This window comes from Halichoerus grypus, chromosome 4 (genome assembly GCF_964656455.1).
Source record: "Halichoerus grypus chromosome 4, mHalGry1.hap1.1, whole genome shotgun sequence".
NCBI lineage: Eukaryota > Metazoa > Chordata > Mammalia > Carnivora > Phocidae > Halichoerus > Halichoerus grypus.
Window position 1 is genome coordinate 117,546,881 of NC_135715.1, and position 576,716 is coordinate 118,123,596.

Sequence of the window (576,716 nt, forward strand, 5' to 3'; positions counted from 1 at the left end):
TATCTTATGTTATGGGGGCGGGGAGGAAGTAGAGATAAAAGAAGTTTCCAAAGCGATGTTTAGATGTTAAAGAAGACTTAGAGGATCTTGGAGGTCGGGCTAATGTCAAGCTAAGGTTGCTTTTGCCTCTAGCAAAGTACTAACATTGAGGCCGTTGAGTTCCTGGAGGAAGGTCACTCTGCCTGTCTCAAGGACTTGTCAATGAGCTGTAAGTTATAAGGAAGGTTTTTTTTTTTCTATTTCTTTTGCCTTTGTTCTCCACATCACTATTAGCTTTAACTCTTTTATAATATGGAAAGAAAATTGTCTGCCTAGCAAGGTCACTGTGAAGATTAAAAGCAGTGACATATTTAGAGTTCACAGCGATATCACCTTTGCTCCATCTCGTTCTTCACATGTTCAGTGTCAAAGTAAGGTTAGCAAAGAGATCAAGGCACATCTATTAGAAAAACAGACAAGAGGGAAGCTTGAGTGTTAATGAGTTATGCTGATAGAAGCTCTGTGAACTAGAGGTCTCTCAAAGTCAGCAATCCAAAGTGTCTACCTGGAGTCATCCAGCATTACATGGCCTGCAGCTAGGGAGCAAAAAGAGCTTTTAAACCTAATTGAATAAAGAAGTCTAAATTAATACTCCCAGGGAGCAATAGAAAATCATTGGCTTTCGTGTATGCACTGCTTGGGATAACAATCTGAATGTTTAAGTACAGTCAATATTTGTTGAATTAATAATATGTTAAAACATTAAAACCTATCTAGTAGTCCCTATAACAATATTTACCTGGCTTATAAAATCTTTTGGTATTTCCTTGCAGTTATAACTGGAGAAAACTCTTACAGCTTCTACCCAGGAGGAGGTCTAAGATGAATTAAAGAACACCTTGAGTGTTTTGAACCAGTTTGATATGATATTTCATCACAACCAAAATAAACTTAAGTTACATTATTTTAGGAAGAAGCAACATCCAAAGGAGATTTAAGCAGTTTAACCCATGAAGGAATGAGGATTATACTAATTGAAGTTGGTATTATGGGCACATTTAGTGAAAATTGCAAATATTTCCTTAGAGTAGGGAAGATTTCCCATGACTAGATTTCCTTCCAAAGTTAGATTTATTCATTCTTTAACCCAAGAAGCAATTAGTGATAATCTTCCAGGTACTAAGCACAGAACTGGAAGTACCTGGAGTATTTAAAAAAAAAAAAGTCTGTGATCATAGTATCTGTTCTTACAATACAATGGATCCCAAGCTCTGTATGCATAAGAACCACCTGGGTAGGGGCACCTGGGTGACTCAGTTGGTTGAGCCTCTGCTGTCTGCTGGGGTCAGGATCCCAGGGTCCAGCTCCGTGCTGTGGGGGGCGGGGGCTGCTTCTTCCTCTCCCTCTGCCTGCTGTTTCCCCTGCTTGTGCTCTCTGTCAAATAAATACTAAAATCTTAAAAAAAAAAAAAATTACCTGGGTAGCTTGTTAAAAATGCAGCAAAGGGGGCGCCTGGGTGGCTCAGTCGGTTAAGTGTCTGCCTTCCGCTCAGTTCATGATCCCGGGATCCTGGGATCGAGCCCCACATCGGGCTCCTTGCTCAGCGGGGAGTCTGCTTCTCCCTCTCCCTCTGCCTATCGCTCCCCCTGCTTGTGCTCTATTTCTGTCAAATAAATAAATAAAATCTTCTTTTTTAATATTTTATTTATTTGAGAGAGAGCGTGCAGAGAGAGAGAGTGCACGAGCCAGGGGGAGGGGCAGAGGGAGAGGGAGAAGCAGACTCCCCCCTGAGCAAGAAGCCCGATGCGGGGCTCGATTCCAGGACCCCGGGATCATGACCTGAGCCGAAGGCAGGCGCTTAACCCACTGAACCACCCAGGCACCCCATAAATAAAATCTTAAAAAAAAAATGCATGCTAGGAGTCCCTGGCTGGCTCAATCCGTAGAATGGTGACTCTCAATCTCAGGGTTGTGGGTTCAATCCCACGTTGGGTGTAGAGATTACTTAAAAATAAAATCTTAAAAAAAATGTATACTTTTTGGACTTATCTTAGAAATTCTGATTTGTGGTGATGGAACTAAAAATGTTTATTTTCATAAAACATTTAAGGGGCACCTGGGTGGCTCAATCAGTTAAGCATCTGCCTTTGGCTTAGGTCATAATTTTGGGGTCCCGGAATCGAGCCCCACATCAGGCTCTCTGATCAGCGAGGAGTCTGCTTCTCCCTCTCCCTCTGCCCCTCCCCCCACTAATGCTCACTCTCTCTCAAATAAATAAAATGTTTTATAACAATAAAAAAAAATAATAAAGCACTCCAGATGATTCAAGTGCAGATGGACTGAGAATCACACTGTGAAGCACATTATTCTACAGCTAGGACATATAAGCTAGTTGGGAAAATAAAAAATATATATTTCTGGAGGTCAAGGATACTAGATGACAGGTCAGAATGAAGGGCCTCAAGGCAGAGGCAGGAAATCCAAATATGCTGGTGTAGGGAACAGATACACCTAGCATTTTCTGGGAAGCTGTGATCATGAGTAGCTAAAACTAGACAAACAAACTGTCCCAATTAGAACATATAATAATCCTACAAATCAGGTCAAAGCAATAATTGAGACTAAACAGAAGGTCATAGGAACCAAAGTCAGTCAAGAATTACAGATTGAAAAAAAAAGACTAAAAATAGATTCTGATTTAGGTGATAATTTAGTCCTATCCCAAAGTTCTGTTCAGGCCTCCCATTGGGAAAGAAAGGAGTTCAGGGTGAGGCTTCCCAGCAGACGCAGAGGAGCGGTACAGAGAGGAAGTGAAAAATTGGAATGCAACCACGGAGCACACTCACTCTGGGAGAGCAAGAAGCAAAGCAGCCTGGGAAAGTGAAATAAGCTTCTCTGGCTTGAGTTCACACTCCTTCAGCGTGGTAATGGCCATGTCACCGGCTTAGCAACTGACCGGTAAGCAAGATAGGCTGATGGACAGAGGCAACAGACAGAAGTGAGAAATAGCCACTTCTCTTAAATACACTGGCTGATCACCCCTAGGTGCTGGGAATGCTGGGCTCTCAGTGAATAGTCTTCATTGAAGGCAGAGTTCAACATTATTCATCAGTGTCCTCATTGGCAAAATAGGAATAATACCAAACCCGTCTAGTGATGGTAAGTATTAAGGATGGAAACCACTCAGTTTCCTGCCTGGCCTACAGTTAGCACTCAGGACAAATTATTTATTTGTAATTATTATCATTATTAACCCTGCTTTGTGGTTTCCACTTTTCACCATGCCTGTTGTTTTTCTGACAGTTGGGTTAAAATTGCAGTCAGGTGTCAACTTCATTTTGGGGTATTTTTCTAATCAACAGTGCCGGAAATCTCGTCACTTCTTGTCCTTTGAATTGTGGGTCCCACTCCTGTAGTTTACTGTTTCTTAACCTCATGTCTAGGGGCGCCTATTGGTTGACATTTATTGAGCTCTTTCCATGTGTTGAGTCCAGTATTCAGTGATTTCTATCAATTATCATAATTATTCCTCCCAAAAACCACTTGAAGTAAATACTGTTAAGATTGCCTTTATTTTACAGATAAAGAAACCGCATCTCAGAGAGTTTTGAAAACTGTTCAGTTTACCAACTACTTTGTTCTTGTATAAGTAGGATTTCCAGGCAGATCTTTCTCTCCATCTCCTACCTCTACATGTTACATCGGCTTCTTTTCTGTCTGCCTATCAGTCACCACGGTCATCCACCACATTTCAGCTTTATAGCCTACAGCGTCAGCCATCTGAGGAAATGTAACCTGATACTTTTAATCCAAAATCCAAAAATCAGAAAGGAGGGAGAAGGGAGAAGGATTTTTGCCAAACCTGAATTAGAATCCCACCCTTCAACAGGTCAACAGTGCCCAAGAGACCTACAGAACTATAGCAGCTCCTTTGTTAATTATAGCATGGAGCGGAGGGAAGAGCAGTTCCTAGAAGAGGGTGATTTTCTAAGAAGGGGTGTTGGACAGACAAAAAAATACGTGTCCATCGTGTCTACCTGGGCTATGCATTCCCCACAAACTCACTGCATTTTTAAGGTTTTTAACTCCCATTTTTAATCATTGCCAGTGCAATAGAATATTATTTTGGGGACTTGCTTCTTTCTCATAGATTTCAGTTGGGTATTTTGAATGGTTTCTTTAATAATTTTAACAAACACCTTCCATTCCCTGGCGAATGGAAGTATCTGGCGAAACAAAGCAACCAGGCTATGTGAATTGGACCTGAGACAGGCCTGTCTGGCCCCCATTGCAAGCACTTTTTTTTTTTTTTTTTAAGATTTTATTTATTTATTTGACAGAGAGAGAGAGAGAGATTGAAAGCGAGCGAGCACACAAGCAGGGGGAGTGGCAGGCAGAGGCAGAGGGAGATGCAGACTCCCCGCTGAGCGGGGAACCCGATGCGGGACTCGATCCCAGGACCCCGGGATCATGACCTGAGCCAAAGGCAGCCGCTTAACTGACTGAGCCACCCAGGAGCCCGCAAGCACTTTTCTAGTACAGTCGATAAGGTTAGCAGAGTTCAGTTCTCTTGAGGGAGTGCGAGCTCTGCAGGTGTTTGTAACTAGTGATTACAGAGCAGGAAAAAGGGCTTGATACTTTGAGGGAGATCTTTTAGTTCTACTAATTAGCCACCCAGCCCTCTCCCCTTCCTTCCACCAGTGAACTTCCCTTTGATCTTAATTGCGTATGGAAAATGATTGCAATTAGAATGATATAATACAGTAAGCATCTGTTAGTAAAATTAATTTGATAAAATCAAACGCAAAATGGTGTAAGTAGCATTCAGTAGCTCTGGACAATTTTATTTATTCTGTGTATAATGTCATCTTTGGCATCTATTCAGCCTATTTTTGCATATAAATGTGAGTCTGAGGGCAAGAAGAAAACTGCATACCCAAAATTCCTCCTCAAAATTTGGACACCTGACAAATCTGCTCCTAGATAAGTCATGGACAATTTACACAATGATGCTTTGTCCTCCTCCAAAACCTAAAAAGCACAACAAATCCAAATATGAAGAACTAGTGACGTTTTTAAAACTTTAAAAATGTGTATAAATGTATTCTAAATGGAACAATCCCTCTGATTGAAATATTAGCTAATTCAATTTTTTGAGCAGTGTATATAATTATTCAATGGCTTTAAAATAACTTGGCATTGTTCCTTAAGTAGAGGCATTATTGCTTAATTGCAGATGAGTCATTTCTCGAGTCCCAAGCAATTAATCAGTGTTTCCTAAACTTGCCGAAAATAGGAACCATCTGGGGTTTTTGTTAAACATACAGATTCCCAGGCCCACCCCAGACCTACTGAATTAGAATTTCTAGGGAAGGCACATAGGAATCTGTAAGTTCAATAAGCATCCCACGTGGATCCTATTATCAGACAGGTTTGGAAAATACTGTTTGGATTCCTTTGAAAGTGGCATTAAAATTTTCATTTACTATTATACTGAATCACCAGAACAGAGCTTTATCATTAGGAGAAAAGAAAGCACTCACCAGTGCAAACCAACGCATGTGCTATTTTATATCAATATATCTTCCTGTTACCTGAAACAAGTACCGTGTATTTACATATTTTCCCTTTACCCATTCAGGTACTGCAGAAATTTTTATTGCTTCATTAATAATCCCAAGATTAAGTCCATGACCATCTTGAAGAAAAGAATATAAGGAGGAAAATACCTTATTGAGCCTCTCACCATACATCAGGCATGGTCTTGATAGTTGTTGTACGTTTATTTTCCCTAATCTCTACAATTAACTGGTGGTGTAAGTATTTACTTTCATTTTATAAATGCAGAAACTGAGGCTTGAAGGGGTTAATGAATTTTCCTGGGATCACTCAGTAAGCAAGAGAAGCAGGGATCAAATCCACGTAGCACTGGTTCTTACCAGGATACTAGCCCTTAGTATTTAAACTGGAAGTCCAGGAACTCAAAATTCATTAGGCAGAATAATCGTGGGTTTGTGAAAATTTCTTCTCTGAAGGTCAAAAAGGGCAATTTTTTCATAGAAGTGGGCTGAGCCAGAGAGGGAGGAAAGGACAGGTTTCAGAAAGTCTGTCTCTTCTAGGATGATAAGTCTCCTTTTTTCTTGTGATCAGAAAGAAATGTATGGTTCTCCCCTAAAAATTAACTCTCCCAAAGGACAAATGAGAAAAGTAAATAAAATCGTAAACCTAGATATTCAATATGTGTAATATATATTGGTGGAACTAGATTTTACTCCAACTCTTTCTCTGTCTTAATCTCCCTGTGGTGTTTATTCTGGTTGAAATGGTTGCAGCCGGAAACAAAAATGCCCCCTTTGGGCTTTCTTGTTTTAAAAAACGTTTTTTTTAGAGGGATTGTTTTCTTAGACTTGGAAGCTGTTGAAAGGTGCCAGATGGATAGCCATGGTGGCTGTTGAGTTCTGTGTTTATCTGCAGAGGAGGCAGGTGTGGATGGGGCTCCCTGGGCTTCCCACGCAGCCTGGCTTAGGAACCCTCACCTCCTGGATGACAGTTAAGTTGGGAAGTTAAGAGGACTCCCTGAAATAAAAGCAGACACTTCAAGTCAGCAGCACATTCCTTTGTTGTTGCCATTGTTATTGGTATCACAGGCTAAGACCTCCCCACCCAGTCATTTTTAAAGTAGGTTGTTAAGGAGGATTTTGGAGGAGGCAATCCAGTACAGGAATGCAGGAAGAAGGGAGAGAGTAGGTGAGAGAGAGGGGAGGATGGGGAGAAATCGTCTGAACTTGACTTTTCATACAATGCTATCCACATTTTGTGATGCCTGTCTTCCTTCCTTCCCTTTTTTTTTTTTTTTTAAGATTTTATTTATTTGCGAGAGAGAGAATGAGAGACAGAGAGCATGAGAGGGAGGAGGGTCAGAGGGAGAAGCAGACTCCCTGCCAAGCAGGGAGCCCGATGTGGGACTCGATCCCAGGACTCCAGGATCATGACCTGAGCCGAAGGCAGTCGCTTAACCAACTGAGCCACCCAGGCGCCCCTTCCTTCCCTTTTTTTAAAAGCTTTTATTTATTTATTAATTTGAGAGAGAGCGCACCCACAAGAGTTGGGGGAGGAGCAGAGGGAAGGGGAAAGAATCTGAAGCAGACTCCATGCTGAGTGCAGAGCTCGTGGGGGAGGGGAGCTTAATCTCAGAACCCTGACATCATGACCTGAGACAAAACCAAGAGTCAGGGGCTTACCCGACTGAGCCACCCAGGTGCTCCTCTCTCTTTCTTTTCTTTTCGTTTTTCTTTTCTTTTCTTTCTTTCTCTTTCTTTCCCTCTCTCTTTCCTTCCTTCCCTCCTTTTTCTTTTTTCCTTTCTTCTTTCTTTCTCTCTTTCTTTCGTGTTTTGATTTCTATAGAGATATAGTTGTTTAGTATATTAGCTATTTTGAAAGAAGTTTCAGTATGTTCTTTATATATATCATATATATATATATTTACAAATGTGTATTAAACTTCTATAAATGAAATTAAGTTTCTGTGTTATTATCATTCAAAAATGACCCAGATGGGGATGCCTGGCTAACTCAGTCAGAAGAGCATGTGACTCCTAATCTTGGAGTTGTGAGTTTGAACCCCATGTTGGGTGTAGAGATTATTTAAAAATAAAATTATTAAAAGAAAAATGACCCAGATAGATTTTTGCCAAATTTGAAGGTATGTTTATGTGACATGGTATATACATTGGGGCCTAAAGGAAGTGGAATCTCAGAGATATAGGCAAGATAAGAGCTGGGATTCAAAAGCCTACAAATAGTTAATAATTCTCTGGAACAATGTTGGACATGCTAGATCTATTAAAAAATTTTAAATTATAGAGGTGGCATCATTTAAGATATAGTTAAAATAAAATTCCTAATGCTTATTAAAGCAAACCAATGCAAAAGAAGCAGATGATAGGTTTCTACGAAAATGGTGAATAGAATATATATCTATGTTTTCTGTCTTCCAAAAATATCTTGAAATGATGGAATAGAGCAGTATTAAAAAAGGAACCAGCAGGTAATAAAGTCAATGATATGGTAATAGCGTTGTATGGTAACAGATGGCAGCTACACTTGTGGTGAGCATAACCTCATGTATAGACTTGCTGAATCGCTAAGTTGTACACCTGAAACTAATGTAACATTGTATTGTCAACTGTACTCAAATAAAAACATTTTAAGAAAGAGATTAAAAAAATAATAAACAGGAACAGGTAGACTGAAAAAGAACTGGACCTTCTTCCAGAAGTTCTCCACCTAGAACTTCTACCACAATTTCATTGGTGAAATTTAAATCTCAATGAATAAGGAAACCAGGGAGAAAATGATACAGTATCTATTTTTTTTTAAGATTTATTTATTTATTTAAGAGAGAGATAGAGAGGGTGGGTGTGCAAGCAGGGGGGGAGGGGCAGAGAGAGAGGGAGAGAGAGAATCTCAAGCAGACTCCCTGCTGAGCACAGAACCTGATACAGGACTCAATCCCAGGACCCTGAGATCATGGCCTGAGCAGAAATGAAGAGTAGGCTGCTTAACTGAATGTGCCACCCAGACGCCCCTACAATATCTATTTTTAAACAGTAAGTGACAATTACAGTGACAGATTTCTCATCACCAACGATGAGGGCTGGGAGATAATGAACTAATATCTTTAGAATGAGGAAGGAAAAGAACTTTCAGCCTGACGTTCTATAACCAAATAAACTATATTAAGACTGAGGGCAAATAAGACATTGCCAGATAATTTTGCCATTCACAAACTCTCATTGCAAGAAACACTAAAGAATGTTCTTTTGGAAAATGAAATATAAATCTAGAAGAAAAAAGGGGAATGCAAAAAGCAAATGAATTTGTAAGCATATTAGTAAACCTAAGGATTGGCCATGCAAGTAATATTACTACTACTAAAGGCTAATGTGAATAAATAAAGAGGAGTTAAAATGATAAACAATATTAACATGGAAGGTAGGAGGAGAGATTTGAGTTAAGGTGTTCTAAGTTCCTTAAAGGATGAGGAGAGAGAAGACAATTGACTTGACTGTTATTTTTTGTAACAGCTTTATCGAGCTATAACTAACCAACAATAAACTATACATAGTTATAGTTTATAATTTGATAGGTTTAACGTAAGTATATACCCATGAAACCAGCACCATGATCAAGCTAATGAACATATCCATCATCTCCAAAAGTGTGTGTGTGTATCTATATACACAGGAGAGACATTATACATTTTACACATACTAAAAAGGATAATCACACACGCACGCACACACACACACAGATTTTTTCACCATACAGTGCTATTAAAATGCCATCAACTATATTCTCTATACCTTTCATCCCCATGACTTATTCATTCCATAACTGGAAACCTGTACCTCCTACTCCCCTTCACCCATTTTGTCCATCCCCATATTTTAATTTTGTATATCAATCTTATATACTGAATCCTTGCTAAACTCACTTATTAGTTCCAGTAACTATTTTATAAATTCCATAAGAATTTCTACATAGAAGATCATGTCATTTGTGAACAAAGACAGTTTGCTTCATTTTTTCCTAACTGGATAGCTTTTTGTTTGTTTTCTCTCTTATTGCACTGGCTAGAACCTCCCATACAATGTTGAATTAAACATTGTTCCTGATTTTAGGAGAAAACACTTATTCTCTTACCATTAAGTATGATATTGGTAGTAGGTTTTTTGTAGATGCCTTTTATCAAGTTAAGGAAGTTCCTTTCTATTTCTAATCAGCTGAGGGTTTTTATCAGGAATGGATGTTGGATTTTATCAAATGCTTATTCTCCATCTCTTGAGATATCATGTGTTTTTCTGTTTTAGTCTGTTAGTATGTTGAATTACATTGATTGATTTTCAAATACTAAAACAGTCTAGCATTCCTGGGATAAACCCCACTTGGTCATGATGCATTACTCAAATTTTGTTCAGAATGTTTACAGCTACGTTCATGAGGAATGTTGGCTATAGTTTTCTTTCTTATAATGTCTTTGACCGGTTTTGGGATCAGGGGAATGTTGACCTTCAGAATGAGTTGGGAAATATTCACTCATTTTTAATTTTTTGGAATAGTTTAGGTAGAATTGGTATTCTCTCTGCCTTAAGTAATTGGGGAAGTTTCTTTTCTTTCTTTCGTTTTCTTTTTTCTTTTTTTTTTAAGATTTTATTTATTTGACAGAGAGAGCACAAGCAGGGGGAGCTGGAGGCAGTGGGAGAAACAAACTCCCTGCTGAGCAAGGAGCTCGATGTGGGACTTGATCCCAGGACCCTGGGATCATGACCTGAGCCGAAGGCAGACGCTAAACCCCCTGAGCCACCCAGGCACCCCAACTGGGAAAGTTTCTAGTGAAGCTATCTGGGCCTCTAGTTTTCTTTGTGGAAAGATTTTAAATACAAATTCATAGATATGACTGTGCTGGTTATTTATTTCATCTTGAATCAGTTTTGGTACTTTGTGTCTTTCAAGGAATGAATATGTCCATTTCATGTACATGATTGAATTTATTGACATAAAGTTGTTCAAAACATTCTCTGATTATCCTTTTTAGTATGTGTAAAATGTATAATGATGTCTCTTCTGTCATTTGTGATATTGGTTATTTGTGTCTTTCCTTTTTCCTGATGAATCTGACTAGAAGTTTGTCAATATAATTGACCTTCTCAAGAACTAGCTTTTAGTTTCATCAATTTTCCTGTTTTCATTTTACTGACTTTTGCTCTTGTCTTTATTGTTCCTTTCTTCCTCTTTGTTTGGTTTTCACCTGCTTCTTTTTTTCTAGTTTCTTTTTTTTTTTTTCAAAGTGATCTGAAGTTTTTTTTAAATTTATTTATTCATGAGAGACAGAGAGAGAGAGAGAGAGGCAGAGGGAGAAGCAGGCTCCCAAGGAGCAGGGAGCCCGATGCGGGACTCGATCCCAGGACTCTGGGATCATGACCTGAGCCGAAGGCAGACGCTTAACGATCTGAGCCACCCAGGCACCCTTTTTTCTAGTTTCTTAAGGTGGAAACTAAAGACACTAATTTGAGCCCTTATTCTTTTCTAATAGAGGCACTTGCTGGTCTAAATTTCTAAGTACTGTTTTAGTGGCATCCACAAAATTTTAATATATAGTGTTTTCTCTTTTATTCAGTTCAGAATATGTTATAATTTTCCCTTTTATCTTTTAATTGATCCATGGTTTTTCAGAAGTTTACCTTTTTTTCTAAATATTTGAGGATTTTTCAGATATTTTTGTGTTCTTGACTTCTAATTTAATTTCATTGTGGCAAGGAGATAAAATTTGTAATATTGGAATCTTTTAATATTTATTGACCATTTATTGAGAATTTCTATAGTCCAGAATTGGTCCATCTGGTAAATGTGCCTTGTGCATTTGAAAAGTTATGTATTGTGTTGTTGAGTGAGGTAGTTTATAAATATCAATTAGATCAAATTGTTGATAGTATTTTTAAAGTTTTCTATACCCTTACCGATTTTCTATTTAACAAATATTAAGAGAGGAGTGTTTAACTATAACTGTAATTGTGGATTTGTGTATTTCTCCTTGAAGTTCATGTATTTTGAAGCACTCTTATTGGGTGTCATGTTCTCTTGATGAGTTCAGTCATTTATTATTATAAAATGACCAGCCTTGAGTTTTTTCCTCACCACTTACTAATCAGTACTCAACTGAATACTGAATGGGAACCTCTTCAGGCATCTGAAGTTCTTACAGCTCTTTTTCCCCCAGTATTCTGTGCTGAGAACTCTGGCCTGTTTGGCTTCACTGGACTCTCACCTCTGCCTTCTTAAGTCAGGGACACCAGTAGGCCCAGTCGAGGTTCCTTCTCTGTGCACGGCGGTCTAGAAACTTTCTCCAGGCAGTAAGCTGGGGTGATAGTAGTGGTCAGTTAATTTATTCCTTATCTCTCAGGGATCATTGTTTTTCACTGCCTCCCAAGAGGATAGGGTTGGGCCCAATCTTCTTTGTAAAACTCCTGAAACAAATCTGTTATGGAGGAATAAGATAGTTACAGACCAAGATCATCTCTGAAGCCTCCCCAAACACTCTGTCCTTCTTTTGACATCACATAACTCTTGAGGGACATTCTTTAATATATTTTGTCCAGTATGTTATTACTTTCAAATTCAGTCTGGTCCCTATTACTCTATCTTGATCAGAAGCAGAAATCTCATTATGCTTCTACCTCTGAATGATAGTTTTAGAGAACTATTTTTTTTTTTTTTTTAATGCAGTGAAGGATACTGGTTTGGGAATCAAAATACCTAAGCTGTAACTTTATCACTTGTTGTATAAACTAGAGAAAAATCACTCTGTTGAGGTCTAAATTCCTTGTTGTTGTATTGACAGGATGAAATAAGATAAAGCAAGTAAAAGTATTTTGTAAAATATGAAGGCAAATATAAAGTATTATTCGAAGATATGAAATATGTGGGGGAGGGGTTAGAAGATGTTTCTGTCTACCCATTTCTTACCCATGTCTATCCCCTTTACCTTTTATCCGAATCTTGATTCTATCCAGGTGAGGAAATGTGTCCAGCCCCAGGTTTTATCTCACTCCCCCAGTTATTCCTGTAACGGGGGATGGCCGTGTCATTCAGTTCTAGAAAATGAAGAATAATGGACAATAGTCTGCTAATGGTACTTCTGGACAAACTTTTGATTTTCTGACAAGAGAAACAGACTTAACTGAAATTGGCTCTTCCCCATTATTTGCCCCAACACATACTTGATTCATGACACTCTAGTAGCTATTTTGTAAGCATGTGGAAAGACCAACCCATCACATAGATACTGGTCCTAGCCGTACGAAGTTGCTGAACCAACACTAGCATCCACCTTTCTCCAGATTTTTTGTTTAATGAGAAAATATATTATTGAAGCCATTATTACTTGCGTTTAGAAATTGAATAAACTATGTTTAAACTTTGTTTAAAATCAATAGCAGTAACTGGCTCACAGTAAGTGCTCAATAAATATTTAAAAAATAAATATGGTTAGACATATGAATCTTTCAGGACTCTTGTAGATGTAACTTGACATAAAGCAATCCCTCTAAAATCTCAGATACTACAAGTTCCCAGTTTGATTCAGGGCTATATATGGCTTTGCTCATCATAGGGTGCTCATCTCATTTCTTATAATTATACACACAAAGAGAATCTTCCCTGGGGTTGCACAAGTGCTTTTTTTTTTAAGATTTTATTTATTTATTTGAGAGAGAGAGACTGAGAGAGAGAGCACATGAGAGGGGGGAGGGTCGGGAGGGTCAGAGGGAGAAGCAGACTCCCTGCCGAGCAGGGAGCCCGATGGGGGACTCGATCCAGGGACTCCAGGATCATGACCTGAGCCGAAGGCAGTCGCTTAACCAACTGAGCCACCCAGGCGCCCCACACAAGTGCTTTTTTAAGAAGCTAAGTGAACTTAGCTATAGAGCACTTCCTTACCTTTCAAACTTAAGGAGATACCAATGAAACTCAGCTGACGGTGTTAGGAGTATTTGTTTTGAATGATGGAAGAGCTTTTGGAAAGCAATTGCACTGTTATGGGGGAATTCCTATCAAGCCATCCTTGGCATAACTTGCAAATGCCTAGTACACAGAATATAAAGGTCTATCATTTCAGTTTGCATGGAAGGTGAATGGATTGTTTTAACAGTTTATTTTTTTGCCAATTTTTTGCAGCATCAGCTATAATAAGTCATATGTGTGAGTAATTAGAAAATGAAATTCATATTTAAAAGTGATCACCTGATTTTGATTTTATGGGGAGGATATGAGTGTTACGATTAAAGTAATGTCTTCTTCCTCCCTCTCCACGCCATACCCCAAATATTTTCTTGAGATTTTTGATAGAAATTCTTACAGAAGTCCTGTAATATAATGGAGTGTTTTGCTTATTTTTGTACTAAATACCCCCATAAATAATAACCAAATATCAAAGATTGCAAACCTTGAAATGGCTGAGTTCTTTTGGTTCATGGATTTGCACACTATGTCCTTGGCTCTTCTCAAAGTGTGAGATTATGAGAGAGACTAGACGTGATAAAACTTAAGGGGAGAAAAAGGTCCTGGTTACTGGCAGAAATATGGCCAGAGGGAACCATAAATGTAATAAAAAGGATTTCTCGACGGCAGAAAAGAATTCTAGCTTTTCCATCCAGATGGGCAACCCCCTGGGTGGGCTGATTTTGTGTCAATCAGACCCAAAGTATATGTCTAGAGATTGGAAGAAAACAAATACATTTGTGGGTCAGAAATGTCTCACTTGGTTTGAATTAACTGCTTTTCTTTCTCACTCATTTTCACTAGTTGGGGTGTGTGTATGTATCTATATCTCTGTTTTTCTTTCTTTGATGGGTAACACACTGTTAACTTTGATACAGTGTAGTTTTGGAATACAGATTGCATTTATTCAGACTTTTAATTTGAATTTATTTATACTCCCCCCCCTTTAAAAAAAAAGACCAGAAGTGCTTTATTTAATAGATGATACCGACACGATGTATCTGTGTGTGTATTTGCTCCATAGGCTTTTGGTAAAACTCACTTGTCAATTCAACAAGTAGTCATTTAACATCTACTATGCTCAAGGCATCTTGGGGCTTATAGAGCTGAATGAAATGTGGCCCTTGATGTTTAGTCTTGTTGTGTTACCTTCTCCAGAAGCAGTTGCTTTTTAACAAGAGAGTAACAGCCCTGGTTGCATATCAGAATAACCTGGGGAGCTTGTTAAAAATACACCTGCCCATGCTCCAACTCTTGGCTCAGGGAAATTCTGATAATAGGCAGGGCCCAGGGTGTGTGGAGTTTTAACAACAAGCTCCCAAGTGAATCTGATACACAAACCAGGATTAAAGAAATGCTCTAAGCTAAGAAAGGGTGACTTGTGAGTTCAGTCACAAGTCAACCAGGTGGATGCCCTTGAAATCTACAACATGAGCACCTGGCTACAGTTGTTTATAAGGTTGTTTGTATTTCCACTGTTTTAAAATGGGTAGTAATAGTCTGGAAAGGATCCCAGAGATAAGGTTGGGCCCAATCTTCTTTGTAAAACACCTGAGACTGTTATGGAGGAATAAGATAGCTATAGCCGAAGATCATCTTCAAAGCCTTTCCAAACACCCTGTTCTTCTTTCTATGTCACATGAAATATGCTTATTTGTGTAAATTTTCTCCTTCACTAGATTGTGAAGTATTCCAGAGCAGGAGCAATCCTCTTTTCCTCCCACTAAGGAACCCAGTAACCCATACATAATAGCTATCGACAGGTGTTTGTTTTGAATTGAATCCTCCTTCAACTCCTGGGTCTGACCATATATGCATATATCCATAGCGCATATTTAAAAAAATCCATGAAAGTGTATATTTGTTTATAAAACATTTCAATCACACAAAAGAATACGTTACATAAGGAAGAAAGAACAATGAAACAAGCACCCATGGACCCATTTCCCAGTTCATGAAATAGGACGTTGCCAATGCCTTTCAGGTCACCTGTTAAACTAGAGCGTTTTGAACGGTAACCAGCTTCTGAAATTTAAATCAGAATGCTGGTATTCAATCATCGATTGATTGGATCATTCATTTGTCAAGTGTGCCTAATTAAGTGTCAGAACCGACGTAGACGAGGTAGTGATTTCTACTGTTGGAGTGAGGGAGTTCTAAAGGGTCATAAACCATAGCCAGAAGCGTACAGATTGCCTCCGAAGCAAGCGGTCTTGACCCAGCTCTGTCCTCCAGAGCGGGCGTGGATTCGGCGTGCGGACACTTTGGACAGAAACTACGCGTCCCGGCAGTCCACGGGGCAAGTGGGCGGAGCCGGGGCGGGGGCGGGGGCCGGGCGAGGGGGGCATTGTGTCGGGAGCGCGGAGCTGCATTTGTCTGCTCGAGGTGCTCGCCGAACGAGCGTTGTGTTCGCCGGCCGTGGGGCTGTAAGTGTCAGCGGCGGCCGCGGCCCGGCGAAAGACCGAGTTCGGAAAACCACGCGCCCGCTGGCCACGATCGCTGGCAGAGGGCGGCGTGCCAGTGGAGCAACATGCAGATAGGCGCCCAGCGCCCTGACGACCCCTCCCAAGGAAAAGAGGCCGGGACGGCGCTGGGGCGGCGGAGAGCATGAGGGAGGCCGGGGGGCGGCTCGGCGAGGAGCGCTGCTAGGGAGCGGTGCGCGCTGCACACTCGCCGAGGCGCAGCGGAGGGCCGGGAGCCGGGCAGGTCGCGCCAGCGGGCGGGAGCCGGCCGCCGGGAGCTGTTCTGATTTCCGACGCGAACGCGAGGGGCCCGGAGCAGCCCCCGGCCCCGGCGTGCAGCCAACATGGGCAACGCGGGGAGCATGGATTCGCAGCAGACCGATTTCAGGGCGCACAACGTGCCTTTGAAGCTGCCGATGCCCGAGCCAGGTGAACTGGAGGAGCGATTTGCCATCGTGCTGGTGAGTGCGCAGCGGGGGCCCCGGGGCTCCGGGCGGGGAGACGCAGCTGACCCCCGCCCCCTCCTCTTCTCCCCGCGCCGGGAGCGAGCCTCCTGTCCCAAGGGGGAGGCGCCCACCTTCCCCTTTGTGGCCTCGGCAGCCTCAGTCTTCTCCGTTGCCCTCTAGCCCCCGCGCTCAGCCCTCTTGGGGGTCCCGGGATGGGGCCGGGGGCTCGGGGCGGGCTGCCTGGCCAGCCCAGAGCCCATTGTCTGGCGGGAGAAGCACCTCGCAGCGCGTGTGCCCGGGAGGTGCGGCGTGGGCGTGAAGGGAAGGTGGCGCGGGCCCGGGAGAAGGGGGCGGCGAGCCGCTAAGGCTTTTTGTTTAGAAAAACAAAAACCAAAAACCCCGCAAATCCCGAGTCCCTGCGGACCATCCGGCGCGCGGGGTCCCGGGCAGATGGGTGCATGTGGCTGGCAGCGGGCGGGGAGCGAAGGCGAACTTGGAGGCGGACGTAGCGGCTTGGCGGAGGGGAGCTCGCCCGAAAGGGGGAGATAAGGAAAGCCGCGGCAGTGCGGCGCCCCGGTCCCTAAGCTGGGAGGGGGGCATCTGAAACCCAGGCGGGAGAGAAGCTTTGCCTCAGCTCGTTCCTTTCGGTCTTAAATCTTAAACCACAAGAATGTGCAGTTTTGCGGGGACGTGTTTCGAGCTGTTCTGACATCGGGGGCGACCCCTTCCCTCCTCCAGCACACACAGCCAAGTCCCCGGCTCCCTCCCGAAATCGTTTAGCTTTTTAGCTTCTCAAATCCAAGACACTCAAGACTCCCTTCTTTCTCCCTTTTCCTGCTGGGACTAAGTTTCTGAGCCCCTCCCAATTAGAGCTTGACAGTGCTGTGAGCTCAAGAGGGTGTGGCGGCCTCCCCCTCGACCCAGCCAGAGTCCGTCTGTACTGCAGCTGGTCCCCAGACTTCCGATTTTTAGTGACCCAGCCTCCTTCAAGGGATGTTGGGAGGGAAACTGGCAAATCCGATGCGTTCCTATTCCTTACACTTGTCCATCTACCTTGTCCTAGCTAGTTATCTCTGAACTCTACGCGGTTAGGCAGTAAGAGAAACTTGTGCTCCAGGCAGCCAGTTTTGTGTCTGCTGCGGATTTTTGTTGTGTAACCTCCCAACTTTGGGAACGGACCTGAGTCTGAAGACTGGGACATTTAAATTGCACTTCTCAGGCCTTGAAAAAGGGCTGGTTTGAGAGGGGGCGTAGTGTCCTGGATGGCAGGTTAGCTTTATGCTCTTCGGGAGAACAGAGGCTACAAGCTTTTTTCACCCCCTCCCCAAGGTCTGGTGTGGCTTTGGGGAGATAGAGGAGGCTGCCTGTCTTGCTTTGCAAGATCTCCCACAGCTGCTCCCACTGTTGTGCAAAATGGGACACACTGAAATGAAACGCATCAGCTTAATTCTTTCTCAAGGCAGCCTGGGTGCATACTTGACCTGTCTTCCCAGAGACAAACGTTGTTATTCAAAATCCTCTTCCTTCCAGACACATGGTTCTTACCTCCTAGCTCTGCCTTTTCTGTCTTTTCATCCTGTGGTGGTGTGTGTGTTTGTGTATGTGTGTACGTGTGTACTTGAAATGGAAGGGCCAGTGACACAGGAAAACCAGATAACAATAATGCAATTAAGTTCTGCTAGATTGGGATAGTGTGTTTTGCATGAGCTTTTAGTTACTCTGCTGATTAATAACACATGATCTGAATTAATCTTTAGAAAAATGTTTCATCATTACCATGGTGGATTTGTGTTACTATTAAGTCTAGCAGTCACAAATTTAGTATGTAGACATTTATGATTCTACATCACAAGCTCCTTGGGACAGTGGTTGGTTGTTGCGGTTACTTCTCTACTGTGTGTCACACACAATTACTGGATGTGGTACTTTTCTTGTTTATAATACTCTGAGCCTCTCAAAATAAACAAAACAAGAACAAAAAATATCAGGGTGAACTTTTTTGAATAGAAGCAAAGCTTTTGGGAAAGTCTCAGCTTGGGGTCCCTCTTGTTAGTGATGCACTTGGACATTGATGTGGTGTTTACTGTAACTCTCCCTAGTCAGCTCCAGCTGCTCTTTGGAAACCTACAAGGGGAGTTAAAAGGAGTCCTCTTTATGGGCTGATAGAAGCCCAGAGGGAAGGTGATTCCTCTTAAGGTCAGTTTTTTTTTTTTTTTTTCTTTTTCCTGGAGTTGTACACGTGATGCTCTCAACTTTGCTTTTCTTCATGAATTGCTTAAGAAATCAACTCAAACCATTTAAATCTAGAGATCAAGCTAGAAGGACAAATTTTAGGTGGCAAGTTTTTAAGTATATATGTAGAGAAATTCTTTACCCGGGGGCAAAGGAAATCATGTTGGCATTGTTGATGCTGGCTTTATTTTCAGATATGATAAAGATCATATATATCTGTTTTGGGAGGAAAACAAGATAGTAATACTGTACAGGAAAGTACAGGCACCTCATTGTAAGTATGGCTTACATCAATAATTAATAAGACATTTCAGGCATGGAAAACAATTCCATCCTCAAGCTCTAGAATATTTAAAGCATTGGGGAAGAGTAAATATTAAAATGACAGAAGTCCATCTATTTCTGGAAAATCTCCAGACCAGACCTTCTCAGTGACTGTCCACCTACCCCTTCATCAATCTAAATGAATTAAATGATATAAATCTAAAAAATTAATTGGTGTGAATGGAAAGGAGAGAGTAAAAGATTGCAGAATTAAGATCAATGGAAGGGTAAACTTTAAAAGTAGTGATTTTTTTAATAGGAAAAATTTTTTTTAAGTAGATTTAAATTATTGAAGTTCTGCGATGAAAGGCTAGTGCAAATTGGTTCCAAATCTTAGGAGCTTAATCTTCCTAAGGAGAGCCTCCCTCTTCTTAAACTTGTCTTCAGTATTGTTAAAATAGTTATAAAACATATGTATGGGAAAACACTACTGACTCCTTGTATACATTTAACTATTTGCGTCCTTGTACCTACCTTTCAGCTGTAAGGTGATAACGCCTTTGTGCACACGTGTGTGATGTTTTTGTTACACTGTTTGATGGAAGTATTTCATAAATTATAAATTCACTCATCTAGTTTTATTCCTTTAGGGTGTATACATGTCACATATTTTACAGGTAATATTGGCGTGTACATATTTTTCGGGGGGTCCTACACATCTATCATTATCTATGTGGCTCTTTGTTGTATTAAACATTGCCTAAACGTTGGGAATACACATAACGCGTGCACACACACACTCCTGTGTCCTTTATTTTCAAAGATGATGCTATGAAGTTTATTTTGGGGTGGGGTGAACCGCTGATGGTCTGTGCCCAATAATACCTCTTTCTACATTAGACCTTCCATACCATTCACTAATTTTTGGCTTGAAATCATTATCTACAACAAAAACGTTAAGTCCCCCAATGCCTTTGTCAAGGAGCTGTCCTAAGGATTCTTTCTGTAAATGTCAGAGGAAAGGATAATTTTAAATCCTCTGTCTTAGCTGGTATATCTGTGTGACACCAGATGTGCTGTCCTGCAAACTGATTTAGGACCTCTTAAAAAGTGATGGTTTCGGGCAGTATTATCGTATGTTTGGTACTGGGAACTACTTTGGTGTGTGATTAATTTGAGTCCATTCCTTTCCAGGTTTTTTTTTTTTTTTTTTTTTTCCCCTCCTTGCCCTGAGGTTGAATGTAGTTCTTCTGCTTTAGGAAGAAGTGGAAACATTTTGAGTACCTACTCTCAGTACACCCTATGCTTACATATTCATTTAATCCTCACATTAATTCTAGGAAATAGAATTACCTAAGTTGGCTAAAGTCATGCAGTTATTGAATAATTGATCTAGTATTTTTACCCACAGTTGTATCTCTAAGCCCCCCCCAACCCCCCCACCCCGGCCCCTCACCCTATATTCTATTATACTTCTGGGGCCCTTGACCTAGGAAGGAAAAAAAATACTTGGAGCTAGCAGTAAAACTGTTTAAAAAAAAAAAAAATCTCTAAATCTAATAAATGCCAGTTTCAAACTGTATAAAATTGGCAAAAATGTCTTAGAAATGACTGCTGTGAGGTGCGCTTGATGTTTCACATTCAAGGTCAGACATTTTGGCATCTTCACTATGCTGTTTCATTTTTCAGGCATGGCGTTAAATAGTGATTTGGTCCAAGTGTGCTCTTCAGTTTTTTCTATCAAGGTAGGCTTGAACTACCTTGGTTGGGAATTTAGGATTTCCAAATCATGGGAAAGAAACAAACAGTCTGTCAGTACAATGCATATACCCCCAAATGTAATTACTTGTGAAAGGACAAGGGAAGTCAAGTTTTAGCATTTATTTCCCTCTGCAAGGTGTTGTTCCCTTTTAACTACTTCCAAGGAGAACTCTTGCCATGAAGTCTGCTGAGCAGATGGGTGGGTGAGAGTGTAGTTAGGTCATCGTCAGATGCTTGCTGATTTTTCTCACATCCTTTCTCCTGTTAGGGAAAGGAGGTAGAGAAGGGGAAGGGGGTGGAGTGTTGTAACTTTGAGCCATTACAATCTTATCCTAGGTACTAAACCTCCGAGCTGCTTTATTTCACCAAACTTGGGAATATAGGCTTATTATTGGGGTGCATTTCACCCCCCAATGATGCCAATATATTTGGATATCTAGTATAGAAGTTGATCAAAGGCTGTTATCTAAATATAAGTATTTGGCTACCATGAGAGACTGGCAGAAACACAAATGGATGACCTTTGGGAAGAAAAGGTATGCATGCCCTTACATCCTTAGGTGATAAGAATTACTTTTGCTTGTGGCCTCTCACTTAGCAAATAGCATTGGCCTGGGAGGCAGGAGACCTAGTTTCTAAGAATCCTACCTGCTGCACCAGGTTGAGCGAGTTAAATTCTCTCCTGTGGTCCTTGATTTTCTTCCTCTGTAAGTTGGAATACAATTTGACACAACTGTTAAGATAGCAAAGAATTTTTTTTTTTTAGATCCTAGCACTTGAAACTGTAAAACTTCCAGAACATACCATACTGTGATCCATTAGCTGACTTTGCATTTTGAAGAGCTTTGTGCAGAAAAGTGTGTAGTTGTATTCTGTGTGGTCTAGAGAGTAGAATTTCCAGGGTAAATGACGGAAAGTCACATAAGTTTAAGGAAAAGTATTTTTAACCTTTAGAGTTGTCAAAGAAGTGAAGAGTGAGCTCTTCATTAGAATTGCTCACACAGAAGCTGTAGAAGGAATGCTGGTGATTGGAAGTTATTTGCAAACCCAAGACGTGGCTAGTACATTATTGGCCTGAATTGCCCTCCTTGAGGTGAGCCTGCCACCTGCAGGTTTTAGACCTAGAATCCTAGTACCTGAGAGTGGGGAAGGATTCCACTTGTAGTTTCCTCCTGCGCTCGAGAAGAAAATAAGTGTAGGTTCATGTTTTTCTGGAAATTTATTTGGCTTTATAAAAACTGTTGCTTGAGGGGCTTGGTCTTAAAGAAACGTGCTCTTCCCCACCCCCCCCCCCCCGCCCTTAGTGCTTGGGGCAAAAGGGCAAGGTGCAATGGGCTTCCTTATGTTTAAGCAAGTAATAGGTGGTATGAAAGTGGCTGACAGAAGAAGCACTGATTCCGGATGGTCGTCTCTACTTTGCAAGAGGGTGCTGGTAGCTGGAAGCCTCTTAGGAACAAAGCAGTGAATCCTTAGACAAGAACAGACTGAATTGCTTAGGAGGGAGGGTGAGTTACAAGCTGGCTCTTCTACTCTAAAATGGGGCATGTTTCTTCCCTTCCCCTATCCCAAGGACTGTGTCCCCAGGCTTTGGGGTCATGGTTTCTGTAGAGGGGCTTCATGCACCTTGTTAGCTCTCATCTGCTTGAATCCTGCGGGCAGCGACGACTCATCTCTCATCTTTCCTTTAAGATCGTGTCTGCTCACACTGCGGGTGATCTTCTTCCCAGATGCTCTGTCCTCTTTTCCAGAAGTCTCTCTTTCAGCATAACACTGAGGAGTATGCAGTTTCTATTGGATATAATTTGGAAGCAACGTCTAGGGACGAGGGTAGGCCCGAGAGCTGTGATTCAGCTGAAGTCCACAGATGTGGGCCAGAATGGCTGGGAATCCCTGCTTGAGGTAGAATGGTATTTGTTGTCAACAGTAGAAGTGTACTTTCTGCTCTCGGTCTTAAAAAAACAAACTGACAAAAAACACGAAACAAAGGTCCCCTGACCAGTGCAGAGCTTACAGGTAGTCACCTCATCACAAACTTTGTGTAGTTTCTAGGACACACTAGAGGTGTTCCTCTGGTCACATTTTTGGTGTTCTTGGGCAGCTTGTAACTGCCTTCTGGGACTTTGAATTCACACAGAACCTTAGTCCACTTTGTTCTTTGATGAAGAGTTGCTGTTTGTAAGCCCCTCTATCCATTGCCACAGAAGCTGACATTTTGAGGTTTTTAAACCCTGCTGTCTATCGCCAGAGGAATCTCTCGACTGATTTCTGTGTGGTAGATGGTACGCGTGCCTGGCTTATACTAAAAACTTGTTGGCTTTGGGAAAGGTGTCAGGTTGTTGACATTTTTGGCTCTGTGCCTGGTGTTGGGCCCTATGGTGTGACTGGTACCTGAAGGGCCTGCCTCGAATTGAGGATTTGCTCATGAACCTGACTTCTTTTCCTTGTTTTTCTTTCTTTCTCTTCTTTCTTTCCCCATGGAAGCTTGGCTGAACACTTCATTTAAGGCAGGATTGTAAAGGGATTGACAAGCTGAAATAGTAGTCCTCAAACCTGGCTGCTATCAGTCTCACCTGGGAGCCTCAAAATATAGATGCCTGGGTTGGTAAACATGGTTATACTAAGAAAAGAATTGTTTAAAAGGTACCAAAAATTGTGGGGAAATTAGTCAAAGTGGAGAAGGGGTAAACAAACTCTTAAAGATGTTTGATGCAACCAAATCACCGAGATGAGAAATACAGAAGGAATGGATCAAAGCCTGTTGAATGTTAGACTTCTTAACTAAGAAATGATCATCAAATAATCATGATGAAAATCTGCAGAAAAAGTTCTACGTATAGCTCAGGAGTGAACAGTGACCCTGAGGTGTACTTCTGGAGTAGAAAAATCAATAAATCACTTGTATTTTTGCTTAGGTCTATATTCTCAAGCCTAATTGTTTGTTGGTTCAATGCAGGCCTTTTGCTTTGATCTCTGGTTTTACAACTTACAAAGACTTGATGAGCTTGGCTTCCTGGAGTGAAATTCAAATACACTTGTGAAATGTAAACAACATTCATTTATTAAGAATCCTATAATCAGGGCAAATTGGCATGCTTATATAAGCAATTAGCTTTGAGAATAGAAAGATAAATAGGATGGTAGGTCAAGAATGAGCTGATTGTTCTCAATGCAAGAGTCTAGTTATTCCTTTAGCAGTTATAAGCACATAGACATTCCTTTTATTCATAATCTTTAGCATTTGTGGTTTGGGATTTGAGGACAGTGTATGTGGTTTTTTGAATTGAGAGGATAGGAGCAATTATTGTCTCATTTTCATCTAGAAATACAAATAAATCTTTCAAGGAAATGTAGGTAGTTGAGTTTATGACCAGATAAAACTTTATAGTAATTGGGAACAGGGCAAGAGAAGGTTTGGATTTAGATAGGAATAGTAAGGAATATTAATGGAGTTTTGTTTTTATTTTGGTGGGGAAGGTAAAGAAGACTGCTTCACAGTGGGAGAAATATTGAAAATAAGCTCATCTACCTTTAGGGAATTTTTTTTTTTTTAAATGTCGAAGGAAGCAGTAAGAAAACTAATAGAAGTTGATAGAACACCATTAGTTTTGTTTCATGGCAACATTGCTCAGTGAGGTCCGTACTGCCCCATGTCGTCTTTGGGAAAGCTGGGGAGCCCCCATGCAAAGGCGATGAATCGGGTGAATAGTTCTGTGGGTTAGTCTCACTTCTGGCCCCTTCAGTCCCCAGTATGGTCAGCCTTGGTGGTTCTTCCGAGGAAACTCTCTCTCAGTGACAGTGGGCTGTCTTGAGTAATTGGGATTCATTCTCCCCAAGGACTTCTGCCTGGTGAATGTGGGAGGCCAATTCAGTCCAAATGCCTTGGGACCAGGATGTTACACACTTGGAATTGGGAGTCCCCAGGCCTTAGCACAAAATCATTATTCCCTTGCCGACTAATCGGGCTATCCAGATGCGAACCAGGAGGGACCGGTTCAGGCTGTGTGGCCTTCTGGGTTTGGAACCATTCAGCTCGCCAGGGTGCAGCCTCTCCAAAGGCCCTTCACGTTAGGAGTTTTGAGTCTCATAATCATTGGCTTTTTGGAAAGCATTTGTTTGGTTTAGAAATCTCCAGATCGTCTATGAATTCACCAGGTCCTAATCCTTGTTTAATGGAGTCCTCCTTTAACACTAGACAGCAATATTTTTGTTATTTCACCAGTAATTATCAGAAATGCCAGAGTTTCCTCTAAGGTTTCTGTGGATAATGGAGAAATTGAAAAACTTCTCTTGGTTGTTCTTGAGGATGATATCTCCTAACCATCCTTAAGAAGATCTTTCTGTTGTAGAATAATATACAAACAGAAATGGGTCCATAACATTAAGCGTACAGCTTGACGGATTTTCACAACCTGAACACACCATTGGAATCCCTGGATCAGGAATCAGAATCTTTCCCTGTTTTTCCTTCATACATGGTTTGGCTTGGCTCCCTGCCACCCTGGCCGCAGTCACTCACCTGAACTTACTTTCCAAGTGGTCAGACTTAACGTGGAAGAAAGTAGACCACAGGATCGTGCCTTGTGGTCTGTCTTTAAGTGACTCTAACCATGAGGTTTGCACTGTTTCCTTTGAGAGAATCCCTCAGTCAAGTAGGAAACATTGACATTGTGGCATCTTCCTGTTGCTTTTAGATTCTTTCTCACTGATAACCCTAATGGGATTTCTTTTGTGTGTGTGTGTGTGTAGCATCTCTGTTTTTCATAATACTGAGAAGACATTTTGATTTGTATTCCTAGAGTAAAGCATGAATGGGGAGCGTTTGCAATTTGGGCTTCACTACTTGGAATTCTGCCCTTGCAAATACAAATTATGTTTATTCACTCACAAGCCTAAGTTCTGGCCTTTAGCTTTTGCCATCTATCTTGATAATTCTTTTGAAGTATTAAGAGGTATAAGGTTGTGGATTTCATCCTGTGGCTCAGTTTTCCCATCAAAGCGCTATCATGTTATTCCAGACATCAGTCCAACTCTTTGGCCGTGTTTGTGGTTAGCGTTTCCCCTTCATATTCTTGTAACTTCTGTCTTCCTCCCAGCCTTCTCATCGAAGCTGTCCACAGTCTGGCCAGACCCCTCTCCTCTTCTGGTTCCTTGCTTGATCGCTCTCCACAGAACTTTCCCTCCATTATACCTTGGCTCGCAGTGACTCTCCTGCATGGCAGGGACTCCCTTGGCTCCTCATTTACTGAGATCCTATCCAGCCTTCGAGACTGTTCTGAAATCCACCGCCGCCCCCCCCCCCCCCGCCCCGTGTCCTTGCAGGCCAGCATCAGCTGGGGGGAGGTGGGAAAAACAACTTTTCTCTTTTTGATCTTTTTATTGTAGGAATAGTATGAATTATTTCTCTTACTCATCAGGCCCTTGATTAAATACCACCCTGTATGAGGTGTGACTGTAAAATAAAGGGATGCTTTTATGTGTAGCTTCATAGCCACTCATTACACTCCTAGCCGTTGTTTCTGTTTTATTGGCCAGTTCACAGGGTGCGCTCCTGGAAGACCAGGATCACGTCTTACAGGCCCTGGCGCTTTTCCTTCTCCAGCACAGCGCTTGGCCCAGGGAAGAGTCTCGTCAGACAGTTACTGACTTGATTAGAGAAGGACACGAGACCATGGGGTGTGGGCTGACACAGGACAGGAACTGAGTAGCTGACCACACTGGGCTGACTGTTAATTGCACATAACTTGCCAGCTGTGTGGAAATGACACTTTGTAACAGATTTCTTACTCATTCTGATATTCCCCATATCACTTGTTGGTAGTAGGTGCCCACGAATACTAAGCGTTCAGAGAGAGTGAGTTGGCATCATGCTTCACTTGGCTCCTTCGGGAAAACTGGTGAATTAGGAGAAGAGGGCAGTAAAGTGGCCGAGAAAATCAGTGGTTTTTCACTGTCGCTAAGCCAGATCAGTGTGTCGTGATGTACTATCATCGAGTTCGTAGCTCCATAGTGTAGGGCTTTCTTCAAGTAAGATGTCCCTTACGATGTTTTATTTGGAGTCAGGCAAGTTTAAGTGAGCAGCATTCCTTACTTGAGCATTTTGGTGCTTTGCTCTTTGCAAAGCGCTTTCAAATGATCTTTTGCAATTCTAAGAGTTCTTAATAGAGGCAAATGGGGGCATGAGGGTGTGTGGCTTGAAGTTCTAGAGAAGGTGGTGAGGTTTGTTGTCTTTGGCACCAGAACCCCGGGGGGCATTCTGCTGTAAGATAAGACAGTCCTGTGCTTGCTAGTGCTCTGTCCTGCACCTCCTACCCCTTCTCTCTGACGTGCTCAGCAACCTTCAGAGGGAGATACTATCTTCCTTTCACTGATGAGGCAGTGGGGCTCAGAGTGATAAAGTGGCCTGGACCAAGGGATGGAGGCAGGATTGGAATCCAGGCCCGTCTGGTGAGAGAACCTGCTGCTTTTTACTCTGCTACACAATGTATATTTTCTGCATGAGCTGTAAGATGTCATTAAATGTATGCGCTTTTTTCTTCATTTTTCATATACTCTCTGGACTAAATTCATCAATTCAAACTATTGATGTAATTCGTCTAGGAGTCCAGCATCAATATAGCTGTAGATATACTAAGCTGTAAGGGTTCAGAGGAAAAGTGCCATTTCTATATTTTGAGTATTCAGGAAAAGTTTCCTTGGACAGGAGGTAGAGAGATACCAGCTTGGGTCACACCCACTGCTAGACTATACTTTTTATACATTATGCAGTTTTGCTCGCTTGTCACTGCTTAAGAAGTGATTATACTTTAATCAGAGCTCAAGAACATTTAGGGAGCCCTTACTATGTGCCATGCAGTGCTGTAGGATGCAGGGGTGCGTGAGGCTGTCTGGTCCTCTGCCTTCAAGGAGTTTATAATCTGAGAGAGGACCATAGGAGCGCGGGGTGGGCGAACCAAACATGAAAGGGGTCCGTAGGGTATACAGATATATAACTGTAGCTGTCCCAATGCTGCAAGGTGTGATGGGAATAAAACAGGAGTCTGTGAGGTGGTGCCTTGTCTGTAAGATCTGAGGGATGGGGAGCAGGCAGCAGGCAGCCAGCGTGTGAAGATCAGGTAAGGGCCCTCCAGCAGGAGGAGTAGCCAGGGTTTCATTGGTTTTCCCTTTCTGGCTCAGGATGGGGCTCCAGGGACCTTGGAGCAAACGGAGGGAGCAGCTTGTAGCTGTCTAGTCGGCTTTAGACCTCTGTAGGGAAACCTCCAGGTGAAAGCACAGGAATCTTCTTTCCTTTGTCCTAACGGAGCTGTTTTTGTCAGTGGCTTTGTACAGTTACAACCCTGCCACTTGTTAAATTCAGATGCCTTTTTTTTTTTTTTAAGATTTTATTTATTTATTTGACAGAGAGAGAGACAGCGAGAGAGGGAACACAAGCAGGGGGAGTGGGAGAGGGAGAAGCAGGCTTCCCGCGGAGCAGGGAGCCCGATGTGGGGCTCAGTCCCAGGACTCAATCCCAGGACTCTGGGATCATGACCTGAGCCAAAGGCAGACGCTTAACGACTGAGCCACCCAGGCGCCCCATAGATTCAGATGACTTCTAACAAATGATCATTGCAGGATTGTCACTGTTCTAGACCCGTGGGACATACAGTTTGAGAACGGAGTATTTGATTAGTGTGAACAGAGCCCTTGTAAGTAAAGACCTTCTGAAGGCTGGTACTTGGAGTGGCCCATTTTCTCTGCTTGAAGCCAGACCTGGGTCAGGCAAGGCACAAAGAAATGTGGTTTTTTGTTTTTGTTTTTTGCCTTTTTTTTTTCTGTTATTTGCTAGTAGTTTGTTCAGATTTTTTACTACTTTTTCTTGATCTTATCCATTCTTAAATTTTAAGGGCATGTAAGAGGTTTGATTCTGAAGTTAAAAATACGAGGAAAGTTGTGTAGAGCTAAAATTATCCCTAAAATCTCTAAGTTGCTGTGAAGGTGCAGCATGCACAGTGCTGGGTATGCTATCCTAGGAAGCAGTTGTTACGCTTGTTCAAGTTGGAGAATCTCTGAGCTTGCCTGAGGGAGAAGCTGCAAAAGAAAAGCGTACATGCAGATGTCTGGACATTCAGGCCATTCTGCCTTTAACTCTTGAACCTCTGGCCATGACTGGAGGATGTGGGGAGAATTCTAACATCTTGCTTGCCCGTGGATTTACCCCGTTCATATCACAGGGAACCTTTATTTTTATTTATTTATTTATTTATTTTTAAAGATTTTATTTATTTGACAGAGAGAGACACAGCGAGAGAGGGAACACAAGCAGGGAGAGTGGGAGAGGGAGAAGCAGGCTTCCCGCCGAGCAGGGAGCCCGATGCGGGGCTCGATCCCAGGATCCTGGGATCATGACCTGAGCTGAAGGCAGACGCTTAACGACTGAGCCACCCAGGTGCCCCCACAGGGAACCTTTAAATCCAATTAGTGATTGTGTTTCTTTCTCATGGGTGTGTGAATCTGTTAGAGTTTTAAGGCATCCCTCAAGGTAAAGGTGAGCTTGGTGCAGGTATAGCAAGGTAGGGCGCCTCTTGTGCATTTCTTTAATCGCTGCAGTAGGCATGCCCCGGAAGAAGGTGGGTGTCACCCCTGCTTCATATGAGAAACTCAGAGGAGTTAAGGGCCTTGCCTGAGGACATAATTTCTAGAAGGCATTGAAGCTGAAAATCAACGTTGTTGACCCTACAGCTGTTCTTAAAATACTGTTTTGAGTCCCAATTATAAACATATGATACAAATATGATAAAGAAATGTAATGGTTCAAAGTAAATTGAAAGCCCTGTGAGGGTAAGTTCAATATCTTTTTAGCCTGTATTAATTTTGTTGGTATCTACCCAGAACCAACAGTAACTATATATATCCTTCAAAAAAAAATAAAGATAAAATAAGAACCGGATGAATAAGCCACTGTCCACTGTTGAAATAGTAAAGGCCAAGTAAGCTTGCGATCAAATTGGCTTTTTTCTAGTAACAGTTGTCCTCTGAAGGCTTTCTGAAGGCTGTCTTTCAGACAACTGTCTCTGAACCTTTGTTTTTGTTTTTGTTTTTTTTTTTTTTTTTAAATGTTCCTAGTAAAATGGCTGTGTTGTTACAGCTTGATGGCTGTGTAGTGAGCCTTTTGATCAGCACTCAGTGATAACCCAGACTTGGGCTTCCTTGTGTTGGGGACAACCAGTATTATCTTGTGTGAATTAGTAGGCGTTATGCCAGGGCTTGCTTATTTATTTTTTTTAAGATTTTATTTATTTGACAGAGAGAGAGAGACAGCAAGAGAGGGAACACAAGCAGGGGGAGCGGGAGAGGGAGAAGCAGGCTTCCCGCGGAGCAGGGAGCCCGATGCGGGGCTGGATCCCAGGACCCTGGGATCATGACCTGAGCCGAAGGCAGTCATTTAACCGACTGAGCCATGCAGGCACCCCGGGGCTGGCTTATTTTTAATACACAAATTTCATATAATCCCGTTCATTCACTAAATAGTTTGTTTGCTCCAAGCCAGAAACTGTGAAGATGCTGGGACACAAAATGAAAAAACATCATTTCTACCTTTGAGGAGTTGACTGCGTAGTTGGGGGAGATAGATGTGGAAATGAAAATAATAGGACCTTTAAAAACATTTATATACATGTGTACTATATATATATATATGATGTGCTATATTAAGGGTAAAGTCTTAGAACATTTTAGGTAAGCTGATGAGTCTGGACAAGTTAATGAGTTTGGCTGAAGGTTATGATTCATGAAGTATAGACAAAATGAATTCTGCTCTGTGCCTGAATGCTTAAAGATTCAGGTGTGCCAGGGACAACGTTTCAGGTTGTAGAGGATTCTACAAGCCCCGAAGAGTAGTGGACTGTGAGGCTTACTCCTGTGGGTTGCACGCATTGGAAGCGCAGCCGGTTGCTGTACTCACTTTCCTAGTAAGCTTGCAGTCTTAATCTAAAAGCTTACCGCAGGAACAGACGGCAATGGATCATTCGGACCCAGAATGGGCATTTAACGAAACTGTTTCTGAATGCTTGTGTCTGAATACAGTCTTTGGAAGGAGACCTGAGTTTGAGTCAGGATTTTCCTGCTTGCTGAATGAGTGCTCTTTCTAAGTCTGTGTAGCCGTGCTTAAGTGCTACCTGTCCGGGTTGTTGCGGATATTAAATGATACTGCTTAGTACAGTCAAGTTGTGACATTCAGGCAAGCACTTCACATAAAGTGGTGGTTCTGATTATTTTGCACCTGTTCTATTTCACGTCATTAAAGCACTGACTTTAGGGGCTATGCTCTGGACTCTAATGGGGCTTTAGTTAAAGCATCATCGAGCTCAAATGGGAACAGCACCCAGAATTGAACTGATGGTGGCTTGTGCTTGCTGCTCTTACCCTAAGATTGTACTTACTGAACTTTTTTTTTTTTTTAAATGTTTCCAGTGTTCCCTGTCCATTGTATGCACCCTCTAATTGGATATTTTATCCTGATCCCTGGCCTCTGTATATTTTGTGCTATCTAGAAAAAAAAAAAAGTCACTTGTTAACCTTAAAAATAGAGCAGTCATTTTACCAGCAAAAATGGGTTTATTTGGGAATAGCAGAGAATTACAATTTGGGACATATAAGCTACAGCAAAACCATAGGCAAGTCCAGCAAGCAAAGGAGAGGAACATTATTTTATGGAGAAGGAGGAGGGAATTGGGTGGGGTTGTTTTGAATGTAAGTCCCATTGGAGAAAAGCAGGAGTTGAAGGTGATGATGGTTTCTCATTGGCTGAGTTGTCGAGATAGTCGATTTCTTGGAGGAGATGCAGTGTACATTTTTTCCGGTTGGGTCCTGTAGTTGACTCTTTCCTGTTGACAGTTCTTCTGTTGAGGTCTGTATTTGGCAATCTTCCTGTAATTGATGTGGAATGGTACATCCTGAGAGCTCCCCTTTCTGGCCTCTCGAATCCATCGTCATCAGGTTTCCCTTTATCCGTTCCTACACAGGGCATTGGACTCTTCCATTTAAGAGCCTAATGGAAGCGTTAGTGTTTTCATAATTGGAGCAGACAACCACCATGCAGTGGACAACTGTGACCAGTAAGCAGCTAGTTCACATGAGAAAATACATTCAAGGTCATGACCATCTGGGCCCTGAAGAAATTGCTGTTGAAGTTGTATTTGGCTCCAGCTCCATCCTGGGACGGATGGAGTCATTTGGACTTTATGCTGAATTCCAATAATGGCAAAAAAAAGGATTTGTGTAACTTGTGTATAGATGGCCTTCTGTTTGATCTGATTGAGATAGGAGCATTGTTTAATAAAAGCTTCGTCCTTGTTTCAAATTAAGAATACAGTGCCACCTCGTTTGATCTAGGAAGCAAAGTAATAAAGTCATTATAGTTTGCATTCCCCCAATTACCCCCTTTTTTTTTTTCTAGAAGGTTCCTCACTTTATTTGGGTTGCATATCCTACACAGTCAATCTTGCTGAATCAGAGCAGAGCTTATGAAACAGGCCAGTCTCAAATCAGATCAATACACTACACCATCTAGAAATGAGAGCCTAAAATTTTTGTTTTTTAAAGATTTTGAGAGCGAGAGAGAGCACGAGCGGGGTGAGGGGCAGAGGGAGAAGCAGACTCCCCGCTGAGCAGGGAGCCCGACTGGAGACTCGATCCCAGGATTCTGAGATCATGACCTGAGTTGAAGGCAGACGCTTAACCGACTGAGCCACCCAGGCGCCCCAAGAGCCTAAATTTTCTAAAGATACTTTGTACCCTTCTTTCTCACTTTCCAGTGAGGAAAATTGTTCCTTTTTCTCTCAGCTGATAAATGTCACTTTTGCCCTAAATTTTAAAGTGGCATTCTACTTTTAAAATTTAGATAAAAGAATATTTGATAAAACTGTCAGACTAGTATGAAATAAAATTCTGTTTTCAGACCCTGAAGGGTCTTTAAATCTCACTGGCTGAGGCTGTGTGCGTGTTTTTCTTGGTGCCCCATTTCCATATCAAATAGCTGTAATTTTTGGATTTTAGTAATGAAGGTATGAACTCAATCTGTCAGGCTTCTTGTGCCCTGTATTGTAGCCTTTAGCTTAGAATTGCACGAAAGGAAGTAATAAGCCAACTCTGAGAAGGTCCAGATGAAAAGGATTATAACATGGTACAAAAATATTAGCACGCCCGGCCCAGCCATGTGGCTCATTCCTTTCAGAGTATCCATTTTGACAGCTTTTTTGAATCACGCATCAATCACAGCGTTGGTATTTTTGGCGAGATGGTAGCGCTTTACCCTAATGCTCGTGATCATAACTGCCAAAAATGAACAAAGAAGAGAATTGCAAATGAAACACCACAGCATCACACACACTTAAGTTTTTTCTTGAGCAGAAACAGAATCAGTCCTTTGATGTCCTTTTCATTGCCCCAAGAAAGCCACTGCTTTATTCCGGGGAAAATAAGGCCCTGGCGGGTCATACCCAGCCTTTGGTTATAGGAACTATTTTTTACTTTAGTTTTCACTCAAGAGTTTCGCTCCCCCAACCTTTTCTTGTATCCTAGGAATAATTCTTCTAGGGCTCAAGGTTTTTCCTTCTGATGTCCCAGTGACTAAGCTTGCTTTGGGGTCCTTTCACCCCGCACTGCATGTATTCCTTCTGGGAAGAGAATCCTCTCGCTTCAAAGGAGCAGCAGATGCCCAGGGTGTATCTAGAAATAAAAATTTGACCCTTTGTCTCTGTCCTTTTCATCTCTCTCTCTTGCGGGCATCCTTTCCTTCTGTGCAAACAGACCCTTGTAATAGTTGTAGCCTATCATGCTGTTACATGATTGGCGTCACTGCTCCAAATGCGTGCTGTAATTTCATGGAGAAATCTCCTTTCAGGGGTGCCTGGGTGGCTCAGTCGTTAAGCGTCTGCCTTCGGCTCAGGTCATGATCCCAGGGTCCTGGGATCGAGCCCTGCATCAGGCTCCCTGCTCTGCAGGAGGCGTGCTTCTCCCTCTCCCGCTCCCCCTGCTTGTGTTCTCTCTCACTGTGTCTCTCTCTGTCAAATAAATAAAATCTTAAAAAAACTCCTTTCGTACAACGTAACTGCTGTAAAGTACATGTGTAGCTTGCAGCATATGTTCTTCAGTACTGAGAAGGAGCCTAATGGACATGCTCTTGAAGGAGTAATCCCAACATCACAGAATAGTTGGATAAAAGACCGACAGACCTTTTCCTTCTGATGTCTTGAGCAGAAAATAAAATGTTATAACAGGCCAGGCTCCTCTGTCCTCGTTTCCTTCTTTCCCTCTTAGGCGAACTGCGCCGACTTGGCATACGTCACTCCTGTGCACGTTTGGCAAAAGTGATTTACAGTTTGAGTTTATAGAAAAGGGATCCCAGTCCATGTGTACTTTGGAATCTTTATGCATTTGGTTAGAGAAGTATTCACATGGATGCACATAGCTTTAGGTGGTTTAACTTGTGAGTCCTATTCCTTGAAAGAATGTACTGTAAATTATTTATAGTTGGTCCTCATTATTTGTGGATCCTGGATTTGCAAATTTGCTTATTCAATAAAATTTATTTGTAACCCTCAAATCAGTACTTATGGTGCTTTTGTGGTGGTTCATGGATCTCAGAGTGATGAAAAATTTGTCACCCGATGCACCACCTCCCTGCTGAGGTCAAACAAGGCGGCACTCTGCTTGCTTGTTTTAGCTCTCACAAACAAGGATCCTTTTTGCATTCTTTTTAGTGCCATGTTTTTCGAATTTTTGCGCCTCTTGCGATTTTGCTATGTAAGATGGCCTCCGAGCTTAGTGCCAAAGTGCTCTCTAGTGTTCCTAAGCTCAAGAAGACGGAAATGTGCCTTAGGGAGAAAATACGTGCATTAGATAAGCTTCGTTTGGGCCCCAGTTAGCTGTTGGCTGCGAGTTCAATGCTAATGGATCAACAGTAGATATTAAGTAAGGTTTCTTCAAACAGAAACATACCTAACAGTTTTATGTAATGATGTGACCAGAGGTTTGCAGAAACCTACCTCTGTATTTCCCATACGAGCAGTGGTTCGGTATTTGCTAAGTGTTCGCTGGGACTTTCTAGACTGACCACTGTGAAGAACGAGAATCAAGTATCACCCTGTTGATAGACATTTAAGGTTATTTGCAGTTCTTTAATACAATCAATGTTACGATTACAGTCCTTATCTATGTCAACTGAGGCACAGGTGTAACTTCTTAAGGTTATATACTTAGAAGTACAATTGCTGGGTCCTGGGTATGCCCCTCTTCAACTTGAGTGATTATCATTGCAGTGATCCCTTAGGTGGTTATTTGCCCCCGGTGTAGCTGATGTTAGTGGGTTCATCCCTTAGGCTGCTCAAATCGTGCCTATGTGTTAGTGAATGAAATATTTTTTAGTACCTCTGTGGTGTTAGAGATTGAGTAATAAAAGTGAGCTATCATCCAGGAGTTTATCATATATTTTTCGTTATAAGATTGAGAAACTAAAAAAAACTGGTTGCCATCCATTTTAACCTTTATCTTTGAGTGAGAGGAGTATAGATTGAGATTGTTTGGAGAGTGCTTAATAATAGCTAATATTTATTGACTTACCTTTGTGCTAGACTGGACAGCTTTTAATGCATTTCATCTTAGTAACAAGCTAAGGGAGTAGATGCTGTCACTCAGTCTTTCTGAAGAGGAAACTGAGGTGCAAAGAAATTGGTCAGCTTTGTCCAAAGTTACACAAATGGTAAGTGACAGGATTTGAACTCAGGTTTCCTGGCACCTCAGCTTCCATTCTTAACTGTTGGGCTACACGTGCCTCAGTTCACCATTTAACTTCATGTAGCCATGACCTAAGAGGTGGTCCGTCTTTACAGATAAAAATACTGAAGGGAAGTTGGGGGATTACGTAGCAGGAAGTAAGTATGAAGTTGTATGTGTGTTTTAAATCAGGGGCGGAGGTGAGGTTGGACACGTGGCGCCATCTTGACTCCAGTACTCATTATCGAATCCATCTTTTATTTTGGCGAGAGGAATTCTTAATATTTAGCCATTTTCATCACCATTTACAAAGCCTTTGAGGAGTTTTGGAAGGAGGGGAAAATTGTGTATTCTGTCTGTTCTTGTTTATTTGCTCAGATGAGGGTTTTGCTACTTTTACAAGACCGAGTTGAGAAACTTTACAACTTTCTGAGGGCTTTCTACAGACAGAGCACTACATATATTTCCAGAACGATGCTGTAATAGCGGAATAATTAGTGTTGGGGAGGATTTGAACTAGGTAGCCCACCTCCATAGGGCTCATTCATCGGCTCTGCTCTGCACTCAGTCCCTTGGTGGAGATGGAGGCTGGGGTTGTCAGGGCGGAGGGCGGAGGGTGGAGCGGGCCTGGAGTAACTACCGCTTAGGAAGGTGACATCCTGCGGCGGCAAGTGGCAGGCTGCCTGTTGGAATGGAATGCCACTCCGCGTGTTAATTTCTCATCAGAAAGGAGAAACCGCGGGGCACCTGGGTGGCTCAGTCCGTTAAGCGTCCTGGGATCGAGCCCCACATCGGGCTCCTTGCTCCGCAGGAAGCCTGCTTCTCCCTCTCCCACTCCCCCTGCTTGTGTTCCCTCTCGCTGTCTCTCTCTCTCTCTCTGTCAAATAAATAAATAAAATCTTAAAAAAAAAAAAAAAGAGAAACCGCAACTGAAGCATAATGAAGGGGTTCTGTAAGCCACCAATAGCAGCGTTGTTCTTCAGGGATAGCGTACCTGTTCCTAGTAAGGTGCATGAAGTCTATGAGATGTTCATCGTGAGGTGTCTGAGCACAATTGCCGCCTTATTTGTTAGACTCAGTCACTTTTTTCTTATTAACATATGAGCTAGCCTTGATCTTCTGAAAGCAAATATCCACAGCCCACTCTGAGAGAATTCAGATTACTCCTTGAATCCGTGTCTTCCAAACTCTTTTAACTATCTATTTATTTATTTTTAAATGTTTTATTTGACAGAGACACAGCGAGAGAGGGAACACAAGCAGGGGGGTGGGAGAGGGAGAAGCAGGCTTTCTGCAGAGCAGGGAGCCCGATGCGGGGCTCGATTCCAGGACCCTGGGATCATGACCTGAGCCGAAGGCAGACGCTCAACGACTGAGCCACCCACATGCCCCACCGTGTCTTCCAAACTCTTGATTGCAGCCTATGCTAAAATACATTTTACACTCATGGCCCAATGTATGTAAAGTCTATAAATCCAAATAAAAGATACTTTTTCCTAAAACAGTACTTACCTTGGCTAAGTGAATTGCACTCCATTTTCTATACCATTTTATTCTTCTAAAATATGGTCCTCTTTTAGATGGAGAAGATGCACTTACATGATTTAAATTCCAGAAATTATTTGTAATACAGTATTGAAGCCACCTGGTCTCAGATATCATTTAAAGTCCTTAGCTCATAAAGCCCAAACTGAAGAAATGGTTTACTCTTTAGATTTGATCTTGAGACTACTTAAGTCTTTGATGAGTTGCCAATGTCTATTCCTTGTGGTTATGCCAAGATTGGAAACATTTGCTTTATAAAATTTTTGACTGCATGATAAACAGTGGAGAATCAAGACTCAAGAGGATATTGAGAAAGAGAGCTTAAATGGAGCAGGTATGTTAATATATTTAGATCTATAGTCTTATTTTTTTTTTTCTTCTAGAAAAACATTTATCTGGGAAATACTATACTTAAAGGAAATCTTTTTTAATTCTTTGATAACTCCTGATGTATGTCTTCTGATGTGTGATGTTTTTCATATGTGGTGGGAATCTGGATAATGGCACACTTTGGCAAATTTTTGTTTGAAATTTTGCTAGATATCTTCAACTTAATTTTTACTCAGTGAAATGCTTCTACTGAAATAAAAATGAGAAACCCAAATCACAGGGTAACCTGTTGGAGTGTCTGTTCTAAACGGTTTGTGGGTGACTACTGGAGCTTTTTGCTTTGTTTCAAGTATACTTTTTAAAATGTTCTGATAACTTTATAGGTAATTGTCTTGTTTATTGTGTTTGTATTTTGATCCATATCTCCTCTTGACTTCAGTAGTAAAATATTGTTACAGTGGAAGGTGGTTTGATATTTTGTTTCTATGTGCCTAAATTTTACATCTGTAGACTTCACAAAGTAGCACAATTCTCGAGAAGTCGTTCCTTTTCTGGGGTTTATGTTTCTGATTTACAGTTGAACCAGGAGGGCTGGAATGACTTAACCGTAGGGGCTTTAATCCCAGCTGTGCCATCCACAGTCATAGGATCTCCTGTATTTTAACTTTCTCATCTGCAAATGGAAGTAAATAGTGCTCTTACCATCTCAGAGCATTGATGAGGGATCAATCCTGCAAAGAGCTTTGTTAGAGGGAAATTTTTTTATATGTAATAATATGGGAAGATGCATTATGCTGAATTTCAACGTCTTGTTACTATAATGTTACCAAATATATATACCAATTCACAAGCAATGTGAATTCTAAACATATTTAAAAGAAATTTTTTTCTACTAATGTAGATAGTGGATTCTCGTAGAAGATTAGAAAATGCATTTTATTTATTTTAGAAAATGCATTTTAGATACCAAGTGTAAACGTTTCTAATTCCGGTGCCCAGAGATGAGCACTGTTAACTATTTTGGTATGTATTCTGCCAGCATGGTTTTGTTTTCTTGTGTGTTCATGTCATGAACATCTTTTCTTTAAAATTTCTGAGTGCTTGCAAACTGATACACTGATGGACATTTCACAGTTACTTTAGTTCCTTAAGCTTTGAGTCTCAGGATGGCCTGTCTCTGTCTGCCTCTTAGATTTTTCACCAAGATGAACATCTGTGTTGCTGAGTCTTGGCACACATTCTAAATCATTTCTGTAGGATCATGTTGAATGTGGTTTAAAGAGGCAGTTCACAGTGGTGAGAATAAAATGGGCATTAGGAGAACTAGGTTTGGCTTTTAACTTTACTTTTAATTGTTGCTGTAACCTTTAAAATCACTTTCTTTCCTGGGCTTCATTTTGCTTCTCCGTTACATGGGTAAAATGAGCTAACTCCTGAATGGGATTTAATTCTGAGCGCTATCATTTGGGGTATTTTACAGATAAGGAAACTTGGAGGGAAAGGGATTCGAGGGTCTCTTCTAATGAATTCTGTGTTTGGTAGTTGACTCTTTTCTGGTGGTGCTGAGGGTACTGAGCACCCTGTGCTTTAGAGTAGTCATAGCTATAATCCTTGATAATCATCCGTGATGATTAATGGTGTCTGAAGCTGAGCCTGTTCTGACTTCAGGAAACCCCTTTATTGACAAAACCCCGCTACGTAAGTTATTGACTCTAACATTGTTTCCTTTAAAAGTCAGTCTCAGGCCGACTGGATGTTTCTGTTGGTTAAGCATCTAACTCTTGATTTTGGCTCAGGTCATGATCTCAGGGTCATGAGGTCGAGCCCCGCCTTAGGCTCTGCGTTGGATGTGGAGTCTGCTTAAGATTGTCTCTCTCCCTCTCCTGCCCCCCCCCACCCCCACCGTGCTCACTCTTGCATGTGTGCACGCGCTCTCTCTCTGTCTCTCTCAAATCTTAAAAAAAGAGTCAGTCTTACCACCTGATGAACAGATAAACAAAATGGTATATCCATAAAATGGAATATTATTTGGCCATAAAAAGGAACGAAGTACTTTTAAGCACAACAACATGAATGAACTTAGAAAACATTAAGCCCAAGAAGTTAGTCACAAGAGACCACTTAATATATGATTCCATTTATATGAAATGCCTATAACAGGCAAATCTATAGTGACAGGAAGTTGATTAGTGGCTGCTGGGGCCTGGGGAAAGAGAAGTCCTGGGTGGAGATTGGGGTGGGTGATTGCTAAAAGGTACAGGGTTTCTTGTTGAGGTGATAAAAATGTTCTGAATTGACTGTGGTGATCATTACACAACTCCTGGAATACACCAAAAACTATTGATTTATATCCTTTAAATGGTTGAATTTTATTTCAGTAAAGCTGTAATCCCCCCCCCTCCCCCGCCAAATTCTAAAACCCTTTTGTTTTGTTTCTAGATGTTTGGTAAGTAAGTGAAAATTGATTATATTAGAGACCCCTGGGTGTCTCAGTCGGTTAAGTGTCCGACTCTTGATTTTGGCTCAGGTCATGATCTCAAGGTTGTGAGATCGAGCCCCGCGTCGGGCTCAATGCATGCAATCTGCTTGTCCCTTTCCCTTTGCTCCTCCTCCCGCTTGTGCATGCTTTCTCTCAAATAAAATCTTAAAAAATTGATTAAACTCCTTATGTGTTGTTTGATTTCCTGAGAATCTCTGAATCTCAATATAGGAAGATGACTGAGTTACAGGGCTCTTCTTTTCCATTTGGAATTTGTTTTAAAATTTTTTAAAGTTAGTTAACATACAGTGTAGTATTGGTTTCCTGAGTAGAATTTAGTGATTCATCACTTACGTGTAACATCCAGTGCTCATCCCAACGAGTGCCTTTCTTAATGCCCCATCACCCACTTAGCCCATCCCCTGTCCACCTCCCCTCCAGCCACCCACAGTTTGTTCTCTGCAGTTCATTCTCTTATGGTTTGCCTCCCTCTCTGTTTTTATCTTATTTTCCCTTCCCTTCTCCTATGTTCATCTGTTCTTTTTCTTAAATTCCTCCTACGAGTGAAATCATATATTTGTCTTTCTCTGACTTATTTTGCTTAGCATAATACACTCTAGTTCTATCCACATTGTTATAAATGGCAAGATTTCATTCTTTTTGATGGCTGAGTAATATTCCATTGTACAAATATACCACATCTTCTTTATCCATTCATCAGTTGATGGACATGTGGGCTCTTTCCATAATTTGGCTATTGTTGATAGTGCTGCTATAAACATTGGGGTCCATATGCCCCTTTGAATTAGCACTTTTCTATCCTTTGGATAAATAACTAGTAATGCAATTGTTGGGTCATAGGGTAGTTCTATTTTTAACCTTCTGAAGAACCTCCATACTGTTTTGCAGAGTGGCTGCACCAGTTTGCATTCCCAGCAACAGTGCAAAAGAGTTCTCCTTTCTCTGCATCCTCCCCAACATCTGTTGTTTCCTGAGTTAATTTTAGCCATTTTGACTGGTGTGAGGTGGTATCTCATTGTGGTTTTGATTTGTATTTCCCTGATGCTGAGTGATGTTCAACATATTTTCATGTGTCTGTTTTTCATTTGTATGTCGTCTTTGGAGAAACATCCGTTCATGTCTTCTGCCCATTTCTTAACTGGATTATTTATTTTTTGGGTGTTGACCTGTTTGGAATTTCTTCTGAGGACTTCTGTTAGGAAGATACCTCCAGATGTCAGCACTTTATCATCTGTTTCCCTTGTTTCTTAGGGGTTCTGAAGTGCTTTTGTGATACTCACTTTGGCTGCTTCTGAAAAGTTAGTATTTCCATAGCCTCAGTGGTGGGCTGACTTTTATATTTCATATCTGATATCTGATAGATAATACTGTACGTTATTTTGCCATAGCAGACCCAAATAGCTTGGGGTTAATATTTTGTTGTTCTTGATGTTGTTTACATTGGAATTCATAGCCTTGGGTTTTCTTGGTTATTTGCCTGAGTATATGGATGAGTTGCCCATGAGGAGCCTCAGACACTTGTCCTCTCTCGGGGCACTTCTTCCCCTTACATGTATTAATTATGGAAAAGTGAGTTTAGCCACAGAAAGCAGAAGTAGGGGTAAGCATTGGGTCCTTAGAAATTCAGGACATGTTTGTTCATTTTCAGTGAAATTTTCACATCCTTTAGGAATTTCTACCAGATCCATACACATTAAGGTTAAAATTCAGTCAACAAATATTATTTGTTTTTTCTTACAAGGGCTACAGATTGTAGGAGTGTGTGGAGTCATTTAAAGGTAGATTACATGAGGGGCAAATGAAAGAAAATGTTGGCAGTTTTGTCTTACGGCTTTCTTGTTCTGCCATTACATATTGTCATGATATCAGCCAGAGAGCCAGGCTTTTAAACCAAAACATGAGTGAGCTATAAAATGTATCTTGAGAAAAATCTAATGCAGCAATAGCAAGTTTGGCAGAATTTCTGAAGCAGCTCCATGACTAGTATTTCCAATAAATTAATCTATTTAGTTATGTTTGGGGTACTTTTCCTGGCAAAATGGTGAATTAGTCTCTCCTAGTTGCACAACTCGGATCTTGGAATTAGTCTGAGACTTTGATCTTACATAAATAAGTTTCTTCGACAATGTTTCTGTTTAGTATCTGAAATAAATCCAGCTTTATTCAAGAAAGTTTTTATCTGGGCTATTTTCTGTGTTATTGAGAGGTCAGAATGGCCTCCTGTAGAGAGTGAAATTTGTTAACAATGGGTTCCTGAGGGGCGCCGCACTGGCTCACTCGGTGGATGCTCAGGGTTGTGAGTTCGAGCCACATGTTGGGTGTAGAGATTGCTTAAAAAATAAAATCTTCTTGAAAATTGAGAGATTTTTTTTTTTCCCTTCCCTCATCTGGAACATCCCTCTTGTAAACCCTAAATAATAGCTTTATTTAAGCTGTGAGGACTTAGAGAATTGAGATATCAAATGAAGTACAAGTATTTTTGAAGACTTTTCAATCCACATATGATATCGCATACCTAGCACATAACATGTGACTTACTGATTCATTCAGTGAAGATTTATTGGGGGTTGGTAATGTGCTGGAGCATTGTATGCAGTTACAAAGATGAAAAGGCAATGTATTTACATATTCCTTTTTTTTTCTTTTTAAAGGTTTTATTTGACAGAGAGCACAAGCAGGGGGAGGGGCAGAGGGAGAGGGAGAAGCAGACTCCCTGCTGAGCAAGGAGCCCTATGCGTGGGGCTTGATCCCAGTACCCTGGGATCATGACCTGAGCCAAAGGCAGATGCTTAGCTGACTGAGTCACCCAGGCATCCCTGTATTTACATATTCCTGTACAGCATTTACTGTATGTATTAAATGGTAGTCCAGAGGCAGTATATATATGTTCTTTGGGGGCAGAGATTGACACGGAGTTAGAAGAGAAATGGAAAAAGCAGTGTCTTTTGAATCCGAGGGTGGGAGGGGAGTGGGATGGCTTGGGGTTAGGGAGAGGTGGGGAGTGGTTTTGGGGGAAGGCATTCTAGGGAAAGGCCCGCAGGTGATGGTGTGTTTGCAGGGACTGCATGTAGTTGATACGGCTAGAACATAGGGTGCCTGTGGAAGTGATGAGAAGTTGTGATAAGTTATGTTTTAGGAGTGTCATCTAGGAACAATCTTAGGACGGCTTAGAGTAGATGAAGTCCGTTAGAAAGCCCAGTCAGAAGTCTGCTGCCATAAGCAGGCAATGAAGGACTGTGGAGCTAGAAGAGATGAGTGTCTAAGAATGAAGAAGGGGAGACCCGAGAGTGGGTGCCTAGGAAGAAAAGGGCAGGACTTGGATTCCTACAGGTTCTTACTTAGATCGGGGATTCCTTTGAGATTCTGATGAAAGCTCTTGGTCTCTATATCAAAAGAGGTCCATAGATCTATGTGTAAAATTAACATGCAGTTCTAAAATCCCATTCATAGACTAGACTACCAGAGGTCTGTGGATCCCAGTTTCAGAACCCTTGATCCAGTAGAATGGTAGAGAAGAGAATAACTCCATGTTTACTCGAGCCTGGGAAACTGGCACATTGTTGGTACAGCCAACAGACGAGGCCAGGTGGGTAGACTGTCTAGAGGATGAGGATCGATTGAGATTTTTGAATGTATTGAAATTTCCCCATCAGGATAAGAACTGCATTTGTCTCTGTTAACATTTATTGAACACGTACTCTGTGCTAGTGACAGCCTATTCCAGGATTGGGAATAACAAAGTGTACTTGACTAGATGCAGGCTCTGTGCACACAGACGTTACTTCCGGAAGAGCTGCAGCTCCAAATGTGGTGTATCCTGGTCTAAACGCTCTAGCCATGGTTTTATTTCACTTGTTCTGTGTAGGAGGCTGCTCTCTCACTGTATGTTGTCAGTCTTGACTTCAGGTGGTTAGTGACATTTGTGTTCTTATTCTTTGATGAAAATGTAACTAATTGCTGGAGACTTCTCAGAATTAGGCTAAAAAAAAGTGGATTATCACACTAAGCAGTTCTTGTTTCTACACATTGAATGCCTTTGCACTGAGGCATATTTCCATATTTTAGTTGACAGAGTTCTTAAGTGATCATTTCTGCATCTGAGGCATCGCTGCTTGGAGAATCTCTCGGATCCCCCAAGAGCACTGATAATTTGTAAAACAGGTTGGAGGGGGATTGTGAAATTAAGTCTGTCTTCCAGGTGTGTGAGCTCATCTGTCTTGCTTCCTTTCTGCCAGGTTCAAGCCACACCTCAGGGCTCCAGGAACCTTTTCAAAGAGACTTTGTATTCTGGTATTTAACAGTTACTTTTCAGTGTTCTTTGTAATTTCCATCTTAAAGCTCATTGATGAGGAAGGTTTATATGATCTCCCTTTGGGCTAGCTTCTTGATCAATACCAATGCGTGTAGCCCAGGCAGTCCTGTGGGAACCCCGTTGAACTGAATTGATAGCCAGAATGAACAGTCTTACCGCTCTGGTCTAGCTCCTCCTACTCCAGGTTTAAGAGCATCACGGTCACCTGGGAACTCTTTAGAAATGCAAATTTTCACTTCCTGTTCCGAATTAACTGACTTGATCTGTATTTTAACAGGATCCTGCAAGTGAGTCATGTGTGTGTGAATGTAATGCTTGCGAGTTACTGGAGTAGTTCACCTGCTGTACAGGGACCTGGGGTCCCAGAGCCCTTTTGCTGAAGTTTAAGCCTTTTTCCATTTGTTTTCTACTCAGAGGTGATGGGAAACATCTGGTGGCCATCTTTCGTATATAAATTTTTGTGGAATTAAAGATGATGATTTGGGTGCCTCGTAGCCTTCTCTTCTTAAGCTTAATAACTGAAGGTTGTATAATATCTCCTCATAGGATTATCTTTTAGCCTTTTATCCTATAATGCTTCTGGTCTCTGTTTCCTAGATGATTTTTTACAAAATATTTCTGAAATGGGCAAAATACCCTTATCAGGGTCTGGTTGCTACTAAGTCAGCAAAATAATTCCTGATCCATGTATTTTATGTTCTTACTCTTAAGATCTATGGGCATTTGGCTGTATTTTCAGTTTCATTTTGAAGTTATTTTTTAAGCAGTAAAAACAGCAGCTAATTCTTCCTTGAGGGAACTTGAAACCCCAAAAGTACTGGCTTCTCCTCTTGTTTCTGAAGGATGGAACAAGTTGACTAGTGGTCTTGGAGTCTCTTTTGGTTGGTATTTTAGGCTTATTTTAAAAGAGAGAGAGAAAGAAGGATTTAATAAAGGGAGGCAAGAAGGGAGGGAAGGGAATAATCCAAAGCAGAAGAACTATGGGTGGCTCAGTCGTTAAGCGTCTGCCTTCAGCTCAGGTCATGATCCCAGGGTCCTGGGATCGAGCCCCACATTGGGCTCCATGCTCTGCAGGAAGCCTGCTTCTCCCTCTCTCACTCCCACTGCTTGTGTTCCCTCTCTCACTGTGTCTGTCTCTGTCAAATAAATAAATAAAATCTTTAAAAAAAAAAAAAAAAAGTAAGTCAGTCAAATAGGAAATAAGGAGTTTGATGTTCAGGGTGGTTTTTTATGTCTTCTGGTTTTGGGATTCAAAGGAGAATTCCTTGAAGAATTAACATTTTCTCCCGATTTTTAAATATCAGACCTTTATCCACCTCTTATTAATATAAAATTTCACTTTTGGTGAAGGGAAAAAAAAGCCATAAAATATGTCCACTCTGGTCAAATTTTTTTTTAAGGCATCAGGGATGATACCTAAATCTTTTCCTTTTGCATATTTTTAGTCTGGATGTCCTTGAATTTAGTGTAAGTTGTAGCTCTAAATGAGATGCTCCTTAGTTTTCTGCAATAGAGTATCCAATTGAGAAAGGGACAGTAGTCTAGGCAACATATTTTAAAGTGATTCTTTAAATTATGTTCCCCCTTTTTTTTTAATTTGAGAGCATGTGCATGGGAGTGTGAGCAGGGTGGGGAGGGGCAGAAGGAGTGGGAGAGAGTATCTTAAGCTCTATACCCAGCTTGGAGCCCGATGTGGGGGCTCTTTCTCAGGACCCTGAAATCATGACCTGAGCCGAAATCAAGAGTTGGATGCTTAACCGACTGAGCCACCCAGGTCCCCCCCCACCTTTTTTTTTAAAAGGATATTTGTGTGATTTTAAAACATAAGAGTTGGGGAAACTTGGCACATTCAGGATTTACTTTAGCATCTTGTCACAAAGGGAGGAGACAATGGTGATTAATTCGTTCATTGCTTTCTCTCAGATTTACCTAAGGTTGTAGGTTTGGCATTACCTTGTTGGGTTGTAATTTAATGAACATGACAGGTTTCTCTCTCTTACTGAAGTCCAAATTAGTACTTACACAAGCCGTGAGACTGGCAAATAAGACTTGGACAAGTGCTTGCTCTGCAGTTAAGTTACAGTGTGCTCACCTTAAGTGTGGCTTTCATTGTACAGTAATGTATATTTGCTTGCGGGCCTGCCTTTGATACTTCATTTTATTGAATTTGTTTGCATCCCTGGTAATCCTCAGAATTTGTAGGTCTGGGAGGGCTCTTCATTGAAGGAGGTAGAGGTTCGTTTGTGCAAACACTGCATGCTGATTGCCTAAGCCACTGAGACCTGCAATTTAGCCTTCCATGACTGGACATGTACCTAGTTACCATGAAAGCATTTCTCTTTCCCTAGGCAGGCATATGGCGTCTGAGTTAGTGTGAAAGAATGCAAGGATGTGGAACCTCAAGGTTGTTCTTACTGCTTCTGTGTTTCTTGGAAAACAGCCATTGCCCAATTTTTTTTTTAAGCTGGGGGAAGCAGCTTTTTTTCTAGAGATGCTATAAAAATCAAATACTTCATGATAAGGCATTTATAACAAATGATGAACTATTGTTTGGCTACTTATGTGCATCTCCTTGGGTCTTTTTGGTTTTGTGGTTTTGGTTGTTTCTTCTTTGCCTAGTTTTATGAGTGGGGGTAGAGGGATGAAGCCCGAGGGGAAGAAGGGTGGATGGAGAGTCAGTAGAAGTTCAGGGATTTGATTTAGTTTAACAAGGGAAAGTTCAGGTGACTAAATATTTGTGTATACATAGTTACTGGTTTACATCCCTTCAAGTAATAATAAATTCTGTTAGCATTGGGATGGACTATATTGACTGAGTTTGTCAAAGTGGAATGTCAGAAGTAATATCCAGCGTGTGTTGATATTGTGAAAAGGTTGGCTGGTAAATGAGAGGAATTCGTCCCTTAGGAATGATGCATTCTTTGCAGAGAGGAGTTGAACAAGAAGTGATGGGAGTCACTTGAACCATTGCAAAGGACAAAATTAAAAATAATTAAAAGCAGATGCTACACTTTTATTTCTGGAAATTTGAGTTCATCAGAAAAAAAGTTTATTAGTAATTTATTGCTGTGTGACAAATTACTTCACAATCTAGCAGCTCAAAAACAATAATAAACATCATCTTAGTTTCTGAGATTTCTATCTCCAGTTCTCAGGAATTTGAATGGTTCTGCCTCAGGATATCTTGTGAGGTTGCAGACCTCTGAGGGGGCTGCCAACATATGAAGGCTTGATTGGGTCTGGGGGCTTCACTTCAAAGTGTTTCATTTGACAGGGTCGGTGAGTTGCTGCTGGCTGTTGCCAGGAAGCCACAGTGCTTCTTAGTGAAGGTTTCCATGGACTGCTTGCTTGTCCCCACAGCGTGGCAGTTGGGTTGCCCCAAAGCAAGCAAGCAATCGGAGAGACCGTAAGATGGAAAATGCAATGTTTTTTATTCCATAGCCTTGGAGGTCCTATACCATCACTTTCGTGATGTCCAATTGGTAACACAAGTCAGCCCTGTTCATTATGAGTGGTGACTATACAAGGGCATCAATACCAAGAGATTAGGATTTTGTGGGGGGCTATCTTGGAGGCTTGGCTACCACAAAAGGACACTTGATTTTTTTAATCTTAGATGCTTTTCTCTTTCTAATGGCCAGATAACACAAATTTATTGCTTCCTTAATTTCACACATGAAGTGGAATATATGGAAGACGAGAGTTCTCAGTTGGGAGAACTCATACATGTTAGGGTAAGGATTTTCTAATGGCTAATGAAAGTATTTAATATAAATGCATATGCTAATTAGCCTGTATTACTAGCCATATGTATTAATGTTAAAATTGTTGAGCTCTAAGATTACCCTCTAGGAAGATGAACTATAATTAGAGGTCCACCAATGGAGAGTCTAATTTGTTATTTGAGGCAGATTTATTGTTTATAATCTCTTAATTATATGAAAGATTCTTTTGGAAATTTGGTCAGTTGCCTGCCCTAAGATAGCTTAAATAAACTGCACAGCATTGTGCATTCATAGTTATTGTTTTGATAGTTGGAGGTTTTGGTTTATTTTTAGATTTTGAGTTTGGCATAGGGTCCTATGGGAGAAAGTTCATTATTACATCTGACAAATGACCCATGTTTATTTTGGGGATGCCTTCTACATGTTAGTGCAGAGTTTACATTCTGTGCTCACTTGCCTTGATGAAGACCTTGACCTCCCCCATTGTGTTTTAACCTTGGCAAGATCTTTATGGCTGACCTTGCACTTCTCAGGACTACTTTGCAGTTTCCTCTGGGAGCCTGAACAGTGGCCATTTAATAATACCAGGCAAGAGCTGTTCTTCTCAATGGATTGTGATTAGTTATAGCCCATATTTCAGTCACCTGAGGTGGAGCTGCTGTCTCTATTTTCACTGAAAACTATTTAGTTCCTTTTTTTGTTGGCGGATACAATCTGAGGAAAAGGCAAATGCTCATTTGAGGATAGGAAAAATATTCTGACCTTAAGGAATGGTGGTAATTTAATGAACATGACAGGTTTCTCTATCTTACTGAAGTTTAAATTAGTACTTACACAAGCCGTGAGACTGATTGGCAAATAAGACTTGGACAAGTGCTTGCTCTGCAGTTAAGTTACAGTGTGCTCACCTTAAGTGTGGCTTTCATTGTACAGTAATGTGTATTTCCTTGAGGTCCTGCCTTTGATACTTCATTTTATTGAATTTGTTTGCATCCCTGGTAATCCTCAGAATTTGTAGGTCTGGGAGGGCTCTTCATTGAAGGAGGTAGAGGTTTGTGCAAACACTACATGCCCGTTGCCCGAGAATCAGAAGACGTGCACCATTCCTACCTTATTGTGGCTGTGTTGGGCATGTAAAGGAAGATGGTAGAGTCCGACAGCCCAGGACCCACATCAGGGGTCAGGTTCTGGTTCCAGCCTTCACACTAACTGGTTGTGTGACTTGGAACAAATCATTTCACTTCTCTCTGTACCAGTTTTCTGATCCATAAAATGAAAGGTTTAAACCAAGTTATCTTTATTGTCCATCTGCCCCTAAAATTCTGTTAAAAATTGGCTGTTCTCTTTATAGAGGACATTACATGTTATGAGACCAAACAAGTCTAATTCTTCAACTTGAGGTTTTGAGAATCAGTCTTTTAAAAAGAAGTTCTTTGGGCATTTAGTGGTGATGGGAAAAGTCTGGTCCCTCATGACAGGTATAATTAGTGGAAGATTTCTCCACAGTTTGGGAGAGTTTGACTTTGTGCCAGAACATAGAAGAGTAGAATTGAGTTTGGTGTTGGAAGCACTTCAGCTCAGTGGGATTTTAAAGGAAATCTCTAGATAGGATTATTTTTAACTCTTAGAAATCCGGGATATGGGAGTCCAACCTAATTTATGAAGCATGATTTATCTCTACTCTATAGTATTTTTTTTCTTTTTTTGGCATTGAAAAAATCAGGGCACAGTAGGCTAGGAGATGTTCTTGGCATACAAAATAGAATTTCCTAGATATTGTGATTGGTTATGTGGACAGTGGGAAAGAATATTTGAAACTGGAGTTGATCTGCAAGATTCTGGGCATATAGAGGCTTTGCTTCTAGTACTTTTTCCTTTCAGAGTGGTGTTCAGGGTAGAAACCATCTCAGTTACGTATGGTAAGGGTCATTAAATTAATAGTAATTAATAGTAATTGAATGAAGAGACTTAGTAATAGGTTTAGCATAAAGATGTAGGCTGTAAAGGGGAAATCCTTTACCCTAAATTCTGAAGAGTGGGGTAGGGGATTAACCACTTTGAGGTTGGGGTATTGTTTTTTCCAAGTGCTAAAAGGGAGAGAAATGGTTGTTCTTGACATACGGTCATCAGGGCTCTGTAATATAGTCAACCATGCATTTGTAACAAAATCATTTACTGGGTCTTTAGCACTTAGACTTTCTTCGTTAGGTAATACTTTGACAACTCCCGAAAACTGAGTGATGATCTTGTTTCAGTTGTAAGTGTGAGTTTCAAAGTTTAAAAGTTTCAAAGATAGGAGTTGTACCAATGGGTTGTTTCAGTTGAGGTATTTGAAAAAAAGGTGGATAACTGGGATGACAATGAGGTAGGTAACTGAAAAGTCTTCATTTAAATGGCTTTCCACTTACTAAATATCTTGAGTTAAGCCTGAATAACTAGAGACAGACCCAGCAGAGGGACTGTGAGAATGTGCTTTGCAATTGATTCTCTTTTTTTTTTTTTTTTTAAATATTTTATTTATTTGACACAGAGAGAGAGAGAGACAGCGAGAGAGGGAACACAAGCAGGGGAAGTGGGAGAGGGAGAAGCAGGCTTCCCGTGGAGCAGGGAGCCCGATGCGGGGCTCGATCCTAGGACCCTGGGATCATGACCTGAGCCAAAGGCAGATGCTTAACGACTGAGCCACCCAGGCACCCCATATACATATGTATTTTTTAAGATTTTATTTATTTTTTGAGAGAGAGAGAGAGACGGGGAGGGGGGAGAGCAAACATGAGTTGGGGGTAGGGGCAGAGGGAGAAGCAGACTCCCCACCGAGCCAAGAGCCCGATTCGGAACTTGATCCCAGGACCCTGGGATCATGACCTGAGCCGAAGGCAGACGCTTAACTGACTGAGCCACCCAGGAGCCCCTGCAATTGATTTTCTATGGGCACCACATCACTGCCATTTGGTCAAACCTATTTTCCTTCTATTCGAGTAGGGAGTTAGATAAGGCCGGTTGGCTGCCCCATCATCTTCTAATCGGCCTGTGATCCCATGTGCTGTTTCTTTTTCCTTTGCCCCCAGATCCACTCCACACTCTGTTCTGTGCACCCCTCCCCTCATGCAGCTCACCTTTATGGATGCTACCTGAGGCTCCCTTGCTCTGATGTCTGGTTTTGTTCAGCCAGTTGAAATCAGAGAGCAGGAGTGAGTAGGCAGCTTCCTCTGTTCCTGTTCCCTCCTAGCTGTCCTGCCTTTAGGCCTACACATGGTCACCTCTCTTCACTGTTGCTTTTGATCTGGAACTGTAGTTTACCATTGGTGGATATGAGATGTTACAGTTTTTCATATATATGTGTTTGTATATATATATTTCATATGTATTTTTCATACAAACAACTCATGGAGTCATTTTTATTGTTTCTGTAATGAGTTAAGTCATTGGAGGGCTGAGTTTTATTACTTTCTAGTGCCCAAGAATAGTACTACCTATGCTAGTTACAGAACCTTTCCCTAGAGGAAGAGCTTTGAGATTTTATCAGTTTGCAGTGAATGAGAAGTGGAATCCAGAGCACCGACCAGGTATTGGAGGCCAGACAATTCAAGTCCTGCCCGTCATTCACTGCTGAACAGCTTTACTACCAGTGGTAGCTCTTTGGACCCTGAAGGAATAGACACAGGCCCTGGAGCAGGACCCCATATAACCCTAAATCTCATGCCTGAAGATGGGGGTTATGAGGATTAAGTTTTGTAAGATTGTGTGCGCGCTTAGAATAGGACTTGGCACGTGGTAAGTACTTGGTGACTGATTATGATCTAGTCCATTCATATTTAGGAGAAAAAAATAGTAGCTGGGAATGTCAAGTTTAATTCAGACAAGAAGAATTTACTAGAAGGCCTTTCTAGTGTGGGTCATCTAAAGTTAAATGTATATACGTGGGACTTAGTTTCTTTATCTCTGAGGAAATCTTTAAACTTTTAGTTTTGCTTATCTGTAAGTTGGAGATGATCTTGGCTTTTCTTTGACCTTTGTGTTTCTTAAGATTGTTTTTTTGAGCGAGAGAGAGGGAGAGAGCACACATGCACGAGCAGGGGGGAGGTGGAGAGGGAGAGGGAGAAGCAGACTCCCTGCTGAGCGGGGAGCCTGATGTGGGACTCGATCCCAGGACCCTGGGATCATGACCTGAGCTGAAGGCAGGAGTTTAAGTGACTGAGCCACCCAAGGCGCCCCAACCTTTGTGTTTTTAAAGTTTCAGTGGAAGACAATTTGTGAAGTTTGAATCTGAATTTAGGGAAGACTTCTGGAAAACATCACCATTTGGCTTTCTCTGTTTTTAAAGATTTTATTTATTTGACACAGAGAGAGAGAGAATACAAGCAGGGGGAGCGGCAAGCAGAGACAGAGGGAGAAGCAGGCTCCCTGCTGAGCAGGGAGCCTGACGGGGGGCTCAATCCCATGACCCCGGGATCAATGACCTGAGCCAAAGGCAGACGCTTAACCGACTGAGCCACCCAGGCGCCCTGGCTTTCTCATTTTAATTAAAAGTTTAACTACACCTGGGTTGAGTTCTACCCCTCTGGGCTCCAGCCATTACTTTGTTACTCCAGCCATTACTTTGTTACTCCAGCCATTACTTTGTTACTATCTTACCAGCTTGTTTCTTTAAAAAATAACTTTATTGAGATACAATCCATATACCATAAAATTCACCTCTTCAAAAATCTGTAATTCAGGGCGCCTGGGTGGCTCAGTTGGTTAAGGGACTGCCTTCGGCTCAGGTCATGATCCTGGAGTCCCTGGATCGAGTCCCGCATCGGGCTCCCTGCTCGGCAGGGAGTCTGCTTCTCCCTCTGACCCTCCCCCCTCTCATGTGCTCTCTCTCATTCTCTCTCTCTCAAATAAATAAAATCTTTAAAAAAAAAAAATCTGTAATTCAGTGGTTTTTGAATGTATGCAGAGTTATGCAGCCATCACCAGTGTTTAATTTTGGAGCATTTTAATCACTCCATAAAGAAACCCCTTACCCATTAGCAGTCAGTCTCGACTTCCCCCTCCTCCTACCTGTGAGGAACCACTCTTCTACTTTCTGTCTTTATAGATGTTCTTATTATGAGTATTTCACATAAACGGAGTCAGATGGTATGTGGCCTTCTGTGACTTGGCTTTTTGCAGTTAGCACGAGGTTTTCAAGTTTCATCTGTGTTGTAACATGTATCAGTACTTCATCCCCTTTTAATGGCTGAATAATATTCCATTGTATAGATATACCCCATTTTTAAAGGGTTTATTTATTTTAGAGTGTGTGTGTGTGTGGGGAGGGCCAAAGGGGGGGGAAGAGAATCCTCAAGCAGACTCCCTGCTGAGCATAGAGCCCAGGGACCCCGAGATCATGACCTGAGCCAAAATCAAGAGCCACTTAACTGACGGAGCCACCCAGGTGCCCCAGATATACCCCATTTTCTTTATCCATTTGTCAGCTGATGGGTATTTGAGTTGCTTCTGAATGATGCTGCTGTGAACAATTGATTGACACGTTTTTGTGTGGACATATGTCTTCTTGGGAGTTATTCTTGCTTTGAAGCAAGCTGAGGCTTCTAGTGCCAGGATCCTTTGAACTCTGTATGTGTCTCTGGTATGGTGAGGGGAGAGGAGGATTCCTCTGAAGTCAGGGAGATGTGCCCTGGGGAGTTCTGCAAGGGGTCACATGGACTGCCAGGAATCAAGGAAGAGTTGTGAGCCAGGGATGTCCGCGGAATGGAGGCACAGCTGTGTGGGATGGCCTTTTGGGCGACTGACCTGCCAGCTGCCTCATCTGTAGGGGAAGAGTGATGTCATTACTGAAGGTGGTGACCTCCTGCAGACATTAGGGAAGATTAATGAGTACGTGTTGGCTGTTGTGAGCTCTTACTTTGTTCTCCTCTCAGAGGCAGTCCTGCTGTAGGGTTGAATGTAGTGAGATCTTCAAGGAAGCTGGAGAAATGGAACTTGCATTGCTCTCTTGGGAATGGGGGATTGTCTTTTGCTTGGTTAGGACAAATGTAAATTTCCAGCATTCTGGGTGGAGCGTACCAGATTTTGGTGACTTTGGGAGCTTGTGATCCACTACTTCATTGAAAGTCTGAGGCTCAGAGGCCTGGTAGAAACCTTGAGAAGGACAGAGTATGGTCCTGTGGAAATAGCGGGCTCTCTGGAGTTGCGGAGATGGGAGTTGGAATCCAGTTTTTGCCAATCTCTGTAGAGTTACTTAATGAGAATACTGATGGCTACTTGTCAGAGTTGTAGTGAGGATGAAATAGGACCTCAGTTGGGAAGAACCTGTGTCACAGTGGCTGACACATAATAGGTTATTTGAAAATACTAATTTCCTTTTTCATCTGGTTCATTGACGAACTTCTAGGCAAACTATCGTGGAGAGAGATTGGTGGAGAGGGCCAGCATAGCTTGTAACTCTTAGTATTTATTTGACCTTGGACGTGACTTCACTTCCCTTTGCTGGATCTTGAAGGTCTGTGTCAGTATTAAAATTCTTAGATAGGCACCTGGTCTTATTTTTAGACTTACAGGTGTGAATCTGTCCTCTTTTAAAGAGTTCTTGTTGAAATGTAATGCATTTCTTTTTCATCTTCTCTAGTTGTTTTCTCCAGTATGGTAGCCACCAGCAAGCACCACATAGGGCTCTTTAGATGTAAATTAATTAAACTCAAAACTAAAAGTTCAGTTTCTCAACTGCACTAGCCACATTTGAAGTACCCAAAGGCTATAGATGGTAAATAACTACCATATTGGCCAGTGTAGATCTAGAACATTCCTACCGGGAGTAGGAACTTCAATAGAGGCTCATTCTTAGATTTATTCATATGAATCTTTGTGAGGCTAGAACTCTTATTTCCTCACTTTGGATTGCCAAAATGGTTGGTACCTGAAGTAATGACCCGCAATAGTATCTTTGTTCAGATACTTGTTTCTCAAGTCTCCTTAAAGTTTCAAACTTAAAAGATACAAGATAAATTTAGCCTACAATCTCACCAGCTTTCCAGACCTTCACCAAATCATGGGGATTGATTTGTGTTTGGGTGCGAGTTTATACGCAAGTATCCTGTCAAGTAGGATCATTTAGAAAGAATGTGTTTGAAGTGAGTTTGCTCTGAGTAGTATTTAACACTTTAATATCCTTTTCTATTTATACAAATATCTAAACAAGATTTATACATCATTCTCAGAATTCTAGTGTTTTTCTTAGTTCTTGAGTGACTATACGTCCAGATCCTAAGCTGGGCTTATAAACCTGTCATGCTGATCACATTCGGGTGTAAGTACCTAGATGTTTGTAATATGTAGTTGATTTTATGTTTCACCTCGTCTTCTGTTTTTCTTTGTATTTTTTTCTCAGCATTGAGTTAGTAATGAGACCTAATGTTTATTCTATTCCACCACTCCATACCCCTTTCTTGCTTTCTTATTAATTAAACATTGTCTGTGGAAGTTGCTGAGAAAGCAGAATGATCACAGTGTGGTTTCTGCTTTGGAGGGGATCCCAGTTCCTAATGTGTGAGTGGGGATGGTAATACGTGGCCTGTGTGCCTTCCTGCTTTGTTAGTGGATTTACCGAAAGCCTAAGCGTGAGGTGCTGTGTAGACGGCTCATTGTTACACCAACATATGTTATTAGCATCCTTTTTAATGGGATAAATGGAAGTGTGGGCTCTTAATGAGATGCTTCATGGAATGAGTTTTCTGGAGAGATTTTTTTCAGGAGTGAGAATAGGTGTGCCTTGGAGCCAGTGAGGTGGGAGAACCTGTTCCAGGTGTTGAGAGGGAGCGTCTGGGGAAGGACGAATGGAACAACTATGAAACAGGCCTAGATAGAGGAAAGGAGGTAAAACCCAGCTTTCTGTCCTTCTCTCTGTAAACTGTGTGTTTACAAGTGCTCTCTTGTAAAAATAAATAATAAAAAAAATAAAAAATAAGTAAAATAGAAAGGCAAACTTGGCGATCTGCAGAGTGATGTTGAGCCCTGCTGATGAGGAAGGGAGATTTGTTTAGAGACTGAAAATGATATTGGTCTATGCAGTGGGTCCACGTGCTAGGGATGAGCCATTTTAAACTGGAAGCCACCCCAGGATGCTTTAGCGCAGGTGCCGGGATGTGGCAGCTGGGGACATGGTTACAGCGCTGTGTTGGTTTATCCAGGAACCCGCTGTGAGTGCTTCCGCGTTGTTAGTGAACTCTGACAGGACTGTCGGGTAGCCTGTGTGCAGTAACTGCATTTAAGACTCTGATGGTTTGTAGTGAGGCACACAATTTTCCAAATTGTATCACCTCATTTTATTGGTCTCAGTTAGGTATCTGGGCCATCTTGATGTGCATAGATCCGTGCTTGACTAAGTGAAGTGCTCTGTTGGAATAGGGTTAATATTCCCTTGTTTGTTGTGCTCCTCACCATTTAATTTTGCCTTTAAACTTGTATCTAGTATTTTTAGGGTCTTAACATCATTTTTCCTGGGTTTTCCTTTTAAAACCCAAATATTTTAACCACCTGCTAAGGATGTAGTTGTACTAGAAGGGATATTAAATAATAATCTCTTCCCAGGACCAGGTAGGTGCCATATTCCTAGCTTTGCTATGGTAAGGGGATTGCTAAAAAAAAAAAAAAAAAAAAAACCTTACTGGAAGGAGAAGTCTTAAATATTGGGGGGGGATGGAGATACTCTGCATTCTGACTTGACAATTTTGAGTTGCCTCTCTTGAGTAGATAACAGGGCATGATACAGAACTGGTGTAAAGGCATTTGTTGGAAGGACCCTCCCTTGCCCCCATCTAGTTGATTATGTCTCTTGGATGAAATCTGTGAAAAATGGTAGCTTTGTGAAAATGCCTACAGACGTATAAACTAGAAATAGATGCAGTCATATCCGAGGTAAGCCTAGATGTGGATAAAAGGGTGAATTAAGGAAATGTTTCTGCTACCACCTTTGGAACGTGGACCTAGTTAACCGACACTAGCCGTTCCCTGTTTGCTATTTTTATGGCACTCACTGCCTTTTTAGTGGCTGCCTTCTCCTGGGCTTTGAGCAGCCAAGAATAAGGTCAGTTGATCTTTGTATCCCTAGCATCTAGCACGGTGCCTGGCACCTAGGCGGCTTTCAATAAGTGTGCGTTGAATGAATGAACCATTTGTACGTGCAAAATCGGGTCTGCATGTTTGAGCTAGAGGAGCCATTTGTCCACCTCAGTGAGCACACGGCTGGGGGAGTTTGTGCGGTGACTTGGCAGCAGAAGTCGTCTGTACACCATGAAAACCCCTTCCCGTGACTTATCTCTTTCTGATCTTCATCAGGGCAGCAATACCTTATCCACACTCTCCTACTCGTAGGTAGTCGAACAGAGGCTAGAAGGATGTCCACCCCCCTCCACAGAGAGCCTGATGCCAACAGAAGCTGGGTAAAGAGTCACTGGAGGCTTCAGCTCTGTGACTGCATTATAAAGGCTCTTAAAAATGGGAGTATGGTGAGGGGAGGACCAGGAGGTCAGAGAGAAGTGACCGTCTTAATTTCTGGGAGGAGAGATGCTGATGTTAAATTTACTTTCCTTAGGAACTCTGGAAAGAGGTAAGCAGGTGGGCACTGAAAGTCTAGAGGAAACTTTAGGTGTAGACTCCTGAGAGGCATTACTGTTGTTTGTTTGGTAGTAGTTTGGGAGGCAATACTACGTTAGGCTCTGAATTTGGGCTTTGTAATTTCCTCTTACGAGTTTATTTTCTCTTCTGGAATTTTTTCTTGCAGTGATAAGCATTTGCTCTTCATGCAGCATGTTACAAGCTTACCTATATAAAACTCTGAATGTAGTAAGTACTTCATAAGAAGGAGCTGCTATTAATAATATAATTATAACTATTAATTTCCAGAATGGTTGTAGCAGATTTGGTTTTTCTTTCCTTGTGAAAATTACCATAAACATTAACCTTAGAAATCCAAGAAGGTCGTGGAAGAACTCATAGCTATTCCCAAACTTAGAGGAAATAAATTTACTTAATCATGGAGGGTCTTGATTACTTACGGTGAAGAAATAAGCAGAAGTCATCATGCAGTTTGATCACTAGCATCTGTTTAGAGAATTTTGACATCATAAACTAGGAATTTGTAAAACTGGTGTGTGTGTGTGTGTGTGTTTCCTGCATCAGGGTAGCAACCATATGTTATACAGATCTCAGCCTTTACATTTTTTTAAAAATTTGTTTTAGAGTGACAGAGCGTGCAAGCGCACCATGAGTGTGAGGGGCAGAGGGAGAGGGAGAGAGAAACTCAAGCAGACTCCCTGCTGAGCATGGAGCCCATTCAGCATGGGGCTCGATCTCATGACCCTGAGATCACGCCCTGAGCCGAAATCAAGAGTCAGACGCTTAACCGACTGAGCCACCCAGGCACCCCAGCCTTTACATTTCTAGAGTTGTATTGTCAGAATTGTGTATTATAAAATCTCACTTTTGGCAGGTGTGCATTTGGAATAGTCTTTTGACATAATAAAGAAATGGGACTGTTAATTACCACTTACTGAATGTTTACTTTGTACTCATATAATTTTCATAACAGCTCTGCAAAGTCGGAGTTGTCTCTCACAGAGGGGGATACCAAGATTCTGAGGAGTGAAGTGATTTGCTTAAAGTCTTTTGACAGATGAGTAAGAGTACCCAGTTTGACCAAGGATTCCAGAGCTCGTTTTCTCTTTATTCCTTAAGTGGTTAAACTCTCTCTCTCTCTCTCTCTAAATGTGTGTGTGTGTGTGTGTGTGTGTGTGTATGTATATATATATATATATAAAATAAACGATACCTCGTTGCCTTGTTCTCACTCTAGAGTCTAGGTTACTGGTTTCCGTGGAGTCCAGTAGCAGTCAGGGCTGTTGAAGTAGGCTCTGCAGTTGGGGTGTAAGCACCAGTATAGCTGGGCAGGTGAGGGCCAGGCCATAGGATGAGTTTGGGTAGAAGTAAGCCGGTGGGAGGTATGGTCCGATAGAAGGCTGACAGTACTGAGAGGGTGGCAGGGTTCTTTTGACCGGTGACTGGTTCCCCAGGGCAGAAGCAGAGCTTTCCTTTAGGTTTAATGAGTGGTAGAGCATCTTCAAGCATCACACTGAAAGATGGACTCTTTGCCCTTGGCTCAGTGAAGGCAGTCTTACTGGGTTCTCCCTCAGGTTCTCTTTCAAACCTGGGACATCTCCGTTCTTAGGAAGCTTGTATCTGGATTTTGGAAAGCAGGAACTTCTGGCAAAGAAAGAAAAAAATAGCTAGACCCTAGGTTTCTTGTTTCTTTAAGGACACTCCTTTAACTCCTAGTCCTGAAACAGTAATCTGCTAATCTAATAAGTCCATTTTAATATCGATAATAGAAGCATGTTAGAGGAAGAATTCTTTTTTTTAGCAGGAGACTCCAAAGGCCATGCTCTACTTCACGGGTGACCCTGGCAGTGAGAATTTTAATCTCGCGGCTCCAGGCAGACACCCCTCTGCACAGAGGGTGGGGTTGCTCCTATCTTCTGCTGCTGCCTGTTTGCTTGAAAGAGTTAAGGGTAACCTTCAACAATGGAGTATCTGTTTTTGGTGCTAATGGCACACGCGTGTGCAAGAAGCCACATCTGCATCGGGAATGAGGTGATTTGCTCGTGATGTTACTTGGCAGGTACATTTTCTTCCAGAGAGTTAAAATGAGATAGAATCCCATCCATGGAAGGCAGGAGGGAGGGAGGCTGGGGGGGGGGGGGTGGGAAATGAGTGCTTGTGGCTTTGAAGCTCAGGCCGAGGCTTTTTACTTCTCTGTGTTCTCACAAATATGCTTCCAATAAAAACAATTTGAAAGGCAAAATACAAAATTCTTCCATTTAGGAGCACCTTGCTGAGATCTAGGGTCGTTGTTTAAGCTGTGCCGTGATTAGAACCATACTCCATGAATGTGTAATATGTCATCAGGCCAGATGGTCATAGAATGTTCACTGTCCTGGTGACTTTGTATTAAGAAGACCCAAGGTGGGGAACCTTGGCTGGGCAAGGTAGGGTAAGGCAGAGTTGTCGGAGGGGCAAAGTTGCATTCAGCTGATTTGATGTCTGCAAAAGCTTACCATAGCCGCCTGTCAGGATTCCTTGCTTTTTAATGTTTTTTTTTTTCTTTTAATTTTTTTGAAGATTTTATTTATTTATTTGACAGAGAGAGACACAGAGAGGGAACACAAGCAGGGGGAGTGGGAGAGGGAGAAGCAGGCTCCCTGCCGAGCAGGGAGCCTGATGTGGGGCTCTATCCCAGGACCCTCGGATCATGACCTGAGCCGAAGGCAGACGCTTAATGACTGAGCCACCCAGGCGCCCCACTTTTTAATGTTAATTGGGGTTTTAGTCATGAGCTGTGCGGTTAGTGAAGTTCTTTGTAAAATGACTTAATGAGAACTATCAGGGTGGTTGCTCTGAAGGCCTAACTTATGTTCTTTCACTCTTGACTTTTTTTTTCTTTCCTTTTTTTTTTTCAAGACAATCTTTTTTTTTTTTTTTTTTTAAAGATTTTTATTTATTCATTTGCGAGAGAGACAGAGAGAGAACAAGCAGAGGGAGAGGGAGAAGCAGGCTCCCTGCTGAGCAAGGAGCCCGATGCGGGACTCGATCCCAGGACCCTGGGATCATGACCTGAGCCGAAGGCAGATGCTTAACCATCTGAGCCACCCAGGCGCCCATCTTTTTTTTCTTTTCTTTAGTTTTCTTTTCTTCTCTTTTTCTTCCTCTTTCTTTTTTTTTCATTCCCTCTTGACTTTCTTAAGACGCCCAGTTTGACCATGTGATTGCCTCAGCAGGTTGGCCGCCAGATTGTGGTACAAGTAGTGCCTCAGTTTCTCTTAGACCCTTCTGGACATGGTGTCTTCTCACCAAGTCTACTTGGTACATACTCAGTCCTACGGACAGTACTCTGTGCTTTAGCATCTCGAAGGTAGAAGTCGTAAGGTCCCCCAACTTCTCTTGGGAGGGAACGTGCTTGCTTGTTAATATAGCAGAGAAGAAATGAGAAGTAAGAGTACAAGGAGAGGTTCCATAGTTGGTGACAGTAGAAGGCAGGACAATTTTAGGGAAAAGGTGAGCTTATCTTTCCACCTGCATACCTTGATGAGAGATTTGTTGCTGGCACCATCATGGATGGTTATCTTGGAATTCATTCACCAGTGGTCTCAATGAAATGGGAGGAGTAACATAAGGAGTTCTACTCCTGCACTCTGATCCTGGGTGCGGGCTTTTATTCTTGATCTGTAAATGGGAGTGTGAGACGGATTTCAGGGAATATAAAGCTCTTCTGAGGACTTTGAAGGTTGTCTGCTTAGAACCTCCCTCTGCTCACTTTTGTGTTACTTCCTTATTAAGGAAGTTTGCTACTTGTGTCTTTATCCTCTCCCCGAGAGGGTTAGACTTTTAGTTGTTAAGTTATGTGATTTAAAAATACCTCTCAACTTGGTAGGGTCAGTGAAGGAGGTAAATGATTTGGCCATTTATTCATTAACTTATTCAGCACATTTTAGGCTTAATTTATCACTTTTTAATTATTATCTCCTTTGCTAATTACCTTATTTTGACTTTCATCCTATAGATTGACCTCGAATATGCCTGCCTACCTATTCTTCACTGTAGGACTTTGGTGACTCTCATTTTCTCCAGCATTTTATTGTCTGTCTGATTTAATAACACTGGTTTGAGGACTGGGGTCTTCTTACACAGAGGTGTTTTCCGTTGACCTGGATAAACTCAGAAGCGAGTTCTCATAAATCACTGACTTTTGACATCTCCCCATACTGCATTTCTCTGTTCAGTATTCACCATAGTCTAATGAAGTACATTAAGTAGTAACATGGAATGAAATGTTTCTGGTTGTGGAGGTAACCATTGCTTCAGGAGACGAGGGGATCTCCTGGACAAAGTTTGCTACTCTTCCCGATTTTTTCCTCCTCCTCCACCATATGTCCAAGAAGCTTGAAGGGCGATGGGTTAAAAGAAAAGGTCATGAGGGAGGACTGGTTCCCAGATATTTCAAGAAAAAGTCTGGCTGGTCTTGGGCTTACGCCCTTCCTGAGAAAGAGGAATGAGCTTTGTAGGTGACCACACTATGTAGATAGATGTCTTATAAGAAAAGTCTGGGTTACATACGAAAGCCCAGGCTGCTGTCTATAAAGTCTGTGCTGTTACCAAGCTCCCAGTAAAGTTTTTGTGGAACACACCCCATTGCGGCTGAAAATGATTTGTGTTATCTCTGTTGGATGGGTGGCTAGCCTAAGTTTCTACCCCAGACAGATACTTTTCTTAATGACAGGCACCAGCCCAGAGGCTGGCTTTTGTAGGCCTTTGATAAATGTTAAATTGAATTGCTTGGGAATTGTCAGTACTGAGATGTGATTAGCTTAATCCTAATACTTTGTGACTTCAGGTGCAAAATAGGAAGTTCTCTTCTTTATTCTAAGAACATACGAAGTAAAAAACGAAGTGATAAAATAAGCCTAATGGAGGAAGATTGTGACTTCTCAGGGGAAGCCTGGGTGTCCTATTTTTACTGCTTTCAGTAACTGAGGTTCAGTTCATTTTAACATGTGAGTTTGAACTCCATGCTTGGCTTTTTTTTTTTTTTTTTTTTAAAGATTTTATTTATTTGACAGAGACACAGTGAGAGAGGGAACACAAGCAGGGGGAGTGGGAGAGGGAGAGGCAGGCTTCCCGTGGAGCAGGGAGCCCGATGTGGGGCTTGATCCCAGGACTCTGGGATCATGACCTGAGCCGAAGGCAGATGCTTAACGACTGAGCCACCCAGGCGCCCCTCGGTACAGTTTTTAAATCTGCCCCCCAGTCATAGGCAAAACTAGAGATCTCACCATCTGTTTTTCTAAATTAGAACTAAAACGGTCTGTTACACATTTTCTTTGCTGATGCTCATTAAAACGCATTCTATTCTTGGTGGTTTATCATGACAATTACAGGTAATTTTTTTTTTTTTTTATATATCCATGTCTTGGTGAATTGATAGAGATGGAAGACCATGTCTAAATTAGATTCAGGACTCGTGCCTTTTGGGCAACTTCACTTTGAGCCCTCAAAGTATGACCTAGAGAATGCCAAATAAACACCCTGGAAACTGGTAATGACCTCCTGAGAGATTCTGATAGGTTGAGTGTTCACAGCAATCACAGGTAGAGAGACTTAATTTTTCAGAAAACAGTTCCTGAAACAAGTAAATAAAAAATAACCGTGAAGGCAGTGGAGGTACTTGGAATGTATAAAGGGAGAAGCTGGGAGGACAAGTCTCCTGTGTATGAGGTTGGGGGGCGTGACTAAGGTGGAGAAAGGGAAGGGTGGGGGGGGTGGGAGGTGTAAGGAGGCACGGTGGTAGGGGTGAAGCTGAGTGAGTGCTAGGGATGGCATGTGGACTCTCATGGTTGGCACCATGCGTTCCTCTTAGATTAACTAGAAACCAAGTTAATGTTCATTTTGAGTGAGACCTCTACTTTCCCATATTTCCCTATAGGAGCTTTCGATACAGTGACTTGCAGCAAGGACAGTTACCAGATCTCTGAGGTCACATTATTTATGAGATAATTTTGCTGTTTAATCCCCTAAAATTTGCCCTTTCCCACGTGACAAGCCTCTATATGTTCTTAATGAAATAAGTCTGGGTAGAGCCCTTACTGAAAATCTGACTTAGAAATAGTGAATTTAAAAGATACGGAAGAGTAGGAACTAGGAATGGATTCTTTTTAGCCCCCATAGAGTCTGGAAAACACGAGTTTATTCACATCTTTGACTTTATGAACTCCTGGATTTAATTTGCCAATTACCCACCTCCTGCTATTTAAAATAACTCATTCTTGGGGTGCCTAGGTGGCTCAGTTGGTTAAGCATCTGACTCTTGATTTCAGCTCAGGTCGTGATCTCAGGGTTGTGAGATTGAGCCCCTCATTGGGCTCTGCACTCAGTGGGGAGTCTGCTTGAGATTCTTTCTCTCCCCCCTGCCCCCCCCCCCCCCCGCCAACGTATTAGTTGTGCCCAAACATTGTGGAAAGTGTTTTCTTTTATAACTTTGCCTTGTTAGGAGAAAAAACAGTTTGACTTCAAATCCCTGTTTCCTCATCTCATCATCAGTTCTTTTTGAAGTGACTAAACCATTCAGGTTCTGGTTTATTGGGTGATCTAGGGTGAAATTGCTTAAGCTTTTGAGATTTACTACTTCCCACTAATCGTCAACAGTGGGAAATCACTTTTCATATTCCCCATTGGGTGATAGGAAGATAAGATGGTTATTCCTTTATCCCCCTCCCCAGATCTTTTCTCTGCCCTCTCCTTGGGTGAGCAGTGATGCTGACTGTGTCCTCCAGGATTCTGATTGGATTGGCCAGTGGGGGTACTTGAGAGCTGAGGATGGGAGGAGAGAGGTACCAGGCATCCTGACCCTTTGCCCTCCCTGCTTCTCTGTTGCCTTATCACCATGTCCCTCTAAGGAATCCCTCTGCCTCGTGGGTACTCTTCCAGGGCTCTGGGGGCATGCTTTTCTCCCTTGTGTCTTCACGTTGCTTTCTGCCTGAACAGCCTTTGTTGGTTCCCTCATCGTCCCCACATCTTTGTAAGTAAGTCCTTCAATCAAGTCTCTCTTGTTTGGAACTACGTAGTAGTCACTCACATATGAGACAACATTGATTAAAAGCTGTGTCACCATTTTATTATGAGGAAACAGTACATTAAATGTACCTGATTATAAGATATATCTTAATTTCACATATATTAAAATTTGAAAAAAGACTTAGAGTTGAGGGAAATTTATTAAGCTGTTAATGGTTTTTTTTTTTTTTTTTTTTAAGATGTTATTAGAGAAAGAGAGAAAGCGAAAGCTTGGACAAGCACTGGGAGGGAGAAGCAGACTCCCCACTGAGCAAGGAGCCCAACGCGGGGCTCGATCCCAGGACCCTGAGATCATGAGCTGAATCGAAGGCAGATGCTTAACTGACTGAGCCACTTAGGCGCCCCAGTGGTTTTTCACTGTATTAATGATACAGTAATAAATAACTTCATATCCGAATCTGCCCATATTCCAGGTTAGTTCCAGAGAAGCAAGTTATGGACATTTTTTTGGACCTCTTTTTGTCAGATGGCATTGTCCGGGGTGGGACCTTTTGAGAGTGCCACTAGCAATGTGTTAGGTCTTGTTTCATTGCGTCCACGACAGCATTGTGTTGACTTTTCCAAAAATCTTTCTTAATTTGACAGGTGAAAGAGATTCTTTTAATTTGGCAGGAAGTGAACATTTTCTTTTTTATTGTTTTTTCCTACTTAAGAAAATCCCCTTTGCCTACTTATTTATTGGGCCTCGTTGTTCTTATGCATAAGCCCTTTGTATAATAGGTCAGAGGTCAGCTAAATTTTTCTGCGCAGGGCCAGATAGTAATTACTTTAGCCCTTGTGAGCCAAGCAGTTTCTGTCCCAAGTACTCAGTCCTGCCATTGTAGGCCGAAAGCGGCCTCAGATAATAGGGAAATGAGTGTGGCTGTTTTCCAATATGGCCGCTGAAACGTGAATTGCATAAAGTTTTTACATGTCCCAAATAATCTTTCTCTTGATTTTTTTCGACCATTTAAAAATGTAAAAACCATTCTTAGCCCATAGGCTGTGCAAAAATGGGCAGCAGGCTGGATTTGGCTTGTGGGTCGTAGTGTGCAGACCCCTATAATAGGTAGGTCATTTAATTTTTGGCTATTTGTCCCACTTCACCTTTTTACTTTATTTACTTTGGCGGGGGAGGGGCAGAGGAAGAAGGGGAGAGGGAATCTTAAGCAGGCTCCACCCACAGGCCCGAACCAGGCCCCAGCTTGATCTTAAGACCCTGAGATCATGACCTGAGCCAAAATCAAGAGTTGAACGCTTAACCAACTGAGCCACCCAGGTGCCCCTAGAGCTGCATTTTAGATTTACAGAAGTTTAACCTTCCTACATAATCAAAAAATTTAAATTTCGATGATTTTTGTCATTATTTTGAAAGCATGTCCTTGCTCAAGGTTGAATCCAAAAACACACGACTTGACTTTAGCTTCAAGAAACTTATTTTTTAGAGAATTAACTATTTTTCATCTAGAATTTATTTTGGTGTATAGTTGGATTTGAAGGTCTAAATTTTTTTCCAAGTAGCAGACCACTAATGGATGGTTTTTGAATATTCCCCGTTAGTATTGGTTTCCCAGCTATGCTTTTGGGGGCTTTTGATCTCAGCCTTGCACCATGATAACGCTGCCACTTTTCATTTCTGTGCAAGAAGTATGGCACCAATCTAGGACATCAGTTCCACTTCTTTTTAGCTTGTCTGTTTCCATTTCAGCTTTGTAGGGTAGTCAGTTGGAACCTTTATAGGCAGAGTAGATACATGTGGAAGTAGTTCTATTAAAAAAAGGCTTATTTTATGTGCACATATATTTTTTTAATGAATGACAACCTGATCTCCTACACTAAGAAAGAAATATGCAGTTCAGTTAATAGTTTATATTACAGACTTTATCTGTTGTTTTTTGGCCTTTGGAAAATAATGTATTTTAAATCTATCATCCATCCATCCATCTTATCTATCCATCCAACCATCTGTCCATCTAGCTATTGATCACAGGCTACCCTGTAAAGTTTGGCAGGAATTATCTTCTGTTCAGTTACTGTAGATGTGCTGAAGTGACTCAAAATACAATTAGAGGATGAGCAAACACCTGTTGTGCTGAAGATTACAAAACTAAATATGCAGGAATGGTTTGCTTACTCCTGAGCCTGGCCTATTCCCAGTTCAGTTGGCTATGAAGAAGAGATACAGTGCTTTTCTTTTCTGATAGTGACAAGTTAGTCCCCCTGAACCAGAATGTTTTTAGAGCATCAATGATGGATTTGACTTTATTTTCTCAGAAAGCTGTACTTTTTACAAAATCTGTTAAAAATTTCTAATTGTTTGGTTCAAAGAGGAAAAACCCCGCTGCAGAAGCCCTTCGCCAGTGAGCCCGTATTTGCAGTTAGAATGTTCTTTCAGGCTCAGGAATGTCTGTATGTTCAAGCAGGGTTGCCATGGCGCTGTGGGACATGAGGTGGCAAACCCACACCAGAGTTAGAGATGAGTAGTGCTTGGGGTACAGATTACGGGAAGTACAACTCGCCAAGAAGTTCCAGGCGTGAGGCTGAACGAAATGTCTTAATCCAAAGAGGAAGAGCTCCATTCCAAGGTGCCTGCCTTGGGTTTCAGTGAGATTCATTGCTTGATTATGCCCCAGATGGGCTGTTAGCTTTGCTTAGGAAACTCGTTCCAATTTTGTGTGTCTGCACTGGTCCTCAAGTACCATCTGGACTGGTCTCTTAAAATTAAAAGTTAAATTAGATGTGATCTTTTGATTTGAAATTTGAAACCTGTGTTTGTGTTTAAGGTGGACTGCGGTGATTTACTTAGAATTTTTGTTCAACATCCCCCACTCTATGAATTTGGAGAAAAGTAGGAATGAGTAAAAAATCAACAGGTTCAGATGAATGAGAGGGCAGTGTGGAGATCTTCTTGAATTCCTGTTTATAAGCCAAATTTATTTTTATAAACCTTTAACAGAAGACAGCGTGTTCTTCTTTGGATAATTTGCCCAGGCTTTGTCCTCCTTTTTCAATTATGCTTCAGCCAGATACCCAACTGTGAGATGAATAGGAAAAATGAATTTGGGAAGTAAAAGAAAAAAAGCTATTTTTTTTTCTTAATGTGAAAGCAAAACAGTCATTGTGGCCTTTTTTTTTTTTTTTTTTTTTTAAATCTCATGAGCTGCTGTCTTTCGACAGAGTCAGAAAGTTGTTGTTTAAGCATATTTGTCACTACAGAGAGTAAATGGGATTCTGAAGTCTTTAATGTGGTTCTGTAAATGTAAGCCCTGATGGTTTAATCAGGGCACTGCTGCAGAAATGAACCGCGCCTGCATTTCTCCCTCTCTCTCATTTTGTTCAGCGTCTTAGATCTAGACTAAGCATTTGAACAGCCATTGCTAAGTATTTCCACATTGGAAAACTAGAATAACTTGGCTGGATAGAGTTCTGATTTTCATGGGAGGGAATTATTTTTCCTTTTTCTGCTTTAGAAGTCATATACTATATACTTGCTGTTTGGGCTGAACTGGCTTGAAAAGTCAAACAGGAATGAGTCTTGCTACTAAATTTAGAGAAAGGATTCATAATTTCTTGATCTTACACAGTGGGCAGTATGGTCATTGACTGTTTCATTGTTTCAATGCTTGCCAAATCTAGAGTGAAATCCAAAGCTGCTGCTTAGCCCTCTGTGGCCCTCAGTGTCCTGCTCATTTCTGAAGATAACATGTAACCAAGGGTTCTGGTGTAGTGGATCCTACTGTGGGCAAATTTCTGTATTTCAGAATTTTAGATACTGTCTTGTCCCCCCGCCCCAATTAAAAGGTATGTTTTTATTTAAGCTTGAACATTCCTGTGTCATTAACATTTTCTAAGTCCCTTTGCAAGTATAGTTAAAGCGAGATTTAAAATAGCTGGGGAGGGAAAAACAAAATAGTTGGGGAGGGGTGCCTGGCTGGTTCAGTCAGTAGAGCATGTGACTCTTGATCTCGGGGTTTTAAGTTCAAGCCCCATGTTGGGTGTATTTAAAAAAAAATAAAATCTTTACAAATAAATAAAGGAGCTGGGAAATTACTTTTTGTGTTCTTCTTTAAATTTATTCTCATGTGACATTTCTACTTGTCATTTAGAGCAACAGTTGTTCAAAGAGCATTACCTAGATTGCAGCATTTTAACAAACTATGGCCCCCTCTGCATACTCCCCCCATCATTATTTCTGAAGCTCTCTAAATGCCTGTCTCACTTAAGGAATCGTAAGACCATGGAGGTGAAACGCACTTGGCTTGTCGTTCAGTATTCCATGAATTTGCAGACTAAATATATTGTTCTTTCTGTGGCTCATCCAGAAGATGTCGTCATCTTTTAAAATTGCAGTTAGCACTGTTGTAAAATTGGCTTATGGAAGATGATATATTAAGGCTATGTATGTTTTGGATTTCACGTTGCTTTACTTAAGGATGTTCGAATTGACCTAATCCTGCTTCACCTGGGATATGCAGGAAGGAAAATTGAGAATATAATTTTTAAAATTAATAAATTACTAATGGAAGAACTTGGGAACTGGGTTTGAAGAATTTTTTTTTTTTTTTTAATCACAAGCACAGATGGTTCACCTGGATCATTTGCAAGGAAACCAGATGGGCAGAATGTACAGGGAGATTTAGGGAACTAGTCTGGATAATTGGGCCCCTTTCTCTTTCACGGAGTCACTTAGAGTAAATTGGGTTTTTGCCTGTTAGAATTACCTGCTGGAATTGTACATGAACTTTCCAGAATAAACATCAAAAGGGAGTTGTTTAATTTTCCAGTATGACATAAGAAAATAAACAAACTGAGACGCTGGGGAAAGTGGTAGAGCGCTTCCAGGCTGTGACCCTCGGCTTATTTCCTCGCCATGTCTCACAGCTTATAGTTTAGTTTCCCTCTCCCTGTTTCTCCCTTGCCTCCTTCTGTCACTCCTTCCGCTTATCAGCGGAAGGTCTTTGGAGAAAAATACAACATCTGTGAACTTCTGACTCCCTGTCCTTCTTCCCTGAGAGCTGGCATTGGTAGAAAGCCTCAGCCTATTTGTCTTCTAGCCATGAACTTGCCAGGGGGAGCCTGGGATTTATTCACTGTTGTATCCCAGACCTATGTGAATGGGGAGAACTCCACAGTATAGAGGCAGTGGGCTGAGCTGAAGGAAAGTGGCATTTATGGTCAGACTAGTTATCTGACTTTAGGCAAGATACTTTATTTCTCTGATCCTTATGTGTAAGATAAAAATAATACGTAATTCAAAGAGGCGAGAGAACTACAAGTTACACAGGAGGTGAAGTACTTTATATATTGTGTGGTGCACATGGAAGATCCTCAAGAGATGCTAATTTCTTTCCTGCTAGGCCTTAATAATGGTCATTTTGGATAGCTAGATTAACATGCAACTGGTAATTTTTGAACAATTAAAATGTAAGACTTTGAGCTCAGAGAGGGATAAAACGTGAATGATAGGTAGCATTTGTGTGCACAGTAAGTGTTTTAACCCATGTGCACATTTTCTCAAGTTTAATCTTCTCTATATGGCTGACATATGCATCATTATTATCCCCAGTTTCTAGATGAAGAAAGAGCATGGAGAATTAATTTACCTGAGGTCACACAGCAAATAAGTGGGGGATTTGACTGAGGCAAAAAGAGATAAACTAATGAATATAATACAAGGCACAATACGATACTTATTCTAAAAAAAAAAAAGAGTGAGTCATCAGCAAAATGAAAAGGCGGCCTACCAAAGGGGAGAAAATATTTGCAAGTCATACATCTGACAAGGGCTTAATATCCAAAATATATAAAGAACTCAATAGCAAAAAGAGAAGCAATACAATTAAAATTATCTATTGAGGTCTTCTCATTTTTCCAAAGATGATCTATAGATGGTCAACTGGTACATGAAAAGGTCTTCATATCACTGATCATCAGGAAATGTAACCTAAACCACAATGAGAATATCACCTTACATCTTTTAGAATGGCTAGTATCAAAAAGACAGATAACGGGGGCACCTGGGTGGCTCAGATGGTTACACATCTGCCTTTAGCTCAGGTCATGGTCCCGGGGTCCTGCATCAAGTCCCACGTCGGGCTCCCTGCTTAGCGGAGAATTTGCTTCTCCCTCTCCCTCTGCTGCTCCCCCTGCTTGTGCTCTCTCTGTCAAATAAATTTTTAAAAAACAAATGTTGGAAGGATGTGGAGAAAAGGGAACCCTCTTACGCTGTAAATTGGTGCAGCCACTATGGAAAACAGTATGGAGGTTCCTCAGAAAATTAAAAATGGAACTACCATAAGACCCAGCAGTTCTACTTCTGTGTTTTTATCCAAAGAAAGTGAAAATACTAACTGAAAAAGATACTTGCACTCCCATGTTCACTGCAGCCAGTTCATTACAGTAGCCAGAACATGGAAACAACCTCAGTGTCCATCAGTGGATGAATGGATGAAGAAGATAACGGTCCACATCATGGAATATTACTCAGCCATAAAAAGAAGGAAATCATGCTATTTGCGACAACATGGACAGACTTGGGGGGGGGGCATGCTAAGTGGAATAAGGCAGACAGAGAAAGACAACAAATCATACAGTAGTATGATCTCTTACAGGTGGAATTAAAAAAAAAAACAAAAAACAGAACCAAGCATGTAGATACAGAGAACAGACTGGTGGTTACCAGAGGTGTGGGTGGGAGGAGTGGGGCAAAAAGAGGTGAAGGGGGTCAAGAGGTACACACTTCTGGTTATAAATAGGTCATGGGGATCTAATGTGTAGCATTGGTGACTTGCGTTAATTCGGTAGATATTTGAAAGTTGTTAAGAGAGTGGATCTTAAAAGTTCTCATCACAAGAAAAATAGTTTGTAACTGTGTAATGATGGATTTAACTAGACTTATTGTGGTGATCATGTCACAAAATACACAAATATCGAATCATTGTGTTATACGCCTGAAACTAATGTATGTCCGTTCTGTCTTCCAGAAGTGAAAATGACCAACGATTGAGAAGATCGTTCTTTTCTGGTGTGGGTGGGAAAATTAGGAAGGGGCTTTAGGGAGAAGTTGTCCTTTCAGGTGGATACAGAAGGTGTGGGTGTGTTAAAGGAGAGGTAGAGCTGGAGCCAAGGAGAGGAGAATGTGATGGTCGCAGAGGTAGGAAAGCGTGGGAAGTGCCGGGAGCAGCAGACGAGCTGGCTTTGTGAGGGGTACTAATACTGGGTGTGTGATAACCCATCCCTGAAGCAGTCCCTGGGGCTTGGTGGGGGCAAGGCTTCCCAGCCCAAGGCTGTGGTGTGGCAGGGGTGGAGAGTGAACATTGACAGAAGTCCAATCAGAAGCCAGGTGACTACGCCAAAGAAAGGTTGCGGAGTAAAGAGTGGAGGAGTGGAAAGTGGCAGGACACATGAGAGTGAAGATATGAGGGAGAATGTTGGAAGTAGTTGTTGTAAGGGGAGCCTAGAGAATTCTGAGCCAACGGTAGTCTCCGCTGTGTCTTTTTAACAGATGCTGGAGGTTCTGGATGTGGGTGGGGGCAACTTAAGAAATGTTAACTTTGAAGTAGTGACAATTAGTAGGAGACAGGAGGTTCGCCAGGTAACTTGGAAGCATTGAATCCCTAATGCCAGTGTCAAGTTCAGAGTGAAAGAATCTGATTAGTTGTTGAATGTTTTTGGGGGGTGGGGAGGGGGAAGTAGTGATAAAATGGGATTGATGCTCCAGGGAGATGGATCTGGCATTTGTATAGGGATGGATGAGATTGTTCTGACTTTTTAGGCAGAGCATTTAAGTTGGTGCCTTTACATCTGGAGGTGGGACTCATGCTTTGCAGTTGATTTGTTGGACAGTGGGAGATGAGGAAGGAGTGAAAAATGATGATGCTTTTAATAATGTGTTGATTCATTTAACGTTTGCATGAATTCTCTGTGGCAGGCAAAGTGCTGGGTCCCGGCTGTGTGGTGCACAGCAGATGATGTGTGTGGACAGGTGGGGAAGGTGGTGCGACATTCGCTGAAACCCGGCAGGCAGCGAGGCGTTGGCTCCGAGGTCCTGATGATGAATTTTGTATCAACACGTTGAGGCTGAGGTCGATCATGGCCAGTAATCGGTTATAAAATTAGACCTCTTGCGCTGAGGTTGGACATGGCCGTGGTTGGAAAGTGGATCAGGAAACAAGGGTCATGTAGAAATGCAAGGGGAGAGGGCAGAAGCCAGGACCTTGTGAGCAAGGCTTAAAGTTCCGGGGACAGAAGGGAGAAGCTGCAAAGAGGATTGAGGACGAATCCGTATAACTTACATTAAAAAAAAAAAAAAGATTTTATTTATTTGACAGAGCACAAGCAGGGGGAGTGGCAGGCAGAGGGAGAAGCAGGCTCCCCGCTGAGCAGGGAGCCCGACTCAGGACTCGATCCCAGGACCCTGGGATCATGACCTGAGCCGAAGGCAGACGTTTAACCGACTGAGCCACCCAGGCACCCTTCCTACATAGACTTTTTTAAAGGCGGTTTTCAAGGGTTTTTGTTTTGTTTTGTTTTTTTCTTTTTAGGGCTTTCGAACAAGGTTTCTTAACCTTAACACTGGTGTGGCATTTTGGGCCAGATCACTTTGGTTCTGTGGGGGGCTGTCCCAGGCATTGTAGGATGTTGAGCAGTGTCTCTGGCACCTGTACCCACGAGGTGCCAGTGGGTGGCCTTGGGTAGCACTCCCTCCTTCCACTTGTGACAATCAAAATTGTCTGCAGACACAGCCCAGTGTGCCCTGGGTGGGGGGGGGGTGGGGAGTCACCTGTAGTTGAGAACCACTGCATTAGAAGTTACCATTTTGTCATTGTCTTTAATTATTTTTTTTAAATGTCTTTCCCTCCGAAACCACAGCCAGGGAGGAATTATGGGGCAGACAATGCCAACCCAAGGCTTGAACCTTTATTTGACTGCAAGGGTTTTGTGACTCAGTTCCCTATAAAGTTAGATGGGAAAGCGTTGGAAGTTGCCCTGGGAAGCGGGTTCCTGACAAGAGGAGGCACAGACTTGCAAGACTGTTTGCTTTCAGCTCTTCAGTTCAGCAGGCCTGGGCCCGTGCTGTGATTGCACTTACGGACATCAGTGAGGAGCAGAGCGGGGAACTTCAGCTTTGGAAGTTTGGGGAATTTATCAGTTTTAAAAGGAGTATTATTTTACAGAAGTCCTTGTTTTAGGAAAAAAACATGCATTTAAATGTATCCTATCAAAGAAACATAGATATGTGTCCTACTGAAGTTCCCTAAAAGTTCACCTTGAACACCTCCCTCCACCAAATGAATTGACCTAAGAGGCGTATATACGGTTCCAGTGGTTTCTCTCTAACCAGCACAGTACCTTTTCACCTAGTAGACAAGTTAAGTTGAATGGAAATCCTGGCTGGCTGTCATGCTTGAGGAGGTCTTCCCTTTTGATCTTGAAAGAGGTAAGAGAAATGCTGCGAGGCAAAAAGCGTTCGCTTCAGTCTGCGCAAGATATCAAAGACCAAGTCCGTGGCTATGTAAGGAGTGTTCATGTTTTCACTTGAAACCTCTATTTTCAGGTTGCCTGTGGATTTGGGTGTGCTTATTAGGTCAGCAGAGGGGAGGATATTGAATCAGGAGGTTCCTCCCCCTCCTTGGAGTTCTCCAGGTGCTCCCCTCTTGCCTTTGAACCTCAGATTGATTTCTGACAGGTGGTTGATGAAGAAGTGGTTCCTGTCATCAGTTTGGTCTCCCAAGCTATTCACAGGGCTGGAGACCTTGTCAGGAAAGAGAAGCACAGAGAAAAGGAGAACTGTTTCTAAGTAGTTTCAGTTTTGTGTTTAATCCTCTAGAAGCCTGCAAATGCTGAGTTGGTTCTCATTTATAAATAGTGGTGAAATGAAAGCAAAGAGATGTGAGTGCATGTGCTCTTACTCAGAGGGCGGGCATAAGCAGTGTAGGCAGATTCCCTTAATTCTTTTTTCTTAAAGATTTTACTTACGTATTTGAGAGAGAGAGAGCACGAGCAGAGGGGAGAGGGAGAAGCAGACTCTGCTGAGCAGGGAGCCTGATGCAGGGCTCGATCCCAGAACCTTGGGATCATGACCTGAGCCGGAGAGAGATGCTTAACCGACTGAGCCACCAGGTGCCCCAGATTCCCTTCATCCTAAATGGAGTTTTTGGGGAGCAGGTCTGGGGATCCTTTCTGTCTTTGAAAAGCGCAGAAAGTGTCCATTTCACTTCTGGCCACTGATTAAGATTTGGACTACCCCCTGGGTGTGGTCCCGCTATTAACAGAAGCAGATGTAGACACCAACAGAGTTCTTGCATTCAAGAACTTGGGTGGCGGTTACTAGTCCCTGAAAATAGTGGTGAGGGAAGATAGGCAGTTGCTGCTGAAACGAATCTGGCCAGATTTGACCCATCCATTCTCTTTTACACACTGCTCTCTCATTCCCTCCTCTTTTCTTTTTTCTTCCCTCCTCTTTTCTTTTTTCTTCTTATTGTAGAACAATTTTAATTTATAGAAAAACTGAGAAGACCATACAGAGTTTCCATATACTTTCTACCCAGCTTCCCGTTGCTCACAATTAGTGAACCAGTATTGATACGTTATTATTAACTGAAGTCCATACTTCATTCAGATTTCCTTAGTTTTTACCTCATCTCATCCAGGATACCATATTATACATGTAGTCATCATGTCTTTTTAGGCTTCTTTTGGTTGTGACAGTTTCTCAAAATTTCTGTGTTTTTGAGGATCTTGACAGTTTTGAGGAGTGCTGGTCGGATATTTTGTAGAATGGCCCTCAGCTGGGATTTGTGGGATGTTTTTCTCTGATGATTAGGCGAGGGTTATGGGTTTGTGGGAGGAAGACCTCAGAGGGAAAGTGTCCTCTCATCACATCATGTCATGTACTGTTAACGTGAGTTGTCGCCGTGGCTGTTGACCTTGCTCAGCTGGCTGACATAGTGTTTGCCCGGTTTCTCCACTGTGAACTCCCCCCTCTGCCTCACACACACTGTCCTCCCGCTGCCCCCTTGCATCCTGCACTCTGAGGAAGGGAGTCACTATGCACAGTCCACAGCTAAGGAGGGGGCAGTTAGGCTCCACTGCCTTGAGGGTGGATATCGGCGTAAGTTATATAAGGAATTCTTCTGTGCGGAAGATTTGTCTCTTCCCTTCTCTTTATTTAGGAATTTCTTTAAATCAATATGGACTCATAGATCTTATTCTTTTGGTTATAATCCAACACTATTCTATTCAAATTGTTCCAGTTCTGGCCACTGAAAGCTCTTCAGTTGGTTCCTCTGTCCTTTTAGCATATTCTCTTCATTGTTCTATTTACTTGTCTTATATGAAACCTCTTCCTTACTTTCTGGCAGGCACTACCAGTTCCCTTTTGACTTTTTGTCTGCCTTTGTAACGCTTTCTGCCCAGGGTGTAGTAGTGACAGGTTACAGCTAACGTTTTGGTCTCATCAGTTCCCCTCACCTTGTGATTCTGTTTTCTCTAAAATATTCCACAAGTCTTCAGCTAATAGAATTGTAAAACTCGGATAAACTAAAACGAATTCAGTCAAACTTAAAAAGCTGCTTTACAGCAAAGGGAAACCATCAACAAATTTAAAGGTAACCTACTGAATGGGAGATGTTCGCAAATATTATATATGTTAGGGGTTAATATCCAAAAAAATACAAAAAATTAATACAACTCAGTACCTAAAGTCCCCAGATCCAGTTAAAAAATGGGTGGAGGACTTGAATAGACATTTTTTTTTCCAAAGAAGACCTACAGATGGCCAAATAGACATATGAAAATGTGCTCAACATCACTCATCAGGGAAATGCAAATTAAAACCACAATGAGATAGCACCTCACACCTGTCAGAATGGCTAGTATGAAAAAGACAAGAAATAACAAGTGTTCTTGAGGATGTGGAGAAAAGGGAACCCTTATGCATTGTTGGCGGGAGTGTAAATTCATATAGCCAAAAATGGAAAACTGTATGGAGTTTCCTCAAAAAAATTAAAAATAGAAATACCATATGACCCAGTAACTCCACTTCTGGGTATTTACCCAAGGAAAACAGAAACACTAATTTGAAAAGATACATGCAGCCCCTACATTTATTGCAGCATTTCTTAGAATAGCCAAGCTATGGAAGCTAGTGTCCATCAATAAATGGATAAAAAAGAAGTGATATATATTTACACCGTGGAAAATGGCTCAGCCATAAAAAATGAGATTTTGCCACTTGTGACATGGTTGGATCTGCAGGATATTACGCTAAGTGAAATAAGTCAGACAGAAAAAGGTAAATACTGTATGATTTTGCCTACACGTGGAATCTAAAGAACAAAATGAGCAAACAAAAAAACAGACTCATAAACACAGAGAACAAGCTGGTGGTTGCCGGAAGGGAAGGGAGTGGAGGATAGGCAAAATAGGCGAAGTTTAAGTACAAACTTCCAGTTGTAAGTAAGTCATGAGGATGAAAATACAGCATGGGGAATATGGTCAATATTATGATTTTAGTGGCAAATGGTAACTATACTTGTGGTGGTAAGCATTTCATAATGTATATAATTGTTGGATTACTATGTTGTACAGCTAGAACTTATTATAGGTCTACAGTACTCCAGTTAAAAAATGTAAAAGGGACTTGGGACTTAGGCATGTTATCAGTCTGTGCCTTTTTTTTTTTTTTTTTTGGACATCCAAGCATGTCTTCAGAATTCCCTCTCTGGGCCTTCCCTCAGCTTCTATACATGTTTATTGAATGAGCCCCAGAGCTCGTTCAATGAGCGTGATTCCTACACTGCATTTCATCTGTTCGGCCAATTTAATGTTTATCCGTCGATAAGCTTGTTCTTTCCTACATAAGCATTTTGGGGTTTTTTATGTCTCCTCAGCACACATAGTATAACTGACATCTACAGAGAAGCAAATAATGGAGAAAGTGGACACCAAACCGAGTTTAAATACAGAAAACGAGGGAATGTAAATAAGCTTTCTGGACAGTGCCATTTCTTCTTTCTTCCTCTTACCACAACCCTTGAAATGATCCCCTTTCCTTGTAATCCAGACCTTGTGCCGTAAGACTGCAGTGATAGGTTAATGAATGAGAGAATGCGTGCTGGGAACCAGGCACAATTCTGATGTAGGGTGGGATTCAGAAGCATTATCTTTTGGATAATCCCCCTGTGAGGTTTCCTAGACGCTAATCGGTGAGCATGGTGGTGGCATTAAACACAGCAAAGGTGGAACGGAAGCCTTACTTACATTGTTAAATCCAGTGGGGATTTGCGGTGAGGTCATCCACTGGCCTAGAGGCAGCACAGGAATAGATTTGTACTTTTTATATGTTGGTAAATAAATCTCTGTCTCCTGTACATATTAAGATTTTTTTTTTTCTTTGTGAAGAGGGAATGGTGGTGGTCAAATGTGACATTTTGTAACATACGTTCCAAAATAAAGTGAGGTGGAGGGCATTCGTGTTGATGTTTCTCTAAGAGGTGAGTTTTGGGAGGTCAGGATGAGCAGGGCCCTCCGTGTCAAGCCCCCCAGAGTGCTGACTTCTTGCCGCTGTTGCTCATCTTCTTCCTCCTGCGTGCTTTGAGCCTGTCGGGGCTCCTCACTGGCCTTGGTTCATTTTTCCTGCCTCTGAAGGGAATGGCGGGTAGAGGGCGCATTTCTGTGTTGGCATGTTGAGGAGAAAAACGTCTGCTTGGGGACAGGTGAGGAGGAAACCGGTGGTGGTCTCGCTGGTATTGGGAAGCTGCTTTGTCAAACACAGCATCTGGTTGCACGTATGGACTCTGAGGTTCTAAAATAAGTTCTTTCACTCCCCCCCTGCAATGAGGCTGGGCCTTACTATTAAATAGAAGGCTGGATTACAAAGTGCTTGGGAAGGAAGGAAAGGTCCTTCTGACATTCAAGGAATCCCCCTTTCTGGTTTTTTCCGGAGCAGGTTTTTCCTCTCTCTAGGAAGCCAGTCTGGTTCCTGTCCCCTCACTGACCGGTACCTAGAATGTTAACAGAATGACTCATGTTCCCAACATCCTGTCCTTGTTCTAGAGAAAGGGGACTGTTTGCCTTTGGAAAACACAAAGTTTACCTCTGTGGAAAAACCCCAAAGCAAGCATTGCTTTGGCACAGTTTTCCTTAAATGATGTCTTGCAACTTTTTTTTCTTGAGACTTTTTTGAAAAACATGAAGGTGTTGGGTTTTTTTGTGTATACTATGTGTGCCAGGTGATGGAGAATTTGAGAGCCTGGACATGGGAAGGACTGACCATTTGCTCCAACTCCCTTTTCATGGTTCTAGAAACAGAGGTCTGGGTGAAGTAAAGTGATTTGAGATCAGAAAACTGGTCAGTGATAATCAGGACTAACTACTACCTGAGTCTCTCTCCTGCTTCCTGGTTCTGGGCCTTGACTTTGTGGTTTGTGGTGGGATTTTGAGCATCTCATTGGCCTAATTAGAAGTTCTGTCTATGTAGCATGATACTGATGTCCGTGGGTGTTTGCAGCGGCATAGAGCCTAGTAGAACGGATAAGAATACATGACATCATACATTATGTTGTTTCTCGAAGCTGAGAAGATGGAGAGAGGTGACAATTGTCCTGAGTCTTAGGACATTCTGTCACATTTTAGCCTCCAGACAGGTTTTGGGCCATTCTTCTCTCTTGGGACTTGACTCACAGGGGGGCTGGATTTGACTCTTCCTTTTGTTTCAAGTTCTGAAACTGTGATTTCATGTTTCTCTGAACATACATTGTACATCTTTTCCACAATGAAACAGAACATCCAGTATGGGCAAATCCTTATGCCTTAATTCCAGTGTTCTAGAACGTGGGTTTCATGTTATTTACAGGAATGTTGTTTTTTCTCATCAAAGAGGGGACTGAGTACCTCAGTTCCTAAAGTTACCTGCTGTGTTGGCTAGCGTTCTGAGTGAGGGGAGGTGTAGTCAGTTAGGTCCAAGTTGTTGTTACAGCAGGTAGAGGAACCGTGGGAGAAGAGGAAAGCAATTAGTGTGTGGGAGTTATGGACCCATCATGTAGCCTCACCTTTTCTGGTGTCTTCAATGCTGTGCTTAAACATATTTGGCTGGTGCCATAAAGACAATAGTTTCAGTTTCTTCCAGAGTCCACGCTGTCTTTTCGATTCTGACTTTCATCATGGTAGTAGAATCTTTGTCTGAATGGTGTTAGAGAGTGTTTCACTGCTTTTGCCATTATTATCTCCATTTTACGGATGAGAAATTTGAGTCCTAGCAAACGTAGGTAATTTGCCTCGACTCCTAGAGCTGGCGTAGGTGGGATCTCAAACCCAGGTCTTTCTGACGTGAAGGTTCATGCTTTTAACCCTGGTACCTTCCACATGTCGCCTGCTGCCTGCCCCATTTTAAGTGGGCGATGTGTCCTTTACCTAATTTTCGGACTGATTAGAAGTTCATCATTTTCTGTTTTGCACTCAACTCTCTGTTATGGTTCTATGCCAGGCACTAAAAACATTTTTATTAATGATTTAAAGGTAGTGGATGTGATGAACTGAAAGGGGAAAAAAAAAAGGCCAACTAGCTGCTGAGTCACTCAGACTTACACTGGCGCTGTCACTTTGTAACCTTGGCCCAAAAAGTAACTTCTCCATGCGTCCATTTATTTCTTCGCCTGAAAAAGTAGGGAGACTGTTATTGGCTGCACTGGGCTGTTGTGACATTAGAAACTGAGGACGTTAAACTTGTGGCTAGTGCTTAGCACGTAATAGGTAATTCGTGAGTGGTTGCCGTTATAGTTATGTTGATGTTAAATTGAGAAAAACCCAAAAGGTTTTCTTTGACTTTATCTTCTTTTTTTTTTTTTCCCCTCCTAAGGACAGAGCTTGTCATTTCCGCTAAACGCCTGCTAGCCTCAGGGAGTTCTCAGTAATAGGACGAACATGTCATCGATGGAGAATGAGGGTTGAGTGTTATCAGATACCGGTTCCTTTGGTGCCTCTTCCCCCGCAGCCATTGGGGAAAACTGCCGCAGCCGGAGGCCCTGTGGAGTGCAAGCCCCAGCTTGGCACGCGGACTCCTGGCAGGGCCCCCCTTCAGGGAGCTGGATGGAACTTTCATGAGACCATTCTCTTCTCTTCAAGCCTCCGGTGTTCACACGTCTCCGCTCACTGGAAAAGTCCCCAGCCCTTGACTTCTGCTGAATGGTGGCCCAGCAACCAGAGCTGGCCTGAGCATGAAATGCAGAGGAACCTCATTCTGCCCTTGCTTTTTAGCATTTTGGTATTTGAAGTTTTATCTGCCACACTGAGTCTGTTGGGGTCGGCTCATTTGTCAGTTTCATCTAAGAAACAAACCTCTTTATCTTCCCTTTCCTTCAGCTTCTTGGGAGAGATGGATTTTCTAGGCAGAGAAAATTGATCACAGTGACAGGAAATAAAACAGTCATCCGTGCAGTATCTGGAACACAACACGTACTTGGTCAATGAAAGAAACCATAGGTGACTGTAGTCTTTGTAGCTCTACGAACGTGTTCAGTATTTTGGGGGACTGAGGGATCTGTTTATAAAGGAAGAGCATTGGGTTCAGTAACTTGGGTTGGAAAACTACTGTTCCATCTCCGAGTGACACCTGAGGATGGGAGGGTGCTAGGGAATAAGGGTTGGGCAAGTGGATTCATGTAGCTCCCCACTTAGAATAAGGTCCATATTTGAAAATTAACAAAGAGCCTTGAATTAGCTACTGCTTGTCGAATAATCAATACATATTGAACAGTTGTGATTGGTCAGGATACGTAGCACTTAGGTCTTTCTGTACAGAACTTAAAAAAAAAAAAAACCAAAACACTTTAAATAGTGAATCTACCTTGTATTCATCATAGCCTAATGTTCTCTTCCATGTCTTTGTTGTGTTCTTTATTTTTTTGGTTGAGTGAGTAAGCCAAACTGGTTTATAAAACATCTATGAATTTCAAGTCTCTGGGGAGTGAGAATAGAAATGACAGCATCTAGAGCTTCACATTTGCCAGTAAATTGCTTACTTAGCATTCTTCTCCTATTTGTTTTTCCCAAGCTGCAGACTCTATCAATCAGAAATCAAATGAAATTCAACAGTTGTGAGTTGGGTGTGTTTTCCTTGAAGTAGCTGGTTCTGACCACCAGACCTGGTGGAATGCTCGCTGTGCATTGGTTTCTAAAGCCAGTCCTTAGCAGGTACTGGGAAAAAAAAAAAAAGGAAATTCACCAGTTCAGAGAGAAGGAGGTTTGCAGTTGGCTTCATAAAGTTTTTCTCAGGCTTTTAAAGTGGTGAGTCCAGAGCCATTGATGGAACACTATAAGGTGTGTCCTGTCTTCTCTTACCTCTTCACTGATGTAACAAGGTACTCACTGGGGCGCCTGGGTGGCTCAGTCGGTTAAGCGTCTGCCTTCAGCTCAGGTCATGATCTCAGAGTCCTGGGATTGAGCCCCGCATCGAGCCTGCTTCTCCCTCTACCTGCTCTGCCTGCCACTCCCTCTGCTTGTGCTCTCTCTCTCTCTGACAGACAAAATCTTAAAAAAAAAGAAAAAAAAAGATACTGAGGTGCTCCAAGGAAATAAAAATATGATTTTCCAAATGATTAGCTGTTTTCTGCCCAAATCTGATGGCTATGTACAAGGCTTAAAAACCCCCCTCTCTGTGGAGGATTAGGAAAATGGCAACTGGCAAAACCAATGTTGTATAAAGGTGATATAATACCACTTATTCGTTAGTTCTTTGTATATGGAAATGTTTTCAGTGTTTTTTTTTTTTTTTTGAGGTAGAGAAGGTAAAATCGTGGCCCTTGCCCTGGACTAAATTATGGTCCGAGAGTGGTTCTTTAGAAGCATAAAGAAGAGGCAAAGAGCAGGGACTGAGTTTGGTCAACTGTGGGGAAAGTTAAGGAAAGGAGTGCGATGCAGTCATGGGAAAGCTTGGTGGTGGTGGAGGGTTTTTCAGTCAGTAGCGTAAGCTTCCTATTTCATGTGGGATATAATTGAATGCTAAATGAAGTCGGCATCAATGAGGCTGCTAGCGGTGACCCTGGGTGCGAGAAGACATGGTGGAGAAGTCCAGTTCAGCAGGGATGAACACCTGGTTTATCACGATGCTGCTGCTGATACCGATGCTTTATCAAGGCTTTAGCGCATGCCAAGCACTTGATTTGCTTTTCCCCATTTAATCCTCACACTGACCATTTTCAGATGGTAGTTGAGAGGAATCCGTAATGGGCTCAGGATTATCCAGCCAGAGGTAGAGATGGGGTTTGAAACCGTGATGTCATGCTGCACCCTTAGAGGAAGGCAAGGTCATTGAAATAGACTGGAACTAGAGGAATATTTTGGAGATAGAAACCACAGTGCTTAAAAACAAGTATGTGAGTTTGAGGCAAAATGAGAAGGAAAAAGATGACTTTAAAATTACAGTTCTGGAGAAAAGGCAAGATCACAGTGCTGCTAGTGATGGGGGTACAAAGAGTTAACTACGATGCTCTGTCTTGGGATGTTTCTGGACTCCTCTTCCTAGAGAACAGTCAGTAACCTTTGATCATGGTTAATTTCGTCTTCTGGCTTTCGGGAAACAGCTGTAATTCCAAGTGCTTGCTGTCAACGTGGAACACAGGTTGTGAACACGATGCTTTAGTGCCAAACTCTTGTCACGCAGGGGCTGTTGACTGCAGCAGCCGACCAGTCCCCATTGCAGTGGAGCCCAGATTTACACGTCACACGTGGTGACGTCCTCTGATTTAGCCCGTGATGTGACTGGTGTCTCTTTCTGCAGTAAAGTGATTGTCAACGATTGACAAACCCTCCTTGGGAAGGACTGCATTTATTCTAACTTCTCCAGATCAGCCGTTGGTCTGAGTCATGCCGGGTGGAGGTAGCATTCTGAAAGGCCTTGTGGCGAGGGCCCCAGTGTTCGCAGGCCTGTCTGAGCCACATGGAGCTGATCAGATTTCTCCCTGACTCCGGAGGAATGCTGACTAAATCTTGAGTTCCGTATTGTGACTTCATTAGTGGATCTGTCAAGGGGCCCAAGCCTGTTGGACAATTTCCCTCCCCCCATGCCTGTCCATGCATGGCTCTTTGGAATCACCATGAATCATTAAACGTTTTTATTCCCTTTATGCCAGCTTGTTTTCTGAGTTTACTGGGTGAAAAAGTGAATCTTCCCCAATGAAGGATTTACTTGATTGAAGTAAGCCTCCCCTTAGAAGGGGGTATTAGTGTTGTGAGCTCTGGGGTCTTATGGCAGCTGGCTGGCTGCCTAGACGTGTGCTTGTGCCCTTTGCCCCAGATTATTTCTTGCTCCTGCTTGCTACAAAAATCACTGAATGTACTGGTAACTGTTAATTACCTCCAGTTAAAGAATAGCAAGCCACTGCCCTTCAGGTGGTCTCTGGAATGCTTAGAGCAATGCTTTTCAAGGAAACCTTTTCCTTTCCCACCCTCCTCACCCCCAGCAAGTATTTTCTTTCTCTCTTTCCTTTTTTTTTTTTTTAAAGATTTTATTTATTTGTCAGAGAGAGAGAACACAAGCAGAGGGAGGAGCAGACTCCCCGCTGAGCAGGGAGCCTGATGTGGGACTCGATCCCAGGATCCTGGGATCATGACCTGAGCCAAAGGCAGAGGCTTAACCGACTGAGCCACCCAGGCGTCCAGCAAGTATTTTCTTTTAGGAGAAACATAGGAAGCCATCAACTCCTTTGCATTTCCTTTCCTAAGAGAGAGTCAGTCAAATACCCAGTCCTGAGAGCATTAGATACAAGCAGGTAAGGTTTTTTTATTTTTTATTTTTTAAAAGATTTTACTTATTTATTTGACAAAGTGAGACAGCATGAGAGGAACACAAGCAGGGGGAGTGGGAGAGGGAGAAGCAGGCTTCCCGCGGAGCAGGGAGCCCGATGTGGGTCTCGATCCCAGGACCCTGGGATCATGACCTGAGCTGAAGGCAGATGCTTAACGACTGAGCCACCCAGGCGCCCCAGCAGGTAAGGTTTTGATGAGAGTTGTGAAAAGAGAGAAATTCTTCGAAGGGAAAGTGAAATTATGCTCCCTTAGAAAAGCCTGAACAAATAGACATAATTGGTTGTGTGTTTGGCTGTGTGCGTCAGTAAAGTGATATTTTACATACCATCAACGGGGAGAAGAATGTTGGAAGAATGGTAAATGTTTGCTCAAGACGAGAAATACATGACTTCCTTTTAAGAATCTACCCATTGCCCACATTGCCCATTCATTTAATTGACCATACTCTCCTGGAGAGGGAGAGATAGTATGTGAGGTCAGTTTTAAAATCCCCTCCGTCCCTCTTCCTAAGAGACCCTCTTCACAGGTAACCCACTTTGGGCTAAGTAGGTAAGCCTGCGGGGTTATGGCTGACCTCAGGCATTGGGGCCTGATCCTGTGCTCACTCTACCAGCTAGGGCTCGGTGCTGTCCCTGCCTCCGGATCCATCTCTCTTTCACTCCCACGATACCTCAGCAGATTCCTAGCATGCTAAATGGTGCAGGTTACTTCAGTGACTCCCGTGTGACTAAACTCCTGGGTAGCTGAGCACAGGGTGGTACCCTTTTATTTGATGTCATAAAATAACCTTTGTATCCTTTGGAGTTGAGCTTTCAACTGAATGTGGAGCTAATTCCCTGACGCACATTTTAAGTGAGCCAGGGGTGTGTGCTGGTTCTAGTGCATAGCTTCTCTGGTCAGGGGAGGTGACCCCATGATGGCGGCCCCGCAGCTGAGATCACGAAAGCATCCCAAGTAGTATTTGGAAGTCAAATGCTAGGTCACAGTCATTTGGGGGGATTAATCTCCTCCTCAAGATTTTCTACCTTGGGATTCTTCAGCAGCTGGAATGCTAACTGTTCACTGCCATTTCCTTGACCGTGTTATCACTTACTAAATTCATTCTTCTTTGTATCACCTGTACGAGTGAGGCTGGTTCTTGCTCTGTCGTGTTGTCCTTGAGCAGGTGGCATTTGGAGCCCTGTGAAGGCTCTCCTTGTGTATTGTTTTCATAAGCTACACGGGGCACAGAAAGAACACCAAAAGACACTTTTTCCCCAAGGGTAGGAGGGAAGGGGAGGATAGACAATGTGCAGTTTATATATGAATCTCATGTGAGTGCCCTTTAGAGGAGATTATTTTCTGATTCTGTCTTCTCTTCAGTCTTAGATCTTATCCTTTCTTTCCTCCATATTTGTTACATATACATTAGCTTTTTTAAAATTAGAAACAAAATTTATGCCAGTCTTCTGTTGAATTGATTTCAACTTTTTCCTGGATTAACCTATGTTTAGAGCCTCTATTAATAAGAGACATATGTCTTTCTAAAGACAATAAAATTCATATGGGACAGGGGAAAGGCAGAAAGAATTTTTGGTTCCAGTCTGATACATACTCTGTGGTAGATGGCTCGGTAGTCAAAGATTTTTGATCTGTCAAGCAGCAATTTTGTATAGGTATTTCTGATAATTACGTATTGACAAATATCAAAATAATAAAAGACTTTCATGGAATATTAAGCCTGTCCATTTCCTTCTATCATTCTTCCTTCCATATCCATTTCCTATGTCACTTTCTGCCTCATTTCTGTTGTTTGTCCATGCTAATTCAAGTATTGATGTGTTTCTGTTCTCCTTTTCTTCTTCTTTGTGCCCGTCTATGTGGAAGGCAAGCCAGCCATTGACTGGTCTTGGTAAGGATATTGAAGTTGTTTCCATCTTCAGGGAAGGGACAGGGAATAGTCTTCATCTTGATATTTCTTCATCCGTAGGTGTAAAGTGTCTTTGCACCTACTATAAGACCAAAAACAAACAGCCACCCCTCCCCCAACCAAAAAACTAGAGGGACCTTTTGGTAGAGAGAAATGGAGAAACTTGGATTGACCAAAGCATCCAGTTACCAGAATACTTCTCTAGCTAATAGCTGTATTAAAGAAAAATGGATTTTTTTTTTTTTTTTTTTTTTTTTTTACAAGTGAAGAAACTTAACTCTTAAAGTGGTAATAGAGGTAAACTGAAATGGAAACTTAAATATTCTATCTCCACCAAGTGATTGTTTCTATTGCCATTTCTTTGAGCTTTATGAACTTGCTATTATTACAGGTCAAAAATAGTTGAATGACAGGGATCTCCTGTGGTTCAACCCAGCAAACCTGATGCAGAAATGGAGACCCAGGAGGGTTGATCAGCTCCCTCTGCCCCCCCCCCCCCAGTTCTGTCCTTGAACTCAGTAAGCAGACAATCATATGATTGCTGACATTTGTTTTCTCTTTGAGTCTCTCTCTTTCTTTTTCCTCCTTCCTTCCTTTCCTTGAAGAGTTAACAGATATAAAGGAGTAAAGGATGTCTTTGTAGGAGAGGCAAAGTGACTGATACTTTGGGGAGTGAGCAGCAACAACAGAAGCTGCCTCTCAACGCTAGGACAATAATTACATCCACATTTAAGGACAAGGATACAGTGGAGCCAGCCTCTATAGAAATGAGTGTATTTAGTCATTGGTCATTTTGTTTGTCCGAGCCAAATCTTGTTGTCCTTGAGGAGCACGGATTGTGCTATTTTTCTTTGCATTCCTGACATGCTTAAAACAAGGCTGCTGCAATCTACTGTAGTTGATTGATGCCGGGAACGTTTGCTGCACCTAACAATAGCCCTTCTCCATGAAACACTCCATTGATGCTTTTAGAACTCATTACTGCTAACCAAACAGTAGTGGTTTTATTACTGCACTAATGGAGCCTGGTACTTGGAGTCTGGGACTTGGCGGGGGGGGAGGGTGGGGCAAGGAATGTGGGCAGGAAAAAAGGACCCCTTTCCATGATTCATGGTGTCTCCCCGAAAAGTTGGTAGGCAGTTTCCAATAACGCAGTGTGATAATCTAGATACAGTGCAGGGTTTAATATGCATATGCAAGGATGCACTAAATGAATTATTCCTAGCAGGGAGGAACAAGGGCTCTCTTAGTAAAGAACCAGCAAGACAGCAGAGTTTTCTATGGCCTTTCCAATAAAGTGATTTGCTTTCTTAACAGTGCATGGAGGCAGACAAATGAGTTGTGAAAGCTAGAGATACTGATGCACACAGGATTGTGCTCGACTTGGCAGGCTCCTCGTTGTGGGCACCAAGACAGGCCCAAGTGACAGCTTTTACCCTCTTTCATATTTTTGGTAATGTGCTTGCGTCCCTCCTTCTCTCCTCTTGTTTTTATCTGTTACTTTAATCGAAGTGGTTTATTCATTTACCTTTCGTATGATTGCTGACATTTGTTTTCTATTTGACCCATTTTATGTTCTTTTCTCTCCTTCTTCACCTCTTTTGGGTTAAGCAAAAAGTTGTTGGTCCGTTTATCCTGTTTATTGACTTGTTAATTTATTTATTTTTTCATGGTTATCTCAAGGATTATAGGATGCATCCTTGACTGATTATAGCCTAAAGCAGGCTCTTCTTTTATCTCTTTGTTTTTGTACACTGCTTGTATTTGGGAGAGTTCATGGTTCTTGATGAACCTAACTGGCAGTGGAATGATTTTGTCCTTCTTTCCTGCTTGAATCCCTCCCACAGGAGGTGTTATTTACTGCAGTTGCTTATAATAACTTTCATTAAAGCTCTCACCCAGTGTCACCTGCCCTTGGAGATGCTCCATTGAGAAGTGGACATCCCCACTGTTGCGTTGTTGGCTCTCTGGAGTAAGTATGGAAGCTTGCCAGTGTCCCCCTGAGACGATCAGCTCTTCAGCAGCAAAGATGTTTCTATCCTTTGTGCCGTGACATCTGGTGCACGGCAGCCCATCAGGAGAAATCTGAATAGCTAGGCACTGGCTGAAGTCAGCCAGATCGTAGGGCCCACCTCAGAGGGTGCTGGAGGGTTTTAGCCCATCTTAGTAAGCTCTAATCTTATAACCCCACCAGTTTCTATCAGTCCCTTCTCGAAGTCTCAGTTGAATCAAGGTGGCCATTGGCTTTTCTTATCTCTGATGTCATTCTGTCTCACACACACACACAGTAACTTTCAGCCGTAGTCACTCACTGGTTGCCATCTGTAATGCTATTACAAAAAAATTTAATAAAGTGATAGAGCCCTCGAGTATATCTGTTAGCTGCCATTATTTTTCAGGGAAACGTGCGGAAAAGGCATGGAAATAATGAATAGAAAGATCCTTCAGTTTCTCTGGGACTTGTTGAGCTTTGTGTGCTCGAAGCATATAAATACGAAAATGTCCCAATACAAAATACCTCCCCACAGAGTCAGCTGTGCGTAGGTCACTAATAATTGGGTCGTTGTGAGCTGCAATGAGGAAAGCCCGTAGTAGAGGTATAAACTTTGTCTTCTGGTGCAGCTTTGTGTCACTTCTGTTATGTCATTGGTTTTCTTTAATAACCCCAGAGATTATCCTACGTGAAGTCCCACTTCTCGGTAATGGAGGGCTTTTTTGAATCATGCAGGTTCTTTGCTTGACGACAACATAGTCTCTGCAGAAGCAGTTGGATTTGTCAGGGTCTAAGTTCCTCATCCAGCTTTCCTAGCTTTTGAGCACCTGTGGATAAGCTCCATTACTTCTTTCTTATCTGTTCAGGAGGGATAACACTCAGCTTATTTCACAGGCTTGTTGTAGGGCTGAAGTTGTATATTGGTTCCTAAAAGCAGTTTGAAAAACTGTGAGTCCCTCTACAGATGCGTTCTGTGCATTTTTCCCTGCTGGGCGTTTTCCATTCGGGCAACTCAGAATACAGATGTACCTCTCGTACGGCTTGCTAAGATTACTTATTTTTGAGGTGGGTGGCGGAGCACTGAAGCCACTAACTAATATTGAGTATAAGAGAATCTCTTTCCCCGCTCTTAACTGTGCTGTGGTTGGTAGCTTCTCCAAGGACCTTAAGTTAGAGTTGGTAGCTTCTCCAAGGACATTGAGTTTGCTCCAGTTTGCTCCAGTTTGGGGCTCCGTGATAGGTGACAGAAGTCCGAGGGGAGAGAGCAGCCGCTGCCTCGAAGCACTGTAAACTTTCAGAGAAGAGTTTTCTCAAGATAAATTAGCAAGAAGTTGTTTCCTTGCACAGAGGCCCCGGCTTGATGTGAATTGACTCTCCAGGGAAATATTTACCGCAGCTTCTTCTGCCAAAGTGAATGTGGTCACCAGGGGCAACAACAGCCGCAGCCTTTATCCAGACAAGTGCAAGCCCTGAATTCAGATGCCCCTTCGTAGGGCTGCCAGCTGGTCTGGAATTTGGAGTGCAGGAAGTGGATGGTCAGTGTTAGCTTCCCTGGGTATTGGAAGAACCCTACTGATTGGACCATCTGCCAAGCATGGGTGGAAGAAAACTCTCGAGAGACTAGTAAGTGGGGGGACTGTTGTATAGATGCGCTGCTCAGGGCTCAGAGGCACTGCTGAGATTGTTTCTTAGGTAACGGTAGAAGAGGCAGAGCTGTTCTCTTCTCAGGACCCCGTGAGGGCTGGGGAGGGGTGGTGGAGGAGAGAAGGACGCCTCTCGGAACAGAGCGGGGCGTTTGGTGTACTTACCGCATTTCTGGAATTGACTTGGAGGAGTGATGTTCACTTCTTTTTTCAAAGCAAGATTAGTGGATAGTGACAGTAACTAGCGACTAGTATTTTGTCTTTCATGGGGGAATGAACCCAGCTTCTAATTTCTGTAAGAAACCGCACCATGGTTGAGCTCTTACTCTAGGGAGCTGGCTAGATGTTTGGCAAAGCTGCTGTGAAATCGCCCAGGTTTTCAAACAGTTGAAGTGAAAGATCAAAGCCGTAATCGAATAGGTTGGGTGGGGACTTCTTCCCCTCTGCCAGCGGCAGCCTTGACAAATGCAGCGCAGTTGGAAGTGCCTGAATCCAGAGTTGTCTGTGCTGACTTCTAGCCAAACCAACACAGGGACACCTGTGTGATTTGGAGGAGACTTTCAATGAGATTAGATTTTAGTTGCTATATTTAACATTTAATTATACCCTATTGGGATAAATTTTAATTTCTCAAGTGTTACAGCCAAGGCATGAGAAAGTGGGTCAAGTAAGCTAACAGAATTAAAAAAAAAAAAAAGCAACATAAAACATTCTGAACTCTGTTGTATCTCAGGTAATTAATTAGAATAGCCTGTGGTTATTAACATGGGTGAATGTTTCACAGACCTAGAAAAATAGTCCCACTGTCTCCCAGATTGGGAGTCTTCTTTTAAAAAGACGTGAAATAATGGGATTCAGGTATAGGTTGTCTTCTGTGGGTATGTGCGGTGAATTCCCATTCTGATTTCCACATTGGTGTTTATCATCCTAGTCTCATTGGGGAGTGTAAAGTTATCTGAAGAAACATAAGGTGGCCTAGGCAAATCTGACATTTGCTAGGCTCTTTAAGTTAAATAGAAAATACATGAATTTAGGGGTGCCTGGGTGGCTCAGTCGGTTAAGTGTCTGCCTTTAGCTCAGGTCATGATCTCAGGGTCCTGGGATCGAGTCCTGCATCGGGCTCCAACCCCGAATTGGGCTCCCTACTCAGCGGCGAGCCTGCTTCTCCCTCTCATTCTCCCTCTGTGTTCTCTCTCTCTCAAATAAATAAACTCTTTATAAAAAAAAATACATGAGTTTATGTGGAGTCCAGTTGATACATGTCCCTTTGCTGCCCCTTGGGGGCCAGTGATTGAGAGGTGACTCCTTGAGGTTTGTGTTGGACTTGGGTTTGTAGTCTCCAGATTAAAAAAAAACACATCAAGGTTATGGCTTAACCAGAAGAGTTTGGGAGTTCTGTGAAGGACATTGACACACACTGAAAATCCCTTGGCTTTCTGTCAGCTGAATCTGCTGACTGGTAGACTTTCAGGGCAGGAGAACAGCCTTGCTCTTGGTCAGTACTGTGTGCCGACAGTGGGGCCAAGAGGGTTTTAGGCGATAGTCCAGGGCATTGGGGGTATCGGATGTGCAGATACACAGGTGTTCCTGTGATCTGTGCACGTATATCCAAGATAGTCAGGGCCCTGGGACTTAACAGTGAGGGGCTGGCTTTCGAGACAAAACAGCAGAAGAAGGAAAACAGGCAAGCACATGAGGTGTCTTCTCCTTTGCTCTGTTCCCATCTACTTTGGCTGCCTTGACCCATAACCTGGCCTTCCGTGGGCCTCACTGAGTTAGTGCTACAATCTCACTGCCGCGGAATTGTTATTTTGACCTGCCCCGTGTGTTTCTTTGTGCACCAGTGAGTGTGTGGGTAAATGCACTGACTTTAAAAATTACAGTAGCTCTTGGAACAGTTGGAACCTAGAAAAGTCGCCCATTGTTCTATTACCTTTCACCTAGTAATTTCCCTTTTCTCTTAATTTACGTGCGTCAAAATTTTTTGCCACATATATATTTTTTTTTTTTTAAATGGATTTTTTTTTTTTTTTTTTTTTTTTTTTTTAGATTTTATTTATTTATTTGAGAGAGAATGAGATAGAGAGAGAGCATGAGAGGGGGGAGGGTCAGAGGGAGAAGCAGACTCCCTGCTGAGCAGGGAGCCCGATGTGGGACTCGATCCTGGGACTCCAGGATCATGACCTGAGCCGAAGGCAGTCGCTTAACCAACTGAGCCACCCAGGCGCCCTGCCACATATATATTTTTTTTAATTGTAAAATATACAGAAGAAAAATGTTACCGTTCTAACCATTTTGAGGTGTACAGTTCAGTGGTATTTAATACTTTCCCAGTGTTGTTCGGTCATCACCACACTGTCCGTCTCCAAACCCTCTACGCAGTCAGCGACACCTCCTCCCCAAGCCCTGTCCCCCCAGCCCCTGGTCACCTCTACTCCACTTCTCAGTCTCCATGAGAAGACTGAGAATTGGCCTATTCTGAGCACCTCACGGGAGTGGAATCGTACAGTATGTCCTTTTGTGTCTGGCTTGTTTCACTTAGCACCAGGTCTTCAAGGTTTTTATCCGTGTTGTAGCTTATTTCAGAATTGTATTTTTTTTTTTTTTAAAGGCTAAAGGATATTCCGTTGTATGTGTGTACCACATGCTGTTCATCTACTGATAGCCATTTGGGGTGTTTCTGCCTTTTAGTGTTGTGAGTAATGCTGTTGTAAACATTGGTGTACAAGTGTCTGTGCTCCTGCTTTCAACTCTTTTAGAAATACACCTGCAAATGGAATTGCTGGGTCCCGTGGTAATTCTGTGATTAATGTTGCACAATGGCTGCACCAGTTTATATTCTCATCAGCAGTGCCCAGGCTTCTGAGTTCTCCATGTCCTTGCCAACACTTGTTATTTTCCGCTTTTTTTTTTTTTTTTTTTAATAATAGCCATCCTAATAGGTGTGACATGATGTCATGGTGATTGTGAATTGCATGTGTGCCTCGATTTTAAAAATGTGTATAAACAGCATACTTCTTGTTTTGCATCCTTGCTTAGTCAGTATTTTATCATGTTCCTTTTTGCCTTTAGAATGACTTTTTTTTTTTTTTTTTTTTAAAGATTTGAGAGAGAGTACACATGTGGGTGTGAGTGGGGGAAGAGGGAGAGGGAGAGAGAGACTCTTCAAGTAGACTCCTCGCATGAGGGGCCCGATCCTAGGACCCTGAGATCATGACCTAAGGCGAAATCAAGGGTCAGAGGCTTAATTGACTGAGCCACCCAGGTGCCCAAGAATGACTATTTAATTGTATCTTTCTGAGATCCATGTTGCAGTTGCCACTTCTCTGAAGAAATAGAATTGGAACCAAGAATGCAAATGTGGCCTTTGCTACAGACAGAAAAGGACAGAATGAAAGAGTGTGTACATGCCCTTGAGAATACCCCAGGAGGAAACCGTAGGGCGTCCTATGCCCATTTTGGACCTCTGAGGAACTTCATAGGGAACACATGTGTTGGATGCTATAGAATATGAGAAGGAGTCTGGTTGTAAGAGGCAAGTTTCTGGTTAGACAAAGTGGATTAGACCAAGGCCCCTCCAGGCGACAGAGACAGAGCAGAATCATCCAGTTTATCATCTTTTCCCCAAGGCTGAGAGGCTTTTAAGTAGTTTGGGAAAACTTTGAAGAGGTAGGGAAAGCTTGAGAATAATTTAAAAACATGTACCCTGCAGGCCAGTTTGTTAAAAGCCCAATTTAACCAAAAGGCTAAGGCGGAGATTAAACAAAGCCTTTGAAAAAGAATCTTAAAATACCCCATTAGGAGAGATGACGGGGTATGGTCACTAAACACCAGACTATTTAGAAGAGTCAAACAAAAATGAGTGCTTTGTGCCGAGACTAATTTGGTCACCAAAAATTATAGAAACTTTGAGAAGATAACAGAGAATGCTTGCAAGCAACATGGACTCTTTGTAGACCTGAGTTGAAACATGTTTAACTATGGAGCTTCATTTGTAAACATGATTGCTAAGGCTAAAGCTGAATATTATTTAGAATCCTAGTAGGAAAACGCCCATACCCCTTTCCTACTGACTACTTTTTGACTTGTAGTTTCGGAAAGAAGCCTCTATTTCTGAGTATTACCTGAAAAAAACAAAACAGAACACAAAACAACAACCCAACCATTAATCAGGTCTCTCTCAGTGCATGGAGGCTTGTCCTACAAGGCAAAGGTGACCAGGACCACACCCAAGCCTGGGCTATCGGGCATCAGTGGTGAGCTCATCTGTGTTTCAGGAAGGAGCTGACCAGCCATCTCTGAGTCCAAAAATTGCCAGCCAGACACAGTCAGCTCTGAGCTGCATAGTCATTCCAGTTGACTGGGTTGGGATTTGCAGACGAGAGCAGAGAGAGGAGTGAATGGAATGGACCCGAGGGACTTGATTCATGTCTGTGGAATTCAGCTCCACGGTGGGGTGGCAGGAGGTGGCCTCCTTGGTGACAGTGCCTCTGTAAAGATACTTAGAAACCCCCTGGTGGAGGGAACTTGACCAGGTTCTACCCTGCATCTCAGTTGGAGAGGCCCAAAGAGCCCAAGACTAGCAATAGGAGACCTGGGTTCCAGACTTGGGTTTGCCTGTTGTTTGTGAAATCTACAAACACGGATGATCAGTGGTTCTGCCAGGTTTGTCGGCAGTGGGTGGATGCATCACATAGGTGGGAACTTTTTGGAATGGTAGAATACTGTAAGCGTTGTTACTAGTAGGTGAAATAGTAAAACGGAAACGAAAGAGTAACTCCTCTGCCCTGTCCTGTCCTCAACTCATTTCCTCTTTGGGCATTTCTTGGGATTCTCTTATCAGGGGATATAAAGCTCCCACGAAAGTCTTTGGCTCTGAAGACATCAGAATTGAATGAACGACTTCAGAATTTGAAAAATAAATGATGGGCGTATTACAGACCTTCTGGTGGTTTGCCTAATCCCAAAGCCAGTAATGTGAGGTACTTCAGTTAGAGAACAGATGAGTTCTCCTTTTTCTGGACAAAGTTAAGGATGCAGGTCCTTGCTAAGGTGTCTGGGAAACTTGGGCGCGATTCTGAAATGTAGTGTCTACCCACCGCCCCTGCACGTAGGCTTGGCCACTCGGTTTGTGAAATCTGCAAACACGGCCAAGAGTAAGTGGGTGGTATGTGCAGACTCCCTCGACTCTTCCTCATAGGGTTTCCTCCAGATGCTTATCAAAGGACCCTGAATTCAGCAAGAAACTTCTAGAAATGCAAGACGACTCAATTCTGTTGTCAGAGCATGCTTTCATGTTGTACTGAGTAAAGTGAACTACAGAGAAGATAGTACAAGGGATTGATGTTGTAGGAATCGTGTAACTGGGTAAATGAGCAGGCTTATGAGTTGCCGTGTTAGTTTGCACTGTGATATCTGCTTACATTTTATTGTGTTTGAACAGAATTATAATGTAATTGCTAATACTGTGCTACCGTGTTGGAGCATCTGCTGTGCGCCAGACGCTGGGTGCTTGACCCTTACCGTCTCCATTCCTTGGTAACGCCTACAAGGTGGGTGGTTTTATTGATGAGGAAACTGGCTTGGATAGGTCTGACGAAGCCGTTCTAGGCCATGCAGGTTGGCTTTGAAATCACATTTGCCTTGCAAACCTCAGAAATCCTGAGCTGGTGAAGTTATGCTGTGCTGCTTCCCATGTTTAGGGGAATAGGCTTAAATTCAGGGAAAGTACTTTCTTGTCGAGGCATGTTTTCCTAGTCACAAGTGCTTAAGTCGTTCTGTGCCTGTGTGAAACGTTCTTCCCAGAAGCCAAAAGCTTCCTAGGGTTCTCTTGCTCCCCTGTTTTGCCAGTTATTTAAGTCATGGATACCCAGGGTGGGGAAATCACATGTGTTTATGATGCCCTGGGAAGATGCACCGGGAGGAGGGGCTTGCGTCCTAGAGTCTCACCCCGACTTTGCTTCGAATTTTGATTTTCCTTGTTGTGACTACATAATTGATTTAGTTAGGTTGATAGGTGGTTGTCTCAATTCATTTTTTTTAAATACTTTATTGAGGTATTATTTATGCCACAACTCATTTTGATGTGTCAGTGGTTTTTTTAATAGATTTACAGAATTGTGCCACCATCACCACAGTCTAATTGTAGAACATTTCTGTTGCGCCCCCCCCCCCCCCCCCCAAGAAACTTCGCTCTGTTTGTCCCAATCTTTAAGTTGTCGTCTATGGCATTATCCTCTGATTTGCTGTCAGGTTTTTTAGCTGATTGTGAAGAGGAAGAAACCGCTTTAAAAATGTTATGTTTTAATTTTATCAAACATTTAATACAGTGTTCACCACGTCAGGCACTGTTCTAAGTGCTTTGTGAAGATTCACTCATTTAATTCATTGATTTCTCCTAACAGCCTTTGAGATAGGTACTCTTAGTATTTATATTTGCAGATGAGAAAACAGGTACAGGGAAGTTAAATGTCCTGACCCGTGGTGTCGCAGGGCTCGGAATGGTGGGCTCAGGAATCAGAACGTGTCACTCTAAGTGTTGTAAAGCACCCAAAGGAACTGGAAAGAGTAGCGGAAGCAATAGTTAGCCAGAGGTGTGGAAGGAGTCCAAGGAGTAAGCTAGTTCCCTGCAGGAAAAAGTCAGAGCCTTGAGTCAGGCCCTGCTCTCAGATGCCTTAGTAAAGGGTTAAGTAAGGTCTGATTAAGTCCATACATGGGACGCCTGGGTGGCTCAGTCGTTAAGCGTCTGCCTTTGGCTCAGGTCATGATCCCAGGGTCCTGGGATCGAGCCCCGCATCGGGCTCCCTGCTCAGTGGGAAGCCTGCTTCTCCCTCTCCCTCTCCCCCTGCTTGTGTTCCCTCTCTTGCTGTGTCTCTCTGTCAAATAAATAAATAAAATCTTAAAAAAAAAAAAAAAAAGTCCATCCTGGTGGTCTGCACAGCACTTAACCTGTCATCCAGGATTCAGAGTTCCGTTCACTCTCCCTTTTGCCTGGGAAGTCTAAGAAGCAGAACATGCTGTCATGGACATACTTTGGTTTATATACTGGACACCAAAGAGCTAGAGTGTTAGGCTAGAGGTCCCTTACCTGAGAGGGTTGTGTGTTGTGGAGGGAGAGGGTGGGAGCTGTGTTCTGGTCCAAAGATCCTTGGCAAGGATCTGGGAAGCCTGGCCTGGAATGATCTGTGACAGGAACGGCCCAGTTCATTGCCCTGTGTCCTGTCCTTAGCCCGGCCCTATTCTTTTTGTCTTGCACATGGTTGTATTATGGCTTTTGGGGGTCTGCCCATTAACCTTGTTTGCTTTGAAGCCTGGGACCTTGTCTCTGTTTAGGGAGATAGTCTCTTGTTCTCTCAGGGCACTAGAATTCTGGGGAGGCAAGCCCATAAGGATGGTACAGTGTTTGAGGTCAGCTGCCCACCAAAACTTTCTTTGGAAATGGGGAATCTGGACAATGCCAACCATGATAGTAATTCCATCATAGCCTTAAAGGGGAAAATTGCCCTCTGCTTTTTGCTTATTATTCCTTTCTGTCCTTAGGATGCAGGAAAGCTGTAGAAATATTGAGGTAGTATAAATGAGGAGACCCCCCCCCCATGCTGGGTATGTGTTCACATTTATATTTAGTAAATATCAATTGATTAGTGGATTTGGCGGGAGAGAAATTTGACTCTTCATAATTAATATATGTGGGATTCAGTAATTGATTTATTTGCTCATTTCAAATACACTGGCTTCATTTTTTTTTTTTTTTGGGGGGGGTATTCTTTTTATTCTGCCAGGTTATGGCCCTTATCTTGCTTATGGCAGATTTTCATCCAGTTGAAGGCATCTGAACTTATTAAAGATCACAGGAAGATGCCCAAGAGGGAATCTGACAGTATGTGGAATGCAGGGCAATCTGTCAGAACTGTTCTGATGTATGAAAAATTGGAAAATTGCTGAACTTGAAACCCCACTGCTTTTTTTCTTTCTTGCATCAGCTTGTGTGGATTTGTCTTGGAATACAGACTTTAAAAGCAAAATTTGGACGTAGGATCTATACTGACTGAGACAAATGAGAACGTATGCCTTTAATAATTGACATTGCTTAGTTTTATAAATTCAACAACAGCAACAGGTTTTGGGCACTTCTGTTGAGCGGTAGATGCTGAGAAGACATGAAATGTAACAAAAGCGTTTTACCCCATCTAATGAGTTGATGATGTAGCTTCTCTGTCTCGCATTCATCCGCTTCTTTCTGTTGGAGTCCTGGACTAGGTGTCGGGCTTCGCCACATGTTACTTGTGGCGATTAAGTAACCGAGGATCACCTGACTTGGTGGCTGGCCCTTTGCTCTTGTTTGTGTAGCCTCTGCTCGGAGAGCGGTAGGATGCCATGGTATTGGCTCAGTGGTAATGTGGCTTTGGAGACAGGCTTGTCAACCTTTCTGAGCCTTCCCTGTCTGGAAAAAAAGGATGGGGATGATTGGCCCTCTGCTCGCCTTGTTGCTCTCAGAGGGTTTGTTTCTAAGTCTTGGCTTGACCCATGGGGCATCAGAACTGAACTTTGGGAACCAGAAGAGGGAGGATTCAGAAGCACGAAAGATGACCTCTTTTCCCGAGATGATGTGGATTGGGCCATGGGTAGCTTTGTTGGGGACGCAGGGCTGAGGCTCCAGGCTTTGACCTTTTGTTTTTGCCCATGAATGAAATTAAGTTTTTGCCTGTCATTTATTTAGGGACATTCTTTGGCAAATACAGAATGGGTCAGGTGCTCAGTTTAAGAGACTTTCTTAGCATTTGTCCCTGCGTAGGTGCTGTTTCCGGGAGTGCAAAAGGCCAATATATAGGCTGAAATTCAACTCCCACTTTCTTTGGGTGGACTTTCTTTAGCTTTGTGAGACACACAGTCATGGTCATGCCATTGAATGTGAAGAGCCCTCATGTTCTTACTTGTGCAGTGGTGTTAGGTACCTCATGGATTGATGCGTGGTTTAAATTAGATGAAACTAAAGCGCTGATTATAGTTTTTGGTATTTGGTAGTCCCATCATTATTTCCTCCTGCCATATTCCTACCGCAGACCATTCACTGCCTTTTCTACTTCTTGATTCTCACTGACCTACCTTTCTGTGTATACAACTCACTCTGTCACATGGTCTCACACTGCTTTGCTCCATAGCCTAACTGCTTTACATACATGTATGAACATCATTTCCATTTGTTACATATTTTCCCAGATTTGTAGAGGGCAGGAGTCTGACCATTCCTTTTTGTCTCCTACAGCGTTTGGTATAACACACATCCGTCAGACACCCACAGGGAATGTTGATCAAAGACGTGTTGGTGGCAGTGTTCGCGTCTCTAATGTTTATTCACTTTCAACCTTCCCGGTGTATTTTTTTTTTTTTTTTTCTTTTTCCTAGTTGTAAATTAGAAGAGGTTTTGAAGCTGAAAGAAGCTGTAAGCAAATCAAGCACAACCTGCTCATTTGACATATGTAGGCATTGAAGCCTAGAATGGTTTAGTCCATTTTACAAAGTCCAGTGAGGGGTTAGACGAGATAAGCAGTCCATTTTCCTACTTAATTTTCTGCTACTTCATCCTGAAAACCCAATATGGAGCCTTGCTATAAAGCCAAGGACACAGGCTTGTGCGATCTTACTTCCTGGGTAAACGTGCAATGTGCTGCGGTGGGATTGGAGACAGAACCGCTGGGGATCAAGCAACTGCAGTCTCCCTCTGTTCTGTGCTGTTGATTAATGTGAAGTTGGACTTACGGATTCCCAATGCAGGTGTCGGAGATGTTGGTAAAATCTCTACAAATGACAGTTCTGTAAAAATTTTATTTATTACATATTTTTCTGACAACTCTTCAGTTCCTTGGCTTAATTTCCAAACAAAAACCAAAACTGAACAGTGAATGATCAGGAGTCCTTCTTATATTTGTACTAATTATACTCCTTCATTATAATATTGAAGTAAAATAACAAAAGTGCTCTCTCCTAATATGCCAGGACCACTTAGAGTTTAACAGTCACATTTATACCGGGTGTTTTATTCTGAAACATCCCCCTCCCCCACCCATCACATCTTGAATGGAGTTCTCATTAGGTGGGGTCTGTAACATTGGAAAGAGATACGAATCCCTGCTTAGGCTGAAGTAAGTCAAGGCAGGGCCCTTTGTGGTTTTCCATATGTTTCCAATGAATATTTCTGGGCAGTTTCCAAGTGATGCTCTGTCCCGCCCCATCTCTCTGGAATGAGCATTCCAAGAAACAAACTGTGTGATCTTTGACTAGAATACACAGAGAGGGTTGCCAGGCTTCTTAGCACTGTTTTGTTGGAGGAGATTCTGACTTCACAGGTTGGACATAGCCCCAATTAGCATTTGGTTATACATTATGGAAGATTTATGGTAGGGGCCTGTCGTTTCCGGGATGATGAAGGTGTTTCTTATCTACCTCATTGCCACCATGGAAGATTATTGAAGAGTTCCTGCATCTGAATAAATGGAGATGGGAGGTAGGGAGGAAGGGAGGAAGGAAGAGAAGTTCAGGGTGTCTGAGGCCACAGTGGACCTTGAGCTGTGTGAGTCATGGGATATTTATGTGCATAGCTGTGTGTGGCTGAAATGCCCACCAGCTTAGCCGGACGTGTCAGGAGTAACAGTCTAGCGGGGTGCTTGTGTGTTTGTTAGACCTTCTTTGGTGGTGCTGGTGGCACAGCCAGCCACTGGAAAGAGACACAGGTAAGCAGCCCTTTCGGTATCTCGTATCACTGGTTTTATTCACATTTCGCTCCAAAGGCAGTGTTCCTCTGAGTGCTCAAGAATTGTTTGTATAATTGCTCAAATAACTGGGTGAGTACATACCCTGCCTGAAGTGTGTCCTGGGATCATCCGTGGAAATGCAGTGGTCCTGATTTCACTGGTCTGAGGTGTGGGATGTGCGGGTATTGGGAGTTTTTTTTTTTTTTTAAAGCTCCCCAGACGATTCTGATGGGCAGCTGAGGCTGAGGTGTGTCTTTCTTAGAAAACACGAAGAGGCTGAAGAGGAGTGATGTATTTTGCATATGCTTGCTACTTGAGAGTTTCAGAAAGGCTGTGTGTAGCCCGTTGCCATTGTCAGTTTGAACTACCCTAAGGAAATGTACTTAAAGGTCGAGTTCATCACCTGTTCATTTAGATAACTCTAAGAAAACTAGAAGGATTTGTAAGAACAGTAGATGCTTAAGCACAACTGAGCCATGCGAGGAAACAAAAGTCCAGCACTCCCAGCATCCAGGGTGGGTGCCCTGTGCATGCTGACCCCCTGGGGCAGGTGCCTGTTCGACGGGCGGACCTGCTGTTGCGTGTTCCAGATCCCTCCAGGGATGCGTTCCTGCCCCGTAGGGGAGCATCGTGCCAACCTGGTTTGTTTCTCCCAGTCTGATGTTGCAATGAGTGGGAAGAGGAAATGATCCTGATTAGGCCCCAAATAAGCATAAAATGAAAACCAGTGCTCTGACCACTGACTCCTAAAATGTATTATGCAGAAGAGTAAAGACAAGCAGGGAAAAGTTAGTTTAAAATCATTTGTTGTTGTTTTACCTTATATATCCCTCTTTCCCTCCCTCCCTTCTTTCCTTCCTTCCAGCAACATAACATCCTTCCTAGGGGCACCTGGGTGGCTCAGTCGGTTAAGCGTCTGCCTTCAGCTCAGGTCATGATCTCCATGTTCTGGGATCGAGGCTCACAGGGGAGCCTGCTTCTCCTTCTCCCTCTGACCCTCCCCCCTGCTCTGCTCTCTCGCTCTCTCTCAAATAAATAAATAAAATCCCTCCTAAAAAGGAGGTTAAAACTTTCAAAGTAATGCATGAAGTGAAAATACATGGGAAGGGTAGAAGTGAAAAGTAAGACTTCTACCCTTTTCACACGTTTTCAGAATGTCCGTTCCATTCCCCAGTATAACTGTTCTGAGTGATCTCTGTGAAGTGCTTTTGTCACTCCTTCCAGAATTTGGTTATGTATTCAAACAGGCCCCTGAGATCGGATATGTGGGTTGCATGTAGGTCACACTATGGATGACTCCCCATGGCCTTGTGTGGTGTGCACGCCCTGGCCATACAAGCTTGCTGTCTCTACACAGAGTAAGGACCCATTGCCTTCAAAGCAAAACCAAGTAGGAGTGCACTGAATGTACTGCGCTGTCTCTTGTCTTTTTCACTTAATAGTGAAATAGTGAAAAATGGAAACTTGGCCTTTGTTTTTAAAGAGTCTTACTGTATTGCCGTATTGCCAAATGACTCCTTAAGAGGTCCTGATTTACATTACTACCGGTGTGTGAGAGTACTTGTTTCCCCCCTCTTCTTGCCAACTTGGCATTTTATCAAATTGGGAAAATGTTTGCCAATTGTTTGGTAAAGTGTTCATTCCAAAAATGTTTTAAGTGACTCCTATGTGTTAGGTTCTGTGTTCAGTGTTCACAAAGACCATAGTAAATCAGAGGCCTGGTTCCTGCTGTTATAGAAGTTCATGGTTTATATGAGTGAGGGACAAAAAGTAAGCAGATCACAATTCACAATTACTTTGTGTATAAATTTATCATGGAAACAAAGGGGCAGCTGTAGTAATCTGTTACGGTTTGAAGCTTAACATGCCACAGAAATAGGCCTTATTGCTGCAGTGTTTTTCTTTTCATTTGTAATATATTTTCCATTTGATTTCTTGTTGTATCTTCTAAGTAATCCCGTCTCTATAATTCAAGAGCCTTTTCCTTTCACGCCAGATGCATTGAGTACACAGCAGATGCCAACTCTGCAAATTCTCTTTTCATATCTTTTCTGAAATGATACCATTTTTGTTTTTTAGGGGACTACTATACAGTGTGTTGTGAAGAGGAGAAATTTCTAGTACTTGGAAGCAAGAGTTTATAGAAACCTTGTGTTTTAACTAAATTGTGTTTTATAATTCTATAATGTGCTTATTGCTCTTAAATCATTAGTGACTTTGGATGGCAATAATTCAAGTTGTGGGATAGAAAGTGTTCCTAGTTCTTACAGCATGCCATACACCTTCTAGTGCAATGTCTGATGCTATTTTTCTGGTCTGTCTGGAGATTTACTTACCACTGTTGCATGAAAATGCTTAAAGCCTATGGCTGTGTGCAGTGTCCATCCAGATGTGCCCACGTGGGGTTGTTCCCTCTTGAGCTGATGATGCCCTGCCTTAAATTGCATGTGAACTCCTGCTCCCGTACCGGAGTCTGGTTCGGGGCCTGCTGTGAGAACTGGAGCATGAATTGGCAATAGTGTCCTCCTTGTAGCGATCTACACCCTTTCAGAGATAGAGACTTTATTGAAATTTGAAGGGACAAACAAAAGACTAATATTAATATTTCCATTTGCCAGCCATTGCTAACTCGCAGTAAAGCACTGCTGCCCAATTAGTATGGTTGGTGCTTAACACATCCCTTAAATGGTCCACTTCCCTTATTTCTGTCCTTTCTAATGGTCTTTGTAATACCCATCTTCAGGCTGCCTTCAATTTTGGTGGAATTCTTTCACTTTTAACATCTAGGTTTTTAGAACTTCATTTTGTCAGATTTGTGTCTGCATTGATGCAGAATGGTAGGAATCCAAGACCTGTTCTTGGGGCGCCTGGGTAGCTCAGTCATTAAGCGTCTGTCTTCGGCTCAGGTCATGATCCCGGGGTCCTGGGATTGAGCCCCACATCGGGCTCCCTGCTCAGCGGGAAGTCTGCTTCTCCCTCTCCCATCCCCCCTGCTTGTGTTCCCTCTCTGGCTGTGTCTCTCTCTGTCAAATAAATAAAATCTTTAAAACAAAAACAAAAACAAAAACCTGTTCTTGCTCCCGAGGGTGTGAATGTTACATTAAACAGGTTGAAATTTCTATGCCAAAATTTTCTTCTCTGTGAAATGAAGATTTTTGGACTAAATAGTCTCCATCTTTTTTTTTTTTTTTTTAATTTTATTTTTAAGTAATCTCTGCACCCTACATGGGGCTTGAACTCATGACCCTGAAATAGAGACCCATGCTCTACCAACTGTGCCAGTCAGGCCCCCTCCATCTTTTTCATTCAGCTCAATAATTCCATGCATTTCCTGCATCTGCCTGTTTGTCTTGAACTTAAAAAAAAATGTGGCACCAGGGGCGCCTGGGTGGCTCAGTCAGTTAAATGTCCGACTCTTGATTTCGGCTCAGGTCATGATTTCAGGGTCGTGAGATGGAGCCCCACATCAGGCTCTGCGCTGGGCTTAGAGCCTGCTTAACATTCTCTCTCCTCCTCTCCCTCTGCCCCTCCCGTGTGTGCTCTCACGCTCTCTGTCTGTCTCTCTAATAAAGAAACAACAAAATGCCTGTGACAATTCATTAAAAAAATGTGGCAGCAGATGGGTACTCTGAGCAGTTGGTTACTTTGGGATTTTTATAATACTAGTTTAATCAGACAATTTTCCTCTTACCTGCAGAGTGAAATGGTGTTCATTTTCCATGTGGAAGTTGAGAGATTGTAATATGACTGAGTTAAGGAAATGTGTTCTCCCTTCTGCTTTCGAACTCTGAGCCATGTGCGTCTTTGTTTCTTTGTGAATGACCCCCCTTTGCCGGTGTGCACTCAGTGTGTGCTCAGCCTCTTTCTTCTTACTAATGTTCTGTTAGGGCTAAATGAACATTGTGCTGAAAGTGTTTTACTCAAGTCCTTCAGATGGCGTAGAGCCTAGCTCTGTGGGGTCGGCTGAAGACATGGACACTGCATGGCAAGTCAAAGTGTATGTACCTACTTTTGCCTCTGTTAATCCCTTATTTTTCTTTAAAGTGTTGATTTGGAATTTATTCAGGATTTATTTCAGCAAATCCTGAGATTATAACACCTTACTTTATTTTTCTTTTTTCATGGTTAAAAGTGCAATTCTGAGGGGCGCCTGGGTGGCTCAGTCGTTAGGCGTCTGCCTTCGGCTCGGGTCATGATCTCGGGGTCCTGGGATCGAGCCCCACATCGGGCTCCCTGCTCAGCGGGAAGCCTGCTTCTCCCTCTCTCACTCCCCCTGCTTGTGTTCCCTCTCTTGCTCTTTCTATCAAATAAATAAAATCTTAAAAAAAAAAAAAAGTGCATTTCTGAGACTGCCTTGCCTCTGTTTTGAATGATTGTGTTTTGCTTTACAAAGGGCAGAGTGACTTTTGGGCTAAGTGCTCAGCTGGTGTTTTGCTGCTTTCTGCAGGGATCTGGAAAATAATGGTTCTTTTAAGGTCAGTTGTTATTTTCTTTATCATATGAAGAAAAAATAACACCTTTAGAAACCTATTGCTTTAAATGATCTTCTTGAATAGTAGTTCTCTGTTGGCTTCATCCAAAAATGGAGGAGGGAACCTCCCCTCATGGGCTCACTGTAAGATTCAATTGAGATACTGGTGTGAAAACACTGAAAACTAGACTTAAGAGGAATTGAGTTAATCTAGGATTACTTATCAGTGTCTTAGTAACTGAAAGTCTAAAATGTGTTTTGTCTACCAACTTACTCCATGTGCACAGTTAATCTAAGAGGCTCCACTTTTCAACAAATGGAGAAAGATTAATTTCTTTATGGATCATAGTATGGGATGAAACATAGTCCATTCTAGCTGTCAGGAAGTGAGCAAGCACCATTGTTTTTGAAACCAATGTGATCTTGACTTAGTCATTTAAACATCAGATGTACCATTTTTAGTTTCAGGTGCCATAATTTGTGTTAGAATTCTGCAGAACGTGCAGTTCTTTGGCTAAATAAGAGAAATGTGCCATGTGTTTGTTTTAAGATGAAATCTGAACATTTTCAATCTGAGCAGCGTTCTATTTTTGAGACAAGATTCTCTGTATGAAACTTGATGAAATACGGTTTGTGCTATTGTTTGTTATCAGCATTTGGCTAATATCTGCGTAAAAGGAAAGTGGGGTACTCATATGCTGACTGTGTGGTTTTCTCTCATAAATTGGGACCAGTGGTTGAATTTTTTAAAGAGCTTCAGATGAATCCGTCTTCATCTCCACTTTACTTGCGTTCTGGTATTGCCTGTGTTGATTGAGCGTGTTAAAGCTTGACATCATGATTCAATCATTTTCTGATTTTGCAATAATTCAAAGTGGAGCGGAAGCATCATGAGAGAATCATGCCAGTTTTCTTAAGGTCTGACACACCCACGTTAATTTACAGTCTTGTTCTAAGGATGCACCAGGAAATACACAGCTCAGTGAGACATCTGAAGGGACTTGGCTGCCTCCTGTCCTTTTCCTGTCTCCTCCCTTTGTTTTCCAGATGCATCAGCAGATGGCTGTTCAAAGCTCTAAATTTGTACCTTGGGTGACCTTTAGCCTGGAGAAAGGCAAATTTCTTGTGAGGGTGGACTTCCAGGCCATCACAAGGAGGTCTTTTGTTGTCTTAAGTAAACTTTTCTTTGGATGTTCCTTCTGAGGTTTAAATTGAGTAGCTTTTCTTGGGACTATAACAAATTTGAAGGTGAGTGAGACAGATCTGGAGAATGCTCCAGGATCGTTTGAATCCTGTGGTGTACTTGCACTGAGGATTGGCTTTGAAAGAAGTTTTCAGGCTTTGATTCCAGTTGTCAGGCTGCCTGGCAGAGGAGGCATTATCTTTGGAAATCAGGCAGTCCTGGGTTTGAGTTCTACTGCTGTATGTGAGCGGAGCTTACCGCACAGAGCTGTTAGCATTTAACGAGGTCCTGTATATACACAGCCCATGACTGATCGTGGACCTAACAGGTGCTCGATAAATGGTAAGTCACTTAATTTCCTGTCATAAGAGGTCATTCTTAAATCTCTATATTCAAGGACAGAAGGCTCTGGAACTAATGAAGGAAAGGGAAGTTGTGTGCTGCCAAGCAGAGAATCAGAAAGAGGATCATGTGAATAATTTTATTAGCTTCTTTATCTCTTGTACAATTCATTGCCTTTGGAGCTTTTAAGCTATTGTAACATAGACAGAGAATGCAGGTTGTCTTGAAGAAGTGGCATGCTTTTGTTTGTGACAAGTCACTGTGGGGAGAAGTCATACAGGTTAACGTATGTTCATTGCCCAAAAGACCTAACATTGGTTAGTAATTGTGGAGGAGAGAAAATAAACCCCGCCTCTCTTTTCTTCCCACCACCAGGCTTCGGGGTTAGCTTGAGAATGGGAAGCCTTGTCTTCTGTAGTGAGTTGACTCTTACTGTGGTGTAATAAGGATATCCAGGTTGGTTTGACCATGAAGTTGAATGTTCCTGGGAATTTGGTTGCAAGATGAAAGGAAAAGTTGGAAAAAGTAATTGGGGTTGTTGAGGCCTAAGAGACCTTGAGGAAGACACGTCACCACGTTAGGTCGGCTCTGACTGTTAACATCTTCCGGCCTGTCCCCATTATTGGCCCTACCCTTCTAAAGAAAAAGCTGTATAGACAGCAGTGGGGGAAAATTAGTCTGATGCAGTCTGGAGAAAATTTGTGTCCCGCCCTACTTTCTCTTAGCTTTGAAAATCTCAAATGTAAGGCTAGACAATGAATTATTACTAACATGGTAGAAGGAAACTGGTACTATTAATGTCATGTAAGGAGAAAGCCCATTTTGAGTAGAAACAGAAGGACATTTATGAGGGAGAAGTTGGCTGGCTACGGCGCCACTGAGTAGTAGGAAATTTAACTATAATTATTCCATTGAATTTTTTGGAAGTGCTCTTCAAACTGTTGGAGGTTGGCTAGTAATTAGCGCAGTAGCTATGAACACAAGTACACTCTGACCTAGAGCAGCGGGGAAGGGAAAGAGTCAGTTACGTACATTTTGTGCAGACTGTGTTGTATAGCAGGGAAGTATGCACAGTGAATTTCCACATTAGATCAGCCTCGTTTAAAATTTACAAATGCCAGGGGCTGTGGGTGGATGGAGGCATTAGGATTATATGTGATCTGGTAGCTCTTTGAAAACTGCATGTTTGGGGTTTGTGTTTCTAGTTGGAGCTGAATCTCAATTTGAGATTTTAATCCCCTTGAATCGAACTAGGTATATTATAAGAATTAAATATTTGATCTCTTGCATCTTACCTAGTACACAGGAGCTCGAGTGCTTCCTCAACTTGGACATAATCTGGATCCTAGCTGGCCTTTGATTTTAATTTATGTGCAGTGCTTAGGTGGCACCTTGGTGACAGCGGGACCTTCCCACAAAACCCGAAGGGCCCCGGCAGAACAGAGAAGGCTTATTAACCCTTCTCCTCCTGCTTGCCCCAGTGGGCTGGAGGTTGGCTTTAGGTAGCCGATTGGTTTGTTTTTGGCCATAATTAGCTAGGTAGGCTTAGCTCTTTTGATTATTCATGCCACTTTGGGAAAACATAAGCTGCCTATTCAGAGTTCCAGGGCCTGGATGAGGGTGGGAATTCTTTGGCCAGACCAGCTGCAGGATTAGCATTAATGTGATACTAATCCCTGGGACGGTCCCTCAGAACAGGGCAGCGCGTGTTTTTTCTCGTCCAGAGTCCACAAACCACATGCTCAGTAATGCTGAGTGGGCTCTACCCCTCAGCATCGAGATGACATGGTTTGTGGCTAAGGAGGTTTGGAGCGTTTGTTAGAGTCACGAGTAGAGAGAAGATCAGAGGTACGGTCTAGAAGGTGTTCTGACATTTAATGTCTCTGGAGGCTCTGGAATCCTATGGCCCAGATTTCTTAGGTACCCGTACACACCCGCTGTTCATTGTACTCTCCTCATTTAGTGTTTAAGGATCAGTGGGATCAGTTATATAAAAACCTGTTGGAATTTGGTTTAAGTTTTGCCTCCAGCCAAGGTGATTATATTTAGGTATCCCATATTGGTTACACCTGGGCATCTTTTTCTGTTCCATCCTTCGGGCTTAGGATGTGTCATATGTGGTCCCTGAGTTATTATTTTTGAAAAGATAGTTTTCTCTACCAGTTGGTGGAATGTAAGCTGCTATTAGGTAGAACCTCAAAGAGCCCAAATAGAAATGGTTTAAAAAAAAAAAAAAACCCCAAAAACCTAACATGTGATGGTACATTCTGTATCCATAAAAATGGTAAAATGAGGTGAGGAGATTTCTAGAGTATAGGTTTTCCACTCTTTTTCTTTTGTTGATGTTGGGAATGAGTGATACAGCTAGTTGAATCATCAGGGGGTGGGAGAAATGAGAAATAACAAACTAAATTGGTAATTATGTCCTCCCCAGGTTGCTGTGCTATTCTAGTATGTTATTGTGTGGTACCTTATTGGAGTTAGGAGGACCCTGACTATTCCCTCTTGAGAAACAAGTCAGGGTACAGAGACCGGAAGAGGCCGCCACCATCACGTGCCTCCCTGACGCAGCCTGCCTACTGTTCAGGGCCTCAACGTTGTTCCCTCCACCTTCCTTTTTTTTTTTTTTTTTTTTTTTTTAAAGAGCATTAAGCTCCATGAGATGTATACATAAAACGTTGTCCCTGTCACCAGAAGACCTGTTTATTTCTCTCAGTGTCATGCAGTCCTGCAACCCCACACTTGATAAACCTGCCCCATTGTATTTCCTTGCGCTGTGACAAATCTAGTGTAAAAGTTTAGGAACTAAATGCTTATGTGCTATACCAAATCTCAGAACGTTACTGACCTGTTCTGAGAATTACTCCTTTAGCAGCTTGACATAGATATTCCTAGTAGGTGGGAGGGTTGCCAGGTTTCTTTCTTTTTGGGTCTTACCGCTCCTGTGCCTTTGAAATGCTCTGCATCTAGCTAGCCGATGGGAAAGCGAGGGTAGAGATACTCCACTTCCTTGCCACCTTTGCCCAGAAGGGATGTGCCTCACTTCCCCTTGTGTTTCAGGTGGTGAGAAGTAGTAGCAATGTACCACCTAGATGCAGCGGCCCTGGGTGAAAAGCCACTTCCAAGTGACTGGTTGACATATGCAGGGGAAGGAGGAATCTTGGTGGACAGGTAGTCTCCTCTGCCCACAACGTTTGTATATTCAAGAATCTGGATTGGATACTGTTTGGATATCCTGGGGCTAGGCATTAGATTTGTCACTATGTATCTGACATGGGGTCAAGTTATAAACTTCTTGGGATCTGTTTTACCACCTGCCATGCCTGCTGGCATGGGCTGTTGTAAAGATGAGAGAGAGGATGAGCGTATCCTGAGAAGAAGAACTTACCGTGGCTGCAGAGCTGCGGAAGAAGGCCAGTGAGCACTCCTTGCAGTGAAAAAGAGGTTCTAGTCCAGCACAAGGGATGCTTCGGGAAATCATTCCTAACTTGCAGCAGATTGCTGGACTGATTCAAGGCTGTGTTTTTGAAAACCTTGCTTATGCCTTTTTACAGGGTACCAGTTTGTCTGAAGCCGACTATATTTGTAACCAAAGTGACGGAACAGCTGGGATACCATAGTGCCTTAGTAAAAATCCCAAATTCAAACAACAGAAACAAAAGTGACACAGTAGTCCCCTCTTGGCTATTCTTTGTCACACCTACAAGAATTATAGGGTTTGGTCTTTGAATATTACTGCCTCTTAACTGTTTCTTGGATTTATCTCCTAAAAGAGACCAATTTGGGGCCATTTACTCAGTTTTGTATCACTCATGTCTGTTGTAAAAGGCATTAGAATGTGTGGAGGAAGAAAAAAACCAGAGCCCTTTATGAATTGTATACTTGAAACAGAGACGTTTGCCTTAAATTTGGTCACGATACATAGAGGAGACTTAGATGGAAATTTTGGAAGCTATCTGTAGCGAAATTTGCCCTTAAAGTCTGTTTTCTCTTACTGCCAAAATGAGAAGGCAGTGTGCTCAGATGCTAGCATTTGATACGTTACAAAGGGGAACGTTTGCATAGAAAGTGGGAAATGTGTTCAAATGAGACCAACACAGACATTGGGGAAAATAAGGCCTGTTCAACTCTGGATTTAAATAGACAGTAAATAGGAAATGGTGTCATGCATTGTTGACTCATCCTTCTGGGAACAGGCATTCAGAAATCAAAAGCAATTGGCTAGCTTCCACTTGTTATCTACAAGTAAAAGGGTCACAAATCCAGAGAGAGATAGGCCCAGGGCCACACAGATCACCTTGGTGCATGATGCAGTTTTGAATTATGAGTGGGAAATGGGGAGATCAAGTTCCTGGAGGAAGGGGGAGAAAGTAGATATTGAAGCGTCAGACAGAAGTGCAGGACCAGTCTTGTCAGGTCTTCAGATTTTTAAAGAAGCTAGAAATGTGTGTGGGTTTTTTTTTTTTTTTTTGAGACATTCACTGTGTACGTTAGTGAAAAACTGTCAGCTTGTCTTAATTGTCCTGAGAGCCACTTGTCTGTGGCTTCTATTTTAGTGGGAGGGGAAGGCCTAATTGCTCTGGGCATGGGATAGACAGGGAGGGCCCTCTGATTTAGCAACACATTCTCTGGGTAAACAATCAGGCTCAGTTTTTGCGGTCATAGCCTCTGGGGGCTAATGCCATTTGGAATCTACAAAGTTATAGTGGCTATATGGAGGACCTGCTGTTAGTTTGATACTCTTTCATAAACTGAAACTTTATTTACTTTATAGAAATGCCATATTCATCCGTTGCCCACACTTTTGTTTCTAATAGTTCGGATTAAGAGATCAGCAAAGATGGTCTTATTTGGGATTGAAAGCAGAACCAGTTTAAAAATCTCCTCGGTACTGAAAAGAAAGTAAAATCAAAGCATTCAAGTTGTTGGCTGGCTCATAAAATGGATGGAATAATTTTTGTGTGTGCAAGTTGCCACAGCTAATTGAAGTGTTCTAGGTTTAATATCCCTATCTTTTTAGGAGGTTTGGCTTTTAGGGAAAAAATATTCCTTGGTGTAGAAAAAAAGAAATTATGTAACAAATGGGAATTGACAAAGATGAAATATAATCAGAGAGAAACTATGTTAGGAGTGCAGTGTGCCTGTTTAAAAACTGCTAGCTTGGATGATTAAAAATCTAACCAACTACTCCTTGAGAAAACAAACATTGAAAATAAGCCAGGAGCTGAATACTGAGTTAGGTTCAAGATTTATTATTTTAAAAGAGAAGACAGGTCTTGTTGGGTGTATGCCTGGGTGTGTGTGTGTGTGTGTGTGTGTGTTCGTTCGTTCTTGGTTTTGTTTTTTTGCTTTGTTTTTGTTAAGCCAAGTTTCATTTTATTTTACATAATGGGTGTGGTAAATAAGAAAACCGCTTTTAAAACATTTTTACTTTAAAAGGTGTTCTGTTGAATGCATGAAAGTGACTTTGTAAGTCACTGTATCTCTCTGAACCTTCATCTGTAATTTGGGAATAGTTTTCTCTATTTTGCAGGTTGCTCTTGAGCATTAAATGAGTATTTATATAATGTGCCGGTTGCAATATCCGACACTCATTCCTTTCTTCAGTGTCTTTGGGGTTCAAGATATCAGGACACTGACTCCTAAGAAGGCTACCATACTGGTCTTAGCCAGGGAAAGAATATAGCTTGGACCTTTTCTCTTTGGGGTCATGTTTGACTGAGTTTGCTCTGGTGCGCCATGATTATAATTCTTATGCAGCATTGATCTCTTTTCCTAAACTTCCTGGAAGTTATCGGCATATGATACAGCAGGTGATTAGAATGGGTTTTACATAAAGATCTTTTAAAAATCACACCCTTTGTAGAATTGGCCAGAAAGATCAGCATTTTAATAAACCACTAGCAGAAAGTAGATAATGAACTTGAAATACTACCAAGTGGACTGCTCTACTGAGAACATCTTAAGAAGGAGCCACAAACTGAGAAGTGGGCTTGAAACACCCTTGGATCAGCCTACCTTCCCAGATGGAAGAATTGGGGCTTTATTGCATATTAATTTGGCATTTAAGCACCTAACTGCTGTGAGGTTGCTTGCTTGCGGGAAGATGTGGAAAAGGAAATCAAAATCATAATGATTGTTAGTGTGACTGTGAATACTGACATGTCCTTCTACTTCTCGACAAACATAATGCTGATAAGGATAAGGGAAACAGCATGACTGACTGTGTGTGGTGGGGTCAGGAATTCTTTCTTTTTCTTTAGAATAAAAAGTGTTTTCTTGGAACAGGAAGTTGAAACTGCCTTCACACAGTTCAATGCTGTGACATCAGTTAGTTTCAGAAACCCTCCTTGATAGGTATCTGTAGTTCACAACAGTGATTAACTTTGTGGTTAAAAAACAAACAAAAAAGAATAAATTGTTACCCTTAGAGCCAAGTAGAGAAGGCGTTGTTCAAGCTGTAAGTCCTTATGGGAGATTCTGCATGTAGAAGACAGAGACAAAGCTTTCATTCTTTTCCTTTGGAGCGTTTTCTGTAGTCCAGTGCCCCCCCCCCCCCCCACCATGGGAGACTACCTTTATAGGAATGATAGGATGCTACTATGGAAAGGTTATTGAATTCTTGTTTACTTAAATGTGAAATATGGCTAAATTTTCCAACAAGATGTGGTTGAAATGTGAACCTCCACAAAATGGTGGGAATCAAAGAAAAACTGCTGTTACCTTGCCTTTTTCAAAGAGGGAGATACAGAGAAAGCAAGCTCTTTCCTCTTCATGACTTTTTGGAAGTGTGATTTCTGGAGTCTTAGTCAACAACATTTATGGACTCTGTAATATATGCATAGCACTAAATGTGATTATAGATAATAAAGCTTTAAGTTGGAATTGACCTTAGTTGTCATTTTATTGAACCTACTCTTTACCTGGAAAGAATTTACTGAAAATGAGAGCTAACAGATGTTTGTTTGGGCAATTAAAATTGCAATTCAGGAAGAAACCTAAATTGTGTTCAGAGGAAGACAAAAATGGGGGTGGGGGGTGGGGAGCTGAGTTCTGTAGGCAAAAGACTCCGAGTGTAGTGCTCATTTAGGTCTTTTATGCATAACAGGGATTGAAACTAGGTTAACCAAATTGGTTGAGTTACTCTGCAGATGAGGGACTGAAACTTGTTAAATCACATTGGCTCCTTTCCAGGTGAAGAATGCAGATAATTCGGGGTTATGGTGAGGAAGAAGTTAAGTCTAGGCTGAAGGCTTGAGTTGGCTGAAAGGTTTTTTTTGTTTTTGTTTTGTTTTTTATGTTTCTTCGTGAGCGTGTGCATAAATTCTTCCTCCCTTAGGGCCTTCTGACCCTGTTTTAGAAAGAGACTCTCCTAGCCAGGCTTGCTTGCTCCATTTTGAAATCTCATTTTACACTACTTATATTGAAAATGAGGAATTGAGGGGCGCTTGGGTGGCTCAGATGGTTAAGCGTCTGCCTTCAGCTCAGGTCATGATCCCAGGGTCCTGGGATCAAGCCCTGCATTGCGCTCCCTGCTCAGTGGGGAGCCTGCTTCTCCCTCTTCCTCTGCCTGCCACTCCCCCTGCTTGTGCTCTCTCCTCTCTCTGGCAAATAAGAAATAAAATCTTGAAAAAAAAAAAAAAAGAAAAAGAAAAAGAGGAATTGAGAAGAGAAACAGTTTTGCCCTTGAGGTAGTTAACAACTGTTGAACAGATGCATGTGTCTTAAGTATTTTTGAGTTTTATGATACGGCAAGTGATTGATACTTAAACAAGTGCATATAACATTTAAATACTGAGGATCTATAAAGTGACAAGAGCGTGCCTGATGAGAGTGATATATGTGCCCCAATTTTAGTAAAAGGTGAGGGACTTAGGGCAATAGGGTTAAAATAGATGTGGAATTGTGGTGGGAAATGAGTACTTGGTGAGGACCTTAAAGGCCAATCTGAGAAGTGTGTATACTTTGTAGGAGCAGACATTGAGAGTGTAACTGCTTACTACTTAGGTTTTTATTTGTTTTTTGTTTGTTTGTTTGTTTTTGTTTTTGTTTAAGATTTTATTTGACAGCACAAGTAGGCAGAGAGGCAGAGGGAGAGGGCTGTCTGCTGAGCAGGGAGTCCAATGCAGGGCTCGATCCCAGGACCCCAGGACCATGACCTGAGCCTAAGGCAGACAGACGCTTAACCGACTGAGCCACCCAGGCACCCCTTGTTTTGTATTCTTAATAAGAAACGGTGGCTAGGGAGTTCTGTGTGTGAAATCTGTGTTGTGGAAGATTTTTTGGTTGGTGAAAGGGGGACAGGATGACTGGATAAGGAACAGATCAAATTTTGGCACCTGAGAAAGGAAGGGAAGAAGGTATCATTTGCCACCATGTTTTTGGACAGCCTGCCTTTTCAGCCCCATCTCTTGAACACTGCACATTATCTTTTCCCTCAGTGCTCCGTATTTCTCTTTTTAGTCCTCTTCACATGCTATTCCATTTGCCAATAATACCTTTTCCATTTACCTACCAGAAGGCTGACTCATTATCTCTTCATTTATCTGTTTCATCCTTCCCTCTGTAATTCTCATTTTAGGGCAACTGTTTCTACAAGAAGTTGTGTAGAAGAAGTTGACCTTTATTGTAGGAATAATGACAAGCCATTGTGGAATTATATTTTTAAAAAGTGGTTCTCCAACTTTATCGTGTATAACATTTTTTAAAAGACAGTTTGCTGGGTCCCACCCTCACAGTTTCACGTTAGGTAAGTCTGGGTGGAGCCTGAGAATTTGCATTTCTAACAAGTTTCCAGGTCCTGCTGCTGCTGCTGGTCTGAGGAGCACACTTCCAGAACCTCTCGTTTAGAGAGAGCACTCAGATTGCAGTGGGAGTGAATGGGGAATGGTGGGTGGTTGGGCAGGATAGGAGACAGGGAAAACAATTTGGAAGCTGTATTAATTACTGTTTCAGGTGAGAAATACCCATAAAGTGATGAAGAGAAGTAGGTCTATCAAGAGCTACTTAAGAGCTAGGGATTGGTTAGATATGACAAGTGAAGGAAAGGGTGAAGCCCAGGTTTTGGATGGTGGTGCCATTCATTGAAACAGAGCATCTACAATAATCAGATTTTTTTGTGAGGGGTCAAGGGACAGGATGATGAGATGGTGTGCCTTTGACACATCAGATTCAGTTGTTGGGACCCTGGCTTTAAGCTCCGGAGTGAGTGAGGCTATTGATACTACTTTGGGAATCATCAAGAGTTGACGCCTGAGAATGGATGGAATTAGCTAGGAAGGTGAGTAAGGAGAGCCTGGACAGAGCCCTAAGGGGCACAAGTAATTAATGAAAGTAGAGAAGGAAGATAGGGGACAGCTGGAGAGGTGCTAAAGTGCCAGGACTGTGTACTGCTTCCGTCCTGGAGGCCAAGAGAAGTATGTACTTTAGGAGGGAGTGGGGTAGAAGAAACAGTGCCAAAGGCTGCTGATTCAGCAAGGAAACTAAGCACTGAGCAGGTTGCATTTGATTTAACAACACGGAAACCCACCATGCATTTATTCAGTGCTCACTAAGCCTGTTAGGGGCCAGGTATTGACACTTCAACCATGACCTAGAATTTTCAGTGACTTGGAAGAGGTCGAAGTAGATAGCAGTGTGTTTAGGAGGAGCAGGACAGACTGCTTAAACAGTACATTCTAGAAAATTGGTTAAGGAAGAAGAGAAGACGGTAGAGCAGAGGGAAGCAGGTGGCATGAGGTTTGGGAGAAGATTTTTTTTGTTATTATGATGGAAGAGACTTGGGCAAGTTTAAATGTAATAGGAAGACTCAAAGAAAGAAAGGTGGAAGGTTTAGAAGGGAGGGGAAATTCTGATAGAGGAATGTCTGTAACAGTATGGGATGAGATGGGAAGGGAGACCACAGCACAGACCCTGCATGGGTGGTCTGCCTGCCTATCCCACATACCCCACCGTAGCCAACTTTATTTAGACCAAGTGGTACTGTGATTTGAGGGTGCCCTCACCTAGGTTTTCCTCACTTGAGTGCCACGCTGCACTAAAGATTTGTATCTTTGGACTGCTTTCCTTAAGAACCATCAAAAATTTTCCCCAGAGGGATAACGTATTACAGAAAAGACTCTTGAGCAGGTGAGTGCTCATCCTCCCATTCATTCTGATGGGAGATCATGAGCTTGGGGCACTGAAGGGGAGAGCTTCCGGCTCTTGGTTTCAGCTGAGGTTGTGATCTCAGCGTCATGAGATGAGCCCTGTGTAGGGCTTAGTGTGGAGTCTGCTTGGGATTCTCTCTCCCTCTCCTGTCCCTCCCACTTGGTGCACTCTCTCTCTCTCCCTCTCTCTCTAATAATAAGTCTTTAAAAAAATAGGATAGTCCGTTGAATGTTCAGCAAGCGTTTGGGTAACTCAGTGTTCTCTGCTCCACTGCCCTGTGGGAGGATACATGGAGGATACATATGAGGTCATAATAGTTTTAATATGGAAATGTTGCCAACTCTTTGCTCCTGCCCAGGTGGTAGGCAGGATCTCGGTCCTCTTGACTTCTCTTGCTTGTCTCTGCTGACGTTGCGATGGTTCACAAACAGTCCTGTCCAATTCTACTCTGGCAAAGCCACTGGGGGCAGGTATCTCACCTCTGCTCCTGGGAGGATGGAGGAACTGCCCAGGAATTTCATAGAATCCCAGTCTGCCCAACTGTTGAAGAGCCAATTTATACTGATACTTTTGGTCCTGCTGCATCCGAGTCTTATCTTTTTTTTTTTTTTTGAAGATTTTATTTATTTGAGAGAGAGAGAGAGAGTGCGTGGGGGGGGGAGGGATGGTCAGAGGGAGAAGCAGACTCCCCGCTGAGCAGGGAGCCCGATGCAGGGCTCAATCCTGGGACTCTGGGATCATGACCTGAGCTGAAGGCAGACGCTTAACTGACTGAGCCACCCAAACCACCCCCCCCAACCCCCCCGGAGTCTTTTCTCTTTAAAGAAAACCAGGAGCTTTACTTCCTCCAGTCTCTGTTGCACCAAGTCCCTGGTGAGAACCGTAGCTTCAGCAACTGCCTTGAGTCCCGCCTCTTTTCCATGGACCCAGACCTGGCCTGTGTGTGGCCACACTAGAAAACAGTCCTCATGCTCCTCCCCCTTCCCGCCCAATTCTCTGATTTCCCACTATGGAATCAAGTCATGTACCAGACACCTGGAGCCTACAGGCTCTTGAGATCCATGCAGGATCCGAACCCCACTTTTTAGGTCCCCCCAGAACTAGATAAGCCTTGTATTCTATGGGTTGTACGTTATAGTTCAGTTTAAATGCTCTAGACCCCTGCTGCCCAATGGGACTTTCTGTGATGGTGGAAATGTTCTGTCATCTGCACTGACCCATATGGTAGCTACTAGCTAACTGAATGGTTAATTTTATTTAATTTTAATTACTTTAAATTTGAATAGTCACATGGTTAGCAGCTACCATGTTAGACCAGAGGTTCTGAAATTTTGGCATGCAGCAGAATCATCTGGAGGGCTTGTTGAAGCATAGGTTGCTGGGCCCTACCCCCAAAGTTTCTGATTCAGTAGGTCAGGGTTAGGGCTTGAAAGTCTGCATTTTCTAACAGGTTCCCAGGTGATGCTGCTGGTCTGGAGAAGACCTACGCTGAGAACCACCGTTGTAGACTGATTTCTAGTATTTAATTTTCATGCTGATTAACACTGATAGAAATACCATCAGCCCATCATCAGAGCTTCTGGTTGGCTAGTTGACAAGCAGCCTAGTAACCCCCCTCACCCCCCCCCGCCAACCCACACTAGATCCTTTTTCCAAATCATCACAGTTCATCTTGAAAGCTGACTCATGATACTTTCTGAGCAGCTACAGTAGCTGAAACAGTGGCCTTCTGGGGAAATTCCAGCCTCCAGCAGACTTTGGTTTTCATTCCAGCTTTATTAATTTGTTCTCTAACCTTATAAGAAATGAGACCATGTGTGTGGTGTATGTAGAGTGTGAGTAATTTTATCTTTGCCAAGTTCAGACTTGGCATTATATTGAGAGATGTCTGTATCCTTTCTGGCTGGCTGAGCTGGGCTCAGATGGACTGTCCCTAAAATCCTGTTTTAACCAGTAGCCTTTTATTTTAAGCAAATGATAAAGTCATTTTTTAATACTCAGAAAGGCTATCTAATTAAAAAAAAGGTTTCTCAAATAACAAAGCATTATTTTGTGGGTGGTTGCTCGTAACAAGGTCCTTCTCAGAATGCGTGTTGAAGTATTTGCAGATGACATGACATGCTCTCTGAGGTTCTCTTTAAAGTACTGGGTGGGATTGCAAAATGCCCATGATGGTGGAAGGCACGTGGAGGTGCGGTATACTATTCTCTCTGCTTTTGTGATTGTTTGGAATTTTACTTAAGTTAGAAAAGCATTCTCTTTGAGAATCTAAATAGACCATCTCTGTGAAGTACCAGGTGAATAGTTGAAGCTGAAAATGAAAAGTAGTTTGGTGGTTTTGCTCTAGGGAATTCAGTTGAACAAAGATTTTCATTCAGAGGATGATCTAAAGTAAAAGAAGAGAGCAGCAGTTGTTTCAATGTGATGGACTTCAGACCGTCTTACTGAAGAAGCTGCAGATAAATGAGGTGCTTCATGTGTGTGGTGTTTAAGTAGGGATGCATAACCCCTTGCTAATTTTCCTACATACTGTTACAGACCTCTTCTCTTACAAACATATAGCCCCAACACAACTCGTGCTCCCTTGGATGTGGCACAGTTTTCCTTGTTTTAGAAAAGGTAAAGTTTCAAAAAGAAGGGGGTCTGGAGAAGGAAAAGGTCATGAGGAATCACATCATGGGATTTTGTAGGCAGCTAAGCCCTGGTGGATGACTGAGTTGGGAGTTTTCCCGTATAGTGATGATATTTACCCTGAAGAAGAAGAGAAGATTTTTTTTTTTTAGAAAGACTTTTCATGATCTTCTAAAGGCTGTTATGAATAAATTCAACTTATTTTTGATTTAGGAAACACTCTCAGATTTTTAGCCTAGACGATAGTAGGAGTTGAGTATTTTAAACTCCCTTGATAATTAGACGAAGTAAAAAAAGTAGTTTATTACATAGCAGTGGGTTTCATTCAGATTTACAGCGTATAACCTAGGCCTATTGTTTCCCTTTGATATGTACAAATTTATCATCCATCTTTACCCACTTGGAATGTTTCTTTAATGCATTTTCAATCCATTTCTATCCCCCATCACCTTCACCCCCTAATGCAATCTAGATCACCCTCTGCCTAGATGACTGCAGTAGATTCACTCGCTGGACATTCTGCCCACCCAGTAGTGCCCTGTCCCCTTCACTTCCCTCCAGGGATTTTGCTCCTCTCTGATTGTCTTCTGTCCTTGGACCATGTGCTTTGGCATTTGTTTGTTCCTGATTACACGTGCATCACCTTTGTTTGCCCATTACATGGAATGTATGCTCATATATCACCATAGGCTATTTCTTAAAGTTCCTGACATGGCTGGCATTCAGTTGAAACTATTTGTGCAATGTTAAGAAGGCCCCCGTCTCATTTAGTTTTATTACTTACCTGTAATTTTACAGGGACTACATTTTCCAAAGGTGGCATCTTCATCAGTATGATACACTGCCCCCAAGCCTGCAGGTTGTACTAATGGTTGTAGAGGTGTTTCCAGACATGTTTTTCCTACACCTATTGAATTCGCTGAAACATACCTGGCTGCATCTGAGAGGGAGTGGCTTACAATAAATATTTGGCAGCAGAGAATTTTGCACCTAGCATTTGACGCTTGAGAAAAAGTAATGTAAAAAGGCTGTTCTGCACTTGATTGTTTCAGTGGTCCTTCGTGTTTAAGTATTTACTGCTTGATTTCAAATTTTTGGGTAATAGGATTGATTTTAAGCTCCTTTTATAGAGCTTCTTCTAAGAGTAGTGCAAAACATTAGTCAGGCAAGTGTTGCTACCTGCTTGGGCCTTACATGTGAGTGTGTGTGTGTGTGTTTTAAAGGACATGATACCTTTGACTCTTGAATGGAGTTTTAGTAATATTCATACAAAAGTAACACAAAAGAATCCTCCAGGGACATGAAATGCTAATTGTCAGGACAAGCCTAGGCTGCCCCTCACACTGATAACACTGAGGAGCTTGCTCATAAAACTCTTTCCTTGACTGACCTTGGAAGAACAGGCTAAATGTGGAGTATAATTCTTAGGGGTTTTCTCTCTCTCTCTCTCTTTTTTTGTATTTTTAGTATGGTGTGAAAGGAAACCTTTTGTAACTTCTTGAGAATGCTCTCAGAGCCTGGATGCATTCATCAGAGCATTTGTCCAACACCTGTGCATTGGGTTCTGCAATTCTCTTGAAGCATTGCACCTTTTTTTTTTTAGTAATTTAAAAGTAGGTCAGTGACCACTTTGGGACTAAGAAAAAATTTTTGAAAAAAGAAAATCCTTGGGAAGTGCTTTGACAAGATCTGTTTGCCTCAATAACTGATTAAATGCACGTGCCTGGATTCTCTACATCTCATGCTCTTGTCCCTTGAAGAGTCTCTAACATACAGAATTGTTTGGTGCTTTTAAGCCTTGCACTGTGGCTTTGTGGCGGGGGTGGGGGGTGGGGAAGGAAAGCCTTGTGCCTGACAAAGGTGTGTTGAAGCCTCTAATTGGGTAAGGTAGTGCTCAGTAGTCAAGGTTGACGCTGAGCTCACCAAGCGGGGGTGGGGGGAATGGGGGTGTGGGGGCTGCTGTGGCATGTTTCTCTTTTTGTAAATTTACTTTGGTGCCTCTTAGTTACTAGAAAGGACTAGTAGATGTTCAAATCAAGAACACTTCTTTCCTCCCTTTTGCTTGCTTTCCATCTTTTTGTCTCTCTTTTGTCTATCTTTCTGTCTTCTTCCACTCTCTGGTTTCTCTCCCTTAAATTTTTCTCTTAGCTTTTTATTGCATGAGGCCCCTTAGATGTGTGACCTTCAAGCTTAATCTGTGTTCATATGCAGGGAGCAGACTCTGGGACTACTTCCTTCCTTTTCGACTCCACTTACAGGTCTTGGGATAGAATATCCTTTTCCAGGATTTTTCTACCATCTGATGGATTCCTGCAAAATTAATTAATAGTGTAATATTTCTCAATTTTTTCTTAACTCCCTCCCACCCCCCATCATTTGATGGCAGGACATTGGGGCTTTCACCCCTATAGGGAAGGGATCCATCAGCTTTTTTTTTTTTTTTTACAGTAAATGCCTCTTTCAGACATTTAACATTACCTGCTGTTAGCTTCTAGAGAGGAGGGAAGACCTTCTGTTTTAGGTTCACTCCATTTGAGAGGGACTTTGTGTTTGTACAGACGAAAAATATTCCTGCTCAGGTCTTGTTTTCATTGCTTAGTAATGTAGTGCAAATGGATATATGTAAGAGTTGTGGCTTTTTTTTTTTTTTTTTTAAAGATTTTATTTATTTATGTGACAGAGAGAGACATAGTGAGAGCAGGAACACAAGCAGGGAGAGTAGGAGAGGGAGAAGCAAGCTTCCCGCGGAGCAGGGAGCCCGATATGGGACTCGATCCCAGGACCCTGGGATCATGACCTGAGCCGAAGGCAGACGCTTAACGACTGAGCCACCCAGGCGCCCAAGAGTTGTGGCTTTTTAAAATAAAGACAGTCATTAAAAAATGCAGAGGCTTTAAAATGAAATTTGCTTTTAGGAGAAGCTTCTCTAATATGGTGTCAGAACTATTTGCTAAAGCATTAATGTGGTCACATGTTTAACCACATAGAATTCCTACATTTTCCCAGAGTGGTCTACTGAATTATCACCATCTTTATATATTCCACCCCATATAAACTTCAGTTTATTCAAACAGATTTCAAGGATGAGTCTTACCCCATTCCAGATGTACCCAGTGCCTCTTCTTTCCTCTTCCCTCCAATTTTCGTGTCTCTGTAGCTCTAGGTCTTGCTCAGGTACACTGAAATAATTTCTTTTTTTTTTAAAGATTTTATTTATTTATTTATTGGACAGAGACAGTGAGAGAGGGAACACAAGCATGGGGAGTGGGAGAGGGAGAAGCAGGCTTCCCGCAGAGCAGGGAGCCCGATGTGGGGCTCCATCCCAGGACCCTGGGGTCATGACCTGAGCCACCCAGGTGCCCTGAAATAATTTAATTCTTGAAAAGATTCCAACAAGAAGTTTCCATCCCTGCGTGTCTAGGGAATAAAGACCAATTTTAATATTTGCACTGTCAAAGCAGTTAGATAAAAACACGACAGAAAATGATGCATGGGGCGCCTGGGTGGCTCAGTCGTTAGGCGTCTGCCTTCCGCTCAGGTCATGATCCCAGGGTCCTGGGATCGAGCCCCACATCGGGCTCCCTGCTCCGCGGGAAGCCTGCTTCTCCCTCTCCCATTCCCCCTTCTTGTGTTCCCTCTCTCGCTGTGTCTCTCTCTGTCAAATAAATAAATAAAATCTTAAAAAAAAAAAAAAATGATGCATAGTTCAAAACCAAACACATAAAACCCGTATCCATCAGAATTTGTAGCGACATCATACCGTTTTCTCTGCTTCATGTTAATAGGAAAGACAAGACGCAAGGGGAGCTAAAAGAAAGCAATTAACAAAACACAAGCTTAATTTTGAGTAACATAATGAAATGAGGACGTGGTCAGCTTTAATTTTGACTTCTGTAATAGTATTCGACAGTGAGAACTCATGGAACAGGGTCTTAAGGTACTGCAAGCTTTTCATGTGTTGTAAGTACAGCTAGGAATTTTATTAATACATTTTGGTGTTATATTTAAGGGTGAAAAAATATCTTTTCTGCTTTTAACTAGATCGATTATTCAAAAATCTAAAATTTTTCTGTTAAAAATGATTGGTTAGTCTTTATTATTTATAACATAGCATTACCACACACATACAAGAATTCCTACAGTGAGAAGCCAGAAAGCAGAGTCCTCCTCAGCTCTTCTTCCCCCGCCCCTGGCCCACCTCCCCCGTCCCTCCTTCTGAGTAAATTAGTCCCATATCCCCTCTGCTGCCTGACGTCTGTGTCCTTCCCATCCGCTTAATTTCAGCGTCTCCTGCCTGAGTTCTCACAAAATCTCGTATAGCCAGCCTCTTACCTCTGCACTCCATCCTTCAAAGGTAATTGGCTGATGTCCTCTCAAGAGACAAAAACAAAACCAGAACAAGGTCAGGAGATTGGGTCCCTGCTCTGTGCGTTTGTTGCCTGTGGTAATGGTTTTCAAAGGTGTTTCTCAGATGGGACTGGGTCATTGGGCCTCCCCCCCTCACCCCAGCCTCAGTTGGAAAAGCTCCACTTTTGTTTTGCCTTTCAACTTGGAGTAAGATTCTGTTGAACAAATGTTCCAGGATTAAAAAAAGAGAAGTTTGAAAACCACGGGATCAGATAACTGCTAAAGTGCTTTGTCTTCTCCATATTCTGCTGGAGGTGCTAATTTTGACTTCTTGGCATTTTTTTTTTTTTCCGTTAAGTTTTTATATTGTTCCAAAGTACATGTGTTTATGTTCAAATCTCTCAGTTCTGTAGTTCATAGGCTTGTGTTTGAGTGCTTTTGTGATGAGGGCTTTTAGGCATATTCATTTTTTTAATCTGTACCTGATGGATGTCAGTGCTATTATTTAGCACCATTTCATGGATGAAGAGACTGAGGCACAGAGCTTAATTATCTTGCCCAAGGTTATGTAGTTTGTAAGTGGCAGAGCCGGGATTCTGACCTCAGTGACTTTCTCCAGAGAGTCCACACTCGTGAACACTAGACTTTCAGAGCAAACTCAGTGCATTGACATAATTAGGGTGCTTTTTAAAACCTTGACTTTGAGGGCGCCTGGGTGGCTCAGTTGGTTAAGCGTCTGCCTTTGGCTCAGGTCATGATCCCAGGGTCCTGGGATCGAGCCCCTCATCTGGCTCCGCAGGGAACTTGCTTTTCGCTTTGCCCCTCTCCCTGCTCGTGCTCGCACCCGCGCATTCTCTCCCTCTCATGCTCTCTCTCTCTTTCAAATAAGTAAAATCTTAAAAAAAAAAAATTAAAAAAAAACAACAAAGACTTGACTTGAAGAAGCACAGCCATCAGCCACTTCTGTCTACAGGCTGAACTTTGAGTTTAGGGCTCAGTGGGCCCTCATGTTATTGCTAAGCTCAGGCCTGCGTGGGGCCCTTTGGGGGAGTGGGTTGAGGGAGGAGAAGGGGAGCAGAGGGGACTGGATCACAAAGGGGAGAAAAGGCTGGCTCCCCCAGCCCGGAAGGCTCTGGCTAGCAGGTTCCTGACCTTGATCTGAAGTCTCTAGGGCCCGGTCACTGGTCTGTGCATGTAATTGCTGATGTCAGCACAGAGCTTGCAGGCCCCCTGCCCCAGCTGTATGGTTCCCCTGTCCCCTGAACTCTCTCTGGTCACTCCTCAGTGTGGAAGTTGCGCTGTTGCTTTGGTCACTTGAGGTGTTGGAATCTTCTCTCCTCTCCCCTTCCTGAGAGACATTTGGGGGGCTTGTGGGTGGGTTCTGAAGAAAAATCTCTGAAATCGGATTTTCAGGAGTGTGGTTCATTGAACTCTCAAAAGCAACACGAGAAATGCTGGGCGGCAGAAGGCGGCCTCTCTGCCGAATGCCCCCGCCTTCTGCCTTAGGGAGCATTTCAGAACAACAAAAGCTCGTCTGTGTCTTTTCTCACACAAAGTTTTGCTCCCCGGGAGTCATCACTGGGGGCTTGTCCGGGCTGCCACCTTATTTTCCTGGGCAGAAACTACGACGCAGTGGGTTGATGGAGCAAAAACTTCTTTATAAAGACAAATAAGTGTGGGTTGGTAGGAATTTGCACACAAAAAAAGGTCTTTTAAAAAACGCTTTTGTAATGGTACAAATGTGACTGCTCAGATCGTTCCCACATGGGTGCTTCGGACTGTGTTCTCTCTCTCCCTCTCTTCTGGAGGTGAGGGGGCCGTGTCAGTACGTGGGGGAAGTCATTGAGCAATTGTTCCAGCTGCAGAGGATGGCACGTCCTGGGCCCAGGGCTTCCTTTGCATCCTCCGTGCAGGGCCAGGCGGGGGGGTGGGGGGTGGGGTGGGGGGCGGGGGGTATGGGGGTGTGCCAGGTGGGGTGCAATTAGTGGCTAATCTCACGCCTGGAAGCAGCAGGGTTAGGTTCTCAGCTTCTCAGTCCCAGTGTAAACCGGAGTTGAGCCTCAGTGTGGTGCAGGATTAGAAAGAAAATACGGCGGGATGAAAGGTCAGGAGTGGATTCTGGGGCCTGGCTGACCCTGGGTGATTGTGAACAGACTCCTCAATGAGGAGTATTCTGCTCAGAAGTCCCCCTCCCAGATCTATAGTTAAAGGGAGCTTTCTGCATGGCACTTGAAACCTGAATTATTGGCCGTGATCAGTGCTGGGAGGGGAGGGCCCTTGGTCTCAGAGGAAGGGTCGATCCAGTTTGTGGATTGCCGGGATGCTTGTTTTCGTTCTTTTCCTGCCTGCTGCCCAGCCTTCTGGCTGTTTTACTGCTTATTAGCCTCTTTGTTAGAGGGAGAAACAAACAAAAGGAGTTAAAATTCAACTTCAGGTTTTACTTCTGGCTTAGCGGCTTTCAATAAAAGTTAGTTGGGTGGGTTAGGAGTGCGGAAGGTAAAGATCTGAATTATCTGTTTGGGTGATTGATTAGTTGAGACTGTCTGCCCTTCTGTCCCTCGCAGTATGGCCATTATGAGCAGAAAGTGAAAAGGGAGCTTCTTTGTAACAAAAGGACAGGCGTGAGAGCCTAATTGGAAAGTATGCATGCCCAAAATGTGTAGCCAAGAACATGTTTCAAAAACATGAAAAATGAAAATAAGGCAAGCAAAGAATACTTTAGAAAGCTCAAGCTGAGTTACTTTATGGCAGGAAATGAACAAGTTAATATTAGGATTGGGTTTTTCATTGCAGTTGGAAAAGGCTATGCAATTGACAAAGACAGCTAATTTTCAGTATTTTTTAATCCTTTTTTTTTTTTTTTTTTTTGGGCTTGTATTAAATTTAAGACTGTAAGACTTATCACTAGTTCTTGGAGACACCATAGGTGAAAATCCTCACACATCTAGCTGAAAATATCTCTCTTTGGGAGGGTGTAACATTTCACTTGAAAAGAAGTGTTAAAAATCCTGCCGGATCACAGGTGACAAATGGAGCTGCAAAGGGCACAGAAAATCCGTGGTTTTGACTTAAGGTGTTACCCGAGCCTGTGGCTGGTTACGAACAGTTGTGTGCCTGCAGCCATCCATCCAAATTTGCTCAGTGCTGGCTTGCTTGCTGTGAAAGAATGTGGCATTAAGGGGATCCAAGGAGCTCCTCATTAAGCTCAGGCTCCATGTCTTCAAGGGCCACTGAACGATTGGAACTTTAATCAACATGCATGAGGAAAGGACCTCGGGTGGCTGTTGATACCATTGAATTAATCAGAAAAGGGACCAGAGAAGGGGAAAGGGGGGGTGATGTGCCCCCCCCCCAAGCACTCAGCACCTGTAGCTGTTTCTCCTGTGATAGAAAAAGCAGTGTCCCTAGAGGCTGTCTGCATCCGGAGTGAGTAGAAGCTTGCCGTGAATGCAGCTTCAGGGTGGGGATTGAAGTAGACCTATGATAGAGAGGGTCTCCAGGTTTTTGTGGGGGGGTCCCTAGATGGGGGAGAAGCTGCTGCCCTTGGAAGGCCTGGTCGTATTCAAAGCCCACCTCAAAGGTGGTCTCTTCAGAAGCGGATCTGTGCAGCGGGAGGCAAGCCTCCTTTTTATCGATGGCCAGAAAGGAGGTCAGGGAAGGAGGGCGGGCGAGGGGAGACCCTGCGCCAGAAGGCAGACCAAAGAGAGAAAACTGAACCAGACGGGAAAGTGCACTTAAAAGGGATGGGAGTGGGGGTGGCCGCTGCAAAGGCGGTGGAATAAGGCCTAAGGCTTCTGGGAGAGAAAGCAAACAAATAAGGAAATTGAATCAAATCAGATGAAGTCCTTTTAAGGAAAAGATGGTGTTAGCAAAACAAATAAGTCAATAGAGAATAAGAAAAAGCACACTGGTGAAACTGCCAGAGGAAAGTTTCAGCAAGTGTGAAGGAGAGAGGGAAGCTCAGATTGGAAACTGAGGCTAAAGTTCTTAAGGAGGTTGGAGGCTGGGGACATCTTTGAGATGGGAGTCATGTACGCTTTCGTGTCCTATTTGTCTTCATTGATGATGCCCGGAGAGTTCCATGTATTTCAGTGCAACATATGTAATGATTAATGCATTTAAAGGTAAAGGTAGAACATTAGATCCATGTAAGGAGGGACGGTTTTGAAAAGAGGGGCCTTTTAGAGCCAGAAAGTTTGTCCTCCTTTATCTGTGTTGCTTTGACAAACTCCTGCCTTTTTTTTAAGATTTTATTTATTTATTTGACAGAGAGAGACACAGTGAGAGAGGGAACACAGGCAGGGGGAGTGGGAGAGGGAGAAGCAGGCTTCCTGCGGAGCAGAGAGCCCCGATATGGGGCTCGACCCCAGGACCCTGGGATCATGACCTGAGCTGAAGGCAGACGCTTAACGACTGAGCCACCCAGGCACCCCGACAAACTCCTGCTTTAATCAGATTTTCTTTCCAACTGTCCTGTCAGTAGTAGGAGGAAGACTTTGTTAATCTCATTTTCTAGAACCATCGATGTGGGAAGTGAGGTTTGCAGAGGTCCAAATGAGTGCCTCCATCTCTTTCCTTACCTGTGTCTTGAGTCAGAAGCAAAGAGAACCAGAATTGTCTGTAAACTAGATTGTGGAGAAGGTGGTGTGCTGGTTTCAATCAAGACTGTTTGTGGTATGTCCTTCAGTTTACTCTTGTTACAAAGAACTTAGACGTGGTATATTTTGATAGCATTTGCTATTTGCTGGTAGTTTCTTTAGTAATATGTTGTTGAGTGACACTGTATGCTTGCTGCCATATTTGGTTATGATAATGGGTAGTCTTCAGTGCTGGAAGAACGGAATTGGCTCTTAACTGAAGTCTAGTAAAAAGACTGAAGTATCTAGTAAATATCTAAATTAGGAGAATGGTGGGCTAGAGTTGGATCGGAGTTGGTTGAATGTTAAGAAGGAAACTTGGAGAGATGAAGACTTGTCTGTTCATTTATTGAGCACCCACTGCAGTTGAAGCACTGCGCTAGGATCTAGTAAAATAAAGGTTTTTGAAAAGAGCACTGTTCATGATGCTTATTATGGAATGTGGCGACAAGCACAAACAGACGCTTTTAAACCTTACCGGGGTTGCGGTATCTGGATTGGCTCCAAGACTTTGCATTGTTTTTGGAGATAAGTGACGCTGGGGGAGAAGTCTGTAAAGATGACGTGGGATGGAGGTACACTAACTACGGTGACTGACTGCCCCTTCTTCACACCTGTAACTAAATCTCTGGAGCAAGTGACACTTACAGAGCTGGGTGTCCGTGTGCTGCTCGAGAGACCTCTCCGTAACTCCTCCTGATGGGCGGATGTCGGTCTGAGGGTAATGCATAGTGGAAAAGGCCTTGGTGAGGAAAAGGGAACAAAAGATGTATTCGTTTTCTATTGCTGAGGTAACAAATTGCCACGAACTTAGTGGCTTAAAACAACACAAATTTATTATCTTGCAGTTCTGTAGATGAGAACTGTGATGAGTCTCACTCATGGCACTAAAATCGAGGTGTTGGCAGGCCTGTGTTTCTTCTGGAGGCTCTAGGGAAGAACTAGTTTCCTTGCTGTTTCTCGTTGCCCATATTCCTTGGCTCATGGCCCCATTCCTCCATATTTAAAGCAAGTAATGTCCAGCCATGTCCTTCTTATGCTGTCATCTCTCTGGTTTTCTGGCCACAGCCTTGAAAGATTGGTCCCACCTGGATAAACCAGGGTAATCTCCTTATCACAGGGTCCTTAACTCTCATCAGCCTTTTGCCATGGATGCTAATACATATTTCCAGGTTCTGGGGATTAGGATGTGGACATCTTTGTGTGTTGGAAAGGGAGGAATGGGATCTTGCTGCTGTGTCTTTGGTTCTCTGACCCAGGTAAACGGGCCCCCAGATTTTCTTGCAAGTGTTTATACTGCTGCCATAATTGCTAGACTGCTGTTTTTGATAGGTCATTCTTTGACTCAGAAATACTCCTTGGCAAGGCACTCAGGTCACCCTATAGGAGGGTCCTAGTCACCCCTTCTCATCGTGGTCTTGAACGAGAGCTCCGTGTTCTGGTTGGATGTGTTTACTTGCCATTGCCCTCTGTCCCCTGCTCAGTTCTGCACATGGCACATTCCTGACTCCACGCCTTTGCCTGACTTGTAGTTTCTGCCAGACCAAAACACTGTCTTCCCTTATTTCTGCCCATCCTTCCTATGAAATCTGTGACATTGACCATCCTTACTCCACATTTGGAGTTGATCATAATTAGCTAGTGCTATTATTTAACTTCTTTGTGAATGCATTTGATCTTTCCCTCTAGACTAGCCATCCTGAAGTGGTTAAAAGGCTGGATCCTGGATTCAGCCTTAGAGAGATTGATTGAGTGGTCTGGGATGGAGCCCAGGAATTTGGCTTTTTAATAGACTTGGTGGGCGATGCTGAAACAGGCAGCCTACAGGCAACACGTGCTGGACGCTCCTGGAGGGGGGGAGTGAATGATCTATCCTCTCCTAGTGATAGACATCATGCTGTCCTTGTCGGGGGAGATGATGGTATTTTTGAGAAATGAATGCCAGTTTACCACAGGTGAGTATGAATCTAGAAAGAGCGTGTCTTCTGGGAAGTGTGCATTAGATTGAGTTCAGGGCACCTGACTGTGCACCATCTTCTTGGACCCAGTGTTGAGTTGTAAAGTTCAAAGGCAGACGAAGAGCCAGTCTGCACACTCCAGCGGGAGTGGGTGAGACAGATAGGACAGCTGAGATTTGGGGATGACCTGTTTGGGATGGCAAAATTGCCGTGCCTCCTGGTTTACTTTTTTATTGAGCTTTTCTGTGTTTCAGGGACCTAATGTGAAATATCAAAAGCAGGAATTCTGTCATGGAAAAGATTCGAAAGAGGGAAGATGGCTAATTCTTGGGAACATGCAGAGGGAACGCTGTGCTTTCAGTGCATTCTGATAACAAGCTCTTCTTGATGGTTGGAATGCAAAGAATACCCCAAAATCTGAATTCCCACTGAACCAAGCATTTTTGGAATCATGGCCTTTCTTGAATATGCCATGATTTTTATTTCTGCTGCTGTTAAGATTGGAATGGAGTCTTTGTTATTTTACATTTATTTTCTAGACCCCCTAGGAGGGCTTAGGTCCAAATAAATAGATTTATTTTTATGAAATTGATTTTGCCTTTTCCCATTTTGGGGGGATCTTACTGCATTAAGTGAAACTCTTATGAGCTAATTAAGCAACATTTTTTTTATTTCTTTCAATTTTCTATTTTTCATTAATTTTTCTATCAATTTTATGGCAGAAAAGAGAAGACGTCAGTTTTTATTAAAAGAGCCTTAAATAACTAGCTATTTTAGAGTTCTTACAATAGGTTTCTACCTATTATAAATAATTAAAAGAATTTAACCTGGGCCAGAAGAGGAGGTACTAAACGTAATGCATGTTTCTGTGAGCTAAAAGCTGTCACAGAGGCGATACACTTGAATTGGAAATCACCAAAATTTCCTTCTGGTTTCCTAGTCACCAAACAAAACATAGGCGTTTAAACAATACTGCTATCTTTTGTGAAAGGGGAACAACTATTATAAGATGAAGTGTGCGAGACACTTTAATAACCAGCCTCTGATTCAATTTAAGCCAGTTCTCTATGTGCCTATTAAAATAAAAATATTCCATAAATTGAGTAAATTGTGAACATTCACATGTCTTTTTCAGTGAGCTCATTTGCATACCTAGTGGTCATTTTATCTTCTGTTAGTGGTAAAGCTCTATGACAAGACCAGATTCTGATTGAAAGAAGTCAGGTGGGACCAAAGAATAGCATGTTCTGTGTGTGTCGGGCTAAATTAAAATATTGAAAATTAATGTAACTATTTGGTTTCAAATGCTTGATTTTTTTTTTCAGCAGCCATTAAGTGTACAATGTCCGACCAGATAAAATAAATTGAAAGGCAGAAGGAAGTTACTGCTCAAGTTGTCCCTACATACATGATTTCTTCTGGATGGAAATCTATTTGTTACAAAGCTCACCGTTGAAATTCAACCCATATAACCAAACTTAGGAGCAAGCAAAGTATTTTGGCCTAGTATTGAATTAAATTGAGTCAATATTTGTTTAAAACCTTGTCTGTCCGCAGTGGTCCTCTCTGTAGAGAATAAGAGAAGAGTAGTATATATAATCCTTGCCTTCAAAGAACTGATAAGTTAGAACAGAGCTGTACAATAGAAATATTGTGAACCATATAACTTAAATTTCCCAGTAGCCGCATTAAAAGATAAAGAAGACAGGTGAAATTATTGTTTTTTAAAGACTTTATTTATTTAGAGAGAATGTGAGCAGGGGGAGGGACAGAGGGAAAGGAAGAGAGAAAGAATCCCAAATCGACTCCGTGCTGAGGGTGGAGCCCCACATGGGGCTCGATCCCACAACCCTGAGATCATGACCTGAGCAGAAACCAAGAGCTGGTCATGCAACTGACTGAGCCACCCAAGTTCCCCGGTGAAATTATTTTTTTTTAAAGATGTATTTATTTTTTGTGGGGAGAGAGAGAGAGAACGCACCTGCGCATGTGGGAGGGGTGAGGGGCAGAGGGAGAGGGAAAGAGAAAATCCCAAGCAGACTCCCCACTGGGCGCAGAGCCTGACTCGGGGCTGGATCTCACAACCCCAAGATCATGACCCCAGCTGAAACCAAGAATCAGATGCTGAACTGACTGAGCCACCCAGGCGCCCCATGGTGAAATTATTTTTAATCATATATTTAAAATCCTAGATTTCTATGTTCTTATTTTTTATTAATATAAAAAATTTACCCTTGGGGTAAATTTACTTAATTAAAAAAATTTTTTTTAAATAAATTTTTGTTGCAAATACTTGATCTTTATTTAGATTATAAAATGTAGAGTTGAAAAAGTAGATTCACATACTGAATTTGTCCCAGATATACTTAGAAATTGTCCAGTAACTGAAGTGGACATCTGTTTTTAACTTTGAATTAAAAATTACTAAAATTTTAGTTCATCAGTCACTCTAACTGCATTTTAGGTGCCAATAGCCACATGTGGCTGGGGGGTTACTGGATTGGATAGCACAGGTTTAGATGTTGAAACAACGTTTTGCACCTTTAATACTCAAATAATTGAAAATGGTATGTAATTACAAAATGAATTCCTATCCATTGTATAGGATAATTAAGAGAAGTATGGGCTAGAGCAGTTCTGTCCAATAGAACTTTCTGTGATGAAAATAATATACATTGACATAGCCTGGTAAGGTAGCCACGAGCCTCATGCTTTTGAACGCTTGAAAGATAGCAAATAAAACTAGGAACTACATCTTAAGTTTAATTCAAATTCAGATAGTCACATGGAACTAGTGGCTCTCATATTAGATAGTGCTGAACAAGAGTCTAATGGAGTAGCTCCAGCGTGAATTAGTATAGGCAGCGAGCAAAGGATAACACATTACTGTGTGGTTTCCAAACATTACTGCGGGACATCTTTAAAAACGCTATACTCAGCTGCCACATCCAAATAGGCTGATTTAATTGGTGTGGGTGACCTGGTCAGTGAGAGTTTCCAAAGCTGCCCAAGTGATTCTGATGTACAGCAAATTTGGAAACAGATCTGTGCTTGTATTATACATTTTCCACAAATCGATTTCCTTGCTATTCATATCATACATAAGTTTGCTAGGAATAAGCACAAAAAAAGAAGGAACCAAGTAAGTACCTGGTATATTCTGGCTTCCTAAGATGCTTGGGTATATACTCTTATTTGATCATACAAAGGCCCGTGTATTAGATGGAGCAGGAATGATTCCCACTTGGCTATTAAAATGACAAGCAACTCAAACATTGGTTGACTGAAGGTCACACCGATGGGGTATGAGGGAGTCACGCCTTGAACCTGGATCTCGTGTTTCTGTCACCACATAAGCAGAGCAATATGGAGTATCCAGCCTCCTCCAATTTGTGGCTTGTTTTCTCTCTTCATAATAGAGGCCTTGTGCTTAGATTTATAAAGAATGTTTCTTTTGAAATTTAGAAAAAAAAATCTCATTAACAATTGGATGTTTGTAGTCCAACAGATTCATGATCCTCTACAGAGCACTGTGCTGGGTGTTGGGAGATCTGTCCTCTTTTCCTGGTACAACACATGAGCTTGGTGACCTTGAGCCTGCTGGTCAGCCAGTTGATGCATCAGATTTCTAGTTGTTAGAACGGGATTTATCAAACCTGCCTGTTCTATAGCTTAAAGAATTGCTGTGGAAAAAAAAAAGTCACTGCCCTGGATAAAAGACTGTTTATACTATTGCAGATCTTACTTGGAATACTTAGGGAAGTAACATGTTTTTTTCTTGACTGTGTTTAAATAATAAAGAGCACGAATCATATACTAGACTTGAATGACCTCAATCCTCACAAAGGCCTCGGGAGACTGGGCTTATTTCCCCATCTTACCAATGAAGAAGTTGAGGTTCAGGGACTTGCCCAAAGTCACACATCTTACAAGAGGCAGAGCTGGGATTGGAACCAATGTGGTTTTGCTCCAAAACCCATGGTAATATCTGCTCCAGAGAACTAAATCATACCTCTTATGGCCTGAGTGCAATTTGCCTTCAATAGGATGTTGACTGTGTTCTCTGTTAGGGGTAGCAAGAGGTGGTGGGATTGCTTAGTGACTTTGAAGTTCCCCTCCTCCCACTTAAAACAGATGGTGGCTGTTTCCTCAGTCTCACATAAAGTGTGAGTAAAAGGGGTGCTTGGGTGGGGCCATTGGTTAAGTGTCTGACTCTTGGTTTCGGCTCAGGTCATGACCTCAGGGTCGTGAGGTCGAGCCCCCACATCAGGTTCTGCGCTGAGTGCAGGGCCTGTTTAAGACTTTGTGTCCCTCTCCCTTTGCTACCTGCCTCCTCTCTCAAATAAATAAATAAATAAATAAATCTTTTAAAAATGTGAATAAAGACATCTTTAGAGAATACTGCTATTCATATGGCTCAAACTTTAAGAGCAGTAAGCTTGCTATGCAAAAGCAGCTTTTAGATGATCTCCTTCCCTTCAGCCTTTTCTAATAGGGCTTCTGGAGAAACTAGTACTCTTCAGCCAGAATGTAATTTGAATTGAATTAGTAACTAATTGAATGCTGTTTTCTCTTCTCCCTGACTCCTCCCTGTTGGAGGAAAGGATTTTAAACCTAGAGTATGTATTTGCCTTATTTCATGGTTAGAGTCTCTCTCCCCCCACCCCCTTTTGCTTTTCTCTTTGGCAACAAATGGAATGGCGGATCCTTTTGTTGTTACCCTTATCTTATCCCCTTTGCTAGCTATAAACATGTTCTTCTTTTAGTTTTATCACTTTTCTAAAAGTTTGGTGCAGACATTTCTTGTTTGGTTCCCATTCACCTGGTGTGACGATTCTCAGGGTTTCTGTAGTTCCTTGGGAACACAGCTTTATGAACTGAACTTCGTCCACTCCAGTGAAATTGTTTGGGGGAAGAGGGAGCAGGATACACTTTCTAGAAGGTTTCTTTTGGCATTTGTTGATGGGCTTTTATAATTTCCATTTTACTGTCCTTGCCCCTAGAGGATAACCTTGGATCTTAGTGTAGGCTTGATTGAGTGTAAAATGAGTTAGCACAAGTGAAGTGGAAACAGATCAGTCCATGAGGAGGAGGCTCAGATGCTAAATCCTCTTGTTCGGTGAATTGAAAGCATTTCCCTCAGAGCCTCTCTGGGAATGCCTGTCCTTTTTCTTAGAGAAATAAGCTACTGTGCGCATGCGGCTGCAGTTTATGCCTTAGACATTTGTGCTCAGTTCGGGGGGGTGGGCGGGATACAAAAAAATTGCTCTTATCTCTGGCCTCAGGAAGCTTAGAGAATTGAGGCAGAGGGTGGGGTGGCCTTATTATTTCCTAGGCATTCATCTAGCTCCTCTCTGCTAGACACAAGATGTATGAAGATTTAAACAGAGCTGTGAGTGCTACTCTTGGTTTACAGCTTAGTAGAGAACTCAGCCGTGGCTCGTAATGGTGTGATCAGTACTGCTATCGAAGCATGAGCAAGAAACAGTGAGGGCTTACAGCCCAGAGTGAGTGATCACCTCTGCCAGGGGACTTGGGGAGACTCGACAGAGAGGTGGAGTTGAGCAGATTTTGAAATGGTTTCCCCTCAGACTGGTGGGTTCGAGTGGTTTTGGAGGCAAGAATCCCGTGCGCAGAGTCACTGAGGTGTGAAACAGCCTGCTGTGTTGGTGAAGGCCCCATAAATGTAGGGGAGAACTGGAAGTACCATTTTGTATGTGGTAGGTAGTACAGAGAAGCCCAAGAGCAGGAGGGCTGAATTCGCCACATTTGGAAATACACTTCTGAGATGTTCCAGATCTGTGTGCTGCATGGTCAAAGTGGTTGAAGTGGGATAAAGGCATAGGATGGGAAGGAATCATGGAGGGAAGGGGAGACGTGGCACCTTGAGTGCCCTGAAGGAGGCTTCTGGATATTAGTTCCAGTATAGTGCTCTGTTTTCATTGTTTTTGCTCCTGTTTCTTTAAAGACCCATTTCACAATTATTCCAGATGATGACAATGGATCTATCTACCCCTCTGCCCAAACTATAAACAGTTTGCATGAGTAGGGAACAGGAGACTTAGCACTGTTGACTAGAAATACTTTTCTTTACTTTTTTAAAATTTTTAAAAATTTTTTAAAATTTATCTGTCAGGGAGAAAGAGACTGAGCAAGCGGGTGGGCGGCAGGCAGAGGGAGAAGCAGGCTCCCCACTGAGCAGGCAGCCCTACGCGGGACTCTCTCCCAGGACTCTGGGATCATGATCCGAGCCAAAAGCAGACACCCAACCAACTGATCCACCCAGGCGCCCCGAAATAATTCTCTTTGAAGAGGTCAAGTGTCTTCAGTGCAAGAATGATGTCAATACACTAATCTTAGTGCCCTGGCTCCCAGGCATCAGTGGCCTTGTACCCAGAGCAAAGGACTGGGGTTCCCTAGAGTTTCCTTTCTGCTTTGACAACGTACAGGCATGATATGAGAATATCCTTGAAAAGGCATCAGTTGATGGTGGAAATGAGTGTTTGTGACAGGAATCAGAATGATGGCTGGAAAGGTTGCTAAATAGAGAATTAGGGTTTATCTTCAAGAAGCAACTTGGTGTGTTTTGGAAAAAACAGGGGACGAGGAGGATTTGGAAACCTTGGGGTGAGAGCTTGCTTCTAACCTACCTCAGTCCTAGGACCTCGGTCTTTGCGAGCCTCCGTTTCCTAATGGGCATGTGAGGAAAATGTTGGAAGAAGCAAAAGAGCTACACACATGCCTGGCCAAGCCCACAGCACCTTCCAGATTGTGAGCTCTGCCTGAATCCTGTCATTTGGCACCTCTGTTTGGCCCCGTGTGCATCCTCTCAGCTGCCCTGCGGGAGGAGGTGCTCCTGATGGGCCTGGCCGGGACCAGCCTCCAGGTGACTCACTGCAGTTGTGCAGACCACCTTCGCTTTGAAGGAAATGTTTTCATTACCAGTGAAACTTCATTTCTTGAGTTTATTTTCTCTTCACAGTTTTCTGAAACTGAGATGACTTCAAAGAAATAGGTGATCTTTTCTTTGTCCCTTTGCCCTTTGCAGCCTACCTATCTCCCTTTACCTGTTCTGTATCTCTAATGAATCTGAACGTGGGCCACTATTTGAGGAATCAAAATGGGAGCCTGGCCAGTAATTGGGTTTCAAGAAGTGTTGAACTGAAGTCACCTCATGACACAAAAATGGCACAAGGCCATTCTGTTAACATGTGGCCTCCTGTCGTCCTTCTCCCTCATAAGGCCCCTGGGGTTTTAGTATTGAGGGGAGGGGAAGAGAAGATGATGGTGTAGACAGCCCTCTAAGTGTGCTATTCCTGAACTAATTACTTCTAAAGCATTATACGTTCTTACAGATTTCCTCCTTTGTACTTTATAGAGCAGGTCTTCCTTTTTCAACTCGATCCAAAAAAAGAGTAACATCTGCGTCGCCCTGAAGTGCTGTAGGCCAGAGGCTAGCAATACTATTCACATCTTTCTGTGGTGTTCAGTTGGTGCCCTTGAGCCTGTTGCTTCTCTTCTCGGGTATCAGGCTGCACAGGTTGTGTCCCTCAAGCTTTTGATGATGTGGAGGATTATTCCCTCTCTCTTCTTCCTGCCTCCTCTGGCCTGGGAAGCCTCACGTACAGCCAGAGGGGCTGAGGGAGGCAGGGCTGCTCCATCAGTGAGAGAAACCACAGTGTTCTTGGCCTTGCCTGTTTTTATTTCATCCCTGGACTGACACCACCTTACTTTAACCCTTGAGTAAGCCCAGCGCTTGAGCAGAATCTCTGTTCTCCTTTCTCGCTGGTCATTGGGCTCCTTCTCCCCCAACAAGAGGTCGAGTCCTGGGCCTTGCCTCTTTCCCCATCCACCCTACCACCCCACTCCTTTTTCCTGGAAGTGCCAACACGTTTCTGTACATGCTGAACCTGTTCATTACTAATTCTTGATGGATTGTCCTTCCTTTTGGCAAACTGAAATAAAACACAAAAATCTCAAAATAGATGTAACCAGACTCCTCCAACTTAATAAATACCATATGTGCTTACACTTGGAATTCGGTTTGTCCCGTTTGGTGAGTGGTACCTCTCTCGCTCTGCTGCCTCTCTCCTACCTCCCTGTTTTCTGCAGATGGAAGGCTGACACAGCTTTTCCAGCAGCTCATGCCTGTGTAGTTGTGCTGCATCTATTTTGATCCCACGAACCCTGTTTTGATAGTATGTATACCACGTTTAAAGAACCATCTGTGTATATACTATTTTGTTGGTGGAGGATGCTGACAGCATGGGATTAATTCTGCTTGGTGTCTTCATAGTGAGCTAGCTGGGGTCTTTTTCTGGTGTGTGCATGGCTCGTGCTTGTGCACATGATGGGGTTTTGCCCTGCAGCCCTTGACTTCTGAGAGCAGGTCTGGTGAGAAGTTGTGCAAGCCAGTAGCCTTCTCTCCCTGAGCTATTAATGTGTACCAGGCACTGTGCTCAGCTCTCTGCTTTTTTGTGCTCATTGGATCTCAAAGTAAGCTTATTTGGTGTAGGTACCACTATCATCACCATCCTCATCCCATTTTTCCACTGAGCAACCCAAGGCACGGAGAGGGTAAGCTACTTGCCCAAGGTCCTGTGACTAGTGGTCTGGATTTTCAACCCAGTCAGTTGAGCCCCAGAACCCATACTCTTACTCAGATCTAAATTTCTCCTCCTAAATTGTTAAACCAAGTTATCTTCTGAGGAACCGACTTAGCCCCTGAATGAGAAAGCATCGGATAGTCATGGTTTGGGTTTCACAGTGATACCTTTGTTTGAGGGATTCTGAAGAATTCCGACTTCATTACCTCCCTTGAGGTCTTTCATTAGAAATGACCTTCCCTCATACATAATGAGAGAGCTGCCTGCTTTCCTCAAGAGTACGTGTGCATGTCTAGAGCTGTGCTGGCCCGGACAGGAGCCACTTGATTCGTGTGGCTTTGCAGCTTCGAACAGCGCTTGATGTAACGGGGAGCAAACACCTTCCTTGTACGTCATTTCAATTAATTTAAAATTAGGAATGGATACTCAGTTCAGTTAATGGAAAACTTTTCCGTGTCTTTAGAACAACTTGGGTATGAGCATGTATTTTTTCAGCTGTCTATTTTGTGAAATCTAAACATAAATCAAATATACCTGATGGAAATTTAGCATCTGAATCAGAATGTGTTTTAAGTATAAAATACTCTGAGGATTTTGAAAATGAATTTTGCGTTCTTTTCTTATGTGATCTCATTGATAACTTACTGTTTATGTGTCGATGTACCTTACTCAAACCCACATACCTAAAATATTATTGAAATCATTTTCACTTCATTTTACTTTTTAATGCAGCTGCTAGAAAATTTAATTCCATATGTGGCTCACATTGTAATTCTATTTGACAGTGCTCTTCTGGAGCCTGGATATGAATGCTCCCCTATAGAATAATACTTTGCTAAAGCAAGTGCTCAAAAGATAATTAGTGAATGGGTGATTTGTTGGCAGGAGCTGTCTAGGAGAACAAATTCAGTGGGGAGGGCTAATGGAACCTGATTACTTTTGTTGGAATTGGTATCTTATTTTAGGATATAAATGAAGTAATAATGAGGCATAATGGGCTAGGCATAACATACATAATGCTTTATGACCTTTTGAATACATTACCACTTTGCATAGCATGTGATAAAATGAAGGTAGAGAAAACTAGCATGAGTCAGTTATTCTCTTGGTCAAGAGGAGTTTCCTGTTTCTGCCATGAGCTGAATTACACTGTGGCACTTGACCTTCCCTTTGGTGGGATTTGGCTTCTCCCCTGCCGCGCACTGTTTCTCTCGCGAGCGGAGAATCCCTACACGTACGTGCCATTGCAGGCCTCCTTGGGATCGTGTGTGACACGTATGAGGCAGGCAGTGTCTCTTGAATCAGAATGAAGGGTCTGGTAGCCCTTGGAAGCAACACCCCCTGAGCAGGGACACAGAGCTGTTCCGCCACCAACCTCCCGGTGTCCCTGTCCCTCTGACTCCTCTCCTGGCCTCCTTGGTTAGTAGTTCTCTTTCTCCATGCCCCTACATGTTTGTGTACCCTGGGGCATACCCTCCTTCCTCCTTTCATTTCTCTCTTATGCTCTGCCCTTGCTGAGTTTCCCATGGCTCTTGTGACTTTCCAGTGGCTCATGAGATGGGTGGAAGTGCCAAACCTCACAAGTCCTTGCACCCCTCTTGGGGAGGCCAGCAGCCAAGTCTGTGTTTAACTGATCATGCAATTAAAAGTCAAAATACACTTTCTGATGATCTTTTCTGCTTTTTTCCCTCTGGGCATCTTTTTTTTTTTTTTTTTTTTTTTTTTTTACTATTACTGTCTCGGTGCTTTGGTGTCCTCCATTGTAGAATGGGAGCGTTTTACAAAGAAGCGTTATTTACACCATTGTAGAGAAACACGGCGACTCTGTGACTACATCTGGCTTTGTGTTGAATTTCACATCAGCTACCTGCCATTGGGTTTGAAATAGTACCTTAAACTGAGATGCTGGTTTTACCAATGAGAATTTCTTCCCGTTAAAGCTTTTTGAAAATGGATATCTTGTCTCTTGCCTCCCTCTTTTCTACCCCCACCCCGTTTTGTGTCTGTAGTCTTTAAAAGTTTCAAACAGATTTGAATAGCTCTTAGCTTTTAAAGATTTTATTTATTTATTTTAGAGAGCGGGAGCACATGCAAGTGGCAGGAGGAGCAGAGGGAGAGGGACAAGCAGACTCCGTGCTAAGAGCAGAGTCCCATGTAGGGCTCGATCCCATGACCCTGAGATCATGCCCTGAGCTGAAATCAAGAGTCGGACACTCAACTGACTGAACCACCCAGGCACCCCTGAATAACTCGTAGCTTTATAGATAGTTTTCCCCCTTCTCTCTTATAGAGGATGAATGTGGCTATTGAAGAGGTAGGTAGGTGATGTTGGAGGCAGAAAAATGCCATGTTTAGGGCATATGTTTAGGAAGTGGTGGGACTTGGGTTCTAGTTCCATTTCTGCCCATTCAGTCATGGTGTGAATTGAGTATGTTCCTTAGCCTCAGATGATCTCTTTCTCCCTTAGAACAGGGCCTCTTATGTACTGATTGCTCAGTAAATATTAGCCATTGTTATTGGCCGTTTTCTTAGAATGTCACTTGAAGATTTAGATGAAAGTGTTTGAAAGGTTGCTGTCTAAATCATCAACTGTGGTTGACAACCACCGCAATGTCCTTAGGTCTTAAGAAGCTGATAAAAATGAAAATATTATCTATAAAGGAGATAGAAAATTTTGTCTTAGATTGGAAACTGACTGTAGATAATACTCTACAAGGAAAAAATTGCCTCATCAAGTCTGTTTCCCCTGATGGCCATAATTAATACATAGTCCTGCCAATAAAGGTTTATAATCTTCTCCTAGTGCTACTTAGATTCCCTTTGCAGGTTGAATTCCAGATTGTTTGCAGGATCTGCTTTGTACTGTGGAATCAAAGTGATGATAACGGTCATAAACAGTTCCAATAAAGAGTGAAGCCTACATTCTGGTTAGTACATGGATGGAAGGAAGATCCAAGAGTTCAGTTTGGTAAATTGACATCAAGTCAGAGAACACTGTAACTAAGGGACTAAGAACAATTCTCATTTGAAAGTGGGAGCAGAGCAGGAACTTCAGAGCTATGTCCTCTTTTAATAAAGGCTGCTAATTTAACTGTTTTTTAAAAAATGAAGGATTGGCTTCCTCCTAACAGTTAACTGGCCTTGATCTTGATTTCTCGTGGTATGACCAAACTCTGTTCTGTGGAAGTGTTAGAGAATGTTTGGCTTCACATAAGAGACCTCCCTTTCATGTCTAAAGAGGCAAGGAATGTAATTTTCAGTTGCTCGGAAGATTTAATTTTCAAAGCTGTGCCATAAAAAGGAATGGAGAGTGTAGAAAAGTCCTGTAGGTTGTTGCTTTCTTAGTTTTATCTGAGTTGAGTTGGTCTTGCGTTTTTGCCCTGTGGACCATCTGAACAGCCAAGGGATATCAGTTTAACTCCCTTGGCAATTTGGGACCACATTTTGTCTTTTGGAAAATGCAGTTACCAATCACTTTTTTTTTTTTTTTTTTTTTAAACAAAACAAAGTAAGGTTGTTCAGCCCCTCGTTTTGATCCTCAGAGGAGTGAGAGGCTGTTTACATTGAGCAAGTAAGATATATTTATTCTTCTTGACAAAGAAAGCCAAATTATTTAGCAGAAAGCTCTTTAGTTTCCTTTACCTAGCACTTGACTGCGGGGTGCCTTAAAAAAGCAAGGGACCAAAAATAAGCAAAAGAATGAGCTCTCAGTACAATCCTTGTGGGGGTGGGGGGTCGGCGCCTGGGTAGGGTTCTGCAGCAGCCCCACTCCAGAGCCTGAGCCAACATTTGTTTCCTTGTGGTTAGATTTAGAAACTTTTAACCCTGCCTTCTTGCACTCCCTGAAATTTATAAATAGGAACTTTTTCTAAGGCTTGGAGGCCTGTTAGTAGTTAGTTTGGGGTTCTGGATGATGATGATGATATTTTGGAGAATCATGCTCTTTGCTTACAACGTTGCCAGGATGTTTGAGACAGGGAGCCCACCTTGGTGGATATCTTAACCGCATGGCTCTCAAACTTGGCTGCAGAATAGAAGCCTGGGGGGCGTGGGGGGTGGTGGGGGTAGCCTTTGAAAGCTCTAACACCAGGCTGTACCCTGTACGGAGGCCAAACTGACTGAATCACAATCTCAGGAGAGGGACCCAGGCGTCGGTGTTTCTTAAAGCCTCCCAGGGGCTGCCAGAGCCCGGCCAACACTGAGAATAGGTGATCAGATCTCCTCTGCTCAAAAGATTGGATTGTGCACTGCCCACAAGAAGAAAAGATAAGCTTCCTTCCAAATGCAAGGTGACAGGGTAATAGTGACATTCTTATGATATTATGGTCAAGCAGAGTGATTTCATTGCTCTAATTAATTGGCATTTTTAACATTACAGTAGCTGAGGCTTTATGAATCAGGCACATCATAATCTTCCTTTATTGACATAGAAACCTCCCAGTGGCATCCTCAAGTGTCTTCAGGCACCGACAGGGAAGTAATTTCTAATTACCAGTGATAAAAGATCAACACGTTCTAGATGTCCAGTTAGTGTATGTGAAACCACTTCAGACACCTATATCTCAATTTGTACTCTTCTGTCCAGGTCCAAAACCCTATATTTGTGTTTCTGATGAAAGAGCTTCAAAAAAAGAATTTTTCTTTTAAAATAACTCATTTGGTTGGCGGAGCTGGGCCAGACCTAAGCACACCTGGCAATCACCCTGACCTCAGCTAAAGGGGAAGCTGCTGGACAGGCTTGATTTATCCCACTTAGTGGGACCGTTTATGCTTTGCTACTGTTCTGACTGTGGGATGCTGCCCCAAACACCACGACAAGTGTTAAGAAGACCTGGCTATGTTGATTACCTTCCTAAATTCCTAAAGAATTGTGAATTCTGAACTATATTTGGTTCCAAGGGATTCTTATAAGGGATTGTCGATCTGTGTTGTGTCATCATTGTGCCAGGTCTGGAGTCCCCTTTGCGATCACACGGTTTGCCTGTACTTCCCAGCTCTGCTACTGATTAGCTGTGTAACCTTGGGCAAGTTGCTTAACCTTTCTGAGCCTTTGTTTTCCATCTGTAAAGTGGCACAAATGATGGTATCTGCTTTAAGGGCTATTGTGAGGATTAAGAAGAAGAATGTACCTGGATTGTTTTCAAAATAGAAGTTTAAGGAGGTTGTGAATACCACAGGTTCTTCCTTTGGGAACTATAATGGCACATGGCAAAGCCTCAAATACAGGGTCCTTCCAGGTGGGGGCCCGCTGTGTATTATAATGATACACAATGAAGTGTTTTTATTTTTTTTTCTTCAAGCTGTGGGTCAAGCATTGGGTCTTGGAATCTGTGTTGTCGGTTCTGATCTTGTGACCACTTTATGTAGGAAAGAAATACTGTAATAGAACAAAAAGAATTTGTGCATTGCCTAAAGTAAAGATAATTTTAGCACATGTGAGTTGATTTTTTGTACATGTACATTTTATGTGTGTGTTCGGAGTCATGATTCTTGCATTGTGGGAGCAGCCAAACAGGCTTGAGGAGTCCCCAAGTTGTAGTTTGTGGTCTGCTTTGTGTTAATTTACTGAGATGGTCCAATACACATATAATACATGATGAATCAGAGAACTGAGAAAATTATGGGGATGACAGGAGTCAAAGTTCCTTTTGCTTATAATATCCAAAAATCAAGTCTACAGGTTTCATTTTGTTTCCAGCTATCTGAACAGTTGCTTTTGCTCTTCATTTCATATTGCATATGCAGACCCAGTAATGAAAGGTCTCCATAGAAAATATGGACAATACTCTTCTGTTAGGAAACTCTCAGTGTACGAAAGGCACATACTGCATTTCTTGGACCATGAAATATTTGTGGATTTTATTGCACTTGGGATTTCTCGGCCCCTCAGGAGTTTGTTTATTCAGGGGCCAAATTTACTTAAAACCAAACCAAGGCACTGTCTTTGCTCTTGTCCCATCTTGCTTTCTCAGCCAGAGGTCTTGTCCCTGTACCACTCTGCTGTCACATCAGGAAAGGCTATTAGCTTTGTGATTCACCATTGTTTTTTTGTTTGTTGACCGAAGAGAAGCTCTCTCTCTAAATGTAAAGGATTTTAATTAAGTGAAAAATGAACCTAAGTAATTTTTGGTAATGGAGGGTCATTAGTTACCTAGTTGATGTACTTAATTAAGTCAGCGCTTATTTCATATACACGTTCAGATGACCTTTGCTGACAGTGGTCAGTGACCATTAGTTGGGTCTGAATGGACCTGTGGAACTGCAGAGCTTTTACTTGATGGTTCTTGATCTGATGGCTGGGAAGCAGAGGAGACCATTGTCACCTACCCATTTGAAAGGGTGCCCTTGTTGTCTTATTTATATCACTAAGTTGATTGCAGGGATTTTTGTCTCTTTTAGAGGCTTCATAACAATAGGGGGTGGAGTAAAAACTTGGAGCTTCACCCTTACAGCTTGCTGTCTTCAGTTCTAAGTGACTGTGAGCAAGTCATTTAATCTTTTGAAACCTGCTTGTTTAGCTAGATACAAGCAAAACTGCATGTACCCAGCTCAGCTTGAGTAATCGTGTGAAAATGAGTGAAATGTGTGAAAATGAGTGAAATGTGTGAAATTGTTTTCGGAAACTGGTAACTGCAATTCAAATGTAAAAGGCACGATGATGGAATACTGGAAAATTTTTGAGATCGGATCTGTATCGGATTCATCTTTGTAGCCATAAAATACAGTTAATAGATTGCCTTGTAGCAGTTGAGCAAATTCTGGGGTGTTGGTTTGCCTCTGAATGACTCTGGAAGCTGTGAGTTTTTTTTTTTTTTTTAAAGTTTTAGATGTGAATTTGGAGAGGATGAGAATAGATGGTCCACCTCCTAGACTGAAGTCTTGGCACCGCCAGTGCGACTTTATCTTAGATTTAGCACTTTGGGTGATGATGCATTTCTAGTGAGGCCAGCTATCCCTTGAATAGGGCACCTGGAGTGCCGTCATTTGGACGGGGGGCGGGGGGAGTCCCTTGGTACGCTCTGTTTTCTCTCTTTTGTGAACACAGTGACAATTCATTTAGAAATTTCTGCCTTAAATGGTATTTAAGGAGCCTCTGAATGATGTCAACCACGTGGCGTCCCTTTCAGAGTCTTTGGTGGCAGCTGGTTGAAATGCCCCATGCTTGTACCATTCTAGGAATGGCAGTACTTAAAGGACTGTATTTATTATTTGATGATATATTTTTATTAGCCATTTGTGTTTTTATTGTCCTATAAAGGGGACAGAAATGTTTCAGTAACCTTTTGGAGATGAGAGATGCAGTTTGACTTGCACAAAGTTATACAGTTAGTAAATAGTGGACTCAGCAAGAACCCACCAGTGTTGCATGAACACCCTGGATAAAGTCAGTGTCTGACCAATGTTTCTGGGGTTTTAAAAAACTAATAAGTATGCTGACCATGCAATCCTCACCTCAAAAAAATAGGAGCTCACTGGAAGAGTTCTGGGTGGAGAGGTGAGTCCATTGTTTGACTTAATTTGGAGGCAGAATTTCCTATCTGGGAAGTTAGACTGACCATTTGTGTAACATCCTGTTTACCTTCTCAGTTTTGAACATAGGATTATAAACACCATTCAGTTCCCAAAGCATAAAATGCCCCTGGTTAGAAATAAAAAGTATGGGAATGCTTCACTTTTCTGAAAAGAGGGCAAGTAGCTTGAAAATGCTCTGCTTAGAAGGCTGATACTGATCTAGCACAATCAAGAAAATAGTTTTCTGGGGCGCCTGGGTGGCTCAGTCGTTAAGCGTCTGCCTTCGGCTCAGGTCATGATCCCAGGGTCCTGGGATCGAGCCCCACATCGGGCTCCCTGCTCCGCGGGAAGCCTGCTTCTCCCTCTCCCACTCCCCCTGCTTGTGTTCCCTCTCTCACTATATCTCTCTCTGTCAAATAAATAAATAAAAATCTTAAAAAAAAAAAAAAAAGAAAATAGTTTTCTTAGTTAACAGGAATTCTAGTTCACTCAGCCATGGCAGATAGCTTCTTAAATTCAAAAAAGCTTATGAGAGAAGAGGCTACTACTCATCATTATTAGCCTTCACTTTTGGAGCTCACATTTTCCTTTGTAAATTCTGGGATGGGTAAGAGCTAATGGGATACCCGTACAAACTGAGGAAGTCTCTTCACCATCTATAAAATGAGAGAGTTGGGATTAGATGACCCTTGAAAAGTCTTCCAGGGAAAAACCAAACCCTGGTGTTGAGGTTCTGGTTCTGTAGCACCCTCTGTCCCACGCTTGTGTTTTCATCCTGTGACGGACTCCTTCCAGCCTTGCTTGCTGGAGATCCTAGATCATGACTGATCCGGCATCTCAGGAAAAGCAGTAAACAAGACTGGAATCTTGAGCAGGTTGTCTGTTGAAGATTTATTGTTTAGGTTTTGGCCTATTTGGAGCCTCTCAGGTCGTGGCCAATCCCAAGTAGGTGAGATTCTTACATAGTTTTACACTGACAAATTAAAAAAAAGCAGAGGGAAGCAGAAGATGGACTTTTGAGTATAGGTTGGACAATAACAATATAAAAATGGCTTTGGATTCTTTATAATTATGGTCAGACATCGTTCCAGTAAAGGTGTCTTGGGTTAAATGAAGTGGTCCATGGTGTATATATACACACAAACTATATACATGTAAACATAGAAGGTTCTAAATATGATGCTCCCATGTTGCTTTCCACTACGGGTAGCTTTTCCTGAGTCAGCTAAACCAAGCCTCAGGAAGACTTGAGCTCTGGCTTAACCTGGGTTAAACACTACTGATAATTCAGTTGGTGGTTGAAAAAAAAAAATTGAAATAGCAGAACCTTTGTTTCCTAAATTAAAACTTACACAGCGCTGCAGTATGTAACACAGTTAAAAGCAAACAGTTCTATTTTTCTGGGTTCCTCTGGGGTCTGCAGGGAAACTTGGGGGCATAGGTTACATTGTCTGAAAAATCTTGATTGAAATAGCTCTCAGTACAAGGAGGTAAGATAGACTAACGAACAAAATTATAGCACCATTCGCGTATTAGGGTGGTGAAGTGGTTTTGTTTTTAGTAACGTAGGGGTTAGTTCTCTTCATCCTTTATGTTTAATGTTGAATGGTCGGAACAAGTATCCATCCTAAAATGACTGATGTAGCAGGAGAACTGAATTTCAGTAAGGTTTTCTGCCTTATGTTTACCGAAAAACGTATGATGGAGACAAAGGTGAGCTTTACTAAGAAGCTGATATGGGCCAAGTTAAGTAGAAAGAGATTAAAATTTGTGCCTTGGTGAATTTCAAAGCAATATATTAAGTAAATATTGTATAAGCCTGAATATAAGACAGTCCCCCCAATAAGGCAATATCCTGTTTTTTCAAGAAGATCTAAAACAAAAGTTGTGAATATACAGACTTCTTGGAGTATAGGTAAAATAATAGAAAGTATATCAATAGTTACATAAAATATTATATCAAATTCGCATTTTCCACTGTTTTCATGGACCTATTTTATTTAAACTCTTGGCATGTGCTTCAGCATCAGCTTCTCCCTCACCGGAACCCCTTTTTGCCTCCTCTTAGAGTTCAGAGCACATCCTCTTCGCTTCTGCTAAATGTTTGAAAATATGGCATTTTTAGAATCTATATGATGTTGTTAAGTTTGTGCTAACCCTCTGCCTTTGAGGTTTTCAAAATTGAAATTACCTTTATGGTGTCAAAAACAATTATTTGGAAAGAAGAAAAAAAGGAGTGCGTTGGTTTTCTGTTTTATAACTGGCACATTAATGGATCATGGATGTTGTAGATCATTTTCATGTCTTAGTCCCCTCCTCTGCCATGTGATTTACTTTGCGTGAGAGTTTATTTCCTGCTCCATTGATGCTGGGCTTGGCCTGTAACCTATTTGGCCAACGGAATATAAATGAATGCGAAACAAGCAGATGCCTTAAATGGAGTGCCTTAAGTGTGATTGGGCTGTTGTGCTCCTATGATTGTCATGAGGAAAAAATGCCGCAGCTAGCTGCTGCCTCTGCAGCCTGGACCCAGCGAGGCAGGGGTGTAGGGGAGAGGCAGGGGTGTAGGGGTAGCTGACCTGATCCATACCCTGGGCAGACAGGCTCAAATCTTTAGGATGTATCAACTACAGCTACCCGTTGACCTATCAGATCTAATTCAACTACTATCACTCACAAATCTAATAATATTCTTGTTATTTTGTGTCAATTAGCAGAATCAGAAGTTGTACCCAAGAAAGTTTCATTTGGCAATTTCTCTATCAAAAATATCTTTGGGGATGACTACCCAGGGCTGAATGGTCTGTGCAGTAACCTAGGATTCTTGGCTGTAGGCATTTTCAAGAATACACCATATACCAAAACCAGATGTATGCAGTAAAAAAAAAATATTGCCAGACTTGAGTGCACTGTTCATTTTTCCAGTGAGACCTCCAAAGGGCCTATGAATAGAAGCCTGGTGTTTTCCTCTTAGATGACTCATTTTTGAGTAGACTAGGAATGAAATTTTGGCTTTTGTGTTAGGCACAGTTTCAAAGTCTCTCTATACACTTTCATTGAATTTTATAAAATGCATGAATACACAGACACACCTCATATTTGTCTGCAGGTTTTAAACCTATATATATATTTGAACATGTATATGTGTTTGTGTATAGTTAATCCGTCTGCCTGTGTGGTTGTTTAAATACATTTATTGCATGTACTCTCTTACCCCTCTCTAAAGAAAAGTTAAACACACTACCTGTACAAAAAGTTGATTTATATTTTTAAAAATGTCTTAGAAGAGTTTGAGATAAATGCAGACATAACTAGAGCTATTTTATCTACTGCCTACCCAGTTTCCCGAAGAGATTCCCCAAGTCGGTAATTGAAAAGAGCCAGTTTGTGCTATCTCTTCCTAACATACATTTAGTTGACCAAATTTTAACCACCTTCCGTTCCTAATCACCCATTTCCAGTTTGGTGATGACCTTGACCATGCCTCTGACTGGTGTAGCATTTTCAGCAGCCAAAAAGCAAGATTTGGGCCTCTTAGTGCTTATTTATCCTGGTTTCAATGGAGTTGCATTAAAAAAAAATCTTTTAAGGGGCACCTGGCTGGCTCAGTCTGGAGAGCATGTGACTCTTGATCTCAGGGTTTGGGAGTTTGAGCCTCACGTTGGGGGTAGAGCTTACTTAAAAATAAAATTTTAAAAAACAAAACAAAAAACCTGATGGCCAGGTTCCTTCCGCAGAGATTCTGATATAATCGGTCTGTGACAGGGCCTCGGCACTGGTATTTTTTAAAGCTTCCCAGGTGATTCTGACTTGCAATCAGAGTTGACAACCACTGATGTAAATACAGCCTTCCTGCACAGTGAATTATCTAAAGCCATTCAGGTTAGAACTTTGTTTTACATATAGTATTGTCTAGTTAGATCATCTTCATTGCTCAGAGCAATCTAATAGTGTCAGATCTTCTAGGAAATTAGCATCGTGTCAAAACAACTTTATTTCCTCTTTTCAGTCTGCTTTTGCACCATTCTTGGTAGTTAATGGAGGAAATTAGCTGCATAAATAAACCCTTAATGCTAGCCAGGGGATCACTGCCTTCCTTTATGACTCCAACCATTTGGGTAATTCTCAACATTGTCTCTTAAATCACACCGCCTCAGTCAGTCCTACTGAAACTGATTTCACTTGTGGTGAGCTTGCCTTCACCACGGAGAGGAGCCCAGTGGATTTGCTCAGGTGACCTCAGTTCCACTGAGCACAGTAGAGCCTTGTTAAGGACCCCGAAGGCAGCATCTTACCTTTCTCTGCCAGATGCGTAAGTAAATAGCCAATGACAGGTCGCTGTAAAAGTTTCAAATGCCTAAATGAACATTAAGCTTTAAGAGGGAGAAACACAAAGCCTTAGCATGTGTGCCTTTTTAAAAAACATAACTTAAATCCACAGAACTGAAGCCGTATTTTCTTCTACCTTATAAATCTTTTTCAGAAGCTGATAGGATTTTCTTTTTCCTCCAGTTGCTAGTTATCTTTTGGATATAGCCTAAGGGCATGTACGTGGATTTCTTTCCTTTCATCTGGAGGCAGCATGTTTGTTGCACAAATCAGGATGCATACTAGTAAGAATTAGTGAACTGTGATACACGGAGTCTTTCAGATTCATTCTTTGAGAACCCTCAGTGAGGACTCTCAGCAGCCTGTGGGAATGTTGGTGATCCTTTTGTTAAGGCTGGCTTTGATGTGTGAGGTGGTGTGATGAAGAGTACAGATTCTGGACTTGGGCTTTTTGGATTTGAATTCTGGCTTTTCCACTTCATAGCTGAGTGACTTAGGCACGGCTTTTTTGGTGTTTCCCCCCCCCCCCCCCCTTAAGCCGTATTTTCTTCACCTGCAACATGGGAATGATCACCGTTCCTATCTTAAAGGGAGGTCCTGATGATTAAATGTGTCAAGCCTTTAAAGCAGTTTCTGACATTTTGGGTGCTGCCCACAGCTGTGAAAACTCACATAGCTACTACTGCTTTTCCTGGTCCTGCCCCAGTTATTACTCTGTTACCGTATTACATAGCATTAGGTAAACTGAGATCATTGGTGAATTACTGAGAAACAGATTCAACTATCCTTCCCTAGGCTCTTTTTTGTGAGTTCTTTCCTGTGGTCTTCTGTTTCATCAGTCAGAAGCTCATCTCTGTGTGGTTGAAGACTCACTTAGGGCAGGAATCTCTTTTGTTCTACTTTAAAAACAAGTATCCCCCCACCCCCCCTGCCACGTCCCCCTGCCCTGGGATGCACAGTTTTTGTCTATCAGCTATATTGAGTATATGAGGCTATTAATATGAATCTTATGGTATAATCCTATAGTCATAGGAATTCCATAAAGATTGGACAATGTTTGTTCATGAGACATTGACAAAAAAAAAGAAAAAGAAAAAACCAAACCCAAAACCTAAAACATCTTGGAGTGGCTAAAAACTGGAAGCATACTTCTCCAAGTTCATGTCTGTGTCACTGTCGTCACTGACAGGAAAGTCATCGTTGCCTTTAACCAGAGGAATGTGCTGAAACAGTAGTAGGTGTTGGTTAAAATTAGAATCAAATATTTTCATAACCAGAACTATAGACATGTTAAAAAAAAAAAAAGTGACAGAGCTCTACTAGTTTGTGCTTGTGAGTTCAAGAGGTTTTCAGTCCAGTTCAGCCAACTGCAGTCGGACTCTGTCCCTGGATTTGGCACATGACCTGCATGGCAGCCTTCCGAAAGCCAGTGATGGAAGCTCAGAAGTCTTCCCAGGGACGGGCTCTTAAGAATTGTCATCGGGGGCGCCTGGGTGGCTCAGTTGGTTGAGCGACTGCCTTCGGCTCAGGTCATGATCCTGGAGTCCCTGGATCGAGCCCCGCATCGGGCTCCCTGCTCGGCGGGGAGCCTGCTTCTCCCTCTGACCCTCCCCCATCTCATGTGCGCTCTCTCTCTCATTCTGTCTCAAATAAATAAATAAAATCTTTAAAAAAAAAAAAAAAGAATTGTCATCGGGAGCAGAAGGGCAAATGGCAACTGGTGTGGTGTGCGGCTGTCCTCTCCTGTGCCGTTGTGCCCTCCCTCCCTGATGCTGAGCCCCGGGGAAGGATTCAGCCTTGACGTTATTTGCATTTAATAGCTCATTACTGTGACGACGCTCTCCAGCTCTCCTTTACCAGCAGGGAGCTTGCCAAGACTCCAGCACTGCAACTGTACATGTGTTTCTAGACGACCCTATGAATTGTTCCTCTCTTGAAGCTATTTATTTGTAGCTAATAGCTAACATTTGATGTCTCTTGAGAAATGCATACACAGACAGTTTCCATGGAGAGAGGGAAAAAACAACCCACCATCCGGGCTCCTGTTTTTGTGTAAGGAAGATGCAGTTTGTATGAGCAAGACTCTGAAAATGTATTTGTATGGGCTGCAGGTGTTAGTCGCTGGTGCTTACTGGATCTGCAGAGATGGGACGAGATAATGGCCCAACGGCCCCTCTGGATCAGTCAGTTTTACTGAAACTTTCAGTTATTGCCAGAAGCTCCCGCGGAAGCAATTTCTAATAGCTGTGGCTCCGGTCACTTCGTGCGTGGTTTATTTTGGCCTCTTTTCCTTCACATGCTGAATTATAACAGTGTCACCGGTGTGCAGTTCCAGAGTTTCTCAGTTTTTCCATCAGATACCTAACATTTACAAAATGACTTTAAATATTTGCCTCAGTCCAGGGTCTTGGCACCCAGCACCTTTTTTCTTGTTGACTTAATTTTGAAAGTCCATGTTGCCATTTTCTTAATGAGCAAGCCTAATTAAAAGAGAGAGAGAGCTCAGTGGCTTAGGATTTAGGCTGAAAGCAGCGATGCAGAAGAGATTTTTCTGAAGGAAAACAAGATACTCTTGGGGAATGGGGAGGGAGTCTCTGGTGCATTAATGCTTCGTGTCTTTGAGAAAAAGCTGCATGTGGTTTTGTGAATAGATCCCGGATAGAAGATAGGGTCATTTTCAAGATGGCTTACATGGTAGAGTAGGTGTGGTATTTTGTATTTATTACTTGTTGTTTGCAAAGAGGATTTTAACTACTTCCATTTTGACTGTACTTTGTGATTAAGTTCTTCTTTCTAGCTTATCCTTTGAACTCCTGTTAAAGACCCTGAGGGCAAGACCTCCAAAACTACCCCCTCAAGCAATAACAACCACCCTGAGCTAGCAAGACCCCATAGGATTGACCCCAGTACAAGGATCCTCCTGACCTGTACTGCCCACCTGCATATACCCACTGACCTTTGTCCCACATTTTCTTGAAATAAACCTAGATTTTTCAGCACTTTGGTGACCATCTTTGAGATGTTAGTCCACAGTCTTCCTGGAGTGGCCCCATGGGAATAAATTTCTTTCTGGTTTCACCACCACTCGTCTCTCTGCCTTTGGATTTTGTCACACATCGAGTGGCCAAACCTGGTCTGTTTGGGACCCCCGGAGCCAGGTTCTCTTGCACCCCTGTGCCCCGGTTATAGTTTTTATTTTTTAAGTAAACTTACTCTAGAACTTACAATAGTCTGATATTGGCAGTTTTCAACTTAAAAATGATAGTGCATGTGTTATAAAAATTTATGTGATGGTTGTTTGAAAACTGAAAATATTTTCTCCATATAATAATGTTATAAATAAAAAAACCAAGCATATTTAACATGAATGTGGTAAGAGTACCCCATGAAGGGGTGATCCAGTGACTCTTTGAATAGCATATTGTTCTCTGGTGCGGGGAGGGGGGGCTCCGTTTTGCCTAGCAATTGTAGCGGAAGGGAGACCACCCCCCCAACATTCTACAGGGAAAGAATAATTCGAGAGGAAGCTTAGTGAATCCATTGCCAAAAGAAAGCTTTAAAAATACCTATTTGTTTGTTACACTCTATGCCAGCCTGTGCCAGGGACGTGGAAGGAGCATGGGATTTTTGAAAAAGAATATTGAGAGGTAGGATTTTATTATATAATTGGCCAGCTCCTCAGCTTTGGGAAGAATTGCTTGATTTCATGGAAGGGGCCACACATGGCTGTCTTGAGGCCTACAGTAAATAGGTAGCAACAAAGCATGCTGGTCCCCATGGTTACCAGGAGCCCAGCTCGAGTGGATTGCTGTCCTGAGAGCATTTCTGTCAGGATCTGCCTGTGTCACCTTTTAGCTGTTTAGTATTTACCCTCCTTGATTCAGCAAAGGAGATTGCTGTAAAATTAATCTAATTTGTCGGATGTTCCCCCGTCACACTGGATGCTTGTATTTATCACACGACTCTAGCTTCCTGCTACTCTCTGCTACCCTCTATTCACGGACAGCTCTATTAATGAAGAGCTTTTTATATTCTTAGCAATTATTTGATTCTTTCAGAAGCTCTTTACTTAGCTGGGGCAGGCTAATAGAGAAATGGGGACTAGGTGCTATGCATTTTAACTCAGAAATAAACTTTTGGGGTTATTATGAACTGCCCAGTACAATAAAATCCTCACTTAATGAGGATTACTCTGAGGAAGGGCAGTTTCTGGTTAATTGAATTTTCTTTTGGGAATTGAAGGTTAAACATGTTACCGTTTCTCAACCCTTATTAACTTACTTTCTTTGGCTTTTGGAATTCAGATGTCAGGACTGTGAAAATAAGTTTGTTACTTTGCGTTAGTCTTTTATAAAAGTGCTTTGGGACATCCTTATGAGTTCTGAATCTTGTTATTCAGGCTTTACTTTCTATAGGGATTTGAGAGACTCAGGGAATGGCCGCTGAGTTCTCTAAATTGTATTCTTTTTGTTACTTTGTTTTCTTGCATCTTAGAGTCAGAATGAAAAGGCAACCTCCCCATGTCAGCATCAGCAGGCCTCGTTAGTGATACAATCCTATTATTTCAGGGTTTACAGATACTCTAGCAAAATGTAATAACAGCAACAAGTTGTCTGTAAACTGCTTAACATACTGATTTTTCTTCAGTGTGAGTTAGTCAAGCTGTCTTTGCTTTAATAGGCTGTTGAGTTGACTGTTCTGCATAATCCAGACAATAAATACAACTAAGAAATGTTTTTTGAGCACCTGTTCTGTGCTCTTTATTTACCAGTAGGCAGTTTCAGTGTCAGTCATGATGTCATAGCATAAATGTACCATCCTCTGACAGCCTTTGCATAAATCCTTCTTTCTAAAAGTAAGAGAAACTTGTTGCTCAGGGACTTCGTAGCCATAGCAGTTCTGATTTCCTTGTTTGAAATTAATGTTTGAAATATTGTTAGGTTTTCCAGCTTTTTTCTTTTGCCCTCAGTACTTCAAAGAGATTTAATTCTAAAGGTTAAAATACTGTAATTTTCATTAATCGTAAATTACAGATATTTAAGAACACAGAAAATGTTCCTGAACATAGGTAGGGAGCTTAGGTGAAAGGATTGCTTTAATTTCATCCAAAATTGCATCCTGATTTTCAAATGTGTAGTGAAAAGGTTGGGGTCTCCAAATAAAGATCGAGTTTCCATCTTCATCTGTCAATGATAACAATGAGAGCTAAGTTAGGAAGTAAGCCAGGAATAATAGTTTATGATCCAGATTTGGCTTAAATAAAAATGGAACTGATTTCCAGTGGTTTCTCCCCTTAGTTGTTGATCTAGCCAGACTATGACTATTGAGAAATAACCTTTAAGCTCCACCCCCATATTCCCCCAGATATGAAGGAAAGATAGCAAAGGTTAAGACTTGATAAGAGGTGGGTCTGGGTTCATGGGGGATGCATTATGTTCTCTACACTTGTGTGTTTGAAATGTAATAACACTTATAGATGAGTCATTCCTTTTATAAATTTATCTTCTGTATATCTGCATTTCATTTGAGTACTGTGAAATGAATGGAACCTATGCAGGGGCTTGTTGGGGTTTGTGATTTATAGATATTAAAGTAGATTTCATGCTTTGAAGCTGAAGCTATCTACCTCTTAGGTTTTTATGAAGAGCTGTGGGTGGTAGTAGCAAGTGTCTTCTTATTACTTGACAATCGAGGGCAAGAGAGAGGTCAGGCTGTTGGTGGAAACCTTAGAGCTAGCAAGTCAGCAGATACGTTTTTTAGCTGCTTAAGCCTATTTTATTGGCACTGAAGCCTTGATCACACCAGCAACGCTGACAAATGTGCTATTTTTTAAAGGTATGTGCTGCTCATACGGGGGAAAAATGAATGACACTGAGCTAACAGTAAATGAATTTACCTATTGTATACCTACTTTGGATACAGAATGCATATACATGGAGCCCCTGGGTGGCTCAGTTGGTTAAGCGACTGCCTTCGGCTCAGGTCATGATCCTGGAGTCCCAGGATCGAGTCCCACATCGGTCTCCCTGCTCGGCAGGGAGTGTGCTTCTCCCTCTGACCCTTACCCCCCTCATGCTCGCTCTCTCATTATCTCTCAAATAAATAAATAAAATCTTTTTTTTTTTTTTTAAGATTTTATTTATTTATTTGACAGACACACAAGCAGGGGGAGGGGAGAGGGAGAAGCAGGCTCCCTGTGGAGCAGGGAGCCTGATGTGGGGCTCGATCCCAGGACCCTGAGATCATGACCTGAGCTGAAGGCAGATGCTTAACGACTGAGCCACCCAGGCGCCCTAAATAAATAAAATCTTTAAAAAAAAAAAAAAAAGAATGCATATACATGTACACACATAGACAACACAACATAACACACATAGATATTTTTAATCATAGTACTTCCTTGTAATTTATGTAGTTTGTCTCTAAAACTAGTAGCCACGGGCGCCTGGGTGGCTCAATTGGTTAAGCGGCTGCCTTCGGCTCAGGTCATGATCCTGGAGTCCCGGGATCAAGTCCCACATCGGGCTCCCTGCTCAGCAGGGAGTCTGCTTCTCCCTCTGACCCTCCCCCTTCTCATGCTCTCTCTATCTCATTCTCTCTCTCAAATAAATAAATAAAAAAATAAATAAATAAAACTAGTAGCCACGTTATTGCCTGTGGGTTACATTAGGTCGGCTTGAAACATCCTGCAAGATCCTAGCTCGTGGTTTTTGTGTCAGTTGGAGAAAGCACTGAGGGAGTGTGGCTGTTGTGGAACCATGTAGAGGGCAGATCGGTTTACAGTACCTACACTTCTGTTTAGCTCTCCTCCTTTCTATTGAAATGACAGAAAAGGAATAAATCCATAGGAAACAGGAAAGGAACCCTTAGAGGCCAGAAATACTGAGGAATTTCTGGAAAATAGCAGCTGGGGTCAGAAGAATGCTCTCATGATATTCCTTCCCATAAAGAGAGGCCATTGGAGAAGTCGGAAGTAGTTCCTTGGGGGGACCTGCAAACAGTGTCTGAGTTCAGAGTCCACTGGACAGGGAGTGTGTATGGTCCTGCACTGGGATGGACACAGTACAGGATGTCTCTGGAATGACAGAACCTGGCGGCACGCTCCTCCCGACCTTGGGGTACAGTGAGTGGTTGGTTGATACTGGCCTCTGGGCTAAAACCACCAGAAGAGCTCGCTACCCCAAAGGAGTTTTGGTGGTGGGGAGGAGGCAGAGCAGGGTTCGCCCCATGGGAAGGAAGCACGGAAACTGAAGGGGAAGGCAAAACAACGACACTGGAAATAACGTCTGGCTGTTGTGACAGATGGACACGGAAAAAGGGCAAGGCAGCCCCCCAAAAGGAAGGTGGTACTACACCCGGAGTAAGGCCTGCCGCCCCCGCTTCTCTTCATGCCTTCTGAGCCCACTTTAGAAGAGTCCGTGCTTCAGCCTTCCCCTTTTAGGGAGAAGCCAGATCTAGAAAGGCCTTCCTGCTGGGGTAGCCCTCACCGGCTGCCTATACCCACAGGGGCTCTGATGTTTAAGGAAAATGAACAGCAGGAAAGAAAGGGCCCAGATGAACAGAAGAGCTGACCCCAGAGCCAGCGGCGTAGCCACGCCTGCCCTGCGCTCACTGTTCCTGCAGTGTAGTGTTTGTGAGGGCAGGGCAGAGGCCTTAGACGGGACGTGGGCCCCACGGCCCACAGTATGTCCTCTGGAGAGATGGAAATGGAAAGTGGGTGATGTTGATGTGATTTCGTTGAGTATAGTGAGGATTTTGACCTTTGGGTGGTTTTTTTTTTTTTAAAGAGGTGGGTTGCACCTTGAGTGTAGGAGATGGTACCATGAGGACAACCTACCACAGAGTCCCGTGTTGGAAAAGTTTGCACGCCTGGCAGTTGTGATAAAAACCGTTTGTCAGTCCAACAGAGTTTTAGTCCTATTCACCGAACTGAAAGTGTGGCCACTAAGGGATATAAAAAAAACATTACCTGTAATTGTTGTGATAAACCGCCAAGAATAGAATGTGTTTTAGTGAGCATTAGCAAAGAAAATGTGTAACAGACCGTTTTAGTTCTAATTTAGAAAAACAGATGGTGAGATCTCTAGTTTTGCCTGTTGACTGGGGGGGAGATTTAAAAACTGTACCGAGGGGCACCTGGGTGGCTCAGTCGTTAAGTGTCTGCCTTCAGCTCAGGTCATGATCCCGGGGTCCTGGGATGGAGCCCCGCATCGGGCTCCTTGCTCCGCGGGAAGCCTGCTTCTCCCTCTGCCACTCCCCCTACTTGTGTTCCCTCTCTCGCTGTCTCTCTCTCTGTCAAATAAAATCTTAAAAAAAAAAAAAAAAAAAAACTGTACCAAAAAGGTCCTAACGTGTTCATTTTGCCATGGCAGACGTAATGAGGGAAGTTGCAGAAGAGGGCCGGGGAGAGAGGAGTAGGTGCCGTAGAGGTAGACAGAAACCATCTGTGGGGAGTGGGTTTAAAATGATGACTTAAGGGAGGAGGTTGGGGTTTGGGAGGATAAGGGAAAATAAAATATAGATAGAGTATAGATGTTCACTGTTTTTTTGAAAACCAAAAACAGGGGCGCCTGGGTGGCTCAGTCGGTTAAGTGTCTGCCTTCAGCTCAAGTCATGATCCCAGGGTCCTGGGATCGGGCCCGCGTCAGGCTCTTTGCTCAGTGGGGACCCTGCTTCTTCCTCTCATTTTCTCTCTGTGCCCTCTTTTTCAAGTAAATAAATAAAATCTTAAAAAAAAAAAAACCAAAAACTTAGGTCCCCAGGTTCAGGCAGGTTCTGTGAGGACTTGTGTTCACTGCCGTAGGTGATAATGTACCCCGACATAAACTTTCCTGGGAGTCTTTGGCCTCTGAGCCGACTTGTTCCCTGTTGTGTGTGAGCCAAGAATTTAACAGCTCTGTTGCATGTGCGGGCTACAGACGCTCCTCTAGCTTTTGCGGTCCAAATTGTGTGTCTGTGTGTGTTTGATAAAAGACTGGTCCACTTTATGCCATGGTGATGAGCCACAGCGTAAATGTGGGAATCTCATTCTGCCTCGCCTTACACACCGGGTGAAATTACATTTTCAGGCGACAGTTTATGGAGTTGAAAATAAATAACAAAAAGTAAAATCATCAGGCTCCAAGCAAGTTGTTTATGAACTAGTGTGTGAACAGAACATCTGATTTAAAAAAGAAATTGTAGATGGGTGGGGATGGAAAGGCAAATATGTTATGTAGCTGGCCAAGTCCTATTTGGCTGTGTCAAAAAAATGGAAAAAAATAATCTTAAATGGATGAAATTGTTTCTATTTTTATTTCATCTTGCTTGCCCTTTGCCTTGATGCTGGTCTTTCTTAAGCCTGCTGTGTTATCCTGCATTGTGCCCTTTGCCGGGGAGCCCAGCGAGCTTTGGTGGTGTTTGTGCTTGTCTCCGCTCGCTCTTGCTGGTGCTGTTTAGAAATGAGTGGTACGGCGAACGTGTTCCCATCTCCTCCCCACCCCCACCCCTCATTGTTATGCGCAAAAAGCCTGTAAAAATGAACATCTGGCAAAGAAACCATCCTGATCTCAGGAGGAAGTGCCCTGGATTTATGATCTCCCATTTCTGCTCAAGTATAAATTGGAGACTAGCTGGGGAGAGCATTTTCTGCTGTTATTCACGGGGCCGGGCAGGGCAGGGTGAGTCTCGGTGCTGGGGCTGCTGCCTAGGCCGGAAAAACATTTTGCATCAGCTGAGTGGCTTGCTGGCCTGCCAGGATGCTGTTGTTTTCTGTCCTGATTCAGTTTTGTGGAAGGACAGTGGGTGTGATTGTTGGCTGGGAGCTCTTGTCCTCTTGATCACTAACCAGCGTTAAGCTAGATTGGCAGCAAGAAAATTCAGCCTCTTAAATCCCACCTACGAACACTCCACATTTTGCCTATTTACTTCCTTGCCTTGAAGTTACTTTAACTTTGTAAGATGTATTTTTAATGAGTTCATAATGACTAATTTAATTCAACTTAATGCAAACTAAATTTAATTCATAATGACTATTGAAGGTGGTTTTTAAAATGGACTCTGTAATGCAATAGAATGATACTGTTGTAAAGTATATATTTCTACCTAATCACTTTATATACTGTGAAAAGCAATAAATTGATTTACAAAATTTTTGGACATTGTTCCTGTTGAAGAGGTTTTGTGGATCACTGACGTTTGGTAAATCCCAGTTGAGGTATGGTCCTGTCTGTTAAACTCCTATAATGACATCTCTTCCATTCTGTCTCCCAGCCCCAGCCCTGAGAACATTTTCCTTGCTTTATGTAATTCCTTGTTGGAGTAATCTCCACCTCCAAAAGCAACTGGGATAGATTAAATCAAGGTTCATGGTCAGCCTATGAAAACAAGAACTTCATTTCAGGATAGATTTTTGTAAGATCACTTTCTAAAATAGCATAGTACCAGAAGTATTTCAGTAATGCTTTTTAGTGAGGAAATTAGTTCAATGTTTTTGGTTTTGTCATCCCAGTAATAGATTTGTCATCTCAATAATAGATACATTGTGTTGTTACAGGTTTTGCTTTTATCAGCTGGAGGATGATTTTAGTTCAAGTGCTTTAAAATTGCTAATTTTTTCTTCCAGTTTTATCTAATGCTTCGTAAGTGGGATGCTCAAGTACGTTGCAGAATCAGGAAAATCTCTTTTTCCTTATCTTTCATCATTTTCCATATTTGTGTTGAATTAATTAGCTTTGACTCAGATAAGAAACTAGTATTTTAAAAGATCCTGGTGTCTTAGTATATTTTTTTTGGTTAATCAGCCCTTGTTCCTTCTGACACTAAATTTTTCTCAGGACCCAGGCAAATCAGATAGCGTTCCTTTCCCTTCCTTTATTGAAACTTCCTAATTGAAGTCTGTTTGAGCCGAGAAACAGCTTTTATGGACTGGTGATAAAAAGAAAATAGCTGACGTGCTAGTAATTGTTCTGTTTTTCTTCCATCTCACTTTGTTGGGCAATTATTTCATTACCTCTCCAACAGTTTCCATGCAAACAGTGGCAACGAGGGTTACATACCTACTGCTGCCCATTACTCCAGCCACAATCATGCATAGAAATAGTAGATGTCTATTTCCTAGCTTTATTTTTATTTTTTTAAAGATTTTATTATTTGACACAGAGAGAGATACAGTGAGAGAGGGAACACAGCAGGGGAAGTGGGAGAGGGAGAAGCAGGCTTCCCACGGAGCAGGGAGCCCGACACGGGGCTCGATTCCAGGACCCCGGGATCATGACCTGAGCCGAAGGCAGACGCTTAACGGCTGAGCCACCCAGGAGCCCCTATTTCCTAGCTTTAAAGAACGTCTCCTCGTGGGTCATGAGATCAACGAGAAGTACATTATGAAGCAACACATGAAGAGAATCAGCTCTGTTGGAGGAAGTCCTAGATGGTAGAGTCTAGGCTGCGAGAGCTATAGGATTTTAAAGAAGTGAGAGACGGTGGTGCAGTTAACGGAAAATGTTCTCAAGGAGGGGAAATGAGTTGAGGGTTCAAACTGTTTTCTCACCAAACTTGTCCTCACTTTAAATTCAGCATTTGATAAGCTTCCAATTTAATATCTTTTTCCCCTCTGCAAAATGCCTCGGGATTCTGAAAGTGATCTTTTTATAAGGAAAGATCCTAGAGTCTTTTAAAACCCAGCTGTGCTAACTTTCTCGAAGAATGCTGTACTGTGGAGAGAAAGCAGCAAAGGTACTAATAAAATGAATGGTGTCTGTCACTTTTTGGGCTTGTAGGATGGGCAGCATGTAGGGTCCTGCAGTTTTTCAGAAAACCAGGAAAATTCCTTTCAGATATTACCGAACCATTTGGCTTACATATGTTATTTGCTTGGTGAGTACACAGGCTTGGTTAAAAACAAAAGAAAATACACATTGATGATTTATAAGAAAAGAAAGCCAGCTGCATTTCCTGGTGGGTCTTTTTACCCATCTACCCCAAGAATGTATGGATAAGTCAGACTGAGGCCCCTGCACAACTGGATGATAAACAAGGGTCAGCCAAGTGTGAGGCAGGAGGAAGGGACCATCTTCAGGAAGCTCTGAGCTTTTCCTTTTGTGGGGTGAGTTGTTTTGTTGACCCAAAATTATAGAAGGCGTTTGACCTCTGTGTTATTGTTCTTCTTGTTTCACCCTCAGGATCTGACCCAAAATAGCTAGTATCTTTTTAGTAACTAGAGACAAAGCTGACAAAAAGCAATCACATTCAGGAGTTTGATTGTAAAACAAAGATTATAAACTGCACTGGGGAAGGTGGGAGCAAAATTCATAAGGAAACTTCTACCATCATCATCCTCATCTGCAGTGTTTCCAGAGCTGGTGTGTACTTTGATTTTTCATGTGGTGTTCCTAAGTTTGGCTTTTGAAAATACACAGTATTAAAACAGAACTTACTAAATTGCTCCTAGTTTCTGTCCCTCCAAAGAGAATGGGTATGTATTTGATCCGGGAATAGTCATTTTGGTCTAATTAACAATTGTTTAAAAGTTGTTAAAATCCTTGTGGTGAACTGCTTTTTGCCCAAATCATTCATTGCATGATGATTTCAGATTGCTCTTTACGTATGATTCGAAACGAAAGGGTTTTGGTCCTGGCTCTTTCCCATGTCTCCAAGCTATTGTCAAAGAAAGCCCTAGATCATTAGGCATTAGAGAAGTGACCTGGTATGCTTTGGGATGCTTGGCTCTGAAAGCCCAACATCAGGACCATATGGACTTTATTCGTTGGACAAAGACATCTTGTATACATATTATGTGCTAGGAACTGTGTGTGGGAAGCAAGTAGAGTTCACACGGAAGCAAATGGACCTGTTGCATCAAAACATGGGCCATCCTGCAAAGTCAGCTTTTGTGTTTTAGCTCAGTTTCATTAACGGAAGGAGCAAGGTTGGTCTCAGGAATACATTTAACACCTGGAAATTCTGTCTAGGAACACCCATTTTGGCTATGCTGTAGGCTCAGTGCTCCTATTACTCGATCCTTTACAGAGCCTGCGTATAGAAAGGGAAGTTTGGAGTTCTTGTAGGAAGAGCTTTTATTTAAAACAACACTAAGAGGCAACAAGAGAGTCATTTGAGGTTAAAGAATCCTTTGAGTCCCGCTGTCATTTCAGATGCTATGGGCACATGTCATCTGTTGGTGTTATTGTATTCCTGTTCTGTATAGATCACATTACCAGAGATGGGAATGTAATGTAGAGAAGATGTTCATGCCCTAAAAGCCTTGACGTCCTAATTGAGGTGACAGGACGCCCCCACGGGCACGTACACGTACGTACCTGCCGGCGGCATGTACCGCATGCCAGTTGACTGGGATGCCTTCCTTAGTGTTTTAAACTAGAGGTGAACATGGATAGCTATTCTGAAGCGGTGTTAATATTCCTTAGACTCTAACGCTAGCCCTTTGCACCATTAAGTTGGTAATAATAATTCCCCGTATTTACCCCAGAATGAAGCTTGTGGCTTAAAAATAGGCCAAACTCACTGTTTTTTTTTTTTTAAACTTTTCATTTTGAAAGAATTTCAGTTACAAACTCCTACCAAGAGTACTTGTATAACCTTCACCCAGCTTCCCCACATGTTAACGTTGTACGTAACCATAGAGCAGTGATTGAAACGAGGATATTAACGGTGAAACAGCACTGTTAATAATTGCCCCATTAATTATTATTGCCCTTTTCTTTGTTCCAGGATCCTGTCCAGGCTCCCACATTGCTTTTAGTTGTCATGTCCCCTCAGGCTCCTCCAATCTGGGACAGTTCCTTAGTCTGTCTTTGTTCTTTGATGACTTTGATCATTTTGGAGATTACTGGCCATTTATTTTGGAGAATATTGCTCAATTTGGGGTTGTGTGGATTTGATTCAGCTGATGCATTTTTAGTAAGAACACCACAGCCGTGATGTTGTACACATAAGAGCGTATTATCTCGAGATGTACCTGACATCCACATGGCTTTCTACTTTGCTATCTTTGTCACTTGGTTACGGTGGTGTCTGCCAGGTTTCTCCACTGTAAAGCTACCATTTTTCCCTTTGAAACTAATAAATATCTTGTGAGGAGATACTTTCCCACTGTGTAAATATCCTGCTTCTTAGACTACTTTTGCTCATTAATTTTAGCACACTTTGATTCCCTGCCGGAAATAATTACTGCTGTGGCATTTGCCAAGTAGTGGTTTTTCTATTTACACCATCCCTCCTTCATTTATTAGTTGGAATGCTGTAAGGAAGAGCCATTCCTTCTCCCCTCGTTATTTATTACATTATTGACATGTGTATGGACTAAATGGCTATTTTTCTCTATGGGTGTATAATTTCTTACTGTCATTTTTTGTGTTGCTCAACTTGTTCCAGATTTGGCCATTAGGAACCCCTTAAAGGAGTTTGGCTCCTGTGTCCTTTTGACATGTTCCATCAGTTTTTGGAAGAATTTCTTACTTTTTGACACCATAAGATGTTCCAGGCTCATCTTGAATTTTCTTGCTCCAGCACCAGAATCAGCCATTTCTTCAAGAAGCTGTAATCCCTCTAATTGGAGACAGGTATATAGAATCCCAAGTTTGGGCATGAGGTGTGCCTATTGCTACTGAGATGTCAAGGCCCTCTCAGCAGGCAGAGCTAGGAGATAGATTATTTGTATACCCAAATGCACATCTGTATCTCTATCTGGAAGACCACAAGGTTCATTCTAGCTTGCCCATCGAATGTAACTCCTTCCTCTGAAAGTGAGCAACCTGGTTCTCATTAGCCACAGTACATTTACTTTTGGGTACAACCCTACACTACACATAAAGAGTTTCAGAATGCCAATAACTACCCCTATGAGAAATAAGTTTCCTGGGATGCCTGGGTGGCTCAGTCAATTAAGTGCCTGCCTTCAGCTCCAGTCATGATCCCAAGGTCCTGGGATCGAGTCCCGCATCGGGCTTCTTGCTCAGCAGGGAGCCTGCTTCTCCCTCTGCCTGCTGCTCCCAATGCGTGTGGTCTCTCGCTCTCTCGCTCTCTCTCTGATAAAGAAATACAATCTTAAAATAAGTTTCCAGATTAGACTATAATATTTGTGTGCCATTCTTTTGTGTTTAGCATTAGAGTATATAGTCGCAGTAGTGTTTTTCCAGAGTTAGTTTGGTTCTTCCCTACCTACTTTGATGGGCTTTTGATTTATTTGTAATGCAGTTAGATTGATACCTGCCACATCCTGGTTGATTATATTTCTTTATTTTTAGGCGCTGTGAAATACTGCCATAGTTCCAAACCTTGTAAGTAGATGAGAAGTGTGCATTGGAGGCGTCCTTTCCCCTCAGCCCTTTTACATCCTTCTCATTCTTCCATTCTGTCCACTTCATTCCCACTCCCTCTCTGTCCATAAATATTCCCATTACTTCTTGGTTTATCCTTCTTGTGTTTGTTTTGCACAAATCCATAGAAACATGTATTTTCTTAACTCTTCCTTGATTATGTGAAAGGTGGTGTATTTTCTGTTGCTGCACAAAAATTACCACAAACTTAGCACCTGAACTAAACATAAATTTATTATCTCACCATTTCTGTGGGTAAGGAGGTGTAGGGATTGGCTTAGCCGGGTCTTCTGCCCATGGTCTCACTAAGCTGAAATCAGGGTATTGGTTGGGGCTCAGATCTTATCTGTGGTTCGGGGTCTTCTTCCAAGTTCCAGTATGCCAACGGGTTGTTGGCAGAATTCAGTTCCCTGCGGTTGTGGGGCTGAAGCCCTCATGTCTTAGAAGCTGCTCACCATTTCCTGCCAAGTGGCACGCTCCACAATGTGTGACTTGCCTCTTCAACAGGAGAGTATCTCTGCTGCTTTGGAATTTCTCTGACATTTTTCTCTGACTCTAGCATGGAAAATGGTCTCTACTGCAGAATGAGAAGGAATTGGTTCTTATTTAACCTAATTAGTGAATGTATTTGACATCTTATAAAGATAAAGGGCCTATATGATGAATATATGGCTTTCTGCAAGGCAATAAGCATGAAGGAAAATGACCCTTCCTTATTATAACCTGAGCGGGGTGGGAAGAACCAGTGGTGTTCTTTAATTAGGAGAGGTCCATGAGTAACTTTTCTTATCCGGGAGTTTGGTAAGCTACATTTCCTCTTAAGGCTGATTGGGGAGTGAGAGTCTGACTATTGGAACAGTATCATTGATGAGATGCAGATCCTAGAAGGTCAATATCAGGAAGTCTCTTCAGGCTCATTGGAATTCACAGCTAAAAAGCTGTTGGACCTCCAGAAAAATGGAATGAACATATGAATAAATCAGTCAGAATTTGTATTGATAGATTTTCCTGATGGTGGTCCAGAGTCCTGAGAATCACTGCTCTGAAGCCTGTCCACGCTCCCTCTGCCAGGCTTTGCCTTGTTGTTTTAAAAGTTAGTGGAGGGTTGGGGTTGTTGGTGTTTTTGATGTCTGGGACTTAATATAGCATGGCTCTAGAACTTTTCATAACTGTGACTTAGTTAATAACTAAGGCTACCACAAATCTAGAAGAAACCAGTAGAATGGCGAGAAGTGAGGACAGTACCTAATTTGTGAAAGGATTACCTGACTTTGTTACAGGTCACTCAGGACCTGGTACGGGCTTTCTCAAGGTGTATGTATGTCTTTTGAGCCTGACTGGGTTCTAATCTCTATGAGAAAGTTTGGGTGTGAATAGGTTTTAACCAGCAGATGGTTGACAAACGTGGCCGTCAGCCTTCCAGACTTGTGATTCTAACAAAATTCTCTTCTGTGGGCGCAAGCCGAGAAAATGTGTGATTCACAAAAACACATTTGTGTGTGCCTATATTAGCTGGCATCATACTGAGTTATAAGTTCTTGTTTTTGTTATTTTGGTAGTCTGGTGCTTTGGGCTCTCCTGATAACGGTTTCTGGAGAATTAAGTTGTACTGTGTTGCCCCAAATCCAACACTGGATCCATTAAGTAATTCATCTGAGTTTCTCTCTCATGTTCCCTTCAGCCTGGAGGAAGTCTGTCTGCTTTTCTCTTTTGCACAGTTGGGAGACACAGTGTTGACCTCTGAAGCAATGCTGGGTTTACTTTATTGGAGCTAACTCGGTGTTAGTAAAAGCAGAGCAGTGATTTCACACAGTGCTGACTTGGTGGGAGCAGGATGACTTGGGTGGGGGAATCTCTGAAGATAACACATTATGGACAACACCCAGAGGAAAATGGACAAACCCCGTGATAAGGATCATTGGATATTTCTGGCCCACCAGGAAAGGAGGAAAATGAAATTAAATTGTCCTCTCAAGTAAACTTAGATTAAGAAATCCGTCTGATGCTCATTCCACAATATGACTATCAAAACAAAAAACAAGACTGGCCCTACCCAGAATTGATTGGGAGGGTAAATGTATCATTCTTCTGTTACCCTCCTTATTTCTACTTAGGTCTCCAGCACCTGATTAATTAAATACTCCCATTTATCCCCTGCCAAAACCTTCCCTCAGAAACCACCCCAGACTTGTTCGAGCTGCTGTTTCAGCTAGATCCCCTGCCTTCAACCATACCCAGGACCCTAGCAATGCCTCAAAAAAGGGATCCAAATTCAGATGCCTACAGGGTAAGATAGGTCCCTTAAGTTAGTAAAATCTGGTTTGGTTTAAGACGGAAGAGCTTTAGCAAGCTGGAGAGTAACTGCCATGCTCAGGGGCTGGGTACCTCTCGGCTTTTGCCTATCCTGGGCAGGCAGGCCAGCATTGCGAGGCCTGTCAGATGTTCAGAAGATGGAAGTTTGGATTTTTACATGAAATCTTCCATGTCTTCGGTGGCATCTCACAGTTTTAAGGGTTTTGTGGACAATCAGAATGACTTCTTAAGCCCTTGGTGCCCCTTGAGTCAAACCGTGTAGGTCAGCACTTCTTAAACCGAGGTCAATGATACAATACGCTTTCTGAATGTTAAATTTATTTAGCTTAGGAATTACCTTTTTATTGTGAGATTTTTGTCCTCAATATATTGTTGGTATAAGAATACAGTTGCTTTTATGAAAGAACTTGTTGGGAGTGGAGTGCTGAGGAAGAAGGGGGCTTTTGCTACCCTCAGTTGAACTTGAAGGGTGACCCTCCTAAAAGATAACTGAGAAACCCTATCTCCAGGATCTCCAAAAGACACGTCTTATTAAAAGCATCATTTCTGGTGAGCTGGTATCGAGTGCTCCGGAAGGGTTGATGGAAATGGTAACCAAGGCTCCATTCATTTAAAAAACGATCTTGAATGAGCAGCCAGCACAGAGGTTCCAACCCAAACCAGCCAGCTTGCCCTGATGCCTGAGAAGTGAAATTCCTTAGGCTGTCCAGGGTTTTGAGTAAGAAGGTTTTAGGACTTATTTACATAGAAATGAGCAAAGGGCCTGATTGTATTCCTCGCTTTAACAAGTCAGATATTCAGTTTCACTCTGCATAAATTTGTGTAGTGCCCCTTACCCCCCCGCTTTTTGAGAAATTAATTGCCCAGACTCCTTCCTCTGGAAGGATGATTTCTGTATGGGTCTTGTGAATGTGTATCCTGTACTGTTTCTCTGACGGAGTCCTGTGCACCCTGGGATTTAGATATTGACAGCAAAGTATGCTATACACTTTGAATGTGAGCCAAATGTTCTTCTAGTCCATTTAAATTTCATAACATAGTTTCCTGAAAGAGAAGCTGGCCACCGAGAGTATGGCAAGAGGTAGGGAAAGGAATGTATAGTAACAGCTTTCCCTGTTGTGCCCCACCATTTAAAAGTGGACCCGAGGAATTGTAAAATCAGCAAAGGCAAGAAAATATTGGTGTCTTAGCTTTTTACCCCTTTGTCCCTCATACTTGGCTATGAGGTAAGTTTTTCTTCCAAAGGTGAGTGATTTATTTGACTTATTTCCCAGGATTGGGGGAAGGTAGTAGCAGTGAGAATTTTGTTTGAAGTATATGCTTCTCTGATTCTCCCTCTCCACTCTGATATGGGATTGATTGTTTTATCTTTGGAGCGCCCACTTGGACACAGCTTTACTGGAAACCTCAATAGTGAAAACAGTTACTATTTATTGAATATTTTTTAATGGGCCACACACTGTGCTTTGTGATACACGGATTAATTATAACAGTTATTTTTCATAATGGCCCTCTGAGTAGAGGATAAAGGAGGGGGATGGTCTCCAAAGACAGGAGGAGATCCTTCCTTTGTTTTACCCTGAGGAGAGCGGAAGAGAAGGCACAGATGTGTGGTAGGTGTGTCAATTTCAAAGCAGGAAGTGAAGAGAGTTCTGAGTGAAGGGTCTTCATTTCCTTTTTGAGGTACAAGGGGTGAGGCTCTTGGAGGTTTGTAGAGATTGGAAAGGAGTTGATGTAGCTTGTGTGCAGAGTGAGACGATGGGAGAAATGAAGATGGCCGTCTTGGCAGTGTCGAGGGACGCTGGGGAGGGGTCTCCCACAGAGAGGAAGTCCCCAGTCAGCCTGCTGGGGTGCTCTGTAGCTGTGCCCGGCTGCTGATCTCAGGATGGACAGAGGTGATGACGCAGAGTTCGTCTAGGTTTGGGGGTTCGTCAGATGGCTGCGCTGAAAATACGGCTAATGAGGGGAGCAAGAAACGTCAGTGTGTTGCCAAGGATGGTATTTAGCGGGGCCGTAGACTTGAGACCGGAAAAGGAGGGAACTGCAGATAGGAATGAGCTGATGGGAGTTCTGTACTAAGAATCAGACAAGTCTGGGGAAGGTGGGGTAGTACAGAAGGAAAAACCATTAAAATAGGAGCCAAGATGTTTCCTTGCGATGGAGTGTTTACCCTCGCTCCTGACAGGTGACCTGTTGGCACACTTTTCACCGTGAGGAGTGATTTGTGCATTTGTGATTCGTGGTTCCTTCCTCCTGGCTCCTCCTACCCTCTGCGGAATGACTTAGTAAAAATATGTCCAGTCTGTCTCCCCATATGTTTCTCATTTTATGGATTTTTTCTTTTCCCAAATACACATTCGTGCTCAGAATCGTGAGGAATGAGTAAATGGGCTATTTACTGAATGTAAGCCTCTCTCTTATGCACTAAGGCACCTTTTTATCGGTAGATCTCAAGGGTCATGTATATAAGGATTCCCCCAGAGATTTGTAAGAGCTCTGGATTCCTGGGCTGGGACCCCAGAGTCCCTGAGTCAGTACCACGGGGCTGGAGCCTAGGAATGTGCATATTGCATATTAACACCCTGGCGACTCTTGGAGAAATGTTACTGTCATTCTGTCATTCACCCTCATCTTAGGTCTTAAGTGTAGAAGGTACTGAAGTGTTGGAAAGCAAGGTTGAAAACCAGTGAATTAATTTGGCTGGGAACACCATCACATTTGAAGCACAGTTGTTTAGAAATTGAGTGAAAATACCACATGGTATTTCCCTTTATTTAGCTGAAATTATTTGTTTTATTTCTGTCCTGGATGTTATGGAAAGTCAGTCATGAATATGCTTATTCTTTAGTGGTCTGTGTTTTATCTTTTTTTAAATTTCTTTTTCTTTTTTTAAAATTTAAGGCTTGGGAGGTTTTATGAGGGGGAGGAAAAAAGGTATCTTTGCATCTTTGATTTTTAATGAGCAGGAGACGGTGTGAAAACTATTCAGTCACTGAGCTTCCTGGGAAGAAAATATAGTGTCGGCATATAAGTAGTTTTTTGTTTTGTTTTCTTTGTATGAAAAAAGCAATTAGGATTTGCCTTAGGGCAAGCTGGAAGGTTACAAGAAAAAAATGGTAGAATTAGTAAAGATCTAATTGTAGCTATTTTTAAATGAAATATGAAATATGAAAAACCATTGAACAAATGAGAATTTAGAACTCATGAATTGCTTGATTTTAAATGATATTTTCTTTAGGGGAAGCCTAGTTATTGGCTTACTATTACAAATCATTAACAACTTACTAAAACATGAATATGGGATGCGAGGTGCAGAACTAACTCATCAGTAGTTTTGGCTGCTAGACATGCTGATTCACTGTCTGCCCGATTGATTTCAGAGTCACAGGACTGCAGGATTAGAAAGATATTAGGAGTTATCTGGCCTCAGCTGGGTCTTTGGGTGTCTGCTATTGAGGTTTTTAAAAACTGAAATCCAGTATTAAATTTTTTAAAAAGATCTTATTTATTTTTGCGAGAGAGAGAGTGCAAGAGCGAGCGAGTGCACAAGCAAGGGGGGGGGTAGAGGGAGAAAGGGAGAAGCAGACTTCCCGCTGAGCAGGGAGCCCGATGGGGGCTCGATCCCAGGACCCCGGGATCATGACCCGAGCCAAAGGTAGACGCTTAACCGACTGAGCCACCCACACACCCACAGTATTAAAATTTTTATTTTTGCTTAGCTCCAGATAGACATTCAAATCTTAATTTCTTCAGCATGTAATTGGCCTTTAAATTAGGGTGGCCATACAATTAGTCATCCTAATTGGAGAGTGAAAGGAGACACTGTTCATAATTATGCCAGGACAACAGGCATTTAGAATAATATTCTATCATAAAACTAAGTTCTAACAAATGGTTTTGAAACTCAGCGTTTAGCCTGAGAGATTTCTTTAGATACTACATAGGAGAAGGTTTATTTAGACTGAAGCTTATTGACCAAGGTGACCAGGCTGCTGTATATTATGTGACGCTTGCTTTATATGGAACCCCTAGGGAAATCTTTTTTTTTTAAAGACAAAATTTCATTTATCTACTTAAAAAATATGTATATTTTTTCTCAAGTCGGCCTCATCCACATTTTTAAATAATTTCTTTTTTTTTTTTTTTTTTAAGATTTTTATTTATTTGACAGAGAGATACAAAGCGAGAGAAGGAACACAAGCAGGGGGAGTGGGAGAGGGAGAAGCAGGCTTCCCGCCGAGCAGGGAGCCCAATGCGGGGCTCGATCCCAGGACCCGGGGATCCTGACCTGAGCCGAAGGCAGACGCTTAACGACTGAGCCACCCAGGCGCCCCTTAAATAATTTCTTATGTATGGTTGAAAACGAAAGGGTAAAATGGTTTGCAAAGGTCCTTTTGTTTTAGAAACCTTCCGGAAAGCAGTAAGATCAGGTGTGCTGGGTGGGGGTGGTGACTGTATAATCTAGATTAGAGTTTTCCACACTTTCTCAGTTGCCAGTGTCCTGAGTAGCTCAGTAATTTTACATGGTGGCCTGAGGCCTAAAGGAATACCTAACTGCTCTATTTAAGGTGTTTTTTTTTTTTTTTTAAAGATTTTATTTATTTATTTGACAGAGACATAGCGAGAGAGGGAACACAAGCAGGGGGAGTGGGAGAGGGAGAAGTAGGCTTCCTGTCAAGCAGAGAGCCCGATGTGGGGCTCGATCCCGGGACTCTGGGATCATGAGCTGAGCTGAAGACAGACGCTTAATGACTGAGCCACCCAGGCCCCTCTCTATTTAAGTTTTTATGTGCAAAGAACGTATTTACTTCCTAATCACTCAGCAGCTATTTGAAAAAATTTTTTATGTCAATGGAAAGAAGGATACTTCCGCTGTATTCTTTACAAAATCACACTTCTGGGGCGCCTGGGTGGCTCAGTCGGTGGATCTGACTCTTGGTTTCAGCTCAGATTGTGATCTTGGGGGTTGTGAGATCGAGCCCCGCATCAGGCTCCGTGCTCAATGCAGAGTCTTCTTGTCCCTCTCCCTCTGCTTCTCCCCCTGCTTGTGCTCTCTCTCCCTCTCTGTCAAATAAATAAACTCTTTTTAAAAAAATCAGTTATATATGAATATGTGTGTATCTGTTGGTCACTGCACAAGTTCTCAGACCTGATTTTACTACCAGCCTCATTTCCTGTTTGATTTTCATTTTCTCCTGTTACTTTATCTTAGCAGCTGTTGAAAAATCAGCTTTGCAAAAGTAAGCTTTCATGGAAAGGAATGTAATGTGACTTAATGTAAAAACAGTGAACTACTTCAGGGTAGGGGTTTGGGCGGTGTCCGAAGACTGAATTTTTTGTTGTTTCCATCAGAAATTTAAAATAATTCTGCAGTTCCCCTGTGAATTCATTGTAGGGTGTTGGGATGCCTTGGCACTCAGTTTGAGAACCACAGACCTAGATATGCATTAAGTTCATCATTTGGACTGTTGCTAAACATGCACTGTGCTTATAGTAAAGAAATTCATGTGTAAGTATGTGTTTGAGAGACTCAAAGACATGTTAGGGAAGTGAAGATGCTCCTGTCTTTCACCCCTCCCCCATCTTGAGTTGGTGGTATTGGATTCTGGTCCTCAGTAGCTGAAGTTTATCGAACCCTTATTATAAGTCAGATGCTGAGCTCAATGCAACACTTAGCATGTGTTCACTCATTTAAATTTGAGTGACCCTACTGTACAAAGCCTCTTTTGTCAGGCTCCCCTGGAAATCCTGCTGAAGTAGCTTGTGTCCTCCTTTTAGGCGAGGAAACTGAAGTTCAAAAAGTTAAGTCACTTGCTAGTGAACGTACAGCAAGTAGTTTTAGTTCTAGGGTGTAAGCTCAAGGTGTTACTGTCTACTCTGAAGACTAGCAGCTTTCTCCCCAGCCACCAGCTTTTCCGTAGACACCGCACCTCCGTCTCTGCGTGTCCTGCTGCACGGGTACAGGTTTCATGGTGACCCTAACAGGGAGGTGGTTTTGTCCTCATTTTCAGATGAAGACACAGACTCAGAGAAATTGAATTGCTTGCCGAAATGAACTGCTGGTAACTGGAATTTGAACCCAGGCTTCAGTGATTCCAACCACAAAGCTTATCATTGTAATTTATAGGGATGACCAGAAGACCTTGTAAAATCCTTGAGTTCCTTGAGAGTCATTAAAAAAAAATGGAGTTATGATAATATGGCTTTTGTGTTAATATATTTTGATAAATCCTATTCATTTGAAAATCATGCATGGTATGTGTGGCACCTCTCTGTTAAACACGGTCTCCATTGCCCAATCCTGTGGAATAACAGAGAATATATTGTGCTTACCATTTATAAATATATGTATAGAAGAGAGAAAGGGGGAATGAATGGACCTGTTTGTCAGTGGGCCAGCTGACACGCACGGAATATTGCTGCCGTTCTAAGCTGAGACCCCCGAGGTAGGGAAGTGTGGGGAAGACTAGTTCAGGATCAGGTTTTAAAGAATCATTTAGGGAGTAGAATAAGTAAGTACTAGGAAGTTTTTTTAAGTTACAAATTAGAAAGTCTCTTGACTCTCACTTCTCCTTCAAGCTTAATACACAACAGCAATTCATTTATATGAGGAGTTGAATTACTCTCTGGAACAAAACAGATCCAAATCAGAGGCACACTTCAAGCTGGCAAACTCTTCGGATGGAGGTTACTGGATAAATTGTATTGTGTAATCCCTCAGGTCCTTGGGACTTGAACTTGAGGTTTAATATACAATAGGATAAATGGGTTCATGGGAGTTGGGTTTGGTTTATTTCTTGAGTGAGGAGAGTAGTTACGGAATGTAAGAATACAAAGATTAAATGGACGCTATAGTATTTTGGCATTTTCCCCAATACTTACAGCTCTCTTGGAGAAGCATAACACTGCTTTGGAGGAAACAGAAAAGTGTTTACATCCAGAATACACTGAGCGAGTGTACTGAGTTCAGCAGCCCAGGGTCATGTCCCCCAGGCCTACTGTTGCGGTTTACTCAGCTGAGAAGCACAGGGAATCGATCTAGTCAGATTCCATATCCCCCATTCCAACCCTTTTCTCATCTCACTCTTGCTTGTGTGCTTTGTTGTTCCTTTTTCCCGTATACAGCTAAGTCTAACACTTAAAATTGAATGGAGTGCATGCCCTGGGGCCTGCTTCCCAGAAATTTGTTGTCTGTGAATAGGTGTTTGCTTTCCTTGGAAGATGTTCTCTTTTGTTGTTTTGCTTGGTGCATGCAGTGCAAATGGGATCATTCTTCCTCATTTTAGAGAGACTTAGGTGTAGCACCTTATGCCTGGAACACATCACTGGAGTGTGAGAATATAAAAGCAGGGATAATTCAAATGACTAGATTTTCTTTCATATGAACCTTAATATTCTCCTAGAGAGAAACAACAAAGATGGAAAACCTACACCCCAAAAAAGGGATACCTCGTACCAAGGTGTCTAGGGTTCAGTTCATGTTTGTACCACATGATTTAGTTCAGCTGTTTAATAATCTGTTATGTGATGTCATTGGTGTGCATTGCATGGGTGAAATCTGAGTTACCGGGCACCGAACATCAGAAGGGTTGGTTTTGCCAGTATTGCGTTGGTATTTACTAACTCCTGAGTGTTTATTCAATGTCTTATCTGTGTATACATGTTCTAAATACTGTAGAAGAGATCAAGCTATGTCAGGGAATGTTGCCTGTGGTGGGAGAAAAAGCCGACAGTGTGAAATGGTGGAAAAACACACAGGATCATTTGGTTCCCAGCACAAGTGCTTATGGAAATGATCCAAAAAAAGGGCAACTCTAGGCGTGGTGTATGGAGGACCCGGGACCTACATGGAGTTGTAGATTTTGGTGGAGAAATAGGGAGGGCGATAGGAGGGGCAGATTCGGTCCAAGCTGGAGGATGAGAGAATGTATATTCTGGACCTTTTAAATTAAAAAAAAAAAAAAAAAAAAAAAATATATATATATATATATATATATATATATATACACACACACACACACACACTTTAACTTTAGATGATTGAAATAGACATTGTTAATAGTATTTGTATAATATTTAATAAAAACCTAAAAATAAATGATGCCTAACTTTGATGCTTCTCTTGTGGCCCGAATCATTTATTTGTTTAAAAGAATACAAAAGACCTGGGGGGGGGGGATATGTCTTTATCAAAATATAGCTTGTGTGGCTGAGCTGAATTCAGCACACAATTATTATGCACCACCTGAATGTTGGGCACCTTATTGGGACTCTAAAGAGGACTTCCCTCCAGGGACTTGGCAGTATTTTAAGGACAGAAAGATAAATCAGTAAAATAGAATATGACCGGTGGTCCCCTCCAAAGGATTTTGAGGTGTTGAATAATTTTATTCTTAATGCCAGTTATTTTGGGAATTCTTTAGTCTTTGTGACATCGTAAGCAGTTAAGTGGTTTTAAAAAAATTAAATATCAAATGTCACATTTAGACACCATGTGTGAATTAACTTGTTGATGGTTATTACCATAAAAATACTAGTGGTGTTGAAGTTGTGCTTTTTTCTTACTTTAAAATCAGATAGTTTAGTAATAAGTAAGGGCATTCAAATAATAATGCAAAACAATGAAGTAAAGACTGTGTTTTGTGCACATATTTTAACTATGTATTAAAGTCTTCAAATTGGTTATCTAGGTTTTATGTTCTTTTCAACTTTATAGCAGGGTTTCTTTTTTAAGTAGGGTTTTTAAAAAGGTTTTATTTATTTGCGAGAGGGAGAGTGAGTGAGAGCAAGTGCGAGAGAGCGAGTGGGTGTGAGTATGGTGGGGAAAGGGGCAGAGGGAGAGGGAGAAGCAGACCTCCTGCTGAGCAGGGAGCCCAAATTGGGGCTTGATCCCAGGATCCTGAGAACATGACCTGAGCCCAAGTCAGATGTTTAACTGACTGAGCCACCCAGGTGCCCCTAGCAGGGTTTTTGAATTAACTGATAGATAATCAGCTGTACCTGAAGTACTGCTTTTTATGCCAGGATGTTGTATGCTTAGAAACGGAAGCTTACTTGATGGTCTTTTCCACAGCCCTAAGGGCCAAAAAAGTAAGTAGTAGGCTAATGGGAGAGAGAACCGGGAGCAGAACCGTGCAGATGTGTCACACATCAGAAGGCCTGCCATCCGAGACCTCTCAGCCTTCCTGCCTGGCTTGGCTGGGCCTGTCTGAAGCCACTGTGGGTCGTCTTGGAACGAGGTCCAAGACTGACCAGCATACGTTGCAGTGAAAGCAAAGTTTTGCCAGGGTTAGTGTGTTCGTATGGATAGCGTAGAGTTTTATTTCATACCGTGTCTTCATAGGAACTGATAGGTTTATTTTTAGATTTTTCAGTAATTTAATCTTAGGATATTGTCTAGTTCCCCAAGGTTTTCCATTTCCTGCTGTAATTAAATTACATTCTGGCTTTTATCAATTTGAAATGCAGCATATGAAATGGAAACCATGCCTCTAACCATTGGCAGTGAAAAGCAGATATGAAAATTTTGGAATTTGGTGTTGTGGAAAGAGGGAAGCCATGCATTGGGGGAGACAAGGTACCGTCAGCCAGGCTACTAGTTTTCTACTGTTTCCATAACAAATTATTATAAACGTAGTCACATAGAACAACTCAGTTTAATTATCTTATGGTTGTGTAGGTTAGAAGTCTGACAGGGGTGTTACTGAGTGAAAATCAAGCCCTTCGGCAGGTAGGGCTTCTAGAAGCTCAAGGGGAGAATCCGTTTCTTTGCCTTAATCAGCTTCTAGAGGCTGCCTGCCCTGCCTTGGCTTGTGGCCCCCTTTTTCCATCTTTAAAGCCAGCCTTGGCGGTGAAGTCCTTCTCACATTGTGTCACTCTGATTTCTTCCCTCTGACTCTCTTCTGCCTTATTCACCCACTTTTTTTTTTTTTAAACTACTTTTTTCTTATTGTGGTAAAATATCCACACCATGAAGTTTACCATTTTTAAGTGTATAATTCTGGTAGCATGAAGCAAATTCAGTGTCATAACGACCACCACCTTTTTCCAAAATTCTTCGTCCCCTCTAACATCTGTACCCATTAAGCAATAATCCCCATTCCCCATTTTCCCCAGCCATGTAACTTGTCACCTATTTTTTTTTTTTTTTAAAGATTTTATTTATTTATTTGACAGAGAGAGACACAGCGAGAGAGGGAACACAAGCAGGGGGAGTGGGAGAGGGAGAAGCAGACTCCCCACTGAGCAGGGAGCCCGATGTGGGGCTCGATCCCAGGATCCTGGGATCACGACCTAAGCCAAAGGCAGACACTTAAGGACTGAGCCACCCAGGCGCCCCTGTCACCTGTTTTTTTGTTGTTGTTTCTATGAGTTAGCCTTTTCTAGATATTTCATATTGGTAGAATCAGATAATATTTACCCTTTAGTGACTGACTTCTTTCACCCAAACATTTTCAGGGTTCACCCATGTTGTAGTATGAATCAGAGATTCATTCTTTTTTATGGATGAATAATATTCTGTTGTATGTATATAACAAATTTTGTTTATCCATTCACATTTCAGTAGACACTTGGGTTGTTTCTGCTTTTGGCTGTTATGAATGATGCTGTCATAAATACTGGTGTACAGGTATCTGGTGATTCTGTTTTTGATTCTTTTGTATACATAACTTGCGGGATCAGCTGCTAATTCTGTGTTTAAATTTTTTGAGAGTTAGCACAGTGTTTTCCACAGTGGCTGTATTTTATATTTCCAAGAGCATGTACAAGGATTCTAATTTCTCTACATCATCAACAACAAATATTTTCCATTTTTAAAATTCTTCTGCTTGAAAGACTCTTGTGATTACATTGGTTGATCTAGGGTGGTGCAGGATAATCTTGCAATCTCAACGTTGTTAACCCAATCACATTTGCAGATAACATCTTAATACATAAGGAAACATTCACAGGTTCTTGGGAGTAGCATGAGGACATCTTTGGGAGCCATTATCCTGTCTGTGAACATGAGTCTGCCCTAGAAGTCACAGCTATTTACACATGAGGAACTGTGTATTTCAGGCCGTAATTTTTGGTCTCGGTTGTGGCAGAAAGCATAATTTTTCACCTGTTGTCTCAGAAGATGTGATGTTAGTTGAGCATAAACTTGAATTATTTTCTTCCTTTGATGTAAGGGCTTACCATGAATATGGAACCAGGTTCAGTAGTCTTTTTGAGAGCAATTGGGAAGGGGAGAGGGAGACAAACAATGACCCTAATGATCTAAAAAGGGAAGTTAAGGCACGTTGCTGGGGATGTGTTGGGAGAGAATGAAGCCAGGGCTTCAGGGGAATTGGGCAAGGTGAAAAAATATGCTTGTTTCAGGTCAGCAGGTGATAGAGATCATATTTTTAGGGCTTGATTGTGTTGGAATCTGGCTATTGAATGTGTTATAATTAGAGTTTGATATTTCCAATTCTCAAAATGTTTTTACTCTAAACAATCCTGTGTCATGGAAAGTTGATATTTATCAGTGGAATAAGAACCCTTTCTCTGGAGTTTGATTCATTTTGGTCTGTGCCAGCAAGCCCAGCCCTTGAACACATTTGCCTTGATGTTGTCAAGTGGCTGCCCATGAAATAGTTTTTTAGCATCTTAAGTGTTTTGTAACTCCCCCATCCCAGGACACAAGCGTGTGCAGGTAGACAAAGCTCTTGGCACAGTGGCTGGCGTAAAATTGATAAAGAATCATTTGAATTCGAGAATATGTCCAGGAATCAGGCATCAGGCTTCTAATGACAATCAGATAGGATATTTGAAAGAAGTTGAGTATTTCTTTCCATTATTCCCTTCAGGTTTGAGTATGACTAGAATCTGTATTTCAGGAGTTGGCATGATGGCCTGAGGAGGGATGTGTGATTTTGTCATCTATTGGGTGTAGAATCACTTAAACCTAGTGATCTGGGGAGTAGTAGATAGATGGGCTACAGGTAAACTTGGCCTGGACTGCTGTAGTTACGCCCTTCTATTCTGTAGATAAGATGGGTTCTCTGACCTTGCCTTACCCATATTGACGATAATGGCCCTAGAATTAAATATAAAATACACACACACACACACACACACACACACACACACACAGAGTCAACACTTGGTTATTGCCATTTGCAAAGGGCAGTGAAAGTGTGTCTCATTTAAAGGAGTAGATAATTTACATGAGAATTTGGGAAGTTTTTTGTTTTAATTGGTGTTTACTGGTAAAGACAGGTAATCATCTAGAGATTCATAATTTCACAAATAAGATGAGTTGTTCTATGATTACAAACCCCAAGTCAAGGAGGAGTGATGCAGACAATGGCTAGTGCTGGTACTTACTATGATACAAGAAAACCTGCACAGTCGAGAGACAATGGAAGCTCACTAAAGTAGAAGAGCCTAATAGACCTTCAAGCATTATTAATTCAAGTATTGCAACTGTATTCCTTACAATATTGATGATAATAACAGTATCTAACATGTATTAAGTCATGACTGCGTGCAGAATTTTCTGCTAAATACATGCATTATCTGATGGGCTTTTCTCAAATACACATGTACGTCTGTTCACTGATATTCTCTCACACACACACACACTCACTCACTCACTCACTCACTCACCCCATAGATATAAGTGGGCTTCCTTTCATGATAATGGAAAAAGAGTAATAGTCACCTTGGCCTGGATTCTTGGTTCTAGTACTGGTAATAACTACTTATGATGAATGTGGACCTTGCCTTCAGTTTTTTTGAGTCTGTTTGGTCACCTATAAAAGACAGAATAGGACTAAAATCTCACCAGCTTCTCTTCTGGCTCTGTACTTTTTGATTATAAAATGTTGTGCAAGAGTCATTTGTATTTAGTTCAATCCTTATATCTTCCAAGAAAACAGGTGTAACTAAAATTGTGAATGGGAGGTTAGAGGTAGGTCTAATTGTCACGGTTCCCCAGAAAGGACAGCTTTCCGGTCAGATTTCGTTTTGAAGATGTAACTAGAACAGGGAGCAGGCTGATTTCTCCTGTTGTAGGCTTTACTGGCTACAGCGAATGATATTAATACTCTCAGTGATTAAATAAAAATAAAGTGGCAGTGAAAGATGTCTGACTGAGGATTCGTTGTGGAGCCTGTTTGGCTGACTGCCTGAGTCCTGTGCCAGAAAACAAGCTGAATATATTTTAGCAGCATCCTCTGGGCTGGGAGGGTATTGAAACTCAGGCTGTCAGGTAGTTGCTTGGAACTAGAAGAAAATGGTTTGGAGGTCAGTTGAGCAGAAGGGTGGGCCATGGATTGAATTTGCAGCCTGAGATGTCGGAATTTTAAAGTAAACCCATGGGAGAATGGGTACCTTATTTAGTATCAGGTGACGAACAGAGGAGAAGCCCTTTATCCTGTGCCATTTGAGGACCCCAAAGGCTGGCTTTTCCTAGGTATTTCTTTGGCTGAGGAATTCCCACTGCCTGTCAAGTAAATTCGAAATTCTGTGGTCTGGTGTCCAGGATCTGGCCGTTCTAACTTGGTCTCATACTACCCACTCCTTACCCCCTGGTTTATTCTATAGAGTGCACAATCCTCTGCCTTTTCCTACATTTGTACTTACCTCTGTTCACACTTTCCCTTCACCTAAAGTAATGAGAATAAGCTCTAACATATCTAGTGTCTTCCATGTACTTACTTTGTGCCATGTGCATTATCCAATTTAATTTTTCTCAGACTCTGTGAAGCAGGTATCATTATTACCATCGTCACCCTTCTCATCATGATCACCACTATCCTTTCCATTTTACAAGTGAGGAAACTGAGGCTTTAGTCTAAGTAATTTACCCAAGATTATAGTATTGATGAGTAGTAGGGTTAGGATCGCAACCCGGGTGGCCCATCTCCAAAGCCCAAATATTAAAAACCATATGATGCCGTTAAATGCCATTCTTTACTGCCCTCCTCACACATCCAAGCCCAGTCCATAGCATTTTCTTTAACAAAACAAAAAGTAACGGCTTCTTCTCTGAGGTTTGATGATATTATGTAGCCAGTTCTGTTTTGTATTGGTGTACTCCTCTTCTTGCCTAGTGCTTCATTGAAGTCTGAGTTTACCTCCTATTTGTATCTCCTCCTTCATTTGGTTTTTATTGGAGCTTATTAAGTGTAAGAGTACCTGGCTATCTATAGATATGATTCAGTAACTTGTTTTTTTATGGGGGGGGTGGTTCTAGTTCATATTTATAAAGATATTGAAGACTTGTGTTAAAAATACCAGTAGTTTGTCTGAAAAATATTAATAGCTTAAATAATACCATGCATTTTCCTCTTAACCTTGCATGCTAACGATCAGGTCTCTGGTTATTCAAGTAGAATTCTTGGATTGCTTCGCTCAAACAGGTCATGTTGTAGAAACACTATCGCTTAAGTGTCAAGGGGAAGAGGGTGATCATACAGACTACTCTTGAGTCCTGGCTTTGTCACCTATCTCATGCAGGGAAGTTACTTAACCTCCTTGTCCTTCAGTTTTCTTCTCTGTTAAATGGAGAAGATAATACCTACTTGTCAGGATTATAAAGCAGATTAAATTGGGTAATGCATGCAGAGAGCCTAAGTGCCTGAGACGTATCAGACCATCAGTAAATGGTACATCTTGTTGTTTTTGACCCTTCACTTTGATTCTGACCTTCCATTTTAAATTACATTTACTGGCTTCTTCAATTCTGGACTCTGTTCGTTTTCATTTGCTTTTTGATTCAAGTTGTGTGGCCCATGATGACCAATAATAAATGGCAGAGTCAGGGTTGGAATCCAGCTAGTCCAGCTCCAGAGCCCAACTCATATATCCCTGCCCTATACTGGCCTCATTCAATTCCAGTCCGCCCTGTGCTGCCCAGTCATCTGTTGTAATCCATCCCATTTCCTTTTTGTAGCAAAAGGTGATGACTCTGGGGAGGGGGAAATGAGGAGTTGTTGTTTGGGTATTGAGTTTCAGTATTGTAAGATGAAAGAGTTTTAGAGGTCAACACTAAATATAGTTAACATTCCTGAACTGTGCATTTAAACATGTGGCTGGAAGGGCAAATTTTATTGTGTGTGTGTGTGTGTGTGTGTGTGTGTGTGTGTGTTTACTGCAAATTAAAAAAAGTAATGGCTCCTTCTTTTTGAGTTCCCATGAAACTTCTGTACCTTTATCAGTTAAGAACTCTAGAAGATTGTCCGAGCTGTTTCTCTTGTGACATGCTTTTCCTTGCTTCCATAAGTGACCCTGCTTGTGAAGTCCATGTCTTTTCTTTTTTTCTATGCAGGTGGTTATGGAATAAAAGAGTTTCTGTTGTTGAATCTGGTGACTTAATACTTGGAAGTTTTAATTTAGAGATTATGAGAACAAAGATGTATTATGGTTACATAAGGTGTATTTAATAGAGCTCACTTTCACTACTGTGCGTCTGCATATCACTGTGGGTTTCTCAACATGAGGCTCAAGGATATCCTGCAATTTTCATTGCTCCCATGAACCTAGGCTAAGAGCTGATGTCAGAAAGTTGTATTCCTAGGACATGGGTTTTATTTGGTTCCTTCATTCTGCTCTGTGTTGTGTATAATATTCTGTCAGTATAACTTCAGATGTATAGACCATCATTGATTCTTTTTAACCATAATTAATATCTCCAGGAACTTGGATATTCCATTATTTACCTCTGATTTTTCAAAAAGCTTTAAGATGGAAAGCCCATTTAAAAACAATATAAAATAGTAGAGTTAAGCAGAAAACCAGAATATAGACCATAAATGTAACTACAACTTGGGGTAGATTAATTGTTATAGTTGATACTGATCTGAATTTACTGGCAGTAAGAACAAAACAAAATGAAGTTCTGGTTCCGTGATTTATTATGTGTGGCAGAAGAATGCCTAAGACATCGTTTTTCTTTTTAGGGAATTGTTGCTAGCGTTGACCTTGAAGATTTTTTTCCTCATGAATTCTTGTTTGGAAGATAATTACTAATGATTAATAGACATTATCCCTGGGGTTTTATAATAAACAAAAGCACTTGTTAGTGTATAGACTTTGTTAATAGCTGAAGCCTAAACCCTGGATCAATGAAGATATTTTCAGACTGAATAATATTACTGAATTAGTTTGCTTATCTTTTATTCAGCAACCTGCATAGTATTAACTATTTGCCATATACTGTGCTAGACATTGGGTTTAATGGAAGAAATTGTCCTTGAAGTACTTAGTCCAGTGGGGAATTTAGGTGGGCAAACAGGTTTACTGTGCAAGTTGCTATAATGGAGACAAGTATATCATTCCACTGGAGCCCGAGAGGGTATGCCTTCTAGAAATAGTTGGAGGAGGGTACGCTTAACGACTGAGCCGCCCAGGCGCCCCTGGAGGAGGGTTCTTATGATACGTGATATTTGAGCTGATTCTTAAGTTTGCCTGGTTGAAAGGAAGGAAAGAAACAAGAATGCTCTTGGATGCTCTAATTTATTTTAGGTAGGAACTTGTATAGTCTAGAAATAAATCACTAACATCTACTAAACTTTTCAACTCAAATATCCTATGCCTTCAATGGATGTTTGGCATGCACTTGAGTGCAGGAACTTCATGATTAAATTCTCTTTTATTCCTATAGTGCAAATATTCTGGCCCATGGTCAAAGCCCAGTAAATACTGGATGGATTGATGGATGAAAAGAAGGAGAGGAGAGCCTTATGTCACAGATACCACAAAGAACGGATGAGGTAGAGTTGTCACTGTGTGAGAAAGACTTGGAGGTTGATTTACATTTCAGTCCAATAGAAGAGCAGTCCATTTTTATAGGCAGCAACGGGACTTGGAGATAGAGCCAGTGTTTTCCTCAGAAAATAGCTTGGACTCTTAATGAATTACCTGCAGAGACCTTTAGCTAGGACTCCAGAGTCCTGCCCTATGTAATAAAAAAGGAATGAGTTCATTCTAAAAAAAGTTTTAAGGGCAGTTATTACGAGTTAATCACAACATCCCTGGACTCTAGCTAGCCTCTGTGGAGTGTCTGCTTTTAAATAGAGTCCCTGTAGAATTACTAAGATGTGCCGTGTATGCCTGAGCAGCTCTGAGGCTTGACCCGTGGAAAGGGTTATTGCAGATGCATGGCGAATGATTACCAAGTGCAGTATTAGTTTTGACGTGTTGACACTGAGTATCTTCTTCAGACGATAACTAGTCAGCAAGCTCAAAAACACTTCTTAGGACTCTTCTTATTCAGAAGGATGCAGACCTTTTTCTCGGCCTACTTCGCTGTTCTTCAGGATGTCTCAGAGCTATCTCGGACCTGAAAAGAGTTCACTTGGAAACCTTATTCTTCACCACCTCTTCCAGATCTTTCATTAAATGGATAACTATTCATCTAGTGACTCAGGGTAGAAGCATAGAAACATTCGTCTGTGATGTCATCCCTCAGTCCTTAAATCTAACCTGACAGTTTCCGTTAGTATTTTTGACATCTATCCACCTTACTTCATTTGATGTGCCGTTGGCCTTGTCCAAGCCACCATCGTTCATTTGAACCATTGGCCTCGCTGCTTCCACTTTGGCTGTTTCTAATCAGATCTCCACGTATACCCAGGGTAGTTTTTGTGAAATGTAACTTGATTTTGTCATCTCATGCTGACAAAGCCTTCAATGGCTTGCTGTTGTGCAGTAGGGAAAATAAAAGGTATTTACCCTGGCCTACATGGCTGGGCATGATATAACCTTAACGTAGCTCTCCAGCTTTATCTTTCCCTCATTCCCTCTCTTTTACTTTCTCTCTGCCCACAATAACTGTCTTTCGGCTTTTTGCTGTGCCAAGCTGTTTCCTGACTTAGCATCTTTTTGCTGTTTCCTCTCCTCAGTACGCCGTTGTCCGCTCTTGACCTGGCTCAGTCCTTCTCATTGGTGTTCTTCTTAATTGTTAATTTTTCCTAAAGGGTCTTTCTAGATTGTCCATTCTAAAGTTGCCTTCTGATAATCTCTATCAAGACTTACAAGAGTTGAAGATGAGTTCTTTTCATTTGTATCTGCCCCACCTTGATATGATGCTGGGTTGGGACCGTATCTCTTTGGTTCCCCACTGTGCTGTATAGAACAGAGCTTGTGCAACGCTGGTGCTTCACAAACATTTGTGGAATGAAAGACCACTTCTTAAAAATAAAATTTGGTCTAGATGGAAAGGCAATAATAGGACCAGCATCTAACTCCTGTAGCAGTGTTTGCAAACTGATTCCACATGAGTGTCCAGTAGATACTCACAAAAAGTTAGTTACTGTCATTTTGCCTTGCTAAAAAAAAAAAAAAAAATGGCATTTTTAGTGTTTGTTTTGGGGAGCCTAACAGACTAAGTTTAGATCGTGTTCTCCTGGAAAGCTGTCGAACTTTGAGCCAGTTAACCAGGGTCTCCCAGGTCTCCTTTCCCATATATAAATTAAGGAAAATTACATCTCATGAGCTTGTTACAAAGATCTACATGAGATTATATGAAGTGCTTCATACAGTGCTTGACACCTTGGAAGAGTTCAGGCATTCTTTTTTCTTATCCCCTTTATATCTCAAGAGATTAATAAGGACTCAGAAAAACTCATTTAACTTACCTCATAATCTCACTGTTTTTATTTAATGCATAATCACACCCAAGAGCATTAACATGGAGGTCAAAATCAGTTTAGGGGGAAATAATCCATCTCTAGGGTACAAATAAGCAATGATGGACTGGTTATTTAACGGTCAATAACATTGGTTTCCCTCAGAAAGACACGTGGAATTCTCCTTTGCCTTATCCCAGGGGTGGTGGTTTAACATTGTAAAATTGTAATTACAAATAAATGCAAGTAGTTATTTTTCTTTCTAGTTCAAGAAAATATTCTGTGGATATAAGTGGTATGAAAACATTTCCCCCATTTTAGATATTTCTGGGGAGAAGCCTTGGCAATATCATTGAAAACTCTGGACTCCAAAGCTCTTCTGCTTATATTATCAGCTTTGGGGGCAGTTAAGAATTTTAATATTCTGAAGGCAGGTTGTTAGATTCAAATGGTTTGGGTTCAAATTTGTAGGTGGTCTGTGACCTCCTCAGGCATACTACTCTGGATGCTAAATTGAGTTTAAAGGAAAATGCTTGAGTTACAGCTATCAAAATTATCAAAGGTTAGCTCTCTGCCATTAAGTTAGAATAGCTCACCCATTCTGGCCTCTATTAAATTTATTTCACTGCATGATAAGAGACAGTAACTGGCAAGTTGGATTGCTTCTCTGTAGGTCGTCTCTTTCAGAGAGCTAGGGGCTCTAGCATTAAAATTTGAAGACCTTTGGATTTGTCTACCGAAATATCGACCCAGGCAAGGATCTGTATTGTGTATTTAAGGATAGCTATGATTTAGAGCATTGATACGGGGTGATAGAGCAATTAATAGACATTGACTCCTTAGCTCAGTTTAGAGCATGGAAACTTTAGGGAGGCCAAGGGAACGGACATGAATTCCTTCTGGGACTCTCTCACTCTGCCCTGTTCTGTGGCCAAAGATCTCACCTCAGGCCCAAGCCAAGTATCTTAAGTATATATAATTCTTCATTTGGGACATGGGACTAAAAACATGTGAATGTACCTGGGCGCAAATCCACAACCAATACTACGGAAGGTGTGCTGTGTTGACAGAGGGAGGTTTATATGAGTTCTGACGTCTAGATGTCTCCTTGAGCTCATGGTCCATTTCTCACTGCAAACCCACCTTCATAAACAATATAGCTAAATGGAGAATTACGGTTGCTAATGTTAACATATTTCCCAAAGGAGTGCTTTTCATCTCACAGAGGTGACAAAAACCACTTGCACTTTTTTCATTTTTTTAAAAATTTAAAAATTTTTAATTTTTTAAGGCGCGTTTTCCCCCTTTTGTTTTATTATGTTAATCACCATACATTACATAATTAGTTTTTGATGTAGGGTTCCATGATTCATTGTTTGTATATAACACCCAGTGCTCTTTTACTTAAAATTACTTATCAAAGTAAACATTGATGTTGTCTATCAAAGGTTCTGGTCATTGAGTTTTCTTTTGGTGTTTTCTGTGTCTGGTGGGGCAGTAGTGCTTTAAAAAGAAATTGGGGTTATATGCTTTCAACTACTGAGTAGAATGGGAACCTGCTCTTAAATGAAGAAATAATGCATTACCTTTGGTGAAATGCAAGTCTGATCGTTCAAAGCAGACCACCTCAGATGTCCCAGCATAAGACTTCAGAGCTTCTCTCGTCCTGTTAAACTGATGTAATGTTTAAAGGACTTCTGTAGGGCATTTCAGTTTAATTAGATGCCAGGAATTGCAAAGAAGTCTAAAAGAACCACTGTAGTATTCTTTGGTCTGCCTGTGAGTTAACTCCCCATTAGCAGCCTGTTGTGGAATGTGACATAGCTCTTTCCTTTTCTTTTTACAGAATGCTATGAACCTACCCCCGGACAAAGCCAGGTTACTGCGGCAATATGATAATGAGAAAAAGTGGGAACTGATTTGTGATCAGGTAAGACACAGTGATGCTTTCATCAAAAAATAATGAAAGAAGAGAATCAGATTTCCTCCCTAAATAATAGTAGACTTTTTCCAGGATACCTGTGCATGGATTTCTGTTTTGGGCCTTCCTGTTTCTTAGTACAAAAGGTAAAGCTAGAAAGTGACTTCTTTTATTTGTGCATTATTTTAATTCTCTCCTTTATTTTCAAGCATTTAGTTATTAGATTTTCTGGGAAATCTGGTCAGGTGGGCAAACCAGATTCAGATTTGTTTTGTTTTTGTTTTGTTTTTTTGTTTTGTTTTGAGACAGCGTGAGTTTGTGGGGGGAGGGAAGGGCAGAGGGAGGAGAGGGGGGAGAGAAAGAATCCTAAGCAGGTTCCATGCCTGGTGTGGAGCCTGGCGTGGGGCTCGATCCCATGACTCTGAGATCATGACCTGAGCTGTAATCGAGAGTTGGACGCTTAGCCAACTGAGCCACCCAGGTGCCCGTTTTTCTGTTTTATATAGCAGTTTATGCTGCTTGAATAATGCAGGTCCTCTAGTTTAATTGGCTTTCCTATTCATGTATATTATGGTATATTCATTCAAGAAGGTGAATTGTTTATAAAGAAACATCACTTGGGCTGATAAATTATTTCAGATTTTAGCAATTCTTCAGGTGTTTTCATTTTATCATTAACTCATAACTCAGATTCTTCAGAGAGATATAAAATAAAAGCGAAATTCCGCATTTTGTTTCTGTCTGCTCTTCTAATTCTCTACCTTAGAGGTCCACTGGTAAGACTTTGAAGTATTTCCTTTCAGCTTTTGAAATGTTTTTGTCTTAAAAAAAAAAGTTTTGTCTTAGAAACCCAAAATATGTGGATGTACACACCCTCTGTTCTGTGTCTTGGTACATTCGTCATTTCTACCCTATTCTTTCAAATGGTATGGAGTATTCCATTGTATTGATAGTAATTTCTTTGGCACTTTGTTGCAGGTTGGTGTGGGCTAGTTGCTGTATTCTTAGGGTCAGTCTGTGGCTACCAGGCTCTGTATGTTAGCTTTTTATGTTGGGCCATGAGCTTCAGGGTGCCGTGTCTCCCCCACCTCCCACCACCCTGAACATTTCTGGTGAGTGTTCTGATTCTTCCCAAGACAGCTCCCACAGGTTTCTCCTGTGGGGACGGCATGTATCAGAGAAGCAGAGGGGTTTTTTATTGCCCACAGGTAGAGCTATTACCCTAAGAAATTCATGCCTGCAGTTGACACGGAGCTTCTAAAGCGTTCATTGTGTGTGGTTTCTCCTTAGCTCCTGAACTCAAACAGTAATGAAATGATGGTAAAAATCCTCCCCCTTTCTCATGCTATATTTGAGTATCAGGAGTAGATAGAAACTGAAGAGGAAGCTTATTGCTTATATGACCATGATGCAAAAGCGTAAAAATCTTGCTGACACCTAGACTCTCCTTCCTTGAGAGTTAATTTTTCATGAGTGTTGTCTAAACCTATTATTGTGAGGAAAATGATTTTACAGTGATGATGAACAGAGATGATAGGGATAGTTAATATAAAGGAAAGGTAATCACACAAATGAGGGAGGTCCAACGGGTGTGAAAATTCTAGTATGACAGGTTATGATAGTAACACAGATGAAAGCAGCTTCAGTGGCCATTTTGTTAGCCCTGTGAGGAAGAGCTGAACCTCCCTCAGACCTGCGGGATTTACAGGCCATCAGGCTGCTCTGCTCCTTTCTAGCTTTATTGAATTGTTAATTTTTAAAAAAATATTTTTATTTTTTAAGATTTGATTTATTTGAGAGCGATTGAGTGAGCGAGAGCACGAGTGGGGTGAAGGGTAGAGGGGGAAGCGGACTCCGCGATGAGCAGGGAGCCTGATGCAGGACTCGATCCCAGGACCCTGGGATCATGACCTGAGCCGAAGGCAGACGCTTAACTGACTGAGCCCCCCAGGTGCCCCAAGTTAATTTTTGCCTCTCTAGTAGCCAGAGAGGGCAGATTGCTGCTGATGGAGGATTTCTAACAGCTGGACTCTTCCCTCAGCCCAACAGGGGCTTCATAGGGTTGATGGTGGGTCTAGAGGATCTTGGGGTTGGGAGGGGAGCAAATTAGCTAATTATGTTCCTCATTTTCAGATCCCGAGTTCAGCTTATTATTGCCCTTAAATGTTAATGTGCCACGACATGGAGAATTTAGCCACTGTATCTGTTCCTTTCTGGGTGTTACTTTAACACGTGTCAAAAGCTCCAGGCTGGAGTGCCCTCAGTTCAGAGATGTCCTGGGTGATTTGTTAATAAGAGTGACAAATAATTATTATTGCCAGTGGCCAGCATTTACTAAGTAGATTTTTCTTTTTTTTTTTTTTTAAAGATTTTATTTATTTATTCATGAGAGACAGGGGGAGAGAGAGACAGGCAGAGGCAGAGGGAGAAGCAGGCTCCCTGCTCAGAGCCGGATGCGGGACTCCATCCCAGGACTCCGGGATCATGACCTGAGCTGAAAGCAGACGCTTAACCGTCTGAGCCACCCAGGCGCCCACTAAGTAGATTTTTCTTAATAAGAGCTTTGTGTTGAATTTTTAAAGCAGTCCTTTGTGTTTGTAGCCCCATTGGACAGATGGAGAAAGTCATTGCTGAAGGTGACAGAGCTGTGACAGAGCTGTCCACTGGTCAGGTGGCCTACATAGTCTGATGGTGGAAAACATGCACATGCCGGGGGCTGTCTGCTTACGCACTGCTCTCTGCTCTCTTCCTCACACAGTGCTCAAGTGTGTCAATGAGCGACCAGAAATGAGAAAAATACAGGCTGTCTCTGTTTCTCTGGCTTGTGGTCGGATAGGCTTTCCTGAGAGGGAGAGGAGGCCGGGAGCTATAATGTAGGCATGGAGCCTCACCTGCCCGCATTCTCACTATGGTGACCTGCCATGTTTGATGAGCCAGTGGTCAGTTCGAGAACTGTAGCCAGCATATGTCGCATATGGGAGACCCATTGGTGTTTCACACACCTAAATACCATTTCTCATCTGTGTGTATTTGTGAGGGGAAAGGTAAAAAAAAAAAAAAACATGAGCTGAAAACATTCATAGTGTACTATTCATATGGTAAGTGTAATGTATTGGTGCTTATTGATGGAATGTTTATCTTGTTATCTATGTGGACCTTGTCATATATTTGGTACCTAATCTCTATCTATCTATGGTACCTAACCTGATAGTTCCTCAAAGTATATTTGCTTTTAAAATTCTAATTATATGAAATATCCCAAATAGAAAAATCCATAAAGAAAGTAGATTAGTGGTTGCTGTAACTGGGGGGGGGGGGGTGAGGAGAGTGACTGCTAATGAGTGTGCATGGGGTTTGGTTTGGTTTGGTTTGGTTTTGGTGTGATGGAAATTACACCAAAGAACTTAGTGGTGGGAATTAGAGAGTGGTGATAGTTGCATAGCCTTGTGAAGAGAATAAAATTGTATACCTCTTTAAGAGTGTGAATTTTATGGCATAGGAATTATATCCCAAAAATTGCTTTTGCAACAACCAGAGATAGGTTGAAAAGAGGGGAGGAGAATTTAAGAGAGATAACAATGTTTGTGTGGATCTTTTTGGATTCCAATATGAACAAACTATAAAAATACTTTTTTTTTTTTTAGAAAATTGGAGAAAGTCCTCCAAAGAAATTAGTGGATGGTTCTAAGAAATTATTGACTTGGTTAGGTTTGATTTTGGCATTGTAGTTGTATAAGAATCTTTTTTAAAAAATTTATTTTATTATTTTTTTATGTTCAATTAGCCAAGATATAGTATCTTTATTTTTAAAGCAATGTGTACTGACATAGGGATAGAATATGACTGGAATATGGCTGTCTTCATCAAAAGAAAACAGAAAAAGGGATAGATAAAGGAAATGTGGAAAATCTTGATGATTGTTGAATCTTACCAGTGGGATAATGTTGGGGTCTATTATAGTATACTCTCAACTTTTGTGTATTTTTGAAAATTTACAATATAAAATTAAAAAATAAAGTATTTGCTACATAATCTTCATTTTTTTCTTCAGCTGTAAAATGTAGTTAATATTAACATTTTTTTAAAGGGGTATCTGGCCGGCTCAGTCAGTATCAGGGTCCTGAGTTCAAGCCCCACATTGGGTATGGAGCCTACTTAAAAAAAAAAAAAAAAAAGACACAACTAACATTTTAAAATTATTTTGAGGCTTGGAGGCAATACTATGTAAAGTTCATGGACTAACATTTGGCACGTAGTAGGAGCTTCATAAATGGTGTGGCTGCTTCTGCTGCTCCTTAAGGGCCCAGATATTAAATACTAATTTTTTATTTTTTATCTTTTTTATTATGTTCAGTTAGCCCACAGAATGGGAGAAGGTATTTGCAAATGATATTACCGATAAAGGGCTGGTACCCAAGATCTATAAAGAACTTATCAAGCTCAACACCAAAAAAACCAATCCAGTCAAGAAATGGGCAGAAGACATGAACAGACACTTCTCCAAAGGAGACATACAAATGGCTACCAGATATGAAATATTGGTGCCATTATTTTATCATTAACTTGTCTTCAAAAGATTCAAGGAAATTTACTGTATTGAATCTATCATCATATTTTACCTAAATACAGTTGATGGTTTGAATGCATGTTGTATGATGCTGTCAGGAAAAGCCATAGCTATAAATTTTCTTTCTTTCTTTCTTCCTTTTTTTTTTTTTTTTAAAGATTTTATTTATTTGTGAGAGAGAGAGCATGAAAGCACAAATCGGGGAGAGGGGCAGAGGCAGAGGAAGAAGCAAACTCTCCACTGAGCAGGGATCCCGATGTGGGGCTTGGTCCCAGGACCCCGGGATCATGACCTGAGCCAAAGGTGGACGCTTAACCGACTGAGCCACCCAGGTGGCCCAAGCCATAGCTATTGATTTTCAATCCAGAAAATACCAAGGCAAACCTTGTGTCTTATTTGTGAAGTCTTAAAACAATGACTGTGGTGGATTGTCATTGATACCTGACAGTAAGACACTCCCTGATCCTAATGCTTTGTGCCCAAATGCTATATGGAATCCAAATATTAATTTTATTTCTTATTAAGCAAATAGTGCAGATACATTATTATCATAAGATATATAGTATAGGCAGAGTGCTCAAAGTGCACAAAGTGAAATGGGACTATTACAGAAATTTAATTCCCAAGGAAGTATATGAGCAAGAATATTGGAGGACTTCTGGAGAGTTTATTTCAGGTTTTAGTTCCAGTGAAGAATTGTCGTGTGAATGATATGAATCACAGAGCTGGTCATGTTTCTCCTTTTTTTTCCTTTGCTGCCAGACTGCTCAGAGCCACATCTGTGGTCTGCCCTTACCAAGTACACAGCACCTTAGGGGCACATGTTTTTTTTCCCGGCCTCATCCATGGCTTCATCTCATGATTCCTGGCCACGTTTTCCCTCCACACGGATTTCCTCACTTAAAAACAATCTTGTAAGAAGTCCTAAACTTTCACTAGTTATCTTTTGGAACAAGATGAATATAAAATAATACATTGGGATGACTGGTGAACAAACATTTTATTTGTGCTAATGACTTAACAGATTTTCTATATGCTGTTTTTATATTGAGCAAATTGTTGCATTGTGAACATGATGTCTTTCTCTAAAGACGTAAAGACGGAGGGTCCCAAATAAGATACTTCATCATGGTGTAGCCTAGGAAAGACAATTGAGTTGAATACAATTCATCAACCTTCTTATACTTTCATATGGTTAGTTAGTCTGTCACTTTGTTTTAGAAGTATTTAAATATGTCCCCCCGACTCGAGTGAGTTACTCTAGTAGTAACTGAGGGCCTGGGCCTTGCTGCATTTGTTTGTGTAGCCCCAATACCGAGCTTAGTGCCTGAAACATAAGCAATGCTTATTGAAAATCTGCTGAGTGAAAGAAAGAAGAGCTAAATGGTATGTTCGGGAGAAAGTGGAGATGGAAGAGGAGGCGGAAGAGAGAAGCAGCTCAGTGCAACCTGGAAGTAGAGGTTTGCTGTTTCTTTCTTTATTTTTAGATTTTTAAAATTTATGTATTTTGGAGAGAGCAAAAGAGCAGATGGAGAGAGAAACTCAAGCAGACTCTGCACTGAGCGTGGAGCCCAACATGGGGCTTGATCTCACCACCCTGAGATCATAACCCTAGCCAAAACCAAGAGTGGGCCACTCAACCGACTGCGCCACCCAGGTGCCCCATAGGTTTGCTGTTTCCTTATCCTTTGCACCTTCCTCTACTTGGTGTAATTTGCTTGTGATAAGTGAAACTAAGCATCACCGCTCAATCCTGGGAGCTCCTTTAAAGTGGGAAGTGTGCCTGCTGTAGATTTGAAGGAGTCTATATGGGCATTTCTGCAATGAGGCTCTGTCCACACCTACCCATGGTCAACTGAAGGTCCGATTCTTTGGCTAATTCTGGAGGCAAAGTAAACATTTTCTAGGAGCTTAAATCCCAAAGGCTTTCTGTAGTAACAGAGTTCCGATGATGTCTCTTAGTCCTTTCGTAGGTCACTGCATATATAGAAAGTTGACCTGAGCTTCTAGTGCGTCTCAGTGGTTAAAGTAACGTAGGAGAACTGTCTAACTCTGGTCCAGGTGGGGCTACAGAAGCCAAAGGAGAGGCTTCCTTGTTGGATTTTGGGTAGTGTGAAGTGCATTCCGGGGAACTTGTTTATTGGAGTAAGTGGGCAGGGTTCCCATGAGGACTTCAATATGAGGACTCTGTGGGGACACTGAGGCAGGTTTTTAATAGAATGAGGTGACCATTTGAGAATAAAAGCTGGAAATGTTAGGTTGTTCTGACAACTGCAGATGAAAACCCAGAAGCTGAATAGCAATAAGGGCGTTCTTTCAGTGGGCTCCACACCTTTGCAGAGAGAGAAAGCCCCTTGATCTCGCCCCTTCCTCAGTTTTCGGTGCTCCCTAAATGCACACCCTCTTTTGACTTTGGGGTCCTGGCTACTTTCTACAAGCTTAGGGTAAAGGCTGCATTTCAGGAACTTAAGGATTTCAGATGAACTTTCAGATCACTCTGTCTGGAAGAGTTATTAGAAGGGTTGCATTTATTTCAAGCCATTCTTCTTTTCTTTTCTTTTCTTTTTTTTAAGGATTTTATTTATTTGACAGAAAGGGAGTGAGAGAGCACAAGCAGGGGGAAGCGGCAGGCCGAGGGGGAAGCAGGCTCCCTGCGGAGCAAGGAGCCTGATGTGGACTTGATTCCAGGACCCTGGGATCAACACCTGAGCCGAAGGCAGATGCTTAACAGACTGAGCCACCCAGGTGCCCCTCTTTTTATTTTTCTACTGGAAAAATTAACATGCTTGTCCAAAAAAAAAAAAACAAACACCATCTTTATTGGAGCAAATGAAGTAAAGCAAAAGATCTTTTGCCTTTCCCACCTTTTCACTAATTAGTGATGAAACTGAGGTTTAAGAGCATTAATGACAAGCCAGCACCAAGGCCCCCTGGGCTAGTTAGTGAGATGATTTCCAAACTCCAGTCACAAGTCCTTTGAATTAGTTCCTGTTACACTAGGAACTGGGAATCGGTTCATGGAAGCGAAACTTGCACTTAGGTAAGTAGCTCTTTCCAAGGCTTCATCCTGTGACTTCGCAGGGGATTTTCTTGGAGGAGGACTTATTAGTTCCTAAATGTGTGTCTGCTCAGTGATTAAGTGGAAGTGGTTAGTGAATAATTCAGGACATTTTAGATGACTAATGCCGATGGTTGTAGATTCCATGAATGTGTCATCCCGTCCCGAGGTGTTAGCGGTGCCACACCTGAGCTTAGTTGGAAAGATGCCCGGTGGCTTTGCCTGTGTTGATGGTGTGATGTGGGATTTTTTGGGGGTGGTTTGGCATGGCTCGACCTTGCCCCCTAATGGCTGGTGATTGTGTTGCATTATAGCCTGAGGGAGAGGTGGGGGGTCTTCCCCCTTCCTTCACTTGCATGGAATGATAAGGGAGAAGGAGGTTAAAAACAACAAAAACAAAGGTGAGAGTGAAGAGGTGGCAGGAAATTATACCCACTTAGAGTCAGCTTCCTGTGTTAAGCACTTCACGGAGGTTGGATTTCAGCCCTCAAGGCTTGGCCGGCAGCCTGATCAGGAAAGGGGAAGGCCCCTGCTGCCACTCGGCCCAAGCTGAGTCAGGCTGGTGGCGCTGAGATACTCCACGATCGTGAGCGTTGCTTTTTTGTCTTTTTCAACACAACTGACCCATGTCGTTTGAATGTATTTAATCATTAAGAATCCAATTATTTCTTAAACCCTTCGCTTGTATTTCCTAATACTATTTCTTTCAGAAGACAAAGCTACTTTTACTGGATAATTTGGATCCGTAGTTAAGCCAATTTGCTGCAGGAATAAAATATCCTAAAAAATGAAAGAGCAACATATTGCTGAGTTTTTTTCTTTCTTTCTTCTTCTTCTTCTTCTTCTCTTTTTTTTTTTTTTTTTTTAACGTTCATGCTGTTGTAAGCCAGATAGAGAGCTCTACTCTGCCAGGTAACCAAATATTAGTGGATACTGATAAAATAATTCCTGCGGGCCATCAGATTCTAGGTGATAAGGGCTTGTCCTTGGCGTGAGGGGTAACAGATGAGTAGCAGCGCTGGGCAGGAACAGGGGGTAGCCGGTTGGCGTGTTGGTGGCTGCCATGGTAGTTATTTGAGCAAGCATATGGATCGCAGAGACAGTGGGGAGGAGGTATGGGAAGGATAATGATGTACAGGAGCCTCCTCCTTGCTCTGCTGACTCTGCCTTTGCTCCCAGACTCCAGACTTAATCTGCCCTCCGCCCCTATCCTCAAGTTCCAGGCTTTGATTCTACATTTAGCCACATGAACTTTATTGTGGCTTTACCAGCTGTTGGGTTAGCAGACAGCCATTTCTCCACCCCCTACCCCTTATTCAGTCCTCTGCCTAGCTGATATTTTTACTATATTTAATATTGTTTGACCTTAAAATTGTTTGAATTTTTACCATATTTCCCTAACTGGTATGTTGAAATGCTATCTAATTTTAAATTATTACTAGGTTTTTGTGATCTGTGTAATTCTTTTAAAGTCCTCTTCCAAACCCTTAGTTGTCTTTAATTATTTTAATACATGGTCTTTGTCCTCTATGTAATCTTTCTTTTGGCTCTGCATTAGTCAGATTTTTTGTTTGGTATTTTATTTTGTGGTTTTATCTTGTTAGAAAATTCAGTGTGTATCTTATAAAAAAGAATTTCTCTTATAGCCAATAAAGTCATCACAACTAAAATGAATAATAATTCCTTTATACCATCTATTGCCCAGTTCATATTTCCCAATTTTCTGTAGTGTTCTTTCCACCTGCTTTGTTCACATGAGAATCTAGTCCACTATCGATCACACATTGCATCTGGCTGTTAGGTTCTTTAATTCTCCTTGAATCTAGAACAGACTTTTATTCATGATGCTTATATAGTGAGGCAACTAGGCAGGCTGTCTTGCAGAGTGTTTTGTTTTCTGCATTTACCCGATTGTTTCCTAGAGATGTCTGAACTCTCCTGAATTTTCTGTTAACTAGAGGTTAGATGTAAAAGCATGATAGATTGATTTGAATATCTTTTTCTAGAATATCACAGGAGACATGTGATGTCTGATGTTTCACTATTAGATAACATTGGTCAGTAGTGTAACTGTGTTTTCCCCCTTAAGCCAAAAGGGATCTGTTGCGTGTTCCTTTGGCACTGTTTGTCTCGTTACCTACCAGCCTTGTGCCTGGTGGGTTTAAAACCAATTGATAATCTTCTGCTGAATCTGTTTCTGGAGGAGTTGCACAGAGCTGATTTTATAATTTCATTTCCCTTCTACATTAAGCCAGCAACTAGAGCTTTCAACTGGGTCTTGGTTTACCCTGGAATATGATTATTCCTAGAATTCTTTCTCTCCCTTTGGAGTACAGATTGAGTTTAAAGGAAAGGTATACCATGCAAAAGGTATGGCAAATGAGTTTTCTCCGGCTTCCTCTTAAGAGTATCATTGTGAACTCATGGATTTTCAGTCTGTGTATCTCAATTAATACGTTATTATTTTGAAGCTCACACTATCAATGCTTTGATGTATGAGAACCCTTTCAAGCTGGTTTCTGCACCCTTTTGATGGGACTTTGTTAAGCTTTGAGAGCTTGTTTTATGGTTCAAAACCCATCTCTTAGGCTTAACTTGTACCTTCTTTGCTCTGGACCCTAGAATAAGACGTTTCTCTGAGGAGCCCCGTTCTTTTTAGTTGGGGGTGGGGTAGGTATTAGAGGGGAGGATGTGAGAGCCAGTGGCCATCACAGCCGCTGGGTGAATCTCCTTCTCAGTTTAAGTATCTGCACCTTGAATAAAATGTGTAAAAAATATGAGTTCATATTGATTTTTCCAAGTCAATTTTTAATACTAATTTACTTAATTTTTGATTTTATAATTACTACTTTTACGTTGAATTGTTGGATTTCTAACATAAATGTAATTTATTTGTCTTTTCCTATAATATAAAAAGGTTTCAAAATAACATACCCTTATCATTACTAACTAAGACATTAGTAACTAAAATTACTTATTTTTTCTTTCGCAGTTTTGTGTCCCCTGAATGTATCCTATTGAAGATGTACTCAGTACCTGATTTAGGTCACTTTTCTGTTAGGAACTTCCAGTTTCAGTTAAAGTAACAATAGGATAACAAAAAGGTGCTGTGTTAGTTTTCTGCAGCTGCCGTAACAGATGACCACAAACTTGGGTGGCTTCAAGCAATAGAAAATAGTCTCTTGCGGCTCTGGAGGACACAAGTCTGAAATCAGGCTGTTAGCTGGATCCTGTTCCTGCCCAAGGCTCTAGGGGAGAGTCATTCCTTGCCTCTCGCAGCTCCCGGTGGCTCGCAGGCTGACCTTGGCGTGTGGCTGCAGGACTGTAGCCTCTGCCTCCATCTTTACGTGGCTTCTTCTTTTCTCCCCTTGTCTACTTCTCTTCTGTGTCTCATAGGGACACTTATTATTGGATTCAGGGCCCACCTGGATAGGCTAGGATGATCTCATTCAAGGTCCTTAACTTATTACATCTACAAAGACCCTTTTTCCAAATACAGTCGCATTCGCTTGTTGGGGACATAGATGTATCTTTTTGGGGGGCCACCATTCCAACAACTACATATACCAAGATGTGTAATGATTTGCATAATCTTGACATTCATGTAACAGTCCAAGCTGGTACCATTGACCATTGAGAGTTGAATTCTACCCAGTTAATCAAGGAGCGAGGTGAAGCTGTTTTTATTCATTTGTTTGCCAGAGAGAGAGAGCGCACAAGCAGGGGGAGCAGCAGTCAGAGGGAGAAGCAGACTCCCTGCTGAGCAAGGAACCCGATGTGGGACTTGATCCCAGGACCCTGGGATCATGACCCAAGCCGAAAGCAGCCGCTTAACCCACTGAGCCACCCAGGCGTCCCTGAAGCTATTTTTAGCATACAGCTTCAGTTTTGCCCTGAGGTGGTCTCCAGTCAAAGGAAGAATGAACATGCACATGCACGCACATATACCTGGGAGGTTTCCTGAACCAGGCTTGGAAGTAGCCTGAGTCACATGCAGTCTTACTTCATAGGTTAGGCCTGCAAGGGGGATGCAAAATGTAGCCTAGGTGAATATGCACAAAGAGAAAAAACAGGCCTCATAAATGCTGGTCTCTGCCAGGGTTATCAATTTTGGTAGTCTGATAGTTTCACTTGTCTTAGGTTGTAGTTAGTATTAAAACTTGTTTTTATTTATGTATTCATTAATTTATTCATTGAAAAGCATTTAGTAGTATAGACAGGGGAAAGCAAAGAGAAAACTGAGAGAGTATGGATCTGATTTTCCCAAAACAGGTACCTCATGTAATACTTCACGTCTGGAAAATCGTTGGAGTCAAATGGTCCCTGGTACCAATTTATTTGTTCGGAGTCCCAGCAGTGTGCCCAGCAGGAACTGGCTATAGGACATGTATTTTTGCCACCTTTAAAACAAACAGCATTTTATCTTTGGGCTATCTTCTGCTTGAGATTTTAAAGGGACTGTCTTCCTTTTCTTAAAGTCTCCAAATCTGAGGAAAGGTACTGAGTTAGTTGCTGTTAAAGCAAGTTTCTTTCAGTTTCCCTCCTGAAAGCAAAGCTTCCCTTCCATTAAGATTGACTCCGGGTCTCTGATTCCTTGCTTCTAAAACACTGGAGAAGCAATCAGAGGATCAGATGCCAACTCTCTGTATGTTGAGCTGTCTCACATTTCATATCCCTGGAGTTGTGGAAAATTGAGTCTGAAGCTTAGAAGGGGGTTTACTTCTTTCCATTACCAGAGGTTCTCTTCGTCAGATGGTTTTTGTAGTGGGGTTCATGCTGGCCTGTCCCATGGGGATTGAGAAGGGGGGCAGAAAATGGGGGAGAATGTAGGCTAAAGAAGGGGTGAGTTACTCCTTTTTAAACTAATCCTTTTTGGCAGCTTGATACAAATGCTCTGTTAGAAGGGCTGTTCGACATCAACAGCCAAAATAAGAAACCCAGGGTTCAGCCTGATTTCAAGCTTTTAGGTTCTCTTCTGTCAAAATGAACATCCTATTACCTGCCTCCTTGCCTTGTAATACAAATGGAATTGTAGATTCTCCCCGTCACTCCTGCCCTCCTCCCCCTTAAAATTACTTAGTTGCCAAAGTTCTTAAGACAACTCCATTATGTTGTGTGAGGTGAATTGTATTGTATGAGCATCTTTTGTAAACTTGGGAATGCTGTTATAGGAAATGAAAAATCATATAGCCAATTTAATGATGTATATGGATAGACTGAAGTTGACCTTTGACACCATCTTTTAGAAAATAATTTAAGTGACTTATTAAGGTGTATTAGCCAAGAATTTCTAGTAGGTAACACAAATACAACTCTGCATAGTTTTAACACCTGAACATTTGACTCATAATCTTTGCTGTGGAAGTCTGTGTGTTTAACTTTTCACACACGAAAAAGTCAAACAGCTTTCTGGAAGTTATCCAACAAGTGGTTGAAACGGACACTAAAACAAATTGTGAAAATTTCTGTGTTCTAAAAAGTACCTTAATGGTTTGGAAAAGTTTTTTTTGAAAAAAGTGCCAGGAGGACCTGGGTTACAGTATGATTGTGGCTCTTTTTATCAGTCCATTCATTAATTAAATGATTCAATGAGAACACACTGAGAAGAGTGATGTGCTAGATGCTAGGACCATGGGGGTTCAGAAAACACAATGCTGAATCTTTTAAAAGAGGAGATTGAAAAAAAATAACACATCACCTTAAAAGTAAATTCTGGAAAGACTGAGTGTATAGCAGAGAGCTTTCAGCCCATGTATTATCCCCTACTCATCTGTAGCATTCATGGCAGATCTCGATGAACTTTGACGTAAGTGTTTTAAAAGAAGTTATTTTTTGAAGTCATTGGGGGAATTAAGGTGTCTCTCTGGTCTTTATCTCTGTGATATTACGTAGTAAAACAGCATTTGACTGATTTCACTGAAATAACAGAAATATAAATTGGTTTTGATTTCTCATTAGACTGTAGGTGCTAGGAGTGCAGGGAGAGAAGGAAAAAAGTAGAAATATGGTTCAGGTTTTGTAAGGAAAACAGAGCTGTGTTTAGGGGCGGAGACTGCATGTATTCTATATCCACATGGTGGACTAGACCGTGGCTTGCAGTAGCATCTTTGGGTTTTAGAAATAACCATCATTATGCAGATGCTGGTTAAAAGCCACTTAAAGCCACTACTAGTTCACTTCACAAGAACTTTGAGACAGCCACTTGGCTGTTGATGTATGTGCTCATAGCTTCAGATGTAACTTCCCAAGTCTCATCTAAAACCCTGTGGAGTGAACATTTGTAATAGACTGGGTACTATGTTTCTGTATCTGTCACATCCAGCAAGTATCCCCAGCTGGGATGACCAATTTCAAAGGACCTGCTTCCGCCTCCCACTCAGCCCAGTCTGGTCAGGTCTTGTTGGAGAGCTTGATCTAATGATTAATTTTGACCATGTGATCACAGGTTGAAACTACTGTTGGCTTAATCTTGTGATCTGAGGATGCAAAGAAAGACATGATGTTGATTATAGAAGGGTGTGTGTGTGTGTGTGTGTGTGTGTTATGTTACGTTAAAACTGAAATTACGGGAGATCTAAGGACAAACCATAAAATAGCCAACCAAAGTTTAATTTTAAGATTCAGTTTTCAGGTTGTTAGCACGCATTGTATTTGTTTTTATATCTTAAAAGGCAAAATACTTCTGTGTCTAGGAAACTGGGATATGTGTTGGGTGTGGGGAGGTAGGGAGTGTTGGATGAAGATGGTGGATTAAAATTTCATGAAATGACAGTGAAGATGAAGTAATGGTTTGAGGTATGGAGGTACATTTAGAGCTGGGTGAAAAAAACTGACACATTGCAGAATTTTTAAATCTTTATGAATAATTTATGACATAAATGTTTTGGAAATTATAAAACTAAGAGGTTTACAGGATCCCCTTGGAGTGCTTTATTTTTTGCAAAAGTGTTGGCTGACGAAGTTGACTACATATTTGGCTTGTGGATTTCTTTCTAATTTGGGCAAGTGGAATGAACAAAATATCAAAAACTTTTTAAGAAGAAAGCTGTGCTCAGTAACAAGTAAAATGAATTTAAAGAAATCACTTTGAGATACTGTTTTTTGATCTTCTTTACTGAGGTATAACTTACATATAGTAAAGTTCACCAATTGAGTTTTCCAAAGTGGCTCTACCATTTTGCATTCCCTCCAACAATGTAATAGAGTTCCAGTTGCTCCAAATCCTTTACCAACAATTGGGTATTATCAGTCTCATTAATTCCACTCATTTTTATGGATACATAATGGTATCTCACTTTGATTTTAATTTGCATTTCCCTAATGATGAGCATCTTTTTATGTGCTTGTTTGTTATTTGTGTGTCTTTGTTGAAGGATCTGTTCAAATCTTTTGCCTATTTTTAAAAGTTGGATTGTTATATTATTGAACTATAGTGTTTTAAAAATATATATTCTGGATACAAATCTTTATCAGATGTATATCTTGCAAATATTCTCCTAGTTTGTGTCTTGACAATTTTCATAGTCATAAAGTGTTTTTCAAAGACGAAAAGGTTTTCTGATGAAGTTGGATTTAGATATCTTTTATTTTTTAAGTGATTCAAGTATTTTGTGGCTTGTTCCTTGGACAAAGGAATCTTTGTCCAAACTCAGGTCACAAAGGTTATCTCTGCCATGTTTTCTTCTAGACATTGTAAGGGTTTAGTTGTATGTTATGTCTGTGGTTTATTTTGAGTGAATTTTGGTACACGGGATAAGTTAAGGCTGTAGATTCACTGTCCCCACCCCCCGTATGCATATCCATTTAAGTACCATTTGTTGAATAGACTATTCTTTTTTCATGAACTACCTTGGTATCTTTGAAAAACCAATTGGCCGTATGTGTATGGTCCTGTTTTTGTACTCTCTGTTTTCTTCCATTGATCTTTATTTCTACCTGTTGTCAATATGGCAGTTTCGATTACTGTCTTAAAATCAGGTAGTGTGAATTCTCCAACTTTGTTCTTTCACAAAAGTATTTTGGCTACTCTGATTCCTTTGCATTTTTATATAAATTTTACAATCAGCTTGTAAGTTTCTAAGAAAAACCCTCTAGGATTTTGACTGAAGTTGTGTTGATTTTGTAGATGAATATCAACAGAACTAACATCTTAATAGTATTGATTGTTCTGGATGATGAACGTGATGTTGCTATTTATTTAGATCTTTAATATCTCACAGAAATATTTTGAGGTTTTCAGTGTATTCTTAGATTTATCCCTAAGTATATCATGATCTTTAGTGCTATTTTAAGTGATGCACTTAGAAAATAAGTTTACAGTGGTTTTTCCTAGAGAAACACTGTTTTTAAACAACCTCCTACTGCTTCATTGATACCCATATGGAGAAAGGTGGCTTATAGTATGTCGCAGCATTTTCAAAACCAAGTTCCATAATTGGACACTACCTTAATGGTTTCTTACTGTAAACAATAGTCATGGGTAAATGAAGTTTAGGTATTCTGAACTTGGTTCTTAGGTTTAAGTCTATGCCTAAGGTAAATGAAAGCAGGTGGTAAGGGCATGATTAAGACCTAATGACTTTACTCCCAATTTTCAGTCCTTATGCTCTGTTCATAAGGATGCTTTCCCTGTGTGTATCAAACACGTGTCGACTTCAGTGGAAGGCAGCTTCCTTCTCCACCTCTTTGTGAGCCGTCTGCTTTGAGGGTTTCCTGCCATAAGTTATACCCTTTGCAAATATTACAATTCATTCACTGCAGCAAGCACCTCTTGAGATTCTCAGGACCGTGTAACTGTGTAACCATGTGGTTGCACACTGTTTGAATTGGGGCACATGAAATTTCAGAGAATCTAATTAGGATAACTGTAGGCAGAAATCTGTAACATAAGAGTTTGCCGTTCTTAAGGTGTGTGTCTGTGTGTGTGTGTAATGAAATATTACTCAGCCATAAAAAGAATGAAATCTTGCCATTTGCAATGACATGGATGGAGCTAGAGAGTATTATGCTAAGCAAAATAAGTCAGAGAAAGACAGAATTTCACTCATATATAGAATTTAAGAAATAAAACAAAGAAGCAAAGGCGGGGGGAAGAGGGAGGCAAACCAAGAACCAGACTCTTAACTATAACGAACACACAGATGGTCACCAGGGGATGGGTGAAATAGGTGATGGGGATTAAGGAGGGCACTTGTGCTGAGCACTGGGTGATGTATGGAAATGTTGAATCACTAAATTATACACCTGAAACTAATATTACACTGTATGTTAACTAACTGGAATTTAAATAAAAACTTTAAAATATTTTTAAAAATACTTAAAAAAAAAAGGGTTTACCATTCTTTCAAATTCTTGAGTGACTGAAAAATACTAGTACTCTTATCTAAATCTTGAAATACCTAATGGTTTCTGCAAGACATCAAAGGCTGCAGCTCCTGCTTCTTTCCCATCCCCCACCCCCACCTTAAGGATTAGGACTTTGTTGTTTTTCTTTTCCTCCCCCATGTTTTATTTGTATGATACATGGTTAGCTCTGGAGACTTTTAAAAGCTTTGCAGCATGTTAATCTTGTTTGGGAAGGCATCCTTAAGTAAAGTTTCTGGACTATGTAGTATGTGGGGGAGAAAGGTTTTCATATCCTCATTTTTCAGATGAAAAAACAATGAGACTTGTTTGTACCCCTTGCATTTTTTAGACGAAGAGTATACCCCAGGGATTTTGTAAAATTTTCATGAAATCGGAGATTGTAACTATAGTTTTATAATGTAAGTCTGTATCTTTAAGTATAAGTGAAAATGTTCCAAAGTCTTTGCCTAACAGCAATATGCACATTCTCTTTGTAGACCAAGAGGGATTTAGGTATCCAAAGTAGGAACTACACTCTAAAGCAGTAATTAATTAGTGTTAGTGTACAGAAGGACCTATTTGGGGAATTTAAGAAAATGTAGATTTTTGAGTGTTTGGAATTGCGTAGGGAGAATGTTTGCAATGTAACAAGCATCTTCAATGGCTTTAGATGCTGGTTTTTAGTAGTATATATTTTAAGAAATGCCAAGCTAAAAGAAGAGAAAGCTTTGGCTCATGAGGGGAGAGAATGAAGATTTGAAGATGATACTAAAGGTTTTCCAGTATAAATCCAACCTTCCATCACTCTACCCTAGTCCTTAGATCCTCAGTAGCAACAACAACCCTGCGTACTAAACACTGCTACCTGTCAAGCACAGTTGTGGTTCAGTCTTTCCTTAGGATAACATGAGATAATAAACTTTATTAAAAGCATGACGTTTCCTAACAAATTCAGTTAAAACCATTTCTAAATCGGGAAAAATGAGAACTCTGAATAGGATTAAATAAGCCCAATTAATATTATATATTAGGGAGTGAGTTATGGGATGTTTTTTTGAGGAAAGACTTGTTGAACTAGAAGAAACTTTTGCTAGTCTAAATAAAGGAAATTACTTGGACAGGTCTCATCAAAAGTTATTTTCAGCCTCAGAGTTGTAATGGAACACTTGGAAAGTTGTCCTCTCCGACCAGGAAAATGATTTCATATTCAGAGCTGAAGAATGCTTCAAGGCTCTCCAAGAAACTATGGCTGTGGAATGAATCTGACATGCTGATTTTTTTCAAGTCTAGCGCGGAAATGGCCAACTTTTAAAGTTGGGGATGGAGAAGGGAGGCTTACACAGTATTCATCGTATGTTCCTCCACTATTCAAAACCCCTTATTAACTTTCTGTTCTCTTATACCTATTAGCTTATTATTTGACATCCACCATTGTCTGTTCCAAGGTAGCCATTAGATTCTTGTGCCACTGTCTTTCTTAAACTGTATTACCAGAACCCAGCTAAACCCATTGAAGTTAGTAGCACATTCCCCATGTTCCCCATCTGGAAAACTCCTCTGTCTCCTGCCTCTCACACCCACCCAGGATATCTATACACTGCCTGCCCTTTAAAACTCAATTCAAAAACCACTTTCTCCAGGGAAGTTCCTTTGATCTTCTCCGTTGCAAGGAGCCTTACCTTTCTTTGAACTTGCAGAGGATCACATATGGCTCTTATCATAGTCCGCATTGTATTACAGCGATGTCCATTGTGTCTCCCAGATCAGATTTAGTGCTTTAGAGTGAATTTGTTTCATTTTGTCCCTTTTCTTACAGTGTCTTGCATAATGTGTTCTGGATGAATGAAATAATAAAAGGATCAAAAAAAATTTTTTTTAACCTTAGTAATTTTCAGGTTAGTGCCTGGAAATAGAGATCTACTTGTGATAGCCAGATTTAAGGTGTTCAGAGGCAGGGGCTTACTTAGCAAAATGTTTTCACCCAATAATAACCCCAGGGATCCTCTAAGTCGCAGTGCAGCTGACACTCACTGGCTCTGGTAGTGGTTAGACAGAACTGGACTCTCATTTGAACTTGCTTTCTTGGCCGTCTATTATTTTAAGTAGCTAGAGTCTTAATAACTTTTCCTCATTTGCTCTCAGTTGTCCTCTTTCTTCATACCCATACTTTGTGTAGCGGGGGAGAGTCTGGCAGCCTTTCTGAAGTTCCAGAATTTGTCTTTTTGCGGGGGGAATGTGGAATATGCATTTCCTTGGGGACTCTGGTACTCTCAGTTTCTTGGGGAGTCTAGATCTATTTGTGTAGATGTTGTTTTTATTTGTATAAATCGTTGGCCCTGTGAGAGCTGAGATGTTATGATTACCTTAGTCCTTGTTGCTTATTCTGGCCTTGGCACTCCCGTCCCCCCCCCCCACATACATACATGCAGTATTTCTTGGCCTCTGCTGTACTATGTAACTCATTTCTGTCTATATGTAATATTAATGTGGTATTTTATTTTTGTCTTTTATTCTCCCCATGCACTTGTGTTAGCATTATCCTTTTTAGAGGGTAAACCCCTTGAGGACTTGGATTATTCCTGTCAACAGAGCTCTGAAGAGCATTTAGCACCAAGCTAAATGCTGCAAATTAGTACACGCTAATGGCAGTGATACTCGTTGTGATTATAGCTCATTTAGAGACCACAGTTTGCTGACTCAGCCTTGGGAAATGAAGCCCAACTATTTGCAGCTTCTAGGAAGAAAAATCAAGTGTAGCGAGCTTATGTGCACAAGAGCAAAGTCCTTAGAATTTTCACTATCTAAAAATTATTGCAGGGACAGAATAATAAAACATTAATAATGGCATAATGATGGTGACATCTAATTCATCTGTGAGGGTGTTTCAGCAATTTTGGTAGCTCTGCTGAACCAGAGCCAGTGACCCTGTGACAGTCCCAAACGGGGGGAGAAACTCAGCGGTCAGTGTGTCCCCCCCATGAGCTGTTCATTTCCCAGAGATATCCTGGATTTTCACATGTCTCGCTATAATTTCTTTCCTTTAACCTCAGAATATTAAGGTATAAGATAAACTTGACTGAAACTCTGTTTGATTTTGGAGCTGCTTCTCCAAATACAATTTATGGAGCGGAAATGCTTGTAACATGCTTGTCCTGAGTCCAGCTGACACCAAATTAACCTCAAGTAATCTCTCATGTAATTATACACATGGATTGAGAGGATTCAAAGGATCAGAAATGTTTTTGCTGGATGAGCAGAGTGCCCAGTTCCAAACTTTTATGCGGAAAGGCTTTCAGTGACAAACTGTATTAGATTTAGGTAGAGAAAGGAGGGCATGGAGGAAGGCTCCAAAGAAACAGTTGAACTGCTTAGAACCTAAGGCTGCCTGCCTGTCTGATGAAAAAGGCCATGTTGCAGCATAGCTGATGAGTTCCATTAACTGTGACTTACCTAATTAACCCAGTATCTCCCTGTCCCAGCCCCTTCATTGAATTCCTTTAAAAATGGCCTGGTTTTCCAATTTGGGCTGCAGTAGACTTGAACCCTAGTCATTAAGTGGAATCCAGTAAATGCTTTGTCTTTTCCTTATCTGCAGGGCAGGCCTCTGCATGGCAGGGTAGCCTTCGTGGTGGCCAGCAAGGGGAGGGGGGAGGCTCGCTAGCATAAGCTTTGGTAGACTGAGTTAGTGAGAAATGTGTAATTATGGAAGTCACTAGGGCAGTTTCAGAACCAGGAGAGATACCATACAGATATCTTCAGCATGGTAGGCTTATCAGCAGATGTCGTTTAGCTATGACATGAGTTTGGCTAATTTATATCTAGCACATATGTATGCCCTGGACAGCGTTGACAATCTCTTTGCTTGCTTTTAAACTTGAAAAACTTACCCCTGATTTATGAGAGATGTGACTTGTCTGTGACATCTAGAAGAAGTTTAATTCCTTGGACATTATTAAGGACCGTGTGCCAAGTGTTCTTCTGTATATGCTGGAACTCAAAGAAAAATAGAACATGTTTCTACCCTTTTAAGAGCTTTTATTCTATCAAAAGCAAGATGAGCACACTTATTATGATGTCGTAGAAAGAACAAGGATCAGAGAGTCAGAAAGCTTGGGTCTGAATCGTTGATGTGTGTGTGTCTGATTTAAGGCAAATCATTTCATCTCTGAAGTTCACTTCCTCCATCTATAAAATGGAGGTGATCTCTACTTGGATAGAGAGGCTTGAGTGCGTTAAGAAGTCTAGAGAGGGGCGCCTGGGTGGCTCAGTCGTTAAGCGTCTGCCTTCGGCTCAGGTCATAATCCCAGGGTCCTGGGATCGAGCCCCGCATCGGGCTCCCTGCTCGGCGGGAAGCCTGCTTCTCCCTCTCCCACTCCCCCTGCTTGTGTTCCCTCTCTCGCTGTCTCTCTCTCTCTCTGTCAAATAAAATAAATAAAATCTTAAAAAAAAAAAAGAGGTCTAGAGAATGTGGTAAACTGTAAAGTGTCACTCAAAGATAAGTGAATAATGCTTGAAAAACAAAAAGTGCTGCCCTGGATGGAAAGGTGATTGTGTTCTTGGGCTGGCATTAATGAAGTTGTTTTTAGCAATGAGAAGAAATTTTCAGATCATTACTAGAGAAATTAATTTCTAAGAGTCTAATTCATTAAAATGAAATACTGGCAATTGACACTGCAGCTTAATGAAGATCCTATGATTATCGGATGGGAGGGTGACCTGCCTGCGCCATGTCACCCCATTGATCCCTTACCACATCTTGTGTGTTCCCCTGTAAGTTGCACTCTTGGTCTAAGGAGGACCTTCCCTGGTAGAGGCGTACCTTTCTTCCGTCAGGGGTGTGTAGTAGTTGCACACCCCGGCCATGGCCTCCAAACCAGCTCTCAGGATCCACGTGTAGGAGAGTGTAGGGTGGTCAAGCTTCCAAGACTACAGACACCTCCAAATGAGGTGCTGCATGTGGCTGTCTGCCTTTCCTTGGGGGAAAAAGAGTCTGTGATCCTGGGTTTGTTCCCTCCCACACCTAATCCAGTGCAGTCTGTGGCCTAGTGTCCTGAATGTGAAGAAATGACTTTGGGCTCTTTGCATTGAATGCTTATGGAGAAGGATTAAACACCCCAGAGCGATTGTCATTTCCCATCCAGAAACATTTCAGGAGGAAAGTGTGATCACACAAAGAGATAAATGGCAGGGGCACCTGGGTGGCTCAGTCGGTTAAGCGTCTGCCTTCAGTTCAGGTCATGATCCCAGGGTCCTGGGATCGAGTTCCGAATCGGGCTCTTGGCTCGGTGGGGAGTCTGCTTCTCCCTCTGCCCCTACCCCCCCATGTTTGCTCTCCTCCCTCCCCGTCTATCTGTCTGTCTGTCTCTCTCTCTCAAAAATAAATAAAACCTTTAAAAAAATTTTTTTAAAAAAGAGCTAAATGGCAGGAGGGCAGGGTGATGGGATGCTGTATGATGAGACGTTTAGAAGGAAATTTGTATTTCAAAAGTTCTTCCAAATGACATCAATTCACATTGACAAGTCACCATGATTAGAGAATATTTTTTATCCCTAAGAATAAAAGGACTCAAGTTGAGGACTTCATTTAATTAAGCTACTCACGTCAGTGATGTTGAGCAAGCACATAACTAGTTATTGAAAATAGCCTGTGAGATGCAGCAGATCTGGAAGTGAGGATGATGGAAAACTGCCAGCCAAGGCGTTTACGGGTTTCAGTGCAAAATCTAAAATTCTAATAGAGAAAAAAATTGTTAATTTAAATAAATATGATGCCAGTAATCCTTCCAAAGTCTTTCAAAGTGAATGTATTTTGGCAAGGTGCTGACATTCTCCGGTGTGTTCTCCCAAATGTTTCTATTGTCCAAATGGCCGTATTGAAGACACAGAAAGAAAAGGTTTGGTGAGCCAGATACTGAATTTATAAACAGTAGCTCCTTTTGAGATTAGATGAACAACCCCAAGTGTTAGGGAAATGATTAGAACTTTTGTATTCCTTCTCCATACCAGTTTTATTTAAAGCCTTAGACTAGGCTCAGTTTTCTGAGTAGTAGATATAATGTAGACTTACTGTGTTGTGAAGTCTCAGGCTTCTTCATGTTCTGTTTTTGGAAATATGTTAGTAAGTTATTCAGACAAGTGAAAAACGTGACTAAAACAACAGCAAATTTTGATAAGCACGTTTGAAAGAGTATGTATTAATTGTAGACTTTGTCCATAATTTCAGGGGAATAATTAAAAGGAAAAACTTATAGGACCAATGAATGTATATATTTGAGAAAAAGCTCCCTGGGTCACGACAGTCTTGAGTAGGAAATGAAGAAAGGTGCATTTGTTGCCTGTCAAAAATGGGATTCACCGAGTGAATTCCAGCCTGTTATATGTGCCAGGGAACCAGATTTCATTGTTTTATTTTTTTGAGGTGGGGCACGTGGGGGGGGGGCGGGCAGAGGGAGAGTGAGAGAGAATCTTAAGCAGGCTTCGCACCCAGAGTGGAGCCTGTCGTGGGGCTCGATCTCACGACCCTGAGATCATGACCTGAGCCAAAACAAGTTAGATGCTCAACCAACTGAGCCACCCAGGTGCCCCTAGATTTCGTTATTATAATAAATTAGCTCTTCTGTTGTGAAGACATTGCCTAAAATAACAATCATTAGATGTCTTTCAGCAACTGTCCACAGATTCAAATTTAGGTCTTCAAGTAACTACTATATTAGCCAGAGTTAAAATTCACTGAGTTCCATGTATTAGGGACCTTTATGAGGTAGGAGGTGTTTGCTGTAATGGAAGGGAGCACAGTTTGAGTTGTCCCTGGTCCTAGGAATTTTAAATATGGAAAATTGGATTGTGTTTTTAAAAAGCGTAAGTTTTCTTGGTATTCTAATAGCTATTGTCATACGCAAGGTTGGAAATAATAACTGGCTTCTAGGTAGCTTATCAGTTCATTCTTTGGAGTTTTTTGTGATTATTTTAGTCTTCAGCTGGGCAATTGCTAAAGTCCTGTGGCAGTTGGATCCTGAAGTGATGGTGATTTAAAATAAAAGTGGGCGGGGCTTTATACATAGACCATTTGATAGCATTAGAGATGTCAAATATTTGTGAATTGTTATTTAGAAATTGCTTGCAAAATTTGGAGGAATAATTAGAAATAATATGCTAGGGCGCGTGGCTAGCTCAGTCAGTTAACCGTCTGCCTTCGGCTCAGGTCATGATCCCAACGTCCTGGGATCTCCACGAGTCGGGCTCCTTGCTCAGCGGGGACCCTGCTTCTTCCTCTCCCTCTTCCCTGCTCATGCTCTCTCTCTCTCTCTTCTCTCAAATAAATAAATAAAATCTTTAAAAAATTAGAAATAATAGGCTGCTGATCTTTTTTGTTAACAGCTCTGTTGAGATTCGGTTTATAAATTATGAAATTCCTCATCATTTTTAACTAAAGGGGAAATATAGACAGGTGTCTCACTATAAGTCCCTTCTATGTTAAAGCATTTTAAACAACAAAGCAATGTTTTCACTAATAAGGTGATCTTTTTGATAATAATGAGATGATCTTTTGGCCTTTCTAAATCTGTAAGCAAGCAAGACTTGAGTGGACCAGGGAGATGCTGTGGTTCCCTGTGTTGGAGAAATACAAGTTTGTAGAGGATAAACACATGCTTAAACATGCTGGCCAGTTGTCAATATTGTGAAATACTCAAAAACTCCCTTGTGGCATAAGCAATAATCAGGTTAAAAAGAATTACTAGAAAAGCATAGAAGAGACCCTGATAAGAATGGTTTTGATTTCATGACAAATCTTAGTTTTTTCCTTCTAGAGCGGATTCATTTAAACTTGAACATGTGTGTGAAATGTAGCATAGGTCCAGAAACCGTTGTGAAACCTAAGAAGAGCATAGTGAGTAGGATAAAGCCAGTGCCTGTGTAACTACCTTGTGGATGAAGAAATAGAACCGTGCAGCCTCTTGGGATCACTGGGCATTTCCCTTCCCCCACCTCAGTCCTCTGTTGTTTTAATGCTAATCCTCTCTTCCCCCACCCCCTAGATATATAGGTATGTGTCAATAAATAAAATGGCTTATGTATGTGTCCCTACCATTAAAGTTTAATTTTGCCTGTCTTGTGAATCCATAGAAATGAAATCACATTCTGTTTGGCTCAACATCAGGTTTATAAGATCCATCCATATAGAAGCATGCAGTACAGTTTGTTCATTTTCATTGGAATATAGTATACCATTGTATGAACATAATATGAGCACTTATCCATTTTGTAGTTTGCGGGCATTTGGGTTTTACCCAGTTTTTTCCTACTGCTTATTATAAGCTGCTTTGGACGTTATAGTCTATAAAACCTGATACACATGGGCATGAGTTTCTCAAAGTGTGGTGCCTCCATGCACAGCCTCAGCATAAGACTTGTTAGTGATGCAGATTGTCAGGTCCCATCCCAGGTTTATATTCAAATACCACCTTGGGATATATATTCTATCTTTATATGCTTATTTCAGTGACTGTGCCTTTGCTAAAAATATTTCTGGGTCTTCTAACTTGGAACAGCCTCAGGAACCCATTAATGATCACATACGTGCATCTGTACTCATACAGATAGGCACACGCCTAGACTCATTACTCATTTTTGAAACAAATGGTTTTTTTCCAGTTTGAGTCAAGGTTTCGGTATTTTCGAAGAATAATATTCAAAAGAAAAGGATTTGCCCACATTGAAGACAACCCAGAGTATGCAGTGGACTGAAGACCTACCGAAGGGGGCCACGGATGCGGGTTGGGCAGAGCATTGTTCTGGAGTGAGGGCCGCGGAGCCCCACAGACACGGTGGGACAGACCACAGAGTAGGGCAGACGCAGGCTCAGATCCATTTGTACCACTGACTAGCTGTGTCTTAGGGAAGTAGTGAATTTCTCGGAGCTTCGCTTTTCTCCTCTGCAAAGCAAGGATAATAACCTTCACTATAAAGATTCAAAACCATTCACAAGCCCTGCAGATACATAAAGATTATCTGCAGGGCCACACCTACTGTGGAAGCATGTCAGCCCTGGGTCTGGTGTGGCCAACGCTCATGCCTTCATAGCTTTCATGCTTTTTACTTTTGTGCTTCCTGCAGGAACGATTCCAGGTGAAGAATCCTCCCCATACATACATTCAAAAGCTCAAAGGCTATCTGGATCCAGCTGTAACCAGGAAGGTAAGATGGATTTGTTTTCACTCTTTGCTGTCACTTCCTCCGGAGTGTGCATTGGAGGGCCCTTCCTTCCTCTGCACTACAGCCTCTGCTGGAGCCTCCAGGAAACCAGTCTTGGGAGACAGACACCATGAGAAAACAAAGAAGAAAGCCATCCTTCTCGTGTAAGGATGTGTTTGAAAGTGCTTTCCCAAGACGGGCGTCACGTACCTCTGATGGTTAGTGAGTCACTGCCATTTCCAATTACACAGGGCAGTGAGTCCAGCCCAGAGGTGTTCAGGCCCCTGGAAAAGCAGCCTTAGCAAAGGGAATACTTGTCTTTCATGCCTTGGTGCGTTTCCAGAGGCCTTGAAAAATCACTGGGGCTTTGTCATCCCAGCTGTGCACTCACATCCTATGTTGATGCTCTTAGCAGCTTCCCCCCCAGCCTCACCCTGCCCCTGGCCCCAAGAAGGTAAGGAGAGAATAGTTGATTCCATTCTCAGCTGACTCTCTCCTTTTGCAAACAAGCTGTGCTTTGTGCAGACACACAATTGGTTTAAACCGATGCCTTGGGGTAAAGCATGTAGCCTGGCACAGCCCTGTGGGCCGGGATTGGTCCTGGGATGTCTCAGCACCGGGCTGTCCTTGCTCAGGATGGGGATGGGCGCTCTTCACCAGAGAGCACTTGTTTTGGGGTTGACCTTCCACAACTCCTGCTTTCAAGGCTGCAGCAAAAATAACTGGAGCTGAATTCCCCCTGTTGTTTTAGGGTGTGACTCATGAGAGAAGAAAGACGCACTTTTCCTAGTTTCCCACTGTCTCCAGGGCTCTTGTAAATTTTTAAAAAAAATCTTTATCTTCTACTTCTACTCTAAATATTCCTCCATGCCCCCCACCCCCGGCTCACTGCCCCCTATCCAAAAAAAAAGGCAAGCAAATGAGAACAGCTATTCCTTCCTTTTGGAAGTTTCTTGGCCTTTTGTCCTGTGCCTAACACGAGACGGGCAGAAGAAATACCATCTGGGATGATGGTGACAGTGCGCTGTAGACTTGGCCGTCGGCTACACACGTGACCTGACTGTGGTGCAGCCTCTTCTAAGAATGTACCTGTCGAAGTATCATGATAGCCCCCTCACAAATATGGCTCACATGTGTTTCTTTTCTTTAAAGAGCTTCTGTTCGGCCCCCTAAATGAGACAGCTGCCCAATTCTTACCTCTTTCTTGTCTCCTTCCCCAAGGATAGGGCAGCCTTCAATTTCATCAGATTACAGAGGGTTAAATGAAGACCCCCCCCCCCCAAACACAACCCAGGACAAACCAGGAGGTTTTGGGGGCTGTTTCTTTTTAAAGGAGCAGCAAGATTCTACTTGAGAAATATTTTCAGAAATCCCCTCAACTTGAAACCCTCGGGCTGGACCACTCGGACCCTGGCCTTGGACACTCTCGTCTGCAGCTGAGTGTGGCCAAAGCGCCGGTGTTTGTGCACAGACTGAGTGTTCCTCACACACACAGTTCTCTCCCTATTCATCAGACTCTTAGGAGAAAGGAGAGAGTAAGAGAACTCCCCGAGAAGGCTTCTCAGAGGCCGTCCCTGAGTGTGGTAAGGAGGAGATGCTTGGACGGAACAGGAGGCTTTGTCCTGGCACAGTTCCGGTTCTCTTCTGGAACAATTATTCCTCAGTGAAGCAAAGGATGTAAAACAAATAAGCTGCTTAGTTTTGCTCCATTGCAAATAACTTAATAAAGGACGAAGACAAGGATATCTGTTTGGGCTGACCTTCACTTGTGAACTCTCAGCCCCAGACTGCGTGTGTTCATCTGAGAGGCCTCGTTCGGTCCTTGCCTTGCTTTTCAAGTCAGTCATTCAGTCGAGAAGAAAAAAAAAAAATGGATGTTGGAGCAACCACCTGTGCTGTAGTAAGATTTCTGTCCGGAGCTGGCAATAGGAAATGATCTGTTCGACTGAAGCCTAGAGAAAGGAAATTTTGCTTGGAGTAAGGCAGCGCTTGCAATTAGAATGAGTTTCAGATTCTCAGTTATACCGCGGCAGGGAAGAGGGAAGACTTCAAATCCAGGCTTTCAATTTTAGCCGGTCTAGGCTGAGTCGTCTTCCCTTCACTGTGTCTGGAGTCCTCGAATACTTTTCACTCATTTATCTTTTATACACATCGAATAGATGATATTTAATTTGCTGTCTTCTAAAAAAAAATTTCATAAGTGTATTCTATTTAGATTTTCTTCTAAATAGTTTTAGATCTGAACCCCTGGAGGGCAGGCACGGAAGAGCCTAAATTAGATCTCTCTGTGAGCAGGACTCTCCAAAGCAGTCTCCTCATTGCATACCAGGCGGTGCTAGTCTGTGATCTGGGGGGATGTGCCCTGGAAAAAGGCTACATACAGACCGTGAAGAAAGGAGGGGGGTTCTCTGCAGGCAGTGCGGTTGTGAAATGAAACCTATTGCGTGGATCTTTGGGGGGGCTCATCCCTGGGCCTGCCTTTTATGGGGCGGGGCCCAGGGAATGGTGCTCACGGCTCGCTGATGGTACCTGCTTCTTGTCGTGGCTCCCCACAGGCTCGTGATTTGTCTTTGCAGGGTTTTGAAGCATGCCGAATACGTTGCCGAAGTGCAGAGCATTAGCAATCATTGTTTATGTGTTAGCGAGGTGGAGGCTAAGGCTTCTCCATAGCCCCGAGTCCCGCTGGAGATTGCACAGTTCCCGAGAGAACATCATACAGGGGCAGAGTCAGTGTGGTTTTATCTGTTACCTCGCAGCTGCAAAAGTGTAGTGACTCCCAAGAAATGTTCTCTGCTCCTGGTATCATTCCTGGTATCTCCTAGTGTTTTGATCGAGGTCCTCTGTTTTGATATATGCCTCTTAGTCCTTCAGCAGATCCTCTTTTGTACCGTGTTGTGTCCTTCAGTGCTGTGCTGGGTGCTTTTGTGGCTCGTGATGACCTTCCCCTAAGGACCCGCGAAGGCCACCGGGAGCCAGTCAGAACTGTGTATGAGGCGTAGCTGAGAACACTGAGCTGCTTTCTAAAGCTCACAGTGGCAGGCAGTCCGACATGGGAATGGCCTCCCAGGAGCAGTTGTGTGGCAGACTCTGCCTCATCAGCAGTCCTCATTGCTGGAAAGCTCTTCGGGAGACACTGGGCTCGGATGTCCCTCCAAAGGATACACGACTCTTCTGTCATTTCTTAGGCCTTTCTTTCTTTTTTTTTTAATTTATTTTTTATTATTATGTTAATCACCATACGTTACATCATTAGTTTTTGATGTAGTGTTCCACGATTCATTATTTGCGTATAACACCCAGTGCTCCATGCAGAACGTGCCCTCTTTAATACCCATCACCAGGCTAACCCATCCTCCCACCCCCCACCTTTCTTGACAAAAGAGGGGAGTGGCTCTTTTTTCCTTGCATTGGGGATGCTTTAATTTCACATATCTGACTACCTGGATTCTAACAACCGAGAAAGTCTTTGGAGTTCCTTAAGAATGGCAACCCGGGGGAAACTGTGGGACTCTGTTGGCTTCCCTGGGGCCTTGGTAAGGGGCATTTGTTGGGGGGGGGGGGAGAGGAGAAGAGGATGACAGGAGCCTGCCCATGCTGAGCAGGGTTCCAGTCTTCACTGGGACACCAGGGCCTGCCTGGCTCTCCACACCCCACATCTGCTTTTCCCACCTTCCTCCATTCCTTCCTGTCCTTGGATGCCTTCACCTTTGGACCTGGATGACTCCATTTCCACTGCAATTGTGGCAGCAGAGGAGAAGGGTCCCTAATATCCTGAGCTGGAATTCTCACAGCCTTTTCTTGGAGACCGTGTAAAATGCAGGTGGTTTGATTTTGTAGCACAGAGAGCGTAGAACTCTTCTTAGAAGGCATGGCCCATCAAATGTCCCACTTCCAGAGTGGCCTAAAACTTCAGTTACTATAAATAAATGTTTCTGGAAGAAATTGTGTTCCTGAGGACTGATGTGCATCATGACCCAGTGATACTTGGGGGTCATTCAGAGTTGAGAGGATAGAGAAGCATACATTTACTGCCAGAGGGGGATTCGTTGAAGAAAGAAAGGCCTGAGGGAGTTCTGGAAGGATTGGTGGGATTTTGATGGGCCAGGGAATGAGGAAGGGCATTCTGAAAGTAGGAGGGACCTTCCAAATAAAGGCTCATGGGCAGAGGTAACTCTGAATGCTTATTTTTGGGAAATGTTAACATGGTTCTGCAGAAAATAATTAACATAGCAGTCCTGAGATGGCTATCTTAGAAAGGCCAGCTTGCCAGGGTGGCTCTTTGTTGGCAACTGAGAACTTGCATTTCAGGAGAGTTCATACCTTTCCCCGATAAGAATGATTCACTGTGCCAACAATATGGTGTGTGCTGAATGCCTTTTTGCTTGTAGGCAGTCTGGACTTTTGGTGTGTGCTAGGCAGAGAATGCCAGAATGACCAGTCCCCAGTAAAAACCCAGGGCACTGAGTCTCTAATGAGCTTCCCTGGTGGACAGCATTTCACAGATACTATCGTTGTGATTCCTCTTGCAAAGGACACAAATTGTTCTTATCATGAAAATCAGCTTCTAAGAAAGGAGACTATTGCAAGCTTGTATCTGGTTTCTTCTGGACTTCGCCCCATGCACCTTTCCCTTTGTTGATTGTGCCTTGTGTATCTTTGCTGTGATAAATCTTAGCCATAACAACACCTATATGCCAAGTCCTAGGAGGAAGTCTTAGCAAATCATTGAAACTGGGACCGGAGGAGTCTTAGGGACACTTAGGCATATTGGTGAATATTGTTGTAGGGCAGGGAGAAATAGTCTGCTTACTCAAAGACACCTAGTACCTGAAATAAATTTTTTCCCAGTCCTTTCTTAGAAGCTGATTTTCATGATAAGAACAATTTGTGTCCTTTGCAAAAAGAAAGGTGAGAGAAGCCCACTTTATTTATTTATTTATTTATTTAATTTAACATTTTTAATTTAAATTCAGTTAATTAACGTATAATGTATTGTTGGTTTCAGAGGTAGAGGTCAGTGATTCATCAGTCTTCTGTAACACCCAGTGCTCATTATATCATATGCCCTCCTTAATGTCCATCACCCAGTTACCACATTCCTCCATCCCCTCCCCTCCAGCAACCCTCAGTTTGTTTCCTATGATTAAGAGTCTCTTATGGTTTGTCTCCCTCTCTGATTCTGTCTTGTTTTATTTTTTCCTCTCTTCCCCTATGATCCTCTGTTTTGTTTCTTAAATTCCACATATCCGCGAGATCATATGAAAATTGTCTTTCTCTGATTGGCTTATTTCACTTAGAAGCCCACTTTAAAAGCAGAGATATTTTCATATTGGGGTAAACATTACAAATGGCACTTATAGCAGTTGATAAAATATGTTTTGTGAGAATATGTGTTCTTGAATTCTAGAAATTCAGACGGCGTGTTCAGGAATCCACACAAGTGCTAAGAGAACTGGAAATTTCTTTAAGAACCAACCATATTGGGTAAGTGTGCCTATTTAACATTTTAGCTTTAAGGCTTTTGGACACTTTACAAAGTGACTGAATCATATCCAAAGAATTAAGCTTCCTTGCTGATCATTAAAAGTTAAGAGACTGAGGTTTAGATGGGTGGAACATTTGTTGGTACTTGAATTGCTCACTGTACAATTATCAGTAGAAGCAGAACAGTCTTTGATTTGGGCTATTATAACAATCCTAAAATTCTTTGCTTGGATGCAGTGATAGTGCTTGGTCTCTTGGGTGCGTAACCATTCCTGGCACATCAGGAACTCCCAACAAGTAATGAACTCTGAGATACTGGAGGATCTCTTAGCCGTCACTGGAGTTCTCCGAGCTCATTAGTTGAAGCAGCTTCATTGTCCTTCCCTCAGTTCCAGAAGGGAAGAGAAGCGGGAGTGATGTCCTCTTACACCCCTCATTGCACTTAGTTGTTCTGAGTCTCTTTGTCCTGCATCCCCCAATTTTTAGGACCGGGAGTGTAAATCCACTCCAGAAAGTAAAGTTTGGGGGATCTCAACGCTAAGCGTTTCTAAGAGTTTTTCATGCGGCTTGCCTCTAGCAAGTACAACTTTATTACATTCTCCCTTACTCCTAGAAGAGCATAATTGTACAGTACCTTAGAATAACATGGTTTATCTCCATGGCAGAAGGATACCAGATCTCCTATTTTATAGCTTTAGTTCTTCCTGAAGTACCTATTGAACATCCAGCAAGTGATTTAGCCTCTCTGCACTTTCTTTGAATTTAACAGTGGGAAGACTGTAGATTTTAGATCCTTCAGAACTTTCTCCTGTGACACTCCTTGCAGGTCTATTGGAAATGAAGTTTTGTATGTTACAGTATAGTTTTAAAGATTATTCTGTAAAATAAATATACTACATAAATAATAGTTTACTTCCACTTCAGACTGTGTTAGGTATAAGCCAATAAAATGGTTAATTTGCACAGTTATTTCAGAATAAGCTTTTTTAAATTGTGGATATGCAAGGCTGATTGATATGTGATGAAGCTTGGGTGAGAATGTTCATTTCGTAAAGGATAACTTTGCACATAATGTCCCCTTGAGAATCAAGTATTTGGAAAATAAGTGATTTCTGTAGTTGATAATCACTTTGAGAAAATGGGCTGTCAAACAGTAGATCATAGAATCATGATTTTAGAACATGATTTTAGAACTGGAAGAGAAATTAAGGATTCCCCAGTTCCTCATTTTACAGATGAAAAGCATTCAGGACCAGAGAAGGTGAGCGACTCCTGCGAAGTCCACGGCTGTAACAGCGCGGGTGCTGGGGTTCAAAATGCTGTGTTCTTTTTCTTATGTAGTTAAATCTGGCAGTTCTTTCCTGGAAAGGAAGTAAGGTAATCAGGGCTCTGGGATCAGAGCAATGAGGCCTGTCTTTTGGGGGTGAAAGTGGTGGTGATTTAATACAGTTGGGCATCCAAGCTTGGGAAATTCAAATACTTTCCAATATTTGGGGATCAGGAACTAGATTCCATTTGGTAAGGCCCAAACCCGTGCTGTTGGCACTTCTTACGACGGTGGAATGAGCTGCAGCCAGGGTTTCTACAAATTGTGGAGGAGAATTTCTTCAAGCATTGCTGAAATAACATGAAATTGACCATCAAATACCAAAGCAAGACAGTCATTTCCAATACAGAGTTGGCTGAATAGAAGAGCCCTGGTTGGGCGGGAGCCAGTGCAAATCTGTAAGCAATCGGAGTGGTGTGCTGTTTCGGATGCTATAGGCATGTTGAACGATTCTCACATTTCTTTCATCTTTAGCATCTGAAGTTTCCCTTTGTCTACCACCTATGTGCGAGACTTTCTGAAAGCTTTGGCTTTAGCAGCAGAAACATTCATGGAGGTGCATTGTCTGGTTGTATGCAACCATTTATTAGCATGGCCTTATATGGAAGGAAACCACGCACCAGGGTTTTGACCTGTCTCGACTGTCCTGAAAACCTAAGCAAGCCTGCACTGGACTCTAACTCCGATGAACTAACACGCTTGACCTCGTTTGATTGGGAAATCTTCTGAATTACTCAGTAGTGTGAAAATAATCAATTACTACAGTGAGGAATTCTTGGAATGCAGTGGGCTATCTAAGGGATTCATAGATTTTATTATACTTTCTTGAGGTACCATAATAGAATGGTAATTGGGTGCCCATTTATCTTATGGAAAGAGAGATTGTGGTTCAGATTTTTGCCATGCCCTTGATTAGTTGTTAAATAAATTACTTAGATATAAGTGTATAAATTCTTTGTATTTATTTACCATGTGACCTAAGTTAACTTCTCATCTATAAAATGAGGATAATAATATTTGCCAATAGGAATGTTGCAAGGTTAAATGGGATAATTTATAAAAGACCTAATATAGGGTCTAATACATAGTAATTACTCAAAATACGATAACTATTGTTGTTAGGCTTGTTGAAAATAATAATAATTCAATAGTATGTATCTCTAAGGAATTCCATACAGAGATTGTTACTTTCTCTGTCTGAAATGACCCTGACACCTAGGAGATTGTGATTCCCAAAAATTAAGAGGAAGAATTACATTTAAATATCTACTTGTCCTGAAGAAGTTATTATTGGCACACGCTTGTGTTTTAAGTTTAAAGTCTGGGGCTTTGCTGAGATAACATTCCAAGCTACAGCTTTGTCAAGCAAAGAGTTTGTTCTGAGTATTGATATAAGCCTAAAACTCTGTAAATGGAGCAATCTTCTGAGAAAGAAAATTAATTTTCTTTGAGCCAAATTGAAATAAGAATTAGACTAGAAAAAGTCTTATTCACTTACTCTTAGGAACTATAATAAAAGAGAAGAATTAGATTATGACTAATCCAAGCCTTTGAAATGACTTGAAAGGAGGCAAGCACTGTGAGAACACATTGGCTGTGCGGTGTGAGTGGGCCGATGTCGTGATATTTTGTATGTCAGGCTGATAAGATTCAAGGGGTGGTGATGGTGGTGAGCTGGATAGGTTTATGGGCTTTATTCCATGGCACTGAGGTATAGTTTATCTCTCCTTCCAGGTACTTTATTTTAATAAAACTCTCCATTATGATAGAAGATTGCTTTTCATCCTGAATGCGAGAACATAGAAGTTCTGAAAGATGTTCATTTCACTTTATCTCATTGGAGCTGAGAGAATGGGCCTGAGGTTGTGGGAGGAATGTGCCAGTTGGCAGGGACAAGGTTTGTACAAAGGGGAAGGAGCCTGGAAACTCTCAGTGAAGGTCTGTCTTCCCTCCTGCATTTCCCGGTATCTTGGTGACCTGGTGCTGTGCCAGGCCAAAAAATAAGAGACAGAAGAGTAAGGCTGGTTTTCACAGGTATACAGCATGTCTGGGGTATGTGTGTATCAAGCTACCCTATGATTAATTCATTCTTAGATGTTGATTCTTAGAAATCCTCAAGATTACAATCTTATCATTTATTAAACATGTTCAGTGTGTTATTTCTTACAAAAATCTTTTTATTATTGGCCTTTACCTCTGAGCCCATGTTTTATAGATGAGGAAACTGAGTCACCTATTAATTATCTCGCTCCAGTCCACATAACTGAGAAGCACTGAGATTGTTCAGATGTTATCTAAACTGGGAGTTACTAAATTTTTTTGATTTCAGCACTCCTTTACTCTCTTAAATTATTTTGAACCCTAATATGCTTTTGTTTATGTGGGTTTTTTTCTCTTAATGTTTACCATATTGGAAATTTAAACTGATAGATGTTAACTTTCCTTATTCAATAAATTTTAGTATTTATTTTAAAGTAAATAATGTAAATATATAAATACAAAATAATAAACATAGCACAGACAACATATTTTGTGAAAAATATTTTCCAAAGCAAGAAGTAAAAATTAGTGACAAGGGGGGCATTTTTACAAATCTCTTTAATGTCTGGTTAATAGAAGGCAGATGGATTCTGATTTCTTTGTCTGCATTTGATTTGTTGTAATATGTTGTATATGTATGTGAAGATGTATATGAAGAAAACCTGGCCTTACATACATACATCACTTGAAAAAAGTAGTTTTTAAATAACCTTTTCAGATTGTTGTGGATATTCTTCTTTGATAGTACACCATCCTTCAAGGAGCGGTAATTTCTTAGAGTTACTTGCAACGTAGAATCTGAAACGCTATCAATGACTTTGTTAAACTAAAACTCACTGTGCTGTTTTGAAAATTGAATAGGTCTTTCTACCCAGGCGTAATTTTGGGTGACATCATGAATTGGTCATTTGGAAAATATTGTTTCACTGAATTATTCTGATCTTTCAAGAATTGAGACATTTTATTCTACAATATAAAAACAGTTGCATTCATTAATAATTACCAGTCTCATCTGAATATACTTTAAGTATTGGGAAGTTGTCAAGCTTGTGGTGGTCAAAACAAGTGTTCTAAAATTATCATTTTTTTTGGTAGAAACCTCAAATTTTATCATGGACAACAAATACTGTCGGTTGTTTTCCTTGAAACAACAGGCTCACTTCATTCACTTTTGAGAAAATGTCTGCCAGACACCAAACAGAATAACCACAGTTGTTAGTCGTTTTCCATTTCATATGTAAAAAAAAAAATAACCCGAAAAACACACAAACCAAAAACAAAAACCCAAAAAACCAAAAAACGCGTTCAGTCTGTGACTCAAACAACTGCACAGGTGCTTTTCCTGGAGACAACTGTGGTACTAGGGTAGGCAGCAGGAGTGCTTTATTTGGGCTTTCCATTTTGTCACATAGAAAATTTAAAAGATGTAAACTCAAGGGACAGGCGTTAATAAAAATCCATAATTTTCATTGCTTCATTAAGGACCGTTTCAAGTGAAGCTGACTTTTTGTTTGCCTTGCAAGTGCTTGGGGTGAGAACACAATAAAGAGGCGTAGTTTTCGTCAGCTGCAGTTTTATCCACCATTCCTTTTGTACTACCCGTGCAGGTTCCAGCACTGTGAAAAGCCACTACTATCTTAATATTTTTATAAAAATCATTGTAACTTCACAAACCCCTCAGAGGGTCTCAGGGCCCCCTGCTGATGTGTGAGCTGCACTGAAAACCATCTTGTGATGCTGTCTTGCAGAATAGATTTGGTAGTTTATGCTGAATCTGGGGGATGCTTACCTTCTTTCTCTTGCTTCTTGAGATTTTCTTTTCATGATTTTTTCAGCAACTGCGGTTTCTACCCTGTGTTAGAAGCACCTCTCTAAGGAGACAGAGAAAGGGAGTTCACCCCTTGTTCCTTTATCTTGTGATCTTGGGTCTGCTTTGTTTGATCTTAGAAATTTGGAGCCAGAAAGGTCCCTTGAGACTTCATTTTCTAGATCAGAACAGTGAGATTCTAAATTGGCGGTGGGTGGGGGGAGAGAGAAGCCAGCAGCTCTGAAACAGCTTTGACCTGTTGACAATAAAACAGTGCCTTTTGCGTCTGCACTTAGATCCCTTCCTTGAACAAGATTTTTTTTCCAGAGCTATTTTTCATTATCATGGTTTCTTCCAGCTCCTGAGCAGCTGATTTGGAATTTGCCTAATTCAAATTTACAACATATGGTAATTACCCTGAATCTGTGGGGTACTCAGTAAGTGATGCGTGCTGTTGGAATCAGAAATAATTCTAGTTCCCAAAACCTATCAGCATCCAATTTGGAATGGTGTGCGTATTGGCAATATGTAAAAAAGTGTGTGTAGCATGCACAGAAGTGAAAAATGGAAATAAGTTACTAGAGGAACCCTAAATTTATGATATGTCATTGCATGATCACCTGCATAAATCTGCATAATGGGACATCCATTTTTTTAATGCTTTTAAAGATACAGCTTTGAAAGTTGCCCATTTTTCATCTTCACCCATTTTCTGTCTATATTGGTTTCCTTTCCCCGGAAGTTGACTCTCACCTCTGTTCTCTCCCACACAGAATATCCCAAGTGTGGCGGGGACAGGGATTGAGGGGACAGGGGGGAAATGTGAAGGCTTTGTTTTCCCTGTAAACCCACAGACTTTTTGCTGCAATGACTATGCTAACCTGGTATCATTTGACAGAGGGGATAAGGTGGTCAACCATGGTGGGTTTTTATCTTACTCTTTCCTAAATCACCTAGGGGTGTCTGGGCCAGATCAAAGACCCAGGGAGCATCTCGGGGCTTAGAAAAAGAGGGTTAGCTGTGTGAAATCAAACTTCTCAGAGGCAGGACATGTCACGCTCCAGCCGCCTTGTTAGGGACCGTGTGGCTTGTTCCTGCCCTTTGAAAGTTGTGTTTAAGGCACTTACGCTCAGTCAGCAAGTGAGGGTGGAGGAGCCTATGAGGGCACTGAGCTGAAGAAAGAGAAGCTAATGATAGTCTTTATCCCTGAATCAAAATATATGCACATTAGCATTTTGAGTCAAGAGAATTGTGGCTCTGGATGTACTTGGCTCTTCCTGCCCCTCCTTCCTTTTTTTTTTTTTTTGGATTTTCTTATCTGTGAGTCATTTGCCTCCTATCTACTTTGTGGTTAAACTCCCTGAATTGGAGGCGCTGGTGGTTAAATGGCAGGTCCATGGGGTGTCCCGGACATCTCTACTGTTTAGAGGCTGTGTGTCTGGGAAGTCAACCGAAGGCATTACAATGGTGGTGGTTCTCAGCTCCTACAGAAGTGTTTTTATGAGCCACTGGGATAGAAAACGTAGAACTGAGACGGCTCTGAAGACTGGAGCGGAGGGTGTCTCTGCATTCTAAAATGAATACCTCCGCGCCCAGCCCCAGGGAGGCGGGCTGCACACCTGCCACTGAGCTGAGGGCCACTTTCAGTGGTGCGGCCAGAGCCCACAGGCCAGACCCACGGAGAAGCCTTAGAGAAGCCGTAAGAGGCTTGAGTTTCAAGAGCAGCTAGTCCATGAGTTTTCATAGTGAGTGCCAGCCTTTCTTTAGTCTCCTACCAGTTATAAAAAGAAAATTCATTCATTGATTCATTGATTCATTTTACTCTTTCTAGGCTTCTAGTTATTAGCACTTAAAAATGTCCCATGCCTCCTGAGATCTAGTGGTATAGGGAGAATAATTAAAATTAATCAGCTGAAAGTATCCCGGGGCAGATGCCGGGAGCTGGTGTATGTGGTGGTCTGGAAGGGAAGTTTCAGTGGGACCAGTGACCAGCTCTTGAGAGGCCCGACAGGTGGTTCTTTCACTTGCCACTCTAGGTCTTTTTTAAATTAAAGGTTATTTGCTTCCCTGTGGCTGTGTTGGGTGCCTACGTTTTGTGATAGCCTGCCTGAGGCACGTGGGGGAAAATAAAGAGATAAGCTGTCTGCTTTTCCTGCTTTGCTGCCCCTGGGATTACCTGCAAGCCTGAGTTTGCATCATGGAGATGATAGAACTAAAAGAAAGAATGAGCCTGCGGTAAAACAAATGAACAAACAAAAACAAAGGAGAAAGAGCCCCCAAAAGAATTTTAAAACAGGCATCCTGAGTCCACCAGATTTTTTTCTTCCTTTAAGACGAAGATTTTGAGCGGTTGCTCAGCGTTAAAGTTAAAATTCGATTGTGTTGTTCTGATAGTTTACAAAACCGGCTTCCACAGTAGCTATCAGCCTTTTTTTTTTTTTTTTCCCCTTGGTGCTTACCGAGGAAAGCAACCAGTTTTGGAATGCATTTGGTGGATGTACCTCAAATTCCATTTCTGTGATGGTAGCAGACCTTTTGACTTATTATTTATTGAAGTTTTCAAACCTAGAGAAGGTTTAATCAGGTATCATACATTCTTTGAAGAGGAATGCCCTGGAGGAAATCTGTAATGGGGGCTAACGGGTGTTTATCTTCAATACCTGAAGGTTCGGTTTGACCACTATTATGAAGTGCAAATGAAAACCAGTAAAAATTCTCAGTGAACTGCATTCAGACCCACCATTCATAGGCAAGGTGACACTATTTAAAATGAATTAAAAAAAAAACAAAACATGATATGTCATGTCTTGGCTTTGCCAATGTTATGTGGTGCCTGCAAGTTTTTAAGAGGTTTTAACATTCATGGAAAAAATTAAGCAAAGCATTATCCCTATTGAATTTCCAGGAGCCCCTAAACACTGGTTTCTCATTGGCTAGTTGAGTGTTTTCTATGGCTTAGTGTGCCAAGAAGGAGTTGAATGTGGATTTGGAATCACGCCTGGATTTCACTGTGTATATTGTCACGTCCCGGGCCTGCCGCATTCCCTGTGCAGTCTTGGCTCCTTTAACAGGCTGTGGGTCAGTTGTGGTGGAAAATGTACATTTAGCAAGTTCCTTTTTTAGAATACTTCTTACACGTTATCTTAAGTCTCCTAAGTAGTAAAATGCAAGGGAAACACATGTATACCTTTTGCCCCCTCTTCTTGCACGTTGAAATTCTGTGTTTTTTTTTGAAAGATTTATTTATTTTAGGGAGAGAGTGTGTGGGGGGTGGAGGGAGCAGAGGGAGAGAGAGTCTTGGAGCAGACTCCCCGCTGAGCGCAGAGCCTGTCCTGGGGCTCCATCCCAGGACCCTGAGATCATGACCTAAGCTGAAACCAAGAGTCAGACGCTTAACCGACTACACCACCCAGGTGCCCCAAAATGCTGTGGTTTTTTAGTTGCTCTATGGAAAAGTTTCTACTAGGTGTGATGGAGTCTGGGCCTTCCTCCATTACTCCTTTTGGTGAATGTTTCTGGTGGAACAGTAACAGTGTTCACTGGGCTCTCTCATGGCAGAGTGTGTGATGAACCTCTGTAATAATGGTGTTTATTTTTTAACAGATGGGTCAGAGAGTTTCTGAACGAAGAAAACAGAGGTCTTGATGTTCTAGTGGAATATCTATCGTTTGCGCAGTATGCGGTCACGTAAGTAAAACTTGGCTCGTTGGCTTTTGAATTTCATGTGGTCATAGAAGATGGAAGTGAGTGGCAAAATTATATACAGCACTGAGGGGAGAAACCCAGAAGCAGATGTGGTAAGGTTTAAGGAGGCTTGTTTCTACTCAAGTAACTAAAAGCAAATCATATAATCATTATTAGAAATGTTTTTAAGGCAGAAATAAAACAGGGGAGTAAAAATCACCCTTAGAGTAGAGTCCTTATTTTAAAAAGTGCTTTAGTGCTCAGGTTACATATATCCATATGGTAGAATACCCTGGCAGTCATTGAAAGAGGTGTATGCTGTATTTTTGAGTGAATAAAGCAAGATACAGAAAATAACTTTCTTTTTGTTAAAAAAAAATTATATGTATATGTATGTGTATATTTGTATGTGCTAGTAAATGCAGAGAAAATGATTGCAGATAAACCAAATCAAGTGGGATTGGAAGAAAGAGTAAACAAGAGGCTTTCCTTTTTCTACTTTATATGTATTTGTATTGTTTTGACTTCCCCTTCATACGGTGAAGGGGAAAAATTGCAGCAGAGCAGGAAAGAAAATCAATTTACTTAACCTTGTTTTTTGTTAATTCATAAAATTTTCCCATTTGCTAGGCTTCTGGAATGCTTTACAACAGAAATTTCCTTCTTTAGTCAAAGAATATTGCAGTATCCACAGATTCTCTCTCTTTCTCTCTCATACACACACACACACACACACACACACACACACACACACACACACACACACACACACACACACACACAGATTGAGGAAGTAATACTGTATTTTTAATTTGACCGGAAGACATTTGGGCCCAGGTGGTGTTTTTTCTCCCCTCAATGCTTCTTTTAAAAGCAGTAACTTGTTTTTCATATTGCATCACTCCAAAGAAGTTCTAAGACTTAACCAGATGTTATAATCCTCAGCACTTCCTTGAGAATTCATGAGGAGGAAGCTGTAATTACTCCTTTTTAGTGGATGCAAAAATTACAGTATAAACTGAAACTGACTTGATCAGTTTCAGGCTTGATATCTCCTGTATATGATATGGAATAGAGTAAGAAACACCGATAGACAAGTTCTTATCTTTCTAAGAAATTGTCCTCTGAAATACAGTCCTAGTTTTTATAGCATATTCTTCCAAAGGTTGTTTCTTATCTATGTCCGTTGTGTCAAAAACTGCTAACCTCTCTCACACTTCATATTATATGCCAAAACACGATAATATTACCCTGCTGCATAGTTTAAAATCTGGAGGAAAAGTTATGGAATTAAGGAAGAGCTAAGAGACTTCATTTGTAATGGAAAAGGATGGCATGCTATGTATTACATGTCGGCTGTAATTAACCTTTTACCTACATCACAGTAGAGCTTGTGCACCCAGTTTTCCCAGACGTACCCTCACCTCAGACCAATGGGAAAGGGCAGTGCTACCATGAGGGAATTCTAGGTGCGGTGTAAGATCGAACCCAGCAGATCAGAACTCAGAGCTTTGGTTTCCTTCTCTACTTTTTTTTTTTGGCATTACCTTTATATTCTCTGCTTATTAGTTTTGGTTTTGTGTTGTTTAATTTAGCAAATTATATATAGAGAGATAATTTATGTTCTTTCTTGAAACTAATAAGCTGAAAAATTTCTTACTGTCCTAGCCCAGGTAATGTGCACCAACAGGCTCATGCTCTGTTCCTAAAACAGGATGCTTCACCAAGGTGTGCGTTTCCTTCTTCTGCTCCATGGGGTGGGCGACCTGAGAGGAGCATAAGCCTGTGGGATAGCCGAACGACGTGGGGGGCTGCAGAGTGACTTGGCGAGAATGTTGATGACATGGGTGATCTTGGGGTGCCCCCTCGGCTTACCTTCTCTGATTATCGGTTGTAGTCTTCTATTTTTAGTGTTTAAGGATTTGATTACTCAATCCCACCTCTTTCCTATTCAGCTCTGCTTCCTGCATCCAAAGGCATGACAAAATTGCCAGATGCATTCACTGATGATCCTCAGTGCCGCCTGGATTAGTATTTAATAGAGGGACAGCATCGCCTAGTTCACAGATGACGGTTCTAACAAAATATTTTATTTTGGCGATGGTACCCTTATAAAGAGTCATTCTTGTTATTGCCAATATGTATTGTTACTGTCTTTTCTGAGATAGCTGCCCAGATTTTCCATCTGGTATTAATTATAGCTGCCTTCTGTTTATTCTCTGTCTGATCAGGTGTTGCTGGGTGGAACTAGAGGTAGAAACAATTGATAAAATAAATATATATATATATATATATATATATATTTTTTTTTTTTTTTTTTTTTTTTTTTTTTTTTTTTGAGAAGGCAGAGCTCCTGTCTTTGGGAGGGGAAAATGCACAGAACACAAAGGCCTGGCTGTTTAAAAATTTTGTTCCTAAAATTATACAAGAATGAGCAACTTAACTTACCATTTATTCTAACATGGTCAACATGAGTAATAACCTCAAAAAATGTCAGAGAAACACCAGTCCTCCTTTAAAGAGCACCACATTGGGAAGAGATTCCAAAATCAAAGCAAATCCATAACTTTGCAAGTAATGTATCACATATGGTTGCAAAAGTACACTTGCCAACACACTAGGAGAAAATGCTCAGTGAAAATTGATGGGTAGGAATAAATTAGTATAAGTCTACATATTGACTTGTTAAAGCAAAATGAAGACAGCTGTAAGATCTTTCCTTCCCCTTTCACCATAGCAGTGTTAGCCATTGGTAAGTTAGTAAGCCTTATAGTAAAATACAAATAATACAGTACTATTTATTTTTTCCTTGTAGTTCGACTCTTCTTTTGCCTTGCCCAGTATTTGTCATTTTGGATTTTCGAAGCTAACTCTGAGTCCGTGGAAATTCTTTTTGCATTGCCTTTTTGGTTTTCTTTGTTTGCAAGGACTGCCCATTATTGGGCGCGGATGCATCATAGGAAGGAGCCAGTTACGCACATCCGTGTATTTGTGTGACTGTCCACTTTTTTAAGTCTTCAGTGGCATTTCTCTTTTGTTTTAGTTTTGATTTCGAAAGCGTGGAAAGCACTGTGGAGAGCTCAGTGGACAAATCAAAGCCCTGGAGTAGGTCCATCGAGGATCTGCACAGAGGGAGCAACCTGCCCTCCCCCGTGGGCAACAGTGTGTCCCGCTCAGGAAGACATTCTGCGCTGCGGTGAGTTCCGGGAACCAGGAGGGAGGCGCGTTCGGTAGGTGACGTTGGGATCGCAGAGTGCCTCGCTTCTGTTGATGATCCTGGGCTACGCAGTGCTGTATCTTCCCACACAGCACTTATATCTGCAACGATGCAAATGGAAAGTTTCTTCGGGAGTTCATGGGATCATCTCCTGGGCCATACTCTACAGGTTTAAATAGTTTTTGGGAAACACCAGCCCTTCATTTGGTGCAGAAAGAGAATTCTGCTGCCAAATGATAGAGTGCAGCGGACTCCATAGACAAGTTTTCGAAACCAGGGAGATACTGACTTCGTGATTTAGGCTCTGTTTTCTGGGTAGAGGCAGCACCTCTTGAGATTTGAGGATCTCAGGGATTCCTTGTTGACTCTTCATTCTCTTCTCCCCTCCCTTCTTCCAGTGGTAACTCAGGCATGTGTTCTGTGGGACGTGTTCTTAGAGGTGCAAAATGCTGTAGTCATCATTTTTATTAATTAAATGCTTTTAGGCAGTGTTCCTTTGGTTAAGTGTGCTCAGTTGTCAACCTTTTGTTTTCCTAAGGCTTCTTCTCTAGTCTTTCATGGCTGAAATGCCACCATGCTAAGGAAGGATGGGTGCTGACTGCCTGTACGACTAATGGGTATAATATCACTGAGATTGTTTATTCACTCATACCTACAGTCATTCATTCACTGAAAAATATTTTTGAGCTTCCATAATTTGCCAGGCACTGTACTTACAGTTAAGATACATGGATGGGTAAATCAGAACTCCTGCCTGTCAACATAGAGATGACATCCAGAGCAAGTTCATAAATAGTTCAATAAACATTTTATTAATTAGCCCCCCTTCCCCACTGTTGCTTATTCTTCATAGCTTGAAATATTTATGTCACTTCAGGCTTGATCTGGCAAGTGGATGTTCGGGTCAGTGTTGAAGATTCCCATAGGTATTGGGGTCATTGGTAGTAGGGTCCATGTATCAAGTTGTAAATCAGTGAAAATGTGGCTTGCAGAATTTTCATATTATTAGTCTTTTAATTACCTCTTGTCTCTTTGACTTGGGTTTTGGTCATAGAAAGTTAATATCTTGATAATGAAGTTCAGTTTCGCCGAAGGGTTTGATATTTGAATATGATGCTTCCAATCAACCATTCAGATTTTCCATGTTTGGAAATGCCAAAAATATTAATGGGTTTTGAATGGTTTAATAATAATGAAGAGCAGTGTCTCAGTCCGTCTCGTGGTATTTGCAACAGGCCAAGAGCTCTATAACTAGCTAGCCTGCCTCAACTTTACATGTGGACAAGGCTGATTTAGAAGTTGAAGAAAGGCCAGTCGTGTGTGAAGAATTCCATTAATGACCTTTGTATGTGAAATGGAAATTCTTACCATTAGTATAGATATAATTATGTGTAAGGAATTTAATTACAAAGCACATTTTAATTTGCTTTTTTATCATTTCTTACCTGGAATGTATCACCTATTGGCCAGCTACCACCTCAATAAGGATTCATTTTTCTGATTAATAATTCGTTAGGCCTAATTTTGAATTATTGAAGACTGTTCATTGAGAGCACATTGTTTGTGGAAGAGTCAATAAAATATGGGAATATCTTCGATTTGAGGAGAACTGTAGTCCTGTACTCTAGAAGGCATAGTACCGGGACATCCGTGTCCAGCCTGACTTGCTTGACTGTTGGCTCAAGGTAGAACTCGCCAGAATTCATTTCAAATTGGAAAAATAGACCCAAAGTGTAAAGATAGACATGATGGAAATGCTCTTCTGAGAAACTCAGCAATTATCTGATCTTTTTGGTTGGCAGATGTGCTAGAAGATGACCAACTAAGAAACCAACATCACATTCTTCTGTCTTGCGTTTGAACAGTTTTGGGCTGAGGAATGGAACATTTGGGTTTCCTTTGATTCTTCTTCATGGATTCTAGTAACTGAAGAAAATCAATGTGGCAGTAACTTTCATGCCCCCTTATTGACCTGAAGTTTAGACTTTTTGTTTTTAAACAATGTATATCAGTGATATTCCAGCTCTTGTGGTTCATGGATTTGTGCCTGGATTCTAATTCTGTATTTGGTCATTTGATAGCATCTGTGACTTAAAAAAACAAACAGCAATCAGAAGTACAGGCATATGGTACATGTTGCTTTTCATATACCCAAAGATTGTTTACATTTTTTTTCTCTTCCTCCTCCTCCTTCTCTCCCCTTTCTTTCTCTGCTCCCCACTTCCTTCACTTTTAGGCTTTCTTTTCATTGTCCTTCTTTTCCATTCTGCCATCTCCTTTCTGATTGTCTTCGCCTCCTCTACTTTGTCCTTTCTCATCCTACTGTCTCCTCTTCCTCCGGTTCCATTCATTCCTTACACCACCACCAGATGGGTTTCTCTGCCTGAGTATCTTCAGTTCAAATGCCACCAGAGCTGCTTCTCTCCCTGTTGCCTCTGGAGCAGCTTCAGTTTACACACTGATGATGAGGCTTCAAACCGGAACATCTCGTAAGTCACGGGTGAACATGACGCCCACGAGAGCTTGTCGTGCATGGTGGCAGGGTATCGCGACTGCTCCCCATTTTATAATACGATAATCTCATGGCTTCCCATCACCTGTACTGGAATGAAGCCCACTGCCTTTTAAACTTCGATGCACTCTGTTATCATATTATGATTCCTCAGTTTAAGAATTTGACCCTCTAAGGTGTATTGTATTCATGTTGCAATTTTTTGGGAAAGCATAGAAGGGTATTCATGTTCTGTAGCTTATTCTGGTAGCTTTGTTTGATGGGAATATGTCTTTATTCAAATGTAGATTTTTAGTTCCTTGTCTTAATCTCCAGATGATAATGTAGATTGAGTTATCTTATCCTCTATCACTTGGTAAAAAGTGTTAAACTTGGAAGAGGAAATGAGATTTCAAGAAATTTAAAACACTTTATAAATGGGGCTTGATTAAAGAAAAACACCGTTTTTAAAGAAAATTGTAATGTTGACGCACACTCTCCTCTTTGTATTCAGACTTTATTTTTTAACTATTTAAAATGGATTAGTAAAAATTTTAGGACATGACATTCACCTTCAGTTATATCAGCTATTAAATGCTGTATTACATGAATTTGTCAGCTTGGCCAGTGGTAAAAATGTTGATATTGATGCAGTAGAGACCGGAATTGTGTGGTCTTGTAAGCTTAGAGTCTTGTGTGCCTTCAGTTAAGATTTCTGTTAACGTGGCTATAGGTCGAGCTAAAATAAATGATGCTGTATATGCACATGTGTACGTGCTAGGTTTTTGAAGACAAAGGTTGTATTCAGATATAAGAGAAAGTAATTTTTTAATTTTTAAGAATGATTACTTCATGCCATTAGACTTAAATAAGGAGTGACATAGACAATAAATAAATGTTTTGAGTTTTTAAAGAAATCCATGGAGCACTGAGAGCCTGGAAGAAGGGGTCAGATTTTAACTGGGACTTTGGGTGACACCAGAGTTGACGTTCGGGGTGAGGAAAGTGCTTCTGGTGGAAGTAAAGTGAAGAAGCATGAGATGAGCAAAAGCTTACATCAGAGGTCAGGCATGTTTGGGAAAGAGGGAAGAACCTGTCCTTTCTGGAGCAGGAGCTTTGTGATGAGGTAGAGGGTGATTTAATGGCGAGATTGGGTCATATACATCCAAAGCTGGTAGGCCTTGAGGGTCACCCCGATTGACCCTTCCCAGTGTGGTGAGGAAACCAACACCCACGTTTCCTCTAAGATGTTAACTTCTATTAGTATTTATTCTTGAGATCCCCCAGAACAAATTTCATTGTTTTTCTTGAGATTATTATCTTAAAGGAATGACATTTCCTGAATAGTCATCATTCTATTGACCACCTCTATCTTTAGTGAATTTACATGAAGAGATGAAGAGTTCAAATTTAGATGCTTGTTGATAAGCATTTTTCCCCCCATGGGACTAATTTTTTAAAGTAATTTAAAAATAGGCACAGAGGAGAGCCTGGGTGGCTCAGTCGTTAAGCGTCTGCCTTCGGCTCAGGTCATGATCCCAGGGTCCTGGGATCGAGCCCCACATCGGGCTCCCTGCTCAGCGGGAAACCTGCTTCTCCCTCTCCCACTCCCCCCTGCTTGTGTTCCCTCTCTCGCTGTCTCTCTCTCTGTCAAATAAATAAAATCTTAAAAATAGGCACAGAGATGTAGATAACATTGATATAATTTTTATTGGGGAGGAAAACATTGAGCATCTATTGTGTGCCAGGCACTGTTCTAAGGGCCTTCAGTGATTTACCGCTCACAGTGGGTTTACGAGAAATGACGACTGTTATCCCTGCAAAGAAACTGAGGTCTCTAGTGGTTAAGCAACTTGCCTGGGATCAAACAGCGAGTATAGGAGGTAGGATATGAAGTGAGCTGGCCTGACTCCAACTTCCAAACCATGTTATCCTGCACAGGATGATTTTTTTCTCCTCCATAAAGAGCCTGTTTTAATATCAGGGTGTCCACGTGTCTTTATGGGGGTTGTACCCTGCAGGAGGGGCTTTTGCAAATCCTTCTCAGAAGATGTGCCTTTTTCTACTTCACACGAAGATGCCAGAGGATCTAGTGGAGACCTTGATCAATGTGCTGGTCAGTGTAGCTGGTCAATCTGACTATTACAAAACAAGTTAACACAGAAATAGGAAAAAGTGTTTCCTAAACAAATGACAGGAGTAAGACAAAAAGTTCCGTATTTATACAATTTCATTGTTACCTATTTGCAGATGGGAAGGCATTGAAGGGGGGAAGCTTATTAAATGAAAAAAGTGACTTTTTTTTTTTAACCAAAGGGGAGATTATGAGTGAGCTTTTCTCAAATTTTTGTTTTTATGATGTTTTAGAACTGACCTAAAATACATGTAGTATATACTTGTGAATCAGGGAGAAGCCACATAATAAAGAACCTTGAATTTTGGAGTTTGGTTTTTATCTGGTAGGCAGTGGAATGGGAAGTCACATGAGGTGGCTGATCTTTTCAGGTGTGTAGAGTCTGGGGAATGTACTGGATGTTGATTGGAGGAAAAGACTGCTATTGCTTGGACCTCTGCAGGTGGTACCTGAAAAACATAGAGCAAAAGCCAAGTAAGAAGATGTTCCGGAATTGACTTGGTGGTCATAGTGGTAAAGAGAAAATTTTGCATATGATTGATTAGAAGAGAGAGAGAATCATTAGTAGAAATAGCAAAGTTGGAATCTGGAAGGGTTCTCGGATGTGATTAGTTGGATGAGGTTTGTCGATGAGGCATTGTGCTAAGACCTTACTCTCCAAGGAGTTACCTAGTTCCTGCAGACCAATTTCCATATGTGCACCATTGGCCCATAATTTGATTAGGCTTGATTGCAATAAATGCTTGTGTTCACAGCAGTTTTCCTGATTTTATGTAGATATATGGGTACACTAAATCTGTACCAATTTGCTTATAAAGTAAGCGGTATTCTAGAAGAGTGGAGCTCTCGGAAGCTCTTCAGAGTTCTTTTATTTCAACAGTAGCATTTTACCTTCAATTTTAATTGTTGGGGGAAGAAAATCATGTAACCTCTTAACTTTAAACCACTATAGTATGAGATAAAAAAGATCTGTGAATTGTATAGTTGGAAGCTAAAGCACTTTTTACTTTGATTCACAACAAGGAGAACTTAATTCTGTTCATTGTCCAGTTTATATAAATTAGGGATATAATTTCTAAAATGATCACTGTTCTCTATTCTCTTCCCTCTTCTGCCCCCCAAGTTAGACAAAATCAACTCAGATCCTTGATCGTCTTCAGTATTGAGAGTTGTAATCTTTATTTTGTTCTACATGTGTTCCTTCTTCTTAACTCCTTGTATTCTAACTTTCCATATGGACAGATATTGAGAAATCTTATCTATTTCCATAAGGTCCAATTTACAGGGGGGAAAACTACAAAGAAAAATATATTAAAAATTTTTTCGCAAAGTTTGAGTTGTGTCTTCATGAGATAAGATGACAGATACTGACTGAAATTTTTATTAACACTGAATTTAGAAAGAGAGAAAAGGAAAATAAAGAATAAAGGTAAAAAAGTAAGGTAAAAAGGCAAAAAAAAAAAGGGTAAGAGTAAAGGAGTGGGAGAGAAAAGAATAAGAAGATAGTCATTATAGGTAACACCTGAATATTGTTTCTGAGGGAAGAGAGATGTTGAAGAAACTCCTTAACCTGATAGACTTTTGTCCTGAAGATCTGAGGTTCTAGAAAATGCAGTAATTATCTATAAAATAAAGACTTTCTAAATTTGCAGACTCTGTAAAAATAATCTGCAACTACAGACTTTCAGTTTTACTTTTCAGCACATTCTGTAAGCAGAAACAACTGAAGGTGTTGGGTTGTTGTGTTTCAGATTTTTGTATTTGTTTATTTGAAGTTGTAAAAAGAGAAAACTGTACTTGGGTTAAGAATGTACATTTCAGCTTTTCAGCTGGGAGCTTGTTTTAATGGCCCTGCTGGTGAAAATGGTGACAGCTTTAATTATAGCTTGTGGTGCACCATACAGGCAGATTTGTCAAGCATTTCCCACTATGAGAAACATGGATTTCACTTGTTCCATCTCTTCATTGGGTCTTTTCTCCAAGGGAGAGGCTCTCCAACTGAGAGAGGCTATGATATGGAAGTCATCTGGCCAATGCATTGTTGAGGATCTGTCTCACAGGTCTCTGGTTGGTAGAGATGATAGGCTCTGGGACCTGCCGCCCATGTTAGGAGATTAAATTAATTCCTGTAAAGAACTTGGCTCAATAGTGAGTAGTTAGTCAATGTTAACCACATAGGATTGAGAGAAAAATGGAAGATGACTCTGGAACTTCCTACAGCTGTGGTCCAGTACCTTCATCAGCAAGACTTATAACATACAGAAAGATCCTTAAACTGGGGCGCCTGGGTGGCTCAGTTGGTTGAGCGTCTGCCTTCGGCTCAGGTCATGATCCCGGGGTCCTGAGATTGAGCCCCACATCAAGCTCCCTGCTCAGCGGAGAACCTGCTTCTCTCTCTGCCTCTGCCTCTCTCTCTCTCTGTCATGAATAAATAAATAAAATCTTAAAAAAAAAAAGATCATTACACTATTTGTATAAGATCTGTGGCTGATAAAGGACACATGTTTATGAAATCTTTTGGGAGGTATTCAAGGATTATTAGCCCCATTTTCCAGATGAGGACGCCAAGGCTCAGAGAAGTTATCCATATCTAGTGATAGAGCCAGGATTTAGAATCAGTCTTCTGACTCCTATGTCAAGTGTTTTTATGATTTGATTGAGAAAACATGTGTATGTGTGTTCTTGCACGCTGGCATATGCTAAGTGTCCTGAGTCTAACCAAAACCAAAGTATGGAGCTTTCAAAGCTAGAGTGACAATAAAACCTAGGGGAGATTCATGATGTGGTCTGGCTGTGGAAGAGCTGTGAGTAAGACCTGGAGGAGGGGCTATGGAAGAGGGGGAAGGAGGGAGAGGGTAATGAGCAGTGGCTCAGTGCTAAGACCACATGGTTTGTTTAGGAAACAATGAATAGATGAGTCTGGCTGGAAGCAGTTTAGAGCCAGTTTATGTAATATTTTGAAGGCCAGGCTAAGGAATGGTCATTTTAGCTCATTGGCAACGATCTATTGAAGGTTTGTGAAAAAGAGGGGGTAATTTGGGATAAACATAGAAATATTTCTATTTAAAGGTCACAGGAGATAGATGGTTTCCTTGAACATGCCTCACATAGGGATATATACAGATTAATTAGCAACTCAATAGCAAATGCCTTTTTCAAAGGGAATATAATGAAAAATCAGAAAATTCAGACAAATACTGGCTCTCCATTCATATGATGGGTTGGCAGCCTGTTTGTTCACTTATTCTGTTCAAAAAGTATATATGGAAATATTTTGATTCATAGGTTCTGTTCTAGTTGTTAGCTGGTCCTGTGATGGGAAATGTAGACAAACGGAAAATTTCAATAACTAATAAAATTAATTAGGAGGTTTGTGTGTCTCTCTGTCTCTATCTCCCTCTGCCTTCCCCATCCTCTGTTTCCCTTTCTCTCTTTAGCTCCACTTTGAACTGTCTGGATTCAACTCTTTCAGCTCTGTTTCTTTTGGCTGTGGAGACCATCAGAAAGTGCTTGCTTCATTTTTTTCAGCATCGTATATTTTATGAGTTTAATTGATAGAAGAAATATGCCCAAGTGATGTCATGTCTGAAGGGTAACAGAGGAAACCTAAAACCCCAAATCTTGGTAAAGTTATATTAAGGCCAGACCTTGGAACCATAAAAGACTAGTAAAATTATGCCAAATTATGTGAATATCCAGTTGGCGTTGCATCCCAGTTGAGTTAAACCCTTACCTTAAGCTTCCAAGGAAGTTCTAATTACTATTGTTTATTTATAGGTAGATATTAGTTTGATATCTGAATAGTTAGACTGTTTGAAAATACTTTTTTAAGAGAAAAAATACACCTTTCCTTTTTCCTGTTGCCATTAGGACTTCAGTAGTACAAACTTCACAAGTATTGGCAAGAAAGGTCTACAGACTTTTGAAAAACATTTTTTGCCAGACTCTGGGAAAGTCTGGTTTAGGTCAGTTCAGGAACTACTCATTCAAGGTTCTGCAGTAATATATTGTCTGTGGAGAGTACAAGGTCACAGGGAGAGGCAGACCTGTCCACAACCCACACACAAGAGGATGTCAATGTCTAGAAATATGGATATGTTGTTAAAACAATAGATTGCTGATCAGGCTTATTTCAGAGTATCACTGGGTGAGCAGTAGCTTCCATTTTGGTGTTTACTAAGTGCTTGGTGCTTTGCAGTTGTAGATCTCCGAACATATCCATTGTTGATTACATCTAGCTTTTGTTCAGAAGTAGTGTTCTTTTTCCTGTATTTCCAGAATTATCATGGACATGCTTCATATCCTTCATTCTTATGGTTATCACCTCTTCTTTTTAATATACCCCTCTTATTTTTTTTATTTTTAAAAAACATTTATTTATTTTTTTCAAGATAATTATTTGAGAGAGAGAGACAGAGAGAGCACATGGGAGGCGGGAGGGTCAGAGGCAGATGCAGACTCCCCGCTGAGCAGGGAGCCCGATGTGGGACTCGATCCTGGGACTCCAGGATCATGACCAGAGCCAAAGGCAGTGGCTTAACCAACTGAGCCACCCAGGCACCCCCCCCTTTTAAATTTTTATTTATTTTATTTTTATTTTTATTTTTTACATTTATTTTAGAGATGGGGGGGTCAAAGAGAGAGGGAGATGGAGTCTTAAGCAGACCCCATGTTGAGTACAGAACCCGACACAGGGCTTGATCTCAGGACCCTGAGATCATGACCTGAGCCAAAACCAAGAGTTGGACACTTAACCGACTGAGCCACCCATCTCCTGGAGCTCCATCTCCTTTTATTTTTTTTATTGCGGTAAGAACACTTAACATGATATCTTACCCTCCTAACAAATTTTTAAGCGTACGGTATGGTATTGGTAACTATTGGCACAATGTTGTACGGCAGATCTCTCTAGAACTTATTCATCTTGTATAACTGAAACGTTATACCCATTGATTAACAATTCCCAGTGTTCCCCCTCCACTCAGCCGGTGGCAACCACCATTGTATTCTCTGCTTCTAAGAGTTGGACTGTTGTAGATACCTTTAAATAGGCTCATGCAGCATTTGTCCTTCTGGGCCTGGCTTATTTCACTTAGCAGGACATTCTCAAGGTTAATCCATATTGGTACACATTGCAGGATTTCCTTTTTTTTTTTTTTAAAGACTAAATAATATTCCATTAGATAAATGCATGTTTCCTTTTCACTTTTTATTTTGATATCGTTTATTTTTTTTGAAAGATTTTATTTATCTGTCAGTGTGAGCACAAGCAGGGGGAGCGGCAGGCAGAGGGAAAAGCAGGCTCCTTGCTGAGCAAGGAGCCCGGTTCCAGACTCCATCCCAGGACCCTGGGATCATGACCTGAGCAGCAGGCAGACGCTTAACCGACTTGAGCCACCCAGGCATCCTGATAACATTTAAAATTTTTAAAAATTATAAGATTACAGTGATCCCCCTTACGCCCTTAATACAGATTCAAAAATTCACATTTTGTCCATTTACTTTACTGTTTACACATTTGCTTTGTAAATATACATCCTTTCTAATCATTTGAAAGCAGGTTACAGAATTGTGTCCTTTTACACCTAATTTTAGTGTAGATTTCCTAAGACAAGGACACACTCTTACATAACTATGGTACAGTTATCAAAGTAAGACTGTTTTAATATTGACACTGTTTCTTAGTCCAGTCTGAGAGTTTCATCAGTTATCCCACTGCCTTCCATTTCATTTTTTTTAAAACTCTATCCACACTCTGTAAGGATCATTTATTGTGTTTAGTAGTTGTGTCTGTGTAGTGTCCTTTAACTTGAACAGCTCCTCATCCTTTCTTTGTCTTTCATGACTTAATATTTTGTGTGTGTGTGTGTGTGAATGTAATATTTTATTTTTTATTGAGCTATAATTATATAATGTGTAAGTTTTAGATGTACAACCTGTTGATTTGAAAAAATTTGTATACTGCCTTATGATTACAATAGCATTAGCCAACACCTCTGCCATGTCACCTAATTACTATTTCTTTATTTAACCACAGTTTCTTTCTCCATTCATCTGTTGATGATGGACATTTAGATTGTTTTCACATCTTGGCTCTTACAAAAAATGCTGCCGGGAATACATGTGTGCAGATATCTCTTTGAGATTTTGATTTCAATTCTTTTGGATAAATGCCCAGAAGTGAGGTTGCTGGATCATATGGTAGTGCTATTTTTATTTTTTTTGAGGAACTCCATACTTTTCCCCATAGTATCTGCATAATTTATATTCCCCCCCAACAGTGCATAAGGGTTTCACTTTCTCCATATCATTGCCAGCACTTGTTATTGCTTGTTTTTTGTTTTTTGTTTTTTTTGGTAACAGCCATCCTGATGCAGTGAGGTGATATGTCACATTGTGGTTTTGATTTGCATGTCCTTGATGATTAGTAATGTTCAGCATCTTTTTATTTTTTTATTTTTTTATTTTTTTAAAGATTTTATTTATTTATTTGACAGAGAGAGACATAGCGAGAGAGGGAACACAAGCAGGGGGAGTGGGAGAAGGAGAAGCAGGCTTTCCGCGGAGCAGGGAGCCCGATGTGGGGCTCGATCCCAGGGTCCTGGGATCACGACCTGAGCCGAAGGCAGACGCTTAACGACTGAGCCACCCAGGCGCCCCAGTAATGTTCAGCATCTTTTTAGATACTGTCAGTCATTTATATGTCTTCTTTGGAGAGATGTCTATTCAGGTCCTTCACCTGTTCTTTAATTGGGTTATTTGTTTTTTTGTTTTGTTTTGCTGTTGAGTAGTGGAGTTCCTTATATGTTTTGGGTATTAATGGTTTGCAAATATTTTCTTCTATTTTATAGGTTACCTTTTCACTCTGTTTCCTTTCTGTGCAGAAGCTTTTTAGTTTGATGTAGTCCAACTTGTCTGTTGTATTCCTAACCATGAGGAACTAGTTCAAAATGACTATAGCTTCCTTTTTAAACCCTCTTACAATGAGTAGTGGTTTAAGGACAGCACAGCATGACTCTAACCAGAACCCTAACAAGCGTTACGTGTATGTCGGGCAACCAACATGTGCCTGGCAAGAAAAATTCCTGTGTATCTCATCTGTAGTCAGGAAGATGCCAAGACCGTTGCTTCCCTGGGTTTTCTTTGCTGGCCTTGCCATTCTCTTTTTTCTGGAGGCAAACATTCAGGTTTGACTTGCCTTGTCATTTCTTACTAGAGTAAGTCGATGGTTTGGAGCTCACTCAGTCATTCTGAAAGGCTTTTAAAACACCTTCTGTCCCTGTGGCTCCTGCTGCCAGTGCCAGGCAGGTTGAGCTGCTCACCACCTGCTGCTTGGCAAGGTCATTGCTGCGCATGAAGTAGGTGGCTCAGATGGCAGGTGTCGCCGTAGTACTAAACAGCACATGTTTTGTATAGGTTTCTTAAGAGGTATTTGTAGAAATTGCTTAGTTTTGTCTGCCTATTACACTGGTTTGACTTAGAACTTTATTATTTCATGTGCATATAACTACTGGTGCATATAATTAATACAAGTGCTTAGAGTCATTTCTGTTTGGTTTTGATCTCCCGTTAGTTTTGTGATCTGTTTTTTTTCCATATCCACAGAATCTTGTGAATTCTGATTGGCAACTCCCTCCAAGACAGTGTGTCATCTTCAAATGCTAGGGTAACATTTTAGTTTGAATTCAGTGCTTGACAGGATAGCAGACAGTTCTAAAAGTTGATGAACAGGGTCTGAGAAATTTGGTGGTATTAGTTTCCCTGCAAGGTTTTGGTCAAAATGACCTCTCAAAGACAGGATTTCCTTAAAAATCTTGAGACCTCAAAAAAAAAAAAAAAATCCCTAAATATTCATCTCCCATTTTTTTTTTCCCCCCTACAAATAGCCAGGTGCTCCAAAAATTGGACTCAGGGTTGTTATCTGCCTCTGGGAAACCATCTTTTGTGTCCAGGCATCCAGAGCCCCAAAGCTCTGCCTTGCCCAAAGTGGGGAAGAAAGGTTCTTGGGACAGCCAGCATTTAGGTCCTGTACTTCAGTGGTCCTAGCATTAGTTCACAATCCCTCCATTCAGTACTTTATTCCCTTGGTTTTTCCTCTGGAATCTGAGAGCATTCTCTCCAAGATTCATGTCTCCAGGAAGTTGCCCTGAGTCACCAGAGAGACCGAATTGTTTCGGGACCTCATTAGACCTGCTCCCATTAATTTAAAGGAATAGTGACACATATTCAGAATGACTTCATTGGGCAGAAAATGATCTCTAAATGTCTGATAGGGAGGTCAGTGAAAATGAGGGAGTCAGGACTCTTTGAATGCTGTCATCCATAAAAACAATGAGGAGATGGGCAAAATATGCCAGAGTCAACTGTTTCAGAATTCTAGAAATTAGCTCATCTTGCAGCAATCTGGGGAGCATTTATTTAGGAAAAATGAGTGAATCTTGGTAGCAACAGCTGGCTTTGTGGCATTTCACTTGCCCTGTTCTCCTCCCTCCCTCTCTAGGTCCACAGTAGCCCCGAAAACCAGTAGCTCCGTAATCACAGTGCAAACCATCAGCCTGGCAGCTCGCAGAGGGGCAGAATGGAAATGAAGTTCTTTCCAAGCCCTTTTTCCTCCTCCTCCTAGATGAAGCTATGATGTACTGTGTGGTTAGAGAACTAGCGAAGAAACCAGTTTGAAGCCTCTGTTAAGGGAACAGACACCATTAGCTGTTGACAGAACCTGGGATCACTCAAACCTATTCCGTGGGTCAGGAATGTGGCTCGTCTGCCTCAATTATCCATAGGAGACTGGGAGAAATGAGTGCTGCCTCTCACTGGGGCCTTTTAATACACCACAGTGAACCAGAGCGACAGTCTGCAATCTGGCTCTGCTCAAATAGTCTCTGTTTTATGAGAAGTTTCCTAATAACTTCAGGAAGGAAATACTGTAGCAATTGGTTTCACTGTGAATAATTCTGTAATGGTACGTGTGCCAAGTTTATTAGATTACCACGGAAGCACCCATACCTCCTGCTGAGTCACCCACTTAATCCCTTGTAAAGCTCAGGTCTTTGTGGAAAGTCTTTTCAAAGAGCTGAACTAGGATGATCGGTGCTTGTGAAAGGCGAACAGGGTTTAGCCTCAAGGCTATGGCGTGGAACCGGATGCACGCTGCTTTACCCACCCTTTCTTTCAACTACGATAGCGTGAACCTTATTTACGTGTGTCAACATGATTATGCAACAGCACCTGTGCATTTGGTTTCGATGACTAGTTTTGAACCGTTTGAGTTTTTAATTGGTCACTGATTATTGCTGATTTTCCAACCCAACATTGAGGGAATCTGTAACTCATACATTTGGTGGAGTTTTATGGCACTAATCACTTACCTTCATCCTTTGTCTATGGAAACTGTTAATCATTGTATTCGGCCTCCTTCTTGATGTCCAGGTGGACGTTTGCAGCACCAGTGAATGAGATTTTTTTCAAAGTCCAGTTTTTCTGATGATACTTGGTTCTTTTGTTACATGTGTTGTGGAATTGGGCCTCATGCCAGAAATGCTACATCTTGCTTTAGGAGGGTAGAGCAGGGCCAGCTTTCCACATCAGAGGCCTTGTGGGAAGCCTTCTACAGGATGATTGAAGTGAAAAGGCATTCTGATCACACCCTTAGCTGGCCCTCTGTCTTTAGGGGAATCTAAGCCTAGACCGTCTACAAGTGTTTATTTTTATGCAGCTTTTTTTCTTTCTTTCTTTGGAAAGTAACACACATCCACACTTAAAATACAGACAAAAATGATGAATCCAAGGATCACAAGAGATGGGTAGGTTTTAAATCTGCATTGGTAATAGTTCATGTTCAATTATCTTCATTGTCATGTCACCTTTATGAGACTCACCCCACAATTTGTCCATCCCTTTTAGATTGACTTCTTGAATCAGAACCCTATTTAAAAACACCTTTCATATGCCTAAAGACCATTTCCAGGAATAGGTCTGTATTAACTCAGTCAAACCTGGCTCGATTGAAGAAAGGTTCACTCCATGGGGATTTTAAGTATGATACTTCTGTGAGATGTGACTGTCATCACTCCACCATATTGTGCTGTGCAGGTGTGTGTCCTGCTGAGTTTATTTTGTACATGATCATGTGCATGCAGCAGAAGGAGGGGCTGGGGTTGGAGTGTGGGCAGAGCACATTTCATACAGGGGCTGTCAATGTAGTTATCTCTTGCTTCCTAAACTAAGCGATGAGTCCTTAAAGGCAGAAGCACCGTCTTTCGTTATCTTCTGTTTTTCCTTAACACTTAGTAGGTTTAGCATAAACAGGAGATGTTTAATAAAACCAGCATTGGACCTTAAACATGAGTTTTAGTTTGATTTCCTGTGGCTGGTGGAGAACATCAGAGGCAAGTACTTTTATTTTTAAGTTTTTATTTAAATTCCAGTTAACACAGTGTAATATTCATTTCAGGTGCACAGTATAGCGATTCAACACTTCCATACATCATCCAGTGCTCATCACAGTGCAAGTGTACTCCTTAATCAAGGCCAGTGCTTTTAGATGGCTCACCTTGTCCAGGTGTCCTTGTTGTGGTTAAAGTGGATCCAGGAAATTGTTAGTTTTAACTCTGTTGGTATTTTAGGGTCAATTCAAAGGGATCTATTCAAACCAGCTACATAGGGACATGTTTTTTGGGTACTCCAATACATTAGAGCTGAATTTAAAACTAAGCAAACAGAAAAAAAAGGTGATGTTAATCAGGTGATAATTAAAGCAAATAAACCAAATATCTAATTAAATAGATTGTCAAATTCCACAATATGTGCTTGTTGAAGAGTAGATGAGTGTACCTGCTAACTCATGGCACAGTCCCTAAAATCAAGCCAAAGAGATTTAATGTGATCCTAAATTAGGTCATCTGCAAATATTTGTATTTGCAGAGGTAAAGAGTTGTGACCTCTATCGGCTTGTATTTACTTAATGAGAGAAAATTCTCTTAGAATAAGAGTTCCAAAATATGGAGCAAAATTTCCCATTAAATTAAAAAAAAAAAACTTCACTTTTCTGATAAGTGATACAGGATAAAATAAAATTAAAATAACTTAATTAGATTAAAAAATTAAATTACATTAAATTATTTAAATTACATTAAATTAAAAAAAACTTCACTTTTCTGATAAGTGATACAGGATAAAGATTTAAAAAGAAAACTGCTTACCTGGGTGGCTCAGTCGGTTAGGCTTTTAAGCGTCTGACTCTTGCTTTCAGATCAGGTCATGATCTCAGGGTCGTGGGATCCAGCCCGGCGTCGGGTTCTGCGCTCAGCGCAGAGTATGCTTGTCCCTCTCCCCACCTCCCCCACCCCATCTCTGTCACTCACCCAAAATGAATAAATAAAATATTAAAAAAAAACCAAACTGCTTACCGAGTGCATTGACCACGGTGTTCTGAAAAAATGCCTTAACCCCCGCTTGGTGAAATAATTGGTGGGAGTGGGGGAATGGCACCTATTAGACCCAGTGCTGTCAGGATGATGGAAATGAGCATTCGACAAAGAACTTGCCGGCGCAGAGGGCTGTAGGCAGTAGCTTTTTCACATGATCACCTGACATATTGTCTGTGAGTTGCAACTTGTAAGAAGAAACTGGCCTGAATCCCAGTGAGGACACTTGTCTCTTACTTTTTACCTGCTGTGTGGCTGCAATTTCTTTGGGCTTCCGTTTGCTGATCCACGGCAGGAAAGATTGGTAAAAATGATACCCCTTTGGCTTTCGATGCTGACTTTTTGTTATTGGTTGTAGTGGTGTTTTTTAAAGACATACTGTGATGCTATGATTTTAAATACAAGTTCAAATGCTGCCTTTAATTCTCCATTTTTGTATAAACCAAAAATGGGAGGAAACACAAAATTTAGATTAAATGCTGATGGGCGCCTGGGTGGCTCAGTTGGTTAAGCGACTGCCTTCGGCTCAGGTCATGATCCTGGAGTCCCGGGATCGAGTCCCACATCGGGCTCCCTGCTCAGCAGGGAGTCTGCTTCTCCCTCTGACCCTCCTCCCTCTCATGCTCTCTGTCTCTCATTCTCTCTCTCGCAAATAAATAAAATCTTAAAAAAAAAAATTTTTTTTTATTTATTTTTTATTTTTTATTTTTTATTTTTTTTTAAAGATTTTATTTATTTGAGACAGAGAGAGAGACAGCTAGAGAGGGAATACAAGCAGGGGGAGCAGGAGAGGGAGAAGCAGGCTCCTGGCTGAGCAGGGGGCCCGATGCGGGGCTCGATCCCAGGACCCTGGGATCGTGACCTGAGCCGAAGGCAGACGCTTAACCACTGAGCCACCCAGGTGCCCCCCCAAAATTTTTTTTTTAAATGCTGTACACTTAGGGAAAAAGCTTATCTCTATTTTTTAAGCATAGAATATCAATAAAATATACTTTGTTTTTATTTGACATAAGTTTTAAGCTCCTTAAATACTGATAAGTATTCATGTGCTGTTTTATATTAAATACATTTTAAATGTTGATCCAAAATGTATATTTGAGATCACCCACCTGCTACAATAAGTAGAAACCTTTTGTGTTACTAATTAGAATGTCATAATTAATCCATTTTTGCTAGTTTCTACAAATAATGCAAGTAATGACCAAGACATTTTTGCTTTTTAGAGTCTTATTACAATCCTGAAGCTGAAGAACTGGATTATTAAGTGCAAGGAAGGAACCTGCTTATGTAACTTTACATCTCTTAGAAAACACCATTAATGTGTATGTTTGGTCTGTTTGGCAGAATCATTAAAATGTATGTGGAAGGGATGCAGAAACGTGCAACTCTGTAGAACTGACCGATCCCTCTGCCGTCCAGAGTCACTTGCTTTGTTCAGTAGATCTGCAGTCATTGCTGCATGTAAATATAATTTAGCAATAAGGACAGTTGATTCCCTTGAAAATCACCTTTTTTCTTTTTTGAACTTAATCATAGATAACTTTGTTTTGCTCTGGTTAGCCACTGCTTTCGATTAAAAATGCCCTCTCTGTATCATCCGCTATAATATACTTAACAAGTGATGCCGTTAAAGAAATGCAAAACAGGTTAGACTAAATTAAGAAAGAGGTGGGGAAAGAATTTCTGATACAGACGAAGAAGCCCGCAGACATTGGGGTCAGGCTGGCTGTGTGGTTATTGTTTGAAGAGGTACCAATCTCTGTGAGACCTCCATGTGGTGTGTTAGCAGACATGCTCAGGCTGGGGCTGTGGTGAAGCGACATGTTTTAGAGTTGTTCTAGATGTTGAAATTGTGCTTACTACCACCGAAATCGGAATTCAGTTCCATAACTTTGTTTTTGCATTCAGAGCTGAATTAGGCCAACTTCCATTGCTGCAGTTTTATTTCCAAGTGTGAATAAGGCAGGAAGTCCTTGAATAATCCTTCTTCTTCTTCTTCTTCTTTTTGGTTATAGTAAACTATTATTATAGAAGTAAGTTTTTCTAATTATAGGAAAATTAGAGATTACATGTGAACAAAAAAGAAAAATCTACAACCACATCACCTGAGATTACTGTATAATTTATTGAATTTCTATCATATTTTCTTGTAGCTATTTTTCCTTAATACGTGTGTCTGTGCATATTCATGTAAAACAGACATGACATAAAGCAAAAAAATAGAGCATTCTCCTTGAGACTAGCATAAGCAAATTTTATACATTCAGGTGTATGGAGGCAAGTGACATATTGAAGTGCTTTTCTCAAATCTATTTGGCTCATTCGTAGGCTTATGTGAAAAAATCATCTTCTGTTTGATAGTTTTTGAATAGAAAATGAATTAAAAGGGCTGCTCAGCGGAACAGTTTCAGACAAACCTGTCAATTCAGTTTTCAACTCTTTGCACCTGTGGGGGCTTTTGAAAGTGGTTAATATTAATCAGAACTTCCTTTAAATTCTTTAATTAGTTCAGGAAGAAGGAAGGCCTGTGGCTTATTTTGTAGATCATTTCTGTCATTGATGCTATCAGAGAGTAGTTGACAATTTTTCAAATTGGCTTTTACTTCAGGCTTGGAGTTGCAGAGAAAACTGCCCTTGGAGGCACTCACTTACAGCTCACTTGGAAGCTCTTGGTGGTGGTGGTAGCTTGTCTCCTAGCACCATGTTGACCTTGCCACTTCCTTACTCTGAGAAATCTCCAGACGGGAGAACTAAGGCTTAGCAATGTGGGATCTCCGAATGAGTCTTACCATGGAAACCTCCTCACCCTGTGAAATACCAGCACATTTCCACCTCAGCTTCAGCTTTCCCACCAGGCTTTACTTGAGGGATCAGGCTGAGGAGGCATTTGCATACTATTAAGGTCTAATATCACAGGCTGATATCGAAGTTGCTAATGTATGGCCTTGCCTAGCCTTAAACTCCTAACAGGGACTCCTGAGAGCAGAAATGGGAAGGTGCAGTTAAACTGGGGTCAGATGATTCAAGGTCTACGTGTAAATGAAGCTTCACTCCTTCTCGTTTGCAAATTCATTCTGCAAGCATGTTGTTTGCAATCACCTCTGCAGATCTCCTGATTAGGAGCCTTGGGGGTGTTGATGAATCTCACGTATAATCTGATGTGTTATATGCTGTGAATGAACTTAAGTGCCATTGTCCATAGTATCTGGTTTGACAAGATGATGACCAGTACATAGAATCGTGTAGGCCTTGACGTCTACGGAAATAGCTTCATGGTGATGGGTTTGATGGTGGTGGTTTCAAACTACAATCCTCATTAGGGGCAGGTAAAGATAGAGAACAGTTTCCATTTTTTTAAGTGCACGTGCCTGTGCTGAGAAGGTGATCTATAGTTTTATAGAAGTTTCCCTTTTTATTTGTAGATATAATACTTTGCCAAGCAGAAGAACCCTGAAAAATTCAAGATTAGTGAGTAAGAAAGATGACGTACATGTCTGTATCATGTGTTTACGTGCCATCATGAATTACCAGGTAGGTTTGTGTTCTGATTCTTTAAAAAAAAAAATTGTCAGATTCAGATCTTGTCCTCTTTGGTTTTGTTGTATTATTTCTATTTGAAGTAATACCAGGATTTAATGTGATTCTACTAAAAAAGAAAGGGTGTGGTTCATTTTAATGTTCAAGATTTAACTCAGTGCCTGTGTATTTTAATTAGCATTTATACTTCGTGATGTATTTAGAGGGAAGATGTTTTCCTCCTACAGGCATAAACTTGTTTAGGTTATTATTGGGTAAATGTGACCATTAAAGACAGAGTAAGCCATTGGTTGTGGGCGATAACGGAACGTTAGGAGTGAATAGACTCTCATATGGGTCAGTGGTTCTCAAAGGATTATATGGTAAAAAGGTGGGAAGTTAGAATTACTGTCTGTTGGACTTAGTGGTTCTTTTTTAAAATTTTTAACAATTTTATTTCTTTATTTGAGAGAGAGAGTGCACGCAGGAGCACAAGCAGCGGGGGAGGGTTGTAGGGAGAGGGAGAAGCAGACTCCCTGCTGTGGGCGGGGAGCCGGACTCAAGGCTCGATCCCAGGACCCCAAGATCATGACCTGAGTTGAAGGCAGACGCTTAACTGACTGAGCCACCCAGGTGCCCCTGGACTTAGTGGTTCTTAATCTTTATAAGAAGCACCTGGAGGATTCTTGTTCAAAGGGCAGATTCCTCCTCCAGGTGATTTAATGCAGGTGATCCCCATCATAACAGGGAGCGAGCCAGCTTAACGGGTGGGTTGGATTAGCTCGAACAGCAAAGTCGAAGTTGGAGCCTGGAGTATCTACGGTGAACTGACAGGTTCCAAGTTAGATAAGTGGAACCAGGGTTTAAGAATCGGAAAAACCTAATTCAAATGAAAAATAGGATTTGGTATCCATGGATAGGGATGCTGAAGGTGGGTCCAAGCAGAAGTGGAAAATAAATGCATAGGTAGAGAGGGTCAGTATTAGAATTCAAACTCAACAGAAGGGTGCTGAATTGAATTTGAGAAGGGGAATGTGCATTTTATGTCTTCTTCCAATCACTATTTTTTGAGCATTGCCAGATAGACCCTGTTCTAGGCAGAGGGAATACGGCATTAAATAAATAAATAAATGCCCCAGGGAACTTACTCTCTAATGAGGGGAAACAGATGATAAATAACTTGAGAAAACATACAGTGTTCCAGATGATAATGATGGGGAAATGAAACAAAAGCTAACACCTAGAAACAAAACAAAACAAAAACAAAAACCCAAAAAACAAAACTAGCACTTAACAGAGTGCTTCCTAATAGGACCAACACTTTTAAGCCTATTCGCTTAATTTAAAGCTCATAACAGTCCTACGAGATTGGTAATGTTACTCTCCCCATTTTTCTGATGAGGAAACTGAGACACAGAGAAGTTAAGTAATGTGCCCAGGAACATATATAGTCAGTAAGTGGTTTGAGTCAGACTTAAATCCAGGAAGACCAGCTCCAGAGAATTGTTACTAATACTGTAGAAAAACTACCCAAGAAATAGGAGTAGGAAGTGATGAAAATGTGTGTTCAGTTTTAAATAGGCCAGCCCCGGGAAGTGTTATGGAGAAGTAGCAATTTGTCAGTAGCAATTTTAATGAGGGAACAAGGTAAGAGGTTCTAGGGAAAGAAGATTCTAGGTAGAAAAAGGGGCGAGTGCAAAGGCCCTGGGGCAGGAATAAGCCTGCTGTGCTTGAAGCACAGAAAGGAGGAGGCCAGGTTGGCTGGATCGGAGTAAGTGAAAAGGGAAAGAGTAGGAGATGAAATCTGAAGTTCACACAGGGTCCTTACTGTGTAGGGCTTTCTAAACCAGTGAAAGGAATTTGGCTTTACTCTAAGTGGAAAGCTATTGAACGGTTCGGAGGAGAAATGTACCATGACCTGACTCTTGATTTTAACATGACCATTCTAGCTTCTGTGTTTAGAATTGACCTTGAGGGGCAAAGGCAAAAGGAGGTAGACCACTTAGGAGGCTGCAGCATTGATTTAGGTGAGTGTTGATGGTGGTATGGGGCCAGGAAAATAGGAGTAGAGATGATGAGAGGTGACCAGATTCTGGTTTACTTTTGACGCTAAAGGCAATGACATTGGGTATGTGGTTGAGGAGTGGAAGGTGGCCCCAAGGTGTTTGTCTTGGGCCCCCTTCAGATGGAGTTGCCATCTACTAAGTAAGATGGGGAAGGCTACATGATGAGCAGATTTGGGAGACAAGATTAGGAGCGAAGTTTTAGGGATGTTCCGTTTAAGATGTCTGTAGTCATCCAAATGGAGATCTTAAGTTAAGTGGTCGGATATGCCAATGTGGAATTCAGGGCAGAGGTCTAGGCTGGAGATGTAAATTTGGGAATTAATAGATGGTGTAGAAAGCCAGGGGCATGCTCGAGAGCAACAGGGGTAGATAGATAAGCAAAGAGGTCCAAAATAGGAACCTGGGTGCTGTGTTTAAATGTGGGAGCGCTGAGGAACAACTAGCTAGAAAGACTGAGAAGTAGCCAGGGAGGAAGGAGTCAAGTGCAGGCAGTGTTTCAAGGAGAAGAGAGTGCTCAGCTGTGACCAGTGCTGCTGTTAAGTCCTGTAAGACGACAAGTGAGAGTTGGCCATGGGCCTAGCAAAGTGTGGGTCATTGGCGATTCTGGCATGGACAGTTTCAGTGGAGAGGGTGGGGATGAAACACCTGACTGAAGTGACTGCAAGAGACAGCAGGAGGAGGAGAGTCGGAGACTGGGAGTGCTTGGAGTTTTGCTGTAGAGGTTAGGGGAGGAGAAACAAGGTAGTAGCTGGACACAGGTTGAGGGTCAAGAGAGATTTTGCCGTTGTGGTTACTGTTTCAGTTGGGCACATTTGCATCGTGTTTTTATGCTAATAAATCAGAGAGGGAGAAATAATAATGAGGGACGGGAGAATTGCTGGAGCATAGGATATGTTCTTGGGCTGGTGAGGGGGAATGGGGTCAAAGACTCAAGTGGAGGGGTACCTGGGTGGCTCAGTCGTTAGGCGTATGCCTTCGGCTTGGGTCATGATCCCAGCGTCCTGGGATCAAGCCCCGCATCGGGCTCCCTGCTCCGTGGGAAGCCTGCTTCTCCCTCTCCCACTCCCCCTGCTTGTGTTCCCTCTCTTGCTGTGTCTCTCTCTGTCAAATAAATAAATAAAATCTTAAAAAAAAGACTCAAGTGGAGAGAATGGCCTTGGATTAGAACCCAGGAAAGTTCTTCAGGAAGAGGTGAGGATGAAAGCTGTGGATCTATGTGTGGATTGATGTGGGGGTGCGAGCTTTTAGAAGGTTTTTTTTTTCCTGTTTGCTTATATTTTCTCAGGGTAATTAGGAATAAGGTCATGAACTGAGAGTGAGCTTGGAGGAGAAGGAATAATTCCTCAAGTCAGCAGAATCAAGAGTGATTCTGGAGCCTGTGGTTGAACTTGTTCTTCATTGAACTAACATGTCTCAGAACAAGGCCGGTCTTCCTGGGCTTTGGTCCTGAGAGCCATTGCCCAGAGAGGGGACTAGAAGCAGTCGTTGTCAACCTGGGCTGCACAGTGAAGTCAGCTTAAAAATTCAGATGCCAGGGTCCCATCCTTGAGATTCGAAGTAAATTGACCTGGGGTGTATCCTGGAAAATCAGTGTAGTGTTTTGTTTACTCTTCCACATGATTTTGATGAGCAGCCAGATTGAGAATCACTGGACTGGAGGCTTTTCACCATTTTAATGAAGAGAAACCCATAGTTCAGTCATCAAGAACGAGACTATGGTTCCTCGATAATAGCATGATTCCTAAAATTTTTCATAGAGAAATACGTTCAGGCACTAGAGACATAATTGCATTTATGATGGTATAAATTACACTAGGTAGAATCTTCGGGTTCTTTTTTTTCCCTTTAATCAACATAGTCCCCTAAATTGACTCCTAATGCTTTGTTTTTTTCTAGTATGGTTTCAACATGGTCATGTCTCATCCACATGCTGTCAATGAGATCGCACTGAGCTTGAACAACAAGAATCCAAGGTAAGCTTACCTTGTAATTTTTCAAGTGTAAATAAATCTACGGAAATAAGAGAGCCAGTCAACACTTAGTCAGGTTAGAGTTCGGAAACTTGCAAGTGCACCTCTTTGAATTAGGGTTGCCAGTGGACTCCTTGGTTATGTAGAATTTTCTTCTCAGCTGAGTTACAGTTTTACATGTGCTGCAGTTGAGAGACTGGCGACAGCATTACCCCTTCACTGTTCTCTTCAAGCTTTCACTTCTTTTGAGGCCTGGTTCTTGGCATCCTTGCAAATTTTACCAAATTGGGTAGAGAGCATGAGGTTGCCAGGTGGTTAGGACTGGGGCCAGGAGAGTCTTCATACAGACTTAGTGATACCACTTACCACTGAAAGCTAACTACAACTACTATCCCTTGTCCGCACTTCACTTGCAAACCTTTACATATGTCGTTGGTATGACCAAACAAAAAAAGAGACACAAAACAGAGAAAACTGTGCATGCCGATTGCTTCTTCTGTTCACTTGCCTGCAAAGGCCACTGGCATATTATTCACATCACAGATGATCTCTAGAAGCCGGTCTTCATCATTTTGTTTTAGTTACTGTAGTATGTTTTCCATTCTGGTGAGGGATTCTGCATTTCACACATCTTATTCCCTTTCACCGAATACCTCTTTAAACTGTGCATCTGAAAACTTGTTAATGCAACTAAAAAATCTGATCACAAATGAGATCCTTTCTGATATGGAATGAAATGAAAAATTTAAAGTCCTATTTAAATGTTGAATATTATTTCAAACTTCCTCTGATGATAGTTTTTGCAATTTTGCGATCGCTTCCTTAGTTTACTAAAAAATCTGGGTAGTCCTTCTTCGTCCCTGCCTTCCACTATAGGGAAGTTGTTACTCATTTTTCTTAAGATAATTGACATTGTGAATTATCAGGCCAGTCTTCGTGTAGAGGTTGGCAATAGCTTTTTTTCTAGGAAAAGAAAAGTACTGAAGTGATCTTATTATGATCTTATTATGATGTTGTATTTGAAAACTTAGACTGTATTGCTAAGGGTTTCCTTCTAAAAATATTTCAGATGGAGTTTTATTTTCTTTTCTCAAGTCAGAAAATATTCTTGTATTAGCACTGCTGTAATCCAGCCCCACTCAGATCTCCTGCATAGGAAGAAGTGGTGATGGAAACTTGCATTGTCATAGGGGATCTTTATGGCAGCATGTGCAAATTGCAGAGTTGAAATGTAGAGCATTAATTTCAGTAGATTTTGAACTTTTGGGGAAAATAATGAAACAGTGGGTGGTTTTCCTGAATATTCCCAAGTTCCCAGCTGTCCAGCTTATCAATAAAACTTTTTCAAACATACTGTACTGAGTCACTCACTGGTAGAAATGAAAGACTAATCTTCCCAGAATTGATTTTCATTAGTGAGTAATTTATAATTTGGCGAGTGGGAAACTTGCCTTCCAAATTTGCTCCCTTGGATAAATCGCATACATAGATGTTAGTAAAGGTGTATTTATACTTTCATATAAATATACCTTAGTAAAAGTGTAAAAAACATACACGAGCAAATATTTTATTATCATAGCCATCTTTGAAGGAGGGAGCTGCTGACTCACCATGTTACTTTCACTGATTTTTTTTTTTTTTTTTGCTTGTTTCTTCTTGTTTCGACAGGACAAAAGCCCTTGTCTTAGAACTGTTGGCAGCAGTTTGTCTTGTCAGAGGCGGGCATGAGATCATTTTATCAGCATTTGACAACTTTAAGGAGGTAGGATCCTTTCTAGATTGCTCACACAAACCTATTTGGAAGTCTTTGAACAAAATGATTTACCTCTTCTGTGTGCATTTTATCATTGGGATATAATTGACATTAGTTTCAGGTGTACAACATAAGGACTCGGTATTTGTATGTCTTATGAAATGATCACCACAATAAGTTTAGTTGACACCTATGGTTTACCTTTTTATGTATTCTGGGGCCTCAGGGGTATAATAGATAATTTTTTAAGATGTCAGGGAGAAGTAATGAACTTAGTCTAAATATCTTAAATGGACACATTAAGCTTTCTTTGGTGTCTCATTTCCCAGAAAAGTTAACTATTTGCAGGATCCATTTTCCTTTGGAGACCAGGGAATTGCCAGTTTGAGAACATGTTTTGTTAAATGTCTGAGGTTTTCATTATGGTTGATACTTGAGCATCCTCCATGTACATTTTATGAACTCTTTGATCAGAGTTACTTCCCCCAAATCATATGTATTATCATTGCTGTGCTGGACGACACACACGCACACCCACCTACCCACCCACACACCCGCCCCCCCAAATAAATAGAGACACTGATTTGAGCAGTTTGTAATCTTAACCAGGTGATCCTGTCCTAGACAAACCGTTAACCAGTGGACATGTGTGGTTGAAAATGAAAACTTAAATGACTGCGGAGGAAGAAAGAATTACACACAGATAATATGATACCAAGGATGGTGGCCCAAAGTATCAAGACATCACAATTGAAATAATCACTCATTTCCCTTAGTGGTAGCATGCAGGGTTACATGGCCATGAAGAGTGCCTGTGTACCTCCCGACTATGGGCCTAACAGCTGAGGCTACTTTGAGGTGGGATATTATAAAAGTAAGTAAAGGCACTTGGAGCTCAGGCTTCCAGAGGGCCTTCAGCCAAGTTGTGCCTTCTCCTGGTGATCCCATTTGATTTCACATGCTTCTAGATTCAAATCCAGATCTCAAAGGGACTTCCAGACTCTCTCTCATCTTTCCTGGGAGCCTCTGGAGTAAGAACCCAGCTAGTATTTGTCGAAGACCTACTCTAGGGCAGGTGCTGTGCCAAGTACACCCATGAAATCGTGTGGTTCTGTGAGAATATGTGAGACAAGTATTAATGTCTACATGTTCTAGAAGAATAAACTGAAATTCCAAATACCTGGCTGGCCCATGGTCCCATAGCCAGGTAAGTGGCAGAGCGAGGACCCGGATTTGGTGCTCCTGATCCTGAACTCCCGTTTTAGGTGGCATTTGGGCCCAGCTGTGTGTGAAACTCTTGGGGAAATATTGAATTAGACAGGACCTCAGAGCCATTTCCCCCACCCTACCCCCTTCATTGGACTTACTACCCCAGGCGCCAGAGGTACTAGTGAGAGACCCGTGATCGCATATGTGGGCTAGAAAGCTTCAAAGATGTCAGCAGGGAAGACAGTCCTCCTGCCCTTTTATTTGTATGGTTTCCCTCCCTTTAGTCACTGCTTTAAGATTTTGATATTATCCATTTTGTTAATGCTGACCATGGACAGAATCAAATATTGTCTTTTTACCCATTCAGCCTCAGTGATAGTGAAAAAATATCCAGGTTCCAAGAATATGAGGTATAATAGTGCATCTTTAAATCATACTTTGGCTTCAAAAAATAATAGAGGCTTTAGAGAAAAGAAATGTATGAATGCTTGTCTGTGAATGTTTTTATATGTCATATATTAGTACATAAAATTTGTATTTACAAGTAAGGAGATCTATGTTTGGGTAGGTGGGTCTAATAGGAAAATGAAACAGCATGCGAAGCTAACATAACTTCCCAGTCTTTATCATTTGATCACATTTGGACATATCCCACATCTAATACCTTCCACATTGGAAGCACTTACTATACAGTTATCAGTGACCCTTGTTATAACATAAGCAATATCACAACAAGCGTCTGATTATATTGTGGGTCAAATTATGTCCTCAAATTATAATTGTGTACAATCAGTAATCATTAAAACCAGTAATTCATGAGATGGATGTTAATTTTGTTTCCTTTTGGGTAAAATAGAGTGCCTTTCTTACGCATGATAATACTTGCAGAATTGAGTTTCAGCGACCTGGTATCAGAATTGTATGTGGTTTAGCCATTTAGTTGAAAAAAAAATAATCTTACTAAATCTAATGGCTAAGTAGCAATGCAAACTAAATTAATTTTGACTTTGAATTTTAAAAGCTTTAACCAAAATCTGCCTCATTTCTGTAATTACTGAGGAGTGATGGTGTTTAAGATCAGATTCTCCTTACACAGGCACTGGCGTCTTAGAAAAACAAAGCCACGTGGGGGAAGGGACAAGAGGGGGTTCTGGGTGTGTTCTTGGCGTGCATTGACCTCGAGGTGTGGAATCCATGTAGACAGACCAAACGGAGGGATTACCCTAATAGCCATGTGAGTGAAGACAGGGCAGGAGCATGCCCCTGAGAAACTGGATTCTTATGGATAGGTTAAAAGGGCATTCACCCATTTATCTGTTCAATTTTAGGGTGAACAAGTACTACTTTATATTGATCTTTTTTTTTTTTTTTTTTTTTAACGTAATGCCATTGTCAGCCCAGAGTGTCTTAAATTTCTTTCTTTTCTCTTTTCTCCCATTTTATGTGAGGGATTTTTTTTTCTTATACATCATAGTCAAGAGTGTGTTCTTTAATCATTTTAGCAAAAATGTCAGTGGAATCTTCTGGGTGTAGGGAGATTTGGGAGCCAGCTGTTCCTGATTAGGAAAAGTTGTACTTATGATCTCAGATGCTTGTGCAGATAGGGTTTGGGTGAGAGTAATGCCTGTTGAGCTGTTCATGGCGGAGAGAGTACCATACCAGGTACCAGGATACCAGGGAGGAGGGCCAGCAAAGAGTCTTTGCCTTCAAGAAGATTGATTTTAAAGCTTTTTATCCCTTTTAGTAAGTTGGGATTCCATTCGTCTCTTTATGAAGGCTGATGGGGATTATCCTTTTTTCACTGAGGGGACTGATGGAGGGTGATTGTGGGGTTTAACATTAGACATCAGTATCTTGTTTTGCAAATAAAGTAATAGGCACTAGAGTAGCCAGACTCTTTGGGCTTTGATCACTGTGAAAGCACAGCCATGCACACTGTTGCAACGTGGCACCAGATGCTAAAGGGAAGTTTAAAGACCCTGCATCTTAAGTATGTAGCGGGATGTTTTCCCCCTCTATTTCTTGAGCCAACAAATCCATTCTGTCCTACTTGACTACCACTAATTAATTCAAATGTGAATTACAGGAAGGTATCTCTTTGCTTTTGATAGACTTTTATGTAGGATTCCTTAACTTTCTCATATTTCAGTTAATATTCAGAATCTCAACAAGTTTGGTTTTCTGTGTTTTTGCAATGAATTTCGTCACATATCCTTATAATTTATATCTGGAGTACATGCTTTAGGAAAATAGGGAGCACTTCCAATTTAATGATGTCTGATGGCAGGAAGAATATTAACCCAAGGCCTTGCTTTAGGTGCATGTTGAGGTAGGTGCTAAGCCTGGTGTCCCTGAAGAAGCACATATATCACCTCAATATATTTGACAAGAAAGGAGTTCTTACACCAAGCATGGTTTGTGACATGCCTGAAAATTTGAGTATAGTGAGTAGATAAAGACTAAACCATTTAGTCAACCGTGATGCTCCTTGAATTCTTTTCTCTTAAATTTTTTTTTTCCTAAATAAAGGGAATTAACACATCTGGTTTTGGTGTTGAAACATCTCCTCATGAAAATTTATGGTCCTGAATTGAGGACCAGGGTGAGAACAAGGAGTCATCTGTTTTTCGCTTACTGGCTAATTTTGCCATGTGGAGGGACGTGTTACCATCTTGTCTAAATCGATACTTTCTTAGTTGCATAGCAATATAAGTTTTTGAACATTTGGCCTCTCCAATAGGAAAAAAAAAAAAACATTTGGAAGCAAAGGTCGCTCTCTTGGTATTTGCACTAGTTCAGGGTCTTGTTTGTGAGAAGCAGAAACTGACTCTAACATACAAAAGAAAAGGTTGATTGGAAGGATGTTGCACAGGGTTGACAAGTAGCCTAGAGAAACAGGCCTGAAAAATGGGCAGGCGTTCCTAAAATGTGGCTAGACTCTCAGGCTGTGTGCACTTGAAGCCTAGCCACCCTAAGCACTACTTGAGGTTCTGATCATCCTTTTTCTTCTCTCCCAAATGACATGGGCCATAGCTAGCGATCCGCTGTGTCATAAAAGTACACTTACGGGTTAAGGACATGAACTAGCCCCCACTTCAGAGTTATAAATACGATTTAATCCAGTTTCCCTTAGGAGTCTTGAGGTCTTCCACCTAGACCTTGCTCTCTTCAACTTTTCCTAGTCTTCCTACTATTTTTCCGTTCTCTTCTTTGGTATATCTGACAAACCACCTTTAAGAAAGTGTCTCCAAGAGTCTGGCAAAAAAATACTCCCATTTGAAATGAGAGGGAAAGATGCTGAGGCCCCATAGACTCTGCAATGGAATAGCCTGCTATGATACTAGTAATAAAACTCTTGGAGGACTTTGAGCTACCAGCTCCCCCAGGCTGCTGGGAGGTGCACCTGGAATTCATCAGGATTCCAGAATGATTATAACTGTGTTCTCATCTGCTTCCAAAATGACAGCATCTGACTTTCACAAATAAGCCTGAGGCCTGACTTTGGTTATTCAAGGCCCACCTCCTTCCCACTTCTGCCCTTCCAGTGTGGAGAGGTGGGGCCTCATGAAATGAGTCACTCAAGGCCACCAGCACTCCTGTACGCAGCACTCTTGGCAGTAGTCATTAGTTTTTTCGCGTTTTTCTAGAAGGCTTCCTCAGAAAGCTGATGTGGTTTAGCTACTGGGCACCCGAAAGCACTCGTGCTACACATTATTAAGTTGATTTAAGAAAGCCTGTCAGGTTTTATTTACAGTGAGCCAAATTGGGCAGGAAGGAGAGCAGACATTTTGGTGTGCTTCCAGCGTCCTTCTGAGTTTAATCCCATCTAATCTAGCCTCTCAGACGTTTGAGGGTATAGGATTATAAATCTAGCACAAGACCATCCAGATAACTCCTTCGTTGGTAAAAATTTTCAACATGGACGGAAGGGCACTTTTTTCAGTCTCTCACTGAACTGTAAGCAATGTATTTTCTCGGATCTCAGACTGTGGGAGCTATAGTTCGAGAGCGTATGTGTGTATTTCACCATATGAAGCCAGAATTACACTTACCTGATTCACTGAGACTCTTCTCTGGCCAGTCTCTGTCTTCTAATGATCAGGAGGCAGAGTCACCACAACTCTTTTTGGGGGGACCATTTATTAACTGTTGCAGTTCCTGCTTGTGTACAATAAATGACCCCAAACATAGTCTTACTATGCTCATGGATTCTGTAGATCAGGAGGTCAGGCTGGGCATGGCAGGGATGATTGTCCCTGCTCCCTCATGCGCAGGGCTTTATCAGCGAAGATCCCAGCAACTAGGGGCAGGAATTCATTTGGAGGCTTCTTCACTCAAATATCTAGCTTCTGGGCTGTGATGACTCAAAGGCTGAGCTCAGTGGAGCCTACCAACCAGGGTGCCTCCATGTAGAACTCGGTGTGGCTGGAGCTGCTTATGGTGGGAGAGTTGGCTTCCAAGAGGGAGTGTCCAGGAAGGAGCATCCGGAGACCAGGTATTTAAAGTGATAGACGTCACAGCGCATCTTCTGAGCTAGTGTCAGAGGTCATCAGTGACATTTCTGCTGCATTCTGTTGGTTATAAGTGAGTCACTAAGGCCAATAGAGATGCAGAGGGGCAACAATGACTTCACTTCTCCATGGTGGAGTGGGAGGGTTGCACCACAGGAGAATGTGTGGGGTGGGACATACTGCTGTGGTCATCTTTGGAAAATGCAATTCACCTCCGTAACTTTTTGAGAATTACCAGTGTATCTCTGGTGGTTCCTCTTCTGTTTTCTCTCTCTCCTTTTCTCAACCTAATACTTGGTTTCGCCTCAGGACTGAAGCTTTGTAGGCTTTTTCATTGGAGTTAGAAAGGATGGCTGCCATTTCTTCCAAGTGAGTTTACTCGCTTCTAGAGGAGAAAGCCATTTACATAAGATTTCTGAGCCCCTGGTAATGAACAAGTTACTTCTTTATCATCTGTGTCTTTATCATCTTGTAAGGAAGTGAAGGCTGGTCTCCTGTTGGCCATTAGGGGATGAGTCATGCTAACTTGAAAATTTTTCATGAACATTAGAGTGCCCCTTTGTGTCAGAAACATTGATAAACACTGGCAATAAGAAAATGAGGAAGACATAGGCCCTGCCCTTAAGGAGCATCCGAGTCCAGCTAAGAAAACAAATATTTTGACAGTTAAGCTACTAGGCTTTATAAAGTTAAATGTCAGAGACTTTATAAGAGGAGTAACCGCTAACCAAGAGGAGGTGGAGAAAGGAAGGCAGATGGGGTGGGCGCTTTCGGGCGAGGCTTCCTATAGGAAAGGGTGCCTGAGCTGAATTTAGGGTGAATAAGAGTTAACCAGGTATATTAGTTAGTTACTATTGCTGTAATAAATTGCCACAAACTTAGTGGCTTATTACAATGCATATTATCCTACAGTTCTGTTGGTTGCACGTATAAAATGAGTCTGTAGAGCGGCATTCTCTCAAGGAACCCATTTCTTTGCCCTTTCAGTTTCTAGAAGCTGCATGCATTCTTTGGCTCACAGCCTCTTCTGACTGATCCTCTGGCCTCCTTCCTCTAGTGACCATTGTGATTCTATGGGGTCCACCCAGATAATCCAGGATAATCTCCCTATCTCAAGATCCTTATCTTAATCATACCTGCAGAGTCCCTTTTACATGGAAGGCAAATAGTCACGAGTACCAGGGATTAGGACATGGACATCTTTGTGGAGGCCTTCTTTGGCCCACCACACCAAGTAAAGGTGTCCTTTTATACAAAGAAGGTGGCATCCTAGTAAAGCTTCAAGGACCATAGTTACTATAGTTTACTGTACTCTCCATTCTTAAAGGGGAGGAGGGTGTGGGAAGAGACAAGGTGGAATAGGAAGTGAGGGGCAGATGAGGAAAGACCTCGTGTCTTATTCCAGAGTCTTCATACTGCCCTGTAGGCTGGAGAAGCAAGGGGCAGCGGTAGGAAATGTGTTCTGCAAACTCGTCCAAGCACTTGCTGTTCAGAACGACTCTCTCCATAAAGAAATGGCAGTTACATTTTGCTGCAGGAGTCTGTTGGCAATGAGTATAGCATGAGGTCACTTTGAGCAGGGTGTGGTTAGGGTTTGAGATTTGTTTTAGAGATTTTGCCATTCATATTTCTCATTCCTTGGGCCTCTTCCTCCAGTGACAGTCATCTGCTTCATCTGCTAATATCGACAGGACTTTCAATTGCTGTGGGCCTGAGGGAACTAAAAAAAAAAAAAAAAAAAATACAAGAGGATAGTGGTACCTGGGGACAGATGAGATTATCGTGGTTTCTGGGAGCATTTGTAGAGATGCTTTGCTTTTCAACCTGACTTTAATTAGACCCGCCCCTCTCTCCACAAGCCTGCCTGCAATTTACACACCAGGGAGCCTTATCTCCTATTTCATTCATAGCAGCCACCTTCAAAAAAAAAAAAAAAAAAAAAACATTGCATCCTTTGTTTTTAGTCATGTAAAAATGCTGTTTCTAAAATCTGGGCACTTGGCCAACTGTAAAATAGTAGGCATATGTGTCCTTGTTGCATATTCTGGGAAGATCACAATGAAAGACCTCAGGAAAAAATAACAGTGAGAGCTCTGTGTCACTTTAAGACCCCATTGATGTGTACTCCAGGCTGGCACAGGCCCCTAAACGTGGCACTTGGACTTGGGAAGAGTTTCTGTGACCTGTAGAGGTGGTTATGGTTGTTAGGTACATAGGGATGGTATGAAGCCCTCTGCTGTGACTTGATTAGAGAACTGGCATCGAAGCTCTGACATCATCACCAACTCCAGAAACCATTAGAATGTGGGGAGGTTTCAGCTCCCGGTCAGGATTTGGTTGCCACTCTGACATTTATTTCTGCAGAGTAATGTTAAAGTCTATATTAGGGTCACCTTGGTTTCTTTTTCCTGTGCGAAAGAACGCCTCCTTATTCTTTTTCTCCCTCACTCCACCCTGACTTGTGTAACAAGGAGCTTTTTTTTAAAGTCTGTATCTTGGGACTAAGTGTACTTTAGTAGTCTATATTTGTTCTAGCTGCTTTTTAAAGCAGGTTCATATTAAGTGAAAATAGAATTGTTTTAAAATGTCTGATCTGGATTATAGGTTATTTTTAGTGGTCATTAAGTCCAGTGCTAAGCAATGGTTAAGTTCTAGATGCAGGGCTATATTAACTATCTTATTAACTAGGCTTCTAGGTTTAAATAGAGCTGTTCAAGTAATAATGAAAATGCTGTGCTAGCGTTAACTAGGAAAAGGATAAATGACATAGATTTATGTCTTATGTATGCATATATGAGTGTATGCATATTGTGTGTGTGTATTATGAGTAACAGCGTAAAGATACATTTATGCATAGTAACAGACCCTAAAAAGAAAGAAATGAAAGGGGTTGGAGTGGCAGTGAGTGTATATTTCTATTGCAACATGCCTCATGTGGTTAAATGTCCCTATTATATGCAGGGTTAGAGTTTTCCTACCTACTAGTAGTGTTTTATATGACTGCGTTCTCTTGTCTTTTCTAAAGATGCTAGTTATCTTTTGTGTAATCTCTTTCCAAAAATAAAGACAGAATCAAAATTCTTTGGAACATTTAGAGAGTTGTTGGGTAAATATACTTCTTACCATGGAAAAAAAAGCACCATTATAAGATCAGGAGAGTTTGACAGAAAATAAAAAGACATGATTTTCGTCCCACAAGTTTCGGTTGCCTTGAGAAAGACAGGGTTGACTTTAAGAGGTAGTTAGTTAAGGACTAAATGTATGCTAAGGTAAACAATAAGAGGACAGTAATTCAGAACGTTAAGAATCATGCTTATATATATACTTTTTAATTCCCTGTTATAATTTAAACTAGTTTTATGTGTCATTGCCAATGAATATGCTTTCTGAGCTTGACTCCCTGTGTGAGTCAAGCTCAGATTTCATTTGAAATTTAAATACTTGTAAAACTTAAGCACATTAAAAAAAAAACTTATTTGGGCTCTGTAGTCAGTACATAAGGGCTTTGTTTGATTGGTTTCTTTTAAACGAACAGTCTTCAGCAAGAAAACATGAGCAGAGTTCTTGAATCTCTTCCATTTTATTCCCATGTTATAAACATTAGCCAGTAGATGATATCGTGTGTACAAAAAAGGCATATACAAATATGGAAATAGAAAGGCTACCACCTTTTGTTCGCTGAGTACCAATAGGCTGCTATATATTACTTTAAGGTCCACCCTATGAAGTGTAGGAATAAAGAACAAGGGGTTTAGAGTAGATAGGCCTACTGACATACTTTAGTAAATGGCAACCGTGGGATTTTTACCCAGAGCCATTGAGCCAAAGGCTCATAGTCAGCCTTCTATACCATGTTGTCACATACCAGACACTCTGTGCACATGTTCGTACAGCACCTTCAGTTTCCTACTACAAAGCCAACCGAATTAGAACATTTATAGATCGGTCAGGTTACTGGAGTGTTTTTAGTTATTAGTAAAATTCAGGACAAGCTGGGCTCTTTGTATGGGGCCTGAGAAGAGAGGATGGGTCTTGAGCAGGATTATAAAGGAAGGCAGACATTTGGTGGGTGGGTGGAGGGCATTCTGGGAACAGAAGGAGAGAATGGCGTGAGGTCCGTCCTGGAGCGGGGTAAGTCAGGATAAATGTGCTGCATGGCAAGGGAACATGTCTGGCTGGGGTCCATGATCCAGAAGAAAGCATGGCAGGGCGCAGGCATGATTAAGAATCTGAGGAGGTCACTGTGGAGAGATTGGAAACCTGTGCTGGGATCTCAACTGGAAGATAAAGTAGGAGGGAAGAGAAAAAGGGAACGAGAAGCAACTACTAGTTATAAACACTCTACGGTTTATAAAGTGTTTTTATATCTGTTCTATATGATTCTGTAGAAATCTGTGAAGGGAATTTTATGTAATTCTGATAACTCTTCAGGAGTACCAATGCTCTGCATGAAGTACCTGAGCGGGGAGATGCTGGAATTTGGAAGGTGGGTAGTTCAGGCAGTAAGTGACTGGGCCCTGGACCAAGTTTGTGGCCATGATGATGGATGTAAACCCACAAAAGTCAGAAGGAGACAGGATGATCCAGTGAATTTGGGAATGGATATAAGAAGAGAATAAAATCTATTCAAGTAATACATATTTAATTAAGAAAGTAGCACAGCCATGATAAACAAATATCTGGGATTTTTTTTTTTTTTCTGGTAAAGAAGATAAGCTTTGTTTTTATTAAATTCATTCTCTTTGTGATGGTAAAATGTCCAATGTCAGATTCTTTGTTCTGAACTAAAGATGATGAATGAGAGAACAGGTTTAAACAGAGGTATTGGGGAGTGTGTGTGTGTGTGTGTGTGTGTGTGTGTGTGTGTAATCCAAATAGAGAAGGGCATTGTAACGAAGATGAACTCCACAGGGTACCAGCCTATAGGAGTAAGGAGGCCAGGTTAGAATGGCCTGGAAGGATGCTCAGAAGAAACCAACACAGAGCATGAAGGACAGTCAGGAGGGTGAGAATATACCTGGTGGGTCTGGTGTCTTGTGCAAGTTCCTGCTTTAGGTGACAAGTTAGTCACATGGTCTCTGTCCCCCCCTTCAAATTCTACATTTTCAGATTTCTATATATAATTTGGTTTATACATGCCTATGTATGTAATACATGTTATGCATATATGTTCAGGTGGTTCCATCTGAGGAAGGTTAAGTGCTTCTTGTACTACAGATAAGAAAACAAGGTACCCAGATAATCAAATGATTGGTACAAAAATTTACAAACCAGAACTAAACGTAACCTAAGGATAGTTGATAAGATAGAAACAAACTTAAAATAAAGATAGAGCTCTGTGATTTTAGACTACGTTGTGATGTTAGTCCCTTGTTCCCTTAATAACCACCTGGAAGTGGCTGCATCGGTTTCTAAACCCAAGTGTCATTAAAAAAAAAATCTGCAGTGTGTCAAAGGCGCTTGCTGCTTCTCTAACCAGAAAGTGAGCTGAGTGTGCTCGGGGGCACACGTTGGTACCTGCCGCTTGTAAGGGCCTGTCTGTGAAAGCATCGCTGGCTTGAGCAGTGTTTGAAAGACTGAGCTTTCAAGTCATTATTCAGGCTTTTCATTTCCCAGCTCCTCCATCGTACCCAGACTCTGTTTCCTCATTGTACTCCAGCGGCTATTCTTTATTCCTTTCGCCATAGTGGTGCATGTGGCTCCTGCCGAGTTCTTTCGTTCCTTGTAGCCATCTGCCAAGGATATATAGTCACGCTTGCTTTTCATTCACAACAATTGACTGAAACACACTTAGTAGAAGAAAATGGCTCAGCGGTTCCTGATTATGGTCCAACAATCACTGTCAGTCACCCTTCATCGTGAAGCTGAGCTCTCTGACGGAATTTTCCCCCTCAGCCCTGCGTCACTGGAGAGTGGAAATGGCCAATTACAGTAACATGAGCTATAGCTCTGTTTTGTTTCAGGAGTTTGGTTTTGGCTGTGGAAAATGAGGGTTCCTTCCCCACCAGTAAATGTACCAGCAACACATGTGGTATCCTGGATTTACTGGTATACCGCTAAGAACAACACTGAATTTTCCATTTTGAAGTATTTTCCAGGAATAGGTGTAAAGCTAGGAAGTAGCGTATTCTATGTGGTAGTTATCAAGGACATGTTTAGCGCATTGTTAAGATAATCATGTTTTTGTTGCTTGCGTATTCTTGATCGTTTGATATTTTAGTGTGTCATGCATTCTAGGGCAAATATATTTACTTGGGTTGATTCACTATTACTGTCCCTGAACTTTGGGGAATGCATGTCCTATAGACCATGCAGAAGAAATCTGTTTCTTTATCTCTCTCCTATTCTGGCTCGGAATCCAACATTCACTTGGCTTTGGGAGAAGAATATCTAGCCTCGTAATGAGCCTCCATGTGACAGAGGTAGCCACATCCCAGAGACAACAGAGAATGGTCAGGGATCCACTGCTGTCTAACCTGGTAAATGCCAGGGATTGTACCTGTCTCTGTGTAACATAATTGAAGGGATGTCTGGTTTTTGTGGGTTTTTTGTTTTTTGTTTTTGTTTTTAATCTTTATGTTTTTCCTTCCTTGTAAACCGGTGGTGGGTTTCTTGCTATCTAGGGAAGCCTGCCCTGTCCGAATGATGTGACTTCATCTTCGTTGGAGAGATGGCAGATGTAGTTGTTCTTTGTATGGTGTGATTGACTCCCTGACAGTCTTGGAAGACATTTTCCTATTAGAAATCCATTTATTTGCTTCTTCAAGTTTGGGGTTTTGAGAATTCATCATCTTTGTAGAAATAAAGAAGCTATTCTCTAGTAGTATGACCAGTAGTTCTTAAATTTTTGGCCTCAAGACCCCTTTTTACGTTCTTAAAAAGTATGAAGGATTCCCCCCCAATTTTTAGTTTATGCAGGTTATGGATTGATATTTACCCCTTTAGAAATGAAAGCAAACTTTTGATACTTATTTCATTAAAAATAACATAATAGACTCGTTACATGTTAGTGTTAACTTTTTCTATAAAAAAACATTTTTTCTCAAAACTTAAAATCAGTGAAGTGTAGTGGCTCTTTTAGTCATCTTGGGCTCCCATAACAAAATACCATACAGTGAACGGCTTAAACAACAGAAATTTATTTCCTCACAGTTAGAGGCTGAAAGTCCCCATGCCGGCATGGTTGGGTTCTGGCGGAGGTCCTTGTCTTGCTTGAAGATGGCTGCTTTCTTGCTGTATCCTCAGATGGTCTTTCCTAGGGGTATGTGTGTATGTGTGTGCAGACGTCTCGCTTTCTCTTCTAAGGCCATCGATGTCATTGGATTAGGGGTTCACCCTTACCACCTCATTTAACCTTACTAACCTAAAAGCCCTATTTCCAAATACATTTGAATTGAGGGTAAGGCTTTGATACATGGATGTTGTGGAGACACAGTTCCCTCCATAATAGTGGCACTACTTTATACTTTTATGCATCTTTTATTTTTTTAAAAATTTTATTATGTTAGTCACCATACAATACATCATTAGTTTTTGATGTGGTGATCCACGATCCATTGTTTTCGTATAACACCCAGTGCTCCATGCAGTACGTGCCCTCCTTAATACCCATCACTGGGCTAACCCATCCCCCCACCCCCTCCTTTCTAAAACCTTCAGTTTGTTTCTCAGAGTCCATAGTCTCTCATGGCTCGTCTCCCCCTCTGATTTCCCCGCCTTCATTTTTCCCTTCCTTCTCCTAATGTCCTCCATGCTATTCCTTATGTTCCACAAATAAGTGAAACCATATGATAATTGACTTTCTCTGCTTGACTTATTTCACTTAGCATAATCTCCTCCAGTCCCATCCATGTTGATGTAAAAGTTGGGTATTCATCCTTTCTGATGGTTGAGTAATATTCCATTGTATATATGGACCACATCTTCTTTATCCATTCATCTGTTGAAGGGCATCTCGGCTCTTTCCACGGTTTGGCTATTGCGGACACTGCTGCTATGAACATTGGGGTGCATATGGCCCTTTTCACTACATCTGTGTCTTTGGGGTAAATACCCAGGAGTGCAATTGCTGGGTCATAGGGTAGCTCTGTTTTTAATTTTTTGAGGAACCTCCACACTGTTTTCCAAAGTGGCTGAACCACCTTGCATTCCCATCAACAGTGTAAGAGGGTTCCCCTTTCTCTACAACCTCTCCAACATTTGTTGTTTCTTTCCCTGTCCATTTTTGCCATTCTAACTGGTGTAAGGTGGTATCTCAATGCATCTTTTAAAGTCTAGCTTAATAGTAGATAGTTGCATGCTCGTATCTGCCTCTGAATTCAGTCACTTGTGTTGTTTTGATCAAAGTAGTTGAAGAAAATCCAGCCCCACACAAATACACAGATGGAAAATAAAGTATTTTAATAGCATGTTTAGGTAACAGTGGATATTCTTTTTTGAAACTACACAAACACTGGACAGGTAGTAGCTTCTTAAAGGTTATTTGCAAAGTAGAATCTGAAACTGTATTATGAACTTCTGGTACTCTATTAGTTTAAAATTTATTTGCCTGTCTTGTACCTTGAATGAATGCATAGTTTTATAACAATATGTGGCAGTCAGTTGGAAAATATCAATTCACTGAATTATCTGGATCTTCTGAAAATTGACACATTTCATCATGCAATATTTTTAAAAAATCACATTATTATCACCACCAATTTCATCGAAAAATCTTTAAATATTGGAAAAGCTGTCAAACTCATGGTGAATACAAATTTTCCAAAATTCTCATTTTTTCTTGAAAGCTCAATTTTTATCATTGGAAACAAATACTGTCAATTTCCTTCATCCATTTTAAAGAAAATTACTGCCAAGTTTTTAAGTCTGAATAACTGTGGTTTGTTATTCTTTTCAAATAAGAACGAAAAAAATGGCTAGGTCATCTTGCAACTAGAATAATCCTAGAAGTGCTTTTCCTCAAGGTACCCATATTTTAATAAGCAGCAAAAGTGCTTTATGCAGGCTTCCCGTTTCATCATAGAGAATATTAAAAAGGTGTATATTCATTGGTAAGATTGAATAAAATCAATACTTTTTATGACATCAAGGTTTTTTAAATTAAGTTTTTAATTTTAATTGCAGTATAGCTAACATGGAGTGTTATAATAGTTTCAGATGTACAATATAGTGATGCAACAATTCCATACGTTACTCTGTGCTCATCACAGTATGTGTACTCTTAATTCCCAACACCTTTGTCACCCATCCCTCCATCTACCTCCCCTCTGGTAACCATCAGTGTGTTCTCTATAGTTAAGAGTCTGTTTCTTGGTTTCTCTCTCTCTTTTTTCCTTTGCTTGTTTTGTTTCTTAAATTCCCCATTATGAGTGAAATCATATGGTATTTGTCCCTCTCTGACTTATTTTGCTTAGCATAATAGTCTTGAGTTCTATCCATGTTGTTGCAAATGGCAAGATTTCTTTCTTTTTTTTCTTCCTGAATAATAATCCATTACACCCACACACCCACACCCACATCTTCTTCTTGCCACAATTCGGCTGCTTCCACAATTTGGCTATTGTAAATAATGCTGCAGTAAACATAGGGGTGCATGTATCCCTTTGAATTTGTGTTTTTGTATTTTTTTTGGTGAGTACCCAGTAATGGGATTACTAGGTATATGGTAATTCTATTTTTAATTTTTTGAGAGATCTCCATACTGTTTTCCACAGTGGCTGCCCCAGTTTGCCTTTCCACCAACAGTGCACGAGGGTTCCTTTTTCTGCAATTCTGACAACACTTGTTGTTTCTTGTGTTTTTGGTTTTCGCTATTCTGACAGGTGTGAAGTGAAATCTCCTTGTGGTTTTGATTTGCGTTTCCCTGATGATGAGTGATGTTGAGCATCTTCTCATGTGTCTGTTGGCCATCTGGATGTCTTCTTTGAAGAAATGTCTGTTCATGTCTTCTGCCCACTTTTAATTGGATGATACGTTTTTTGGCTGTTGAGTTGTATCAGTGTTTTATATATTTTGAGTACCAAGTCTTTATCAGATATGCCCTTTCTTCAAGGTTATTCTTAAGTGAAACTGGCTTTCACCTGGTAGAATACTTGGTGCCACTGCCTTGAGTCATGCCAAGGTGGCAGTGGTTTTCTTCACCCACTATTGCTTTTGTACTACCAGTGCGAATGTCTATTCTGTGAAAAAGGCAAGTAACACCTTAGTGTCATGATAAAAATAGTTTTCACCTTGTAGACTCTGTGAAAGAGCCTCAGAGACCCTTGGTGTTGAAGAACCATGTTTTAAGCACTGCTTCCCAAATACCCTGTCTGCCTTCTTGCTGGGCCGGGTGGAAGTGGTTCCAGGTCGCCGAGAGTAAGATCTTCCTGATGAAGACCCAGGCCTGGGGCAGAGCACAGAAGAAAGTGAAGATGTAGAATGAGCAGAGGAGGGAGCAGTGGACAAACCTCAGGCATTTGCCTGCTCGTGGACTGAGGTCTTTGATGTAGCCAACAAAGAGTCCTTGTCTTCAAGGGCTCTGAATTCATAGCACATCTTTGTTAGATTTAATTTGACTTGTGATTCAGGCGTGAAGAGAGCATGGATTGACATCTGTCTCCTGAGCAGGGCCCAAGGTCTGTGGTGAAAATGCCACAGGATTTAAACAACTCCTATCATGTGTTGTTGCTACAATTCAGCGAACACATGATGACCACTACAAGTGTGTCACTGTGTCCCCTCCCTTGCCTGGCTTGACCAAATTGGGTATGTTCAAAGGATGAATCAGGAGAAATGAATAAAATACAGTGTTAGGCCTTCTGCTTCTGAGGGGTCTGATGGGTAAGTCATCACAGAGATGACTGAAGGCCTTGACTCCTCACTTAGTCCTCAGATAGCTATTCACGTACCAGTCTCTCTCGAATTGCAGTGTATTTTGGTCTTCCTCTAGGAACAGAAGCCTTGAAAGAATCCGTATGAGTTCTTACTGATGACCAAGAGATGTGTCTTGCATTGAAGCCAGAAAGAGTCAAATCAGACATTAGGAATATTTCTGAAAGATGTCATTTATGAAGAATTACATTGTGGAGCCTTACTCTCTCGAATTTAGTGAAGGTCATCTTTTTTTTTTAGGGGAGTGATTAAAAATGCATTTCTCATTTAAGGTGTGGCGTTTCAACGAGTTACTCTTTGGGGATTTTTAACTAGCCCTTTGCTTCTATGTCAGGATTCTTATTTCAGTGCAGCAAAATACATACATGAAAAGTAAAAGAGTCATCTGGCTGTTTTGTGTGGTTGGTGCCAAAACATCTGGATATTTGGAAACATCTGGAAAAGCAACTGAAGCTTTCACAAGGGTGATTAGCATGATGTGGATGGAACCTCTGGCTCATAATCAGATTATTTACCAGTTCAGCATTGATAGAAATGTTTTATTAATTTATGAGGAAGGAAGGTTGAAAAGATTGTAGAATACATTCAGTTGTTTAGCTTTCAGTCGTTTTCAGTGGAGTGAGAGATAAGGTCGTTGAGTTTTCGAATGTTTCAATTCAGTGAACATTTCCGCCCTTAAATCCCGGGAGACAGGAGAGCCAACAGTAGGTCCTGCTTCTGTCCCGGCAGCTGTGTGGTGTCAGTGGATGAAACGTCTAGTTACCTTAGGAGAACGAGAGCACAGACCCCTGCAAGCACACAGCGCCCCAGCAAAGTGTTTTTTTGGCCAGGCCGTCATGGCGTCAGATAATCCTCGGGTGGCTGGTGCTCCCAGTGGAAGGTAAAAAAAAATGCTCTTCACCTAGGAGTAACTATGAAATAACTGTTTACTTCATGCGGCCCTGAGAAGAAAATGGAACTTTTGTTCCCAGGCAGCAACCCCCCCCCCCCCCCCCCGCCCCGAAGGGTCGTCAAATCAGTCATAATAGACTGTGCCTCTCAAAAACGGTGCCTTCCTGCAAGGAGCCCTGCGGATCACAGGGGCCTATTGTGAGAAGAAGAAAAGAAAGTATTGAAGCAGGCACCCGGCAACAGGGCAAGAAGGAAACACTTAAGCAAGGGGCCTTTAATTTTTATATAACTAACCCAGGAGCATATTTTATAGCTACCTCATAAGATTCAGGCCTCAGTCTGGCTGCAGACGTTGTGTGGTGCCCTGGGAGCTGTTGCTGGGGAAGCCAAAGACAGTCATTGACCTTGAAAGGGGACAGAGAGGTGGCTGAAGGCCGGCCGTCTGTTGTTCATTTCAGCATCTGGCTAGCAAGAATACTCGTTATTACAGGCTTTCGTAAAACCCTCTTTTCTCCACTATGAGCCTTGAGGGAAATCATCCCCTCACCCCTGCTCACCCTCAGAGACACTGTAAGCCACTGCCTGTTTTGCATCCAGGGCCCCAGATTTATCCAAATGGTTTGGGACACTGTTCAGAAATGTCTTTCACAGATGTGGGAGAACAGAGTTGAGTTGTTTTTTGGCAGGAGTTGTGCTTTTGCTTCAGTTCTCCTTGAAGTGGAAATGTAGCTCGCTTGTCCTGGGTGTGGCCCGTTTTTATCTGGGCAGAGCAGGGTTGATCTGCTCAATCAGCACCAGGGAGCCAGATGCTGTGAGATAGTGCTTTGGCCCTTACGGACGGACGGACGGACGGACGCAGGGCTTGTGTAGCCAAGTGCCTCTCTCTACATTTGGTTTGTGTCGAGCTTTCAGGCTGGTCAGTTTGGGAATATCATGTTATATTGCCATGCCTAGATTAGAATTTTAGAACTTCAAGATATCAAGTGAGGGTTTTTTTTTTCCCCCAAACTTTTATTAGCAATGAAAACCTTCAATGAAACTTTTTTCAATGAAATCTTACCAGGCAACTCAGTTAAAGCAGAGTTGGATAAATGAGGACAGAAGTCCCAAGATCCTTTCTTATTTGTGTTTTTCCTTTCCCTGCCAAGCTCCCCACCTCTGGACTGCCCCCCCCGCCCCGCCCCAGTGTTCCTCTGTAACCCTTATGGCTTCCTAAAAGAAGCCTTGAAAACAGGCAGGATAACCTAAGGCTCTTAAATTAATGGATTTGAAAATGAAGTCCAGAGATTCCAGAGACAACCATGGTGTCCAGGCTCACAGCAGGGTAGTGGCAGAGCTGTGACCTATGATGCAGGTTTTCTGGTGCCCTGTTTGGTCCTATTTCTGCCCTCATATCCCCTCACCCCCATCAGTGTTAGAGCTTCAAGGTGCAAAGGGGCATGGACGTCAGGCAGGACCTCAGGGATGGGTGGGTGTTCAGTAAACTGAAGTCTGTGGTCCAGGATCCCAGCCTGAGGGTTTTTGCTTTATACAGTGTTACTCGGGCCAGTGCGTTTATTGACACAACACTGATTTATAAATGAAGATGCCTCTTAGGTTTCCTGCAGAGTACGTGGTTTTCCAGAGCATAGACTTTTATTTTCTGGTAGCCCTGGCTGTTAGTAGTGGAAACCTAGTTCCAGTTGGAGTATTCCCATGCACAAGAGCCTCCTCTGCAGTCTACTCTGCTTGGCCTTTCTGTGGCCGAATTGTCTTCTTTTTTCTTTTTCTTTTTTTTTTTAAGATTTTATTTATTTGAGAGAGAATTGAGAGAGCACATGAGAGGGGGGAGGGTCAGAGGGAGAAGCAGACTCCCTGCCGAGCAGGGAGCCCGATGCGGGACTCGATCCAGGGACTCCGGGATCATGACCTGAGCTGAAGGCAGTCGCTTAACCAACTGACCCACCCAGGCGCCCTGTGGCCGAATTTTCTTAAATTGGCTCCCTACCCCACCTACTTCAGTGGCTACTTGTCACTGATCCAGGAAATTGGTGTTAAAATTAGTGGAGGAATGGGAAACACCATTGGTTATATGAAAGGCAAGAAATGACATATTTCAGTTCCCACAGAACAGTTTTTTTACTTGAAAGTTTTCCGATCGTGTATTGTCTGGCCTTTGCTGGCAGATGGAAATTATAAGTGGCAATATGTAACGTTCAGTAATACACACATGCAGATACGCTCCTGGCTCCTGTACCTGTTCTGATGAAGTCCTTGAGTGCATCCCCGCGAAGGCCAATCAGTGTGTGGATTCTGAACATAACTGAGAGTCGGTGTCTTGTTCCTTTTATCCTCACCATTTTCTGAAGCCAGGTCAGTTTCAAAGGAGAAAAGAGGCACATTCAGCCATGATTGTTCTATTTGAACCAAGTGTGTGGGGTGGTCCAGATGTGAGCAGTATGAGCTGAGACTGCTTTCCTTTGATGCCGAACACAACTTTACCAGCCTCCCCCAAACATATCTTGCCATTTCCTGTGGGATTACAGTATATACTTGTTTAATGATTGCTAAAGTAATGTAGAAACAAATGTGAGTCTGGTTTGCATGCTTCCTTTCCTCCAGCAGAAATAAAAGGGGGGGCCTCTGGAGTCCCTGCTGTTCCTATGGAACAGTATCAGAAAATACCACCCTGAACTCGTTAGCTGAGATTGGCAACAGAGCTTTCCGCTTAAACCTTTACAGAGAGGGACATGGTGAGCTGATGGGAGAGGGACATGGTGAGCTCACAGTGGGTGAGGAGAGCGATCAGCCAGATCATTCTTTTTTTTTTTTTTTTAAGATTTTATTTATTTATTTGACAGAGACAAAGCAAGAGAAGGAACACAAGCAGGGGGGAGTGGGAGAGGGAGAAGCAGGCTTCCCGTGGAACAGGGAGCCCGATGCGGGGCTCGATCCCAGGATCCTGGGATCGTGACCTGAGCCGAAGGCAGACGCTTAACGACTGAGCCACCCAGGCGCCCCTCAAAGCTTTTCTTAATGTCCATTTCAGCCCTGTCTATCAGGGTGGTATGTGATTTTTGGGATCTTTACCCAGCATGAAATTCATCTAATATTGCTTGTTCTAGATTTGATGCCTTCTTTTTTTATTAACAGGCTATGAATAGTTTTGTTTTCTTGTTGCCACATGCACCTTCCTCAGCCATATAAATCGCCTTTTTTCTAATGCCTTGCACACAATCTCTGATTATTTGGGAGTTACCTTAGTATTTATTGTACCTCTGCGGGGACTGTGGGTCAATTCCTGCTGCATTCCCATGATACCCAGTTATGGTAACTGTATCTCCTTATTTATAGTTAAGTTGGAGATTGAATGAGTTGGAGAGTTAATGATCTAGTTATCTGGTTTATAATTGGTAGTCAGAAAGGTTGGGGTTGAATCTGCGAGTCTATATTATTTAAGCTACTGGTTCAGCAGCCACGAGTACTTGTTAAAAGCACAGATTCCTAGTTCCACTGTGGATATTCTCATTCAGTATGTCTTGATTTAGACTCTAGGAACCTGCTGTTTTTAGAAGTTCCATGGAAGATTCTGGTGCAAGCACATCAAGTATACGCCCGGCGTAATGATTGTGGTTTTTAACGGTAACATTTTTCATCTCTGTTGGTGTCTCAGATAATTCTGGAATGCTTTCAGTTATTGTCTTACATTTATCATCAGCCAGCCTTGCAGCTGGGGACCTGGCTCTAGCTTCTGGATTGACCTTTCATCAAGTTACAGTTGTTCGCTCTGTCTAGGTTTCAGTCTCATTCATAAATTGAGGGCACCAGGTACTTTACAGATAATTGACATTCTTTTTCTTTGGAGGGGTTTTGCCCGCCTAGGAATTGTACTCCTCATCACTGTTCAGTGATGCCTGTTGCTTCTTCTAGTTCACTGGGTGCCTGGCAGCTCAACAGAACGTGAATCACTGCTTCGGGTAGCTGCTAGCTGTTTGCAGATCCAGGACGGCTTCTCTTCCTTTCTCCTGCCACTGCCAACCTTCCAGAATAGATGGAAGTAAACCATTCCCCTGGGAAACAAGTGCTTATGTTGGGGCTTCTCTTAAAATTCAGGTTGTAATTCTGACCCTTTCCATATCCAGACTTGGCAGTTTTTAGCCACTGGGCTCTTTTTGCAGGCTAGGGACTTTTGTGCCTCTAGGCACAAGATGTGGCTGATGTCGTAGTCTAGGGAACTGGGCTTGTAATGCCTCACCTCCCTGCCCCCAACAAACCTTTTTCTTCCAGGAACTTGTTGCTTCTTCTCCAAGAGTGGCTGGCTGAGGCCAGGGGCAGAACAAAGTATCCCTTTAAATTTCTGGTTCTCTGTCTTTGTGAAGTTGCATCGAAATGGTCTGTGGTGCTTTTAAAATGGTGCGTGTGCGTGTCATCCAGCCCTGCCTGGTCCTATTGAATCAGGCTCTCTCTCGTGGGATTGGACATGTGTGTTTTTTTTTTAAAAGCTTGACTTTAAACACTCCCTTTGGAGCCTCCTTTTCTTCCTCTGGACTGGGTTCATGCACTGTTTTTTCTGTAATTATTTTTTATTAAGGCAGGTATAAATGGAGAGTTGTCATCAGAATAAAGTGTGATATGCATCTGTTGAGAAAATTAAGCTGCTTTGAGACCTAGGTGGCCCTCCGAAGCTGAAGGCTTAACATTTCCAGCACACAGTTGAGGCACAGGAACTGTCACGAAAGCCTTAATCCTGGTGCCTGTCTACTCTGGGCTGATGGTTCTTCTTTCATCAGCGTGTTAGTGTGGGAAAGTCGTTCATCCTTTCATTAAAGTGTATTTTTACATAATTACTCATTTGTCCTTTTTCAGTGTAATTCAACAAATATTATTGGGAACTTACAACATGCTAAGCGTTGTTCTAGATGCTAAAGATAGAGTAGTGAACAAAACAGACAAAATTGCTATCTTCTCGAATCTTTCTCTTCGTATATAGATATATAAATTATATATATATATGTATAACTTAACATGACAGAACTAAATGGCTGCATTATAGCATTATGAAATGTCATTTTAGGGGAATTCTCAGGATCATCCTATATATTGCTAAGATGACAAATAGAACTGGAAAATTGAGTCAAGCATGTGAAACCTGGATTAAATTCAAAATGTTAAATAAGACCAGAGACCGTGTCTTACTTGTATTACATGTAGCTCATGGGTGTTCAGGTGCATACTTTCTGAAGGCAAAAGGAATAATCCAGTAGGTTCCAAAAAAAGGTAGCCAAGGTCACTGGCAGAATTAAAGTTTATCCTTTGATTTTGGGAATAAGTCTCCAGAGAGTTCTTATTTGTTACAAATCTTTCTTTGACTCTGTGTTTTTAACTCCTGTGTAGACCCAGATACTTTGGGGGCCCTGGAGTTCACGGTAATTTATCTGCCTCTTTCACCTGTTCAATGAAAGCATTAATTTGAGGTGAATGTTTCAGGCCTCAGGGGTGCTACTTCACAAATCACTGCAAATTTCTGTACTTGCCTTGAATGGGTTAATATAGCTTCCCAAGTGTCTACTATAGTAGTGGATACTTTACTGCTCTGGTGTCTACTTCTGTGTTGTGGTTTATGCACTAAAATAATTTGATTTAGATATAATAGGAACGTTTTCAATCTGCTTTCAAGGAATTTGAATACTAAATTGTCCAAATCTTTTAGCATGCCTGTTTTAAAAGTGCTTTTGTAAAAAGGAAAAGGGGGTGGGGGGAAGGGGTTGTTTTTGTTTTCTTTTTTTAAACCATAACATCCTGGGATTCTGAATCCAGGTTAAACAAATGTTGGACTGCAAAGATAACCAATAAAAGGAAAACACATTTGATAGAGATTTCAATATATTAAGGGAACATTTAAAAGAAACCAAGGGCTTGGCTCAAGTTGGTATTTATGAGTTAACCAACTTAGAAGTAAATAGTGTGTGAGAGAGGCAATAAAAAGATATTCTGGAAATAATTATTATTGCTAAAATTCCTACATCTAATTTTAGAATGCCTATGTTTGGAATTTCATATGCATGATGAAAATGTGTATTTCAGGTTTGTGGGGAAAAACAGCGCTTTGAGAAGTTGATGGAACATTTCAGGAATGAAGACAATAACATAGATTTTATGGTGAGTTATTCCAGTACTACATTACACTCAATAAGGCAAACTCCGTTTCTGCACTTTTTTTCCTAAATCCATTTATATTTATATATTATACATATGTGTGTACGTATATGCATATGAATGTTACAAAGGACAGAAAATTGAGTATAGTATGCTATAGATTCGGTCTAGAGTGTTCCTCACACTTTGTATTTTTCCCTTACAGGGGAAATTGGTGTTTATTTCCAGTTTTATCCCTCACGTGCATGCTTATAATAAAGGCCCAAAGCCCTAATTATTTATAGCGAATAAAGGGTGAAGCCATGCATTTGGGGAAAGGATGTTAACTCCTGGTACAAATTCCTGCAATTGCCAGTTTTAGTTTTCAGTAAAGAAAGTAGAAACCAAGAATCTTGACCATTTTGTCTTTTGCACACCCCAGCCAGTGGCTTTCTCCAGACTACATTCTCAAAGACTAAAGTGCATTGGTTTGTAGAATTGACTGTATGCATCCCCCAAATTACTATACAGCAGTGATTTCCACCCACAACCCCCCCCCCCCCCCACTCATGATCTCCTTCCCGCTCTGGTAACTGTGAGCGCATCATCATACTGCAGAGCTCCTTAGCACGGTAGTTCACATGCAAGAACGTGTGGTTCAGCGGCAGTGCTGTCCTCTCTGGGGACAAACAGCAAAAGGAGTTTGAGCACTGCTGAATTCATAGACTTTAATCTTAATCTTGGATTGAAGATGGAAATCTACCCTAGAGCATTTCTGAGACAGACTACCCATGAGTGCACCCAGATCTGCAGGCTTTCTCTGACCCAATCCAGTTGACCCGGGCGACTTCTGAGCCTAGGAGATCTCACGGGGGCTTCATCTCTCAGCTCACATCTAGCTTGGAGCAGGTGCCCAGCTCAGTTCTTATGTTGTCCAGTCTGCTCAAACCTGGTGTAGGGTGCCAGGCACAGTTTTCACTGGAATTGCTTCAGTGGCCGTAAACCATGAAACACAGCGTCGCGGATTTCTAACCCTTTCATGTGAAAATTTTTTCTGGGTCCTTAAATTTTATATGCATCCTAGCCCTCGACCCCTTCCAAATTCCGTGAAAATGATGCAGTCCTCCTAGAGAAGCTTTTCTGTTCCATCAAAGCCTGTTATTTGCTGTTTTTTTTTTTTTTTTTTTTTAAGACAAATAATGTGAAACGAGTACTTTCACATTGGCTTTTTAATTTCCTTGTTAGGAATTTCTGAAGTGTTTGAAGGCCCGTGTGGGCACGAATGCTAAGTACGTGAAGAAGCCCTGCGTGGCTCACTTTACTGGTTTCTTTCCTCTGCCTTCAGAGGGGCAACTTCTTTGTCCCTGAAAGCTGAGGTTGCAAACTGGAGGCTCCCACGCTGAAGCCAACCTACAGCCTTGTGAGTTGAGTCTGACAGTGATGTCCCTCCATAAAAAATTTGGAAATGGTGCATAAAGTAACGGATTTCTCTTTTTTTTTAAACTAAAAATTCAGCTAACACAAGACCCCTGGGCTTGCAGAGTATCAGCCTCTGGAGCCAAGTTGCCCCTATTTTTAGTCTGAAGATCCCCTTTCCAATTTGCCGCTGGAACGGTGGTCCGCACTGTTCCTTGCTGTGTTACATGGGGCCCACTTCAGTCATTATCAGACCTCGGGGGGTCTCCCTGCCACTTGAGTTTCTGCTGGAATTAAAATTTATATAATCAAGCCCTTTAAAATGCCTGCACTGGGGATGCCTGGGTGGCTCAGTCGCGTCTGCCTTCGGCTCAGGTCATGGTCCCAGGGTCCTGGGATCGAGCCCCACATCGGGCTCCCTGCTCAGTGGGAAGCCTGCTTCTCCCTCTCCCACTCCCCCTGCTTGTGTTCTCTCTCTCGCTGTGTCTCTGTCAAATGGATAAATAAAATCTTAAAAAAAATAAAATAAAATGCCTGCACTGTTTAGAAGGGACAGTTTATTTCTTGCCATTTATTTATATGTACATGCAGTGAGGAAGCTTATTTAGGAGCTGCTAGTATGCAGGTATTTTGCTCAATTCCTCTGTCGCCTAGCAGATAGTTGCCTCTCAGACATATCTTAAAACTCAACAGATATTCAGAAGAGAAATGGAAAGATGCCGGAATTGAACCATATTTTCCTCCAGAAAATGAGGCTTTTTTTAAACTGTCCTTGGGAATGCAGTTAAGTTGTACAACCTCCCGAACAACTTATTCCTCATAAAACATAAATTTTTCTAACACAAGACCTTTTTCTGTATTTTTTTGTGGACAAAAGCAAAAAAACCAAACCAAACAAACAAAAAAACCTGACAAAATCTTTAGCCTATTTAACCACAGCACCTGAAGTCATTTTTCAGTAAATTGCAAGAGTCTCCTTGTAACGTAGAGAGTTGACCTGTCTTCCAGTGTAGGACTTATACTCAAAGGAGACTCTAACTCAACAGAAACAGGGGCGCCTGGGTGGCTCAGTCGTTAAGCATCTGCCTTCGGCTCGGGTCGTGATCCCAGGGTCCTGGGATTGAGCCCCGCATTGGGCTCTCTGCTCAGCGGGAAGCCTGCTTCTCCCTCTCCCACTCCCCCTGCTTGTGTTCCCTCTCTCGCTGTCCCTCTTTCTCTCTCTGTCAAATTAAAAAAAAAAAAAAAATCTTTAACTCAACAGAAACAATTAAAAAAAAAAGAAACTGGGTTTGGAGGAGAAAGGAGGAAGGCAGTTTTCAGAGAAAATGTGAATCTGGATCCCTCATTCACTTTACCTCCTTTTGGAGACTGTGTTTGCCCATAGAGGGAAAACATTAGTAAGATATTTTCACCATAAATGTCACTATTAAGAGCAAAATAGGGGCGCCTGGGTGGCTCAGTCGTTAAGCGTCTGCCTTCGGCTCAGGTCATGATCCCAGGGCCCTGGGATCGAGCCCCGCATCGGGCTCCCTGCTTGGCAGGAAGCCTGCTTCTCCCTTTCCCACTCCCCCTGCTTGTGTTCCCTCTTTCGCTGTGTTTCTCTCTGTCAAATAAATAAAGAAAATCTTAAAAAAAAAAAAAAAAAGCAAAATAGGGGAACTTGGCTGGCTCAGTTGGTAGAGCATGCAACTCTTGATCTCAGGGTTGTGTGTTTGGGCCCCACGCTGTGGGTAGAGATTACTTAAAAATAAAGTCTTAAAAAAAAAAAAGGCAAAACAGATCTATTGAACTTTGTTTTGTTCCTTACCAAACCAGGAACTGGTTTTCTCTGTGGCAGGTCTCAGGGCCACTGATGCAGTTGTGGAGAGAAAGCAGTAAATCCAAGGCTTTTGTGGAATGGAAACTGGTTGATTGTTGAAAATGGAAACTTGGGTCAGAGATCCTGTTACGATCTTGTTGGTATAGTGGGGCCCATGGTGAAATTTTAGAAGTGATTATCCTGTGGTACGATGATAAGTGATTTTTTAAATGTTTTTTTTTTTTTTTTTTTTAAGATTGTTCCATTTTCTATGATATATCTGTAATACCTTACACAGTTTGTTCTGTACACCCATAAGACTTCCTAAAAAGTTTTACTGAGAGGTGATCTAACTTACCCACTGAAAGTGGACAATTGAACATAATTTTTGCATATTTGCAGAGTGGTGCAGCCATCCCTGCGGTCTAATTTAGAACACTTTGTCACCCCAGAAGGAATCCCCATTAGTAGTCACTGCCCATTTTCCCATCCCCAGTCCTAGGCAGCTTCTAATCTACTTTCTATCTCCACAGATGTGCCTGTTCTGGATATTTGATATGAATGGCATCATAATTTATATGGTCTGTTAGGACTGACTTGTTTCATGTAGCATAATGTTTTCAAGTTCACCCACACTGTAAGATGCATCAGTACTTCATCCCTTTTTATTGTCATTTAATATTCCATTGTGCGGATATAGCTTATTATTTTAACCCATCGGTTGATGGACATTGATGATTTTTCCCCTGCATTCTGGTTGTGAATAATGCTTTTGTAAACACTCATATGTGAGTTTCTATACAGCCATGCATTTTCATTTCCTGTGGGCACATACCGAGGAGCAGGATTGCCGGGTTCTATGGTAACTCAGTTTATAACATTTTGTGGAACTGCCTGACATTTCAACGCGGCTGCACGTGTGGACATCCCAAGTGGATGCGGGTTCTACTTTGTCCACCTCCTTGCCGCACTTTCATTTTGATTATAGTCATTCTAGTGGATGAGGAGTGGCATCTTACTGTGGTATCTCTATGACTTTTGAATTTAAAAAATGATAAAATATTTTTAAAGACCCAGAGAAATGAAGGAAAAGGAGACGGGTAAGTGCGTTTAGATGTGTGACATTGAAAGCATCTGCCCGCCATTAAACTGAGAAAACCGGTTTGGAGCCCTGTAACCCGCTGGCAATTTCATTGCAGGTGGCCTCGATGCAGTTTATTAATATCGTAGTCCATTCAGTAGAAGACATGAATTTCAGAGTTCACCTCCAGTATGAATTTACCAAGTTAGGCCTGGATGAATACTTGGATGTAAGTAGAGCTGTGACCTTTGGCTCCAGTGTAAGCCTTGATTTATTTTGCCTGCCTTCAAAGATAGCTTCCGCCATGACTAACGAACGCTTGAGGCTCTATGCGGCCGGGTACTGTAGCGCTGGTGTTAAAGGGAACCTATCCGAGTGATGCAGTCGGCCAGAGAAACTGGATTCTTGCCAACCTCCTGGGACCTCGGGCTGCCTTCTGCCTGCAGCCATTTAGTACTGGAGCCAGACACCCTCTTGTGGCCTTGCTGCAGCTTTCCTCCGTGTTTGAGCTCTGTCTGGGTCAAGTCTCCTTGCACCCTTCGTCCGGGCTCTTGGGCAATCCACGTTCTTGGTTACTCTGGGGACCCCATCAAACCAAGACTGCTGAAGAGTGATGAATAAATGCTTAGAGCGTAAAAAAAAAAAAAAAAAAAGGAAATGGACACTAGAGACTTCCTTGTGTAGCGGTTACATTCTGTTTAATGCTTTGGTGGTTTTGGTCGTTCCACTTTTAAGTTCTTGGGAGCAGGCGGTCTAAAGTTGCTCTTTCTCTGGCTCCCCTGCAGAAGTGCTCAGCCAGCTCCCTGTAGTTCTTCACCTAGGAAATAGCAAGTTGGTGTGAAAATCGTAAATGGACTCGAGTGGCTGTGTGTGTGCAGGATGCCCGCATGTCCTTTGATTCTCGAGTGGTTTTGTTTTCCCTCCTGGGCAGCAGTGGTCCACTTGAATTTGAAAGGCCACTAGCGAGAGGGCAAGAATTGTTAACCTCAATTTCCAATTTGTCTCTAGCCACGAAGAAAATAGAAGTGCTTCCCTTGGGCCTCTCCAGAGTTCAGCTGCCAGTCTTCGTTAGGGGGAAAGCCAGGGAATTGCAGTTTATTGCGAAGCAAAGTCATAGCATCGGTTACTCTCTGAGCTCGTGACCTGGCTCATCACACCGGCGAGGCTGCCCCTGGAGAGACTGGCCTAAGGACTGTACTCAGGGAGAGGCATGATGGATTTCCATTAAAGAGTCATTGGAATTGTGTTCTGACTTCAATAATCACTAATATCTTTGACAGAATATGGTATTGAAAGGTTTTTCCTGCTCTAAGATCAAGGTTTCTCTCTGCTCTTTCCCTACCTGCTCAGAGAGTGGCAGGATCTGAGCGCACATTGGGTGTGTAGATTGCTCATGGTGTTGTGGGTTCAGTGGGTTCAGTTTAGTGATGGTCGTGCAGAGCTCTTTCGGGCTCCAGGCAGCGATGGCGAGAGGAACACATCAGGTAGTGCCCCTTGCTCATCGTGTACTTGGTGAGAAAACCTGCCTAGCTGCTGCCTTATTTTCCTTTCTAGGCTTTGCCCTTATTCAGGTGTCTTTTTTTAGCTTATATTCCTAAACTAAGAACATACTGTCTTTAGGACAAGCTAAGTTACGGAATTCCAGATTAGACCTAGGAGTAAATCCATCTTCCCGAGAATTTATGTAGAGCATAATTCCTCTGAAAAATTTCAAAAAAATTTTCCAAAACTCTGTGTTTCTCTAACTTCCTGGTCTGTTGGTTCTGGACCCTGATAGAGGTGGTTAGAAGATTAATATTATAAGCATATAATATATAAATGCTTCATTGGTTTACAAAAGCCCAGCCTTGTAAGTAGCCATTGATTTGTTCAGTACATGTTTATTGGTGTCCTCCATATGCCAGGATTATTCTAGCTACTCATCTGTTCCCCCAGAGGAAGTCAGGACTTACGTTACTTGTAAGGAAGACTCGCAGATTTTCTTGATCTCTAATTTCACCTTAAAGCTGGTTGACTTCCTTTGGGATGCCTGGGCCTGTAAGGCGGGGAGTGGAGGAAGGCTTCCTGATCTGTGCTTTGGGGAGCCCTGCACTCCTTATGCTGGGGCAGTATCTTGGGGAAGTTACCATGGAGGGCGGTAGACTAGCAGTTTACTAATCAAACCCAGGGCTGATATATTCTATCCGTGTCTTCCCCACCTCCCACCTAACCCTCTTCCTCAGTCGAACCGCCTTCTCTAGTCAGGCAACTTATACTTACTCTAACCGCCTCTGCACACAGATGCCTCTCAAACCTGGGACCGTAGCTCTCTTCCGAAGCTGCTTTTTAATTTTTCTGTTGTCTGATTTCACCTGTATCAAAATGTTTTGGTTTGGAATATGTCGATATGGGGAATAAATTTATAGGAAGAATTAGGGAGGAGATGTGTATATATTTGGGAGAGGGTATTCACCAGAAAGTAATCTGATGGTAGCTTCTTAGACGAACAGTCGAACACTCCGTGATCCTCTTAAGGAGGCTGAGGCATCAAACCCTCTCTTGGAAAAGACTGGAGTATTTGGAAGCAACAAAAACATGTAGGCTGTCGTACCATTATGTTCTCTCTCCACAGCTGTGCTAAGGCCGCCTTCTCTTGCGTTTTGGTTCTTAGAAACTGAAGCACACGGAGAGCGACAAGCTCCAGGTGCAGATTCAAGCTTACCTGGACAACGTGTTCGATGTGGGAGCTCTGCTGGAAGATGCTGAGACCAAGAATGCGGCCTTGGAGAGGGTCGAAGAGCTGGAAGAAAACATTTCTCATGTAACTACGTCTCGGGAGAGGAGACACACATGCACACTTAGCTGTTAGGGCGGTCAGTGAGAGGATTTGGAGTGTAGGGATGAGCTGCAGCTGGAGATAGCTGTCAAAAGCCGCTCGGGGTTCTTTCAAAGAAAGCATGTTTGTTACTTAAAACCAAGGGGAATCCGTTGCCTTGCCTTAGCTCATCTGCTTGGTTTCTGCTGAGCCCAGATTTCCTGGGCATCTTAGTTATAGACAGGCACCCAAGAGTGAGATGGTTGGTGCCATGTAGGGGGGAAATGTCGCTCGAGTATGTGAATTTGGGCTGAGGTGAAGAAGTCCTCTTCTACTCCTGTTCTTCTGAATAGAAGTCATTTTCTGTCACATGTGCTCACATAGGCCTATGAAAGATGGGTTCTAGCAACTAAAATAAGCCCCAGGGCTAATTGGACTGTTACTTGTGTCTTTCCTGTCTCACACCTAACCCTCTCCCTCAGCGCAACTACCATGGCTACCCAGGCAAGATGCCACCCACTTCAGCCTCTGTGGGAGTTTGGTTTGATGTGTCAATAAGTTATATTTCACTCAGAGTCTTGTGAATGTAAGTCACGCTCTACTCCGTGTGTCCACACAAGCCCGTGGACGGGGTGATCTTGTGTCTTCGTGATGCATGTCTGCCCAGTCTTGCCTTATGCTTACTCAAGTTCTAAAAAGAGTCTTTTCAACAGTAGGCATTTTCAAGGAAATTAGTGAGCATTCCCTTATATCCTCTTCTTTGAGGAGTGTCCTCTTTTCAGGGCAGGGGCTCATTTTTCTTTGAGGGATTTTTCTTGCCACACACTAAGTTGACTATGAGTCTAAGGGCTTTCAGAGGCTGTTCATATGTTCATCCATTAAGCAGATATTTGAATATTGCAGGAATGAACCGAAAAATGGTGCTTCTTAAAGACCCAAGCATTGTGAGGACCAGATTCTTATGTTGAATTCTGCTTGGCAGTGTCCTTGGTTATAAATCAGTGGTCTCTTTTTGGAGCAATATTATTTTCCCCCATTTGAGTGGCCCATTTATTTTCCTCCACATTTTCTTAGTTGAGAGTATCGGACATGCTTGACATCCTTCACCTTTGTCCATTACTCTGAAATGGGCATCTTCTTGGCTGTGGTTAAGCCAAGTTGGTGAGCCAACCTTTCCCCCCACCTTGTAAGTGCTGCAGTGACGTGGTTGGCACCCACTTAGGAAGGGCACTTACCGGCCCAGTGTTTCTTACCCTAAAAGATTTGACTCATATTCTGAACCTGATCAGGGTTTTCAGCTCCACCCTTCTTCCTCACCTTGCCTCCCTGGTTTTCTTTACTTGTGATCATTCTCAGTGAAATCCGAAGTTGCTCACTTTCAGAGCCTTGTGGGAGAAGTAACTATTTAACACATGGTTCAGCCAATCTTCCTCTGGAAGCCTCAGCCAGCGTTGCATGACCATATTCACATAACCCACTTTCGTAGCAGGCCACCCGTTTTTTCGAACTGGCCCTCCAAATGACTTAGTATTTGGGTAGTTTGGGTCAAAACCAGCAGTACTGTTTTGTCAGCTGGTTTTCAATAATAACAGAACCAAGTTTTGTGGACCGATGATTTTCAAAAGCTTTGGCCTAATGGCCTTTTCTTCGGGCAGGAAAAGTGAATCTCCCTTCTTGCCTTACCCACTGTCCCCCATCCTCGTCAGCTCCTGCAGAAACAGAGGGAGAGGCACCGTCTAGGTCCCAACACTAAGGAGCTGATGTATGGATTTTATTAAAGATCATGTGTAGATTACTAATTCCTATTAGAAGCAAGTATGTATTCAGAATCCTATTATAAATATTAACATTTCCAGAAAACAGCTTGGGGAACACAGGAAGGACTCTGATGGGCCCCGAATGGTTTTTGAGCTCTACTTTCTGAGAACTGAGGACCTGAGCAGAATGGTTGTGTGTTGTGACCACAGGTTCCCTTTTAAAACTTTACAGTTGTCTGAAAAACTGCAAGACACAGAGAATGAAGCCATGTCCAAGATTGTGGAACTGGAAAAGCAGCTCATGCAGAGGAACAAGGAGCTGGATGTTGTTCGAGTAAGTGTGCTGATGACAGCTGGCCCGGATGGGCATTGCAGGGAATGTGCACCAACTTTAGTCCTAGTAGAACGTGGAATACATTCATGTCAGGGGAATGCATTGATGCAGCATATTTATCGGAACCGTTTCAGAGGTGATACTCAGATGAAAATACACATAGGATATGTATACACGTGTGTGCAATCAAATGTTGGGGGTTCGTCCTTCCTTATCACAGATTTTGAGAGCAACAATGTTTTCCCATCTGGACGAGTCTGAGTTGATTCAGTGGATCACCCATTTGCTTGGAAATAAAAACACGGCATGGATTTAATTCATGCCCCTTATTTATTTTTATCAGGACTTGGACTTCTTTGTATTTTTTTGCTTTGCTTCTACTTGAAACCAGATTTGATGGTTGCCATGGAAGTGGTGAAATCAACATAGGCGAGACCGAATGGCATTCACCAAAAAATTAAAAAAAAAAAAAAAAAAGAAAAAGGCAAAGCAAAACCAATCCATTTTGTTATCAGATAATCCCAGCTATTTTATTTGGCCTTAGCATTGTTTTACCTTGTGTCAGGTATTTATGGAGTGCTATCCGTGTGCTTAGAACTGTCCAGAACATAAAATCACCAAAACGCCTGGAGGGCTTTCAGGCACATGGCTTGCCTTTACACCATCGTTGATGAAACGGCACATTTTATGCGATGGTTATCATGTCTGTGTGTGTTGCTTGATATTCTGACATGTCCTACAGTTAACTCTAGGAAATTTATTTTTTGGCACGCCATCGAGACAAAGTTGTAGCATATGGACTCAATTCAAGTCAGACTCTCAGATTATTAATAATAGACAGGGTGTGAAGAATGTTTCCCTGCCTGCTGGAGGTTTGTGGTGAGAGATCACATGTACAAGACCTAGCAAGTAAGTTCCATAAAATCCTTACACTGGAACCTCGGTGGGCCCCTAATAAAAGGAACGGGGACGGCCTTTAAATTGAAAATTGTAACTTTTTTGTTTTCTGCTAAAAACGTAGACAGAGCTAAGTAATCAGTCGAGGGAAGCACTGGCCTGTTCTGTTAACTGCATACCAAAGGGAAAATGTTACAAGGACTGCTGTCCTGAGCTTGGTCAAGGGGGTGTTGTGAAGGCCAGAGAAACCCATTCAAGAACAATCAGCTCCTGGTTATTCATGAGTAGATCATTCCGTGCTCTGCAGATTTTTAATCCCAGTCTGACTTCCATCCAAATCTGACTTAGGGCCTTTTGTCTACTGTTAGCTGATATGTGTCTCGGAGTTACAAATAAATTTTAAAATAAAAGGAAAATATGCTGCCCCACCGAAATACCCTCAGGGCATTCCAGAGTCAGCTATAAAATTATCTTTGGATTATCTCTGCCTTGTTCCTCTCTACCTGCAGGGAAAATTGAGTTAGCCACACTTCTTAATAGAAAGAACTGTATTAACAGTAACAATTGCTAGAATATATTGCATGTATTACCAGTGAACAACTGATAATGAATGGGACTTTATAGGATCTGGCTGAATTCCGTATGATTCCTATGTATTTATGAGTATCCTTTTTCTCTTTTCCTTTCCTTTCCTTTCCTCTCCCTTTCCCTTTTCCTTTTCCTTTTTTTTTTTTTGTTATTTTCTTGATCGTCAATTTGCCAATCTGATGGTAATAGGTATGAATGTCATGTGAAGTTAAACTCTTGACTGTGGACTCTTTTTGCAGGAAATCTACAAAGATGCAAACACCCAAGTTCACACATTAAGGAAAATGGTCAAAGAAAAAGAAGAAGCCATTCAAAGACAGTCTACTCTGGAAAAAAAGATTCATGAACTGGAGAAACAAGGGACCATTAAAATTCAGAAGAAAGGGGATGGGGACATATCCATACTGCCAGTCGTGGCCTCTGGCACATTGTCCACGGGGTCAGAAGCGGCAGTGGGTAACTTTATGGGACCAGTAACGGGGGTCGCCTCCTCGGGCCTGCCCCCTCCTCCCCCCCCACTACCTCCATCGGCAGACACGCCTGAAGCAGGTAAGAAGCCTCGGCGGGAGAACTGAAAGGGTATCGGGATATTTGTATTTCTTCTTTTATCCACTGTCCGTTTATGTCCTTTGTTTGCTTTTGTTGGCCACTTTTTACATTTTGAGATTAAGGTTCTAAAGCTGAAGCTTTTACGTATGTTGCAGTGTATTCTTTATTTGCCAGTGGGGAGATTTTATAGTGTTTGAAAAAAATTCCCATGTCATTTTAAGTGTTTTGTTTTTTGGATACTTTATGTGCACCTGACATCGTGCAGGTGAAACCATTCCCCTGTTTTCAAAGGCAATTTGTTTCTGCTTTTTTTGCTAGTGCAAAATGGTCCAGTAACGCCACCCATGCCGCCCCCGCCCCCTCCCCCACCCCCTCCCCCGCCTCCCCCCCCGCCACCCCCTCCTCCCCCTCTGCCAGGCCCTGCAGCTGAGACTGTGCTGGCGTCTCCTTTACCACCCCCTCCTCCTCCCTCTGCACCCCCGCTGCCCGGGACGTCCTCGCCCACAGTGGTTTTCAACTCAGGATTAGCAGGTAAGAGCACAGAATTCAGACCCAGGTACCCGTGTGCGAAATACTCACTTGTGTTACCTCCCGAGACTTTAAAGCTTCTTTGAAAGTCCAGGTCTCTTGCAAGCCCATGTACCTCCTCTTAATCTAAGAGCAGTGCTGCTAATGGAGCCACGAAAGGGGAAGCCATGCACAGGGGCATTTCTCTCTGGGTAGCTGTTGTGCTCTGTAGCAGGGAGTTCTGATTTTGCAGACTTCCCCCACCTTCCGCTCTCCCCACCTAGAAAGGGGAAGAAAGACAAGTTACCTTCTTAGGGATCAGTGCGTTTTCATGGATTCATGAAACATTTGTGGGCATCTGTACTAGTCGGAGCTCTGACACACGGTGCTTCTGGTGCTCTCGGCTCTGTTTTTGTAAGGTATTCGCGGTGTCATTTACAAAAGGGGAAAATGGCTCTCTGCGTAATTGCCCGATGTAGGCTTCCAGGCATCTCTTCTGCGCATTTGAAGACCTCAGAATTCACTGTAGTGCAACTGAAGCTTCAAGGGACGCGTTGCCAACAGCGGTATCTCTGTGCCTTGAAACGCTTCTGAATCATGCACACTGCCCTCCTGCTAACAGGAGAGAATGTGGCATCCCCACCTCACCAGAAATAAAACTGGGTGTGTTGGGGGCGGGGGGGGGGTGGCGGCGAGACGAAGAGAGTGGTTCTAATGCCTTGAAATAGGAGTTCTGATTTTTTGACTCATGGAGGTGACTTTTTACTCTTTTCTAAAATACCACAAGCCATTTCCCCCGTCATGGAGCATTTCCCTGGCATTTTGAAATTGCCGTGAGCTCTGAGCTTTGCCGTGCTGTCTCTGCGACATCAGAAAATTCTGCTTTCTCCTCCACTTCAGTCTCTTATTTCCGATGAACACCTACCACTCTGTTAAGTGCAGTAGTTCTCAGAGCCTTCTGTCCAGTGTCTAATGACCGTCTTAGCTGTGGGAGAGTTCCCGGACCGCCGTCCCATCAGCGGCTGTACTGGCCAGTCAGTGCGACTGATTCATCCTAGTGACCGACGCCTTCAGGCACCAGAAAGCCACCCAGGAGCAACCTTGTTCCACACCGAGTCTGTGGTGTCTCCTTCCACCCCAACTTCTGTGAAGTTGTCCAAGAAACAAACAAGGGGCCTATTGAAAGTAATGTTCACAGTAATCCAGTGATTCAGTTATACCATTCAAGGTCACCCCCATCTCCTCCTTTCTTCTAGAACTTTTATAGCTTCCTAAGGACAAAAGTTGAAGGTGTGTCATTGTGGAACTATTGGATTTTAGAATGTGAACCAAAAACCTCCTAGCAAGCCCCAGGAATTCCTTCCATCGACAGGCTGCTCTCAGGCACTGAGTGTGAAAACCTGTAGTTGCCATGTACGCCTGGCTCACGGATGAGGCTTCCCTCGTAGCGCCCTGCGAATGCTCCCCGTGGCCCGTGCTTGCTGCGGTGGCTCTCGCTGGGTACCACCTCCTTTCTCTTTGGTACAGCCTGGCACGATAGAGCCTCTACTTCCATCCACCGAGCTCTCATCTAGAACTCAGAACTGCCTTGGCGTGAGGCTGAGATGTGCAGGTCCAGGGCTCCCTTCGGAGTCTTGTCCCCTCTGGGCTCTTCCCACGACTTAATCTTGAACACTTGCAGGGTCTCTGGATGGCCTCAGCTCTGCGGTGTGGAACTCTGTTCAGCTGAAGACCCACCGCTGCCTTCAGGGTTATGCAGCCGGAGGCTGTCCCCTTTGTGTCTTAGACCATTTTTAGAGGGCTGTGGGTGGGACTTAAGAATCTCCTCTTCGGTGCCCTAAGTGTCCATTAAACAGTGACAAGATGTCCTGTTTTATAAGATCTAAGGATTATAAGACCATTATGTAGCACATTTTGTAAGATGGGTTGCCAGTGTGTGGGGTAACTTTCTCCCTGGAATGAAGAAGCCAGACAGAATCAGGATGTCCCAGTAGAGGCAAGGGACAGAGCTGAGATGATATGCCCCGGGCTCCTGGAACCCAGAAACCTGTGACATTGCCAGGCCCTTGGATCCATGGGCAACAGGATGGCCTATCTCTTTGGTAGGCGATGAGCCAGGTGTGTGCGTGGTGGCCAAGACGGGGGACCTGAATGCAGTCCTCTAATTTTATCTAGTGAAGTTGTCTTTGCATTTTATAGAGAAAATGCACAGCGTGGAATGTATCTTTGAAGCGTTAGGCTTACCTCCCCACATCTGTGCTAGAGCAGCCTGGTTCCCATTTCCCGTGTTGGTCATCTGTGACAGATGCCCAGGCAGTCTGTAACCTTCGCTGTCTCTTTGGGAGAAGGTGCTTTGTAAGTTCACAGTGAGAATTTGTACTTGGCGGATGGTTTTCTTAAAACATTGCTCATATCTTATGGAATACCTAGCACAGTTCAATATGGCTGTTTGGGACCACGATAATGAGATCATTTTTCCCCCTCTTCTAAGAAGGATTACTTTTTAAAACAAAATAATAAGTGAGTCTTTAAGGCAGGCCCGAATGGAAATGCATGTATGGTTCTGTGCTGCCTTGTGAAATGTGTCCAAGAAGCATGAAATTCTCTGCTAAGAGTGCGTGAACTGCTGAGTGGCTTGACTCTAACCATATCTAATTTTTTTTTTTTTTTTTGTATTTTCTTTGTTCTTTCTGCTTCCACAAAAGATGGGCCAATCAAGCTTTTCTGTAGGTTGCTCCTCACTGAGTGTACTGTTTACCATGTGTTTCTGTTGGTCACACTGTGCCTTCACATCTTTTCATTCCATCTTACACCGAACCATTGCATTGGGACCCTGTGTGTGCGGGAAGTCTCGCTGTTGGCTGAGAGTTGGTCTAGGTTTGCCCACACATTTCTGTAAAAGAGATTATGGCTCTGTAAGTAGGCAGCCTGGATTTCATAGGCCATATTCCTTCCGCCCTGAAAGAAAAAGAGTGTTTTTTTCTCTTAGTTTAATGGTCATAGCTGAATCTAAGGCTTCCGCTCTAGAAGGATTTTCGATTTATTCTGGGGAAAAAGGGTATTTGCCCCACAGAACAAGGACAGACTTCTAGGTGCTGCTTTTCCAGGCCCTTCCTGCTGGTCTCCGGCTCTCTCCAGGGAACACACGCCCACCCACACAGAGCCACTCCTTTAGCCTGAACGCTGCGAGCACAGTGTCTGTCATGGTTCCCTGTTGGCCCCCCTCCTGTAACCCACCCCTCATCCCCCAGTCGGAGTTAGGACAGCTTTCTGAAGATAACTGTTTTTTTTTTTTGGCCTGTGTTCTGGTCTCAGGCGTATTCCTCATTTTGCCGACGAGTTAAAAGTAGGGTAGCTGCAGATGGGATGACTTTCAGTGCGTGTCCTGGGGCCTGCAGTGTCCATGGATGGATGGCGGAACCAAATGGCATGGACCCGCCAGCTCAGATTGTGGGAAGATCCCGCACAGCTTCTCCCATGCTCCCCCTTCTCCCTCCATATCGCTCACATGCCAGCCTAGAAGAAAGTCTGTTCCTTTGTCCTGCAGAGGACACGGGTTTTCCTGGGCAGTGTAGACCAAAATGAAGTGCGGTGAGCTGTCCAACACTGTCGGGTGGTGGGGCTTATGGTGTCACGGTGGTAGAATGACCTGGTTTGGCAAAAGCTGTGTTTCCGTGTTCCTGCATGCTTATGTGTGGATTTATCAGATGACATTCCTGCTGGGTATGTGGCCTTCGTAACTCTGGAGGAATGGCCGGCAACCAGGGGGAAGCCCATGTGCATTGGGTTTATTTTATTCTGTACTGCCCTTCTCCCTCCCTTACTAATGATGGCAAATAGCGGAGCTCCCAAATAGTGTGCTGGGCAGCCCAGGACAGACTTAAGAAGGGGTGTGTGTGTGTGTGTGTGTGTGTTTGTGTATGTACACATACATATATATATATGTATATATATATATATGTATATATATATATATATACACATATATGTAGATGGTTTGGGAAGACTTCTTTATGATGTGTAATTCCTGGAATTTTTAATGAATTTCCTTTTTTAGTTCATCTCCCCACAGTAAGAGGAGTTGACAGTTCCTCACCTGACCCTCAAAGACAGATACCCCTTCCTCTCTTAAGAGGTTTTCTGTGTTTTTCATGGGTTCATGGATGCCTTCTAGTCCCATGTAGCTGACTCCTGGGGAGAACTTGCTCTTTAAAGAGGGGGGGACGGGACCGTGGCCATTCTCGAAAACCAATACTAATCCTGATTTCTGAGTACCCCTTCTGTCGTCTTAAATATTTTCTATTTTGAGCTGTTCGTGGCCCTTGGTCTGGTTGGAATAACTCAGCATCAGTATAATCCCCATTGTCAAAATGGCGCACACGAGCGTATTGCTCCAGCAGAAAGCCAGCCTTCCTGACACCACAGTCCTGGTGGTGGAGTCGGCCACTGCCTGCGGTCTCTGAGTGTCTTTTAACATTGGTTTGGAGATACGTGTTCTAGAACCAGGAATTTAAGATTTCACAATCTGACTCACACTCACCAGTGTCACAGAGCATTTGTCCTCTCTGCTGTCTAATAACATTATTAATAATTTTTGTTCCCCAATACTTTGTCTTAAGCATTGTCCTAACATTGTGAGTGTAACAGCAATCCATTTGCCTGCATTAAAAAAAAAAAAAACAAAAAACAACCCCTGGCTCTTAGCCAACTTTACCATAATGTTGCATCATTCAACCAAATGACCTCAGATTGCCCTAGCCAAAGCCATGTGTGATGTTTTGTGTGTTTAAAAACACTTGGGCGCCTCTTGCCTGTGTTCCCCCAGTGTTAAAGTGTCATCTGCAAGGACTGTTCTCTGATTGTTCTTGAGGATCGTGGGGTTTTGGTGGAGTCTTAATTTCATCCTCTCTGACTTCTGTAGCTGTGAAAATTAAGAAGCCAATCAAGACGAAATTCAGAATGCCAGTTTTTAACTGGGTTGCCCTGAAACCAAATCAGATCAATGGCACGGTCTTCAACGAAATTGATGACGAGCGAATTCTGGAGGTATCTTTCTCATTGGTTAGAAACAGGGAGGGCTCTCTGGGCAGCAAAGCTAAAATGGGTGCTCTGCTAACCTGCAAGGTTCAGTGACACAATGCTAGTGTTCTAAATGCCTTGATGTAAAGAAGAAAAGGATTTTTAATATTAGAGAATAAAATTGGACACTATTTTGTAAGGTGGTTTCAAAACTGTGTTTAAAAAGTTATGTTACGGGGCACCTGGGTGGCTCAGTCTGTTAAGCATCTGCCTTTGGCTCAGGTCACAATCCCAGGGTCCTGGGATCGAGCCCCGTATCCGGCTCTCTGCTCAGGGAGCCTGCTTCTCCCTCTCCCTCTACCTGCCACTCTGCCTACTTGTGCTCTCTCTCTGTCTATCAAATAAATAAATAAAATCTTTAAAAAAAATAGTTATGTTGCTATGGAGTGGTTGTAATTATCTTCAGTGGATGCCACAAAATATGTATCTGATACAAGCCCTGCCCTTCATTTATAAAAGGGCATTAAAAAACCCTTTATTGAACTCTGTGAATAAGAACTCAATAATCACACTCACTATCTGGTTTGATAGTTTTAGTCTGTGGTGGCCGGCCCTGCAAGGTAATTAGGGAAAAACTGTTGAGTTGGCCAGATGGAATCGGTTCTCTAGTTTAGACGTTCATAGCTGTACGTGGGGCCTAAGTCATGCCATAGCACAAACAGGAAAACAGAGTAAGCCATGGTCAAAGGCAAGTATTGAGTAGAAAAAGTAAGTTCTTTGATGCTTAAGAAACTGTCAGAATGGTTTCTGACTTAATTTTTAGGTGTAATCCAATTTGCCTATTTCATCCCTCTCTACTCCAGGATTTAAATGTGGATGAATTTGAGGAAATATTTAAGACAAAAGCCCAAGGTCCTGCCATTGATCTTTCTTCAAGCAAACAGAAGATAACACAGAAGGGATCCAACAAAGTGACATTACTAGAAGCAAATAGGGCCAAAAATCTTGCCATAACTTTAAGGAAAGCTGGAAAGACCGCCGATGAGATATGTAAAGCTATACATGTGTAAGTTCAGGGCATTCTGGAAAAATCAATTCTAGTGAATTTAGGATAAAAACAAAAATAAGAAAGTTATGATTGGTAGATAACATAAATATTTCAATAGTAGGGCAAGATGGAAGATAAAAGATGGAGCAATCCTTGATATCCACATACCAAAGGTTCCCTTTGTTACGTATGTGTGACTTCAGAGTTGAATGGAATGCTAGCACTAAAGAGGCAGGCCAGGAATTACCCTTGTGAGCGCTGTATTCGAGCGAAAATTATTTTAGAAGAGTAACAACTGGATCATGACATCATTTATTAACTTGGTCTGCTTTCCTCTATGTCTATAGCAATGCATACCTCCAAGGAGTGGAGAATTACAGATGCTAAAAAAAGGGAGAGACTGTTCATTTGCTCTGGAGTATCTGAATTTTCTCTCGATTTGTTGAATACAAATTTGATGGCATTTGTGGAATGATACAATTCAGTGCCAGATGCAAATGTGATACAGATGCATATTTTAGTTCATAACAATAGGAATGTGATTCCTGTTTCTCTTAGCAGCTTTCAGGAAATTTTAAAGTTCAGTTCTTTTCTTATCCCTGGATTGCAGAGAAGGCATTGGTTTTATTTACTTTTCTATGAGAGGAATCTTTCTGCCCTTCTTGTGGTCATGATGGATTTCAAATATGATTAGGAACAAATGTTTTAGATGTGTTAGGAATGAATTCATTGTAAATTGGTATTTCATAAATTTTGGTAAGAGATCTTTAGGGGAGTATATGACCCTCAGAAATCATTTGTTCCAATTTCATGTCCTCAGGATCAAAATCCAATAGTCTAGTGTATCCTATATTCTGTTCTGATTTCTGAAGTTGAAACATGATAGGCATTCTAGTTTTTAATCTATAGATGCCGTATTTATCATGATGATTAGATATAATTCTGTCATTCTGCTGGACAAAGATTGTCCAGGGAAGAAAATAGAGATTGTAGCAAATATTCTGTTTGTTCAAATTGAGCATATATCCAAAGAGACCTGATATACCTTCAAGGGATGTATCCATTTAAACCAAAACATCCATTTAGTACAGGCATTTGGATACATTTTTTTCCTAACGTAGAGAAAATAGCCCAGACTGTTGGTTTAATTGAAAAATATTAGAGTTTACCAGATATTCTGTAATTGTGTATATAATATCAGTCTCCCTAATTAGCAGTACTTAATATGCCTTAAAAACTATGTCCTTGAACCGCTTAAACATCAGATGCTTCAGCCTGCCTTCTCGCTCTTCCTGTCTTTTAAGTGTTGATTTCTGGAGACTTAGATCAATAGTAATGGGCTGAAAACTGAGCATGGATGTTGTGATGAGGTCTAGGTTCTCAGAAAGGACCACTGAAGCTACTTGTTGGGCAGTCATGAGCCAGCACCAAGGGGCATCTCCACCGTTTGGCTGTAGACATCATCAGTTCATTGCAATGGTGGTTGATGAGCAGGACCAAATGGGGGTGCGGTTGAAAAGGTAGGTTTTCTCTCTAACACTGACATGTCCACATCTGCCTTCAGATTTGACTTGAAGACATTGCCTGTAGACTTTGTAGAATGTTTGATGAGGTTCTTGCCAACTGAGAACGAGGTGAAAGTGTTTCGGCTCTATGAGCGGGAAAGGAAGCCCCTGGAGAACTTGTCAGATGAAGACCGGTTCATGATGCAGTTCAGTAAAATTGAGAGACTCATGCAGAAGATGACCATCATGGCCTTCATTGGGAACTTTGCGGAAAGCATTCAGATGCTGACTCCTGTAAGTGGACCAGCTCTGGCAGGGATACAGTATCATTTTTTCTTTTAAGTCTCTTTCAAAATTGTACTTAACATCATGGGCTCTAAAGACTCCTTCCCAGAACTTTCTAGATTGCATTTTTATTTTGTCCATTCCTTTTCATATTGTGTATGCCAACTAAATGTGAAAATGGTGAATTTCCATTTTCCATATTGCTATTCTCCTCCATAGGATGCCATTTTCTGTGTCTACGGATGTCCTCTGGGTTTCCCCTTCAATACATAGGACCAGGAAGATCATTTTCTCAAACTTGTTCCCCTCCTGAAGATACCAGTCCTCCGACTGACTGGGTTGGCAAGACTGAAAATGTTGCTTTCATTTCTAAAAATGATCTTGTATCTTTAATGAACAGGCTTATTGGCTTTCATTGGAAGCATTATAAATTTACCATAGGAGTCTTTTTCCTTGGAAATCTGTTGTAGTACATCATGGTGATGGAGAAATAGTAGCCAACCATCTCTTGTTTTTTTGTGTTAATCTGGTAGAGACTTATAAATATTGTAAACATAAATATCATAAATAGTTCTTTCCCAGTTCTATTTCTAAATACACTTTTGTTAATTACTGATTACAGTAGCATGTCTGTTCACAACATGTTCTGAGGACTTCTGGAGGGTTTATATTCCTTTGCTGTTTTGTTTTCATTCCTGGACAACTCCATTGATTTAAAAACATGGTTCCAGGTGGTGGGCAGGGAATTGAGTTCTGCTAGAAGATGCTGTTGACTCCAAGCTCTGAGTCCCACTGGTTACAGATTTTGTGATAAGCAAGTTCTGACATTTCTTCTCGTTTCAAATACTTTGAGAGAAGAGCTTGCATGTAAAGATATGATTGCCTAAGACCCTAGCAGGACAACTTAAATTTGTTATGTTGAGGAAAAATAGAACCTCAGCATTCAGGCTTTAAGGTCTAAATGCGGGTCTATTTTCTTTTGTGTTAAATTTTAGTTTCCAATTAGAGTTTATTTTTAACATGTCTCTTTTTCTCTCCCCTCCCCTTCCTTCCTTTGAATGGAATCTAGCAACTGCACTCAATTATAGCAGCATCTGTCTCTATAAAGTCATCCCAAAAACTCAAGAAAATTCTGGAGGCAAGTGAAGTTTTCCTCATATACATACAGGGAAGAGTTGACTTGTCAGCCGAATTCCTGGGCCTGGGAATGCCTGGGATGCTCTACTAATAGGCTTGTTTCTCTCTCTCTCTCCTCTCTCTCTCTTTTTGCAGATCATCTTGGCCCTTGGAAACTATATGAATAGCAGTAAACGAGGAGCAGTTTATGGATTTAAACTTCAGAGTTTAGATCTGGTGAGTGAACTAAAAGAAATACAAGACTATTCAAGGGACAAAAGAGCTGGCAGAGATTTAAGTCCCAGAGTGGAGGAGAGTCAGCTCTTGGAAATGGGAGTGGAATTTTTTTTTTTCCCCCAGAAATAAGCAAAGTTTTTTTTTATTTTCAAATATCAAAAACATAAATAATGTATGTTTTTCAAACAATGATATTCTAAAATTATAGGAATAATTTTAGTGAATTCAGTGAATGTGAAACCTAAATCAACCAAGTATTGTCTGCTAGTTGGAGAATCAACTGGTATAAATTCTCTGGAACATCATTTGGCAGTGAGCACTTAGAACCTTGAAAATCCTCATGCCTTTTGACCCAGTGTTTCCATTTCTGGGACTCTTTCCTCAGGAATCTGAATTATGAATGCTTTATTTATTTTATAATTGCAAATAATTAGAAACAATGTAAAGATCCAACATTTTGGAAAATTATTAACTATAACAATAGTTAATATGGTGAACTATTCTTCAACTCTTAGAATGTGAAGAATTTTCAAAGAAATAGGTAATTTTGTGTTTAGAAAAGAGTATAAATTGCATGGACTAATTGATTTCACTCAAGTAAAATATGCAGGAAAAACCTGAATGGAAATGGGTTAAGATATTAACAGAGAGATTGGACAGAATGAGGGATTTTTTTTTTTCAAAGTGCTTCTTTTTACTTTTCTGTATTTTCTAAATATACATATGTATATATTTTATCTATATATCTATCCCTCTTCCCCGTCCCTTCCCTGGATGGAAAAGTGTGTGCTGCTTTTCAGAGTCATCTGACTTAGATGGGCAGGACTAGAGACAATCCTCCATGGAATCCTCTTCCCCCAAGGCTGTGTGGGGCTAACGTGGCTTCCACATGAGAAGGTTGGGCAGTGGGTTGAGTCCCGAGCCCTGGGGAGACATGGCTGTTTGGTAGGGAGTGTCCAGTTAGTCCCAGCTCTGGCCCAGGAGGGTCATGTGTGGTAAGCCCAGCTGCTTCGTGTCACGGAGGCTGGGGAACAAGAGAGGGCTGAACTGGGAATGTGTAGCCTGCGGTGTGGGAGTCCTGTCTTGTGGGCAGTACTGCACGCCTGCCGGTTCCATGCTCACTCCTCTGCTCCTTCACTTCGGAAAGCACTCAAACTGGGCGCTTCCTACTTTTTAGCCAGGGGAGGTGGTGTGGCAGATGTGCGGTGGGGCGGTTTTGTGTGGGTAGAGATGTGTGTTGGAATCGTCCCCAACACTGAACATACCCCCGGTTGGAGAAGTCCTGTGGTCTCTTCTACAAGTTAGTGGGCTGGTTTAGTGAAGAACATGTCCAGGCTTGATCCTCCCATGGGGGTATTTTTTGTCCACTTTGGGGTGCTGTACTCAGTTACTCTGAGTGGGAGGACATCATCTGGGGGGCAAGCTTCCCATCTTCTTTAACTCTAACCCATATATTCCTTTTGTTTTCAGCTCTTAGATACAAAGTCAACAGACCGAAAGCAAACACTGTTGCACTACATTTCAAATGTGGTAAAAGAGAAATATCACCAAGTGTCCCTGTTTTATAATGAGCTTCACTATGTGGAGAAAGCTGCTGCAGGTACTTGACTTCAGGTCTTCCTGTTACCCTTGGGTATCAGGTGCCTCTAATCATGGGTCCTGGGGGAGCCATCCCCTGCTTAACTGGTCTTCGGAACCCCTTTGGAAAGGCAAGGTGAAAAGTCGGATGCTCTTGGCTGGAGTGTGTAGGCCATGGTGTTGCCCACGCCTGGGAGCCGTAGCAACTAGGGACACAAGGGAGACCTCTCTGTGTCCTCTGTACAGAGTCGGCGCTCTGGACCTTGGGCAGCTTCCCTCTTCCATTTGATGTCCTTCTTAGTCCATTGCTGTTGTTGAAACACGAGAGTGAAAATCTGAAAATCACCCCCCAAGAAATACTTGTTTGATTTTGTGCCATCCCACTTGCTCAGGTGTGGTAGTTCCAAGCATTGTGCCTTTAGCCTGAGCACAAGGTAAATTATCAGTACTTTTGGCTGTTATTTTGCCATAGCAGTTATGCATTTTCTCATTTAAATCATCAAATGGTTCCGAGATAGCTGGGCTGTAATAGGTACGTAATGGTATCCCCATGTTACCGATGAGAAAACTAACATTTTTAGAGGTTACATAGCTTGCCCAAGGTCACATGGGTAGAACGTGATAGAAACAGGACTAGAACCCACGTCTTCTCATATACTTTATTGTCTAATGTACCATGTCCTCTCCAAAGACTGTTCACTTGATCTCAGCCAAAAGGCCAAGAAGCGATCCAAAGACTTTTTCAGCTAGAAAAAGGAACCAGATGCACATTGACCCCAGAGTTGATTACATACTGTGATTCTCACGTTAGGATCTTGAACCCTGAGCCTCCAAGGTGTTTAAATTCATATTCCCGGGGCCTACTTCAGACTTAGTGAATTGAATCTTTGTGGGGAAGGCTTTCTCTGACTTCCTCAAAGTAAATGGCCACTCCTTTTGTGTTCTTACTACAGAGCACTCCACACTACTCTTTCATACAAGATTTCTCAAATTTTATTGTAACAGTTTGCATGTCCATTCCAACCTGTGGGTTTATGAGTATAATCAAGTTTTATTTATCTTTATTCCCGTAGCCCCTAGTAAATTGTTGGGGGGCATAGGTAGATGAGTGAATGAATGAATGAGATGACGCAGTGCTAACTGGGGACAGGTACTGAGGGAGCCCTAGTGGAGGCTGAGAAGCAGGGGGGACTGATATTTTGACTGTGAAGAGCTGTGCGGAGCAGGCTGTGACAGATCCACTGAGGGCTCAGGGCTCAGGAGGCAGTGATTTTCCTCCTTCCAGGTTTCTCTTCGCCTAAATTTCGGGATTCTTTAGCATCACAATTCTAATTAAAAAAAAAAGTTTAACAAAAATTTTTGTTTTGACCATTTTGTTTGGCCCAACTGAGATTCCCCAAAAGCATTGGAAAAAATCAGTCAGGGCAGGTGGAGAGATGGAGGTTCTCTGGCTGCATTGTTTTCTGTGTTCTCTCTCTGGTGTCCAGGTGAGCTGACATGGATTCTTTATACCTTCACTCCTTTATCCAGTCACTCCCTTTGCTAATCCAGTGAGCCTTTCTGAGTCCCTGCGGTGTACTGGGCACTGTCCTAGGCATTGAGGAGTCAGAGTTGAGTAAGACCGTGTGAGTCTAGCAAGGGAAAAACCTAACCGCCTTGTTGTGTAATTCATCCATGTGCAGAGCTGAGTTGGGCAGCAGGGAGCCAGAGGGAAGGTGGGTGTGGAAGGTAGCAGGAAGGCTGCTCTGGGAGGGTGGCCATACTGCAGATGGAAAGGTTCGTGCTGAGAAATCCTTCTGAAGCAGGGAAGGCTTCTTTCACAAGAAGCTGTCCAAGCTTGCTTGGTTTCTAGTGGTCAGTGGTACTAAAGTTCAACATCTCAATGCTGCCCCCTGCTGGAGAGCCACAGAAATGTAAATGAGGTCAGAGTGTTAGAGGATCAGATCCTGGGCCCTGCACAGTTGAGGAGTCTCTGAGCCTACAGACCCACGGATAGGTTATCCTCCTGTAAGAAAAACGGAATAGTTTGGTATAATCCCAGAATGTGGGGTGCATGGTTGTTCTCCGAACTCCATTTTGGCCACTTCCTAGCTGTGCAACATCGGGCAGGCCATGTAACCTCTTTATGCTGCTTTTTGTTGTGGTGGTGTTGGCAAACTGGGCTGATAGTGCAAATGAATTAGTGCCTACACAGAAGTTAATGCAGTGCAGGGCGGTGAGCAGTAGTAAATTATTCACATTGTAAGGTCTTCGCTCTGAAAGATCTAAGGTCCTTGAGTGACCCTAGGAATCCACTGAGAGCTGGGCTTACCAGCCAGACTCACTGGGGTTTTGACATTCATGGGGACATTGCTGTCTCTACTTCAGTCTCCCTCGAGAATGTTTTGCTGGACGTCAAGGAGCTCCAGAGGGGCATGGACTTAACCAAGAGGGAGTACACCATGCATGACCACAACACACTGCTGAAGGAGTTCATCCTCAACAATGAGGGGAAGCTGAAGAAGCTACAGGATGATGCCAAGATTGCACAGGTAAGTATCTGTGCCCTGGACACTCACAAGGACGTGATTGGATCCCTTAAACCCACCTGGGTGCTGGCCTGGCTTTGGAGGAGAATTGCCCTCTGTCTGCTGAGGGTAGATTTCTTCTGTAGCTAATGACTCCTGTGGGTGAGATCTTTCTGAATATTGTCCCTGTTCTGTTCATTGTCCTTTTCTGATTTGGAGTCTTCACACTCTTCTCTAGAGGCTCTCCCCTTCCCCTCCCCTTTTAGTCCTAGGCTCCTTCCCTGTGAGTCCTATATTCATTTTGGCCAACATGTAGACATTCCTGTGCTTAGCAAAGCACTGCTCCTTCCCAGTGTGTTGGGTTTCTGTAGGCCTTGACCTCTAAATCTTACAGTACACTGGGGGTTAAGTTTACACATTTAAAAAACAGCCAAAGTGGACTGCATGCCATCACAGAAGGGAAGGCAGAGTGTGGTGGGGACTCAGAATGCAGACGGGGTGGGACAGCTCCCGAACGAGGCTGTCTTGTGCCAGGAAAGAGTTTAAGCAGAGACGTGAGTGTCCCTGAGGTGGGGACACTGTAAGGAGCATCGAAGCAGCCAGCTGGGATTGGAGTCTGAGTGACTTCTGAGATCCCTTCTAACCCTTGTCTGCCATGGCCTTAGGAAGCTCTTGAAAGGGGTAATTCCTCGTGTGTGTGTGTGTGTGTGTGTGTCAGAGAGAGAGAGGCGGTGTGTAAAAGTGCGGTGGTCCCCGAGATGAGCCCTGTGCGGCACTATTGCCTTCTGCTCTCTCAGCCTAGGCGTTGCTCGGAGGACACCGGAGGCCCGAGAGGGTCGTGGGAGCGTGAGGGGGCCGCAGGAGAGCTGTGACGGTGGCTGGATCCTCCCTCCTGCTCTGCTGCTCTTCCCCCAGGGGGTCAAGTTCACGTGCTGGACCTTATGAAACTTAAGAGGAGTTTGCTTCTTTACAGGACGCTTTTGATGATGTGGTAAAGTATTTTGGAGAAAACCCCAAGACGACACCACCCTCTGTCTTCTTTCCTGTCTTTGTCCGGTTTGTGAAAGCCTATAAGGTAAATAGGAGCATGGGGTCCTTTAAAGCTTTCCTTGGCATTGTTTGTCAAGTGGGTGCCCTCCCAGAGCTGTGTCTGAGTCTCCACTGCTGTGCAGAGGCCTCCCCTGTTCCTTTGGGCAGCAGATCTGGGAGGTCAGCGTGAGTCTGAGCAGTCTCCAGTCCTGTGGGGGCTGCATGTTCCTGGGGCCCTCAGCCCACGATGCTCCCTGTCTCCAGCCAGCCAGGCCTGCAGTTCAGCCCAAAGGCAAAAACTCCTGGCTGCCCTTTGGGGCAAGTGAAGACACTCCAGGACCGTCACTTCCTCATTGAATGTTCACTCTTGTGGGTGGGGTGAAGGACTTGGAAACCCCAGGCTTCCAATGCAGTTGTTGGACAGGTGAAAGGAGGGGACTCTGGCCTGTGGCAAGGGTACTGTAGCTGAGGTCAGGGACAGCCTGCTCGTGTGTGTTCTGCCCAGGCCTTTAGGTCGTCTAGACCAACACTTCTCTAGCGTGGACTGAAAGGTGGCACTAGGAAGGATGGTTGCTGTCTGTTTCCTCATCTGGACCAGTAATGGCCCTTCCTTTAAATAGGTCATTTGACACAATCCAGAGCTATGGTCTTGAAAAAGAATGTGACCCAGAGAGGCATGTGTTGGAAGAATTTGTTCCTTGAGAAAGAATGATGGGGAATGTGGGGGCGTTCGGGGATGTTAGTGCACTTAGGAGACACTGCAGTCTGTACTCTCCAGGGTTGTTTACGCATAACCTTGGTAACATTGGTGGAGGAAGGAGGAGTATGATTATAGGGGGAGGAGGGGGATGTGGTTTTTTCTTTTTTAAAGACTTTATTTTGAGAGGGCATGAACAGGGTTGGGGGGAAGAGGGAGAGAGAGAAGCAGGCTTCCTGTGGAGTAGGGAGCCCAATGCGGGGCTCGATCCCAGGACCCTGGGACCATGACCTGAGCCAAAGGCAGACGCTTAACGCCTGAGCCACCCAGGCGCCCCAGGTCATCTACATTTTTGAGAAACATCCGCTTGGATATAGTGGGTCTCTTCTCCAGCTCCACAACTGTCAGGTTACATTGTTTAGCTGTCAGCGTGGCTTCCCGTACCGCTGACATCACAAGCTGTTTGCAGAGGGGGGGTGAGGATGAACCCAGACACAGCACCGAGTCCATGTGTCAGACATGAGGAGGTCTCTGGTCACCAGCTGCTGCTGACCGTGGTGCTCAGGGTTCACTGGCTGGTGATCCTAGTGTACGGAAGAGATGACTCAAAGTGATTCTTGTTATGTGCTGCAACCACATTTCTTCACATAAAAAATTGTAAGTCTAAGGTCTATAGGGAAAAATATAGGCTATTTTTAAATTGTAGAATATGAGCTGGGAAGCGGGTCTGGTAGGGTCCCAAAGCCTGATACTTGAGCAGGGGTATGTGTAGAGCAGAGGAAAAAGCGAAGTTCCTTGGTGATCTGTGTGGGGTGGCACAGGTCGGAGCCTGTCAATGAGCCCCTTCCGCATTATTGTTCCACCCTGTGTCCTGTTAGCGGGCTCCGTGGGGTGCTCGCCAGGCAGTGGTGGTGTGGGATGTTTTACTGGCCACAGATACTACACAGTGAATGACTCCCAGGCTGGCACTGACCTGGGGACTTTTTGGGAAGATGTTGGGGTTGTAGGTTGTCATCCCTCCTTTCCCTTCCCAAGTTCGAACCAGAATGTAACTTAAGACAGAAGTACAGGGGTCCAAAATGTAAACTTGATTCCCGATAATAGCTGGGCTGGGGGTGTGGGGTGTGTCTGTGAGCTTATACCTCAGCCCTGAACTAGATAACTGACTGATCACTTCACAGTGAGACCATTAGGAGTCTCTTTAGGGAGGCTGGCTTCAAAACAGAATGCCCAAGAGGGCTGAGCCGAGGTGAGCCTGTTTTGATTTCTTGTCCCAAGCTCAGTCGCTCTGCAGCCCTTGGGAAGGAGTGAGCTCTGGGGTGAGACCCCTGGAGGAAACAGGAGGCAAGGGAATGGAGGTTTTCCCCTAACAATGGGCAAAAGGAGAGGAATCTGAACTCCCTGGTTTCAGAGAAACTAGAGGTATGTGGACAGGTTCTGGAAGCAAAACAAGCTCATGTGGGAATCACAGAGCAGAGCTGCCAGAAGGAGAGCTCCCGTCCATATCTGTGGGACTGAGGCTGAGAAGCAGTGTGAGTGGGGAGGCGGTCCTCAGGAAAGGATTTCTGGAGAAGGTACCTCGAGATTGCTGGATTTTGAGGAGATGTGATAGAGACCAACAGGGAAAGCCCGGATCAGAGTCTTGGAGGGGCCTAAGTGTAGGTCTTGTCAGCTTCCTGTGCGTTCTGACTCCTGGCTTGCCAAGACTCTCTTAGGAATGACTTTAGAAAACCTTGATGGCTGTCATTTCCACTAACATAATCTTTTGGTTCCTTTGACTTTGCCCAGCAAGCAGAAGAGGAAAATGAGCTGAGGAAAAAGCAGGAACAAGCACTCATGGAAAAACTCCTGGAGCAGGAAGCTCTGATGGAGCAGCAGGATCCAAAGGTGAGAAGTGGCTGGGTGCTGAGACGGCCTCGTGTCTCCTCAGCGCCAGCAGGGGAAAGGGGCGAAAAGCCGGATTTGCACACGAGCCCGACGGCTTCCTTCTAGGGCTTGGAAACGTGGCAGATGGGTTTGTTGTTCATTCCTCTGTTCCGCAAACAGTAGAAAGAGGTGAAGAGCGCGTCTGCGTAGCCTTTCCAGGTTCATAGAGATCAGGAACTTAAATCTCAGGTGGCTCTACAGTGAGGCTGCGCAAGGTAGCCTGACAATGAACTGCGTGGGGTCCAGGAAGGCTTCATGGGGTCGCCATTGGTGCTGGCCTCGATCGCTGGCCGGCTTCACTCTGAGGAACGGGAGGGAGGATTCCCTGGAGGGAAGCAGCGTAGGTGAAGACCACAAAGACTGGCAGGTCAGAGTACTCTTCATCCCAATCCTCTGCCCCGAAGTTTCAGAAGGATGGTTGTCACCAGCTGCCTCTCGTGGCCGTACGATCCAGCCTTCCCGCCGCCACCAGCCTTCCCAGCCTTCCCAGCCTTCTCGCCGCCACCAGCCTTCCCAGCCGCCACCAAACTTTTCAGAGAAAGTTTGTTTTCTTCCCAGAAGCTTTCTGAGTGTGTTTCTGAGCAGGATGTTGGGATGGTGCTGCTTGTGTTTTTTGGCTGAGGCTGCATGTTCGTGATAGAACTTGGGGTTTTCTCAAGCCTCCCATGGGTGCTGGTCCCACTAATCTCTGCCATCCTTCTTTCTCCTTAGTCTCCTTCCCACAAATCAAAGAGACAGCAGCAAGAATTAATTGCAGAATTAAGAAGGCGACAAGTGAAAGATAACAGACATGTATATGAAGGCAAAGATGGTGCCATTGAAGACATTATCACAGGTAAAAGATATTTTCTCCTGGTGGCCCGTAGAGACCCCACTGATCCTGCCCGTAGTGGACTACTTGCACAGTTCGCTGCTACTTTTGTCCAGGGTTTACAAGGTCTTCAGGTGACTTGATGCAGATCCAGAATTATGTGGAGGGACTCCATGCTGGTGTTTCAGGTGTATTTCTAGTAGCCTGCATACTGCCTGTCAGAAAACCCTAGCACCCTCTGAAGACTGTCTTTCTCGTTATCAGTGGAACCCTGCAGATTTCACCAGGCTGCTCCTCCTGATGGTTTTTCCACTGTCTTCGATTTGTTTCCCTGCTCCATTTCCTACCTTGTGGCCACTCCCACCCGCCTGCCTGCCTAATAAGTACCACTGACAAGGCCCATGCAGGGCTGCGTACTAACCACGGTCAGCGCAGGTTTTTCCAGCATGCTCTTTAAAAGCCTTTTTACTCATTCGAAGTAACTGAAGACAAGAGGAAATCAGGATCGTCAGCTAGGAATGAGTGGTGCCCAACCCAGCTTGGCTGTTGTCTGATGAAGCTGTAGCCTAATGCTTGCTGCTTGAACCATCCTCCAGAGATGCTGCGTTCTCTTACCGTTTGGGACAATAATTTGAGCCACTGTCTGTGGCAGTGGCTGCAAGTGACTTTCACTCCTATTTCAAAAAATAGGAGTACTATTTTTTAGCTTCCAAGATACTTATCACTTTTTTTTCTTGTAGAGAATTTTAAAAATATGCAATGCAAAAGTACAGAGAATAGCATGATGAGTTCTCTATACCCATCACCTATCAACAGTTCCCAACTCAGGGCCAGTCTTGTTACATGTCTGCTCCCCATTCCCCATCCTCTGGGATTATTTTGAAGCAAATCTAAGACCTACAATTTCATCTAGTTATATTTCAGTGTCTGTGTCTTCAAAAGATAATGACTCTTTAAAATAAAGAAACAAACATAGCCAGACAGAGTATCATTGTCACACACCTCCAAAACTAACAACTTTTTCACATCAAATACGCATTAGTCACGTTTCCTGAGCCGTCCTAATTTTTTTTTTAAAAATGTAACTCTTAGAATTTTGACTTCTCATTTTTTGGGAATAGCTTCACATCATAGTTAGGGATCCCAAACGGCCAAAACCACCATTTTTTTTTCCACCAGCTCAGACCCAAGGAAATAAAATAGGTACATAAATCCCGGACAGGAAGTCAATAAAGAGTTTCTGGCCCAGAGTAAAGCGGTCTGAGTCGTCAGTGGCTAGGTAAGTGGCTGATGAAATGCCTGCGTCTGCATCTGGCGCCACATACAGTCCATATGCGCGTGCCTGCCCGTATCTCATCGTTCCCTCGGCAGCGGTTTACACGTGGCACCCCCAGGTAAAGTCCCCATTGTTGGGCACCTCTCTTTGTTTCCCCGGCCCTGAGGGAGCAGCTCTGCCGTAAGCAAGACTAGGAGCAGATCTTTTTGGGGTAAGCACCTATTTGCCTCAGTGCCACAGTATGATTAACTTGTAGGGAGAGAAGCATCCAGCCTCACACAGTAAGAGTTCCTTTTCCATCAGTCTGTTTCTCCATCTCAGTGACCCCTGGCTTGTCAAATGAGCAAAATGTACGGTTTCTGTTTGCCTAATCTCATCGGAGGTGAATGAGTATCTGCTCACAGATACTACAGTTTTTATTCTCTTTAAAATATTTTCCATTTTCCACCCCCCGAGCCCCAGATTGAGTACCTCTTTTAGACTTTATGAACTCCCTTGGGTATAAATTGCCTTTCCCCGTCTCCAGGTATGATTAACAAAGCACTAACTATGTACTAATATGATAGATCCTGGCTTTTTACTCTCTTCTGTTTGTCTTATTTGGCTGTCATTTTCGATGCAGTGCTGAAGACTGTGCCCTTTACCGCTCGCACCGCCAAGCGTGGCTCTCGATTTTTCTGCGAACCTGTTCTCACTGAGGAATACCATTACTAAACTATTACTCTTTCTCACCTGATGCTCTTAAAAGGTTGCTACAGATTTTTTGACCTCTTATGTCCCTTTGTATGTCTGTTAGGGCCACCCAGGATGCTAGCTAGCATGGAATCGCCATCTCCGCCATGTTATCTTTTATGTTGCATTCACACTGCATGGTTTTGCACGTCAGTCATTACTGTTTACACACTGCCACTTTCAATATATCTATGAATCCACATGGCTATGGTGGTCTTGAGTGTGTGTGGGTTAGAAAAATAGTATAAATAGAGCACTACTTTTGAGAATTAGCATTGGGATCAGCTAGGTTGTTAAAAGACTTTTGGGCTAATGTCTTCGAACACAAAATGATAGTTAATAACAATAACTACGATACCTAACATTTATTGAGCACTTGCTGTGTTTTAATGGGTTTACAGATATTAAACCAGCCTCCTTTCTGTATTCAGTTACCATGCTTTGATAATAAATTGGGCTGTAGGCAAGTGCTCAGGAACACAAAGTGCCTAAAAGTTGAAAAATGATTTGCAGAAGGAATTGTGAACTACACACAGTTGTAAATTGGGTCTTTCTTAACTGTCTTATACTGTCTACAGCCATCATCCGCAGTATGATGGAGCTCACGGTACAAGCAAAGAGCCCTTTGGACATAGAAGTCTGTATGAGTTGATATAGGCAATCAATCCATAGCTTTATACTCAGCCTCTTTTCCTTCTGAGTGTCATGCCCGAGTTTAGCTATCAGCAGCTCCACGTTGGAGCAAGGCTGTGAGGCAGAAAGGGAAAACAAAGGCTTTAGGAGCTTCCCATAGTCTTCTCTCATTCGCGCTTCTTCACTGTGGCTCTGTTCCCTGTCAAATCTAGGGTATTTCTCTTGTGATGAGATCATACCTGGACCTGCATTTTTGGTTAGGATGGTGGCAACCAGAAATACTAATAGCAAATACCTATTATTGGAAAATGCCACTGTTCTTAGAATTTAAAAAAAAATCCCAAAATTTTCAAGAGGTAACTGCCTGCCCTTGGTTCCCGATGGCTAGATAAGAAACTTCTTTGCAGTGCCCAGTTGATTAGAAAAGGGACAAGGGAAGCACATACTCTAATTGGAAATATCCATTGTGTAACTCCCATGCTGAGATTGACATGGAACAGGGTACGAGTTTGTTTTGTGGCGTTAACTCTTCTGTGAATTGCGCTTGTTACGTATGTTCCTCTGTCTTTTAGGATATCAGAGGATGTGGTGTATCATTGTTGCTTGCTCTGCAGTGTACTTACCCACCAGTGCTTATTAACCAGGCTAGACACTGTCGTCTACTGAGCTAATGTTCCTGTCAGTTTTGCTGCTGGACTGTCTTATCATTCTGGAGCCAAACTTCAAAGCAGCTTGGATTTGGGTGGTCAGAGAGCTGGGTGGGAAGACACTCTGATCTTTCCCTTGTTTTATCTAACACCTCTTGTATTAATGGCCTCCCACTCTCCTCCTCTGTTGGCTAACATGCCGGGTATGTTAAGCACTAAGTTGAATTGCTTTCCATTTTCATCCCATTTTTACTTAACCATCATTTTGTGTTTTTGTTTTTTTCTGTTTAGCCTTAAAGAAGAATAATATCACTAAATTTCCAAATGTTCACTCGAGGGTAAGGATTTCTTCTAGCACACCGGTGGTGGAGGATACACAGAGCTGGCAAGCATCACTTTTTACTTAGCTTCCTCCTCTCTCTGTATGCAGATCAGTGGTTTCAGTCTATGGCTGAGGGTAATACTGTTGAGAGTCTGACAAGGGGGAAGTCTTTGTAACCTCACATTCCAGTGATGTGAGGCAGCTTCTCTGTTGGACTCTTTGTGGCTTGCTTCCATGTTTTCAAGTGTGATGGCTTGGGCAAGGGTATTTGCTGGTGATTGTACTTGCTTTGGGTGCTAGGCTGTCCTTCCCCTACCCTTTTCTTGGCCTTCGAATTAATCAGTTAACCCCTTTTGATCTGAAGAAGCTGAGAGCCAAGTCCTGGCCAGGGAACATGATCTATAGCCTTTGAAGAAAGATTTGGATCTTTAGAGCCAATTGTTCAGAAGACTCGGGAATTATAGAGCTACAAGTCATTGCAAATCCTTAGCCAGAAGTGGAATTCTAACCTTCCCTTACCATTCTGGGCCAGGAAGCAGAAGCTTGAGAGGATTAGGGCATGTAAAACTATTCTTCCCTTGAATTTAGAAAGAGTAAGGCAGGGTGATGAATTCCAAGGGGTCGGGAGTTGGTGCGGACTATGCTGAACCTGAGAGCATAGGTCTCAGCACTCAGCTCATTTCTTTTTGCCATGTGAAAATTTGGGCTCAGTATTGCCAGACCCTCCAGTTTTCCAAGGGAAGTCAGAATTCCTCTTTTTTTGGATATTATCTATTAAAAGATCAGGAAGCTGTATTTAAAAGTATAAGTTGGGGGCTAAATATTTTGTAGGCCAGATAGGGCCCATTAGCTCCATTTTCAAGCTCCTGAGTAGGTAAAGGAATAAAAAAGACTCAGTCTGGTTTAATTCTGTTATGTTCCGCCTTCGAAAGAATGTTTCCTAACAGAAGTCAACAATACGAAGGGAAATAAATACTAACTAAATGAAACAGTGGGGAAAAAAGTACACAGCCTGCCCTGACCCCATCAGAAGCAGCTTACCTGCTGGCTAGGCTACCTACCTTAAGTATTCATCAAGAAAGCATGATTTCATATTAAGAATGCTTACATAAAATAAAATTCCTTTGTTCATCCCACTGTATTCTGCTAGAACAGTGCCTGCTTGAACCAATATGCAGTGGTTGATTCATTCATTCAACAAGGCTTTTTTTTTTTTTTTTTTGATGTTAGGCATTTTTAAACATTCTGTGCATTTGCAATACAAATTGGAGAATGCTGGAAGGCCCAAACAACTTCTCCCCTCCAATGAAAAACAGGAAATACTGGGTGGCAGGAGACAACGTACAGGAATGGAGTATTATTTTGATTTAGTGACTATTTTTGTTCAGTGGTTAATTGAGCATTGTGTTTCACAAAATAAAAAATAGACCTCAGCTAATACTAATTGAATAAAAATAACAGAACCTCTGCCTACAAAATAAGCATAGTGTCCTTCCTTGATTACAATTCCAGGTAAGATTGGACAGGGCAGTTGGTTTATTAATTTTGCAGTTTAAAATTCATTACAATTATTGATATTCAGGTTTCCAGGGGAAAAAAAGGGCAAAACTAAGCCACAGCCTTTTCCAACTGAAGAAACATTTCAAAGTAAGACTCCATCCAGCTAGATTCTCTGGCCAGTGACAACAGTTGCCTTTCCTATATATTTTTCTAAAAGTTCCAGATTCGCATCAGTATTACATCCTGCTTTAACTATTGAGGGCAAAGTACATGTCTTTGGCTCAAATACTCAATGGATTTGAAGGGCCTGTTGGCTGACTCTCCTACCCAAGCTGCTTTGATTGGCTGCCAGCTGACCTTTGTCTTTGCTTAGACACATGATACTAAAGGTTGCAGTTCTCTCATTGATACTCTCCTCTTTACAGATCTTAGAAACCAACCATACAGACGAGCCGATGCGGTGAGGAGAAGTGTCAGGCGGCGCTTTGATGATCAGAACTTGCGTTCTGTTAATGGTGCCGAGATAACCATGTGAACCTGAGACCTGCCTGTATGAGTAGAGAGTATGCGTGAATGAAACTTTCCACATGAACTTTACGTGCTACCATTTAACTGCAACCTTGAACATTGACAAAATATTCTAAGGGCTCAGATTTAGCAAACACGTAGGAATTTAAAAATGATGGGCTCTCCTTTCAACCTTTGTTAACAAGTGCCTAAAAGTGGAAGTACCTGCTCAGATTAATCAAAGCAATAGGGTTTGATTTGATTAGGTATCTTTTTACACCAGTATATTATCCAATTTTTTAACCAAAATGTAAATTTCGTATTACACTCGTTATCTGCCATTGTGATTGTCCCATGATGGCACACCCTGGTTTCCTGATAAGTTGTAAATAACATGGATGCATCTGCTGTGGGTTTCCTTTGCTGAGAGCTCTTTTAAGGAATTGCGTTTGTGTTTTAGACATACCCATCAACTTTGTCTTTTTAAGGGCTTGCAACATGGAAGAAGGAAAAAGTCACATAAGCTCCTGTCCATAACCAAGCCCCAGCAAAGTACAAACAGGATGCATTGCAGTGGCAAAGAAGTCACTCAGCTGTGTCTCGTTTTACATTCTACACTGCTATGCTAGGGTATGATGCCCCGTGAGAGTTCACCAGTATGAAAGCAAGGGTATGATGGCATACAAATTTGTGTAAGATTTTTTTGCAGTACTGTGTTCTTCAGCTAGAGGCAGCTTTTAAAATAATAATGCAAATGTATTTATTAGCACTAAAATTAACATCTCAGTAATCAGTATTAGGATTTCTGAGACCATTACGGGCCTATCCTGAGAACAGAAATTGGTGCCTTGCTAGCCAGGGAGAAGTTCACTAGCTCTATCAAGCATTCAAGATTACTTCTGCTAGCTAGTAGTGATAGTTAACCTAGCCTTATTCTCCTGACAATCGCAGGTCCCCACCCCCACTTCTTCCTCCTTTTGTAAATCGGAGTTGTATTTGGCATCATTGCTTTATGGGGAATTGCAATTAAATTGCTTGAAATATTCACATTGGGATTAAGCTTAAATGGTATGTAATGGGACTAAATGGCCAACTAAGCCACTGTTATTTTTCCTTCCTCTCTGGCAGGGCACTTGATCCATTCCAAAGTCAAAAACTGGACTAAAGCCGATTTGTACTTTTCATAATAAACATTCTGCTTCTGGCTTACCTTCTTGGTACATTACATCAATATATTAATTGTAAAGTTTATTGTATAGTATTTAACCACTGAATTTCTTATTTTATGTTGTGCTTATGTGAACTCCTTGGTGAAGGTCCCATTTTCCTTGGATAATGTGTAGTTATATGATCTCTTTTTAAATGTACAGATATTTTGCTATAAAATTGGTGCAGTTTTTTATGGTTTTTACACTTTAATTCCCACCTTAGCCTCTGGGTAATATTGTAAATATTGTTTAAAAATGCATCAGCCTGTGCTATACAATCTGAATGTTATTTTAACTTATAGTTTTTTTTTAATATATATATTTAACTACAAGGACAGCTTAGGGATCAGTTAAATTTCACTTTAGCATACCTATTTACAAAAAAATTACTTTTAAAACTGCCACCTGCTAGCACATTTTCTTGAATGTGTACTTTAAAAAAGAACATGCCAAGATTTTGTCTGTTAACATTGATTTTGATGAAAAAAGCAATTTGACCATGATACACCACGAGTAGTTGGCCCTTTATGACAAGCAGCTGTTTTCCAAAGCTCAATGCTAATAAGCATATATTAAAATAATTGCATATTTATTAATCAAATAGACAATAATGTTGGCATGTTCTTTTCTGTTTATTAATGGGCTTGCTTCTTAGCAATATTAGAAATGTTTTATAAAAAAGCAGTTCATGTTACTTTTCTGGTCTTTTCATGACATATGAGCAAATAAACTATTTACACTACTATCCTGTAATATGTTGTAGTCTTTGAACGGCATACCTTAGCGGGGGGGGGGGGGGGTTACAGGTTTTATATACTTTTATCTTCTAGGAAGTTGTATCTTGCTGCTTGCCCTCATGATACAAACTCTTGATCACTTGCTGTATGGAACGGAAGAACCTAATAGATTTTGGTAGTGAGGGATACATCTCCAAAATTGTACTTACCAATTTATTGCTTCCAGAGAAACACTGGTGTTTGGTGAAGATATTACCACCACCACCCCCGCCCCCAAATTTGTTGTGTTAATACGGATAGGTTATGTGTGGACTGCATAGAGGTTACCCTGCAACCAACAACTACATTGGTTGGCAAGGTACGTACAAGCAGTTTGGCCTCCATTGCCCAAACATGCTGGTATTTTTAACGGTAATTCCAAATCATCAGACTGTGCAACGTTCAGTATATTCTTTTTAGGAAAGCAAGGAAATTTGGTATTTTAGAAAATTGGTCAAGTGGCTTAAAACTTTAAAAAAAAATAAAGGTTTTATTTGAGAGAAAACATGTGTGGAGGGAGGGACAGGAGAAGCAGACTCCCTACTGAGCAGGGGAGCCCGACGTGGGGCTCGATCCCAGGGCCCTGAGATCATAACCTGAGCCAAAGCTAATCCACCTACACGCCCCTCAAAATAACTTTCTTACAGAGACATGGATTAGTTTAATTATTGTATTAAGTCTTTGTTACCAATTTAGCACTCTTCTTACTGCACCACAGTTATACAATGTAATTGAAGCTTTATTTTATAAAGAGGGGGAAAGTTAAATTCCAGTTAGTGAAATTCTCTAGTTTGTGCCTCATGGTAAAAGAAATAATATCTTTAATATTCTACAAATTCAAAACGTTTTCAAACCCAAAGCACAGCAGTAAGTTCAAAGGAGATAGATATGGTTAGGTATGGGGCATTAGATACCATTAATATCCACTTTTAGAGATACTTACCAGTGATTCAGAACTAAATCTTATTCCCAAGTCCCAATCCTCTAAAAATCTAAATTCTAATCCACTAAAATTCATTGATTGCCCAAGGGACCCTGCTGACTCAACAATGCTTAGCACAGAATGGGACTTGATACCCATCACTGACTGTGGTTCAACATACTGGATTTTGTTAAATTACCTTTTTACACTGCAAGACCTACTCTTATGATAGCTTTATAACTGGCATACCTATTAGCTTTAATATTTGGTAAAACAGCTCTTAGCCCTAAGACGTTTTTTAAATTATCAGAAATGTCTACAAAGATGATCAGCTCAGTATATACAAAAGGACTAATCTGATAGTTTTTCATTTCTCTTAAAACTAATACCCGATCTAATTCCTAATTCCAAGAAAAAATTTGAAGAAACAAATGCATGAAGTGTTGGTAAGCTGAAACAAATCCAACTTAGTAAAAGATGCCATTTTTCTAATAAATTATATTTATTTACAAAAGGTCTAAATTTATATAACTATTAGGTTCTTTACATCAGAACAATATATAAACAGAAGAGAAAATCTGGTAATTACAAACACAGAAAATAGAAACCTGTTCCCCCTTATTATTACTCACCTTTCAGAACAAATCTTCAGTTTAGTTGTAGAGAGGTAGGCAAGAGAACAAACCTACCAAGTTTCAGGCAGGACCAAGATAAAGGAATATTTGATACCCCAAGGAACAGCGTAAAAGGGCATCAAGAAATGGCTTGGTTGGATTATGATCTGATTAGGCAGCCACTCTGTTTCAGTCTATGAATGAAAAGTGGGGTGAGGGGTTGTTAGCTAGCTCCCCTGAAATGGAAACATCAATCTAGGCCATTATACCTGGGGCAAGTACCAGTCATTAACAATGAGATGGCCTTGAAGTGTAAATCATATTGAGTCACAAAAGCAATTTCTATATAACAAGTTTTTTGAAAAGCACAGAAAATCTACAATTAAGGAACTTAGGCCAGGAAGACACACTAAATAAAATGAAGGGCTAGAGGGAGTGTGCAGGTACTTGCGGCAGAATCATCTCACTTCCCATACCTCACCCTTCGTTGGAAATAGCCTGAAATGATTAGTTCTCAATTTGGAATTTGGGAATTTTGCTGCTGTTTCCAAGCATGGCCTTTAAAGACTAACCTAGTTAAACATTAACTCTTCAAACAGAAGTTTACTACTTTTAAAGTACTGTGGTATCTTAATTTATGAATATGAAAAAAGCTACATTTCAAATCATCACAAGGGATTTTCTTTCCTACTCAGAAACCACATGGAAGTTCCATGTTCTAACAAGCTTTTGGAAATTTCTGTTGTAAAAGAAGTTAAGATATAGCCACTAGAACTTATCTTCAGTGCACTTCAATTATGTATGTGGCTTTAGTTGTAGGTTAGTACAGTTTATTGCGATGATGCTTTTTCAAGCCCTATAATACAGCTGCTGGGTACCATGGATGCTGGATGAGTGTATGTCAACTATTTTACATTCATTCAATATATGCCTACAGTGTGCCAGGCACTGTTCTAATCCACAGGATATAGCAGTGAATGAAACACAAATCCCTGTCTCCAAGGAACCTGACCACCATTTAAGTTAACACAACTGAGAAACTTAAGAGCAAGGTAAGATTTAATAAAGAAGGTAAGAATTATTAGACTGGTATATGCCATCACCAGAACCATGAAGTAAAACTGTAAGCCTATTTAGAACGCAATTCCATGAAAAATTACTCATGACATTATTTTGCTTTTCCTTTATTTAAAATGAGTGGTTTTACTTAGAGAATGTAAAAGAAAATTGTACCTGATACTGAGAGAGATACATCCCCAAGGGAAAAGAAGTCTGATTTAAGATACAAGGAATTAATGTGCTTTGCCTCATTTTGCTTTTAGAAATGTTTATTTGGTTCCTTATTTTGTAATTTACATTTAAATTACATAATATTCTTAAATATTCTATAAACTTATAGCATTCATCACTCTTCCCTGGGTACTATTTGATTAGAAACCGTTCTCTCTCAAATAGCATCTAAGCTTAAAAACAAAACAAAACAAAAAACCTATATGGCTACCCCTCTCTGGATGCAAAAAGAAAAGTGGCTGCCTAGTCAGCACTGAGTTGACCATTATCACTGGAAGAAAACCAGGATCATCTAGGCAAATGCTTCTTAACAGAATACAGGCCCTTTGGTAAAAAAAAAAATTATGGACTGTCTTTCCAGAAAAATGTACAGAGATGTTTCCGTTTTTACAGTTTCTTCACTCTACCACTATGAATTAATAAGGCCTTATTCTAGGCCATTTTTATTTTATAGCTGTATAAAATGAGGCCCAATTAGCGAAGTCAAGCTGTGACATATCATTTTCAAATTTACTGGGAGGCATAAAAAGTGAAGTTTTTATTGTTGAAAAACATGAATAATCTCTATTTTTGAAGCTGCTTTGGGTAATAATGAAATAGCCTTGCTGTGTTTAAAAAAAAAGAAAAAGGACCATTGCTTTTATTTAAAAGCATTAAGTTATTTAAATAAACTTGGGAAAGTGCAAAGAATTCATCATACTTGACTAACTCTTCATACAAATTCAATTTTCCCATACAGGAATTAGTGGACTGGGAGAAAATAAAAGCATCAAATATTGGAGATTCTGATTTTAACTATTATAATAAATCTATTAGTAAATTTAATCCAATAATTAATATTAATGATACAGAGGGAAGAAAAACCCTCAACATTTACCGAAGAGTCTGATGCTTAACTGAAACGTGTAACTTCCCCTTATCTGAAAATAAACACTTTCCTGTTTGAACACATTTGTTCAAACTCTGAACATTTCTGTTTAACTCTAACAGAACCAATATTCTAAGACATTTCAGCTTTTACCAGACTGAAAATTTAGAAACCTAATAGGTTAAAAATATTCACATAGAACTCCTGTAACAAAGTCTTCCCATCACCTGTGCCCTCAGACTGTACAGTACCTTTTGGTAACTAAATCCCACTTGATGGGATCATTAAAGGTAGACAAGGATTATAGTCACTTCAATTACATCTTTTATAATAACGCTGTTATATTTTGAGTTGCCATTTATTCAGTAATTGTTTTAAGGTCAAATAATTTTCACGGATGAACTATAGAGAAACTTGAATTTGTATTGTAGGAATTTGAGGTGTTAAGACAGTATCTCTAAGAAATACAGAAATCTATTTTGAGGACATGCTAAAACATATCAATAACTTTTTATTTAAATAGAAAAATTAAAACTTTAAAGTTGCACTTAAAAAAAATCATCATTCATGGAATTAAAACAAAATTTTACAGATTCTAAAATCTCTTATGAAACACCACACTATTTCTGCCAATATCGTAAGCATTTTGAAGATTTTGCCACTGACTTCCATGTCAAGTGTTTGACATGATTAGCAATATTAACCTATCATTACGAGACCTCTGAAAATTAAATCTAGGCAACTCCCTATTGCCAAAGTTTATATTTTTTGGTTCTAATATACAATAAGAGACTAACCTCCAGCAAGCAACTTGATTACTTCACATCTTCTAAGAGTGATTCTCATTTTCCACAGTCATGTCAGTTTTCACAGCAGAAAAATGACTTGGCAGAGAAAAGTTTAGAAATAACTCCCCGCCCCCTCCCCCCTTTTTTGAGGCTTTCAACAGTGGATGCTAGATTTAATTGAAACAGTAGCAAGGGATGGGGAAAGAATAGTCCTGGTCATTTGAACTTCTCAAATTCATTAGAATGGTGAAGGAAAAATAAAATGAAAGTTTTGTTCTTCCAAATCCCAACTTGAAATAGGATCGCTCGAAGTGTCCAAAATAAAAAAATACCTAATGCCAAAGACTATGTGCTAAAATTTACTTATTAAAAAAATCTCCTGCACTGAAGGAAAATAGTATAAATTACATTACCAACCTTCAAAAGTTAGCATGTAAAGAGTATTCTAGCTTCAAACCATTGCCTCTCTAAAGTTTTCTATAGGAAATTTGTAGCTCAAAAACAAATTACAGGGGCCTCAAATGTACTGATTTATAATATTCTTAAATATTAAAAAGGAAAGGAACCTAGCTATGTGGATAGATGAAGCAAAATTTCAAGGATTTAGTATCTTTAAATGATCATACAATTTTTTTTAGAGCTGAGTAGTTTAAGTAGAAATAAATACTAGTACACACTAGAAGAGAAGGTTTAATAATTGATAAAAATGTACAAAAATATTCAAATCAGAAATGCTTTAGAATGTGTACCACGAAGTCAATACTTCTCAGTGAGTAGGGAAGGTAAAAGACTTCCTCAATGAAAAAAAGTAAGAGAAAAGATCGGATTAAAAAAAAAAAAACAACTGTTAAAGAAAATGTTTAAGTCAACATTGATTTTTGTTTCAGACAAGGATATTGCAGCTATCACTTAAAGTTTGGTGGCACATTCTTAGTAGGTCCTTAAGGCAATATATTTAAACTAATTTACAATTTGATTTGATGTTAACTTTTAAAACATCACCTCAAAATAATGCCCTCACAACAGCCTTTTTTTAAAATGTATTCAGGTGTTTCATAAAAAATAATGGTGGCTTTATTATAGTAGTGCTCATTAGCACCACTATAGTTAAGGGTCTACCAGGTTTCCGTTAAGAACATCTATTTCTGAGTTCACCATAAAAGATCATATCAGCTTTAACCAGTTGGGTAGTGCACAAAAAAGCAGTTTTGTCAGTTGCTGGTGCTTTTTTTGTACTACTAAATATCAAAAAAATTTTCATTATATCTTCAAAATCCAACTTCTATAAAGTAAATCAAATCGCCTCATGACTTAGACTTCAGAACAAAGTAGAGACATCTGCAGTTATCAGTAAATTGCCACCTTTAATCCATCCTGCAGTGCCCTATGAAAGGGTCACAGAAAGACAGTTATGACCGTATGAAAATATGATTCTTGATACAGAATCAAAAGTTATTTTCAATTTCCTTTGCTTTTTATAAAGTCCACAATAACAATACTTAAATGCACTTTTTTTTTCCTGTGATATAATTAAAACCCAGTGTTATTTCAATTGAACTTTAAAATAGAGTCCCTGGTCTGAATTAGACTTTAAATCATACTGTAAACATATATTTGGTATAATTTATTGATCATCATCCAGTTGCTCCAAAAGGGTCCTTCTGCGCTTTTCCAATTCCCCTTCACTCAGTTCACTGCCAGAAGTATCCCAATTCCCCTGAAAAGACATTGAATACATTTACATTTAATGTCAGTACTCAAAAGGTTAAGTAGTATTGAACCTTTGAAAAAAAGGAACCAAAATATATGGACTGTCTTCCACAGAAACAAGCCCATCACAGGGTTTAGGACTGACCTCTTTCCCAAAAGCCTATTAATGAGTTGCTAACTACTCCCTGGTTTTACTAGGGGAGACAGTGAACTCAGAACAAGACTTTTATATGGTACTACTTTCAGTTTGCATTAATATGTAAATCAGGCAGAATGGTACACAATGGTTTCTTTCCCTTCCTCTTCCACCACTGAACATGAAACATTTTGTTTCCATTTAATGGAAGTTGGGTGTTCATTACCTAAGGCACTATATTCCTTGCTAATTTTGTAGATTCTAGGTTGCCTTCTAAGTGTTTTATATTACAGAAAAGTATTATGCTTTAAGCATACTATCCTTAGATAAACATTTAAAATTTATGAGGACAATACTTAGACTGAAAAACAATTCAAAAAATAAAAATATTGTTACTACTGGTGAAAAACAACCTTTAAAAAGTAGATCACCTATTCTTCCCTTCAGAGATTTCATTTAACTGACTACAAAGAAGAAACTGTTAAGCTGCTATTAAGTATTCAGGAAATCATTCTTCACCAAGGATGTGCATCAAACTCACCAGGGCAGCTTTTAAAAAAAACCTCCATATCAACTGAATCAGAATATCCAGAGGGAGAACCAGGGCTTATCTAAACAGTTTAAACTCTCCATGGGTCCATTTAGGGGCATTACTCCTGCTAAGTCCACAGTATTTGTAGAATGGCAAGGCTAAGAAGGCTTGTGTTACTTTGCTGTCATTTACACACATACACACACAGATGGGAAACTAAAGACTAATGTAATTTGATATTAAAATGTTAACTTTGTAGTCCCCCTCCTATCCCTTTGCCTTCACCTCTTCCCTCAGAATGATTACTCCTAAAAGTTACTGGAATGCTACCTTTTGAAACTGGATTTAGTACTGACGGCTGTGCATATCTGGAGAACCCCTGATCTGTGTCTTATATTCCTCAAAAAATTAGGTAGAAAATGTCCAGTGGTACTTTTTACAACTTACAAAGTAGAAGACCATATCCTTTTTCTTAGTGGATTAAAACAACAGTCATGGAAGACTTATTTTTGAGGAATATACAACTTAGAACACTATTTTGTGTGAGAGGCAGTTAACTGAATTTTCATTGTTTTCTTCAAATGGTAGCCAACTTGCAAAAAGTCTATTCAATGTCATACAAACCACAATATCCATTTTTTATTTTGAAAACACAGGTATGAAATAATTCTGAACACTTACAGAATCCTTTCCAGTCTTTTTCTTAGGTGATTTGTGTTTTGATTCTGATCTTTGTCTAGTTCTGTCTTTTTCACTTTCTCGGTCTTTTTCTTTTTTATCCTTCTCTCGCTCAGCATCTGACTCTGGAGAGTCCTGTGTAAATTAAAAATAACATCAGCATTTTGATGAAGATACCACTATGTTTTTTCATATCTCCATATAGGTAATATTTAAGAACATCCATGTATTATTATAGGGCATGTGTTCCTAGTATGGTGAAATTGAATTATTAACCTCAAGGATTCTGTAACATTTCCAAGATTCACTGGAGGGAGTTGGTCTTTCCTTTGGGAAGGATGACATTCTGATACATTAACATCACAAAAGAGCTTCACTAAATTAGGGAAGAAAGCACACAAGATGTGGATTATATCTATTATGTAAATGTAGACAAACATTATATTTTCTGCCAACCCAATATTGTTGGTTTGTTCAGATATATATAGAGAATGCTGTGATTAGCTTAATCACCTAATAGGTTGACCGTTATATAATAAATTCTTTCCTCAAAACTGCAACTAAAAGCAGGATTATTATTTTTTAAGAGATTTTATTTATTTAGCACATGTGAACAGGAGAGGGATAAAGAGAATCTTCAGCAGACTATGCGCTGAGCGCAGAACCCAATTTCACGACCCTGAGATCATGACCTGAGCAGAAATCAAGTATGGAATGGATGCTCAACCAACTGAGCCACCTTGGTGCACTGAAAAGCAGGATTTAAAGTGCAATGTCACTGCCTAAATAAATGGTCCTTTATTAGACATGTATAAATTCGAGTGAGTAGCATGAAGAAAAAAAAAAAACTCATTCAACAAGTAGTAAATACCCAGTCACTTCTGTTTTGAAAAAGCTCCTTAGGGTATCTTGATGCCTATGTAAAATGAAGAAGTAAGAGTAGAGAAGTAGGTGAATGTTTAAACTTGTGATTCTCACCACAGCGGCAACACACACACACTTGGGTTTTTCTCTAAGATTACTTTAAAAAGCCAGAGTGGGAATCTTAACACTGATGTGTGCTTGTTTTCAAAGCTCACTATAGAAGATTTTAATGGACGATTACAGTGAAGACAAACTATGTAATTCCCGAGTTTAGGTGTCCACCTGAACTGTGCTAGACTGCATAGGACTAGACAGAAAAGAGTTCTATCACCACTGAACAAGTTAAGGGCTAAAACCTAGCTGCAGTACCACATATTTAAAAGCTTGCTTACAGATTTATGTCTCCTCTTCTTGCTTTTCTTCTTATGTTTTTTTGACTTCTTATAACTTCTCTCTAAGCAGCATGAAAAGAAAAAAAAAGTCTGAATTTGAGGACATCCAAGTGCCAATGATTTTTTTCTTTAAAGTTTTATTTTGGAGAGAGAGCGAGCATGGGGAGGGGGTGTAGAGGGAAAGGGAGAAGGAGAGAGTCTTAAGCAGACTCGTGCTGAGCAGGGGTTCAATCTCAGGCGAGATCAGGACCAAGAGCTGGACCCTTAAGCGATGGTGCCCCACAGTTCCAATGAGTCTATTCAAGTTAAAAGAAATGCTTACCAGACTCAGCACTAGAAGAATGTTCTGAGGCAGACCGAGACTCTGATCGCTGTCTTTTTTTCTTTGAATGGCTGTCGTCATCATCTGAATCTGATCCCTATATATAATACATATAATTTCATTCATAATGATGTTAACAAATATTTCAACACATTTAGGGTACCATAATAAACTTCCTTACCGATCTAGAGCGGGAACGTTTCCTGTGATGTTTTTTAGATTTTTTAGAATGTTTCTTGTTCTTTGAATGATGATGTTGACATTCATGCTACAGGCGCAAAAGGAAAAGAATTTCAAAAGTTTACATTTACTTTAGAAGCAGATCATAAAGAATTTTTAGACGCTATACAAGTTATAAAAGTCTTACTCTCGTTTTGCACATTTAGGATGTACTTCCTTGAAACTGCAAAGAATTAGCAGTTAAAATGTTCTGTTCCTTTCTAACCATCCCATACCCACTCATTTCGATATCTAAAAACAACAAAGTATTAAGAAAGAAAGCACTCTTTATAGGAATGAGAATGGTATGCTTTAGTAGGGACAACTGATCAACTCCAGAGAAGTATAATCTGTAGAACAGTCACGCTACTTTCAAAACCAATGAAATAAAATTACATTCAGACATGGTTTTTCTGATCAATCTGGCTTTGGTCAGCGACCTAGGCTTGGCACCATGAAAAAGAACTACCTCAGAGCCATCCTTGAACTAAGATAAACAAGGCTGGTCTCAGAATAAAGCAAAATCTAATCCTTTTTTTCTCCACCCAAGGAGCATTCTCTTCCTAGTCAAACGTTAAGTCTTCCAAAGACAGTCTAACACCACATGAAATCAGAAAAGGAAATGTTGTCTCTGTGGATTTTAATTCATTTATTAATGCTGCAGTAAAAGCTCCTTGCCCCCAAACTTATCTATGGCTTTGAAAATAATTCTGCTTCAGTTTACAAGTAAATGGAAACAAAACATCTGACTCAGAAAGGAAGCTCCTTTTACTCTATGTCACTGACTGCTAAATTCTTTGTCCTTTTCTAACTCAAAGACTCAGATTACTAGGGTCCCAAAACTTATTCCAATGTAATTGGCCCTTCCCTATGCTACAATCCTTCAGCTCCATTTATGACCTCACCACTACTCCCAGCACAGGTCACCAGAAAATCTTGATGATTACGAATTGGGGGACAATGTTAAGATACTAGCTAGAGCTTCTCAAAATTAAATGTACATTCTATTCCAGTGCTTGAGAATCTTGTTGAAATGATGATTCTGATGCAGGATTTCTGCCAATGGCGCCTAAGATTCTGAATTATTAACAAGCTCCCAGGTAATGTAGATGCTGCTGCTCTCAAACACACTTTGAAAACACTTAGAGGCCAACAGGACTAGATCTAGAGACAGCTAGGAGATAATAAAGGTGATTGTGGATATATGTTAACAGAGCAAACTGTTGTCGACACTGAAATTCATTAAGAACAAGAAATTCAAGGAAATAGTGAACAATTAAGTGACCTGCAGTGCCCTATGACCACACCACGCCAACACTCTAATGTTAAATATATGCCAGCTTGCAGTGTGTTGTAAAGTATCACTATGTCCAGAACTGGTAGGGTAGCATTACTTGTTAAAAGCATTGACCCTGGAGTCAAACAGCCTGGGCTAGAATCCTTTCTCTGCAAATTACTTCTCTTTACCTCAGTTTGCTCATCTGCAACTTCACAGGGTTGTTGTGAGGATTAAGTTCATATATGTAGTGTTTGTAAAACTGTTAGAACAATGCCTGGCCCCACATAGGCACCAAATGTTTTTATTCAGTAATTACTAGTCTATTTAGCATATTTACTACATACAAGTACCTTAAATCTTCATCAAAATACTCTTATTCAGCTAATGGAGTAACTTGCAATTTTATCATTAGTTATTTTAACAAAAACTTACAACTTATTCCATTATTTTCCAGACCTCCCTGAGCACTGAACACATCTGACAGTGCAATATTTGAAATGTGTGCTTTAAAAGCTGTTTATGTTTTCTTTAGGTTTACCAGTCATTACAGAAGGCTGCTGAACTCAATTTTTAAAACACTGTAAAAACATGAAAGAAATATGAACTGTCCCTACGAACACATCTTTATATTCACATGCAAGCTTGGTTTCTTTTACTTAAAAGCAGTTTCTATAGAAAAATCATTTCCTTAACCATCTCAGGTAATGACATTTGTAGAGAAGCAGCATAATTTAAAAAACACACTTTGATCAATCTAAATTCAATTTTTGTTTATATTTTTATTTATTTTGAAATAGTGGAGTTAATTATGAGAATACTAAAATTACCTCAAGCACATGCATAAAATCTTTAAATATTCGTTTTCTTTCAGACTCTAGAGTTATGTCCTCAAATGCTGGCTCTTTTACAAATCTCTCCCGGATCTGAAAAATTCAGATAAGAATACGTGAACACCAAGAAAAGTATACCAGTATGACAAAAAAGAATCACAACAGCAAGTAGTAACTATGACAACCCCATCCCCTCAAAGTCTATTAAATTTCTCTTCCTCTGAAGTCCAAACCATTTTCAATAAATATTCCTAAATGCAGGGTCAGACTTGAGTTTATACTTTTAAATATTCTCCGTATATTTAATTTATACTCTACCAGTAACTTCAGCTTCTTTTTGTGGCTATAAAATGGGAAGGGAATTAAAGATATTTTTATCTTCAATTGTAAAGGAAACAGATCATTAGAAAGAATTTACAATTATACATACATCTTCCCAGACAGCATCCAATTCTATTGGAGGAGTAGCCTGTTTCAACATACTCTTAAATGCAGATTCTTTTCGTTTCATTTTCCGAGCCTCCTCTTTTTCTCGTTCGCGTTCACGAGCTTCTGCCTTTTCTAATAACTTTTAGAAAATCATATTTAATCAGTTATAATAGTACAATTGAAGTAATTCATCCTTAATTTAAGCATTCTCCCACCATTTCTAAGTTATGGGCCAAATTACAACACCAGTTAATTTGAGCAAAGGAAACTTCCATCATTAGCTGATTATCTAAATACATTATTTTCTTTTACTTTACTACTCAGTAAAATCCTAGTCATATGCCCTTATTTCAGTAGCCTACAGCTTAAGTACTTTTAGCTGAATATATTAAGAACTGTACTAAAGTAGTTTAGCACAAACTTTGTAAAGCTAGTTGTTTTTCATAGTAAAGATGATAACTTACACTGTTGAAAGCCAACTTAATATTTCCAGCATCTAATGTGGTTGACCTTTTAGTTGAACTGATTATGGCCACAAAGTCTTCGAAAGTCGTATTTACTTCAACTACAAATCCTTTATCCTAAGAAAGAGAAATCTTGTTAACACTAATAATACATAAACAAACACAATATCAACTTATAAAATTAAAATATACTACAGATTAACAGTAAATAGTAAGTGTAGTGTTTACCTTTAGAATGTCTTTTATTATTTTCTTCTCATCATGATAACGTGCTTTAAGATCCTCAACATAAAACTTGAAAAGGTCAAGTGCAGTTGATCCTAATGAAAAAACTAAAGAAGTCAAAAGCTAGCTCTAACCAAAGAGCTGCAATTACTTTTTTGTTTATAAAACAAAATAAAGCACCCCTCCATTCCCCAACATAACCGCCTTCCTCTCTGGCCCATCCCAACTACTATCATGACTATAAACTGGGAAGAAAAGAATCTCACCCGGTTGACCAAGCATATTAGTAAATCTAATGTCGGAACTAATTGTTGGATATAATTCCATCCAAGATGACATAGAATGCAGTTGTCCATGTTCGTGCAGTTCATCTAAAAATATCTGGGGAGGAAAACCCAACAATAATAAAAACCCATTATACTGAAAAGTCATCTTTAAGGACATTAGATATATTAATGTAACATGAAAACACATTAAAAACAGCAATATTTGAAACTCTTGTACCAATGTACCCAAATATGTTTAAGGTACAAAGAATACTTGCTCTTTGATGAAAATAAAATCTTCTTTTAGGCAAAAACCTCTTCTGCACTTCAGAGAAAAGGATCTTTGAAAAACTACGTTATTTTCCAGGCTTCAGTTTACTGTTCCTTAAGATGGAACATCATTTCACTTTTAAAAAACATATATAAAAGTACAAGTTAACTAGAAACATTAGGTGTTATCTCTAATAATGAGGCTAAAAATGTGTTTACATGTTGCCTGTAAAATACACTTTTTGTTTTTAGACACAGTGCCCAATGTGTTCTGGCTGGGTTGTTTTTTGTTTCTTTTTTAATGAATAAATGTGGGGCCTCTAAGAGGATGTATTTTACTGAAGTGATATATAGTTTGAAGTACCAAGACTCAACCTCATTATCTGATTTAAAAATCTATTTCCTGGGGCACGTGGGTGGCTCAGTCGTTAAGCATCTGCCTTCAGCTCAGGTCATGATCCCAGGGTCCTGGGATCGAGCCCCGCATCGGGCTCCCTGCTCCGCGGGAAGCCTGCTTCTCCCTCTCCCACTCCCCCTGCTTATGTTCCCTCTCTCGCTGTGTCTGTCAAATAAATAAATAAAATCTTTAAAAAAAAAAAAAATCTATTTCCTGGGGTGCCTGTGTGGCTCGGTCAGTTAAGCATCTGCCCTTGGCTCAGGTCATATTTCAAGGTCCCGGAATTGAGCAGCACGTCAGACTCCCTGCTCAGCGGAGAGTCTGCTTCTTTCTCCCTCTGCCCTTCCCCCCAACTCTTGCTCTCTAATAATTAAGTAAATTAAGAGTAAGAAATGTTAAGGTTTCATGGAATGAGGACTAAAGGAATGCTATTGTCTATGGCATTTAAGATTGTTTAGTGACTTTTGGCATGATAGTAAGAGTTTATTTAAAAGTCCTCTAGGTGGGATGCCTGGCTGGCTCAGTTGGTAGAACATGTGACTCTTAATCTTGGGGTTGTACAGAGTTCAAGCCCCACACTGGGCAGAAAGATTACTTAAAAAAAGAAAAAGTCCTCTAGATGATTTAGATGCACACTAAGTTTTGAGTACTATTGCCTTAGGGAATAGCAATGTGCCCTATCCTACGCCAAATAATTATTACCATTAAAGGAGAAATAAACTTAAGTCACTGTAATTTACCATTTATCTTAATACAGTGTTTAATGGAGGAGATCCTAGGTGGCTCAGTTGGTTAAGTATCTGCCTTCGGCTCAGGCTGTGAACTCAGGTCCTGGGATGGAGTCCCCTGTGGGGCTCCCTGCTCAGCAGATAGCCTGCTTCTTCCTCTCCCTCTGCCACTCTCCCCCCACCCACTCATGCTTTCTCTGTCTCTTAAGTAAATAAATAAAATCTTAAAAAAAAAAAAAAGAAGACTGTACAGATTCAAATTCTGGCACCACTACTTAGTCATTGAATTTGGGTAAGTCACTTCGCCTGAGTCCATTTCCTTATCTTATATAAACGGACATAACAGAAATAGTACCAACTCTTAGAAGGCCGTAATAAAAATTTAAGTGATTATCAATTTAAAATGTATAGCAGTAAACAGTGCTAACTGCTATTAATATAATTACTGAAATGAGCAATCTGGTGAAATATGAAATGCAAAAACTCATTACACTCCATGATATTCTCTATTAATGAGAGGATAAAAATGATATCTGGAGGTGAAAATGAGCCACTGACCTATATAAAGAATATATAATTTCAACTTCTACGTATAGCATTTAAGAACTATGGCCCATCCCCAAACTATATATGCCGTATCATTCCCTACTGTTCTCTAGACACTAAAAATCAACCAATGAGTCATCATACATATTTTTTCAGTCTTCGCTCATGCTATTCCTCTTCCCCAAGTGAAACCTTAATTGATTTACCAGTGCTCACCTTAAATATCAAATCTGCTACAGCCTTTTATGTTCCCCTGGCCTAAAATGGCTGTTCTCCTTGAGTTAAATGTGTATGGATCCTCCACAAAGCCTAAGTTAATGATCTGGGATGAGGAAGTCTCAAAATTGTTTCTATCACTGTTGAAGCTCACTAACCGTAGTATGAAATTAAACTAGAAAAGATATGTTTTTAATTACCTGAAAAGATTCTCTATTTTTACGCTGTCGTCTCCTTTCTCTCAGCAAACTCTTCTGTTTTTCTTCCTCTTCTTCTTTTTCTAAAGCTCGGATGTGTTCTTCAAAGCAAATTAATGCATCTTCTTTATCCATGTCTAGAGATTTTTCCAGTTAAATAAAATTAAAATGTCCATTATCAGTAAGGAAAGCAGTTTATTTACATTAACTTCCTTATTATAAATTTCAAATTCACCTTTCCAAAATACTTGTAATTAAACTCAAATATGACTTGTAATCACTTAAATAGGAAATGTTTTTAAAAAATTCCAGAACAACCTCATTAAAAGATCGCTTGAATTCGAGGGTGAAATAAAGACCATGCACAAGACACAATTAAGGAAAATATAACTGTTACTGTAAAGTTTGTCAGCAACATTAGAATTACCTGAGGAGCTTTTAACAGGATAGAATTTTAGGCCCTACCCCACACCTACTGAATGAAGCATGGTATTCAGAGGGGTAATCCACAAAGCTTTAATTTAAAAAGCAACTAGGTAAGTCAGAAAAAAAACCGGGGTAAGCTTAATGAAGGATAATGCTAATACAACTTTTGGTGTTTGCAAATCTCTAAAGCCATTACCTCAAGAAGACAGTGTGAGTAAAATTGTGGTAATTAATCTAGTTCATACTAAATTACACAAAAATGGCAAAAAACAATTTCAGGTTTGCTCTATAACAAACATATTTTAAGGATTATCTGATAAAGTTAGTATTTTCTTCCTGAATAATGAAACTCAATTAGACTCTATCTGGAAACCAATAAAACACTGTATTAGTAATGGACAAACAATGGGTGCCTGGGTGGCTCAGTTGGATTAAACGTCGGACTCTTGGTTTTGGCTCAGGTCAAGATCTCAGCATTGTGAGACTGAGCCCTGCATCGGGCTGGGTGCGGAGTGCTTAAGATCTTTCTTTCCCTTTCCCTCTGCCCCTCCCAACATAAAAAAAAAAAAAAAAAAGGAATGAACAAATTGTGTAACATTCAGTTAAGTGATCTCATAATAAAAGTAAGAATTCTTTGCTACTGGACTTCTAAAAAAAAACTTTCTCCCATTTAGTCTTTATTCTTACTCTGTAATTCCTCATCTTCTGCAAAAGTTGGATTATCCATCAGATACTGCTGGGCTTCAGACCAGGTAGTAGAGTATGTTACATTAGCCATATTGTCAAGTATGTTTTTTAAGGCTTCCCAATTTCTCTTCCGTAACTGCTTTGCTTGCTCCTAAATCAGAAGAATGAATACACATTTTGAGGGTCAAAGAAAGTATGGTATTTGAACTGCAATCAGTGAGAGTTTCTTTACATTCTAAATGCCCAAATTTCATGTTACCCGTTTATTTTAAATATCAGTACTACTTTTCCAGTGATCTTGTCCAACTTCTTAGCCTGGTAACTGCTTACCTTCAATTTTTTTTTTTTTTTTTTACTTCTAAGAAGCTGGAATCTAAAAATCGTATCTCCCCAACAACTCCATAAATCCCTCTTCCTATAACTATGCATTATAGACAGAGTCTAAAACTAAGGTTACTGTTGACAAGTCACACAATAGGCAAATGCCAGTCTTCAACCACTTTCAGGTATGTTCAAATTTTTGTTAATACTTACATTTCTATACATCTCAAGACTGAATAATACATAACTTACTGCAAAATAAAATAGATATGAGGTATTTTAAAACACTATTGTGCAAGCACATTTTAGTGGTAACAATTATATATTACTGCCATTCTTGTATAGAAAACTTACACAAATACATTATGAACAAAAATACTGAGTATTTTAAAAACTTAATGAATTAAAAAAAAAGTATCTTTCAAAGTGGGCATAAGACAGCCAATTAATGACAATTCAAGTAAGAGTTGGATAAATCTGTACCTAGTGTGTCCACATCAGTACTTACTATTACAGGAGCTATCCATTTTTAAATCTAACTTCTAATAAAGAGATCTGCTACACCACATAAATTGAATAAACCAAGCAACAAAAATGGACATGTTATAATGAAGAAATATCTTGTTTTATCTATAAATACTAACAACTATGAGTGAATAATACCTTTTCTTTTTTTGAAAGAAAGAATAAAACATCTTCATAGATTTCAAGACGATCACGTTCCGATATTGCATTCCAGACTTCCATCTCTCCAAACATTTGCTCTGCTTTTCTAGTAAAAAAAATTAAATGTTACTCTACATTACTCAATAAAAATTAATCCTAAGCTATTTTAATTTTATGGTAAACCTAAAACCACCCAATGAACACTCTAAGTTCATTAGTATATTATACAGGAAAACTTTTGGATAATTAAGAACAAAATGGCTTAGGCCTCCAGTCCTCCTTAGAGATGGAGTGGATAATTTTTTTTTTTAAGATTTATTTATTTATTTGAGAGAGAGAGAGAGAAAGAAGGAGGAGGAGGGAGAGAGAGGCAGGGAGAGGGAGAGGGAGATGGTGAGGGAGAATCCCAACAGATGCCCAGCTGAGCCAGGAGCCTGATGTGGGAATCCATCTCATGACCCTGAGATCATGACCTAAGCTGAAAACAAGAGATGGACGCTTAACCTACTGAGCCACCCAGGCGCCCCAAGGAGTGGATAATTCTAACTGAGCCATGTTTTGTAGTCAAGACTATATTTCTTAGGGTAGCTATAGACACTAACAAACTGTCCATGGAACTAAATTATAGACTTCAAAAAGTTGCCCAGAAATTTAGATAATACATAAAACAGGACTATTTAAAGAAATGAAGAATCTTTACCCTAATGCTTTTCTAGAAAACTGAGGAAAATAACAAAGTACATATGGAAAATGAACTTAACTTATTGCAAAAATGTTAAATTTCTATTTATATATATAATATATAATTAATGTATACATATATATGTATTTTTTTTTAAAGTAGGCTCCACACGTGGAGCCCAACGTGGGGCCTGAACTCACAACCCTGATAGCAAGACCTGAGCTGAGATCAAGAGTCAGATGCTTAAACAACTAAGCCACTCAGGCACCCCTCAGTTTTTATATTAAATAGAAAGGAGTCAGGCTTTAATTATTACATTCAGTCCACCCCTCTTTTGTTCTAGTCCCTAGTTAATAACTCAGTAAGTCTGTAAGTTAAATTCCACATTTAACTATTGATTTGTACCTTATAAAACTGCCCTACTCATAGTCATTTAGCTTTAATGAGCATATACTTTGGATTGGTTACTACACTTGGCAAAAAGTCTGACACAGAAACAGTGCAGTAAACATATACTATGCATTACTAAAAATCTTACTTGTATCTGGTTGTGGAAGTCATTTTCTCATGATTTTCAAGAAAACGCTGAAATGATTCCTTAGCCTCTTTGTATTTCGATCTTGCTTCTTCTTTTTCTTCTTTCTCTGTCTGGACTTTGTAAGCATTAAAGGCTTGCTTTTTTTCACTCAACTTTGCTAAAGCACTAAATAGAAAAAATACCATATAAGAGTAAATGAAGGCAGGATGATCAAATGTCAATGTTTTGAAAAAAAAAAATGATTTCATTTGCTAATCAAGAAAATTCCAGTAAGATATTAAAAATTAAGAAACAATTACAGAAAGTAATTTCTACTTTAAAATCTGTACTCAAATTGTATGACAAGCTTTTTGGCTTTTTTTGGTTCGTATCTGACATATAACAACTGTTCTTGGTATCTAAAATAAGAAAAGACAATGAAGGTTAAAAATTGTATTATTTTACACATTTTTAATTTGCTAGGGTTGGAAAAGTAAATAAAAAACTTCAAGTGTTACCTGTATCGTGGATCATTAATGATCATTTTCATAGCTTGTTCCCATGAAGCATTAGATGGTACCCGCTGAAAACCATTTAATGACAAAATTAAAATTTTGCAAATATTGTAAAAGTCATACACCAGGAAATAAAGTATAATACTGCAAACATCAAGCACTTCCCTTTACTCAAGTTTGAAAGAGGTCTAATAATTTCTTATTGAACCAAGGCAAACCTGGGTAATATACATATAGACTAAAAAGAAAACTTAAACTGATATTTAACAGAGCAAGAATACTTTTCTTAAGACCTTTGGTTAAAAGAGAAACTATTTTTATGAATAAAAAACATTATATTAAATACAGAGGTAGAATGTGCTGTGTAGTACACTGTACACAAAATATTCTTCAAAAAAAGGCAAATTTTGTTCATTTTTGCTTACAATAGTTTACGAAATTACTATTTTCAACAAAGGCATCAAGGTACTGACTGCATTAAACAGTAACTCCATTTATTAATTACTGTATGTCATATAAAAATCTTTAGTACCTTTTCTTTCAATAATTCTTTAAACGCTTGCTTTGCCTCTTCCTTTGTATTCCAAGTATAGGTTTTCTTTGCTGGTTGGCTTTCCTCCTCTTCTTTTTTGGGAGTAAAACTAGAGGGAAATTCAAACATTGTATTTATAATTTAAGTATAAACATTTGCCTCACTTGGAAAAACAATGTTTTCATTATTTGTTTGATATTGAGGTTAAATTTTACAATTTTAGAATGAAGTCTCCTATATGAATCCTACACACTTACCTAAACATAAAGACATAAAGGTAATATAATTTTTTCCTGAAACATTCAGTTATTAGGACCTTGCATGACGGCTTCTAAAAGAAACAATTACACTAAAACATTAGTTCCACTAGTCCACAAATGAATACTCTTAAATGGTCTATAAAACTTAGCCAGTGTCTTCATTTCAGTGCCTTAATAAGTAAGGATTTGGGCAAGTGTGCATGAATATAAAAAAAGATGCTGAGGATCTAAATCAGGATGGGAATACTACAACTCATGCACCAAATCTAGCCCATTGCCTGTTTCTGTAAATAGTTTTACTCATGCGTTTATATATTGTTATGGCTTATTGTGTGCTATCATAGAACTACATCATTGTGACAGAATTTATGATCCACAAAACTGAAAGTATTTACTCTGTGATAATTTACAAAAAAAAGTATGCCAAACACTGACCTCACACAAAAAGAATTAACATATCCAAGAATTATCAACTGTACTAGTTTGGGGGTCTTTATGAAAAGGTCATATAATCCCTTCCTATATAAAGGGGAAAAAAATGCAGAAAACCAAAACTAAGTAGAAAACTTAGGGGAAGATACTGGAGCAAATACTAACAACCACAAAAAATATATTCACACCCTCTGAGTCAAGTAACCTTACTTTGGGAAATTTATTTAAAATCATCAGAAATAGTATAAAGGGCCCAGTCAAAAATTAACAGCTACAAATGGTCTATACTACAGTAATTAAAAAGATTATAATGACTCAGGCACTTAAGGAAATACTAGAAAGAAAATAAGCAGGAAATAATTGTTCATTGCTAAAATTACGAGAAACAAATTACTGTAGAAAAAAATAAAGGATAAAAAAGATGTAAAAAAAATACCATCCCCAAAAGCTTAAATGTCTATCAGAACACTGAAATTTATGTATATGTAAATAATAAAATAATATGCCATCATTCAACATGATGGGGTATCTTTAAAATGTAAAAGACATCAGATATAGGTTTAATATACATATATAAAATGCACGTATTTTTAAATGCGCAGAGAAAGGGCAGAAGGAGAGCGTCTGGCAGGTTCAGTTCAAAGAGCATGCAACTCTTGATTTTGGGTTGTGAGTTAGAGCCCCATGTTGGGTGAAGAGATTATTAAAATAATAAAACAGGAGTGCATCAGTGGCTCAGTTGATTGAGCATCCGACTCTTGCTTTCGGTTCAGGTCATGATCTCAGGATCTTGAGATGGAGCTCCAAGCTGGGCTCTGGGCTCAGAGGGGAGTTTGCTTTCCCTCTCCCTTTACCCTCCTCTCCTGCACGAGTGTGCGTGCTCTCTCTCTCTCAAATAAATAAATCTTTAATAAAATAAAACTTAAAAAAAAATAAAAATAAAAAAGGACCGAAGGATGTAAGTAAAATGTTACTCTTTTATGCCTTCAAATATACCATTAGATTGCTTTTTCAACTTCTAAACAGAAAAAATTATAAAGCTATTTTCAACTTTGGGAAATGTACATAAAAATCTAAAAAGTATATTTACAAGGAGTTGGGAGATGAAATCAATATGCTTAAATATTAAGATGGGTGATCATGTTTGGAATTTGACACCATGGTTAACATTTTTTTAAAATATATGTGGACATCATTAAAGCCAGGAAGCATGGCTCAAGGTTACTTTTTTATCTATATAAAGCACAGCCATATGAAATATGACCAGATGATAGGGAACACAAGTACATGTGAACTATAAACTGACAGATGCAGCTGTTTTGCCATATTAAAAAGTTGTAGCAATTTAATTACAGTAACAGTTTTCCTTCTACATCCTACTAAATATTTTTGTCTACTTAATTTTTGCTTCTATTTGTTCAACATCAAACTATAGCACTTCCTTTCAGGGCTGTGCTAAGTCATATTTGAGACTGTCCGCAAAATAAAGTAATACTAATCCTGTATTTAAAATTTTGTTATTTTAATAATCATGGCTTTTTTGCACTAGTTTTGATTTAAAATTACAGCACCACAACTGACGTATCTTGATTACTAAGGTGCTTGGTACCCCCCTTTAAATTTGTGCCTCACCCTCGATCTCTGAATTCTGCTTCCTAAAACTTGAGGATTAGTTTTTCAACAGTTTAAGAGCATGACCTCACAAAATTCAGCCTTGATAATGATTCATTATCTAAAGGCTCATGTTTTGATTCACACAAAAATTTTGAACACTCAATGGCCACCATGTAAACTGGCAATTTCTTGCATTAATGAGGTCTGGTACTGATTTGCAAAACACAAGTCACTGAACTTACTCAGCTACAGTTTCCTGCTTAGCTGTTTCTTCTCCAGTATTACTGGATACTTCCATACTCTGTTCCTGAACAGCAGGAGTACTAGTAAGTTGTGCTTGTTCTTCAGTTGAAATTGTCACTGTATTCTCGTTATCTACAACGGTAGCAACAATCGAAGTAACTTCTGGCTCAGGAACGACTGGACCAGTTCCACCGACAGTGTTTGAAGCAGAGGTGGAAGCACTGGCATTGGCTGCGGCGGCTGCGGCAGCAGCGGCGGCGGCAGCAGCAACGACGGCGGCAGCGGCTTCCGCAGCAGCCATGGTGCTCATGGTGGTCGGAATTTCTGTTGTAGGAACCGGGGCTGTTGATGTTGTGGTGCACTCCTCTTGCTTACTATGTATTAAAAAAACAACAAAAACTGGGTCATCTCCTTAAGTAATAATCAGAAAGCCAAACAATACTAGTTTTTATCATAAAATCAAATGAGTAAGAGAAACTACAAAAGGGAAAAAGGCAATGTGGCAAACTATTAAGCCATTTGAAAAGATGAAAAACACAGAATGACACTGGATTATTTTGATTTAACTGAGCAAACATTCAGGTTAATACAGGATAGGGACTCATGCAACACTCTGCACTTCCAAAAGTCCAATAATTGTTTTGTTCACAAAATGCCCTACTATCAGACTGTATTATACATCATAAAATTTGGCCTATATCATAAATTTCTATAAGAACTTTAAATTTTATCCATTTCATATATTAAAAGGGAAACCTGAATACAGGAAGACATATATACTTCATCCATTCCCAAATTAAATCAAACCAAATTTTGAACTTTTCTACAACACAGCCTTCTTAATTCAAAGGATGCAATCCAAACTCCAACAATCACTGTCTAGTAAAGTGTCATTTGTATATCTTGAGTAAATATCCTTCTCCTGCCCCCAATCTCCAAAGACATCAAACCATCAGGCCCGACATGTTAAATACTATTTATACTATAAAGCAAATAGTTAAAACAAGAATGCTATATACAGGAGATACCAAATTTATAAATTGTACTGACGCCCAAAATTGCTTACCTGCTTTCTTCAGCTTTGATCATTGCTATTAAAGAGAAAAAAGCAAAGTTACATATGACATGGATTTTAAATACAATCACTGAAAACAAACATTAAAGGGAGATAAAGAGAAGTTTCATACAGTAAGATTTAATTTACCATCCAAAAAAACAAACTTTTTCAGAGCAAATTCTTGCTCCAAAGTTGCAGGGTAGCAATTAAAGAATGAAGACAAATTTAAACAACAGCAGTTTTTAGGAAAGTTTCTCTGCACACTGCTACTTTCCCAAAGGCTGCTGGCTATTGCAAAAACTCTCTGAAAATATCTGTATAATTCTGTATTAAAACAGTATTTTCCCCAAGGGTAAAACTAATTGGTTTTTTTCCTAAGATACCAAATTCAAAATGAGACCAAATTCGTATCATGAAATTCCAGCACAATATACTAGCATTGACAGGTAGATAGATAGTTATACACACCAACTGTTTTGTACTAGGGTTGTATCAGAAATGAGCTTGATATTTCTTACATAAATAAAATGGGAATCTACCTATCTACAATATTATTATTAGCCAATGCTAGTATAAAATTTAAAGAGCTTTAAAGATTTGCATTCAATATTTCAGCTTTTATTCCAATTAAATTTTTCTTTATGGGTAACAAAAATATTCAGCATCTTTAGGGAATGAGGTGGTCCACGTAAGTGATAACAAAGCTGAACTTTATGAAAGTATTTTAAAAACTTATCCCCCTTTAATGGAAACCATTTCTGAAAGTATATTTAGGATGTCTGACAAAACACACTAAAGGAGTCATCATAATTAACATAACATATTTTTTAGATACAATGATGATCTAAGCTAATTATGTGACATAAGAAAAAGGTAAGTAGATTTAAGACCACAGTTCTTCTGGGAAATTTTTATTCTCTTTACTGTCAGATGTCATTCCACACTGCAGACTATTTTATTAGCCCCATTTCTAAAATCTACTGCTTCTAAATCAATAATTTATACCAGATTCTATTAGAAGTGAGAGTAAAAGAACTAAATTTTCAATTCTCACTCTAATCTCTGCTATTTGAAGAACTGGGTTTCATATTAGGTAGTATTTCCAGATTCTCAGGGGTATTCTGAACAGTTGAGGATAATGAAAAATACTCGTAAAGCATGGCATTTTGTTTATTTCTCCCATAACATAAAGGCTATTTTGCAATGTTGTGCTAAAATAATATCAGCATTAAATGTATAGTCTGATAATAAAAAAATTTAAACTGAACTCAAGGCTCTCTGCTATCTGCTATATGGGTTAAGTCACATATTGCATGTATGTACCAACACACACAGATGTATTTAGAATTATTGTACATGATGTCCTTATTCAATTTTCCAATGGTAAATTTTTTTTAAATCAAAGTATAATTTTAAAAGTCACAAGCTCATTTATAATATAACCCTTTAATGAATTTTTAATTAGAGGTTTCTCACTGCAGATTTATCCAATCATGGTTAGTGAACATTAGTAACATACTTTAAAAATGTTAAATAATGACAGAAAATGAATTATCAAAGCAGCTCACCATGCAGGTTTGATTTTGTAATAAGACTTCCAGCAACAATGGTATTCTGGTATCCTAGTTTCAGTGGAATCAAATCAAATAAAAATCTATTTAAAATCTATAGAACTGATATCTAGAGCAACAAGAAAATAAGAGCCCATAAAACTGTTACACCATTTAAAATGTTCTAATCATTTTTAAAAATAAGACCTGTGTTTGAACAATCCTATTTATGAAGGACTGTTTCAATGTGAATGACATAGATATGTAAAAAATTAACATTAAAAATTATTTTTTTCTGTGTTACCTTCAAGATCCTCAAGTTCTTTAGGTTTGGCCCAGCGGGATTCTTTTGTTTGAGAATTATAATAGTAAGGCTTTCCAGAGTCAGATTTGTATTCCTTCCAGGGACATTTAGATAAAAGTTGCTAAAGGGAAATAGAAATCCTCAGTAATGTATTTAGCATCACTAATCATTCACACTACTGTTTCACTAAATATTATCAATCTGTACAAATCAAATGCTTTTAAGATAAGCCACCAATTATAGAATACTTAGTAGGTGATATTATTTAAAATATTATTTAATCTTTGCAATAATACTGCAACATCCATACTATATTTCAAATTTATACTGTTACTTACAGAAAGTAACTTAAGATAATACACCTAATTAAGCGGCAGAGGCAAGATTCAAAACCAGGTCTAAGTAAATTTCAAATCCAATTTGCTGGTGCCATTTACACCCCCATCATAGGTGAAATTTATCATATGCATTTCACAGACTTCTCAAATACTAACAAAAGTAGGAAAAACATAAAAACTGGGAAAAAGCAAAATCTCGTTTACCCATGCTTAGATATCAGTTTTATGGCTAGTAATTTATTAAACTTATGTGAACTATCTTATGTAAGGAAACAATAAGTATGATATACTTAAAACCTAATATATAAAACTGGTTAGCATGGCATGAGAATGCTACGGAAAACTCCTATTTAGACGGTGTCTTAGTGATGATATTTAAGGAAGAAATAACTGCCTATATCAGTACTGGGATAAAAAAAAATTAAGTCTATGCCAACCTCCCATCCCAAGTACTGCTGTGCATATTAGTGTGGTGGCCTGGAAAATATTTTTATATCCTCAAATTCCTTAATTAAGAGGGAGAAAATAAAGATATGCTGCCAACTTGGAAAAATCTCCAAGTGTGGCTTGAAATGCCAGATCAACTCTTACTTAGGACTCCAGAGTTCCTAATTAAACCATTTGCAATAAAGCTTACTCAGTTTAGTCCTTCAATCTAATTTCCACACTGTATATTGTGAATGATAAAATTTGCAACACAAAAAGAAATACACATACTTTCAGGGGCTTTTTCCACAAAGACAATTTCCCACTCTAACAGAAGGATACTTGTATTTTTAATTTAATTCCATCTCCATTACCCCAAACTCACTGGAAATGTTTAAGAATTCACTGGAAGACATTTGCAATTACCTAGGTTCGCTATAAAGGGAAAACAGTTTAAAATGTGATTTTAGGGATGCCTGGGTGGCTCAGTCGGTTAAGTGTCTGCCTTTGGCTCAGGTCATGATCCCAGCATCTTGGGATCAAGTCTTGCATCAGGCTCCTTGCTCAGTGGGGAGCCTGCTTCTCCCTCTCCCTGCCGCTCCCCCCCTTGTGCACGTGCGCTCTTTCTCCGACAAATAAAATCTTTAAATAAATAAATTCTAAAAATGTGAATTTAAAGAATAGAGCGCAGAGAGTCCTTTTGCTCTTCCAATTTATTCTTTAATCCTTCTTAATTTGATGCCACCTGATAAAGTTTACTGAGCAGGGGCAAAAATCAGTAAACAAAATTGGTTTGCCTTCTAACAATCACCAATAAAATCCTAAGAAAAACATGACTCAATCTATTTAACAATCCCTAATTTTAAAGCCTCAAACTTTTACCTCAGCAGGTGTTTTCAGATCATCTGGTTTCTCCCAAGTAGACTGTTTTGTTTCAGTATTGTAGTAGTAAGTCCTTCCATCAGGTGATTTATGCTCGGTCCACATTGATTTCTAAAGAAAAAAATTACAAAAAGATTTCAATTATTTAACAGTGCTATGACACTCAATATCAGTTTTCATTAGTTTCATTAACAATATACGAAGAAATTGAAAGTATAAAAATAGGCATACTTTTCACAGTTCAAGTCATTTAGAGTAATTTATCAATGCAAGTAGTAGGGAGGTAACTGAAAAATAGACTTAAAAGTATTTCAAAAGTGGCATGGATCTCTCTCTTCTACAAAGTACCTCAGAAGTTTAAGGATAGGACTGTTTCTCTTAAGAATGATAATTTTCTAACTAACACACAAAAGACAATCTATGTGCAACATAGGTTATCTTAGCTATGCCTTATAGCTAAAATATATGAAGCAGATGCTATTGTTGTATAGGTGGATTGATCATGATCTCAACAATGTGAATTCAGAGAATATTTACATCAAGTTAGACAAAGTTCTAGACTGACATGCCATAAAGATGCAGCTGTCAAAACTACAAAGGATGGGTGTTTGGATGATAGGCAAAATTTAACAATCAAGGTGAAATTTAACAGGGATAAAATGTGAATCCAAATGCCTCAACACAAGATTGGTGAGAAAGTTTTATGTGACACTAGTTTGATACAGAATATAAATCCACTCTTGGACCCAGAAGAACTACTAGGAACCTACTAAAAGTTGCTAGTAAAACCTCAGGCATCAATAAACATGATGCCTCAAATAAATGCTGGTTAAGAGTTTACAAGATTCCCATACATATACCCATAAAATAATAAAGAGGGTGGGAAAAAACTTTGAGAGGTGATAGGTGTCTGTGGTCTTGGTGGTGACAGTTTCCCAAGTATGCATTTATTCTCCAAATCATCTGGTTGTACACATTAAGCATGTACAGTTTTATAAGTCAATCATATCCTTAATAAAGAGGTTGTTTAAAAAAAGTAATTTTACAAGGAATCATGAATGAATTAATTACTGAATGCGATCAAAGGTATTAAGTCCAGTTCCAGGTACCAGATTATTTAGATAATAACAAAGTAGGCTTGAAAGAGGATTAGAGAAGATCTATATCACATTTCTTCAAATCTAAGACAAAACACTGTATCTATCTCTAAAAAAAAAGTAAAATCATCTTCGAACTATCACATGCTTTTTAACAATCAGATTTTACATTACATTTCTGAAAGATGTATTCTTAGACACCGATTTTTATCACAATTCAGTTTTTTGAATAAAAAGAAAGGCAAATAAAATAGTTCAGCTGTTCTTTAAACTTCATATTGAGACCATTTTGTATATGAGAGCTGCCGACATCCATTATATTCCACACAATATCATCCCCTTTGCTATCAAAAATATTGGTAATGTAGCATTAAAACAAACACAAAAAACTAAAAACCACCAGTACTTGTTCTTAACTATCTTCTGTCCATACTTAAAGGTGACCTTTTTTTCTTCCTTATTAACTTTATTGAGAAATAGCACATACCTACTTTTGATTTCTGCTTTGGGAATGTGGCTCAACACATATCATTTCATTGCTTTTTCTACTCTCTCACCATAATCATTTTATTCCTAAGCTGATAAGAGTGCTATGCCATTACTTCTAGAACTTTCTTTCAAGCCACTGACATTCATTCTTCTGATGCTGGCACTTTTTGTTGTTCAATCATGCACAACTAAGCCATAACTCCTGTCTGGAGAATGGAGATCATAAGACACAATGGATTACAGGATGAATCTCAATTTCAGACATGTTCAATGGTCAAAGCAAATATGCTAAGTGATTTAAGGAACATTTGCAAAAGGTGGGGATGGAGAACAAGAAAAGGGGACTTAAGAACACAAATGTGATTTTCACACAAGTAGATGAGGAAGATGATTATTTTCTAAAACTTCTGAGAAGAAAATTGGAGTTGATGTGAATGAATTTTAAATAGCCATTAGAATTCAAAGAAAAAACTTGATAAAATTTGAGCTGTTTGATAAGAAAATGTTTATCTCTTCTTAAACAGATTAAGTCCTCTCACATCACTATTTACAAAATGGAATCTGCATGGTATAGAAAGATAGTTCAAAAAGTATACTAAATTCTTTAACTTGTTCTAGCACTGTGTGCAGGATAGGACAACTACAATCTCTCTGGAGCAAACATAGTAACTGCTGGAAAATATTTGGCTTGCTGCCACTTTAACATCTAACCAAAAGGTGATGTGATTTAGAGATACATGAAAGCTTCAACTGTATGAGTACTGCTTCATTTGACAAATTAAATCCTGCTAAGGTAGACAGAGGTTTATATTTCTTTCATATTTAAAAAAAAAAAAAAATGGGGCGCCTGGGTGGCTCAGTTGGTTAAGCAACTGCCTTCAGCTCAGGTCATGATCCTGGAGTCCCGGGATCGAGTCCCGCATCGGGCTCCCTGCTCAGCAGGGAGCCTGCTTCTCCCTCTCCCGCTCCCCCCTCTTGTGCTCTCTCTCTCTCAAATAAATAAAATCTTTAAAAAAAAAAAAAAAAAAGAACTCAGTAGCATCTCAGGACTGCACTAAAAAGGAATCTCTTAAGTTCCAAAATTATATTTAAACTTCCCAAGTAACATCTGCTAAAGGGCATTCAGAAAAGAGGAAGTTCACCAGAAATAAACTCATGAAAAAATGGAATTAAAAAGGGACAAGGTACACTTGACCAAATAATAGGGATAAAGAGGAGAAATGTACAAACCAGTAAAACAAACAATAAAGCAATTTAGTATTCACTAGCTATTATTTTATTTAAGCCTTACAACTAACTACACTGCGAAGCAGCATGAACACTAACCCCATTTTTCAAATAAGAAAACCAAGGCTTAGGAGGGTTAATAACCCGCTCATAGGAAGTAAATATACCTCATTCAGGAAGTAAATAAAACTAGAAATAATTCAAATTTTCTTCTAAAGATCACATTTTACCCACACAAATGCTGTGTGAAGGATACTATATTCAGAACAGTCTACTTGTCAGTAAGGACACATAAATTCCTGATCTACCAATGAGTGGTAAGCATTGTGCTCATTGCTTTGCACCAATTCTCAAATTAATTCTTTTAATAATCCCGCCAGGTAGATACTATTTATTATCTCCACTTTATAAGAAGAGAAAAAGGAACACAAGAAAGTACAGGAACATGCCCAAGGTAACACAGCTGGCTAGTGAGTTCATTACAACATTGTCCTGCCCCACCCACTAAGGTCCTATTGAAGAGCAAGGCTCCAACACTTTGCATTACGAGAAACAGAATCATTTCAAATAGGAATATAAATTCTGTACTAATGCCTTTAACTAATATACCAAATCTACTTATAGAAGTCAATTCTGGAGAAAAATGATTTATCTGATAAATTTTTGTTCCTTTTCCTTAAATGTATCTAATTTGCAACTTAAAGTAAAACTGTACCTTGTTTCTGGCCAAAACTAGTAATATTTTAAAAGAAAACTTTAAAAACAAATGTATCTTGAATGTTGAATATAAGATGCAGAATGGCATAAAATGTTAATGGGTATGTCAATAATTAACAACTGTAAAGATGTCTTCATAGGATAAAACATGACTTAGGCAAGTATTTACTAAATATGGAGAACAGCAGAGTCTATCGAAAAACTTATTTTCCTAAAAATTACTATTTTTTTAAAAAACACAAGACCTTTCAGAGCAATAAACAAATGCTGCCTATAAAATACTTAGACTGCCCTTGCATAATCAGAGAAAACCTAACAAAGACTTAGATGTGTATTCTGAATGGGTCAAAACCAGGACATTGCTTTTAACCGTAAGTTATTTGCTTTGAGGACTTGTAGGAACAATTAAGATAATTCTTGCACTGGAGCTTTAGAATTACTCTGCACTTCTGTCACAGATGACAGACTTCCCCAAATTATTGTATTACTGTGACAGTTACTGTCAACACAAATGGCAGTTCTGGGTAATAAACCAAAAGTCAGCATTTTCACAAATGATAAAGTAGAAGCATAAATTTGCAAAGTAAGACATTAAAAAACTATCATCCTTAATATACAAAAATCTACTACAGTCAACAAGACAATCTTATGGGAAAATAAACACGACCCTTAACAGAACTTAATACAGATAATATAATTAGATATTCAACTTCATTAGTAAATCAAGGAAGCATACATTAAATGAAAACTTTTTGTTCTTCAGGTCAGTGACAGTTAAAGACTTAGTATACAATGTTAAAAGGATGTGAAGAAATGTGCACTGTCACACTAGTGTTTGGAATGGAATTAGTATTGGTTCGCTGCCAATTTACTGGTTCTCATCAAAACTGAAAATGCAAATAAACAAAAGAAAAAGAAAAGAGCTGCAAACAACCTCTTGATGCTGATATTTCACTCCACAAAACCCCATTTATATAGTTGCAAAGATGTACAAGAATGTTCTCCACAGGATTACTTGTAATGAGGAAAAATTAGAGATAATTCAATATCCACCCACAGGAAAACCATTCAATTAGGGTCCATTCATACTGTAGATTTATCTTATGGAGATCTGTTTTTTGATATAACAGAAAACATCTAAGATGCAGTTTGAAATACAAAGTGAGACACTGTGATATAGCAGCAAAATATATACAGAAAATTTTTAAAAGAAAAAAAAGACTTGATAAAAGGAAAAAAAGCATATATATATTTACCAAGACAGCTAATATACTTTTCAGATATCAAGAAGCTAGTCAACAATTGGGCTGTGAATAAATTCAATACTCAAACTATATAAACATATGTACATCAGGTAAACATTTATACATACGAGTATTTCTGTAGTAACGTGTAAGTTCAACTGAATGAAACCAAAAAAACATGACTAAATCTAAACACTAAATAGGTAGAAAAATTCTAAATAAGGAACTACTCTAAATAAGAGAAATTAATAAAAAGCCAAAATATAAGATTAGAATTAAGGAAGAACATAATCACGAATTTACAACCAATTCCCAAAATCTAGAGGAAATCATTTCCTCAGACTATTATAATTCGCCCTAGAAGAAACACATCATACATGAATATTCCAATTACTGTAGAAGCAACTGAAAGATACCCAACCAGATTAATTTCATAGCAGAACACCACATAAGCTTTAAAGAACACAGAATTACAATGTCCTTGTTTCAGGTCACAGGAAAAGATGAAAAGCTCTTTATTAATAGTAAAACTCAAAAGAAGAGATCAAAAAAGAAAAGCAGGTAATGTTACTTATGAATATAAATCTTAAAAACTTAAATATAACATTAGCCAAGAGAATCCTGCAATGTATATACTCTGACCAAGTAGAATTGATTATAGCAGTGCCGCGGTGGTTTAATATTGGGAAATCTGTAAGAACGAAACTATTTCTAATAACAAACTGAAAAAAAAAAAAATCACAGGAGCACACCAATACACTTGGTATGATCAAATCACATCCTGAAAATTATGATGGTTTGGAAGTATTAAAAAAATAAAAACAAAAATCTTAGAAACAACAAAAAAAAAAACCTAAATGATAAAGGGCAACTTACTGAAAACTAATAAAAATTATTCTAAGGCCACTCCCATTAAAATCATGACCAAAAGGTGAGTCTACAATCAGTGTATTTCAACAAACACGTAATAGCAATAAAATGAAATAACTGGCATATCTGGGAAAGAGATAAATTCTTTTATCTTTATTGCTAAAGATTCAAATGAAATCTAGTTGAAATTAAAAAAAAAAAGAGTATAATAGACCTGGATCTAAGATAAATATACAAAAATCTTTGAATTGACAATAACTAGCTTGCAATAAAAATGTGAAAAAAATCCTATTTAGGGCGCCTGGCTGGCTCAGTTGGTTAAGTGACTGCCTTCGGCTCAGGTCATGATCCCAGGGTCCTGGGATCGAGCCCCACATCGGGCTCCCTGCTCAGCGGGAGCCTGCTTCTCCCTCTCCCTCTGCCTGCTGCTCTGCCTACTTGTGCTCTCTCTGTCAAATAAATAAATCTTAGACAAAAAAATCAAGTTTTTAGAAGGTAAAATAAACTGTAATGAAAACGAGGGACTTACATATGGATAAAAAGTTAACAGACCAAAAACTTAATCTGAATGTACATGCATTTAGTAATTTAGCCTTGAAATGCACAGCAACAGAAAAATACAAGGAGAAAAAGATGACATCTTTTCAAGCTAAAGACGTTAAGACACTCCTCTTTTTAGGTAGATCAAACAGATGAAAAATATGCCAAGATATAACAGAATAGCAAAATAACTTTAAATTAAAAGCACACAAAATTATCCTAAAAATTGATCTTAAAATAGACATAAGTGAAGCTTTAATAAAATGTAAACATTTCAGAGACTGTGCTTTTTTTTTCCCCCCTTGCTTTCTGATAATATGCAAAAAAGTTTACTTTATTTCAAAAAAAAAAAAAAAAAAAAAGTCACCCAAAGGCATGATTCATGAAAGAAGAACTGACAGACCGGACTTCGTTAAAAACTTCTGTTCTGCCAAAGACACAGTAAAAAAAATGAAAAAACAAGCCACAAATTGGGAGAAAAAATCTGCAAAAGACGTATCTGATAAAAAACTGTTATCCACAATATTACAAAGACCTCTTTAAACTTAACATGAAGAATATGAACAATCCAGGAGCACATGGGTGGCTCAGTGGGTTAAGTGTCCGACATGTGATTTCGGCTCAGGTCATGACCTCAGGGTTTTTAAGATCAAGTCCTGCATTGGGCTCCGTGCTGGGTGTGAAGCCTGCTTAAGAGTCTCTCTCTCCCTCTCCCCACCTTTCTCTCTCTCTCTCTCTCTAAAAAAAAAGAATATGAACAACCCAATTAAGAAATGTTCAAAAGATATGAACAGATACCTCACCAAAAAAGACATACAGGTGGTAAATAAGCCCATGACATGGTGCTTAACACTGTACATTATTACAGAATTGCAAATTAAAATCAACCCCTTTTTATTACTGGTGGGAATTCAAAACAGGATAGCCACTTTGGAAGGCAGTTTGGCAACTTCTTACAAAGCTAAATACATTTTTACCATATGATCAAACAAACATGCTCCTTGGTTATTTACCCAAATGAGTTCAAAACTTACGTTCACCCAAAGATCTGCTCACTAATGTTTAAAACAGTTTATTCATTGCCAAAACTTGGAAGCAAAACTCCAATGTCTTTCAGGAGGTGAATGAACTGTGGCAAGTCCAGACAATGAAATATTATTCACTGCTCTTATCATCATTGTTACGATTGTATTATTCAGTACCAAAAAGAAAAAAAACTATTAAGCCATGAAAAAAATGGAGGGAACTTAAATGTATGTTACTAAGTGAATGAAACCAGTCTATAGAGGCTACATACTGTATGATTCTAACTATATGACATTTAGAAAAAGGTAAAACTATGCAGACAGTAAGAAGATCAGTAGTTGCTAGGGGCAAGGGGTGGAGGTGGGGAAAGAGATGAACAGGTGGAGCACAGAAGATTTTCAGGGTAGTGAAATTATTCTGTACACACTATCATGATGATACATGTCATTAACATTTGTTAAAACTCACAGACTACGTAACACCAGAATAAACTCTAATGTAAACTGGACTGTGGGTAATAATGATGTGTCAGTGTAGGATCACTGATTGTAACAAATGTTAACACGCTGGTGGGAGATGTTGATAGTAGGGGAGGCTATAAGGGGAGGGAATATTAAGGAACTCTTTACTTGGTGTTCAATTGTGCTACTAACCTAAAATTGCTCTTAAAAAAGTCAATTAAAAAAAATCCCAAATCTAGAAACCAAGAAAAACATACCACCCAATATCCTTTTAATAAAGAAATCAAATGAGGGAAAAAGAAAAAATATTGGGAACTGAGTTAAATGAAAACCCTCTATGTCAAAACTTAAGCAACACAGTAAACTTAGTACAAAAAAATGTCTAACAACCATGAGCTAAGTACTCAAGAAGCTAGAAAAAAGGCAACAGAGTAACCAAGAAGGAAATAAAGATGACAGCAGAAATAAACCGAATGGTTACCCCTTCCAAAAAACAAAATAATGGCAACGACAGGTTTCTAACTCTATGCTAAATAATTATTAAACCTCAACAAAACAGAGAGATATATTGAAAAACATAAATAAATTTAAAACTGGAATAGCGCAATAACCACTAAAGAAATTCAAATAGTTATCCAAAATCTCTATACTCAAAAAGTATTAAGTCCAGACAGTTTTTACTTGTGTTCTATCAAGCTGTTAAATAAGTTTTGCAGCATTTATATAAATTGTTCTAAGGACCAGAAAGAGAAGGGTTATTACCCAGACACAAACAACCTAAATAAGATATTAGCAAATTGAATTCTGAAGGAATTAAATATACGTGTGTGCACATATATACACCCTTAACACACTTCATGAATAAAACTAGGCTTCACCTTAGTAATGCAAAAATGAGATATCAGAAAATATATCTGTGTACTTACTTGCACATTAACAGACTACAGAAATGACCATCTCAGTAGATAAGAAAAAAAGCATTGGAGAATTTTAAAATCAAGTTCGTGGGGCGCCTGGGTGCTCAATCGGTTGAGCATTTGACTCTTGATTTCAGCTCAGGTCATGATGGAGCCCCCGTGTCAGGCTCCAGCCCGCTTAAGATTTTCTCTCTTCCCCTTCCTCTGTCCCCACCCCCACCCCACCCCACTCTGGTGTGCATGCATGCACGCTCTCTCTCTAAAAATAAATAAATAAAGTTCATAATGACCTCTCCCAGCAAACCAAGAAAAGAAGTGTCAATAAGGGTTGTTTATCAAAAAGCTATAGTAAACATCCTATTAAATGGAGAAATTTAATACATAATCCCTTTAAGAGAGAAAAAAAGGTAATGATGCCAGCTTATCATCACTGCTACTTGCTCACCATAGTACTAGAGGTTTGGGCTGAGACAGTAAAAGTTGAAAGATTAGAAAAAAAGGAGCCGAAACTCAAATTTAAGCTCTATTACAAAACGACACAAAAGAACTGACTACCATGTTCACTGATATGACTTAGTATTATAAATATGCCCCCACAATCTATAAATTCAATGCAACTCCAATTAAAATACCAAAAATATCTTCTTGGACACCTGAAACGGATTTAAAAAATTTTTAATTTTTTTTTTAATTTTTTTTTTCAAGATTTTATTATTTGAGAGAGAGAATGAGAGAGAGAGAGAGCACATGAGAGGGGGTAGGGTCAGAGGGAGAAGTGGACTCCCTCCTGAGCAGGGAGCCTGATGTGGGACTCGATCCCGCGACTCCAGGATCATGACCTGAGCTGAAGGCAGTCGCTTAACCAACTGAGCCACCCAGGCGCCCTAAAAAATTTTTTAAAAGATACTGTGCAGGAAAACACGGAGACCAATAAAAATATTCAGATTAAAAGGGAAAACAGGTAAGCTATAGAGTAAGATAATACAATGCTATTTATAGAAAAAACATGTATTATATATAAAAAACCTGAAGACTTCACTGAAAAACCTATTAAAAATAAATTCAATAAAGAAGGATACAAAAATCTGTTGCATTTATTAACATGAACAAACTATCAGAAAGAAAATTAAGGAAAAAAGTCCCATTTACAATTGCACCAAAAATAATAAAATACCTAGGAAAAAATGTAACCAAGGAGGTGAAAGATCTGTACAAGTGAAAACTAGGACACTAATAAAAAAAAAAAAATTAAAGACATAAACAGAAAGACATTCCACGCTCACGGATTGAAAAAAATTAATATTGTTCAATGTCCATACTACCCAAAGCAATCTACAGACTCAACGTAACCCCTATCAAAATTCCAAAGGCACTTTTCAAAGAAATAGAACACATAATCCTAAAATTTGGATGGAATCACAAAAAGACTGAACAGCCAAAGCAATCTGAAAAACAAAACTGGAGGCATCATGCTCCCTGCTTTCAAACTATACTACCAAGGTATTGTAATCAAAATAGTATAGTCCTAGCATAAACAGAGACATATAGATCCATACAACAGAATTAAGATCTCAGAAATGAACTCATGCATAAATGGTTGATTTATGACAAAGGAGGCAGGAATATGTAAGAAAGGACAGCCACATGCAAAAGAATGAAACCAGACTACTGTCTTCCATCATGCACAAAAATTAACCCAAAATGGAGTTAGGCTTGAATGTAAAGCCTGAAACCATGAAACTAGAAAAAAAGATAGGCAGTAAAAGCTCCTGACCATCAATCTTAGCAATGATTTATTGGATCTGATTCCAACAGCAAAGGCAACAAAAGCAAAATAAACAAGTGGACTACATCAAATTAAAACCTTCTGACACAACAAAGGAAATCATCAACAAAATGAAAAAGCAACCTACTGAACGGGAGAAAAATATCTGCAAATCACGTATATAAGGGTTAATATCCAAAATATATAATGAGCTCATACAACTCAACAGCAAAAACCCCCGAATACTCTGATTAAAAAATGGGCAGAGGATCTCAATAGACATTTTTCCAGAGAACACATAGAGATGGCCAACAGACATATGAAAAGATGCTCAACATCACTATTGGGGAAATGCAAATCAAAACCACAATGTGGTATCACCTTATATTTGTTGGAATGCCTATTATCAAAATCAGATAATAAGTGTTATGAGGGTGTTGTTGAAAAGGAAATCTTCATGCACTGTTGGTGGGAATGTAACTAGTATAGCCCCTACGGAAAACAATATGAAGGCTGCTCAAAAAATTAAAAATGGAACTATCATACAATCCAGCAATTCCACTTCTGGGTACTTATTCAAAGAAAATGAAAACAGTAACTCAAAAAGATAGATGTACTCCCAGGTTCAGAGCAGCCTTATTTACAATAGTCAAGATACAGAAATAACCTAGGTGTTCCTGGATGGATAAATGGATAAAGATGTGGAATACACACACACACACACACACACACACACACACACAGAGAGGAAAACTATGCAGCTATAAAAAGAATGAAATCTTGCCATTTGCAATAACACAGAGGGACCCTGAAGGCATTATGCTAACTGAAATAAGTCAAATGGAGAAAGGTAAGTACCATATTATCTCACATGTAGAATCTAAAAAACAACTAAAAATCCAAACTCAGATATAGAGAACAGACGGCAGGTGGGGGTTTGAAATGCGTGAAGAGTGTCAAAAGGTATAAATTTCCAGTTATAAAATAAGTAAGTCATGGAGATGTAATGTACGGCATGGTGACTACAGTTAATACTGTGCAGCATATTTCAAAGTTGTTATGAGAGTAAATCTTAAAAGTCCTCATCACAAGAGAAAAAGATCTGTAACTACGTATGCAGACAGATGTTAACTAAATTTATTGTGATCATTTTACAATGTATACAAATACCAAATAATTTTGTACAATCTAAAATGTTATGTCAATTACACCTCAACAAAAAAAATAAACATGAAATATATAAAGAAAAAAGAAAAAAAAACACACACAAAAATATCTACACAAAAAATTTCATAGTCTTTTCCCAATACATGCATGTCTTAGGGCACATATCAAAGTGAGCACCCATTAGGGAGGGTGCTGTAGGGATGGGAGTGAAGATGAAGCATAAAGTGAAAAAATGTGCGGAATCCTCCAAGGATCAACGACAGTGACCATAATCTGAAGAGTTTAAGTAACTCAAATTTGTGTACCGGAAATCTTTTTTTTTTTTTAAAGATGTTATTTATTTACTTGAGAGACAAAGAGAGACAGTGTGCGAGCATGAGTGCGCATGAGAGGGCGGTGGGGGCAAAGAGGGAGAAGCAGGCTCCTCGCTGAGCAGGAAGCCCAATGCAGGCCTCAATCTCAGGACCCCAGGACCATGACCTGAGCCAAAGGCAGACACTTAACCAACTGAGCCACCCAGGTGCCCCTGTGTACCCAAAATCTAAAAAGAATTAAAGCAAATATTAAGTTTTCAAATACACAGTATTTTTAGATGGGAAAATTTAATAGAAAAGTAGAAAGTGTCAATTCTTCCAAAACTGTAATGAATTAAATATAATCCCAGATAAAAACACAACTTTGTCTTTTGAGTGTGTCGGGGTATGTATATATTTACAGATTATTTTTGGAGGGGGATACTGGAATTCATATACTAATACCTGAAAATAGCTAAGGATATAATGAAAAGAGAAACCATGAAACCAAGCCTTATTAAATATTTTTTTAAAGATTTATTTATATAAGAGAGAAAGACAGAGAGAGAGAGAACAAATGTGGGGGAGGAGCAGAGAGACTCCTCCAGCAGACTCCCTGCTGAGCGCAGAGCCTGAGACTGAGATCATGACCTGAGGTGAAATTAGGAGCCAGCTGCCTAACCAACTGAGCCACCCAGAAGCACCACCTTACTAAATATTAAAGCTGTTTTAATAAAAAAAAAAAAAAGTGCAATACTGGATGAAAAATAGATATGGACCAATGGAAAAGAAAATCCAGAAGTAGATGCCAGAATATGTGTGAATTTAATATATGATAAAAAAAGATATTTCAGGGCACCTGGGTGGCTCAGTCTGTTAAGTATCTACCTTCAGCTAAGGTCATGATCCCCGGGTCCTGGAATCCAGCCCCACTCAGCAGGGAGTCTGCTTATCCCTCTCCTCTGCCCCTCATCCACCCCACGTGCTCATGTGCATGTGCTCTCTCCCTCTCTCAAATAAATAAAATCTTAACAAAAAAAGGTAACTTCAATTGGGGAAAAAAAGGTTTGATAGACAACTGACACAACCAAAACACGATGGTCAATCCCTCAAGGTGGAAAGCGTTAGGGTGAAATTTTACTTTCTTCTTTTTAACTATGTCTACTTCTTAATCCCTCAAGCGAGCCTGCATTATTTAAATAAACAGAAAAAAACATGAAGCTATCACTGGTTAAAAATACAAACAGGCACTTATAATGGAAGAATACCACATACATATTTTATAATTATTCAACTTTAAAAAAAAAAAATTTTATCGGGGCGCCTGGGTGGCTCAGTTGGTTAAGCGTCTGCCTTCGGCTTGGGTCGTGATCCCAGGGTCCTGGGATTCAGCCCCGCATCAGGCTCCCTGCTCAGCGGGAAGCCTGCTTCTCCCTCTCCCACTCCCCGTTTGTGTTCCCTCTCTCGCTGTCTCTCTGTCAAATAAATAAATAAAAATTAAAAAAAAAAAGATTTTATCTATTTATTTGAGAGAGAGAGAGAGATCCTCCATGCAAGCAGGGATAGGGGCAGAGGAGAAGGGAGAGAATCTCAAGCACACTCCACACCAAGCTTAGAGCCCAACTCAGGGTTGGATCGCATGACCGTGAGATCATGAACCGAGTGGAAGTTGGACACTCAACCAACTGAGCCATGAGGCGCCCCTATAACCATTCAACTTTTAAAGCAGAAGATACAAGAAACTTAAAACTTTTAAAGAGTCCACAATTAAAAGTCTTTCCCCCCATATTTATAATCAGTTCACAGCTTTTTGCATTTCCCCAACCATAATATGGGGATAACAGCTACCTCTCAGGACTATTTTGATTAAATGAGATTATACATATAAACTCGTCTTTCTAGGGTGCCTGGGTGGTTCAGTCGGTTAAGCAGTTGACTCTTGATTTTGGCTCTGGTTGTGATCTCAGGGTTGTGTGACTGAGCCTTGCATTGGCTGCGTGCTGGGTGTGGAGCCTGCTTAAGATTCTCACTCTGCCCCTTTGTCCCCCCAAAACAAATAAACAAAATACCCTCTTCTTTCCAATGATCTTTAAGGCATTAATAAACAAACAAACAAAAAATCAAAGAAAACCTTGAGGCCAAAGGGCATGGCTATTATCAATAAGCAAAAAATAAGCATCTTTAAGTAAGGCTTTCAGACTTACATTATTTTCCCAAACATAATAAAAATATATAACAAAACACCATATACAGAAACATTAGCAAAAATAACTGTAACTACTATCTTAAAAAATCAAGTATGGAGAAAAAGAAATGCAGCACAGCAATAGCATTCTCTCTTTTCCTAAGGAGCAAAAAAAACCCAAACCAAAACAAAACAAAAAAAAAACCCCCAAAAAAAACAAACAAAAAAACCACCACAACAAAAACAACCAACAACAAAAAACAAGCAATTTTGAATACTGTATTTGTCTTTCTGAAACCATTAGGGAAGGTACAAGCAAATAAGTATTTTAAATTCTGTATATTAGAAAGTCTACATTGGGTTTACAGTAATAAACAAGGGTACATTAATTTTTGTATACGAGTACCTTCTAATGTAAACCTTATGTGAAAATTATCAGGTTAATTACTGTATACCTATAGGTTCTGTTTCCCTTCTAATTGTACTGGGAGGGAAAAATTCAAATCTTTATAAAATCTGATGTATATCTGATTCCTTTTTCTCTCATTAAGTTCCATCAAAATTAAATTTTAAGATAAATCATTCAAACAATTTTTCAACCTTTGGCATAGAAAAGAAAGGAAAAAGATTCAAGTTAGCAGATAATCTTTAAAATAGAAATAAGGATCAATGTTGTAGGCTAAAGAAGTATAATGAAATAATTATGTTCCAGAGGTACTTACTGCACCAGATGTTGTACCTAAAAAAATAAAGGAACAATATTTACAATGTGATAAATCATGGTCTCCTCGAGTGAACATTTTTAAAGTATTTATTCATACTATTTCTTCCTCCTTAGCCTGTCACACTAAATATCCTAAGACTGTTCTATATGATTTATGTGCATGCTCTCTTTTTTACAAAATAAACATATACGGTGCAAAACATTTTCAGAATTAAGTGGCACTCTGAACTTTTAAACTGCAAACTCACTTGGATCCCACTGGAGAAGTATTCACAAGCTTTGCCTTTTGTTTCTCTTCTTGCTATTATACATGTCTATCTTAACTAATTCCTTTCTCTACTACACTACTGAAATAAAATAATGCCACAGACCTCAGATTCTATGCTTTAGATCTACAGCACCTTCAACTATATAAACTTCAGACTTGTGGTGTACAATATAATATCCATTAGCTACCACATGTTCCTGTTAAAAATTTTTAATTAAGATTAAATAAAATCTAAAAATTCAGTTCCTCCTTTGCACTAGCCAATTTCAAGTACTCAGTAATCACATGTGGCTAATGACTACCATATCAGACACTACAGATTACAGAACATTTCCTTTTGCATAAAAGTCTATTAGATGGTACAGTCCTAAATTATTATCAATACCCCTCTAGACATAAGGGGAAACGCCCATTAGCCACCAAGTTCAAATGAGTAAGTTTCAACTTTAGAAACTAGTAACCTAAAACTATGTGTGGAAAAGAAAAGAACTGTATGTAAAAAAGGAATAAAACACACAGAACAATCAAAAGAGGCTACTATGGACATCACTGGTAAAACCAAAGCATTTAAAAAGTAATTAAGAAGAAATTTTATGAGTCTGTTTCTCACTCAGGATACAGGAAACAAAATGTTGGTTACCAAAGTGGGGAGGGCAAAATAGGTGAACAGGATTAAGAGATACAAACTTCCAGTTATAAAATAAGTCAAGGTAATGTAATGTACAGCATAAGAAATCGTATTGTATGTAATAACTTTGGATAGTGACGGATAGGTAACTAGACTTATTGTGGGGATCATTTTGTAATGTATAAAATTATCAAATCACAATGTTGTACATCTGAAGCTAACAGGATATTGTATGTCAATTATACTTCAATTAAAAAAAATTTTTTTAAGGTAATGTTCCAGGATTATTTGGGTAATAGTAATCAGCTCTAGATATCTAAATAGGCAAAATATTATACTAGGTATTTCAGAACACCATTTCAGCTTAAATAAAAAAATTTGTGAAACATCTTAAAAAGATCCATTATGCCCCCATATAAACCTGTAGGAAAATGTGCATTTTAAATGTTTCAAACCATGTTCAAAACAAAAAATGTTTTAGGGGTGCCTAGGTGGCTCAGTCAGTTAAATGTCTGACTCTTGATCTCAGGGTCGTGAGATTAAGCCCTGAGTAGGACCCCACCCTGGGTGTGGAGTCTGCTTGAGATTCTCTCTTGCTCCCTCTCCGCCTGCCCCTCTTCCCCGCCCTAAAAATCAAACCAAACCAAACCAAAAAAACAAAAAACATTTTGGCATAATCATGGAAAAAAAGTTCAGCATCTGGAATATCAATTTATCTGAACATTATTTACTCATGGATAATTGAAGCATTACTAATATATATGAAAGGTACACTAGTCAAAACAGTTATTAATAACTGGCTGATAAAAAAAATTATCACAAGGCTTACAAACTCCAACGGCTACAAGGACCAAGCAGGTAATAGAAAAGACTGTAAAGTAGTCCAGAAGGCCAATGAGAGTACATGCTCCATATCCAAAGTAAGGAGTTACTACCCCATTCCACAGTGTCTGCTGTGTACAAAAAGGGACTCAACCAGAATTTTTCATTTAAATATTCTCTGACTACCTACTGTGTTGATAAGCACCACTGTAAACAACAAATATTCAGATAATACAGTTTTTCAAGATAAATTCAATCTTTTTTGTAAAAAGATAAATCTAATTGTTATGTATGGCCCAAGACTTTAAATGTTAGCAACTAATTATAAAATTTAAAAACATTGTATAGGCTAAAGTATCACTGTAGACCAAATCTGGTCCCAGAACTCCTGATCTAAAATTATGGTAATTTTTTATGGATTCAATTATGAATGCTATCCCTACTTCCCATTGCTTAAAACAACAACAACAAAAAGAAGAAAAAAATCAGGAGCTAATCATAAAGCCAAAGTGACACTGCTTTTATTCCTTGTTGATAGCTACTGTCCAGATGAAGTCTAATATTTACCACCATAAATGGTGTACATACCTGCTGCTACATCCATATTATTTACTCCTGGCTGTAAGATAAAAAATGAAATTAGTAATATTCACCTTGTTTAAACTATATTTTATATAAGTTCCTTATAAAGCACAGTCCCCTTTATGTATACTCAAAGATTCTCAGTAAGTTTTAGTTCCTTTAGTTTGCTATAAATTGTAAAAACATCATAAAACTGGAGCTATTGAAGCACTTTAATCTAAGTGTGTTATTTATATGATCATCAGTTACATATAGATTCACAACCATTTACCCACAATTCTGATACAGAAAAAGCTCTAAAAACCAAGTTTTTTCAACTTTCACACCAACACTCATTATAGTGGCAAACTCTGCTCTGAATGACATGAGCTCTTTATCCCACTCCAGAGAATATCCGTTAAGTTTGCTACAGAAATATTGTGTTCGAATTATATAAGGCACTGTCCAAAACCCCAAGAGAACTTTTTATACGATATATAGAATATGCAAAGTATTATTTTATAATATTAAAACATTTTAAAATATATATTTGGCCTAAGAATTTTGGGTAAGACATTGCAAACGTAACACCCCAAGTGGAGTAAGTTCATTACAACCACCAGGTTATCAGGTAATAAATAAGTTATGCTAATATGAATATCATAATGATTTACATATTGCTATACAATCCAGTAAGGGTGATAAGGCTGTCAAGGATTTTGTAAGTAATGTGCCAGCACTGAAGTCTCATGAAATGTAAATTTAGAATAAAATCTTCTGATTTCTAAATCTAGGATCTATTACTAAACCATAATACAACAATTTTAAATTAACACCCAGCAAAGCAAAAGCCTATTCTTTAAGATCAGAATGCCACCAGACCAATAAAATGCTTCTGGCTAACAAATTATAGCTCTTAGTATTCTACTCCTGTTTAACGTAGAATTAACAATTAAGGATGTCTGTATAAATACAGGAAAAAACGTGAATGCCTGTCATTCAAGAACCTAAAAACCCACTGTAATTCCCACCTTGCATTACAGTACTCACACACTTAAAAAGCTAACATGATTGCCTATAAAATACATAGAACGATGTTATTTCATATATAAAAGTAGTCAAAACATCACAGAAAATAATTATTTTTACTAGATTACCGGTAAGGCAGGCTGCATGGAAGCCTGAGACATATGAGACATCATCATTCCAGGCATTACTGAAGACATCATTCCAGGCATCTAGAATAAAAGTAAAAAAAGGTTACTATATAAAACCAAAGCATTTAAAGAACTTTATTAATCTGTCTGGTTATCAAAGCTAATATGTACAACTCAAGATTTAAACCCAGTGAACACTATACTACATGAATAGTATGCTTAGTAAGTGCTTGTTGAATGAATGAAGTATTTTATCAATGAGCTAATATTTGTCATAATTTATATGTACAGTTAAAATTACTTTTAACAAACTTAAAAGTTTATATTATTTCCGTCATTTTGAGAATATTAATTTTCTTTTAACTCACCACTCGTGTTTTTCTCCCTTCTTTGGAGCAAGACAAAAATTTTTTGTATTTCTCACCTTTGACTATTAATATCTGTATTAAAAAGTTTTACAGCAATCTCTTTAAAAAATTCAAGATCAAAGGTGCTTAAAAATCGATGACTATAAAAAATATGTAAAAAACAAACTTTAGACACAAATCATCTATGTCCTCTCTTGAAAAGAAAAACTTAATAAAGCACACACCATGAATATCTGAAGAAAGAAAATATTAGTTTTGGAGGTTAATCTAGTCTATCAATGACTGCCATCCAAATCTATGAATGAATCTTCACTACCAAGTATGAATAAAAATCATGAAGATTAACATAAATTTCCAAAGGATTTTGACCCAATACTCATCCATATTATAATTTTGATTTTAATATGAGCAAATCTAACAAAAACATGGAGGGGAATAAAAACTGTACAGAATAATCGTAAGTACTGGAACAAGGTAACCAGGTATTCAACAGTTTCAAATTAAATGAAACTTGGAGAAATAGAAACAAACAAGCATATTATGGTCAACAGGAACACATAAAGCCTACTAAAGGTAGATGAGAACACTTGCACACTGAATTTTGTTATTTGGGAAAGTCGACTCACAAAGCAAAAACAGGCTAAAGTACCATTAAAATGAAGCAGCATTGTATTAATGGATTAAAAAACAAAGGTTTTTTGTTCCTTAAAATATTCAATAAATTGCTTAAACATCATGAAACAAGAACTTGACAGAAAACATGTGACTACTACTTGGAATATATGGTGAAACAGCAGGTTAAAAAAAGATACAGAATTTGAAAACAGAAGCACAAGCCTCCACCACCCTGACTAGAAGAATTAAAGTAATTAATACATTACGGGAAAAAAACATAGTGACCAAATGAGAACTAGGCTCGGAAGTTCCCTCTTTTCTCTACTCCCAACAAATATATCCTCACAACTAATTTTACTTAAGGCTAATGGCAACGTAGGCGTGAATTCTTAAGGCTCTAAATAACTGATTATGGGGGGAAGCATGTGAGCAACAGAGGGAAAGAGCCCGATATTTAAAATGGCACATATATAAAATCCAAAGCTGTTAACATACCCAAAAACTAGAATTCTAAACTAAACTGAAAAACTCAACTTCGAAAACTTGAGAAAAAAGTATTTTCTCATAAGAATTAAAGACATTAAGGGTGCCTGGGTGGCTCAGTTGGTTAAGCAACTGCCTTCGGCTCAGGTCATGATCCTGGAGTCCCAGGATCTAGTCCTGCACTGGGCTCCCTGCTCAGCAGGGAGTCTGCTTCTCCCTCTGACACCCCCCCCCATGCTCACTCTCTCTCATTCTCTCTCTCAAATAAATAAAAATCTTTTTTTTTTAAGATTTTATCTATTTATTTGACAGAGAAACACAGCGAGAGAGGAAACACAAGCAGGGGGAGTGGGAGAGGGAGAAGGCTTCCCGCGGAGCGGGGAGGCCCATGCAGGGCTCGATCCCAGTACCCTGGGATCACGACCTGAGCCGAAGGCAGCCGCTTAATGACTGAGCCACCCAGGCGCCCCAATAAATAAAAATCTTAAAAAAAAAGAATTAAAGACATTAAGAAAAGTGGGATAAAATCTCCATCATGCACAGAACATCTCCACATGGTAGCAGTACAAAGGAATATAACTTCAAATTGAAATACTCTGACTTCATAAGACAGTGATCAAATCCCATTTAAAAAACAAGGAACAAAAACCCTTACAATATAATAAGAATTGACTAGAAAAGGCCAGTGACACTTAAAACAAACAATATTTAAAAATCATTAAAGAACAGAGTTTGACAGAATTCTCTCAATTGTTTGTCTTCCCCACTTCAAATTTTAAAACCTCTCAAAAATTTGCCTTTAGCCTAAAACTTATGGAACTGGTTATAGAATGAGACTTAGTGTTTTGGTTTCTTCCCCACCTCCTCCCCCGCCCCCAAAACCAACTGTTTCTTCACCTTCTAATTGCTCCCGGGGTTACAGTTACCTTTTAACTAAATAAGATCACCTAAGCCTCTTACAAGTAGATTTTCTTTACATATTTCAAATAGAAAGATGATGAACAGTCAATGTTGATTTTGTAGCAACAAATAGAAGCAGAGGAGACTGAACCCCAGCTTTGAGGGAGTCCTGCCAGCCCTTCTCTTCATGCAGTCTGAGGACTGACCCTAAAGGGACCACACTTGTCAAGGCTGAGGAGTGTCCAAATACCAGGGCAATGAAACACTGTGGCTAAAAGTCTTCCCCAGAGGTAAAACCTGAGTCTGGGGTCTTTGCACCTTCAATTCCCCGATTTCTTAGGTTGGCATTCTGAGCCACAAGTCTATTTCAAAATAGGGTTTTACATTTGTGGAACTTATGTGAATGAGATTTAGTGTTAAATAAAAATCTAAATTCTCCCTCATATCTCTGTAAATTCTGAGGGGCATCAACTAGTTAGGCTTGTTCAACTGGACAAACATTGGAAAGATTATGTACAGCTGAATATCTAAAAGTAAGTAGATCAACATAATTTTAAACCAAAACTGTAATACTAGCATGAAACCAAATAACAAAAACATAAATATGGAAAACGTTACATTCTTACGAGAAGTTATTACAAGAATTAGACAAATTAAGAGCTCTTCCAGAGGCCTAAGCATCACAAAAAACCTGTCTCCCAAAGACTGAAAAATCTACTTCGTGGAAATGTTATGATTTCCTTTTTTCATTAACTCTAGGATACACATAACATGGGGACACATGTTTCAACCCATCTGAATTCTTTCAGAGGTTTTGTGTTGATTTAGGCCAGTCACTTGACAGCACCATCAATATGAAATGATTAAAATTTTCTAAGTTATCCATTATTATTTTGTTTTAATACCAAACTGATCCAGGTTGCAAGCTTATGAGATTTGTGGTTCAAATCTTCAGAAGTGACTTTCCCTTCCTCAGCCCAAATAATCAAAGTTGAGGCATTCAAAAGTTACTTTGTCATCATCCCTTTTTGCGTGGAAGGTTTACTTCTTGCTTCACATGAAGGGAATAGCCCCTTGGTCTCCCAGCTTTATCTGCAGAGTATTTTAGACTTCTCGTTAGGTTTTTTTTTCCTCTCTAAGGGCACATAACGGAGTGTCGTACCATTTATGGCATCTTAAGTTCAATGAAAATAGGATGTTGGTTCAAAATAGTTAAAGGAAGAAATCTTAACACAGTTGCTACAATGTTGCCACTATAAATTCCAAAAGCAGATCATTCTTAAAGCTACAAAGCGGTGGTTCATATAAGCTTAATGAGAAGCACACTATAAAATCACAACCATGTACAGCTTCACAAATTTTCCATTTAAGCTACTTTGGCAAATATATTAAAGTTTTACAATTACAAATTTTTAGTTGTTAGGAAACAGGAGAAAATGGGAAGGGTAAAACAACATGAGACATAAGCTAAATTGTCTAAAATATTAAATATCTGAATTTTATGGACACTTCGGAAGTTTTCAAAACCAAAAATTAATCAGATATACTGTTTGGTATACTTTATTCATAAATTGCCAACCATTTCTCTATGTATACTATATAAATTTTTCTATGTATATTTCTATTCTTTTAATGAATATTATTATCAAGATGTCCTCAGAAGGAATACCAGTATGAAGAAAATAAAAAACAAGTAGAAACTAGGGAGCACTGCACAGTCTGCTCATTCTTAGTACCCCAATTTGGAAAGTTCCTAATGTTAGATAAAACAAGCCTGCTACATTTTTCACTAAATATTTTTAAAACTAAAAGTTTTAAATAATAAAAGCAATTCCGTCAATGCTACAACACATTAAGTTGTACAAAATGTAAAACTAAATTAGCCCAGTTGTTTCATGGTATCAAAAGCAAAGTGAAGATCATTACACATGGGCACTTCAAAAGTTCTTCTCTTCATAATTATTTCCTGGAGTTTTTCCTGGTGGAAAGAAATCATACAACCTAAGGATCTTTTGTCTAAATATTAACTTTTAAATTTGATTGATTTTTAAAAACCATTCTTTCTGCAAACCTGAAGCTTCAAATCACCTAAGAAGTTTGATTCTTGCCTTTTTACTTGGTTCCTCTTTAAGTCAAATTCCATTAAGTCAGTACACAGAGGCTATTAAGTCTAATATTTAAAAACCATTTATACCACTAACTTACCTTATGAATGAACACAAAAAAATTAATCACCAAACAACTGTAAAAGCCACATCTCTGAATGTAACTATTCATTCAATTAGAAATAAACAGAAATACTCCTGTTTAAAGCATATCCTTAATAACCCAAAATCAGTAGTTAAATTTTGGGACAATCATTTAACCTAACTTTCCCTTTATTACAATTATTTATAGATTCAATATACTTATCATTTTCTGATATAACATTTAGATAAACAAAAAGACATATTCACAAACTGTTCCACATGGAATAGAACCTTACCATTTAATAAGTTAATTGCCAGTATTAAATATTTAGTTTGCTAAATTCTCTCAACCTCGATAGTTTAGAACTGTTGAAGTATACACTATTGTTCAGATTCTAAGGAGGTCAGCTTAATTATATAATCTCATACTGCTACACAGGGAAGCAGTCCAGTACAGCTAGCTATTAAGCACACTCTAGAGTGAGACTATCAGAATTCCTATCCCAGCTTGGTCACTTAGCAGCTGCATGATCTTGGGCTAAATTACTTAACCTAACCGGGCCTCAATTTTCTCAACTGTAACATGGGGAAAAATACTACTCATCTGTTAACATTGCTGTAGGGATCAAATGGGGCAATGCACAGAACAGTGCTCAATAAATGACAGCTGTTTTATTACCATTGCTCTCCTTCAACTCAGATAAATAAAGTTTCTCTTCATTGTCCCTTTGCTCATCTATTCCCTATTAGACTGGCACTTAGGTTCTTTAAGGGCATCTAGTAAATAACGTGAAAGCATCATCTTTAGTAGGAATCAACACATATAATAAGGCAATCCCATTTTAGGCATCACATTTAGTGCTGGCTCTGCAATGTCACTGGACAATTCACTCAATTCCCTGGGCCTTACTATTCCCACCTATAAATTAGACATTCATCCTCTAGCCAACGCTCTTTTCAAGTCAGAAGGATCAAATTCAGTAAGGTATATCAATCTCTCAAATTTATACACAAAGACAGTGATAGAATTATAATTCCTTCTAAGACAGATTAGGTATCACAACCCTATTCTCTGAAACCTTAAGGAAAAAAAAAACTATATGCAAAAGGGAAAGTAAATAGTTTAAATTATTAATGATACTTAGCCCACTGTCTCTTACTAAACTCTAAACTTCTTAAACAAGGTCAAAGAAAATATAGAGAGAAAACTGAGTATGGATATATGATACAAAAACTTAAAAAAAGCCAAATGAAAATAAACTATAATTTTAATTTTTAAAAAGCCCTAAACATAGTAGAGATACACACAAACTGTGATGTCTCAAGTCATACAGAATTAGACTTTAAAACTTCCTCTAAAAAGTCACCTAAGCTTTCTTTTGAACACAAGCCCTCTAGGATGCATGTATGGAGGAACATAAGACTGTTACTATCTCCTACTCCAAATCCTTTAAAATAGATTCAGTTTTATATCTAGCTAAATCATTATATATTGTTTACATGAAACTTTACTTTTTAGTTTCTTCTCAATTGTGGGCACCTTTAAAATAAGGAGTACGTCTCATTTATGTAAACAGTACTAGTGCAGAGGACAGGTACACCTACATATAGCAGAAACTCAAATGCTTGTAGTAAACAACTTTATGTAAACAGTTCTTATTTCTGTATAGAAGAGAAAAATTTTCTATTATATTTAATATTTGCTAATAAATATGTAATGACCTTGAAATTACTGAAAAATCACCTTTCAGAAAATGAACCATTTTCTTTTATCACATGGCCAAGGAAACTATACAAAAGCCCATGTTTTTGAACAGAAACTTAATGCTCATTCATTAATCAAAAGATAATTTAGAAAGTCTTAACCCAAACAGAAGATCAGGCCCTAGGGAGTAAAATTATGTTTGTATTTGTAGTGAGAACTTTGTTTTTTTTAAGTCTAAGATAAATAAATTTTAAGAAAAAAAAATCAAAGCTGAAGATAAAAGCAAATTATATTTCAACTCAGAACAGTCCTCACTTGCTGACATGTTTAGTCCTTCAAAAGACATAGCTACCAGCATCACTCAGATTTGGAGAAGATTCAGATTTCCACTTTGAGTGCACTGTACCAAGTAAAAAAGAAGCAATTAGAAGTAGATTTTCTTTAAAGCCCATTATGCAAAACACCATTATCTTTAGTACTACCACTAACTGCAATTAACTTTTCATTAACAAGCAAAAGAAATGTATGATTACTTGACTAGAGAGAGAAAAGAAATATAAAAGATTCATCTCCACAAAACTTCCAATTGTCTACAAATAACCATGACAGCCACATCAGCAGTTAGAAGACGAGAAAATAAAGTTCAGCGAGGCACGTGAGGGAATGCCTGTAAGTTTTCAGTGCAGAATATATACATAATACATCTTTTAACACCACAGCCAAGAGAGTTAAATGCCTATTGACTAAAAGTAATATGAAGGTATGGAAAAGGTGTAAGAATGAAAGATTAACAACTTCTATATGAGACAGTAAAATGAGACAGTAATCTACTCGCTCCTACCTAAAAACCTTCACAGTCTTATCATTTCTCTAGTTAAAAACAAACATCCTAGTACAGCGCTATGGGATATGCACAGGTAGCTTTAGCTTTACTGTGTATAAACAGTAAAATTGATAAACAATTTTATGATGGTTTTAAGTCACATCATCAGTATTTCTAACAAACCCAGTTAAAAATCAACCTGTTAACCTGTTGAGTTTTGTTCTCTTCCCTTTTTAATCCCGTTACTTAATGAATACATTCGTTGCACTCTACAAGTGCTTCATCGTATCTGTTAACACTAATTTCGATGTTGCCTTTTTCCTCCTAAAGACCAGACTAAATGGAAAAACAGCTTCAATACAGCATTTCTCCCAAAATGCTAATTCCATGCAACGTTAATTCCATGCAATATGCTAGACAAAGCAAAATAAACACAGTTTATTTTGGGGGTAAGGGATTCTGAGAAAGTGGGGAGGGGAAGATGGTCCCTTCCAAATGTAAGATTCTATAATCCTGTAAAAGTAGAAGGACAACTTTCCCCTAAGAACATATAGTAAGAGGCAAATGTAACCTATACAATAGATAACTGAGATAACTGGAACCAACCAACCAACCACCCACCCAAGAAACAGAGAAAAACAGTTTTAAAAGACTTCTGCGAGACTTCTCAGCATCTTTAGAAAATACTGTGCCCTGTGAATCTCAAAGGAGGAGGGGAGTATAGTTCATTCTTCCACACTTACACTGTCTTCTTAGATCTCTCCAAATACTCTCCATACTCAGAAACACTACTCTAGCTAAAGTTTTTAAATAGACGAGTTCATATTTCATTGAAATGTTATCTAAAAAGAAAATAGTATCATTTGTAAATCTATCAAAATCTAACTACATACACAGCCTAGAAGTTATACAAACATATTAGGTCTGGGTCAATCTATTTTTTAGTTAAGTACTTGCCTGGATAATGTAAATGCATACAGAAAGTTACTGAGATTCAAAAATTATGAGCAAATAACCTAACGGGGGAAAAAGCCTTTTTGTCAATTACTAATGTCCAATTCAACAGCATGGATTCTGTAAATACCCAAAATAATGGTAATTAAAAAGCAACAGGAACAAATCAATTGGTCAAATCAGTCAGTCAGATAAATCTAAGATACCAACACTTTGGATTTCTCTGGAAGGCCTATATTCCAAATCATCATTTCCCCCGAGGGTATGGGAAACTTTGTGGTAAAACTTAAAAAGACCATCACTAAAGTCATACAGATAGAAATACATTTGCCTATAATTTAAAATAAATGGAAATATGTATTTTTTGCTTTATCCACCAAAAACTATTACATTTATCTTCCATTTTTATCAAATGAAAAAACAACTATAGAGAGGCAAACACTAAAAATAAGAACTGAGTTGTAACAGTATAAAGTCACAAGTAACCACTGAAATAGTCAGATGTAACATCTACTATCTCCATGGCCTATAATATAGGAAAGAATATGTTTTTGTTTCATTCATTCAACAAGTATTTTACTGAGCACCCATGCTGTGCCAAGAACTGTGCTCAGCACCTGTGGACTTCTTAAAAAGTACAAAACACAAACCCTGCCCTCTAAGAGCTTACAGTCTATTACGTGCTGGAAAGACAGAGCAAATACACCATAAAACAAATCAAAACTAAATCCCAAAATAAGTGAAACAGAGTTACAGGCAGATTTCATAGGATTTTATTTTAGTAATTTGAAGGGACGGTGTATGCTGGGCAAAGTATGCTGATCTCCGGGAGAAGGCAGAACTTGAAATGGAAGAACTTAGGTAAGTAAAGGAAAGTTCATGGTGGTAGTGAGCTGTGGGCAGGAGAGCATGAACAGCACAAGCTCAGTCATGAACTAATACAATCAGTCAAGATATCATAAAAAGATCAGCCGGGGTTCAAATTAGGGAGTGTGAAGACATGCAGCTCAGAATCATGCATTGAGTTGTACTCTGGGAGATTCTTGAAAGTTAAATTGTGGAATTTAGACATTATACCATAGGTACAGAAAAACACTGGAGGTTCTTGGGCAAGGAGACAACACACTGAAATCTAAAAGAATCTGAGGGGGCAGGCTTGAAGCAAGAAAACCAGCTCAAAAGTTGTTAAGAGTATCCTGGGCATGGGAGTATAAGTACTTGGGTCCAGATGGCAGCAGGAATAGACTCAAGATCTGTTAAAGCCTGCCTCACTCATTGTAAGAACAAGAAAATCAAAATCATTTGTGAAAAGCATTCATTTATCAATTTATTGAACAAAGGCAAAAAAAAAAAAAGTACTGAATGATTAGAATTAGGGAGGCATTACTAAAAGAATTTTGTTTTTATATCCATATCAACCCATAAAATCTCATACATATAACCTATTCTTATCAAATGATCTGAATTGAACCGTAGGTTGTTAGAGCTAAAAGAGACCTTAAGTCTTTTACTCTACTTTTCTCATTAAAAGAAAAATTAAAAATTTAAAAAAGAAAGAGCCACGTAGGAGGGCTCTCTTAGGCTTTCAGTGAAGGCAAAATTACCTGTGATAAAGGTAGGACTTGCATGTCCTTTGTGTAGAAACAACAAAAATGAGTAAGATGTGAAAACCTTTTAAAAGCAAAACATTAATAAGTAAAAAATGGCCTCACATACAGTCACATCTCAAGGCAAATTTCTACTGCAAATTTTTGAGTACTGCCACCAAGCAGGGAAATTACTTTATTAATAATGGTTTTTTAACCAGTGATAAACCATTATTTAATTTCCGTATTATTTAAAGTTTATACAGATTTCAAGGTCCCTTCCAAATGTAAGATTCTATAATCCTGTAAAAGTAGAAGGACAACTTTCCCCTATGAACATATAGGAAGAGGCAAATGTAACCTATACAATAGATAACTGAGATAAACTTGAAATCTATTTTTTAGTAGTAATAGATTCAGCCTGAATTCTAAAAAGGGCACAGTAGGTTATCTCCTGAATAAAAACAAACAAAAAACTCTTCCATAAAACCGTAATACCCTTTTAACCTAAATAACTTGATGCATTTGAAAAATTCTAACTTCTGTATGTTGTTATTCTGTCCAGTCTGCATATTATTTTACAAACAAGTTTTAAAATTTCATGTCACGTTCAGTAACATTCGAAGACCAGAATCACTTAGCAAGTAAGACTGGCACTAATTTTCATCTTCAGCTCGTCCCAGAATGAGATATTAATGTGAACTAGGCAATATACATGAAGGTTCCATAACCTTCAGTACCAAAGTCTAAAAAATCTGTAAACTGATTTTTAAAAATTGAATGGCAGAACCCTACCAACTTTGTGTCACTACAGTGAACTATATAGGCACCCTGCTGTTTCTCATTAACTTCTGACCATTAATATCTCAGAGCGGGTAGAAAGAAAAAAGATCAATTTTGCTAACTGTCAACTTTTATTTTTAAGCAAGTTGTTTACAGGGCTTTAAATGAGATTTCTAGATTACTTAGTATATTTAATTATCCATGCCCTCCCAGTCTGTTACCAAAGCTCAAATAAGAATTGGTTTTACCAAGATTTGGGCCCCATATAAGTTAGATATTAAAAGGAAAAAAAGAAACAATCTAATTTTAAGGAAAAACAATGGGGATTCTCTTGGGACCCTAGAGCTGGATTCTTAAATCATTCATTCATTATCCTAATAGGAGCCAATAGGGAGAGAGAGAGACTTTTAAACATCTAAATGGTCAGGTACACTTAAAGGTACATGGCATATACTGGTCTAGGAAAAAAGAAGAAAACCACAAGGTAAAATTCAGAGTATTTCAACAGATGTGTACCAAATAGCAAGTCACCTTACTAGGAAGATGGTCACTGATATAGCTAAAGAGAAAGGGCCATAAAGCAAACTGTGACCAGCTTATGTCAATGAGAAACACGAAAGTACTTTAAAAAAATAAGTAAAATCTGCATTTTACTAGAAATGACTAGCTGGTGTCTTGGTTTGGTAGTGCAACAGCACCATTACAGCAAGGGTAAGCAGGTCAATCCCTTGCAAAACTTACCTTGATTGGCCCAATGGAAACAGAAGGCCCCAGAAAAGAGAGAAGCATCTGGCAGTAGCAAATTGTTTTATTTTATCTTTCTGTGGAAAGAAACTAATTTTAAATAAGAACCAGAGCATTTAAAGAATAAATATTTTTTAAAGCTCATTATCTAGTTAGAGCAGCTCTACTAAGAAAACCAGAAGAGCTCCTTGCTGCTTAGAGATGGAAAGAAACAGAAGAAGAATCCGAGTTGTTTCTCCATCACCTAGGGGAGTTTTAAAACTTGTGTTATTCTAAACAACAGAATAAATGGTTCTTTTTAAAAAACAAAACAAAAAAAACCCCCCAAAACTCCTACAGGCAGAATCTTTTGGGCCTGGTGTCTTTGAATAAAGATTTTTATACAAAATTAAGGGCTACATTACAAATAAAAAAGAAAAAAATCACTTGACATTAAGCCCTTCTACTCCTAAGGTTAAGTTAAAAGAAAAAAGACACAAAGCAAGCTCCTTTCTCCACTACAATTTCACCAATAACTTAAAATATCAAGGCTTAAGTGATTATCAACATAAACAGTATTAATTAGCAAAAAGACCATACCTAATTGACTGGCTTTCCAATATATTTTATCAGCCTAAATTTTGGATGATTTATTGAGATACTCAAATGGAAAGAACTCAGCCACCAAAGAACATGTGTATTACAGAACCTGACAGGGGGCATAAAATTATTCATGGTAACTGAACCTGTTACCTTTCTTGGATGCTTCTCTAGGAACTCAGTTCTACTGAATTCACTGAGTCAGCACTAAAACCTTTTGATCTAAATCACTCCCACAAAATGTCCATTTACAATTTATGCTGGGGGATGAAAGGGACAGCTCAAAAGCAGGAGTGCAGAAGCAATAAGCATTTAAAACAAAACAGAAACAAAATAGTGTAAGTGGAAAATGAACCACCTATTTGGCACTGTCCTATGAAGAATCAAATTAGAGTAGAATCTCCCTACTCTACCCCCACCGCGCACGCATACACACACATACACAAGAAGAAGCTACTTCAGGAATAAACTTTATTCTAAGGCAAAGACCTAAGCAACTGTTATTTTCAGATTCTATGCATTTATGTGGTCCACGGACATAAGTTATGTTGACCTATATAATAATATTCACTCTTCAAACCTTAACTTCAATTGACATACTTGGAAAAAGAAAGTTATTAAACTAAAAAGACTACATATACAGTTACTTGAAAAAAGAACTCTTAGTTTCGTTGTGGTAGAAAATAAATCTTTCATACAGAAGGCTTTTCCTTACATTCAAAATTTGATTAGTGTCATGACTCAACATTTGACTTATTTGACAATATTATCTTGATATAAACTAATCCTTAAACAGCTGCAAATATCGACCCAGGTTTTTAAATCTTGACACAATGATACCACAGGCAAAAATAAACAAATACAAAATAAAACAAAAACATTCTTACTTGTCCCATTGGCGGCCCTCCCATAGGGGGCATCATTTGCGGCATCATTCCATGAGGTACAGGAGGCATATTCGCTCTCTGACCCATAGGGTGCATTCCCATTGGGGCATAATGCATGCCAGGGTGCCCCATCTGAAAAACAGGGACAATTTAAAAATTAGCAAGTAAGAACAAATGCTTCTCAAAAATCTGATTTCCACAGATCGGTTACGCTCAGTGGCTTAATATTAGACCAATGTGTGATTCAATTATTGGGTTAGCTTATACTTTCTTGTCTTAAACAAAATGCACTACCCACCAGTATTTATAACGAGCTTGCAACTGACCAAATTACAGAACGAAATGGGAAAAATTAAAATAATTACTGGACAGCTAGAGTATAGAGTTTATTTTTTAAAGCAGGCTGCTTTAATCAGTTCCTAGTTAGCTTACTAAACTTGGGGAACACGTATGGGAAAGCCAATTTAAAAACTGTTATGGGTGAAAAACCACAACTTTGTTCTATTTCACACAGAAGATAGCTAGTTAACGTCTTAACAGTAACTATTCTTAAATTTGTTTTTAAGTTAATTTTAAACTTTGAAACGAGAATTTACCAAATTTATTCAGATAAGAGCTTGTCTTAACAGAACACAAACAATATGGGTACCCAGGGACACTTAATTCCTAACACATATACATATTATTTCCTAATAAAATCTTCAACACAAGTAAATTACTTCTGCCAAAAAAATAAAAAAATTTTTTTTCAGACTAAGGTCTATCACTCACAGACCCTAAATACAAATGACTAATACATCCATTTTAATTCCCTTTTAAAAGACAACTATTTATTTACTTGTGTGCCCATTGTTCCAGGTCTTAAAACCAGCTAATTAGCCCCTGCCAATCGTCCCAGCTTGTACCCCTTGCAGACACCGCTACTACTGGTGAAAACAGATTTTGGCAGCCTCTTTCGAAGTCTACATAATCAAGGTTCCGCCTCCCCCCTCCCTGCTACAGCGGGCCTACCTCTTCAAAATGCTCACCCCGCCCAAGGCCCAGCACCTCCACCGCGCATCTGTCTAGGCCAAGCCCAGTAAGAACTTCCAAGGACCCACATCCTTCCCTTTGTGCATCCCCGCTCTCCATTTCTCTTCCTCGTTACGTAGCCCACCATCTCGAGCTCTTTCTTCGTCCACTCTTATCTTCTTCTCCTTTTGGAAAAAGCTTCCTGCCTCTCTGACTTCGTTTTTCATTGTGCCGCTTTCCCCCTGCTCCACCGATCCCTTACCGAGGGCCGTCTCCTCAGGAAGCCGTCAGCAGAGACCCAAGAGCTGGAGCAGAGGCTTGAGCCGGACAATCTCCGCTCCCCGTCCCCGGGACCCCGCGAAGGAGGATGGCTCTCCATTTCACTCACCATGAGGCCTCCACGCTCCGCTCCCGTCCCCGGCCTCATCGTCGGGCTCAGACTGCTCCGCCGGCGGCCACTGCCGCTACACATACCAACAAGAAGCGATCTGAGTGGCTGGCGCCCGCTGGGGCCAAAGGTTAAAGGCTGCCCTGCGCTACGGGGCGGGATCAGCGGGGCCAATAAGCTGACAGGCTTTCCCACTGTCCAATCAGAGTGCGCGGCCGACACGCAGCCCTGCAGCGATTCGCCCCCAGCCTCAGCCTCACTCGGCGTCGCCTGCATGGAGGGGGGGTAGGGGGACGGAGGAAGTTTCTGCGCCTCCGCCGGGAAAACTCCACCAACTTTCCCCGGGGACGGGAAGACAACCGTGTCCCAGCTTCCCGAGCTTAGACCACCTCACCCCGTAGGGGGTGGGGCAGTTGGGGCCTGCCACCTTTACTCCCTACGCCCCACAAACCTGAGGCTACCCGGGGTGGGGTGGGGGTGGGGTTAGCAGCTTCTAGCGTTAGCGGTGGCCGGGGCCAGGCGCGCGCGCGGTGCTCGAGGAGGAGGAGAGGGGGCGGGGAACAGGAGGGGGGTTCCTTAGGAGAGGGTTCGAGCTCCGTACGCACCAGCTGGAGAGCCCGCGGAGGGGGCGGGAAGGAGGCGTGTCGAGTAGCGTGGAGGGAAGTTGTGATAGGGGCGGGGGGAACAATGCGAAAGGAAGGGAAGGGCAGTTAAGGCGAGGGGAGAACGGGGCCAGAGAGGAGTAGGGCTGTATAGCGGAAGAAGGGAGAAAGCAAATCGGTTCGGAAATGTGAATCAGAGGGGTATGGGCGGGCGCTAGGACCGGGCGTCGAAAAGATGCGGCTTTTGGGCTGCCGGGGCGCGCGCTTGCCTGGAGGTGACGCGGCCGTGGCGGAGGTCTCTGGCCGGGACGAAGCACTGCGGGGAGAGGAGACTTGGCTACCTTTGGCCTCGGCTCGCCTCTTTCTGTGCACTTCTCTGCTTCCTTTCCTTCCTATTGAGTTGGGGTAGTGCTCTGGCCCAGGGGCGCCAAACCTTTCTTTAGATCCCACTGCACCTTCCCCACCCAGTTGCGCACCTTTGCGCACCCCTGCGCGCCAATGCCGTGTGGTGGAGGCTGTGGGGGGGCCTGGCCGCTGATTGGCTGCTGCGAGGGCGGGGCGGGGCGGGTGGGATTCTCTCGACCTCCGCTGGCCCTCTCGTCTTTCCCGCCATGTCGTTCGTGGAGAGCGGGAGGCGCTCGGCTGGTCTGCGCCGACGTCTCGACACCCCTGTCACGTTTTCCCGGCCGGCGTTTTCCGCCTTCGCTCAGGGGGATAGTTGGGGTGAGGGTGAAGTGGACGAGGAGGACGGATGCGACCAAGTGGCCCGTGACCTGCGGGCGGAGTTCTCGGCCGGGGCGTCGTCGGAGCCTAGAAAGGGCTCTCTGTTCCAGCGGGACGGGGACGGGTCTCCAGTTCTGCCCGATAAACGCAATGGTATTTTCTCGGTGGTTGCGGGCGGCCGAGCCCAGGCTCGGCGGTGGCCGGTCCAGGTCCTCTCAATTCTTTGTTCGCTGCTGTTCGCCATCCTCCTCGCCTTCCTCCTCGCCATCGCCTACCTGATCGTAAAAGGTACTGAAGCTCCGGCCTGGAAAGTCTGTCCAGAGTAAAGTTGAGCCTGGACGTGACTCTTGCCTTTCATCTCTCACCTCCCCATCAAAGGCCGGCAAGTTGGTAGTGGTTTTCACCCAGAGTCCTCATTGGCACCTTTCTTTGCTCATCTCCTTTGTTTTGTTCTCTGAATGGTGGTGGACCCTGGTCCAAGCTTAGGACACCCTTTTTAAGAAAGCGTCTTGATTAAATGGGTAGTCTTGAGGAAACAATAGAGGCAGTGAACACTTGGGGTGAAATGTTGGCAAAATTAAGCAATATGTAGGACAACAATCATTAAAAGCGGGTGAAAAGTGTGTGCGATTAAAATAGGCTATACATATTCAAAGACTTTATTTAATTCACAAATGGTTAAAGGTTTGCTATCCACTGATTCCTTTGTACACGCATAGAATTCCAGAAAGAAAGGATTTCCATCCCACGGTCTAAAGTTCTACTTTTATAGATAAAATAATTAGCTCCTCTTGATTTTGTATTAGGTTTTCAACCGAGTGTAGTGGTAAAGTTTTATAAGAGGAGCTAGATAACCTATTATTTTAATGATTATTAGTTTTATTGAGTGTGATGTTTATATATCAGCCAGATTGGAATAGAAAGAGATGTGCTGTGAAAGATTTTTCAAAGTTTATACTGTAAACTATATGGCTGGATATTTATATTACAGTGGAAAGAATCAGACGAGTTTAAATCTAAGTTCTCATTCGTGTGTGACTTTGGCCAAGTTATTGACAAAGAAAAATTAAAACAAAAACTACTTTAGTTCTGTGAGAAGCACCCAACAGGTTGCCACTCAAATGTTAGTTTTACTTCACTAAATAGAATTAAATCAGCTTAACTCCAGTTTTAATTTTTCCTCATTGCTTCCAAGCTCCTACTGGATTGCAGATGGCAGCTAACAACTTAGGCTTGATTTTCATACACAAGACAGGTTGGCAAGTTAATGTGAACCTCTTTATACAATGATATTGGGTGTAAACTGTCAATGTTAAATATGTGGGTGTCAGTGTTCCTTTCCTCTTTCACTCCCCTCTTTTTTTCACTGTATCTCGGAGAGAGTTTAGTAGGTTATTTCCCTTGTGCTGTGAAAGATTTCCTTTTTATCATTAAGTCACAAAACTTGTTAAGTGGAATCCATTGCAGAAGACACTGAGTTGTGCTTACTTTTGAGAATGGGAGAAAGGAACCTAATACGCTGTGTAATTTGCATTACATAAAATATTTTCAGGAGCACCTGGCTGACAGTCATGGGAAGAGCATGTGATTTGAGGTTTTGAGTTTGAGCCCCACATTGGGTGTAGAGATTAAATAAATAAACTTAAAATATTTTCATAACAACTCTAAGAAGCTTTGTGTATATTTGGCAGTTGACTCGTACATGCTTTTTTTGCATACCGAAGGTCCCATAGCTAGTAAATGGGAATCAAAATTTGGACCCATTTGTTTCTGACTCCATAGCACTTTCCACAACTCCACAATATTTTCCCAGCCTTTGATCTACTATTCAAATTGTAAAATCATCCTTTTTACTCAAGCCCCTTTTTTTGTATTTACAGAGTTACATGCTGAGAATTTAAAGACTGAAGAGGACATAGACACTGGGCTACTAGGTATAAACTTAACTGTCACTTGATTTGCTTTTGAGTTCATTTTTATTTTTTGAGATCATGTTTAAACTACAAAATTTTGGGTAAAATAATATAATCCCTTGTGCAATTCATTCAGTCTTAATTATTTTGTGTTTGTGTGTGGTAAATTTTATTAGATTTTCTTTTTATATATACTTGGTGTGTGTGTGTATACACCACACACACTAGAAATACAATTTGAACACAACTGTATGTGACAAAGACCCAGAGACTATTTAACATTTTCTAGTTACTTTCTGGAAAAGTCTTCTTACACTTTTTCCCAGGAATTAAAAACATACAAAGAAAAATTCCTCATGATCTTAGCAAAGATGACATCTTAAGCAGACCTCAGGAGAAATTTAGGTTTCTATCTCCTTATAAGAACTTGTTTTTAAAAAAATGTAAAAAGTATTGGGCATACTTGCACAGGTTAATGATGACTAAGAGTCAGACTTGAGTTTCTATAGAATGTCTATAGAATACTATACAGAGGGGCTCCTGAATGGCTCAGTTCTTAAGCGTCTGCCTTCAGCTCAGGGTCCCTGCTTTCCCTCTCCCTGCTGCTCCCCTGCTTGTGCTCTCTCTCTTGTATTTATTTCTTTCTGCCAAAATGATTTGAAGCGTCCAGAACTTTACGTGTTTGGGTTATTTTACTCCTGTTTGCTGTAATTTATTTGATTAATCATTCTGAATTGGGAAAAAAAATGGTTGAGATCCTATCCTGCATGTCACCCCCTCTCCCAATTTTAGCTGACCTATTTAATCTACCTCTTCAAGGCTAATGCCCTCACAGTGATACAAAATACAGTTTGACTGTTTTTACAGAAGGGGATACCTTTATCTTCAAATTATAGAAACAAATTAGTTTGTTAGATGTCCCATGAAAACTTTTCTATGGTCTTCTCAACTTCTTGCATGAGAAAATGTACTTTAGAGTTACACGTTTTATCAATGTGTATTGTTACACTGTTCCGTCTCTAAAAACAGCCAAGATTATGAGGCTTTTCATAGCATTTATTGATCTGTCAATTTCACGCCACAAGAATAGAACAGAATCTTAAGAACTAGGCATGAATTCTATGTTGCTATTTAAAAGTTGGCAAGCTTCATTCACATTTATGAAAAGCATAGGTGGCACTTGTCATCTGAAGGAACGGCTTGTGCAGTATCAAAAGGAATATAATAAGGCTTTGTGATTGCCCTGCTTCTTTTTCCACTTTTTTGGATGTGCCTGATAGATACCTAATACTATGACAGCAAATATGAAGATCATTAAGTGTTTGCTAATGGCATGAATTCACTTTCAAGATTTAGGAACAATCTCAGGAGTGAGGAGAAATTGCTGTATCTTTGTGACAAAAAAACTGTACTAAACAATAGTTATGCCAAAACAAAAATCCTTATTTTGAACCAGTGCTTTAGTGGTCAAATAGAGTATGCTCAACATCTAGTGGATTAATTCAGTTTCCCGGGGATAACTTTAAAGTGGGCATAATTATCTTTATAACAAATATTCATTATAACGTGTAATAGAAAACGCTGTTTTATAGCAAGAGTATAGAATTCTTAACCTGTCTCAGAGAAGCAGTGCCAATATGAGTAAGCTCCTATAAAGTTGAGGTTATTGAAATAACACTTGCCCTTACATTGTTCTAAGCTGGAATTCTCTTCCATTGGGAGAAAAATACAACATAACCTCTTTACAGAAAAATGTTTTGACTTGACTACTAGCCTCCATTTAAAAGTCCAATTGAGACAGCTGATTGTTGAAAATGGGCCAGTTTTTTCAAAGTTTGACTTGGATTCAAATTAACCTTGAGTTAACTTAGATATGAAGAAGATTGCTGCATTAGCTTATCCTTGAAGTAATGCCTGTGGAATTATATCCTTACCTGTTTATAATTGATATAAAAGTTTTCACATGAAGAAACAATCTTTCATAAAAACTGTTGAATTTGTCCACTATTTACAGGAAAAGCAGAATGCAGCCTTTTTAAATCCTACTGATTTTGTTGTATTTCATTGCATTTATTTTGCCTTGTTTGCTAGGTACCTCATAGGTAAGTGTAATGTTTGATTGTTTTGTGTATTACCCTTTTTTTGCTGTAATTATTATTGTCTATACTCCTTATCTTTATATTTCAGTGATTCCTATTTAAATTTTATTATAAATTTCCTCAATTCTTTGAGAATCAGCTGGTTTTTAGAATCAAATAATGTAAGCATAGTAACTTCTCCCATCAAAGAGTTCTCTTTCTAGACAGATTAATAAAAATTTTGCACACTATAGATTTTTTTATTGCAATTTAAGCCTAGTCCAAGATTGGTAAAGCTCATTAAGAGCAGATTTTAGCAGCAGCTCTCGCTTTAGTATGCTTAAGAATGACCTGGACTTTCTTTTAAAAAGTACTTCTGGGTTTTCTTTCAGCCCAGGGTAGACTCCAAGAATCTTCATTTTTTACAGGTGATTTTGATGCCCCACAGTTTAAGAAATACTTTTTGCAGGGTGAGAATCTCATTTTTTAAAAGTGTAGTTTTTTTTGTTTTTGAAGATTTTATTTTTAAGTAATCTCTGTACCCAACATGGGGCTCAAACTTAGGACCACAAGATCAAGAGTCGCACATTCTACTGACTGAACCAGCCAGGGGCCCCTAAAAAGTGTGTTTAAGAGCATTTAAAATCCTTGCAAGTTGACTAGTGACAGACTGATAAGATATAACGTATAACCACAAATGTCTCTTAAGAAACCTAACTTCGAAAGGATCTGCGACACTGCCATTCTCTTGTCATCTTTGCCTAAAAGAAGTCTTCATGGGAAATTGTTTATAATTTAAACAAAAGAGGTTCATGATGAGCATGGTATCAGTGCATTTGGGGAGTTAATTGATCCTAATGGCTAATAGGATTAGGCTATCAGTGTTCATCTTTATTGGTGAGGTAGACCAGCCAGGGAGGTGTGAGAGATAATGTCACCTGGTTTTGGAACTCATCTCCCCTAATCTTCCCTAGGTGGCATTGGAAGGGCTTTCCTTTTATAATTGTCCTACAAACCATCCCCTACTGTAAGCCTGTTTTTCAGGGAGATAAATAAAACTTAAGTTTTAAAATTGCATTTTAGTCCTTCCTGCTAAAGGTTATTCTCAGGCCAAATTGATTGCACTAATATACAACATATGAATTGTTTCATTTTTGTACATTGACTTTTGTATCTGTCACATTTTCCAAGTTTTATGACTTTTCACACACTTCGTTCTATTTCCAATTTTTGCATTTTTTTTCAGAGTCTTACTACAGGGTGTGATAAAATGACCTTTTATTTGAGGCAAACCTGAAATAAGCACATAAGAAAAATAGAAGGATTTGCTGTTACCAAAAAATGCTTAATCTAAGACTATTGTCATTAAATTAAATGTAGGACTAGTACTTTTAATATACATGTGGTAAGTATGCCATATAGGAATTGTAATCGACTTCATGGAGTTCCTTCAGTCTGAAAAGCTTTTGATTTTTGGTACTTGTCACTGTTTGACATCTACTAGTTAATAGTTAACATTAAGTCCCTCTTGTGGATAAGACCAGATATCTAGCATCTTGCATTGTCAAGGGCTATTGTTTTTAAGCTGCCCATCTAGTTCTGCTTTATGATTGAGATGTTTACAGGCTTCTGAACATTTACAGAGATGATTGATATCTACTCAGTTTAATCAAAGATGAAGCCAACTCATTTGAAGAGTTTATCAGTTATTTACTCTGCCAAGAGATAAGTGAGACTCTACCTTCATAATTTCATGATACAGAACATTAGAGACTTGGTAAAAATTTCGAAGAGAAAGGGTGTGTTGGGAAGTGACCCATTCTTTTAGAAAGGCACAGGTTGAAAACAACCACTCAGTTTCTTCCTTACAGTGAAAAATGACTGAAACTGTGAACTTGAACTATTTTCAGTGAATGTATGACTGTTGTAATTTGAGGCCACTGTGTATTAAGGATATGATATAGTGCTCTCTGAAGCTGGGTGGGGTAACTCAAATATTTCATGGAAAATTTCACTAATACATTATCCTATTCTGTGGCGGGGTTTGTAAAATTGTGTGTATTGCTTATTCATATTAGTTAAAGAATGGTGACTAAGGCAAAAAAGAAGAGAAAAATGAAAGCCCAAAAGGACTGGAAGGATGCAACCAAAATTTTAGATAGTTTACCTGGGTTTTAGATCTTATTATTCTCTATTTTCTGTAATGAATGACTCTAACTCTCAATAAGAAAAACTTTGTTTAAAGAAAAGCACAAATTTAAGTTTAGAAAAATATAAGTAACACATTCAGCAATTAATAATACTTTTAACCTTTACAACATGCAAACTTTATTAATTTTTTTACATGTGTTATTTCACCTAGTATTACCAACCGTCCTGGCATTCATCCGTATAAATTATCTTCTGAACCAAAATTCACCACCATGTATATTAGAATTTTTATGTCACAAGACAGTTTAGGCACAATAGTAAGGGACAAACAGTATGGGTTATTAGCAAGAATTACCATTGTGCAGCCAAATTATTAGTCATAAAAATCATTGCGGTCTCCCTACTACATAGAAGCAGTAATGAGAAGCACACATTGGGAGCTCTAAATCTCAAGAAATTGGTGATCTGGGGGATGTTTCTTAGGCTAATGAAGTAAAACTTTAGCTGGCATTAGAATTAGCTGGAAGACTTAAAACTTATTTTACTAGACTTCACCTGTTCTAGAGTTTCTGATTCACTAGGTGTGGGATGGAGCCCAGGAATTCTGCATTTTTAATAAGTTTCTAGTGATGCTGATGCTTGTAGTTCATGAAAACCACTGGTCTAGTAGTTCCCAAACCTGACATAATCAACAACAAGAAAACCCTGCAGATTTTCTTTTTTCGAAATTACAAGATCTCAGAACCTATCCTTAACTACTCAAAGTTAAAGTCACTTAACTGGCTTCATGCTTTAATGCTCAATATAATGCAAGGTCTGTTGGACCCAGTTTTCAATTCTCTTGAGCAATACTATTTGTAAAAGTGGATATTTTGTGACTTTTATTCTTTCTTGGGGCATTTTCCAGAGACTAAAGTTGAGTTATGTTTTTGATGCAATAAAGCTTATTTAATCTTGAAATATTGGTCTATTGGATCCTTTTATAAATCTAAGATACATTATGAGATTTTAGTGATCTTTTCTATGTCTTAAATTCTTTCTCCCTATTTTCTCTCCCTCTATCAAATGAATAAGTCTTAAAAAAATGGTGGAATCATAAAAATATGCAATAGAATTGTGGCTATGTGTACTGCTATGAAAGGTCTCAAACATTGTTATGTAGGAAAAGTAAAGCACAGGACAGTTTTTCTGGTGAGAATTCCACTTGTGGAAAATGGAATATATATATACCTACGTTACCTAGGTAACTATAATTTTTAGAAAAGGTGCACAACAAACTTATTTGATTGCTTTTAGGAGTGGAATTGGTGAATTGAGGTAGGAAGACTTTAACTTTTATATGCTTTTGTACTGTTTACAAATTATGTTAACTCTTGGTAAAATGGGGTTACATAACATTAATTGTCAAGTTTTTAGCTTCAGGATTCTGGAGGAAGGGACTTGTTACAGATTTAGTTATTCCTAGGTGCCACCAAGTATGGCTTTTCTGCTTGTTCACAAACAAATTGAGTTACTTTCTGAAGCATAAGCACTTTTAGACCACGATATTACAGTGTACTTTTTTAGACCTTTCATTGTGAATTGACTTTTATCAGCGGTGTAACTGTTGATCAGTTCAAAGTAAATATAAAATAAAAAAGCCCAAAGTGAGACAAACACTTAGATTGTGGAATAGTGGTCAGTTTTGAAAACTCAAGAATATTCTTGTATTAATTTTGACAGATACTCTTTTAAAGACCCTGAATGGAAAAGCTTGATGGGCTCTAGAGAGCCTCCGACTTTGTTACTTTTTTAATGTGTTATTTTGTAACTTTCTCACTTTTTTTTAGATACTTAGAAGTTTCCATCGTTCCACAGCAGTCCCCAAACAGATAGTTGATTTTTCATAATTACTGTCTTTGTTCTGCAGACTTTATGTATTATACGATATTAAACTTAGCGTAAACTTGTCAATTATTTTCTCCCCTTTAGCAGTATTCATCTAAATTATAACAAGTAATAGCTATTTGGCAGAATAACCATCCTTAAGTTGTGGCTGTACATTAAGTACGCTTATAATTTTTATTTTGGTCCCCTATCTCACTGTTGGCAGGAAGGTTGTACCTCAGTCTCTGCTGAGGTTCTCTCTACCTAGTCCCGGGTTGGGTTAAGGTTCTAAAGTCTGACATTGTGCCAGGACATTGGGGTGGGGTGCAATCTAGTCCTCAAAACATTTGCTCAAGTGAGTTACTGCTGAAACATCTTGCTTTCTGGCCAGAATGGCCTTTCAGATGTCGTACTTTTATAGCCACATCACCATCTGCTCTTTCTATGCCCCACTTAGGGGAGAGACATCTGTAGGCCTGGCTCTGGGCCCATCTGTCAAGATACTGTATATAGCTATAATCCCTCTGGACTGTTGTGTGGCCTCTCCATGGCTCTGCCAGGAAGCCCCAGCAGTACTAGCCCCCCTTCTCCATATATACACACAAGGGCAAACAGATACACCACTTTCTTCAAACAAGGAGAAATCTTTCTCACCTGTGCATTAAGCCCTCGCTTTCTTTCTCCTTGTTCTACACAAACATTTTGTCTGTATCCCAATCAACTCATTATCTTTCATGTCTATTCAAGATATTTTGTGTTGGTCTACCCTCCTCTTGCTTGTATCTATCCTAGTTCCCTTAATCATTTTGCAACATAAAAACCAAAGAGACACTGGGACTATTTTTCTTTCTCACATCCTTCTGGAGCAGTGAATACACAGTCCGCTATCATTTAAAAGGGGGTAAAGGAAAGGGAACTAGTGAGAAAAAATTAAGGTTAATCTTTCAAAAAATACATTGTCACAGTATTTCTTAATACTTCATTGCTCTGAGTTTGTCTTTTAGCTATTAGTCTATTACTGGGCTTTGTATGGATTACAAACAGACTTATGCACATATTTCTTAACTACTTCTTGCTAAAAGGCATCTTGGTTGCACATTTGTGCAGCCAGGAAATTTGGTAATTCGTAAGTCATTCTCAACTGTAGTCTTCTCAACCTTTCCTCCCTCCCAGTACTACTGAGGCCTATGACACACACTTAGTAAACTCTCTTAAGGAGGCAGTTTGAATATATATCTAAAAACCGTCAAATTAATCTATTCCCTCTATTCTCACTTTTTTCATTTCCCTCTTTCTTCCATTTCTCAGTCTTTTACCCCTTCCTTGAGTCCAATATAATACTATGCTTTTGACTTAAGATTTCTTTGAGAAAATCTTGCAGTCTTCCACTCTGACTGAAACTAAAACCTAGGTCCCAACCCATTTGTAAATTGGGAGTTAAATTTTGTTCATATACTGAGGAAAATTGAAGAATCAGATTAGGTTTATAATGTTTATAGGAAAGCTATAAAGAGTAGACACTGTAAATTCTTTTTTTTTTTTTGCCTTTTTTTATTATGTTAGTCACCATACATTCCATCATTAGTTTTTGATGTAGTGTTCCATGATTCATTGTTTGCATATAACACCCAGTGCTCCATGCAGAACGTGCCCTCTTTAATACCCATCACCAGGCTAACCCATCCCCCCACCCCCCTCCCCTCTAGAACCCTCAGTTTGTTTTTCAGAGTCCATAGTCTCTTATGGTTCATCTCCCCCTCCTTTTCTCCCCCCTTCATTCTTCCCCTCCTGCTATCTTCTTTTTTTTTTTTTTTAACATATAATGTATTATTTGCTTCAGAGGTGCAGATCTGTGATTCAACAGTCTTGCACACTTCACAGCACTCACCATAGCACATACCCTCCCCAACGTCTATCACCCAGCCACCCCATCCCTCCCACCCCCCACCACTCCAGCAACCCTCAGTTTGTTTCCTGAGATTAAGAATTCCTCAAATCAGTGAATTCTTATGTCAAAAGTGCATGGTATGGAAAGAAAGGAGTCACTTAATACTAGGTAATAAAAGATAGCAAGCTGTGATTCACCAAGTAAATGAAAAATGTCAAGACATTTTAACAGTGAAGTATTTTAACCATTTTATCTATAGTTGAATTTTATAAAGCTGATGATAACTTATATTCTTAAGTTAAATTTGTACTCTTTTTTGAATGTTAAATAATTGAAATATTAAACTATAAAATGTTATTTATAACTATTTTTAATTATTTTATTAACTTATTGAAATGTTAAGATATTAAATTATATGACTTTTTTTCTTTTATTAAAAGGTTTTATTTATTTATTTTGAGAGAGAGAGCATGAGCTGGGAGAGAGGCAGATGGAGAGGGAGAGGCAGACTCCCCACTGAGCGGGGAGCCAGATGTGAGGCTCGATCCCAGAACTCTGGGATCGTGACCTGAGCTGAAGGCAGAGGCTTAACCCACTGAGCCACCCAGGTGCCCCTAAATGATATGACTTCTAATTGTGCTTTAGTATTTTATACTTTTGCATGGGTTTGCTTGTACTAAGCTCAAATCTCTTATGTCACCTACATGCAATTCAGAAGTTCAGAAATACATATGATCTTTTGAACATGAAGATATTGGTTTAATTTAAATGGCTTTGGTGTTAATAATTAAAGTTTTCCTCCTCTCTTCCCATTAAGGATTCTGGACTCTACTTATAATATCTCTATCTGCTGGATTCTCCTGCTGTAGCTTTTCTTGGACAGTGACTTATTTTGACTCTTTTGAACCAGGAATGTTTCCTCCTACTCCTCTTTCACCTGCCAAGTTCAAGTAAGTATTCCTGTTTCTTCTTTTTAAATCCATTCCAACTCTGTTGAAATGCTAAAACAGATAGGAGCCAGAGGCTGCTTATATGTAAGATAACATGTGGAGGTCCCTGCCTCTATAAAATATAAATGACTTAAGGTTTTCAGTTTGGCTCAGCCTTTAGATGAATGGAGAATATTTTAAACTCCTTACCTAGGTAATGCAATGGTTTTTTAAAAAATGAAATTCAAGAAATGTCTAAAAAGAAACTTTGATTGCTGTTTATCCTTTTGGGATGGAATTTCATTTAAACAGTTGATGAAGGCTAAATTTATATCAGCAATGTGAAAGTTTTACTAAGTGCATGTATAAATGGTCAGATTTTTATCAATTTAATAATTGGATTGGACTTCTCCTTAGATTTCAGTTTTGTGTAATAATTAGCAAGCATTTACGGCACCTAATTTATATGTCTAGATCAAATTAGATGCATTTCATTGTGGAACAACATTAAATTTCGTTGGTCTGTATTTTCTGTATTTCAGAGACTTTCAGAAAATTCAGTAGGCCGTGTTCTAATCTAGTTTATTTATGTCAGGAAAGCTCAAGTTTTAAATACTATAAATTTCCAAATAAGAGTATCTAAGAACTCTAGTTTGTTCCACAAACTGAGGGGTTGGGGAAAAGTGAAGAGTAGAAAATAAATTCTAGTTTAAGATATGTGTGTTGCCAGAGTATTATGGTTGTTATTGTTGCTATTATTACTACCAGCTCCAGCTTGCTTCATAGACAGCTTGTAGAGATCAAATAAAATCTATTTGAGGGACTCTATAAATAGGAAGTTTAATACTAACAATATTTATTAATAATCATTGTATAACCAGCTCTTATTAGTAGTAAACTTGTATTTTTCTGTCTTATGAATCTATATTTAAAACTTTTGGCTTCACTTCAAATGAAATGTATGTGGGTATTTTAAACATCTTAATAAATCTCTATATGAAACATAAATCATATACTTGCCAGTAAATTTTGTATATGTGTGTTAGAAGTAGTTGATGAGTAATTAATAATCTAAATTGACTAAGTTATACCCAACGGTGCAATACCATCCCATAGTTTACATTAGTACCATTCAGTTGCAAAATTTATTTTGCTATGTGATATTGTGTTCAATTCAAATTTATACTCTTGCTGCTCGATGACATTAATTACTTGGTAACAAGGGGTATGCATCTAATGTTGATAATGTAATGAGACTCTTCATAAGCCACCAAAAATCATAATCTTATTTTTTTTTTCTTTTTATTTCTTTATAGCTCACTTCTCTCCTGTTTCTAGCTAGTAGATCTTGCAGCCTGGATATCAGAAAGTATCTTGCACTTAAAATTATTCAGACTCTAGCCTGTCTTTAAGACATCAGTCTCCATCCACTTATCAAGGCTTGAAACCTTTATTCACTGTATTTATCCTTTGCCAAATATACTCATTCCTGCGTTTTGAAGTGTTATTGGAATATTTTGTCTTTGTACCCTCAGTGTTTTTGCCCTTTATAAGGCCTTGGCCAGTGAACTTCAGTCCTCCTTCTCCCCTACTCCAAACTTTCACTCTTTGAATTCATCCTGTATATTGTTACCTCTGTGAAAACAGATCTTAGTCACAGCTCTTCCTTGCTTAAAAGTCTTCAGTGGTTTTCTCACTGCCTTCAAAATGATGTCGACTCCCAAGTACAGCAGAACAGTCCTTCCCCAAGTGATCCTACCCAACTTTTCCAGCTTTATCTTCAGCTATTTCTCCAGTGCACCCTATGATAACCCTGGCATCCCTTGAATAAACTGTACTTTTGAGATGCCATGACTATTACTCTTGCTGTTTTCTCTTCCTGGAATATCATTTTCCCTTGCAAATTCTCTTCTACCCCCACCAAAATTCATAAGCATTATAGATGTTAGAAGCTTTTGGAGTTAGAGAAAAGCATTTCAGTATTCTCTTAAATAACTGGAATTCTGTGGGCATTTAACTAATTTCTTAAAAATCATCTTTGCATTTTGAGATGCCTAGGTGGCTCAGTTGGTTGAGCATCTGACTCTTGGTTTTGGCTCAGGTCATGATCTCAGGGTCATGAGATCCAGTCCCAGAGCCCAATGGGGGGCTCCGTGGTGAGCGGGGAGTCTGCTGGAGATTCTTTCCCTCTCCATCTGCCCCTCTTCCTGCTCACTCGAGCGTGCACACGTTCTCTCTCTAAAAATAAATGAATAAATCTTTTTAAAAAATTACCTTTGCATTTTTTTTTAAAAGATTTTATTTATTTGAGAGAGAGACAGTACAAGAGAGAGAGCAAGCATGAGCTGGGGAAGGGCAGAGGGAGAGGGAGAAGCAGACTCCCCACTGAGCAGGGAGTCCAACATGGTGCTCGATTTCAGAGCCTGTCCCCCCCATTATGACCTGAGCCAAAGGCAGACGCTTAACCGACTTAGCCACCCAGGTGCCCCATCTTTGCATTTTTTATTAAACTAGAACCAGTATTGATGACCTCTGTTTTCAATGTGTTATTAGTCATTCAATTTTTTTAAGATTTTTTTTTTTAAATAATCTGTACACCCAATGTAGGCCTTGAACTCACAACCCTGAGATCAAGAGTCTTATGCTCCACTGACCAAGCCAGCCAGCTGCTCTTACTCATTCAGTTTTAATATGAGATAGTGTTAGAGACTTAGATTGCATATTTCTTAATACAGCCCTAAAACCACAGTTTTGAAATATGTACATTATGTTCACATATATATATATGAATTCCTTTCAATTTATAAGTTGGATAATTTAATTTTATATATGATAAATCAACTGTTAAATACTCAAGGCCATGAGTGAAACTGTAATTTAAAATTACCTTGTGTTGGTACAGACACAGTCCAAAAAAGGTATATAATAAATATAATGATAGATGATGGCATATTAACAGAAACCACAGACAACAAAGGCATATAATATAGTGTTAATTGGTGAAACTGAGTTTTTTAGTGAAAACCCTGCCATCTAGTGCTTGTGGAAAATAATGCAGTAGCTGTACTTCAGAAATGCCAGAATAAGTATATTCTCTATGTCACCAGTAGAGTGAGAGCTTGTACTAGGATACAACTTCTCTACCTTTTGAGAAAGTTGAAATCTTCAGACTTTATTTTCTTAGAAATCTGATTGATGTATTTCATTAATTTGCAGTATCATGCATTTACAAAAATATCTTTGTAACAGTCTATGTATTCTTTTATAACTTAAACAATGATGTTAATATAAATATTTTTCCTGATTATATAAAAGTAGTGCAAATTCTTTGTTGCAAATTCAAAAAACAAAAAAAAACGGGAAAACTTATAAACAGAAAGTGACTGCCAACATTTTAATGTGTATCTTTCCATTCTTTGCATATTTTAAAAATTAAACTTGGGATCATAGTATACATACTGTTTTATAAACCTTTTTTTATTTAACATTATGTTGGAACATTTTTCCATTAGGTATTTCTTTTGAATTTTCAGTGTTTTAAATACACTTTAAAGACCAGTCATCATAGATGTCAGTTTATTTTTAAAGGGAAATCTAATAATAAATGATAGCTAGATTCTAAGATAATTTACTAAACAGGGATTTGCTTCACTAGAAACTAAAGAAAAGCAGGGTAGTTAAGAATCATAAAATGAAGGGACTTTTTCCTTTATTTTTTTAATTTCTGGCACCATGAATATCAAACATGATGAGAGTAAAATAATTGTGTCTAATTGGTTTATTAAAAAAAGCAGTCTTTTGCTCTCCTTTGCAGATTTTAAAACATTTAGGCTTTTTTTTCCCCCTAAATAAGCTAATTGGTAGAAGTGGAAAAAAAAATTGAGAGGACTGTGTTTACTGTGGCTCTCAGTTGTTTATCCCTAAAAACATAAACTCCTCAAGGGAAGAAAAAACAACATTTTTTGATATTTAGTAAATATTACATGAAAGGTCTAATGAAATCAGCAATTTGAATCAATAATTCATTGGGAGAGTTGAGATTAGAAATAAAACCCTTTTCTTGTATTCATTATTTTTTCATATTCTTTAATGTTTGTTAGAAATTTTTTTAGTTGAGACTACTACAAAGTACCATACACTGGGTGGCTTATATACCACAGAAATTTGTTCCTCTCACAGTTGTGGAGACTGGAAGTCTAAGATCAGGGTGGCAGTTTAGTTGGGTTCTGATGAGAGCTTCTGGGTTGCACATGGCCTCCTCATTGTATCCTTACAAGGCTTAGATCAGGTTTCACTGTCATGATCTCATCTAATCCTATTTACCCCCCAAAGGCCTCACCTCCTAATACTATCACATTGAGGGGTAAGGTTTCAGCATATAAATGGGAGAGAGTGTGGAAGGGGGGACAAGCATAGTCCATAACAAAACTTAGAAATTTTCGCTTTTATATAAGCACAGGACCTTTAGGAAATAACAAAATGAAGAACTTTGCAAAGTATGTTTTCAGACAGGGATTTAATGGACTTCAAAAGGCATATTAAGAAAAATTATTATACTGACTTAGCAAACTTTGAGTTAAAAGGTATACTGTAATGTTACACGTGCAGACTTCTCTATTAGGAAGCATTTTCTTTGTGTATTTGGATCAATTATACTTTTATTTTCTTAGTTGTTTCTGAAAATGTTACCATGTTAAATAATGAGACAGAGGCAGTAACTTCAGATTAAAGTGTCTATATGGCTTCCCCAGCTTCTCACTACTTTATAAGTCATTATTTTTCTCTTCTAGTCTACTTAATCAACATCTCCAGTTCACTTCACATTAGTTTTCCCCATTCATTCGTTCAGTTTTCTCAGTGATTGCCAAGCAGGCAAATATAACTATATATGTAATCAGTATTTCACATTGTGGTTATCTGCTTTAATTATAGTTTCCAGGAGTTAATGCATCTAGGTATGTGACCGACCCACGCAAAGATAACTCATTATTTAAGTCCTCCTGATTGGGGAGGAAGTTAGGTATGGCTAGGGGTGCCTAGAAGCTGCGTATTTCCTAACAGTGAATTTCACATTACCTGTGCCCCATCTAGTGGAGCAGTGATGTAGCTGCAGGTTTATAGTTCTTCAGCGTGCTAAAAATAAAAACTATTCAATTATTATAATAGGTCCCACCTAGGGTAGAAATGTTACTTTGTAGTCTAGAAATAAATTTAGTGGAAAAATTATAATATAAAAAGTGATGGGTTTAGCAAACAGCACAATGTCGAAAGCTCATTTGTTTTGTAATTAAGAATCAAAATATTTAATAACAGTGATACGAAAAATAGTGAAAGAAGTCATTAAATTTGTCTGCTTTGTAGTGATTTTAAGATCTGTAGAGTCAGGCAGGGGTCAAGGCCAACCAGCATTCTTAAGTTAAGGGTGTTCCTTCATTGCAGTCAATAGTGTTAGTTAACAAAAGTCTTATTGTTGGAATGAAAAAATGCACATTTAGATAAAAATTAAAATTTAACAGCATATGACTATAACCTTCAAGCCAAGAAGTTAACTTTGTAGGCATAGGATTATTATTTTATGCTAGAAATACCCACAGAGACTTATTTTCAAGGAGAAAAAAATCAATGCTTTTGTTTAAAGTTATTAAGGATGGGCTGTATTATAGAAATCAAGGATTATAAATAAAAAGAAACAACAACAAAAGAACAAAATCAAGTATTATTACTGGAAATTTCAAATTTTAACCTTAATGCTGGTCAAAGGTAATATAAAAAAGTAAGATTTCTGGTTAATTGGCTATCTGAATCCAAAGTCTGGATTATTGAATCTCTTGCTGAGAAACTGATTTTAAATAATTTTTCTCCTCTTGAGAAATATTATACAAATAGCATGTCATGCATTCACCACGTGTTGTAGATTTTGGAGAATGTCTTAGTTCTTCATAAAACCTCTATTGTCTTCTAAGAAATTTATCATCACGAATATTACAAGTGAAGATGAGTCTTTTTGAGGATAGAATGAATTATTGGTTGTAATCATGACTTTTTTGATGCAGAGTTCATGGTCAAAAAGTAGGGAAACTTTACAATTATTGGTATTATGTCATGACTTCTAGGAATGTGCAAATGAAGAGTAGCATCTTTTCACTAAACCTGCTTTAAATATTATCTATGGCATTTGACTGGCAGTCTACAGTATTTCATAGTTAATTAACAAACCAAGAGCTATCTGCTGCCTTCCTGAAACTGTTGGTCTTTTTTGTCAGGATCATTCTGAGTTATCTGCCTTTCTATATCTTTTTCCAGTCACAGTGATATTTGGTAAATATGAAGATACTCAATTGCAAAAAAACACATGCTTTTAAATTTAATTTATTTCTTTAAAGCCTTGTTTGTTTGTTTTTTAAGTATATTGCCTATTTGGAATCTGCAAAGTAAAGTAGAAGTGAACAGTTGGTTTTTGTGTGAATTGCTTTTTGGTGAACGGTTTTTGGTAATTGTTTTACAGACTAAAAATTAACACGTGTGATCTGATACTCTTGCATGTGGGTTTTTTTGTTTTTGTTTTTTTTAGTAGGCTTCATGCCCAGCGTGGAGCCCAACGCAGGGTTTAAATTCACAATCCAGGTATCAAGAGTTGAATGCTTAACCAACTGAGCCACCCAGGCAGGCGCCTCTGTGTTATTTTCTATGTATAGTGTCCTGGATGTAATCAGATGCTGAAATATTTATATTTTCGTTACATTTATATATGAGTATGTGTTGTTGTAGAAGGGAAGCATACAATGAGTAAAATATTTAATCCTAGAAAATTCCAGTTTTAGGATTGGCATTGCTGTATTAGAATATTCTTTTTTTATTCAACATTAGGTTTATTTTTCTGTTATTAAAGAGTTTTCTCTAACTTCTTGTCCTTCTTAACTTTGGGGACTTTAATTCTTGGGGGTTAAGAAGATACGAACAAATACAATAATAAAATCATAGTAGCAATGAGGTCATGGGAAGGCCTGGGTGGCTCAGTCGGTTAACCGTCTGCCTTCGGCTCAGGTCATGATCTATGGGTCCTGGGATCGAGCCCTGCATCGAGCTCCCTGCTCAGTGGGGAGTCTGCTTTTCCCTTTCCTTCTGCCTCTCCCCCGGCTTGTGCTGTCTCTCTCGCTCACTCTCTCTCTCAAATAAATAAATAAAATATTTTTTAAAAAAAAAGAAAAGAAATGGGGTCATGGATTCTTTGGCAGTGATACGAGTCTTAGAGGTCAAGGTAAGTGGGTGTTAGTATTTAAATTAGAAGTCCTTTTCCAGGCACACTAGATTGAACATTGAGCACAATAAGTTGACTCTACAACTTTTTCATATAGATTTTGGAGAGCTGCCTCTTTGTTGAATCAGATTCTTTATTGCCTTGAACTAATGAAACAGATGTCAGATGGCTAATTGCAGTAGGAGAGAAAACCTACTGACAAAGGAGATAGATCAAGAACTTGGCCTTGATATTTGAGCATCCTGAAGTTTCATTATCTAGATACTGTTTGGAGCCATCAGTTGCAGTGTGGTCACTATTAATAAATATATTGAGGTACTGCACTGTGGCTTCTTGAAGTAAAGGGTTAAAATATATGCATGTCTTATATATTCCATTATTGTTCTGAATGGAGACTTAAATAGATATAACAAAATCCAGTAAGAAATCATACTCGGTTTCCTTGTTTTCATGAAGTAATGTAGCAAGTGAGTATTTGCTTTGTACCTGTTTGCTATGGCTTTTGCCTATGCTAATTTACAATGTTTAATGTGTGGCTTACTGAAAAGGCACAGGTGTCCACGTGCATAGAACAGCACTGATAAGAAATACTTGAGAGATAGCACTTGCCAGTTTTGTTCTTGGAACTTTTTATGTGTCAACAATCTTTGTAAATCATAAGAGGGAGCCTAGTATATGAAAGGGCTTATAAGACAGAAGAGGTGGCTTCCAGGGCGCCTGGATGGCTCAGTCAGTTACGTGTCTGCCTTTGGCTCAGGTCATGATCTCAGGGTCCTGGGATGGAGCCCCACGTCAGGCTCCCTGCTCAGCAGAGAGTCTGCCTCTCCCTCTGCCTGCCGCTCCCCCCCACCCCTCACTCATGTTCTCTCTCTCACATAAATAAATAAAATCTTTAAAAAAAAAAAAAGAAAGAAAAAAGGGGTGGCTTCCGAATCCAGGCTACACCATATACTGTCAGAAGAACTTTTGAGCAAGTCAGTGTCTCTAAGCCTTAATTTTTTCCTTTCTAAAATGGGATAAAAACAATGATATCCATCCTCATAGGCAATAAGTGTAAGTTTACTAATTAAAGCAACAGATATACCAGGTGATAAAGCAGTCATGGTCCCATAGTATTTCTTTTCTTAATTGAGATTTTTTTAAGCTAGACATCTAACTGTGGCCTACTACTGGCTGCCAATTATCTTTTATTGGTAATTGTTACTTATTTTGATATTTTATCCTTGTATTCTTTTGATATAGACACTTTCTTTAATGAAATAATGCTGATATTAGATAGTAATGATTTTCTTCTTTTTTTTTTTTTTAAGAATTTACTTATTTGAGAGAGAGCACATGAATGTGGGGGTGCAGAAGGAGAGGGAGAAGCCGACTCTCCGCTGAGCAGGGATCCCGTCACGGGGCTCGATTCCAGGACCCCAGAATCATGACCTGAGCCGAAGGCAGACACTCAACCGACTGAGCCACCCAGGCGCCCCTAGATAGTAGTGATTTTCAAACATTGTTCTTGGCAAAGTGAAAGTTTGGCAACAAAACACAGTGTCAGTTACTTCCTTTTTTCAAAATAATCTTTTTTTAACTGACTCATGAAATCTAAAGACTTGGGAACCCATTATTCTTACATCTTTTGTACTATTTGCCCTAACTTCCAATGGAATAAGGACTTTGTTTAATCAAGATAGTACTCAGCACAGATGGATGATTTGGGGCATTTTTCTACCTCAACACACTGGTGAATAAAGTTAAAATGTTTGACTTTATTCAGTTTGCAAGCTAGTAGATTGCTATATATAGATAAACTGTGGGTTAATACATACATACTTTCATCCAACCAGATACACCTTTATTTCCCTTTGACTAATTTTCAAGGAATTGTAGTACAATAAGAGATATGTAAAATGTATACATACGAGGGTGCCTGGGTGGCTCAGTCTTTAAGCGTCTGCCTTCGGCTCAGGTCATGATCTCAGGGTCCTGGAATCGAGCCCCGCATTGGGCTCCCTGCTTCACGGGGAGCCTGCTTCTTCCTTTCCCTCTGCCTGCCGCTCCCCCTGCTTGTGCACGTTCTCTCTCTCTCTCTCTCAAATAAATAAAATCTTAAAAATAAAATGTATACATATGTAATTCCATTTTAAAGAACTTTGCTCATCTTTAGGATCTTTCAGTGCCCATAGGTCATTACATTAGTTAATATCACACTGGCAAAGCATGGGATTATGACTCAATTAAAATTTCTAGTTGGCAAAATTCTAGATAGAAGACTAGTGTGTATAGGGAGGGATAATTATTGCAGGATTGAGATCCAAAATGGATTAAAGACCTCATGCAGACCATCCTTATGCTATACAGGAGATAGTAGGACCAGAGAAGTTGGCAGTATAGCTAGGGAACGAAATAAAATGCTAAGGAGAATAAAGTCTTTTTAAAAATAAGGAAACTCTTAAAGTTGAAATTTTGAATTCTATTATAACATAGTTTACTAATGTGTAGATTGATAAGTCAACTTGCTCCATTAGGATGGTAAATACTTTATTTTAATATTTATTTATAATGAAGTCCTTGAGCCCAGTAAGGGGCTCCATCCCAGGACCCTGAGATCATGACCTGAGCCAAAACCAAGATTCAGACGCTCAACTGAATGAGCCACCCAGGCACCCCAGCTCCCACGTATTTTTAAGAATGATACATTACAGTGAAGTGTTTATGTTTATACTCACCTTTTACATCTTTTAAGTAAATATTTATCCAGATAATCTTTACCTCAGATTTATCATGAAACCCTGAAGTCAGTACACAGTCATGTTTCTAATGACTTCATATTTTAATAGCATTTTCTATTTTTCAATAATTTAGAAGTTTATTTGTTAGGACAGTGACCATGACTTAAAATTTGTCCTTACTGATTTATAATTTGTGATTATAGAATTAATACAAGCTCATTATAAAACAGCACAGAATTATATACTTTTTTTTTTTTAAAGATTTTATTTATTTATTTGACAGAGAGCACAAGTAGGCAGAGTGGCAGGCAGAGGGAGAGGGAGAAGCAGGCTCTCCGCTGAGCAGGGAGCCGGATGCGGGGCTTGATCCCAGGACCCCAGGATCATGACCTGAGCCGAAGGCAGCCGCTTAACCGACTGAGCCACCCAGGCGCCCCCAGAATTATATACTTTTGAAGGGGAAAGGCTTGCAGAGTCTCATTTTAAATATAACTAGTGTTAACAGACTAGTTCATAATTATTTCTGTATTTGTAATCTTCTTGATTAGTAAAACCTATGATTATATACATATGTGAATATATGTGTATATGGTTGTGTGTGTGTATGCATTTGAAGTATATCACTCCACTCAAATATAACTATACTTTAAAATCTGGTAAGCTAACTAACAAGATAGTTTTAATCTTATTCTTTGATACTTCATTCTAAAAATATTTTGCTGTATTTTATCCTAAGAGGTTATTTTGAATGTACATATATAAACACACTTGTATACCCAGTGTGTAGCCACTGTCCTAACAAGGTAAATCTGTAATAAGAAGAAAGAAATAGGAGAAAGGAGAAATTTTCCTCCTCAGGTAGTCTCTTACTTGATTTCTTACTTGAATTCCCTGTCATAAAAAATTTCAAAGAAGTCATGAAATCTATTTAGAACATGATGCTACAGTGAAACAAATTTTATAAGTGTTCGTTCAACCTATTTCTTTGTTTAAAATTACAGTGAATTTGAAGTTTTCATATAGAAAGTAATTGGGATAGATTTCTGAAGTGACGATCTAGTTAGAATATCTCCTTGCTAATTTGTAGATTTCCAAATAATGAGCAACAGTATTTACTTTGAGGCTTTTAGAATCACCGGAAGATCTAGCTGAAAATAGAGATTCTGATTGATTATGTCTGGGGTGGGGTCTGAGATTCTGAGTTTCTAAGAAATTCACAGGCGTTGCTTATATATTGCTGGTCTATGGACTATACTTTGAATAGGAGGGCTTTACGACAGAAGTCAGCAAACATTTTCTGTAAGGGGCCAAGTGGTGTGCATTTTTAGCTTTGTGGATCATATGGTCTCTCACATAGCCTTAAAGTTGAAATAAGTTGATTTTTAGCACCAAAGCAGCCATAGACAATACCTAAAGGAATGAGTGAGGCCATGTTCCAGTAAAAAGAAACAGGTGCAGGACAAGTGTGTCCTAGTTTGCCAACCCCTGCTTTAGGAGACTACTCTGAAATTAGATGGTGCTTACAAAAGATTTTTAATTTGGGGGCAAAAAATATATATATATTAGGTGGGGTAGGCTTGTCTATTCATATAATTTTAATTGGCTAGTTTTATAGCTGGAAGGGTATGACACACATTTCTAAAAATCACATTTCAATTTTGGAAAACAAGTAACTACTTCATACCTTATTGATAAACTTAATAACTTACTGAATACCTGAGTTTTAATGAATAAATGATGATACTAAAGTAGTAATGAAAGATCAACTAAAGGCTGCCATTTGAATAAGCAGGAAAGCATACAACTTGAGGATGTTTAAAATTATAACAAAATAAAATAAGACAGCTGCTCTAAAGCCCATTGTTATTTATTTTACTCACTTCTTTAGATTGTGAATCCAAAGTGACTTCCTTGCCAAGTTTGGGAAATGTTTTTCAGGGTTAAGAAGTGGAGTGGGAAACATAATTTAGTGGCGAGGAAAATAATTTTAATTGAAATTTTACAATAGGAAAGCCAAAGTAAATACAAATTTTTGTTGTTCAGTTGTTATGAACTATAAGAAAAACTGGCTTCCTTTTACCAGGCCTTGTGTAAAGAAAAAAGTTTGATGTGCCTGTCCTATAAAATTGCAAAATTGTAGAGGTCAAAAGAAAGGTCAAGTAGGAGAGAGAGCCTGGAGCAAAGCTAATGAAATGTTCAAATAGCAGAAGACTTCAAATTCATTCTAAAATAGGGCAAGGCCTGTGGTGTTCCATATAAAGGGAATAATGAGGCAGAGTTGAATCATCCAAACTAAGATCTGAGTAACTAGAGTTCACAACCCTCGTAGTCTGAACTAAAATCTCAGCTAGCACTATCCATCCATGCATCCATCCATCCATTGATCCATCTCCTTTTTTTCCCCCTGTGGCTGTTCCAAATCCTTATCACATCATACTCTTTTCTGTGGGCTCCACTTCCAGTCACAGAAAGGTCATTGTGAGTGAACTTACTGCTTCTTCCATCCCCTTCTCAGGATTATAAACTTACTTTACATACACACCCATTATCCTATTTCTCTTCTCTCAGAGTATTAAGTGTCCTTCCACCTGCCCAAACTTAATTTTACTTCCTTTGCTCTAGATCCTATACCCTGCCCATCCCTGCAATTCCATTTTTCATATATCTTCAGCCTTTCCCTTTGTAGCTAGTCTTCTTGTTAGAATATTTCTAAAACATTCGAGTTTCTCCTCTGGTAGAGAAAAAAAATCCTCATGCCCAGTTCTCCTCTCCACTTCTAAGCGTCTTGGAAGAATAGAGAAGGGGTAGGCCCTGTCTCCACAGTGACTGCATTTGCTAGCAGAGGTATCTTGCAGTTACCCCTACACTAAATTGTTTTCTCCTTGAATTGACTGCAGTCCTCCTAATTACAAAATTTAATGTTCTTTTTTTTTTTTTTTTGAGAGCGCTCCAGTGCGCATGCATGCACACACACATTGGGGAGGGGGTAGCAAAGGGAGAGGGAGAGAGAGAATCCCAAGCAGGCTCTGTGCCCAGCCCAGGGCCCAATGCAGAGCGCAATACAGGGCTTGATCTCACAGCCCTGAGATCATGACCTGAGTTGAAAACAAGAATCGGATGCCCAACAGACTAAACTACCCAGGTGCCCCATGCATTTTTCAATCCATTATTTGAGATGGCTTATGATTCCTCCTCAGAATTCTTTTCTTTCTTAATTTCTATGACACCACTCCCTCCTGTTATCTTTCAGCCTTCTGATCACTACTTCTCACTTGTGGAATCATTTTTTCAGCTGCTACTAGTTGGCTGAAGACTTCCAAGTCTATCTGGCCTGCCTTGAGGCTCTTTCCTGAGAAACGTGCCTTTTGGTTTTTATTTGTATTTCCTGTTGCTTGCTGGGAATTTTTACTTCAGTGTCCTGCAGGCATAATTCAGTTTAGTATATCTAAAATTGACTTCATTATTTCTCACTGCCCACCAGCCTGTTTCTTCTCTTGGCTTCCCAATCGCGGTGAATGATATTTTATCCAGCCAGTAACTCAGGTGAGAAACCTGGCATTGCCTTCAGTTCTTCCTTCTCTCTCAGTAACTCCAGCCAGTCAAGGACACAAAATAAAGGCTGGCATTTATTGTCTCTGTGCTCAATAAATGCTAGGCACTGTAACAAATATTGCTAATGCTATCTTAGTCTTCACAGAAACACTATAGAGAGGAATTGTTATTCTCATTTTAAAGATAAAGAATTAGATTTTCAGGTAAGTTAATGTAGTTTTGTAAGTACTAGAGCCATGATTAAATTCCAGTTGAAAGAGAGTTGGCTTTCCAGATCCTTTACTCTAACCATACTAAACTATTAACCACCTCCATTGTTTTCTTGCTTCTATACATGTTGTTATTTCTTTAGAACTCTAATTTCCTCATACTCAGTTTTAGATCAGGCATTAACTCTTCTGTAGAATCTCTCTTTCTACAAGCCAGACAGCTCCCTTATGTTCCAGTAATGCTGTCTAAAACTTTTAACACTCAGCACATTGTGTCATTAGACTCTTGTCTTTGAAGGCAATACTGAGGACAGTACTGATTCTTGCTCATTTCTCTATCTCCCATATATAATGCCTGATACAGATAATACATTATGTAAATTTTGGTGAAGTAAAAGAATAGAGTATTGAGAAAATTATAAAATAAAGAACTTCAGAGTATAAAGTAAGGGGTGAATGTATGTTGTTCTTTCCTTAACGAGAGACAGCAATTCCTAAGGGAGGGAAGCTTTCTTTTTAAAATTCTAACCCTTATGTCCTAAATAGCACTGGTAAAATTAGTTGGAATACACACATCTTTATTCTCTCCAGCAATTTTTAATAAGTAATTTTTAGGAAAAAGAATACAAAAGAAGTTGTGTCATTTTGTGTTTCTGAAAGGAACATAAAAGGAAATACACTTTGCAAGTAATTGAAATGTAGTGGTGTTTAGTATTTTCCTTCAGATTTTGGGTTTGGTTAAGAACTTTTGATTCCAGATGAGGAACTGATAGTTATTCCAACCAAAGCTCACACAGCTTAAAATTCTTTGGGAATTGGGGATTTCTTGGCCAAGGATAGAACAAAAAATAAAAGGCAGCTCACATGTGTGAAGGGGGAATAAATTAGTACCAACTAGCTCATCCTATCTCCATCTGAGCCAGTCAGACACAGAAACAAATAGCCAGTTGGTTCTTATTGTAGACCCTTAATATAAACTTCTTATTCTGGTAAGCACAGAGAGCTTTCTGCTTAGAGCAAAATTGGTTAGCATTGAAATGACTGTTTCAAATGAGGGGAATTCTGTCATAAAAGCATGTCTTAAATGCGGGAACTTAGGGAGAGGAAATATTGGAATTAATGTGATATAAGAACGAAGATTTCAGTTCAATAGAGTGTAGTCTGGTATGTAGTATAGAAATTCAGTTCAAGGTCAACCAGTGAGTGCTACAGTAAAAACAATAAACAACATGAAACAAGAAAGGAGGCCTGCTAGAACCTGTTGGTCTCTCTCTTAAATAAACAAAGGCAATTTATTTGAAACTTTTGGTAGTGTCTTATTCAGTACCTTAATTTTAATGTGGTTCCTTTTAATTTCCAGAATCATTGAAGTAATTTGAATCTTAAGTTTTATATATATTCCATTCCTATAAAATATAAATAATTAAAATATAATTCTTTTATAACTTATTCACTTTATAAGTTACTATTAAATATCAATATAAATATATTGCTAGAGAGTATGTTTCCAGAGTACAAAATCTGGATGTAAATATTGGAAGTCTAAGTTCTCTAGAGAATTACAAAGGGAAATGATTATGAATTTGTAGGAAGAGGGTAATACCAAGCAGAAATGTACATATACATACACAAACCCATAATTCTTCAGTATCTTTCTTCTATCTACCTCCTGGGTCTATTTGTATAATCTTATTTTTTGTTTTTTTGTTTTGGCTTTGAGATAGGTCTAGTTGTAGGTATTTTGCTTAAAGGAAGGGAGAATGAAATAGAATGTCAAAAGAATTTTTTTTTTTTTATTTTTTTAAATTTATTTATTTTTTTTTTAAAGAATTTTTAAAAATCTCATCTGTAGCCAGCTTTCTTTTCTATATAGGCTAACATTTATTATTTGCTATGTGCCAGACACCTGATTCTCAGCTGTGTAAGGGAAGACTGTATTTTTATTTCCATTTTGGGGAATTGAGTCTCAGAGAGGTCAGACAGTTTCTACCTTCATACCCCTTGTAAGTGGCAAAGCTGACACTCAAACACATATCTGCCTAACTAGAGTTTAAATGCTTAAACACTAACAGGAACCAAATAAGTATTTCATTGCAGGATTCTTTATTATTGGAAAGAAAGTCTTTAGAACCAGAACCAAATAGTATCTTTTTTATAACTTGTATTTTAGGATATGGAATTTGTTCTATTATAACGAGTCTATCTTTGTAACCATATTTTTTCCACTCTTATTTTATTTTTAATTTTATTTGTTTATTTGTCAGAGAGAGAGCACAAGCAGGGGGAGCGGCAGGCAGAGGGAGAAGCAGGCTCCCCACTGAGCAAGGAGCCTGATGCGGGACTCGTCCCAAGACTCTGGGGTCATGACCTGAGCAGAAGGCAGACGTTTAACCAACTGAGCCACACAGGCGTCCCATACTTATATTTTACATACAGTTGACACAAAAGCATTTCGAAGGAATATTAATTTGTTACAGTGTGTTTAGGTATATGGAAAGAATGTGAGTGGCTTGGAAGGAATTTTATCTTGAATTTGTTTTCTTGGTCTCATTGATATTTGAAATAATAATTGTAGCCAATCTCTAAAAATAGTCATGTCATTTTCAGAAGTTCTTTAAGCCTATTTCAGAGACTGTGAATGCTGAAATAAAATGGAAGGTTTTCAAAGTTAAACATTTCCATTAAATAGTGCTATGAGATGATGGGATTTGATTTCTTTGGGTGTGTGTGTGTGTGTGTGTGTGTGTGTGTGTGTGTGTGTGTGTTTTCCACCTATTCAGTAGTATAGTCCAAATTAGAAATCTGTATGGCATGACAAAAATCAGCTTGACAGGGCTAGGTATTATCTACCTACTTTTGTGGGTTTGACAGTATTAATATTAAATGATGCTGAAGTTTTACTTATTCTGGATAGAAATTTTTTTATTTTATATCTGATCAAGTTTCCCATATTATACTTTATTATATAGGATTTAATAATTTTGCTTTGTTGGTCTAAAATATATAATAGAGGAAAGTGTTACCCTTTTATTTTTTTTATTTAAAAAGTCTCTACACCCAACATGGGTTTGAACTCACAATCCCGAGATCAGGAGTTGCATGCTCCATCTACTGAGCCAGCCAGGTGTCCCTGGAAAGTGCTACCCTTGTATCAAGCTTATCATTTTCCTTTTCCATACCTTTCCCTTCATGAAATTATAGAAGAATTAGTGAACAAAAATTGTATATACTCCACCCAATTTTCCCAACCTTTTATTACCATTTGCTTTGCAGTGTGTGACTACTTCAGATCATGAAATAAAAAGTCATGAATGACTTATAACAATAAGAAACATTTTGGAATCCTTAGTAAACCTCATGATAAAACTGAATGAAACAACACACAATAGATGCTTTGGGCCAGTAGGGTTTTTCTTTTTATTTTGTGTAAGACCAGTAGTGCCTTGTCTTATACATGCATGCAAATTAAAATTAAGAAAGAGGGGAATCGGGGGGGGGCTCAGTCGGTTAAGCGTCTGTCTTCTGCTCAGGTCAGAATCTCAGGGTATGGGATCAAGCCCCACGTCAGGCTCCCTGCTCAGCAGGTAGTCTGCTTCTCCCTCTCTCTCTGCCCCTCCCCCCCACTTGTGTGTGCTCTCTCTCAAATAAATAAAATCTTAAAAATAAATAAATAAAATTAAGAAAGAATTTGTAATAGACCATAAGTACCTTCTGAGCCTCACTGAGAGTGAGCCTTTCAAGAACCTACAAACACTAGAATTGCAGGCACTTCCCCCTTTTAATCTTACTCATTTTTTCTTAATATTCATAGAACTTGTGGGATCACAAAATAAAACAAAAGGGCTGAAAGGAAACTGCCTAAAATCACCAGTTCTTTTTACTCTGTGTAAATATAGCGATAGCTCTTTTGAAGATAAGCTGAATCTTGATTTCTCCTACACTGATAAATGAAAAACCATAATTAGGAAAAGGAGGAAGGAACTTGAAATAATTGTCAATTTTGTTCCTTCTGTCTTAAAAATGCCTATTGGTAAAATGTAAAATTTCCATACGTATATTTCCTCACCTCTTCCCCCAGCCCCTATATAACTTATACAAACATAGATCTGTTTCTGGATGCTAAAATCTATTCCAGTGTCTTTTTCTGGTTCTGTTAACTTCTTTTTTTAAAAACTACTTTGTTTTTATGTTATGACTTGATTTCTAGAATTTTTCTTTGCTCCTTTTGCATGTTTACTGTGTGAGATGAACTTAGTACCAAAGTATCATTTTCCCACCAAAATAATTCTGTTGAGCTACTACTGAGATCTCACTGAATTTATAGTTTCTTTCTGAGGTAATTGATATCTTTACAGTCTTGAGTATTCCCAGATTATGGTAGGTTATTTCTCTTTACTCAGATACTCTTTTAATGTCTTTCAGTAAAGTTTTATTTTTAATTGCAATATAATTCACATAACATAAAACCCACCATTTTAAAGCATATAACTCAGTGATTTTTAGTGTATTCTCTGTGTTGTACAATTACCACTCTCTAATTCCAGAACATTTCCATCACTCCAAAATGAAAATCCCATACTTATCAGTTACTCCTCTATCATCCCCTCCTCCAGACCCTAGGAGCCCCTGTTCTACTTTGTCTATGGATTTGCTTATTCTGGACATTTCATGTAAATGGAATCATACAAGTCCCAGAAGTGTGATCTTTTTTGTTTTTTTTAAGATTTTTATTTATATGACAGAGACACAGCAAGAGAGGGAACACAAGCAGGGAGAGTGGGGGAGGGAGAAGCAGGCCTCCCGCGGAGCAGGGAGCCCGATGTGGGGCTCGATCCCAGGACCCCGAGATCATGACCTGAGCCGAAGGCAGACGCTTAATGACTGAGCCACCCAGGCGCCCCAGAAGTGTGGTCTTTAATGTCCGGCTTCTTTCACTTAGTATAGTGGTTTTAAAGTTCATCCATGTTGTAGCCTGTATCAGTACTTCTTTCCTTTTTATGGCTGAATTACATTGCTTTGTATGGATATGCCACATTTTGTTTAATTTATCAGTTGGTGGACGTTTGGTTTGTTTCCACTTTTTAGCTCTTATGAATAATGCTGCTATGAACATTCAGGTGCAAGTTTTTGTGTAAAAACATGTTTTTAGCTTTTGAGTATATACCTGGAATGGAATTGCTGGATCATATGGTAACTCTCTTAACTTTTTGAGGAACTGTCAAACTCTCTTATGCTATACCATTTTATGTTGTACCAGCAATGTGTGAGATTTCTGATTTCTCCGCATCCTCACCAGTAACCTGTTCCTTTCTTTTCTTTTCTGTGTTATAACCATCTTAATGGGTATGAAGTGTTATCTCATTGTGGTTTTGATTTGCATTTTTAGAGTGACTTATGATGTCTAGCATCCTTTCTTGTGCTTGTTGGCCAGTGTATATCTTCTTTGCAGAACTGTCTATCCAAATGCTATGCCCTTCTTTTTTTTTTTTTAATTTTATTTTTAAGATTTTATTTCTTTTTTGACAGAGAGAGACAGCGAGAGAGGGAACACAAGCAGGGGGAGTGGGTGAGGGAGATGCAGGCTTCCTGCTGAGCAGGGAGTCTGATGTGGGGCTTGATCCCAGGACTCTGGGATCATGACCTGAGCTGAAGGCAGATACTTAACGACTGAGCCACCCAGGCATCCTGCTATGCCCTTTTTAAAAATGGATTTTTTGTCTTTTTTTTGAGTCAGAATTTATTTATATCTCAGATAGTAGATCCTTGTTATATATATGATTTGCAAATATTTTCTTCCATTCTATGGGTTGTCTTTTCACTTTATTGATATTGTCCTTTGAAGCACAAAAGTTTTTTAGTATGATGAAATCCAATTTATTTTTTCTTTAGTTGCTTATCTAAGAAATCATTGCTTAATTCAAGATTGTGAAAATTTCTACCTATGCTTCCTTTTAAGAGTTTTGTAGTTTTAGTTATTTCATGTAGGTCTGGTCCATTTTGAGTTAATTTTTGTATATTATATGAGTTAGAGGATCAAATTCATTCTTTTGCATCCAGTTGTCCCAGCACCATTTGTTGAAAAGACTGTTCTTTACCTGCTAAGTGGTCTTTGGTACCTCTGTTGAAAGACTATAGATCTATGAGTTTATTTCTGGCCTCTTAATTCTATTCCAATGTCTGTGTTTGTCCTTATGCCGGTACCATACCATTTGATTACTTTGTGTTAAGTTTTGAAATTGGGAAGTATGAGTTCTCCAGCTTTGTTCTTTTTCAATATTGTTTTGACAGATTTATTGACATATGAATTTTGGGATCAACTTGTCCATATCTGCAGAAAGAGGCAGTTGGAAAGGAAAATTGAGAAATTGTACCAAATTTATAGATCAGTTTAGGGAGTATTGCCATTTTTACAATATTGTTTTCAATTCCATGAACACAGGATATCTTTTTATTTATTTAGATCTTCTTCAGTAAAGTTTTATGATTATCTTCATGTGAGTCTTGCACATTGTAAATTGTGTTTCTAAGATTTTATAATTTTCATTCTAAGGATCTTTTACTTTCAGCATAAAATTTCTTTTTGACTTTTTAAGTTTTTATTTTAATTCCATTTAGTTAACATACAGTGTTACGTTAATTTCAGTTATGTAGCACAAAATTTTTTTAATTGGCTAATGCTGCTGTATAGGAAGTTGTTGATTTTATCAGGGATAAACAAATAGACCCAAAGAATGGAATAGAAAGTTTGAAAACAGACCCAGACATACATGGTTATATGCCTTAGGACAAGGCACCACAGCAATTTAAGGAGGGGGAAAGATGGTCTTTTCAGTAAATTGTGATGAAACAATTGGATATCCATAAGGAATAACAGGAGCATTGGCCACTACCTTATAAATATACAAAAATTTTAGATGAATTATAGACCCAAAAGGTCAAAGGAAGAATAAAGCTTCTCTTAAAAATAGTATATCTTTATAACCTTGGAGTGGTGAAAGATTTATTGAAAAGGCCACAGAAAAGTACTAACCATTAAAAAGAAATAAATTGGACTGTATTTAATAAGAACTTGTTCATCAGAGGATCTTATTAGAGAGTGAAAAGGTAAGCCATAAACCGAAGAAGATATTTGTGATTATTGACAAAGAATTTGTGTATAGAATATGCAAAGAGCTCTGGAAGCCAATAGAAAAATGAGCAAAAGATGAACAGGAATTTCAAAAAAGAGAATATTTGAATGGGCAATAAGTATGTTTGTCATCAGAAAAATAAATATTAAAACCACAACAACAGACCCACTAAAATTAAAAAGACTGATAATACTAAATGTGGGTGACAGTGCGGAACAACTGAAACTCCTACATTGCCAGTAGAAGTGTACAGTAGTCAACTACTTTGGGAAAATGTTTGATGTTTCTACTAAAGTCAAATTTACATTTACCTTATAACCCAGCAATTCCACGCCTAGGGTATACCCAAGGGAAATGAGTGCAGATGTCTCCTACCCAACAAAGATAGGTAGCATCATGTTCATAGTATCTCTGTATATGGGAGCCTCATATTGGAAACAACCCAAATGCTCAGTAGTAGAGTAGAAAAATTTTATTATTTTTATACAGTGGAGTACTAAACTGTAATACAAAAGAACATGCTAATGCTACATACAACAACATGGATGATTCTCACAGACATAATATTGAGCAAAAGAATCCAGACACAGAAGAAAATATATGAAGGCATGTAGATGGGGCAGGTGAAACCACGCATCATGATAACAAGTGGTTATAGTGGTTATCTCAGGATTTTGCAGGGGCGGGGGGAAGGTGGATATTGATGCGGAAGAGGAACAAAGGAGTTTTCTTTGGTACTGGAAATGTTACTTTGTATTTGATCTGGATGGTTGGTACCTGAAGGTATACCATGATAAAAATTGATCTGTATACATGTTAGGCATTTCCACTTTACTGTGTATACTTTAATTTAAAAAGTAACATGCATATATAGAGATTGAGTAAGATAAGTAACATACTTAGTCCTGCTTTTTAATTCAAAACATGCCCTTTACAAGAGATAAGTGAAGGGTGTTGACAAAGGGGAACCAGGATAACTTTGGTTTTCTGCAGTACTTCAAAGATCACAAATAAGTCATAGGAGAAAAAACCTGCCAAGCAGGGGTTGTCTTTCTTCCCCAGAGAGGAAAATAGGAAAATCATGATGAGTATTTTGAAAAGGAGTTTTAAAGCAAGTGATTCCTCAAAGATTTTAAGTCCGTTGCCTAACAGTACATGTGTGACAACTGCTACAGTGTTCCTAGTGGGAATATGGTACATTTGAGATGGTAGAAAGACTAAGAGTCACTTCTCTAGAGCATTTCTTCATTGCCATTAAAATTCCTTGCTTTGCCTGTTCTGTAAGGGTCACTTAACATTTGAGCATGTACATCTCTGTAAAATTCAATTATACATACCTATATTCTAGTTTAGTAAACTGTACTTCAGAGGTTTTTCTATTTTTATGGGAGTCCAAGGTCAAAAACTAGTGAAAGAGAACAATTAACTCCTGAAATTCTGTTCCATGATTAACTTCATTTTGTTAGTATGAATTTAAATGTTCTTGGGTCATTAGTGTTTTTTTATAATGAATGACAGTGCTGATAGAAAACTAATTATAAAATTGAACTGTTCACTAATCAATACATATTTGAGGGAGTTTTTTTTAATCTAGTGTATCTACTTTACTTTATCATATAGTAGATAATATAGTGAAATAGATTAACCCTTAATGGTACACACGAGGCATCTTAAACTAGTCCCTAGGTGAGTGAGGTTGAGTGGAGAATATGAATAATAATAATAGGGGCTATCAGGAAGTATCCGGGCCTTCTGTAATCTCAGGTGAATGCAAAGATGTTATTCTTTGAGGAGTGTATCTTCTTCATTCCCTGCCACAGATCTTTTAGGGCTAGAATCCTTCAAATGTTAATTCAAATCCAAGTACCTCCCTTTCTGTGACCTGTACTTAGGAGGGGAGGAGAAGACATAGGCATGGTGACCTTCAGTCCAGGGGTCTTACTATTAATGACTTTGGGCTCTTATTCCTGCAGTGCACCTCCCTGTATGTCCTCAGTTTGGATTGTTCCAGTGAGGAAAAGATTCTGTTCTTCCTCCGGCACCAATTGGATATTAGCTTCTATTTTTTTTTTTTAGCATGGCTCATCTTTATGAGGATAAGCAAAGAGTATTATTGCAATAGTTAGTGGAGGGAATGTTAAAGAAAATGTAGTAAAATAAGTAAAATTGCTGTAAGATAGAGGAATCAAATGTCACGGGAAATCTGTGCACATAAGCTAGTTGGCACTCATAGTAATCATAAAACAAGAGATGTGTCTTTGCTGATACTTAGGAACTCATTGAAAGCCACTTCAGTTAAGTAACCTATTAAGTTGAGAACTGAAATGTCTATAAAAGACATAATCTGATTTATGACTCACATATGGACAAGTGCTGTTTTTAGTGCTTACAGAAAGAGTAGTTTCTTCATGTAATCTAAAAATGGTACAAACAGGACAAGTACCTGAAATAATACATATTTTTAGTTCTAAGTGAGAACAAGAGACAGGGAAACAGTGCTAATTAATGAAAGAACATGCTTGTAATGTAACAAGATTTATACTGTAGAATTAGGTTATGATAAACTCAGTGACTATGAAGCGCAGTAAAGAAGTTTAAGGGATTAAATTGAACATTTTGCTCTAATGAAACTGAAAAATTATATTTGATAACCAGGACAGTTTTTGACAGAGAACTTAAGGTCACTCTATTCACTAATCCTGTAAATGTCCAATATTCTCTTTTAATATGTGTAAAATATTAGGGAAACATATTTTTAGGTTGTAAGCATTTTCAATAAAAATTGATGGTGTTTTGTTATACCAAATTACATTTTCCTTTTTTCATTTGTTTTTTTCCCCCTAGGAAACTGACTGGACATTCTTTCCACATGGGCTATAGCATGGCAATTTTGAATGGCATTGTTGCTGCTCTTACTGTAGCATGGTGCCTCATGTAAACCCACACCGAAGCAGTATTTTTGGCAAAACTTAGTCATGATTGCTTTGTAATAACAGGGAAGAACATCATTTCATCATTTGTCTACTCAGAAGACCAAGAAACCTGCTGTTATGTGGTTCAGATATGTCATATCATCGTCATTATGGAGGACCTTCTTTTTTTTTTGTAAATGGAGGACCTTCGTAAGCACCATTCTAGAACTTAGGCATTGAGAATATCTGAGTATTAAGTTTCAAGTAATTTCTTAAAAATGTGAGATGTTTACCTCGTCTTTTTACTTTTGTGTGCATTGTCCTTATAAATTATAGAAACATTTTAATGGAATTCAAACGTGAAAACTTGAATATGGGATGCTATGTATAATACTACATTTTTGCTAAGAAATACTAGTCGACTGTTTAAATGAGATAGAAATACTTCTTATTTATTCATGATATTAGAAAAGCAAACAATGCCTACTACTTCGACATTTTATAGAAGCTACTTTGAAATCAGAATATTTAGTTTTCAATAGTCATAATCAACGGAAGGTGCATTTATATTTTTTAATGGTATAATTCCTTATGTGTTTTTTTATATATTTTCCTACTACATATTGAATTTGTATGTTTTTTAAATAGCTACATCTAGACAAATGTATATGTTATTTTTTAGCTGGTGGAAAGCTAATACCTACCATTTTAAATAAGTATTTTGTTTTTTTTTTTTAAAGCAAAAAAAAAACCCCACAAAAAACAAACACATTGATCTGAGTTTAAAATTAAGTAAACCTATTTTAGCAAAAAAGTCTGATAAAAAGTAAATTACTTAAGCCATTAAAATATTTGAGAAAGTTGAAGTTGTTCATTATTTGTTTCCACATTTGCAAATATTTGTCTTCGTGTGTATATGATTACTCGAACGGAACTGATACTATTTTGTTTTTAATAAATAATAGATCTGAAATTTTTATATTTAGAAATGCTTGAACTACTTTGTTTTTAATCTCAACGATTTAGTTACCAAAATGGAAAAGGTATTTTGATAGTGTATATGTTTCATAATTTTCGTATTTAAATATTCTTCTACAATTGTGGTGTTTGTTTTTGTTTTCATAGTCATTAAGCTTAATTGTTCCTACTTCTTTTCTAAATACCTGTTTAGAAAGTCTCTTCAATTTTAGAAAGATGAGCTATTTAAAATGCCGTTTACCCTGGCCATAGAAAAATTTCTATTAGGAAAGCATTGTGTAGCAAAACTACTTATTCAGGCTGAATGGGAAATGAGTATGTGCAGTGTGTTCCTGTTAGGTGCTAAGTGTTGTTACTAGTAAATGATTTAATGATATTTCTAAAAGTCTTAACACATTTTTGCTACTCAGAAACCTTTCATTGGAAATGACAAATGCTGCTCCAATTTAAATTATCTGAAGTGGTTAGATTAATATGGGGGGAGGGGGGTGTGTGTGTGTATACACTTAATATCCATATACAAATCCCATGGCTTAAAGTATTCCTTCCAAAGTGGTCGAAATGAATTTATTTTCACTCTCTGTCTTTCTCCTCACCCTCTCCCAGCTCTTCCATTGCAATTGAACATACAGGTAACAAAATTAGTTTTCCTTCTCTCCACCCTTCCAAACCTTCCTCCCACCCCACACAATTTGGATAGCTCCTTCCAGATTCTTTGTGTTCTATGACTAAGAAAAATATTACAGTACACCCTCTATATGTAGGTATCTATAAGATATTATATGTATATATAATATAAATACATATAGAAGTATATCTGTAAGATAGTTCTTCTGGACTAGCACTCCTCTTTCTTGGGAAGTTCCTCTCTCCAGTTCATCATAGGTTCCAAATATAAACCATCCTACTTCCATAGCAGAGTGATTGATAAGGATAGGTATGTAACCAAAGCTAGGTCAGTCCTAGCTTCTCATCTCTCTGTGCCAGTGACCCCTGGCCAACAGGGGTGCCAGAAAGATTGGATTTCAGTGAAGACCTCTTCCTGGCTTACAGAGAACTGTCTTCTTCTCATTATATCCTTACTTGGTGGAGAGAGGGCCAGCTATCTTCCTCTTATAATGATACTAATTTCATCATGGGGCCTTCACCCTCATGACCTAATTACCTCCCAGAGCACTACCCCCTAGTACTATCTTATTGGGGCTTAGAGTTTCAACAAATGAATTTGGGGAGGGGATAAACCTGCAGTCCATAACAATATCCAATATCAAAAGTAGGTTCTTCGAAAAGATAGATTTCTAGTAAAACATTTTAAAAGAGATTTTCTGTATTTGTCTATTTTTCCATTTCTGCTCTGTTCTTGATTGTATCAGGGCCCTATATTGCAAGCAACAGAAACCATCTGGCTAACTTAAGGAAAAGAGAATTTAATGGGATATCCAGTCGCTCTCAGAACTGGTGGGCAGGAACCAGGAGAGTACTAGAGGAGAAAAGTACTCAAGGAGGAAGCAAAGGGACTGTTTGATAGTGGGAACAGCCTGGTCAGGATGATCTAATGAATCATTCCTGTCATTTGTTCTTGCTGCTTGCAAGATCAGCTAAGGGTTTGGAGTCCTTGGAGAGAGTGCCCAATTGGCCAAGATTGGGTTATGTGCCTACTCTTTTGGCTTCTGTAATTGAGGGTAGCATCTGGGATTCTTTGGGGATGGGTGAACGGGTAGTGACAAAGACAAATGTTCACTACACTTCACTCTTGGCTGTTCAATTTCCACACATATACTATTCCTTTTATACTTAAATTTCCAAATGTACTCATGCCTAACAATGCAGCTACATTTACTACATCCAAGGCCAAGGCCTTCATGTTCATTTTTCTAGTTGTACCACATTCTCATTGATGTTCTGCAAATTACACTGAACAGTGTGTGTGTGTGTGTGTGTGTGTGTGTGTGTGTGTGTGTGTGTGTGTTTTAGAAGCATGAGTGGGGAAGGGCAGAAGGAAAGGGAGAGAGAGAATCTTAAGCAGGTTCCACGCCCAGCACGGAGCCTGATGTGGGGCTTGATCTCATGACCTGAGCTGAAATCATGAGTCAGACACTCAACCAACTGAGCCACCCAGGCGCCCCCTGAACAGTCATTTTAATACTAACACAGACAGCAGGAAGAGATGGGAAATTTGTTTAAATACATGTTATGTATGACAGCAAGAAAATACAGGTGGGAGTTACTGTTTTATTTAAGAACCAGATCATGAGACTTTACTTCTGCATCTGTTCTTTTACTTTTGTCTTGGCTGCTACCTTGACCAATTAGGTTTCTTCCCTAATACAGTGACCAAGTTTGTTTTAGACAGGACTAAGCTCTTGTTTCTTTTACCACCAAATATGGTAATACAAGAACACACCTCAGAGAATCTTCAGTTTTCCCTCTATACTCTTCCCTGTTCTTACATGTGACAGCAACTGTATTATAACGTTAAAACACCCCAACTAACATGGCAACCCTCTTTTTTGCCAGATTACCTAGTGGCATAAAGAATCCAAAATTACCATGTGGCAGTTTGAACTTCCAGTTATTTTCAACTAATTTCTTTTGAACTCTTAAATACTAAAATCTTTAAAAACAGTAGGGTCTAGAGTAGGAAGGAACAAAAAGCAAAAACTTTATGAGAGGGTAATTGGGTGTAATAGTGAGAGGCTTCTTAGTTCTTGGAGCTTATATAGGAACAGGAGAAATAGCATTAGAAATCAGTTGTTGGATATAAATATATACTGCATTCAGAAAGACCCCAACTTTAAGTGCTGTCTCTGGGTTGGCTTCATAAGTCTTCAAGAGCTTTATCTTACCTCTTCTGTGTAATTAGTTCCTTGGCCAGAGCAATGTTGTGTGGTAATCCATGATAATGTATAAATTATTTAGTAAATCCATAAATGGTGGTGCTGCCAGAAGTATCACAGATAAGCAAAAAGACCATAACGTCTACCAATGAGGACAAAACTAAAACATTGCTTCTTCTAATGGGATTAGTTGGCTACCAGGTAGCTGGCTGACACCCCCCCTGCCGCCAACATACCAGTAGAAGGGGTCTTGGCAAAGAGAAGTGGAGGAGGTAGGCAAGGTGAGGGAGGAGAGGGAGCAGTAGTCAGAAAAGCCTCTGAAAGTGTGGTTCTGTTTGTGTACTCCATCCCTGTCATCCTGGCACTTTGTTTATACTCTCATTTAGCACCAGCTTGACGAGATACCAACATTTACAGAAGAGGTGGTCTTGTCTACCTAATTATTCAGAGCCTCGTTCACAGTGAGGGCTTTGCTGTATTAACATAGCTCAGAAATATTCTCACATTCTGGATCCATTTTAAGAGATCCATCTATATACCCCTTCCAACCTTTCTTAAGTTGACACCAGTCCTTTTCCAAGCCCCTGAGAATCCAGCCAAACCCCATGTTCACTTTCCATGAATGTATATGATCTTATTTTATACCATATCTCTTCAGGCCAAGGAGACAAAATGAACTACTCAAAGCTCTGCTCCGTAGGAGCACTTCCCTTTCTCGCCCTTTGCTGCGACCCATGAACAGGGGGTTTAATGCTCCCCACCACCTTGTTTGTGACAGGTAGTAATGTAACACACAGAACCACTTCTAAGTCAAGCTTGAATTTTTTTCCAACATCAGTTATCCATATGGAGCTCTCATGAGGCCATAGTTGTGAATTGAATGAAAGAGGCAGCATGGCAGGGGAGCGTACTGGGAATGTGATCACTCAACTACTCATGCCTTTAGGACTGGCTCAGGACACTTTTCCTGAATGATAGAACTCAAAGGATGCACTTAGGTCAGTGATTCTCAACTGAGGGCAATTTTGCTTCTCAGAGGTAAAATTTAGCAATTTAATATTTAACAAGGTTTAGAGACGTTTTTGATTGTCACAATTGCAGGGTGCTCCAGGCAACTAGTTGATAAGAAGCCAGGGATGCTGCTAAACATACACAATGCTCAGGACAGCTCCCCACAAGAAAAAATAATTTGAGCCAATCAATAGTGCCAAGGTTGAGAATCTCTGATTTATATTTATGTCTAGATGAGTTGGATAACATCTTGTTCAGAATGGACCCAGGGTCAGGGTTACCTGGAGTTCAGAGATGAGGTGTTCATTCTCCAAAAAGCCAGATAGAATGAGCTGTTTCTCAAGAGCAAAGAGTTATTAGCCTAAGAGGACTTGTCTCGGTGCCAGTACCCATTGGACCTCTGGCTGCCAAGGTCTGTCACAGACACTAGTCATTAACTGCAATGACCTTGTATATTACTAAAGTTTCCCACATAATACTACTTCCAGTCAAAGAATTCACTTAAAAAATCCACCCACAAAACATTTTCTTCGCATCTCTATATGCTGCCTGTTTTGTACTGACAGGAGAAAGGCTTCAATAAAGATTATATACAACAATGCTATTGTTGAATGGGAAGCTGAGACCACATTTGGCCATTTCAAGTTCTTTAAAGCACTGGGCACTGACAAAATGGGTGTTAAGGTGCTGGAGTGGTTGATAATCCACCAAGGGGAAATCAAGTTACTGCTACACAGTGAGTATGGACAAAACCCCAGAGGCCCTGAGTTGCTTCCTTCTTAGACTCTCAAGTTAGAAGTTCTCAACAACCTTACATAGACAGGAGCTCAAATTCCTCAGGAATGAGGTTTTAGTTACCCCACTGGATAAAAAACCTATACCTGTTAGGAATTCTGGCTTAGGGGAGCCTGGGTAGCTCAGTTGGTTAAGCGGCTGCCTTTGGCTCGGGTTGTGATCCCAGGGTCCTGGGATCAAGTCCCGCATCGAGCTTCCTGCTCAGTGGAGAGCCTGCTTCTTCCTCTCTCTGCCTGCCTCTCTGCCTCTGTGCTCTCTATTGCTCTGCCAAATAAAATCTTTAAAAAAAAAAAGAATTCTGGCTGAAAGTCAAGGGAACATGGAATAGATAATGGACAAAATTAATTCATAAATACTATCTAGGGTTTCATGACCAGTTTCAAAAACAAGAGCCATATAGCCTCTACCTATATTCCTTTCTATGGCATGTGTGTATTTTAACCAAATTTAGCTTTTTTCTGTTTCTTACATTGTTGTAAATAGGATTTTTGACATTGGCTAACTGCAATGTAGTGCATAGATTGCAGAATATTGTGAATGGTACTGCTATAGAACTGAGGAGGAAGGGACATTCCTGAGATCCTGGATATGGAACTTAATATAGTAACCTATGAGACTTGATTGCCTTCGTGTGAGGAACGGTTCATTCTCAGTTGAGTGAGAAATGGTTGTACTATGTTAGGTGGGACAATTTTTTAAAGAAGTATAATCATGGGAAATTGTGGCTATGTGTATATTGGACAGGCAAAGGAGTGGACACTAGTGGGTATTTTGTCATTGACCGCTTAGCCCCACAACCCATTTTTATTTTGGGAGAATTCCTTGTTACGTGTTTGTGGGAGGCAAGGCTCCACATTACATTAGAGAAGGCTGAGATTAGATATTTTCTTTCTCTCAAACTGGTTAGTATGTAACCTTGGTGCCCACCACTTGTATGCTCCTGCACAAGTTTTGAGTTGTGATGAATGACACAATAACAGAAAGCTTAGAAATACAGTTGTACCGTTCTGTGACAGTGACAATGGTTTCCAGCAGTGTTCAGCAGTGATTGGGCTAGTAATAGAATTCTAACCAGGCTGTTTTGAAGCTTATCTTAGCTATAATCTCTGCTACCAAGCTTTCCTTGGTTTCTGTCATTTTTTGATCCTGGTTTTTGGCCTTTCCCTCAGTTCTGTGAGCTACTCCCTAATCTTACAATAAAATTACTTAATTCTTACCTAGCTAAAATTAGATTCTGATGTTTAAGATCAAGAACTAAGAATTCATCATATATCAACTTTTCACCACTACCTGTCCACAAAGCTTCTTTTAAAAACTTTGTTCTACAGTGATTTCTGCCACCTGGATTCATTGCTTTTACTAGTAATTTTAAAAACTATTGTATACTCTCCAGCCTTATTATTTTATAATGACTCATCCTCCTAAAGAGTCTTTTAGACTCTTTTTAATCAATACTTAGGCTGAAGCTTACACATAGCAGGTGCTCAGTAATTGTTTATGACATTTATTGAACATTTAATCTGCATAGAATTACAAAGTGGTGTAAGGAAAAATGAAAAATAATTTTCGAAGAATTGACCTCAGATCTTGTGTAGTTTACATAAATAAACACTAAGAAAAACTACAAACACATGAGTGTTTCCTACACTGGTAAAAAAAAATCTTTGTATATACTGAAATTTAAAAATATATATATAAGAAAGGCTAAAAGGAATGTATAAGTGTGATTTTTAAAATATATTCTTGGATTTTCTTTAGAGCTGACCATTTGCCCTGCCATTGGATTTAGCAGATAAGTGGTATAATTAAAGGATATTCAAAATGTAACTTATTTAGATTTTCATAAATTAAAATATCAGAACCAGACTCCATAGTAAAGTAGTCTTAGATATTAAGTCACTGGGATAATGACCTAAATTATACAAAACTCTAGGTCATTGCTCTGAGTAAAGAGGTATCTAGCAATACAAGATGGTTTGTCAAACATCAGTGCTTAGAATGGTAATATTATTTTTACTTATAATCTGAAGAGGTTGTGTACAACAAAATTTCCAAATTCACAATGATACTGAACTCTCCTACTGGAATTTGGAAGAAACTCTGTAAGAATAGCCCAGAAAGACATACAAATAGGCAGAACCATGACATATTTGGTAGTGGACATCTTGATTACATTATGGGAAAAAGGGAACCTGAGTGGCGCAGTTGGTTAAGTGCCCAACTCTTGGTTTCGGCTCAGGTCATGATCTCAGGGTCATGAGATCAAGACCCGAGACCGGCTCTGCAGTCAGCATGGAGTCCACTTGAGATTCTCTCTTCCTCTCCCTCTGCCCCTCCCACTCATGCACGCTCTTGCTTTCTATAAAATAAATAAATAAATCTTTAAAAAGAAAAATTATGGGGAAAAAAATCCAAATGTGTATGTAAGGGACCGCCAGGAAAAGTGTTACAAACAAATTGAAATACATACTTTGAATTAAACTTCTGGCCTCTACTACTCAAGAAAAAGTCAGAAATGTTTCAAACCCGTGCTGAAAAGACGGACCAAAATTGAGTGTAAGAAGTCCTCAGTTTAAAAAGTTTAAGCTTAAAAATGTGTGTGTGTGGCCTGAGCGTGGCGGGGGGGAGGTTAGTCGCTAGCGGTTTATGAAGTCATAAAGGAATAGAATTTAAATGGATGTGTGCAAATTCCCAATATATAAAAATAATAAAGGATCTTAGAGCTCATGTGATAGTTTTAGAAGGAAAAAATTCCTCAGTGCCTTGCAAACTTAGGAGATAGAGTTTCTGCCTATAGATAGTGCGGGCTAAAAATCTAGGTAGCTTTGGGAAAGGTTAATAATACCATGAATGATGAGTGGTGCAGTTTTCGAAGGTAGAATGCTTCAGGGATATAATTAATTTTCTGGGAAAAGTTCTGGAAAGTAACCAAGAGTTGTTTTGTGTTACCACTATGGAAGAGCACTGAACTGCATGGAAATTGCTGACATTTACCCTGGTAGCCTTTTCTTTCCAGCAAAACTTCATAATACTGTTGTCTTGACACCTCTTCTGGTACCATACTCCCTGTCTCTCTGTCTCTCCTCAGAAATCAACATTGTTTTACACTTACTTACATGGATTTACTGCTGAGATGAGCCCATCTTGGACTCACTGAAATCATATTTTCCTTCTCTTTAGAGAAGACCGCAAGGCCAACCACTTAGTGGCTTTGCGTCAGCCCCAGAATGGACCTGGACAATCAGTTCAGTAGAATATGTCAGGGAAGATATGAATTCCTTTTTTCTTTTTTAAGGTTTTATTTGTTTGAGAGAGAGAGAGAGAGAGCAGGGGGAGGGGGAGGGAAAGAAGCAGCCTCCCCACTGAGCAGGGAGCCTAACGCGGGGCTCAATCCCAGGACCTTGAGATCATGAACAGAGCTGAAGGCAGACGCTTAACCAGCTGAGCCATCCAGGCACCCTGAAGATATGAATTCCTAAGAGCAGTGCAAAATTAAAAACAAAATCCTGACTTCTCACTCCCCACCTCCCAACTTTTGTAGGTGTTGGCTTTGCTGCTGAAAGTTTAGCCTTTTTTTTTTTTTAACTACCATTTTAAATTCTGTCAGCACAATTTATGTATCAAAAAGGTAGGACTTTATGTATCTGTATTTTAGCTAGATACTGAGAAAGTAATTACTACTTCTAGGCAAGTTATAATCATTTATAATTCTTAGTGCTGTACAAATCTGCCTAAGGTGGAAGTCAGTATGCTGAATCTAAAAGTGTAATGAGAGTATAATTTTCCATTTTACATTAAATACAACTAGGGCTTACATTGTTGGATGTTACAAGTTCATATTGATATAAAATATAGAGTACATGACATTTATTTTACATCAGTTTTTATATAAAATTGCACTTTCAGATTGAGCAAATTTCCATTTGTATTCAGGTTTGGAGAAACAATTAAAATGAGAATCATACTTTTAAGTGTACTATAGGCATCCAATAAGAAAAATTTCATAAAGCTGATAGGATAGTTTTATTTTTTATTGTCTTTATTTTTTTATTTTCATTTTTTAAAGATTTTATTTATTTGAGAGAGAGAAAGCATGAGCATGGGGCAGGGGGAGGAGGTGCAGAGGGAGAGGGAGAAGCAAACTCCCTGCAGAGCGGGGAGTCCTGTGCAGGGTTCGATCCCAGGACCCTGAGATCGGGACCTGAGCCAAAGGCAAACGCTTAACCAACTGAGACACCCAGGTGCCCCTTTTTAAATTGTTTTTAAAGACTTATTTATTTATTTTAGAGAGCTGGTGCGGTGCGAGTGGAGGGAGGGGGGCAGAGGGAGAGAATCTTCAAGCAGACTCCCTGCTGATCTAGGAGCAGGAGGCAGGGCTCAATCTCAGGACCCAGAAGCTCATGACCCATGAGATCACAACCTGAGCCAAAATGAAGAGTCAGATACTTAACCGACTGAGCCACCCATGTGCCCCATGATAGATTGTTTTTAGATTGAAGGACCCACCAGAGTGAATCTCAGAAAAGGCTTCTTAAAAATCTTTCTTGATAAACAAATTTTTATACTTCACAGGTAGAAGTCTACAGAGACAAAAAGAATCGTGGATGTCTATTTTATAAATCAACATCATTAATAGTTCCTATTTATTTCCCAATAAGAACGAAATTTTTACTTTGTAGAAGTGTCTCAGAAATAAAATTAGTGAAATTAGTTTTTCATAGAAAAAAATCCTAGATAAGAAATTTAAATAAATTTAGTAGTTTATTGCTACCCAAAACAGGCAGATACTCCTCCAACCCAACAATTAAAATCTTAAGCAATTGGAAATTTCTTAGTATTTAAAACATCAATCTTAAGGATATAGATAATACAAAGAATATGACCCCCCACCATGGAATATGAATAGTGAAACCAAAGGACAAGTTTTAAAAATAAAGCTCTTATTATAATGTGTTATGTTTATTAATATATTCCTATGTTAAGGGATATTTTTCTGATAATATAAGAAGAATAAATATGTAGTAAATGGCTGATGTTGATACCATGAAGCTAGAGGGCTGTAGGAGCCCTAAAACTATAAGACATACTCCTTCCTGGTTGACTATCTGAAGGCTTGGTAGGAACAATTCAATGAGTGACTAATGAAACCTTCAGTCTGGCAATATATTAAGAGCTTTGATCTCCCAGTTTCACTTCTAGGGCTTTTCCCTAAATAAGTAATATAAAACACAGAAAAATCCTCTATACACCGACGATATCCTTCACAGCAAATAAGTTGTAGTAGGAAATAATGGAAGCAAACTAAAAGATCAGTAACATATGGTACAGAAACACAGTGGAATATTGCACAGTATTAAAAAAAAGATGGTTATCAAGAGGAGTAGCAGGAAATAGTCTTATAATCTTTAATTAAAAAGCAGGACAGGGAAGTGTATAAAGCTGAGTTTGAACTATGTAAAATAACTGCACAGAAAGAAGATATGAAGGACATGCATTGAAATACTGTCAGGTTTTCTTTGAGCAGTTAAATTATAGGTAGTGTTCATTTTCTTTATGGATTTCTACATTGTGTAAAGTTTCAGTAAATGTGTATTATTTCATAATTAGAAAATATAAAACTTTTAAAAATAAAAATAGTATTTAGCTATGTATAGTTTTTGTGAGGATTAAATAAGATACTGGATGTGAAATTCTCTAGGACATGTTAAGTATCACCTTAGACATACAAATAAGAGAAGGGGTGGCTTCCCTATCTAGCAATGAGGGTTCTTGTATTGTCAGGAAATAGTAACAAAAATTCTTGCATGCTGCATAGAATCAAATCCTGTCACTCTATTTATACACATTTTCAGGAATATTAATTGAAGAATTGTTTTAATAGTGAACAGCAGGAAATGCCCTAAATGATCACAACACAAGATTAAATATATTTTGTTCGTTTACACAATGGAATACTGGGCAGTCATTAAAAAGGATGAGATAGATATGTAGGCATTAAAAATGAAGATGTCCGTGATACAGCTTTAAGTGAAAGCTAAATTGCAAAATAGAATTAGTGTATAATCCTGGCTTTATCAAATACAAAATAAAAGAGGAAAAAAGTCCTACATTTAATAGGTCTGATACAATAGTCTTAAGGGGGTAAACAGGTGACATAAAAATCAGAAAAACACTCTGGCTCAAGTGCCCAAATGTATTTAAGATTTTAACTTTAAAATCAGCTTAATCTAGATATCTTTACTTCTTAGTATTACAAGACACCAGTAATTTATTAAGATTAGAGTATCTGTCAAGACTTTTGGGTGTAGATTAAAGAAGTACACCTGGGCCACTACTTTATTATACAATGCTATGGAATCTCTCAGAAACAAATGCTGAAATACAAAGGTCTTGGAATATTCTCCCTGATAAGAGTGTTTTTATTTGCCTGAGGCCTTGGGCCATGCTGTACCAGTTTGACAAGATAAATTCGTTCTAATGATGTGATTTATGGTGAATGCCTGTCTTTGTTCTGAGATGGGAGGGGCTGGAATCTGAGTAGCTGTGGTCAGTCACACAGGCATTGCACACGTACATGACTGAATCCTAACAAAAACCCTGCACACCAAGGCTCAAGTGAGTGTCCCTGGTTGGCAGTATTTCACCTGTGTTGTCAACATGTGTTGGGAGAATTAAGTGGGTCCCCATGCAACCCTACTGGGAGGGGACACTTGAAAGCTTATGCTTGCTTTCTCTGGGCCTTTGCTTCATGTGCATTTCCCTTTATTGATTTCAATCTGTATCCTTTCACTTTACTAAACTATAACCCTGAGTATAATGGCCTTTGAGTCCTGTGAGTCCCAGCAAATCACCAAGCCTGAGGTTAGGTTTAGGAATCCTGAAAGTTTGTCAAAAAATAGTTACTCTTCTCTTCCCGGGACCTACATAAAGAGGAAGGAGGCTCCGTTAGTAATCCTCAGACTTCGGTGCAGCTCTAACCAAGTCCCAGGGAGTCCCAGGACAAAGATTGCCCATTAGAAGAGTCCTGCAATGGGCTGGCTTCAGTACCCTGCCGTGTCATTAGCTGGAAGCAGCCCAGGAAGAGTGTAGTCTCAGCTGGACCACTGCTCTGGATCCCAAAGTTAACCGGTGAGAATCAGGTAACTACAGCTCTTACAACAAGGTTTATCTTGAAGGAAGATCTGAATGATATACGTCTAGAACTGTCACAGTACCAATATCTATAATTCTTAGATTATGACCAGTATACCTGCATGTTTGTGTCCTCCTTTCCCCCCAAATTCCTGTGTTGGAGTCCTAACCCCCAGTGTGATGATATTAGGATGTAGGCTCTTTAGGAGGTAAGGTTTAGATGAGGTTCAGAGGGTAGGGCCCCCATGATGGGATCAGTGTGTCTTTTTTACAAGAAAGAAACCAGCGCTCGCTCCCCCAGCCCTGTGAGGATAGAATGAGAAAATGGCTGTCAGCAAACTAGGAAGAGGGCCCTCACTAGACACTGAATCTGCCAGCACCCTGATCTCAGACTTCCCAGGCTCCAGAACTGTGAGAATTTTTGTTCTTTAAGCCACCCAGTCTATGGTATCTCGTTATAGCAACCTGAACTGAGACAAAAATGATTCCTCATTCTCTTTACCGGGGCGGGGGGTGGGGAGGGAATTTTCCTCAATTTCAGTCAGTTTCACTCAGTTTGAGAGCCATAAGCCAAGTCTGCTGGGAAGCTGTGTCGTGAATGTCCCTGCTTGCTTCAACCCACTCCCCAGCATGTGATGCAGATTTCTTTTTCTTCTCTCTCATGCTCCACGTGTCCTCTCACTCTGAAGCTCCATCCACCTCCTTCCTTTTCTTCTACTAGCGATATGGTAGACAGTCCTGCAAGGGCAGCGGCCCCACAGCAGCCTCTCTTTTTGGAAAGCAGCGCTTCTTAACCTTGGCTGTACACTGGAATCACCTGGGGACCTTCAGAAACGTCCAATGCTCAGAGCATGCCCCGGCTCAAGGAAATCAGAATCTCTGGGGGTGGAACCAGACATAAAGATGTTTTAAGAGTCTTCAGGTGGTCCAATGGGCAGGCGAGGTTAGAAGAACTGCTGCAAAAGATCAGAGCCCAGGGGAAAGAGGCCAGCACAGGCTAAATTAGTAAAACCACCCCAGTGGCAGTATTTTCTTTCCGTTTCAAAGAGACATATAGCTCTTTTTCTTACTTGCCTTTTGAATTAGAATTAAAGGACATTAATTTTATTCAGAAAAGGCCACACATAAAAGTAAAGTTCAAACAAACTGTCCCCCCCTCCACTGTTTGCCATTTCAGAGTTTGCCATGCAAAATATTCCTAACTCCATTCTTGTTTTCTCACCACATTAAATTACTATGTTCTACTGTTTTGTACAAGTTCAGGGGGAAGTTATGTTTCAATAATAATGAAAAATAGTTCTTTAATCCCTTTGAGACAGAGTTGATTTCTATAATGCATTTGTGAAATTGGGAGCCACACTTAGGGTGGAAGAGCTGAGTTAAAGTAGTTTTCCAGCAACATTGGGCAGTTTTCAATGGGACTTGTTTGTTCAGTTGTATACAATCCAGCACAAAGTCACCGCTTTCAGAAAACGTATTTGTTCCTTTTCATTTAGTAAACAGGTATTTATTGTGGGCCTACTATGTGGAGGGTACTGTGGTTGGGATCAGTGATATAAAGAAGAATAAAAGAGGTTGGGGGTCTCAATGTGGAAATAGGTAACGGAATATTCTTACAATGGATATGACTAACTTTCAGAGAGTAAGTTGGATATACACTTACATACCTTGAAAGTTATTCATGATAATGCTGTTAGGTGTTTGTTATTTATTTAAACATTTTGTTTAAAAATGTGTGTGTGTGTGTATGTAAGCATATTAAAATTTTTAAAGAATTCATACAAAACTGGTTAGCAGTGAGTGGTTGAAGCAGGCATAAGGAATTTTTCAGACTTTTATACAACTTTTTTTTTTAAAGAACAGTATGATTTTAAGTGACTATAAACATGGAGTTTTCTGGAGTTTTTGAAATTAAAAAGGTCTATAAAAGAAGGAAGAGGTCTATTTCTTCGGGTAGTTGAGAAATAATTTCAAGATGTTTTAAAAGGACTTTGCCAATAAATCAAGGCTGTTTTCCTGGCTTCCCTGAAATAAAAGAAGCTGAATAAATATAATTTAATAGCCCTTATCCTTTCCTGGTATCCTGCTTTGTTTTGAAACAATGGCGCTGCTCTCTAAAGAAATTGTTATTTTCTTTACAATACAAACATATGAAGCAAATTTGTAGCAATCAAAGAACAAACATTTCTGTCAGATCACTTGCTGCAAATTGAACTCAAAAACAGCAAACATCTCTTTAACAGACACTGTATCAGGACTCCAACATAGAAATAGAACCAGTGGGAGATACATATAGAGATACCTATATGTCTCATATATAAGCCTATTCCTTGCAATCTCTTTATATATATATATATATATATATATATATATATATATATATAATCATATGTATGTTTTTATGTATATACTTATGTTTATATATGTACATATATATGATGTGTGTGTGTGCACACATGCGCACGCACGCACACATGCACGCGCCTGCGGGCATAGAAATTTATTGCAAGTAGTTGGTTTATGCCATATGGATGCTGACTAGGCAAGTTCAAATCTTCAGAGCCGACTGGAAACTCGGGCAGGAGGTGACACTGCAGACCATAACAGAATTTCTTCTTCCTAAGAAAAGTCTCAGTCCAGCTCTTACGGCCTTTCAACTGATTGGATTAGGTCCACCCAGATTATCAAGGATAATCTCCTCTACTTAAAGTCAAATGAATGTAGATATTAATCATATGTACAAAATACCTTCACAGCAATACCTAGATTAGTGTTTAATTAAATGACTGGGTACTCTAGCCTAGGCAAATTGACACATTAAATTGACATCATGGTCCACCCTTTGTCAACTTGGCATTTGTACATACCTCCTTAAATGATACTTAATCTCCAAATAAAGACAGTAACTGGTCATACGTCCCCCTAACATGATTGAATAATCCTGCATACAAGTTAAAATGCACTAACCCGGGTGCCTGGGTGGCTCAGTCGGTTAAGCGGCTGCCTTCGGCTCGGGTCATGATCCCAGGGTCCTGGCATCGAGCCCCGCATCGGGCTCCCTGCTCAGCAGAGAGCCTGCTTTTCCCTCTCCCTCTGCCTGCCTCTCTGCCTACTTGTGCTCTCTATCTCTCTGTCAAATAAATAAAATCTTAAAAAAAAAAAAAAATGCACTAACCCTTTCCCTAGATGAAGATGCAAAGTCTTTTGTGAACGTGACTCTTCTCTTGATATTCTCTAACTTAAATATTACGATATAAAGTTAACAAGTATTAACAAGTAGATAATAAGGGAATAAGAGAGGGAATAAAACAATATTTATTGTTTCCTATATATATATATAAGAAATACTCTTAACTATTACAATCCTTTTTTCAGCAGTGGTCGTTTGATATTTATAACTACATTCTTATACTATTCATTCCATATTCCTTTTGTCCTCAGCAAGCACTCAGGTAATTGTGTTTCTGTGACTCTTTGGGTGACCCAAATATTTCTTTTCTTTTCTTTTTTTTTTTTTTTAAAGATTTTATTTATTTATTTGAGAGAGAGAATGAGAGACAGAGAGCATGAGAGGGAGGAGGGTCAGAGGGAGAAGCAGACTCCCTGCCGAGCAGGGAGCCCGATGCGGGACTCGATCCCGGGACTCCAGGATCATGACCTGAGCCGAAGGCAGTTGCTTAACCAACTGAGCCACCCAGGCGCCCATCTTTTTTTTTTTTTTTTTAAGATTTACTGAGAGACAGAGAGAAGGGGAAGGAGGGTGGGGGGAAGGGCAGAGGGAGAGAGAGTCTTTAAGTAGATTCCCCACTGAGTGAGGAACCCCTCATGGGGCTTGATCTCAGGACCCTGAGATCATCACCTGAGCAGAAACCAAGAATCGGACACTTAACCAACTGCACCACCCAGGTGCCCCACAAATGTTTATTCTTGAGGATTCTGGGCTGTTAGAAGTCCTGCCTGAATTGGGTTGTTGTAGTTTTTCATCGACATTAACCATTAAACATGGTTGTACTAAGAGATACCGTAAGGAATCTCCTGCATTTTAGCCCTAATTTTACCTCCATTGTGTAGTAGCAGCCCAATATCCCTTTGGTAATCAGGATCACTCACTCCAGACAATATGGAAGCAACCATCTTTTCCTGTTGATTCAGAAGCATGGGGAGCTAAAGTGACTGGGTGGCAGTCTTAACTTGTAGTTCACCAAAATCATTGTTGGGTCTCCTGGCAGAAGCATTCCTACCATTGGGACTAAGACCTTAAGATGAGCAGAACATGAAGTCACAGGAGCAGGAAGCAAACATTTTGCCAGTGGATTACTTGAGTAATAGTGAGTGGTGTACTCCCATTTTCACTCCTTGATTCCCGGACCCATGAAATTTGGATATGGGAGAAACAGCACTTTATCTTGGATGCCATTCAGAGCATGTATATAGCCTCCTGGAGAATGTTTGCTCCTGTCCTGCATGGTGTTAGCACCTAGATGACACTGTAACTGAATCTTCAAAAGTTCATCTCACCATTCTATCAAGCCAGCTCCTTCAGGATGCTGGTAAGACCAATAAATTCCATGAGTATGGACACACTGCTACACTTTATTTGCTGTGAAGTGAGTATCTTGATTAGAAACAGTGCTGTATGGAATACCATGATGGTGGATAAGGCATTCTGATAGTTCATGGACAGTAGTTTTGGAAAATGATAGTATGCAGGGAAGGCAAATGTGTATCCAGAGTAAGTGTTCCAGTAAGAACAAAATGCTGCCTATTCAACGATAGAAGCTTCAACCTGCCACCTGTTAACTGGCTAATCACCCTGGGGAATGGTGCCATATTAAAGACTTGGTGTTGGTTTCTGCTGTTGGCAGATTGGGTACTCAGCAGTGGCTTTGGCCAGGGCAGGTTTGTTGAGTGTGAACCCATGCTGCTGAATCTGTGCATAACCTCCATCTCTGCTAGAATGGCTACTTTATTCACAAACCCATTGGGCAAGGACAGTACTGGCTGGGGAGGGAGAATGACTGGTAGGCACAGAATGGGTCACCCTATTCATTGGATTATGAAAATTTTCTTCTGGACTCTCCCATTGTGGATGAGTCAGGTCTTAATGACAAATCCACCTAACATCCCAATCTCCCTAAGCCTTTTAATTCCTTCCTCTACAGTATACCAAGGCAGTTCTGGTGTTTTAACTTTAGTATAGTACACATTTTGGTCCATGTTTCAGTCAACCAAACAACCTGTCAGAGCCCTTTCTAACCTTTCAAGCTAAATCATTCTGTCCAGAATCCCTGCTTAAGAGGCCCATATCAATCAATTTGACATGATCTAATCTTCTATTCCTTCCACCATTTTCCCACACCCTAATATCCACTCCCCAGATTTCTGTCTTTATAAATTGGAAAATTCATGTATTTCTTTTGTTGTGTAGAGAAACTATTCTGTGTTACACTTAAATCTCACCCTGTAGGGCTTTTAGAGACGTGAGTCTCGTTTTAGGTCTAGAAGCGAAGGAAGTGACAGTAGTAGGTCCAGAGGAGAATCAACAGTGCCTTGCAGAGCAACTACCTCAGAAGAGGCTATTAGAGGTTCTTCAGGAACAGCAGGGTTAACCTCCACTGACAGGGTGGCAGGCTTGCCTCTACTAGCATAATTTGAGGGATCTATATCCCCACCTTCATTGGGATCTTCCCAGATGTCCCTATTCCAATGATCAGGATCCCATTCCTTTGCAATCCATGCATTCACTTTAACAGAAGACTCTTAGCAAGGTTGGGAATTCAATTTGCATTGTCATTCAGCCATTAGCAGGATAAAACTCTGGTTTAGTTTTCAGAAATCTCAGCCTTGCAGCTGCAGGAGATGACGATTTCTTTCAGATCAGACATAGAGACTTTTCAGGTCATTTAAGAAGAGCTTGAGCCAGGAGTTTGAAGCCCTGAGCTCATCCTTTTCCTGCTGACTTTCTCCAGTGCAGTTGGGAACAACCAGCAAATCTTATTCCACTCCTTAGTTTGACTAAAATGTTCTTTTTTTTTAAATTTTTATTTATTTATTTATAACTTTTTAATTTTATTATGTTATGTTAGTCACCATACAATACATCATTAGTTTTTGATGTGGTGATCCACAATCCATTGTTTTCGTATAACACCCAGTGCTCCATGCAGTACATGCCCTCCTTAATACCCATCACCGGGCTAACCCATCCCCCCACTCCCGTCCCCTCTAAAACCCTGTTTGTTTCTCAGAGTCCATAGTCTCTCATGGTTCATCTCTCCCTCTGATTCCCCCCCTTCATTTTTCCCTTCCTTCTCCTAATGTCCTCCATGCTATTCCTTATGTCCCACAAATAAGTGAAACCATATGATAATTGACTTTCTCTGCTTGACTTATTTCACTTAGCATAATCTCCTCCAGTCCCATCCATGTTGATGTAAAAGTTGGGTATTCATCCTTTCTGATGGCTGAGTAATATTCCATTGTATATATGGACCACATCTTCTTTATCCATTCATCTGTTGAAGGGCATCTCGGCTCTTTCCACGGTTTGGCTATTGCGGACACTGCTGCTATGAACATTGGGGTGCATATGGCCCTTCTTTTCACTACATCTGTGTCTTTGGGGTAAATACCCAGTAGTGCAATTGCTGGGTTACAGGGTAGCTCTATTTTTAATTTTTTGAGGAACCTCCACACTGTTTTCCAAAGTGGCTGTACCAACTTGCATTCTAAGGTATCAAATACGTAGACACCATAACCTGAATTTTTATAAATATTTCATTAGGAGTAGCCAGTGGCAATATTTTGCTTATCTCTATTGCCACATCACACTATGGACTACAAATACCCTCTTTACTACTGAATAACTTTTAGCATTTTATTTATTTTTTTTACTCTTTTTTTTATTATGTTACATTAATCACCATACATCATTAGTTTTTGATGTAGTGTTCCATGATTCATTATTTGCGTATAACACCCAGTGCGCCATGCAGAACATGCCCTCTTTAATACCCATCACCAGGCTAACCCATCCTCCTACCCCCCTCCCCTCTAGAACCCTCAGTTTGTTTTTCAGAGTCCATCGTCTCTCATGGTTCATCTCCCCCTCTGATTTCCCCTAGCATTTTATTTTATTTTTTTATTTGTTTATTTTAGGGAGAGAGCAAGAGCATGTGAGTGGGGGGAGGGGCAGAGAGAATCTTCAAGCAGACTCCCCACTGATCACAGAGCCCATGTGGGGCTTGATCTCACGATCCATGAGATCATGACCTGAGCTGAAACCAAGAGTGGGATGCTTAACTGACTGAGCCACACAGGCGCCCCAATCTTTAGTATTTTAAATCTAGTCAGATTAGAGGCCCAGTTCAAGAAAACCCTGAGCCAATTCAGAAAACTCATCCTTAAGATTTTGTTCCTCTAGAAGCACTATAAGTACCAAAATCTGTATCAGTCAGAGTTCCACCAGAGAAACAGATATACTCCAGAGCTCATAATTACCTTGTTTTATTAGTTTCTCTGTGTTTATTGCTAATTCAACCTTAATCTCGTCTCAGTATATTCTAATACAACAGATATTCTATTTGTCTCCTTGAAGAAATGCCTCCTGGGACCTTTGGACTTGCTGCAATTTCTGCTTGATCTCTTTGCCTGCGATACTGTTGTCATCTTGGATTCTCTCTTCATTATCATTGTAGGGATTCCCTCTGCTTGTCCCTTTAAGTTGGATATCTTATTTCATTTCCCCATTTTCCCTTTTCTTGTTTTATTCCTCACTTTGGTAGAGCACATTTTCCAGTAACTTCTTGAGGAAGGGTTCTTGGGAAGTAACTTATATTTTAGAACATCCATGTCTAAAAATGTCTACACCCTACTCATACCAACTGATACCTGACTAAAGGTTGAAGATCATTTTTTTTCAGAACTCTGAAGGTTTTGTTCCATTATTTTGTGGATTCTAGTGTTGATATGGAAAACTCCACAACCATTCTGAGTCCAGAGTTTTTGAATTTTATCTGTGCCCCACTCTCCATTCCAGAAGCATATAAGATTTTCTTCTTGTGACCAGTGTTCTGAAATTTCATCATAGTTTGTGTTTAGTGTTAAACCTTTTGTCTTTTTTTTTTTTTTTTTTGGTCTACTTTTCTGAGCACTAAATGAAGCCTTTCAATCTGGAAACTCACATTCTTCAGTTCTGGAAAGTCTTCCTCAATAATTTCACTGTTGTTTTCTTCCTTCTGTTTTTCCTGTTCTTTCTTTCTAGAATCCTTATTACTTGGACATCAGTTCTTCTGCTCTTGTCCTCTATCTTAAATTTTCTCTTTATCATCTCTTTGTCTTTTGGCTCTATTTTTGGGAAGGTTTTTCATTTTATCTTCCAAAACTACACTTAAGTTTTAAAAATTTCTTCCATCATCTTTTTAATTTTTAAGTTTAAAAATTATTTGAATGTTCCTTCTTTAAATAGCATTCTGTTCCTATTACGTATATGTTGATGTTATTTTCTTTTTCTTCTCTTAAGCTTGTTTATAAGCTTTTTTTCCTTTTTTTTTAACTTAGTCTGTTTCATCTAAGTTGCTTTTTCCCCCTTGCTTGCTTTGTCTTCTTTCTTTTTTTTAAGAATTTATTTATTTATTTATTTATTTATAGCGAGAGAGCATGAGCAGGAGGAGGGGCAGAGGGAGAGGGAGAGAGATAATCTCGAGCACACTCTGCACTGAGTGTGAAGCCTGACACAGGGCTCTATTCCACAACCCGGAGATCATTACCTGAGCCGCAGTCAAGAGTCAGACATTTAACTGACTGTACCACCCAGGCACCCTGTCTTCTTTCTTTTCTACAGAGGCTCTCGTCAGCTGCTAGGTGATCCTTGGCTTTCTCTTCACATTGAAGAGGAAGGCAGTAAAAAATCACCTAGATTATATACCCAAGAGAATTGAAAACATATGTCCACACAAAAACTTGTACACAAATGTTCATAATAGCCAAAAAGTGGAATAGCATCATTCATAATAACTACCATCTTTACCTAGAGCACATTGATAGGATTTGTAAGGACTAGCTATCTTACATTCCTGGGATAATCTCTCTTGGTCATGATACTGCAGGAGTAATTAAATAATATTTAACTTGGTATATTTGCACCTCATTTCGTAAGTGAAGTTCTCCTAAAAATGGTTGTTCTATTACCCATGAATGGTTTTAGTATTACTATCATTCTAGTCTCACAAAATTAGTTAGGGAACATTCCTTCTTTTTTATTCCATGAGTTTGTTTACAGGAGGAGTTATTCTTTCCTTGAAGGTTTAGTAAGAGCTGATTGTAAAACCCTCCAGATGTGGTGCCTGTGATTTGGCTTCTCTCTATCCCTTTTGCCTAAAACCCTTGATTGATATGAACTTTGATGTTTGTGGATTCAGTAATGACTTAAAGTTATTACTCTAAATTTTACGTTTCATAGTACAATTATATTACTATAAAACCATAAGATATTGAACTCGATCTTAACTGACTCCGGAGTATATTCTAAGAACTTGCACTGAAAATGTATTTCATTAATAGTGCTAGGATTACAATAGCCCTAAAATAATTAAATTAGCCACTTTTAAAATTAATTACATAGAATTTAACATGGTTTCTTCCAGATGATTTCATACATCCGAGTTTTGTCTTCCCAGCTAAATTGTAAGCAGCTTAATTCTAAGGACCATGTTCTATACATCTTTGTAGTGCTAAGAATTGTGTTGGATAAGTAGACATTATCACATAAACACTTTTGACTAATTTTGGCATATCTCCTTACCATCTACACCTTTCCTAACGAATGAATGTAGGAAAAAATTCAGTTTATCAAGGATTCTAACTAGTTAAGTTCTAATAATTGATTAAATTTCCTTAAAAATTATACATTAAGCATATAATAATTGACTAAACTTCTTTTGAAATTGTTGCCCAGTTTTACATTAGATCCTCTGACTTTTTATCATTTTATCTTAATGACTAGCTTAGGCTGCTCATAAAGTAATGACCCATACATTTGCTTAATTCATCTCAATAATTGTTGCAGTTCATTGAACCCAGTGGTTCAGCTGGTGATTGATATTGAAAGTAAATGTAACTGAAATAAGTATGACAGATATTGAAAAGCCTTGTTTGTCTACCTCAATGTTGTGACCCCCCAGAATAAGAGTTTGTGGGGAGCCCTCTTTGTTGTCTGAGATACCCGAACAAGTATGGTCTGGGCTACTCTAAACTCATTTGAACCAGAATAGTTCATCTCTTTCACTTAATGAGATTCCCCATTAGGTGTTGTGTGAACAAAACTTTCTGGCTAAAAAAAAATTTTTTTTTTTTTTAAAGTAAGCTCTAGGCCCAAAGTGGGGCTTGAACTCATAACCTTAAGGTCAAGAGTCACATGCTCTACCGACTAAGCCAGCCTGGTACCCCTGGCTAAATGCAAATTTTGAAAACCACCCATCAGTTGAATAAATGTGACCAAAGTCTTCTTAATTGTCCGTTGCAGTATCATTCATTCATTCACCCATCTATTAATTTATTCAACAAATGTTTTTTGAGCACATACACATGCTGGATACTAAGACTGTGAAGAGAAGTCCTCCAGAGTATCAATAGCTAGTTGTTCTGGAGGCAAACATTTATTATTATTCATTATTTCTAGTGAGAGTAATTCTATTAATAATTGTTCTATTATTCATTATTTCTATTATTATTCATCTCTCTAGGGAGAGAAAATAAAAAAAAAACAATTTGTAAGGCTTCCCTCCTGTGTTCTTATTCCAGTTTATACATTTTCCTTTTTCCTTGTTTTCAAGATAACCAAATAAGAGAGAACAATTAAGTTTTGACAAGTTTGCAGTCATATTACCCAGAATTTGGTTAAGAGACCAGAAAGTATCACTCTGTGACATTGAAGTTGACCTCTAACTGTCTTACTAAATTCCCCTGAGCCTAACAGCTACTGGGACAAGACACACGGGGGTCTAGAATGTGCCAGCTAGAAATTGTTACGGGGCTTTCTCCCATCTGGGTCCAGTGCGAGCTTTAAGACTAACACTCCATGCTGAGATCCTGCAGAGAGCTGCTTTAAGGACCCTTGACATTCAAGGGGAGAGTCAACTGGTCATGGTCCAGGAAACAGAGGAGGAACTGAATGGTGAGCTGGTTCTTTTCCACCTTGAGCTGGGCGAGTGGAGAGCAGGGAGCAGAGGAGTTTGACCCCGATGATATAGAGGAGGACTGATGATCTTCCTGTTGCTGCACTGCCAGCCCATAGGACCTTCCACCCATCGTGGTCATCCTCGCTTAAGGTATCAGCCACACCAAAGTCTCAACGGACAAATGAAGAAAATTACAGCACATCTAAGCAGGTCTAACAGTAGAAAGAGATAAATGAAAGGAACAACCTGAATAGGCCTGTAATGACATAGAGATGCTGGATGATTTAGAGAACAATGTGAACAAAACACTAATTAGAACCTTTAAGGTTTAAAGTAAAGCTCAAGTTAGACTTCCTTTTAGAAATAGGAAAACAGAATTTCCAAATAAAAAATTTAACCTGTGACTTAGAGGATGGCTATTTGTATAAGCAGGGAAGAGCAATACATCTATATTTTCATGTGAAAAAATATATTGAACATCTACTATGTGCCTGGCACTATGCCAAGTGTTGGAGCTAAGTGACGATAAGAAAATTATGGCTTTCTTTTCCTGGAGCCAAAAGACTTGAGAGTAACAAAAGGGGTGATCAGGGAAGACCATTCTGAAAAAGTGACATGATAATGCATATGATTAAAATTTCAAAGAGAATAATGCTCATAAGAAAAAAAAAGTAACATGGATGAGATTATTCATCTCTCTGAAGTTACCTGACTGGGTTGAACTTTAAATATGCCACTTAAATCTGTCCAGTGCTTACCAAGGAACTAAGGAGCCTTCAGAATTTTGCCAAGAGTAAAGTATCAATAATATAATAAAGGCCATGAAACAATTGATTTTATTATGACAAAGGATAAGGGAGTGCAGTAAGTTGATTGTGACTAACAGATGTATCTTGCACTTGCTAAACACTACATTTATTGTCTCATTCAGTGCCTTTAAAGTGGTTTCTATACCTTCCCCATCTGATGCATAAAAAAGCAGAGGGACAGAGTGGCTATTTGTCCACAAAGCTAGTAAGTAGCTGAGTCAAGATTCAAACATAGCTTTTACTGACTGTAGTGAATTCGTTTCCACTACCCTCTGCCCCTCCAACCTGGAGTCTTGAGAGTCACATTCTCTTGTCTCTGCTACAGTTCTGGGAGAAGGTAGATCTTCTGATGACGAGTCCTATCTCTGGAAAAAGAAGTATTCCTTGTGCCTACAAAGCAGTTAATTAAGCAGATTTCTGTATGTTGCTTAAAATGCTCATTTTCATCATTCAGTTCTCTTCTCTTTAATTGTGGACTCTCAATCAATAAATTGGTTTCTGATCTATAATGTATTTTGCTATGTGAATTGGGGTCTTGTGAATATGACTGCTGGTGATACGGGAGAGCTAGGTTCTTGTCTCATGGAGTCGAAGAATGAATCGCGTGAAAAATGGAGAGTGAGTAAAGCGATGGAAGTTTATTAAGTGAAGATACAGAAAAAGCTCTCAAGAGTGAGAGGGATCCCGACAGGGTTGCCAGTGAGGGCCTTTAAGGTTGGTCTTTTATAGAAAGCTAACCAGGGAACTTAAGTCTTTTAAAAAACATCTCTATTGATAACACCTTCAATGGCTTACTTCCTTTTTAGGGTCTGATTATTCTTTATTGGTCACAGGTGATTATCATTAAGACACCCAGCCTACACGACCCACCCCACACGCTTGGGCAGGGTGGTCTTCTACCCTCAAGCCTAGGGTAGGGTGGTCTGATTTGTCCCCTTATCTCTGGTTTCCCCACACCTCCACATTTTTAGGATTTCTGTGAGCCTGATCACATAGCCCCCCATCTCTCCCTACCTAATCCTTACTCATTGGCTTTTCTGACAGACTTCTCCTTGTGATCTCTTTTGACTTCTTAAGACTTTGGTTAGTATGCATCATTTGCTCAGACCCAATCATGGCTTCTAAATGCAATTTTTTCCCCCTTCTTTTACTTTTAAAACAAATGACAGACACCCTGTGAAACTCATTTCCAGTCGTCATCTCTTGGACTTTTATAATATATTTATCTGCAATAAAGAAATTATCTTCCAGAGTGGGTACTTTCAGATGAAATCAATAAGGCCTATACATTCAGCACTGATACTATAAATGTTCTTTCTCAAAAGCAAACATAATAAAATAAGCATGCACACAGCATCAGTTAATTATGTGAACTCTGCTGAAAATTGCACAGGAGAGGCAAATAAGGTTTATTTGTGCTAGAAAAATGATTAAAGAAGACAATTTAGGTGATATAAACAAACTTATTTAACACTTCATGAAGTGGACAGTCTCCTTTCAGAGAACTGCATATTGGGTGGAAGGCAGAAAGCTTTTATCAGATAAAAAATAAATAACGAGGAGGGAGAGTCCAAGATGGCGGAGGAGTAGGAGACCTAAATTTCGTCTGGTCCCAGGAATTCAGCTGGATAGGGATCAAACCATTCTGAACACCTACAGACTCAACAGGAGAGTGAAGAAAAGAATAGCAACAACTCTCTGAACAGAAAAGCGACCACTTTCTGGAAGGTAGGATGTGCGGAGAAGTGAATCCGAGGTGATATTCGGGAAGACAGACGGTGGGGGGGGCCTCCGTCTGCCGCTTCTGGCAAGTGATAGAGCCGCGGAGCACAAAATCGGAACTTTTAGAAGTCGGCTCCGCTGAGGGATGTCGCTCTGGTGGCTAAGCGGGGGGTGGAACCCTCGCGGGACAGTGTGGTCTCAGGACCCTCAGGGTCACAGGAAGACCGGGGGTGCCTGAGTGCAGCAGAGCTCCCAGGTATCAGAGCAGGGAAGCCGGCTGCAGAGACGGAGCCGAGGAGCGGGCTCTCAGCTCGGGGTTGCCGTAAACCCTGATCTGTGGCACAGTCGGGCCCCTGCTCCTCCAGCAGGGACCCAACAAGCGGCAGATCCGGGGAGACTTCCCTTCCTCTCCCAGGAGGAGCGGCGCAGAAGCGCACCACAGGGATCTGCTGGGTTTGGAAACTCCACACGGGGTTGGGTGCAAGAGATAGAAATGCTCGGTCACAGGCCGGGTGAGCACGGAGTGCGGCCGGAGACTGGGGAGACGGGAGTGACTGACTGCTTTTCTCTGGGGGTGCACTGAGGAGTGGGGCCCGAGTTCTCAGCTCCTCTGGGGCAGAGATTGGGAGGCCGCCATCTTCACTCTCGTCCTCCAAAGCTGTGCGGAAAGCTTGCAGGGAACAAAAGCTCCCGAGAGCAAACCCGAGCAGATTACTTAGCCCTGACCGGCAAGGGCAGGGCAATTCCACCTCCGGCAAAGACATTTGGGAACCACGGCAACAGGCCCCTCCCCCAGAAGATCAGCAAGAACAGCCAGCCAAGACCAAGTTTATCCATCAATGAAAATGGCAGAACTCCAGCGCTGGGGGGATACAGCACATAGAATTCATGGCTTTTTTCCCCATGATTCTTTAGTGTTTCAACTTTAATTTTTTAAATTTTCTTTTTTTTTAATTATTCTTTCTTTTTTCAACCAACTTCTTATCAATTCATTTTTTAAAATCTTTTTTAATTTTCATTTGTACAATTATATTCTATCCCTTCATTGTATTTAATCTTATTTTTTGTATATATGTCAGTTTTTCTTTCTTTAAAATTTTGGGATGCAGTTTCTTCTAACAGACCAAAATATACCCAAAATCTAGTGTATGGCTCTCTTCTATTTACCTGCCTGATCACATTCTCTCTCTCTCTCTTTTTTTAGTTTTTCTTCTTTCTTTTTTCAACCAACTTCTTATCAATTCCTTTTTTAAAATCTTTTTTAAATTTTCATTTTTACAGTCATTCCATCCCTTCATTGTATTTAACCTTATTTTTGTGTGTGTGTATATATATATATATGTTTTTCTTTTTTTTAAATTTTGGGATGCAATTTCTTCTAACAAACAAAAATACACCCAAAATCTAGCATATGGCTCTGTTCTATTCACCAGCCTGATCATTTTTTTTTTCTCTTTTCTCTCCCGCCCCCCCCCCCCCCCCCGATTTCGGGTCTCTTCTGATTCGTTTAGTATATATATCTCTGGGGTTGTTATTACCCTTTTAGCATTTTGTTCTCTTGTTCATCTATTCTTCTCTTGACAAAATGACAAAACGTAAAAACTCACCTCAAAAAATAGAACAAGAGGCAGTACCGACTGCCAGGGACCTAATCAATATGGACATTAGTAAGATGCCAGAACTAGAATTCAGAATAACGATTATAAAGATACAAGCTGGGCTTGAAAAAAAGCATAGAAGACACTAGAGCAGATTACTTAGCCTGGCAGGGCAGTGCAATTTCTGGAGAAATAAAATCTAACCAAGTCGAAATCAAAAAGGCTATTAATGAGGTGCGATCAAAAATGGAGGCTCTAACTGCTAGGATAAATGAAGCAGAAGAGAGAATTAATGATATAGAAGACCAAATAATGGAGAATAAAGAAGCTGAGGAAAAGATAAACAACTTCTGGATCACAAGGGGAGAATTCAAGAGATAAGTGATACCATAAAGTGAAATAATATTAGAATAATTGGGATCCCAGAAGAAGAAGAAGAAAGAGAGAAAGGGGCAGAAGGTATATTGGAGCAAATTATAGCAGAGAACTTCCCGAATTTGGGGAAGGAAACAGGCATCAAAATACAGGAGGCTCAGCGAACCCACCTCAAAATCAATAGAAATAGGTCAACACCCCACATCTAGTAGTAAAACTTACAAATATCAGAGACAAAGAGAAAATCCTGAGAGCAGTTTGGGACAAGAGGTCTATAACCTACAATAGTAGGAACATTAGATTGGCAGAAGTCTTATCCACAGACACCTGGCAGGCCAGAAAGGACTGGCATGATATATTCAGGGTACTAAATGAGAAAAATATATGGCCAAGAATACTTTATCAGCTAGGCTGTCACTGAAAATAGAAGGAAAGATAAAAAGCTTCCAGGACAAACAGAAACTAAAAGAAGTTGCAATCACCATACCAGACCTACAAAAAATATTAAAAGGTGTCCTCTAAGCAAAAGAGAGCCCAAAAGTAACATAAACCAGAAAGGAACACAGACAATATACAGTAACAGTCACCTTACAGGCAATACAATGGCACCAAATTCATATCTTTCAATAGTTACCCTGACTGTAAATGGGCTAAATGCCCCAATCAAAAGACACAGGCTATCAGATTGGATAAAAAAACAATACCCATCATATGCTGTCTGCAAGAGACTCATTTTAGACCCAAAGACACCTCCAGATTGAAAGTGAGGGGGTGGAAAATCATTTACCACGCTAATGGACATCAAAAGAAAGCTGAGGTGGCAATCCTTATATCAGACAGATTAGATTTTAAACCAAAGACTATAATAAGAGATGAGGAATCGCACTATATCATACCTAAAGGGTCTATCCAACAAGAAGATCTAACAATTGTAAATATCTATGCCCCTAACATGGGAGCAGCCAATTATATAAGCCAATTAATAACAAAAGCAAAGAAACACATCAACAACAATACAATAATAGTGGGGGACTTTAACACCCCCTCACTGAAATGGACAGATTATCTAAGCAAAAGATCAACAAGGAAATAAAGGCTTTAAATGACACACTGGACCAAATGGACTCCACAGATATATTCAGAACATTCCATCCCAAAGCAACCGAATACACATTCTTCTCTAGTGCCTATGGAACATTCTCTAGAATAGATCACATCCTGGGTTACAAATCAGGTCTCAATTGGTACCAAAAGATAGGGGTCATTCCCTGCATATTTTCAAACCACAGTGCTTTGAAACTAGAACTCAATCACAAGAGGAAAATTGGAAAGAACTCAAATACATGGAGGCTAAAGAGCATCCTACTAAAGAATGAATGGGTCAACCAGGAAATTAAAGAAGAATTAAAAAAATTCATGGAAACAAATGAAATTGAAAACACAACTGTTAGGGGCACCTGGGTGGCTCAGTTGTTAAGTGTCTGCCTTCCGCTCAGGTCATGATCCCAGAGTCCTGGGATCGAGCCCGCATCAGGCTCCCTGCTCAGCCGGGAGCCTGCTTCTCCCGCTCCCCCTGCTTGTGTTACCTCTCTAGCTGTCTCTCTTTCTGTGTCAAATAAATCAATAAAATCTTAAAAAAAAAAAAAGAAAAGAAAACACAACTGTTCAAAATCTTTGGGATGCAGCAAAGGTGGTCCTAAGAGGGAAGTATATAGCAATACAAGCCTTTCTCAAGAAACAAGAAAGGTGGGGCACCTGGGTGGCTCAGTCGTTAAGCATCTGCCTTTGGCTCAGATCATGATCCCAGGGTTCTGGGATCGAGCCCCGCATCAGGCTCCTTGCTCGGCAGGAAGCCTGCTTCTCCCTCTCCCACTCCCTCTGCTTGTGTTCCTGCTCTCTCTCTCTCTCTCTCTCTGTGTCAAATAAATAAATAAAATCTTTAAAAAAAAAAAAAACAAGAAAGTTCTCAAATACACAATCTAACCATTCACCTAAAGGAGCTGAAGAAAGAACAACATATAAAGCCTAAACCCAGCAGGAGAAGAGAAATAATAAAGATCAGAGCAGAAATCAATGAAATAGAAACCAAAAGAACAGTAGAACAGATCAACGAAACTAGGAGTTGGTGCTTTGAAACAATTAATAAGATTGATAAACCCCTGGTCAGACTTATCAAAAAGAAAAGAGAAAGGACCCAAATAAATAAAATCATGAATGAAAGGGGAGAGATCACAACCAACACCGAATAAATACAATTATAAGAACATATTATGAGCAACTATATGCCAACAAATTAGACAATCTGGAAGAAATGGATGCATTCCTAGAGATGTATAAACTACCAAAACTGAAACAGGAAGAAATAGAAGACCTGAACAGACCCCTAACCAGCAAGGAAATCGAAGCAGTAATCAAAAATCTCCCACCAAACAAAAGCCTAGGGCCAGGTGGCTTCCCCGGGGAATTCTACCAAACATTTAAAGAAGAATTAATAACTTATTTTTCTGAAACTGTTCCAGAAAATAGAAATGGAAGGAAAACTTCCAAACTCACTTTATGAGGCCAGCATTACCTTGATCCCAAAAGCAGACAAAGACCCCATCAAAAAGGAGAATTACAGACCAATATCCCTGATGAACATGGATGCAAAAATTCTCACCAAAATACTAGCCAATAGGATCAAACAGTACATTGAAAGGATTATTCACTATGACCAAGTGGGATTTACTCCTGGGCTGCAAGCTTGGTTCAACATCCGCAAATCAAATCAATGTGATTCGCTACATTAATAAAAGAAAGGACAAGAACCATATGATCCTCTCAATAGATGCAGAAAAAGCATTTGGCAAAGTACATCATCCTTTCTTGATCAAAACTCTTCACAGTGTAGGGATAGAGGGTACATACCTCAATATCTTAAAAGCCATCTATGAAAAACCCACAGCAAATATCATTCTCAATGGGGAAAAACTGAGAGCTTTCCCCCTAAGGTCAGGAACATGGCAGGATGTCCACTATCACCACTGATGTTCAACATAGTACTAGAAGTCAGCCTCAGCAATCAGACAACAAAAAGAAATAAAAGGCACCTGGCAAAGAAGAAGTCAAACTCCCACACTTTGCAGATGATATGATACTTTATGTGGAAAACTCAAAAGACTCCACCCCAAAACTGCTAGAACTCATAAAGAAATTCAGTAAAGTGGCAGGATGTAAAATCAATGCACAGAAATCAGTTGCATTTCTATACACCAAAAAGACAGAAGAAAGAGAAATTAAGGAGTCAATCTCATTTACAATTGCACCCCAAACCATAAAATACCTAGGAATAAATCTAACCAAAGAGGCAAAGGATCTGTACTTAGAAAACTATAGAGTACTCATGAAAGAAATTGAGGAAGCCACAAAGAAATGGAAAAATGTTCCATGCTCATGGATTGGAAGAACAAATATTGTGAAAATGTCTATGCTACCTAGAACAATCTACACATTCAATGCAATCCCTATGGAAATACCATCAACTTTTTTTCACAAAAATGGAACAAATAATCTTAAAATTTGTATGGAACCAGAAAAGACCCAGAATAGCCAGAGGAATGTTGAAAAAGAAAACCAAAGCTGGTGCCATCACAATTCCAGACTTCAAGCTCTATTACAAAACTGTACTCATCAAGACAGTATGGTACTGGCACAAAAACAGACACATAGATCGATGGAACAAAATAGAGAACCCAGAAATAGACTCTCAACTCTATGGTCAACTAATCTTCGACAAAGCAGGAAAGAATATTCAGTGAAAAAAAGACAGTCTCTTCAACAAATGGTGTTGGGAAAATTGGACAGCCACATGCAGAAGAATGAAACTGGACCATTTCCCTACACCATACACAAAAACAGACTCAAAATGGATGAAAGACCTCAATGTGAGACAGGAATCTATCAAAATCCTTGAGGAGAACACAGGCAGCAACCTCTTCAACATCGGCCATAGCAACTTCTTCCTAGAAACATCGCCAAAGGCAAGGGAAGCAAGGGCAAAAATGAACTATTGGGACTTCATCAAAATAAAAAGCTATTGCACAACAAAGGAAACAGTCAACAAAACCAAAAGACAACTGACAGAATGGGAGAAGATATTTCCAAATGTCTTACTAGATAAAGGGCTAGTATTCAAAATCTGTATAGAACTTCTCAAACTCAACCCCCAAGGAACAGATAATCCAAACAAGAAATGGACAGAAGACATGAACAGACATTTCTGCAAAGAAGACATATAAATGGCCAACAGACACATGAAAAAGTGTTCAACATCCCTCGACATCAGGGAAATACAAATCAAAACCACAATGAGATACCACCTCACACCAGTCAGAACGGCTAAAATTAACAAGTCAGGAAATGACAGACGTTGGCAGGGATGTGGAGAAAGGGGAACCCACCTACACTGTTGGTGGGAATGCAAGCTGGTGCAGCCACTCTGGAAAACAGTATGGAGGTTCCTCAAAAAGTTGAAAATAGAGCTACCCTATGACCGAGCAATTGCACTACTGGGTATTTATCCCAAAGATACAAATGTAGTGATCTGAAGGGGCACCTGCACCCCAATGTTTATAGCAGCAATGTCCACAATAGCCAAACTATGGAAAGAGCCCAGATGTCCATCGACAGATGAATGGATAAAGAAGAAGTGGTATATATATACAATGAAATATTATGCAGCCGTCAAAAAAAAAAAAGAAATCTTGCCATTTGCAACAACATGGATGGAACTAGAGGGTATTATGCTAAGTGAAATAATTCAATCAGAGAAAGACAATTATCATATGATCTCATTGATATGTGCAATTTGAGAAACAAGGCAGAGGATCATAGGGGAAGATAGGAAAAAATGAAACAAGACGAAACCAGAGAGGGAGACAAACTGTAAGAGACTCTTAATCTCAGGAAACAAACTGAGGGTTGCTGGAGTGGAGTAGGGTGGGAGGAATGGGGTGGCTGGGTGACGGACACTGGGGAGGGTATGTGTTGTGGTGAGTGCTGTGAATTGTTTAAGACTGATGAATCACAGACCTGTACCCCTGAAACAAATAATATATGTTAATAATAATAATAATAATAATAATAATAATAAAAATAATAAAAAAATAATAATAAAATAAAGAACAAGGAAGAGAAAATATCTGATCGGCTGGGGCCACGTGGTGAACCTCGTTTGGGATGAGAAGGTGCAGAGTTGGCTTGGCATTTGGGGATTCTGCTGCCCGAACGTACTGTTTCTGGTCAAGTGGAGCATTGTAGAGACATGAAAGTTACCTAAGTTTTGGTTTGCAGACTTGGCATCCTGGTCAGAAGCAGCTCCATTTTGGGCCTACAGTTATTTCAATAGAAGTAACTTATTTTTCCTGGGTGTCTCCTGTGTATACATAGGTATACATCTTAATAAACTTTTTTCTCTTTTTAATCTGTCTTGTTTTACAAGGGTCTCAGCTAAGACCTCAGAAGGGTAGAGAGAAAATTATTTTTCCTCTCTTACATAGTCAAGCTCTTCAGAAAATGTCCAATCAATTTCCTGATATGATAATTAATGGGGAGCAGCTGTCTTTTCTCTTTCATTTAAAAAGTGGGATTTATGGGAGTGATATGAGGATTAATATTTATAAAGTACTTTTTCAAAGGAAGAAGCACTGTGATTATTCAGTAGAGTGTAGAGTTATTGGATAGTAAGATTAATCAATCTCTTGTAAATCTCTTTATGTAGGTAAAATGGATATGACAAAGGACTTGATCAGAAGCCCCAAAAAGGTATCATGTGCTCATCAACGTGCATGGTGAGGCTTGGCCGTATTTCAGCAAAGTCTGCAGAGTAGTACTCCCCCGGCATGCCTCCTGCCAGTGCAGCGTATCCTTTGTATCAAACCTCAGTAAGACTCACGGGCAGCTCTTACTCATGTCCATCGAATTGTTCTCTTTAGCAATATGTCACATTGCAAAAAATAGGCCTGCTCTGCAGAATAATGCCAATTTTTACTGAAGATTTAACGGGGAATGGAGAAGAGAGTTTAGATTACATATACCACAGTAATACGTAGTAAGATTTCTATATTATGATTCTGATTTCTTCCCAATGGTTCTTTCTGGCTGGCAGTACCCTCATGTCCAGGCCCTAATCTCTCGATGGCCCCCAAAACCTGTTTCCTGGAGTCCTTGGGCTCTGTCCACACCTCACTTTGCAAAACAAAGCATGTTGGCTAGCCAGCGTTTCACCCCTAAGAAATCAATTCAGGTTCAGGGACTATCTGTGGTTACTCCAGTCTGTTCTTGAAGCTTTAGTTGGAACTTTAGGAAGCAAATCCAGGATGCAAAGTGTTTACATTCAAAAAGGTGTGTGGATGAGGGTGGGAGAGCAAAGAGAGAAGCAAGTCTGCTATTGAAAGAAACAAGATTTTTCTCTTTTTCTTCAAGTGCTGACTTCTGTGTTTGTCCTCCCATCTTTAGACTTAGCTGGTACCTAAAGTCAATCAATTAAACATAAGATCTGATCGGAGATAAATGGTAACATAAAGCAGTATAAAATCACAGTGCCTAAATTTCATCACCATTCAGTATGTCCCAGTGGAGACTTTTGATCTAAAATAGTTTGTGAACAGAGTTCAATTCAAGAAATTGCAATTGAACAATAGTTACTTTCTAAAATGATAATAATAAAAAACCTGTGTGGGCAATAAAATATATTCAAAAAAATTGTGATTACACACTAAGAAAACAGAATATTAACACTGGTCTAAGAGCAAAGGGATAAAAATTGAATAAAAAATGACATTTGAAAGTTGTCTAAAATAAGCAAGCAGATAAACTTACCTTTGGGAGGATTTTATTTAAGATTCAGAATATTTAGAAAGATATTAAGGCAAAAAAGATAAAGTTTATACTTTAGATATTTATGTTTTGCATGAACTTGATTTGAAATGAATATAAGTAAAATTTAAAATACAAAAAAAGTATAATGCTTGTTAAAAGATAAACTGAAGCATATCATTATTTTTAAGAGTTTATTTGGGCTGAAATTGATTTAAATTGGGCAGCACTGAAAAGGAAATGGTCAGGAGCGCTCCCCTGACAGGAGCCAGGGGAAAGACTTATTTAGAAAAGGCGCAGAAGCAAAAAAAGGAAATTATTTGATTGGCTATAGCTCAAAGCCTAGTTGGCTGTTTGTGATTGGTTGTCCTTAGGTTTTGATTTTGTAACCTTGAGGCATTTACAGGCTTAAGTTTTGGTTTGCTTACATAGGCCACCAAAGCATCAGAGCCACTTCAATCTAATGGCATCCTTGTTTAATTAATTTAATATACTAAAGACTACAAAACACTTGATCTTAGCCAAAAGGCCGAGAAGCGATACTAAAGACTACAAAACAGATCATAAAGTTAAATTAAGAAAGTATTTATAAAGAACTCATTGCATGGTGTAATTTTCAATATTTAAGATGGGCACAATAAAAAACTTTCAAATAAGTGTTAAGGAGTTATTATCCAGAGATAATTATGAAAGGGGAGAGATCACCAGGCTCTCACCTCTACGTGGCTCTCAGATGTGAAGTCCAAATGATGGCCAGCAGTGATACAGGTAATTATTGCTTTAGATGTGATATTTCTCCTAATTGTTGTAAATTTTAAATGTTGGCAATTCTGTTGTTCAGACAGTGCTTAAGCGTTTTAAAAGTAATGAATTGACCTGCTCTGGGTATATTTTCTAAATCCTTAAGCAGGTCTTCAAATATTGAGATAAGAGGGGGAAATCGTGCATTAGTAGGGAACTGTGCGTTGTCTGGAGCACATCCTTCCAGGTTACCTGATATGGATTCTGTGGGAGCTATTTTACAGCCCTGAGACCTGTAGATAACTGATAGCAATGTGAAATAATTCTTGTCTCTAGATACACGGCCTCTCCCCTGTAGAGGAGCAATTGACTTTCCTCCCCTCTCTGAGGAATTGAACTAGTTTTGCCTCCATTTGCACACTCCAACATTCCTTGTCTAGAAATGTGCCTGTTCTTTGAATTCTCCTTTGACCTGATTGTAACATCTTACCCATTCCTCCATTAATGGGTTAAAGAAAAGCTTTAATATGTGTTCATTTTATATCTGTATGAAGATCACAATTTTACTTATCAAAAAAACAAAAAACAAAACAAAACAAGCTTGTCCTTTAACATTAGGAAACAAGCTTCTTTCTACATCCAATTAGTTGAAATGAGTGACCAGAACATCTATCTCAGTAGCATACTATATCTTCCCACACTAATTAAACATATTCTCCGCTTAGTGAATATGTTAAAGAAATTTCTGCTCTAATTAGTTTCCCACTAATCAGTCATTTTCAGTCTGATTATCTTCTCTGCAGGGGATGCAGGGATGCAGGGAAAAAGGGTTTACCCAAGTATAATCTCTATAACTGCATGCTAATGATTCTCCACTGGGACTGTTTTTCCTTTCTTATTGGGCTGATGTTATTCTGTGAAGTATCTAACTGAGTCTCCTGGTAATCTCATAGCTGCCAAGTGTGAGACCACAAACTTCCTTTGTTTTATCTACTCTCACACTTCTGACACCAAGTATGTGGGGGTTTTACCCACACTGACCAATTCTCCAATTCTCTGTGGACACGAACTGGGAATCCTTCACTTTAATTCAACTCTGACACTAACTGTAGGTGAAGGACTCAGTCCTATGAAACTGCTTCTTCTACTTCAGACACCAAACACAAGTCCAGGTTGTCACCTGTGCTTCTGATGACTTGCTATAAATTGAGGCTTCCCATAGCCCCTTCCTCAGGTTTGATAATTTGCTAGAGTGGCTCACAGAACTCAGGAAAACAGTTGACTCACTGGATTGCCTGTTTATTATAAAAGATACAACTCGGAAACAATCAGGTAGGAGAGATGGGTAGGGGGAAGGGGTGTGGAGATTCCATACCCTCCTAGCATCTTGACGTATTCAACAACCTAGAAGTTCTAAATAAATCTTAAAAAAAAAAAAAAATACACACACACACACACACACACACACACAAGACACTTTCCCATCCATTTTACCATCCAATTGGCAAGAGGAAATTAAGGAGCAAGAAAATAGAAATCAATAAAAGACTAAATTAGTGAACATTAATAATGCAGTAAAGGTTCAGAGAAATAAGTAATCAGCATGCACTGGAGCATTAAGGGAGGGCTTCTTGGAAGAGGTGACATTTAAGCTGGTATTGAAGGACGGACTGAAATTAGAAATATGTGTCAGAGGTGGGGGTTTAATTTAACAAGGTTTTTAGCTGGGAATCCATGCTTGAGCTTAAGGAAATCCCTGAATTTGTTTCCTGAATTTTGGGCATATTTTTGCTTGTGCAGTTTTCTTATGAGTGGGTCTATAATTTTTATCAGCTTCTCAAAGGGCTCTGTGACCACTCAAAAGTAAAGAACCATGACTTAAAAGAATCAGGGACCTTAAATCTTGGTCTTGTCCTGGGAAGTGGCTAAACATTACATTTAATGTAATTTCACCACTTATAGTAATGAAATACCAGAAAGCAGTCTCTAATATGCAGTGTGACAAAGCACTGATAGGTGGGACAAAGGGGCTAAACAATTCCTGCCAGCAGCCGCAGGAGAGAAGCCACTTTGCTCCAAATTTCAGTATTATCATTCCTCTTCCATGCATGTGTAAGGGTCTTTCATTTGGGTTTTCTAACTTAAACTGGATACCGTGTGTGTGTTTGTGCGTGTGCACACGTGTGTGTGTGTGTGTAGCTTTTACATTGAAAAAGTTTCTAGAAAAATAGATAAATCTGACAAATTAAAATGTGTTTGATTTTTTCTTCTCAAACTTGAGCATGCTTATAATTTACTCCTATGCATTCTCTCCCTCTCTGTGTCTCTCTCTCTCCTGTTGAACACAAAGGGACATAAAAGCAAGCAATTCTGGGCAATCTTTACACAAATTATTTCTCATTATTTCCCACATCTCCTGTCTTGAAGGTAGACACAACACTTTTCCTTTTCCTTTTTCCTTAGAATTTTGTGCCTAATTTAAAGATGTGCTCAATAAGTATAGAACTCTTAACTAAGATACAATTTCTATTTTAAAAAGGGTGTGTGTGAAAAAAATAGAATCCATTACTTAGAACTCCTTACCCAATTACTTTTACTCTGTCACAGTTTCTAAGGGTGCCAGCTGTGTTTTCCTTGTGGTAAAGGCAGGCAATTTGAGTAAATTAAAGAATGTTTGCAATTGATGTGTACAGAGTTGTCCTTGGAAGTGTACATGGTGTTTTCAAGATGATAGACTCTAATATATGTTTTGCCTTTTCAATGTTAGGACTATGAAATTCTGTCTCTTTTCTTTCTCAGTTATGACAAGAAAGCTAACAACGATACAAAATTTTATACAATAATATCTGTATTACTTTCCTGTAATGCAGGCTGCCATTACAAAGTACCACAACCTGGTGGCTTAAAATAGCAAAAATGTATCACCTCACAGTTTTGGAGGTAGAAGTATGAGATAAAATATTGGCAGGTTTGTTTTTTCCTGATGGCTATGAAGGAGAATCTGATCCATGCCTCTCTTAGCTTCTGGTGATTTGCTGGTATTAAAAGATAACCTGAGGTGTTATTAAAATTTTAGACATTTATTTGAGGAAAAGTTGATTCCCATTGGCCAACACCAAACTGGAAGTACTTAGAAGCACTCTGGGGATGGAAGCTGGGGAAAAACTTTTATAGAGAAAAGACAGAGGTAAAGTAAGGGAATTATTGATTGTGTATAGCTTAAACCCTAGTGGGCTGTTTGTGATTGGTTGTCTTTAGGTTTTGCTTTCATAGCCTTGAGGTATTTACAGGTTTAGACTTTCGTTTGCTTATGTAGCAACAGCAGAATTAGAGCCGTGTGAGTATAATGACCTCCTTGTTTAACTACTTTAACACTGACAATCTTTGGCATTCCTTACCTTGTGGATGCATCACCCCAATCTCTGGCTTCGTCCTCACATGGCATCCTCCTTGTGTGCATGTTTCTGTCTAAATTCCCCCTTTTTTATAAGGACAGCCATCAGAGTAGGGACCCACCCTACTCCAATATGGCCTCATCTTAACTTAATGAACTACATCTGTGATGACCCTAGTTCCGAATAAAGTCACATTTGGAGAAGCTAGGGGTTAGAACTTTAACACATGAATTTGGGGGGCATAAAATTCATCTTGTAAGAGGGTCATTTATTGGGCATCTTCAGTGTGACTTGGTCATAACATAAGCCCATAATGACTGCAAGGTGTTTAAAAATGTTTTTTTTTCATAGTATTGAACCAGTAGCATGATTATAAAATCTGAGTTTACTGAGCTCATTATTCAGTGTCAGAAAAAGCCCTATGGGGTTGCCTGGGTGGCTCAGTCGGTTAAGCGTCTGCCTTCGGCTCGGGTCGTGATCCCAGGGTCCTGGGATGAGTTCAGCATCGGGCTGCCTGCTCTGTGGGGAGCCTGCTTCTCTCTGCCTGCCACTCCCCCTGCTTGCTCTCTCTCTCTCTGACAAATAAATAAAATTAAAAAAAAAAAGATAAAGCCCTATGTTCTGATAGTTTATCAAATACAAATGGTTTCTGATGATTCCTACACAGATTACTGGTATCATGAATTATCTGCACATATTCCAAGATTATTATTCCCTGCCATCACAGCCTTTTTTCTTGGTAACTACAACGAGAATCTGTTTCTCCAAACTTCTGTGACCCAGTGAAGAGCAGTGGACTGCCCCATTGCCAGGCACTTACTGTGCCATACATAGTCTGCCCATGAGAAGAACTGTGTCATTATCACCAGCGCAGTTCCGACCATGCCTGGCTGGGGATGTTAAAGGCAAGGCCTGCTCTGGATACACTTGGGTGAGGTCAGAAGGCAAGATGTTGGGTACAGCTTCTCTGTTGTCTTTTTTTCTGCTTTCATCTCCTTCCTTCCCTCGGTTAAGTGGAATAGGGAAGGGATAGTCTCCATTCTTTTTTTTTTTTTTTTTATTGTTATGTTAATCCCCATACATTACATCATTAGTTTTAGATATAGTGTTCCATGATTCATTGCTTGTGCATAACACCCAGTGCTCCATGCAGAACGTGCCCTCCTCAATACCCATCACCAGGCTAACCCATCCTCCCACCCCCCCTCCCCTCTAGAACCCTCAGTTTGTTTTTCAGAGTCCATCGTCTCTCATGGTTCTTCTCCCCCTCCGATTTCCCCCCCTTCATTCTTCCCCTCCTGCTACATTCTTCTTCTTCTTTTTTTCTTTCTTAACATATATTGCATTATTTGTTTCAGAGGTACAGATCAGATAAAGGGCTAGTATCCAAAATCTATAAAGAACTCATCAAACTCAACACCAAAAGAACAAAGAATCCAATCAAGAAATGGGTAGAAGACATGAACAGACATTTTTCCAAAGAAGACATCCAAATGGCCAACAGACACATGAAAAAGTGTTCAATATCACTCGGCATCAGGGAAATCCAAATCAAAACCTCAATGAGATACCACCTCACACCAGTCAGAATGGCTAAAATTAACAAGTCAGGAAATGACAGATGTTGGCGGAGATGCGGAGAAAGGGGAACCCTCCTACACTGTTGGTGGGAATGCAAGCTGGTGCAGCCACTCTGGAAAACAGTATGGAGGTTCCTCAAAAAGTTGAAAATAGAGCTACCATATGATCCAGCAATTGCACTACTGGGTATTTACCCCAAAGATACAAAAGTAGGGACCCGAAAGGGTACGTGCACCCCGATGTTTATAGCAGCAATGTCCACAATAGCCAAACTGTGGAAAGAGCCAAGATGTCCATTGACAGATGAATGGATAAAGAAGAAGTGGTATATATATACAATGGAATATTATGCAGCCATCAAAAGGAATGAGATCTTGCCATTTGCAACGACGTGGATGGAACTGGAGGGTATTATGCTGAGTGGAATAAGTCAAACAGAGAAAGACATGTATCATATGATAGTCTCCATTCTTGATAATAGCTGTGTTTAGAATCAGCCCTAGGCAGAGATGGCTCTTTGCCTATGCCATCAATAGTCTGGCTTCCCCAAGCTGGAATCAGACATGCAGAAGTATATCCAGAACGTAATATTAAAATAATATGTAGAGTCAAGTTTATGAAATCAGTTTCCCTGTTACTCATTCATTCATTCATGCATTCATTCAATAGTCATTGACAACCTGTGTAAAAGTAACGGTTAAGGCCAAGGGCTTGGGAGTCAGAAATATATGAGTTCCAATTGGGATTCTATTTTTAACTAATTATGTGACCTGGGAAAACTTCTTAAATATTTTTTGTTTCATGTTTTTGTGCCTCAGATTCCTCATCTGTGTATATTTGGAATAATATAGTATGTATTACATTATATACATAATACATACAGTATAATCCATTATATATACAATACATTCTATACTAATAGTATAGATACTAATATATTTAGTATATATTATATATATACTAATAGTATATATATGATAAATAGTATATATATTTATCTTAATATAATGGGGGGTTTATCTTAATATAATGTAATACACACTATAATATTAAGCTAAAATCCCCCAAATCTCAGTAGCCTGAAATGACAAAAGTTTGTTTTTTGCTTATGTCCATCCTTATTGACTGGGTTCTCTATACTATATCGGTTGTCCTCCGAATGACGGAGGAGCCAATATTGGGAACACTTTCCATTGCTATGGGAGAGGGAAAAAGAGTTCCGAAGGGTTGTTGTTGGCAGCAGGGGTCTGGCTTGGAAACTGTTCTGCTCATAACTCATTGGCTAGGACTGGTCACTGATGCCATCCCACCACAAGGGGGTCAGGATTTGAGATCCTACCCTGGAGAACTGTAAGACCTGGCGAACAACACAAGGCCCATCACTAATGCCCTTCTATAAGGTAACAAGAAGGATTTCATGAGAGAGAGTGTTTGTACATATATAGTGCCCGGTACAATGACTGGCATGCACATGGTAGACACTCAATAATAATAGCTAATTTTTTCTAGTACATTATTACTATAAAGCACCTGCTACATGCCAGGCACTAAGCTAGGTATTGGGAAGTCTTAGGCTATCAATGAAATTCTAGCCCAGGGCAAGGAGTGAGAAAGTTGTTACTGAAGAGGGCTATTGCTGGTTATCTTGAATGAACAAATTAATCAATTCATTTTGTGAATTGGTCCCAAGGCAAGTGGGCTAGAGCAGTGTCCAAATATGTCTCATTTAACCCTCATACCAACCTGTTAAGGACCAGTTCATGGAGAGGGAATTGAAGCCTAAAAGGATTATGTGACCTGCCCAAAGTCATACTGCTAGCAAAGGTCAGACTGCTGTTCTGGGAACAATACTGGAAAATGCCCTGAGGACTAGTATGCTGGCTGCTACCTACTGGTTGATATTTGGGGGGTCTGGGGCTGGGGTGGAATTAGTAGGTTTGATAGATGTGAATAAACTGTTTTAATTGTGGATTTAAGTTGGTATTAGTATGAATTGTTTGGTATCCGATTTTTTCAGTGTAAAAATAGGTTAATAGTAGCAACCATTTCAGAGGATCTTTTTAAGAAGTAATGTGATTATAGTTTTAAGCTTTTAAAATAGTACTGTCCACACAGCAAACGCTCTAGAATGTTAGCTATCATTAGTTTTTTCTTTTCTTTTTTTTTTTTTTTATAGATTCTATTTTATTTTTTTGATAGAGAGAGGGAACACAAGGAGGGAGAGTGGGAGAGGGAGGAGAGGGAGAACAGGCTTCCTGCGGAGCAGGGAGCCCAATGAGGGACTCGATCCCAGGACCCTGAGACCATGACCTGAGCTGAAGGCAGACGCTTAACCGACTGAGCCCCCCAGACACCCTATCATTAGTTTTCTTGCAAGTGCAATTAATTTAATAGGTAATAAGATAGTGCAATTGAAGTAGGTAAAAGTAACTGATTTTCTCTGTAATCTCAGAGCCTGGATACTGCTTTGTCACTATAGGGAAGCGAGGGCTTTTCCATAAACCCAGAGGGATTGTGGTAGAAGTCCATCCAGCATACAGAACTCTCCCCTGCTTAAAGTCCTAAGTCAACTGAAGCTATTTGCTCCCATCCACTGGGCTTAGCCTTGATCTCTTTCAGGGCTCAGCAACAGAATTGTTTCTCAGAAGGAACAGGTTAACCAAGAAATTGTAAAGTTGCCCGTCCTGTTTCTCCTACCTAGTCTAGAGTTAGGATGAAATCTGGGCACGGTAGCAATAAAGCATGTGTGAGTATAACCTTCTCAGGAGGCAGGAAGTATAGGGTGGTGGTTGAGTCCAGATTCTGTTGGCTCTTTGCTACTTCTGTTCATTGACACCAGTTCTGGACATTGGTTTCTTCAGTGGTAGCATGGGTATGACACTGAGTTGTGTAAAGCACTTAGAATCCTGTCTGGCACCAAACAAGCACTTGAAAGCTGTTACTCCCCTGAAGCAGTTGGAGTTCTAACCCAGGTGTTTATTGAGCATCTACTGTGTGAACCAAGGCCAGGGCTGTCTCTGCTCCTACCCAGCTCCCACCCACAACTGGCTCCAGGTCCAAGGTCTTTCACTATATCTCAGTTGTTGTGCAGCAGGAGAAAGAGAATCTGTGATAACTAAAGTCACATTTGTGATTTTAACTAGTAAGTCCTACATTTTTATTAATTTTCCTCATTGTAAAAGTGTCAAACAATAAAGAAGCATTTAGGATGTAATGTCAAAGCCCCGTCTTTTCCCTTTGCTTTCAATCCTGCCCAGATTCCATTCTACTCCAGAGAGTTCCGCAAACAATTTATTGTTTATACTTCCCATCTTCTTTCTCTACTTTTATAAACATGTATATGTATGTATGCATATGTGTATATGTATGCATGTGTATATATATACACACAATCTATATCTTAAAAGAAAGAAATCATTCCGAGTGCAACCTATTGTCTGTTTTTGACTTTATTTTCACTTAAGTATATGTGTCAGAGATTTACTCATGTTGATACATATAGATGTAGTCCATTTTATGACTATGACAAATTTTTCATCATTCCCTATGAACATTTAGGTTTTTTCTCAAAAATTTTTTTTCTTATAAACAGTGCTGCAGTGAACATTTCTTTAGTGCACATGAGAACATTTATTTAGAATCTTAGGAGTGGAATTGTTGGATCAAAGGGTATGTTCATTTACAAAGTTTTGCAGATGCTAATAATTACCTTTGAAGAGTGCTTCACCAATTTTTACCTCTATGAATGTATGTAATAATGCATGTTTCCTTATCCTCTCCACAACTTCCTGTTATCAAAGTTTTAAATGTTTATTAATCTAAGGAAAATGAATACAATTTCTATGGCTGCTTTGGTGTGTATTTCCTTGATTACTCATGAAACAGAAAATTATTTCTTCTGTTTATTGAATATTTGTACATTATTTTTGTGAACTGATTATTCATATATTTTGCTCATTTTTCTGTTGGATTGTTGATATTTTTCTTATTGACTCTAGGAGCTCTTTAAATATTGTAACAGCTGGGGCGCCTGGGTGGCTCAGCTGTTAAGTGTCTGCCTTCGGCTCAGGTCATGATCCCAGGGTCCTGGGATTGAGCCCCGCATCAGGCTCCCTGCTCTGCGGGAAGCCTGCTTCTCTCTCTCCCATTCCCCCTGCTTGTGTTCCCTCTCTCACTGTCTCTCTCTCTGTCAAATAAATAAATAAAATCTTAAAATAAATAAATAAATAAATATTGTAACAGCAATCATTAGTTGTATATGTTGCAAGTATTTTCTGTAAGTATCTTCTTTCTCTTTAATATTACATATGGTATCTTTTACTAATATAGAATTTAAAATTTTATGAATTCAGTTTGGTCAGTCTTTTTTGGGGGGCTTCTGGATTTTGTGGGTAAATTAAGAATATCTTACCCATTCAAATAAAAATAATCCTTGGTGTTTTTTTCTATTAATTTTCTTTTCATAATTTGTTTTTTAGGCCAGGTGGAATTAATTTTTACCTAGGATCTGAGGTAAGGATCTAATTTTATCTTTTCTTAATGGAGTAGTCAGTTGTTACAAATCCAATTATTGATTTACAGATTCTACCATAGTTATACACACATGATTTTCTAGACAGTTTTTTTAGTTGTATTATTCCATTGGCATTGGTACACTGTTTTAATCACCATAGTGTCACTGTATGCCTTAATAGTGTGAGGACCAATCTCCCCTCTTCATTCTTCTTTTTCAAATCTTTTTGGCTACTCTTGGATGAACTATGAACTTTGGAATTTGATTTTTAAGTCCTACAAACTGTTCTATTGGGATTGCCCAGAATATATTGATTAACTGGAGAAGAACTAACTTCTTTATACTGTTGAATTTTTCACACTCAGGTACATGATATGTCTTTTATTTATTTAGGTTTACTTTTCTGTCCTGCAGTAAAGTTTTATAGTTTGCTTTATGTAGCTCTTACATATTTCATTTAAAAAAATTTCAGCTTTATTGAGGTATAATTGTCAAATGAAATTGTAAGATATTTTAAAGTATGCACAGTAGTGATTTGATATATGTATACATTGTGGAAGGGTTCTCCTTATCTAGTTAATTTACATATTCATCACTTCACATATTTGCTTATTTAATTCTTTTTGGTGGGAACATTCTACTCTCTTAGCAAATTTTAATTATACAATACAGTGTTATTAACTATAGTCATCATGTTTTACATTAGATCCTCAGACCTTATTCATCTTATAGCTGAGAGTTTGTATTCTTTTACCAACCTCTCCCTATTTCCCCATCCCCCAAGTCTCTGGCAATCTCTTATCTACTCTGTTCCTATGAGTTTGACTTTTTTTTTTTTTTTTTAAGATGCCACATATAAGCAATACCATGCAGTGTCCATCTCTGGCTTATTTTACTTAACATAGTGCCCAGCCATGTTGTCACAAAAGGCAGGATTTCCTTCTTTCTCGTGGCTGAATAATATTCCACGTATTCCATATATATATACACCACATCTTCTTTATCCATTCATCAGTTGATCGACAGTTGTTTCCATATCTTGGTTAGTGTGAATAATGCTGTGATGTACATGAGGGTGCAGATATCTCTTCAATATCCTGTTTTCATTTCCTTTGGATATTTACCCAGAAGTGGGATTGTTGGATCGTGTGGTAGTTCTATTTCTAATATTTTGAAGAACCTCCGTACTGTTTTCCATAGTGGCTGCACCAACTTACATTCCCACCAACAGTGCACAATGGCCTACTTTCCTCCATGGTTTTGCCAGCACTTGTTATTACTTGTCCTTTTGATGATGGCCATTCTAACAGGTGTGAGTTGATATCTCATTGTGGTTTAATTTACATTTCCCTGACAATTAGTGACATTAAGTACATTTTGATGTACCTATGGCCACTTGCATGTCTCCTTTAGAAAAATTTCTATTCAGTTCCTCTGCCCATTTTTTAATCAGATTCTTTTTTTTTGCTATTGAGTTGTGTGAGTTCTTTATATATTTTAGATATTAACCTCTTATCAGATAGATGATTTGCAAATATTTTCTCCTTACATATATCTTTTTAGTATTATTCCCAGGTATTTATGAGTTAGTTACTATTGGAATGAATGTTTCTTTTTTTTTTTTTAAGATTTTATTTATTTGTTGGAGAGAGAGAGAGAGAGCACAAGCAGGGGGAGCGGCAGGCAGAACAGGCAGAACAGGCCGAGGGAGAAGCAGACTTCTGCTGAGCAAAGAGCCCGATGTGGGACTCAATCGCAAGCCCCTGGGATCATGACCTGAGCTGAAGGCAGACGCTTAACCCACTGAGCCACCCAGGCGCCCCATGGAATGAATGTTTCAATTACATTTTCTAATATAATATTTCTGATATATAAACTTTATTTTTGTTATTGAGCTTATATTGCTTGACTTACTAAATTTGCACACTGGTTTTAATAATTTTTCATCTGATTCATTTGTTTGTTCTAAGAAAACACTAGAATTTACAAATACCAACAGTTTTCTGTATAGCTTGTCTTACTGGGGGCAGAGGAGCCACTTTAAGTATTTACTACAAACGGATTTTAAAACAGGAAAGTGGTTACAGAGGTGAAGGGGCCCATGAGAAACCACACCAGTAACACAGAGATAACCCAGGGGTCAATAACAGCAGGAAGCCACAACCACTAGACTGAAGAGATAAAGGGAAGAGGCAGTGTTACTAGACCTTGGGGACCAGGGTAACCCCAAAGAAGCTGGAAGCATGGTGGATGAGTCTGGTGGGAGGAGGAGTCATGCAGGAAACATAGCTGCTGCCAGAGAAGCTGTAGGAGGCCGAGAGGACGTGGGAGAAACACCTCGTTTTCTCTCCACCACTGCCCCACCCCAGGCCCAATCTCCTCCCAGTGGTTTCTCACCTGTTGGGTTCAGCTGAAAATCAGCTGAAAAGGAAGTTTGGGAAACACAGCCTGCAGGGATTGGCCCAGGCTCTGTTTCCCAAACTTCCTTTTCAACTGAACCCAACAGGTGAGAAACCACTGGTGGGGGATTGGGCCCAGGTGCTTTTGGTACATTGAATAAGGCTGATTACTCCTAACAGTGGTTTCTCAAACTTTAAAGATGAATCATTTAGTAATTTAGTATTTTTAATTTGATTCTTTTGTTTTGTTTTGGTTTTGGTTTTTTTGTGGGGTTTTGTGTGTGTGTGGTTTTTTTTATAACAACTGATAATTTATTAAGAAGGTTGATTTAAGCGTCTGCGATGGTGACTTCAACCTCAGCTCCTGGCTCAATACTGATGGAAGTAATCTGCTTAACAGTCTCAGAAGGACTGTGCAAATCAATGAGTCACTTGTGGATCCTCACCTGAAAACAATCCCAAATCTTAGAACCTTCACCACAAGGAGTTTTTCTTTTTTTTTCTTTTTCTTTTTTAAAGATTTTATTTATTTATTTCAGAGAGAGAGAGAGAGTACACAAGTGGGGGGAGACAGGCAGAGGGAGAGGGAGAAGCAGGCTGCCCGCTGAGCAGGGAGCCCGAAGCAGGGCTCCATCCCAGGACCCTGGATCATGACCTGAGCCGAAGGCAGACACTTAACCGACTGAGCCCCCCCAGGTCCCCCACAAGGAGTTTTTCCTGTAGTGATTCTCAGGGTCTTGGTAGGCACCTGAACTGGTCCTTTCTCTTTGAGATTCTTTTCCTTTGCGCCTCTGATCAAGTCAGCACACACCTTTTCCAAAGATTTTACATTGCGGCTGGTGAGAGTAATTCTAATTTGGTGAATCACGGGTGTCTTTAAAAAGCCACGGCTGCGGCGCGGCTTCCTGACCGGCTTGTTCCTGGGTGAGAGCGGTAAGAGGGAACAGCGACCTGAACGGCGGTGAGTCAGGAGCAGGAGTGGGGCGCCCAAAGCTCCACTGTAGCTGCATCCGCGTCTTCCTCAAAGAGAAACTGATTTGATTCTTGGTATGTAAATTTGAGATCTGCTACCTTGGCTATAAGAGCTCAGCTTTTCTAGTTACATAAACTTTGATTTGAGTGTGTCTTTGCTGCTTACTATACATGTGGCATTGACAACCGTTTTAAGATTAGTTTTTGTTTTTTTAATTTTAATTTTGTTTTTGAGAGAGAGAGAGAGAGAGGTGGAGGAGGGGCAGAGGGAGAGGGAGAGAGAGAGAATCTTAAGCAGGCTCCATGCCCAGCATGGAACCCACCCCAGGGCTCGATCTCACAACCCTGAGATCATGACCTGAGCCAAAATGAAGAGTCGGATGCTTAACTGATTGAGCCCCCCAGGCGCCCCAAGATTAGTTTCTTATATATTAATAATAATATTAAGAATGAGATTGAACATGCATATCAAGGGCTTAGCACAATGCCTACAACAGTCAGTAATCAAACAATGTCAGTTATCATTACTGAGTTAAAAGACTTGGATTTTCCCCCTAAGGAGTGTGTTACTTTGGACAACTTATATACCTTCCTCAACTTAAGATGGGGTTATGTCCCAAAAAACCCACCATAAGTTGAAAATATCATAAGTTATCATACCGTAAGAAAATGCATTTAATACACTTAACAAACTGAACATCATAGCTTAGCCTAGCTTACCTTAAATGTGCTCAGAACACTTACGTTAGCCTACAGTTGGGCATAATCATCTAACACAGAGTCTATTTTATAATAAAGTATTGAATATCTTATGTAAGTTATTAAATGCTGTACTGAAAGTGAAAAATAGAATGGTTGTCTGGGTACAGAATGGTTGCAATATAGTTAAGTATATCCATTGTTCACCCTCATGATCACAGGCTTACTGGGAGCCATGGCTCACTGTGTTGCCCAGCACCAGGAGCGAGTACCATACTGCATATTAGCACTGGCTGGGCAGAGATCAAAATTCAAAATTTAAAGTACAGTTTCTACTGAAGACATGTCATTTTCATACCATTATAAAGTCAAAAAATTGTAAGTCAAACCATCATAAGTTAGGGACCATCTGTAATTCCTTTATGCTAATATTGAAACATCCCCCAAAATACATTTGTTTTATTTTTTATAATTTTGTGATGTTTTTATCTCTTAATCTTTAAACAATTTTGTATGGCAAGTATTGTCCATTGTTAAAAGGAGAAACTCAGACAGATTGTTACCTTGCCCAAGATCACAGAGTTAGTCAATAGTGGGTGTGGATTTGAACACAAGTTCTCTGATGCTAGATCCTGATTCTTTTGTCTTTCTATCACAGTGATCTTCAAATGAAGGAGTCAAACATATAATCTGTATGGTCCCTTCTGTCACTAACATGTTGGCATCAAATGTTTTACTCTAAGGGAATTGGGTGCCCAGGGTAAAATCAGGTCTGAAGTGGTCAAAACAACTGCAACAAATGAAGAAGTACAATACTTGGCTAACTGCAAAAAATGCAGGCTGTGTGAGGACAATTGCTGGGTTGGTGAGACCCTTTGTGAGGTGCCCAGTTACCTTCATATATGGGATTAAAGCCCAAACTGCAGTCACCTGTTTGAATCTGGCTTCCCACCCGCAACTGCCACCACTCTTCCACAGAAAAGACATTCAAAGGGAGGGAGCTGGGGAGGGACTCAGTCAACAGGTGAGACCAAGAGTAGATTCAGATCCACTTTTCGAACAGTGATTTTGAGAGGTAGGACATCTCAGTTGTCCCAGGGTGCCTCCGTCTGTGAGCACAGCCACCAGGAAGCTGGGAATGAAATGGACATGCAGTCTGCCAAATTGGAATGTCTCACTTGAATTTTGGGACCATGGGTCTATGCAAGTGTAACAGGATGTTGAGTGGGGTTTTTCTTCCTTTCTCAGATCCTTCTGCATCCAAGTTTTATTTTCCAGCATTCTTGGAGAGTATCAAAAAGATGTGAGTGAACTCAGAATTTACAAAAAGAGCAGGAGCTGTGGAACTGCTGGCTAAAAACTGGGATGTCCAAGGTTGATGACCAAAGATGGGAAGTACAGCATATTCCCCAAAGAGTGCCAGCAGTTAGGGCTGGTCTCCTGCCTGCTGGGCTCACAACCAGGGGACAGTGTAGAATCAGCAGTACCACTAGCCATCTGCCTTCCCCACATCTCCCATCTCAAAGTCAAAAAGAAGATGGGGGAGATGGAGGGCATGTCCTTTTAAGATATTCAATAAGAGTGGTTTATTTTCCCTTCCTTTCTTTGGGGCAATGATCTCTCCTCTCCGAAGCCAAGGGATGGGACTCCTAAAGAGTCACTCATATTTGGCAGGGGTATCTTCCAAGCAGGGAGTCTGGCATTTTGTTATCCACAGAATGCTTAACGAACCATAGAACCTGTAGGCACAACTTGAATGTCTTCAGAGTTGTATGGAGAGAGAGCTCTTGGAGAATGCACTGTGAAACTAGGAATTTGCTTATATTACATGGTGATTATGAAGTTTTTACCCAAACTGGGACACTTTTGAGAGTGAAAGTAGACACTATTTATAATCTCTGGACAACCGGTATAAAAGAGGACTCTCCCAGGTCAACCAGGATGTCTGACTATTCTATCATCATAGAGAGTATGATATATGCATATTAATTAGTTTTAATCTACTAACCCTGTGGGTGGTTAGTTAATATTTGAAGTCCCCCTAATTGGGCATGCACACTTTGAAAGTGGTTAGTTAACATCTGAATGATTGAAGAATCAGAAACCCACTCTCTTAAGGCACCCTGGCTTCAGTTATCCTTGTTAATTAGCAAATGAATATTAGAAATTTTTCATTAGTGAAATTAGTGGTGCTCAAGATCTGTGAATAGACTGGCAATATTTTACAGCCATTTTTCCTCTTGCATGAACAGGATATAAGTACTCAGGGAATTCAGGAGCTTACACTATTTGGAACAACCCCGTAGGTGTAGAATTCCCAGGAAATCAGGAGACTCTGTTCAGTTTCCTCATGGAAAGTTTTGTTACCCAACTTTGTTACCCAACTGACCAGAAGGCTAACTGAACATCATTGTATCTGCTTCAAGAGACCCTTTCATGCATGGTTGGACAGAAAGCTAGGATTTTATTAAGCCTACAGTACAGATGGTAAGACTGTTTTCTTGCCTTCCACATACTTGCCAGTATGGGTAGCAAATTTATCGTAGCATAGCACATGGTAGCAAGGTTGAGGGGAAGGACCTACACAGTCCTTACCTATCTCTAACTGCAGGAACTATAGATATCTTCCAAGAAGATCCAAATTGGCTTAGACCAGTGTGCACCACTTGTCATTTTTAGCCTCTCTCCCCACTGTGGAAAAGTGGAAGTGTTTGACTTTAGTCTTCGGAGATTTGAGATATGAACCTAGAGACTAGTGCCCACTGGGGCCTGGACATTTCTGCCATAGGGAGGCCAAGGGAGTAATGTATCATTTCTGAGATAACTGGAAGACATACTATAGTGTGTCTAAGAAGTAAAGGGGAGGTAGTAACCCAGACATCCAGTTTCCCAAAGTCCTTGGAGGACTTGGAAGAGGACTTGGTGTGGAAGATTACAGGAGGAGCAGGAGCTCTAGGCTGTGGGCTAAAGAAGGGATTTGCCCATTATGGAGGGGGCCAGAGTGAAGTTTGACACTATTCCAAGAAAAAACACACACAGTCTTTATGCAGCAACCACCACATCAGCTAAGGCCTGCAACACTACCCAGCAGAGCAAGAGCAAGGTGGGGAACCCCTTCCCAATACCGACAGGTAGTCTTCCGTGACCTCTGCCTCCTCAACCCTTCTCCTTGTCCCCATGGGTTATGGGACCTGGAAGAGGGATGGGAAATATATGTTCAGAGCCTATTTCGTCCTCCCCACTCCAAGCTCTCAGAAACAAGAGAAATGGGTTTTATAGGCCACCCAGTGGTTTCATACTATATCAAGAGCAGGAAGTTGATCAAATTCCAGTTATTCATCTATGTTCTTTCCTCAAATTTGTTCTAGAAAAAGTCTCCCCTCATTCTCCCTTTATGTATGGTTTTAGTTAGTGGCTTCAATGAGACCGCTACTATCCATTAAGGGAAATCTGTGAGAGTGTTTTTTCTTCGTTACTATAGAGGGAGGACACTACTGGCTTCGATGAGCTGGAGCCAAAGAAGCTAAAGGTCCTACAATGTGTGGCGAAGTCCAACATAACAAAGAATGGTGCCATGTCTTCCATGACTCTTGAATGTCCCGCCAGATATTCATGTAAGTGAGAAACCCTGTTTGTCATTATCTGAACCTGGAACTTACCTAGAGTGTGTGTGTGCATGTATGTTTGGCATGGTTTTAGTATACACCAGATTTTTCAGCAGTGCAACTACTGTGCAAATCAAAAGAAGCTGGTGGCTTGTTTTTCTTAAAATTTCTAAGAGGGTGTTTGTCATCTCAGAAAATCACATCATTAATGGCTGCACCACTTACAGTATTTGAACAGCCAGTGACCTACCAATATCAGTCTGCATTTATTGGCAATCACTCCCGGTGATTCCATCATAGATGCAAACATCTGACTATGGGTTATATGTCCTTGTGTAGTCAAGGCTGAGCAGTTGTACATTCAAATAACTATTATATTATTGTTTCTTTTATAATTATGGTTGTCACCTTTAGCAAATACAATTATAGGCAGACCAGTTAAATTTAAATTTCGGATAAACAATGAATTACTTTTTAGTATAAGTGTGTCCTAAACATTGCCCCTCTCCTTATCTGGCAACCCTATTTTTAGTACTTTTAAGGGAATGTTATCGAATTGCTTAAAATGTGTATAGATAGGAAATACCCATAACTTAATTTCTGGAGATATTATCCAATATTTGTCATAAGAAGGGGTCAGTGGAGCTTGATAGAATTTAAAACCACTGGTTTCGTGCAAAACAGATGTAGCAAGGGAGGAACTACCCATCATCTACAAGCATACTCCTTGGGCAGAGGATCTCACACTTACCACCCCCATTCCTACCTATTCAAATAGTTAGATAAATATTATCTCAATTAAAAAAAAAAATCTTCCTTGGGAAGAATTGTGCTGCTAAGAGACAGGCTTTCTTTATTTGTTAAATCTAAATCCAGATTAAATCAAAGTACATGTTGTGGGTATGGAGAGGAGTGTATATACAGCTTTGATGATCTAACACACCTCAGATCTTATACAATTTCTACTGTTGTTATTAATAAGTAAATTTTCTCTCCTCAAACCTAATAGTCATTTGTATTACTTCCCAGACACCAAGATACCTTTTTTATATCTTTTAAAATAGAAGTATAATTATATGATTTTAATTCTGCAACTTTAATATTTGATTAAATTATTGCTACCAAAATGGATACAATAATATTTTAAGATAGTATGCCCTACTGAGAACAATCAAAGATTGAATTATGGCTTTTTGATTAGATTCTGGGAAAATATGAAGACTATAAGCATCAGAATGCCTCCAGCTAAGCTTTATAAGGCTCAGGATGAATCACCAAGTAATTTACAAAGGACAGAGATATTTTATGGTTCAGAAAACTGCAGAAGAATAAATAAATAAGAAAGAAATAATAATCATTAGGAGAAGGAAAGGTTTATCTGGTTTATTCTGATGTATTTGGAGTTGCTGGAGCCAGGAACATCTTCCAGTGCTGCCATCAGAACACATAATTTCCCTGCTTAAAACTCCTCAGGGACTTAGCATTGAACTCAGTATAAAGTTCAAAATTTTCTACAAGTTCCTGCATGACCTGTTTCCTGCTTCTTTCTCCAGCCTCATCTCACACATCTGTTCTAGCTTCACTGGACTCTGTTTACTCAGGTCTTTTTCCTTCGCACTCTGCCATAAGGTCTTTGAACATAGTGTTCCCATACCTCTCAGAAATCTCTCGGCAATCTCCATACCTTTCGGAAATCTCCATACCTCTCACCCTTCCCCTGGCTAAACTATTGTTTAGGTCTCAATCTTAACGCATTTCCCCAGGGAAGCTTCCCTCTTTCTCTAGACTAACTTTAAGACCCTCATTATATGCTTCATAACACCTCATTTAATTTACATTTGAAGTTATTTAATTTAATGAATGTAATTATTTTTATGAATTGGCTTAGATCACTGTGCAGCACCTGTCCTTTGCATAGTCTCCACTATGGAGAAGAGGGAGATGGAGAAGAGGGAGAGGGAGGAACTTGTTGGTCCTTCCCTCAGACTCCATCAGAATCTGCAAAACTGAAATCCCCAGGTCATTCATACGTATATTACAGTTAAGGAATCCCAAATCCTTAAATGTATCTGTCTACCCTACTAGACTACAAGCTTTGTTAGGTCTGGGGTTTTATCTGCCTTCTTTACCATCATCTTTTTTTTTTAAGATTTCATTTTTAAGTAATCTCTGCACCCAAGGTGGGGCTTGAATTTATAACCCCGAGATCAAGAGTCATGTGCTCTCCCGACTTAGCCCGCCAGGTGCCCCCCATCATCTATTGACTGACAAGATAGGTGCTTAATATATGAGTTCTGACTAATGCAGTAGTATTGTTAATAGTGTCATCTTTGTGATTAAATAATAAGAATATATATTGTTATATAATTTAGAAATGTAGGGTTCATATTTCTTTAGTTTGCTTGGCATTACACCAAGATATGTATTTTAAAAGATTAATTCATTTATTTAATAAATATTAATTCAGTTCTTATCATGTGTAGGGCACGATGCCAGGTGCTGGGGATATAAAAAACAAGGCAGGCAGGCGTAAACCCTGCTGTAAAGGAATTTTGACAGAAAGCAAACAGAGATGTATGCATTTCATTATTTAATTGTAATGCTGATGAGCATTATGAGGTAAAGATTAAGGTGGTAAAAGAGACTGTAACGGGGGGGGCTGCTATAGACCAAATGTGTCCCCCCAGGTTTATATATTGAAACTTAAGGATGCCCAACGTGATGGTATTTGGAGGTGGGGCCTTTGGACTTGCCCCTCATGAATGGTAGTAGTGCCCCTCTGAAAGAGACCCCAGAGAGCTCCCTTGCCCCTTCCACCATGTGAAGTTATAGTGAAGTGGGCTCTCACCAGATACCAAATCTGCTGGCACCTCAATCTTAGACTTCCCAGCATTCAGAACTATGAGAAATTTCTGCTGTTTATTTTTTTTTTCTAAGATTTTATTTATTTATTTGAAAGGGACAGAGAGAGCACAAGCAGGGGGAAGGGCAGAGGGAGAGGGAGAAGCAGACTCCCCACTGAGCAGGGAGCCCAATGTGGAGCTCAATCCCAGGACCCTGGGATCATGATCTGAGCCGAAGGCAGACGCTCAACGGACTGAGGCACCCAGGTGCCCCAAAGCTGTTTATAAACCATCTAGTGTACTCACCAGTATTTTTGTTATAGCAGTCCAAACAGCCTAAAACAGTGGTCTTACCCAAGCTGAGAGCTCAGGAAAGGCTACTGGGAGGAAGTGACATTTCAAGTGTGATTTGAAGCAGTGGGGTGGGAGTTGTTGGGTGAAGTACCTTAGAGAAGAAAGAAGGGTATATGAGGAAATTTTCAAGGAGAAATAGGATGGCCTTGCTGGAGGTGGATCCAGATGTCAGCTGGTTTACAAGCTCCCCAGGTGATTCTGATGTGGACTCAAGACTTTCTACTCAAAATATGGTCCTTGTCCTATGGCATCAGCACCACCAGGAACTTGTTGGTCCTTCCCTCAGACTCCATCAGAATCTGCAAAACTGAAATCCCCAGGTCATTCATACGTATATTACAGTTTGACAGGCACTGGCTAGAGGAACTAAAAGAAAAGTGCGCTGAAGACAGTGCACAGAGAATAAGGGGAAGAATGACTGGATGAGGCTGGTGGAGTAAGCATAGCTCAGATGATGTAGGGCTAAGAACAGTATCTCCAAAGAGGACTGATGATCCTCACTGAGTGTGAGCAGGCCGCTCACTGGAGTTCAGAAACAAAATAGTAGTCTCCTTTCCTTCTTTCCTTCCTCTCTTCCTTCCTCCCTTCCTTCTTATCATCTATTTTTTTTAATCCCAAATGATAAGAAAATAGCATCTACCATATTTTTGATTGTTTCATAGAGGGAGAACGCTACTGGTTTTGGTGAGCTGAAGCCAAGGAAGCTTAATGTCCTATGTTGTGCATCAAAACCTCACACAACAGCAGGAAGGGAAAAATGAAGGGGGGAATATTGGAGGGGGAGAGGAACCATGAGAGACTATGGACTCTGAGAAACAAACTGAGGGTTCTAGAGGGGAGGAGGGTGGGGGGATGGGCTAGCCCGGTGATGAGTGTTAAAGAGGGCACGTACTGCCTGGAGCACTGCGTGTTATACGCAAACAATGAATCATGGAACACTACATCAAAAACTAATGATGTTCTGTATGGTGATTAACAGAACATAATTAAAAAAACAAAAAACACCTCACACAACAAAGAATTGTATGTGTTCTCCATGGCCCTTATTTTTTATTATAATGGTGGATACATGTCATTATACATTTGTCCAAACTCATAGCATTTACAACACCAAGAGTGAACCCTAATGTGAACTATGAACTTTGAGTGATTTTGTTGTCAGTTTAGGTTGATCAATTACAACAAATGTACCGCTTTGTTGGGGGATGTTGATAATGAAGGAGGCTGTACATGTATGGGGGCAGAGAGTATATGGGAAATCTCTATACCTTCCTCTCAGTTTTTCTGTGAACCTAAAACTGCTCTAAAAAAACTATTAAAAAATAAGAAAATCTAGTATTTAATATGATAGCACTCCTTCCTCAGGCCTGTCCATGCATCAAATGTTCCCATGTCATGTATAAGTACATGAGATATTTGGATGTAAGTATCCCCAAGACAGAGATAACAGAGGCACCCTCACATGTTTGCTGGCTTTTATTTTATTTTTTTAACTTTTTAAAGATTTTATTTATTTATTTGACTGAGAGAGACACAGTGAGAGAGGGAACACAGGCAGGGGGAGTGGGAGAAGGAGAAATAGGCTTCCCGCCAAGCAGGGAGCCCAATGTGGGGCTCGATCCCAGGACCCTGGGATCATGACCTGAGCTGAAGGCAGACGCTTAACGACTGAGCCACCCAGGCGCCCCTGTTTGCTGGCTTTTAGAAAAATGCAGTTTGATATGTGCTGTGTGCTTCGTTAAGTGAATTTAAAAATTATATTCTTGGTTTTTACTTAACTAACCACCACAAAATTGGATATCCACAATGGCGTGAATACAGGGTTAGCAAACGCTTTCTCCTTCTGAATAAGAACTTGCCCTTTTGTTAGCTTTCCAGGACTTCCCTTAGAGTTTTGATAAAGGTAGTATGTCAAGTAGGTTGCTAGGCAACATTGCTTATTGACCAAAATGACTGAGTAAAAGGCTGCAACTGGACTTGGGGAACTATATGTTCCTAACGGAGACATCGTAGCTTTTGGCTAAGTGGTGATCTTGGAGCTGAGTGTGTCCCTGTGGGAACCTACAGAGTTGCTACAAGAGACACTGACTATCAGGACAGATTCTGAAACAAGATAATGTGGAGGATCTCATAATCTTGAATCTGAGCTGTCACATAGGGAAGTCAGAGGCCACCCTTTGGACTGCAGCAAGAATTGCTCAAGGACTCTGACAGAAGAATGCTTAGTTCTGTTCTCTGGCAATCTGTGATTGCTAGCCTGCATCCTTCTGAATGAATCTGAAGCCAAGTGTGACCTGTGATGGTCTGGGAATATGAATATTTAGTAGAGCCTTACGAAAACCCCCAAGTAAGCATCAATGGCCTCAAAAGATTCCTGCACAAAACCTTGCTGCTTAGAAGTAACGTTGATAATACAAACACAGGCAGACAAGAAGAAAATGTCGGTGCCAATACTTCTCTGACTCCTCATCCAAGCTCTTCATCAACCACATTGCAAGGTAAAACACTGGCCGTCTAATCAGCAAGCAGTCAGCGAAAAAGATTAGAATTATCAAGAAGACTCTTCGAAATATAAATTTATATCTGCTCTCACTAATGATGTATGTTTTCAGAGACATGGCTATATATTGAGTTGCATTTTGCTTTGAGCTATTCTGAGAGGTGAACAGTGTATATTATGCCATGAAATTGCAGCTGGTGGCATGATGAAGCCTTCATGGTCAGCAAATATTTAAGAACTAACCTTCTGGAATCTTAGATTAAAAATAGTTTTTTAATGAATGGCTAAAGACCTTTGATGCCATTAATAAAACGTAATAAATTTTTTTGTTTTTATCTTATTTAAAAATTTTTTGCCTTTGCATATTTTCTAAGCATATAACACATAGTACAGTAAAACTGGCTTACATTTCATAAGCAGATATCTATCTATATCTGTCTGTTACAGACACATGCTGAATTTTTTCCACTGTGCACATGAGTAAAAATATTTGGAGACCATTGCTGTGAAGTAATGGTTCTCTCCTCTGTCTACTATTAGAATCACTTTTTTCAAACTTTTAGAATGTTTGGGCTCCTTGCTAGACATGCACTGGTAGAATTTCTGGGAGTGAAATTCAAAGATTAACAGTTTGGAAAGTGGCACAGGTAATTCTGATATAGAGCCAGGGCTGAGAATCATGGTCTAGGGACAAGGGAAGAGTTTCTCAAAATATGCTTAGTTCCAGACCACCCACAGCAGGATTACCAGGGGGCAGGTGCTCACTGAATCAGGACTATGCTGATACTCTATATTTGTTAATTGGCTCATTATTAAACTCTTAAATACCTATAATGTAGACATAATTCCCATTTTATACAAGAGAATACTGAGGCTCAGATAGGATAAGGGACACTCAGGATAAAGGTCACACAAGTTCAGGTGGGGCAGGGAATACGAGTAGTTAGCACGCTCTATAGATGAGTGGTAACGCACCAGAATTTGAGAAGCACTAGTGCAGAGCAGAGAAGCTGTCCTCCCTATTGGTCACCTTCATATTAAGAAATTCCAAAGCAGTTGCCAGGAGCTATTATGCCAGAGAAAAATTACCTTTCTGCCCTTAAACGTGCACAGCAATTATAGGAGTTCATCAGTATGAAATATATTCACATTAGAGAGTCTCTGGGTTAGCATTTATATTATTTTGATAATTCCTTTATTACGATGTAGTAGTCCTTCACTGGAAAAGCACAGAACAATAGCTGTCTTCTGTTATTTCATATTATTCATACAAGCAGAATAAATGTAAGTAAAGTGCAATTTTTAAAATTTGAGGATAATCAAGGTTGACAGAAGCTAATTAAGTAGGACATATGCAGAAAGGCTCTTAATTAGCCTTTAAAAAATTGTCACTTATCTTGTGACTTCCATGCTTAAGAAAGGATCCCAAAGAAATGGCAAAGCACATGTGTATCAAAGAAGGCCACGACTCAGACCATCTGGGCACAGAGGCAGTTGTTAAAAACACAGGAGAATGGTTAAGGCAGAATGACTCTGACCTTGTGTTCAAGAATTGTTGTCTAACTAAATGGAGGAGAGACTTAATATAATAATTTTCCCTGCTGAGATTAGCTAAATTCATGTCATCATGTTGGGAAATAATCAGTTTGAAGAGAAAGAAAGTGAGGCAGATGGTTTCTGACAATATGTCCCAAGAGCCACGTGTGCACCACGAAATGTGTGCTGTGCACATACGTATAGAGATGTATTTGTTTATGCATGCCCACATTCAGGTTGTGTTGCGGGTGTTAGCATTTTTTGCCTTTTTCGATGAGTAAGGATAGCAGACTTCTGATCTTTGGATGTCAAAAACAGTAAACAAGTTTTGTTTGACCTCACAATATTGGCAATACAGTGTTTCCACAATCTTGACATCCCTATCAACATTTAAATGTGGAGAAATTCCACATAGAATTCCAGATTCCTGTTTCACATCCATCATGGGAAGATATGGCAACATTTGGTCTTTATTCCTACATGGCACTCATACTGTCTCTTATACTCAGATTATTTTACTCTTTACCTACATTTAATTTGTGATGCCTATCCTGGAGGGATAAGCCAAAGAGGTGAGATGTGGAAGGGATACATTTATCATGTCCTTATTTTATGTTTGGTACTATGCTAAGACTTTTGTACTCCTTATTTTATTTAAAACCGTCAAGGCACATTTCCTAAATGTAAATACTGAGATTCTTATTAACTGAGGATAAGTAATGGGGTGCCTGAGCGGCTCAGTTGGTTGGGTGTCTGGCTCTTGCTTTCGGCTGGGGTCATGGTCTCAGGGTGGGGGATCGAGCCCTGCATTGGGCTCCACACCTTCCTCATAAGTACCGTATTAGAGTTAGCTATTGTTATTATTATTACTATAATGTAATACACTGATCTTTTCAATACTCAAAAACATGTTTAATGATATCCATTTTTTGGTGTCTCTCCATTTAATACATAAATAATCACCTATTCCAAAACTGCTGGTCTTAAGTCATTGCACCCTTCCCTCTAACTTCTGAGTTTGATGTAAGGACAGCTTGTCTCATAGTTAGCACCAGTAGGAAAATTCTGAGAGAGTGGAAGAAGAGGGAAAACAGTAGATTTTAAGTAGTACTGGTAGTTTGTGATGCTTGAACCTACTGAAAAACCACCCTGCCTGTCATTCCTTCAATGACTCTGAGATCTGACGTACTGCAGTGTCAGGGGAAGACACCGAACAGGTTTCATGGCTCAGTGTAGAAAGTGCTTCTTTCTCCTCAGCTCCTTATTTAGGTCATGTGCCACATTTTTTATATTAAGGAAGGATCGGGGACATATAAGAACATGGTTACAGTGTTTGATTTCTTTATACATAATTGTTTTGTTTCATTTTATGGGAAAACATAGATTTTATACTAGAAAAGACCTTAGATATCCTGAAGCTTCATTTATATGTAGGAAATGCTATATGTTAACATTATCGTAGTTTATTAGATTTTATTTATTTATTTTTTTAAAAAAGATTTTATTTATTTGAGAGAGAAAGAGTGTGCAAGAGCAGGGGGAGAGGCAGAGGGAGAGAGAAGCAGACTCCCCTGCTGAGCAGGGAGCCCCATGCGGGACTCTATCCCAGGACCCTGAGATCATGACCTGAGCCAAAGGCGGATCCTTAACTGACTGAGCCAACCGTTTATTAGGTTTTAAATATTTAAATATTTAAAAAGTTAAATATCAAATCCCTAAATTTATCTTTTAAACCACTTTAATGATGTAAACATTCAACAAATTTATTAGGATAAACTTATCATAACAATAGAACAATGGAGCACCACTTTTAAGTGTACAGCTATTTGCATTCAAAAGAGAGAAAATGCTCATCCTCTTGAAAAAGTTTACTCACGCCACTCTGCAGTCAATTGCCTTTGCAGTGCTTGGCCCTAGCCAACCACCCTTCTGCTTTCTGAAATTATAGATTAGTTTTGCCTGTTCTAGAATTTCACACAAATGGAATAATACAATATTCTTTCATAAGTATGGCTTCATGTGCTTATTGGTCATTTGTATATCTTATGTTGTGTCCATTCGAATCTTTTGCCTAATTTTTGAGTTGATTGTCTTCTTATTGAGTTGTAAGAGTTCTCTGAATATTCTGGATTCAAATATATACATATATTCAAAGGATTTGAATCCAGAATATTCAGGGAACTCTTACAGCTTATACTCCTAAGCCTAGGCAGGGCTTTGCAACTGCTTCTGCTAACAGAATACAACAGAGATGGCACTAGGTAACTAAAGAATATTGTATTATTCCATATGAAATTCTTCATATGCACATAATGATATTCAAATATTCTTTTTTGTACCAACTGATCAATTATAGTGAAATAAAAAATTTTGGCAATAGGCAAAGTTAAGAAACAGATCCTGAATGACTTATAGGAAAAAATCATTTACATAAGGTTTTCATTAATGCCTAGAATCATGTCACTGGCGTTTTAAGATGCTTGGTCTAGACTAAGCAGAAGAAACCAATTTTTCCCTGGATTATAAATTTTTTCTTTTCAGTTTTATTGAGAAATAGTTGATATGCATCACTGTATAAGTTTAAGGGTTTAAGGCGTATGGAATGATGGTTCTGTTTACATATATTGTGAAATGATAACCACAAGAGTTTCAGCTAAAAAAAAGAAGAGGGAAAAAAATCTCCTTGTGATGAGAACTCATAGGATTACCCTCTTAACAGCTTTCCTATGCAGCAATGTTAGCTATGGTTACCATGTTGTACGTTCTATCCCCTTATTTATCTTATAACTGGAAGTTTGTACCTTTTGACCACCTTCTTCCAATTTCCCTTTTCTCCACCCTCTGCCTCTGATAACACAAGTCTGACCTCTTTTTCTATGAATTTTTTACCCCCACATATAAGTGAGACCATACAGTATTAGTCTTTCTCTGTCTGACATATATCAGTTAGCATAATGCCTTCAAGGTCTATCCATGTTGTAACAAATGATAGGATTTCCTCCTTTTTAAGGTTGAATAATATTACATTGAATATATATATACCACAACTTCTCTATTTACTCATCCACTGATGGACATGTAGGTTGTTTCCATGTCTTTGCTATTGTAAATAATGCTGCTATGAAATGGGGGTACAGATATCTTTTTGACTTAGTGTTTTTATTTCCTTTGACTATATTTTTAGTGTGGAATTGCTGGATCATATGGTAATTCTATTTTTAGGCTTTTGAGGATTCTCCCATACTGTTTTCCATAGTGGCTGTCCCAATTCACTATCCCAGCAATGGTACACAAAAGTTTCCTTTTCTTCCCATCCATGTCAGGATTTGTTATCTCTTGTCTTTGTGATGATGGCCATTCTAACAGCATGAGATGATATCTCATTTTGATTTTAATTTACATTTCTCTAATGACTAGTTATGTTGAGCATCTTTTCATGTAACTATTGGCCTTTTTTTTAATCTTCTTTGGAGAAATGTCCATTCATATCCTTTGCTCATTTTTAATTGGTTATTTGGTTTTTTGCTCTTGAGTTATGGGTTTTTTATATATATAAAGACATATATATATATACATATATATATATATAAAGATTTTATTTATTTATTTGACACAGAGATAGAGAGCACAAGCAGGCAGAGCAGCAGGCAGAGGGAGAGGGAGAACCAGGCTCCTGGCTGAGCAGAGAGCCCAACATGGGGCTCAATCCCAGGATCATGACTTGAGTCCAAGGCAGATGCTTAACCGACTGAGCCACCCAGGAGTCCCTCAACTAAATTTTGATAATTAAACCTCATATTAATGAAGCAGTTCATGAGAGGAATGCATATTAGAAACCCAAAAAAAATTACCACCTATAGCAATGTTTGAAAAGCAGTGAACCTGCTTTTAGACGATTTAATTGTTTAATTGTTTGGAAGAGACTCAGAGCTAAAAACCAATCCAATGGTAGGTTGGCCATGGGCAGGGGAACAGCCTTAGATCTGGTGCTAGAAAAAATTTAGTCTGGGGCCGCAGGTATTACATGGTATCCAATAACATCAGGAAGTTTCAATATGTGGTCATGATAAGAGAGACAATGTGAATTAATCCTTACTATATCTAACCACTATGCTAAGTGCTTTACAAACTGTAACAGAAGTCCTTTTTTGTTGTTTTTGTTTGCCCTTTTCCCTCCCTTTTTGGGTAATTTTCCTTTGGGGAAGCGCTCCTTTCACAGTCAAGGTGGTTTTTCCCCACTCCTTTCAGACACAGGTATGGGCATATTAAGCAGGATCTAATTTTGTTAGTGATTGTTAAAAGGTGCACATCTGATCCACGAAGGGTAAATTAAATTTCTTCCCTGGGATCGACATAGAAATTTTTGAAGGAAGACAATCTCTATTTTTACTGGGTTGCTAATTTGTAATAATTTGAGTCTGTGGTTGCCTGTGGCTATATTCCCTAGGTAGATGAGGGAAACTCTTCTGTAGTAAGAGAAATGAGCCTAGTGCCCAGAGAATCAGAGGCAAATGGTGGAAAGAGGACCTGATGACATCATTGAACTTTTAGATCCATCTGTGCCTAAAATCAGCAATTTTATAGACCCCCTTTTTATTTCTTGAATTAGATTTCAAAGATTTCTGGCTAACACACATATTATTTCACTATATTCTGTTTAACTTTATGAAGGAGTGACTATTGTTACCCCTGCGTTTCAGAAAAGGAAACTAAGAATAGGTTGAATAAATCATCAAGAAATTACATATACTCAGTAAGGACATGGTCAGAATTTGAAACCAGTCACTCAGACCTCAGAACCTGAGCTCTTTTTCACTAAGTTAAACTACATCTGAATAGTGCCTGCATGATAAATAAAGGCAACTCAATAATGGGGACCACAGGATGAATTCTGAAGTCCAGGCAGGTGTTTATGCTGCCATTCCTCCAGACCTCTGTCAGTAGGTTACCAGGCATCAGCCACAGCCTGGGTTTCAAATATTAAATGCTTTGAGGTGGACGTGATGCAGGATTTTCTTTCTTCTATCATCTTCCATCTCATCACACTCACATATTGAGCCCCTTCTTTGTACTCAGGGCCAATCACTTTCTCATTTAATTCCTTAACATTTACCCATTTAATAATGCAGGGCTTTGTATGCCATATTTCTTTTTTTTTTTTAAAGATTTATTTATTTGAGAGAGAGAGAGTGCACATGAGCATGCAAGGGGGTGGGGGAGGGGCAGAGGGAGAGACAGAATCTCAACAGACTCCATGCTGAACGCAGAGCCCAGCTGGGGCTCCATCTCACGACCCTGAGATCATGACCTGAGCCAAAACCAAGAGGCCGCTTAACTGACTGAGCCATATTTCTGATCATAATCTAATAAAATAAAGATAAAAAGACAAAAAGTTTAAACCTTCAAAATTAAGAAATACACTCTTAAATAAGTCTCTGATTATAGACAACATTGAAAATGATAAAAAGAAGAACATGAACCCCAAAAGTCCATGGAATATAGCCAAACCAGTACTCAGAGGAAAATGTATATAATGTCAATGATGTTTATTAATAAAGAATAAAGACTAAAAAATAAGGAATTTAGAATCTAGCTTACTGATTTTCACACCCTGAACCTGGGCCTCAAATTTTCACTTTGCACTGGGCCCTGCAGTTATATAGTTGGTTCTGTTCAAGGGAACTGGGTATTTCGATATCAACTCCGGAGAGTCATCGGTGGTGGAGTGTTCCTGGGTGAAGATGGTGATGGTATTAATTTGCCAGCGCTTTGGACCTGGGGAGTGTGGATCTAAGGGCCTTTTGTATGTCTGATAAAAAGCTTTCAGGCATAGGGTTTTAGACCTTAGCAGCTGGAAATCTGCCAGGGCACATGGAAAGTTTCTAAAGGTATGGGGGGAGGGAGGAGGTACTGACAGCATTTGCTAAATGCCTCTCACTTTATATAATACATAAAAATAAGTACCAGCTGCATCAAATACTGATTTTTAAAAAATAAAAATCTTAGATGAAAATTAGTGAAATACAGATAAGGGAGATATTTTAATCAAGAAATGGAAATCAAGGGGCACCTGGTGGCTCAGTCCATTGAGCATCTGCCTTTAGCTCAGGTCATGATCTCAGCATCCTGGGATTGAGTCCTGCATCAGGCTCACTGCTCGAGGGGAGCCTGCTTCTCCCTCTCCTCCCCACTCGTGCTCTCTCTCACTATCTCTCTCTCTAAAATAAATAAATAAATGAAATCTTTAAAAAAAACCCAAAGAAATGGAGGTAAAAAATGCAGTTTATTTACTTATTTTTTTTCAAAATGCAGTTTAAAAAATATATGATTATATTATGAAGTTGTAGGACAAAATTTCATAAATGAAATTAAAAGACAGTTGAGGCACTGTGAAAAAGATGCATTCTATAAAATGGACAAAAGATAAATACTGTAATTGGGAAAGAACTCTTATAACAAATGGCAGACACTCCAATACAAGAACGTTTAAAAGTTGTGAATAGGTAGTTCACAGAAGAGCAAATCCAAAATGACTAATAAACATATGAAAAAGTTTTTAAACCTCAGTGGTAATCAGGTAAATGCAAATTAACCAATGAGTTCTCATTTTTCAACCACTGATTGAAATGGTAAAAATTAAAAAGACTGATAACAGCAACTGCTGGCAAGGATGTGAGGAGTACGTCATGTATTGCTCCTGGAAATGTGAGTTGTTACAGCCTTTTTGGAAAATAATCTGACAGTATCTACAATGAGCAAAAATATACATATGATTTGACTCACCAATCTTATATATGTACGTACAACCTGCCCTTCTGAATGTTTATTGCAACATTTTTCTGGAAGTAAATAAATACAATCGTATGAATATACATACGACTATGCATATAAATATGCATATGGATATACATATAAACATACATATGAAAAACGATACACAATGCATAGGATAGAATAGTATGTAACCAATAAAAAGAATATGTTAATTAGTTCTATTCAGATTTGTACTAGTTGCTTGAAGGGTGTTGCATTATGTAGTTTTAAGTAGGAAATAGAAGGTGTATATATATATAAAATATATATTTAATGTATTATTTATTACACTATATATGTTAATATTTAATACACTAAAATATATTAAATTGCATGTACTTATGTGAACATAGACAAGGAATTAAGATCACATGAGTTGTGAACAATAATTTCCTGGTGGAAGGAGAGGGAAGAAGTAGAATGTAAAGGATGGAGTGAGGGAGAAAAAGGGGGGACTAGGGAAGATTCCCACACTAAGAAAAACAGCATGTGTTACAGAGTTTCATTTATGTAGAATTTTATATATGTGTAGGTACACATTTGTATACACATGTATAAAGAAATGTCGGTCATTAATATTAAGGCTGGTCATAAGGTATTATTTGGTGGTTATCTCAAGGTAGTGGAATTTCACGTGATTTTTACTCTGTCTTAGTATCTTGGCAAATGTCACACAGGTGGTTAAGTGGAAGAGCCAGGACTCAATGTCTTTGAGCCCAAAGTCAGCACACTATCACACACAGCACCTCTTCCCATGGGACTACGGCGCTGGTCAGATTAACGAGGCACATGTATTAGCAGAAGCCCACTTACCACAACAGGGGAACAAAACCGGGGCCTGTGTGGAGGATGGAGGCAGGAGTCCACTTCTCCCAACTGGGACGTTAAAAGGCTCTCAGAGTGCCAGGCAGAGCCACTTAACTGCATCCCGCCGGGCGTCAGGCCTTGTCCAGACTGGTTCTACACAATGGCTTCTTCTGGAATCCCCCGGGGAGAGTGTAAGCATACGATGCTTATCTCCAACCCCCATTTGTATTAATTTGGTCTCATTCCAGGCACAGGGTGTTTCTAATATGTAGCTAGAGTGGAAGAAAGATAAAGCTATAGTTTGAGTGTGCTCCGCCCCCCATTCATGGGTTGAACCCTAACCCCCAATGCGATAGAGTAGGGACTTTGGGAGGTGATTGGGTCATGCAGGCCACCCTTGTGAATGTGATGATTAATAAATTAACTAATTAAAGTCCTTAATAAAGAGGTTTAAGAGAGCTCTCTTACCCCTTCTATCATGTGAGGACAGAGTGAGAAGTCAGCATTCTGCAACCCAGCAGAGAGTAGTCAACAGCACCCGACCATTGCTAGCACTCTGATCTGGACTTCCAGCCTCCAGAACTATGAGAAATAAATTTCTGTTGTTTATGAAGTACTCAGTCTGTAGTATTTTGTTAGAGCAGCCTGAATTGACAGAGACGGACAAGAAAACCAGCAAACAACCCCAGGGACAACAGAGCTGATTTTCTGTAACTGTTCCATGCAAGGTGATGCAGCAGAGCACCAGTAATCCAACTGTGCGGTGCATCAGAATGCCCCTGCAGGGCTTGGCAAAATGCAGGTTGCTGGGCCCATCCCCAGAATTTCTGATTCTGTAGGTCTGGGGTAGGGGCTTGAGAATTTGCCTTTCTAACAAATTCCTCGATGCTGCTGAGGCTCCTGAGTGGAGCCACACTTTGAGAACCACTAACCTCGAGCTTGGAGAGAGATGGGACCTGAGGTCGAGTGGCTGTAGTTGCGAGGAGAGTGGGTGGCTGAGACTGGAAACCAGACAGGGCCTGATGACGTGATTTACCTTCCTGAATTCTTCTCACTTTGTCAATCATCTACCTGCCAGCTCCTGCCAAAGTAAGACAAACTCACCTACTTCGAAAGAGAGATCTGAGCATCATCAGCTGTAATGAGATTTTATACTAATAGGACTTTATTGCTACCCATAAAATACATACTCTGCTGGTATGCCACAAAGCAGTCTGTCCTAAATGAGAGGAACTCAACTTTGCCTGGCAGGATACATGCACGTGATACATTTTGTAAAGCAGTATCTTTCATTTTTATGTTGTTTGTTGACATTCTCATTTTCTGAATTCAACAGTACATCATTAGTGTGGTTTCTGGGTAATTTTCATAAAGTGGTAAGAATATAACACTTTCTGAAACCACTGGATTAACTGACCCAGAGTAATCTCAGCATCCCTGGTAAGTAGCTGTATCAGTTCTACTGATAGGACCCTAATGACTTGAAAGGCAAAGAGGGGCTGCACATATGTTAGTGGTTAGGGACTGCATATTCCTTCTGGAATCAGATTCTTTCTCTTTCTTTCTTTTTCTTTCTTTCTTTCTTTTCTTTCTTTCTTCCCTTCTTTCTTTCTTCCCTTCTTTCCTTCTTTCCTTCCTCCCTCCCTCCCTCCCTTCCTTCCTTCCCTCCTTCTTCACCATCCTACTGTAACCTATTTTGTGACTGATTCAGGGAAGCAAAATTACCTGCTGTGTATATTCCCCACCAGCCTGCTATAGTTTCTTAATTCCTACTATGTCGGATATTCTCTTAGGTTATCTTAGGTAATGGAGTTTTAATGTAGCGTAAATAGTAAGGAAATAAAGTCTTTTTAACCTCAGTTTAAAAAATTCATCTTTAGTAAAGATTATAGTAAAATCATAGGAAACAGTTTTCAATGGCATCCAACAGGAAATTTTGACCAAATAATTTGAATTAAGATCAATCCTCTGACCCAAAATAAGTCAGACAAAATATATGAAACAATGATTTTCAAAATATTGGTCATTAGGCAATGAAGAAGAGTGGTTCCTGAGAGATGCAAAACAAGTAAGGTGAGCCCTATGATGGTCCCAGCTTGCTGGGTTGAGAGTTTCCAGGCTGTGGTACAGAGAGGGTGAACCCAGATGGAAGCTGGCAGACACTCTGAGGTGAGGAAATGGGGCTGAAAGTCCAGAGAGATGAAAGCAGTGAGAGTCCCCCAGAGAGGGTACCAGAAAAGAGAGAGCCATACAGAGATCAACAGGGCACCACTCAGCGTCTGTGTATGAGGAAACTACCTGAGACCTAGGAAAGACCACTGACAGGATTAGAGGAACAGTGCCAGGGCCTCTCTCTGCACTCGTCAGGACCTGTTCCTATATTTCTGTGTCTCCATCCCCACCCCCAACACACACTGGAGAGAGTATTCTTGGGTAGATGGTCTTCCCCTTTGATCCCCTCTCTCTAGGATCTCTGCCTCCTTTGAGGAAAACTTTCTATCACATTTCATTGGAGGCCAAGCTGACTAATACCCCGAATTTCCAGTGTGAATAGAGTTTGCAGTGCCTACAACTATATTAAATAGGTGGTTTTACTTCTCTGGACCCCAGAAATCTGCCCCTGCTGAAGTTGGGGAGTAGATGCTTTAGCAGAGTGATGAAAAGTGCAGGGCCTGATCAGCCTTAGCAACATTTTTCTAGATCTGTCTCCTCAGGCAAGGGAAACAAAAGCAAAAATAAACCATTGAGACTACACCAAAAAAAAAAAAAAAATTTTTTTTTTACAACAAAGGAAACCAAGAAAAAAAAGACAACCTATTGAATGGGAGAATATATTTGCAAGTCGTGTATCTGACAAGGGGTTAATATCCAAAAATATGTAAAGAACTTGTACAACTCATGTAATCATCAGAAATGCAAGTCAAAACCACAATGAGGTATCACCTCACACCATTTAAAATGGCCAGTATCAAAAAAGGCAAGAAAGAACAAGTGCTGGTGAGGATGTGGAGGAAAAGGAAACCCTCATGCACTGTTGGTAAGAATGCAAATCGGTACAGCCACTGTGGAAAACAGTATGGAGGTTCCTCAAAACATTAAAAATAGAAATACCATATGACCCAGTAATTCCACTACTGGGTATTTACCCAAAGTAAATGAAAACACTAATTAAAAAAGATATACGCACCCCTTTGTTTATTGCAGCGTTATTTACAATAGTCAAGGTATGGAAGCAACCTAAGTGTCCACTGATAGATGAATGGATAAAGATGTGGTATATATACATAATGGAATCCTACTCACCCATAAAAAGGAATGAGATTTTGCCATTTGTGACAACATGGTTGGATCCAAAGGATATAATACTAAGCGAAATAAGTCAGAGAAAGACAAATGCCATATGATTTTACTTATAAGTGGAATCTAAATAACAACACAAATGAACAAACAAAGAAAAGCAGAAATGGACCCATAATTACAGAGAACAAACTGGTGGTTGCCAAAGGGGAGGGGGTTGGGGGAATGAGAAAAATGGATGAAGGGGAGTGCAAGGTACAGGCTTCCAGTTATGGAATGAATAAGTTATAGGGATGAAAGGTACAGTGTAGGGAATATAGTCAATGGTATTATAATAGGGTTGTATGATGACAGATGGGAGCTATACTTGTGGTGCACGCATAATGTGGTATGTTGTGCACTTGAAACTAATGTAACATTGTGTATCAACTAGACTTCAATAAAAAAAGTGTAAGGTCTGGAGTAGGTAGCAGGGATGTCTGACTCTGCCTCTGGATTGCTTTGTGACTCTGGGCAACTAACTTTTCTAATCCTCAGTTTCTTCAAGATATAAAATGGAAGTTATAATTATATAATCTTCTTTATAGAATACCTTAGAGGATTAAATGATAATATGTGAAGCACAGGGCCTGTTACATGGCTGAAGGTATCCCCAAGTCTGAATTCCTAGCAGACCCCAGATCTGCCCAAACAGACTGTAGTTTGTTAGGTATCAGGGGGAGTTTACAGGTGGATCATATCTCCTGTGTTTGGGGCCTTTGCCCTGCAGAGGTACCAGATTAGTGGCCATGGGTGCCAACTAGGATGCAAGCTTGTTCCCCAGGGCCAGTTTGTCCCTACTCCTGGGGCCTGAGTTCCAGGAGCTCCGTCTGTGGTAGCCAAGGTTACTCTCAACGTTGGTTTCTTCTCTGTGGTCTTCCATTAGCCTTGCCAGGGGGGAGAATTGGGAGGTGTTCTTAAGAACTTCTAGATAGTTCAAGTGTTTCTAGTATAAATAACCCCAGTAACTTATTCCAGTTTAGCCTCTATGATTGACTGTTCTGGATTATAATTATGTTCCTTTGCTAATATCCAAAAATATGTATTTTTTGCTAATATCCAAAAATATGTATTCATTGCTCTTTCTAATAAGTCTCTCTAATCATTTAATCATTTTATTTTATCTTATTTTATTATTTTAAACTCTGGGTTTCTTTTTTTTTATTTTTTAAGATTATATTTATTTATTTGACAGAGAGAGAGACAGACAGAGAGAGAGCACAAGCAGGGGGAGCAGCAGAGGGAGGGGAAGAAGCAGGCTCTCCGCTGAGCAGGGAGCCCTATATGGGGCTCCATCCCAGGACCCTGAGGTCATGACCTGAGCCGAAGGTAGATGCCTAACGACTGAGCCACCCAGGTACCTCCGTATAATCATTTTATGCCATGGACCCCTTTGGTAGTCTGGAGAAGCCTATAGAATAATGCTATAAAATACATAAAATAAAATACCTATGGTTATAAAGGAAACAAATTACATTGAAATACAGTCATCAGATTTTAAAAATTGCAGTTTTTATTCTTCTTTAGCAACACATTAAATAACAAAATATAGCAGAAAATCTAATGACTACCTTAGTTTTGAAGTAGCAATAAATATACACAATGTTTCCGGATATCTGCAATAACTATAATACTATGAAAATATCCATGATTTCTATTGTCAACAAAGTCACAAGTATTCCTCGTTTGCTGTGGTTTGTTGCCTATATTTATAATGGAAGTACATGCTGAATAGCCAATCAGATATTTGTTCCAATAAAGATAATTTTCCCCCCATCCAAGTTCATGAACCTCTGGATTCTTAAGGGGTTAAAGACCTCTGCTCTGCTCAAAGTACATATGCAGAGTTCCTTTCTTCTTCACGTGGATCCGTGGCAAAAAATCAGACCAACTTTAGGTGTCCCGACGTTGCCTGTCTCAAACGTGCTGGTAGGCATTTTAAACAGAAGGAAGTGTTTGTACAAAGGCACTGGGTGTTAAGGTGGGTGTTAGATATATGGCAAGTAATTGAATGTATCTGAAGTTACCAGGTGGGTCTCGGGGAGTGTTTGGTGCCTATAGAAACGCTCTCCTTCCCCTCCCCTCCTCTTCTCCCCCCTCCTTTCTCTCACCCACTGCCTTCTCCTCCTTCAGGAGAACCCCTTTCTTCTAGTGAAAACGCCTAGAGTATGAGTGATCATGTTTTCTAATGACTTGGTCGCAAGCCTTCACTATGCCTTGTAACGTGTGCAGGCCACAGTGGGCTCTCAGGCAGCTTATTGATGGGTTGTATGTGAGGACCGTGAAAATGAAACCCAGGCCCTGGTATCTGTGTGGTGGTAAAGGGGTGAGGTGAGTAGCGTCTCCTAACTGATTTAGAGTAGTTACTTCCTGTGTCTTACTCGTAGAATACTTAACATTGTGGTCAACCTTATGAGGCTCTCCAAATACATACCAGTGTCAGCTCAGAGGTTCCTGGACATGCAAAGCTGATGTTAGTATCATTCCATGGAGCACAAAACAAGAAAGGGGCCTGATAAGGCACAGTGGTTTTTTTCACAAGTCATTTGGCCCCTTTTTCTTTTCTTGTTATTTCTACTGTGAGATTCATTTGTTTGGACTCTTTGTGATTCATTCAGATTCTTTCTCAACTCAGTGACAAGAGAACAGCTATAACATGCCACGTAATCAATTTATCTGTAAAGTCATCACCCATATAATTTGATTTTAATTAAAAAATGCTCTCTGAACTTCCCTTTTTTCTATTTAGCTTAACACCCACTGAAACACTTAAAAGTCTAATCATGTCCTTGAATGGATAAAACTATGTTTTTAGTGATGTTTTTATATATGAAGGGATTCATAGGGCTTTGAGTCTCTTACTCCCAGGTCATTAGACTGAACCTGGCAGAAAACTGTACTGAGTGTATATTGCACTCATCCAGTTGTTCATCAGTAATTTGCTTCTCAGCCCAATGTAGCTAGCTAGTTAAGTATAGGAAACATGGAACCATAGTGAAATAGCCTGGTGCCTATGGCATTATTAATGGGTGGGATCCACTAGAAAGCCAAGGATTAGTTACTGTAATTGCTGTTATCAGTATTCTATTGTTTATTTAGAGTCCTAAGTCAGGGTCTGAACTGTTACCTGTAAAGTCATGATGGTACGTGTGGGGACTGTAACCTGGAGATGGACATTGTGAATAAAAACAAACATTTTCAGGGGCGCCTGTGTGGATCAGTCAGTTAAGTGTCTACTTCCGCTCAGGTCATGATCCTGGGGTTGCATTGGGCTCCCTGCTCAGTGGGGAGTCTGCTTTTCCCTCTCCCTCTGCCCCTCCCCCATGCTCCTGGGCTCTCTCTCACACACTCTCCCTCAAGGAAATAAATCTTTAAAAAAAAAAAAAAATTTCATATTGACTATAGCAGCTGGGGAGGAAGACAAATAGCAGTAGGGCAAAGATCCTTTATTTCACTATGTAGAAGGAAAGCTTTGATTAGAGTCCCATTTTGATTAGAGACCTTTGGGGTCTGCTCAGACTTCATCTCTGGAGTCTGTGCTACATTAAATGATTCCTGGGTCCTGACACATAGATCTGCAGAAGTCTGTAGATGCCTTGAGAGGTACGAGCTGCTTCTGGGCTGGCTGCTAACAGCATGTCACAACTATTCAGAGCCTCCTTGAGGAATTTAGAGAAGGAAGCTGAGGAAAAGTTGGAATCCTAGTTGATGCCACAGCTTAAACTCCTGGGTACCTAGCTAGTGTTGCACGTTGGTTCTCAGGGAGCAGATGCTGGGATGGAATTTGGTATGCAGGGTTTTCGTTAAGGATTAAGGCCATTGGAAGGGAGGGAAGTTGGAAGGAAGCAGGATTGAGTGGAGGGAGAAGTTGATGTGTGTGACTAAGCTATGGTCAACACCAGGGGGTGCCCTGGAGCACATTCCACCCATCAGTATCTCCTGTTGGGCTGAAATTGCTGCACCTTTAAAGTCAATCAGTCACAGGGTGTTGGCTGCCTTTTCAGGGTGTGTCTTTGAGTAAGATGCTTCTTGGCAGCTGGGGCAAACCCTGAGGGAGCTGACAGGTGGGGTGACACGTCACCCCTGGAAGGGGATCTGGGTGGCCCATCTCCATGTCTACCACAGCTAGTAAGTCACACAGTTGAAATTGAGCTTGAGTTCTGCTGATTCCCAATGTGATGATGTTCCTTCCAGCTTTAATTTAATTAATAAATATTTATTGAAGACATTCTTAGTGACAGGCACTGTTTTATGTATTGAGGATTTGATGTATTGAGCATTGAGGGGAAAAGAAAAAAAGGGGGGACAGTATAAACTGTCACAAAGAAATGAAATACATAGCATATTGGATGATGACAGGTACTATGGTTAAAATAAAACATGAAAGGTGGTTAAGACTATTAGTGTGGGTATGTAGAAGGGAAAGATAGGATAGAGGTTTTGCTAATAAAAACAAAGTAGTCAAGAGAAGCACTCACAAGGAAGACATTTGAACAATGACCCAAAGAGGAGAGGGGGCATATCTTGTGGCTGCGTGAGAAAGCATTCCAAGCAGAGGAAATAGTGCAAAGGACTGAGGTGGGAACATGCCCAGTGTATTCTTGTCGTAGCAGTGCTAGTTTTTGTGCTTAGTACAACATGTGGCATAAGCTTTGCTCAGGATGCAGTGTTTTTAAGGTTTCTTCATTTGTCTACCATTGTGATAATTTTTGTAATATTCATGTACTATCCGTGGTATTATTTAATTAGATTTTATTTAATTAAATTCCTTTCTCACATTTTTTTTTAAAGATTTTATTTATTTATTTGAGAGAGAGAGAATGAGAGAGAGCACATGGGAAGGGGGAGGGTCAGAGGGAGAAGCAGACTCCCTGCAGAGCAGGGAGCCCCATGCGGGACTCGATCCAGGGACTCCAGGATCATGACCTGAGCCGAAGGCAGTCGCTTAACCAACTGAGCCACCCAGGCGCCCCTCCTTTCTCACATTTAAGTACATTTATTTTAGGAGACTTTTGTTTTGTGGAAATCAGTGAAGACCACCCAGATGAGAACAAGCAGACTTTTTATTCTGAGCTTGCTATATAGCGAGGGAGTCAGCAACCAACACTTGTGTTTGGCAGAGACCCAAAGGCAGGCAGGGGAGTGGGAAAGTGGAAGAAATAGAAGGCTTTGGGTACACCTTGCCGGGAGGCTGTTTGCACAGGGAAGCTGTGCTGGACTAACTGAAGCAGGCCATCCTATGTGATTGATTAGGGGTGCATATTTAGCTTCCTTTGGTTGGTCCTAAGCTGGAAATGGGGGCAAAAACTAGGGAAGTTCTCAGTTAATGATCAGGTTCTGGCCAATTTGAGCCCATTGTTTACAGGGGTTATTGTTTGGCTTTCTGGACTGGTTGATAGAGATAGCGATTGGCTTGTTAGCTTCCGGGACTGGTTACTGTAGAGAAAGGGTTGGTTTTCTGGGCTAGTTGCTGTAGACTGTGGGTCACAGTTTTCTTTTCTTTTCTTTTTTTTAAAGATTTTATTTATTTATTGGGGAGAGAGAGAGAGAGAATAAGAGAGCACAAGTAGGCGGAGGGGCAGAGGGAGAAGCAGACTCCCCACTAAGTGGGGAGCCCGACTCCGGGCTCAATCCCAGGACTCTGGGATCATGACCTGAGCCAAAGGCAGATGCCCAGCCAACTGGGCCACCCAGGCGCCCCTGCAGTTTTACTTTTTGATATGGTTTCTCCATTACCCATTTGTATAGTCAGTCTCATTTTTTTATCCCCCCACCCCTTCAGTCTCTCAGTTTTATTTCTTTAAAAAATACAAAGCTAGTATTATTAGAATGTATTCATATATTTGTAGGCTAGTATGATGGTATGTTACATATACTTCCAATATAATTACATATAAGTAACTGCAGAAACATATACATATACACATAGCTATTAAAATAAAAATGTTTTCCATTTGACACCTGAAATAATTTTATGCAGCAACAGAGGTATATCAAGAGGGGTGTGTATCACACTTTGGGAAAAAATGAATTGTAGGTATTCAATATATGTTTTATTTTAAACTATCAGCCTGTGGGGTAATGAATATTTCCTAAAATTTGAGTATATTCCCATCGATTTTTAAAGTGTTTCTGCCTTAAGAAAAATAAAATAAAATGTTTCCGTCTTAATACTTCCTAATCACTACCACATTATTAATTTATTCCTTGGTGAGAATTGGCCTAAGAAGATTTGTTCTAATTAATTGATGTTATTTTCCTTAAGATCATAGGAGTTTTGATGCATAGAGAAATGCAATGGGTTAATACTTTGGCAATCCCAGAGAGGTTGCCTCAGGGCATTGGTGCTGGTTGTGAGAGATAAAAGGGTGACAAATGCAAATTTTTTTACAGGTTGTGGGAACTCAGATCCACATTCCTTGGACCGTATTCTTCAACTTAGGGTAGAAAGTATCATTTTTCCAGCACTATTTTGTCTCATTTTCACAAACACATCCTTTGTGTATGTACATCTAATGCACTTACTCATTTGGTTTAATGCCATTTTGTGTTTATCTTTCCCAATTGACTGTGAAATCCTTGAGGGTAGCTAGAATTAGTCTTCCACCTGCTTGAGCTCCCACCTATTAGTCCTGACTTTGCCAAATAGCAGATGTTCAATAAATGTCAGTTAAATAAATTAGCAAACAGATCTTCAAGGGCCTTTGCATTCTGTGAATGTCTTCTTGAGCCTAGTGAAAGTAATGGCCAGCAAGGTCTGTGCCATTCTCCCCATAGAATTTTATGAGCAAATCAGTTCCCATCAAATGCTTGATGACCAGGTAAAAAGAGTGTGGAGGAGGACCAGCTGCCTGACTCCTTGGTGCTCAAGCTCATGACTTAACATTATGCTTCACAGACATTTGGCCAAATGAAACCCATTCTGTGCTCTTTGCCTGATGAATAATCCCAGTCTTCAACTGTGGAGGTTTGCTTTTGTAAAGATAAGAAATGAGGCGTTTGATGGAGAATTTGGGATATCCACCTTGGCACTCATTTGTCTATCTCATTTTCTCATTCAGGATCAAAAATTCTTTTCTTTTCTCTAGACATGCATATTTCTGATGGTTGAGGGTTGTCACACGACCTGTATGTTTTGAATAACCTAAATATATGTGTTCCTCTAAAAATGTGAAATGTATTTAATTGAATAAATAATTTTTCAGTGGTTTATATATTCCCATATGAAGGTTATTATTTTAAGGGATCCTCTCAAAGAGTGCAAATTTAATTTTTCACAAACTTTTATTAGGAAAAACCCCACCAAAATGACAATCTGAACTTGTTCAGAGGGAGAGACTTGTGTCATCCTTGCTTATCTCAGCCTATCAAGGTCCAGAAGTAGAATTTTCCTCTCTCTCCAGAAATAATTAGGTATAGACAGGCTTAGTCAAACATGCCAGCCTGCTGGCTTGTGATGGGTGTCCCAACCCGCAAGACGCCGAAAGAGCACAATAGTTTAGGGAAAACCTGGTTTCCTTTCAGATATTTAGTTATAGTACTTATTATGATGTCTGCATTTTGCTTCAAAATACCTCAAGATAGCCACGTGTTTTATGTTAGTTTAAGCTGTTCTGGGGGAGGGTGGCAAGTTAGCATTTAATCAGAATGGCTACTCTCTATAGGTGGCTGCCTGCAAGCAAGCACTGCATCTGGTCAACACTAGACATTTCACTAATCAGCATTATGAATGTTAGAAATCAGTTTTCATATGAAATTAGTGTGTGGTTGATCAGCATAATGGATTTAACAGTTAGTCCCTGATGAGAGAAATTAGTGGTATTTACTTAGGATTATGTGACTTGGCTTATGTGACTTAGTTTAGAGACAACTGCCACTATTGCCTGAAGAAGGTATAAGAAAACTACCAAGTATTGTAGCTTTGGGCAGGGAGCCTGAGCAGTCCTGCTCTTAACGGCCTTCCACTGATTGAATCAGGGCCACTCAGATTACCTAGGATAATATTCTTGGTTTAAAGTCAACTAATTATGGACTTTCATCAGCCATACCTAGACTAGTGTTTAACTGAAAAACTGGGGACTGTAGCCTAGCCAAGTTGAGACATCAAAAAGGCCATCATGTCCCTTCTTGGTTTTATAGGTAGCCAAGGCAGACTTGGTGCCAATCATTCCTGTCTGGGCCTCCTGGGTGGTCTAATTATAATAGGGCACCTATTGTGCTTAGTCTCAGGGTTTGTTTGTTTGGTCTCTTTCATTATTCTTTTGTTTATATTCATAAAAATAAAAAAATAATGTTTCTAAAGAGATTATTTTAAATAGCTTATCTTAACTTTAGTGTTTTTTCCTCATTAAAAACCTGTGTGGACTTTCAAAACGGGGTTCTCCAGTCCAGTTCTCTGATGGAAAGAGGCTTTCTCTCCAAATGCATTTTTCTGGGCATGTGCCATTCTTCTGTATTCTATTCAGAGCAGTGCTGGCATCTCAGATTGAATGGCACTGGGACAAGTATGGGTTTAGAGTCTCATGGAATCTCATGGAATTGCATGGAGTCCAAGCTCCAAATCTGTCTTATGAGCTCTGAAACCCTGGGCAAATTACTTAGTCTATTTGAATCCTTGATTTCCTCATCTATAATACAGAGGCACTGACAATAATTTTCTTTAAGAATTGTTATGAAGTTCAGAGGTAGCATTGGGAAAGGGACTGAAACATGGTACACTCTTAATACATGACCACAGTCATCATTTAACCAACAACTGTACCTTCTGCTATACAAGTGCTCTAATCTGTATAACAAACAAACAACCAGAACACTAAGAGGAAGGAAACCCTGGTGTTAATACTTCCAGCATAAATATTATCCATATGAAAATGTCAAAATTGTTACATTGATAAAGACCAAAGGACATTCATTATCCAATTTGTAGTAATAAACCCTTCATATATTGAATATTCTTTCTACTTTCTTCTGAGTGGAGGAATGTGTATTTATAACATTTTCTAGCCTTTATTATTGATCTCAAAAAATTGTCAGTCTTAAAAAATGTCTCAGAGCCTGGATTTTACCAGTAAGCTGCCTTTTACTATGCTGTTTTAGGTGTCTTTTTAAATTTATTTACTAAATATAACCAGATTTCTGCTAATGTAATCTATATTTTATCTTAAAATTAAACACTACACATGGGAGATAGTAACATGAGCCAGGCCTTCTACAATTGATAAAATATAATTCCCATTCCTCTAAGTGTTTTAATTTCTGATTTTCTTTAAATCTAATATATTCTGTGCTTTAAGTCCTAAGAAATATGTACTTGAGTTCTTTGATTAGTGGCAGTAAGAAAAACCAATTGACAGGACAATATCACACACTTTGCAACAGGCATGATCTTGTATCTCAAAATATTTTGACTTGAAAAGAACCACACCATAAATTTAATGATTTCAGAAGCATTGATACACTATCGGATTTAGTGATGAATCTTTCAGACAGGGACAGCTTGAGATAAAGTTAGATAAAGAAATTTATCTTGCTGACCTTTGTCTTCCCTGATTTTCTACCTTCCTAATCATTGTTATTATCACAGAGTCCTTGGGTTGGTTATGTCAGACAATGTTCCAGGCCTCACAACTTTCTTGCCCACCTTGCCTCAAAGACCAAAATCTATTCACTGCATGACTGTTCCCATAGGTTCCTCTTCTCAACCAAATTAAGGGTCATCTCTCCCTCCCTCCCTTCTTTCCTTCTTCTTATTTTGGACAAATGTTGATTTTTTTTAGGCTCACAGCATCAGACACTATACTAAGTTCTGGGGATATAGAAATGAAAGGCATGGTCCCTGCCTTTAGCAAGTGCACAAAACAGTGAGGAAGTAGATAGTGAAAGCAACATACAATAATTTCTATAGTGGGTATCTGTGTAAGGTGCAGAAATCATAGGTCTTCAGGAAATTGGTGACTCCCAAGGAGGTGTTACTTGAGCTAATCCTTAGAGGAGGGTGTCTAAATCAGTTTGGCTGCCATAATAAAGTACCACAGACTGGATGGCTTATAAACAACAGACGTATATTTCTCACCGTTCTGGAGCCTGGAAGTCTTGAGATCAGAGTGCCAGCATGGTTGAGTTCTGGTGAAGTTGAGTTCTGGGTTGCAGATTTACAACCTAACCTTGACGGAGAGCAGAGAGGAACCAAGCTCTTCTGTGACTCTTACAAGGGCACTAATCCCATTCACAAGGGCTCTACCTTCGTGACCTCCTCCAGTCTTTATTACCTCCCCCAAACCCCACCTCCTTATGCCATCACATTGGATAGGGGATAGAGTTGCAACATAAAAATTTGGTGGGTACATAAACATTCAGTTCATAAAAGAGAAATAAGAGTTTGCAGGCAAATAAGGGGAGGCAGGAGTGTGGTGTGTGTGTGTGTGTGTGTGTGTGTGTGTATGTGTGGTGTGTGTGTGTCTGGGGTGGGGAGGGAGACACTAGGGCTTTCCAGGTGGAGGAAATTGCATACACCAAAACTCAAAGCCTGGAAACAAAAGCTCAAAGCTCTGTTATAGGGAAGCTGTCAATAATTCAAGACTTCTAATTCAGCAAATGGATGAAGGGTAGTTTGTCTGGTGTAGGATAGAGGAGGAAGAGATAAAACTTGAAGATAGAGAAGGGAAGGGAAGCTTGCATGTTATCCTTTGGATGGGGGCTATTTAGCAATTTTAAAGCAATAGTGTCAAATTAATCATGTTTGTTGAAGCTCAGTTAGAGGTGGTCAAAAATAGAGATGAAAAGGCTATTTTAAAGGTGTTGGCAGTAATTTGAGTTCAGGATAAAGAGAGGTGGTTATTAATAAATTCATTCATCCTTCAACACATGCTTGTTGAGTATTTATGATGTGTCAGGCATGGGGGCTACAGAAATGAATATGAATTATCCCTTCACTCACAATGCTTCTAGGTCAATGGGAAATTAGATGCATAAACAGACTCTTCATATTGTTTTTCAGATTGTCTCCTTTGGGGATTCAATGGGTGGTAGGCAAAAGAGTCTTTGGATCATACTGGGATTCAAATTCTGCTTCTGCAGCTTCCTACTTGAAAGACCTTGGGGAAGTTCCTTGCCCTCATCAGTAACATGATGGGCTTTGGTGAAGGTGAGGGGAGGAAATGTATACAAAGGACTCAGAATGGTGCCGGTACATAATGCTGTCACCTCTCAGCTCCCAGTTTAGAGCCAAAAGAAGAAAGAGACAAGAGGGCAGGAGCTGAGCAGCAGATGGGATAGAAGGCCACTGAGTACTCTACATAGGATTTACAACTCGCCAGGGCGGCCAACACCAAAATGGTGTTGCATTAAAAAAGAGTGTCCTTCCCTCCTTATTTCTTTCTGGCTCCTGAAATAGTAGCAGTCTGAGAGGAAGGTCAGGTATGTCCAACATAGAAGTTGCTGTAATTTGTCTGCCGTGACATGGATTGTCCCCTCTTCTTGATTTCTCCACTCCCAAAGTTGGTGACCTTTGACTTCAGTGATTTCTAGTCCTTTCTACTGCATATAGTCGCGCTTGACACAGGAGCCAATGGACTATATACTTCAGGTCAGAGAGTGAGTTCGTGGGAGCAGGAGGCTAGTATTAAAATATAAAGTGAAAAATAGAAAGCAGAAAGGACCTATGGTCAGAGATAAGGAAATGGTAAGATAATAACATTCATTTCAGGAGGAAGTCTTTGGACTGGCCTCTCTTGGCATTTTACATATTAGAGGCTTAGTAATTGATGACTCAAAATTCATGACTGAGGGAATAGAATGGTCCTGGCATTAGCTGAATGAAAAGCAATTGAGCACAAAACGATCTGCAGGTGAATAGTGCTCATCTGACAAATGCCTCTGGTCTCGGGACAATCCATAATCATTGTCCTTCAGATATGGGTCTCACATTAAAGAAAGAGATTCTATATAAAACAATATCAGGCCTCCCACCTAAGGATGGATAAGATCTGAAAGACGTTCTTTTTGGAGATTGCAATCTAGGAAGTCAAGAGTGTCTCCTCCAGAGTTGCCATGGCAACATCTCCCTCTTTTGATAACAAAGGAAGATAGAGGTCATGTTGGTGGGCTGGTTAAATGTTGCTCTGATGATGTCTTTTATTTCCATGGGGGAAAAGAGAAAAAGGCAATAGGCAGGAAGAAAAAATAAGAATAGAAAAATAAAATAAAAGAGATAAAGGAATTCCTGTGAGTGATTTTCCAAATAGATTTTGTTATCGAAGGATTCATATTAATTCAGTTGGATTTAAAGTCTAATAAGAATCCAAAATGAAATCTCTGACACTTGAAGGTATAATGTGTTCAAGTACAAGATGATGCAATGGCCACTTTTGTATTGAGGAGAGGAACTTTAAACTAGATGACGAGGAAGAGAGGAGGCTTCAAAAGCTAACACTTAAGATTTAGACCAAGTGAAGGAACAGGTTTTCTTTAAATTAATACAGCTTCTTTTGATGATTTCTACTCACTTTTTAAGCCCACACTTTAGGATTATATAAAACCCACCTTAAATTAGAGAATGGGTGATACCAGGTCCTATGAGGAAAATAGAACCACAGAGGTAATTTAACAGAACTCAATATAGTGAACTAGTTGCAAGAGTATTGGAAAAGCAAGAGAATAAAGGGGACATTATGCTCTGTATATTTTGCAGATACACACATGCATACACATACACACACAGTAAAAGGGACAGAGAGGAAATCTAGAGATTAGCAAAAACGGGATTTACATCTTGGAGGGTCAAAGGGAAAAGGTAGTGGCGTAGGACTCCCTAGGCGCCTGGCGGCCTGTGGGAGCAGTAACCGTGGAAGGGCAGACTGGCAGGAGCTAGGACCTCGGAAGAGATGAGCTGCTGCTGGAAATGCCACCCAAATCAAACCATCTTTAGTTTTCCTATCTTCCAGCAGTGCCCCCCATTGGCTAAACCTAACAAGCATTTTTTAAGGGAGCCTGGGAAGTTCAGTTGCATGGATCAGCCTCCTATGATGTAGAGCAGAGGAAGGGTGCCCAAAGGGTCTTAGAGACAGGCAAATAAATCAGCAAATGGAGTGTGGGAATGTGAGAGAAGGCTAACACTACAGACTAGTGAGAAGTCTGAATTATACAATACTTGAGAAGAAATGCTCATGTATTATTTTATAGTGTGTACCATGTTAGACATTTTGTTTAGGGATCTGAGATCTTCCTAAAAAGGCCAGGACCTTGGATTTGAAGGGTGTTGCTTTCTATAATATATAACCAAAGACAACATCGTTCAAGTCAGGGGAAACTCTTTTTAGTATCAAAATGAGGTTCACCAGGATAATAAATTTGGAAAATGAAATGGATTCCTTCCCTGAATAACTAGTTGCACATGTAATTATTGCAAATAAATATACACAAACTCCAATTCAGTTTTAAAAACTTACAGAAAAGTGATTGCAGTTGAGCTACAAGAAAAAACTAGTAGAATGTTGATAGTAGCTCTGTGCTAGAATAGAGATGTCTAGAACTGATGGTATGTTAGGACGGATGTATGCTGGAAAAAATGAATGTCTACCTAAGGCAACTTACACCATTTCCAGACTGCTCTGTGTCAAAACCAGAGCCAGACAAAAAGTAAAGAGGTGAAGGCAAATTTTATTTAGGAACTCTTACAATGGGGAAGAGACACTGCCGTATAGAACTGTGCTCCATTTCTACCATGACAAGGACAATGGGTAGTATAGCCAAGAAACAGGATAGAGGTCGGTGGATAGAAACTTACTAAGAGGAAACATCAAGGATAGGGGGATTCTGGCAAAACTGACTTGACAGGATCCTTGTTGAAGGCAGGCCGGGGTGATGAGATGTTGAGGATGTTAGATCAGGAAGTTGATCAAGTATCATGCAGGGGTGGATTTTCACTAAATTGACCCAGAAGTATTTTTGGTAAAACTGGCTACAGGGGCCAAGTTTGGGTCTAGTCAAAACACAGCTTAGAGAAGCCTGACCAAAGTTTGGTTAAGGACAGAATCTTGTCATGTGTTAGCAAAAATTTCATTATGTAGAACTAAAATCTACCTTCTGGAGTTTTCCTCCATCATTTTGAGTCCTGCTCTCTAGGCTCATGGAGAGCAAGAATAATCTCTTTGCTCTCAGACATTCTTTTATATGTTAAAAGATAGAAGGCAAACACGCCTGACCTTGACCTTTTTCAAGTTAAACATCTCTAGATTCTTCACAAATTTCTTCTGTTAGCATTCCATTGACTATTCTGGTTGGTTTTTCTACCATGCTTATTAATGTTGTATACTTGAGACAAACCTGAGGCTCACTTATTTAGAGGCTTTATCACATTCCCTAATGATTGAGAGGTTCAATCTCTGGTGCTCAGGGTAATTTGTAACTCTGTTACTTCAACCAGTTTGGCTATATATTTGTTAGTCTTCTCTGTTAGATTGACATGAAAATCAGGGATCGTGCCTTGATCATTTATTTTACTTTACCTCCCACAATGCTTAGAATAATGTATGTAAATATAGGTAGTGGTAGTTAGCGTATAGAAGGAACCCAATCAACAACCCACTAAAGATCTTGATTCCATGCTCTACCCACAACTCTTGTGCCCTTCCACAGCTTTTCCTCAGGCAGTACCTTCTTGCCTGGAATGGGCTTTCCTTCTTCTCTTTCTGGAGAACTCCTTCTCCTTCAAGATTCAGCTCAAGTATCACCTATCTTCCCTGGCTGTCCTTGGCCTTCCCTACCCTAGAAGTCTGACCCTCCAAAAGCAGAACACATTTTTCCCTCATTTGTATGCCTATGGCATAAAACTCATTACCTGTTATTTAGAAAGAAACTTTGGTATGGAGTCACTCAGATTTATGTTTGAATCCAGTTCAATTATGACTTAGGGTCTTATAAATCTACTTAGTCTTCTTAGGGCGGCTGAGTGTTTTGTTTTGTTTTAATATGACATTTAGGATGGTATTTATTTTACTGAGTTCTTAAAGCGTTAAATAAAATAGACAATGTTGAGAACTTTGCCCAAAGCCCAGCACATATTAGGCACTCAATTTTTATCTATCATCATGACATTTATATCCTTGTATTTTAGTTTTGTAGGCATCTGTCTACCTGCTGGGTTTTAATTGAATCTAACTTTTGTATCCCCAGAATAAAGCTCAAAACATTTACTGAATAAAATATTTTTCTTTTTATTATACAACTACTTCCATGATGCTGAATACTTTACATCTGCATTATCCAGTCTGGTAGCCACTAGCCACATATGGCTAGTTATATTTAAAATAAAGTTAAATACAATTAAAATTCATTTCTTCAGTCAAACAATATTCATATGTGGCTGGTGGTTACTATATTGGACAGTGCAGATTTAGAACATTTCCATCATCACAGAAAGTTCTTTTGGACAATGCTGCTCTAGATTGTAATAGTACTGCTCCAAACTCAACATACTATTTCCAACTTGGGCAGCTATTTCCTCCATCATTCTGGATCTTATATTTCTAACAGCCCAACTGTGGCTCGTTTATACTTTTGGGCAGCCAAATCATACAAGTAATTCATGTAGAATCCACAATCAATTAAATTCCCAAGTACTTTGATTTTTTTTCTTTAGGTTCTTTCATAATATTTTGGAAGTATTGATTATATCAAAGGGCAACTTCTTTTGCAAGGGGCCAGATCCTAAATATTTTATTTATTTTTTTATTTTTATTTTTTTTAAAGATTTTATTTATTTATTTGACAGAGAGAGACACAGCGAGAGAGGGAACACAAGTTGGGGGAGTGGGAGAGGGAGAAGCAGGCTTCCTGCTGAGCAGGGAGCCCTATGTGGGGCTCGAACCCAGGATGGGATCATGACCTGAGCTGAAGGCAGACGCTTAACGACTGAGCCACCCAGGTGCCCCGATACTAAATATTTTAGACTTTGGAGGCCATCCAGTCTGTGTTGCAGCTATTCAGCACTGCAGCTGTAGCATGAAAGCAGCCCTAGACCCCATGTATGGAATGGGCATGACTGTTTTATTGCCAGCCAGGCTGTGGGCAGTAGTTTGCAACCCCTGCTCTATTTTCACAGACTTCACTGCTTCTTTTGTGGTGACAAAGCCAGTCCTCTCCATGCCCCTTCCCTTTCCTTCCATTTAGATCACAATAAGTCTATCTCTAGGCGCTCTTTTTTGTCAGATTGAAGAGAGTCCAATCCCAGTTGGTATTAGGGACCCCTTTTCTCAGAGATTTAATCAGAATTCCGAAGGTTGACATAATCCCCAGAGAAGAAGGAAATATTAAGAGCTAACCCAAAATGCTTATTGTATGCCAGGCATTGTTTAAATCTGTTACATGAATGAACTCATTTAGATCTCACAACAACCTACTTCACTGCTGGGGGAACTGAGGTACAGAGAGATGGAGTAGCTTGCCCAGGCTCACCCTGTGAGTGACTCAGACCTAGACGGGCTCCCTGATCAGGCCCCACGCCACAGGCTTTGACGCCAGGCGGTGCTTGTGTCATCACCGCCAACTTTGAACCCCAAACTCTTTTTTAATCAGAAAGCTCTTTCTTTCTCCTCTTGTGGCTCCCAAAAGCCCTCCTCCAACCTATCCCCCCTATTTTACAAGAGACAGGAGGAGCAGTTGTCTTGTAGCAGCTTCCTGTGCTCTGCAAAAATTCATTCTTGTTGGTAGGGTGTGGGACGTAGCCTCAGTCCTTTCACTTGTCTTGTCAGCAGCGTTTGACATGGAGCTCACTCCTTCCTTCCTGAAATCTTGGGGCATCACATCTGGCTTTCCTTCCACCTCTCAGGCCAGTCTTTCTCAGTCTTTTTTGGAACTTTGTCTTTTTGACCTTTAAAGACTGGCCTTTTCTAGACTTACTTTTCTCCTTACTCCACACACTCTCTGAGGTGACCTCATAACCCTAGGGCTGTAATACTATTTGCATGAAGTTGGGTCCCACATCATTATCTCCAGAACTTCCTGAGAACCAATCTTACCTACCACTTAGGCAACTTGTCAACCTGGTGTCCGTCTGTGTATGAACACATACGACTCAGCATTTCTCAAACAAATAATTGTTTTCCTTCTTAAGCCTGCTGTTTATCTTATATTTCCTTCTACTGAATAGATTTCCAAGCTAGAAATCTGTATGTCATCTGATTTCTCCTCTGACAGCTGTACCAATGACCGAGTCCCAGAAATTTCACATTACTTCAGGAATCATTTTCAAGCCCACCACTTCTCGCTCTCCAAAACTGCCACTTGCCTGCTTGCTCACCTGTATTCCTGCAACCATCTCACAAGTGGCTTTCCTTCCATCAGCCTCGTTCCTCTTCCAGAGCCCAGTCCTCATAATGCAGCCTGAGTAGCTTCCTGGGATACAAATTGAACCTCGTTATTTTCCTGCTTCAGTGAAATCTTCAGTGGTTCCCTGCTGCTGATAGAATTAAGTGTGAATTTTTTCAGTTGGCCAAGAGGACCCTTCATGGTCCCATTGCCACTTAGCTCTCTAGCACATCACCACGGGTTCCTCCCCACTCTGCACTCTGGCCATACTGACCCACCCACCCTGCCCTTGGAGCCTTTGCATGGGCTCTTTTCTCAGCTGGGAACACATTTCCCTCCCCTTTTGGCTTCCTGGTTAACTCCTACCCATTTCACGGGTTTCTCTGGGGATACAGACCTGTGCTTGGATGTTGCTTCCTCTACAGAGCCTTTTGTGACTTCTGGGAAGCCTTCCCTGGTCCCCTGCAGCAGGGTTAGTTGCCCCCTGTCAGCTCACACAGCACTCTGTACCTATCCTATTCAGCATCTGTTACTAGGTTGCAGTTGCCATGGGTTGCACGTCTCTCCCATAGATGAAGCTCCGTGAAAGTGGGGCAGGCCGATCTTTTCGGTGATGGTGGCTCTAGTGCCTTGCATAGTGCCCAGTAGAAGCTTTATAAATATTTACTTATTGAAAAAAAATGATCAGGGAAAGGAAGTTAGGAATAGGGGCTTTGGAGTAAAAAAACCTTGGGCTTTACTCCCATCTTTGCTAATAGTAGTCATATGGCCAGTGCCACTTACTAGCTATATGATCTATGCTGACCTCTTAAAGCCTCAGTTTTCCCATCTGGAACATGGGAATGATAATGAAGCCAAATACACAGGGTTACTTCCTGCTTCATGCAAAGGAATTAGCCCAGTGACTGGAACATGGTAATTGCTCAATAGATCTCACTATCAGGAGTACAGTCCTTGCAAGGCACACACAGTCTCGAACCAGACTGCCTGGACGAAAGTCTTGGCTTTACCTCCTACAAGCCATGAGACCTTGGACAAATTGCTTAACCTCTCTGTGCAACTCCCACATCTTTTATTTTATTTTATTTTATAAATATTTCTTTCTTTAAAAAAAAAGATTTTATTTTTTTATTTGAGAGAGAGCATGAGCATGAGCAGGGGTGAGAGCAGAGGGAGAGGGAGAAGCCGACTCCCTGCTGAGCAGGGAGCCCGATGTGATGCTCAATCCCAGGACCCATGAGATCATGACCTGAGCAGAAACCAAGGGCCCCAAATACTTTTCTCAACCAACTCAGCCACCCAGGTGCCCCAATTTCCACATCTTTAAAATGGGAAAGTAACAGAATATGCTTCAAGGGTTTGTTTTGAGGGCTAAATGAGTTAACACACATGACACACTTAGAAAAAAGCCTGTGACGAAGATCTCTTCCTGACTTTGAGTAGGGATCTTCTGAGCCCTCTGCCTGGATAAACCTGACCCTATGGCCTCCATCTCCATGCTTGTAGAGTCTAGTTTTATCAAGAATCCTGTCAAGTAAGTTTAGCCAGATGACTCCATCCTTGATACCCGATCGATTCCTCATCCCCCACCATCTCCGGGTGATGTGCCCTGTCCCCCTGGCCTGCCTACAGCAAGAATCCTATTAGGTAACCTCTCCACTCTTCTCGGGTGTTCATCCCCACTCTCTCCTTGTTGTATTTGGAATTGAGCCCAGTTCTTTAGGGAGAACTCCTTCTTCTTTTTGGAAGAGTCCTGAATAAAAATCTGTTTTTACTGCTTTAACTATTGCCAGGCCCTGGTATTTCTTGACAACTGACACACAGTCAGGGTGGTAATTTTTAAATCATTATTATTGCCTGTATAAAAAGGAAACAGCCCGTACCTGAAGGAGAGAGTAAAGCTTAATTTTCAGTCCTAGCCTCTTTCTGGAAGGGTAAGAAAGATATTAGGAGTTGATCGTGTATTCCAGATGAGAAGTAAAACACTGTCACTCTTTTAGACATTGGGCCCATTCAGTGCTTAGGAGTAGATGATCATAAAAATCCAGATGTTTTTCACAAAGCAGATTAAAGATGGATTTGTGACTAAACCTTCACTTTTCTGGGATTTTCTGGAATTTGCATTTAAAAATGCTGTATTTTGCAAAGCTATGGTATCACATGGCTAAAATTATTTATAAGTAAGTTCACTTGCTGTGAAATCATTTTTGATGTTTTATATGACCAAAGAGATGCTGATAGGTTACTTTTAACGTGTGATTTTTCAAATTTATAGTAACACTTTCTCTTTCTGAATTTCCACTATCCTTTGTCCTTCATGGCATGAAGAAACATATACAACTCAGTTCTAGTCCTTTATCTTAACTTTCAGAGAAACAGAACTTTCATGTCAGTTTTGGAAGTTTTCAAGAAATGTGTTTTTTATGAGAGGCTAAGAGCTTGGGGTGATTCAATACAAAAATGAACAGATAGCAGGAGGAAGTCACAATGAACCTACAGTTCTATAAATAGCAAATAACTTTTCTACAGTTAGAAGCAGCCTGCTTTCTGACGATCCTCACTGAGTAAGCAGGGAGCCTGAGACACGCTGACTCTTCCAGGTGAGGATGAGGGAGGGAGCCAAGGAGGGCAAAGTCTCCAAGAAACTGGATGAGCCCCAAGCTCTAAGATGTTAGTCTGGAGGAAAACTGTCCCTAGGAGAAGGAATTGTCATTGAAACTAGGTTAAACTTATGTAAATATAGTGACTCTATTTTTATCTCCTCATATTAATTGAAACCTGTTTTTTCTCTGATAATATTTCCTTTCCACCTTTTTCTAACGGAAGATACTTGTTAAGCGACAGCTCTCCGTGAGTCTCTTGCATTTCTGCATGCCTTGTGAGTAGAGGCACTGGTGTCTCCCTTCAGAACAAAGTGCAGCCATGTTTATTCCCATAAAAGCTTCACGTGCCCGAAGATTGGGGTTCCTCCCCTCTATATCCAACCCACTGAGTAGGCAGATGTTGTCCTTTTCCTGGCTCCATGAAATGCTCCTGAAATGACACAGAAATTCTGGCTATTGCTACTGCTATTGCTATAAAACTATATATATAAAAAGAGTCTTGTGTCTTCTACCAGCGCCCATGAAGTTGTGGCAAACTAATCTGCCACTTTCAAGTAGGATTCAATCTCAGAACCTTCAAAATTCTTGACAATGCTGTTCTCATTGTATTTCCAAAGAAAGAGTTCTATATATTCTTTGCCCTCCATTAGTAATTTCTTATTTTGAAGTTCCTTTATACCATTTTTCTCTTATTTCTTGTCTTGTCACTTATAAACCACATATAGATGTTCTCCTGCCACCAGTGATTTCATGCATCGCCTATTCCCTCTCTGTGTTTTCCTCAGTACCCATCCTGAGGCACCTCCCTTGGGACTATCTTTATACTTCCTTCCCAAATTCTCAGGTGCTTAAGCTCAGTGGCCTCCATTTTTGAAAATTACTTACTTGCCTGGTTTGACCTTGTACCTCTTTGGAACTGCTTTGCCTGCATGTGCTCAAATTCTAAAATTTCCTTCTCTGACCACAGCCTCTTGTCTTTTCCCTCTTTTATGCCATCATTCATCTTTAACTTGCTCTTTGTCCTCATGTTTTCTTTCAGTCCTTTGATAGACTTCTCTCAATTCTCCCATTACTTAATATTGGTTATGTATTGAGGAAATGGAATGTGCTAAATTCTGTGCTATGCAAACATTTATTTCTCAATGAATTATGGGACTAGGCACTATTATTATCTTGATTCTACAGATCAAAATTTTAGGCCTAGAGATGAAATAAAATTCCCAAGGTTACAGAGGGAGCAGGCTACAGAACCTGCTAGAATCAGGGTTTGATTTAAGGCCTGATAAGCTCCAGGTCTCTGCATGATTTTTGGCTTCACTACCCATTTTGTAGTGATGAACTTTTCAACTCCTATAGGCTACCCTCTAGAATATTAGACTATTGCATATTGCCAAATAAAGTTAAAAATCTGGGTAAGTGGATCTATACAATCCATGCTATTTTCTTTATCAGACTCATTCTGCCACCCACCAACTTTGATCACATGTTGTGACTTTCTACAGTATTTCTCACAGCGATTGTTCAAGATCTTTTCTACATTCCCCAAGCCTCAAACCCTCTTCCAGGAACTCTTGTTGGAAACCACTCAGTAGAAGCTCTTTCATTTCATTCCATGGAGGTTTTCTCTCTCTCTTTCATTCTTTCGTCTCAGGATCCAATATCTTCCATGTCTAGGACTTCCATCTATGGTCATGACCCCATCTCTTCCAGGACATCATTGCATTAATTATATCCCTTCTCTTACTTCTTCAGTCATAAATAATCCTCTCTTTAATGCCATATTAAAAAATGACCCTTGGGGTGCCTGGGTGGCTCAGTCCGTTAAGCATCCAACTCTTGAGTTTGGCTCAGGTCATGATCTCAGGGTCACGAGATCAAGCCCTGAGTCGGGCTCATGTACTGTGTGTGGAGCCTGCTTGAGATTCTCTCTTTCCCTCTCCTTCCTCCTCTCTCTCTCTCTCTCTAATAATAATAATTTTTAAAAAAGACTCTTACTCCTATAACTGCCAAAGCTTTATTTACATTTTAATTTTTGCATTTGGCTTTCATTCCCTTTACTCACTTTTTTACTTTACTTTTTGAGAAGCACTGTTCTCAAAAATCAGTAGACATTTTATTGACACTCATTCGAATTCCCTTTTGTTATTATAACCTTCACTACATTAGTGTAGCATTTGACACTTTGCTCCTTTCCAAGTACCAGCAAATGGGCAGAACTCTGAGTGAGCAAGGTCTCTGAATTCAGAACTGGCTTTGCACTTGGGCTCTCCAACGCCCCAAGATTTTATTTTCAAGTAATCTCTATACCCAGTGTGGGGTTCGAACACACAACCCCAAGATCAAAAGCTGCATGACTGAGCTAGCCAGGTGCCCCAAGCTAGCTATAAAATCTTAAATCTTAACTTCTCTAAGCATCAGTTTCCACATCTTCAAATGAGGACTTTTCTGTATACCTTTAGGCTACTTAGGGGGAGAAAATGAAATTATTACCATAAAATTCTTAGCGTGTTTCTGAAGTATAATAAATCTTCAATAAGTGGCAACTGTCTCTGTTATGTCACTAACATAATGTCTGACACATAGTAATTTGTGTCTGTCTCCCACTCCCAACTTCTTTTTTATTTTATGTGATGTTGCATATTGTGATTTTTCCATTTATGTTTTGGACAGATATTTTCCTTTTTCCTTGGTCTTATCTCCTCTCCATTCTTTTAGAGTATGTCTCCAGGCTTAATCTTAGACCACTTATCTTTTATATTCGTGTCTTTGCCCAACTATATCCTCTTCTGTATCTTTTGCTAGTGTCTTTTTACTAATGATATCTCAATCTATGTTTTTAATGCCAAATGTTTTAAACCAAAACTTTAAAAATTACATAATACTTGACCTCATGTTCATTTTTTAAAAAAAGATTTTATTTACTTACTTTAGAGAGAGAGAGAAAGAGACAGGACAAGCAGGAGGGGCAGAGGGAGAGAGAGAGTTCAAACAGACTCCACGCTGAGCTGGGCTTGATCCCAGGACCCTGAGATCAGGACCTGAGCTGAAAACAAGAGTCGGACGTTCAACCAACTGCACCACCCAGGTGCCCTAACCTCATGTTCATTCAAAAATTCAAATAATATAAATATCTAGAGAGTAAAACATGGAAGTTTCTTTCATCCCCAACATCTAGTCTTATAACATCTGCTGTTTCTCCTGGGTGTAGAGAGTAGAGCATATGTTGTTATACAGCTTTTCCTTTACATTTGTATCCAACCAGCAAACAACATACAGGATTTGCTTTTTAAAAAAAATGTAATCCTAAACTCTTAATCTGCATTTTGATTTTCTTGTTACAAATCTTCACCTGGGACAATGGAGAACAGAAAGCAAAAATGCAGCCTGTACAAAAGTACACTCATGTCCCTTCCCAAGCAACACCTACTCCTGACTTCTGTCTGCTGCAGGCACTATGGTTATCCCAGCCCTTGTGGATCAGACTCTTTGTGTCTTTGACCTCTCCCTCTCCTTTATCCTCCACCACACCAAATTGTTTGCCAAGTTGTATAAATTCCAGCTGTACAATGTCTCTTCTGCCCTTTCTCTTAAATTCTTTGCCTGACGTTTTTTGGATCACACTTATAATGTGATTCAGACCACCAATTTATATAAGAATTACATTATAGTTCGTTGTTTTAGGGAAGATTTTTTTCTTTCCTAGACTTGTGCCAAGTTTTTGACTCATGTTTGTTCTTTCATTCTGTTCCCCATCATACTTTATTTTCATTTTATTACTCTTTCTGCTTCTGCTGGTACAATAGAAGCTCCTCAAGGGCAGAGGCCACATTGCCTTCTTTCAGTATCCTAATAGACTCGCAATCTTGGACATTTATTTTTCTTTTTCAATGCAAAAACAAACAGTGGTGCTTTGTGCTATTGGTGTTTTGAACTTGATTTGATGAAGTATGGGAATTTCCCCACCTCTAGTGTCTTCCTGCCTTAACCATTCTACACACCACTTGCTGGAAAAAAATTTTGAAATTCAGCTCCAGTCATGTCACTCTTTTGTTCAAACTATTTGTTGGCTCTACTCTGATTACTGAATATGTGTACAGTTCTTCCCTTGGTATCAAGGGCCTCCATGACTCCAAGGGTGAATGATTCTAAAATATCTTCCGGGTTTATCTACTCCCAATGTTCCCTAAGATCTAGACAAACTAGGCAATCCACATTCCTCATACTTCTTGCCATTCAAGTTTTCATAGTCCTCATTTTCCAGGTTTGTTGTCTTCCTAAGACGCTATTGTCTGGACCCTTGCTAGCATTTCCATGTACTGAAAATCTAACCATTTTCAAAGCTTCATTTCATATTATGTCTTCCCATAATGTGGTGGAAAATCATAGATTCTCCTTTCCTTCAGCTACTTGGGACTTTGTCTCATTGCCTGCCAGACCATAGGCTCATTGTCAGCAGTGGCTCTATCTTGTTCATCTCTGTACCTCTTGCAGTGTCTTGCATGGGGCATGAATATTTGGAAAATTAAGTATTAGGAGTTGCCAAAGGAGGCAAACAAATTACTTTGGGGGAAGATAACCTGCTTCTGGAGGGAAAATGTAGGAACAATTGTAATTGTCTTAAACATTAATCAATGAATTTTTAATCCATATAATACTTATTGGATAGATACTCTGTGTTGGATACTGTGCTAGGCACTGAAACATGATAGAAAATGGGCAACTTTATTTTTGCCCTCAAAGAGTTTAAAATGAAATAGAGAAAGGAGTGTAATAAACAATTAAAATAGTGATGGAAGAAGTACAGAGTACGGTGAGGTCACACAGCTGAAGAGTCTGACCTGTTAGGGATGGAGGAAGTGACAGTCTGAAGAACATGTGGGGTCTAGCCAGGAGGCAATGGGGTGGGGGTGGCAGATTATTTTATACAGAGAAAATAGTAAGTGGTGGTTTTGTGGTGAGAATGCACATGAAAGAAGTTTGGTAGTGCTGGTATAGGGTAAGGAGGGGTCTGATCACAGAAGGTTTTGCAAATTATGCTAAGGAGTTTGAACTTTTCCCTGAAAGTTTGCTAACTGGGAATGATGAGGGAGAAGGAGGAGATAATGATGTTATCCAAATTAGCCAGTGGATAGTGGTGCCATTCATTGAAATTTGGAAGGAGGTGTTGAGGAGGGAGGAGAAGATATGTTTGAGTGAAGAAGTAGGAATTTGCATTTACAGGTCTAGAATTCAGTAGAGAGATTTGAAAGTTATCTACATAAGACTATTTCTTGAAAAAAAAATGGCAGGATTCTATTTCCTCACATCCATTTACTCCACAGTTCATGTTGCATTTGCCCCTTCTAGTCTATGGAAAGTGGAGTGCTCTAGTTGCTAATTTAATCCATGAGTGGATGAGACTGTCTGGGGAGCAGTGTGAGTATAGAAGAAGGTGTGGGTATCTTCTTTGGAAAAATGTCTGTTCATGTCTTCTGCCCATTTCTTGACTGGATCATTTGTTCTTTGGGTATTGAGTTTGATAAGTTCTTTATAGATTTTCGATACTAGCCTTTTTTTTTTTTAATTTTTTAAAAAAATTTTATTATGTTATGTTAGTCACCATACAATACATCATTAGTTTTTGATGTGGTGATCCACGATCCATTGTTTTCGTATAACACCCAGTGCTCCATGCAGTACGTGCCCTCCTTAATACCCGTCACCGGGCTAACCAATCCCCCCTCCCCTCTCCCCTCTAAAACCCTGTTTGTTTCTCAGAGTCCATAGTCTCTCATGGTTCATCTCTCCCTCCAATTCCCCCCGCCCCGCCATTTTTCCCTTCCTTCTCCTAATGTCCTCCATGCTATTCCTTATGTTCCACAAATAGGTGAAACCATATGATAATTGACTTTCTCTGCTTGACTTATTTCACTTAGCATAATCTCCTCCAGTCCCATCCATGTTCATGTAAAAGTTGGGTATTCATCTTTTCTGATGGCTGAGTAATATTCCGTTGTATATATGGACCACATCTTCTTTATCCATTCATCTGTTGAAGGGCATCTTGGCTCTTTCCACAGTTTGGCTATTGCGGACACTGCTGCTATGAATATTGGGGTGCATATGGCCCTTCTTTTCACTACATTTGTGTCTTTGGGGTAAATACCCAGTAGTGCAATTGCTGGGTCATAGGGTAGCTCTATTTTAAAATTTTTGAGGAACCTCCACACTGTTTTCCAAAGTGGCTGTACCAACTTGCATTCCCACCAACAGTGTAAGAGGGTTCCCCTTTCTCCACAACCTCTCCAACATTTGTTGTTTCTGTCCCTGTCCATTTTTGCCATTCTAACTGGTGTAAGTTGGTAGCTCATTGTGGTTTTGATTTGAATTTCCCTGATGGCTAATGATGAACATTTTTTCATGTGTCTGTTAGCCATTTCTATGCCTTCTTCAGAGAAGTGTCTTTTCATATCTTCTGCCCACTTTTTGACTTGATGATTTGTTTTCTGGGTGTTGAGTTTGAGAATTTCTTTATAGATCTTGGATACCAGCCCTTTATCTATAGTGTCATTTGCAAATATCTTCTCCCATTCTGTGGGTTGCCTCTTTCCTTTGCTGTGCAGAAGCTTTTTATCTTGATGAAGTCCCAAAAGTTCATTTTTGCTTTTGTTTCACTAGCTTTTGGAGATGTATCTTGAAAGAAGTTGCTGTGGGCGATGTCAAAGAGGTTATTGCCTATGTTCTCCTCTAGGATTCTGATGGATTCCTGTCTCACATTGAGGTCTTTCATCCACTTTGAGTTTATCTTTGTGAATGGTGTTAGAGAATGGTTGAGTTTCATTCTTCTGCATGTGGCTGTCCAATTTTCCCAGCACCATTTATTGAAGAGACTGTCTTTTTTCTATTGCATGTTTTTCCTGCTTTGTCAAAGATTATTTGACCATAGAGGTGAGGGTCCATATCTGGGTTCTCTATTCTGTTCCATTGGTCTGTATGTCTGTTTTTGTGCCAGTACCATGCTGTCTTGGTGATCACTGCTTTGTAATATAGCTTGAAATCGGGCAACGTGATGCCCCCAGCTTTGTTTTTCTTTTTCAACATCTCTTTGGCGATTCGGGGTCTTTTCTGATTCCATACAAATTTTAGGATTGTTTGTTCCAGCACTTTGAAAAATGTCATTGGAATTTTGATCGGGATGGCATTGAAGGTATAGATTGCTCTGGGTGGCATAGACATTTTAACAATGTTTATTCTTCTGATCCATGAGCATGGAATATTTTTCCATCTTTCTGTGTCTTCTTCAATTTCTTTCATGAGTGTTCTGTAGTTCCTATAGATCCTTTACCTCTTTGGTTACGTTTATTCCGAGGTATCTTATGGTTTTTGGTGCTATTGTAAACGGAATCGTTTCTCTAATTTCTCTTTCTGCAGTTGTGTTGTTAGTGTATAAGAAAGCAACTGATTTCTGTGCATTGATTTTGTATCCTGCCACATTACTGAATTGCTGGATGAGTTCTAGTAATTTGGGGGTGGAGTCTTTTGGGTTTTCCACATAAAGTATCATGTCGTCTGCGAAAAGAGAGAGTTTGACTTCTTCTTTGACAATTTGAATACCTTTTATTTCTTTTTGTTGTCTGATTGCTGTTGCTAGGACTTCTAGTACTATGTTGAACAATAGTGGTGAGAGTGGGCATTCTTGACATGTTCCTGATCTTAAGGGAAAGGCTCTCAGCTTTTCCCCATTGAGGATGATAGTCGCTGTGGGTTTTTCATAGATGGATTTTATGAACTTGAGGAATGTTCCCTCTATCCCTATACTCTGAAGAGTTTTAATCAGGAAAGGATGTTGTATTTTGTCGAATGCTTCTTCTGCATCAATTGAGAGGATCCTATGGTTCTTCTCCCTCCTCTTATTAATGTGTTCTATCACATTGATTGATTTGTGAATGTTGAACCACCCTTGCATCCCGGGGATAAATCCCACTTTGTCGTGGTGGATGATCCTTTTAATGTATTGTTGGATCCTATTAGCTAGGATTTTGTTGAGGATTTTGGAATCCATATTCATCAGGGATATTGGTGTGAAATTCTCCTTTCTGATGGTGTCTTTGCCTGGTTTGGGATTAAGGTAATGCCGGCCTCATAGAATGAGTTTGGAAGTTTTCCTTCTGTTTCTATTTTTCGAAACAGCTTCAGTAGAATAGGTATTATTTCTTCTTTGAATGTTTGGTAGAATTACCCAGGGAATCCATCAGGCCCTGGACTCTTGTTTTTTGGGAGGTTTCTGATCACTGCTTCAATCTCGTTACTGGTTATTGGCCTATTCAGGTTGTCAATTTCTTCCTGTTTCAGTCTTGGCAGCTTATAGGTTTCCAGGAAGGCCTCCATTTCATCCAGATTGCTCAGTTTATTGGCATATAGTTGTTGATAATAATTTTTAATAATTGTTTCTATTTCCTTGGTGTTAGTCATGACCTCTCCCCTTTCATTCCTAATTTTATTAATTTGGGTCCTTTCTCTTTTCTTTTGGATAAGTCTGGCCAGTGGTTTATCAATCTTATTAATTCTTTCAAAGAACCAATTTCTAGTTTTGTTGATCTGATCTACTGTGTTTCTGGTTTCTAATTTATGGATTTCTGCTCTAATTTATTGATTTCTGCGCTAATTTTAATTATTTCTCTTCTAATGCGTGGCTTAGGCATCGTTTATTGTTTTTTCTCTAGTTCTTTAAGGTGTAGAGGTAGTTGGTGAATTCGGGATTTTTCTATTTTTTTGAGTGAGGCTTGGATGGCTATGTATTTCCCCCTTAGGACTGCTTTTGCAGTATCCCATAGGTTTTGGACCGATGTGTTTTTGTTCTCATTGATTTCCATGAATTTTTAAGTTCTTCTTTGATTTCTTGGTTGACCCAAACATTCTTGAGCAGAGTGGTCTTTAGCTTCCAAGTGTTTGAATTTCTGCCAAATTTTTTCTTGTGATTGAGTTCCAGTTTCAGAGTATTGTGGTCTGAGAATATGCAGGCAATAATCTCAATCTTTTGGTATCGGTTGAGACCTGATTTGTGACCCAGTATGTGGTCTATTCTGAAGAATGTTCCATGTGCACTCGAGAAGAATGAGTATTCTGTTGTTTTAGGGTGGAATGTTCTGTAAATATCTATGAGGTCCATCTGGTCCAATGTATCATTCAAAGCTCTTGTTTCCTTGTTGATTTTCTGCTTAGATGATCTGTCCATTGCTGAGAGTGGAGTATTGAGGTCTCCTACAATTAACGTATTGTTATCAATAGGACTCTTTATTTTGGTTAACAGTTGGCTTATGTAGATGGCTGCTCCCATGTTGGGGGCGTAGATATTTACAATTCTTAGATCTTCTTGTTGGATAGACCCTTTAAGAATGATATAGTGTCCGTCTGTGTCTCTTATTACAGACTTTAGTTTAAAATCTAATTTGTCTGATATAAGAATTGCTACCCCAGCTTTCTTTTGAGGTCCGCTGGCATGGAAGATAGATCTCCATCCCTTCACTTTTAGTCTGGATGTATCTTTAGGTTCAAAATGAGTCTCTTGTAGACAGCATATGGATGGGTCCTGTCTTTTTATCCAATCTGCAACCCTGTGCTGTTTTATGGGAGCATTTAGGCCATTCACGTTGAGAGTGATTATTGAAAGATATGAATTAATTGTCATCATGTTACCTGTGAAGACGTTGTTTTTATAGATTGTCCCTGTACATTTCTGTTGTAGATCACTCTTGGGTCTTTCTCCTTTTATAGAACCCGCCTTAATATTTCTTGCAGGGCCAGCTTAGTGGTCACATATTCTTTCAGCTTCTGCCAGTCGTGGAAGTTCTGCATCTCTCCATCCATTCTAAATGAAAGCCTTGCCGGATAAAGTATTCTTGGCTGCATGTTCTTCTCGTTTAGTACCCTGAATATGTCTTGCCAGGCCTTTCTGGCTTGCCAGGTCTCTGTGGATAGGTCTGACGTTATTCTGATGTTCCTCCCCCTAACTGTCCTTAAGATGGTTTCCTTGGTTCTAAGATTTGCAAGTTTTACTATTACATGCCGGGGTGTTGGCCTGTTTTCCTTGATCTTGGGAGGGGTCCTCTCTGCCTCTAGGACTCGAATGTTTGTTTCATTCCCCAGGTTAGGGAAGTTCTCAGCTACGATTTTCTCAAATACATCTTCTAGTCCTCTCTCTCTCTCCACTCCCTCCGGGATTCCAATTATTCTGACATTGGAACGCTTCATGGTGTCATTTATTTCTCTGATTCTATTTTCGTGGATTCTGAGTTGTTTTTCCCTGGCCCCCTCTTTTCCCTTTTTATCTATTATATTGTCTTCCAGGTCGCTTATTTGCTCTTCTGCCTCAGTTACCCTAGCTGTTAGATTATCTAGATTGGATTGGATCTCATTGATAGCATTTTTAAGTTCTGCCAATTCCCCTTTTATTTCTGCCCTTAGAGACTCTATGTTGCCATTAATTGATTTCTCCATTCTAGCCATTGTCTTCACAATTGCTAGCCTGAATTCCATCTCCGACATCTTGGCTATATCTGCATCCATTTGTAAATCTGCAGCATAAGTCATAATCTCTGAGTCTTTTCTGTTTTGGGGGCTCCTCCTCCTAGTCATTCTGTTGATGGGTGTTTGAGGGAATGTATAGAGTCCAAATTATCGACCAGAACCCAAGCAAGATGCACCTGTTTTCTTGGGACCTTAGGGTTGCTGGCCTCTTGTCTTCCCAGCCTGTCTTCTGCGGGAGGGGTCTGCCGTGCTGTTACTCAGGCAACCCTGTTTGGGCGGAGTTGCCCTGCTCCCCTGTGGCGGGGGATGGGCTCAGTGGGAATCAGTTTTGGGGACTTTTGTTCTCTGGCAGCTTTCCCTGGCGGCTTTCCACGTCTCTTCCGTGAGTCAGAGCAGAAGAGACCATTTCCAACCCTCTGCCTCAGGGCAGAGAGACTGCAGTCTGTTCTTCAGTGAGCTCTCCAGGCCACACCGTCTCCGTTTCTGTCCGTGCTGCTATAAACTGCAGCGTCCTGGGTTGTGCGCCCCTCGGCAGCGCTCCCAGTCCTGCCTCCAGGTCGGGGCACGTCTCTGCCCTTTGTGCTTCTAAAACCGCCAGTCGCTCCCAGTTCGCGCGCGTGCGTGCGTGACTCTGCCGCTTGGGGTTCCGTCCCGGGGACTGCAGTTTGCGTTCGTGCGACTCCGCCGCTCGCCGCTCGGGGTTTCCACCCCAGGGATTGCAGTTCGCCGGCCTGACCCCGGCACACCGGGTTTCTGTCTTGGAGGCTGCAGTTCGCATGCGCGTGACCGTAGCTCCGGTTTTTGTCTGGGGGGCTGTGGTTCGTGCGCGCGACCCCGCTGGTCTGATTTTCCACCCTGGGGGCTGCCCTAAAGTCCTTTCCCGATGCTACCGGTCTGCGAGTCTGTGCCCGTCCGCAGCGCGCGAGGTTGTCACTCACCGGTGGTGTAGGATCCCCACGTCCAGGCACCCTCCCGCTGCCATTTATCCTCCGATATCTGCCCGCAGAATCATGGCTCTCCGCTTCGTACCTCACAACCAACTGCCTGCGATATTCTGTTTGTAGAGATCCAGATCTTCTTATATCTCAGGCTGGTTTCATGGGTGCTCAGAGTGGTCTGGTAGATATCCAGCTCAATTCTGGGGACCAGTTGAAATAGGGTCCCCTACTCCTCCGCCATCTTTCCTTCTCCCGGATACTAGCCTTTTATCCGATATGTCATTTGCAAATATTTTCTCCCATTCTGTCGGTTGTCTTTTGGTTTTGTTGACTGTTTCTTTTGCTGTGCAAAAGCTTTTTATCTTGATGAAGTCCCAGTAGTTCATTTTTGCCCTTGCTTCCCTTGCCTTTGGAAAGGGAAGAGAAGTTTATGTTTCTAGGAAGAAGTTGCTGCAGCTGAGGTTGAAGAGGTTGCTGCCTGTGTTCTCCTTTAGGATTTTGATGGACTCCTGTCTCATTTAGGTCTGATGGGTTAGCCTGGTGATGGGTATTAAAGAGGGCACGTACTGAATGGAGCACTGGGTGTTATACGCAAACAATGAATCATGGAACACTACATCAAAAACTAATGATGTAATGTATGGTGATTAACGTAACATAATTAAAAAAAAGAAGAAGAAGAAGGTGTGGGGAAGCCTGGGAACACCAACTTCTAAGGGGTAGGTAGAAGTACAGGATGCTGTAGAGAAGAAGGGTGTGTGTAACCAGAAGGAAAACCAGGAGACAGTGGTACCAGGAAGCCAGGCAGACCAAGTACTTCAGAAAGGAGGGAATGGCCAGTGGTTCCATTGACAGTAAAATAATGTAATGGCTAAAAATTGTTAATTGGATTTAGCAACAAGGATATTAATGGTGAACAATAGAGTGGAAATTTCCAGAGAGTGGTGAGGACAGAAGGAAGATCTGAGTGGATTGAGGACTGATTAGGATATAAGCCAATAGAATCCTGGCAACCTTTTCAAGAAATTTGGCTGTGGAAGAGTGAGATAGAAGAAGGGGATGAGAATAGAGAATTTGTTTTGTTTTGAAAACTAGGGCTTATTAGCATATTTAAATGAAGATAAAGAGCTGGTAGAAAGGAGAAAGTGTGGAGAAGGTACTAGAAATGTAGTAAGTAGAGAGAAGATAACTAAACAGAAGCAGATCAAGACAAATTAGAGCAGAGAGGTCCCTAAGAACATTCTAGAATTGAAAAATGAAAAATTAGGGATTGTAGCATAATGAGCCCAAATAAGCCCATCATGGCATTTTGGTACACACTCTTTTAGAAGATAAAAGTGCTTTGGACTAAAGAAAAGCAATTTCTGTGACTACTTTTTGTGGTAGGTGCTTTCATGAAGTTCATGGGATGTGGGCTCACACAAGAGAAAAGATGGAGAATAAGTTCTTAGGTTGTGTTTGTACTTTCAGAAGCAAACAGTTCCTTCAAAATGGCAGTGGATGATGGAGAGACATCAAACATCTGAGGAACTATCTTGCTTGATTATCTAGGAGAATGGTCTTGGATACCTTTTTATGACAAAAAGTGTTGCATGGGAAAGAATGTCTAGATGTAAACAACGCTCAGACTTTGAGGAAGTAGGGTCATAAAGTTTTCATGAAGAATGAAGGTAGTTGAAGCTGAATAGGATTGATATACATTGTTTTGTATATGACGTATGCAGAAGAAAGCAAATTATTTTGTAAGAATTTTAGAGAAACACAGTGTCTGTTTACTCAAATTAGTGTGTGAAGTCATGCACATTTCTGTGTTAATTTCTGTGAATGTTTTATTTATCTTTCTCTTCCTCAAAATCTTCTATCTCCCAACCATGTACATTCTATATTTTTGACAAATGGGTCTTTTGTGCATAAACTTCATAATCAAATTGGTTCAAGAATAAATTGCTGAAAGTAGAACTTTCTTATATTAGCCCTGGTGACAGCTAATGAAGATGGATGGGATAAAGCAGAGATTGCACTTTGCAGAGGAGGAGCTTTCATTCCCCACTGTGTTGGCTAAAGGCAAATTTGTTTGCAAAGGATAAAATTGAATCATCTAATTGCTTAATTCTTGTGAAAGCCATTGTTAGCCAACCTACTCAAATGCAGCCTTTGTAAAGAATCAAGTATAAAACTCTTGTGTACACATCCAACAGAAACCTCAACATCTTCTCTATTAGACGTTTGTTGTTATCAGAAAATGTTTATATTTGATCTAAAGAATTCTTTGTGGGGCACCTGGGTGGCTCAGTCAGTTAAGTCTGCCTTCTGCTCAGGTCATGATCCCAAGGTCCTGGGATCCAGCTCAGCATTGGGCTCCCTGCTCAGCGGGGAGTCTGCTTCTTCCTCTTCCTCTGCCCCTCCCCCCCCACTTGTGAGCACTATCTCTCTCTCTCAAATAAATAAAAATCTTTAAAAAGTAAAAAAAAAAAAAAAAAAGGAATTCTTTGCATTTCATCCATGTTCAGGTTAGCTATCTGAACAAACTTTTCTGGTTACTTTAATTCTGGGAAATAACAATAGTAATTGGATTTGGGGGATGACTAGAAATTTGGAGGTCATGGGCAAGTTTGAAAAAGGTCCTTGCTCTCAGCTAGTTTTAAAACCAATACACCAGTCAAGTATGTGAAGCAATTGGAACGCTCATGTACTGCTGGTGGGAGTCAAATTGGTACAATTACCTTGGGAAATTGTTTGGCAGTGTCTACTAAAGGCAAATGTATACCTACACTCTGGTCCAGCAATTTCAGTCCTGGGCATTACCCAACAGAAATTACTCGTATGAGAATGTTCATATGGCCATTAGTCAGAGTTGCCCCAAACTAGAAACAACTTACATATCCTTCTATAGAATACTTGCATAACAATAAAAAAGAATGAACTATTGATTCAAGCAACAATATGGATGAATTTTAAAAACAATGCTGAGCAAAATAAGCCAGATACAAAAGAATACATACTGTATCTGCACAGTTCCATTTTTAAAAAGGTTCAGACAGGTAAAATGGATCCATGAAAGGGAAGGTCAGAATAGTGGTTATCCTTAGTGAGGGGTACTGACCCAGAGAGGGCACAAGTGAACCTTCTGTGGTGCTGGGGATGTCCCAGACTCCAGTGTGATTGTATGGGTAGTGACTAAAAGGGGGTTACACGTATGTAAGGATTCATTGAGCTGTCTATATCAGATATATACACTTTATAATGTGTTATACTTCAATCAAAAAAAATGGCCATTTCCCAGCATCAGTGATTTCTTTTTGCTTTTTTTTTTATCTACAAAGAAGACAAGAAGAGGCAATTTTTAGGGTTTGCCTCCTTGACCATGACTTTGCTGGCCTTGCATGTTTTCAGGTAGGTCAGACCAAGTAACAAAGCCTCACTAAACTGAGTAATTGATTTTCAGTTAGGAGGTAACAACTGTAACAATTGAATATTTATTGGATTTAAAGTAGTTATTAAAGATAAATTTGATTTACAGAGCCACAGAGGCTTTGAGAGCATCCTGTAATCAACTGTTTTTGAATTTGTGACACTCATGAATCAGTAGTCACAGACCTATGACCTTGACCACCTCTCTGTCTCTTGGTTTGCTCTCTTGGGCCCTATGGCTTTTTCTAGTCCTTCTCTAGGCCTTCCTACAGATCCTTTCATAGGCTCTATCAATGGCCAGATTTCACTTTCCTTACAGTTTGACCTATGGATTTTGGAAATACACAAGGAGATAAGGCTGCACTTTAGAAGGCACAAGAAAATGAAAATGTCTGGAATTTTAGAAAATATTCATGGGAGGTCAATTTTCACAACAGCAGTCCATTATTTCAATAGATGATGAAGCCTGCATGGAGCAGGACAATGGCTCTCTGTTTCTGATGTGGTTGAAGAAATTGGACTTGATTATAGCAAAACACACTCAGGAGGAAACTCAGCAAGAATTGGAGAACTGGAAAGGACATTGGAGATCATCTTAATCTCAGTTTCTGAAAGCAGGAATAACATACAATGGAAGAGTGATATTAGATCTCTTTATTTATTATACTTGTTCATATTTAATCCATTGAAGAAAGGAAATCACATGCCCTGACATCACTAGAAGGAAACTAACACTTAACACTTTTCACTCGTATTATATTACCTTATTTTTAAAAAGATTTATTTATTTATTTGAGAGAGAGAGAGAGAGCACGCACACAAGAGAGAGCATGTGAGAGCATGAGTGGGGGGGGAGGCGGCAAGGAGGCAGAGGGAGAGGGAGAAGCAGACTCCCGGCTGACTGGGGAGACCGATCAGGGCTCAATTGCTGGACTCCAGGATCTTGACCTGAGCAAAGGCAGACACTTAACTGACTGAACCACCCAGGCACCCACTCCTACTGTATTTTATTATTTATCTGTTCCATGCAGTTGTATGACAGTGAGCAAGACAGACTCTGGATTTGGAGCAAGGGGTTCAAGGTTTGCTCTTTACTAGTTATGTGATCCCTGACTAGTTACTTAACTTCCCTAAGCCCTACCTTCTTTATCTCTAAAGTGGAGTTTATAGCAGTAGGGAGTTGACATGCATGGCACTTAGCACTTGGTAGAACAAAGCCTGATACATCTTAGCAGCTTAATAAATGTTACTTATCATCATCATATAATAATAACAACAACAACTACTGTTTAATAGCTTATATTTAGGTAGTGGATCTAGTGAAAACTTCCCTATGTGGGATTGCTGCTGTGTGTTAATGCCAAGCTCTCTCCCTGTCCTTTTTTATCCCATAGCCTGCTAACTGTGTTTCTCCTCCATGCCACTGAACCAATTTATATAATGGTTTTAGAAGTGAGGTAAATAGGATGAGATTCATTAGTGTCGGATTGATTTGTGCGTAGCAACCCCATGGGAAATTTCTTGACAGCTAAGCCATCTAGCCCCCATGGCACCTGTTAATAGAAACTGCTTCATCTATGGTGAATTCATTTGTTATTGCAGTGAGAACATTCAATTTCCTAGTCTTTTTTTATTTGCAGCAGCATTAGGCTCAGGGTTTTCCAATATTTTGTTTTAAAGGCATTGTTTACATTTGAAATTACTGTTCAGAGAAACAAAGGCTCTTCCTAGTTGTGAGGCAGTGTACAGGGTAATGGCTTTGTAGACCCATTAGAATGTGACAGTGACACAGCTGTGGGAGTTGTTGAGGCTTCAAGCTCCTGTTATGTTAGAACAAGGTGCCATGTACCTGAACTTTTGTAAACAGGAATATTCATTGGTATGAAATTTGAACATTATAATCATGACTCAAATGATTCATGATGTTAGATGAATGAACAAAAGTAAAAACTATAACCAGTGCCCATATCTATCACTGTAATTGTAGCTGTATGACACCAACCTAAATAATAATTAATCAAAAAATTAAAATATATATTCATATCATATGGTTCCATGTATACCAAAATACCTATTTGTTTGGTTTAAATTTTTATGTCTTAATTAGTAATTTTGTTATTATGGAAAAACTAAATATGAATTCCAACTACAGCATAGTTTTAATTTTACAGATCGAGAACAGAGATAATTCTCTTCACTGGGGAATCATTCTTTGAAATTGGAGCTTGGATTAGGAGAAAGGGAAAAATAATGCATTTTACGGTATATTTAAAAGAATAATCCTAGACACTATTTACTTTCACTTATTTTATGGTGATAAAAAGCATAAGACTTTATGGACTTGAAACTGCTTTGAATAGGGACATTAAGATCCTCCAATCTGTTATGTATTATCTATTCTGAAGCAAGGTTTTCCACTAGAACATACTGCACTCAGATTGAGTAACTAAAGCATCCATTGACTCACCTCTACTTGGTTTTATACTACATTGTCTTTAGATGATACAGATTTTTTAAAAACATCAAAGCCAACAGGGAAAACATCTGAAGAATGATCCATAAGAAGACACAGAAAACAAAAATAACTTGAAAGTGTGGTAGATCTAGTCATCTATATGCATTGAGAGATAATCAGATAGTGAGCCAAAAGCATAGGGGAGAACAAAACAAATTGACAAGATTCAACTATTTAAAGATTATTTTAAGTGGCCAGAGAAAAATCTCTTAATTTGTTAATTAGTACTTTTTCTTTTATTATGCCATACAATCAAGAAGTATTTTTGTGCCTCCTAGAAGCCAATGTCTTCTAGACACTGGGGATTTATCAATGAACTAGTAAGGGTAGGGTATGACCTGAGATCAAGCTAGGAGACTGGTTGCTCCTCCTAACTTTTAAATAATGGCTAGGGCTGGGATAAGAAGCTGTTAGGGAGAGCAGTGTGAAATGGGACTAGAAGCTTAGGTAGGTGGACTGAGGAGTATAGATGGGGGTGCCTTTTTATCTTGTGTATCCCTCCAGCTGTGAGTGCCCTTGTCTCTGGCTTTATCTCTAGTCAAAAAGGCAGATGTGGTCCAAGGTTTCATGGGACTGACAAGCCACAAAAGTCAGGAAATGTTAAGTGTTACAAAGGCAATGAAAAAGAGAAATGGGATAGAACAGAAGTTTGGGGGTATATAGCCTTAGGTAAGGTGGTCAGGAAAGATTTCTCTGAGAAGGTGACATTTGAGCTGAGACTTGAATGAATAGAAAGAATATCTACAAAAGCCCTGAGTTTGGCATGATGTCTTCTAGAAATAGATAAAAGGTCAGATGAGAGCAAATGGAAGAGTTAGGAGGATATTGAAGTCATTCAAGCTATAACAGAGCTAATTGATTAAATCCCAACTCCTCTCCTCCCCTAACACCCTTGGGGTTTGAGAAACAACCGAACAACAGCCTGTATCATCAAAACATAGTACTCATTCATTCTTTTAAGACAGTAACTTAACAGTAGTTTTTAATAGAACATGAAATTTATGTTCCTCAAAAACCTCCTATTCTGAAAAATTGGGTTCTAAAAATATCAAGGCTTATGGGAAAATAGAATTGGGGCAGACAACTTAAAACCTATGCAACTTTGGAACCAGAACTTAAGCAAAAACAGGAACCATGTCTGAAGACGAAACAGCTGGGGGCTGCCTCAGGGGATATTACAAAGTCACAAGTAAAACAGAATGAAAATGCTGGTTTGCTAGTATGGAGACAGTGCAACTGGAACTGGAGCTCTGAGCACAGGAAGAAAAACATTTCAAGGCTGGGGTGCATCTCTTTGGAGAAGAGAGAAAGCCCTCATTTGAAATAATGTAGAGTGAAAAGGCTCCTGTCTGTATAGCTACCAAGCGGAGACTGTTCTCCTTTCCTGCTAAAGGTTAATATTCTTCCTTCACTCTTTTCATCTGAAAAAACAATGCATACCAACCAACACAGGTTCTGCATTCTATACTGGCAGAATTCCTCTACCTATGAACTAATTGGTTTATAGAAACACGTTGTTGGAGAAGACTGTAGCTCATTTTTTAAGTTTTCCCCCATTAAGCATACTGTGTTTCTTTCTTTTTTTTTTTTTAATTTTGTTGTTATGTTAGTCACCATACAATACATCATTAGTTTTTGATGTAGTGATCCACGATCCATTGTTTTCGTATAACACCCAGTGCTCCATGCAGTACGTGCCCTCCTTAATACCCATCACCGGGCTAACCAACCCCCCTCCCCCCCCCCGAACCCTCAGTTTGTTTCTCAGAGTCCATAGTCTCTCATGGTTCATCTCTCCCTCCAATTCCCCCCGCCCATTTTTCCCTTCCTTCTCTTAATGTCCTCCATGTTATTCCTTATGTTCCACAAATAAGTGAAACCATATGATAATTGACTTTCTCTGCTTGACTTATTTCACTTAGCATAATCTCCTCCAGTCCCATCCATGTTGATGTAAAAGTTGGGTATTCATCCTTTCTGATGGCTGAGTAATATTCCATTGTATATATGGACCACATCTTCTTTATCCATTCATCTGCTGAAGGGCATCTCGGCTCTTTCCACAGTTTGGCTATTGCGGACATTGCTGCTGTGAACATTGGGGTGCATATGGCCCTTCTTTTCACTACATTTGTGTCTTTGGGGTAAATACCCAGTAGTGCAATTGCTGGGTCATAGGGTAGCTCTATTTTAAAATTTTTGAGGCACCTCCACACTGTTTTCCAAAGTGGCTGTACCAACTTGCATTCCCACCAACAGTGTAAGAGGGTTCCCCTTTCTCCACAACCTCTCCAACATTTGCTGTTTCTTTGCCTGTCCATTTTTGCCATTCTAACTGGTGTTAGGTGGTATCTCATTGTGGTTTTGATGTGAATTTCCCTGATGGCTAATGATGATGAACATTTTTTCATGTGTCTGTTAGCCATTTGTATGTCTTCTTCAGAGAAGTGTCTGTTCATCTCTTCTGCCCACTTTTTGACTTGATTATTTGTTTTTTGGGTGTTGAGTTTGAGAAGTTCTTTATAGATTTTGGATACCAGCCCTTTATCTGTAGTGTCATTTGCAAATATCTTCTCTCATTCTGTGGGTTGCCTCTTTGTTTTGTTGACTGTTTCCTTTGCTGTGCAGAAGCTTTTTATCTTGATGAAGTCCCAAAAGTTCATTTTTGCTTTTGTTTCACTAGCTTTTGGAGATGTATCTTGAAAGAAGTTGCTGTGGCCGATGTCAAAGAGGTTACTGCCTATGTTCTCCTCTAGGATTCTGATGGATTCCTGTCTCACATTGAGGTCTTTCATCCACTTCGAGTTTATCTTTGTGAATGGTGTTAGAGAATGGTCGAGTTTCATTCTTCTGCATGTGGCTGTCCAATTTTCCCAGCACCATTTATTGAAGAGACTGTCTTTTTTCCATTGCATGTTTTTCCTGCTTTGTCAAAGATTATTTGACCATAGAGGTGAGGGTCCATATCTGGGTTCTCTATTCTGTTCCTTTGGTCTGTATGTCTGTTTTTGTGCCAGTACCATGCTGTCTTGGTGATCACTGCTTTGTAATATAGCTTGAAATCGGGCAACGTGATGCCCCCAGCTTTGTTTTTCTTTTTCAACATCTCTTTGGTGATTCGGGGTCTTTTCTGATTCCATACAAATTTTAGGATTGTTTGTTCCAGCATTTTGAAAAATGTCATTGGAATTTTGATCGGGATGGCATTGAAGGTATAGATTGCTCTGGGTAGCATAGACATTTTAACAATGTTTATTCTTCCGATCCATGAGCATGGAATATTTTTCCATCTTTTTGTGTCTTCTTCAATTTCTTTTTGAGTGTTTTGTAGTTCCTAGAGTATAGATCCTTTACCTCTTTGGTTAGGTTTATTCCGAGGTATCTTATGGTTTTTGGTGCTATTGTAAATGGAATCGTTTCTTTAATTTCTCTTTCAACAGTTGCGTTGTTAGTGTATAAGAAAGCAACTGATTTCTGTGCATTGATTTTGTATCCTGCCACATTACTGAATTGCTGGATGAGTTCTAGTAATTTGGGGGTGGAGTCTTTTGGGTTTTCCACATAAAGTATCATGTCATCTGCGAAAAGAGAGAGTTTGACTTCTTCTTTGCCAATTTGAAGACCTTTTATTTCTTTTTGTTGTCTGATTGCTGTTGCTAGGACTTCTAGTACTATGTTGAACAACAGTGGTGAGAGTGGGAACCCTTGACGTGTTCCTGATCTTAAGGGAAAGGCTCTCAGCTTTTCCCCATTGAGGATGATATTCGCTGTGGGTTTTTCATAGATGGATTTTATGAACTTGAGGAATGTTCCCTCTATCCCTATACTCTGAAGAGTTTTAATCAGGAAAGGATGTTGTATTTTGTCGAATGCTTTTTCTGCATCAATTGAGAGGACCCTATGGTTCTTCTCCCTCCTCTTATTAATGTGTTCTATCACATTGATTGATTTGCGAATGTTGAACCACCCTTGCATCCTGGGGATAAATCCCACTTGGTCGTGGTGGATGATCCTTTTAATGTATTGTTGGATCCTATTAGCTAGGATTTTGTTGAGGATTTTGGAATCCATATTCATCAGGGATATTGGTATGAAATTCTCCTTTTTGGTGGAGTCTTTGCCTGGTTTGGGGATTAAGGTAATGGTGGCCTCATAGAATGAGTTTGGAAGTTTTCCTTCTGTTTCTATTTTTCGAAACAGCTTCAGTAGAATAGGTATTATTTCTTCTTTGAATGTTTGGTAGAATTCCCCAGGGAATCCATCAGGCCCTGGACTCTTGTTTTTTGGGAGGTTTCTGATCACTGCTTCAATCTCGTTACTGGTTATTGGCCTATTCAGGTTGTCAATTTCTTCCTGTTTCAGTCTTGGCAGCTTATAGGTTTCCAGGAAGGCCTCCATTTCATCCAGATTGCTCAGTTTATTGGCATATAGTTGTTGATAATAATTTCTAATAATTGTTTCTATTTCCTTGGTGTTAGTCGTGATCTCTCCCCTTTCATTCATAATTTTATTAATTTGGGTCCTTTCTCTTTTCTTTTGGATAAGTCTGGCCAGTGGTTTATTGATCTTATTAATTCTTTCAAAGAACCAACTTCTAGTTTCATTGATCTGATCTACTGTGTTTCTGGTTTCTAATTCATTGATTTCTGCTCTAATTTTAATTATTTCTCTTCTAATGCGTGGCTTAGGCGTCGTTTGTTGCTTTTTCTCTAGTTCTTTAAGGTGTAGAGTTAGTTGGTGAATTTGGGATTTTTCTATTTTTTTGAGTGAGGCTTGGATGGCTATGTATTTCCCCCTTAGGACCGCCTTTGCAGTATCCCATAGGTTTTGGACCGATATGTTTTTGTTCTCATTGATTTCCATGAATTGTTTAAGTTCTTCTTTGATTTCTTGGTTGACCCAAACATTCCTGAGCAGAGTGGTTTTTAGCTTCCAAGTGTTTGAATTTCTGCCAAATTTTTCTTGTGATTGAGTTCCAGTTTTAGAGTATTGTGGTCTGAGAATATGCAGGCAATAATCTCAATCTTTTGGTATTGGTTGAGACCTGATTTGTGACCCAGTATATGGTCTATTCTGGAGAAAGTTCCATGTGCGCTCGAGAAGAATGAGTATTCTGTTGTTTTAGGGTGGAATGTTCTGTAAATATCTATGAGGTCCATCTGGTCCAATGTATCATTCAAAGCTCTTGTTTCCTTGTTGATTTTCTGCTTAGATGATCTGTCCATTGCTGAGAGTGGAGTATTGAGGTCTCCTACAATTAACGTATCGTTATCAATAGGACTCTTTATTTTGGTTAACAGTTGGCTTATGTAGATGGCTGCTCCCATGTTGGGGGCATAGATATTTACAATTGTTAGATCTTCTTGTTGGATAGACCCTTTAAGAATGATATAGTGTCCTTCTGTGTCTCTTATTACAGACTTTAGTTTAAAATCTAATTTGTCTGATATAAGAATTGCTACCCCAGCTTTCTTTTGAGGTCCGCTGGCATGGAAGATGGATCTCCATCCCTTCACTTTCAGTCTGGATGTATCTTTAGGTTCAAAATGAGTCTCTTGTAGACAGCATATGGATGGGTCCTGTCTTTTTATCCAATCTGCAACCCTGTGCCGTTTTATGGGAGCGTTTAGGCCATTCACATTGAGAGTGATTATTGAAAGATATGAATTAATTGTCATCATGTTACCTGTGAAGACGTTGTTTTTATAGATTGTCCCTGTACATTTCTGTTGTAGATCACTCTTGGGTCTTTCTCCTTTTATAGAACCCGCCTTAATATTTCTTGCAGGGCCAGCTTAGTGGTCACATATTCTTTCAACTTCTGCCGGTTGTGGAAGCTCTGCATCTCTCCATCCATTCTAAATGAAAGCCTTGCCGGATAACGTATTCTTGGCTGCATGTTCTTCTCATTTAGTACCCTGAATATGTCTTGCCAGGCCTTTCTGGCTTGCCAGGTCTCTGTGGATAGGTCTGACATTATTCTGATGTTCCTCCCTCTGTACGTAAGGAATCTCTTCCCCCTAACTGCCCTTAAGATGGTTTCCTTGGTTCTAAGATTTGCAAGTTTTACTATTACATGCCGGGGTGTTGGCCTGTTTTCCTTGATCTTGGGAGGGGTCCTCTCTGCCTCTAGGACTCGAATGTTTGTTTCATTCCCCAGATTAGGGAAGTTCTCAGCTCGATTTGCTCAAATACATCTTCTAGCCCTCTCTCTCTCTCTCTCCACTCCCTCCGGGATTCCAATTATTCTGACATTGGAACGCCTCATGGTGTCACTTATTTCTCTGATTCTATTTTCATGGATTCTGAGTTGTTTTTCCCTGGCCTCCTCTTTTCCCTTTTTATCTATTATGCTGTCTTCCAGATCGCTTATTCTCTCTTCTGTCTCAGTTACCCTAGCTGTTAGATTATCTAGATTGGATTGGATCTCATTGATAGCATTTTTAAGTTCTGCCAATTCCCCTTTTATTTCTGCCCTTAGAGACTCTATGTTGCCATTAATTGATTTCTCCATTCTAGCCATTGTCTTCCCAATTGCTTGCTTGAATTCCATCTCCGACATCTTGGTTATATCTGCATCCATTTGTAAATCTGCAGCATAAGTCATAATCTCTGAGTCTTTTCTGTTTTGGGGGCTCCTCCTCCTAGTCATTCTGTTGATGGGTGTTTGAGGGAATGTATAGAGTCCAAATTATCGACCAGAACCCAAGCAAGATGCACCTGTTTTCTTGGGACCTTAGGGTTGCTGGCCTCTTGTCTTCCCAGCCTGTCTTCTGCGGGAGGGGCCTGCCGCGCTGTTACTCAGGCAACCCTGTTTGGGCGGAGTTGCCCTGCCCCCCTGTGGTGGGGGATGGGCTCAGTGGGAATCAGTCTTTGGGGGCTTTTGTTCTCTGGCGGCTTTCCCTGGCGGCTTTCCGCGTCTCTTCCGCGAGTCAGAGCAGAAGAGACCGTTTCCAACCCTCTGCCTCAGAGCAGAGAGACCTCAGTCTTTTCTTCAGTGAGCTCTCCAGGCCACACCGTCTCCATTTCTGTCCGTGCTGCTATAAACTGCAGCGTCCTGGGTTGTGCGCCCCTCGGCAGCGCTCCCAGTCCTGCCTCCAGGTCAGGGCACGTCTCTGCCCTTTGTGCTTCTAAAACTGCCAGCTGCTCACAGCTCGTGCGCGCGTGCGCGCCGACTCCACCGCTTGGGTTCCATCCTGGGGACTGCAGTTCGCCTGCGCATGACTCTGCCACTCGGGGTTTCCACCCCGGAGGGTGCAGTTCACCGGTGGGACCCCGGCACACCAGGTTTCCATCTGGGAGGCTGCAGTTCGCGTGCGTGCGACCGTCGCTCTGGGTTTCTGTCCCGGCCGCTGCGGTTCACGTATGCGTGACCCCGCCGGTCTGGTCCTCCACCCCGGGGACTGCCCTAAAGTCCTTTCCCCGCCGCTACCGGTCTGCGAGTCTGTGCCCGTCCGCAGCGCACGAGGCTGTCACTCACCGGCGGTGTAGGATCCCCACGGCCAGGCACCCTCCCGCTGCCGTTTATCCTCCGATATCTGCCCGCAGAATCACGGCTCTCCCCTTCATACCTCACAACCAACTGCCTGTGATATTCTGTTTGTAGAGATCCAGATCTTCTTACATCTCAGGCTGGTTTCGTGGGTGCTCAGAGTGGTCTGGTAGATATCCAGCTCAATTCCGGGGACCAGTTGAAATAGGGTCCCCTACTCCTCCGCCATCTTTCCCCCCTCCCCCAAGCATACTGTGTTTCAATTCAATTCAGCTCAGTTCAATTCAAGTAGAATTTAGTAAGTGTCTACTTTGTGCAAGTTGCTTTATTTTTTAAAAATTTTATTTGTTTATTTGAGAGAGAGAGCACGAGAATGTAGGAGAGGCAGAGAGAGAGGGAGAAGCAGACTCCCCACTGAGCAAGGAGCCTGATGTGGGGCTCGATCCCAGGACCCTGGGATCATGACCTGAGCTGAAGGCAGATGCTTAACCAACTGAGCCACTCAGGTGCCCTTGTGCAAGTTACTTTAATAAATATGCTTACTAGAAGGCCTCATTAGTTACTGTATTGCTGAATTCTGGGATCTTCACTTTTTATGATCATATCATATTTGGGTGAGAAGAACTATTTTGACATTCAGTGGTTTTAAGAAGCCCACATCAATTACTACTTTTCTGAAAGAATTGCATGAGAGTTAACTAATAAAAACAAATTAAAAGTTAGTTCATTTTAAATGTATAAGGGAAGCTTCAATAAGATAATTCTATGGTGAATGTTCATGAAAATGTAATGATAATCCCATCATTTATCCATTTTATAAAGTAAGAATTTCTGCTTAAAATGGGAGACACACTTTCAAGAATAGCCCCTGTAGTTTTCTCTGGTGCAGCATTTTCTATTGTTCTTTAGTGCCTTTAGCTCAAAATAATCCTTAGGCACAAATGACATATTTTGGGATGGCATATTTTGCCACCCTTCAGTTCCATAATCAATTAAATCTGGGAATACTGGTTAAACAGAGTGAAACACATTACTTTACTATTAGACTTCTAAGAGTTTTCTAATATTTTAATGTGCCTTGTGAATTTCTAAGGTGGGAATACACTATGTGTTATTTACTAAAGTCATTTGTCCATGGAACTCTTCATGAAATATCTTTTGAGCCTGGTATTCTAAAAACATATTTTGGAAAATTCTAATCTTTTTTGTATGACTAGGGTGTAAATAAACCATCTTTGTGTTCCTTCTTTCCTTCCTTGTCATTAAGAACAAGCAGAAATACAGCTATACACTGACATCCTACCTTCAACATGTTGTCATCTAAATATTCATGAAACCAACCATGTCTGTGGGGAATTTCATAATTTGCAAAGCAAGTAGTGCCAGCCAACTGCCATTAAAAAAAAGTTGTGGTTGGGGCGCCTGGGTGGCTCAGTTGGTTAAGCGACTGCCTTCGGCTCAGGTCATGATCCTGGAGTCCCAGGATCGAGTCCCGCATCGGGCTCCCTGCTCAGCAGGGAGTCTGCTTCTCCCTCTGACCCTCCCCCTCTCATGCTCTCTCTCTCTCTCTCTCATTCTCTCTCTCAAATAAATAAATAAAATCTTTAAAAAAAAAAAAAAGTTGTGGTTGTGACTAAGTCTGGGTGTGCTGCACAGAGATTTGGGGGAAAGGGATGCCATACATAGGTGGAATTCAGCAGTTTTGTATTTCATACTATAGTGTTTGGAAAATGATTACTTGTGTATAATTTTCTACTTTTCCATTTTTGTCAATGGTAAGTTAATATCTGTGTTTGTGCAAAAATCCTTTAACTTACTCATTTACTAGTTTCAATTTTATGTGTTTTAACCAGTGGCGCACTCAGCAATGAGAATTCCTGGGGGTAACGTCACATTTTATACACTTTCCAGTCAGATTATATGGGATAGCATACTTGAATCCCAATCTAAGCATGAAATCACCTCTTTTTTTTTTTTTTTTAAAGATTTTATTTGTTTTTTGACAGAGAGAGACACAGTGAGAGAGGGAACACAAGCAAGGGGTGTGGGAGAAGGAGAAGCAGTCTTCCCGCTGAGCAGGGAGCCTGATGCAGGGCTGGATTCCAGGACCCTGGGACCATGACCTGAGCCGAAGGCAGACACTTAACGGCTGAGCCACCCAGGCGCCCCATGAAATCACGTCTTTTAAACAATCTAAGAATGAGCTTATTTTATTTTATTAAATTGCAATTAACATACAGTGTTATATTAGTTTCAGGCATACAAAATATTGATCTAACAATTCTACACATTAGTGTTCACCAAGATTAGTGTACTCACAATCTTGTACTATATTCCTTATGCTGTACTTTTTCATCCCCATGACTTACTTATTTTAGAACTATAAGTTTGTGTCTCTTAATTCCCTTTATCTATTTCAACTCCCCGCCGCCACCTCTCCTCTGGCATCCACCATTTTCTGTATGTAAGAGTCTGGTTTTTTTTGGTTTGTTTGTTTTAGATTCCACATATAAGTGAAATCATTTGGTATTTGTCTTCCTCTGTCTGACTTATTTCACTTAGCGTAATACCCTCTAGATGACCTTTGCAACAAATGGCAAGATCTTATTCTTTTTTATGGCTAATATGCCATTGTATGTACATACCATATGTACTTTATCCATTCATCTATCAATGGACACTTGGGTTTCTTCCATATCTTGGCTATTGTAAATAATGCTGCTATAAACACAGGTGCATATATCTTTTTGAATTAGTGTTTTTGTTTTCTTTGGGCATATACTCAGTAGTGGGATTACTAGATCCTATGGTGTTTCTATTTTTAATTCTTTGAGTAACCTCCATACTATTTCCACTGTGGCTGCACCAATTTACATTCCTACCAACAATGCATGAGGGCCCCCTTTTCTCCACATCCTCAACAACACTTGTTATTTCTTGTCTTTTCGATTGTAGCTGGAATGAGCTTATTTTAAATTTAAATTAAAACCATTTATTTTATCTTGTTAGATTCCACTCTACTATCACATCCTCTGGGAAAAAACCTAAAACAAAGCTAGTAGAGAGGTAAGAGAACATCATGTGAGGCCAGCAAATTTGTGTGGTCAAAAAAATTCAAGAATTTTTTTTAGGCAAGCTGTAAAATACAATACACATAATTCTGTGTTTATAACCCTATTATACTAAATCTTATATTTCCTAAAGGTTGAGAACTACTGAGCTATAGTAAAGGAAAAAAAAATATCAGGAAAGTCTAAACGCAAGTGTCTGGGTATTAAAACCATTTGTTTTCAAGATAACTTTCTAATCCTTAGTAGTAGAACAGAAGCTAGCTGAAGAATTCTAAAGCACTGATTTATCTTTAATTTTTTTTCTTTTCATATTACTATTAAGTTATGCATTTTGTAAAAATTAACACATTCATTTGTTATGGTAATGCCTCATCTTCACAGATGGTAGTTTCCATAGTTCAGTTGATAAATTAAATGTTGAAACTCTACTATATCTCCTTCCATTGTGCTCCAAATATTTGTACATATCTTTATTATAACACTTCTCACAATATATTATAATTATGTAATTATATCCTCATCCCACCAGGTAGGATATAGGTTTCATTTATTTTCTTCTCCTACTACCTTGGATGGTGGTTCCTGCATGGTAGATGCTCAAATTTTGTTGTTGTTGAATTAACAAATCTGTATTTTAGTCTTTGTGGAAGGTGTATACTTGCAATACATTTTAATTGTCTTTGCATTATTGCTCATTTTTTAAATTAATAAATTTTATTTTTAGCAGTTTTAGGTTCACAGCAAAACTGAACAGGAACTGCAGAGTTCCCATATACCCCCTGCCCCTACACAGGCACCATCTCTCCACACAACAGCGATACACTTATTTCAATTGATGAACTTATATCGATACATCATTATCACTCAAAGTGATACCCGTAGTTTACATTAGGGTTTACTCTTGGTGCTGTACATTCTATGGGTTTTGACAAATATGTAATGAGGTATATCCCTCACTGTAGTGTTCTACAGAATAGTTTTACTGCCCTAAAAATTCTCTGTGGACTGTGCATTCATCCATATCTCCTCCTTAACCCCTGGTAATCACTGATCTCACTACCTTCTTTAAAGTATGCCCTTTCCAGCGTGTCATACAGTTAGAATCATATAGTGTGTAGCCTTTTCAGATTGGCTTATTTTACTTAATGGTATATATTTAAGTTTCCTCCATGTGTCTTCATGGTTTGATAGCTCATTTCTTTTTAGCACTGAATAATGTTCCATTGTCTGAATGTACCACAGTTTATTTGTCCTAATGAAGGACATCTTGGTTGCTTCCAAGTTTTGACAGTTAGAAATAAAACTGCTACAAACATCTGTGTGAAAGTTTTTGTGTGGATATGTTTTCAGCTTCTTTGGGTAAATACCAGGGAGTGCAGTTGCTGGATCATATGGTGGTATGTTTAGTTTAGTAAGAAACTGTCAAACTGTCTTCCAAAGTGGATGTACCATTTTGCACTCTCATCAGCAATGTTGCTTTACATCCTAACTGGCATTTGGTATTGTCAGTGTTTTGGATTTAGGCCATTCTAATAATATAGGTATCTTATCATTGTGATATCTTATTGTTGTTTTAATTTGCTTTTCCTTGATGATATATGGTGTTGAACATCTTTTCATTTCCTTCCTTGCCATCTGTGTATCCTCTTTGATGAGAGTTCTGTTCAAGTCCCTTACCCATTTTTAAATTGAGTTACTTGTTTTCTTATTGCTGAGTTTTAAGAGTTCTGTGTATATTTTGGATAATAGCTCTTTATCAGATGTATCTTTTGCAAATATTTTCACTGAGTTTGTGGCTTATCTTCTTATTCTCCTGACAACGTCTTTCATAGAGCCAAAGTTTTTCATTTTAATAAAGTCCAGCTCATCAATTATTTCTATCTTGGATCATGCCTTTGGTGTTGATTCTAAAATATCATTGCCACACCCGAGATCATCTAGATTTTCTCCTTAGTTATCTTCTAGTTTAATAGTTTTGTGTTTGATATGTAGGTTTATGATCCACTGCTTTTGCTGCGTTCCACAAATTTTGATAAGTTGTGTTTTCATTTTCATTTAGTTAAACATATTTTTAAGATTTTCTGGAGATTTCTTCTTTAATTCAGTTGTCATTTAGAAGTATGGTGTTTAATCTCCACATTTTCTGTGATTTCCTAGTTATATTTCTGTTATCAATTTCTAGTTTAATTCTATTGTGATTTAAGAGCAGAATTTGTATAAATTTTGTTTTTTTAAATTAATGGTGGGTGTGTTTTATGGCCCGGAATGTGATACATGCTGGTGAATGTTCCATGTGAGCTTGAGAAGAACGTGTATTGTGCTGTTGGATGAAGTAGTCTATAGATGTCCATTGTATCCAATGATTGATGATGTTATTGAATTCAAGTATGTCTTTACTGATTTTTCTGCCTGCTGGGTCTGTCCATTTCTGATAGATGGGTGTTAAAGTGTCTAACTATAATAGGATCCATCTATGTCTCCTTGCAGTTCTATCAGTTTTTGCTTCACATATTTGGATGCTCTGTTATTAGGCGTGTACAAATTAAAGATTGTTTACGTCTTCTTGGAGAAGTGATTCCTTTATTATTATGTAATAATAATAATATGTTTTCCTGATGATTTTTCTTGCTATGAAGTCAGCTCCATCTGACATTAATATAGCTACTCCTGTTTTCTTTTCTTTTTAAAAAGATTTTATTTATTTGACAGAGAGAGAGAGAGTACAAGCAGGGGGAGGGGCACGCAGACGGAGAGGGAGAAGCAGGCTCCCTGCTAATCAGGCTCCCTACTCAGGAGGGAGCCGGACCTGGGGCTCGATCCCAGGATCCTGGGATCATGACCTGAGGCGAAGGCAGATGCTTAACTGTTTGAGCCATCCAGGTGCGCCATACCCCTGCTTTCTTTTGATCAGCATTAAGATGGTGTATATTTTTCTATCCCTTTACTTTTAATCTATATGTGCCTTTATATTTAAAGTGGGTTGCTTGAGGGGGAGGAGTTAAGATGGCGGAAAGTAGGGGCATCCTGGGCCTTTCTCCTCTCCAACTCGGCTGTATTGAGGTCACATCACATGGTATACCCAGGAAATCAATCTGAGAATTGGGAAGAAGGATCTCCATGGTTGGAGGGAGACAGCGTGGCAGGTGTGAGGTGCGTGGAAGTGAATTTTGGGAGAGAAAAGCTGCCGAGCCACGGAGGGGAGGGAACATTTTCGCAGGGAGAGGAAAGGGAGAGAGGGAGGGAGGGGTTTACAGAGTGCAGCATGGGGTTCACACAAAAAGGAAACATCTCAGACCACAGACTGGGGAGCCAGGGGAACTGAGTGGCACAGGTTATTTGCAAACAGTGAGTGAAGCTCAAGCTCCGAGGTTTGGAAGTGTGCAATGGAGCAGAGCCCTGGCGTGCACTCCCAGAGAGAACGACAGCCCTGACCTGAGAACGAGCACAAAGTGTAGGAATCTCCTGGGTCAGACTGGGAGAGATCGTTCCCCTTCCTGGAGTACATTTGGAAGAGGGCATATTGCCTTTCCAGGATAAAAGACCCTGCAGGCACCAGCAAACAGCCTCTCATCTGCAGGCGACAAAGGTGCATGCAGAGGGTGCATAACCTGTTTGCTGCTTGCACGGTGACACACCATAGATTCCGTGCACCGTGCAGGTGGGAGACTGTTTTTCTGGGACAAATGGCCCTAGTCAGAGTGCAGCAAGGCTCTAATCCGAAGGAGGGAACAGATCCGAGCGGTGAGGTCTCCTTTAAGATTTGGAGTTTTGAATCCCAGCCATGCACTGAAGATAAAACCGGAGGTTTGGAGTTTTGAATCCCAGCTGTGCTAAAGATAAAATGCAGGAGAGTGGGTGCCAGGTGTGCTAATGGCTCTCGATTTTCCGTGAGGGCTTCCTGAACAGCAGGGGTGTGAGAGCCCCTGTCCAGGGACTAGAGAGTGGGGTGGCGCCATTTCACCCTCGCTAGCAACATGGTTGGACTTCAGAGAGCAACACAGTGACCCCCAGTGGAGGTGGGGCCCCACCCTTCTGTGCTTGGCAAGTGGTTTTTTCCGCTGGTGCAGGACTGACTCCGAGCTAGCACAGCGGGCCTCTACCCCAGAAAAGCAACACAGGCAGCACACCGCACGCACCGTCTACTGATCATACAGTGCTTCAGAGCATTCCCCTTCAGTGGAAATAGGACCAGCCTGTATTCTTTTTCCTTCGTCGTCTTCTTTTTTTCCTCCCCCCCTTTGGAATCAGGCTTACAGTTTTTTGTTTGTTTTTTTCATTTCCTTTTCTCTCTCTCTCTCTTTTTTGGAATCAGGCTTCTTTTTTTCTTTCTTATCCCTCCCCCCCCCCCCCCCTTTCTTTTTCTTTGGAACAGGCTTATAGTTTTTTTGATTGCCTGTTTGGTCTTCTTCACTCCTTTTCATTTTCTCTTTTTTTTGGAGCAGGCTTTTTTTCTCCCCTCTCTTCTTTCTTTTCTTTTCTTTTCCCCCCAAGCTTTTTTCCACAAACAAATGAAAGCACACTTAGATAAAGGTCCAAGCATTCCCCACTGCAAGCAAGGAGGAGCTCTGCAGACCAAACTGCAACAGCAGAGTGCACACAGCATATACCAGAAACACTTGAAGTGCCAGGCCCTGGACAGTGTATGACCACTTTTTAATATAACATTACTCTAAGGTGCAGGAAACATAATAAGCTTTCATAACTTGCAAAAGATGGAAACAGCCAAAATGACAGGAGGGAGGAATTCTTCCCAAAAGAAAGGGCAGGAAGATATTACAGCCAGAGACTTGCTGAAAACAGATATAGCAATATATCCAAACAAGAATTTAGATCAACAGTCAAAAGACTATTAGCTGGACTTGAAAAAAAACATAGAGGACACTAGAGAAACCCTTGCTGCTGAGATAAAAGACCTTAAAACTAGTCAGGCTGCAATAAAAAATGCTATAACTGAGATGCAGAACAGAGTGGATATAATCACAATGAGGATTGAAGAAGCGGAGGAGAGAGTAGGTGACAGAGAAGATAAAATTATGGAAAATAATGAAGCTGAAAAGAAGAGGGAAGGAAAACTATTAGATCATGAAGGTAGACTTAGGAAACTCAGTGATTCCATAAAGTGAAATAATATCCATATCATAGGAGTTCCAGAAGAAGAGTGGGGAAAAAGGGACAGAAGGTTTATTTGAACAAATTATAGCTGAGAACTTCCCTAATCTGGGGAAGGAAAAGGCATTCAAGTCCAAGAGGCATAGAGAACTCCCCTCAAAATCAACAAAAACAGGTCAACACCATGACATATCATAGTGACACTTGCAAAATACAAGATAGAGAATTCTGAAAGCAGCTAGGGAAGCATTACCTGGGGACAAAGGCCCCAATAAACAGGAGAATTACAGGTGAATATCCCTGATTAACATGGATGCAAAAATTCTCACCAAGATATTAGCTGATCGAATCCAACAGTACATTAAAAGGATTATTCAAAACAGCCAAGTAGGATTTATTCCTGGGCTGCAAGGGTGGTTCAACATCTGCAAATCAATCACACCACATTAATATAAGAGAGGATAAGAACCATATGATCCTCTCAATAGATGCAGAAAACACATTTGACAAAATACAGCATCCTTTCTTGATAAAAACCTTCAAGAAAGTAGGGATCTTCTAACATAACTCAACATCATAAAGTCCATATACGAAAGACCCACAGTGAATATCATACTCAATGGGGAAAATCTGAGAGCTTTTCCCCTAAGGTCAGAAACACGACAAGGATGTCCACTCTCACCACTGTTGTTCAACATAGTACTGGAAGTCCTAGCCTCAGCAATCAGACAACAAAAAGAAATAAAAGGCATTCAAATAGGCAAGGAAGAAGTCAACTTTTCACTATTTGCCGATGATATGATACTCTATGTAGAAAACCCAAAAGACTTCACCAAAAAATTGCTAGAACTGATACTGGAATTCAGCAAAGTTGCAGGTTATAAAATCAATGTGCAGAAATCTGTTGCATTTCTATACACCAATAATGAAGAAGCAGAAAGAGAAATCAAGGAATCAATCCGATTTACAATTGCACTAAAAGTAAGATACCTCTCTAACCAAAGAGGTAAATGATCAGTACTCTGAAAACTGTAGAACACTTATGAAAGAAATTGAGGAAGACACAAAGAAATGGAAAAACATCCCATGCTCATGGATTGAAAGAACAAACATTGTTAAAATGTCTATACTACCCAAAGCAATCTTCACATTTAATGCAATCCCTATCAAAATACTACCAGCATTTTTCACAGAGCTGGAACAAACAATTCTAAAATTTGTATGGAACCAGAAAAGACCCCAAATATCCAAAGTAATGTTGAAACAGAAAACCAAAGCTGGAGACATCACAATTCTGGACTTAAGCTATATTACAAAGCTGTAGTCATCAATACAGTATGGTACTGGTACAAAAACAGACACATAGATCAATGGAACAGAATAGAAAACCCAGAAATGGACCCTCAACTATATGGTCGGCTAATATGCAACAAAGCAAGTAAGAATATACAATGGAAAAAAGACAGCCTCTTCAACAAATGGTGTTGGTAAAACTGGGCAGCAAGATGCAGAAGAATGAAACTGGACCGCTTTCTTCTACCATACACAAAAATAAATTCAAAATAGATGAAAGACCTAAATATGAAACAGGAAACCATCAAAATTCTAGAGGAGAACATAGGCAACAACCTCTTTGACATTGGCTGTAGCAACTTCTTACTAGATACATCACTGGAGGCAAGGGAAGCAAAAGCAAAATGAACTATTGGGATAATGATAAAAGCTTCTGCACAGCAAAGGAAATAATCAACAAAACTAAAAGGCAGCCTATGGAATGGAAGAAGATATTTGCAAATGACGTATCAGATAAAGGGTTAGTATCCAAAATCTATAAAGAACTTATCAAACTCAACACTCAAAAAACAAAAAATCCAGTCAAGAAATGGGCAGAGGATATGAACAGACATTTTTCGAAGGAAGGCATACAAATAGCTAACAGACACATGAAAAAATGCTCAACATCACTCATCATCAGGGAAATACAAATCAAAGCTACAGTGAGATACCACCTGTCAGAATGGCTAAAATTAACAACTCAGGAAACGACAGATGTTTGCAAGGATGCAGAGAAAGGGGCACCCTACTGTTGGTAGGAATGCAAACTGGTGCAGCCACTCTGGGAAACAGTATGGAGGTTACTCAAAACGTTAAAGATAGAACTACCCTAAGACCCAGAAATTGCATTACTAGGTATTTATCCAAAAGTTACAAAAATAGTGATTTGAAGGGGCACATGGACCCCAATGTTTATAGCAGCAATGTCCACAATAGCCAAAATATGGAAAGAACCCAGATGTCCATTGACTGATGAATGGATAAAGAAGATGTGGTATATATATATGTATATATATATATATATATATACATATATATATATATATATACACACCTATACATTCATATATATATATATATAATGGAATATTACTCAGCCATAAAAAGAATGAAATCTTCCCATTTGCAATAACTTAGATGGAAATAGAATGTATTATGCTAAGCAAAATAAATCAGTCAGAGAAAGACAAATACCGTATGATTTCACTCATATGTGGAATTTAAGAAACAAAACAGATGAATGCAGGGGGAAAGAAAAATAAAATTAGATAAAAACAGAGAGGGAGGCAAACCATGAGATTCTTAACTATAGGGAACAAGGTGAGGTTTGCTGGAGGGGAGTTCCGGGGAGGAATAGGCTAATTGGGTAATGGGCATTAAGGAGGGCACCTGATGTAATGAGCACTGGGTGTTATAACACACTTGCATATATGCAAGTGATGAATCACTAAATTCAACCCCTGAAACTAATAATACACTATATGTTAACTAATTTGAATTTAAATAAAATCTTAAAAAAAAATTAAGGTGGGTTTCTTGTAGATAATATACAGTTGAGTCTTGTGTTTTGATCCACTGCTAATCTCTGTCTTTCAATTGGTGTATTTAGGCCATTGATGTTTAAAATGATTGTTGATATAGTTGGATTAATATCTACTACATGTTACTGTTTTCTATATGTGGTCGTTGTTCTTTGTTCCTATTTTTATCTTTTACTATTTTTCTTCCTTTTGTGGTTTTAATCATTTAATATGATTCCACTTTCTCTTCTTCCTTAGCATATCAATTATACTTCTCTTTTTACTTTATTTTAGGTGTTGTCCTATGGTTTGCAATTTACAACTAATCCAAGTCCACTTTCAAATAACACTATACCACTTCATGGGTAGTGCCAGTACCTTACAATGACAAAATATGTCTAATTCTTCCCTCCCATCTCTTATATCATTGTTGTCATTCATTTCACTTATATATGGTCGTATATATATATATATCCTGATACATTTTTGCTATTATTATTTTGATATATATCCTGATACATTTTTGCTATTATTATTTTGAACAAACTGTTGTCTGTTAGATCATTTAAGAATAAGACAAATATAAGTTTTATTTTACTTCTGCTTATTCATTCTCTCATGGTTTTCCTTTTTTTTTTTTTTTAAGATTTTTATTTATTTATTTGACAGAGAGAGAATGAGAGAGAAAGCACATGAGAGGGGGGAGGGTCAGAGGGAGAAGCAGACTCCCTGCTGAGCAGGGAGCCCGATGCGGGACTCAATCCAGGGACTCCAGGATCATGACCTGAGCCAAAGGCAGTCGCTTAACCAACTGAGCCACCCAGGCGCCCCATGGTTTTCCTTTTTTTATGTAGTTCCAAATTTCTGACATCATTTTCCTTCTCTCTGAAAAACTACTTTTAACATTTCTTGCCAGGCAGGCCTACTGGCAACAAATTCTTTCAATTTTTGTTTGTCTCCAAAAGTCTTCATTTCTTTTTCATTTTTGAAGGCTAATTTCCTGGGGTATAGAATTCTAGGTTGAAGGTTTTGTTCTCTCAACATGCTAAATATTTCACTCTGCCTTCTTCTTGCTTGCTTTATTTCTGAAGAAAAGTTACATGTAATTTTTATCTTGCTCCTCTCTGGTAAGATATTTTTCTTTTTGTTTCTTTTGATATTTTTTATTTATCTTTGATTTTCAGAAGTTTGAATATGATATGCCTCAGTGTAATTTTTGGAGGATTTATTCAACTTGATGTGTTCTGAGATACCTGGATATGTGTTTTGGTGTCTGATATTAATTTAGGGAAATTCTCAGTCTTTATTGCTTTAAATATTGCTTCTGTTTCTTTCTCTGTTTCTTCTCTTTCTGGTGTGTCCATTATGTGTGTGTTACACTTTTTGTAGTTATCACACAGTTTTTGGATATTCTGTTCCTTGCTTTTTAAGTCCCTTTCTCTTTGCTTTTCAGTTTGGGAAGTTTCTGTTGTCATATTCTCAAGCCCAGAGAATCTTTCTCAGCATATTTCATCTACTATTGAGCTCATCAAAGGCATTCTTCATTTCTCTCACAGTGTATTTGATATTTAGCATTTATTTTTATTTGTTCTTAGGAATTTTATATTTCTATTTACATTATGCATCTGTTCTTTGGGTTATCCACTTTTCCACTAAAGTCATTAGCATATTAATCATAGTTTTAAAAAATTACTAGTCTGATAATTCCAACATTCCTGCTATATCTGATTCTAATTCTGGTGCTTGTTCAGTCTTATCAAATGGTGTTTTGCCTTTTGGTATGCCTTGTATTTTTTTTCTTGAGAGGTGGACGTGTACTGGGTAAAAGGAACCATGTTCCATAACTCTTTAGTAATGTAGAGGTGAAGTGTGGGGGAGGGAAGTGTTCTGTAGTCCTATGATTAGACTTTTGGTGAGCCTTTGCCTGTGGACTGTGAGCTTCACCTGTGCTTTTCAGTCCCTCCCCAATCCCCTAATTGGGACAGGATAGTTAGAAGGGGCTGGAGTTGGGTATCCTCCTTCCCTCAGGAGGCTAGAGCCTACTGGAGTTGGATATTTCTCTATTCCCAGGTGGGTTAGGCTCTGATAAATCCCAAGCAGGTTAAAATTATAAAATGTTCTTCAATTTTTCTGGTAAAATTGTTTTTCCTGAGAGCAGACCTTGTTAAGAAAAACAGAATATTCTGTGTTTTTCAAAATGGTTCCTGTTCCCCTCAACTTGCTGGAAGCACAGGGAATTTTTCTCTGGTATTTGCTGTGAGGCCCTGGTAGAGCTCCTGGAGGTAAAACTCACAAAAGTGTGGGAACCCCATTGCTGACCTCTCCCCCTCCCTGCCCTGCTGTGGTTTTAAACTCTGACTGGTCCACACTGAGCCTCCAGCAATCCATCAATTACAGTTCAGGTTTTTGTACCCTGGCACTGACCCGCATGGTGGTTTCTGCTCATGGATTTCTGCTGCAGTAGGTTGTGATTCTCCATTAGTCTCTCCAGTTTTCAGGGCAGTGGTTTGCCTTGTGAATCACATCTCTGATGGATCTACAAAGAGTTGTTGATTTTTCAGTGTATTGAGCTTTTTACTTGTTAGGATGAAGTGGCAACTTCTAAGTTCCTTCTATGCCTAATTGGAGCTGTTCTTTTTTTCTTATTGTTCATTTCTTAAGGCCTGTGTAATCCCTGGTTTCAACTCCTCTTAAGTTTCTCATTGCTGCCATAGAATAATTGTTGAGGAGTTGTGAATGAACGTATACATATGTCTTCAGCTTTTCCTGAAGTTTATTTCTCTCTTTTTCACAATGTTAAGCCTAACCAATAAAACTTGAGATGACTTGGGCTTCCTTTAGAATAGATATTATCTGTCTGTGATGGAGAGGAAAGTAGAGGGCTGATAAAACTTAAATCTGAACTTTTAAAGCCAAATTCAGAAAATGAACTGATCAGAATGTTTGCCACGGCTACTTGTGTTTCCAAGTCTGAAACTCACATTTCTTCCCAATGTTTTTGCTTTTCAGAAACTCAGGAAATCACATTTTCCTCCAACTTTGAAAGATAGTTGGACTTCCCCTAATAAATACTTGAAAAAGCATATTAATTTCCTCCTTAAAACAAGGTAATCTTTTAAAGAAAGGAGAGTGTAAGATATAGAGGTGATCAAGTTTTTGTGAGCACCTTATGGTTCCTGTCTTAGGTTGGACTAGAAAGCTAACCACGGAATTATGGACAAGAATTCTCCTCTTAATCTTTAGGAAAAAGGCTCTGCAAAATCAGTAGCCATACCCTCATGGAATACTTAGACGTTTCCACTTTCCTGGGCTCTAAGATTATGTATCGAAACTTTCTAGAACAGTTCTGTTCTTGTTTAATTTTGTCCTTTCTTAATAAATGTGTTGCATTAAGTGTTAAGAAAAATGACCTAAAATTTATCTTTACACATTTATATATAAATAAATTAATAAATCAGGATAAAAATATGTTGCTAGTCCTGTTTTTTTCATTTAGAAAGTAAAAGTGGTAATGTTTTTTACATGGAACATGAAGAATATTGAGTTTATTATTTTTCCTTCTTTCCTCCCTCCATTTTTCCCTTTCTTTCCCTTGCTCTTTCCTTCCCTCCTTTTCTCCTTACCTTCCTCTCTCCCTCCCTTCTTCCTTTTTTCATTTTTCCAATCAATAGCATTTATTAAATATATATGCAAGGCACCTACAAAGTGTAGGTTTTGTTCTTTTACTTTTAAGATTGTTTTTTGTTGTAAAACAAAGGGAAGTTGGGGAGGATTAAGGTGCAGGGTGAATGAAGAATGAAGTAGGCAGTAAATACACTCAAGAAACCAGATGAGGAGACCATCTCTGGTTGCTTGTTTTCATGCCTTTCACAGGGAGGGGATCTGAACTCTCCATAGCTCCAACACAAATTTCTACCCTCACACAGATCTTTCTGGTGCTCTCTGGGAAGACTGAACCACAGGTCATTCTGAAGACTCAGTTAATCTTTACAGAGTTAAAAACCATGTTCTGTGATTAGCCCTATCAAACGTCTGATCTGGTTCTGATTAAAGTTGTTGTTCTTTAATTTTTCTTTCCATAGAATCTCCATTTCTAATCACAATATATATGGTATGTCTCAGCCACTAAAGATTTGCTGCATGATTTTGCTTGCCAAGACTCCCAGGTGAATTCCAACGAGGCACTGTAGGTGGGACATTAAATAAGTAAGTAACTTGATAGCATGACATTTCATTAGAATGCTGTCAAGTAGAGAATGAGAGCTCTAGGAAGCTGTTTCTAGCTTACTTCAGGATATTGGCGGGAAAAGAAAGTAATTAGGTCTCTAATTTCTGCTCCTGTTTGCCATTTTCTTCAAAAGGACAATATGCCTTTTAGGTAAGAACTTCTCTAGTTTTTTTTTTTTTTTGGTCTGTTTGTTGTTTGTTTACTTTAATACGCTCAGAGCAGAAGAGAAGTTGTGCCTCTGTGTTCTGCATAGTGTCTGGTTGCCTGGACTGTGTTGAAGTTCCTCTTACCATTGCTCTTTATTTGGTGCGGTGCTGCCAACTTTTCCGTTCATCTCCTATGACGCACAGTTGAGCTACAGCCTTGTGCTGTCCTTCGTGCATTTGATCCATTCTATGCAGGTTATGTAGGATGTTGTAAGATCTCCTGTCCTTTGAATCGGAACCTTAATTTTCTTTGCTCGGTGAGCTTTTGGACCAAAACATTCCAAGGCGTGTGCTGATGCAGCTGCACTGAAGGAATTGGTGATGCCCACTTTGGTACTTTGTTCTAAGTGTAACTACTTCAAAAGTGGGGCAAGGAAAATGCGATATAGAGATAGAGAAATACAGATGATAATCTGGCCTGGGGCTTTGGACCCAGATGGAAGAAAAATGTACCAAAGATTAGAAATGATGAAAAAGGAGGACAAAACAATGATAAGAAAAAGGCCCTATTTGGGCAAAATGCCATCTGGCATTTCTGGTGGTAACTCAATGATCCCTCATACAGTTAATTGATGAGATACTTGAGAAAGCAATCAGAGCCATTAACTGTTTTATAGTGAGATTAGGGAAGAAATCTGGGGAGACCCTATGTGAAAATGCAACTCCAAAATAAACCTTTCTTTTTTTTTTAATGTTATGTTAATCACCATACATTACATCATTAGTTTTTGATGTAGTGTTCCATGATTCATTAGAAAGACATGTATCAAAATAAACCTTTCTTACATAGCTGGGGAGACAGTTTGATATTTGTCAGTGCTTATCGGAGATCCTGGTTTGGGCTTAAGTCGGTATTCAGTAGTGTCTAGGAAAAATCTATTCACCTGGTAAGAGAATGCAAAGTGGATCTGTTTGAATAAACTTGCTGCAAGGACTTTGCTTGATGAAGGAAGGAGAAATTTTTCCTGAAGGGCTTGGCAGGGGAGGATGGTGTGGCCCTTGCTTCAGCTTTGGTCCTTCCTGCTAGCTTTAAGGATTTGGGTTTGAACCCTGTGGAGAGAGAGGCTATAGGTGGAGGCTGGAGGGCTGTGTTCTAGAAGAAACTGAGGCACTCCCATCACTGCTTTTCTGGGGAGAGGGGTGTGCAACTGAGGCTCCAGGGACGTCCTGGGTCTTTGCTCAGATTTGGGAAATCCAAAAGACAGCTTCCTTGTCCCTGATGAGTTGGAGTATCACAGCCAGTACCCATGGGCCAATGAAATCTGCCTTAAACTGTTTGCCCTTGTTGCTGCAAAGAAAGACATGAGGGGCAGAAGTAAAGGTGTGACAAGGATTGTACAGAATGCAAAATGAAGCACAGGCCAACCAGTGACTTCACCTTGAGGACACAAACACCCCAGGAATTGACGGTAATCCTAGGGCAGGTATGGGGCTTCTTACAATTTTAGGCATAGCACTTAGAAGTCCATTTTTTTTAAGCTTTGAGTCTTGTTTGGTGTCTCCCTCCCTCTCTTCCTCCATCCTTTCTTCCCTCCCTCTATCCCTTTTTTTCTTCCATGCTGTTCAAAATAAAGCAGACGACTGTTATTTTCCCCTTACTACATCTTGAGTTTATTTTTTGCTGCATTTTTGTGTTACTGAATGGGCCTGAGGGACTGCCTGGACATTGTGTGAGAACTCTTAGTTTCAGCTGCATCCTTAAATCATCCATCCTGGTACTCGGCATATATTGATTTCTTTTTGCTTGTGTATCCATTCCCTGATTGTTCTTTGTACACCTACCCTTCACCACGCACAGCCCAAGTGGTGTGGGCAAGGTTGACCATGACCCTGGCTCCTTATATGACTCAGGATTTGGTCACGAAAGACACATCGCCCCAACTTTTGTTGGAGCTCTTGGGAAAGAAGCCAGGACACCTAACCTGGCAGAGTGGAGCTGGAGGTGCTGGTGGCCGCCTTTGCCACCATAACTGGAAGAGCCCGTTTGAGAATGAAGCCAAGGAGAGCAGATCCAAGAGAAGCAAAGCCAGATTCTGGACTACATTGTTGATTGAATCTTTGGACCCAGTCATGCCAGACTGGTTTGAGTCAAAATGGACTTTTTCTGCCTAAGCAGTTTGAACTGGGTTTCTGCCATCTGAAGTTTCCAAGAAGAGTCCGGCCAAACATTGCCCCTAAGCCACACCTGCCAGTGCTGTGTTAGGAAGATGATTAGTTGGAAAGAGATGAAGCCATGGACTAATGCCTCTGAAATAGGCATCCTGAAAGGACCCTGAGGACTGAAGTGATCTGGCTTATTAGGGACAAGGTTGGGGGATGCCAGGAAGTACTAGGGTCCTTCTGGTCATTAGAACCCCTCCCCTCTTGCATGAATTCCCCTCTATCTCAAGTCTCTATATATGCTCAGGATAGGATTTAGGGGTTTAACACTGTGAGCTTGGGAGAGGGCCATTTTAAGGTTTTTCAGCACAGCCTGGCCGTCTGACTGCTTATTAGCAGGGCCTGTGCTAACAACCACACTTGCCTGAGCTGCACCGTGGCTCGTCTGGATTGTCTTATTGTCTGTATTCTGGCTAAAAAATAGAAGGGGGTGGGACAGTAGCTCCCCTGATTGCAAAATGAAAGATCTTCCACATTTTTCTGCCTCTGCCGAGAAACTTATTTTTAGAGTGTGAAATTGGCAGGTATGTGCTATCTTCCTTTCTGTGTACCTGACTGCCTCAAGGATACAGGCTAAACCAGAGTGTTTAGAGAAGAAAAATGCAAATCTGCTCCTCAAGGAATTAGTCACACAGAGGAGAGATGTGGAGATTCACACGTGTGGCTCTTGACTCATTAAAGATAAAGGTGAAACATGATTACTGGCTATAACCAGTTAGAAAAGCGTGGCTTCTCAAAGGTTCAAGAAGCAACTCATGGCCACAGTTGGGAGGAATGAAGTAAGAGTATTGCGTGGGAAGGCTGGCTAATCCTCCACCCAGTCACCCCTGTCAAGCATTGGACATCGGCACTTAGAATGAAACCAATTTGAATTGTTGGCCTAATTCAGCCCTGTTTACTGCAGTCCTGTCAAGGGGACCAACATATTTCATGTCAGGAAAATCCTTCCTGCCTTGTTACATTGTTTTCTTTACATCTGGTAAAAGTGTCCTTAAAATTTTCAACAGGTCCTCTCTTTAGTACTTCAGTCTAAGGGACAAAATTTTAAAGGTAATGTTGCAGATATGCAATCTAAGTCATTAAACTATCTCGGAGACTATCTCTCACTGTGGCTCCTATGGAATACTTATTGTAACAGGACAAGGTTTTCATTTCAAGTCGGTGTGTATTTATAAAGTGCACGCCCGCGCGTGCATGTGTACGTGTGCCTGTGTGTGTGTGTGTGTGTGTGTGTGTGTGTGTGTTCAGGTGCCTGGAATTGGATTAATGGTAATTCTTGGTTTATAACACATGCTCATTATTAGCCCATGAATGGACCATTTTTATTCATTTTCTTGGCCTTTTGGGCATGGACTATCCTTCCCATACTCTCTGAATTTTGGTATGGTCATGGACTTGCTTTGACCAACGAAATATGACCAGATACGATATGAATCATTTCTGAACAGAGCATTAAAAGCAAGTGTATGATCCATACATCTTTCCCACTGCTGCGGTGACTGTAGAAACTTCCCTAAGCCCAGGGCCTTGAGTGGCTCTGATGAACAGATCCTCCCTGCTGACCTGCACTGGATATGGAGAAGGGGCAGGAAATACACTTTTATTGTGTTAGAGAATTTGACTTGTCAGGACAGTATAACCTAGCCTTACCTGTCCATGACAGTTAGTAAGCTATTATTTATCAGTGCCAAACACACCATTCTCTACCATGTTTCTGGGGCTAGGATTTTGCCAATCATATTCCTCCTTGGCCAGCTGGCTTCCTGTTATGCTCCACCAGAGACCTGCAGAGAGAGACTGGAGAGCAGGAGGATGGTGAAGGCCTTCTCTTTCCTGTTTTGCTTGTTGTTCCTATAGGTATTGTTTCAACAACGGCTTCTTACCCTGACAAAGTCAGTTGATTCCAGTTTCCAGCTTCTTATAGCGTTTTCAAGACTAACTTTATTGTGCCTCTTCAGAGGGGCTAACCCAAGTCCGGTAGGACCCCCTCCTCAGACTCCACATGGCCCCTCTTATGAGCCTCTAGATTCTTATAATCCTGATCTTTTCCTTTTGTTCTTCTATCCCTAAGGCTGGTAGCTGATTCCTGTGTTACTAATGCTATGCTACTTTCATGTTCTCTTTGACTTTTTAATTCCTCAAATACTTATTTAACCACTTTGTGATGTTAAATTCTGTTAAAATAATTGATGTGGTTTCTGTTTTCCTGAATGGATCCTGGCTGATACACAGACTGATATAGTTACTTTTAATAATGTAATAACCACCCATGAATTTGATATCCAAAGCCAAAGCTAGGTCCTTGATAATAACCTTTATCTAATGGTGCAAAATCCAATCTCACCGTGTCTCTCCTCTCTATCCCATCCTCCAGCCTCTTCCCACAAATGGCAGTCCATGGCTTTGAGCCATTGTTCATCACTGCCTTTCTGTCCTTTTTATGTAGTTTTATGTCTATATGTTTGCCTAACCCTAAAAATTGTAAATTGTAATTATAGTTGTTTTAGCTTTATGAAAATGGGAAATATGTGATATGTAATTTTTTGGGATATACTGTTTAACTTATGGTTAGGATCTACCCATATTGCTTTTTATTTCTTTGTTTATGTGGTTTTTATTGCTATATAATGTGCTATAAGGTGAATAGCCTGAAATATATAATTTCAAGTAAATGAGGAAAAGCAAAGTCTAGGTTTTGTGTAATTTGGAAAGATTTGATATTGAAAAATGGTTCTACTGGTTTCTCTGACATAGTATCTGGGCACGCACTCTGGGCTCACTGATCAGGTAGCGGGTAAAGAAGGTATACATCTCACTAACCATTTATATTTGCTAAACATGCAGAGTTCAGTCTCAGGAATCTTTAGGTGAAATGTGGAATGGGATTTTTGTCTTTATACAATTTAACTTTTTAAAAATTTAATTAACAACTAATCCAGGGTGAAAAGAGAGTCAAAATAGAAACAAGATTGCATGGATCAAATAGTCAGATGCCTTACTTTTTAAAGTTGTCTCTATGAGTCAATGTCTTCTTGAAAGAAAAGCCACTGTAGTATGATGGGAAGCATTTCCTATGGGCCATAAATGGGTGGAGATACAAGGAGCTAATAAACTGTGAAACTCTGTAAGATACTGTTGATTGCAATTAACATCATTTACAAAAACAATTACAAGAATTGAACGGTGGTCATTCTCAGAACAGTTCTAAAGGCTTCCCAGGTTGTCTGAAGGCATTTCTGTGATGGAGCTTCCTTGCCTCGAGCCAGCCAGTAAATTCCAGTGTTCTGAGAGAAAACTAACCAAGAGATACTTAGCAAATGCTGGATAATGAAAATAATAGAAGCTCATATATATTGAACATAGGGGAACTTGGGCTTGCTAAATGATTTACATGCATCATTTCATTTCATCCACTCAAGAGGGTGGTACTACCATTGTCTTTGTTTTTTACAGATGAGGAAATCCAGATCTAGGGAGAATAAACCACTTGCTCAAAGTCACACCGCTGTTAAATGGTGAGGCTGGAATTTAAACCCAGGTGTGTCTCTGTAACCTGAGTTCCTAATCTCACGGATCTTTATAACTTCTGCCAAACACAGTCTGTGTATTTGTGTTGTGTTTGATCTTTCTTTTTGTGGTCAAGTCAACTTCAGATTGTCTCTCTTAATGACACGCAGTAAGACAGGGAGTAGTAGAATGGTTTTTGACTTTCAAGCGCACGTTAAGTGAGAGTTTTACTTCTCTCTTCTGACACAATCCTTGTACTTGGTGATTTGGCAGTAGCTTCCTTTTGGATTCTTGGAGTTACTAGTTCAAAATGATGTCTTCTATTGGCTTGGAGATATTACACATCCATTCCTGAAAGCTTTTATTCTTTCTCCTGATCCAAGGCTAACAGCTTTTCATTTTAGCCTCTGTTCACAGATAGGAATAACCTTGCCCCCACACATACTTTCAACATTGAGCCTGAATATGTGCTCTGACATGCATGGGGAGCTTTTGCCCTGTTTTCCTGCAGCAGTTGACCTCTCAGAGACCAACACTTGCTTTTTGTCCTGGAGTATCGCATGCTTAGACCTGTAAACCACTTTCATCTGTTTTTTAAGATGTAGAGATAAGATCATTTTAATGGAAAAAAATGTATATGTTTTGTGCATATATTTGTTCTTTAACCAGTTTCCTAAAAATTTGGTTGATGACCACAGTCTTGGTAAGAAGGATCATTTTGAGCAGTGGTGACAAAGAAATCTTGTTCTTATTTAAAACTTTTTTGTTTTCTCTCTTCTCCAACAGGGGCTATTTGGGGGAAATTGAGGCAACACAACAGTGATGACCATATTGCTGATTTAGTTGTTGGGGGGCAAGGTAGGATGGGAGAGAAAGCAGAGGAAAGAGGACGAATGATCATGGTTATAAAACCATGTTTTTCTTAGCTCTAGTGAATTTATTTCTTGCTTTGGAATGATTTTCTTTCAATAGAAAAATGACTTTGATGCTTTTATTTTCTATATCCAAAACTTATTTCCTCTGAACTAGAAAAATTTTTTTCTCTGCACTCCATTTTGAGGTATTATGATATCCTAATCTAAATGCAATCTTCTGGCATACTTCCATTAATCTTTAGAGAGTATTCTAGTCCCCTTGACTGTAGCAGAATGCCTTTTTCTGTGCCTGAAATTGCAGTTTTCTGTGAATGCTCAATTACATTGTAGGCCTATTCTTAATGTCCATTGCTAATAGGAGTCGATGTTTCTTCAATGTCCAACTTCATGTAGTCACACTAATTTTTTTTAAACTGTTTACTGAAGTATAACATATATATGGAAAAATGCATAAATCCAAAGCTTGATAACCTTTGATGAGGCGAATACACTTCTTTACTGCTATCCAGTTAAAAAATAGACAATTAGAGGGCACCTGCGTGGCTCATTTGGTTGAGCAGTTGACTCTTGTCTTTGGATCCTGGTATTGAGCCCTGTGTGGGGCTCCAGGCTCAGCGGGGGTCTGCTTGAGGATTCTCTCTCCCTCCCCCTCTGCCCCTCCCCCTGTTCACATGTTTATGCATACTCACTCTCTCTCTCTAAAATATATAAAAAAATCTTAAAAAAAAAATAGACAATTAGCAGCACTTCAGACCTGTCTTCGTAAATTACCCAGTCATTATCCCTCTTTCCCAAAGGTAAGTAATGTCTTGATGTCTGTCATCATCTATAAGGGCTGTCAGTTTTAAACTTTATATGAAAGAAATCACACAATATGTACTCTCTTGTTTGGCTTCTTTCACTCAACATTATGTTTGTAAAACTCTTCCATGTTGTAGTTGTGGCAGTAATCTATTCATTTTCATTGCTGTTTAATATTCCATTGTATGAATATAACACAGTTAGTTTTAATTGTTTATTTATTATGAACATTTGGGTTGTTTCCAATCTTTGGCTATATAACAAATAGTGCTGCTATTCACATCGGTTCATATAAGGCATCTTGTCTATCTTTTGTTGAGTTCATATATATAAACACATATATATATCTAGAGGTAGAATTGCTAAGTCATAGGAAATGCTTATGTTCAATTGTATCTACCACTGAATGGTTTTCCAAAATGGTCGTACATTTTTTTCCATCACCATTAGTGTATGAGAGTTCCAATTGCTTTTCATCCTGATCAACACTTGGTATTATTAGTCATTTAATGTTAGCCATTCTGGTGATGTACAGTGAAATCTCATTGAGGTTTTAATTTACATTTTCCTGAAGACTAATGAAATCAAACAACTTTTCATATGTTCATTGGCCATTTGCAGAATCTCTTCTGTGTAGTGTCAACTATCCTAGTAGGTCATTTTTCTAACTGATTTGGAAGAGTTCTTTTTAAATTCTGAATATGAATAGTTTGATAGATATGTAATTGTAAATTTCTCCTCCCACTTTGTTGCATAATTTTCTATTACGACAGTATCTTTGGATGCACAGAACTTCACTATTTTAATGTAGTCTAATTTATTATTCTTTTATTTAATGTTTAGTGACTTTACTGTCCTATTTAAGAAATCTTTGCTTACCACAAGGTCATAAGATATTTTTTTATTCATCTTCTAGGAGGTTTATTGCCTGATGTTACACATTTAGATCTATAATCTATTTAGAATTGATATTTGTGTCAATGGATGTATTTAATTTTTATGTAGGTATCTAATTAACAGAGCACTATTTACTGAAAAAACCTTTTTTTTTTTTTTAAGATTTTATTTATTTATTTGACAGAGAGAGAGACAGTGAGAGAGGGAACACAAGCAGGGGAAGTGGGAGAGGGAGAAGCAGGCTTCCCGCGGAGCCCAATGTGGGGCTCGATCCGAGGACCCTGGGATCATGACCTGAGCCGAAGGCAGACACTTAACGACTGAGCCACCCAGGCGCCCCTGAAAAAACCTTTCTTTTTTCTACACCACAGTGTCTCCTTCATCACAAGGAGTCGATCTCTTTCTGGACTTTCTTCTGTTCTATCGGTCTATGTTCCAAGTATAGTATCGTAATTACTGGAGCTTGGTATCTTCAGTCCTGATAACAGTGGAGTAAGTTATCCAGCTCTGTTTTTCTTCTATATTTGGTCCCTTGAATTAACTTGGTCCTTTCAATTTCCATACCAATTTTTAGAACCAACCTGTTCCTACCTCCTCCTTAAAACCCTCTGGGATTTTGACTGAGGTTGCATTTCACATAGGTATCAATATTGGGAAAACTGACATTTTAACAATATTGAGTCTTCAAATGTGAGAACATGGTATTTCTCTTATATAGAGCTTTTAAAATATCTGTTCATGTTTCTGTGCTTAAGTCCTGACTATCTATTATTAAATTTATACCTAGGTATTAGATGGTTTAGGAAATGGTGTCTTTAAAATATTTATTTTTTGATACTTTGTTATTAGTATATATAGATTTATTTTTGCATATTGATCTTATATAGATTCCTTGCTAAATTCTTTTATTAATTCTAATAAATATCTGAACATTCTTTTAGATTTTTCTATGCATACAGTCATGTTATCTGTGAAAAATGATTTTTCTTTTTCAATATTTATAACATATTAAAATTATAAATAAATGTGTGTCTATATGTATGAGATATATATATGTGTATATATATATATATCTTGTAATTTTTTTTAAAGATTTTATTTATTTATTTGACAGAGAGAGAGACAGTGAGAGAGGGAACACAAGCAGGGGGAGTGGGAGAGGGAGAAGCAGGCTTCCCACCTGGCAGGGAGGCTGATGTGGGACTCGATCCCAGGACCCTGGGACCATGACCTGAGCTGAAGGCAGACACTTAACGACTGAGCCACCCAGGCGCCCATATCTTGTAATTTTTTAATTGCAAGATATACAGTATTGATTAGAAGTGTTGATAGAAAATGTTCTCATCTTATTCATGATCTCCAGAGTGGAGGTGGGAGAAATTTGAAAAATTTCAGCAAGATATTTTCAGTAGGTTTCTTATAAATATTGTCTATTAGATTAAGGAAGCTCCTATTTTTATTCCTAGTTTGCCATGAGTTTTCTTTAATGAAAAATGGGTGTAGAATTTTATCAAATAATTTTTCTTATATATATTTATATGATTATATGTTTTTTTCCTTTACTTTGTTGAGGTGGTAAATATGCTGATTAAATTTGGGTTATTAAGCCAACTTTGTATTACTTGAATAAACCCCAATTGGTTATGATTTCTTTTTTATGTACTACTGGATTTGATTTACTTATTTTGTTTAGGATTTTTATGCCTATGTTCATGAGAGAAATTGTCTGTAAAGATCCTTCTTGAATTGCATTTGTCAGGTTTTGGTATAAACATCATCCTGGCTTTATAAAATGAGTTGAGAAGTGTTTCCTCTTTTTCTATTCTCTAAAAGAGTTCATATAACATTTTTATCATATTTTCCTTTTTTTTTAAAAGATTTTATTTATTTGAGAGAAAGAGAGAGAGAGAGGGCATGAGCAGGGGGAGGATGAGGGGGGGAGGGAGAAGCAGACTCCCCACTGAGCAGGGAGCCCCGATGCAGGGCTCGATCCTAGGACCCTGAGATCAGGACCTGAGCCGAAGGCAGACGCTTAACTGACTGAGCCATGCAGGTGCCCCTGTATCACACTTTTCTTAAGTGTGCTGAGGAGTTTACTGGTGAAGCCATCTGAATCTGGAGATTGTTTTGTGGTCGTTAGGTTTTGATTACAGATTTCATGTCTTTTCTAGTATGGTAATATTCTAATTTTCAATTTCTAGGTGTTAATTTTTGAAAGTTGTATTTATCTAGGAATTTATTTTATATGCATTTTCAAATTTATTGACAAACATTTATATATCTTCTAATTTTCTTTTTAATGTCCATAGTGCCTGTAGTGATGCCCTTTTTTGTATCACTGATATTGGCCATGTGTGCCTTCCTTTTTTTTCTTGATCTCTCTCAATATGAGTTTATAATTTTATTAGTTTTTTTTAAGTAGTAAATTTCAGCTTTATTGCTTTTCTGTACTGTGCATATTTTCTACTTTATTTCTATTCTTTTCTTTATAATTTTTTTCTTCTACTTTTATTTGGATTTAATTTGCTATTATTTTTTAGTTTCATAAAATAGATATTTAGAACATTGGTTTTTAGTCTTCTTTCTTAAAATATTCATCTTGGACTAAAATTTTGCTTATAACTACAGTTTTACCTGAATTCCACAGGATTACGTATTTTGTATTTTAATAATCATTAACTTAAAAATATTTTCTAATTTCTATTATGATTATTTTTTTGACCCATAATTTGCTTAGTTTCCAAACAGTTGATGGTTTTCTAATTACCTTTTTGTTTCTGGGTTTTGGGTTAATTTTCTTGAATGATTAAAGTCCTTTGAAATTAGTTGAGACTTGTTTTATGATGGGCCAATTTTGATAAATATTTCATTGCACTTGAAAAAAGTTTATTCTGCTATCTTGCCTTAAAAATTTGTAAAAGTAATTAAAGCCACTTAATTGTATTGTTCAGATTTATTATTGCTTAGTCTATCAACTTCTGAGAGAGGTGTCTTAAAATTTCCCATTGTGATGGTGGATATACCCATTTCCCTCTTGAGTTTTGTTAAATTTTGCATTATATATATTTAAAGCTATGCTATTAGAAAGATACAAGTTTAAAGTTGTTATAGTTTTTCTTTTACCATTATGAGAATCCTTTTTTACCTCTTATAATGTTTCTTGCCTTAAAGTATGTTTTTATGATATTATTGTGATCATAGCAGCTTTTTAAAAATTATTTTTTGCATATTGTATCATTTTTTCATTCTTTTACTTTCCAAACTATCTTTGTCTTTGTATTTAGTCAAGCTTCTTATAAACAGCAGTTAAAGAGTTGGCAAATGCTATAAGGAGAACACATATGTGAGTTTGGGCTTACTTCTTTGTGCCTCCCTTCTGTCACTGACCGCAACGCCCCTCAAGTCCCCTCCTACATTAGAAGGCCCAAAGTGCAATTTATTCTTCTTAGTTCTATGAGAAAACTCAATGTCTTCTTTGCCTATTAGGACTTGCCTTCTGCAAAAGTTTTTAGCCCCTGCCATCCCTTGCTCATCTCTTGCTTAAGACTCAGCAAATGCACCAAGGGAAAAAGCTGCGTGCAGAATATTGGGCTCAACTCAAAGAATTTCTCTTCTTTCTCAGAGCTTGGCCCCTAAGTTCCTGGTTGCCCTAAAAGTTCTCCAATGCCTACAGATATATTTTAAAAACTATTTATACAGCTTTTCAAGTTACTTTTAGTGGGAGTGTTGGTTTATGAAAGCTATTCTATTTTTGTTGCAAATAAAATGTCCACATTTATCTTTGATTATATTAATCCTTCTGAAAACAAATTTTTTTTTAAAAAAAACTAAGTGTATGGAGGCCTTAATAAGTCACTTTATTGAAAGTTTTTTTTTTTAAAGTTTATTGATTAAAAAAATTTCTTTTTCACAAGCAACCCTGTCCCTTCTTATAATGTGTGCACTTTAAGGAACACTTGGTATCTCCATCTACCAAGATGGACAAATAGAAGTTATTTGTGGCATGTGATCTTTCTTTGGGCATTTGCTTGATTGAAGTTTTCATGTGGAATATTGTTCTCTGTCCATAAATCAGACACTCAAGAGAAACACCTTCCACCTCAATAGGTGCCCTGGATGAAGCAGATTGTCAGAAACGTTAATGATAACTGACAGATTAGGGAAAGGAAAGAGGTCTACAGGGTGCCCTTGTAGAGTACATCCAGGGGCAGCTACTTCTATAAAGTGTTATTTTTTTTTTTAAAGATTTTATTTATTTATTTGACAGAGAGAGAGATAGCGAGAGCAGGAACACAAGCAGGGGGAATGGGAGAGGGAGAAGCAGGCCTTCCGCCGAGCAGGGAGCCTGATGTGGGACTCGATCCCAGGACCCTGGGATCATGACCTGAGCTGAAGGCAGACGCTTAACGACTGAGCCACCCAGGTGCCCTAGAAAGTGTTATTTTAACCTCAAAGTGAAAGATAGGCTTGGTCACCAAATAAAGGGTTTTAGATTTTGAAAATTGCCATGATTTTTCTTTTTTATCATCTCAAGTAAACAACAGGTAAATAGCATAAAAATGATCCTGCCTGTCTGAAGCCAAAGAAATAGGTTGACTGTCTTTTCAAGATCTCTTTCAATTCAGTTTCTATGTTATTAAAAAGAAAATTAATATGGTCTTATGCAGAATAGTACATAATTTCTAAGATGAAGATAATTAAATACTTTTCTTGAAAATTTCCATTTCCATTTCTCTGCTCATGCCTTTACCTGGAATAGATTCTGTTTTTTTTCTTTGAATTTTACTTTGGGAGCTGGCTTGGATTTCACCATCTTGAGGAAGCCATCCCTGATATCCACACCCAATGTCACTATGCCTTTACTCATATTTATTAATGCTTGTCATGTGTCAAGTGAATAAACACTCTAACTGAATTATCACATTTAATAATTAAAAACACAATGGAAGAGAGGTTACTATTTTAGAAATACGGAGAATAAAGTTCAGAGAAGTTAAGAAATTTGCTTAGTCATACCATTAGTGAATGACATTGCCTTTTTTTTAACCTTTGCATTTCCAGTTTGCACTATATGTTGATATTAAATCCTATTTTTGTTACTGTGCATCTGTAATTTTTATGCAGTCTTTATATAGTCCATTATTCTTCCCTCATTGTGTCTAGTAGAAGACTTTATAGATATATAAGTGCTTACTACTGTCCCCTGAATTGACTATTTGAGTATAAAGAAAGATCATCAAGAGCTCAGCTCTTGTTCATATCTTGATGAGTAGAGAGATCAAGATAATTTGTCATAAAGAAAATACTAGAGGTGTACAGTTTTAAACTCTGGACAGTTGAGGGAAATTAAAATTGAACAGATCCTAGACAATCATGAGGAACAGTTCTGGAGACCTAAACAATCCTCTAAATTCATGAATTTCATTAGTTCCTTAGAACACCCATTTTCTCTTCATATTCATTATAAGCAGTAATCATTTTCCTTTTGGGGATTATAAAAAATAAAAACCTAAGCTATAAAAATTACTGGAATTATTGTGTATGTAGTGATGAGCTAAGGATGGCAAAAATAAGTTGATATATGGATATTGGAAGGTTTAGTGACTCCCTTACTAAAATGTGACATTTTTTTTTTTTAAGACACATTTATTCAGCATCATGATCGGACTATTACATTTAGCAATCAACAGCATGGGTGCAAAAAAAAAAAAAATCTACATTAAAACCCTTTCTTGGAATGCTTCACACTTTCCACAGAACAGAAACTAAAATAACCTGTTATACAATTAGTCACAAATACAGTCCTCGAGTTTTTTGCCCATACACATGAGTATTGTCTAAAATATGTCTTCTTTGTAGCAGCTAGGCCTGTCCCCACTGTGCTTGGCTGAGTTCACAAATCTGTTGTAACCTGTAGCTTCCCTGTCACTTCTCTGGCTCTCCTCTCTTGCTAAGCTTTGTTTCCTGGCAGTAATTAGAACCTTCTGCCACTGCCGTAGCTACTGCTGCCACTGGAACCACCACAGCCACCTTGGTTTCATGGTTTGGTGAAGTATTGGCCTCCACCACCATAGGGGCCAGAGCTTTTGCCTCCAAAATTTCCTCCTTTCATGGGTCCAAAATTTGAGGATTGATTGTTGTAATTGCCAAAATCACTATAGCTTCCGCCACCTCCAAAGTTGCTTCCATCATTACCAAATCCGTTAATAGCCATCCCCACTGCCACCATATCCACCACCACCTCGACTTCCACCAAAGCCACCTCGACCACTGAAGTTCCCTCCACGACCAAAGCTGTCATTCCCACCAAAACCACCTCTATGACCACCACCAAAGTTTCCAGAACCACTTCGACCTCTTTGGCTGGATGAAGCACTAGCCATCTCTTGGTTAGATAGGCCTTTCCTTACTTCACAATTGTGGCCATTCACAGTATGGTATTTTTGAATGACAATCTTGTCTACAGCATCATGGTCATCAAATGTTACAAAAGCAAAACCTCTCTTTTTGCCACTGCCTCAGTCAGTCATGATCTCGATCACTTCAATTTTCCCATACTGTTCAAAATAATCTCTTAGATGATGTTCTTCAATATCTTCTTTAATGCCACCAACAAAAATCTTTTTCACAGTTAAGTGGGCACCAGGTCTTTGAGAATCTTCTGTTGAGACAGCCCTCTTTGGTTCCACAACTCTTCCATCCACCTTGTGTGGCCTTGCATTCATGGCTACATCCACCTCCTCCACAGTGGCATATATGACAAACCCAAAGCCTCTGGAGCGCTTGGTGTTTGGATCTCTCATTACCACACAGTCTGTAAGCATTCTCCATTGCTCAAAATGGCTCCTCAGACTCTCATCGGTTGTTTCAAAGCTCAAACTTCCGATGAAGAGCTTCCGCAGCTGTTCAGGCTCTTTGGAAGACTCTGACTTAGACATGACAGTGGTGGGAGGGGAGACTTTAACGATGCTTACCCGGTGGTGTCCACGGGCAGAAAGCTACGTGACATATTCTTATACTTTAACCAAGTGTCCAATTCAAATTTGTGTTTCACTCAATTCAGAAATTATTATAGGCTGAGATCTTGAGACTTGCTTTCAAAATAGTGGAAAATGCACATGTCAAGTCCTGAGAGAAAAGTGAATACTCCTGTATGCAATAATATTTTTGGGGAATGATATTATTTATTGGACTAAGACCTCTTTGTTAGACTAAGAGACATCTTATATCAAAAAATTTAAAAATAAAATATTTTATTTTGAATTTGAAATTAAAAACCATAAAGAATTAATCTTAGGAAACATTTTATTCATTGTCACTAAATTTCATAATTAAATTTAGAATTTTTTTTCAGAGAAAAAGTAAAAAAAATGACATGTATTCCAATTAAATTTTCTTCCTTTTGGATATAAATATTTGTTCTTTCTTACGTCTTTGGATACAAATGTTTGTTCTTTCATTCTGTTTCAATTTACAAAATTTTACTGAATTTTGATACTGTCCTCATTGCTTTAGCACACCTACCCTTTATTCTACCCTGGTCATTGTCATTTTTAAATGCCAATTGCTTAGAACTCAGCCAATTGAATTTATTCGTGTTAAAATTAATGTCTGCCATCACCATTCATGGAGTCCAGCCTAGTCAAATGTGGCTTTTGGAGCTAGGGCAGAATCAGAAAAGACATGGCATGATGCTGCCATGCATTTCTTCTCTCTATAACAAACGTGGCTCATAAATGATGGTACTCTAACCTGCTGGGCCTGGATGGAATTTCACAGTCCTCTCGATATGCTGCTCTAGGCTGTCACTACCAACTGATTGACAGACTTTGGCAAATCAGATGAAGCCTCTGTGCCAACTTAAGTCTTCTGTTTTAGTTAAGGGAATGGCATATTATGTTAGATAGAATTAAAAAATACTGCCAATACCAAAATTTACTATAGCTACTACATTTTTTAAGTATGGGAATTGTAAAAACTCTTCACACTCCAGGAGAAATCTGACATGATAACCGGTAGACACCAGAACTGGTTTTAAACCTAATTGACCAATGACAATTTGCTTATGTGAACTCACCTGTGAAAGCCAACCAATCAGTAACGGCCTCATGCTTTTAAAGTCAGCCAATCACCGTGGATTCACTCCAATGACTGTGCATCTAAAGCTGATGACGACAAATTCCTGTTTCTGTAATCAACATAAGCATGTGTCTTTATCCAACATAAGTCACCTTTGACACTGTTATTGCTTCTGTAACCAACACAATCCCCTGTTCTCCACCCTCTTTTTCTTAAAACCCCCTAATATCAGCAGTTTGCTTAATTCAGTGACACTGTGTCACCAGCATTGCTCTCCCTTGCTGAGCTGAGCAGTAAGTCAAGCTTTGCAGCGTTGGGTTTTGTTTCAAAGTTTGAATGGTGGTCTCATGCTTTGATAGATGACAGTATATGTCAGCACTTTTTTCTTTTTTTCAGTAAAGGTAACACATTTACTGAACTTCTCAAATGAATTATTTGTTGGGAATAAAGTCACATACCAAAGTGTTGGCCACATGATTGAAACCCGCCCCCACCAACAGAAATAGATTTCATTGGGCTATCACATTAAAAATTATTGAGAAATTCAAATCTTCTTCCCCATTTTAACTGCATGGAATGTATTTCATTGATGTACTTCCATTTTATATAACTAGCCTGTGATATCAGACTTTTGGAATAGAATGTTAGCAAATCTGACATGCTTAAAGTGTGAATAGTTGAGGGCTTAAGGAGAGGAAAGTACTGGTTAATCACTAGGAGTAAGTTAAGAATTGATGAGAGGTAGCCAATAAGTCTTTTTGCGGTTCCCAATATGTGCCTGTACTGGGCCATTTCTTCGCTTTTCTCTAGACATCCTAATCAGCCTAGAAATAGATCGGAAGGGCATGCTTATGTGGGAAACTAATTTGGACTTAAGCTTGCCAGTAGGTCACAGGGTGAGGCTTTTGATGGTGGTGATGGGGCTGGCAGGGATGTGCCTCAGCAGCAGTCCAGGACTGAGTAGGGATTATGCTGCCAGTGGAAAGATCATGATGGACTGGAAGAAGTGCAAAAGACTCGGTTATTAAATGTTTTCCTAAGAATGAGGTACAGATGTGATTGGAGATGGGGAGGAAGACAGATGGCAGGATTGTGATTAGGGAAGAGAGAGAGAGAGTGCTGAGGTAAGGATTTCAGATATATTGCACTCACATCAGAAAGATTTTCAAGCCTCAGGGGTGTAGTGTGTGCTAGTCATTTTGCCAGATGCTGTGGGAGCTGCAAAAGTAAGTGAGCGTTAGCTTCTGCTCTCATGTGACTTATAGTTTAGTAGGACTGGAGCTTTATGATGAGGTTGATTGGGAACTTTTGTGGCTGGCTTTGGGATGGAGGGCACTGAAGTCAAGGAGAAATACAGGCTGTGAGGTCCATGTGCCAGATGGTCACCAAGGTAAGTGCTAAGAGCTGAGGATAAGGCAAGGCACAGGACTGAAGTGAAAATGCTGTACATCACCAAGGAGTACAGGACAGTTCTGATTCATTCTTTCTTTTAATTTCTTCCTTTGAGATTATTTATTAGAGGGTAGGAAGCTGAAACCCCCACAGAATCCATAGCTGATGATAGGAAATTTTCAGATAAGTCAGATATACATTTGTGAGAGGAGATGGATCTGGCTAATTGTGATGCCATTACATTATTACTTGAGATAGTAAATGCTTCATGAATTGCCTGAAAATGTGAATTCACACTCCAAAATTTGAAACCTTCCTTTATAAGGAATATATACATCTGGGAAAATTATTAGTAGCTGCACAATTTCTACTGATTGTTTTTCAGTATCTAACGCTGAGCCATTAACACTGAAATGGCTTGAAGAATAATGCACCATTAAGTGATAATTATTTGGTATTTACATCAATTCTAGGAGAAAGATAATTTTGGAAAGTGTTAGATGCTAATATTAAAGATAAATCAATAGCATCAAGGCTAGAGGCCTAAGCACAGACTGAATTTGGGGTAAAGTTATAAAATTCATGATTTCTTGCCGTACTAAATCTTCTGAAGCCAAACTGTTACACTTTGTACCCAGCATCACCAGGAATTTATCCACAGTGTCCTCATGTTTATAATTTATACTGCAAACCTTGTTTGCACTACTTGCTTTCTTTTTTCTTAAGCCTTCTTTCAATGTGTGATCATTATATGGTTATTAGAGAGAAGCTTGTTAGCGGCACAGGAGAGCGGAGATAAGAGCTAGTGCCCTCTGATGGGCTATCTGTTCTGAGTGTAGTTTGCTGGGAGATAGCAGTTATCAAAGGAAACATTGGCTGCTGCTGGCAAGTCTGAGGGTCTGAGGGATTTTCAGAGCACATGCTGCTGATGGACATGCAGTGAATAGTTGCCGGCGGGTTTCGGCGGGTTTAATCCTGGCGTGTCACCAACCCAGTGCCTGGGCGGCTCACAATAGGAAATGACAGGTGTGTTAAAGCGTGAGGCAAGCATGTGACATGGTTTTAGACAGAGGCCTCAGAGTGCTGCTTACCTTGGGTATTGCTGTGTGCTGTCTTTAACCTTAACACCTGCTTTTCTTCACAAGGTAGCCAACCTCACGGGGCTCCAGGCCTTGATGAAAAAAAAAATGTTAAGAGGTATATTTACATCTTTCCTTTGTGCTTAGAAAAATCACATGCAGTGGCATCTGTTGGCTGCATTTGTGATGGGGCCAAGCGAGTGACAGTATACCCGCAGTTTTCTCATTTAATTATAAGGGAAAGAGCAGATCATCCTGGTGTCACAAGCTTTGGTATCATGGCATTTCTAGCATCTGCTGCATGTGGTGCAGTTAGGCTCATATGGATATGTGGCAGGAGGAAGATGCCCAGGGCAGATAGAAACTAAGAACAAGATTACAGGCAGAGCCAAACAAGTGGCACATCATTTTTGGAAACACTGAAATATTGAACACAGCCTTAACTTGGGCAGCAGATTGGTTGCACATGGTCCTTTCTGCTGCTGGTGGTTAATGTAGCAATTAAACAAAAAAAAAAAGAAGGAGAAAACATACTGAGCCAGTGCCCTGAAGAGAGGTCAAAAATTAGCTGAAAAAGGAGGTGGTATTGATCATGTATCTGTTTACTTGTAGAACACTGTTTGGAAGCATATCTTGCTCCTTATAGGAATACTGATTCCATCATTTAATGCTTAGATTGCTTATGCCAAGCACTAGGACTGCAAAAGCATCTTTTCCTTTTGTGTAGGTGGGTATGTAAGAAATGGTGACTGTACTAGCAGTGGGTATGAGACCAAATGAAATGATTTGAGTATATACAAATATATGTTGCATATTCTTGGAAAAGGACCCACTTCTGTTTCAAGGGGAACATCACAGAAAGGAGCGGGGTTTGAAAAAGAGAGTCATTTGCCTTCTACTAAATAAAAGTGTTCAAATTCTAGCTGGGCCAGAAAGGAAACAAGTTCCCTTTGATTTCTCTTCCTATAAAGTGCTGACAACATGAAGATGTTATTTCTCAACAACTTAGCCTGCTCCCTAATTTTCCCCCACTGTCTTTCACCCCAAGAACCATCAAGAGAAACACAAATGATTTTATTTTTTTTCCTTAGGATATTCTGTGACAACCAGAACCATTTCCTGTTTTTTCCCTCCAGTTTCTCTTATTTTGTATATGGTCTAGCTAATGCACTATGAAATTTAGCAAGGAAACAACATTAAGATTTTTTTTCTGCCTTCCTGATGTATAGGGTGGGATGTGGCATATTTACAAGACACAGGGGTTGAAGAATACCTACATTTGGATTTAGGTCTTTCAGCAAAGAATAGAGCTTTCGTTAAATACTGACATAACACAATATAGTCTATGCCTTCTGGAGTTTTCTCTGAATTTCTAGAATTAGGCTTGTGAAACATGAAAGTGCATGTCTGTGTTCTTATACTACAATGAGGTTTCTTTTTTTTTAAACTCATGATACTTTATCTTTTATTCAGAGAGAAACTAGAGATGCACGGTAATTTTTTTCTTTCTGTAAATGACAAATCAGACATAAAATTAGTAATGTAAAAAAGTCTCACATGCAACAATATTTATTCCTTTTAAAAAACGTTCTGTCCCCCTTCACACAAAATAGTTTGTTACACAGTCCAATAGTCTAGAGTTATATATTCTGTAGTCTAATGCACCCATTTTGGCAGTCTTTCAAGTGATGTATAAAGAAATAAAAAGGAAAGGAAGAGGGGACACAAACTCGCATTTGTTGAGCACTGTGTTAATCAAGACTCATTTAGTTGTAGCCCCTAGAACTCGTATAGATATGTACATACATCTACATCTGCAGGGGGAGAGTGAGAGAGAATGAGAGAGAGAAAGAGAGCAATTTATTGACTGACTTAAGTTCAAGAGGAGAATCTAGCTTCAAGCATGCTCTATATAGAAGTATAACTGATGTCATCAGGAATCTGCATCATTCTATCTCTTGACTCTGCTTTCCTCTGGATTTGCTTAATTCTAAGTAGGGTCTTCATTGTAGAGGTGAAGATGGCCACTAACATCACTCGACATACATTATATAGCTAGCACCTCTTTCCTTATAGCTCTAGCCAAAGTCTTGCCAATGACCTCGATTGTCCTGACTTGGATCACATTGCCATTTCTCATCCACTATTGTGGCCAGACCTAAGTTACATGCTCACTCCTAGAGCTATTCGGAGCCAAGGACAGCAGGGGTGCTTCCCTGAAGATTCTGATTCTAGTCAGACAAAAAGCTCATGTCCACTACAAGTTCTTATGTACCAGACAGCTTGTAACTACTTTCTAGAAGCTATAAATGGAACATGAAGCGTAACTTTTCCCCCTGGTTTTACGTATAGATTGAATTACGGAGCTAATGTTTTCAAATTATAATGATTTCAACAAATCTTTTCAGGTCTAATGCTTTATTTTGCTATTCTATTTCCCAAAGGATTTAAATCCCCAACAATTAGATGAGGAAACAGAGAAGAAGACACAAGCAAATGTATTATTTTTTTCTGGCCCCGAAATAGTGTTTCATTGTGCTATTTTAAATAGGCAAATTTACGTGGCCATTTATGAAATCAACAATTCTTTAGAATGAAGATAGAAATGGCAAAATAGTATAACCTACTTATCTGCCAATTATTGATAGATATTAACTCACAGAATTTAGTTATATAAGTATATTCAAAGTTGTGATTTGCTATTCTGCCAGATTCTAATCTATGAATTCTTTATGGGAATCCCACTCTTTTATTTTCTTTTTTGTACTTTATTATTTTTAATTTTTTTGTTTTTATTGAAGTATATTTGACACAATGTTACATTAGTTTCACATGTACAACATAGTAAGAATGCTACTCTTTCATTCATCATCAAAGCTCTTCTATATATATATATTTTTTTTTTTTTTTAAGATTTTATTTATTTTTATTATTTATTTGACAGAGAGGGAGACAGCGAGAGAGGGAACACAAGCAGGAGGAGAGGAAGAGGCAGGCTTCCCGCTGAGCAGGGAGCCTGATGCGGAACTCGATCCCAGGACCCTGGGATCATGACCTGAGCCGAAGGCAGACGCTTAATGACTGAGCCACCCAGGTGCCCCTCTTCTATATATTTTTTAAAGATTTTATTTATTGATTTGAAAGAGAGAGAGAGAGAGCACAGAAGGAGAGGGAAAGGGAAAAGCAGACTCCCTGCTGAGCAGAGAGCCCAACATGGGGCTCCATCCCAGGATCCTGAGATCAGGACCTGAGCTGAAGGCAGACACTTAATGGACTGAGCCACCCAGGTGCCCCAAAGCTCTTTTACATTTGATTATAAATTGAATTATATTTGTCATTTCCTCTTCTGTGCTTCATGCTTTTAATGTTGAATTTAATCCCACAGTTATTGTAACTCAGTGACCTAAATTCATTTTGGGACAAGGTAAGAGTACAGAATGTTGTAACATTATTATTGCTTATGGACTTGTCTCAACCATCAAACTTGAGCTTCTGGAGGGCAGATATTGGGATTTTCTCATCGGGACCCCTCTTGCTCATTAGAACAGTGGGTGTATAGTAGGGAGTCAACAAATCCTGGTTGAATCACTGATATCAAAGCCCTTAGGGGATACTGAAAGAAATGGAAAAATCTTTCAGTGAGTCTTGGAATAATCATTCTCCAGATAATCTGTTTTTAAACTTGGATACTTATTAACTGGGTTCTTTTAAAGTAAGAGTTATAGCCACTCTCCTCCACCTGCAACCAGCACCATTGAGGCACCCCCAAATAGTTTTAAATATCCAAATAAGGGGTGCCCAGATGGCTCAGTTGGTTAAGTGTCTGACTCTTGGTTTTGGCTCCGGTCATGATCTCAGGGTTGGGAGAGGTTGTACTGTCTCTCTCCCCCATTCTGTCTCTCAAATAAATAAATAAAATTTCAAACATTTCAAACATTTCAAACATTTCAACTTCTAATGAGCTACAAAATACAGTAAATATGAATTTCAAAAATCATAAAATTGTATACAAATGGGAATGGAGTCTTATTTTCAAATATCCCTATCTAAATCAAGAGATAATTTTAGTTCTCCAAGAAGTGCCTGCATTTTAGTAAAGCATATGGAGAATCTCACTTAAAGATGGATCACAGATGCCTTAGACTCAGGCATCACAAGATTAAACCTGTACGGCCCAAAGTATAGTAAAAATGCTGCTTTATATTAGACATAATAAGGAAAGAGCAAGAGTGTGTGGTAATATTAGGTTGTGCATAGAGGAGTGGTTAAAAACCACTTGGGGAAAATAAATTTTTAGTCGTTGCCAATCCTAAAAGTTTTGTTTTTGTTGTGAACGCATAGGTTCCCCAGATTTTGTCAACACTGCCCTCTATTGTGATCAGTCTTGTCTGAGTTTCATGGAAGCCTATTATGTCTTTATCTTGGACAACAAACAGAGGTAGGTTATTTCTTCGTTTTAGTAGCTTTTAAAATAATCTCAATTCAAATAGGTAAGCAGCCTATACATTTACTTCTGAATGATGGTATATTATTCTGTTTGTTTCTTTATCACTGTGGAGTGCATCTGTGTCTTCGCACCAAGAAGTGTGGTTTACTTAGGTAATATGACTTCTGTGAAGGATCGAGGCCTAGACACAGCAGCTCTGTGTCCTCAGATTCTCTGCCAAGGGGTTTGTACTTTGACAGATGTTAAACTCCTTAACTTTGATCAGTATTCCTTTAGAGATACTGTTGTTATATTTCCTTTATAATATAAAAGCGGAAATAAATTGCCAGGCTTTATGATCCAGAACTGATAAAAATCCTTTGAAATAAAGGCATTTCCTCTTGATATGTCGTTCTCCTAGGAAAGCTTGAAGGAAGGTACCAATTATTTCTGACTGGTGGCAAGGGAATTTTGAGCAATTCTCTATTAACATGTTTTTGGTCATTTGTCAGCTTATCTGTATGGTCTGTTAACGCTCAGCACTAATTAACAAAACTCTAAAGAAAGTGAAAAAAGGAATCATCTAAGTTCAATCTAACTAGCATGACACTGAAAGTAGCTGAGAAAAGCCTTGCTTTTCTAGAAACAGATTCCTAAAAGAAAATTCCGGAGATTAGAGTTATGTACAGAATTACAGTTTTTTTCCCACTTACTCCTTATGCATTTTGGCCTGAGTATGCTATAGATCAAATGGTAGAATGAATTTGAGATAAAGTTGATGAAATGCATTTAATGTGCTTATTTTAGGGGTGCCCCGGTGGCTCAGTCGGTTAAGCGTCTGCCATCAGCTCAGGTCATGATCCCAGGGTCCTGGAATCGGGCCCCCCATCAGGCTCCCTGCTCAGCAGGGGAGTCTGCTTCTCCCTCTCCCACTCCCCCTGCTCCTGTACTGTCTCTCTCCCCCATTCTGTCTCTCAAATAAATAAATAAAATCGTTAAAAAAATGTGCTTATTTTAATGCCCAAACTAGGACACTCCACACATTCAGCTTCTTATCTCATCATACACTAATTTTTTGCCTGCTCTCTCATATTTTTTCCTTTCACTATTTTCCCCCTAGTTTTACTGAGATATAATTGACACAGCCCTATAGGAGTTTAAAATGTAGAGCATAATGACTTGACTTACATATACTGTGAAATTCTTTCACTAATTTTGGACCCAACTTCTTTTTTCTTTTAAAGATTTTTATTTATTTATTTGACAAAGAGAGAGAGAGAGAGAGCACAAGCAGGGGGAGTGGCAGGCAGAGGGAGAGGGAGAAGCTGGTTCCCCGCTGAGCAGAGAGCCCTATGCGGAGCTCAATCCCAGGACCCCGGGATCATGACCTGAGCTGAAGGCAGATGCTTAACCAACTGAGCCACCAAGGGGCCCCTGGACCCAACTTCTTTAGTATGTGTCAAAGTCACTTGTCTAAAAACTGGCTTTGTTGTAAGTTTTGATAGAGCAATCTTGACTTGGAGATTACTCTCACACTCTCTATCACCGTCCCTAGGCACTTCGCAGTGTGTGTGTGTGAGAAAGAGAGAGCATTATTTATATTCAAGTAGTAGTTTTTTTTTTAAATATTTACTTATTTGAGAGAGAGAAAGAGAGAGCACAAACGGTGGGGGAGGGGTTGGCAGAGAGAGAGAGAGAGAGAGGGAGAGAGAAACTTCAGCAGACTTCCATGCTGAGCAGGGAGCCCAACATGAGGCTCAATCCCAGGACCCTGAGATCATGACCTGAGCTGAAACCAAAAGTAGGAAGCTTAAACAACTGCACCATTGAGGCACCCCCAAATAGTTTTAAATATCCAAATAAGGGGTGCCCAGATGGCTCAGTTGGTTAAGTGTCTGACTCTTGGTTTTGGCTCCGGTCATGATCTCAGGGTTGGGAGATAGAGCCTCACGTAAGGCTCCTTGTTCAGCGCAGAATCTTCTTAAGACTCTCTCTCCATCTCCCTCTGCCCCTCACCCCATGTTCTCTCTCTCTTTCAAATAATCAATCAATCAATCAATCTTAAATATCCAAATAAAATTTTATTAATGTACAAAATCCTTGGGGGTAATAAGCATTTGGTTAAGATGGATCATACTAGAAGGGAATTTTTGTCACTATCGTTATAAATAGCAGAATTCCAGGAGGTTTAATGAGGCTCTGTCCTCAGTGTGAGTTAACCTCATTATGGCTCCAGTGCTAAGATCCTCTTCTTAGTTGGGATTTGTTCTTTAGCAAAGCAACCTGTGGTGCTGTGTTTAATTGGCTCAGTTCTTTATCGCAGTGATTCATTTTTAGTGCTGTGATGTAGTGTCTGATATTTATAAAAGTTAGTTTAAAGGTGTAATGAATGAAACAGATTTATTAAACTGGTGACACTCTACTTTCACCCCTGGTAGGGGATAAAATATTGATATATTAGGTAAATCAATTTAGAAAGCAAGTACTCTTCTGTTACTCACTTTTTTATGAGTGAATAGGTGGTTAGCCTGATTCACTGGATAGGAGAACATATAGGGATCTGGGGCCTAACCATCAGTGAAATATCATCTCCTCCAAAATGTCCTGTGTGCAGAAGATACACTTTGGAGACCTGCAGGGACAATAGATGATTGGTCAAGGATCCTGGATTTATAGGATCTATCTTTTCTTGTCAGAGCAGGGCTAACACAAAGGTCCTCTGAGTCTAAGTAAAGCTAATTTCTGACAGTATAAGAAGAGCTTATTTTAAAAAGAGCTTATAGAGTAATTACAATGTTTCTAACCAGGAGATCCTATGTAATTTCTACCTTTTTCGGTGTGTTTCCCCACTTGACTCCCCATGTTTTGCTCAACATCTTCTTCTGAACTTCTTTGTAGAATAGCTTCTTAAGACTTGATTTGGGGGATAGGATCAGATGTATATTGTGAAACCTTTTACTGTGCTTCCTGTAACAATGCTGAGGACATTGCTTTCTATCCATGGTCTCTAGAAATACTTGGGCTTTTTTCTGAGAAGCTGTTGTAATTTCTTCTTATGTTTACCACAAGTAATGTAACAAAGTGTGCTCTCCTTTTTGAACTGACTCCTATAAATCTGAATCTGTGACCCATCTATAAAAACTGGAGCCTCATGGAATGTGTTTATGTATGAAGTCACTCCAGTTTAATCTTTTTTTCTTTGTCCTAAAATGCCACCTATTTCTTTTAATTTAATGATGGGCATTTGAATGTCTCTGAAAGCCTTCTTTAATCATTTTTGGGAAAAGGTAGTTATTAAAAAAAAAAAGTCATTTTAAGGACTTTTTGTCCTTCATACTCATCAGTAATTTTTCCTTATTTGCTGAAGTTCTATTCATTAAGAGGATAACAGAGAGAAGCTCCAGTAACAGGGTCAACTCTGTGAATAGATGAGAAGAAGGAGAAAGATTTGGCAAAGGGATAGAAATTCCCAATTTCTCTTCTTTTTGCTGTCTTGTACATGTCCCATGAAAGACAACTCTATTCATTCCTGTGGAAGTATAGAGGTTCTCAGAGTGTAGAGGAGAAAAAGAGAGAACACTGTGCATGGTAGGAAGAAAAGGAATAATTAAAAAGGGGAGTCAGAAAGCAGAGAGGGAAGGCTGTGGAGGACCAAGACTATTGATGTCCCTCTTGGTGCCAGTAGAACATGTCCAGATGCCACTCTGACAGCTGCTTTAGGCACAACTGGACAGGAATCAGTGGGTGGTGGATTAATATCCCCCAATTTCCTCCATTTTCTTCACTGTTCACATGATTGCTGAAATCAACTGAAACAAACAAAACAAGAAAACTTCGTTCAGCCCAAATTTGTTACTTGATATCATTTTGTTTATTCCAAATTTCAAAAACCATTGAAATTTTAATTTTAAATGAAAATATATTTTTGATTTTCAGAATAATTTGTAATAAAAATCTTGGAAGCTGTTTATGTAATTCCACTGTTATGTCATATTTGCCATAGTGGAGCCGGGGAAGTGTGTAAGGCATGCCTTTCTTCATGCTGATTGCTCTAGGCTATAATTCTCTCATTTTTGATTTCCATAATCACTACTAGGTATTGTTGTCATTCATGCTTATGCCCACATGGGACATGTATGAGAGGCATCAGAAATAACTTTCACACATTCTTAAAGTGTTTCTACAATAACATAACTATAAAAAGAACAAAATTTATGAAGGTGAACCATAACTGATGTTGATAAATAACAGTAAGATCAGTTTGTAGCCAGATTTTTTAAAAATAAAAAGTGGCTGAGCTTGGGAGGGAAGTATTAGTCTAAGTTTTAAAATCAACATTTAATATAATTGTAATAAGAGGTCCCTCCAGCCTAATAGACATGTAGGATGAAGCCTCCAACATGCTTCTGCCTTTGTATCACCATGGTAGACAGCTTGCCAGATTCGCCTTGGCCTGAGCTGTCTGTGGATATGGAACTTAACAATGAAACTACTTCAGGCTCACAAAGTTTTCATAACTTATTACCTGAAATTTCTCTCAATTGCTCTTACTGCTGCTCAATGCGTATTCCTCCTTGATCAAGCCCTTGAGCTTCTCTCAGTTGCACCAGTAAGAAAATTCCTGCCGTGCTGAGCAGATTTTTAGCCGAGTTAAAAGTTTGAGGAGAATACAATCAACCATTGGGTCCTAAGTTGGGTGGGAGCAGAGGCATTGAAAGGACATAGGCTCTCAGCCTACCTGTTACACTCCAGTACCAGCTTAGTTTCTCTTATGAGGTATTTTCAAAAATTTTTAAAAATTTTTTAAAGATTTATTTATTTGAGAGAGAGTGTGAGTGGAAGGAGAGTCAGAGAATCCTCAAGCAGACTCCCCAGTGAGCACAGAGCCAGATGCAGGGCTCGATCTCAGGACCCTGAGATCATGACCTGAGCTGAAACCAAGAGTTGGTCACCTAACCAGCTGAGCCACCCAGGCACCCCACCACTTATGAGGTATTTTATATGCCCCACTTTCCTTATCTGTAAGTGGGCATATAGTACTATCAGTCTCAAAGGATTTTTAGGAGGAAAAAAGTGACTTAAGGTACGTAAACTGCTAGAATAGTGCCTGATGCCTGGTGAATGCTACATGTGTGTGCTTTGTTTTATTTATTTAATTTTAAATTTCTTTTTAGTTTTAAAATCTTATAAATAAGTTTAATTATATCATTTATAGTGAAGGTGAACTTGGCACAAGGTCAAAAGTCTATGGGACCATTTTTAGGCTATCTTTTATCATTAGAGGCAAAGCTATTGCTGGGTCTTCTTTAAAAGTGTTCAGATACATACACAGTAATATTACAAGAGAAATAATTTAGCTGAGTGACTTTAGTTGCACTTTTAAGAAACCAATAATTATATTATTGGTTTTTTCCAGCTATATTGAGGTATAATTGACAAAATTGTAAGGTATTGAAAGTGTACATTGTGATGATTTGATATAAACTATGAAAGGATTCTCCTCATCTAGTTCATTATCACATCCATCACTTCACATATTTATTATATATGTATTTTTTAATATGAATTATGCAAGGATGCTTGGGTCTTGTTTATCCATCCTCTTTCCTCTTAAAGTTTCTGAAGCTGGTTTTTAATCTGAAGTGTCTGCCATAGACTTTTAAAAAATATTTTATTTGTTTGCTTGTTTCTCTATTTAAATCACCCAGTGCTCATCATTGCAAGTGCACTCCTTAATCCCCATCACCTATTTCACCCATCCCTCTCCCACTTCTCCCCTGCAAACCATCAGTTTGTTCTCTACAGTTAAGAGTCTGTTTCTTGGTTTGCCTCCCTCTTTTTTCCCCGCCTTTGCTTGTTTGTTTTGTTTCTTAAATTCCACATATGAGTGAAATCATATGGTATTTCTCTTTACCTGTCTGACTTATTTTGCTTAGCATAATACTCTCTAGCTCCATCCATGTTGTTGCAAATGTGTGTGTGTGTGTGTGTATAAAATATGGAATATTATATAAGAATGAAATATTACCATTTGCAAATAGTATATATATACTTATATATATACACATATATATACATATATATATATACCACATCTTCCTTATGCATTCATCAATCAATGGACACTTGGGCTGCTTCCATATCTTGGCTATTGTAAATAATGTTGCTATAAACATAGGGAGGCACGTATCCCTTAGAATTAGTGTTTTTGTATTCTTCAGGTAAATACCCAGTAGTGTGATTGCTGGATCATAGGGTAGTTCTATTTTTAACTTCTTGAGGAACATCCATACTGTTTTCCAGAGTGACCGCACCGGTTTGTATTCCCACCGACAGTGTTAAGAGGGTTCCTTTTTCTCCACATCCTTGTCAACACTTGTTTCGTGTGTTTTTGATCTTAGCCATTCTGACAAGTGTGAGGTGATAGCTCATTTTAGTTTTGATTTGCATTTCCCTGATGATAAGTGATGATGAGCATCTTTTCATGTGTCTGTTGGCCATCTGGATGTCTTCTTTGAAGAAATATCTGTTCATGTCTTCTTCCTATTTTTAATTGGATTATTTGTTTTTTGGGTGTTGAGTTGTGTAAGTTCTTTATATATTTTGGATACTAACCCTTTATCAGATATGTCATTTGCAAATATCTTCTCCCATTCTGTAGGTTGTTTTTCAGTTTTGTTGATTGTTTCCTTCTCTGTATAGGAACTTTTTATTTTGATGATGTCCCAATAATTTATTTTTGCTTTTGTTTCTTTTGCCTCAGGGGACTTATCTAGAAAAAGTTACTACAGCCAATGTCAAAGAAATTACTGCCTGTGCTCTTTTCTAGGATTTTGATGGTTTCCTGTCTCTTACTTAGGTCTTTCATCCATTTTGAACTTATTTTTGTGTATGGTATAAGAAAGTGGTCCAGTTTCATTCTTTTGCATGTTGCTGTCCAGTTATCCCAACACCATTGGTTGAAGAGACTTTTTTTTCCATTGGATATTCTTTCCTGCTTTGTCAAAGATTAATTAACCATATAATTGTGGGTTTATTTCTGGGTATTCTATTCTGTTCTATTGATCTATAAGTCTATTTTTGTGCCACTACCATACCATTTTGATTACTACTGCTTTGTAATATAACTTGAAGTCTGGAATTGTGATACCTCCAGCTTTGCTTTTCTTTTTCAAGATTGCTTTGGCTATTTGAGGTCTTTCTGCCAGAGCCTTTTAAGAAATTAATAGGGAATCACTATTTTAAAATTCTCCCAACCTTGGGTGCCTGGGTGGCTCAGTGGGTTAAGTGTCTGACTTCAGCTTGGGTCATGATCCCAGGGTCCTGAGATTGAGCCCTGTGTCGGGCTCCCTGCTCATAGGGAGTCTGCTTGTCCCTCTGCCCTTTCTCCTCCCTCTCACCATGCTCTCATTCTCTCTCAAATAAATAAATAAAATCTTAAAAAAAACCCTCTCGACGATGGACTCTGGAAAACAAACTGAGGGTTCTAGAGGGGAGGGGGGCGGGAGGAGGGGTTAGCCTGGTGATGGGTATTAAAGAGGGCACGTTCTGCATGGAGCACTGGGTGTTATACGCAAACAATGTATCATGGAACACTACATCAAAAACTAATGATGTAATGTATGGTGATTAACATAACATAATAAAAAAATAAAAATAAAAAAACCTCTCCCAACCTCAAATGAATTATTTTATTATTTTTCTCTTTCAGTAGTAAAATCTTAGAAACAATACTTTGAGTATAAGCAAGCATTTATTTCAGGATCCCAGTATTTCTCATATCTTAGAGCAGGGGTCAGCAAACTATAGCCTATAGGCCAAAACCAGCTGCCACCCATTTTTATAGATAGAAGTTCTATTGGAGCATAGCCCTGTTCATTCATTTACATATTATCTATAGTAGAGTTGAGTTGTTGTGACAGAGACTGTATGTTCTGCAAAGCCTAAAATATTTACTGCTTGGCTCCTTATAGAATGAGTTCACTGACTTCTGGTTTACGGTATTAGCATTGTAGTCTTTTCCAGACTAAATCTTTTTTTTTTTTTTTTTAAGATTTTATTTATTTATTTGAGAGAGAGAGAGAGAGAGAGAGCGAGCAGGGGGAGGGACAGAGGGAGAGGGAGAGAGAGAATCCCAGGCCAACTCCACACTGAGCATGGAGCCCTATGCAGGGATTGATTCCACGACCCAGAGATCACGACCCTAGCTGAAATCAAGAGTTGGCTTAACTGACTGAGCCACCCAGGTGCCCCCACAAACTAAATCTTTTATGTACACAATTGTACATCTGCTTTTTTATTTTTTTGGCACATCTGCTTATCTATCACCTGTTATTTATGTAATATTTTCTTCAAATAGATCCATCATTTTTTAGTTATTTTATAAAAAACTCATGTTATTTAAATAAAAACATTAGTAAAACAATAGAAATGGAAGATATTTATGAAAGCAAATATGCTTGA

General features: G+C 40.0%; 3 protein-coding genes and 2 pseudogenes across 23 annotated transcripts; 2 read left to right on the forward strand and 3 right to left on the reverse strand.

Annotated features, from left to right (window-relative positions):
• The first annotated feature begins 15,887 nt into the window (after nucleotides 1-15,887).
• On the forward strand, nucleotides 15,888-318,648 carry FMNL2 (formin like 2). Of its 9 annotated transcripts, none has more exons than XM_078070796.1 (28): nucleotides 15,888-16,459; nucleotides 188,851-188,934; nucleotides 215,010-215,090; nucleotides 220,495-220,571; nucleotides 229,349-229,432; nucleotides 232,473-232,625; nucleotides 252,120-252,228; nucleotides 256,176-256,252; nucleotides 257,918-258,011; nucleotides 281,549-281,623; nucleotides 286,013-286,123; nucleotides 288,545-288,694; nucleotides 290,678-290,779; nucleotides 292,504-292,813; nucleotides 293,132-293,344; nucleotides 296,026-296,046; nucleotides 298,242-298,366; nucleotides 299,203-299,405; nucleotides 300,952-301,186; nucleotides 302,247-302,315; nucleotides 302,450-302,530; nucleotides 304,001-304,130; nucleotides 306,476-306,639; nucleotides 307,589-307,690; nucleotides 310,130-310,228; nucleotides 310,979-311,102; nucleotides 312,977-313,102; nucleotides 316,614-318,648. In XM_078070796.1, exons 1-27 carry the CDS (start codon nucleotides 16,343-16,345, stop codon nucleotides 313,066-313,068), a joined length of 3,282 nt encoding a protein of 1,093 aa, XP_077926922.1. In that variant the 5' UTR covers nucleotides 15,888-16,342; the 3' UTR covers nucleotides 313,069-313,102; nucleotides 316,614-318,648. The 9 variants fall into 9 exon arrangements, with proteins under 9 accessions (XP_077926922.1, XP_077926919.1, XP_077926924.1 ...); XM_078070793.1 differs by lacking the exon at nucleotides 312,977-313,102 and adding an exon at nucleotides 314,658-314,751; XM_078070798.1 differs by lacking the exon at nucleotides 312,977-313,102 and adding an exon at nucleotides 314,658-314,704.
• Nucleotides 318,649-323,835: 5,187 nt separating this feature from the next.
• Nucleotides 323,836-377,941, reverse strand: PRPF40A (pre-mRNA processing factor 40A). 11 transcript variants are annotated; one of them, XM_036085443.2, is made up of 26 exons: nucleotides 377,487-377,777; nucleotides 376,088-376,219; nucleotides 363,472-363,552; nucleotides 362,342-362,372; nucleotides 360,034-360,050; nucleotides 345,314-345,424; nucleotides 343,668-343,788; nucleotides 343,382-343,435; nucleotides 341,823-341,847; nucleotides 340,756-341,130; nucleotides 338,208-338,316; nucleotides 337,679-337,743; nucleotides 337,182-337,346; nucleotides 335,959-336,067; nucleotides 334,975-335,125; nucleotides 333,865-333,998; nucleotides 331,508-331,622; nucleotides 331,245-331,336; nucleotides 331,017-331,133; nucleotides 330,554-330,691; nucleotides 330,121-330,216; nucleotides 327,977-328,063; nucleotides 327,796-327,892; nucleotides 327,474-327,535; nucleotides 326,221-326,352; nucleotides 323,836-324,878 (listed from the first exon to the last, which is right to left on the reverse strand). In XM_036085443.2, the coding sequence occupies exons 1-26, from the start codon at nucleotides 377,760-377,762 to the stop codon at nucleotides 324,786-324,788; spliced, it is 2,985 nt and encodes a 994-aa protein (XP_035941336.2). In that variant the 5' UTR covers nucleotides 377,763-377,777; the 3' UTR covers nucleotides 323,836-324,785. The 11 variants fall into 11 exon arrangements, 10 of the variants coding, with proteins under 10 accessions (XP_035941336.2, XP_035941335.2, XP_035941332.2 ...); XM_036085442.2 differs by having other exon boundaries at nucleotides 331,245-331,348; XM_036085439.2 differs by having other exon boundaries at nucleotides 377,361-377,777.
• A 704-nt stretch (nucleotides 377,942-378,645) lies between these two features.
• Nucleotides 378,646-414,394, forward strand: ARL6IP6 (ARF like GTPase 6 interacting protein 6). Of its 3 annotated transcripts, none has more exons than XM_078070806.1 (5): nucleotides 378,646-379,099; nucleotides 380,007-380,066; nucleotides 380,692-380,745; nucleotides 389,525-389,657; nucleotides 390,953-392,360. In XM_078070806.1, the coding sequence occupies exons 1-5, from the start codon at nucleotides 378,700-378,702 to the stop codon at nucleotides 390,972-390,974; spliced, it is 669 nt and encodes a 222-aa protein (XP_077926932.1). In that variant the 5' UTR covers nucleotides 378,646-378,699; the 3' UTR covers nucleotides 390,975-392,360. The 3 variants fall into 3 exon arrangements, with proteins under 3 accessions (XP_077926932.1, XP_077926930.1, XP_035941340.1); XM_078070804.1 differs by lacking the exon at nucleotides 390,953-392,360 and adding an exon at nucleotides 413,350-414,394 and having other exon boundaries at nucleotides 378,647-379,099; XM_036085447.2 differs by lacking the exons at nucleotides 380,007-380,066; nucleotides 390,953-392,360 and adding an exon at nucleotides 413,350-414,394 and having other exon boundaries at nucleotides 378,649-379,099.
• Nucleotides 414,395-449,118: 34,724 nt separating this feature from the next.
• LOC118531461 (U2 spliceosomal RNA) lies at nucleotides 449,119-449,246 on the reverse strand (annotated as a pseudogene).
• A 110,005-nt stretch (nucleotides 449,247-559,251) lies between these two features.
• Nucleotides 559,252-560,215, reverse strand: LOC144381499 (heterogeneous nuclear ribonucleoprotein A1-like; annotated as a pseudogene).
• Nucleotides 560,216-576,716: the final 16,501 nt, after the last annotated feature.

Bases quoted from the DNA above. Each gene is read 5' to 3' on its own strand.
- ARL6IP6 (XM_078070804.1), top strand. From the start codon at position 378,700: ATGTCGTTCGTGGAGAGCGGGAGGCGCTCGGCTGGTCTGCGCCGACGT. The intron at 380,067-380,691 runs GTTGGCAAGTTA...TTGTATTTACAG, and splicing joins GATTTTCATACACAAGACAG to AGTTACATGCTGAGAATTTA. The intron at 380,746-389,524 runs GTATAAACTTAA...CTTCCCATTAAG, and splicing joins CATAGACACTGGGCTACTAG to GATTCTGGACTCTACTTATA.
- PRPF40A (XM_036085438.2), bottom strand. From the start codon at position 377,762: ATGCAGGCGACGCCGAGTGAGGCTGAGGCTGGGGGCGAATCGCTGCAG. The intron at 376,220-377,360 runs GTAAGGGATCGG...CCTGTTTTTCAG, and splicing joins TCCTGAGGAGACGGCCCTCG to ATGGGGCACCCTGGCATGCA. The intron at 338,317-340,755 runs GTAAGTTCAGTG...ATTTCCCTCTAG, and splicing joins AAGCAGGAAACTGTAGCTGA to TTTTACTCCCAAAAAAGAAG.
- FMNL2 (XM_078070792.1), top strand. From the start codon at position 16,343: ATGGGCAACGCGGGGAGCATGGATTCGCAGCAGACCGATTTCAGGGCG. The intron at 256,253-257,917 runs GTAAGCTTACCT...TTGTTTCGACAG, and splicing joins TTGAACAACAAGAATCCAAG to GACAAAAGCCCTTGTCTTAG. The intron at 296,047-298,241 runs GTAGGTTGCTCC...TGACTTCTGTAG, and splicing joins TGGGCCAATCAAGCTTTTCT to CTGTGAAAATTAAGAAGCCA.